We start from the raw sequence: 511,856 nt of genomic DNA, 5'->3' as shown, positions 1-511,856 counted from the left end.
TTTGGTGCTTACAATGCTAATTTTATACACTTAGAGCCTCTAATTTTAAATGGAATATTTTCTCTGTTCCCATTGAGTGTTGTAAAAAATGAAAGATAACCACTACAAGAAAAAGTATTAATCAGATCAGTTCAAGGTCAGAACTTAATTGAATGCTCTAAAAATCAAAACTGCGTGCCCCTAATGTGATAATATGTACTCATATACAGGGCTTTGTGGTTGAGCCATCAAATACTTTGCAAAATCTTGCAATAATATTGCCATAAAAATTGGAGAGTTGATTAGTGGGTTACTTGAAACTGTAATCTTAGCTTTTAGAGGATTTATTTAAATCTAATTTAAAAAGAGTTCTTTAATATTTGTTTTAACAGAAGTTTACTTAGAAATTTAAGATTAGAAAATAGTTTCAAATAGTGCTGCTGAAACTAAAAGGAGTTGGAAATGTGCCTTTTTTCCAAGGTGGTCGCATTTCCCTTAAGGCCAATTTGTCATTGATGAAACATCTGTCCAAAACCATTTGTGTGTTCTGAGAACCTACAATCAATCATACTCTCTGGATAGGCAACTATTGTGTTCTGTGTAAAGATGAATGATGACAGGTGGACAGAATATTTTTAGTTTTAAATGTAATGATGTCTACTTTTCTGAAATTGAAAAAAATATCAGGATTTTGTGCTTTTGCCTTATCTCTCAATTAAATTCTTATTGGAAACTCAGAAAAGGAATCAAAGGGTATTTAAAAGTCTTATGAGATTTTTTTATTTTCTGCTAATGGAAATTTCATATGAAACTGTTTGAATAGACTGCCAATGATGGAACTGGATGTTTACAAAAATAAATTGCTGATGCTTTTTCCATTTTGAAACACTTTTTCTTTCTTTTTGTGAGGCACCAAAACCATTGATTCCAGTCTATTATTTGAGGATTTACATGTTCAACTTTCTACCTCCCAGCTCTTCCCTTTCCTAGTCTAGCCACAGACACAGGTGAGGTATATTGTGCTGGGGCACTACAATGGTTATTATTAAATATTGTTGCATAAGTTGTAGGCAATTAAAAAGGATAAATTTTAATAGTGAATATAGGAAAGTAAGAATATATATATATATTCTTACATATGAGTCTGGAGACTGGGGTTATAGCTACACATTGAGGAATCATCAGGTCACGAAAGATTTTAAAATATATATATATATTCTTACTTTCCTATATTCACTATTAAAATTTATATACATATATGGTTGTTTGTTTGTTTGTTGTTGTTTTTTTTTTGGTAACTGACATGTTTGGCTACCCGAAAGAGTCAAAAGACTGAACTAAAATTTAAATACATTTGTTTAAGTGGTCAGATGCATGATACACATAAGAGCAATGGCCTTTAAAAAAAATCATTCAATAACTATTATGTGAAGTGACTGTTCTAATCCTAGAGATACAAGAGAGACAAAAATCCTGCTTTCACCAAACTTACATTCTTAAGAGAGGAGACAAACAATGATATCTATTCTAGGAATGAGGGCATAGATAGTGCTTATGGCCGACGCTCATTTTTCTAAGTGCCTCTCTTTCTATCACACACACACACACACACACACACACACACACACACACTTACTTAAACAACATGATTTAACAGCCCTATGAGGTAGATTCTATTATATTCCCATTGTACAGATATGGAAAATGAATCATAAAAAGGTAAGGAAGTTGTCCAGGGTCACAACAGTGTGTGGTAGAGAAAAATTTTGAATCTAAACAGTTCAAGTTCTCCTATGTCAGGTTTGATTAGTGATATAAAGAAAAAGTAAATCAGAATAGAGGACAAAAAGTGGCAGGGGTCCTATTTTATTCTTTTTGTTTTCTTTCTTTTTTTAAAGTTTGTTGGGGTGACAATTGTTAGTAAAATTACATAGGTTTCAGGTGTACAATTCTATAATACATCATCTATTAACTCAAAATAGATCAAAGACCTAAACATAAGACCTGAACAATAAACTGCATAGAAGAAAACATAGGTACTAAACTTATGGACCTTGGGTTCAAAGAGGATTTTATGAATTTGACTTCAGACAAGGGAAGTAAAAGCTAAAAGAAACGAATGGGACTATATCAAACTTAAAAGCTTCTGCACAGCAAAAGAAACCATTGACAAAATAAAGAGGCAATCAATTGAATGGGAGAAGATTTTTGCAAACAATGCCTCCAATAAGGGGCTAATATCCAAAATATTTAAGTAACTCATACAAATCAACAACAAAAAAAACAAACAATCCAATTAAAAAATAGGCAGAGGAACCAAATAGACATTTCTCCAAAGAGGACATACAAATGTCCAATAGACATATGAAAAACTGCTCATCACTAATCATCAGATAAATGCAAATAAAAACCACAATGAGATATTATCTCACACCAGTCAGAATAGCTATCATCAACATGACAAATAATAACAAGTGTTGGAGAGGCTGTGGAGAAAAAGGAACCCTCATGCACTGTTGGTGGAAAGATAGTCTGATGTTTAGAAGTTGAGACAATGAGCATGGTCCAGAAAAAGAAAAAATGGCCAATGAAGTAGAAAGAGACTTAAGTGTCTTGAGTCCCAAAAGTCGAGAAGAAAGTTTTTCAGCAGAGGTTGTCATCAACATTGTGAAATGCTTCCAGTGGATTAAATAAGATGATAATTTGGTTTATTGAGGAGGAAGTTGCTGATGACCTTGTCAAAAGAAGTTTTGGTACAGTGGTGACAATAGAAGCCCTTTTTAAATGGGTCCAAGAGAGAAAGGGAAAAGAAGAGATGGAGAGAGTAGGTATAGTGAACTCCTGAATTTTGCTCTAAAGACAATAGCTTATGGGAACATCTAAGATTAAGAAAACGGTTTTATCAACATCAGAGATATTATAACGTGTGCATATTCATGAGAAGGATTTAGTAGAGAGGAAAAATGTTTAATGCCAGAGAAATAGGACCGTTTGCTGGAGTGAAGTTCTTCAGTGAACAAGAAAACATCCAGGCCAATGCACAAGTAGAGCATTTGATTTCATAAGAAATCATATATATATGTATATATATGCCATTGTAACAGGAGAGAAGCATAAAATATAAATTAAAATGTGGAGGGTTGAGATTAAGATTTGGAGGTAGGATGATATAGAAGTACTCTCTTGATTGATTGCATTTCTACATGAAAGAAGGAGCAGAATCATTTACTGAGAATGAAGAAGGCAGATACTATAGATTAATTGTGTTCCCTCATCCAATTCATTTGTTAAAGCCCTAACCTCCAATGTGATAGAATTTTTCAGATGATAACTTTGGAAGAAAATAAGGTTTAGATGAGGTCATGAGGATGGTGCCTTCATAATGGGGTTAGTGCCCTTATAAGAAGAAACACCAGGAGAGTGGGTTATAAAAGAAAGTGAAGAAAGATCTTGAACTTGCTATATAACTCATATAGAGCAACTCTCTCTGAAAAGAACCCGAAGACTAGCAGAAAAGCTATTCCACAACTAAAGATTAAGAGACAAAACACATTGAAATAGGTAGGAGAGTAAAAACATGGTCTTGTCAGGACTCTAGCCAGTAACCCACGAGTGGGAGGGACATCACAAATGTACAGCTCCTCTCTGAGAAGCAAGTGTTTCGAGCCCTTTATCAGGCACCCTGGCCCTGGTCACCTGTACCAGGATGATGAGCCCCATAACATCTGTCTTAAAAACAGTGGGGCTTATGTCTAGGAGAACCAGAGGGCTATAGAAAACTGGGACTCCAGTCTGAAAGATCTCATGCACAGATTCACTCACTCCAAGTCCCACTGTAGAGGCAGCAGTTTGAAAAGTGCCTAGTCCATATGTGAAGGATGCTTATTAACTTATCTTGGGGCATGTGTCAGAGGAGCAGAGGTCTGTTGGGATAATCTCCAGAGTTGGAGGAGTTGGTGGGCACCATTTGAGGCACTGTAATCTACCTTTCTAACACCACTTGTCCTACACCAGTGTTCCCCTGCAGCCTGGCCCAGCGCTCCTCCAGAAACCGAGGGTATACACATTCCACACAAGATATATCTCTTGAATGCCTGGTGCTGGTGGCCAGGGTGGCTTGCATTTCTGATCCACACAGGACTTATACAAGGAGAGAGACAGTTTTTGACAGGCTACCACCCCCAGGGCACTACACAGATAACAGACTGAAACACACCCCCAGTATTCCAGTGACCACTCTTTTCAAAATGTTTTGCCTAACACATAGAAACAAACACAGAGGGTCAAGCAAAATGAGGAAACAAAGTAATATATTATAAACAAAAAAACAAACAAACAAAAGTAAAACCCCAAGGTGGAAAATCCCTAATGAAAAAGAAGTAAGTAATCTACCTGATAAAGAATTCAAAGTGATGGTTATTAAGATGCTCACCATTCTCAGGAGAAGAATGAATAAACACACAGAGGATTTCAACAAAGAGATAGAAAATATAAGAAAATTCCAAACAGAAGTCATAAAGCTGAAAAATACAATAATTGATCTGAAAAATACAATAGAGGGTTTCAACCCTCTAGATTAAACAGAAGAACAGATCAGCGAGCTGAAAGACAAAGCATTGGAACTCACATAAACAGGCAGTAAAAAAAAAAAAAAAAATAGAAGTGAAGATGGCTTAGGGGACGTATGGGAGAATATCAAGTGAAATAACATCATTATAGGGGTTTCAGAAGGAGAGAGAAAGAGGCAGAAAAAATTATTTGAAGAAATAGTGGCTGAAAACTTCCCTAACCAGGAAAAGGAAACATATTCAGGCAGCAAGAAAGTTCCAAATAAGATGAACCCAAAGAGGTCCATACCAAGACACAGTATAATTAAAACGTCAAAAGTTAATAATAAAAAGCAGCAAGAGGACAAAACAAAATGTTTACTTTTATTTTTTGTAATAATGTAGAGCTTTGGATTGTGTACAAATGTAAGTTGCTATCAACGTAGAATAAACAGTTATATAACATAGGATGTCATATATGAATCTCCTGGTAACCAGAAAGCAAAAATTATAGCAGATATATACACACAAAAAAGAGAAATGAATATAAACATAACACTAAAGAAATTCATTAAACCACAAGTGAAGAAAGAAGGAGAAGAAAGAAAGAAACTGAAAGGACCTACAAAAACATTATCTAGAAAACAAAAATATGGTAGAATATACATATGTATCAATAACAACTTTAAACATAAATGGACTAAATTTAATACCTATCCTTTTCAAACTCTTCCACAGTTGTGAAAGCTTCCACACTCATTTTACAAGACCAACATTACTCTGATACCAGAACAAGACAAGGATACGCACCCAAAAGAAAATTAGAGGCCAATATCCTTGATAAAAAATCCTTAACAAAATATTAGCAGACCAAATTCAACAATTAAAAGTATCATACACCACGGTCAAGTGGGATTGGTCCCAGAGATACAAGTATGGTTCAATATTTTCAAATCAATAAACGTGATACACCACATTAACAAAATGAAGGATAAAATATGATGTGATTATCTTACTAGATGCAGAAAAAACATTTGACAAAATCTAATACCCATTTATGATAAAAACTCTCAACAAAGTTTGTGTAGTAGGAACATGTCTCAACACAATAAAGGCCACATATGACAAACCCCCAGGTAACATCATACTCAATGGTGAAAAAGTGAAAGATTTTGGAGAGCTCTAAGATCAGGACCAAGACAAGCATGCTCACTCCTGCTTGTCTTATTCAACTTAGTGTCGGAAGACCTAGCTAGAGCAACGAGGAAGATAACAGAATAAATGGCATCCAAATCAGAAAGGAAGAAGTAAGTCTGTTGCTATTTGCAGATGACATGATACTATGTACAGAAATAATAAAGCCTCCACCAAAAAGTCCAAGAACTAATAAACGAATCCAGTAACGTTACAGGATACAAAACCAATATGCAAAATTCTGTTGTGTTTCTATACACTAGCAGCAAACTACATGAAAGAGAAATTAAGATAACAATCCCATTTACAATTGCATCAAGAATAATAAAATACCAGGAATAAATTTAACCAATAAAGTGAAAGACCTTTACAATGAAAACTAAAAGACATTGGTAAAAGCAATTGAAGAACACACATAAGTGGAAAGATATTTTATAGTCATGGATTGGAATAATATTTTTTAAATATCCATACTATTCAAAGCAATCTATAGATTCAATGCAATCCCTATCAAAATACCAATGGCATTTTTCACAGAACTAGAACAAAAATCTCTCTCTCTCTCTCTCTCCCTACCCTCCCCCCCCCCCCCGTGAGAACACAGTGAGAAGGTAGCCATCTGCAAGCCAGGAAGAAAGACTTTGCTTAAGAACCAAATTGGCCAGCACCTAGAGCTTAGACTTCCCAGACTCTAGAACTGTAATTTCTGTTATTTGAGTTACCCATCTGTGATATTTTGTGCAAGCTAATACAGGAGAGGAGGTGCTAGATATTTGAGAAGAAGTTATATAATAGTAATACAGGAGAATAGTAGAGTGAATTGACCAGGAAGTGTAATAGTAAGTTTGACAGGCAGCAATGAGGACTTAGGTAGGATTTTTATTCATAAATTCAAAGTTGGACTGTTCAGCATGGCTTTGAGTTTTATTCTACCTGTATTCAACTACTTAAGTGCAGAGAGAGTGGTGTTGGATAAATGGATCTGAGATATTGTAATATACACCAAAGGGAAAGAGGGAAAGGGAATTAGAGTGTTCCCAACCATATATTAAACATATTGCATAGAGATCACATCAACAGTTGTGATACAATTTATGGTAATTATGATGTGAAACATAGAATTCATTAAGTTCTACTAAGAGATATGGTGGGTTTGTAATTTGTCACTTTGGCTAGGCTGAACTATATTTCCCAGAATTCCCTCTTAATGCTTGGTGTGGGGCAGTAGCTGGGTCTGTGGTTTAACCACCTTCCACTTCTCCTACTGGCAGACGAATGTTTAGCTCCATGAGGAAGGATACCAGCTTTCTATGCAGAACATCCACGTCATCTAGGTCATAGCCGTCAAGGATTGACACGAGTTTTGTTCTTTCTTTGTGGGTTCCAGCTCCTTCTTGTGAATTCCAGCTTGTCTTTGCTCTTCCCTCACTACATCTATCTTTTCTTTCTAACTTCCTGCACTGCAGACTCCAAGTTCCAGCATTAGTTGAAGGATAGAAGCCTTACAGACACTGCTTAGCCAGTTCTTATTATTGCATAAGACCCAACCCTGGTAACAAATACCTTATATATAGTGGTTCTGCTTCTTGGATTGAATTCTGATATAGGAAATTATGAAAGAAGTAGGGAACATATATTGTAAGCTGGGAAGATTGACTATTGTATAGGTGTTAATTCTCTCCGAATTCATTTATGACTTTAATAGCCCTGATAAAAATCCAGCGGGATATATCTTAGACCTTAAAATGTCAGTAAACATAATCTAACAGTAAGTATGTGACAGAGCACAGAAAGCCACTCCACTGAATCCCTGAAGAGGCCTGGCATGAGAGTAAGAATAGAACACAGAAGTAGCCAGGTTCTGTACAATGCTTGGAAACATTATATAGTTAAATTGTGTGAACTATTTACAGCAAGAAATCATAAACTGGGAACCAAAATTTTCATTTCAGGTGGTAGGAATTAAGTGGAATAAAATTATAGTTTATTGCTTGCAGACATATGGCGCTTTATGTGTAAAACACTCATTTTCTAAGTGTCACACACATACCAGCTCATTTAATCATTACAATAGTCCTATGAGGTAGGTATTATTATTCCTAATTTACGCACAAGAGAATTGAATCACAGAGAGATTAAGGACCTTTCTGAGGGTCATACCAGAAAGTGACAAGGCCACACCACAGATTAATAGAGGTCAGAAATTTCATTCCACCCCAGGCTCTTGAATTTTCTCATTGTGATGTGAGCTCTACTATCTGAAAACATCCCCCGGGAAGATTGAGGTAGGTGACAGAATGGACCAATATTTGCAAGGTTCCCTGGAGAGGAAGGCAGCAGTAATTCATCTTGTAATGAACTGAATGCACCTGGATTATTCAAGATGGAGAAAATCAGCTCCACAGCAGAGCTAAGGAAGAACAACCTTTCATTATGTTTATGATTTGCTGGGTGGCTGGGCTGACAGAGTGGCCCAGAGATAATCTACTGAGTGAAGCATGTTATGGGGCAAGCATCAAGACAAAAGTTGTTTCACATTCTGACCTTATGAGTGGGGCATTTTAGTGCACACCAACATAAGGACACTCCTTCAGCTCATTGTCATGTCAAGGTGGATTGCCTCACCCGATAGCTCAGCAATCAGAACAGAGGGATGTCAAGTTGCTCCAGCCCCATAAACTTGTGGTCTCACAGCCAAAAGACAAGACAGCAACAATGGCTCGAGCATGTTCTGCCTCTGGAAAGTAGGAAATGGTTGATGTGTATTGGGGAGAGAGAAGGATTTGAAGGGTTACTATTTTTCATAAAAGGCCTTGTAAGGTTTTTAAGTCTTGTACTTAAAAACTATCTATGGTGATGGATGGTAACCAGACTTAGAGTTGTTAACATTATGTACTGTATACAAATATTGAATTATGATATTGTATACCTGAAATATGTATAATTTTACACACAAATTTAATCTATGAGTTTTAATGTACATATACAGAGGGTGCCAAAAGTGTATACACATTTTAAGAAAGGAAAAAAATACTATTAAAATTGTAATAATATATACTGATAACAAAAGATAAATACAAGTTGTTTATAGAATTTGTTGGCACCCCCAGTATGTCTCTGATAGAATAAAAATGCACTAAAAACTATAATGAGATTCAATTCTTCACAGTAATCCCACCCCTGAGAATCAACCATAATAAAATAATCCCAAATATGGAAAAGAGCTTTGCAGTCACAGGAGTTCATAGGACCATCATCAATAATTGTGAAAAAATGAAACAAATATCCAATCATGAGGAAAGATTGAAATAAACCATGGTACATTAACTCATTAAAATATTATGTACCACTAAAAGTAATTATGAAGATGATCTAAGAACATGGAAAATGGTGATGGAATAATGTTCACTGAGACCAGTAGGGTAGAAAACCATACGTGTGATGATATTTACTTTTTTAAGGACACATATTTGTGTCAAAGGTGTGGCAGACAAAAGACTGAAACTATTACAAAAAAAATAGTTGAAGGTAGTTGGCAGGAAAACTGATAATTTACCCTTTTTGTTCCTACTTGCCTGAATTTTCAAATGTCTGTTCATGAATATGTTTTTGAATGAAAAATAAGATGCATGGACTAACAATCGTGTAAATAACAATAATGTAAATTTAATCTTCAGAAAGAAAGAGGATCTGTCATAAACAAGCCAGAGCCTCTTAAACCCATCATCGCAGCACTTTGAAAATTTAATTCAGTGTTCCTATTATAGCTGCTACAGGAATAACTTTCAAAGTGAGGCTCGTAATAGAACCTAAAATAAATGTTCTAGATATGTGGCAGAGCTTGGTTTATTTTGAATCAGCTGACTGGAAAGCTTAGTGGTGATTAACCTGTATGGGCAAGTTGGAATTTAACATGAATTTTTGGTTATATTGTGTCCATCTTGCTTATTCCACTAAAAAATATAAAACTAATATTGTATTGGGAAAGTATAGGAGCGGGAAGTGAGGAGAAATTATGGACAAATGTGTTTTAGATTAGAGACTATTCTAGACTATGGCTCCAAGGTGAAATTAGTCATTGGCATGAATGCTCCTTTTCAAAACTGTTTACAGTGCAGTAAATGGTGTGTGTGCGTGCCAGGTTTTTTCAGGTTCTCTCCCGTTTCTGTATAATCATGTGAACTGACTTAGGAGATGGCAGTCAGGGCTTCTAATTTGTGGGCCACTAACATAATTTTTTTTTTCTTTTTAAATTTCTTTTGAACGACTGGCTGGTTGCTATTAGTGCATAGCTTCTCAGAAATGTTTAAAAGCAGAATAAATAGCATTTCTTGGTTATTGCTCTAAAACTTGGGTTTTAGTATATTTTAAAGAAAAATAAATCCTGCCATTGCAACAACATGGATGGATCTTGAGGGCATTATGCTACTCATAGATACAGAGAACAGGTTGGTGATTGCCAGAGGTAGGGATTGAGGGTAGGCGAAATGAGGGAAGGTGCTCAAAAGGTACAAAGGTACAAGCTTCCAGTTATAAAATACATGTCCTGGGGTTGTAATTTGCAGCATGGAGACTATCATTAACAATACTGTATTGTATATTTGAAAGTTGCTGAGAAAGTAGATCTCAAAAGTTCTTACTAAATGAAAAAAACTGTAACTAGGTGAGGTGATAGATGTTAACTAAACTTACGGTGGTGATCATTTCACAATATATATACATATATGAAGTCATTATGTTGCACACCTAAAACTAATACAATATTATGTGTCTACTACATCTCAATAAAAAAGATAAAAAATTTGAAAAAAACAAAACAAAGTTAGTAATGCTTTTGGATATGTAAATCTGAATTCCACTGATAAACTCATAGATACTACTATATATAATTTGACTATTTTTAAAAAGTACCACTTGCCCTTCTTTTCTAAATGCGGCATTAGTTATTATTTATTATAAAAGTTAGTAGCAAAGAAAATGCAATAAGATAGGTCCTTCTATATATTTTGGTCATTTGCAGATTTTAGAAGATAGAGACATGCAATAGATCACGTCTACATTTTTGCTCTACTCTTTTTTTTTTTTTTTTTTGCATTCCCAGTGAGATAATTATATTACAGGAATTTGTACATTCTGTGTGACACTATCTACTATTCTTACTTTCACACTCGACTGCTGCCTTCAGCATTGTGCAATGGTTGGCTAACATCATGGTTTGGCTGTGTCAGGAGTTTCTTGAGTTATACATTATTGTAATAGATTTAATTATTGAGCCCAGATATGTTTATATGACTTACTTGTTCTCAGTTTCTGGAGGTTAATCTATGTAGCAGTGCTCCTTTTTTTGTGTGCAGAAAGGAATCTAGGAATCCTGAGAGTTAGATAAAACTGGTGGATAAAAAAAAAAAATGGGGGAAAAAATAACCGAATGAAGTCTTTGGAGAGAAAACTGTTAACTGACTCAAAGGAAAACCTTCCTAGGTCTGAAAAATCTCAGACAAATTAGAAGAAGTATTTTGATGTAGAGTCTCTTCACATTCTTGCTGAGTATCACAAGGAAAAAAAAGCGCTCAATGAGAGATTTACTTAAATATATATAATTATGTATAGTTTTCTTAAATTGAAACGAGCTCTATCTCTGGCCAGCAAAAGAAGAGCAGCAGGGCCAAGTGGCCAGTACAGTAGCTGGTAGCATTTTTCTTGGAAAATCACTGTGATGGCAGGTAGACACAGATGGACTTACTTGGAAAGCCATTCCAGCCAACCTAATTTTCATAGAAAGGGCTCCATTTTGATCTCTGTCCCAATATAACCAATATATGAATACAAACAGATCAGTGGATATAATCTAAACAGTTTCATTTTCATCTCCTATTGCTCCTTTAAATTTTTAGTCGGGGAAAGTTTTTCTCTGTCCAGGAGATAAAAACTTCGCACATCCCAAAATGTTTACGCTCACTTTTGCAGTATGTCGTTTCTTTCAGAGATAAGACACAGTCTCTAGGCAAACATTTAAAAAATTATCTAGTATAAAATATTAATTAGCATTTTAATTTGTAATCCAGAGTAAGAAGCCCAGGCCTGTAGATGGCAGGTTGGGGCATTTGAGGGGAAGACAGACAAGCTTATCAGTAACTTTCCCCGAACTTGGACTCATCAAGCTGCAGTTGAGACCATGCCATGGTTGAAGAGGGAGAAGTAAAGAAAGGGAAACAGAAAAGGGAAGTTGTCTTCTGACTGTGTCTTCATAAGCTGGCTTCTCACTCTGGTCCTGGTGGCTGTTTGTAGCTGATGCTTTCTCCTGGGGGGACTTTGAAGACCCCCGAGTGATCCTTTTCAGCAGCAACTCTCAGAGCATGGGTAATGTCTGTTCTTCTGCCCACAGCCCTGGTTTGAGATAGCCTCCACCCTGATGCTCCATGCAAGTCCTTTTGTCTTCCAGATCAGCTCTCCTCCAAAAGCCCACATTTGGTCCATGGGAATCAATATTCCTTGACTTTTACTAGTGGAAGTATCGTTACTTAGCAAACATAGCCCTGTCCTCACTACATTGTCCTCAAACAGGCCACTTTAACTTTCTCAGTCTATGGCATCCCCGAGCTAACAGAGACCTGGCCTTCAACTGCTCCAGCTAAAGCCCTTACGTGCATGGAGATGAAGGGTGACAATTGCCTCTCCTTTCCCTTGGGGAGTGGAGAGGGGGCCCAAACTCAGCTTTTTCCACAAAATCATTCCCTACAGTATCCTCTTTCATTCTCTGCATGCTCTGACCCCTTTTTATATTTGTGATCTAACTGATGGGCCCAGTTTTTATACATTTTATTTGTGAATTCTGTATTTTGTCTGGTCCCTAGCTTAGGCACTCCGCACCTTTTGTATTTTGTTGCCGGGACCAAAACTTTTGTTAACATACTATTATACTGATATGAACTCCAATGGCAGTCATGTTACATTGATCTTAGCCTAAGGTTGCCAGATAAAATACAGGATGATCATTTAAATTCAAATTTCGGATAAACAATGAATACTTTTCTTTAGTATGTATACGTCCCATGCATTGTTGGAGGCACTTGTAACTACTCATAAACTGAAAAAAAAAGTATTCATTATGTATCTGAAATTCAAATTTAACTGAGGATCCTATATTTTATTTCCTAAATTCGACAATCTTCTCCTCACCAAAACTCTTTAAATACAAATGAAATTACTTTTATTAACATTTTATTATCTGCAGGACTCTATGTATGTATTTATGTATCTCATGTCCAGTTTGGATAATTGGGTATAACCTGTACTAGAGGCATAAAATAACTGTTAAGCAAATTTGTTTTTCATGGCAATCTGTATGGTTCTGCTTCTGGGTATGTAGGGCTTGCCATCCTCATGGCTACTAATTTGTTTCCTACTTACAAATGTATAATGAATCTTGAGAGTGGAATAAAGACAGATTTCCCTTAGCCATGTCGAGGCTTGGTTTTAGATTGTTGTTATACGAGATGTGATTACAAAATAGGGTGAATGCTTAAATTTAAAAATTTATTACAGTAAAAGACACATTGCCATTAATCCTGCAAAGTTCTCCCCTTCACTTTGAACACACTTATACCATCATTCTTGTCACTTTCTGAAACAGTTCTGGAAGTCTCTTTTGTGTTTTTATTTCATCCTCCATCATGACAACGCTCTGTGTCACATATAACTTCTGGTACGGCAATTTATGTCAAATAAAAACATGACAGTGCATCCTCACCCACTTTATTCACTGGACCTGGCATGGTGCAATTTCTGGCTCTTCCCCAAAGTCAAAATGACCATGAAAGGAAAACATTTTGAATCGATTCAGGGCATTGAGGCAGCCACGACAGCGTAACTAAACACACTCATAAAAGAAGACTTCCAGAACAGCTTCAGAAAGTGGCAAGAACGATGGGATAAGTGTGTTCGAAGTGAAGGGGAGTATTTTGAGGGGGATTCATGGCATTGTGTCTTTTATTGTAATACATTTGTTAATTTAAACATTTACCATATTTTTTTTATTACACCTCGTTTGATGAAAAGCATGTTGGTACAGGGAATACAATGTTTGTTTGGCTATTAAACACTTCTTAACTGCTTGCATTGATCTATTTACTCGTTAACTCATAAACACTTGGTATTTATAATGTGACTTGTAAGTAGTACAAAATGCATTACAAATGCCTTCTATTAAGGCTATCTGATTCCACTGTTGATATTGTTAGGTATCACGCCATGGTCATGTTTTTAATAATAAACAACTAGGTTGAGCAATCACATTACAAAAATCAGAGCAAGAAACCAAATCAAGGTTTCTACTCCAGATTTTCAGTTCACATCATGAGATTCATTTAATGACAATCTTTGTGAGAGTCACTTTGTAGTCCTATGTGTTGAGATCCTGGTTGGTGGTAGATGGAGAGACAGAAGATTTCCACAATAAGATGGCTAAGGTATATTTAGAGTGTAGAGTGCTTAGGAAGTTAACATGGTGGAAAAAGAGAATTTATGGGAATCAGCTTTTAAATATGTAACAAGTATTTCTGATTATATATGGTAAATTTATTAGTTTTCTTCTATAGCCTGAAAACTAATAGCATCACCACTGTAATCACTATTTTATTTCTAAACTTGAGAGGATAGGGTCCCAATGTAATTATCTTATATTCGTGAGAGACTCATAGGAGGGAATAGGGGAGAACTACCTTGGAAAAAGCTAATGTGGGGGGAAAAGAAAATGTATATCATTAAAAACAAACCGGTCATTTTATAACACCACAAACTCAACATGAACTCATGATGAAACGGCACTAGATAAAGTGTTTGTTAATGTAGTTTTGGTGAGCAATAATGGAAGTATACTGGTGTGAGCACCTCTGTGTTCACTTCTGGGTGTAACAGAAGATACGTAAGGATTCACGGTGTTTATGTGAAGAGGAGAAGACTTAAGTGGGACATTCTAGCTTTCTTCAAATATTCAGAATGCTCCTTTATGAGGAAGATGGATGGACTTAGTGCAGTTGCAGAGTATAACCACAGAGTCAATGAATAAAATGTGCCAGGAGACACATTTCAGCCTATCACTGACTAACGAGCAGAATGATCTACAAATGAAACTGGCTGCTCCATTTGGTAGCAAATGGCCTATTGAGAAGAGCTTACCTAAAGCTCAGATGATCACTTTTCAAAAATGTAGAGCAGATTGTTAAAGTTCTTTCCAGCTCTATGATGCTATGATATTCTCACAGAACGTGAGAAGAGTTAAAATGTACGGAGTACATGTTATCTTCAGGCACTGTCCTAAGGGCATGCATTCATTCATTCATTCATTCATTCAGAAAATATTAACTAACTACCAGGTACCAGGCATTGTTAAAGGCCCAAGGGTTGTATCAAATTCTTGCCTTCACAGAATATTCTAAATAGCATCAGTAAATAACTTATATAGCAAGTGAGAAAATGATACACAGCACAGTAAAGAGAAAATAGAGCCAGGAAATGGGATGGGGAATCCTAAAGGGATCTGTCGTTTTCAATAGGGCAGGTATTGTTGAGATTATATTTAAGTGAAGGTTTGAAGGGGGCAAACATATGAATATGTAGGGGGCGGAATAATCCAGGCAGAAGGAACAGCAAGTGCAAAGACCATAAAGCAACACTTCCCTCTTGTTCTGGATGAAAAGCAAGGAGAACTGTGTGGCTGGAGACAAGTGGCACAGGGGAGAGGAAGAGTAGTAAGAGTCAAGGTTAGAGATTTTATGAGGGACCAGCTTTTTAGGGCCTTCCAGGTCTTGGGTGAGAATCTGCTTTTTCCTCTGAGCAAGAAGGGCAGCACAGTGAAGGACTCGGGCAGAGAACTGACATGATATGGTTTACGGTGTGATTTGCGGAGACTAAATCGTAAGGAACAAGGGAGAGAGTTAGGAGGCTAATGCAGTGATCCAGAGAGAGATGACGGCAGCTGGCACCAAGTTGGTGGCAGCGGAGGTGGGGAGAAATGATGAGAGCCTGCATTTATTTTGAAGGCAGGGACAGCAGAATTTGCTGACAAGTTGGATGTAGGGGGGGAGAAGGAGGGATTTGGATGCCTTCAAGGACTTGGGCCTGAGCAGACAGAAGGACTGAATTGGCAGGAAATGAGACGGGGAACAGTGTGAGGTTTGGGGTGGAATGGGCTGGATATCAGCAGCTTTACAAGAACTACCCCTTTAATTATCTTAAACCCTTTGAGGTTGTAATCTGCATTCTATAGATGAGGAAACCAAGATAGAGAGAAGTTAAGAAACTGGGCTGAAGGCAAGATTTGAACAGAGGCACCTGACTCAACAACTATGTTGTGGTCTCATAATAAACCTGGTTAAAATACGGCCTTGACTGTTCCTCAGCAGAGATCAGATGACACGGGTTTCAATAACACAAACAAACACTGAGTGGTAGGAATTGGTAGGAGGAAACATAAGTTACAGAAAAGGGATAAAATTGAAACTCCAATTCTGAGCATAGACAATGATTCCTGTCTCTCATTGGGAGAAAAAAACACATAAACATTTGAATAAAGAGACATTTCTCTTTAGTTAATTGGTGAATTTTTTAAAAAAGAAAAACAACAAAAAACGCTTCTTTTTCTAATCTGGAGTTGACTCTGTCTCATTATTCTAAACTGAGCACAGAGGTACACTTCTCCCCCGCTCCCCGAATTAAATGGTTTCACTTTTATTTTTTATTATTTTGGCTATCAATTTTCATCATAATAAAGAACTTTTAACTTCTGTATTATATACTTAGCCATCTTTCATTTTTATGAATAGTAAAGATAATTTGAAAAGACCAGCAAAGTATTAAGAACATAATTAAGGTCATACTAAGAGATAAGTATGAATAATCTTTTAGTACAGTTCCTTTGAATAAATTTCCTTTGAGTATATGTAGTATTCATATGTATAGATGTTACATGTGGTGGATATTACACTATATATACAGTTTTGTACTATGCTTTTCTACTGCCATGATAATCAGGATCTTCCCCATGTTATTAAATTCTTTGTAAGCACTATAATTTTCACTCGTCATTCTTTTAAGCGTTCTCCTGTTGTTCAATTGACCAATAACTATGTAATGTCTTTTAAAAAAGACTTTTTGGCACATTACTGATATTTTCTAAATATAAGTGTTTGGGATTGGAATGGAAACTTATTATGGAGATTGTGCAGACTTTGAAGTGCCAGTGTTGCTGTAATGTTCTCTCAGATTGGTGAGAGCGAAAGCTTGCCAGCGGATAAAGGCACTTAACTAGATATCTACGCTTCCTGCTCTTTGACAATTTGGTATTGTTCATGCTCTTTTTCATGTCAATAAATTTTATCACCAACATCTCTTTTAAGACAAGTGGTATTCCCCATGCCAATATTTGTATTTCTGTTATAGTCTCTTTAGAACTTTTATAGGAAGCAATGAATACAAGCCTCTCCAAATAACAATGTGAACTTCAATTTCATTTAAATGATTTTTTTTTCCCCACTAAGTGGTACTTCAGTGTTTAATGTCTTTCAAGGATTAAAAACTAAGCTATTGCTGCAGTCTATGATGAGCCATTGGGATATAGCTGTACATTTCAAATTTGAGGTATTAAATTTGCTTTGTGCTCTGGAAATAGTCTCTGTGTTTTCATAGATCTAATGAATATATTCTAATATTGATCTCTGCTTCTACTTAAACAGATTCTTGATTTGAATGTAAAATAACTTTGATAACAATGACCAACCTATGATGATGTTATGTGCCTACTTTATTTTTAAATATATATGTATATATATATAAATTTTCATGAAGTATTTGTAGTAGCTCATGCTTAGGTCAACTCTATAATATCTAAAAAAAAAAATTAGCTTGTTTAACCTGATTGAATAAAGAGATAATTAGTTAATAGCATATTATATTTAAGAGAAACTCCTAAATAAGAAGCAGAAGGCCAATTTTAAAAGTTAAATGTGAAAAAAATATACCTAGCATTAAGATTATGCTAAATCAAATTTAATCTTTGATAATTTGTACACTTATTTTTTGAATTATAAAAGATTTAAATTATACACATGAACTACATTTGTATTGTATAAATTTTGAAGTTTACTAATCAAAACCCAAGAATATTAGAGTTGGAAGGGCCTATAAACTTAATCTAGTAAAAACTTATTAGAGGACTATAGTCAAATAAGTTTTTAAAAACGTAAAGCCAGAAATAATCTCCAGGTTGTTTAACTTCTCATCCATGGATTTATTCCACAATCAATCACTCTTCCTTATGAGTCAGAGGCTTATACAAATGACTTAACATTATTAGTTTAATAAGCTTCTTGTCCTAAGATACTAAAAGAGTAACATTACTAAGATGGTGACATAGATTGTTCCTGATTTCACTCCCCCTTGCAGGAAGAAATTAACAACTATTCAAGAACAACTCACCTCAGAGAGAATCCTAGAACACAATGGTGAGGCTGAAACACCCCCTTGTACCACAGAACCAAGACAGACTGCATGAGAACTGTGAGAGAAGAGCTAACCACACTGACCCTCCCGCAGGCCAATGCAGCAGAACACCAAAAGGTCTCTCCTGAGCCTATGGTTTCTCCAGTGGGTGGGTGGGTGAGTGGGTGGTGGGTGGGGTTAAAAAAAAAAAATCCCAGGGCAGACATCTAGCTTCCCTAGCATTGTAGGTTACTTCTTGGGAGCCTCCACTTCAGTCTCACTTTACAGGATTGCAGGGGAATTTTCAAGGCCTGATCACTGGGAATCTAATTGTGACAGACAAGTGAGGAGGGACTTGCAACAACTAGTGTTCAGCTCTTGGTAGATTGAGTTCCTACCTGCAGTGCCCAAGTAGTAGTCCAAACAAGTGTCTTCCCTCTTTGACAGAGACAAGATGGTGGTGCAGTCTGACCAGTGAACTTGGCAGGGAATATAGACACCTGATTCAAGTCCTCAAACAAGAGCCTTGCAAGCTCTGGAACTTGGTCAAGACCACAAACAAAGAGCCTTTCTGGCCTTGGAGCTGATTCTCCAGCTTTGCCTGGGTGGGGAAACTAATTTGTAACACTGCCCTTTGCTGAATACAGCCTTCAGCCCACCCAATCAGGGAACTTAACCAGAGCACATGGGAAGCTGCACGGCCCACCCAAAAGCCCTTTGTACTGTGGCACTTGAACAGAGAGTAGAGTCTGTCACTTTCCCTGTTTGCAGAGGAAAACCAGTGACCCTGTCTGGCCAGGGAATTCAGCACACAGTCTTTCCTGATTTGGTTCCCCAAACAAGGAGCTGTGTCACCTCTATTACCTGTATTGCTCCCCTGTCAGTGCAGGAAAACTAATTCATAGTGCCACCAATTGCTGAGAATTGACTCGACTCCCAGAAGCCTGAATAGAGAACCCAGGCAACTGCAGAGCTCACCCTACAACTTCGCTTTGGCAAGGAACCAAGACATTGGACCTAACCAACAGTTCTCTGCCGGTGGTATAAACCCTCCCCTCCCCTGACACACATACAACTCAGAGCTTGGACAGGAGCCTTGCCCAATATAGTCTCTAGTGGGAAGCCCCACCTGACCAAAGACTTATCAACCAACCAAGTTGGCCAGAAACCCAAACTGAATAAGCTGGTGAATTGTTTCAGCCAAAGTAAACCTGTAAAGTCTGGGAAAGGAGATTGTTTACTCAAATGCACAGATACCAATGTAAGGAATCAAGGATCATGAAAAATCAAATAAACATGATACCACCAAAGAAAACTAATAAAGCTGCAATAACTGTTTCTAAAGAAATGTAGATCTGTGAACTGCCAAAGATTTCTGAATAATTCTCTTGAAGTTTAGTGAACTACAAGAAGACACAATTAAAAATAGAAAAACAGAGCATAAATAAAAGAAAAAAAGGGTCAACGTAGAAATAGACACCATCAAAAAAAATCCTAGAGATGAAAAATACAATGACTAAACTGAATCACTCAATACAGACCTGCAAAAGCTGACTTGATTATGCAGAAGACAGAATGGGTGATCTAGAAGAAAGGACATTTGAAATTATTTAGTCAGAGGTATAAAAAGAAACAAAAAGAAACAAAAGAATGAAAAAGAGTGAAGAAAGCCCATGCGACTTATGAGACGCAACCAAAAGAAAGAATATCTGCATTATGGGAATTTGAGAAAAAGAAAACAGAAAGGGACAGAAAGTATATTGTAAAGCAATGATGGCTAAAAACTTCCCAAACTGAGGAGAGAAGTAAACATCTAGATACATGAGGCCCATGGGACCCCAAATAGGTTGAACCTGAATAGGGATACACCAAGAAATATTATAATTAAATTGTTAAAAGTCAAAGACAAAGAAGGAAAATGAAAGCAGAAAGAGAGAAGAGACAAGTTACATATGAGGGAACCCCCATAAAACTGTCAGTGGATTTCTCAACAGAAACATTTCAGACCAGGACAAAATGAGATGACATATTCAAAATATAGAAAGAAAAAAAAATGGACAACCAAGAATGCTATACTCAGAAGCACTGTCCTTTAGAAATGAAGAAGCAATAAAGACTTTCCCAAACGAACGAAAGTTGATGGAGTCATCACCATTACACCTGCCTTACAAAAAATGCTAACGGGAGTTCTTCAAGTGAAAGTAAAAGGACACTAATTAACAATCATAAACATAAGAAGGTAATGTGAAACTCACTGGTAATGGTAAATATATAGTAAAAGAGTTTGTAATGGTAATGACGGTGTGTAATTTACTTACAACTCTAGTTTATAAGTTAAAAAATAAATGTATTAAAAATAACCACAACTACAAAAATCTGTTATTGGATACCTGAAGTAAAAATTTGTAAACTGTAACATTAATAATTAAAATATGAGAATGAAAATTGTAAAGTTTAAGAATGCTATCAAAGTTAAGTTACTATCCATTTAAAATAGGGTGCTATCAGAAATAGAACATATAATCCTAAAATTTATATGGAACCATGAAAGAACCTGGTTAGCCCCAGCAATCTTGAGAAATAAGAACAAAGTGGGAAGTATAATGATATCTGACATCAAATTATACTACAAGGCTACAGTAATCAAAACAGAATGGTACTGGCATAAAAACAGACACATAGATCAATGGAACAGAATAGAGAGCCCAGAAATAAATCCATGCCTATATGGTCATTTAATCTATGACAATGGAAGCAAGAATTTATGATGGGGTTAAGACAGTCTATTCAATAAATGGTGCTGGGAAACCTGGGCAGACACATGCAAAAAAATGAAGCTGGACCACCTTCTTACACCATATACAAGACTAAATTCAAAATGGATTAAAGACTTAAATGTAAGATCTGAAACCATAAAACTCCTAGAAGAAAATATAGGAAGAAACTTTACAGACATTACCTGGAGTAAGATTTTTACTGATATATCCCTTTGGGCAAGGGAAGTAAGAGAAAAAATAAAGATGTGGGATTACATCAAACTAAAAAGTTTTTTTCACAGCAAAGGAAACCATCAATAAAACAAAAAGGGATTCTACTGAATGGGAGAACATATTTGCCAATTATGAATCCGATAAGGGGTTAATATCCAAAATTTATAAAAAACTCACCCAACTCAACTCCAAAATAACAAACAACCCAATTGAAAAATGGGCAGAGGGCATGAAGAGACATTTTTCTAAAGAGAACATACAGATGGCAAACAGACATATGAAAAAATGCTCAACCTCACTAATCATTAGAGAAATGCAAATAAAAACCACAGTGAGATACCACCTCACTCCAATCAAAATGGCTATCATTAATAAATCAACAAACAAGTGCTGGCGAGGATGTGGAGAAAAGGGAACGCTTGTGCACTATTGGTGGGACTGCAGATTGATGCAGCTACTATGGAAAACAGTATGGAAGTATCTCAAAAATCTGAAAATGGAACTACCTTATGACCCAGCAATTCCACTCCTAGATATCTATCTGAAGAAATCCAAAACTCTAACTCAAAAACATTTATGCATCCCAATGTTTACTGCAGCACTATACACAATAGCCAAGATATGGAAACAACCAAAATACCCACCAGTAGACGACTGGATTAAGAAACTGTAGTACATTTATACACTGAAGTATTATGCAGCCATAAAGACGAATGAAGTCTTACCATTTGCAACAATATGGGTGGACCTAGAGAACATTATGCTAAGTGAAATAAGTCAGACAGAGAAAGACAAATACCATATGCTCTCACTTATATGTGGAATCTAAAGAAAAGAATAATTGAATGAACTAATCAGAAACAGTCTCAGAGATATAGAGGAAAAACTGAGGGTTGCTAGATGGGAGGGAGGGTGAGGATAAGGGGGAAAGTGAGGGGATTAGAAAGCACAATCAATAACCACAAGATTGCCATGGGTATATGAAAGTCAATTTGGGGAATGTAGTCAATAATGTTGTAAAGATTTTGTAGCATATCTGATGGACACTTGTCCCATTAGGGAGAACACCTCAGGGATGATGTACATGTCTGATCACTGCACTGTACACCTGAAGCTGAAGCTGAACAATAATGAACGTCAACTACAATTTTATATATATATATATAAACACGAGAAGTTGAGTTCAGCATTAGGAATAGAGACAGTGGAAATGTAATGGCTGTGTGTGATGTCAGAGGGGTAGTAGATGGGGGAGGGGGTTATCACTCTGTGAGTGATATAAATGATAAATGTCTATTACATTGTTTTGTAGACCTGAAACTAATTAAAAAAATAGCAGAATAAACATTATTCTAAAATGTACATGGGACATTTTCTAGGGTAGACCATATGTTAGGCCACAAAACAAGTCTTAGCAAATTCAAGAAGACAGAAATCATACCAAGTATCTTCTCTGACCACAATTGTTTGAAAATAGAAATCAATATCAGGAGGAATACATGGAAATTAAACAACAGTCTCCTGAACAATTAATGGACCAAAGAAGAAATTAAAAGGAAAACAAGAGTATCTTGAAACAAAAATGGGAACAAAACATGCAAAAACGTATGGGATACAGCAAAAGCATTTGTAAGTGGAAAGTTCACAGCAATAAATGCCTATATTAAGAAACAAAAAAGATCTCAATTAAACAGCCTCACTCTAAATCTCAAGGAACTAGAAAAAGAAGAAACTGAGTCCAGTTTTAGCGGGAGAAAGGAAATAAAGATTAGAGCAGAAATAAAGGAAATGGAGAAAACAATAGAAAAGATTAACAAAAATAAACGTTGGTTCTTTGACAAGATGAGCAAAATTGATAAACCTTTAGCTAGACTAACAAAAGAAAAAAGAATCCAAATGAACAAAATTACGAATGAAAGAGAAGACATTACAATTGATATCACAGAAATACAAAGGATCACACAAATCTACTAGGAACAACTATATGTCAACAAACTGGAAAATCTAGAAGAAATTTTAAAATTCTTAGAAACATACAACATACAGTCTTGTTGTATAAAGACTGAATCAGGAGAAAACAGAAAATCTGAACAGAAAAATTATTTGTAAGGTGACTGAATCAGTAATCAAAAATCTCCCAATGATGAAAAGTCCAGAACCAAATGGCTTCATTGGTGAATTTTACCAATCATTTAAAAAAATTAGTGCCATTTCTTCTAAATAATTAAAGAGGAGGAAGCACTCTAAAACTCATTTTATAAGGCCAGCATTACCCTGAAACTAAAGCCATAAAAGGATACTACAAGAAACTAAAGCTATAGGGTTATATCCATGATGAATATAGATGCAAAAATTCTCAATAAAATACAAGCAAAACAAATTCAGCAGCATATTTAAAAGTTCATTCACTATGATCAAGTGGGATTTACCTGGGGATGCAAGGATGGTTCAACATATGCAAATCAATTTGTGTAATATATCATATTAATAGAATGAAAGAAAAAAACATATGATCTCAATAAATAAAGAAAAAGCATTTGACAAATTTCAACATCTGTTCATGATGAAATTTCTATACAAATTAGCTACAGAATGAACATAAGTCAACATAATAAAGACTATATATGACAAGCCCATAGTTAACATCATACACAATGGTGAAAAGTGAAAAGCTTTTCATCCAAGATCAGGAGCAAAACAAGAGTGCCCATTCTCATCACTGTTATTCAGCATAGTACTGAAAATCCTAACTAGAACAATCAGGCAAGAAAAAGAAAAGATATTAGTATTGGAAAGAAAGCAGTAATTTGCAGACATGATTTTATGTACAGAAAATCCTAAAGACTTCTTCCAAACACTGCTGGTATAATAAACAAATTCAGTAACATTGCAGTATACAAAATTAACAACAGCAACAAAAAATCAGTAGTGTTTCTATACTCTAACACAAACTGTCTGAAAAAAGAAAAAAAGAAAATGATCCCATTCACAATATCAGTAATAATAATAATAATAACAATAAAATACTTAGGAATAACTTAACCCAGGAGGTAAAAGAGCTATATACTGAAAACTATAAGACATTGACAAAAAATATTGAAGACGACACAAATAAATGAAAAGGTATCTTTGTTCATAGATTGGAAGAATTAATATCATTAAAATGTCCATATTACCCAAAGCCATCTACATATTCAATGCAATCCCTATCAAAATTCTAATGGCATTTTTTTATAGTAGATAAAACAATCCTGAAAAATATGAAACTACAAAATATCCCTAATAGGCAAAGCAATCTTGAGAAAGAACAAGCATGAGGTGTCACACTTCCTGATTTCAAGCTATATTGTAAAGTTATAGTAATAAAAACAGTCACATTGCCTAATGGAACAGAACTGAGAGCCAAGAAATAAACCGATTTATATATAGTCAATTAATATTTGACAGGGGAGCCTAGAGTACTCAGTGGAGAAAACAAAGTGTCTTCAATAACTGGTACTGGGAAAACTGGATATTCAAATGTAAAAGAATGAAAATAGACCTCTATCTTATACCACTCACTAAAAAATGAACTGGGAATGGATTAATGACTTAAATGTGAAACTAAAACCCATAGAACTCCTTGAAAAAAACATATGAGAAAAGCTCTTTGACATGGGTCTTTGCAATGATTTTTTGGATGTGACATCTAAAGCACAAGCAACAAAATGAAAAATAAATAAGTGGGGCTATATCAAACTAAAACGTTTCTGCACAACAAAATAAATAATCAACAAAATGCAAAGACAGCCTTCTGAATGGGAAAATATATTTGCAAACCATACACATAAGGGGATAATAAACAAAACATAAATTATTCATACAACTCAATAGAAAAAAACAACCCAATTAGAAAAATGAGCAAAGTCCTTGAATATAATACCTAGAATATTTTTCCAAAGAAAATATCTGAATGACCAATTGGTACATGAAAAAGTGCTCAACATCACTAATTATGAGGGAAATGAAAATCAAAATCACAATGAGATATCTACTACCTTGCACCTGTTAGAATGGCTACTATCAAAAAGAAGGGATAACAAATGGTGGAAAAAATGTAGAGAAAAGGAAATCCTTGTGTGCTGTTGGTGGGATAGTAAATTGATACAGCCCCTATGGAAAACTGTGTGGAGGTTTCCTTAAAAATTAAAAATAGAACAACCATGTGATCCAGCAATTCCATATCTGAATGTTTATCCAAAAGAAATGATAACACTATGTTGAAGAGACATCTACACCCCCATGTTCACAGCAGCATTATTTACAATAGCCAAGATGTGGGAACATTGTAAATGTTCATTAATACACGAATGGATAAAGAAGTTGTGATACACACACACACACACACACACACACACACACAGAAATATATGTACACAAACACACATATATGCATATACATACATAATGGAATATTATTCAGCCATAAAAAAGCAGGAAATCTTGCCATTTGTAACAACATGGGTGGACCTTGAGGGAATTATGCTAAATGAAATAAGTCGTACAGAGAAAGACAGATACTATATGATCTCAATTATAAATGAAATAATAAATAAATAAATGTCAGAAAAAGATCAAATTTGTGGTTTTTAATGCAGGGGTAGGGAGGGGGGATTTGGATGAAAGTGGTCAAAAGGTACTAACTTCCAATTATAAGATAAATTAGTACTAGCAATGTAATGTACAACATAATGACTATAGTTAACCCTGCTTTATGGTATGTTTGAAAGTTAAGAGAGTAAATTCTAGTATTTCTCATTACAAGAAAAAAATGTCTTTCTTTTTGCACCTATATGATGTGCTAGATGTTAACTAAACTTATTATGGTAATCTTTTTACAATATTAAGTCAAATCATTATGCTCTACACCTTGAACTGACACAGTGCTGTATGTTAAGTATGTCTCAATAAAACTGAGGGAAAGTGATCCTGAGAGAAATTTAGGGCTATAGTTTTGATATTATCGAACTACTGGCGTATTCCCCCAGTTTTAAGATACCATGTTTGATACAATTGGTCTATCTGATAACATTTATGTGGTGATGGGAAAAAAAAAAAAATCACCACATAAATGTTACAACATTACTGATTTCCAAAAATAGCAAATGTATGTCTTAGATTCAAAGATGCAATTACATGTATTTTGGGGGGTTAGTTGTTGGCTTTTATACATTTAGGTTCTGTTCAAACACAATTTAAACTCACCATTTGTTAACTTAATCTAATAGGATTGCTCTCCATTATGGTGTCATTTCTGTAAGTCAGTCAGTGATCCATTAACTGTAGTTTCATGTGGGGCCATCTCATTTACATTCCCTTCCTTAACAATGTCTAAACAGGTTCTTTTACTTGACGCTTTATAAGATCAGAAAAAAAAAATTATTTGAAACAAACTCCACTCTTTAAAATATTCAATTTACAGTGAACAGAGTCTTAAAGACAGAATTTAGAATTGCTTGCAGCATTTCTCTAAGCTTTGGATTGCAAATCCATGGCACAAGTTCTACTTCTTATGGATCTTCTACCTGTGTACAGCCATTGAGTTAAAATGTGGAGCTTATACAGCATGAAATTCACGAAACAGAACCCTAGCAACTGCTACCCCATGATCTGAACTGGCTCTTTATCTGAACTGTTTATCAACCCTTTCATGCTACTGGTGAAGCCCCTAGCTGGGCACGCTTAGAACCATGTATAAGTATCTGTCAGTGTCTTGGTCTGTTCTAAATCTTTTTTCTTAGTTCTGTTTCTGCCTCCAAACCATGTGGTTTGTTTCTGTATCCTACATCTGAGGCTCTTTGAAACTAGCAAATGTTTGCCTGCAATTGTTCAAAGCTCAGCTTGTAAAGGACTGACGCTTTCTGTCTGAACTCTGTGGATTCTATCAATTGTAATTCTACTGCTTCTTCTAGCTACTATTGCTCAGATCGATACAAAAGGGGAGTTGCGGGAAGTACAGTTCTCTTGTGTGACTCCTTCCAAATGCTCTCAAGTAATAAGCACTACTGAAATACTTTTTGAGTGCGTTTTGGCAGGAAATATAATATTGCCTCTACCAAAAGCTGCTGGGAGACATTCTCTCATGATGAAAATCCTTTCTAAATCCTATTTCCTTCTAGTTGTTGGCTGTCTTTCACTTAAAATGAATACAAGTAAAAATAAACATGCAAAAATAAAATGTTGCTCTGTGGCCCTGTATCTGCAAAAGGCTAGATTAGAGTTGTGCTTATAATAAAATGTGAAATACATTAGGGTCCCAAAATCTCTTTCTTTGCTTCAAGCTCTCTATAGCCCATTTAGAGAAGAGACTGGTCATAGGAAAGAATTGCTTCCAAATCTTTGAAAGGATGGAACAAGAGTAAGTTCATATAGTTGTATCAGATGGTTCCATGGTAGTTCTCAAACTGTGATCCCATGAAACACGTTTCTTGAGCAGAATAGATTCCAATAGAAAAGTAATAAAACAAGAAACAATTAACAGCAGCTTTTTCCAGATTCTAGGGGGAAAAAAATCCACAGACACTATTTTCCCAAGTTCAAGTTACTTCCTTTTTTTTTTTTTTTTTTTAAATCTTTGGTGTTTGCTACTGGTAGAGTACAGTACTGCAAATGAGAGACAATGAATGAAGAAATCACAAATGAACGTGAGTGGGATAAAATTGATCATACCTATTTTGGTCATTTGCTTTCCATGGGTTTGTGTATCCATGACTACTAGCCTTTTATGTATTTATGAAGAGAGAAAAGAAAGAGGTGGGAGGACAAAGAAAGAGAAAGGGAAAGAGATCTTTCTCATAAACATGATTCTAGTTTATATAGATGTGTTCAAAATAGGATATTTTTAATAGTTGAATTCCATCAAATAAAAAGTTATATCACTATGTAAGAATTTCATAACTTCCAGTTACTTTGACACCTGAACAAGCTTAAGAAAATCTACTCTCTCACTCACAGTTTTCTTTGCCTCATCAGATCTGTTACCACCATAGTTTTAAGTCCTACTTTAGTTCCACAAGGGTTTCTGGAGAAGCCCAATTAAAAAATTTGTAATAATTTACTTTTTCCCCATTAGGCAGAGTTGCCCCTCAGCATGTATCTGAAAAGACATTCTCTTTCAAATAGCTTGATAAACTGTTGAGATGATATTGTGTCATGTCACATTAGCTGGTATGTTTCCTCACTCAGAACTCCATTACATATTTTCTTTTATTCTAGCAGCTGAGTCATGTTGGGCTTACTATCTTCATGGTAGAGATATTATCACAGAAACGCAGTTGTTAACCATGAAAAGGAATAAATGTCTAGCTTATGCATTTTGAAATAGATTTTTGAGCTTTAAGACAAAGGTAATAATATTGAATTGCAGGAGCTGGGTTTTTATATTTTTCAGAAGCAGAAACTGAAGAATTCAGAGTGTAAAGTTCATACCTCTCAAAATGGTACGTTTTTTTGAATCTTGACAAGGATTCTTCAAGTTGGGCTTAGGGAGATAATAGTCAGGAAAAAAAGTACATCAGAGTGAATCTTGGGTGCAAGTAACTGAGATACGAGTGGGTTGTGCTACGTTCTCTCTCTGGTTAGTTCCAAGTGGACGCAGATGACGGAACCTCTTACACCTCTCCTTTAAGTGTGTCATTTAGAGAGAAGGTGGAGCCAAAAGAAGCTGGCAAAATTTGAGAATGCTCCTGTACCACATCAGCTTGGTTCCATAACAGTGGAATAGAGGTGGTGGTATGATGTGAGTAGGCAGATCAGACCTGGACAATAGGGACATTGTTCTGCAGACGTTTCCCTATTGCCCCAAAAAGGTTTGAGAAAAGTATAGAGATATTCCATGGCCCCAAGAGTGGAACAGAAGTAGATGAGGAGGGATAGTAGATTGGAAAGGCCCTCTCTGCATGGAGATGGGAACATAAACTTTGTGCAATGATGACTCTAACCAATCGGATAGTGGATCTCAGTGAAGGCCAGCATTCGAAGATAAAATGCTAGGGACTGGGGAGAGTGAAGATGTCAGCAGGTCACCAGATTCAGACCAATAACCAATCTACTGCAGTTGCCGCGACCACTGCCACTCATTAATCCCCACAAATTTAGGTAAGAACCCAGGAACCTGGGATAGGAGTAAAGGGAATGGGATCTCTTGGATGACTAGCTTAAATTTGAAATGACTAATTGTAATTACAATGAACTAAAATCAGGTAGGATGGGGGTTTGTGTTGATTTATAGAGCACTATGGAGGCATATTAATTTTGCATATCTGAATGTCAAGACCTGATAATTTATACTTGCTACATATAATTGATTTCCTCCTATTTCTGTTATAGGCTCTTAATTGGAAGTGATCCTATCATGAGGGTATAGTAGAATCAATTCTTAAACCAGGGTGCAAAGCAAAATTGTTTGTAATTAAAAATCACTTATGAAATCCCTTAGACCAAGTGCACAGTACAGCACACAGGTATATTTGTTTTGTATCTTAAGACCTTAGGTTGCAAGATGCTCTCAACATGAGAAGCTCATGGGCTTGGACATCAAATGAGGGCAGATTCACTCCTCTGCCTTTCTGAGGCATTGGCTCATTCAGTGGAAGTAAGTCAGCTTTCCCCACATTGTTTAATTCTCTCTCCCACACACATGTTCTCTCTCTCACCTAACTCTTATGTATTTGAGTAAATTGAATACAGGTAATTGAACTCTTGTGCTCACTCATGAAGTTTTGATTTAGAAGTTATGGCTCTGGGCAGATGGCCTCTGTAAACATCCTACCTGGCTTGACAATTTGTGGTTGGATCCAATATCATTTAACCTCAGCCTCTTCCTTCCCTCCCAACGCTGGGTCTGTTCTCCAACTCATAAGGTTAAAACAACATGGGCTTCTTTCTTCACCCAATACACTAAGGTTTTGACAGTATGTAAAACATTTTCAAAACTACACCCGACTTAATAAAACAGCTGCCTATTTAGCAAAAACAAACTTGAAAGAATCCCTGGCTTGTAATTTCTCATTGGCATTGAGTCATCGTCCTGAAAATGCAAACCATTGTTCATGATAGATATTTCGGTTTAGGGAGCTCTCTAAGAAAAAGGATAGATACAAGATTACAAAGACAAAACTAGGTATTAAAGTAAAACTAATTTTAATAAGACATCAAAACAAAATTTTAAATTTAAGTTGACATGCACCACAAAAATCACATATTGCTAGGGCTTGTCCCAGAATCTTAGAAGGGGTCCCAAACAAATGAAGTGACCAGAAACATGTATTTTATTTGCTTCATTGTCAGTCCCACTCTGGGTGCAATTTATTGGGCATTTGGTATATGATATTGAATTAGACACTTTATATTTGTAATCTCATACCTGTTATATCTTATTTCATATCATCATCCTATTTAGAGTTTAGGAAGATGCAGCTCAGAGAGGGTAAGAAATTTGCCTGAGGTCACAGAACTAATAACTGAGAGCAAAAATTCTAATACAGTCAAATCTGATTCATTCCAAATCCCTTATTTTTTTTTATAACACTTATTTAAATTTGATTAATGCATAATTTGAAATATTACTTTATGTTGTATCAGTTACATTTAGACATGAAGAGGCAGAATTATTTCCTTCCTTCTTCATCCATCCTTTGAACTCACATTACACGTAAATGAAATCTTGACTTTGGATATGTGCTTTAATAGCCAATACTTTGACAAACATTCAATTTGTACCTAAACTCTGGGAACAGTTATATGTCTTGTACTAGGTCCTGGATAAAAATCAGGCTAGGCAAAGCACTTATAAAACCCCAGTAGTGCTATAAAACTCAGTGACTACATTCTACTTAATGATTTGTTGAAAGCTGAATTCTCTTAGCATGTTTATTATATTCATCCTGGAATTATATGTTTTGGGGCAAAGAATCTGTGGAAATATTGACTTTGACTTGGGTCTGTTATTCAACTGACTCTTATAGAGACACAGAACACAATTTTTTCTGCACTTTGATTAGTGTCTGTTCAGGTTATTGATTTTTGTGTTTCTCTTCCAGCCTCAAGTTTGATGTTTATTCTGCTTGGCTGTATGACTGCAGAAATTTTCAGGTTCCAAGCACAGGGTAGCTTTTGTTTGGTGGATTAATAGCTTTTCAGGCTTCTGGGTGCGTTAAACTCAGAGGTGAAAAGAAAAAGGAAAATCATCTTCCATAACATACATATATGTACACGCACACAGACACATATACATATACATACATATATATGTATGTATAGAGTATTTATATATTGGTAGAGGTTATTTGCACTCAGATGTGGTTTTTCTTGCCATGGTGACTACCCTCAGATGCTCTGCAGTGGAGATATCATTCTGCTTCAAGAACATATCTTGGTTTATTTGCTGCTTTGGGTTCTTTGACTGTGTGATCCTTTTGTTGGTTTCATGGTTAGGTCTTTCAAACTGTTCCATACTTAGTTTACATCATCTTGACTTTAATGTGTCACAGATTAAATATCTAATTATATGCTTTCTTGCTTCCTGTGATCTCACACTTCTGGTCTCCTGTCAACACTAGTTTTTTAATTGAATTCCTTTGGCAGCTGTGCTCCTGAAACTTGTGTGTGTGTGTGTGTGGTGTGCGTGTGTGTGTGTGTGTGTGTGTGTGTGTGTTCGCAGGTGGGCGCACGCACACGTGTGTAATTTGCCCTGGAGTTTGGCCATGGATTTTTCAATATCTGGGTTTTAATCAAGATTTCAATTTTGTTTTCCTAGTAACTTCCAATGGTAAATTTACTTCTGTCTCTGGGCAGCACTTTGCAAAGAGAGACATAACAATAATTTTCTATTTCTCAGTAATGGAAATATTATCAATGTAATGTATGAGTAGTATAGATATTTTTGCCTCTTAGAAAGAATAAAATGGTGACTGCTCTTTAGATAAGTGGGGAAATCACACATTTACAGAAAAAGTATTTTTTTCTTTATTTAATGCTTAAGAATAAATTTTACTCAGAGTCAGGACATAAAGCAAGCACTGTTGAAAGAAAATTAAAGTTCTAGTACATTACATTCATATCTTGTTTTTAAATTTATTTTGTTATATTGTTCCAGAAAATGGTATTGTTGGGATTGATTGGAATCTAAGTAGTAATTAAAAACATTCCTTATAAAATGGTATATTTTTTAAACCTTTTCCAGAAAATTGCTTGCATTTTGCTAAGAGTGTTTAAACCTAGTCATTGCTGATATTATGTGATAAGACTTGTCATTTAGAAAATAAATTGTAAGATAATTCAAATTTAGTTCAGTTCAATCAATGATTCTTGGATTCTATGGTGTGGCAGAAAATGTTCTCACTTCTGAGAATATGAAAATGACTAATGCATGCCCCTGCCAATAGCTCACTACCTATTAATGATGAAATAGAACATTAACAGAAAAGGAGATAGACTATTTGTTAAAGAAAGGAGACATGATGGCATAATGATTTTGTGTCAGAGAAATTGCAGTAAAGATTATCTTCAGGAAATTAATATTTGATTATCTCTGTTCAATTAAATTGTGTGACAGAAACCAGAATAATGCATCTCTGGTCTCTACAAATGTATTATTTCAAAGGAAATAGTAGGGAGGGATTAAAATCTCATAACTTGATGTCAGGCACACCTCTGCGTGAATGTAGACTCCTTGGGGCTAAATCACTTTGTTTTTATATCTGTGAAAAGAAGATAATATTACATATCGGTAGATTTTATTATATTATAATGAGATTATCTACCACATAATGGTTTGATAAAAGAAGCCTTCAAAAATATTGTTTATTAATGTGATCATTTTTAGTAGTAACAAATGGCGTAGAGACCTAAGACTGCTAATCAGTGTAGCCACTATAGAATCATGATATAGGGCTGTTTACTCTTCTTTAAAAACCCATACAAAATGAAAAATGTAACTAATTGGATGGTCTTAGAAAAACTTTCAAAATATACACAAAGCAGAGTAATTCTGTAGAGGAGTGGTCCTCAAAGTGTGGTCCTTGGAACAACAGCCTCAGTACCACCTGAGAACTTGATCAAAATGCAGATTCTAGGGTCTCATCCCAGACATTAAATCAGAAATTCTGTGAGTGGGGCTCCACTGATCTGTGTTGTAATGGCCTTCAGATGCTTCTGATGCTTGCTAACCTTTGACAACCACTGTGGTAAAGAATACTGACATCAATCTCGTATGTCTCATTAGACAAGTCATTTGTGATCAATGTTTTACAAAAGACTTATTACTGAGTCTGTATTTAGGAGTATATCCCAATTTACACGGACACTTTAAAAGCCATTATTTGTAAGAAAGTTTTCCTTTTCATTTCATGTATTTAAAAAATTGCTTTAGTCACTGGGGAAGAGGAGGAAAGAGAGGAAAGAAAAGTTAGAATGAAGTTGAGCTGGTGAAATTTAGTACAGATTGGGACACATAAAGCAAAAGAATGTTCTGAAAACGTATTTGTCTTGGTAATAGCTTGAAGATAAGAATAGTTTTTGGTTTCTCCTGCTCGTGATGTTCTTGTTATTATTTGAGTTATGCAATGCATCATGGTGTCTTGGTCACCCACAGACTGACTATATGACAGTGGTCCCCTAAGATTTAAATGGAGCTGAGAAGCTCCTTTTGCCAAGTGGCACCATAGCCATTCAAATGTCATAGGCAGCACACTACTCCCATGTTTGTGGTAATGTTGATGTAAGCATATCTACTGTGCTGCCAATTATATAAAAATATAGCACATACAATTATGTAAAGTGTATATAACTTGATAATGACAATAAGTGAATATGTTGCTGGTTTATTTTTATTGTTATTTTAGAGTGTATTCTTTTTACTTACAAAAAGTTTGCTGTAAAACGGTATGTTGTTTTATGCTGGCAGCAGCCTCATAGATCTCATGTTTACAGTTTCTCTTTATTGTATCATTTCCTCTTGTGCTTGATATAACCTTGTGTTGTTTTATATAGTAACAGGCTTGTAGCCTAGAAGCAACAGGCCATACCATAAGTAGTCGAGGGGTGTAATAGGCTATACCATCTAGGCTTGTGTTAGTACTCTCTATGATGTTTGCACAATGATGAAATCACCTGATGATGTATTTCTCAGAACATATCCTTGTCATTAAATGGTGCATAATTTGTATATTTTCCATAAGATAATTTTTCTTTTTAACATCTTTTGGGAGGTAACTGTGTTCTGCTTTCTTTTTTTAATGTGGTAGGAAAGATAAGAAATGCCCATAAGCATATTAGAATGGAGGTTGCTTCAGGATTTGAACCTTGTTTAATACAATTTTGCAACCATGGTATCTACCAATGTGCCTGGTACATGCAAGTGTTTTATAAATATTAAAATGTATTTAAATTATTACAACAGTACAAAGCCAAAGTGGCAATGCCATGGATAAAATAAAGACAGAATAACCTAAGATTTCATAAAAATGACCAATTACTTCCAGCTGAAAGACTAGAAAATATTTCACAATAAATCTGGAATTTGAACTAATCCCTTGAAGAATGAGTAAAATCTAGACATACTTGGATGGAGGAGTTGGCGGGCACAGGGAATTCTAGGCAGAGTGAGTAACATCTTGCAATATACAGAGACGGGAAGTATGGGATATGTATGTGGAACATCACATGGCTGCATGTTACAGAACGATTATGGAAAATAGCACACAATTTTTCTTTCTTTCTTTCTCTCTCTTTTTTTTTTTCTTTTTTCTTTTTTAAAGCTAGGCCGCTGAAGAATAACAGCTTCGGGCCTAAACACTATTCTATGAGTAGGATACCGTAGAACCAGTTTACATTTTTTAACAGCAACTGAATGTTCACAGCTGTGCTTGAAGAAGATTAATCTGCCAAGTGCAAATAGATTGAAGAAGAAGCTAGAGAACTTGAGAAGAGGAAGGCAAACTGGTTTTGAGAGAATTAGGGAAGCTCAATGGACAACTCTGAGAGTTTGAGGTGTGAACACCAAAGAACGACAGAGAAGTGGCATTTAGACTTAAAATCTGGCTGATTAAGAGAATAGTGATTCAAAGAAGAGTGCCAGAGGACAGAAGCTAAGGAGGTTTAAAATTTTGGCTGCTTCTAAACTAAACAGCATTACAATCTGCTAGCTATACAATAAATAAGTCATGGGGAACATAATGTACAGTATGATGACTATAGTTAATAATACTGCATTGCATATTTGAAAGTTGCTAAGGCAGTAGATTTTAAAGGCCCTCATTACAAACAAAAGAATTCTTCCATGAGCAGGAACAAGAAGCACGGAGCAAATATCCACACAAAGTAGGAGAAAACCCCAGATATAAGCAAGACCAATGAAAATGATCTCCACACTGAAAGCAACTGGTAAAAATTGGAGAAGGAAATTACTACTTGAAATGCATAAACAGCAAACAAAACTCCAAGGAGCATTAAGAATCGAGAAAACATGACACCACCAAAAGATCATAATAATCTTCCTGTAATAGAACCGAAAAGACATAGAATTCTGTGATTTATCCAAGAAAGATTTCAAAATACCTCTTTTGAGAAACCCAATGAGCTATAAGACAACATAGACAATTCAACAAATTCAGGTAAATGAGAAGACAATGAGAAATTTAACAAAAAGATAGAAACCATAAAAACAACCAACCTGAAATTTTGGAGCTGAAGAATTCAATGAATGAAGTGCAAAATACAATGGAGAGCACCAAAAGCAGAATAATCCAAGTAGAAGATAGAATCAATGAGTTATAAAAGATTAACTTTGAAATAACTTAGAACAACAATAACAGAAGGAACATAAAAACAGTGAAGAAAGCCTATGTGATCTATGGGGTAATATAAAAAAACAAAATACCACAATCATTGGAGATCCAGAAGGAGAAGAGAAAAAAGGGGGGGATTTATTTAAAGATAATAACATCTGAGAACTTCCCGAAACTGAGAGACTCGGACACCCAAGTTCATGCAGCTAATAGTTTACCCATGACTTCAATTCAAAATGACCTTCTCTAAGATATATAAAACTGTCAAAAATCAAAGAAAAAGAAAGAATTCAAAAATCACCACGATATAAAATAACTGTAACCTACTAAGGAACCCCACTGGGCTATCAGATGATTTTTCTGCAGAAACCTTACAGACCATGAGAGAATGGAGCAATATATTCAAAGTGTTGAAAGTAAAGAATTGCCAGCCAAAATTACTCTATCTGGCAAAGTTATCCTTCCGAAATAAAGAATAAAACTTTCCCAGACAAATGAAAGCCAACAGAGTTTATCACCAGTAGACCATCCTCACAAGAAATGCTGTCTTGTAGTTGTCAGTGTATAAGTCCTTCATATCTGTTGTTAAATTTATTCCTGGGTATTTTATTCTTTTCATTGCAATTGCAAAAGGAACTATTTTTTTTGTTTGTTTCATTTTCTGAAATTTCATTGTTAGTATATAGGAGCACAATGGGTTTTTGAACATTGATTTTGTATCCTACAAATTTACTGTTATTTATTGTTTCTAATAGTTTTTTGGTGGAGTTTAGGATTTTCTATATAAAAATCATGTCATCTGAAAAACTATTAAAATAAATTGAAGAAGACATAAAGAAATGGAAAGATATACCATGTTCATAGATTGAAATAATCATATTACTCAAAGCAACATATAGATTTAATGCAATCCCCACCAAAATCTCAATGGCATTTAAAAAAAAAGAAATATAACAAAAACTCATCAGATTTGTACGGAATCACAAAAGACCCAAAATAGCCAAAGCAATCCTGAGAGAAAGGAACAAGACAGGAGGTAACACATTCCCTGACTTCAATTTACACTACAAAACAACAATAATCAAAACAGCATGCTGTTGGCAGAAAAGTACACACACACCAATGAAAGAGATTGAAAACCAATACATAAATCCACATGCATATGGGCAGAAAAAGGAGCCATGTTTTTGACAACAGACCCAAAAACATACAATGGAGAAAAGAAAGCCTCTTCAATAAATGGTGCTAGGAAATTTGGAAAGCCACGTGCAAAAGAAACTAGACTATCATCTGTCACCATATACCAATATTAACTCCAAATGGATCAAAGACCTAAATATAAGACCTGAAACAATAAATTTCATAGAAGAAAGCATTGGTACTAAACTTATGGACCTTGGGTCTAGAGAGGATTTTATGAATTTGATCTCATAGGCAAGGGAAGTAAAAGCAAAAACAAATGAATGGGACTATGTCAAACTAAAAAGCTTCTGCACAGCAAAAGAAACTGTCAACAAAACAAAGAGGCAATCAACTAAATGGGAGAAGATATTTGCAAAAAACACTTCTGATAAAGGGTGAATATCCAAAATATATAAAGAACTCATACAACTCAACAACAACAACAACAAAAACAACTATTTAAAAATGGTCAGAGGACCTGAACAGACACTTTTCCCAAGAAGACGTACAAACAGTGAACAGATATATTAAAAAAAAAAAAAACGCTCAACTTCACTAGCTCTTAGGAAAACGCAAATTAAAACCACAATGAGATACCACCTCACACCTGTTAGAATGGCTATTATCAACAAGACCAGTAATAACACGTGTTGGAGAGGTTGTAGAAAAAAAGGAGCCCACTTACACTGCTGGTTGGAAGGTAAATTGGTATAGCCACTATGGAAAACAGTATGGAGGCTGTACAAAAAATTAAGAATTGAATTACTATATGACACAGCAATCCCTCAAAAACCTGAAAACATTTATACATAAAGTTATATGTACCCCTATGTTCATTGCAGCATTATTCATGGTGGCCAAGACATGGAAATAACCAAAGTGTCCTTTGATAGATGATTGGATAAAGAAGATGTGGTATATAGATCCAATGGAATATTATTTGGCCATAAGAAAAATCCATTATTGCCTTTTGCAATAACATGGATGGATCTTGAGATTATCATACTAAGTGAAATAAGCCAGACAGAAAAAGTCAAGAACCATAAAACTTCACTCTTATGTGGCATATCCACATAAGATAACTGGTGATCGCCAGTTAACTGAAAGCAAAAAATGAACGACACAAAGAAAAACTTATAGGCATAGACAAGAGTTTAGTGGTTACCAGAGGGTAAGGTGGGAGGGAGGTGGCAGAAGAGGATAAAGGGGTCAAATACATGGATGGAAGGAGAACTGACTCTGGGTGGTGAACACACTATGCAATGTATTGGTGATGTATTACAGAATTGTACTCTTGAAACTTACATAATTTTATTAACCAATGATACCCCACCAGATTTTAATTAAAAAAAGAATGCAGAAAGAAGTTCTTCAAGCTGAAAAGAAAGATGCTAGTTAGTAACATGAAAACATATGAAGATATGGAAAACACTGGTAAAGATAAATATACAGTCAGATTTGAAAACTCTAATTTTGGGATATGTCATCAAAATGGAGGTGTGAGGTGAGCCTCTGGAAATCTCCCCTGGAATTTACAACAAATCGAACAACTATAACTCCACAAAGGACTCCCTGCACAGCAGACAGGCAAGACAAAGAGTCTCACTAATGAATTCACCTAATGGTGGGCAAATTGCGTGAGCAGGGGAGGAGGGAAGGGAGAAGTGTGGAGACGGAGCCATGTGGGTTCAGGACGCATCCTGGAACTACCGCAGCTGTGGGAGAGGGAAGAACTTGGACTGCTAGGGCTCCGTTTATGGCCCACAGGGCTAAAGGGACAGCATATAACATGGCTGAACACACCACTCACGGCAGAGACCTCGGAGAAAATAATGAGGGAAGAAGGCTGAAAACAGCGGTTTAAGCCCTCACTGTCACAGAGAAAAGAAGCCTTAGGCACTGAGCCTAGCTGTCCCCTTCCAACCCTCCCAGAGCTCGCCTGCCCCACCTGCCCAGTGGTAGAACCGGAACAGTAGCAGTGTCAGATCAAAAGAACAGAATATTTGCAGTTCTGAGAACTGTGGACCACAGACACAGATTCGCAGCCCGACTAGTTCCTGCAAAGGGGAGGGAGCTGTGGAAGCAGGACTGGCTGTGGTGGTGATCGCCAGCATTGCTCTGGGCCACCTCTCACAACTCACCCCACCCCGTCCCCACATATTTGGGCAGATCCCTGCAGGAATAAACAGAACTGTTGAAACACATGGGCTCTGAAATCTGGTGCAGGAAGAGCTTTGGAACTTCAGAAGCTCTCTACATCCCCACAGGGACGCAGTGCCCTATGACACAGGTGAACTGTTAACAGAGGAGAAGCCCGCCTTCCAGGGAATTCCCCCATTGTGTGAGAAGCTGGAATAGTGCAGAGAAAACATAACACTACAGTGTGAGAGAAAAAAAGGCTGCAGTCGGAGAGAAAATAAAACATTCTACAAACACGTACTGGAAAACAAAAGAAAGACCTTTTCCTATCAACCTGTTGCAGAACCTACTCCTGTAGATGTCTAGGAAGAGAAATAATAAATCATTAATTGCCATGAATAACCAAGGCAACAAGACAACTCAGAAAGAAAGTGAAAAGTCTCCAGAGAATGAACTTAAAGATATGGAAATATATGACTCAAATGACAGAGAATTCAAGACTGCAGTTCTGAAAAAACTAAACGAGATGCAAGAAAACACAGAAAGGCAGTTTAATGAACTCAGAAACATAATCAAAGAACAACACGAACATTTTACCAAAGAGATTGAAATTTTAAAAAAAGAACCAAATAGAATTTCTGGGGGTTAAGAACTCAATACAAGAAATTAAGAATGAAATAGTCAGCTTATGTAGTAGAGTTGACCAGATGGAGGAAAGAATCAGTGACATAGAAGATAGAAACCTGGAAATGACACGGATAGAAGAAGAAAGAGATTTGAGACTTAAGAGAAATGAAAGAACTCTACAAGAACTTTCTGACTCCATCAGAAAGAGCAATACAAGAATAATGGGCTTACCAGGAGGAGAAGAAACGGAGAAGGGAACAGAGAGTATATTCAAACAAATAGTCGATGAGAACTTCCCAAACTTGTGGAAAGAAATGGATCCTCGAATCCAAGAAGCAAATAGAATACCTAATTACCTCAACCCCAACAGGCCTTCTCCAAGGCACATTGTATTGAAGCTGTCAAAAATCAATGACAAAGAAAGAATCCTCAAGGCAGCCAGGGAAAAGAAGATGGTAACCTACAAAGGAAAGCCCATTAGATTATCATCAGATTTCTCAGCAGAAACTCTACAAGCCAGGAGGGAATGGAACCAAATATTCAAACTATTGAAAGAGAGAAATTATGAGCCAAGAATAATATACCCAGCAAAGCTATCCTTTAGATATGAAGGAGGAATAAAGACCTTTCCAGACATACAGAAGCTGAGGGAATTTTCCAATGCACAACCTGCACTACGAGAAATACTAAAGGAGGTTATTCGACCACAATCAACAGGGACAATTTGTGGCAACCAAAACATAAAAAGGGAGGGAGTAAAGGACTGAACTGGAATATGGGAATGGAGAAAGTAGGCATGCTGAAGAAAATGGAATACTCTAAATATCAAACTGTCTTTTACAAAACTTAATGGTAAACACTAAAAAAAAATCCAGAACTTAAATACATACCGTAATAAAAGAACAAAGGGAAACATCACAGAATACCACCACACAGAAATAATAGACAACAACAAAAAGGCAAAGAAACAATGGAGATACAGTCTTACCAGAAAACTAAAGATAGAATGATAGGAAATCCTCACATATCAATAATCAAGCTAAATGTAAATGGACTGAACTCACCCATAAAAAGTTACAGAGTAGCAGATTGGATCAAAATATTATCTTGAAGAGACGCTTCTCAGTTACAAGGACAAGCATAGACTCAAAGTGAAAGGGTGGAAATTGACACTCCAAGCAAATGGTGTCCAGAGAAAATCAGGTGTAGCTATACTGATATCAGATGAAACAGACTTAAGTGTGAAAAAGGTAACAAGAGACAAAGATGGACATTTCATAATGATAAAGGGGACTACACACAAGAAGACATAACAGTCATTAATATTTATGCCCCTAATCAGGGAGCACAAAAATATACCAAGCAACTACTAACAGAACTAAAGGGAGAAATTGAACAAAACACAATTATACTAGGGGACCTAAATACATCATTGACAGCTATGGATAGATCATCCAAACAGAAAATAAATAATGAAATAGCAGCCCTAAATGACACATTAGATAGATGAAATGGACATAATTGACATTTATAGAGCACTTCATCCTAAAACATCAGACTATACATTCTTTTCTAGTGTACATGGAACATTCTCAAGGATAGACCATATATTGGGACATAAAACTAACATCAGAAAATTTAAGAAGATTGAAATCATACCAAGCATATTCTCTGATCACAAGGCTTTGAAATTGGATATCAACTGCAAAAGGAAAGCAGGAAAAACCACAAATACATGGAGATTAAACAACATACTTTTAAAGAACGACCAGGTCAAAGAAGAAATTAAATGAGAGATCAAAAGATACATAGAAACAAATGACAATGAAAATACATCCTACCAAAATTTTTGGGATGCAGCGAAAGCAGTTTTAAGAGGGAAATTTATCTCATTACAGGCCTATCTCAAGAAACAAGAAAACTCCCAAATAAATAACCTCATGTTACACCTTAAAGAAATAGAAAAAGAAGAACAAATGAAACCCAAGGTCGGCAGAAGAAAGGAAATAATAAAAATCAGAGCAGAACTAAATGAAATAGAGAACAAAAGACGATAGAAAAAATTAATGTGACAAAGAGCTGGTTCTTTGAAAAGATTAACAAAATTGACAAACCCTTGGCTAGGTTCACTAAGACAAAAAGAGAGAAGACACTAATAAAGAAAATCAGAAATAAAAAAGGGGAAGCTATTACGGATGCCACAGAAATACAAAGGATCATCTAAGAATACTATGAAGGACTATATGCCACAAAATTCAACAACCTAGAAGAAATGGACAACTTCTTAGAAACATACAACCTTCCTACGCTGAACCATGAAGAACTGGAAAATCTAAACAGACCGATCACCAGTAAAGAAATTGAATCAGTCATCCAAAACCATCCCAAAAGCAAAAGTCCAGGACCAGATGGCTTCACTAGTGAATTCTAGCAAAACCTTCAAAGAAGATCTAATACCAATCCTGCTCAAACTCTTCCAAAAAATTGAAGAAGAGACAGTACTCCCTAACTCATTTTATGAGGCCAACATTACCCTGATACCAAAACCTGGTAAGGACAACACAAAAAAAGAAAACTACAGACCAATATCTCTGATGAATACAGATGCAAAAATCCTAAACAAAATTCTAGCAAATCGAATGCAACAATGCATTAAAAAGATTATTCATCACGACCAAGTGGGGTTCATCCCAGGGGCACAAGGATGGTTCAACATACACAAATCCATCAATGTGATACATCACATAAACAAAATAAAGGACAAAAATCATATGATTATATCAATTGATGCAGAAAAAGCATTTGACAAGATACAACATCCATTTATGATTAAAACACTTAATAAAATAGGTATAGAAGGAAAATACCTTAACATAATAAAGGCCATATATGACAAACCCTCAGCTAATCTCATAATTAACGGTGAAAAACTGAAGCCCTTTGCTCTACGTTCAGGAACACAACAGGGCTGTCCCCTATCACCTCTGCTTTTCAACATAGTGTTGGAAGGCCTAGGCAGAGCAATTAGGCAAGAGAAAGAAAAAAAGGCATCCAAATTGGGAATGAAGAAGTTAAATTGTCACTCTTTGCACATGACATGATGCTATATATAGAAAACCCTAAAGACTCCACCAAAAAGCTATTAAAAACAATCAACGAGTACAGTAAAGTTGCTGGCTACAAAATCAACATACAAAAGTCCGTTGCATTCCTATAGACTGACAATGAAATCTCAGGGGAAAAACAAACAAACAAACAAACAAAAAACAATTCCTTTTGCAATTGCAGCGAAAGAATAAAATACCTAGGAATACACTTAACCAAGGATGTGAAAGATCTATATGCTGAAAACTACAAGACATTTTAAAAAGAAATTGAAGAAGACACAAAGAAATGGAAAGACATTGCATGTTCATGTATTGGAAGAATCAACATAGTTAAAACAGCCATATTACCCAAATCAATATACAGATTTAATGCAATCCCCATCAAAATCCCAATGGCATTTTTTAAAGAAATAGAACCAAAGATCATCAGATTTATTTGGAACCACAAAAGACCCTGAATAGCCAAAGCAATCTTAAGAAAAAAGAACAATGCTGGAGGTATCACACTCCCTGACTTTAGCTTGTACTACAGAGCAACAATAATCAAAACAGCATGGTATTGGCAGAAAAACAGACATGTAGACCAAAAGAATACAATTGAGAACTCAGAAATAAAACCACATAAATATGGACAGATAATTTTTGACAAAGAAGCAAAAAACATACAATGGAGAAAAGACAGCCTCTTCAATAAAAGGTTCTGGGAGAATTGGAAAGTCACATGCAAAAGTATGAAACTGGACTGCTATCTGTCACCGTGTACCAAAATTAATTCAAAATGGATCAAAGACTTAAGCATAAGACCTGAAACAATAAACTGCATAGAAGAAAACATAGGTACTAAACTTATGGACCTTGGGTTCAAAGAGCATTTTATGAATTTGACTGCAAAGGCAAGGGAAGTAAAATCTAAAATAAATGAATGGGAGTATATCAAACTTAAAAGCTTCTGCACAGCAAAAGAAACCATCGACAAAATAAAGAGGTAACCAAGGGAATGGGAGAAGATTTTGGCAAACAGTGTCTCTGATAAGGGGCTAATATCCAAAATATACAAGGAACCCATGCAACTCAACAACAAAAAACCAAACAACCCAATTGAAAAATGGGCAGAGGACCTTAAGAGACATTTCTCCAAAGAGGACATACGAAAGGCAAATAGACATATGAAAAAATGCTCATCACTAATCATCAGAGAAAGGCAAATAAAAACCACAATGAGATATCACCTCACCCCAGTTAGAATGGCTATCATCAACAAGACAAATAGTAACAAGTGTTTGAGAGGCTGTGGAGAAAAAGGAACCCTCATACACTGTTGGTGGGAATGCAGACTGGTGCAGCTGCTATGGAAGGCAGTATGGAGGTTCCTCAAAAAATTACGAATAGAATTACTGTATGACCCAGCAATTCCTCTCCTGGGTATCTACCCCAAAAAATCTGAAAACATTTGTCCATAAAGACATGTGTGCTGCAATGTTCATTGCAGCTTTATTTACAGTGGCCAAGACATGGAAACAACCAAAATGTCCTTCAATAGATAAATGGATAAAGAAGTTGTGGTATATATACTCAATAGAATACTATTCTGCGGTAAGAAAAGATGAAATAGGACCATTTGTGACAACATGGATGGATCTTGAGATTATAATTCTAAGCGAAATAAGTCAGACAGGAAAAGCAGAGAACCGTATGATTTCACTGATATGTTGTATATAAACCAAAAACAACAAAAGAACAAGACAAACAAATGAGAAACAAAAACTCATAGACACAGACAATAGTTTAGTGGTTACCAGAGGGTAAGGGGGGAGGGGGTGGTAATGAGGGTAAAGGGGATCAAATATATGGTGATGGAAGGAGAACTGACTCTGGATGGTGAACACACAATGGGATTTATAGATGATGTAATACAGAATTGTACACCTGAAATCTATGTAACTTTACTAACAATTGTCACCCCAATAAACTTTAATTAAAAAAGAAAGAAAAGAAAACTCTAATTTTGCAGTAAGGTGGTGTGTTAACCACTTAACTATAGTATAAAGGTTAAAGGAAAAAGGTATTTAAAAGAGCTATAGTTACTGTAAGTTAATGAACACACAATATCAAGAGGTGAATTGTGACATCAAATACATAAAAGGAGAGATAAAAGGTTAGAACTTTTGTATGTGATAGAATTTAAGTAGCTGGACAGTTTTATCTATGAAGTATTTTATATAAGCTTTATGGTAACCACAAAGCAAAAATCTATAGATTAGTAAACAATAAGGAGAAAGGAGACAGAGCATATCACCACAGAAAATCATCATTCACAAAGGTAGGCAAAAAGAGAGGAAACAAAGGAATAATAGAATTACAAAACAGAAAAAAATAGATGGTGTTAGTACGTTTTTGTATATCAGTAATTACTCTAAATTTAAATGGACTGAATCCACCAACAAAAAGGCATAGAGTGCATCTATCCAGTGGGTGGATGAATAGAGAAAAAAAAAAAAGGTACAACTATATGCTGCCTACAAAAGTCCACCTCCAGTTTTCAGAACACACATAGGATCCAAATGAAGGGATGGAAAACGATATTCCATGAAAATGGAAACCTAAAGAGATTTGGGATAGCTATACTTCTATCAGACAAACTATTTGACTTTAGACTAAAAACAGTAATAAAAGACAACGAATTTCATTATATCATGATAAAGGGGTCAACTCATCACGTAGATATAACAATCATAAATATATGCACACCCAACATTGGAACACCTAAATATATTAAGCAAATACTAACGGATCTGAAGGGAGAAATAGACAACAATACAATAACAGTAGGTGACTTCAATACCCCATTTCAAGCAATGGATAGAACATCCAGACCACAAATCAATAAGGAAACATTGGACATGAACCATACTCTCGATCAAATTGATCTGACATTTATAGAACATGCTATCTAACAAAAGCAGAATAGACATTCTTCTCACATGCACACGGAACATTTTCCAGGAAGACCATACAATAGGCCACAAAATAAGTCTTAGCAAATTTAAGAAGACTGAAATTATACCAAGTGTCTTTCCCAACCACAATGGTACTAAACTAGATATCAACATGAAGGATGCTGGAAATGTTATGAATGTGGAATCTAATCAGTACATTCCTGAACAACCAATTGTTCAAAGAAGAAATCAAAGGGAATTTTTTTTTAAAAAAAATCTTAAAACAAATGAAAATGGAAATACAATACATCAAAACCTATGGTATTCTGCAAAAACAGTTTTTAGAGGGAAGTATGTATCTGTGTGTGTGTATGTGTGAGATTATATATATATATTTAATAAAAGTTATAATATATATGATATTATAATACATATAATACTATATATATATATATATATATATATATATATATATATATATATATATATATATAAAATAAAGCTTTCAAATAAGCTAAATTTGTACTGTAAGGGGGCAGAAAAAGCAGAACAAACTAAACTCAAAGTTAGCAAAAGGAAGAAAATAGCAAAGATCAGAGTAGAAGTAAATAAAATAGAGACCAGAAAAACAATAATGAAATCAATGAAGTTAAGAACTGTTTTTTTTTAAAGACTATCAAAAGTGACTAATCTTTAGCTAGACTAAGAAAAAAGAGAGAAGACTGATAAATAAAATTAAAAATGAAAGAGGATACATTACAACTGATAAATATAAGACATTACAACTGATAAATATAAGACTACTATCAATAAATTATATGCTGACAAATTGGATAACTGAGAAAAAATGAATAAATTTGTAGAAACATACAACCTACCAAGACTGAATCATGAAGAAATAGAAAATCTGAACAGATCAAGAGTGAGGATATTTGAATCAGTAATCAAAAGTCTTTCAACGAAGAGAAGTCCAGGAACAGATCATTTCACAGATGAATTCTATCAACATTTAAAGAATTAAATTGTTCTTTCGCAAATGCTTAAAAAAAACAAAACAAAAAAACTGAATAGGAGGGAACACTCCCAAATTCATTTTATGAGAAAACTCATTTTTTCTGTGATAATCCTTTCTGATATTAAAGATGTTAGTCTAAGTATAAGCACATTGTTACATACCTGTAATGATTTAATTTTGTCTTTCATTTCAACAATTACAATACTAGAATTTTAGAATTGCAAAAGCCTTTGGATATAATCTATTACTACTCATTCTGTACAGTATCATATATCGCTGGTAAACAAGTTAAATTTTATCTGTAAATGTCCCGGATTCAGCTACTACCAGAAAAGAACACAGATAGAAATGTTGCATTTGATTTAGAACTCTTAGCTCTTGAGAGAACATATGCCTAATCCTTATAAATAATCCATGTAAGTTATGTCAACACTCTTAGGAAGGCAGAGGGGATCCTGTTTAACGTAACAATCTAACTAAAAAAAGGCAGAGGACCTGAATAGACATTTTTCCAAAAAAAGACATACAGATGGCCAACAGACACATAAAAAGATGCTCAACATCACTAATCATCAGGAAAATGCAAATCAGAAAGACAATGAGATGGTCTCTCACAACTGTCCAAATGGCTATTATCAAAAAGACAACTAATAACAAATGTTGGTGAGGATGTGGAGAAAAGGAAACTCATGTGCACTGTTGGTGGGACTGTAAATGAGTACAGATGCTATGGAAAACAGTATGAAGGTTGCTGAAAAATTTTAAAATAGAACTACCATAACCTAGCAATTCCACTTCTGGTTATTTATCCAAAGAGAATGAAAACAACAACACAAAAGAACATATGCACTCCTATGTTCATCGCAGTGTTGTTTACAATAGCCAAGATATGGAAGCAACCTCGGTGTCCATGAATAGATGAATGGATAAAGAAGATATAGTACATACACACAATGGAATATTACTCAGCCATAAAAAAGAATGAAATCTTGCCATTTGTGACAATATGGTTGGACCTAGAAAGTACTACGTTAAGTCAGACAGAGAAAGACAAATCCTGTGTGATTTCACTTATATGTGAAATGTAAAAAACAAGTGAACATAGAAAACAGAAACTCATAGCTACAGAAAACAAATTGATGGTTGCCAGAATGAAGGGGAAAGGAGAGGGGTGGAAAAGTGGATTAAAAAAATACAAACTTCCAGTTATAAAATAACTCATGGGTATTTAACTGCATAGGGAACAGAGTGGATAACACCATAATGTTATTACAATGTTGCATAGTAAAAATAACTATGTACAATGACTAGACTTATTGTAGTATCACTTTATAAGGTACATGAGGTCTGACAATTAAGTTCACAAATTCATCCTAGAAAAAGTGCTGCATACCTCATTGCTGAATATCACTATGGTCACCTTTGAAATACTCCCGTTGGGAAGCTATGCATTGATGCCAGTGTCCTTCAAAGCAATTTTGGAACCCTTTTACTGGAATGACCACCAGAGCTGTCGTCATACTACACTTGATGTCCTCAATATCATCAAAATGTCTTCCTTTCAATATTTCCTTTATCTTCAGGTGAAGAAGGAAGTCATTGGGTCCTTGGAGGCCAGATCAGGTGAGTAGGGAGGGTGTTCCAGTACAGTTGTTTTTTTATTGGCTAAAAACTCCCTCACAGACAGTGCCTTGTGAGCTGGTGCATTGTCATGATGCAAGAGCTCCTTCAGGACCATTTTTGCACACACCTTTCTCATGTCAAGATTTTCAGTTAATATTTTCCTAACTGTTTCTCTATCGATGTTTACTTGGTCTGCTATGTTTCTCATAGTCAGCCAACAATTTTGATGCACAATATGACAAATTTTTGCAATGTTTTCGTCAGTTCTTCTTGTTACTGGCTGCCCTGACCTCTCTTCATCAGTGATGCATTCTCTCCCTCAGAAAAATGTTTAATCCGTTCGTATACTGCTGTTTTCTTCATGGTATTATCCCCATAAACTTAGACTAACATGCCCCTGATTTCATTTGCATGCTTGCCAAGTTTAACAAGAAATTTAATGCTTGTTCGTTGCTCCAATTCAAGCTCAGACATTCTTGCGATGGCACACAAAAACACACAACAATAATGACCACTCAGCAAGACACCACCACACGTCGACACGAATACAGCTGTGAGACACTGACATACCAAGGTTATGAAACCTTACCGAGCTGTTTGTACAGTGCTGCCAATGTAAGCGCATGGTGGCAGGTTTGTGAACTTGTCATACCTCGTATAAATGTTGAATCACTGTTTTACACCTGAAACTAATGTCACTAAACTGTCAACTATAATTAAAATATATACTAATATTTGAATATTCAAAATATATATACATATATATGTACATATATGAATACATAATTAGGGAGTGGTGGAGTTTGAAAATCATTTTTTAAATGCCGTTGTAGTTTGGTTCAGGCAATAACTATCAATAATTATGAATAGATGATAAATCTTTGGGGGAGGGGCTGGGTTGTCTGATGCGGAACTGGATATTTAAGTGTCTCCCCACAAGACAAGTGTGAAATACAAGGCACAAGATGAAATATAGAAATCACATAATAACAAAAACAGATCATCTCAAACAATATTAGGAATTAGGGACTATTGGATGTCATGTGTCACTAGATGTAATACCAAGAGAAGGCAGCAGCATCATGTTTGTATTTTTCAGGCTGGAGAGGCATAATCTAAATCTAATCACATGAAACTATCTGACAAATTCAAACAGTATCATTTATACAAAATGACTGTTTTGTATTATTAAAAAGTATCAGTGTTATGAAAGATAAACACTAAGGAATTTTTAAATAAAAGGAGACTTAAAGAGATTGGCACCTAACTGCAATATATGATTCTAAACTGGTGTGTAGTTTTGAAAGGAGGAAAACAATTACAAAGGACATTGCTGAGATCACTCACAAAATTGGAATGTACATTGTAGAGGACTGTATCAATATTACATTTTCTGAATTGGGTTAGGATGGTTACATGAAGAATATCCTTGTTCTTAGGAAATTCTCACTGAAGCATTAAGGGTTTAAGTAGCATGATATATACAGCATGTTCTTATGATTCAAAAAATATAAATAATTATAATGTGTGTGCTTGCATGTATGTGTGTAGATAGATACAAAGACAACGAGAAATAATAATGAAGTGGCAGGAATGTTAAAAATAGGTAAATCTGGGTAGAGGGGCTTCCTTATTCTCCCAAATTGTTTAATTTTGAAATTATTTCACAATAAATTATAAAAATATTAAACATTTTATTCAACAGTTTTACATTCTTTGCTTACTCCTTCAATTAGATTTTTAAACAACACTTCTTTATCTCCTTCATTTATGACTAAATGGTTTTTCACTTGTGAAATTCTTTATTTAAAGAATTTTAATTTTCTCCTGGGTCTCTTGACCATGACAAAAATCACATTGCCCATGTAGTCTCAGTAAAATGCATGTAACCCTGCTGAGATTTTAAATTTGATATAATCTGAATAAAGGAGCATCAACTGGAGATACAAACAAATTATCAATATAACACTTCATAGTGCAGGATTCCAGTCTCCAAAGAATACTCACCACAGCACAAAACAAGCTATGTAATTAGTGTTATTTAACAGAGTATATAAATACAGACAACAACCAGCCTGTCAGACAGCCTAATGAACATCACGGGAGTACAGGTAGAATAACGTATAGCATGATCTCAGAATTCTAATAGATTTAGTGATAAAAAGTCAAATGCAGTGAGAAAAATAAACGCTAACATCAGAGGTAAAATTCTTAATAACCTCCAGGTCTTACCTTAGGATATGTTCACGCTGCCCAGTTACTCATATTTCATATTAATACTTACAGAAAGCCTTAGAAGTTACAAAGCATATCTATCTATCTATCATCTATCTATGTATCTATCTATCTATATCACCATTTTAATTTTGAACTAGTATTTAAAATTAGATAGATCAGAAATTACCACCCACTTGATAGTTTAGCAAACCAGGACGTAAGTGATTAAGTGTTTTGGTCGGTGGCTATTAAATTAGAGGAACAGGCAGCTATTGAACTCAGTTCTTATTCTAAGTTTACTGCCTAGCACTCCCTCCTTAAGAAACTGGAGGTGCCTTAAGATCTTTTGTCTATATTTATGGACAGGAGTGAACAAAGGAGTGAACAGGAGTGAACAAAGACAATTTAGAATGTTCGCAACAATTCAAGTGGAAAGCAAAAAGGACTAATTCTGCTAGCAAACATACAATAACAGCACACCCAGTTATGCAGAGTACTTGGGATATTCTGATGGAATACAATTCTACTTCATCCAGATCATAGACTGTGAGAACCCTCTTTACATCTCGGTGATATCTAATACTATTCTAGTAATTGCAGCTATTTAAAGTTGAGGAATTGAGACATAGTTTACACGAACTTACTCAAAATACAGAAACAAGCCAGGCATCTTTACATGATCAGTATGTTAAAGAATGTTTCTGACTGAAGATTATGATTGAACCAATCATCTGCATTTGCTCTTTTGGGAGGTATATTTGGTGTGATGGATACTTGGACCACTCCACTGATTGAATTGTTGGATAAAGGATAGTGGATTTCCTGTGCATTTTGGAGCTTAAATACCTATCTTTTCTCCAACCTTCAAAATACAGTCTCCTGCCTCCCTCAAATATTAGTACATATTAATCTTGTGAAAGGACAATATACCCACTAAGCAGTTTCAGATTCCTTCATTTATAAGCTTACATACATTTTGAGAAGATAAACAACTCTAAACGAAGCAGATTTAGCTGCATAAGAGATTAACAACACTTACCTACTCATATTTCAGTTGAGCTGATGGTAAGGATTAACTCATGGACGCCAATTCCAAGTGGTGCCTGGTATTCTGCCAAATCCACTAAAATTTAAAGGTTGTGAGTATGAGTAGTAGAGCCAGATTTCTGGATTTGAGTCCCGATCCCATGCTTATTAGCTGGGTACCAAGGACAAGTTAATGAACTGCTCTGAAACTCAATTTCCTCATCTGTAAATTGGGGATAATGACAGAATCAATTTCATAGGGTCGTTTTGAAGATTGTATGGTCAATATATGTAAGGAAGCCAATATATAAAACAGTGCCCAAGATATTATAAACAAGTGAAAAAGTGTTATCTGCCTGGCAGTGCCAATGCAGAGATTCATGATCCATACTGCTATCTTACATCCCCAGGGAGTAAGCAAACACTGAAAACTGGATCAAGGACCTCTGGGAATGTGCAATTCTGACAACAAGCACATTCACGTGCTATTACTTGAATGCATGAAACCAGGGCCACCACAAGTGGAGACAGGGGCACACAAGAGAGCCATTAAGAGAGCAAAGCTGGGGGTGCATAACTGCAACCTGAGCCAAGGCATAAACACGCTGAAACAGAGATCATGGACGCTAGCCCCTGAGTGAACAGGGGTGAGAAGGTTTTCATTGAAGGCAACTGGCTGGCAAAGCAGTGCCTTTTTGCTGTCTAAGCATCACGTTTGCAGAACCGGTTTACTTCTTTCACTTGGTAGACTCTGAGAGCCTCCAAGACAATTATTATTCTTTTACTTAAAAAATATCATTACACTTGGCATGTTAACAGATGCGTAATGGAGTGAGCATATGATATGACTCAGTTTGCTTGGGAAAAGCCTAATTTGTACCTATTGTCTCAACACAATTATTAATAGCATTTCAATATCACTTTCAAAAGTATATCGACTTGGATAATCAATTTCATATTTCTCCTGTTAATATGGGAGCTGAATGAACAAATTCTCCCTATCTGTATTATCTGTCTTCTACATCTAATTTATGTTTCCTATCTTCCAGGATTTCCCCCTACAAATAATAAACAAAGTATTATATTCAAGCAGGAATAAACCTTTAATGTATTTTTATTTTAGTTTGTTTTTTCTTTGTATAGAACTGAGACAGAATAGTGAATGCTATTTAACAGAAGACAGCATATATTTAAATCTATTTAACATTCATGAACATTAAAAATATTAAAGAAAAAGCTGTTTCAGAAAAGTTGTATGGAGAGGCAATTTTACAGTCTATGTAAATTATAAAATTATCAAAATTGAGAAAAAATACTTAGTTTTCTTGATCACAGCTACACATATTTGAACTATCTGGGGGCAGTAATTTTGAATGATTTTATTAATGCAATAACACTTTGAAGAATGTACTATTAGCAGCAGCAAATTGATTTCACTGTAATAGGAGGTTTCTAAAATTCTTGTTTTTAAAAGGAATGCAATTAAATTCGCTCCAAGTTGGAAATAGCCATAATTTCATGGAAGCAACTCAGAAACACTATCTATAAAAATTATTTGTTGCTAGTATAGTAAAACATTGTTACAATCATGTTTCCTCATCTATTCATTTTTACCAGATATAATTTGGTAATTTTACCAGTTAAAAAATTCTTCAGGTATTTTATCCTCTATTACATAATTCATCTCAATTGAAGTCTAACCAACCAGAACATCATCTTTCTTTGTTGTAATGATGCAAACAGTTACTAGTTATTAAAGACATTATTTAGACTAATTTCATCTTATAGCTTACGCATGTTGGAACTTTGTGCCATTGGGAGGGAATTTAGAATCCATCCTAGGGCTTGTTTTCTCTTTAAATATATAACAACAAAACATCATCAAAATAACATATTGGTGGAGGTAAGGTATGGTCTCTCCTTCACCAATTCTCTTCCCATCCTTTAGCTTGGTTTATTCTATATACTGTGTTTCCTCGAAAATAAGACCTAACTGGAAAACAAGCCCTAGCATGGTTTTTCAGGATAACAGCCCCTGAACATAAGCCCTAATGCATCTTTTGGAACAAAAATTAATATAAAACACAGTCTTATTTTCGGGGAAACATGGTAGTACTTCTTATCACATTTGTGCTCATTTCAAACAAATTTACATGAATTTTTGTGGGATTAAGACCACAAATATTAGTCTGAATATGTTCCTTCACTTTCTATTTCTTTAGTCTTACCCCCACCCCTAAAATGTAAACAGCAGCTCTATTGTTTACCTAATTGGTAGGTAAGTCATGGGGTTGAATGTTATAAATCTGTCTTATATTTTAAATTCTTAGGGGAACATAAATGCACAATTATTAATGTTAAAACATCCATATATTTCAGCCATCAAGTACTTATTGTTTAATTGCTACATTTCAAATGGACAAGAATATTTTTACATGGCAAGTCTAATTTAAATTTTGAAATTATTACTAAGGATAAAATTTGGTATAAAAATTTTATTAATATTTAAGACATGTTTGCTACATCAAAAATAGTGTTGTGCTTTGTTAAAAAAAAAGAAAGAGGCCCAAGGTGGAGTCACTTGTGCGCAGGACAGCAAACCAAGATTTAACTGCAGTTTTAGCCCCTCCCAGGAATGTAACCTTAAACCAATCAGTCTGGAATTTCCTGATCAACACTAATGAGGTCATCTTTCTTATAAGACTCCTGTTGCCCTTTCCCCAGATGAAGGCAACCTTGACTGAAACAATCCTTTCATTCTTTTGCTAATGACGTTTTGTCCTGCCCAGTTTCTGCCTGTAAAAACCTTCAATTTTGTACAACTTTTTGGAGCCCCCTTCTAGTTGCTAGATGGGATAATGCCCAATTCCTGAAATGGTTAATAAAGCCAATAAGATCTTGAAATTTCCTCAGTTGAATTTTGCTTTTTCTTAACAGCTCTGCTGCTTTAAATTCCTATTTTAAAATCCTTTGCTTCATTGATGTCTGAAAAGTCTATAGTTTTAAACAATATATTTTCTTACATCGTATAATATATTTATTCCAGGATGTTTAAAAGATAGTATGTCATACCACTGACTTTATAAACTATTCTTGACCACATATTTAGGATGCACTAAAGTGATTGAACACACTTTACTGGAAACTGGTGAATAGGTTATGATTAAATTATAGATATAGAGTAGTGTGATTCAGAGAACCTGGTTTATCAGTGGCTGATTTTCTCTATGTTGCAAAGCCTTACTTCCTTAAATTTAAATCTTTTCTGAAGACAAAGAAACAGGCAATAAATGCTTTTAAAAGCCTGACTACTGAGACACAAAAGGAATAATTTCTCTACTATGTTTATTTTGATCATGCAAATTAGGTTAGAACTAGTAAGTTTAGTTGGGCTCAGGGGTGTTTCAATGGTTATAGCAATCATTTGATAACACACACTTTTTTTTTTGTTGTCACCATGATACTTCTTTGCCAGACTGAAAGTTATTTTCTAGCCAAGTAGTAGATTCTGCAAACAGCTGGGTGACCTGTTTGTTACTCACATAGGCGTAACCTGTGATCGCCTAAATTTTATTGACAGAAAAATCATGGAGCATAGCAGAAGTTATTATCTGAGACCCAGTCCATTGACTAATATTACGAGGAATTTTATGTAATTATGCATGTAAACATCTTTGTGGGGGTGTTTTCTGAGCTTTTATACAACCCTCAAAGGAGTCAAGATCCCAAAATTCTTGAGAAGAAATACATCACCACTTTATCCTTGATGTACTCTCCATTCAATTGCATGTGTAACTCCACTATCTGCCCAAGGGTTATTTGATTGATTGATTTATTCACCCTATGTAATTTGAGCATCTACAATGTGCCAGACCACACGGGAAAATAATGCTTAAGTATGTATGGACTGTGTACTTTAATAGCTTATAATCTCTTAAGAGAGACAGAACAGTAATTATCATAGAATGTGATAAAACCTATGCTAGAGGTATCTTCGAATTACTGAGGAATCATTCAAATAAGACCACAGTTGATGATATGGAGGAGTGAAGGCTTCACAGAGAACACGACGTTGGCCTATATCTTGATAGGTAAGAATGGAGACAGATGATTCCTAGCTTTGGGGACAGAAGAGGAAAAGAATAATGGTAAGTAAAATTTGAGGAAGAGAAAAGTGGCTGGAGTACTAGTGTGTATAAGGGGTTGGGTAGATCATTAGGCCAGAGGTAGGAAGGGACATGATGTAAAAGGATTTACATGGCAGGTTAAGTAGTTTCACATTTATTTAGTAAGATAGTGGTTTTCAATTTGGGGGCTCATACATCCTTTCGAGTGGGCTGGGAAGGAGTCTAAGTACTATTGTTAGTATTTCAAAAGCCTTAAAAGTAGATATTTTTCCAAAATAAAAATTGTTATTCTTGTGATGAGATTTTATTTAAAAGGCTCTGATTATTAATTAATGCATTTTAGAAATCAAAATATTTCAAAATATGTGGTTCATTAAGGAAAAATTTTAAAGAAATCTTTTGCAAAATCTGCAAGCTGGCTTTTGTGTCATTGGATGGAATGAATTCTAGATTTAAGAATTTCTGTCTACTTGGATGTGGAGATGAAAGGAGAGTGGATAAATGACATCAACCCCCATCTTTCTAATATATGCATAGATTGATAGACAGATGATAGATAGATAGACAGACAGATAGATAGATAGATAAACAGATATTCCATTCACTTAGATTGGAAATAAAAGAGACAGTCAATGCCCACTCCTGAGATTAAGGCCCGGTATGAATTTAGTAGGTTATTGGAAGACTATAAAATAAAAAGAGAAAATCCCTAGTGGATGCCAATATTTGAGAGATGAATGGACATGACAGCTAAATGCAATATGTGATCCTTGATAGATTCTAGATTGGAGGCAGGAGGCACAAAGGATGGCAATTGGGCAAATTTAAATATGGATTATATATGAGATAATAAAATTACACAATGTTACATTTTCCGAGTGTAATAATTGTTTTCAGGACACACATTCTGAAATACTTAATGGGAAATGTCAAGATATTTGCATTTAACTCTCAAATGATTAGAAAACCATAAATGTGTATGTTTGGGCAGGGGACTGGAATTAGGCAAACATGGCAAATTATTAACAATTACTAGATCTAGGCAGAAGGTGTTTGAGTGTTCATCATACTATTTCTCCAACTTGTCTGAAGGTTTAAAATTTTCAAAGTAAAGGAAAAAGAGGTCAATAAAAAATTAATTGGTGAAAGAGGCAAAATTTGGAGTGAAAAGCAAAATTGATGTGCACCGGATTCAAGTATTGGTAATAGAGTCGGCGGCCACTGATGCTCTTGGAAAGAAATTTCTCTGAAAGGAAAGAGAAACAGCATAAAGGAAAGGAACCAACTGCAGGAAACTAGTTGAAGACTGATGTGATACAGTAAAGGAAGAGGGGATTGGAAAGGAGACCAGCTATAAAATTTTAGCTACAAAGCCCAGAGGAAGATTCAACTAGTGCTTAAAAGTAGATGAATATTTTGAAGGATGGTACAAAAACTGGCTCTGAAAACTATGCTGCTTTTGATGGGTTTGTTGAAGGCAAAAATCCTTTGATAATTTTCCTTACTACTTTTTATTTTGATAATTTTGAGACTGTTTCAGAGTTTATTAGTTAATATTTGATACAACTCTTTCAGAAGAAGCCATTTCTCTCAGAGAAGATTTCAACTTTTTAGTGGTAATAGTAAAATTAATATAAAATAATAATTAGCAACTTTTGCATACTTACTATCTTTTAGGTACTGGGAAAAGAGCTTTGGCTACATAATTAGATTAAATTCTTGCAAAAATTCTATTTGCAGATATTAATTTTATTGATATTCCAATTTTACCATTTTATAAGACTAGGGAGATTTAATTACATGTCTAAGGTCATACAGCTTGGAGGCTGCAGAGCCAGGACTCAATCTGAAACTATCTCACTGGAAAGCCTGTGCTCTGTAACACAGAACATTTATTTTGTTTGAGAAATATTAAAATCCTAAAAAGTATTACCTCATTAATAGGATATTATAATTTCAATGGTTTATTTCAGAATTACTATGAACTTAAATCTCAATGTAATAAGTTAACAAGCTGCCCTCCCACTTTTTTTCCTAATTTAAAACATTTTGAAAATTAGATTTTCTATTTGTTCATCCATTCCTGCATTCATTCATTCATTCATTCATTCATTCATTCGGGTGCATTTATTTGGGAAATTGCTTTGCTTGTAAACTCACAACTGACACAGCACATCATTGCAAAATTGTGGGGAAAAAGAGAATGAGAGAAATTTAAGGGTCGTGTTAAGAGGCAAAGGATACATCTTGGAATGGGGTGGAACCTTTTGTTTCTCCTTCCCTTCCCTACTCCAAAATAAAGAGCCACCAATTTCAAAGTCCAGTTGGCCTCCTCCTCATCCCTACTCTTGTTTAGCAAGGCTACTTTTAAAGAAACACATTTTTTAAAAACAAGTCTTTGTAATGAAAGGATCATACCATCCAAAAAAGCAGTGCTTGAAAATTCTCTCTTCCTACTGAATATGAGTATGCCCAAGAATTCGTATGGAACAAGAGGCTAGATTAAAACCTTGTCAAGATTCTCCAAGTCAAATGAAAAACCCAGCAGATGATACCTAATGGCAACAGTTATGGCAAGAAACGATGCGTTGTTCCAGTAAGGTACAGGATCCCAGAGCTCTGCTCGTTTAGAGATACCTAACTCTGATCATGGAAAATCGTAATTGAAACCTGAATATAAGAACTTACTCACATGGGATCATAGATAATATTTTTTAAATGGAAAACAGATACCTTGATTAGTATTCTAATGGTATAATGCTTTCCATAAACCCAGGAGAAATACATCAAGAGGTTAAAGATGATTACCAGTGAAAAATCAGGGCCAAACATTGTCTTTTGGTTGAGTAAACTCACCTTGTTTTCACCAAGGCTTACATAAACACTTTACCTGCTGAATTAGGCCTTATTCCAGGCTTTCAGAAATGGTCAGTTATTGATAGACATTGAGTGAAATGATGATTCAGCCACAGCTGACAGATGGGCCAGAGTAAATAGGATGGAGAAGTAAGGAGGGTGGAAATGCTTTAGAAGTCCACCCCTAGAGACACCCAGAGGACTGTCACTTGTATTGATTTGTCAATGAATAACTGATCAAAAGGTAAATATTTTGGTTGAATTTGTATTTGCACAGCCCAAATAAAACTTACCATTTGAATACATTCACTATTTAAAAAACTAACTTACATTGTTCAACCACCTTGGAAAATAATCTTGCAGTTCCTCAAAAGCTTAAACCTAGAGTTACCAGATAACCAGCGATTGTACTCTTAGATATGAAATGAAAGAGAAATGAAAATATATGCCCATGCAGAAATTTATACACAGACATTTATAGCAGCATTATTCATAACAGCGCAAACATAGAAACAACCCAAATGTCCATCACACGATGGACAGATAAAATATGGTATACCATACAATGAAATAAAAAGAAATGGGTTATCAATACATTCTACAACATGGATGAAACTTGAACACATGCTAAATGAAAGGAGCATGTCACAAAAGACCAGTTATGTCACGATTCAATTTACATGAAGTGTACAGAACAGGCAAATCTATAGAGAAAGACTATGGTTGCCTCAAGCTAGGAGATTGCAGTTGGAGGGTGACACCCAAAGAGTATGGGTTTCTTTTGGGGGTAATGAAATGTTCTAAAATTAATTGTGGTGATGGTTGCACACCTCTGAATTACTGAAAAAATCATTGGATTGTACACCTTATATGGGTGAATTATGTAATCTGTAAATTATCTCTCAATAAAGCTGTTACAACAAACCTCCTAATTTAGCTAACAGAAGCCAAGAAGTACGAGTACATTTTTAAAAAAAACACAACAATTTCTCTTGTCTCCTACTTTCCTGCTACTGGGGACTCTTTGTGAGGATACAGGCTTCAGACACATTATTTTTGAGCCACGTTGATCTTACATTAATAGAGAGTGGAAAAATAAAAGTTCTAGATGCATAGTTGACATCATCTATGACTAGGAAACAGCAAGGAATCATACAGAAAATACAGGACTTGCAATCAGGAACCTGGAGGTGAGACTTGACCCTGCCATTAACTATCCGGTTGACCTTGAAAAGGGAAACTAATCTCTGTGAGCCTCAGTTTTACTGGTTTGTGCAATTTGATTGACTAACAACAGCAACGAGAACCTTACATAATTGCAGATCAAAAATGATAATAGGTGCATTCATTCAAAGCAATGCTCGTGGCTACCTTGGGGGCTCACAGATACCTGGGGATGCTTATGGAAGTCCATTCTCGATGCTTTGAGAGCAGATGGAGAAGTCACCTGCTCCAGATTAGGAAATTTAAAAAATAACCTCTCCGGAGAGGTAATGCCTCAGCTGATTCTCGAATGGGGAGGATTTAGGCAGGCAGGAAGGCATGCTGATGGGGTTAGTGTTTAAAGGAGAGGCTAGACAAAGGCTCAGAAGTGCACCTACCTAAGTGGGGTGTTCAAGAAATTTCACATAGCCAGCTATGATTAGAGCAGTGGTTCTCAAACTGTGATTCCCAGACCATCAACATCACATGGGAACTTGTTGGGGATGCAAATTCTTAGTTTACACCACAGACCTACTGAATTAGACTCTGGGATGGGGCTCAGCAATCTGTCTTCTGATACGCTGTCTACAGGACTGTGATTGGTCAAGCTTGAGAACCACTGGACTAGAGTCTTGGGACCAGAAGTAAGAAATGTGTCCCTGCTAGGTGAATATTTATACAGTTTACCAAAGCAGTGTAATAAGTAGATTTATGTAAATTATCACAGCTTACCAAAGCAGTGTTATAAGTAGATTTATAAACTACATAAATTCCCACTTTAGGCTATTTATTAGAAAATACAGAAAGGTTAAAAAATGTAATTTTATGTAGATATACATATTGTTAATATTTGGTAAATTATATAAATGTATCTTTTTTGGCAACCGTGGACCATAATGTACATTCTTTTTGTATTCTGTGTTTATTAACTTAATATTTTATGAGTATTTTCCCATGGATTTTGAATTCTGTCAATCAGTCCTAAAAACTCAATGGAAAATATTTTTAATGACTACAAAGTATTTCATCATGTGGATAGGCCATAATTTAATGAACCATTTATTACTGTTGGATATTCACATTGTTTTAATAACTTTTATAAATAATACAGTGATGGAAAACACTTTACATGTTTTGGTTTTTTTTCTGAATTTCTAGTTTGCTATAATAGAGTCTTAGAAGTAGGGTTATTATGTTGAGTACCTATTCTATTTATCTGTGTCTCTTTTTCTTCTCGTAATAGACCCATATTCTCTGGCTAGAGGACTGGCATTCCTAGACTGGGCCAATTATGTTGCCCATTCCTGTGACCACATAGATTCATTCAGGGCGTCAGGGACAGTCAGGGACAGTGATGTGACTCAGGATGTGCCAATCAGCTTAATGATGGTGTTTTGCAGGGAACCATGCCCCTCAACCTCCAGAGAGTAGGAAGAAACCAGTCAGCTGTAGGAAGTCATGAAATTAATTTATAGAGAGCAGAGATGAGGGAGAAAGCATGCAAATTTTCAATAGATTCTAGCTTCTGTACTTTTTTAAGACAAAATCACTTTAAGAAAAAAAACCAAGTTCAAGATGGATTTGTTAGTCCTGACTGATACATGGGACCTCGAAGGGTAGGAGTAAGTGTGAGAATAGCTTTCCTATTTGGAAGCATATTATGTTTCTGATTATTTGGATTTTCTTCTGTAATTTACAGTACAATTTTTAAATTTTCGTCATTTAGGAGCAATATATTCCTTATAAAGTATATTCTTACACAAGGTATTTTGGGTTGCTTTTGTTATAATAAGCGTTAGCCCTCTGTTAAATCTCTATTGCTGCTGTAAATGATTAGCACAAACTTAACTTAATGGCTTAGAACAACATAAATGTATTATCTTACTGTTCTGGAGATCAGAAGTCTGAAAGGTGTCTAAAGATGGCAGCAGGGCTGTGCTCCTTCTGGGGTTTCTAGGGAAGAATCTATTTCCTTGCCTGTCCAGCTCCCACCGGCCAGCAAAGGCCAGTTTGTCTTTCTCACAACACTTCTCCCTGCTTCTGATTCTTTTTCCTCCTGCTTCCCCATTTAAGGATTTTTACATTAACAATTGGGCCCACCTGTATAATCTCCTTACTGTAAAGTCAGCTGATTAGCAACCTTATTCCACCTGCAACCTTAATTCCCTCTTGTCATGTAACTTAACATATTCACAGATTCTGAGGGATTAGAATGTTGTCGTGCAGGGTGTCAGGTGGGGTCTCAGCTACTGCTCCCCACATAAGAACGCAGGACATGATGAGGCCAAAGAGGAACACCCACGGAGCCATAGATACGGGAGTAATGCCACTATATTCTCGCTGGCGGCACTATAGTCTCACTGGAGGCTGGATCCACACTGTCTGCAACCTGCCATCCTAACTGCAATCCACGCTTGCCAGCTCAGCCACCATCTTCTTGCTAGTCCCCCATTTTTTGCTAGCGTAGCCACAGCAGTTATACTAGTGGCCAGTGGCTCACTGGTTATAGCTGACGGCCAACTAGCCATAGCTGATGTTCATCCAATCACAGTTGATGGCCATTTACTACCTGAGCCAGCACCTTTCCGCGTGAGGCCGAGAGCCTGGAAACTGCACTCCTGGCTCTGTCCCCTCTCTCTATATATGCAGTTTTCCTGCTTTCACAGCAAAAGTCCCCAAACAATGTGTCTGTACATTTGCTTTTGACATTATCTCTTGAATGCATTGCAATCACGCTTTTATTCTCACATTCCACTGGAAACTCATTTCAGGGTTATCAATTACCTACACTGTCATTCCAAGGATTAATCTGTGGTTCTCAACAGGGGAGGTGTGGGGACAGAGTCCCAGAGAGCAGTTTCCAGGCTCTCGGCCTCACGTGGGGGGGTGCTGACTCGGGTAGTAGATGGCCGTGGGCTGTGGCTAGTTGGCCGTCATCTGTAGCCAGTTAAACAATTGGCCCCTGATAAGCTGCTGCGGCTGTGCTGGTTGGTGAGTCGAGGGGAGTCCGTCGGTTGGCAGAAAGGCAGACAGCAGGTCGCACGTCGTGTGAATCCAGCCTCCAGTGAGACTATAGTGGTTTGACTCCCCTACCTATGGCTCCGTGGGTGTTCCTTTTTGGCCTCACCATATCCTGCATTCTTGTATGGGGAGCGGGAGCTGAGACCCCACCTGATACCCCGCGTGACAGGACGCTTACTGATAGTCATGAAATCTCAATGTCTTGGCACAAGGAAAGTTTATTTCTTGCTTATGCTGTAGTCAAATGAAGGTTGGAATAGGGGATGACCAGTTTTCACACTGTCATGGGGTTGCCTGAGTCCTTCCCAAATACTGGTTCCAGCAGCCCTTACAGCCTCGGAGTCCTCTCCTGAATACCCTGCATACATCTGACAGAAAAGAGAAGAAAAGCATGCAAAATTTACTTTTTTTCAAAGGAGCTAGTGTTGTAAATGATGTACAACACACCTTCCACACCCCATTAGGCATAATTCAGTCTCTTTGTCTCCACTTCTCTGCTGGTCATCATGGAAACTGGATCTAGTTTGTATGGTCAGGAGGAAAGGAAAATGGAGTTTAGGAACATATGGCGTTGTATCTGCTGTATAACCTGTGATGTGCATTTGATGCAGTGGTTACTCCCTTGTGGGCCTTCACTCTTCCCTGACACCAACCCAGGTCATGCCTGGAAAGCTCAGCGAGTTCCAGTACCAATGTGATCTGCACCAAATTTAGGACATGTGTGATGATTGAATTCTGTACTTATTTTCTCTCCCCAAACTTTTCTTTTATCCCATTTTCAATTTGTCTTTATTAGTGCTCTGTTTTTCCTTACCAGTGAATTTTTTACTCCTCTCCTGACTGGGACAATATTTTGCCATTTTCTACGTGCTTTTTTGGAATCCATAGTCCATTGGGACCAATTCCCCCAAACTCCCACACTCATTAGTCCCTTCAAATAATTTTCTCTTTATTTTGATAAAAGAACTTAAATATGGACATTTCTCTGTGAACTTCTCTAGTAGACAATAAGCACTTCCATTAGTTCACATCAAAGGGCCAGAAGGGGGAGTAGGCATTCTCCTTAACAAAAATTATGCTTGATTTTTAAAGGCCAAGTGCTCAGTACTTTTGTTGTAAACTTTTGCTACATAGAATTTAATATCACATTACTATTCATAACACCAATAAATATATATATATAGCATTTGTTGATGTATTTGCCAAGCACTAGACTAAAGATTTATATGTGTTCATTTAATCCACAAAACAAAAAATTATTTTCCCCTAATTTCAAAGAAAAAGCTATCTTTCTTCCTTTAATAGGTCAAATTTCATTTTGCTCATAATTCAACCTCATAATTATTATCTGAAGGTCTTTTCTGATAATTTTTCTTTAGTATTTTCAATATGTGATTTTATCGAAAACCCTTTTCATAATGACAAGAGCTAACGCACATCATGTGCTAATTATGGCCCAAAATGTTAAGTGCCTGATGAGAACTGTCATATTTAATACTTCAAGATATTAGTACTCTTTACCCCATTTTTACAGAGCAGGAAATTGAGGCATAGAAATATTTAAGAACTTGCTTATGATTATGTGGTTTTACAAGTGGAAGAGCAAGAGCCCTGATGGAAACCCAGGTAGATTCCAGCCCTGGTGGATATATTCACAGTTTCCCAGTCAATGGTGCATTTCTCATTTGGCCCTTAACTCTCTTACATGCTGATTGCTCTGTCTAGGCCCTGTTCCTCCTCTTCATAGCTATGATTCCATCTAGATTATGTCCTACACTGTCTCTTTTCACCTATTTTATAAAAAGATAATTTATTCAAGGGGGGTGGGAGATGAGGGTAAGGGAGATCGAATATATGGTGATGGAAGGAGAACTGACTCTGGGTGATGAACACACAATGGGATTTATAGATGATGTAATACAGAATTGTACACCTGAAATCTATGTAATTTCACTAACAATTGTCACCCCAATAAATTTAATAAAAAAAAAACAAAACAAAACAAAAAAAAAAGAAATGAGGTGGGGATTTTTTTTCTATGTATTATTTAAAATATAGTTGTGTCCATATATTTTCTTTGTCACTTCTCAATTTGCAGAATTCCTCTAGTAAAACTAGAATTAGGGGTGACTTTCATGAGGTCATCAATTAGCTATATTTAAATTCTTGCAGTTGTATTCATTTAGTAAAATTTTGCTAAATAAGGTAAAATTCTAGCACTTAAGAATCAGCCTACTTCAGTTCTATAGATGTTTACATACAGTGGGAAGCAATGAGGATAACTCCTGAGAAAGATTTTAAATTTGAAGTTCAACAATAATAACGATAAGCATGATAAATAAAAAGGGAATTAAAAACCAATGTGTGTATGCCTGTATCTGGACAAGTTCACTAATCCATGAATTTATAGCGTGTGTTCTAGCATGCAATAAGCACAAAAATTATCTCATCTCCTTCTTGACTAATCAAATGCTTATAGTAAACTCTATAGTAATGAGATTATACACAAGACATTGTAAATCAAGTGGAATAAAATATGCTGTGAGGTAACTTGATCCAGAAAAATCTCCTGGCTTTTCTCTGAACCACATTCAATAAATTCTGATAATGCTAATTTAGCCAATTTATGTGCCCAGATGAAACTCAATAAAGATGTCTTTTCCAGCATAATTGTTGGAGAAAAAGTTCCCATGTTTATTAGTAGCTGAAGATAATTCAAAAGTTAGAGGGTATGTTGAAATTTCCATTAATAAAATATTCTAAAAATGTTTGCTAGGCTTTAGTTATAAGGAATGTAGATTATATTCTTATTTGAATACCAGTGTTGACCTCAATCCAATGACACTTGTCAACTATAAAAGTGAAGAGTGTAAAACTGCCTGGATTTTCATGGTAATTTAACTTTGCTGACCCTTTTCATCAGTTCATATTTTTAAGGATTTGAAGTTCAAAGAAAAGGCCACAGTTTAGCCCATTACAAAGTGGCATATGCTCAAATCCATGTGAATTGCTCCAAACGTTAACCTAGTTTTAGTGGGTTTCTTTGGTTTCCTGAAAAAAAACTGCAGCTACTTAACAAATGTTTTCTAAATTTGTATTTGATTTTTCTTCTAGTTCCCCTGAGGTATGATTACATATTCAAATGCTATTTAAAATATTTTCAACAGAAGCTGTAAGAATATGTGCAAAATCAGTGGTAGAATAAAGTCAATTGTCCAAATAACACAAATAAACATAATCTCATCTTTGATCCTACTACCTGTTAATAAATCATAAAAGTTTGCTCTTCTTTTTCTCAGAGTATGTTTTAATCAAATTAATGCGTTGGTCACCAGAGTGTGTTATTGTAACACTATCATCAGCAGCATATAAAATTCTATGATTTTTAGTCTAGTCTTCCGACCTCTAGATATTTTACGTTTGCATAAATTTATATTAGGTCACAGAATATTTGCATAAATTTTTAAAATGTAACTTTAAATCACCAGTGATTGAAAAAATATCGTGAGATCTTATGCTTTACTAATTGTTACATTTAAATCTGTGCTGCTGACCATAACAGCAGCAATGTAATGAAGATATTTTCTAGTATCAGTAATGCATGGAGGTTTTGAATTAGAAGGGAGGTGGCTCATTTGGGCACCATACTTCCCTTGGGTCTGATGCTGGTTAATTTAAAGCTTATAGCTAACGGGTTTTATCACCTCCTATGACATAGACTTGGCCAGAGGCCCAGACCAAGAGCATTTAATTGGATGAATGATTATTAATTCTGGAGATTATATAAATAAAAGGATTTAAAGAATGGGGTTGTTATGTTCCTCACAACTGGCATCTTCGGCAAATTTAATAGCTCCCATCCTCCCAGCACTGGCAGACCATCCCAAGCTAATGTTGGGGAGGATTTCAATATGAGAAAATGTTTAGGCGAATGTGATCAAGTTCTGTGCCTCAGACTCCAGGCAAGGTTGATGTAACATTATCTGGGAGCCACCAGATGTCGTACATACATTGTTCATTATTTGATTCTCCAAGTATATGCAGTAAGCACTAGAAAGAGAAAAAAAAAAAATTCTGCAGCTGTTAAAAGGTTCAAAGGATTCTGTCCAGAGCAGTGCTGAGTTCACTGATAAAATTTACTTCCTCTGCCTTTGTACATGTAGTTTATAAAGGAACTTCTACCTCATTCACGGGAAGAATTTTAAGTTCACATGAAACATAATCATTATTTTTATGATGATTTGATTTTCCTGAACATATTTAAAACTTTTTGTTTTCTTTCAAGCTGACGTGTCGCTTATTTTTAATTCAACGTACAACTCCTGATTGAGGGGTTTCTCTTTAATCATCACTTGCTAGCTGCTGGGGGTATAGAGCTAAATAAGATTTTCCCTGTCATCAAAAACCTTACAGTCCAGTCAGGGAGTTAGATAGAGAAGTAAACTAATAGAACATAGCTATGGTGTGGTCTCAGATTAGGTTTTCTGGAAGCAGGTCTGAGATGAAGTTTGGGGTACAAGGTGTTTCTGAGGGATGAACACCTGTGAAAGGGTGGGGAGGAAACTGGATTGGACAGAGGAAAAAGTCAAACTGATGCACGTCTGCCCCGCACACTGGGACATTGGGGAACAATTGCCCATCAGAGCTGTTCCACGTCCGGATAGGTCTTTAAATCTCTTACTTTGCTCAGTGGTCAGAAGACAGCTGCCTAAGGAAGGGCATGACCTTCAGTGAGGTGGTTCTCTGCAGCTAAGGCAGACTCTAAAGCTGTCAGCTGAAGGCTGTCTGATGGCCACACTCCCTGTAAGCTGGGAAGCAAGTTCCTTTTTGTAGGGGATTTAGATAGTGCATCTCTGTGTGGTCAGTATACAGAATGCTATGGGACCCCAGGAGAAAGTCAGCTCAGCCTTGGGGGGTAGGTCATAGATGGTTTAAAGTGAGGCCAAGATGAATCATAGCAATAATAGTAATAATAATAACTAAGATTTATTGAGTAACTAATGGATGTCTTGCATGGATTATCTCATTTAACATTCACCACACACCTAGGAAATAGATGTGTAATGATCATTTTCAGGTTATAAATGCAATTTTAGCAGATGAATGATTAAGTAACTTTCCCAGCGCTAAGGAATTGGATTCAATCCCAGGTTGTGTGACTTTAAGACCCATTGGTAATAAGCGTATATACTCAGGAGTGTGGGCTGGGCTGTTACTTTGGGGAAATAGTGCGTAAAGACATGAACTGCCTATCAAAGTTCCTAACCTTGAATATAAATTTAATAAGTATTTGTTGAAAGAGTTAGAAAGGGAGGGATGAGGGAATGAAAGAAGGAATGGACAAACAGACAAAGTCATATTTAAAGAACTATAATAAGATGCATATGGTCAAAGAACTGAGTCTCAAGCCCTGTCAAGAAGCTCCAAATTTTTCCTAAAAAGAACTGAATGAGTATTAGGCATGTTGTTCTCTGTGTTCTCCTGAGATTATTTTCTCCAAATCACCATTTTTTAAAGCTCTACATGTGACTGATAGTCCTTTCTCCAGTGCATATCAGAGTTACTTCATTCTGGTGGGATTTTACACTTTACTGAAGTCTTTACACTTTACCGGACTACCTGGGGCCTTGGGGACCATGTTCTCGCCTCAAGAGTCTCACCATCCTTAGAGTACTACAACAGATTGCCTACTGGATTTGACATCTAAGAACTTGGTGGTCAGGATATTTCCACTTCTATTTTTGTGTCTCTTTCCCAGATTTCTCCCCTGCTACACATTTTGTGTTCAGCCCATTTCATCTGCCATCCAGCAGTACTTGTGTTTCTTGCTCAGTTATCAAGCCCAATGGGAATGTGTTTCCACAAGACACAAGCCTGATTTCAGTAAAATTAAAATAGCTGCTTTCTGGTCAATCCTGTCCACCTTAGGCATATAATGTTCTTAAGGGTTATTAAAAAAAACTACATATGATGCTACTTATGATAACTGTGTAGGCCTATTATTATGACACTTTGTTTTTTAATCTTATATAAGGGTTTGAAGATCATGTTGATGAGATTTTTCTAATTCCTGGCTATATTATAGTTTATGTGCCCCTATATTAAAGCCCATGTGTTACGGTTTCTGGAGTTGAGAAGAGTACCACGTACAGATATCGCCTTATATTTAAGATACTATAACGAAAAATAATGATGAAATAAAAGAGGTGGGCAACGATATATTTGTTTATTACATGAGATTGGAAGAGGTGGCAGGTCAGAAAAATCAATTTTTTAAACTATTTATTTATTATTTATTCATTCATTTATTTTTATACTTTATTTATTCATTTAGACATTCAGTATTAGTTCACATAAATTTTAAGTGTATGAAGTTGAACAATTAAGTTTGCGAACTCATCCTAGAGAAAGTGCTACATACCTCATTGCTGAATATCACTACAGTCACCTTCAAAGTATTCCCCTTAATAAAAGGGGCTTCTGTGATAAGTTAATGCCATAGTTCCAATCAAGGCCCTGTAGATGTCTGATTTTCTACTGAATACTGGTAATCTGGACGGCACCAGTGTGACAGAGCAGGAGTTTTACCTGGAATGAAAGTTAGGAAGCAAGACTGGAAAAGTGAGTGCTGGAGGAAATGTGTGCTTAGCATCAAATCCAAGTTTAAATGAAGACTAGTAGACACGAAATGATGCAATCAAGTACAGATTTGAAACTAGTGCTGAACAGGGCAAGGGGAGGAGATGGGCTGAAAAGTCCAGGACGCAGGTATTTATAAAGGCAGGGTTTGGGAGCGTCTTCTATCTGGTCCAGGGAAGGGTTAGGTTCCCTACACAGAAGGTTGACAGGGACTCTGGAGGTTGGTGATGTTGACGTGGGGAGAAGGAAAAAGAAGGGAGGTACGTGATCTCAGAAAGTACATGCTACTTTATTTTCTGTTTCTATGTGATATGCTTACATATGTAACAGTGATTTTCAAAGTACTTTCGTTTTACTAGAGGACAGAATCCTACATGGAGCTTCAGTACAGAGAAGAAATAGAAGCAGAGCTGCAGTGGTTGAAATGGGTGACAGTTGGGACAATGCGTTCCTCTTCTCTTCAGGGGGCCCTAAGAAGAGCTGTTAGTTCCTACAGGGTTTAATGGTATTTGAGAGGAAGTATGGAATTAAAGAAAAATTTTTAGTTCAAAGTGAATTAAAATTTTAGAATATTTTTGTGTAGATAGTCTGTATGTGCTAGTAATAGGATATAGTTATTTTAAGTCTTTTAATTAAATTGGATTAAATTGAATTTTGGGTATTATTAGGTCATTTACAGCATAATATGTAGGTTGAGAGTAACTCTAAATCCAGACTGCCTGGGATTTTGTGCCAGTTTTACCACTTACCTTAGACAGATGCCTTATTCTTTCTGTGCGTCAGTTTCCTCAGTGGTAAAATTATATCTACCTCATAGGTACTATTATGAGGACTAAATGAATTAATATATATAAGCCACTTAAAATGGCCCTTGGCATATGGTGTGTATTATATTAATATTTCTGTTGTTTTTGTTATTATCAATAATATTTTCTGTACCTCGTATTTGCAAGCAGATTGCAAGCTTCCCGAAGTCAGAAGCACTATTTATGTTTCTTTCTATCTTGAATGACTAGAATAAAGTTTTGTATGTAATAGATGTTCAGGAAAGTAATTAATAAATTGACCAACTATTAATTGGGCACCTGCTATGATACCAAGGCACTCTTAGGGTTTGCAAATATAAAGGTGAATAAAATAGGGCTCTTGAGAAACCTGCAGTATAATGACCCTAAATTAAGTAAAATATAGCGTAATTAAATATAGTTAGGAGTCCGCCCCGACTCTGGGGGAAGGGCCCCCGGTGGAGTAGCCTGGTCGCCTGCCACCTCCGGAGCCAGCAGCCACCAGGCCAGGGGTTACTATGGAGCGATGGGTGACAATGGCTCTATGGAATACAACGTTCGTGAGACCTGGAAAGAAGTGACCAATGTTTACTTAGTAGTGATACTCATTAGCTTTGGCCTCTTCACATAAACCGAGAAGAATAAAAGGAAAATCAGGTGGATATTCAGTGTCCTACCTACAGAAGAAACTTTGTCAGAGCCCAACTTTCATGACACAATAAGCAAAATTCGTTTAAGGCAGCAACTGGAAATGTATTCCATTTCAAGGAAGTATGACCGTCAGTAGCCACAAAGCAAGGCTGACAGTGTGCATCTCTCAGAATGAAATCTCAGAAAATGAGCAACATATGTAATTGTTAAACAGCATGGTAGCAAGCTCCTAATTCCACGAAATCATGAACAGCATTTTTTAAAACTTCTGTCACCATAAAATCATTCTACTTGTGACTTTTTCCCAATTATTTTGTGTGTTTTGTTTTGCTTTCTAAAATTGCATCTGAGTCTTTTTTTACACAAATAAAAAGTGGCTCAAGAGAACTGAAAACAGAGTCTGCACGTACCTAGGAAGACAGACTATAACTAGAGATGGTGACTTTCCCTTGTGAAGATCTTTGATCAGTCAGAAATGAAAACCCATCTATAGGAGCAAGAATCTGGGCCTTATGCCTCTTTGATTTGAACATTTTGGCAAAATTTAGAAAATGAAAATCCAGTCATTCGGATAATTTGTTCTCAGAAGGCATTCTGTGATAAATGTAATATGGATAATGGACTAATTTGTGTTCTTATTGCAGTTGTTACCACCTTTTAATGGAATTAACGATTCGCCGTTTTCAGAACTTGCACAGCAGACGGTCTTTCCTGCATCATGAAGCATACCCACCTGCTTATTGTGGAAGCTTTCTGCCACTGGAATATTTTCCCCTTAACTGTGTTCCTAGGAGTTCGTTTGTTTATTTGTTTACATTCCACAGTTTTATTTCTACCACAAGAGTCTTCTTTAGGCCAGACAGTGGCCATGCTGCTGAATAAATGGGCACCTCTGTGCTGGTGTTAGCAACTTCCTTTTTAGTCATATGACTATCAATGGTTAATGCAATTAGCTGGTTTCTTATGCTTTTTTAGCATAATAAGCTTCCCTGAAGACTCATGTCTTGTACAATTGCATACCGTACATTGAAATATTTTAACATAACTTTTCATATGTATTTCAATAAAAGCTGGTTGGAAGTAGTGGCCGTGGTCATTGTCCATGTAACTGGCCAAGAATTAGTGTTTGAAGCAAAGCTAGTCTTAATTTTAAGAGTTAGAGTTAATATTTCAGCATTATTTTCTTTTCCCTTTGTAATTGTAAAGGAAAAGAATATAAATTCTGAATGAAAAGACTTAGACCAGATGTAATCATTCAGGGAAATTGAATTTACTTTTAAAATTTAATTTCATCGCTCAAAATTGTATGTAGTATACCAGGTGAATTGTTGACCAAATGCAATACTTCTTTCTTAACTCACAAATGGATGATTGTACCACCTAGCCAAAGCATGAAAAGCGATGTATAACTAAAAGGATTGGAAGCAGTTACAATTACAGGCTGGGGTAGCAGAGCGGCAAGGAGACAATCTTCCTGAACTTCGGTTTGCTCTCAGGAGAACCACTGTGTATTTCCATGAGCAGAGAATGTAATCAGAGGCAGGAGCAGTTTACTTGCTGCCACTGACATGGGGCACAGTCTGGACAAATTACAAAAACTGGCTATCTCAAATGGTTTGTAAAAATAGTGTACGGAAGGAAGGAAGGGAAGAAAGAAGAAAGGAAGGAAAGAAGGCAAGGAGGGAGGGAGGGAGGAAAGAAGGATCAAACTAAGGGAAGTCACAAAAGTAGTGTACATGAATAAATACAAACCACAATGATAAAAATACGTAATTAAATTTAATGTAAATTATTGTAATAAAGGAGCTATAATAGAGGTATGTAAAAAATATTTAAAAAACACTTTGGGAGTACAGATACATGGGTGAATTTTTTCTGTTGGTAACAGTACCGTGAATTTTGTTTGAGTTAAATCTTGAAGAGTGTATGCGTATTAGTTCGCTAGGTCTAAAAGTGTGAAAAAGACTTTTGCTGAAAAGAGTAAGTTTGAGGCAAAAAGCAGCATGACAGTGGCAAGGCCTTTAGATGCTGAAAGAGAGAGGAGTTGTTACCTGAGTAAGATGTAAAGGTAAGCAGGAACATGAACATAGATGGCACAAGTGTGCCATTGGGACTTATGCAGGACTCAGTCCTGTAGGAATTGCATGACTGCAGGTTTCACTGCATAAATATTTGTGGATACTGAAAATTTCTATTCCATATTGAGCAAGTCCATCAAGTTCCCTTTGGGGCTTTTGGATCTTTATATATAGATACTTTTCTTTTTTTTTAATGGAAAACTAAAAATGAATGACTTTGGTCTTTAGTGGCTCTGATGAAGTGACATTAAAGGTTTACAAGTAACTGAGAGAGTGTATGTTTTGAACTATTCACTCTTCCAGGTTTAATTTTGAAACCGTGTTTTTCTGTACAGAAATTAGATTTTTCTTTTTATATAATGAAATGTCAGGAACATAGTCATGGGAAGTTTTCACTTGGACAGAAACCACAAGTTCAAAGTCTACTGTAATTTTGTAGGCGGAAGAACAAGAGTTGTACTTGGCCATAACACATTTCGTCCTCTAGATTTAGGAGGATGAGAGCCATCAAAATTCCCGAGGTGGCCTGTGTGAGATTTTGTTGATTTAGCTGAATTTTGCTCTTTTCTTGTGTACTTTCCTTTATTTAGCCTCATCACTGGTTTATACAGTTACTGTTTCATTAGGTATTTTAAACCCTTAGGTTTCTTTACTATGCTTAGCCCATAGTGAAAATTCAATAAATAGCTGTTATGTAAGTGAGTAATACAGTTTGACTTTCCACACCAATTTACTAATATAAAATTCATGACAAATGATAAATTTGTCAATTACATATAGAAATGAAAAACTCCCCCCAAATCTCCATCCTTAAAATATTATGATAGTAGTAGAAAAGGAAACCTTCTATCCTAAGGACACCACCAAACGCCCTTCCCACCTTTCTCGCTGCTTTCGATGCTGATGACCTCCTGGCCTTCCTTGAACCCAGGCGCCTACATCCTGGGAATGGATCACTGTTTCAAAGTTGACCTCTAACAGGTAACACATTTTTTTGTTTCTTAGAGGAAAGGAAGACGGAAAGTAAAACAAAATGAAAACCTCTGCTTACTTTGTCAGGGCACCAACCTTTTCCAAGTATTAGAAACTTGGTTTTCAGTACATTGCCATGTGTTGAAAAGCACGTGGTTTTCAGAATTGGATCTGGGATCAAAATTAGGCTCTGATTCTTGTGTGTCCAAGCTTGTGACCAAGGTCGATTTACTTTCTCCACCATAAAATAAGGAATAATAACATCTACCTCCCAGGGTTGTTTCAAAGACTGAAAAGGAGACAAGTGTGGTCACATGTAGCACAGAGGGCATTGCCTGTTACACAGAGAAGGTATCCAGTACGCCCTGGGTGCCTGTCTCCCTGCCAAGTCACGCCTCCTGTCTTCTGCAGGCCACTCTCATTCTAGAGCTCTGAATCATAAAACTTACTTAGAGATAGTTATTGTAAATGAGAATTGACTGAATTCTTTCTGATTGTGTACATTGAGTCGTATGTAAGTATAAGAAGCACAGTTTCCTATAGTCCTGGGTTTGAGAAAACCTGCTCACTCCATTCATCTATCACAGGGATGGTCATGATGGTTATGAAGCCCCGTCAGTGTATTTCTTTCTTTAGCCAAAGAGACTGATAAAACATTGGGCACGTAGCATGTGATGTCAGTCAGGACAATTCTTCCCTAGCTTTTCACCATAAATGTTAGTAAAACTATCTCTTATCGCTGGACTTGATAAGTGGGCAGAATATGAGACTGAGGGTGGCATCAGCTCTCTAGTATACCACATGAAGAAGAATTGCCTGAAGGGAGAGAGAGAGAGAGAGAGAGAGAGAGAGAGAGAGAGAGAGACAGAGAGAGAGACAGACAGAGAGACAGAGAGACAGAGAGAGACAGAGAGAATCTTACGGTATTAGTTGAATCCCTGAATATAGACAGTCCAGAAGCCATCTTTATCCCTAGACTTCCTCCATTTATGCATAAACTACATATATAAAAAATATCAATTAGCCCTTTCAACACATCAATAATTTTCTAAAGATAATTTTATTTTGGAAAGGATATATACAAAATTATTTCATATTTTTCTATTTTTGTAGGTCCCTAGTATTAATAGATAAACTAATTATGTTTATAAAGTAGAATCAGCCTTGCTTGCATTAAGGGAAGTGTATTAATATTGACGCTTGGGGACTAATTCTCATACTCAAGTGAACCTCAGAAGCCACTTGGTTTAAAAATCCCAAGAAAAGTCAATAGCAGCACCAAAAACAAAACCATAGACATGCTGAGAATACTTGGAGGTGTTAATCGGGGCAAGTGCTTGACTAAGCTGCTGGATACAAGCCCCTGACAGCTTCTGTAGAATCTCAGAAGTATCTGCAGTGTGGTACTCTACGCCTCACCACTCTCAGGTGACAGGGGATTTTGTACAATTAAAGTGAAGATATTAAACAGAGTATTTTTTTAAAAAAATAATCAAGAAAAATGGCAGATTACAATGATATAACAAGACTAAACATTTATTTCCCCAAAGTCATAAAACCCAGGAACTCAGTCTTCTTAGAGACTATCACCCACAGCATGGTATTAATAATAAATCAGCCAGTGTTCATTTATTCCTCTATTCAATGGACTTTTATTTATTGAGTTCCCGTTAAGTGCTAGTTACTGTTCTAAACACTGGGGATGCAGCATTGTACAAAACAGAAAGGAGTCCCTGCCCTCATGGGGATTATATTCCAGGGGGCAGAAATTTTTAAATAAAAATCAGTAAAATATGTAATGTGTTGGATGGTGCTGATGCTCTGGAGGAAACGAAACTCCATGGCCTGGGTGGAGGGGGTGGAGCTGGAGTTGTACTTTGAAAAGGGTGAATGGAAAAGACCTCACACAGAAGAGGTAAGGGGGCAAGCCATTGAGATATCCGGGGAAAGAGTATTCAAGGAAATGGGATGAGCAAGTGTAAAAACAAGACAAAACAAAACAAAACAAAACAAAACAAAATATCAAGGAAGTCAACGTGGCTGGAGAGGAGAGAAGGTAGAAAAGCTAATGAGATGAGGTCTAAAAAGGAGTCAGGGCCAGATCTTGTAGAAATCTTGGAGACAATCTAAGGAATGGGTTTTCATTCCACACAGAAGGAAAGCCATTTAAGGATTTTGAGCAAAGGGGGGCTCATTATCTGAATTAAATTTTGGAAGGATCCCTCTGGCTGCTGTGTTAAAAGGACACATGGGGTGCTGGGAGGTGCAGAACCACTGAAGACAGTTAAGACAATAAGTCAGTAATACTGGTGCCAGATGATGGTGGCTCCATCTTGGTAGAGGTGGAGGTGGGAGACATGTTTAGATTCTGGATTTGTTTGGAGGGTAGACTCAACAGATTATCAGCTGAATACTTTTTAAGATCCTTAATGGTGATAATATTGTCAAGGTAATATACACACATGTACATATGTATACATATATATACTATTAAAAAAAAGATTAAAGGATATATAAGTCTGCAGTTTTCATCAGTATCAAATATGTAATAAAGAATGTTTTATCATATGCAAGAACTACATTAAGTAGAACTTGAAAGAGGAAACCATTCCAAGCTAAATAATCATCTGAGAGAGAATCTGAGGTGTTAACCCCCATCCCTCACTCTGACTTTAAGGGTTTGTGCACAGGACTTCTAGACTTCTCCCCTTCCCTTCCTCTGTCTTGCTGAAAATAAGACCTGGTCTTATATTAAGTTTTGCTCCAAAAGATGCATTAGGGCTTATGTTCAGGGGATGTCATCCTGAAAAAATCATCCTAGGGCTTATTTTCCAGTTAGGTCTTATTTTGGGGGTAACATGGTGTGTGTGTGTGTGTGTGTGTGTGTGTGTGTGTGTGTGTGTGTGTCTATATATATATATATATATATATATATATATTTATATATATATATAATTTTTGAAAATGTCATTTATTATTGTTCTAATTAAAAAATATTACATTTTTCATTATTAGAGTTAAATTTACCATTCATCTTTGCATTGTGCAATGCCAGTTTTAACTGCAAATATAACAGCATTTTATTCATATATAAAATCACTGAAATTACACAATTTGTATTATGTAACTTTTACATGTACATATTTAATTATTACTAGAACAGGGAAAACTTATTGAACTGTTTTTACTTCAATTCTTGATAATGTGCACCTTCTACTAACACTCCTGTGCCTTAGGCTTACTGATCAGTGAGGAAGAACTGAAAGGAGAAAGAATTATGCATTGTCTTACCTTTTCCTTTCCTTCAATGTCAACGTTTTGAGCATAATTGGTGGGCTAACACAGAGACGCAATGCAAATAAGAAGATATATGGTAGGATTTATGGATCATTCGTGTTTCTTAGGATACCATTGCCTCCTTTCTGCATTTGAGGCAAGTTCTGTTTGAATTGAAAGTGAAGTTTCTAGGGCTGTCATGGCCCCACTTATTCAGTAGTATCAACATGCTGAAATCCCACTCACAGTAGGTCCATGGGATCTCTGTGCTCACAGGACACTGAGACCACTATGCAAATGAAGTGTCAAGAAATGACACATGCATATTGCACACATCTCCTCTGCTCACAACATGCCCCAATGTCCCATTGGCTCTCACTTACAAAATAGACCTTCAATCGTTATTAAGAATTTCCAGACAGCAACATCAGAACATTAAATGAAGTATGGGGTGACCACAGAAGTTGCACCCCCGTGAACCCAGCCCTGCCTCTACCTGACATTTCATTAAGCCCCTCCCCACATTCCTTTTAAAATTTGAGATGAAAATTCCTGCATTCTCATGTATTAGAGCACTAAGCTCAAAGTGTTTACTGAACAGTTTTTCCCTACTTTTTAAATCTTTTCTCCCTCTTTCATTTCCACTTCCTTTAGTCTTGGATTTGCCCTGGAAACTCCCAAATCTTTTCAGCTTTTCCTTAAATTGCATAGTGCGCTCCCCATTCCCACATGCCAACCCAAACTTTCCCCAGCCAAAACTCAAGCACAGGAGCAAAGAGTAGCTTTCTCACCACACCATTCCTCAAATATACCTGCAATAGATTTCCCTATTAACATAATTACTTAAGAGGGATTTGGCTGTTATTTGTTAAGTTATTTTTCCTCACCTCATTATCTCATGACTTCTATACAAACATAATTTGTTTTCACTTTTAAACATTTTTGAAAAAGTGATACAATTTCAAATCAATGTGCACATTGAATGTAACTGTTTCTGGTATGTTCAAATTTGAGCTAGGAAATGTGTAACCTCAGATCTATTTGAAAACATTCTGTGGCCACTAATTAAAAGGGAACATTACACATGGCATCCACCCCCTGTTCCTGAGTTGGAGTTCACACATACTTTTATGACAATAGTCATCATTCAGAATTATAAGTATTTACATTATGTCTCTCTTCTATACTGGAACACTCTATAATTGGGAGGGAACAGACTGTAAAATATTTAGAGGTATACCCCCATCACTACCTGCAAAATTAACTTTAGGCCCTTAATAGAAAGTATTCAGCACTTGTATCCTCAAAGAATGAAGGACTGTTTCTTATTTCGGAGGTTATAATTTAGGTTGAGCTTTCAAAAATACATTTTAATATTTATAAGGCATTCTTTATAAACTGCTCTACTAATTTTGGTTGGTTTCTGTGGAAAACCATACCTAGAAATCTATATGGTTTAAGAATACACAGGCACCCTATCTTAAGAATTTTATTTTGTTTTAGTCCCTCGAATCTCTGAAGATAATTTTTTCCAACACTAACCTTAGGTAAGAGGTTGATGGCTTGTGTAGCAAAACTATGCTCACCATGCTAGCCTATTCTTTCTAGGCACGGCTCAGTGGAAATGTGTTCCCATTTGCAGGTATATTTTCTTCTGACTTTCAAGGTCACTGCCAGGAAACCAGGACAAAACAACTAAGTGGACACAGAAGAGGACTGTATAATTCTGTCACTACCCACTATTCATATTTATTTTATAGAACCCTTTGAATTGGGAGCAAACTTGAAAATCATTTCATTTGACTTCTTTCTTAATTCAGTGATCTAGTGTATATCACCTCTGATAAGTTTATAAAAATTCATCTCTGAGATCCAGGCTCTGAATCAAGATTCAAAAGTGTGTCCCTGGAGTATGAAGGAATGTGTTCCTGTTTCATACTTAGATGCCTGTTTAAGGTGGCCTTTCTCAGACATCACCATAAGCTACATGCCTTTTGATCTCATAAGACCTCAGCTTTCAGAATATATTACTTTTTAAACCATTCTTTTCTTTTAGGAATTTGGAGAACTTGCTTTCTTTGGAATTTATTTGACTATAAATGGCAAAAGCTACAACTCTGAATATAACTACTATTTTTTATTTATTTATAAATATGCACCTATACCTAAGGGGAAAATATGTGAGATGAAAACCCCCATTCGTTGATTATTTAACAAGTATTTGAGGACTTACTAACACTTTTTGTAGTCCCTGAAGATAAAGTGATGGTCTCAAAATCATGGCTTCTGCCTTCAGAAAGCTTATAGTTTTGAGGGTAGATAGGTAATTAAACAAGTAATCCTGACAGACTCTGAGGACTTTTCCTATGTGAGGAAAGATGTGGGAATATATGTTAGAAGCACCTACCTGGTTTAAAATATTCAGAGTTTTCTTGGACAAGAATGTTTAAGCTGATAATTTGGAGAAGTAGACATTGTCAAGATGAAGAGAGCCAGGGAACCACATATTTGATGGCCCAGTGACCAGAGGGATTATGATAAATTAAAGGAACTGAAAAAAAAAAAAATCAGTATGGCTGGTGTGTGATTAAAGAGGCATCAAATGAGATTGGAGAGGAGGGCATGAGCCAGATCGTTGATGGCCTTGTAAATTCAGTGAGAGCTGTAGCATTTAGTACTCAGGGAAATGGGAACTATTGAAGAGTTTTAAGCAAGGCAATTCCAGATGACAGGCTGCATGGGACAATGCATGGCGTCTGTCGTCTGCCGTGGGCTTGAGCCAGCACAAGGGAGCCAACTGTTAAATATTCAGGAATTTTGCCAACTAGTTGTTAAACTGTCAGTAGCTTAAAATAGGCCATGGTGGGAAAATTTACATATTGGAAACTGGCAAACACCACAAATAAGGGTTTTGTCATGGTTGTTGTTGGAAGGCTGGTTTACCAGCACACCACTGGATAGATGTAAGGAAGATGGGGGACGAGGAGAAACATGATGGCCTGGACCAGGATGGTAGCAACAGGAATGGAAACACGTGGTTACCTTTGAGAAATACTCGGGTATTATGTGTGTTTGTGGAAGTGGACACAGAGATAGAAAAATAGGCCTAGCTGGTCCCAGGCTCCTCTCCAACCCATCACTGAACTTTCAACTTGACACACTTCAAGTAGCTCCAGTTTGAAAGCAAAGGTCAAACTCTTTGGATATTCCATTCCACATTTAGTCATACCATTTGTTTTTTAAGAACATGAGTATTAAATATCTTACTATAAGTTCTTGTGAACAAATTAATAACTCTATACTTCAATTTTGATAATACTATCAGTAACATATAGCCAGAGCCTTTTTCTATTCAGAGACTCTTTTGACTTACCTGTCATGTATTGCTGATGTTTTCCAAGCTCTCTCAATGACAACAGGAATGCCAAATGGGGAAGGCAATTGGGATATTAAACTATCTTCTCATGTGATTCTGCAAAGATGACACTGAAGCAGATGCTATGATTCTGTAAAAGTTTTATTTGTAATTTTATGAGATTAGGACACACACTCACATCCATATGGTATGTTCACTTTGGTTTTCAGCAAGGATTATACATCAGATAGAGAGGTAGGAAGCAGAAGAGAATATATTATTTATTTTGGCCAATTCAGTTGCTAAGCAGACTCATTATTTGTGTCCTGGCACAAAGGTAGCACATTCTGACTGTGGATCCAAATATTTATTTTTTTCTTGTTTGTGTCAGATACAGGGGTTGTATGCTTCACCAATCCTTACCCTTTCTGTGATTGAAAGGCCATATCCTGTCATTTTTACACTCCAAAGATGATTTTGTTTAGATAGAGGAAAGTGTCAGGAATGACGCCTTCTGACAGCAGGGTGAAACTCTCACATTTAAAGAATTCTCACCAGAGGTGTTTGTAATCTCCCTCCAATTTTCCCTTCCTCCGAAAACCTGTTTGAAGATAAAGCAGAGTGTAACCTGTGCCCTGTCAACTTCCTGCAGTGTTAACTCAAAAACCTCCATCAGTCACAGAGTACATCATTTAACAAGTTCCTGGTGATTGGGAATGAGTTCCAGATCACTTTCCATAGGACTCTATTGCCCCAGGCCATCGTAGCTCTTCATTAAATTTTCGGAAGGTGGTATCTAGCTTCATGATTAAAGAATCTTGAAACAAGACCCTGTGTGATTCCGTGTCAATAAATTCATCTCACTTCCCTAAAACTAGGAAGAGGAGAAATGGCTTATGAGAATCTGATACTTTTAAAAAATAACATCCTGAGTTTGTTGCTATGGTCATTATTTTATTTTTAATGTAAGGATAAGTCCAATTCATTAAATCTTTTTTTTTCTTTCAGTTCAATTAAAAAATAAAACAAAACCTCCTCTCATCATGCATTATACCTGCATTTTGATGCTATTGTGGTGAACAAAACAAATAAATCCATTGCTCTAATGGAGCTTGCATTCTAGAAATACATGATTGACTAAATGAAAGAACGAGGTCAGGGGTTGAACCAATTTTCACTTACGATTCCTTTCAGCACTTTAAAAACTTTTTACTTTGAAATAATTTTAGTCTAAAGAACAGTAGGAAAGACAGTACAGAGGGTTGCCTTATCCCTTAGGGTTAACATCTTATATCTTGCCTGGTAAGATGATCAAAACTAAGAAATTAGCATCGGTACAATACTATTTACCAAAATATGGATTTTATTCATATTTCCTCAGTTTTGCTCTGATGTCTTTTTGCTGTTCCAGTGTCTAAGCCTGAATATCATATTGCAGCTATTTTTCATGTGTCTTTAATCTTCTGCCTGTGACAGTCCCTCAGTCTTTTCTTATCTTTCATGACCTTGACACTTCTGAAGAGATTTGGTTAAATATTTTGTCGTATGTCCCTCAAATTGGGTTTGTCTGATGTTTTCTCAGGATTAGGCTGTGGTTATGAATTTTGGGGAAGGATACATAGGCCTGTATACTCTTCAACTTAGAGGGTTCATAATATCAGTGTTTTATTGTAAGTGATAGTAACCTTGATTACTTGGTTAAGGTTGTACCTGCCAGGTTTTTCTACTGTAAAGTTACCATTTTTCCCTTTCCAAACTCTGTTCTTGGGAACTGAATACTAAGTCCAACACATACTGAACGAGAGGTGGATTTTGGTTCATTTTCTAGAGAGGAGTATCAAAGAATCTGTGGATGTACTTATATGTTAAAACTATCACAGTAACGGATAATTATGACGAGGAAGGGTACTTGGAGGCTATGCAGCTTTCCTATTTCTCTGTAATTTAGCATCCATTCATGGATCTTGCTTGCAGTAATTACTGTAGTGTTCTAATACTGATTTCTTCTTTCTCTCATTAATTCAATATTTATTAATTAGATTTTGTGCTGTCCCTCTTCCACAGTATGTTTGTTTATTTCATCATTTATTTGTATCAGTAAGAACTCACGAATATTTAGTTTCATTCTTTGGGTCATAACACAACCCCATTGTTATTTATTTTGTTGTTCATATTGTTCAAGCTTTAGCTAATTCATTTTTGGTTTGACTGCTCTGCTGTTTGCAACTGAGAGCTGGTGCTGTTATTTTTGTCTCTGTATGACACAGTAGTATTTTTCTCCATGAGAGGCAACTTTGGATGGAGGTCTATGTAATTTGTGAGCTTTAGACAGAAAACTGAAGGAAATTGTCCTCATTAACTTTGAGAATTATTCAAACATATATTTCAAACAATCAATGGCACTTCGGTGAGTAGAGGTAATAGCCGTGGAAGGGAAGAATAATGAAAACATATCTTGGGTTTGTTTATGTATTACTAAGAACTATCACACATTTCCTTAAGTCAGATACCATACCTTGATTATAGTTGTCAATCCTTGAAAGTTTTGTCTGAGTCTAGTAAAGTCAGTAGGCAAACCTAACTAATTATTACTTAGTGAGCTTTATCTTTATATTCTACAGTCTTCCTTTTGATACAGGGAAAAATAGAAATAAACATGTTTGTTGGCTGAATAAAGACATAACACCTGCACTGAAGAACTGTAATGGTTACTGGTGAGAAAAGATTAAAAAAAAATAATAAAACAATCAATTCAGAGCACACTATTATACATAGGTAAATTTACATTTTATGGAACAGATAGTAATGGATGCTCCTAATTAGAGACATTACTATTGCATTTCCTTGTTGTGATTAAGCTTTAGAGAATTTAATTGTAGGTTATATTAAAAATTGGAATAGTTATGAGATGTAGTCTGATTCATTTGTGTATTATAAGAAGGCAGAAAATATATTGAATATCAAAATCATTTATTTGTGTCACCTGGACCCTGATTTAAAATAGCTCCGAAAGATATTTCTAGCTTCAATATTATAGTGTATTTAAGAAATGCCTGAATTATTTCTCAGTTTAACAATTTTAATGGTAACATTAAATGAAGATGAAAGTTTCATTTATTTTGTTTTTTAGATTCAACATAAAAGTGAAATGAGATTGCATTTATCTTTCTGTATGAAAGATAAATTTAGCATAATTCCCTCTAGACCCATCCATGTTGACACAAATGATGAGATTTCATTCCTTTTTATGACTGAGTAATATTCCATTATATATGTGTACCACTTCAAAGGTGAAGAGATTAAGAAGTACAAATTGGCAGTTATAAAACAGTCACAAGAAAGTAAAGTGACTGCATAGGGAACATAATCAATAATATTGTAATAACTACCATCTTTCCCCAAAAATAAGACCTAACTGGAAAATAAGCCCTAGCATGATTTTTCAGGATGATATCCCCTGCACATAAGCTCTAATACGTCTTTTGGAGCAAAAATTAATATAAGAGCCAGTCTTATTTTCGGGGAAACATGGTATATATATAGTGTCAGGTAGGTACTAGACTTACTGGGGTGATCACTTTGTAAGTTATATAAGTTTTCTGTACACCTGAAACTAATATAATATTGTATGTCAACTATAATTGAAAAATTTTAAAAATATATCAAAGAGTTTTGAAGGAGTACTGTGAAGATTCTGTAGTGTATTTCCTTACTCTAACTTGGCCTTATCCATCACAACATGTAGAATAGACTATATTATTCCATACGGACCTTCTCCAGTATCCAGACTCAGAAATAACCCACTTCAATGTGCAAACACAAAGCCTCATGCAGATGTGTGTGCTTACAGAAGCTAGGGTCACTCACTCACTCACTCGTACTCACTCAATCACTCTGCATAACAAGCTTATATCCCTCATAACAGGTTCAGGAGTCAGCCACGTTATAAAGACACAGATACCATGTGTCTGTGGGATCATTAAGGAATACTCAAAATGGCAAATTTAAATTTGAGAATACCAAAAGTGTAGTGTTCCTTCAAGTATTTGGAAAAAGGATATTTTTCAATGTCAAATCTAATTTTGTCATCAGATCACCAGGCGTTTATGATCTTTAGATTTTGGTATCTTGAGATGCAATGGTTGGGGTTCTGTTTTTTTAAGAGCATTCGGTCTTTAATGAAAGTTTACAAGCCCCTTCTTAGTCTGAGAGTAAGATCTCTTCTGAGATGTAGGAACTCAGTTTGGGCAGAACTGACGTTTAAAAACAAAGACTAAGGCAGCTGTCTCTACATCCATGATTTGATGGAATCAAGCTTGTGGAGAAGAAAGAATAATGTATGGGAGTTTCCCTACCAGAGCCTTTGAGAACATACTTCCCCCATATCTAACAATATATATTAGAGTGTAATACAATATGGTATAATAAATCTCATTTTATCAACTATCATGGCTGGGACAGCAATGATTGTATTTTAGAACAGAGCATCATAAAGATAAACGTCAGAATTGAAGAAATTGTAGGTAAGATTAGAAAAAAAAATATATCATGAAGAAACTGTTTTCTAGAGCATGTTGGAAGAGAGGGATTAAAAATAAAAATCATATGCTTATTTTTTCTTTTCTTTTTTTTTTTTTGGTGAAAGGTGAGTGATTTTCTATTGCTTTATACATTCCCCAGTCAAATGTAATACTCCAGCATTGCTGTTGGTGGATTATTTTACCATATCCCCATCTCTTTACCTCCCTGACAACACTTACCTTTTTTATTTATGCAATTCCAACATCAAAAATATATATTCATATATACTCATATGTACATATACATTTAAGTTTACTCATTAGACTGTCATCATCATTGTTTTATTAGCAGCTGTTCTTATCTAGAATAATAATGGGTAGGAAAAAATGACTTTCTTTTTTGTAACTCCTACACTTATATACTTAGATGATAACTATTTTGGATAAGAGGGACTAGATCATGATTCTCATTTCTCAACTTTTAAAATCGCTTTTATCTCCATTACAAAATGAGAAATATTTTCTGGCCCTGGTGATCATAAAAAAAATCTCTTTAAAATGAAAAACCAAAACAAACATAAACAGAAAAATTCTACCACCAACAACAATGAGGGAATTACTATTAACAGGCTTTTTTTCTTTCTTATAAATTCTGGTTTGGGAAGTCTGGCATCTAAGGAGCCTGCTTATCTAATGAAGTAGCTCTACATAAATTGAGACTTAACATTACACAGAAATTTGGCTAAGTTTCATTACTGACATACATATTATTACTCTTAGATGAAATTTCAAGGAAGCAGACATTTGCCTGTTTTTGATCACGTAGCCTCAACTCTGCACAGTCACATTTAGATTAGAGAAGTTTAAATTACAAATCTTATTTAAAGTGTGAGTGCCACTGTGATAAGAAGCTCATAAATAAGAGCATGAAACACATTTTAAAAGAAAGATTACAAGCCTTACAAAATATATCCAGGAATAGCATCTCTTTACAGTCAGTTATATTCATATATGGGAAGGTTCTCTTGATGAGAATCGTTACTACTTTCAAAAAATCAGTATTATTTCTCTTGTGGCAGTAAAATAAATGTTAGCCCACAATTTAACATTGTGAGTCAAAGAAACCACTTATTATTCCACCCCCAAATCCTTATGTAACATTATTTAACTGGCATTATAGAAGTTTTAAAATAGGATATTTTAGAAAATTAAATGTCTGTGACAACAAAAAAATAAGAATAATGCGTGCACTAAGTTTTTATTTTTAAAGTCTGATGATGCATACTTTTTTGTCAAATTTGATATCAATGCATGGCTTTTATTCTAATGTCTTCCCTCTAAAAAAAATAGTAAAAAACAATTTGTCCCTTTCAAGAATAGCTAAAAGTTTGTAAAAAATTAAATTGTAATAAAGCCTTAAAAATAGGTTTAGTCTACAATTACCTCATGGTTAGCATAATGAATTGTGGTGTTGTATATTATAAAATAACCTATTAATATATGTGAAGCAGTCAATTAAAAAATAAAACAGATTAACAAAAATTCTTACATTAACTATACATCCTTAAGCATAGACCGTGTATCATTATAAAATTTAAGATTCTTATCTAAAACATTTCATGTGTTTCTTGACTTCATTTTACTATCTGCCACTACCATTCTATCCAGACACAATTATACATAACGTGTTTCCCCGAAAATAAGACCTAACCGGAAAATAAGCCCTAGCATGATTTTTCAGGATGATGTCCCCTGAACATAAGCCCGAATGCGTCTTTTGTAGCAAACCTTAATATACGACCCGGTCTTATTTTCGAGGAAACACCGTAGTATTACCCAACTTCCTAACTGCTCTCTATTTTTCCAGTTTTCTTGCCTTTCCATTATACCTTCTACACCTACTCCAGACTAATTTCAATCTTGTTCTCATGTCATTTTCTTACTCACAGATCTTTAATGATTCCTTATTTTCTACTGCAAAGTGTCCAAGTTACTATTAGCTCTTAAAGCTTTACATAATTAAGTGCAATATGACCTTTGAAATTGAATCTGGCATTGTTCTTTTTCACATTTTTCCTCAACTAGTACAGATTGTTCGCTGTCCCTTAAAGGAGACCTACTTATTGTTGCTTCTATAAAACTTCTCTTCATTATCCCTTTATTAGAATTTTTGTCCCTCTTCTCAATTTGTATTACCTTTAATTCCAGTTACCTTTCCAATTACCTTGATTTCCAGGTCCCATTCTACTCCCACCTCCTTTCTGATAATTTCAAACTGCACTAACCTTTCTTCTCAAGAATTTATCACATTATATGCTTTTTGGCATATCTTATGCTTTTTTTCAGTGTGCTATAGTTAAGTTCTTGGACTGTCATTTAATTATTTCTATTTTTAGAATCCTTGAGGGCAAACACTGCATATTTTACCCTTTTGGATATTGTGCATAGAACAATGCATTGATTTTAGAAGAGACAGTCCTAAGATTTGACTCTTGACTCCACCATCAGTAGCAGTGCCAAGGTCGTGATTTAACCTCTCTCAGCCTCAGTTTGCTCATCTCTGAGAATGGAAGAGACAAACTAAGTCACAGGATTATAGTGAGTATGTTGGTGGTTGAATAAAGCACTCAGTGCTCAACAAATGTTCATTCTCCCCTGGTACCCTACACAATAGAATTGCTCAGTAATTATTTATCAAATGCATTGAAGAAGCCTTCACTCATGGTTGGCTGACTCTTCATTTAATTAGTAATTGAAGGATTCAATTAAATCAAATTCCAAGCCCAGAAGATTTGAGAGCTGTATGGCTCTCTGTGGAAAATTCTTTGCAGATAGTTGCTCTCCGAAGCATTTCACCAGCATCAGCTATATTCTGGGCTCAGTTTCATATAAATAGGATGAGGTTACCAAAAACGAAATCCTGGAACAAGCCAGTCAGCAGGATGTTAATAAAGCTGCCTCAAACCCAGCTCTGTTGAGGTGGAAACGTGTGGAAGACAACGTGATTACCAGGTGATAACTCCTATATTTCCACATGAAGTGGGCTACACAGCAAACTCTAAGAAACATTGTATTAGCATCTAGGAAAAAAAGTTCAAACAGAGCACCATCGGTCAGATACTGAAAGTCAGAGCAATGGGGATGGGAAATTTTGTATTGAGCTGTTTGGGCCTGTCCAGCCCATGAAGCAATGAGGAGGAGCCCAAACCACAATAGATTAACAACAACAAAAACTGCATGAACATGATCATAATTACTACTATCGAAATTTATATAGAAAATGGGAGGACTTGCACTGATCTTTAAAATCACACTTAGATGAGAAAGTACTATAATAAATGTATCAGATTTGGGACTACATATGTGTAAAAGTGTGTAACTTAAAAAAAGCTGAAGTTATGAACCAGTAATAATTGCCATGTAAATAAATTTGTGCTCAATACTTAATCTGTCCAGCAAATGACTAAAGGATGTGAGAATTCAGTATGGATACACACACTGAATAATATTCAAAAATTTGTTTTGGCTGCAGAGATTTTATGTCAGAGAATGTAATCTACCACTTGAAAAAAAAAAAGAAACAAAGAAAAGGTATGAATTGCCAGGGTGCTTATGTCAAAGTGTTATCTCTTTTCTTTAGAAAGTACTGATTTGTTCCCAACATGTTTTCAAAATATTTGCATATGAGTAGTGACTATTCTGCAGATTGCTTGGGAAACACATCAAAAGGTGTTAGTCATTATTGTTGATAGATGTCATTATATTACTATTGGTAAATAATTTACCTAATGTATTTACAATTGCAATTCTTTTAAAGGATTAAGAAAGAAAGATGACCTTCTTGATTCCAAAGGTTTTTTGATGAAGTGAAATGCTTAGTGTTCAACATTCTGATAAAATTTTTGTCATTTTATTTTTTTTTTCCAACTCACTTTGCTGTCCTGGTACCTAACAACATTCAGCAGTGTGCACATGATCAGGCAGCTATTTCTACTCCACAACCTAAGCAAGGATAATTGGCATGGACATTTGTTTCCCCTTTTCCCCTAATAAGTTTAAATAATGATTTTCACACTGCACTTTAGATCCAGAAGCCCATGGTAAACCAATTAAATGGATTAGCCAATTCTCCGAATAAGAATCAGTTAAATCAGTTTTACATAGTGCTGAAAAAATAAAAAAAACGATTGACAACTGAGTGATTCTTCTTTTCAACTGGCTGTGTAGACCTTACTGGAGATGCAAAAATAGAGATGTGCACAGGAGTGCCGTGTTGGCTTCCATCATTTGTGATTGCAGTGGTGTGGCAGGAGCCTAGCTGTGGCTCAGTTGCACGGGCTCATAATACAAGAGGCAATGATGTTCAGACATTTTATATAGTTTTAATTTAGCCCTGCCTACTCTTATCCCTGGGCTGGTCTAGATAGACGTCCCATCAGTTCTCTCCAGAAAGAATTCTTGTAGGTGGGTGGGATTTATTTATTTATTTTTTCCTTTATTTGTAACAGCAACTCAGAGGACTTAAATCATAATGTCAATCCAATTTTTTAAAACTTTGTCATAGTGAATGGAAAGTGGACAAGAAGAAGGAAAGGTCAAACCTTCTGTTTAGTTATGCCTTTGCCTAAAGGAAGTTTGTTGCATAGGAAGTTTTATTTAAGTTGACAGGTAACTGGGGTCAGTCTAGACTGAGGTCTATTGCTGTCAGCATGCTATTTTAGTTGCTTATGGTTTCTTGTTTTACCTTAAGAAAAAATACTACTTTATAATGTGTCTGAGACATTTGATCACATGTAAGAGCTAATAAATTCCCAAATACAGAAATATTTTTAACTAAGGGAGTTTATAAACCAGGATAGCAATGAGAGAGCTGGCAAATCTCCACAGAGACCCAAGGTATTCAAGGGAAAGCAATGGATTCTTAAATTTCACATTTCTGAAAAATTTTTATCCTAAAAATAGATATATGTATAATTACACGTAGATACACATACACATATATGTGTATATTTATGCATACATATACCAACACACTTCATTAGAAAACATGGTCAGTTTCTACCTGTACCTTTAAAATATTCAAATACACTTTCTCTATTTTATTAAAGTAATGCCTTAGTTATTCAACCCTCTTGTTCCTGGATCTTTAAACCTTTCAGAAAATCTATGAATCAAGATTGCACAAGCCAAAGACACCAGTGAAGTGTAAAAGAAATTCTTAAGAGCTGAGTGAAAGGTGTAAGATGCAGTAAGAGCTTAGCCGACAGTCCAGAAGAAAGGATCCACATGTGGTCAAAGACAAATCTCACTGGTGTTAAGTCAAACATGTTTGGAAAAAGCATTTAAAAAGCAAAGGAAGCAGCTGCTTTGGGAGCGTGTTGGGCAGCAGAAGCAGTGAGTAGCAGATGATCTGATGGTGAGTATAGAAGTCACATGGGTTGTGGAAAGCTGAGAAAAATAACATTAGTGAACAGATCTGTAGTCAAATGCCTTACCTTCTTTGAATCTCAATTTCTTCATTAGTAAAATTGGGATAATAACAGTATCTATCTAATACAATTATTATTTATTTGAAAAGATATTCATGTAACAGATAAAAAGTGTGTCTGGATCCTATTTACCGAGTTCTACACTTAACTCTCTAACAAGAAGTTTTCAAAAATCAGTGTCTCTCCTGATATCTCATGCCTGTCTCCCTCTCTATGCTTTATGCTGATTATATTACTTATTGGTGCATTGTATTGTGTGTTATTACCTTCCTACCATATGTGGCGTGCCATTTTTCCAGTTCATAACCAGTGTTGTGATGGTCTACAGTGTTATGGATGAATTAATGGCCATGGAAGCTAAGATTTTTTTTTTTTTTTAGTAATGACATATTCCCAGTTGAGAACTATAATGAAGTTTAATATAACACAAGTATCAACTAATCAGACCAGATATTGATTCAATTTGAAAAGACATCGGTTATACATAGCTGGAACAGATATACCGCTGCGTACCAAGAGAGCATCAGTCCTGCCTATATGAGTCCAAGTTCAGCTAATCTGTTGTGCAGAAGTTCCAGGGAGAGGATTTCTGTGGATGGAGGAGCCTCTGATTTCCATCTGGTATTTTGGCCTTTAAAGCAGGAGTCAACCTAGTGATTCTGGCTTCCTGGTAGAGAGGAAGGAAGGGAGGGAGGGAGGGAGGGAGGGAGGGGAAGGAAGGAAGGAAGGAAAGAAAGAAGGAAGGAACGGAAGGAGGTAAGGAGGGAGGGAGAGAGAGAGGGGGAAAACAAGGACAAAACCAAAGAAAGACACAAAAAATTGAATTCTTCACCTAATACCTGTTTGTTGATTTAATCTTCTAATAATTAGCTAGCTTAAAATTGAAGACCCTTGTGAATGTTTAAAGATTTATGAAAGCAATACAAAACAAGTAATATAAAATAATTAAAATTAGGACAAATCCTCTTTCTTGATTTGGATAATGTATTATTTAACTTCCCAAAGGTTAAAGAAAAAGAAAGTATACGCATCCAAGGGGACAAAACAATGCTTTCATTTTTGAAATCCTATAAATATTATAAATATTAATGAAAAAGAATTAAGTTGGATGTAAATGTAAACAAATTTTTTTTTTTTTAAATCTTGACAAGGCTGTGTGAAAAATGACGAAAAGAATGATAAAAGACACCCAAGAAGATGTAGAAATACTTAGAAAACCATTGAATTTTAGGAGATTTGGTCATTTGGGTATACTTCTCATTAAACTATTTCTAAGGGAAGGGTCTTTAGGCAAACTAGATTGAAATAAATTAACCAAGATCTACTTGATCCAACAAAATTGTTATGGCACACCAAAGGAGAGTGATTTTCCAGGTTTGTCAGACCTGCTCCAAACCTGAATCACTGAATGTCTGAATTGTGAATGTGGCATGACGTAGGCGGACTTAACGATCCTCTAAGAACATGCATTGTCATATCTGGGACCAATTTCTTATAAATTTAGTTCTTGGGTCTTTTTAAAAGAAGCTATTCCCTACTGTTTCTATTGGGGGTCCTTTTTGAAGCAGTTCATTAATGGATCATAAAAGTCAGAGAAATGAAACTTAGAATATCTAGAGTTTTGCTGAAACCACAGAAACTCTGGCAATCTTAGGCAGGCTGCCTGATGTTGATGAATGAATGGGACAAATTATGTCCAGGAACTCTGCTGCTTGGATGGAAACATGTAGTGTTAGCTTAAAAATGGTGATGACTGAGCTTTATAAAGATTGAAAATTTCGGCAAGAAAGTCTGAATGGTATATTGGAATATCATCCAAATATATTACACACTAACTTTAATCTCCCCCAGGGCACAGATTCATGCAGTAAACTGTTTATTAACTAATGAGACACAGCATTACACATGGCTTCTAGGCATCATAAAGTTTGAACCGGCTTAGATACATACCCGGAGGAGTTTGTAGGTTACATACCCTAGAGAACCAGCTTTCTGTAGACACAGGATTCTCTAATACAGGTAAACCAACTACACTGAATCCATGGAAGACTTATTGGGCCAGAGCTGCCTGTTCTTCTATCTTTGACAGTAAGTCAATTGCAAAATAGCATTTGTAGTGTGAGTCCCAATATTTAGCTTCCTAATTGTAAGTCTCCTTGCTGTATCGTATGTTTGGGGAACATCTAGAGTAAGGGATAAAGTGGAGCTGCAATCCCAATCAGCTAAAAGTAAATGCTTCAGAAGTATTCTGTCAGAAAGCACAGTTAAGCGCAGGCCTTCCTCATTTTGCATGGCATTGTGTTAAATGACACTTGTGCATATCAAAAATAGTTTCATTGTTTTGTATGGTTCTGCTGTACAGAGCCAGAAAACCGTTCTGACGTGCATAACTTTCCATTAACATAACACAATGCAAAGTGAGGACTACCTATAGTTACTCCAGGACATAATAGGTCACAAGTAGGTGACAATATAATCTTTTATTCAAATTGGAATGGGTCTGAGAGTGAAAGTGGACTCTATTAATTATCACAGTGGGACAATAGGCATAACTCTGGATTGTTCCAGGTAAAAATATGGTCACTGCAATCTTAGGTTTATAAACCAGACCAAGAACAAACGGCTAAGAAGAGGTGATAACAAAACCAGTGACAGAGCCAAGGGCTCTGTCCAGACACAGGGTATGGTCTTGAGATGATGACTTAGCCAGTGTCAAACTGCCATTTCCTTGACTTATATCATATTGTGCCTCCAAAGACAGGGCGCGACCTGCCCTGTATTATATTGGCAGGTCAACGCTGTCAGTACTGGGAAGAGATTTGGGGTTAGTGCAGGTAAAGCCTGAGCTTGACCACTTTCCCCAATACTGGTAGTATGTAGTATTGTTAATTAATTACTATTATTATTATTTTACCAGTGACAGCTAGGTGTGAGGCAAAATTGATTTGCTTTTCTAGTAGCATATGGTTACAATAATTCAGTACGCTTGGTGTATAATAGACACTCAATAAATATGCAAAAAAATAAAACACAAGATGCTGTCATACAACTTCCTTGATATATGGTCATCTGAACTCTGCTAGAACTCAATGGAACATCATCTGTGACAGAAAACGCACAGCTTCATAAGGAGTCGATTTCGTTGTTAGCCAACTCTAGTTGTTAAATGTTCTTTCTCAGATTATGTTGATTTCGAGTCTGTCTTTTTATACTTCCTACCCTTTTCTGTCTTCTGAATTAATAAAGTTTCTTTCATTTCTTGGCACCCTTAGACAATTACTTTACTTCAGGGGGAAAAGAATCCCCATTGCTTCAACCAGTTATTATGTGATTTGTTTCTAGCTACTTAGGAGAAAAGTATATGAGAAATATCCTGGGAAGACGCATGAAATTATCTTGCTTTGTGTCAGAATTAACAGATAAGTCATACTATTTGTTTTCTATATGATACAGAGCATTAACATCTTGATTCATGAGCTGTACTTATTGCTCATGATAAATTTTAGTGCCTTGTTCTGTTAGCTATTATCTTTGCTTTTTCTCATTTATCACTTTTTAATCTACTTTGTGAACAGTCAGATCTATCACTAGAATTTCAAGAAACAATTAAATGAAACTGTTTTCTAAGAAAATATACTGTCTGTCACTGTATTAAAAGGTTTTGGTTTTAAAAGGTTTACTATGTCCCTGTACCATTCTCCTGCCCCTAATTTACCATTGCTTCGACATTGTTAAAAACTAAGCTTCAGTTGATATACAGATTCTTTTAATCACTCATTATTTACAACAGATTTTTTTTTTTTTTTGAGTACACCCTATACATGCATACTTGGTATAAACGTTGCTACGTTTCTGGGAGGGAAATAAAGTTGTTTACGTCTGGATAACTTACAACAATCAGTGTGTGTATGTAAACCACCAAATTCTCACATGGTGATTAAGGAGCTAATGAATAACTTAGTTTTGCTAGACAATAGTAGAGGGGATAGTACATTTATAAAGTGGCTCAAGGGTTAAAAAAACATTTTTGTTAACTTTATCTTATGTGGTCTTAACAAAAATGTGGAGGTTTTAAAAGAAAGGAAACTCTCAGGGTTACTTGCACTATGAAGATGCTTTCCAGAATACATTCCTAATTTTTGAAATGCAAAGTGATGTGACAAATGAAAGGAGAATACCAGCTCCGTGGCCTGGGTAGGCTTTGGAAGCTCTATTCAACACACACATAGGGAGGTCCCCACTTCTGCCTAAGGGCCATTCTTTGAACTTAGCCACTCTGTGATTTCTGGTCTTTATAGCTCATTCCCTTCTTCCAGGTTTGAATCAACAAATTTTCTATAAGCATTATTTAGGTATTCACAACAGGATTCTTAGCAGGTATTTCAGAAGCAGGGTGTAAAAAGAGTCATTGCTTATAGATTTAGGTTGTTTGAGGATTGGATCTTTGTTAAGTTGGGGATTTGAGAATCAAATCATAGGAAAATGTATTATTCCAGAGGCTGGATTTCTTGAGTATTTTTCCCCAAACACTTTAACTATAAACCTATCAATTTTTAAATTACTCTGGTTTTCAAGATACACATATTTAACTCTAAGACAGTCAAGAACTTGAATTTGCCCCTAGGTCAGCAGTTGTACTCTAATTGCTGACATTAGGTGAATACCAACCAGCTAAATCACAGTGGCTCCAGACCCATTTAAAGCGCCATGTCTGCACAGTATATGGCCTCATGTGCAAAATAGAAGATTGCTTATACAAACAGAAGAGCACACGTGCAAATTCCTTTTTGTGTTGAGAGCTGCTTATTTTGTACAGATAATTACCAGGCCGCATTCCCCCTAAACATATTCTGCTGCCTTAAATTGGGGTCTTAATGGTGAAAATTGATCCTTTGAAGACATGAAACCCTTTGAAGTTTTCTATCCTGACTGCAAAATTTTATGGGTTTTGTCTATAAATTGAGTTGTGCAGGATGACGAGGCTGATGGATTCTCTAGATTGAGGTCCAGTGGTGTCACATTACCCATTTTCTACCAGAATACCGTCTCTGGCACAAGGGTCCATGGGCCATGGATTGATGGTGACATTAACTCTCCAGGAAGTCAGGTCTCTGCTTTTTGGACATTCTCCCCATTTGGATAGTCTCTCATTGTTGGCAGCAAAGAAATTGGAAAACGTGGTTTCTGTCTCTCAGGATAAGCTATGATAGGCAGCCGTCCTAATTGTTGTATAGAGATGAAGGAGTATTTAACATTAAAAAGTGATCATATTTGTTACCTATCAAACACCTTTTTATATTTGAAAATGCTTTGAGCACTAGGAAGAAATGGCTCTATAATGCCTCAGGCGGATGCTGTTCTTACATGTCATTTTCGAGGGAGAAAATGGTCGACAAGACCAATATGAGGTCGCCAGATCTTTCCATGATGAGGGATTAAAGTTTATTTGAAACGTAGATGCAGAGACCATCTACATAGACACAGGCATCATTTGCAGAGTTACCTTTTAGAATCTTGGTTCAGCCTTCATTTGGAGGGCTTCTATGTGTATTTTCACGTATTTCCTTCTTTGCTTTGCTGGTGCTGTCCTATAAGATTAATCATAATCCTAAACATGATAGGACTAACCTGGCAGGGAAAATTTAAAAGAAAAAAAAAAAAAAAGAGCATGTGACTGTGTGACAAGGATGCCAGGTAGACATGAATACCTGTTCGTGGTTTGCAATGTAAATCAGGGTTGCTGCATTAGATACTCTGTAAGTTTCCCTCAAATATTTCCATGATGAGACTCATTGCCATATACCAAGCTGGCCCTTCAATCTGTGGTATGGCCCGGAAGCCCATATCTGTGCCATGTTGTGAAGGTGGGTCACACTGTTGTACACTATTATCATCATTAACTCTGAATGTTTTTATTTTCTTTTTTGTGCCTTTTCATGTTTTCCAAAAAAACCTAATAATGATCATATAATAATAATGTATAATTAGGTAAACAATAGTTGTTTTATTCCACCCCTCCCCACTGCCCCGTATAGAATTTCTAAGGGCAGCAGTGTTTTGTAGAGAAGTCTTAGGAATAGAGAAGAAATGAGTAGGCCTTCAATTAAACAAATCCTTTATTACTGCAAAAGCAGTCTAGCTCATATATCTCTTATCCTGACTTCTCCCTGTGTGCAATAAAAATAGCTGCAGTTTGATTCTGAAATCATTGTCCATTCCATTCCAAACATTACCAAACTGTAATACTACAACCTGAAACCCCTGTTCCCTGATGCAGAGCTTGAAATAAACATACCTCTACACCCACAGCAAACTTCATCCTTCAACCAGTGAAGGGGTATGCTTTTATGAAGCTGTTTCTATGACACTAGGAGTTGAGGAAGTCCTGAAGAAATATTAAAGATGTGGAAAAGAGATTGATGTGGTGCCTGAAATGGTATGAGACAAGTTCGACATGCAGGTTGCTGGTTTGGGCAGCTGGTTGTGGTGCCATTATCCAAAAGAGGGGAAAGGAAGAGGAACAGGGTGAGTGAAGGAAAAAATGGATTCTGAATATATGTGGTATGAATAAAATAGCAATGCCACTTGCAAATACATGTTGCAGGGTTGTGACTATTGCAGATGGACACTAAAACAGTTTACTTGAGAAGTTTTTCTGGTAAAAGTACTATGAACAAAACAAAACAAAAAGAATCCTTGATCATAGCCTCTTGCCACTTCCATTGGAATGAAGGTTCCTTTGCATTTTATACTCCAAATATCACTGAGCTGCAACACCCATCCCTTCACTGATGCATCCACTGGTTAGCATGCAGGGTGTAGGGAGATAGAGATGGATAAGGCACTTCTCTCCACCCAGGGGGACTCTCAGGGCACAAGGTGAGAAACAGATATTATAATGCAGTGTGGTTAGTATAGTAATTGACGTATGTCCTATATACTGCCAGCCCAGAAGAAGGAATAACTACTCTCTGGGCATTGAAGCTCTATTTTAGCTTCAAAATCAGAGTGATGCTTGATTTGGATTGTGAAGATTGAGTAGCCATGGAAATTATGAGTTCTTGAAAATCATGAGTACTTACAAATTATGAGTGGTGACATGTGGCAACGTCGTCCCATCATTTAAGGTTTTCTTAAGCCAATGCAAAGGTCAAATTTGGTTCAGTCAAGTGAGCCATTGGAAAATGTCATTTTGAATTACACATGTAGAGCCTTCTCCCAACATACCATGGGAAAACACCAAAAATTTCACAGCTGTGAGAAATGACACAACTCTTCACCATCAAAGCAGCTGGCAGAACCCACACAGGCAGCAGATTCTGTTTGTAAAGGATGAACTTCAGAACAAGAACTGATAGATGTTGGAGATATGAACTTTCAATAATTTTACCAATTCATCATAAGTCTCAGTTTAGTGTTTCTCAACCTTATTTTTATTATCACTCCCCTGCCAACGAGCATTTTTAGACTTTTTTCCTAATCGCCTCTCTGTCTCCCCATGAAATTTAAATACCACAGGTATATGTGATCTGTTTATACCCAACCACAAACGATTGTAACATCTAACATTTTTTTTCACCCTGTACGAGCCAGTTTTGCCCCACTGGGTGTCATATTGCCCCATTTATTGCTTATGTGTGAGTTAGATGAAGACGTTAACACAAAAGTTTGTCTCCTAGATTTTTTGGAGCCCAACATTATTTTAAAAGGGTCTATACTTTGGTTTGTTGTTTTTATGCCTCAAGCATATAAATCACAAGCATACATTGACTAATATCAAACCCTTTATGTGACCCCAAGCTCCCATTCAAAGCAGAAGTTTTGCTGAGATTCCCATGAAACCATTCTCAATTTCTGAAGTGTCTGTCGTTCACCAAGGAAGATATTGACTGCCTCTTATTTCTCAGATTTTCTGAAAACATCTCATTTTGTTTTTACAATATCATGGGTAATAATTAAAATTCTACAGAGAACAAAAAAATCTTCATATGGACCGTCCTCCTTTTTTCGCCGTCAAGTTCCTCTGGCTAACCTCAACTGCACAAAATCACAGAAACAACCAGTTAGAGCAATTTCAAAGAACATACACACACACTCAGCAAACTAAAAAAGAGACTTAATTTGACTTGGCAAACACAGGCTGTGGCAAAAATTGTTACATAAAGTATAATGCTTCAGAAAATAGCAAACCCACAACTATGTAACATGGAGGCTCCTTCTGGGGGGAAAAAAAAAAGTAGAGACTGGCTGGAGGAGGAAGCAGCCTCCACAGGAAGATAAAAGAGAAAACTTCCAGGCTTGGAAAAGTTAAAGTGGATATGAGATGTGTTGAGAACATCAAGTGAATGGAAAAATGTCCCCTCTTCCGTGGATATGTTTCAAATCTGAGGAGCAAAGGTGCTTTAGGTCCTTTCCTATGTAATCAGTAAACTGGTACAATTCAGGGGCCACAACCAAATGCAGATAGAGCCCATGAATTCCAAAAAATGACTGTCCTGTGGACTAAAGCATGGACATCAGAACAGCATGGAGGAAACCAGAGAAAGACTTCCCCAGATTCCACCATCATAATCTAGTTCACATGCACCAGAATTTTGCAGCATCAGGCAAAAGATTTTGCCAGTTCCATACACTAACCACTGAAATAACACATTATTAAAACCATTAATTAAAAACTATTTTAGATATTTTCCCCAGGAGCAATAGAAATTGGCATGAAAGGTTGGGGAGGGATGGATCTACGAGGTGTGATCAAAACATATGGTCAATGTTTAAATGCAAAAAAAATTACAGTAAAAGACACGTTGTCATTAATCCCCTTCAAAATACTTCCCCTCACTTCAAACACACTTATCCCATCATTCTTGCCACTTTCTGAAGCAGTTCTGGAAATCCTCTTTCATGAGTGTCTCTAGTTGCATTGTTATAGCTGCTTCAATGTCCTGAATAATTTCAACTTTGGGGAACAGCCAGAAGTCTCATGGTGCCAGACCTGGTGAATAAGGTGGATGAGGACACACTGTAATGTTTTTATTTGACAAAAATTGCCATATACCAGAAGCGATGTGTGACATGGAGCATTGTCATGATGGAGGATGAACTAAAGACACTCATAAAAAAGGACTTCCAGAACTGCTTCAGAAAGTGGCAAGAACAATGGGAAAAGTGTGTTTGAATTGAGGGGGAGTATTTTGATGGGGATTAATGGCAATGTGTCTTTTACTGCTATATATATAAATATATATATATAGCAGTAAAAGACAATATCTATATATATATAGATATTGAATATATATATATATATATTCAATATCTATATATATATTCAATATATATATTCAATATCTATCTATCTATCTATATTAATTTAAACAGTCACTATATTTTTTGATCACACCTCATATGTCATCTTGTCATCTATGGAGTGTTTAAATGAAAAAAAAATTCAGGTAGGAATGACCTGAGATGGGGTCCATAAGGAAAATGTGACTCAGTGCTCTTCCCTCCATCTTGGGTTCCCCTTTACCTGTGTTCTCTACCACCCACCTCCAGGTATCCCTTTTAGCCCTTAGTCACCTGCCTTCTTTGCTCCTGGGTGAGAGAAGAGCTACCATCTCAGATACACAGAGGTTGCTGATTAATAAACTTTCTGTTGGTCTAGGCCAGGGGTGTCCAAAGTTTTTTCAACGTTTTTTATCAAGGGCCATATGCGGTAAAATACACAAACAGCCGGGCCACTCAATCGAGGTGAAGTACGTATTGCCTCACCTGGTTTATTTAAGTAAACTAAATATATTTTTGGAATTTGCTGAGGGCCAATTAACAATGTATTGCGGACCGCAGTTGGCCCGCAGGCTGCAGTTTTGACACCCCCAGTCTAGGCCATAAAGTTCACTACCTGCTTCCCAAAAGGATGATAGAGGTACATGAATAAAATACTCCATAGGAGTGTAATGTTGGAAAATCTAGGATGAATGAATTTAAACAAGCTTACCAACATGCTAACAAGCACTTGATTCTTCAAGAGGGGCATATAGTATATGTGATTTCCTAACGTATATGGGAAGATAGTCTGAGAAATGCTAAAAGGCAATTCTATTTTACTTTCACACTGATGAACAGAAACTAATATTTGTCAGCGTAAATTTTATTTTCAGTTTGGGGGTAGGAACAACTCTTGGTGAGCAAAAGTAATTCTGTAGTTAGTTGAATTAATATTCAATTTATTTAATATGAAAAATTAAAACAAAACTTAGCTTTCTTTTAGCCTTTCAATTCAGTCTATCGATCTTGACCTTCTATCAGTATATCTACTATTCAAAATATGAAAATGAAATCATTTTACAGGCATCAAAATTGCAATTTAGCTCAGTTTGAACAAATTATGCATAAAATACCTTAAACAAGCAATCAAATTTAAAATTTAGTTAAATTAAAAAATACATCTGATGTACACTTGTGAATTGAATAATTTCATTTTCTTAAGTGATTCAAATGTATGACAGGATACAGCTATAACCTTCACTTAGAAAAACTTTTGAAACTCTTACAGCTAACATTTGCATGGTGCTTACTCTATGCCAGACACTATTCTAAGTTTTTTGCATGTATTAATTTATTTAATCCTCACTTCAATCCCACAAGGCAGCTAACTATTTTGATTTATATTTTACTGCTGAAGAAACAGGGTTCTTATTAATACATTTAACTTAGTATAATAAAATCAAATTCTCTTAGGTATCCAATACTCTAGACTAACTAAATTGTCTAATAACTTTCACTTAAAATTACAAAACTGATATGTGAGATTCTCTGAAACTTATAAATACCTTAAATAACAAACAGATTATTTGGAATTTAACATGATCTTTCAATACTAAGGATTGAGTTTGATTTTATTTCTAAGTCTTCCTAGAGTTTAAAAGACCCAGATAAAAGGGAGTCGCCATCTCAGACACACTGAGGCTATCGATCCATAAGCTCACGGCCACCATATATAGTTACTTCTCAGTCAGAAACCAGAACCTAGAACATGGGGCCAGAAAACAAAAAGCTTCCAGATGATTCTCCTAGAACCACAGTTGGAACGTTGTGACTTTGATTTTAGTACTGCCCATGGGGCATCAAGTCTATTGTGTTCAACTAAAATTGTAACTTACATCTGAAATTAGAACCTCCTTCTTCTGGTGTGTGTGTGTGTGTGTGTGTGTGTGTGTGTGTGTGTGTGTAAGAACTGTTTGATTGGATTTATGTGCTTTTTTTTTTTTTTTTTTTACTGTGTAATTGAATTCTGTACTCTTTTCATGTTTTCCATTTAGCAACAACTGTAGTCCTCCTAATGATAAATTATCGGCCATTTGCAAATAAGGAAGCTGAGGATCTGAGAATTAATTAACTTGCCTTAAGTCCAGTAATGGATGATGCAGCTGAGATACAAGCCGTCTTCTACATCCCAATCCATTACTTGTTCACTGCTTAATAATTGGTTCCTAGAATTGTTCAGGTTGAACTTTCTATATGACGTACAACAGCTCTGTATCTCATGTTGAAATTATACATTCTCTCAACTTCTTTCCTCCATCAGTCCCTTTGAAAATACTGTGTTTCCCTGAAAATAAGACCAGGTCTTATATTAATTTCTGCTCTAAGAGACGCATTAGGGCTTATGTTCAGGGGATGTCAGCTTGAAAAATCATGCTAGGGCTTATTTTCCAGTTAGGTCTTATTTTTGAGGAAACACAGTCTTCAGAGTTACAATTAGGTCATTCATTCTTTCATCAGCCAGTCACAGATTATTTACTGAGTTTCTGTCATATGCTGGGGGCACTGCTCTTGGCACTTGGAAGGTTATGAGTATAAAATATTAATTTATACTAAGAGAAGGGTTAGACTTATGTTTAAACAGACCCCTCACTCTATTTATCATTCCACACCCCCCAACCCGAGTAACAGAAATCCAACTTAAATTAAATTTAAAGCAAATGGATTGTTTTGTGTAACTGAAAACTTGATGAGTAGGGAGCCAAGCCTTCATGGCTGGATCCAGGGCCTGTGGGATGTCGTAAAGCCAACCTCTCTTGCTCCTACAAACTGTTTCCACACATTCTCTGTCTCCATGTCTCAATTTGCCACATTATGAATTTTGGTCTGATTTTTTTCCTGCCGCTGAATACTTCTTCCATGTGGCAAATGCAAATGACTGCAAATGTCTTCATTTCTATTTTCCTTTCACTTTGTGATTTAAGAGGAAACAAGAGCATCTCTTCTAAAAGCTCTTGGAGCAGAAATCTTGGAGAAAATATTGGTTAACTCACTTTGAACCACATGCCCATCTCTGAATGAATCATGGTGACCAGGGGTCCGGAGAGGCTTGGGCCACTCCCACCTAAGCCACCTGGAATGCTGAGGGGTGGTTATTTAAAGAAAGGATGGTAGGCAGACAAACCTCCTCAGCCACATGTGTATTTTCTCTCTCTCCCTTACTTATTTTTAGTAGTTATTGTGAGCCTACTATGTGCTCGTTATCGCAAACTGAATCAGAAGAAGACATACGTAACCTTGGTTCTATGAAGCTTAGTATATTAGCAAGGCAGACAGACATCAAATAACTGGTTAATTATTCAGCTTATTAATTTCAATTGGGATGTATGTTAAGAAGCAGACGTACTGGATGTTAACACAGCGTATAGTAAGAACATAGCCTGGCCTGGAGGGTCAGGGAAGGTTTGCTGAAGAAAAATGTGATGGAGATATTTATTGAGCTCCAAATGACAAATAATAATTAACTAGAAAAAGAAGAGAATGAAGAGTAGACCAGGGAGAGGGAAGAGTGGCTGTGAAGACTCTGAGGTGGGCAGAAACATGGTGATTAGATGAACTAAGAAGATGGGGTGACTGGGGTGAACTGGGCATGAGGGAGAGAAACAAGAGATGGAGCCAGGGGTGGGTGGGGGAGACAAGGGGCCAGATCACGCAGGGTTTTGACAAGTCATGGCAAGTCTCTGCAGCTTTTTTTTTTTTTTAAAGATATGCACTTTTTTTATTTTAATTTTTTATTGGGGAATGTTGGGGAACAGTGTGTTTTTCCAGGACCCGTTAGCTCCAAGTCAAGTCGTTGTCCTTCAATCTAGTTGTGGAGGGCGCAGCTCAGCACTAAGTCCAGTCACTGTTCTCAATCCATAGTTGCAGGGGACGCAGCCCACCATCCCATGGGGGAATTAAACCGGCAACCTTGTTGTTAAGAGCTCGCTCTCTAACCAACTGAGCCATCTGGCTGCTCCCCCAGAAGCTCAGCTGTAGCTCATTGTCTTCAATCTAGTTGTGGAGTGTGTAGCTCACTGGCCCATGTGGAAATCAAACCAGCAACCCTGTTTTGTTCAGAGCTCACGCTGTAACCAACTGAGCCATCCGGCTGCCCCTCTGTAGCTTTATAGACATGGTTCACTATATTTATTGAGGTTATGTAGTCCAAAAGAATGAAATTAATGGTAGGAATTTCTGGCCATTAGACATATCACCTGGGAAGATAACATGTCACGATATTTGAGGGCACCTGGGTCTTACAAAGTTTCACAGATCATTCCATATAGCTGTCAGCTGACTCTGCCCGGGGGTGTGGTTGGACCAGAAGCAGTCACTTTTAGGGATCCTGCCACCAGTCTTTCTCAGCCTAGAGAACATTCAATTCAGTTCATAAGGGTGAGTATATTTTAAAACTCTCCAGAAACATAAAGTATGTCCTGCTTTGGAGTTTGGAGAAATTGGAAAATGTCCAGAACTGTCTTCATGCCTACCTTTATCTTCAATCCATTGTGACACAAACTCCTATTTTTCCTTGGGTAGACGCTCAACCATCACTTCCTTTGGAAGCCTTCCCTGATATCCAGTCTGCCACATATTCTTTACTGTAGTTCTCTTTCATAGCTCTTATTACACATCTGCGTGATGCCATATGAAGTTGTAATAATAACTCATCCCACTAGACTGGAAGTTCCATATATGTAATGCCTATACCCCCCAGTGTGTGGCCACTGCTAACCATGTAGCAGGTAATCAGTGACTATTTATGAATAAAGGAGTAATTTATTCTCGATTGGTCTGACTTATATTTAATTATTTTTCAGATTTATAGTTAAATCTGGTGATAGTCTCAGATTGTATTTGGTCTCCAGTTGAAAACTTGCTCAAAATAAGCTCTCAATAGTATTTGTTGAAAGGAATTAAATGAAGAAAAATAAATCCAGGCTGTTTTTAGAATGCCTGAGCCATGTAACTTTTCACATATAATTTGATTAAGAGATCAAAAGCATAGAAGAACTATCCAAGTAATCTCTTTTTGAATTCCTCTCTTTATAGAGTCACATATTCATGACCTTTGTTACTGTCTCTGAATCTATCAGAAAGATGCCTGCTGCTGTGACTCTGAAGGGGGGTGAGACACAAGGAAGAGGGAACAGAATGTCTGGGCCAAATAATAACCTCATCTTCCCTGGCAAATACCATAAGAGTCTATAGCTTGGGTCTTGTCTGTCAAGGTCTTCTTAGACATTGTTATTTATTACCTTTTCATTGTTTAAATGCTTCTCAACGGAGGAGTATCAAACACACACAAGTATATAATTCTCATTTGCTGAAGATAATCTCTCCTGTTTAGTTTCTGTGCCAACCATAACTCTTACAATTTTACATTACCCTTTAACCTTCAGTTTCCTCTTAAATAAACAACATGTCCAGGCCTCCAGCACTAGCTGGTTAGAACTGCTCTGTGGCCACTAGGAAATGAGATTTCAGTGATACTAAAATATTCATGGCATTTGGACTTGTAACTGCTGTACTGTTCTAGAAGGAGAATCTTGAAGATGAGTTGACATAGTCCCTTCAGCAAACACCCCACCGGATGTTTTCTTAAGCATTCTGAACAAAGTTCAACTGCCCTTTGGGAGAGAACACACATTTCTTCCTAATTTATAATTTTTGGAATGATACCAAGCAAAAAATCTAAAGAGTTTATTAGAGGAAAAAATGTCCAAATATAACAATACTTGTCCATTATTCTGTAGAGCCATGTTAAGCATCTCAGCAATCAATTATTATCGTTTCTTGAGGAAGACAGGACATAGAAGCCTCATTTTACAGCCGTGTAGAAGGAACAGAAAGGCTTTACTCTTCTGAGATAAAAAGGCTTCCTGGAAGAAGGTTAGCTTCTTTGGGAGTGTGTTAAGAATTTCAGATCACGCTTAAGAAGCAAGATAATGCATTACTAATTTTAGCTCTGCATAAGAACAGAAGAATTGAAAGTGATCTATATAGACTTTAATTTTTCAAACACAGGTTGTCATGTGGAGTTTGCTTTAAAACATGAAGGACCTAGTAATTTAGAAAACCTGTAATAGTCATGTAACTCAATGTGGAAAATATTTATGCTGGATTTAATTACATTTGCACATTTATGTTAACATTTCTTCAGGCCACGGCAGCTGGTGGAGCACTGCAGACCAGAAACACAATTAAATAATAATTTCTGACCATAGCTCTTTCCAGCAATATCACTGAAACCTGAGTGGTCTGAAATATTTTCCTCCAGTTTAAGCAGTGTTTGTTTTTTTCCCATATATTTAGGCGCCACGAAGGGATTCATATATTTCAATTTTGTGTTATTCATCCTTGTACCCTCATTTGTTTAAATGTTTACTGATTAGGTTCTCTATTCCTGAACCAATACTATTAAAAAAATTGTACATGCTTCTCTTGCTGCTGTGCTACTATCTTCTCCAGCAAGAACCCTGATGACATACAGCCACTCTGCTTCAATGTCACCATGCTGAGCACAGAGAATACGGCAGACGATTGGGCCATTTAAAAAGAAAATCATAAACTATACCATACATTGAATAGATGTACTTCAATTAAAAATAAAATATGCATATAAAAGTGAATATGTCTGTCTGAATAATAATAATAATAATAATAATAATAAGCATTCATGAACCCACCAGTCACCTTAGGAAATAGAACCTTACTAACATGTTTAAATTCCTGTGTGCCCCATTTCATCTCCTCCTCCCCAATAAAGGTAATATCCACCAGCCTGAATTTTCCATTACTTATTCCCTTGCCTTTCTTATTATTCTCTCATATATATATATATGTATCACAAAAGAATATGTTATTTAGTTTTGCATGGTTTCAAAGCTTATATACATGAAATTACAATGTATTTGCTCTTCTCTGACTTGCTTATTTTGCCCCTCATATATATATATATATATATATATATATATATATATATATATATATATATATATGAAGGCTACTTTTTAAGAGCTGTTTTAGGTTCACAGCAAAATTTAGGAGAAGGTACAGAAATTTTCCATAGACTACCTGCCCCCACACACGCACAGCCTCTCCCATTATCAACATCTCCACCAGAGGGTACGTTTGTTACAACTGATGAGCCTACATTGACACATCATTATCACCTAGAATCATAGTTTATCTGAGGGTTCACTTTTGGTGTTGGACAGTCTATGTGTTTGGACAAATGTGTAATAACATATATCCGTGATTATAGTATGCAGAATATTTTCACTGCCCTAAAATCATCTGGGCTCCCTTATTCATCCTTCCTACCACCACAGACCCCTGACAACTATTGATCTTTTTATTGTCTCCATATTTTTGCCTTTTCCAGAATGTCATATAGTAGGAATCATACAGTATGTAGCTTTTTCAGATTGGTTTCTTTTGCTTAGTAATATCTATTTAAGTTTCCTCCATGTCTTTTCATGGCTTGATAGCTCATTTCTCTAGTGCTGAATAATATTTCATTGTTTTGATGTACCACAGTTTATCCATTCACCTACTGAAGTACATCTTGGTTGATTAATTCACATTCGTGTGAATAGCTGAGGCTCATTCATTTTCATGGCTGTATAATATTTTATTGTGTGGATTGCCACTTCAAACATCATTTCTCCTCTTGCTGGACTTTTGGGTTGTCAGTAGTGTTTTTAATAATATCAGCATGGGCTGCTGTAAACATTCATGTTCTGTGTAAAATGTACGAGTGCTTCTCTAGAGTCTTATGAGTGAAATAGCTGTTATAGAGTTCATACAATTTCATTTCAACATTATTAGGTGAGGCCCAATTGTCTTCCAAAGATGTTGACCCTATTAATATATCCACCAAGAGTGAATGAAAATTCCTTTTGCTTTATAATCGCATCAACCTTTGGTCTAGTATTTAAAATTTTTGCAGGTTGGGTTAGTGTGAACTGTTATTTCATTATTAGCAATGCTGAGTAATTTTTCACATTTTTATTGGTCACAGTGTTTCCAGTGAAATAACTGTCTATGCCTGTGCTCATTTTTCTTTTGAGTTGTCTTTTTCTCATAGACCTGTAGAAGTATTTTATAGTTGTCATGTTTAGAGTCTTATTTAAAAAATTCTTCCCCAACTACAGCCTATTAAATTATCTTACATATTTTTCTAAAAGTTTTAATGTCTTTCACATAAAGTCCTGATCTAATCCACTTGAAATTGTTTTGTATATCTTGTGAGGTAGAGATTCATTTCGATTTTTTCCCATATAGATATTTAGCTCTTGGTACTATTTATTGAATAGTAATCCTTCCTTTTCCCATTTATCTGCATTGCATCTCTGCCCGGTATCTATTTCCATGGATTTCCTGTCATTTCTGAGCCCTCTATTGGATTTCACTGGAATATTTATATAATTCTCTTTGACTATCACATAGTCTTGTTTACTACAGCTTTAAAAAGTTTTGATGTCTAATAAGCCATTGCTCTCTAATTTTTCAAAAATGTTTTCGCTCTTCTTGGCCCTTTGATCTTTCATATAAATTTAACACTCATCAAAAAAAATCCTATTGAAATTTAATTAAATTTTACACGAATTTATAGCTTAATTTAAATAGAATTCAAATTGATGTCTTTAAGCTATTGTGTCCTGTTCCATAGCCATGCTATATCTCCATTTTTATAGGCCTTCTTTAAAATCTTTTTAAAAAGTTTGATAAATTGCTCCAAAAGAATCTTCTACATCTTTTACTTGATTTATTTCTAGGTTCTTTATATTTTCACTTGCTATTACAAAATTTTTATCTAACATTTTTTCTCTCTGGTATAAAGAAATATAGTAAATTGTTGTGTATTAATTATAGATCAATCTTACTAAAATCTCCAATTAATTCTCATAATAATTTGTCCACTTAGAGTTTTGGGTTTTCTGTGTATACAATCACAGAATCTGAAAAAAAAAAAAAAAGAGAATATTATTTATTCCCTTTTAACTCATATACATTTATTTTTTATGTTCTTGTGTAGCCCAGGAGATACTTGTTCTCTGATAACAAGAAATACATGAATTTTGGGTTTTGTTTGGTAGTAATGTGAATCAAAATATCAAGGCTATGAAATGGTATTTGAGAGAAATATTTAAACCATTGATTAAAATTATTAAATTGCAGGGTTAGTCAGTGTTCTATTTATTTTTATGACAATTTTGGTACTTTTTAAATCTAGGAATTTGTTTATTTCAGCAAAATTTTCAATATTTTGCCTAAAAGTTGTTTATAATATAATCTTATCTTTTATGTCTTTGTTTCATCTCTAATTATGTCAGCTTTATTATTACAAAATGACTGATTTTGAGTATTTTTTAAACTTTCGGTACTATTTCTTGACACATATATTCAAATTTTTATATCTATACATAAAGATGTTAAAACATTTTTTGTGATGCTACATGGATTTGTACATTATGTATCTGCTTGCGTATCAGTACTGAGAGAGAAGGTGATGCATCAGTCATGTCAATTTCTTATGTACCTATATCAATACTTTATATTTTGAAAGTTTCGTTATAAGTGCATTAAAGTTTAGAATTTTTACGTCATTATTACTAATTAAAGATTTATTCTATAATGACCTTCTATAATTTACCACAAATTCTATAATTTACCATTAACATTGCTTTTTGCCTAAAATATCATTTTCTGTTATTAATGTATCTAAATGAGCCTTGTTTTAATTTATATTTACATAGCATATGTTTCCTCATTTTAAAATTTAAACTTTGTTTTTTGTAACTAATATAAAATGATATTTATTATTTAGTCTAACAATCTTTGATTTTCAAGAAATCATTTTGTTTACATATATTATAATTACTGATATATCTTCTACCATCTTATATTCTACTTTCTATTTGCCCACTTCTACCTCTATTCTATTTTTTTCTTGCATTTTTTAGATTGATATTTTCTTCTTCCACCATTTTATATTTTCTCTCATAGTTAGGGAGATAGAAACTTTTTCTAGAGTTTTAATGGTTACATTAAACATTTAAAAATACTAAAGTAACCTAATAAATTTTAAAACTAATAATTATCTTTATTCTTCTCCTAAATAATACAAGCATCTTAAAAGTGACTTAACTCTAATCACCCACCTCAGGTAGTGATATATGCTTCACTCAGCTCAATCTTCAAGTTTTAATCCCACAAATGATTCGTTATTGTTAAAATTTCATAAATTTCTATTAAATTATATATTTCCATACATTTACAATTTTCTTTGCTCACCATATCTCAGATATATTCATCATATTTCTTAGATCTTTGTCTTTAAAGACATCCTTTAGAAGTTACTTTCATGTGAATCTTTGTATAATAAAATCTCTCAGTTTTTGTTTACCTGAAGTTGTCTTTATTTTGAACTTCTTCTTAAAAGATGGTTTTATTTGATATAGTAACTGGCAAATATTCTAAATGCCAGTTACTTTTTCTCTGCACCTTGAATGTGTACTTGCATATTGTATGCCTTCTATAATTTTAAATCATATCCTCAGTTCAATAGATTATTCTAGTCTCAAACCAAGGCAGTGTTACAATTTGTTGATAAGCAGTTTTTCTCTGGCTATCATCACACCAACAAACTACATGGAAATTCAGCTTCTCTTTCAGAGTCTTTATAACATTTCTGGAAGTTCCCTGGGGATATCTCATGTAGGCCCACAAACAAGTCACCTCTGCTCTCACTTGGTGGGTGCCATTTCCTTTGCCAGGTTCTCTCCCTTTGCCTATAAACCCTCATGAGAGGATGTACCACTGCTCAGTGCTGATATTCATGCCATGCTAGGGTTTCCCGATTGCGAGACTCTTGCTGGTCCTCGTTTTATGCCAGTTGACACTCTGTGTTTTCCGTAGATCTTTGATGTGTTATCCATGAAAGGGAAAAATATCTCTCTCTCTCTCTCTCTCTCTCTCTCTCTCTCTCTCTCTTTCTCTCTCTCTCACAGGAATAGGGATTTAACATCTTTTTATTCTTGTTTTGTTTGTTGATTGTCTTTTGCTTTTCCTAGGTTTCAGACATACGTGGACATGCATGGAGCGGAAGGGGCAGAGGGCAGGGAGGTGTGGAGGGTGAGCCTCAGCTTCAGGGCATTTGTGGGAGAACTCAAAATATGGCAGATGCTGACTAAGTGACACCTTACTCTTTTCAGAGAGGCTTGCCCCTCAGATGATGAATGTTTTGTTACTGGCTTATCTCAAATGCCTGTCCTTTTCTTCTTTTAGATGAGCTCGTTCCCAGGTAGCTCTTTCTCCCTTCAGGTGAGTAGCCTCCTAGTGGATCTACCCTATAAGCCTTCCCTTCTTACTCATGCACACCTGAATCCCAGGCTGTGGATCTGGGTGTAAATTTAAGCTGGAGCCTCCTAAACAGCATAAACTGGGTGTTTTATATGTACATTTGTACCCTTATTGTAATATAACCCTGTATCTGATTCTTTGCTGCATCACTCGTAATTTTCTTTCCATTGAAATACAAAGACTTGTATTATTATTCTAAAAATCTCTCCACTGAGGCACATTCCATTTATTTAGCTGGCCAAAATCTCCATTACTCTACTTAATATAATTAAGCTCCTCTTTTCTTCCATTCGTTGGTGGTTTCTTCTCACATTTTAAAAACTATTCTTCCTATTTCCTTAATTTTCTGGGTTCTATCTGTATATTTTCTAGCTGATTGTGTTGTCAGGTTTTGAAAATTGAATTTCTTGAGGCCTGCTTCTTTTTGTTTCCTTTGTTTCCTCCACTGGAGATTTTGTGTGTGTGTGCTTATTTGCCTTTCTATTCTTTTTCCAATGTTGTGATGACTATGTTTGATGATTTACTCCTGGTCCCTTTCAAAAACTTAAAAAATAATTGAATATTTTGCATAAGAAATGTAGTCTGTATTATTTTGGATGTATTTTTATTTCAACCTTCACTTAACCTTGATGTGAAGCTTTAAAATGTTGTTTAATCTATTCTGCATTATCAAATGAAAATAAGGAGCATGGTCACTGTATTGAAGCCGGGTAAAATGATACTCAACTCGTGGCTCAAGAAATGTTGGCGACTACTCAGGTGAGACCATCACTGGCCCCAGAAAAAAGAAAATAAGTCTAATATATAAAAGAAATTTGGCTTGAACTTGCAGAAATACCAATATTTTGTTCTTTATTCTCATTTTAATATCAGAGTTCAATAGTAAAACTCCCTGTTTTAAATGATCACATTTTCTTACAGACTCAAAACACCATCAGAACAAATATGATTTTGGCATAACGAAGGTCTGTCTCTTGTAGGACGGATGTGTGTCATTTCAATAAAAAGAGCTTCTGTCTCCTATCTTGCTCTCAAGTGCAGTAAAAAGTCTGTCTCCCTTTTGTATCCAGGATTTTTGAGTGCAAGTTTCAGAAGGATGATGGGTTTGTTTTATGTTCCAGTGTGCAGATAAATAAGAAGGAGAGAACAACCTCTTACCTTCTACAGTTGTTGGAATTGAATTTGAAACACATCAACAAGCCTATCACAGATGGTGTTGGGCAAACCATATGTGGAACTGTAACATTCCTTGGTATGTTTTGATTTGAAATTCATTGGGTTAAAATAAAGTTGGGGAAGTAGATCTAGATGGGCAGCAGAAAGAGGAGTGTCAGGTCCAGCCGATGACATTTTCCAACCCTTCCTTGAGCAAGTCATGCATGTGTGTGGTTAGTGAGGAGCTTGTGGCTTTTGAAAGAAAACTGCATGTGGGGCCGACATCCAGCTGGTTGAGCAAATAATAGTTCACTCTACACCTCCTCAGCTTAATGGACTTTTTCAATGCTTTCTGCTCTTCGCTGTGCTCTGGAGTTATGAACCTGGACGTGAAGATTTGATTTTTGATGTGTGTGGTCATTTGAAATATTCCTGGATTGTCTCATCTGTTTTTGGCAGAGCTCACATAGAAAGCTAAGCTCAACATTCATAAGAGAAAGTAATGCAAATGCCAGCTTTAAATGTTCTTTGGAGATTATTTTTTTAAAAGACATTTATATGGAATTTTCTGTGTTGGTAAAGTACACATTTCAAAAGTAAATAGGGACATAGCTAAAATCATCACCATTTATTGGGATTTTAGCCTATTTTTATGTGAACTTTAGAACATGCCCGGGGCCAGTATCACATTCTCCTAATGATGTATTTGACTGTCATTATCTAATTTAAGGGATGCTTAAAAAATAAAAGCTAGAACAATATTCTTCAGGGCACAATGAGTAATTTCTTTATCAAAATGAATATACACTATTCTTTAGAGTCTAATATCACAGAAATGTCTATGCAGATAATCTTTATAATAAATACCTTAAATTCTCCCCCTGAAAAACATCATAGGAAAAGTAACATATATATATATATATGTTACTTTTCCTATGATGTTTTTATATATAAAAAACCGAGAGAGAGAGAGAGAGAGAGAGAGAGAGAGAGAGAGAGAGAGGTATATATATCTCCCTAAAATGATTGGGGTTAATGGCCTCAAATATCATTGTTGCCATGTCGCATTTGAGCCTCATTCAATGCTCATTAAAGTATATGCTTAGACATTTAGACTTGAGTCCTCAAACTACAAATGACCTAAACAATATAAAACAGTATTTTTTTTTGAAATGTGAGCTATACAATGATAATATCTAGGCATATTCATACATGTTAATCACTTACAAATAGTTCAGTTTTTAAATACATTTGGGAATTCTGGATTAAGCAAATTTAAACAGGATTCTTTATTGAAACACTGTAATATGCTAAGATGCCTCATGACTGTAGATAGCATTCGATCAATAAATATCCAGTCCTACTGTGTGCAGGCACAACACCATTACTGGTTCAAGGAAACATCCACAAACCAGATATGGTTTCTGTTCTCCCTGGGATTCCAAAGCAATGGGAAGCGAGTTAAACAAATACAGACATAAATATTTAGATAGCAGTATATTGTCCTGTGCTATGAAGAGAAAGAACAAAATGCCTTGAGAATGAACAAAAAGAGTTACCAGTTTAATTGGAAGATGGATTTAGGAACAGTCTCCGAGAAGAAATGAGATTTAAACTGAAGCAAAAAGAATGAGCCAGAAAAAGAAGAGCATTCCAGCCCAGTGAACAGAAATGAAAGCCTTGAGGCAGGACAAAGTTTGCTATGTAGGAAGAAAGACAAGGCTGATGTCCAAAATGAAGAAAGATAAGCCCAAATTGAAGCAGGAGAAATAATGGAGGGTAAGTTTATGCAGAATCTTATAGGCCACACAAAAAAATGATTTTTATTTTAAGTGCAAAGGGTTGTAATGAAGGAACTGGTGTGTACAATGCCATTTTCCTGAAGAAAAATCTAGGATTACATTTAGCAGTCCCAAATGAATTTGACCACAGAAACATTTGATGAGAAATTTCCTAGGAGCAGTATCTTTGGAAAACGCACTGCCCATCCTTTAGTAAATCCTACTCTAACCAAAGATTGTGTCTCAGTTAGGACTCCCCAGATTGTAAGTGACAGAAAACAGTCAAAGAGACTTTACCAGTTCAAATGCACTTATCAGTATCAGAAACATTCAGAAGCAGGGCCACCAACATAGATGGGTCTGGGGCTCAAACGTTATTAGGACCCAGGTTCTCTTTATCTATCAGCCCTTCCTGTCCTTGTTTTGGTTTTATTTGCCTCAAAAATATGACTCCCCCAGAAGCTCCAGGATTTTCCACTGTGGTGGCAAAGTGGCTGAATCATCTCCTTATATGCTCCCTGACTGTGTGCCCGTGGGAAGGAAAGAGAAGTCTCTTTTACAACATTCCCAGAAAAATGCCCTTGCCTCTTGCTACCTCTTATTGAGGTGTCCCAACCATTCAAATCAAAGTAACAGGCTATGTGGATCAGTTCAGGCCTAGGTAACCTGCAGCCTTGATTAATTGGATTCCCAAACATAAATCTAGAATGAATGCTACAAGAAGGAACAATGCTGGAGAGGCAGAGAGCAAAACTCTAGTATGGATTTTTAAAACAAAATTAGTGTTTTAAATTGTGTGGCTATATTTGGGGTAATCATGTTGTATGTATTTCCAGTTGAAGTATAAAAGGGAAGTGCAGTAACATTTCTAAAAAAGCACAAGAACACTGTGATTTCTGTTGTTTCTGGGTGGTTACAGAAAAATTACAGAACAATGAAATAGAATACTTCTACTACTACTACTACTAACAACTCACCCCCATCTATGACCTTGTTGTTGATGTTCCTTTCCATCTACATAAAAATTATTCTACAGAAACTAGTGAATCACTAAGTAAATGTCATGTGCTTCATGTGAATGACTGCAGTCCTTCCATTGCATGTTTCAAATACTATACCTTTCACTACATACACATACATATATTAAAATCATTTCATTTATCACCAGAATATTATGCATTGGATTTTGTATGATTCAGGAAATAATTGCAGAAGTTATATTAATAAAATAATTCTAATAAAATTTTTAAAGATACTCTTCATAGAACCGTGTCACAATTAGTTGCTTAGTAATCCTTTTTTGTTTGTTTTTACAAAGAATAAAGGTACAGGTATTTAGGAACACACATAAATTTGGACTTTTATAAGAGTACATCAACCCAAAATAAATGTCACAGAACTGATAGATATAAGTTATATACTAAGTGTTTCAATCAAGGATTGCTAAGCAAAGACGTATATTTGTACAATATTTATGCTTAAACCCACTTGCTTTCAAACTTTTGTATCTATGTACACAGTTCAAAAGGATTTTTTAAAAAATCTATTAAAAAAGACCATACTTGCCTTTCTCTTTACTTCTAAAGGCAAATCTAGTTCTGTTTTTTACTCGGATAAGACGAGAATTTGTAGGGACACAAATATCCAGAATGAAATCAGAAAACAGAAATCTAATCTCGGTGGTCCACCATTCTGGAAAGCCTTCAGGCCATTCTGGAGATTTGAGAGAAACAGGACCTGTTTTGGAGGTGGGAACAGTAAGATTCCATTTGCCAAGCTGGCTCCCACCTCCTCGTTTGACTTCCTAGTAGGATTCTCTACCAGGCACTTCCAGCACCTCCTTTAAGAAAATTCCCCAAAGTCTCATTTCATAAAAAAGCCCTCCCTAACAATCTTGCCCTGCTAAGGCCCAGACTATTTTTAGATGGCAATCATGAAATGAAGAACAAAGTATAAATGACCAGAAGTAGTAAGCACCACTTGTAAGACTGAAAATATGCTGCTAGTTGATACTGTAAAGGTCATAGGTTTTCCTTGACCTATAGTTTTCATGCAGGTGCTGCGGTTTATCTATTTTGATCACTTAGACCTTACTGTATTCTCATAAAAGGGCATACCCCCCCTTTTATACCTATAAAATTTATTTTGCATGCTCAGAAGTTTGATGCGTTGCCTCTTATAAATTCCAATGTTTATTACTATCTTAAAAGTACTCTAGAGAACATTTTGATTGAAGAATCTAACCATAAAATCATTTTTATAATCCTCGAGATTTATTTTTGTAAAGACATATATATATACACACACACATATATGTATGTATATGTGTGTGTGTGTATATATGTATGTGTTCTTTACAAAAATAAATTCTCGTCTTATCCGAGTAAAAAACAGAACTAGATTTGCCTTTAGAAGTAAAGAGAAAGGCAAGTATGGTCTTTTTTAATAGATTTTTAAAAAAATCCTTTTGAACTGTGTACATAGATACAAAAGTTTGAAAGCAAGTGGGTTTAAGCATAAATATTGTACAAATATACTTCTTTGCTTAGCAATCATTGATTGGAACACTTAGTATATAACTTATATCTATCAGTTCTGTGACATTTATTTTGGGTTGATGTACTCTTATAAAAGTCCAAATTTATGTGTGTTCCTAAATACCTGTACCTTTATTCTTTGTAAAAACAAACAAAAAAGGATTACTAAGCAACTAATTGTGACACGGTTCTATGAAGAGTATCTTTAAAAATTTTATTAGAATTATTTTATTAATGTAACTTCTGCAATTACTTCCTGAATCATACAAAATCCAATGCATAATATTCTGGTGATCAATGAAATGATTTTAATTTATCAGCATACATTAACTTAAGCCATACATATAAATGAATAATAGCCTATTTTCTGAATAATTACTGAAAATTAAGTATTCTTTGTTTCAAACGATAGGTTCTTCTACTTTATATATCAGTATTTATATATGTTTAGTTAATTAAATTATGCTAAGGTTATGCATTAACGTAAAAATATTTTTAACGGATGCCAGCATATTAAAGCTTTGGCGATACCATATAATATTAATTATCAGATATTATTAAAAACTATCATTAATAAATTTTTCAAGGAGGATTTTCCCATGATAGTAATAACCATGATTCCAGTTGTTTAGAAACATGGCATCTTTTTTTTTTTTTAGATTTACTGAAGTATAATTGATAAATAGAAATTGTACATATTTAAGGTATACAAGTTGATGTTTTGATATATGTATGTATTGTGAACTTATCACCACAACCAAGCTAACTACCATATCTATCAGTTCAACAGTTATCATTTTCATTCTTTCTCTTTTGTGTGTGCGTGTGATGAGAACACGTAAGATGTACTTTCTTAGCAAATTTCAAGTGTATAATACAGTATCGCTAACAATACAGTATAGTTACCATGTGGTATCTTATAAGAAGAGGACACCTGAAATGTGATACATTTTGCATTGAACACGTAGTTGAGAATTTTAATCTGTTATATTATTTTATTTTTGGTTTTCTTTTTTGTTTTAGATTCCACATATAAGTGAGATCATACAATATTTTTATTTCTCTGTCTGACTTTTTCACTTAGCTTAATGCCCTCGAGATCCATCCATGTTGTCTCAAGTGCACGTTATTTTTTAAAACAAACAAACAAACAAAGAAGGAGGGAATTATGAAAAAAGTTGACTGATATAAAGGTTAAATTCACATGATGTAGAACTCAAGAATTCTGATGTTCTTTCTCTTAATTTATATAATAATGTGGGTGACCTCTTAAAAACATAGGCTGTACATTAGAACATAATTTTTAGCTAATCTTCCTTGGCCTCATCAAATGGGCAAAACAGAAAAGGTGATTCCTTTCCCAGTTTAGCTCTCCTGAATTGTAAGATTCTACAAGGCAGGTTCCATTCAGTTCCCTTCACGATTTCTATGATCTCCTACCATCCCAGCCTGGGCCTTGTGTTCTTATCTCTATAGGCCAAGATGTAATGAATTCCTTCTACTCTCATTAAACTACCTTCTCCACACACATGACATGCAAATGGACTTATCTACCTATGCTCTATTTCCCAGAGTTTTCAAACTAACTGTGTTGGTGCCAAATCAAAGGAAACTCGGCAAAGATAGAACAGTGAATTTTTTTTTCATAATTGCTGCCCCACCCCTGCCCCAATCTCCAAATGCACAGAGTCATACTATGTATCACCAGAAGCACAAAAACCTGAGGGTAAATAACATTATTATCATCAAATGCTGACGTTTTCCTCTCCAACATCTACACTGTGTATTCCTTCCTCTCCACCTTCAAGTATGATTATCTCCCATCTTGATTACTGTAGTTCATTTTTCAAAAATTCAAATCCTTATGTCAACCCATTATTATTAATTATTGGTCTTTCTCTTCATTTTGTAAAACATGACATCTCCACTTTGGAATCTTGCACTGTTTCCAACTACACTTTTCAATGAATTCCAGTTTTCTAAAAGTAGGATAGATACAGCAGAGAGTGTGTATATGAGACATATATTTGTAAAATAAGTTTTCACATAGAATCGGTATGGATTCTTGCCACTGCAAGTACAGATAAAAATAATTAAAATTGTCTTAAATTAAAAAAAAATAACTTAATGCATGGCTGGATCTAGGGGCTCAAACAATATCAACTGAACTTCTCCTTACTCTATCCTTCTTTGGCTCACACACATGTCAGTTTGCCTTTCTTCTGTGTTGGCTCTCAGAAAGACGCTCTCTTCTGGCTGTTGCTACCAAATTCATGTGACAATTTATCTTTTCAGTATTCTAGCCAATGATTCTGATAAATGTCTTAAAATGGAGTCTCATTGGCTCTGATTGGGTCACATGCTTATTCCTGAGCCTGTCACCATGGGCAGGTGATTTCAGATCTCTAATTGGCTATGTCTTGGTTATATGCTACCCCTTGGCTCTAAGGGGGGAGCTATCTTTTATAGAACCACATGGACTAGAGTTGAGAAGGGGTGACTCCTAAAAGATGAAAGTACTAATTCAAAAACCATAGATGTTAACTATATATGAGAGGAGGAAAATATTCGTATATCAATAGGGAATATACATAAAATATAAACAAATGATGATGGAGCTCAGTATATCATGACATAGTCTTGGAAATATTTGACATTAGGCAGCAATTATAGAGTAATCCTTATTTTTTCTAGATACATAATACTTAGGCTTATATGGAGAACCATCAAGAGGTAGATAAAAGAATTCTCCATGAGGCCATCTCTACAAGTGTTCATTATTTCCCCCCTCAAGAATCAGTGATCCCTTTCCCTCTAGAAATGGGCAAAAAAGGACAGATTACTTCAAAGGCAAAGGCACATTTATAATAAGTCTCAGGATATCGTCCAAACTCCACTATTATACATTTCTTTTTTATCTTTTGCTGTCCTTACCTGTAAATATCTTTCAAAACTGTCATTAATGGAATATTTAATTTCTTAATATATGTACTAATAACAAGGAACTTAGGAAAGAAAAATGGATAACAGGTAATGATGAGAATCTGTAATGTAAATCCCTTTCAGGTGTTGCCCTAAGGGAAAAGGAATGAAGTTCACAGTCACGTGCAGCAGCGGCTTTTTCTGAAGTTGGATATGATCAGCGAAGCTATACTTAGGGTAGGCTGAAAAAGGCCGCCACTCCTATTGAAACATGGTGCTCTAGACCCAGAATAACTGCATCATGCGGACAAAGAATTGGATCCTGGGTGTTGACTGGCGACCGAGAAATATCTAACTTAATATAAAAAGAAGACTAGTCTACAAAGTCCAGACACCTACCTGGCTTCTGGTCCTGATTTATTAATTTGCTGTGTGATAATAGCCAAGGACTTCAACGATCTGGGCTTCAGTTTTCTCATCTATAAAGTGTGTGTGTGTGTGTGTGTGTGTGTGTGTGTGTGTGTGATTTCCGTTTTCTACATTCACTTCTAAGTGCTGAGATTCTATAATCCATTGGGGTGAGGAGACAAAAAGCACATGGATCAGATAAGCACTTCTGAGAACCCATGGGATTTGTATCAATGTCAGTTGCTGTGCAGAAGGAGCCCATGCCTGGTGCTACAATGGCATCACCATGGCAGCCAGGATCACCAAGAAATGACTCTGTGAAGGGAGCACCCCCTCCCAAGTACACATGTCCTGACATAAGAAGAGAGCTGGAGATACAGAAGGCTGGCAATTTTCATGGCCACCTATAAAACTCTTCCTAGAAACTAAGTTGTTCTCCCTGCCATGAACCCCTTCCATCAACATGATGGTAACAAGGAACAACCTGGCCTTAGCTATTGGGTCAACAGTGGGCTCATGAACCAAAGTGGACTATTGAAGCTTGTCCTCAGAGATTTGAATATGACATATAAAGAGATAAGGATTTTTCCCTCTTGAAAGGCTGACCTTTTAACCCTTGGGAGCGCTTAATGGTCCTGACTTTCACTGAATGATACAGATAAGGGGAACAAACTAGAGAGGAAGAAAGAAGGATCAGGGCTTATTCAGAAATGTGAATAGATGAGAGACAGAGGGAAGTTTGCTGGTTGTGAAATTCTCCTTTCAGTTCTTCCTGAGACCCAGTGGGCATTCCTCTCCTGGGGTTCTATGATACATCTCATTATTATTTTGAGTAATTAAGAATTTTTTTCCTTAAGTTAATTTGAATTAGTTCTAATTCTTACCAGTTTGTGGGAGCAGGAGCCACATATGTGTTTGATTTTAAGTCAAGCTTTTCTGTACCTACTGGGTTTTTTTGTTGATGAATTATTAGATACTAAGCATTAAACATAGACTATTTTCTTTAATGCACCTATATTCCATGAAGTAGGCAATATTATCCCCTTTGTACAGATGAATAAACCAAGGTTTAGAAAATATTTCTAACTCACTCAGAGTTAGACAACTAAGTAGCGAGACTATTTTCTAATAGACTTCCAGTAACTGGATTCCATCTCCCATCAGCTTAACCTCAGGCCCAAGCTTTTACCCACAATTCCGTAACCACTATTAGATAAAATATGAGGTGTTAGTGGGAAATAGGAGGTACAGAAAGTGTACAAAGTACTGATTTTCCTAATAATTTCCAATTTTCCAAAAAAAGAAATCAATATGGTTCTGAATCAAGAGTGGAGATATGAGGAGAGAATGATCAGTGTTTACAGGAGCCTGGTAACAAAACGTATCTTGTTATTCCAGATTCTGTAATTCTGAAAGTTGGAGACTTCATGGAGTTGTTAAGGAAAGGAAATTATGTAAGGATTAGTCATTTAGAAGTAAAGTCTGTGCATCATTTGGCTGGTATTTACCAGTGCCAGAGGTCAAAAGCTACCACTTCAAGCATTAGTGGATTCTCCCTCAATGAATTTCCCAGGCTGCAGGAACTTATAATTCTTTTCAAGTCTAGCAGTGTTGCCTACACAAGTATTTTTAATCACAAACAGTCAGTAGGCCACAAACACATTCCTGTACAATTCCTTCATCAGTGTCTTCTTAAGAATGAACTGAACTGTTAACTTACTTTTAAACAAAACGGAATAGTTGAAATGTCTGACTGCTTCCTATCAGTGTAAAAAATATGAATTTGTACAACAGCTGCAACTTGTTTCGGCCGGATTAAGTTTTACCCAAAGAAGGACAAAAAAAAAGTGGTCTGTAATAGGGGAAGACTAATGTTCTCAATGGAACAAAATGAATATACCCACAGCTTTTCAATGTTGGTTAACATAAAAATGGCTTTGAAGATTAAATGAAAAACATCCTTTCCATTATGATTCATCTTATTTCCAGATGATTAGTAGTGTCAGACCATAAAGATTATAATTTTTTTTAAAGAAAACGGGGGAGTAGGATTTGAAATACCCTACAAAAATTCAACAGCAGTAACTATAAAACGGTTGAACAAACTTTATAAAATGTCACGGCTGCTTCATAAAGAATGGTAAAAATAAGCCTTTGAGGTTTTTCCTCATTGAAAGCCCTTGCAATCTTTGCCCATGAATGAACTAATTGGTATCTTTTCAACTTACCAAAGTTATACAACAATAGTAAATAGATGTAAAATATTTTATAAGCACTCATAACCCACCACTGCAAATTAGCAACACTCCCAAGCATAAACCATGCTGTAGCTGTGAAAGGGAAGCTCCTGCAGCCACTAGTTAGACCGCTTAGAGCTAATGTCTGAGTGAGTCACAGATTCCATGATCAATCCTTGCTCTTTAAATTCAGAACTGTGCATTCTTAGTCCACCTAGAGATGATCAGGTTTTTAGTAGCCAACTTGTTTATCGCATCATTCAATAAGTCATTCAGAAAGCTTGGCACAGAGGATGGGAAAAATGAGTCAAGAGCCAGCTGACAGATGTGAATCTTACTTAGCTCTCCCACTTGTGCATGTGGCTTAACCAATGTGTGGCTCAGCTTCACAGTCAAATGGACATAATACAAATTCCAACCTCACAGGATTATTAGGAGAATTAAAAGTGTTAATAATATAAAAAATCTTTCAGACAGTGCCTGGCATGATAGTCAGCATTACGTAATTGCTGAAGATAAAAGTGAAATTCATTGATTTGTTCCTGCAGTATTTATTATGTACTTACCAATGGTCAGGCACCGTTGCTAAGTTTGCTAAGGTAGCTGTCCTCATGGAGCTTACATTCTGGTTGGAGACGGGAGACCATAAAAAAGTAAAATATTAAAAGGACAAGATTATTTCAGAAGCTGACAATTTTCCTAAAGAAAATAAACTCAAGGATGAAATGAGAAGGTTTGAGATGGAGAGGTGGGGAGCAGGTATTGGTCAGAGAAGTTCTCTTTATTGAGCCAGGGCCTGAGGATGAGAAGGAGCCAGCCGTGTGAGGCACAGAGAGGAGGGCTACAAGCGTGAGGGAGGATAACCTGTGTGAGCAGAGCTTTGTTAGAGAGGCAGGGTATAGTAAGAGGTTTGAGAGTTGGGCAAGGAGCCGATAATATAGGACCTGGTAGGTCATGCTAAGGAGTTTAGATTTTATTTTTTACCTTAAAGAGAATTTATTTCTATATGGCTCTTTTGGTTACAGGTGAATACATTTTACTTAAACAATAGGGAAAAAATAAATAAAATATTGTATATAATAAAACCATATTCAAGGGATAAGTGTGATCCAAGCAGAGCTGGATTCAGACCTTCCATAATAACTTCAGGAAAGTTTTTGTTTCTCCATCTCTTTCCTTTCTCTATTTTGGTTCCACCTCTGGCAAGTTTTCACCTTAACATGGTAAAGATGGCCACTATCATCTCCACACCAACACTTGTTTTCCAACAATTACAATGAGAATATTTCAAGATAACTCGTTGTTCTGATTGTCATTAACTCATTTTGGAACCAATCACTGACTCTGACCCTTTGTGCTTGTGTGACTTGCCCACCGCTTGACCAGAGGGTCAGGTCAGTTTCATAGGAGCAACATGAAGAGAATGGAAATGGAGGGCTTTCCAAAAGGAAAATTAAAGTACTTGTAACAGAATGAGAAGTGATGGATTCTGGGCAGGTAAACACAAAAAATTTCTATCAGATAGTGAAGGGTTTTAACCAAGTAATTGATACTCTTGGTTACATTTATTAGGTTTAATATTTTTGATCCATAATTTGTACATCCAAAAATATAGTTTTTCTATAATTTAAAATAGATTCTCTCTTAAGCTGCCATTCTTCAATGGCAGAAAATGTAATCTTATCAATGCGAAGTAACTGCAATCAAGTTAACAATTTTCTCCTGTACCTCATTCTTCTCTTTTCAGCTGAAATGATTTGCATGGCAGTGTTATTATATAACATCATGGCTTTATGAATTTGGCTTTGGGGGGGATCAAGCATATGGGCCCAGTTCCTCATGTGTCCACTCTGACATCCACTAAAATGTATTTCATTTGCATTCTTCTTTATGTTTTGGCATCTGTCTCCATTGGCACCTGTGGAGAAGGCAAGTTTCCATCTGATATGCAAGCTCTGGTTGACACACACTGCAGCCTCTTAGCCCCTCAGAGGAATCAACCTTCTCTGGGGGCACTTTTGCATCCTTCTAAGGACCAGAAAAACTCTGAATCTCTCCAATTCTATCAAAACTTGGGGTGGGGTGTACAACCAGCCCTTCCGCCTAGAAACTGTGGTACTGTGTCTGCTGCTCCGATATGAACCACCCCGGGTGTGAGAGTCACAGAGGCTTCCTGCCCCCTTAGGCTCACTCAGAGGCTGGACATATAACCGGCTCCCTGATCCCACCACACCGCCTTTGGAATGGGGACAATATGGAGAAGATGGCATTAGAGGCTCCTTCAGAGAACGACCCAAACAACCTCTGTCCCTATAGTTCTGCCTTCCCAGGCTCTTCTTCTCCTGCCTCAGCTCAGCTCTGAATTTTTCTTTCTTTTTTTTTTTAAAGCAACTTCAGGGTAGAAAAACTGCCTCTTTCCTTATATGCATTCTTCTCAACGCTATATGTTACACACAATAATTTGAATTTTAAGAACCAAAAGCAAGGTTTTAGGAACTCAAAAATCCTTTGTCACATCCTATGTTCTTTGCTTAGCATTTTAAAAAAAATCATTCTGTGGGGGAGGGGGAAAATGACTCTTTTTCCCTCTGTTTGGTGTGACTTCCTTTTCCCAGAGCCCAAGCCCAGGCCACCCCAGCTGATGTTGGAACACCCCTCTATTGATAAAACCACAGTGTGTTCCAGATCTATTGTCAATCTTTCTGGGAGAGCGATGGTATACGTGGACAGAGTTAGGTTTTCTGAACCCTATTTTCCAGGTGGCCAGGTGACTTGCTTGTATATTTCCCTAAGATAGAATTTCCAAAAGCTCTTTCAATGAGCGATTGTGAAATTCAGTTTTTGACTGTAAGCCGCAAAAATCTATTATGGCTATTTTAAGCAAAAAGGGCTTACATCGTTCACAACTGGGGCTCAGAAATGGAATGACATACAGCAGAAAATGAGGTAGCTTGTCACCACTGCAGTGGTAAAGAATAACCTATGAGCATGACTCACATCCTTGCATCATTTACTGACGTCCAGGGAGAGGGCATCTCATTAGCCTGGCCTAGGTTACATTCTACCCTCTGCGGGCACTAGGACATGGAGAAGTGTTATCTGATCCCCGTGACTTTGTAACAGGAAGCAGAAGCTACTTTCCACCAAGATACATACAATGGGAAAAGGAAAACTCCTTGAACAGAAATCAAGATGGTATTAGGAAGGGGAAGAACTCCTGGGCAGGTAAAATTACCAAGTCCATTACCATACTCCTATGATTTTATATTTTATATATAATATTGCCTAGGGCTAGAGATCACTAAAGTGCTATTGCGAATGTATTACTATAGCTTCTTTCAAAGGATTAGACACAGAAAAATCATCTCCATTCACCAAGAAAAAACTTTCTAGACAATTTACTTCATTCTTCCTTTTACACTAAGCTTTAGTTGTGGCATATTATATGCATAGTGGAGAGAGCACAACATTGATATTCAGATTCTCTGCTGACTTGGACAGATCGTTCTTTTTTATCAACAGATAGAAAACAAATGAAAGGTTAGAGGCAACATGAGAATCCTAGTGTGGGGAAGAGTCAGGAGATACAGAAAGAGTAGGGTAAGAGAAGAGGAATGTGAAAAAGTCTGGCATGTGTGAAAGAAAGGAAAATGATTCCATTTACAATGATGTTTTAAAACAGCTTTGAATGGAATACACCAAATGAATCATTAATATGAACTGTAGGGATCTCTCTCTCTCTCTGTCATCCTCCTTCCGTGCCTCCTTCCCTCCCTCTTCTCTCTTCCCCTCTCCAATTTTATTTTGACACGAATCCCCATTCCCTGGTATTCGCTGTTGGCAAAAGACTTGTGAGGTAACTTTTGCAATCTCAGCTATGCTCCTCACCCAAATGATCACCACAAAATGACAATTCAACAAAAAATAAAAGAATTACACAAATATTCATGGAATTTTTTTCTCTTTCCCTTAAAACTTCTGGAATCACCTTTAATTGGTTCATTGGAGTCAATTTGTAAGCACTTCTCATACAAAGCTGACGTGCAGCTTTGGCTTTTTGTCATGGTAATGTGGTAAATAATTGTAACGTGTTTTGAAAATGTATAGTTTTGTGTAAATCTAAACTCCAGTTCTATGCAAGGTTGCCCACAAATGTGTTTCCACTAAATCTGGACAGCCTACACTGAATGGTGAGAAACATGCAGAATTCCGATTCCTAGCTTTAATAATTTCTTTAACAGAAGAGCCCTTTAAATCTGAGCTGGATACAGACCAACAAATTTATTCACCCATCTCATTAACTGTCTGATAGGTATGTCATTGGATTGGCTGCATGTTTTTGTTTTTTGTAGGATTCAAGTTATATGGCTTTTTAATAAAAATAATCACCATTATTACCTTCAATAATTAGTGAATATTATCTTCCAGGAACTGTGCTCAGCCCTTTAAATGGAGCATTTCATTCAATCCTGATAACCACCTTATGAGATTACACATTACGTTATGTATTGAGATATATACTGTCATTGTTAGTATCATGCCCATTTTACAGGTCTCATGAACAGCTAATAGTATGGGCCCAGATTCCAAATCAATGTATGCTATTTAAGAGCCCATTAGGCATTATGTAATCCTGAAAGTGATGGGCCACAGTGCGCATTTGGACATGGGATGCTTTATGAAATTTAGCTTTGTAACCAGTACTTAAACTCATGAGACTAATGATAGCACTGTCATATATACTGAGTTCATTTGTTGGAAGAGGACTTTTGCTAAGCTCACCAAAGACACTCAGTATATCACTAGGTTTTACTTTCCTCACTGGACTTCTCCAATTTGAATGTGAGTTGAAGACAGCAAGGACTTGGCCTATTCTTATACTGTTTGCAGGGCATCTTAAGAGATTGAATGGCCCAAGGCAAGTGCTCAACGAATATTCATTGAATGTTGAAATTGCATATTGAATCTCAGCCATAAAAATAAGCATTACATCAGATATCCAGATGAAATGAAAATCAGGCATGGTCCCATGGATACTGTAACCTGGTTTCCCTGCTCTTTCTTTTTTGCATTCATTTGTGTGTGTGTGTGTGTGTGTGTGTGCATTTGTGTACTGATGGAGGTTTCATGAACTTCTACGTCTGCGGGAGAACACTCACAGTATTTTCTCCAGCTTTAGTAGCATGGAGTCTGAAAATGCGCTGCAGACAAATATTTAAAGCCTCTTCCTGGAGGACTAAAAATTGATCTTAAAGTCCCCATTATAATTCGTCTTTTATACACGTCTTTAAAATTTTATAACATGTCATACATGTTCTTTTACTTTGTTCTTTTCCTTCCTAATTACTCATGTAGTCAACAGGCTTAGGTTTGATGAGTGTCTATGTTGAGCCTAATGAATCCCATCTTTATCTCAAGTTTATTAAGTTCATGAGATCTTTGCTTGTGATCACTAACGTCAGCGCTTTGGGGAGGGGGGGCAATATTTCTGTTTGTAAAATAATGAAAGTAAAATGCAATAAAACATGTACTTTTAAAAAATTTCTGCGCTAAAATGCTAACATACTTATAAATTATACCGCAAGCACTACCACCAAAAAGGTAACTTATTAGATGAGGTACAAACATGTAAAATAAGAACATAAAAGGCAATTTTAGAGCTTTCAAACATAATGTCTAAAAGTGATCATTGTTTGAAAATATTAAAATGGTCAAGGGCTCTATTTACAAAAACTTTTGTTGTTTCTTATTTTCCTTAAAAATAAATCTAAACATTAGAGCATGTCATTCAGCCTCATCTGCAACAGCACCTTACTGTTTAAGCTAGAGGCCTCACTATTCTCACATTTCTGTTACCCACGTACCACTCACCATTCCCTAATATGCTTGATTTGCATGCCTGTTTCTATACTCATGACTTGCCGTCAGTCTGGCTTTACCATCTCATCTTTTCTTCTTTCGAAGTTACTCTAATTTTTCCAAGTCTTTTGGAAACACTAACTCCAACATGAATCTTTTTCCTTCCTCCTTAAGTATCCTCAGAACAAATTAATTTTTCTCCTATGTTTCCAGAATACTTTATTTTTTTTTGGAAACTGTATCTTTTGATTGGCGATAACTATACCAGTTTGGGATACAGTATAAATCAAATCTCCTTTTACTGTTTCAATTAAATAGTTTGAGTCATCATTTAACCTCTTCCAAATATTTCCTCTTGTTCCCAGGGTCCATATTCTAGAACAATTCTGAGACTAATAAAAGTTAAATAACTGTGGACACTTGTGTAGTGCTTACAATGTGTGTTTTGCACACAGAAACCCTATGTGTAGATGTTATTATACCTTTTTAATTTAGCAGGATACTGAAGTACAGAAAGGTTAAGTACCTTGCTCAAGGTCACACAGCTGGCCTCTATGGCCTAGTTGCATCACTCTGAGACTTACAGTGAGAGAAGCTGCAGGCAAAAGGTGAAGAAACTGGTTTTGTTCGTGACGGAAAACCAGGGTGATACAAGCAGGTTTTGGGTTCAGCAGACATAATGTGACACAGCATAAGAGAAACTCTCTTCTCACTTCTGCATGGCTCTCATTCTGGCTTCAGTGCAGTGAGGACTCCGGGGAGTCAGTGACTCAAATACCTTTGAGTGTTCCATTTGGGGAGCACTGCAGGCTGACAATCTTAGCACATCTACGGGCCATCTCATGAACTGCATAAGGAGCATTGACTCAGGAAAGGCTTCAGACTTGGAAGATATGGATGAGGAAAGCACTGGGCTGTTCAAAATTTTTGGGGAGATCTCTCTGGGGATGTTAAGAAGTAACTGAGTGAGACTTAGATAAACTGTAAATCCTCCATTATGAGTGACTGGGCAAAAGCCACTGATATCTGTCCTGTGACGAGTGATGAGACTCCAAAGTGTGTATGGTTTTGTGAAGTCTAGAACCTTTTTAGAAACACAGGTGATCGTATCTATTATCCACAATTAGCTTTCAAAATATGCATCATTCTGTCTATCTTAGGTGTTTAAGGAAGTGAAACTCAGAAAAATGACTTACTCAAGACCAAGATTCTTATAGCTAGCCGAGCTGGAATGCAAACACAGCTATTGCTGACTCTAAAGTTCTCATTCTCTCCACTGTGCATACTGTCTTCCTGTAATAGACAAAAGAAAGGAAGAAAGAAAGAAAAAAGATTGTGTCTTTTGTTTGACACATACATACAGGCAAAGCATTCCTTTCCCATACTTGGCATTTCTCATGACCTAGAAATTAGAATTCATTGATAATTTCATAAAATGAAGTCCCCAGCGAAGAGTTTTGTCCTCACCCAAGTTAGATAAACCTCAGTACGCTGCTGCAATCTGATGATTCTCAATGTGGTTTTCTTTAGAAAATGTGAGTTCAGTTATAGCTATCACTTTTAATGTGTGAATAAATGCATACGTATCCCGCAGTTGTTCGCTATCAGCTCATATGGCACACAGATGAGAGTAAGACCTTCTAGTTCCCACAGTACGCAGTCCAGCCTCATACAAGTATTTTCGTTAATGTTTACAACAAAATGTGTTTCCCAAGACATTATACTCTTCGTAAATCTGGACATTATCCTAGTTAAGAAATTCTCTGAACCTCTCCCTTTATTAAAAAAAAAAAGAAAGAAAAATGGAATTGTGTCTCAACAGTAGAAAGGAGAGAAGGTGTTATATCATCAATAGAAATATAACTGAATCAGGGGATTCTGGCTTGAGTTCCAATCAGTTCTGATGAAATTATAAATTCGATTGTTGTCATAGGAAATGTGATCATGCATTAGGTTTAATTCTGAATAATTTATGATACAACAATGGGGGGGGGCAAGAAAAGGGAACATTGCTTGTGGCCAAAGTTAACAGTTTCACTGAGAACCTGAGTTCAATTGCCTGCCGATTACACATGGCTTGGGGAAGCATATCTGATTCATTTGGACACCTCAGCTGAGGGTGTGAAAGCCCCCAGGGTGGGCTACTTTAATCTGTACCTGCTTCCGTTTCTCTCTGAGTCTGTCTGAATTAATTGGGTAAAGATGGTGAAGTGATGCCATTCTCCCTTCCTTATTCTTATTTTTGACTGACTAAAAATTAGCAAAGTTTCAGAAAATAAAGGCCCTTTGATGAAGTTAAGAATTTAAATCTCCATGTTACACAATTAGGCTTTTTATTGGAATGCACAAATATAACAGATTTATATTTATATAAATGTATAATTTTATAAAATATATGTATTAGCAGGAGGGGAGGAATAAAGAAAAAAACAACAACTATATCTGGGAGTCACTCCCTTATAGTTGTGCAAGTTTCCAAACTAACTTTCTGAAGGACAATCAAGAATATCTGGTCAAGAACATTTCCCTCTAGTATTTTAATGCCAATAAATTGTCTCAGAAATGAATCCATTCTTTTGTAACATCTTTAATTTGTTGATGCTCATGATTTTCTCCATATTAATTTTGAATCAAAGTGTGAAACGGAATACTAATTCCAAAAAGATGCTCTTTCAGTTTTATACTTGTTTAGAATCTAAATAGGTTGTTTTAAATATTTGAGGTTTTTCTTCCTCTTTTAACAATCATGAATAAACTACTGTTCTTGCCAATGCGGATGACTAAATGATAAAGCTTGGAAGCAAGTTAAATAATGGAATAACAATAAAAACTCAGGGGCATTGTACCAACGCTAGGCCACCGTATTTCATTGAAATGGTTGATGCTTCTTAAAAAATAATGTGTCACTGCTTTTGAGGCTGGTGTGTGGGAGGCCGACTGCTTAAAATTTAACAAACTGTTAGAATATCTTTAGAGATAAAATTTGTTGAAACAAATATTCAAGTCAGCACTGGAAGCTACAAAATGTTACAAAATGAATGCCTGTGCTGTTCTCTTAGCTGGGAATGCATTATCCCACTATTCTTCCACCACTCCAGGCCACCCCATTTCCAGATGGTCAAACACTTTATATTTTTAAATCCAGTTCAAATACCACCTTCTCCATAAATGCCCTCCATATTCTTCTCACTCCTTTAAAGTCAGATCTCCTCTTTAAATGCCCATGTCATTACCTGTATCTTTCTTGAGGCAGATTTACTCCTCTTCATTATGGTCATTTGAACCCCGGTCTTACTTCCCTTACTTGATTCTAAAAGCTCTTATGGTTTAGGTTTATTATCTGATTCATCGTTGAATTCTTCACAGGGCTTAGAGAGCACTCTACACAGGGCAGGGAGAATAAGACAGCTTCCATTTATAGAGTTTGTCTGCCAATCAGCCTGAGAGGTGCCATTTAATCCTTCAGAACCCAAACAAGGTAGGAACTATTATTATTTCTAGTTTGCAAGTATGAGACCTGAGACTTCAAGATAATAAATAGTCAATATTCAAACATGGAACTCAAAGCCATGAAGTGTGACTTCAGAACTTATAAAAAAAAAAAATAAATAAATAAATAAGCACTAAATGAGAAAAAATGAATTTACCAAGTAACGGACAAAATCAGTACAAAACAGAGGTTAAGATTATGTTTTCCAAACTTCTATTACAAGAGCATTCAAATAAATACTCAAATCCCCAACGTTTCATGCTTTAAATCGTTACAAAAACAGCACTCCACAGTTTCTTTCTAGCCATAGTTTTTAAGTCAGTTTTATTCTAATCTTGCAGAGCCAGGATTTAAATCCAGGAATACTGAAGTCCAAAGCCATGTGTTATCAACCCCTGCACAGGCTCTCTAATCCCTTTACACTTTATCCTCAGCTTCTGTTGTGGTCATTAGAACTCATTACCACTGTGTTCTCTGTTGCCCTTTTGACCAAGTCCTAGAACATCTCCCATTAAAGTCTGTCCTACATATTCTTAGGCTTCTAATTTCTCCCTTAGCTTCCTGTTTCCAAGGTCAAACAAGTCACCTTTTTCATTCTTTCCTGAAGGTCAAATTTTCAGGCCTTGCAACATTCTTGCGACTCCTCTCTGTGTCCTCTTCAAGTCATGCACACATGATATTAATATTAAATGGCTGCTTGGAATTATTCAATTGTTGATGTAATAATTGTTATGTGCATTTTTCTGAAAACAATAATTGCAAGATTGCACAGGCTGATTCAGTAACTCTGCTGTCATGTGCATGAATATAAAATAAACACAAGGGAGCAGATGAGAGTAAGGGAAAGTAACTGCCAGCTGGAACGTTGGAAAAGAATGATGTTCTGTAACCTCAGGAGCCATAGAGTACAATTGAACCACGTCTATTTTTGGCAATATAATAAGGACCATATAATATTGTGGCTTCCCTCCTCTGCCCCCCCATGCTTTTGGGGTATATGGAACTGATGTAGTGCATAATAGTAAGAGCCTAGTAATCTTTGTTGCATGGTACTTTGAACTTTGAGTTAGAGTGTAGCTAAGAAGTATTTTTGGCATTTTCTTTCTATCAAAATTCATAATGATACAGCAATCCTGGACTTACATCTTTTCTATGTTGCAATATTCTGTGCTTGCTCTACAGAAATGACTCAACGTGATTTTTCTTGTACGCAGGGCATACAGATTATGTGAAGTTATTATACAGAGCTTTAGTGTTACTCTTAGTTCTTTTTTGTTGATTTTGTTTGTTTGCTTGTTTTTTAATAAGCCTCTGTTAAAATACCTGGGAGTAAGAAGAATTTCGACATTTTCTTGCACACACCACCAGATACAATGCCATTTCCCCTCTGTACTCTTCAGGCCTTTTCCTTTAACTTGAATTTCTCCAACAGAAAAACTATATAAAAGCAAGCACTGAGTAATTGTAAAACACAAGTCTTAGTTATTGTCATAACTACTACTATTATTATAATAGTTATTTTCATAATTAGGCAAAGAAACAGTGCTCCTCAGCATTGTCTTATTACTGTTTGGAATGTGAGGATTTAACTTGCTTATTCTGGTGATGAGTTTCCATAAGAAGCCTCACCTAATGATGTTCTCAAGTCCATCCTGAATAGGTCCTTATTCTTGATCCGTGTATAATTGAACTATGTCCCTGTGTTGCCTTCTTTTGGTTTTGATTCTAATTTGCTCTCTTACCATTGTGTGTGCCTCAGCCCCAATGTTGCTCTACTTTGGGACTCCTCTTCTAGAACTTTAATGTGAATAGAAATCACCTGGAAATCGCATTACTAACCCCGTTCTTAGTAGTTCTGGGTTGAGGCCAGAGATTCTGCATTTCTAACAAGTTCTCAGGTGATCCTGTGGCTGCTGGTTCTGTGGACAACACTTTGAATAGTGGCCAAAATAAATAAATAAATAAATAAACAAATAAATAAATAAATAAATAAATAAATATATTAAGTTCTCAATTAAACCAATGTAAGAGGTATCCTTGATTCTTCTCTTTTCCTAAATGCAAAACTCATCAGTCATTAATGCAGTCACCATTTTCAGTTACGACCACCCAAGTTCATGCTACTACCTCCCTTCTGAACTTTTGTAATAGCTGCTAAACGCATCTCTCCACATAACATCCTTGCTTCCTTCTTCAATTCACTTTTTAATAGGAAAAAAAATGGATTCTGAAAAATGAATTTCTAATCATAGCATTGCAGTATATCAAATGCTTCAAAAGCTATCCATGGAGTTTTTAGATAAAATCCCAAGTTTTTAACATAAAAAGATCAGCAAGCTAATGCTTACATTAACATCTTCGTCTTCCATCACTCTCCTGGCTTTTGATGTTCCAGACACTTTGGCCTTCTTTCGTTTACTATATTTTCTAAGCTTCTTCCCATCCCAAGTCTTCTGCACATGCTGTTCCTTTGCCTGAAATGCTCTTCCTTTCCTACTTTACCTAATACTATTCATCCTTCATAACTCAGATTAATGTCACTGCATTGGAGAACTCTCATTTGACCTTTCCGATTAAGTCAGGTTATCCTGGTGCAAGTTCTTTTAGTGCCACTTATTTCTTATTGGGGCCCGTTTCATAGACATAATTGCAATATTAAATATGCAAATTATCCTGCTTCCTCTGATAACCAGTTGCATGAGGGAATGAATCTTGTCTTTTTCTTCCTTACTTTTATACACCTAGTCCCTAGCACTATATGCCTGGCATATAGTAGATATCAACAAATATTTAATAAAGATTTAAAAAAAAATAGAAAGAGGTTGGAACATTCTGGTCTATCTGTATCCCTCTGTGAAAAACAGAAGTAGATTGCCAATTTCCAATAACCAGTCTATAACAGAATACACCTCATTAAAATTATATCCAGTCTCTTAGATGTATTCATAAGGTGTTTCTGTATCTTTCAGTGCTCCCATGTCATTAACATGGTATCCATTTTCTTCTAAAGTTCATGAGATGACTAACAGTAACTTAAATTTCTTGCATGTGAAAAAGAACCCCAGCTGTTTATGTATTTGAGAAGTATTTAATATACCACCACACACTACCTCCTACGGCTTCAGGAATGGTTTATGATGACACATAGTCTTTGTAGATGGTGAATTATTGTGTGTTTAAGAATCCTTTGTCAAAGAGGAAGATGAATCCCTCAGAGTTACCTCCCAGAAAAGTTGTGTAATTACATTATTTGGGTATTCTAAGAAGCTGTGGCCTCATCTTTTCTCTGGTTGATGAATTTTATTTGCAAAAATATGTGTTGAACCTATTTCTGAAGTTCCACCGTCACCTTGGGACATAAAGGGAAAAACGTGGAGGCTTTTCTGATAATTGTCTTGAGCCATGTATGCCCTATATATTAAGGAGTGCAAATACACTGTCCTAGGAGATCTCTATATCTCTTCAATATACATTATTTTAGGAATATTTTTCAAGGTCTGGAAAGTCATCCTTAACTTTCTGAAATCAGTGGAGAAGCAAAAAAAAAAAAAATTAATAATTTTGGAAAACTCATCTACCCACCTTCTGCCTAGTAAACATGAAAATATTTGAAATTGGTAAACTGAACTAATACAGTTTCTGGCTTGGTTAACATACCTTCTGAAGACAGTGATCTCAGCCTTCCCCAGGCTGACACAATCTGTATCTCCAAAGTGGTGATTCAGCTTTATTTTAAGCCCTGGATGAAGTGGGGAACATTATTCTCCTCAGGTTCACAGTGGGCTCCAGGCCAGCGGCAGCTGTCAGCTCAGCGGGTTTCAGTTTTCTGCTCAATGCAGACTGACTTAGAGCCCTTGGCAGAGATGAAGGAGAGCCCTGTGTTTATGGGAAAATGCTTAAGTTGTCTAGTCTCTTTTTGTTGCTGTGTTTTACAGTCCAAGTTCCACTTAATAGACATCAAGAAAAAGCTGCTCCATCCTCAGTAGCTGTGGAAACATCCATTCTCATGGCACATTGCATCAACACAGCTCAACTGAATGTCACTTGAACTCCTGAACCAACCAACAGGGTGATGCCGTGTAAGTGACAGGATCTGACTATAAGAAAGGTTATTCTCAGCCACATTCTGGCTCCAACTCCCACCTTCTCACATGTGCATCTCTACACTCACCCCATTCCCAAAGGTTTAATAATATGGATATAATAAGCAGTCTTTCACTGACTTTTTCTTTCTTCTAACAAATCTTGTTCCAAACTCGTCTTCCATTTTCATTAATCATTTGAGTCAACACACCTAAAATGTTTATGCTTTAATATTCTAGCTGAATTTCCCAATTTATAAACAGGTTGGTGACTAAGGTAACCACTCTATGAGTCAGTCGAGAGGCCTCAGTTAGTGCCTGAAGATGATTGTTTTTGTAGTGTTTTAGATATTCCCCTCTGACTTTCCTGTCCTTCCTGAAGTCAAACCCCATGGTTATATCCCTAAAGGACCCTGTGACATGCTAACATACACCTTCATCTTTCTCACTTAGGTTTTGGGAGGCAGGAAGATAACGGGTTTGAAAATGATGCACAGGAAATAAACAACCTCTTGTCTTAATTCTCTCTGTTCTCCTTCACTCGGCACATGCATTTCTGTCCTCCTTCCATCTTCCCATTTCATGATAAAACCTTTTTCATTCCTCTCTTCATTCACGTGTTTAACAGCATTATGCTGAGGACTACCATACTGCAGAATCTGTATCAGGCACCAGGGATGCAATAACAAGACAGGACTTTCCCTGGCCCAGTTTACATTCCAGTGAGGAAAGCCAACAGTAAACAAGTAAACAAAGTCATCATCAGGAGAATAATAGATTGCTTTTATAGATACGAACAGTGACTGGTCCCTTTCTACTTAAAGTAGAAACACTCTACCTATAGTTACCGTATTTCCCCGAAAATAAGACCTAACCGGGAAATAAACCCTAGCACGATTTCTCTGGATGACATTCCCTGAACATAAGCTCTAACGTGTCTTTTGGAGCAAACCTTAATATAACACCGGGTCTTATTTTCGGGGAAATATGAGAGTGTTCAGGAGACTCTTCTCTGAAGAATTACATTTAACCTGAGATTTGAAGAATAAGACCAACTGGAACGTGCAAAGAATGTGGGGAAAAACATTTCAGGTAGAGGGAACATCAGGGAGCAAGAATGAGCTTGTAGTTCAGAGACAGATAGAAATCCAGTGTGGCTGTACGGGAACTCAGTGTCCCCAGTGGAGCTTGGTAAGTGAGGCTGGGGCAAGATCACATGAGAGCCCTACAGATCACAGCAAACTCTTCAAGAACAATGTTAGGTTCTTTGTGAGAGATAACCTTGCGAGAGCTCTGGTGATTGCCTGGTAAAATCAGGCGATAGTTCAAAGTAATCACCTGCTTGGTAGATTACATATAGGCATGTTCAGATTGGACCTGGGATGAATGTCAGGGGAGAAACATTCTCAGGACTGTTGTCCACAGAGAAGTATCCAGAAGAACCAGCTTTATCATTTTCAAGAGTACATTGTGTAATATATGTAGAGTGTTAGATATTCCAGCACTTGGAATGTGTCCCCTATATTATTTCTAGCCCATACCTCCACCCACTGGGCTGACCATTTATCCTTCCATTTAAGACCTGTTTACCAGGCATCCAGGGCAGGCTACATTTGCCTAGGAATTCATCCTAGGCAAATTTGGCTAAGTTCAGCCTACTTGAATATGGACTAAAACAATCTCAGAAAACTCCTTTTAGCTTTTCATTCCCATGATACTTTTCTTTGTGGATGGCTATTGGGTTTGTGCTTTGCACAAATATTCCACATCTGCTAGTATTTGACTTTTTTTTTTTCATTCTTAATATGCTCTCATCACCCTCCCTGGTTACATGTTAAAATGTGATCATTTGATTCCTAAATCTTCCCCTTCTACTTGGCTTTTGTCGGAGGATTACCATCAAGCTGTAAACTCCTAATACTTTGACAATAGTTTCAGAAATTTAAAATACAAATGCACGTTCTGCATTATTTTCCAACAAAGCATTTTTTTTCAATCCTACTTCAAATGAACAGTTTAATTGACTTCCTTAGGCTCTTTGAATAATAGGTTGAGCCAAAGGTGAAATAATGTCTTATTATTTGCATTACTGTATTTCAGAGCATGTGACTAACTCTAGAGAACTAGGAAAGTTACATATAAAGGACCCAGATGGTGAACTACCACATGGTCTATGTTTTAGAATGAGAAACAGCTCAAGCAAGTAAACTATTCCCAGACGTTTATTACATAGCCCAGGTCTGGAATAATTATTGTACTTCTGGCAAGAGACAAAGGTGGAAAATGGACATTTAAGTAAAGTTAACATTAAAGGAATTATTGCATTCTTTTCTGAGCACAATTACCTGTAACTAGAAAAGTAATGGTTCCACATGTCATGTTCTTTATTGATTTCTGTTAGATATTTGTACTTGTTTAACCCGAGTATAGGTGAAGAATGTTGCAAACCTAGACATTCTTGAGAACTTAACAAAACCAAGAGGTTATTGATAATAGGGCAGTATGGTTAAAGAACAGAGAAGCTAATATTTCCAAAAATATAAATAGCACTGTCATGCAGGCTCTCTGATCCTGCAACCCGCACAACAACACAGGATATGGTGAGGCCAAAAAGGGACACCAACGGAGCCATAGATGGGGGTTCATAGCACTATATTCTCGATGGTGGCTGGTGGAGACACAAAAGCAAACATCCTCCAGTACCCCAATGAGGGGTCTTCCTGCACCCCAGTCTCACTGGCGGCTGGGCGAGACACAGGAAGTAGGATCAACATGATCTGCAATCCACAACCCGCTTGCTAACCACACTTGTTAGTCGCAATCTGCCATTCACTTCTCTGCCAACCAACAACTAACCAACCAACCCCCTAGCCACGGCAGTTATATTAGTGGCTAATGGCTGACTGGTTACAGCTGATGGCCAACTAGTCACAGCTGATGGCCATCCAATCACAGCTGATGGCCATCTACTACCTGAGCCAGCACCTGTCTATGTGAGGCTGAGAGCCTGGAAACTGCTCTCTGGGACTCTGTCCCCACAAGCATGCTTTTGTTAAGGTACCTAAAAAACATGTCCCTCCTCTGTTATCTACATAATTTTCAAACAAATTGACATACATACTGCCCACTTAGTGCAAATTGTACATATATATTACTTTGTACATATACTTCTGAATGTGTATGGCAAGCCTCTTTGTGATGGCATTTCTTAACATCAAGTTGCTGTTTTTGAGTTGGCATATCAGTATCTCACCAATCTCGTTATTTCCTCATTAGTAAATACATAATTTCTCTTATTGAGGCCACCTAGATTATTTGAATATGTTTTTTATGACCCAGAATGAAGATTATACAGCATGAGAGTCTTCTGACTAACAAAGCTATTAGCTTTTTTTTTTTAATTCAGAAATTAATTAAAGGACCAGGGCTGGTTCCAGCAAATACCTTATTTCAGCTGAATACCATTCAAACAGTACACCCTGCTTTCTTTAGCATAAAAACACAGTTTCATAGAAGAGACAGCTACTCAGAACTCCAAAGACAAATCATAAATGAATAGTCCATACGTAAATCACAGCTCTCTTGGCTTTAATAATACAATGTGTAATAATGGGAAAGAATCAAATATTTATCCTATGTTTCCTGTATGAATTTTACCTTGAGGTATTCAAATACCTTGTGAAGGAAAGTTTTTTATTTATAGCATAACATAAGCTAATCAACTCAAGAAACGGATTTTAGAAAATCACCTAAAAATGTCCTTGAAAAAATAAAATGTGTAACTCAGGCCAAAGTGTCAAGATTTATATACCCAGTTAATAATTTAAAAACTATCTTGTATTCCAGAATTTCAAACACTATTCCACATCTTTTTTTTTTTTTTCAGGATGGAAATTCAGATGCAGAGAAGTAAAGGGACCTGGCCCATGTCACGTAGGAATCCAGTGGCTTATTCATAATAGAATCACAAGCTAAGTCTCTTGAATTCTGGTCTTTCGTCCTTTTAAGGTAACAAAATGTTTGTTATTTGGGTGTTTTTTCTATAATATTAAAAGAAGCATGACCCTGAGGATTCTAGTGGGTAACAAGGGCAATGTGTTATAAAATGTCTGTCGTTTTTATTTTAATTTTGCTGGGAGGAGCCAGAAAATGAAATGAAGTGAGTGAACACACTGAGGCCTCTCTCCCCAGACTCCTTTTAGAATGAGGTTTACAGAAGCCCATGTCTGCAGTATGTCCAGTGGTCAGAATCATGACTGCCCAGTCAGTTTAAGCAAAAACTCTGGTTCTTCATAATTAGTGGGTCTGCGGAAAAAGACAGTCTCTAATACATTCTTCCCAGGCTTTCCCATAACTCTCCATGGCTTACGACTCAGAGAGGAGGAAAAGTATGAAGAAAACAGAGACAGACCTTCTTTATGCATTGGCTCCTGGCCGGCCAAATCAACCGGCTGGATGCAGAGGCAATTTCCTTAGTGTTTGCGGCCTTACACTGACTTCTGCACAGAGAAGTTGGGCAATATTTATTGTTGAATGGAGCCCCACGGGATTATTCTTGGAAGGAAAAACCTCTGTGAACCTTTGCGTGTTGACTGAAAATCTCTTATACCCAGAGTTCCACAAACTAGATGTGATGCCTCCTTCCAACACAAAAATAACTGGGAAACAGAAAAATTCTTAAAGTTTGGAAAGCCAGACACGGTTTCTTCTTACTCAAGGTGATTTATATCTCTGGAGCACCAAGTTAGGGAAGTGTGGAAATAAATGGATAACTTTAAGATACTGTAAACTACTCTCTAGGATGTTGTGAACAACTGAGAGTTAAAAATATCTATTTACCCATTACTTATTTACAGAGGATTTTGTTTTAAACTCCCTTTATAGGCAGAGTCACAGGTCAGGTGCTAGAATAGATCCAAAGATGAATAAAGCCTAATTATTGACATTAAGGTACTCGCACTATTCACCCCCCCAAAAAAAACCAAACAATAAAAATAATAAACCATCTTGTATCAATATTAGTCTGAATTAAGTAGTCCATTTAAGCGTCATAAAAGTTATTCAAATGCCTCCTCTGGTCACTTTCTCCCTTAAGTTACCGTCCTATCTGAGCATATGGAGCAAGGGGTGCCCAGCACATAACCTTAAGTGAATGGACAGAAGGGTCAGATCTCAGGCTCCATGCGGTCTGTCACACTGGGCTCTAGAACAATGTCTCTCGTCCAGCTGGTGCTGCTCATTTTTGTTCTTTGCAGCTGAACTGTGCAGCTGGCAAGATCCATAAACTGGTCTTTCTCCGCATGGTCAGGGCTGAGCCGTCTCCCTGGCAAACGAGAGCCACATCGGCTTCTGATTGTGCACAGACCTTACAGGGTGAGGTCTTGCAAGCTGCTCAGTAACCCTGGCTACATAGTCATGCTGTCTGTATGCAAGCTCCCCGGCCAGTCTCACTTGCTTTGAAACCCAGGGTGATTTCGAAAAGTGAACCTTTGAGATCTTCCTCTGCCCGAACACCTTACGTTGCCAGATTGCTGTGGCCCCTTCCCAGCTTGGTGACTGGAGGATATTTCAGAGGCAGTTTCTTCCTAGAAACCTGAAGGTTTAGAGAGCGGCGACCTCTTCTGCCTTCAATGTTTCCCTCAGCTCTCTGGAATGTTCTCTCCTTTTCACCACAGAGAAGATATCAGAAGATACCTACGTATGTGACTAACGCTCACATTTTTCTCTTCTCTTCTTTTTCCCACACATTTCCTAGGCTCAAAAGGGTTGGGCATTTCCTCTATTTCCTCCGAATCATACCTTCTCTTTACAGTCACTTGACTCAGATGGAACACAATCTCTGCACCACAGTGAGTCCCTGAGGATACTTTTTATAACCCAAGGGGGGAGTAAAGGTTCTGTGGAACCTGCACATTCTACTGTCATAACAACGGTCTATTTTGAGCTCAGAGGCCAGGTACTACTTTCTTCTTTCTCTTCATAATATCCAAATATCTCCTGAGGCTAATGAGTGCTTTGGGTAAACAGGGTGAAGACCTTATACTCAGAAAGGCAAGAGGACAAGCATATTGATACTGTTTAATGTATCAACTTGTTTATGATTCTTACACTTATCCTTTAGACTTATCTTACCCCCACCACCCCAGAGCGCCAAAGGATTCATGACTTAATCCTTATATGAAGAACTTTACAGAAATGATGAGTAAAACCTAGGTTATTTTTCAGTGTCATCTGTATGACACGGTGAGATCAAAAACTTTTAACAAGTCCTTGCGATGAAGAAAAATGATGCCAGAAGCTTCTATAATGACAAAACCCACTCCTAGGTGCTGTCAGTAATGCACTTGATATAAGACATAAGAAATTAATTACCTCAAGACAGATATTGCAGGCTGGCAATGCCTTCCTTTGGTGCCCGTAAGCCTCTGGCCAACCCCAGCAGGAGTGAAGGTGAGGACATAGAATAGCTGCTTCTTCGGGGTTCATCAGCCAGGAGAAAATGGAAGAGACTGAGAATCTTTGTTCATGGAGCACACGTGAGATAGCCCGAATGGAATTTCCAGCATTGTTCTGGAAGAAGGTGAGATGGTCCAAGTTCCTCACGCATCAATGGCAGGTTGGAGAAGTTGAGGGGAAGACAACTGAGAACTTTACTGAGAGTTCTCATCTTTGTCTCATCTCCTTTCCCTCTGTTGAGACTTGGGGAAAATGATAGAAACAAGTTAGATCGCAATGGAAATTACTATAACCATATAATTACTATACTAGGTAAGGTATTGTGATTTCTCATTTTATATTGCTGATTTAGGCTCATTCTTTAAGAATTTAAGTGTTGAGATTTACTTCTTAATTAGTAACTATTAAATCATTTATAGGTAAATTTGTTCTGAAGCCCATCTGGTTTCAGGATAACAGAGACAGACCTTGATACTGCTTCTCAGATTTATTGTCCCAGAGATGCTAAAATAGAAGCCTTGTTGTCCCCTCTGCCTAGAAACCTCTTTTCTCCTATTCTTTTGCTTATTCTACTTCCCCACTTCTCAACCCCACCACCATACTTAAATCAAATCCCCATTATATTCTGTCATTGCATCCTCTTCTTTTCTCACTTAGCACATATTTTGATTTAGAATTCTATATTTATTTGTGTTGTTTATTATTTTTTAATGTTTGAAACAATAGTTCATTCTTCAGAGAGCCAATGAGGAGAAAGATAAAGAGATCCTCATCAAGGTGGCAGGTGGTGGCTGGGAACCTGAGAAGAACACAAAGGGAACCACTCACCTCTGGCCATTTCAGAGCACTTGCCTCTTGGGGTTTATACCAGATGGGCCCCAGGTTCCCCAGCACCTACCTCCTCTGACTTGCTGAAAGCCCATATTCATGATCATTACTCTCCCATCTAACTCCCAATTTATTCTTCATCAATTTCCTTTGCTCCCACCACATCATCCTCTGCCTAAACCTAACCCCAGAGAATTAGACTGGGGGGATAACTCCAGCTGGTTAGGAAGGGACAGATTATGGAGAGGTACTGGAAAGGATGCTATAAACCACTGAAGAGCTACAGTATAGAAAGTGTGCTTCTGGAATCCCATGTTGGACCACCAGATGTATACTTTTCTCCAAACACATGGTCATGGGGATCTAAAGTCATCATAGAAAAATGAGAGTCAGTTTGTTTATAAACATGCCTGGTATGTGTCAGATTGGGAATCAAACCCTGGCCAATCTGAATCTAGGATTCATGAGCTTCCAGTTACAGCCAGCTGCTTGGTGCTCACAGCTCAGCACCAAGAGTGACCTAAATGCAGTATTATCTCTAATACTGAGCTCAGGAACTGCACTGACCGAGCCCATATTTCAGTGATTTTCAGCATTTCGCCTTTTTTCATTTGTCCCAACATACCTGTGCAATAAGAGGTTTTCCTATCAGTGCCTCGCTTAGTACAATAGAGCAGAGGCTGGATGGGGGTTGAATGTTTGTGTGATTTGAAAATGGTTCATCCTTACTCCAAGCAAATTCTGATATGGATCGACTAGGGAGAAGTGTTCCCATACCATTTTTGAAAATCCTTTTAAGGTCCTTTGATTTCACAGGCAAGGTGACTTGCATTTTACTCCTTGCTTTATGAGCCTCCCATGATCCCAGTTTCTCCAGAACCATGCCTTTCGAAGTATCAGAGATTTATTCCTGAACATACCTCCCTGGTACATGCTGTAGCTGTTCTTCTTATGCTTCTGTGTGTCGCTTGTGGCTCATTCCTTTCCACCACCATCCCTGTGCACAGCCCAGCCTCTTATAGCTCCAAAACACCCCGGCATCAAGCTTTCCTCACTTAGTGAAATGTTTGCCAACTATTCACCATGAATCTTTGGTGCATCTGTGTAGATCTCCTCTTTATTTCTACTCAAATAAGCCCCCAGAGGACATCTTTGTGGTCTGTCTGTTTGCTGGGTCTCCATGATTTTAATCTCACCACCATTTGTCTGGGCCTTCCCACCACAGACATCCACATAATTATCCCTTGTTCTTTATTGTTAACTTGAACCTTCTTTTAATAGCTTCATCATGGATGAATGAGCTTTAAAAAAGAAATGTGTCTTCCTTACATACATTTTTATAGGAATTCTTGTTTTACAGTCCCTGAATGGGTTGATTAGGAAAACACAATATAGCACAGATGTTTGGGCCAAGTGTGCTTGCAAAATGGTATTCTCTATAGAATGCTTTTAGGCATGAGTATTCACAGCAAACAATGGACATGTTTTCTTTTTTGGAGGTTGTTTTTTTCTTTTTCCTCAATCTTGTCAAAACTTGGATTTATAAACAAAATCTGTGGAACATTTATCTTAAATTATCACCAGAAAAATGTATGATTCTGTATATTAAAGTTTATGAAACCATTTTCATAAATACATTAAACATTTTAAAGGTTGGTATCATCAAATATTCTATACTAGGTTAGGACCTATTGGTTCATATCCTTGCTCCAAGGAATTCCTATTGTTTTGTTGTTTTGTTTTGTTTTGTTTTTGTTTTTGTCTTCTCTGAGCCATTGAGAATGTCTCTGGTAAGAATGTGTTGGCATAGAATGGTGTGTTGTGGTGGTAGTAAGTGGGACCTTTGTCAAATACCTCTTCTATGGAATTCACTGAAAAAAAACCAGTTTTTATTTTCAGTTTGCTTATGAAGAATTTATATTTTTCCTGGTAACTGTAGCCATAGCAATTACCGGAAACAAAATTGGTAATTGAGTTCCTTCTCTCTACTCAAAGCAGATAATAGGCTAATAGTATACTCTGGGGAATTTAACCTTAATTTTTATGTTTTTTTTATATTTTAATCTTCCAGTGATTTTACTTATGAAGGGAAGGCCCACAGAAACTGATAATAACATTTTAAATTAGTAACAACCATCATTCATGTTTTCATGTGCATAGGCTTTGAATACCTGAAGCTTTGGATTATAATTTCCCTGATATCACATGAGATACATCTATACCGATGTCTATGTCTATGTCTATATCTATACATATACATATGCATCTACATATGATATAGATCTAGCTATAGACACAGATAGATAGCTTTAAATTTCTGTAAACTGATATGGACAAATACAGTCAGTTGATTGTGCTATTTCAGAGAAGTTCAGGATAAGGCCACATCTGAAAAGTGAGCCCTGTCTGCATTCTGGAGAAAATGCCAGTTTGAAATTCTCATACTTAAGACACCCCCACCCCTACCAATAAAATATAGGTTACATGATTCTAAAGTTTTCAGTTAGAAAGTTTTGCTTTCATGGCACAAGAAAACTGCAAGTTATTATAGCCCATGATGTGTATTTAGGGATAATGGAGGAAAACACATAATTTCAACTTATTTCTGGACTAAATTAATATGATTATATATTATTTCAAACCACAAGAGTAAAATTATTCTCTCGCAGAAGTTGATTCCTCTCCCAAATGAACTGGATTGTTAATTTGATCAATATTTTCTATTAAAACCACTACTAGACAGATATTTTAAGGAAAGAATAAAATCACATTTGTCACAAAGCCCTATCTTAAATTAATAGTAAGAAGTAGGTAGCTGGTAGGGACGTGCCCACATTTCTATTTGTCTGGTAGTTTGAAATTGTGCAGGAGTGGGGGTGGTGGTTATCAGTGGTTATCTGTCTACACAGTTGACCTGGAAGTGTATAGTCATTAGAACACTTTGGGTTCAGCTGTATAGACAGGTAACTATTAAGGACTAATTAAATATGGCTACCCTCTTGAAGGTAAGAAATAGAGGCATGTATGGGAGGCATTTGAATAAGTGACGATGCTGTCTAAGCAAGACTTAAGAACTAAGATTCTAAATTAATGGTGAAGTATGTGTTTTAGAGGGCACTTACAGGTTCCCTTCTACTAAGACATATCCAGCAGATTAGTCACCATAAAGTTATTCAAGATAAATTGAGGTGCTCTCATTCAACTAGGTAAATGAAAGAAAGAATCAGAATTGAAAAATGCACTTTTGCTTATATTATCTGGCTAGTTTTTTCCAGCTAACCCATCAAGTGAGTTGAAAGATGTTTCTCTTAGATGAAGGAAGACGGAAGTCTATAATATAGAATAGTGTAGCTCCTAACATGTAGAGAACTGATCTTCTGCTTAGTTCACTGGAACTGGAATCTTGAACATAGCTCTTTAAGAGAGAATTTACCAGAAATAGTAAACTGATAAGATACTCATCAATGGATTATGCCAGACCCATGAGGAGAGGCATGTCATGCAGAGGAGGCAAGGATCCTTCAGTCATTGAGGCGAGCCATTCTCCAGGAAGTGCCCCATGAACCAAAAGTGACTGACAGTACTTTTCAGAATCGTGACCTTTAGAATAAGTCCTTCTGTTCCTCTTTTTTCTCATCTCAAAAATCAAACAGATGCTTTGCTTAGTAAATTTGACTGCATGTAAATGTTTAGATAATTAAAAATGTGTTTGGCTAAAATAAAACAGTAAAAATAAGTTGAGTAAAGGTACTTATAGCAAATATCGATAGGTCTTTTCCATATTATGTTAAAGGGCTCATAAAAATAGTAAGAAAAGCCTCAAGAGTCTCAATAGACACATGTATAAAATGTATAAATAACTAATCTATATTGAGAGCATGAAAACATTTTGAATATCAGTAATAAAATAATATAAGTAAAAACGATCACATCATGCTATTTCTGGTGAAAAATGAAAGGAATGTTCTCACCCCATTAATTGAAGCATAGAAAAATTATTACAGCAGACCCCCTTTTATCTGGGGGGAATATATTCGACCCCCAGTGGATGCCCCCACAACCCCCAGTGGATGCCTGAAATCGTAGAGAGTACTGGACACTATATATACTATGTTTTTTCTTATACATACATCCCTATGATTAATTTATAAGTTATGGACAGTAAGAGATTAACAACTAATAATAAAACAGAACAATTGTAACAATATAATATAATAAAAGTTACATGAGTGTGGTCTCTCTCTCAAAAATACTATACTTCTTTTTGTGATGATGTGAGATGATACAATGCTCACGTGATGAGGTGGAGGTGAGGGACATAGGCATTTGGATGTAGTGTTACTTGAACACAAGCGTTGCGACACTGCAACAGTTGATCTGATCACCAAAATGGCTAAGTGACTAACAGGTGGGTAACGTATACAGTGTGGACACACTAGACAAAGGATTGATTCACATCCTGGGCAGTACAGAGTGAAACAGTGTGAGATTTCATCACACTACTCGGAATGGTGTGCAACTTAAAACTTATGAATTGTTTATTTCTGGACTTTTCCATTTAATATTTTCTGACCACAGTTGAAAACAGGTAACTGAAACTGTGGAAAGTAAAACTGTGGATAAGGGTATAATGTTTTTTTTTTTTGGATATGTCTCCTCAGGCAAGGGCAACAAAAGAAAAAATAAACAAATAGGACTATATCAAACTAAAGAGTTTTTGCACAGTGAAGGAAACCATCAACAAAATGAAAAGGCAACCTACTGAATGGGAGACAGGGGACCTGAATAGACATTTCTCCAAAGACGACATACACATGGTCAATAGATATACGAAAAGATGCTCAACGTCACTAATCATCAGAGAAATGTAAAATAAAATGACAAGAAGATGTCACCTTATACCTGTCAGAATGGCTATCATCAATAAATCAACAAACAACAAGTGTTGGTGAGGATGTGAAGAAAAGGGAGCCCTTCTGCACAGCAGCCACTATGGAAAACAATATGGAGTTTCCTCAAAAAAATTAAAAATAGAACTACCTTATGACCTAGCAATTCCACTTCTAGGTATTTATTCAAAGAAAACAAAAACATTAATTCAAAAAGATATATGCACCCCTCTGTCTACTGAAGCATTATTTATAACAGCCAGGATATGGAAAGCAACCTGCCATCTATAGGTGTCCATCAATAGATGGATAAATAAAATGTATATATATATTATATATATATATATATATATATATATATATAGAGAGAGAGAGAGAGAGAGACTATATATATGGATATAGAATATGCACGCACAAACACACACACACACACACAAACACATATATAATGGATTATTACTTAGCCATAAAAGAGAATGAAATCTTGCCATTTGTAACAATGTGGAGGGAGCTAGAGGGTATTATGCTAAGTGAAATCAGTCAGAAAAAGACAAGTACCATATGATTCACCTATATATGGAATCTTAAAAAACAAAGCATACAAAACGGAAACAGACTTATAGATACAGAGAACAAACTGATGGTTTTCAGAATGGAGGGGGGTGAAGGTATGCATGAAAATGGTGAAGGGGAATAAGAGGCACACACTTCCAGTTATAAAATAAGTAAGTCACAAGGATGTAATGTACAGAATTGGAAATTTTGTCAATAGTATCATAATAACTCTGTATGGTGACAGATGGTTACTAGACTTATTGTGGTGATTACATATAAATGTCATATTATTATGTTGTACAACTGAAACTAACATAACATTGTATGTCAACTATATTTCAACAAAAAATATATTTAAGAAAATCTAAGTCTCAGAAGCGATGTTATCAGTCCAAAGTCCGTGTGCTGGAAGGACAATTTGAAAGGCCAAAATTTAAACATCAGAGTTTGGAGTAAGGAAAGGTTTACCAATGGAGAAAGCACCAACCCAGACGATGGGATCCCTAATCCTCAAATCCTAAGAAAGCACAGAGTTCAGGCTTCTTCCATGTCAATAAAAGGGAACATGGGATGACCTGTTTTTGTAAAAATTCAAGCCCCAAGCAGAATTCCTGTAATGATTAGCTTGTCTAAAGCAGGAGCTATTAGACTGAAAGCCATGGGAAAAATGCAGACTTAAAAAAAATGGAGTCAGAGAGACAGAACGTTTCACTCTGTTACAGTGACAGTCTGTTATAGTGACAGTCTGTGGTTCTTGAGCATGACATGCTCCCTCCTTCCTCTGCCCCAAGCTCAATGTGATCTAAGCTCAACTAGGGTCAGTGCAGACAAGAAAACAAGATTCCTGCTCTCCCTTTCCCCACCTACCAGCTCTCAATAGAGGGCTACGGTACCTCATGAAAGTAGGTAGAACACATTGAGTGCCTCTCATCCCCCTCAGCTTTATGTTACAGAGGCTGTATTCTAGGTGATTGAGGTTGAAGGGAGTAAGCTTTCTTCACACAGTTTTCTCTTATAGGGAAGAGACTCTATTCTAGGAGTCTCTACTCCTTGGCCCCATACCAAGAATCAGGGACCCAATCTACCTCACCCCAGTTTACTTGTATGGTAGAGGTTTTACTCTGGGAGAATTAACTAGTTAAGAAGTTGAGAACTCTAGATGCTACTGTCCTGCTGAGTGACCTGCTCATAAAGCCAGACTGTAACTCCAGTTCTGGAGTAGGAGCTAAGAGATTTTGCCCAGGGGTGGGACAAGGGGAGTAGAGTTAGATCATAATAACAAAGAGCCCCAAAGCTCTCCCTGAGAAACTGACTTTACATAGAATAGAAAGTGGGGATGTTCAGCTTAATAGCACTCTTGAAAACCATGGAGATTCTGGTGGAAAAGATATAAAGCTGGTGACCCCATAAGAGAAACAAACTAAATCCTAAGCCAGCTAGTTCACCAAAGAGAACTAGAAAAAGAGACAATTAAGAGCAGCATTAAAAAAATCCTCAAAGTCTGTTCTAAAAACATACCCTTTCAAAGACATCTGAATTTGATTGGACCAGACTTTGGAGAAGTTTGTGACCCAGAATATTGTTGAAAACAATAGAGCAATCAGATAGCAAAGTGTGGAAGCTAACAGTTGGGTGTGATACCAAAAGAGAGAGCTTGCTTAACACAGATCAGGGAAGAAGGTAGTCAAAGAGAAACATTGCTAAAACTACTGTCATGTGCACAGGCCCAAAACTGCGCCCTCTGAAAAGCAACATCAAAGACTTCATGCTGTGATGGATAGAGACATCACCAAAATAGTCCAGCCAATCACTAAACAAATACACAATCAAACAACAATAATGAGCCTGGGAGAATGGGGGGTGGGGGGAGAGGGGACAGTATCCAGAGCCATTAAAATGTGTAATCTAAAATGTCCACTTTTCAAACACAAATGATGACAAATGTAAAGAAACAGGAAAGTGTGGCTCATACACAAGAAAATAAAAGGCAACAGAAACTACCCATATATCAGACTTAATAGACAAAAATTCCAAAGCAACTGTTCTAAACATGTTCAAAAACTAAAAAAGTAAAGAAAAATATCAGAATAATGTCTCATCAAATAGAGACCATCAATAAAGATAGAAATTATAAAAAGAACCAATAAAAATTTTGAAGTTGAAAAGTACAATAGCCAAAATAAAAAAAATGTATGTGAGGCGGCCAGTTAACTCAGTTGGTTAGAGCGTGGTGCTCTTACAACAAGGTTGCTGGTTCGATCCCCACATGGGCCACTGTGAGCTGCGCCCTCCACCACTAGATTGAAACAACTACTTGACTTGGAGCTGAATGATCCTGCAAAAGCACACTTAAAATAAATAAAAGTTTAAAAAGAAATTATGTGAGTGGCTCAATAGCAGATTTGAACTAGTAGAAGAAAGAATGAGTGAGCGTCAGGATAATTTGATAGAGATAATGCAATATGAAAAACAGAGAAAAATGATGAAAAAAATGAACACAGACTCAGAGAAATGTGGAACACCACTAAGCTCACCAACATGCATGTAGCAAGTATGCCAAGATGAGAGGAAAGAGAGAAAGGTTAGAAAAAATAATCTAAGAAAATGACCCAAATTTGATGAAAACTATTAATGTACACCTCCAAGAAAGTAAAAAAATTCCCGAAAAGATAAACAGAAAGATATTCACATCTAGACATATCATATAGGAAATAACAAAAGACAAAGATAAATTATAAAACCTTCAAAGGTAAGAGAAAAACAACTCATCACATACAAGATACCAATATTAACAATTGACTTCTCATTAGACTAATAGATGCCAGCAGCAGTAAAATGACGTATTAAAACTGCTGAAAGAAAGGAAAAAAAACTACAATAATTTTATGCCCAGCAAAACTATCTTTTAAAAGTGAGGGCAATATAAAGACATTCCAAAATAAAAAAACCTCGAAAATTATTGCTAGTAAACCTGCCTTGAAATAAATACTCAAGGAATTTCTTTATGCTAAAAGCAAGTGACTCCAGACAGTAAGTAGCAATCCATTTATGGTAACAAAAATAGAGCTCCAATAAGGTAATTATGTAGATAGCTCTTCAGGACAGTAAAAGTTACATATTTCCTCTGTTTCCTTCTTTTACCTCAGCTGAAAAGCAAAATATATATAATCATACATATAATCATGTTATTGGAGTACAATATGTAGAAATGTAATATAGTTGACAATAACATCACAAAGAAGGTGGATAGGAACAAAGCTATATTCGAGTAAGAAAATAACCCCACTTGGTAACTGGAATCCACAGAAAGAAATGAAGAGATCAAGAAATAGTAAATAAGAAAATTAACATAACAATATATACTAGTTCATCTTTTTTCTCTCAACCTCTTTAGAATACATAATATAACAAGGTAATAAATATAAGGATGTATTGTTGTGTTGCAACATATGTAGATGTAAGATATATGATAACAATTGCACAACAGGAGGAATAAAGAGTTATATAGAAGTAATCATTTTATATCTAATTTGAATAAGGTTAGTATAGATCTGAAGCCGATTTTGATATATTTAGGTACATATGGTTAGTCTTAAAGCAACCACTAAGAAGTAACCTAAAAATAGTGAAAATATTATTAAAGGAATTAAATATGAATAAATTTTTGTTATTTGGGTTAGGCAAAACCTTCTTAGATACGACACCAAAATTATAGGCAACAACAACAAAAAAATAGATACATTGGACTTCATCAAAATTAAAACCTTTTGTTTTTTAAAAAGTACCATCAAGTATATGAAGACAACCCATATAAAGCAAGAAAATATTGCATTAATAAGTGACTTGTATTTAGAATATATAAAGAACTCTTACAAATAAAAATAAAAAACAGTCAAAAATGGGCAAAGGAATTGAATAGACATTTCTCCAAAGAAAATATGCAAACAGCCACTAACCACATTTTAAAAAAATGCTCAAGATCATTAGCCATCAGGAAAATGCAGGATATAGCCAAAACCACAATGAGATGCCATCTTATATCCACCAGGATGGATATAGTTTTTAAAAAGTCAAATAATAATCGATGATGACATGGATGTGCCGAAATTAGCATACTCATCCATTTCTGGTGGGAACGTAAAATGATGGAAAATAGTCTGATAGTTCCTTGAAAGGTTAAACACAGAGTTACCATATTACCCAGCAATTTTACTCCTAGGGATATGCCTAAGAGAAATGAAAACTTATGTCCTCCCCAAAACTTCTACATAAATATCCATAATAGCCTCAAAGTAGTAACAGGTCGGTCCCTCATCTAGTGAACAAGAAACAGAATGAGACATCTGTCTCTCTATCTATCTATCTGTCTGTCTGTCTGTCTGTCTGTCTATCTATCTATCTATCTATCCATCCATCCTCTATGTGTGTTCATGTATGTGTCTATATGTATATGTATATATGTCTAATATGATATATGATTCCATTTACATGATATGTCCAGAACAGGCAAATCTAATTGAGACCAAAAATACATTAATGGTTGCCTGGGGTGAAATGTGGGGCAAATGGGGGAGTGACTGTTAATGCCTATAGGGTTTCCTTTTAGGGTGATAAAAATGTTGTAAAATTTATTGTGGTGATGGTTTCACAGCCCTGTGAGTATACTAAAACTACTGGATTGTACACTTTAAATGGGTGAATTGTATGGCATGTGAATTATGCATATATATCATAAAGCAGTTATATTTAAATAAATGGATAAATAAAATGTATAGCAAACTGTGCACAAATGTACAAACACATAATACAATATTCTCTAAAGAGATAAACTATTTCATGAAGTTCTACTAATGTTAAATACTCACAATTCCATGAGAAAATTCAAATTGAATGTAATTCAGTAGCAAAGTATAAAGAGACATGGTGATGTATGTCATTTATTTCTCACTAAAACTGGGGAAAAAATGAGAAAAAATTGGCAAGATTTAGATTTCCCCTAGTTTGTTCTCAAGAAGATAAAGCTTGATAGAATTTTTAATGGACAGGGTTAAGTAACAACTCCCTCATGAATAAACACGTTTTGTTAAAAAGGCTCTGCTCTCTTAAGCAGCTGCTATTTTGTCAGGCACTTTTCAATGTGTTTTACATACATTATCATTAGTTCCCACAAAACAAATTTTACAAATGAGAATATTAAAGCTTTTTAAAAAGGTAACTGCCAATTTTCACACAACTAGTATGTGGTAAAGACTAGAATTCAGGAATGGTCATTGCCCCATTCTATGTTGATTATAGTAATTTAAAACTTTGTGTGATCCACCAAACAAATTTTTTAAAATATCTTTTGCACATCATTTGACATGTAGGAGAGAATTGATAATTCATGGCCAAGTCATTAATTTATGGTTCCCCAAATTCCCACCCAAATTCCTAAATTCTGTATTAATATAAATTAATAAAAAATTCTTAAATATTAAGACTTAAAAAAGTAATACCTTTGATTATGTTAGCAAATTTTCCAAGTGAAAGTTATGCATTGTTTTTTAGTTCTTTCTGGATAGATATCATCATAGATTTTTATTTCTCATTTAATTCTTTAAAAAATGATTGCATGAGGCTGATCAATTCAGAAATATTGGTCACATTTATAAAAAAATCTTAAGAGATTGCTTTTTTCTCAGACTGGAACATGTAACATACCAAGTAGTTTCTCAACCCAGTATAGTATAGCAATATCCCCTACATAAATGATATCTTGATGTAAATAATATATAATATACCCAAACATTGCACTCACCCTTAGATATTAAATGAAGAAAAATTTCATGTTTATGAGGATTTTAAAAATTATTTGAATATTTGCTGTTATTTTACAGGAAATGTAAAATTGTACAATTGCAAAAATGGGTTTACATACAGAAAAATGATTGTTTTCCCCCCCCAATGGAGAAGTAAACCAGCAATAAAATTTTGACAAGAAGATTGGTGTGATTCCAGTTATGATTTAGGTCAAAAAGAACAATAAATGTATTGGTCATAATTTCCTGTTTGTGGGAGCCCCTTAGCATTCCTTCCTATGGAATCCCTGATGAGGTCATACCTTTGCAAACATCATTTCACCGGTATTTGCTATAGGATACCTTGGGTTTGATTTAGGTAGGTTGAATCAGACAGGACTATGCTGATTAGAGGGGAGAGAAAGGGTGTGCTCTAATTAGAGCCCTAACGTAAACACACTAGAACTTTAAGGATTGATTAATTTAATATGTTACAAATTTATCGACTTGGATCCATTTACTTCAATGGGACCCCAAACAATTCTCAGACAGACAAAATGCCCAACATGGCTCTAAGAACAGACATGTACATTACATGACAGCTGTTTATGTCTTGTACTATAAGGGGGAGATCTTTTTGCCTTGAGTTTGGCAAAGACATATTCCCTTTGGCCAGCAGAGCAGAGATATTGTGAAATAAGATGAGAGGTAGAAAGAGCCAAAGGTAGATCATCGGAAGCAATCACAGAACAATGATAAAACAGAGCAGGAAATGCTTATTTAGATAAATGAGGTATATTAAAGGCTAAACCATTATTCATGGGATCCCCATCCACAAAGGATTTTAAACTAAAATAGACTGAGATAAAAGAACACATGGCTTTAAAAAAAAAAAAAAAAAAAAAATGCATGGTGACACAAGTACAGTCCAAAACCTCTAATTTTTAAAAATAGTATGTAAGAAAGATGACATTAATTAAAATCCTGCCCCACATCAATACCAACACAAAAGCTATAGAAAAGCCTAACACTGAAGAAAGATATCCTTGAGTTTCAATTTCCTTATCTATAAAAATCACATTAAAAATACTTGATAGTTTGAACTTGTGACTTCTGAGATTCTTTCCAAATTAGTTTTTATGATTCTAGGTAAGATATACTTATTTTACATTCAAGGTATCACATTACCAGGAGTACATGAATTTGATTAAGTAATGAAGAGGCTTCGATACCCAATGGGATGAATCTCTAAGGAGGAACCATCATGCAATCTGACAGGCTTGTGATTGGTGTATATGTGTGTGGTGGGGGAAGCTGTCCCCACAACCCTTAAACCATACAGCCATTTTCCAAAGCAAATTCTAGTAATTAATTCTCAAGCTTAGCTACACATTAGAATCAGAGGACTTTAAAAACCCTTATGTCCAAGCCACATCACAGACCAATCAAATCAGGATCCCTGGGGATGGGACCTGCACATCAGTATTCTTTTACAGCTCTGGAGGGGATTCTATTGTGAGCCAATGAGTGACGAGCATCACTAACTCATGGCTTCATGTCGGAAAGGAGAAACCCGAGACCCTCATAAGCTAAGTGACTGAGTTTAGCTCAAGGAGTTGGTGATGAAGCCAGGACAAGAGTCCCGGTCTCCCAATGCTCCATCCTATTCTTTTCATCACACCCGTGTCTTTCTGTCTCTCCTTATTTCATATGCGCCTCTAAATCAGCCTGCTTGTGGTTTCAGCTTCAGTTATTCCATTCTGCAACCACACACGCCGCATAACAAACCAATCATGTTTCCCCAAAAATAATACCTACCCCGGAAATAAGCCCCAGTTAAGATCGTCAGCCAGATGGACGCATTTAGTACGTTATGATGATGTTCCAGAAGAAGATGACATGACTGTATTTGAATAAATGTAGATTGGTGTACATGAAAACATAAGACATCCCTTGAAAATATGCCCTACTGCATCTTTTGGAGCAAAAATTAATGTAAGACCCGGTCTTATTTTTGGGGAAACACCATATGAGCAGACTCTCCCAGCACAGTTTTTGCATATTACATTCCTTTTTAGAAATATTGCTTTCTTAGGCCTGCCAAGTTAGAGGTGACCCAAATTCTTTCATCTTAGTGTGAAAATTGAGCATCAGAGAAGTGACTTGCCTATGGTCACTTAATCCAGCAAAGAGAGAAAAATCCAGAACTGAAATTGCTTAACATGTTATCCAAGTTCTTTCTACTCTTGTAAGTCTCCAACTTCGATGATGGGAATGTCCCACAGGAGACACCAGCATCCTTCATCACGAAGCCAACACACATTTGTCCCAAGAGTAGACAAGCTGAACGAGGGTCAGGCAGGGGCGGCATTTGCAGCGCCCATCTTTTTGTGCTTGGAGGTCAGAGAAGAGGCCAGTATACCACTGCAGCTCACGCACATTATTGCCTATATACTGGTTCCACTGGTCAGGGGCAGCAACGCAGCCCACAGTTTCTTCTGCAGGAACCTCCATCACGGAACTTGGAAGCTTGGGAGCCATGAGAAACCACTGAAGGGGTTCATTCTCCCTTGTGGGTTCTGGTCCAACCTTACAGGCTCCAGTTTTGCCTTGCTTTCCCCTCATATCTGTTCTCTCTTCTTAACCACTTATTTTCTGAATTTCAGATTTCCACAGCAGACACAGAAACAACAAACAGCAGCTTCAGATAGACTATGTAACTAGCTCTGATAATTGCATACAGTCAAATCCCTACAATAAATCATATATCTATATCTCTTCAGGATTCTGCCTTTGTGACCGTGACTTTGACTTGAACACAGGGCTAGGGCTGTGTAAACAGAATCAACTGGCATCACTGTCTCGGCCATGACTCCCCTCTGTCTATAGGCAAACAACTGGAACTGCAAAACTTCCAATCTGACACCACCAGTTTTTCACTGACCTTTTAACAACAACCTGCTGGGTAGAGCTGTGACTGTCCCCTCTTCATTTTGCGATTGTCTCCGTCCGGTCTATTACGTCTTTATAGTGGCCTAGTTTGTACATTTACCTGGCCCTGTGGGTATTTGAATTTGCATCCTCTGGTCTCCTCGAATCCAACCAACATTACTCAGCTTTTCTAATAACCTTTTTGACCATTGCTCTGGTTTTCTCATGCCTCTGATTTCCATGACTTTCTCATCTCCTCAAGCATATTTAAGTTATTACTAATATTCTCATTTGTGCTGCTCTTTACTCTTTGATAAGATTTTACTTCTTGAGTTTAGAATGTTACAATGATTATACCTCTTTGCATCTATATGATTAACACGGAGTTAGGAAAGTAGTAAAGGCTCACTAAATAACTGTTGAACTTCATAGATTTTTATTGAAGTTCTGCTGTTTATATAATATGTTAGTTCAGTTGGAAGGGGGCTGGTAACTTGCCTCCATGCATATGCTTTAAACAGAGCAACAGCATTAACCTGCAGTGACTTCTGTGCATGTCCCTTCAGAACAACTTAACAACCTCAGGCCTGGCTGATAATTTTGTTAATTAGTTGTAGAAAGATAATTACCACTGATCCACTCATCCACTCCGCAGACTTTTACAGCCATAGTATTTTGAAAAGGAAAAAGAAATACTTTATACCCAATGACACAATATTAGAGAATAGTTTGATTTGAATAATTTATTTTAGTTTTCTATTTTCAGGGTGATATCAGTAATGTTTTCCAAAAAGCATATGATAATACAGTGTATGACTTTTGAAGTCTGAGGTGATGGATTTGTTATTAAAAGTTGCAACTGCAAATTATTGGCTCTTTATACTTTTAATTTATGTTCACAGATGCTTACATAATTGTTCTGTGTATTTTAAAAGAGAGAAATTATTTGTTATAAATCTGCTCTATTATAAAAAAGAAGTGTGAAAAATGCAAAAACTTGACACTTGCAAAAACAAAATAACCTCCCCTTTAGAGATACAAAATTTTTCATTTCAGTATAAATGTATTCATGATTAGATAGATTCATTCCATATGTGAAGTTTTGTAGTCTGCTCAATTTTTACTTAAAAGTATGAGAATTTTACATGAAAACATGATTTTTAATGCCCCAATATTTTATTCCATGATTATAACTGGTTTACTTAATCTCTTACTGTAGGACATTTGATTATAAGGAATGGTTCAAGAAAACTTCCTTACTCATCATTCTCATTGCCCATGCTTTTAATAATAATCTCAGAATAAAAATTTTAAGGCAAAGTTGCTTAAAATATATGTGCATTTAAAAATTGTTGATACACGTCTTCTGCTTTTTCTTAGAAAGAGTATGCCAATTATACTTGAATCAATAATTTGTCCTTTTTGCTTTGCCAAGTTGTTAAGCCCACATTATATACAATTGTTATTTTAATTTGCATTTCCTCAAATCTACAGTTCCAATAAATATTTCTATGAGATAACTTGTGGTTTGATATGGTCAAAGATGCATTTTTATTAAAGTTTCAATTTATTAGCTTTCTTTTGAATACAATAGACTGATAATGATAGCAAAGATTATTTTTAGAAGAGGGAAAAAAAGCATGATTTAGAAATGAGAGTACTAGAACACAAGGAAGTAGGAACAGTGCAGAACGATAATTCTTCCCCCATCCGAAACCCATGATGGACAGGGAGGAGTGCGAATTGCCTGAAGTGGGGATTAAGTTGCTCTGGATATCAAATGGAGAGTAAGACTGTGCTAACAGCTTTGACTGGAGCTCTGCAAATGTTAGCTGTTATAATTGACAAGGCACCATGCCAAACGTGATACATCAAGGCTGATAAAGGAAGTTAGAATAGAAACTGGAGAAGTGTCAGTCGATATTTCCACAACTTTGTTGAGCTCAAAATGAGATCCCTGAAGACAAAGACGATTAACATAACTCCATTATGACAAAAAAGGGGGGAAGGGCTGGAGAATTACTCAGAAATCATACATCAACCCATTCTAATCTTATTTGGGAGAGAAATTATACAAGCCTTGTGAGCGATCCAACAGAGCTACCCTTAGCACGCCCATGGTTTGATGGAGACCAGTCCTATGCTCTCATTCCTTGGCTCATCAGAATTCCTTGAGGATTTCATTCCTGCAAAGGTGTTAAGCTCTTTTCCAAAAAGAGGAAGTATGGAGCATGTGATCTTACTGCTTTGAATGGAACTCAGCTTGTTTGTGTGGGTTTGGAGCTGACCTGGCTACTGAGAGGAGACTTCATTTGTAATCATATACAAGCTGTGAAGAACTTGGGTCCTTCTGAAGTGGTTTGTACTCTTTTTAGAAATTCTTTTTGAGTCTCCAGAATTCTGATGAGAAAAATCTTCCTCCAGCCAAAAGAACTGCCCTTCTATAAAGAAGACCTGAGGACATGGCAATTTTGATGGGTGGGCTCGTGTGGCAAATGTGTGAGGTGTCTTGTAGGCAGCCTAAACCTATAGCTTCTCCAGTATCTCTGGGGACCTCTAGGAGGCAGGACAGCCTGAAGGCTTTAATTTTGCCCAAAGTTCAAAGAAGGGGGAAAAAACGAGAGGGGAGGATTTAAATTGCAGAAGAGAGATAACATATAACCAGTAACTCGTGTAGGAAGGCTTTTAAGGACAGCAGTCTCCTACCCACTTTTCACTCTCAGTTTGAGTCTTATGTCAAAGGTCCTGTGGGCCCACAAAACTGGGAGAAAATTTCTAAGCCAATTAGTTGCTTGGCATTTCTTTTCTGATATGCAAAGAAATAGTCAGAGAGCAATGCATCCTTTCCTGCTTTAGACTTAGCTGGGGAAAAAAAAAGAGCACAACATGTAATTAACTCTCAGGTACACATGTCAACAGAGTAAAGATATTATGTAAAATAATACAAATGCCCCTAATCTGCCTGAGATGGACCTAGACTTGACCAGTTTAACAGCTCTTTAGTAAGTGAGCAAACAAAACAAAATCTTCTTTAAAGACTTACCCAGGAATCTATCTGCATTGCTTCTATTGTAGATTTTCTGTCCTAGTTTAGATATCATTTCCTGTAACCCAGACCTTGTGGTTGTGAAATTGAATAACCACAGAACATTTACAAGTCCCTTGTATAATCCATCCTGCCTGGGAAACAGTTTCCTGCCAGTGGCTACATCTCTGAAGCATAGATCAGGGCATCCTTGGACTGGATGTGCTGCCCTGGGGCACAGGTGGCCACAAAGTGGCCAAGACTTTCCGTTACACCTGTATGTACAGATGGCACCCACAATTTATATTTATTTTCAGCAGCAAGGGACAATGTGACTCCGTTTTATTAAGCCACAGTGCTAGTTGAGGGAGATCACTGAGATCAAATGTATTTGCCTAGAACAAGCTTTGGCAAGCCTCAGGGAAGAACATGTCTTTTCTGTTCTAGTTCAATGTGTTTCCAAGACACATCCTTAGTTCACATTGGGGTCATCCAACCATAACTTCTTATGGTAGTTTCTTCTATTGAGCAAACCTTACCTCTTACCTGGATATGCCCAGCTCTGTATGAGTTCCTGCAGTAGGTTAAATATTTTATAACGGAAAAAAATAAAAATTAAAAATTATGGTCAGTGTTCTAAACAGATTGTTACATAAATCACTCTTTGTGAGTGGGTCATGTCAGTCTAGAGGTGACATGGTAGGTAAGTAAGGGGAAAGATATCTCAGGATTTCTTATGCTCCCCATTAAATCAAAACAGAAGATTTGAGGGTCAATTCCAAAACAGAAAAGCATTGTTCAACCAGTAGAAATGTTTCTACAATTAGGCAAAGCAAGCAACTGTGCGGGTTGAATTACCATAAATTTTCTTCACCACCTCAGCATGGAGAATTGGTTTTCCAATCTTTGTACTTTTGCAAGACATCTCTTTCAATCTTAAACTAAACATGTTATTATGACACCACAGAATTACTATAGGCAATTTGAGGGCAAGTACAAGTTATCATAGAAACGACAGCAGTGCTCTGCAAATAGTAAACTTTAATTGAAATGCTTTTTGCTATCTTACTTGCATGATTTTATCAGTATCAAGTGGCTCATCTTACTGTGGCACACATTTAAATATTTTCTATCTTAAAACACGAGTCATGCCACTTGACTTCCCAAGAATTTAATTACAGAATGTGTTCTAACTCTTCTTGATCTTTCTAACTGGTAACTTTGATGCAGGCACGTATCCTTTGCTTAAAACCCAATTCCACTTGGCCTTGTTTAAGTCCAGAGTAATTACACTTGGACCCAGGATCACTCATTTGCATAGTGAGCTTAAATAGTGAGTAGATGAACCTTTCTTTGAAAGGCTTCACCACTTGAACTATCATGGTGCTCCTTTTTGGTGTTTAATGGGGGGAAACATTAATTTCCATAAAACCCAGGAAGACAAACTATTAGTGATAGTACTTATGGTCTACATCTTCCTATTTCACATAGATATTCAGTGTTGGAAAAAGAAAATAGAAAATTTCACAAAAAAAAAAAGTACTTTTAGTGCTCAAGGGAAATACCGGGATTGAAATAGAGGAAGAGACCTGTTTCTAATTGAGAAAGTCCTGCCCTGCTCAACAGCCCTGCTGTCTATGAATCTGAGTCCTTTGAAAGTTTTGGTGAAATCCATTCCCTGGTTTCTCACCTCGTTATGAAGTCTTTGAATGTTTTCCACTCCTCTCTGGCTCTTTCAAGAATAATTAGTACCCTCATCAATTTTCCTACCCTTGCTCTTTGGACAAACAAGGGCCAGTTGAGGGAAATGCTTGTGTTCTGTACTGGGCAGAATTTAGGGGCAGTTTCTTATTCTATAGATTTCACAGCAGTGATGCTCCCAAGGGAGTTGTAAGTGAATGACTCTCAAGCAGTTTTTGACGACTAACAGTGTTGTGTTACTTCTTTGAATTAGCCTTTCATTTCAGTGATAAACAGGTGTGATACAGGAAGCCTGTGGTTTCAGCTCCATATAATTCAACAACCTGCTTCTGCTTTGCTACCAGCACTAAGAAACAATAATATCAGTCTTCTAGAAGAGTAACTAGACTTCTCCATACAGAGGGTGCCAAAACAATGTATACACAAAAAATGTATATACATTTTAAGAAAGGAAAAAAAACTGTATTAAAATTGTAATACTCAATATATACTGATGAATATAAGTTATGTGCACATTTTTCTTTTTGGCACCCCTGGTATTTAGGTTATTTCAGAAATGACTTAGCTAGAAAAATCTAACACATAGCACCAAGCAGGAACAATTTCCCAACTGTTTCTTTTTACAATTTTATAAATAGAGTAACTGATTTCTAGCTGTGTCTAAATTAATAATCTCTTTTTATATCAGAACTGCATAATAAATTATGATTGTTCATCAATAAGACAGATCCTGAGTCAGCAACCTGAGGATGAGCCATTTTCCTGAATGTCTCCCTTTTTTTTTTCTCCCCAAGTGCCTGGACTTGAGCAATATAATTCCAGATAGTTCTTACTGCAAATGGTGATCAGAAAGGAGAGTGGAGGATTTAGTAACAATAATTCATGTTTGGAGGGTTACCAAAGAGAAAGAGTTTGTGAGGGGACAAGACAACTCCACTGAGAGGTTTCCCCAAATTGCACTGATGTCTCTTCATGCATCAAACATGTACAAACATCTGCTGAATACTGAGTATTGCTGTTGGCTCTGGATGAAATATCATGGAAAAACCACACTGTTTCTGCCTTTTTGAGGATGAGAGACAGGGCAGTGACACATGAAATAAAGAGTAACACAAATAGCTAAAAGGGTCAGTAAATTTTAAGTAAAGTGAGTGGCACCCTGGAGCTGAGATTGTCAGAAAAGGTTTTTGACTTTCAGGAAAGTGAGAGGAAAGGCATTGAAGGCAGAGGGCACGGCAGCCAGAAGAATCAAGTAATGGACCAGAAGTGTAAAGCTGAGTCAGCTGCACGTGCTGAGAAGCAGGACATCATTGGAGTGGTGATGGAATCTCGGGGTAGGAATAATGGCATTTGTAGTGAGAGAGAAACTCTAGCTTCTTAATCAGAGAATTAGCACAGAGAAAGATTTTGTGTATTTTCTTACTGCAATTTGGTTTGGCTTCAATGTTCAGTGTCAGTTAAGGCTCACTTATAAAAAACTCATTTGAGGCAAAGAATCAAGCATTAATCATAACATGAATAATCCAGGAAATTAGTGCTCCCAATCAGCTAACTGTGGTTGGTTATTCTGAGATTGATATTAATTAAAATAGCTTTAAATTCACGAATTTGCTCGAGTTCCAAGTAACTTTAAATAATATCTCAGAGTGACTGTAGCCATCCATATTGCCAAATGATTCACCTTAAATAATTATGAGGCAACATTATTACCCGAGCTGTGATCAGTTCCAGACATCTAAGACAGGAAACCTATAAAACAGGTTATTGACATATTCCATTCCTTATCATGACACTTAAAACCCTGGAAAAATAAGGGCTCCTTAGTCACAGGTTTATGGAATTCATTGGGACCAAGGATGACCTTGTAATCCCTGCAGGCAGTCTTCAGAGAGATCTTGCCAACAACATAACTGTTTGAAAGCAGAGTTGTCATCATAAGATCTGGACATAAAGTCAGGATTTATGATCAGAACAATATTCATGATATGCATTACAGTGTGAATTAGGCTTTGATATAGTTTGACATTCACTAGAGGATATTTTAAAGGCAAAACTTGGCTTTCGTTGTAGTCAATGGTTTCTTCATTATCTAAAACAGAAAAAAGCATTTATCAATGCATCAATCAAAGTTTCAGATGTCTCAGAATGTAAAATTATTTAAGGGGGACTCCAGGGAGCCATTGCAAACTGTCTACCTAAAATGGCTTCCATGTTAGTTTTATTTTTAATGTGAATACTAAATTTATCTGATTATAGCAACTTTGTGTTACACTGACTCAAAATAGATTCATGACCCTGCTTTCAAGGTGAGTTTAAACCTGAGAGAGATTCGAAAGTATAAATAAAACATTGTAATCAATACCACCCTTTTGACAAGACTGTGGGAAATAAATGAGAAATTCCATCCCTCTAAAATGAAACATAAATTAACAAGATTTTAAAATGTAGATTGCATGCTGTATTTTGGCTGAATCCACAAGGTAGTTTTCAAAACACAGAAGTTAGACGGAGAACACTGCACACTTCAGAACCAGTAGGAACAACTCCATGTGGTACTACTTTTTATGCATTATTTTCATGTTAACTAATTCATTCTGCAAATATTTATTTAGTACTTAACATGCATCAAAGACCATGATAGATGCTAGGAGACAAAAAGAAATGGGAGGAAAAAACAATTTTGCCACTACCCATTCTCCCATTATCTCCAGGTATTCCTTCCAAGGTTTTAGACTGAGTCTTTTCTTTTCCCCACAGAATCTAAAAAGAGGTTCAGCTGAATGTGTGCATTGTTAATCTAGGTTGATTATTAATGACAAGTTGGAAATAATTAATATGCCTCCTGATCCTTTTAAGATTGGTGTTGTAAGGGGGCTGCTTTAGTTAATTCTTGATCTTTGAAAGACAGAGTCCTAAAATAGTTTCTAACTCAAGAAAAAGATTGTTCCAGATTTTAGGATATCATTTAAAAAAGTATAGAGATAATGAAAGAGAATGAAAGGGCTGAAAATGAGCCAATGTCTACCTCGATTCCAGGAGTCAGAAGGAAGACAGCGTACAAATAAGGACACACATGCGGCCAGGCCAACTTTAAAGCCACTTATCTTTTAAGAGTTTATAATATTCTATAGAGAAATGGTGTGTGTGTGTGTGTGTGTGTGTGTGTGTGTGTGTGTGTGAATTAGTCATAGACTCTTTGACAACCACATTTGGTGCAAACAGAAAAAACAATCCAAATGAAATGGACCAAAGAGAAGGGAAACCAGTGTTAAACCATAATTGCTCTGTGTGATTAGCAAGGCATGGATTTCACCTTTTATGGTGTGGGGACAGAGTCTCAGAGAGCAGTTTCCAGGCTCTCGGCCTCACGTGGAAAGGCGCTGGCTCGGGTAGTAGATGGCCATCAACTGTGATTGGATGGCCATCAGCTGTGGCTAATTGGCCGTCAGCTGTAACCAGTGAGCCATTGGCCACTGATATAACTGCCTCGGCTGCGTTGGTTGGTGAGTCGAGTCGAGAGTTGAGTTGGTTGGTTGGCAGGCAGAGAAGTGGTCAGCAGGTTGCAGGTTATGTGACTCCAGCCTCCAGTGAGCCTATAGTGGTATGACTCCCCTACCTATGGCTCCATGGGTGTTCCTTTTTGGTCTCACCATATCCTGCGTTCTTATCTAGGGAGCGGGACTAGAGATCCCGCAGGCCACCCCGCAGGACACATGGCAAAGCAAGCAGAGTCTCCCACACGATATATGGTAAATGTGAATAGGTTGTGAATATTACGGACAAAGTAGAGAAGACAAAAAAGAACCAAGAGAAAGATTTACAATGATCTCCACACTAGCTGCCTGTGCGAACAGTAGAGATATGAAGCTCTTTCTACAAATGAAGCAAGACAGGAGCCTGGCCTTGGAAGAAGTAGCAAGTGTTATGTGTTGTCTATATGATGATAGATTTGCAGGCTGTGATAATCGGGGGCAAAAACATCTGCAGGCTTAAAGTGCAGGTCTGGACAGGAGGAGTAGGAAGGTTGGCTTAGAAAGGTAGATCTGGGAATGAGCTGCAAATGACGCTGCTGTAGCTGAGAGAGTGTAGGGGTCTGCCCGGGGGAGGGAAGTCTGGGTGCCACGTAGTCCAGGAGCCAAGCTAAGCTGGAGCTGGTTCCAGACGCAGGGAGAGGAAAGCTGAGGTGGGAGGGCAGAAGGTACGTTCCTGGACTCTGGAGTTTCAAGATTCTGTATCTATACTATGGTTCTCCCTATGGCTGGGGGCTTTGCAATCCAGAAGCTTGAAACTAGCAAAAGTAAAAGGGGAGGCAGTATATCTAAAAGCAAAGAGGAGACAAGTACCTTCAAAAATGGGGACAAACAGAAAATGGCGATGTTGTCATAGACCAAGCACGGTGAGGATGGGAAAATGGAAACGTCCATCAGGTATGTTTAGGTCACTTTACTTTTGAATTGTAGGTAGTTTGCTACAACATGTGACTGTGCTGCTAATAGCTTATGTTTGATGCAGGTGTGATCCATGCTTGCTTCCATGGCAGTATGGATTGATATTATAGACCAGCATGTGAGCATCTAATTTCCGTATTCTGCACAGAGCACCTTGCTAATTTCCTGGGTAGCACAGAAGAGGACTTCACAGAGTCAGTGATCTCGCGGAGCAACTAAGACCAACGAAGAAACACTGAGCAGAGTCAGCAACATGCATAGTTAAAGAGTGAATTGTGAGTTACACATCAATGGCAGCTACAGAATTTCACAATTTGCAGGATCAGTGTAGGCTAGAAAAATACAGTCAGGGTGAAGGAAGAGGATTCTGAGCTGGGCTTTGAAGGCTGGGTAGGATTTGTCTTGACAGGGAAGGAGAAAGGTATTACTGGTATATGAGAAATGACATGAAGCTGGGACTAAAATGGCTTACTTGAGGTCTGGTAAAGTAACCAAGCTCTCAAGAATAAACGGTGTATGTTTAAAGTTGTGGGAACTAAAGTTATACAGATAAAGCAGAACTTGGAAAGCTGGGATGAAGAGTTTGAACTTTAAGCTATGTCTAAGAGACTGGCTTTTATATTTGGAAGGTGAGGCCCAATTGAGGCTTCTACTGTTCCTGATGTAGAGGACCGATGGCGTCCATAAGAGGTGAAGGCAAATGTGTGTCCCTTCCCATACCACAGCTAATGAAGAGCCAACTGTGCCCAAACTCCATGCATTCACATGGAAATGTTCCACTGTACCAGCAGCCAATAAGCTGGTCCCTGCACCGAACATCAACCTCACCTCACAAGGCTATTGGCTGCAGTTCTAACATTCAGTCAAATCCAAGCCTTATGCTTGAGACTTGGCATTGGATAGTTTAAGTATGTTAAAGGAAAGCTAGACTATTTAGCTCACAATGCTGCACATGGTAAATGGCAATCCATGGACCATGGGGCCTCTTACTTCTCTGCACCCAGCGTACCCTGATTTCTGCATCCCACCTTGGATTTTCATTCCACAGTTTAAATGGTAAAACATTCTTCATTTTTTAAAACTGCTTCTAGCTCTCTATCAAGGGCAGCAGTGGTTTGCAAATGTGATCCCTGACCAGCAGCGTATGCATTATCTGGGAGCCTGTTAGAAATGCACATTTGTTCTTTTGTCCCAGCCCAGACCTGCTTAATCAGAAACTCTGTAGGTGGGGCCCAACAGTCTGTTTTCAAGAGCCATCCAGGTGGTTCTCCTGCGTGCTAAAGTAGAGAGCTGCTCACCTACAGCAGGCAGTGACGACTCCTTAGAACACCATCTAAGGCTCTTTATGGTCTATTCCTAACTTCTCCACCGCATCCAGCCTCTGCTCCGGTCTGCAACCCAATCCTGACACTGAGCACATATGTATTACAGACACACGCACAGCTTGCAGCCCCCTGACCACGCCAAACTCTTTACTACAACCTTGCGTTTGTGTTATCATTCCTACGATCTTGTCTAGCTTACACTTCGCTCACTCTGGTAAACACCTATTTTTCAAGTCCACCCTCCACATCCCTTGGCAGTAGCCAGCAGTTACTCTCTCCTATAGTCCCGAAGCCGTTTGTTTATCCTGCTATAAATGAAGCACCACAATGAATTGAATGCTCTCTTTATATGTCTGTCTAGGTGAGGGACAGGAGTTGGTTGCACGCAGCTCTGAGTACTTACCCACCACAGAGAATCAGGACACCCGGATTCCACTCCCAGCTCTGCGCACCGGCCGGTACCGCCAGCACATGGCTCCGCCCACTGCCTCCCCTGCCCCCACTTCTGCGTCTGTAAAATAAGGGGGTGGATTAGATAATACTCAGAGTTCAACAATAGGGATCTACGTTTCTAGCAAGCAGTTAGGTGATTCTTACTCTGAAGTTGAGAACCACTGCTTATAGCCTCTCTATCTATAAAACATCAAAAAGCTTCCAGCTATGTACTTAGGAAGATTTCATATTCTTTGGTTCTTGCCACTTCAAATAATTCAAACTCCTAAATTCCTGCCATACAGGCAAACCACGTGTAAACCAGCCCAGGTTCCCTCCCTACCATCAGCTGAGCTTCACCTGCAGATACTTTCTCCTTTCAAAACTCTGTGGAGGCCCAGCAAGGAGCTTAACTGGACGCTCCTTAAAATTATCGGTAACTTGGAGAAGCAGCTGAAGTAAGGCCTGCGAAGGAAGTGAGAAATAAAATAAAAAATAAAAAAAATTAAAAAAAAGTGTTGGACACAGTTCTGTTTGTTTCACCAAACAAATGAAAGAAATTATTTAACAAATCAATAAGCATACATTCAAACAATCAAATTACTTCCCAGTTAAAAATAAAATGGCATAGCTTCTCTGGCCCTAATGTCTCGTGAGCTGTTTGCTACGGCTTTCGTCAAGTGGTAAACATCTAGGAATGTGTATACATAACTCTAAGTGTATTCTTGTTCTTATCAGCAATGGCTGATCCAGAGGCAAACGCAGGCCACCCACGGTACCGTGAAGCCACAGTTTGTTACCAGCAATGATTTGGTTAACCTTTGATTAAACATAGGAATTTAAAGCATGAAAAGGTCTGGAACCTGACACAACCCTTTGACACCAAGATGTCTGTCATTAATGATAACCCAGCGCTAGATGTTCAGCTTTGAAAATGAAATTAGACGACTTCAGTCTTCAACCCTAACCCTGCTGTACTGTAAACTGAACCCTGCTGTGTGTGCAGACTTCCTGATTTACTGCTTTGCCTTTTAACTATTTTCAGGCAAACGGGAGTTGGGGGCTGGGTAAGGAGTCCAGGATCAAGTGAGTACAAACAAGGCATCTCAACTACTATCAAGGGAAGGGACTTGCTGCTTAGATAAGTCACCAGGTCAAAAGAGCTTTATTCCCATCGTTGATTTAATCTTCCTTCTTTTTTTTTTCTTCTTCAAGTTAGGTGTAAGAATTTCCTTGCTGGGACATCATGCAAGAAATATCTGGTATCCTTTTTCACTTCCTTTTAAAAACAACAGCAATAATGTTAGAGATCCCTAAGGTCCCTCCTAAGTCTCAAAGGTTCTTTTCTCTTTTAACAATATATCAGTGGGTCTGAGGGCTCCACATCTTATTTCATACATCGTGTGGTGGTCAGAGCAGGTGACAATATATGTCTAAATGCTTGTTGAATGAACAAATGACTGAATATGCCTCCTAGTTCAATAGCTGTGGTTTGCACATAAAAGCACGTTTTAGACAACAATAAAATTACAAGCAGTTGACCCAGACTTCTTCCTCTTATCCGTTTACTTGTTATTCTTAGGTTCACTTTTTTTGCTTTTAAGTCCATGGCTTTTAAGTCCCTCTCAACTCCCACCCCATAGCTTTTTGGCTAATTGGACTTGGGACAGTCTCTCAGCCCTTAGCTAGGTTGACTCCTGGGATTTCAATGTCCAGAGATTCCTCCACGGGTCTCCACCTGGAGGAAGACCCTGAATAAGACTACAATTCCACTTCCCTATTCCCCGAGAGGAGAGAGATTTGAGCATCATATTCCATTGGGTGAGAAGGACTAGAGTAAACTGAGTTTTCTTTGGCTCCGTCTCAGATATAGAGGTGGTTTCACATAATGGAATCATTTTATTCTGTTTACCTACATGACTACATTGTATGACCACCATACTGTGTTGTTTTAAACTGTAATAACCTCCATGAAATTTCTGCCTGAAGTAAAGGGACATGACATCACCATAGTAGTTACTATGTCAGCCTTACTTTGGGAATCTGGAGAGCATTCCAGATTAAATCAGCCAACCACAATACTGGGAAATTTTCTTTTCTTTTACAAACATATGTAACATTTGCCACAAAATAAACACCATTTTATGTGCTTTATAAGTATTAATTCATTTAATTTTCAAAACAACCTATGAACACCGAGTCAGGATTTCTGAGGGTGGGAACCAGCAATCCATATATTAAAAATCCCTTGAGGATAGTCTCATGCTAGCTCAAGTTTGAACACCACTACAGTAGCATAATCTAGTGTATCCTGTCTAATACGTGGTGATGGGTTTTTTTAACTTGTTGGATAATTAAATATAGTCTCTGCATAGAAAATGGAAACAGGAAAACTGTAACTGCTGATGTTTAATCATGATCTTTTCTACCATTCCTACGATTGCCACCTTAGGTAGGGGGGTACTGAGTTTAGCTGCAGTAAAGGATACGTGAAGAGGAGTAACGGAAAAGATTGTGAATGAAGGTTTGGGCCATAGCAAGCATGCTGGATGCACACTTATTGCTCAATAAGTGATGATTATCTTCCTCTGCCCTTCAGCTCCTTGCTACTGCTTGATTGGACCAATGCAGAAACCCCTTAACTCGCTCTCTGTGTTTCGATTTTGTTCACTCTAGTCCCCCCTACATTATGTTTGCATTAACCTTTCAGAAGTTCAGATTTGATGACATCATTATTTTTTTAACAGCTTCATTGTGATGTAATTCACATCTGGGAACCTCTACCATTACTAGAGCTGATAAGAATAGCTCACTGTGTCTAAAGGATTTGCACGAAGAATGTGGTTCACGTTGAACTCCTGCTTTCCTTTTGGGATTCTGGAAATGTGGTACATGCTAGGCAGAGTGTCTAGGTGACCGGCCTCCAATAAAAACCAGAGTCTCTAATGAGCTTCGCTGCTAGACAATTTTACACATGTGTTATGTGAACATGTGGCTGGAGGAATTATAGATCCTGCGTGACTCCACTGGGAGGGGACGCGGAATCTGGCACCTGGTTTCCTCACCTCATTCACCTTTTGTCTTTGCTGATTTTACTTTGTCACCTTTCACTGCAGTAAATCATAGCCCTGAGTATAATAGTATGCCCGGTCCTCTGAGTTGTCCTAGTGAATTATGGAACTGACTGATGGCTCCATTGTTTTTGACAATGCCCTCAGGCATAAACTGTGCCACGGTTTCATCTAATTACTGTCCAGCCCCTTGGAGGGGTAGGGTATTGCCAGCCTTTCAGACTTGCTCCTCTTAGCTAACTTTCCCTGTTTCTTTCTGTTTAACTTTCAGCTGGTCGATCATTTTGCTTATTACTGCTAGTATCATAGAGTTACCAGTTTTCCCTCAACTACTCACCACCAACGTCACCAATGTTTGTGACAGCACCTTCAGGCATGAACTGCCCCATACTCTGTTCCAAGTGAAGTCTATTTCCTTAGAGAAACAGAGAACTTCAGAGCTCTCCGACCTTGTGGCCACTTAACCCACACCCCTTGGGCAGAACTTCTATTCCACTGCACTGGAGCTGGGGCAGGGGACATAGGCCTGCTTCTTTCCACAGAGACAATGGCTTGTCCAGTGGAGAGTACTGGGTGGGGTGGAAGCCCTTGATTCTTTCAGCTTGCCCCTCTTGGCATGGATCCTCTACCCTATGAGTGAACTGGGGTGGGAGCAATTGAGGTCTAGTCTTCTTGTTCTACTTCATCTGGGGTAGAGTTCCTGCCCTAGGAATGGAGGTCATGTGGGGGAAGCAAACCCCAGTCCTCTTAGCCATGCCTGCCTGGAAGAGCTTGTGCAGCACAGGATGGGGAATGAGAGATGGCAGCAGCCCTTAGTCCAGATTAGGAACGGAGGGAAGAGGGAGTCCTGTCGTCTTGGTCACAGCTGCCTGGAGTAGAGCTTCTGTTACACTGATCAAGGGAAAGGGGTGGGAGTAGATTGTAGCTAAGATGCCACAGAATCTCACTGTTCTTATTAAGAGTCAGTAGGTTTCCTTGAATAAATGCTCCCCATTTAAAATTTCGGGAGACAAGTGGTTGCTTGTCCTTTAAGATTTTGTTAATACTTTTCGTTAGTTAAATGGTTACTTCACTGTGGAAAGTGTTCCTTGAGCTCCTCCCAGCACCATTCTGGAAGTCCTACTTCTGATATCATTATTATATCCAATATTATCATTATATAATATCATTATTATACTGCAAATTGTCAAAGACTCTCTATTTTCTGTTAAAATAAAACCTATACTTTTTAGCTTCATTTTTCAATGCCCTGTATAATTTGGCTTCACATGGTATCACCATAACCGTGACAGAATAAGTCTGATGTTCCTGAAACATGTCGCTCTGTCAAATCTTTCATCTTCTTTCATTTCATAACACATATTCATATTTTCCGTTACTTAAATATAAATACTTCTTTCTGTATCCTTTACTAATGTTTCAGCTCACAGTTGTCTCTCCCTATAAAATGTGGTAGGATTTAAAGACGCACTTTCTCTTTTTCTAATTTTGGGCAAGTAGTAGTAGATGCTGTCATTCACTGAAGTTAGCGTAACACCTGACACCAAGTAGACACTCTAGAAATATTTCTTGTTCCATGAGCAAACGGCTGAATGAGAACAAGTTACAGCAGAAGGAGGGTCAAACGTAAGTGCTGTACCATTTATAGAGGACTTCCTCACACATGCATTCCATCTGCTTGTCCCAGCAACAATGTCAATCAATGTCAAAAGCCCCATGAGGAAATTGGGGCTTTTAAGTTCATACAGATCCTGAATAACCATCGCATATCTGAGTTTAAAGTCTGTGCTCTTTTAAGAACCACACTCTTTCTATACTGAAAGGGATCAGGAAAGAAAGTGACTTCCACCACTGAGGTCTGTTCATTTCTCAATTAGAAAGGGATACGGCTAACGTCAAAAAATAAGGACAAAGTAGATAAAGGAACCCCTTTCTGAAATTTTTGCTTGGAGATCTAAAATGTAAACTTAAAGTTTTGGAAATGAATGTTGGTTATAGAATAGATAGGAACAAAGTAGGTCTATTCTTCACAAAAATGCTCTGTGCTAACCTAACCCCACAGCCATTTTATTACAGAGACTATGTTGTTTTGAAAAATAACTCATTCCGCTGGAGATGAAAGATAAGTGGCTGCAGTATGTGGAGCAAAGAGGGGAACTTTTGTTGTATGTCTGAGCGAGGCTGGGTTGGGTGAGAGTGGCTGAAGGAAGGGATTTGGGGAGGAAGTAACTTCTGGGTGCCGGCACATGCTATTTGGAAATGATATTTCACTCCTTTGTTCTAGTTACTGAATCACCTTTATAGTCATTCACTGAGGGTTACTATACCCCAAAATGTTCTGTTAGTTAACACTCAGATTTTTTAAAAAATATATGACTTATAGATTCCATTTTTTTACATTAAATTTATTGAGGTGACAATGGTTAGTAAAATCACATAGGTTTCAAGGTACATTTCTATAATACATCATCTATACAGCACATTGTGTGTTTACCACCCAGAGTCAGTTCTCCTTCCATCACCATATATTTGACCCCCTTTACCCTCTTCTACCACCCTCCCCTCCCGCCCCACAACCCTCTGGTAACCACTAAACTGTTGTCTGTGTCTAATGAGCTTTTGTGTTTTTGTTTTTTTTTGTTGGTTAGGTTTTGTTCACAACCACATTTGGCACTGTGTTTGATTTCTCCATTTAGAAAGTTATCAAAAAAGGAATCTTTCTTACAGGTGCTGGTTAAGAGATTGAAAACTGTATCTCTATCTGGCTTGTTGGAGAGACAGACCCAATATTATTACAACTGTACCCTGAACCCTGAACCTTGAGCACCACTTTTCCCAACTGTAAAATGGGCATATTATTTATATCCATGTCCTGCCCTAAAGATTAAAAATATGCAAATATTTCTAGCAAAATTCTTGGCACGATATTTGCTCAGGAAGGTTCTACTCACCTGCCTTGCCTTTCCATCATTGCTGCACTCTACATATGGTCTCGGATCCCCTTACTGGTGTTACCAAAATGGATAAAAACATATAAATAAACAAGAATGCTGATGTTGTAATACTTTAAGAAGGTTTGAATTTCTCCGTCATTCACTTATTTTAATCATGCCTTTATAGTGGTGGTGGGGAGTGAGTGAGTAATGGAGCAAACATGCGAAAGGTTTATTTATAGGAGATCATAAAAATGATAGATGATTTACCCTGTGTGCTTTCCAGATGGAAAATATTTTTCATGTACATAATTTCACTTGATTTGCCCCAGCATGATGACATAGATGTACTTATCATTTTACAAATGAAGAGACTGAAGTTCAGAGAGGATCAATGATACACCAAAAGTGTTAGAATGAAAACATTCGTGTGGGTGACTGAGTTTTCTATGGAGAGAAAAGAAGTGTTATCTTATACTACTTTGTAGAAAGAAAGTATGCAATAGATAGGTAATTGTAGATTAGGAATGAGGTGTCATAGATATATTTATGCTTGGGGATGATGAACAAAATTTATTTGGGGACAGTACTTGCAATTATGTAACTTCTCACCTCTGGTATCAGATATCTTTTTGCAAAGAATTTTCATTCTCCTTTTCTTGTTGTTCCTATAGAATTTCTGATGAATACGCATCTGGTTTCATAGTGAAAACATATATACTTTCACCTTTTATGTATTCATTCATACAAAAAGCATTTATTGGGTAACGATAAGGAGTTTTGGACAGTATAAAAGAATTGTATTATCTTCACTTTTTGGACCATTTCCTCACTTTAATTCACTTCCAATGAATGGGTTGAAATGCCATATTTTCTCAATATATTTGTATTCTCTTTCTTTTAACTTTAAGTGTCTCTGAATATCCTTACTTCCTGATACATTATTTTCTAAATCCTCAGGCCTTTCATCACTTTCTCAATCTATTATTTGATAAGGACCAATTTTTATGCAGTTTGTTCCCAGTTACAAGAGGTGGATGACAGTAAATATTTGTAGTATTCACTTTCATAAATATGGAAAGATTTCATTAAGAAAATACTAAAGAACCAAAGTAGATGAAGTTCAAGATAAAAAAAAAATTGAAAGTAACAGGGAAACCTGAGTTTTAGGCAAATAAAATGAAATAATGTGAATATATTTGGTTTATGGTCTTCTAGGGTAATAATTGAATTCTTTGGAAAAACTATTTTCTTCATATTATTATTACTATTATCATTATTTAATGAACATAAAAATACATAAGTTTAGAATTCATGGCTATAGACAAGGAAATTTAGCATACGTGTAGAGTGGTACTGCTCCCTGGGAATATATATTAAATTATATTCTAGGTTAACTTTAGAAATAATTTAAATCTTGATTTATTTTGAGTCTGATTATTTTCTAAAAGATTGAACCCCTGTTTTTGAAATTGTTGTCTCTGATAACATTGCCCAGAACACTTGCTGAAGAAAAACACAATGGAATCAACACAGTAATTTGATATTTCCTCAAGGAATACCAAGCTTGTCCCTCATGGGACACAAAATCTACAATCAAATGTCAGGGTTGTGAAGGTCCTTTTTACACACTAGATCGATCTGATAATCCATACCATGTTTGGACATATTTTATGTATTACAATTTATAATCTTTTGCTTCTATGGCAACTGATGGCTTTGTAAACTTTTGAATCACTAGGGAAAAAAACACATTGGCAGAATGCTTAGGTTTCCATTTTTCCTTAAGATAGAAAAAACAAGATACTCGACAGCTAACTGTGATGATGTGATAACAGATTATTTAATTGTTCTTGACATGCTCCTATGTAGCGAAGAAGTAATCGTAATTTGTTAAAGGCGTGCTTTGATTTGAAAATGAACTTAAAATACAAAAACTTATTTTTCTTATTTCAATAAAATAATAGAGTTTTCAGCACAACAGCACACACGTGCAGCATATGTACTGTTTTGGTGCAACCGTGCAAATGAAACATTGCAATTTTGAGTATCTAAAGGTATTTTAGCTTTCAGTCATTGTGTTGTAATGGTACCAAATTGGAGTTTTAAAAATCTCAAGTTTTTTAAGTCTATTTCTACATGAGAAAATTTTCTTAAATATTTACTTTTTTTTTTTTTGTGTCAAATTTTTCAGTTCTATTAACTGACTAATGAATTCTATTATGATAGGTCGGGGGTTAAACTATATCCTATGAGGCAAATCTAGCCAGTTGACATACTTGTACATCTTGTGAGCTAATAATAATATTTACATTATTAAATAGTTAAAAAAAGAATATTTCATAACACATGAAAACTATCTGAAATTTAGATTTCAGTGTTCATAAATAAAGTTCTTTTGGAACATAGCCATGCCCATTTGCAGTGTACTAACAGAACTGAGCAGTTAGGAAAGAGACCATACGGCCAACAAAGCTGAAAATATTTATTAACTTGCCCATTACAGGTAAAGCTTGCTAGCGTCTGAGAATTATTTCTAAATCGCAGATGGCTACTAAAATGCACACAGAGACACATACACAATACATTTTGGGTGTGTGTTCTGCAAAAATGTTTTCATTTCAAACACTTTGATTCATGAAATATCATGAAATATCATTTTATATTTGAATATTCTTTTTAAGTTTTAAAACTATTAGGAAAACAATGTCTTTACCACCAATATCATTACAGTTAAAAAACAAATACACTAGACAACATATTGTGTAAAAATAAATCCCATGGATTAAATATACTTAAATCTCATCATAAATATGTTAGACTGATATGTGAAGCATCCATATTCTTGTTCCTTTTTCCCCACTATTGGACTGAAACATTGATGTAGTTATTATGGATACATAGTTGATGCTATTATTCAGAGTGGCATGTTAGATCATTACTGAAAAATGATGAAATCTAGAATGAGCTCAATTGTAATAATTTGTATTGTCTTGACTGGAAATTCAATTATATGTTACTTAACAGTTTGATGCCTAATTGACAGCTTATCTCTATGATATAAGGTGCATCTAACATTTCACACACTGATCTGTATTTTCCAGAGAAAAAGAGCATTTTTCCAGAGAAAAATAGCTTTCAAACTGATAGTGCAGGTCTTATCTGAGGATTTTTTAATAGTTCTACTGTTTGTCGTTAAATGCAATGGTTTGTACTGTGTCAGCATAGCCTAACAAGAACTACCTTTTCTAGCCTCCCCTTCCCTGTGTGATTCCAAATTAGAGCTGGCTGCAAGAGGAGTAAGTTTGCATTAGATTTGGTAGGCACGTGGAAAAGTATCATTATGCACTGAAGTTCAGTGTAGGTGTCAGCTCACACACTTTGTCCCTGACCTACCGGATCACCTTGTTTGCATGAGACAGCAACTGGTCCCTCAGCTCCTCCATCATTTCCATGTCCTCAGTGAGTCACCACGCAACCCCAGTATGATGAAGGTGGTAGCTTCTTCGGCAGCTCACCCATAATCATTTCAGTTGGAGGTGGTAAGGAGCAGGGGAAAATTCCAGGTTGACTTCATGGTTTTTTGTTGTCCTTGAGAATTTCAGTTTGTTCGTGCTGTCTCCCTGCTTCATGCTCAGCATTGCTTTCCAGATCTTGATTCTGCTGACCTACAGCAACTTCAAGCCCACTACCAGGCATACATGCAACAACCTTCCATAGTCATCTTCAGAGCTCACACCTCTGTATATGGTGTGATAAGGAAAATAAGTCCCTTATTTCAAATCATTCAAAGAGGTTCTGCCTATCCTGTGGAGCTACAACAGGTACACTGAAAGTGTTTCAAAGCTACTCATCATTCATACACAGTTTCATTAATGAGAAAATTGCAATCCAGACAAAATAGCAGCAATAGTAGTCATGGTAGTTATAAGAATAGTAGGTAGTAATAGTGAACATTTTCCTAGTGCTTACTCAGTAAAAATTTTCACCTGTAAAATCACCTATTCCTCATTACAACCCTATGAATTAGTGTTACTATCTTTTCCATTTAAAAGGTCAGGAAAACTAAAGCAGAGAGAATGTAAACTTCAGTTTTTTAAATGGTGAAGTTAGAATTTGAATCAAAGCAGTTTGACTCACTCCAAGCTCTTAATCATAGTTTATTTTTGATGGTAAAGTTTTGTTGAGATGTAATGAAAAAAGAAAAAAAAATCCCAGCTCTCTATTTCCCAGGCAATTGTTTGAACAATTCACAAATATTTACTAAGTACCTTCTACAGGGTCTGTTCTTGACAAGCAAGACAAATATGGTTCCCCCCCAGATGGAGTCAGCATATATTTTGCTATTCCTGCATTTGTGAAATGAGCATTGTGTTCCTGTTTGAGGCTACATCTATAGTTGTCTCTCTCACTCTCTATCTCTCTATGTACCTATACTTCATTGCGTTCAAAACATAAATATATTAGAAGAAAGCACAGGCATTTAGACCAAATGTGCATAATGGCAGGGAGTAAGACAAATATTGTAGTTTTCAAAATATTCAAACTGGCATTTATACTTTTAAAAGTGTAATCATGTTTCATGAAAATTATTGCACACAAAATTTGGGAAGGAAATTATATAGGTACATTTCCAAAATTCACAAACGAATAGACAGGTCAAATATGTACTTGACCCTGTGTTATCATGAATAAGCCACAGTAGGAGAAACTCTTTAGACACTTACACCTTTTGCAGAACACTGGTACTTCTCACTCTGAAGGGTCTTGATAACATGTGTAACTGACCATAAATTAGAGTCTATATTAACCCTGGCTCTAGTGTGGAATTTCTGTTATCCAAGAATCATCTCTTCAGAAAGCTCAAGCTTCTGTAACAAGTTCTAGCCTTTAAGTAGTCTACTAAAACGTGCCTTTCTTTGCTTGAGAAGAAGAACATGCCCTAGATGGCAGAGAAAATCTGTGGTAGCCTACCAATAATCAGGTTGCCAGGCAGAAAGTAGCTTTCTGTTGGCTGCAGCTGTCAGTCAATGTTATTCTGCATTCGTTAATTAGAAGCCTTCTGAGATGAAGGTAAGAGGGTTCAAATATATGGTGATGGAAGGAGAACTGACTCTGGATGGTGAACACACAATGGGATTTATAGATGATGTAATACAGAATTGTACACCTGAAATCTATGTAATTTTACTAACAATTGTCACCCCAATAAATTTAAAAAATAAATTAAAAAAAAAAAAAGAAGAAGCCTTCTGAGATGAGTAACAAGAGATGAATGAAGCAAGAGGAAGAAAAGAGAGGTTCAGAAAAGGTAAGAAAGCATTAGAGTGAGATCCCATAGAGAGGTGAATGCAATTAGAAGTGGCGATAGGAGGTGAGTGGACCACCTTGACTCAGGAAGAATCACAGATAGGAGGTAGGACTATGGGGGAGAAGACTGAGTACTTGTACTTACATGTAACTAACCCTTAAAGGCATGGAACATCATGTCTCGACTCTGTGATGTTGGATAAAGGTACCTCCTTCCCCCTGTTGTTTCCTTTTGTGTAGCATCCCATCCTTCCTTTGCTGCCTGACTCTCTTTTCCCTTTGCCAGGTGTGGTGACTTATCTATAGAATTTTCAAGAAGGATTGGTTCTCTACAACACCTCTTTTCTCCCTTTTCTCTCTGGGAATATCCTAGCTGTGGAGAGCATGTGTACAGGTTGACTGACAGCAATGGGATGGGTTTAGAGGATAGAGTTCTGCCCCTCTTTGGGGGGAGTTCTGAGGTTGTCCAACATTGTCTATGACTGGGGTGGGGAGTAAACTTGATTCTGAAGTTCACCATTACAGAGCCCATTGTTCCTTGATCAGGTGCCAACCATCATGTCAGGCTGTTCTAGAATTTGGATGAAAGTATACTCTGTTCTCTTACTGATGGGCCAAGGCATATGCGGGAGCAATGAAGAGGATGGGATTATGTGGTGTATCTAAGTACTGATCCCCTTGTTCCTCCTGGCAGGTACAGGCTGCCCCTGAAACATCCCCTGTCAGACGTCACACGTTCACATCTAAGGGATCCCATCAGTGCCACAGATTTCCAGTGGTATCATCATGTTAATGAAGGCATCTCCACTCTTCTTCTATCTACCCTTTATAATGCCTATGACAGGAAATAAGGCACAAAGAGACATTTAGACAGCTTACTTCTAGTCGTTAGACAAACATGCTCATTTTTTGGGGGTTCATTTTTTCCATATCTCTTACCATTTACGATGATGGGACTATAAGAACTGAGCTTGGATCTGAAACAACGTCTGCTTAGGCAAGCCTTAGGGGACAGTGTCAAAAAGGATACCATATGTCTTTCATAGTAGTCAGCCTAGTTCATGGCACAGAAGACCAAAGAAGGACGTGGGGCCAAGGCCTATCAACTAACAGAGTGTTTTTGCCCTGAGTATCAAGTGAGCACCCTTCTTGGGACCGGTGTTGGCGAAAGTCATGTGGTCAAGGACGGGGCTTTTCTGGTTTCTGGCTATGTGTCCTTCTTTGTCTCAGAGATGGTTCTGATAAGACTGGTGCCTTAGTCTCACAAATAAATTAGCAGAATTTAATTCATTTTAACAGACTGGTCAAAAGTGTGTTAACCTTTTGAATTCCGCTAAACTTTTTTTTTTTTTTTTTTTTTTGTGACTGGTGATGGTCTCAACTCACAAAATATCAGCATCTAGATTAACATATTGTAACTTCTCTCTTTGGGACGCTTTATTTTCAGGCCTCATACTTGCAGAAAGTCCTCCAGTCTTCCTCAATTTGTTTGTTCAGACTGCTACCTTGAAGAGGTTCTGCAAAATGTTGGATCATGCCAGTTAATCCTAGACATGGCACTTGTCCATTCATATGGTTCTGTAGCTCTCTAAGCCCTGAATGCTCCGTTCTTTTCTTTGCTGGATTTACACAGGTGCTCTGTTGACATCGGTGATGGTTACATTCTCCTCCCTTAGCTGGGAAGGGCTTCTCACTTCCTTGTCAGGGTCAGTATTGAAAACTAGATGCCCCATTGCATAGCATTGTGCATAGATTTCTGTGCAACAGCCAGGTCAGGGGCACTGCTGCTAAGTGACTGCATACACATTATCATGTGGGACTTGAGATTTGAGACCTTAGTTATCTGTATTTCACTCCTGTGGCTGGTGAAGGCATTAGTAGAAACAATAGGATAAGACAAAACATGGTTTATAGTACATTGATAAGCATCATAATATTGGTTGTGCTATATTGGTAGATGTCATATTCTACAGCATATGGTATTTTCTTCAATGCACTCTAGGGAGCATGAGTTTTAAGACTTTTGGATAATAGTTAAATGAGATAAGAGTTTTGATACTGGGAAATGCTACATATTATAACTACCTCATGGGAAATTACAACTATACTACCATATTAAAAGCAACTAATTCCGCAATAAATATATCTATCTAATTTTTTATCCAGTATTTCTGGAATTTATTTGAACATAGTCTTTTCTTTGTTCTCATCAGATCCTTTTTTTCATTAAGTATAAAATTATTGATATTGAATGGAAAGTGTAGAACCATGTTATTGGTTGTGCTTAAATCAAGAAAGAAAATGGACATCTGTTTGTATCCAAAAGTATAAGGAATTTCGGTGACAGGAACTGAAATAATATAATACAGATTCATGTATCCTGTTTAGTATGAGGATTAAGAAAAGGCAGTTATTGAATGTCCTTGTAGATCTCAAAGACTCACAGTCTACTTGAGTGGAAAGGATATGATTAAACACCTCACTGAGTGATGTTTTAAAACTGTGCTCTGAGGATCCCTTCAGGCCACCTTGATAAGCGTGGTGGACATTGCTGGGTGTCATCAATAATTGCTTCTCCTATCCTGACAGACACATGGAAGACTGCACTTCTTCCCAGTCCTCTCATTATTGCCAGGACAATGTGACCAGTACTGGCCAGTGAAATGCGAGCAGAGTGACACACTTCCCTTCCTGGACAAAGTCATTAAAGACTCTGTAATTATCCAATTTCTCCTTCCCTGGCTTCATAACCAAGAAGTCCGTGAGCTTCTGAAAGTAAAGCAATGAGATGGAAGAGCCTCCTTCAACTTGGATCCCTAAGTGACTATGTGGAGCTGAATACACCTTTCCACACTCCATCATATCCACTTACCTATCTTAGACATACAGCATGGGCAAGAAACTCTTGTTGACCAAAATGACTAAAAATTTGAGGTTGCTTCTTACTTCATCATCACTAAGCCTCTCGTGTGTGTGTGTGTGTGTGTGTGTGTGTGTGTATGCGTGTGTTGTGGAGAGATGGTAGGCCTCTCTCCTCTGTGTCCCCTCATTAAACACTCCTCTATTATAATCAAAGAAGATACATGTTGGTTTGTTTACCAGATTGGACTCCTAAAATAAATTCTCTTAAAGAATTCCACTGTTAAAAATATTACAAGTCATTGTTAAATATCATCCCTCTTTTGTATTTAAGAATACTGAAGAACGACTCAAGTGAACAATTCAGTAAAGTTACTTCTGACAGTCATGAAATCAGAAATGAAACTTAGATTCTTGTGGTTTTTCTTATTTTAAGTTTATTTTATTTTATTATACTATAAAGTTGGAAGTTAATAATAAAAATCTGAAAAATACTACAGAGTGGAAAAATAAAAAAAATAGTTTCCATAGGCCCACCACATAAAATAAACATTCTGATTTTCTCATTAGTTCTTCCTGATATTTTTAATTAATAATAATAGAAATAATCATCTGTACTTAATGAGTCCTCCCAGATGCCAGACACCCAAGCACTTACAAAGAAGGCTTTCGGAGTGGGACGGCCTGGTAAGCATCCACACTGCTACACTTATCAGTTGAAGGGCCTTGTTTAACTCATCTGTACATCAGATTCCTCATCTTTAAAATGAGGATTTTACTATAGTTTTGTGAAGACTAAATACATTTATAACATATGTAAAATATTAGCCTTTGGAAGACTACCTGCATTATTGTAAGCACTCAAAAAATGTTAACAACATTACTTTTCCCTAGTTAACACTCTCATCAAACCTATGCAATAGTTATTACCACGCATTTTTATTACAGATAATGTAAGAAGGCATTAGGGAAGTTGGTAATTTCCCACAGTCACGCAGCCAACAGGCAGACAAGATATATTCCAGAATCTGTTTTCTTAATTATTATAATATAAATAATGCCATTTTTTTGTGAATCATGAATTAATTAATGCACAAATGACACGCATTTCTGTTTCCGATTTTTTACTATTATAAATAATATCTTGAATACAGTGAATGTTACTTTGATTTAAATATTCTTTTAAAAATATTTTTGAATAATTTTATAATTGTTCCTTAGTATAGGTTACCAGAAATTATATTAATTAGTAAAATAGTGTTGTTTTAAAAAATTATTCACTCATACTCTTAAGATTCTACCTAAGATTGTTTTACCATGCCCACCAGTTATAAATAAGGATGTGCTATCAGGAAAAAAATAAAAATATTCGCTTTTCAGATTTAAAAGGAGAGGTGGTGGTGATTAATCATATAGGTTAAAAAAGGGGGATCTCATTTTAATTTGCAGCATTTCACTGTGCATTCTTCAACCAATAACATTTTATTTATTGGGATATTTTATATGATCTGGTGCTCACAGTGAAATTATTAAATGGCCCTGAGCCATTCTCTGATTGAACCAGAAATGTAAAGCTATGTTTCTGGATGGCTTTGTCCTCTGCCATCTTTTCTCCTCACTGCACACTCCAGGGGAGAGCGTTCTCACCTATCATCACTATCCTGCTGGTGTCCAAATGCCCATATCTCCCAGTCTCTCACCCAGATCCTTCTTCTGAGCATCACCCCAGAGATCCAACATGCTCTAAAAAGGCCATCTGTTGTTCTTTATACACCTTGAACTCAAACTGTCCAATGCCTCACTCATCTTCTTTATCTCCAGACGAGGTCTTTTGTTCTGCATATGGTGACTTGGTGATTGGAAAAAAAAAATCATTTATCAGGTTGCCCAAACCTTAAATGCGTTTTATGTCTTGACTTTTTCTGTTTCTCTCACACTCCCAGGCACATGGGTTCTGATCTCCTAAATATTCATCAAATTCATCTGTTCTCTGCACCCCCTACTGCAGCATGTATCATCCTTTGACCAGAATTGATAAACTCGGTCTCCCTGCCTCTATCTAGTTCCCACTCAATTCAGTGTTCACACAACCTCCAAAATGACAGATGTCCATCCTACCATACCACTTCCCATTTAAAAGTTCCTGAAGGGTTCTCTACTTTGCTTATATGATGAGACCTAACTTTCATGACCTGATAGGGGGCTGTCCACCTCCAGCATCACCGTCTGCTACTTCTGCACCCCTTCCCTCTTCCCCACATGCACTGTGATAGAGAAATAGTTCTGAAGTCTAACTGTGCTTTAGAATTATCTCGGGGCTTTTAACAAAGACCAGTGCCAGGACGCCGTGCCCAGAACCAACCATTTAATTAAAAATACTATCAGTAAAAATACTAATTTAATTAGTATTTTTTTCAAACCCATCAAGGGATTCTAGTGTGCTGCCAGAATGAGACCCAGTTCACAGCCAATTAACTATTTGAATTCCCCTATGTTTCTTTTCCTATCCTGCCTTTCTGTCTGGGCTGCCCTTGCTCATCATTTCAACCTCTATTCATCTTTAAGTACTCAGCTAGAAGTATTAATTTGGTGCAAAAGTAATTGTGGTTTAAAAGGTTAAAAAAGAAAGCAAAAACCACAATTACTTTTGCACCAACCTATGGTTGTGGCACTGACAGGGGAGAGAGACTTGGAGGGACTTTGGCACCCCTCTCATAATATCTGTCAGCTGCCCTGTGCATTTTCTCTCTTGTGAACAACTGACATTCTCTCAATCTTCTATAACGTGCTATGCACACACGTCTCCAAGCTAGCCACCTGTGATCACGTTGCTGCCCCTAAGACTCTCCTAGACTGTTATTCCAAAGCCACTGGTCCAAGTGTTACAGCCTCAGCCAAGTTTTTTTCTGTCCCTTGGGGAGACTGAAGTGCTCTCTCATGTAGGTGTACATGGCACCTTGCAGTTTGATAGCTATTTGATCATTCTTGTCATCACGCTGTATAGTAACTCCTCATGTGAATGATTTAGGGTCACTGGATGGGACAGAATTCAAAGGCGGCTGCCACAGAAGCGTCTTAATCATCTTTGTGTCCCGACAGTCCGACACAGCATCTGACTATGTACTGGAGCCTCAATAAATGTTTCTCCATTGAATGTCTTTGATAACCAACCCACTTTTGCCAGTAGACTACTAGGAACCCTGCCCATCCCGAAGGGACTTAATGTAGGTGAGGAATCGAGTCATAAGGAAATAACTCTGATCTCGTGAATCTTGCCTTATCTACCAAGTTCACCTGAGGGTTGTGCTGCATTTATATTATTAATCTTTATTTTCAAATCTTTGCAGCACATATCTGGAAAATATCCTTTCCATGTGTTAGAGTTTAAGTGAAATAGTTTCAAGCCTTAAAACATCGATGTCTGCTTCTGGGGTATGGACTATTACTCTATTCTTTCTGCAGTTCAGGAGTTTGGGAGTTCTAATAAGTTCAGGATGTGCATCTCTCCTGCTTCTTTACATCTAAATAAATCACATTAATGAAAAGCCATTACTTACCGTTTTTTAATAAGGCTTACAGTCTTTAAAGTGGGATAGTTAGAAAAGTCCAATTTATTTCTGCTTTTCTTAAGGGGAAATGTGATCCTTAATCTTAATTACCTTGTAGGAATGTGTTTCTTTATTCTATAATTTTAACATGACTAAAACTATCCGAGTTTGTTAGTTGACAATTCTTACACTTGACCCCATGCACTCGCCTAGGGTCCCATTAAGCAATAATCTTCCCCTTGGATTGAGGGTTAATAAAAATAATAGCACTAGTACAAGTATTACTACTATACTGATCGCTTACTTTGAACCAGACAATGAGTGAAGTATACATAATGCATTATCTTATTTAATACTATTAATACTACTGAAATTCAAAGAGCTGAAGTTATTTCTCAGTGTCACCTACCTACTAATCCATGGAGCTGGCATTGCCTGAATGACCTAAACGCAAAGCGGGGCTCCCTGAAAGGCCGCTAGATATACGACTAGTGCATAGAAACGTCACACTGTACTACTCTAACCTGTGTGTGTAAGCTACTGAGTATACCCAAGAAGGGGTTCTGGAGAGTTCTCAGGGCCTCTCCACTAACCATGAGTCACCCAATGTGAAAAGGTATTTGAGCTTTTTAAACCAAATTATTTTCTTATGTTTTTATTTTGATTATTTACAAAGAATGTAAGAGATAAAGAGGTATTGAAGACACAATATGAATTATTGTATCTGCTAAACATGACCTTCGTATTCTTGCATTCTGAGAAGGGTTATCTTTCAGCTAAGAAGCATGTATACAGGGCTTGTGATTAAATAAGGAATATTTGTTGAATGCTCGCCCCTTAAAGGCATACCTTTTCAAGGAAATCTGAAAGAAAATTTTAGATTCAGAGCTGTTTGCCCTATAATAAATTATACTTTTAAAATATATTAGTGAATTTATTAGTTTATTAGTTAAAATAGACTTAATGTGTATTGTCTTAACTTTACATAGATGCCTTTTCTGTCATGTCTTGTCATCCTCTATTTTCGGATGTTAGAAAAATCATTATTGACTAACTTTTCAAAAAAAATTAAGTTTCAGAGTGTTAGTGATTCTGCAAAATAAGGACTTTCTCTGTGATGGTGTCCTACAGGGTCTCAGCTCCTGCTCCCCGCACAAGAACACAGGATATGGTGAGGCCAAAAAGGAACACTCACGGAGCCATAGGTAGGGGAGTCATACCACTATATTCTCGTCGGCCACTGGGTTGGAGACACAGGAAGCAGGAGCCACACCATCCACAAACTGCCGTCCATTTCTCTGCCAACCGACCCCACTTGCTAACTGCAATCCGCGCTTGCTAGCGCAGCCATGGCAGTTGTATCAGTGGCTAATGGCTAACTGGTAACAGCTGATTCCCAACTAGTTACAGCTGATGGCCATCTACTATCCGAGCCAGCACCTTTCCATGTGAGGCCGAGAGCCTGGAAACTGCTCTCTGGGATGCTGTCCCCACAGGTTGTTATACCGGGGGTGCCAAAAAATGTATACACATTTTAGGAGATGTTAACACTTTGGTCAATGTTGCTCAGGCAGTAGTTTGCCATAATCAGAAGTGCCTGGATGCTGATGGTAACCACTTTGAGCACCTCTTGTTTTTGCAGAAGTCAATCGTGACTTGTGTTCATCTTTTGTTATCAGTATATATTAATACAGTTTTCTCCTTTCTTAAAATGTTGTGGGGACAGAGCCAGGAGTGCAGTTTCTAGGCTCTCGGCCTCATGTGGAAAGGTGCTGGCTCAGGTAGTAAATGGTCATCAACTGTGATTGGATGGCCATCAGCTATGGCTAATTGGCCGTCAGCTGTAACCAGTGAGCCATTGGGCACTAATATAACTGCCATAGCTATGCTAGCAGCAAATGGGGGCTAGCAAGAAGCTGGTGGCTGAGACTGCAAGTAGCGCAGTGAGGGTTGCGAACAGTGTGGCTCCTGCTTCCTGTGTTTCCAACCCAGCAGCCAGTGAGAATATAGTGGTGTGACTCCCCTACCTATGGCTCCGTGGGTGTTCCTTTTCGGCCTCACCATGTCCTGTGTTCTTATGTGGGGAGCGGGACCAGAGACCCCGCAGGCCACCCCGCATGACAAATGTGTATACATATGTTTGGCACCGTCAGTATATTTGATGATTTTTACTTGCTTTAGCAAATAAAATTTCATATATTGTAAATGATTAGTGAATTTTTGATGATGGGGGTGAGCGGGACACTGTATGGACTCATAGCTTTTATTTTAATTAAAAGTAGACTCATTCTCCCAAGGGAAACAATTTTCTAGCACTCTCTATACAAGGAGATGAAATTGCCTTTCATTTATCAAAACGTTTTCCCCTAAGACAGCTTGATTTCTGTAACCAGTGTAATAATTATTCTTTTGTTTAAATTTCACACTACCAAAGAAACTGAACTACATTTCCCAAGGATGACTAATTGTTTGATAAAGATGTTAGTGAAGGATTTTTCTCTCTCCCCCGCTTTATCTCCCTCCTGCCCTCTCTCTGTCCTTTTTTTTTTTTTTTTCTGGTCTAGTTTCTGAAATTCTTATTGAGTGAATATAGTCTCTGAATCATCTGTGAATGTCCGTGAGCTCAAAGTGCACCTAAAATCATGCTTGCTGTGTTCCATTCCAAACCTATAATTTGAAAGGAAATTCAAATTCAGGCCATACCAACAACAATAAGAGAAACAAAAAGAAGAAATAATTGAATTTTGGAAATACAGTATCAGTATATCCTTTATCTCTATTATTAAACCACTTCTAATCAGTCCGTGTCTCGTGGTACTCCCTCTCTCTAAAATTAAACGCACATGAAAGACACCTGGTTTTGAATTCTGAAATGAAATGCAAACCAGCTGGATTTTGTTGAAAATGTGGTCCTCGGCTCTTATGCTGAAATGGGAAGTTGATTTTTTTAAAGTGACATCTACAAATACACACTGAAAAGGCAGCTTTTGTTGGTCATATGTTAAGGCTTTTGGGGTCTTGGCCTGTCCCAAAAAAGTCATCTTATAGAGTATTTGGCCTCTTACATTGGAAGATAAAAAATAAAATATAGCTTCTGTTGAGACACAGTATAGAAAAGTACCAAAAAATTACCTGTTTTCCAAATTTTGAAATAGCATCATTGCTTTAGCATAGTCATAAAGTGGCAGGAAAATTAAGGGGATATTTTAATCTTAACATTTTTTTCAAATTAATGATTTAGTTAAATTGTTGTAAATTATAATATTAACTTATTTTGTAGAGCCTATTTTGTGCCAAGCCCTGGGTATATAATGGTAAACAACCAGATTTGGTTCTTATACTCATGCAACTTACTCTTGTGGAACTATTTTGTTCATTGCTTAAAAATAAAACAACAAATCAGGAATCAACTTGTTGAAGAGAAAATTAACATATACTAAATACTAACCCTGTACCAGGACTGAGTTAGGAATTTTTCCCTCTTATTTAAACTTCCCATTAACCCTGCAAGGCAGTTACGGTTATCTTTATTTGATAGAAAGGAAAACTGAGGCTCAGAGAGGTGATGTAACTTCCTTAAGGTCACACAGCTAGTAAATTAGTAAATAGGGAGTGAGCACTTGAAATCCAGGTCTGATTCCAGAGTTTGATAGCAATCTGAATTTAGTGCATCTCTGCTATATAGAATTTTGATTCAGTAGGACAAATTGCCCTTTTCTCTACCGCACTAAATGGTTTCACTTTATCAAAAGAAATAATACTCTGTAGATCACAAAATACCAGCTGAAAATATGGAAATCTGCACTCCCAATATTGTCATTGGCCATTAGAGCTTTGATTTTATTTTTCTTTGACTCTCCTCATTGGACTAAAGAAGTTAAGTGAGTAAATCCACCTAACAGATTTGAAAACTAAAAATTCATATAAATAGGAGGATTTTTTTTTCTTTTAAGTTTAGAAAAGAGGCCAATATTTAACAATTGCGTTTTGATTGTTTTGGTTATTTGATGGTGTTACGAGGCTGAGGTCTTTGCTTGGTAAGATGGGATTTTGTGAAAGCTGATTTCCACTTACGTCTATTATTTTTTTCAAGACAGATACCCCCCATGGATGCTCAAATCCTTCCAGGCCAACTAACAAAACTTAAAGTTTTTTGTTTTTTTTCATATACTTTCTGAATTCCCTTTATAGCCTATTTTCCAACTGTCTTCTAGTTTTTCTTTGGAATATCTACAATGATAGAAATATCACTATCTTTTGAAAGAGCTCATTCCATCTTTGCTTAGTTCTAATAATCAGTTCTTTTTTTTCTTCAAAATATGACAAAGCACATATTTAATTCCTATTCTGGGTGACAAGCATTCAAATCTAGCCCATTTAGGACATATGTAACCTGTCTTTTCTGGGGGAACTACTCAAATAGATAACTATTTAAAAATAACTGTCATAATCTCTATCTGTTACTTTTGTTAATTATCCCCAATTCCTTCTTCTGCTCCTGAAATAACAGAACTTTGAGTTTCTTCACTTGAAATAAAGATGGTACCTAGAAACAAGCCCATATTCCTAATGTAATTTTACAAGTAAATAGTACATCAATTCTAAACCCTCTCTCCTTTTGCTAATAGTTTTATACGTAAGGTGTACATTCATGTTAGTTTATTTTAGAAGTCACTTCTTAGTTTTTGCTAAAACTGGGTTTACATCCAACTAACCCTGCCCCCCCCCTTTTTTTTTTTTTAACATACTCTGAGTTTCAGTTCTCAGCATTACCTTCAATATTGCTTTTGGGATTTTTTTCAGTCTAATTTTCCTTCCTTTGATATTACATGTCTTTTTTCTCTACTTGCTTTTAAAATGTCTTATTTTTAGTGCTCTGTAGTTTAATTATGATATCCCTAGTTGGTTTGTTTTTTCCTGAATGTAAGAATTTATACCTTTCCTTGGTTCTGTAACTTTCTCAGCCATTTTCTTTTCAAATTTTTCCTCTCCAATATTCTCTGAATTTTCTGTTTCTGACTCTCCAATACAACATACTAGACTATTTTATTATGTACTCTGTGTCTCCTTACCACTATGTTATGCTTGTCTTATGTTGTATTCTGAGTATTTTATTCAAATCTGTATTTGTTCCATTGAGATTTTTTTTTTTTAGCTGAGTTTGAATTTAGATATTTTTAGGGATTTTCTAATAGGTTACATACAAGTATATTTTCAGTCTTTGGTCCAATAATTCTACTTTTGAAAGTTCACATAAGTGCATAAAGATCTGTGTATAAGGATGTTTATCTCAATATTACATATTAGCAACCTGAATTTCAATCTATAGGAAATTAGTTCAATAAATACTGCTTAATAATATAGATTGTTATGCAACTGTTAAGAATTAACTGTATGTATATATATATATATATATATATATATATATATATATATATAATACAAAACAATGCATCTATATATGTATACTTATATTCACATAGAAAATGTCTAAAAGGATAGTAAGAAACATTGAAAAGTGATTATATTTAAGGAGTGAGTAGGAGTCTGGAAGGATGGGAAAGAATCTTATAAATTTTATTCTATAGCCTTCAGTCCTGTTTGATATTTTTCTAAAACTGGCTTTTATAATGAGCATGGCTTCTATATTTAAAATATAATTTTAAAATATCATATTAAATTCATCTCATCACTTCATTTATCTTTTTTTTTTTTGAGGGCGGCATGCATCTGGCAGATGGTCAATAGGTTAGATAGCCTCCTCTACTTCATGTCACCTGCAAGTTGGTTAAACATGAATTCTATAACATCATCAGTCATTGGTAAAAGTTTGGAATGCTTTTCAGAAACCTCCTTCCAGGGAGGTCTTATCAACTAGTAACCCTGGCACAAATGAAAATTATCTGAATCCATATTTCTTTCTTCTCACTACTCTTTCTCTCTTTCTTTATTTCTTTTCTCTCTTTTATACATGTATATATATGTACATATGTGTATATATGTTATACACACACGTGAGGTCTGACAATTAAGTTTGTGAAGTTGTTGCAATAATGTTGCTAACTTCATTTGATATCAGAGGGATTATTCATTATGAATTTGTACCGCTGGACAAACAGTTAACCAAGTTTACTATTTAGAAGTGCTGAAAAAGCTGCATGAAAAAGTTAGATGATCTGAACTTTTCGTCAACAATTCATGGCTCTTGCATCACGACAATGCACCAGCTCACACGGCATTGTCTGTGCGGGAGTGTTTAGCCAGGAAACAAATAACTGTATTGGAACACTCTACCTACTCACCTGATCTGGCCCTCAATGACTTCTTTCTTTACCTGAAGATCAAGGAAATATTGAAACGGAGACATTTTGATGACATTCAGGACATCAAGGGTAATACAACAACCGCTCTGATGGCCATTCCAGAAAAATAATTCCAAAATTGCTTTGAAGGGTGGACTAGGTGCCAGCATTGGTGCAAGGTGAGTACCTCAAAGGTGACCATAGTGATATTCAGCAATGAGGTATATAGCACTTTTTCTAGGATGAGTTCATGAACTTAATTGTCTGACCTCGTGTGTGTGTGTGTGTGTGTGTGTGTGTGTGTGTACATGAAAGAGCTTTCTACCAAACATATTTCTTTTAGACAAATTTAAAATATGAAAATATCGACATATTTATTTGTTGTGTGTGAGAAAAGTCTACCATCATCTTTTCTGTACTATTAAAATCACTTGGGATTACTGAATTGTAAAATCCATATCTTGATCATTTTCCAAATCTCTTAAGAATCTCCTTTTATTATATCAAGCTACAAAAGCTTTCTTAACCAACATTTCCTTCTTGATACTCGTAAACTTCAAGATACAAGTCTAAGAGAGGAGACCATCTTGAATTAAGAAGACTTGTGACTACAGGCCACAATAAGGTCTTTTGAGTCTTTCTTTCTATGTGACCCTTGTTCAATGTATCATCAAGTTAAGAGTTCAAATTAAAGATGAAATCTAAACTGAATTTTGCAAAACCTGAAGAAAGAAATGAAATCGCTTGCTAGGAAATAGTTTTCTGTAGTGATTAAATTGGATTTTCCCTTGAGTGATGCTGCATCTGAACATATTCTTGTGAGTCGAGAAGATGAAAAGTACTTCTTTAGTTACTGTACATTTTCATCTCTGTAGTATCTTTTCCAAAGCTCTCCAAGCCTTATGGGATACTACTGAAGATCACTGGAAGACCATCCAGAAACTTCATACCCCTCAGCTTTTTTATTCAATTTCTGAAACAAAATGAGACTTTTTTTTTTTTTGCAGTAATTATTTTGATTCTGTCCATTCCTAGGTAGTATGTAAGATGTGAGTTTGAAATTACACATTTTGTATTATTATAACTTGTTACCTTTGGGAACACTTCTGCTCCTCCTCCACTTTTCATGAAGATTCCATTTCACTTATCTCAATTGGCTTCAACTGTTTCGGAAAGTCTGGTATAAGGATATTGTATTTTGGAGTCCCATGGATGGCTTTCAGAGAACTGTGAGCATATTATTTCAGGTTACTTGTCCCTAGGAAATCCAGAGAGCTTGACTCTTTTTAGAAGTGTGGTTTTATTTGCTTCATGACTTTTAATGTATATCAATTCCTTAAGACATGGGAACTCTTTGCAAATCAAAATAACTTTTTAGATGGGTTAAACCAACCTGAATACATAGGAATAATAAGGGGATTAAATAAAAATTGTTATTATTTTTCTTATAGTTGGTGCACCCAGGTTTCCTGATTAATATTGAATTAGGATTCAGAAATCAATGAAAAGTTGTGTGATTTCATAATCAAGTCTACCTGAAGTAACATTTATAGACAAAACTGGTCAGCCATTTGACTGATTTGAGTGCTGAAATTAAATCCACATACCTTCTGCAAATTAAAATTAATCAATTTTTGCCAGAAGGGACTAGATTAGTTTTTAGGTAAACTATCTTGTGACATAATTAAAATTATTGATTTGCTTGTATATCTGACCCAATGTATGCATAAAGTCAGCTTTTTTTTCCTTCTGAACTGCAAAGCTGTAAAACTTAATATAATTATGTCTATTATGATTAAACACTTTACAAGATTTATTGTATTTTATCCTTGCTGTAACTGTAAGTTAGAAGACTTAATATTGTTAACTCTATAAGCAGGTGAGAAAATGAGGTTTGAAATGGTTAGCTAATAGTCCCAAGGTCACCCAGCTAATGAATGAGAAACTTGTTATTAAAATGGAGATCTAGGGGTGGCCGTATGGCTCATTTGGTTAGAGCACGAGCTCTGAACAACAGGGTTGCTGGTTTGATTCCCACATGGGCCAGTGAGCTACGCCCTCCACAACTAGATTGAAGACATTGAGCTGCCGCTGAGCTTCCAGAGGGGTGGCTGGATGGGTCAATTGGTTAGAGCGCGAGCTCTCAACAAGGTTGCCGGTTCAATTCCCACATGGGATGGTGGGCTGTGCCCCCTGCAACTAGGGATTGAGAACGGCGACTGGACTTGGAGCTGAGCTGTACCGTCCACAACTAGATTAAAGGACAACGACTTGGAGCTGATGGGCCCTGGAGAAACACACTGTTCCCCAATATTCCCCAATAAAATTTAAAAAAAAAAGAAAAAAAAAGTCTAGATCAGTGCTAGAGTCCAAACTTAGAGCCATTATACCAGATAAATTTACTATTTTTACCTTTCATATATCAGGTGACTATGATATTTACAGTTCTGGAAATTCCATACTAAGGAACAATTAAGTTTTCAATTCAATCCTAATCTATCTGATATAGGATGCTTTTCTTTTTTTAAAAAAAGGCAAGTGTCTGCTTAATAGTGGCCCACAGTAGAAATCATAGGGTGTTACAGGTCAACAGTTACTGAGGAGAATTTCAGAGATGCTTGTACTAGGTCTGGTTTTAATTAGTAGTTCATTGTGAAGAACACTAAACACAGAAAGGCACTCAAGTCTAAATGAAAAAAGAAAAGGACATTTTATCCAGTGGAAACCTTTTAAAAATTGTCCTGAATAAATTGTTGCATACCTATCAATTTTCTCCTGGTTTTTATTACAGGATGTTGCCAAAGTTTGCCTATTTGGTGCATAGCCAAAGGTTTTGCAATTTCCCTCTGATCTGAAAACATTCTTGTCAGATTTTCTTTTGAGTCATCAACTTTTCCAGACATCACACAGTTGAGTCAATTAAAATAAAGTTAATTGGTACTTTTGTCCTTTGTCAAATTAAATCATTCCATATGGAGGAGTTTGCAGATTGTTGGGGACGTCTTTTGGGAAGGTGAGAGTTCAGAGGTGAAGGCCAAGAAACTGTTTTACTCCTTTGGAATAAAATAAGTGATCTCTTTCTAAAAATAAGAAATGTCATTTTAAAATAATCTAGATGCCAACCCTTGGAAAAATAATCTCTTGAGTTTCCTAGGGTTTTACTTAAGTGTGTTCACAGAGGAATGTCAGTAAAAGTGATCATCATAGAGAAATCATCCTGAAAGATTGTTCTCTTCTATAAATGTTTAATCACATTATTTTATTCATTACTTTACATTCTTTGCTTAACTCTTAAAATACACATTTGGAAGTTGAGCTATTTTGTGGTGAATTCGTGTAAATTTTTGTTAAAAGTATTCACACACGTTCAAATAACTTCTTGACCTTTCTTATAAGCCATCTCATGTGGTTCTCCGCATTTCTTTAGGAGTTTTAAGGACCAGTTCACTATGTTCTTTTTAAAAAAATAAAAATACTAGGTTTCACTGGTAATTATTATTTCGACAGCTTATTAATAATGAAAAACTATCATTTATATATTACTGAAACGTGAAATCAGTTTATATGTTTTCTTTTTCCCTTTAACCCTTATAATAGCCTTATGAGGTAGAAATTGGTCCCGTTATGAAACTGAGGTCCAGACAGGTTAGATAATTTGCTCAAGGTCACACAGCTTCAAGTGGCAGTGATTCAACCCTTTTCCTGCATGTGAAAAAGTTGCTTCCCAAAATTTGTCTATTTATCCTGAATATAGTTCTTGACTGTGTAGGCATAGAAATGATCAAAAGATTATATTTTTTGGTAGTGAGAACTGACTAGAAGTTTTGACAATATAGAGACAGCCAAATGATTGACCTGAAGGAAAATAAAAGAATACAGAATGGGAGTTTTTAAATACACAACTGTGCCTGTTCTGATGGCAGACGAGAAGTGTCCTGGCTGAAATAGGAAATGTAAAATAGGAAACGTGCAATAGGAAAAGTGCCAAAAAGATGGCGACAGTTGCTGAGAGAACACTGAGGAGCAGGTCCTGAGCAGGAAGCATCCATCACTTGCCAGAATTCTATTCCAATGAATTGTTTTGATTCTGATAATCATGTAGAAATTTTTGGCACCAATTTTCTTTCTTTTTTCTTCTTCTTCTTTTTTTTTTTAATAGAGAGAAGTGTACTCCATTGTTACTAGATTCTGCAACCAACAGAACTTTACTATATTTGGGAACATTTTATGCCCAGAATTATTTTGTCCATGGAATTCATCTTTTAAAATTGTTTTTATTCATTACCTTCCTAAAATTTCCCTCAAAAAGAATATCATATCCTCGAAAGAATGTAAACCTCTGACTGGTAGATATTTCTGGAATAATACTTAGGATAATGCTGGTGCCATTGTGATATCAGTGGTAAGAAATGGATGTAGCTTATCACAGATCCAGCTGTAGCTCTCATCACAAAGCAAAAACGATGAGATAATATTTAAGAATTAAATCAGATCACACTGTTCACTGTCCAAAACCCTCCACTGCTTCCCACAGCCCCTGGAACAAAACCTAAGTCCATATGATACATTATAGAGACTTCCAGGCCATCGGTGCTGCTACTTCTTTGACCTCTGGGATCACTCCTAGCACTTGACTCCCTCCATGCTGACCTTCTCTCTCTCTCTCCCTAGCACACCAAGCACATGCCTGCCTCTGGGGCTTTTTATTTGCTGTTCCCTCTTCTAGAACATTCTGTCCCCAGAGCTTTTGCCTAGTTTGCTTCTTCATATTAAAGTTCCCTTAAAGTCCTCTTCTCACTGTTGTCTGACCACTTCCCTAAAATGAGCCCTTCATCTCCTGCCCCTTTATTCTCACATCCTACCTTGCTTTATTTTCTTAATAGCAATATTATCTGAAACTAAGTTAAATTATTAAATAATAGTTAAATTTTTATGCGCTAAGTTTCAGTGATGTAGGAACTATGTCAGTCTTGTTCCCAGACTAGGACTGTGCATAACATTTACACATTGTATTCATTAATAAACAAAGAAACAAACAAATGTTGCAGGAAGTCGCTCTAACTCCCTTCCCACACTCCCAGTAGAGCTCTGTGTCTCCATGTTTTAGAGTTAAGGCCTAAGAGAAAGAGAAAGATTTGCCTCTTATCAACCTAATATTTGCCTTCTCAATCACTACTTCCTCTCCAGGGTTTTTGATGCGAGAATGTCCTTTGCCTTCATGAGAAACACCATCCCCAATAATCCATTATTTATTATCCATGACAATTCCCAAAACTGTTTTTCTATCTTGTTGCTGGGCTCTCCCAACCTCCTCCCCCACCCTACCCTGTATTGGGCTTTGTTATTGTTCTGCCTTGTTTACGATCAAATTTTCAAAACTACTTTTGGGTGGTTTTCCATTTGCTTCAACACCACTAAAATGTTCACATGATTCCCTCCTTCCCCCAGGCCACAGATCAAAGTTCCTTCAAGCGGCTTCCACACACCTACCCAGGGACGTACCCACCTTCAAGGCCTTCCTATAACACTAGTGCAATCATTGATTCTGTTGTTGGCACACATTTAATTAGTGCTTGTCCCCTGGCAATCTTGTCTTGTTAGACTACACCTTCCATTAATCCTGGCAATCTTGTTAGTGATATGTGCTGCTCAGGGATGCACATTAACCTCTAGTCAGAGATGACCCTTTCCCTTATCGTTGCTTATTCCCTTACTTTGGGGGCGCCCTTCACAAATTTTTGGAAGAGCTTTCCTTTGACTATCCTTGCTTGAGAATTTTAGTCTGCTCTTTGGGAACCCAGCCCTAATTACCATTCACTGCTTTATGGAGGGGAACGAAGAGCCTTCATGCAAATAGAACCTGGGGCACTTGCCTCAGGATCCCAACAACCTGGGGTGGAAATGACGAAGAAATTCTGTCTGATGTTCCATATGTTGCAATCAGCATTCAGGGTGTGGCAGAATCGTGGACAAGACCTTAGTATTGAAGAAACACAAAAATACTTGAGTTCACTTATTAATGTTCCATTCAGTTTCACAGCAGCTCAACTAGCGTGATATTGAGGGTTTGACACAGTGGCATCCTAATGAATTGTCCATTCCTTGTAATAAATGCTTACTTGGTTTTTAGCTATCCATGGTGCCACTACAGCATTTTCTACCCAGTGGGTGCTCCATAAATATTGACTGGTTAAAATTGGCAATTTCAAGTGTTATAACTTAGGGGGTTATTGGCTCCTTCTAATTTCATCTCTGAACTACAAATGTTGCTAAAATTGAATCTCTATCTTGAAACATTTCCATTTGGCTTCTGGTCCAAGTTCCAAGTGACACAGCTAGCCCTTAAGGTAGAAATTATCTTTTTTTTTTTTTTTTTTTTAATAGCTCCAAGTCTATTATTTAAGGCCAATAAATAGTGGTTAATTATGGAGAAATTATTAAATTTTAGGCATGTTTCAAGAGACTAAACCCAATAATATTATCAAGTGGAGGCAAAGAAGTATTTGTTTTGGTCGTAGTTATTAAATATCCCAGGGAAGCACACATATTATACTCTGGCTTTGTATAATGGTTTGCCTCTTGCTTCCTTAAATGGAGGAAGTAGTGCTGAGAATGGTATAAAAGGGTGTTGTTGTTGTTTTTTATTGTTTATGGTTCTAGTCCACTTTTTAAATAACAGATATTTGTAACATTCTAAATTCTAAATCAGATTACAGATACTTGAGTATAGCCTGTTTTTAAGAACTATGATAAAATACAGCTCTTCTTAATGAAACTGGTGTTATTGTTAAATACCTGTATATCTATCTATAAGCATCATCATCAAAGGGTGAGTGAGATGAACCTTAGATAATAAACTAAGTACAGTGAACGAGATAAATTTCCTCCTCTGAAAGAATAAGAATATATATAACTTAATCAAGAGAACATATTTCAATTCTTTTTAGCTCTATAACCAGTTATTTAGCGTGTGCTATATACTGAGCTTGGATCTAGGTTTAAAAAAATGAATAAAACCTAGTCCTTACCTAGGAGGTGCTTATAAGAGAGAGGAGTGGTTTCAGAGTGGGGTGTCTCCTCCAAGGGGTCTGCAGGACAAGCCTTTGATTACAGGAAGAAATATTAAAACTTCTCTGTTTGTAAGAGAAAATTTAAAATAATAAAGAATAAATCTGTAAGATATAAAATCCAAAGTTATTCAATGCAAATAAATTAAGACTTACTAGTCACCCATATGGGTCCTGGTGCCTTGACTCTCACATTTAGCTTGAGGAATTTTGAGGGAAGTGGTCAGAACATAAAAACAAACATCTATACCTTAGTGTAATGTTTAAAATCATAGGACACTCAACCAGACTTTACAAAATTTTGCTAAATAAAACAATTAATGTTTAAAAAACTTTTTGAGGTTTGTTACTTAATGATGAAAAACAGAAAGCCAAATACTTTTAGGGACATGCTTGCTCTTCCTGCCACAATAAAAGTAGCTAAAGTAATACACAGAAAATAATATAAAAATATAGTTAAATATTTCAATGTCTGCCTTTGTCAAAAAATCATTGAAAACTACACAAGAGTGATACAGAGGAATAGACATGAGTATTAGAAAGAAGCCACCCAACTTGGAAGTTTTGCAATGTAGTTGGAAAAAGGCACAAATGTTACTAATATGTCTCAGCTGATTGCATTTTCTCGATTCTATTTCAATAATGAAATACAAAAAGAACTCGTTATTTTATAAACCACCAAAGGGAAGATCTAGCAGAAATGATGCATTCTCAGCAGAAAGTTATTTTGTTAATAAAAACAATGTTTTGAGGAAATAACTGTGAAGTGTAACCACTGATGAAGCAGCTGCTTTTTACGGGAATATTTCAAAAAGATTCCAAGAAAATATTGAGCACAGAACATAATTTCCTGAATCCTTCATAGGTAAGCTATTCGGGCAAAAGGACGCATAAATCTAGAAATGCTTAGAGTATATAAACTCTTAAAGAATGTCCTGTATATAAAAGTAAGGCAGCTAAGATATAGTAGAATTTTACAAAGTACTTTGTATTGAGATAGGGAGTGGTCATGAAAATCTTTCATATAAATGTTTCATGATTGGAGAGACAAAATACTTTAAAGGAACATTTAAAAGAGTGTTATTGGACTTAAAGCTAATCTACTCACTTATTCTTCTGGATATAAGAGTATTCCAAATTTGTTTATGATAAATAATTACCACTAGCATCATAACTAATGGATAAATTTTTAAAAATTGCATACTTATTTTAAACAAAATTGATATTCAGAGAAATATTTGTTATGGAAAAATCATTTTGAAAAACAAAGTTAAGAGATTTTTACACATTAAATGATTTTGTTTCTGAAAATGTGTTTACTTTGAAATATTAATCTATGCATATGTAAAAATATCAGAAACTCATTTGTTAAAAATCTTACAATAGAGTTCTTGTGGATTTTGAATCCATTTATGAAAATCTTGTGGATTTTGAATCCGTTGATTAGTGTGCAAGAAAATCTGATCATATCAAGGAAGATGAAAAGTTACTAGCAAATTTGAACAAAAATATTTGCATAATTTATGAATGAGTTTGAAAACTAATTTATCTAATAAGTACACTCTCTGATGCCCTTGTACCATTTGGGCCTGCCCATCTTTTGAAGATTTCTCTTTCAAATTTCCCTGATTGTCTTACAAATATATGTTATAGTTTATTCATTTAAATAGAGATCCTATAAGCTGGTAGTTAGAGCTGGAGGTTGGATCAAGGATTTAGGTTTGGTTTGGGCAAGAATGCTTCATAAACCAAAGTAGTGTGATTCAATCGGGAGTCACATGACATTTAGTTCTTTATTTTTATTGATGTTAATGGTCATTGCTTAGATCCACTAGTTCATTAGGGCCTGCAAAATGGTGATACTGTAATTGTATCATTCTGTAAAGAGAATGTATCGGTTATCCCGAGATACATTTTGTGTAGGATAGGCAGGATAAATACCTGACTCTTTCTCTTCATTTACTAATTTTCAACAAGATGATTTTGCTCCAATATCGTATACAATTATCGTATAGTCTTGCTTCCAATATCGTATACATACAATAGCAATAAGATGAACTGAAAGTTTAATAGAACTGGGATACAGAGTGTAAGAGAGAAAGAACAAATGGTGATATTCTTTCAACAAATATCTATTTTCATGTACTGGGTGCTATAAGATTGAGTTTTATCCTAAATTTAAGAAATACAACAATTAACAGAGTTCCTTCTCTTAGGGAGCTCGTGATCTAGTGAGGAAGAGAGATAATCAAAAGCAAGTAACTATAATACCTCATATTAGGCACTGGTATAGATTTAAAAATATTATGAATTCACAGGCATGGGAACAAGGCTACTGTGGATCAAGAGAGATGACATGGAAGAAGCAATGTTTGAGTAAAGCCTTCAAGAATGATTTGGACACTTTCAGTAGTCCTGGACACAGGGTAGCAAATGGAAGGCATTCCAGACAGTGGGACTTGAATTCACAAAGATGTAAGACTTGGACAGGAGGAGAGTTCTGTGTTTGAGAAATCACATTTAGAAGAGTATGGCTAGGATAGATTTCTCATCCATCTCTCAGTCCCACAGCATCTCAGGGCCTAATGAAGACTATTGGGATAAGGACAATGAGTACCTGAGGCGTCAACAACCTGGAGCATGACTGGAGATGTGTTCCTCATGACCATCTCTGTAAGCCTTCGGGCTTCTACACTGTGATGGGGTAGGGGAGCCCTTCAAATAACTGAGGTGAATTCCATGTTGACTTGATGGGGTTTGAAGATAAAATTAAGTTGATTTAAAAATACAATGGATTATATTATATATGTCATTATATTATCATAATATAAAGTATTGTGATCGTCCTTGCTTATCTGGGCTTGTGACATTGAGATTTATACATACAGTGGATACTTACATTATCTCATTTGATCTGACAATAATACTAGAAAAGGAAAAAGAAAAATAAAGGTTATTATTATTAACCATGTTTATACCTGAGGAAACCATGTCAGGGACAGCAAGATAATTTTCCAGGATAAATATCAGTGCTAGGTCACTGGCCAAGATCTTCTGAATATATATACCAGGGATGCCAAAAAAATGTATACAAGTGGACACTTTGGTCAACGGTGCTCAAGCAGTAGTTCGCTGTAATCAGAAGTGTCTGGACGCTGATGGTAACCACTTTGAGCAGCTCTTGTTATTGCAGAAGTCAAATGTGACTTGTATTCATTTTTTGCTATTGGTATATATTATTATAATTTTAATAGTTTTTTTTCCTTTCTTAAAATATGTATACATTTTTTTGGCACTGTGTGTGTGTGTGTGTATATATATATATATATATATATATATATATATATATATATTCAGCTGAAGTGTTTATCTAGAGATATTTATCATCTGTTGAAGATTGTTTCTTGAGGCATTAACTATGTATATTACAATGCTTCACTGTACAGCCTCCATTTCTAAAATCTTATATCCTTTTCCTAACAAGCAGAGTATTATTATACTGTTGGTTAATCATTTATTGTAGGCAGGATCATCTTTTGTTGGCACCCAAGATTCCCTACTCCCTGTCGTACTTGCCCTACATAATTCCCTGGATTGTGAATGTGATGGATTTCACTCCTGTCGCCGACCTCTCTACCCAGATTTAAAGGGCTTGTGTGATTAGGTCAAGTCCATATGAACAATTTGTCCTGAGAGCAGCCAGGAGCTGAGTGTGGTCCTCAGCTCACACTGAGCAAGAAAATGGCACTTCGGTCCTACAACCTCAAGAACTTAATTCTGCCAACATGGGCTTGGAAAAGGATCCTGAGCTCCAAATGAGAATGCAGCCTGCAAAAGCCTGATTTCGGCCGAGTAAGATAATAAGCAGAGAGCTCAGTGCAATAACTCAAAAGGATATGACCGTTTGAAATGAATATGTTGATAAAATATTTTTTTGGCACAAACAAATAAGACTTTAATGTAGAAAACCAATAAAACACTGAAAGATTTTAAGCCAAATGCATGTGTCCCACTGACATAATAATGCTGGAAAACAGCCTGAGTTTGCATTTAATCAATTTTGAGAACATGAAAGACTGAGTTATGTGGTTTACAGGACTAGGAACATTGTGGCTCCATAGTGCTTGGAGGCAACGAGGTTGGAGAAGTAGAAAGGTAGCAGGGAAAGGGGGATGTAGCAGCGAGAGGCACGCCGAAATGGAGGAGTGGAGGAATAGTGTAGAAGTAAACCACTGGCTTGGGTCTGGACAAATACAACCACTACATATGGAGCACAATTAAGTTGGGGGCACTCTAAAGAAATGTGATGACTCCTTAATCTGAAATAGTCCAAGGTTGCAGTGGTGCACACATCCTTTCATGAGGAAGAGCAGTATGACTTGGCAACTCTAATTCATTTCACTTTACACCCCCACTCCCCCCACCCAGAGCTTCCCAGCCCCTATGGCCATCCTCCAAAATTGCCTCAGGGGTGATTATTTTGAACTCTTTTACTCCAAAACACAGTGGGCACACATCCTTCTCTCAATTATCCATAGCGTATTCGATTCTAGCCTGGCACTTTTTCTTTTTCTTTTTTTTAAATTAAAATTTATTAGGGTGACAATGGTCAACAAAACTACATAGGTTTCAAGTTTACAATTCTATAATATGTCATCTATATATCGCATTGTGTGTTCACCATCCAGAGACAATTCCCCTTCTATCACCATATATTTGACCCCCTTTATCCTCTTCTACCCCCCCCCACCCCATTTACCCTCTGGTAACCACTGGCCTGGCACATTTAACAAAACTTCGTAAAGGGAGGCACAATGTTAACTAAAATATAATTCCCAGCATTTAGGTGATTTCTTTGAGAGACCACCAGTTCCACCTGTCCTCACAGAGGCTCCTCTGTGACTGTTCTTATTCAGCTGGCTTTTATCTTACTGGAGGCATCTCTGTTTCTCAAGAATGTACCTCAACACAAGTAGACTTCTCTTGATTTGGGTTCTACCGGAAGTAGAGCATGCGAAAAGGATTTAAAGGCAAGCAGTGTATTTGGGAGGGTTTTCCAAGAAACACTGGTAAAGGGTTGGCGATAAGACGTGAGAGACAGAAAGACAACAAATAGTATGCTATCAAGCTTGCTACCAATGTGAGCGACTGGAGCTCATTTCCGCTGGGAAATCTGAAAGACAGTGTAGGATACACCCCAGAGTTACCTCAATGAAGGGGAAAAGAAGCTGAGGTATGTGTCTATATCTGTTATCTGTTAAAGACCATTTTCTGAGACACCAACGATCCAGCATTTTTAGCTCACCTCATGCAAGTGCTGGGCATGCTCTCCTGGCCAGAAACAGTCCAACAAACTCCTCTTGCTAAAGCATCACAGGTTTTCCCAGTCAACAGACTCTCCTATGTAGAGATAACTGCCAAGGGGTGCCAACAGCGTCTGCTATGAGACGTCTTGGCATCTTGCGGCTCAGAGACAGTCAAGCAACAAACTTTTACTGATTCCTGTCTATACATCAGGCACCCTTTTTAAGTGGCTCATTCCCACTTTTAACCTACAGTAGCCCCAAAGCAACAATATCAGAACCTAATAGTGCAAGAGAGACTACAGTGGAGGCTATTGTCTTTTTGTACAATAATGGAAATTCCTATGTCTCCCTTTCCTTGCTGCATGGCCCCAAGAAATGCTGTCATCCTGCCCTTTGGGTCTCCCCTCCTGGGCTGGGTTCAAGTCAGTAATGCTGTTCTCTGAGCACTAGACTCACTGTGTTAATCATATTAATATTTGGACATAGCTCAAATATTATCAAATAGTTTTGTTATGCTAGGGTCTAGTGCTTGTTTCTAGTTTTTCCTTATACTTTAAACAAAAAAATCTTTAATTTTAAAGAAATGTAACCCACATGTTTCTCATTAGTATATAAATAATCTGATGTTCTTTTTACATGAGCTCTTTGATGTTTAAAAAAAAAATGGGTCTCTATAATCTTTTTGTTAAAAGCAGGAAGGCATTTTTCTTAAAATGTAAACTCTCAGGGGGAAAAATGATTTGGTAGATCATTTTGAGTTCCTCCTGTTTTCATTCAAGTGTCCTGTACCCATCCATCCAACTGCCCACCTAACCAACCAGACTTTACTTACCACCTAAGCTAAGCTGTCATAGTACTATGCCGGGTCTTGGAAATACAAAGTAAAACAAGACACAGAATAAGAACTCAAGGAGTTTATAGTCTGGGACAGAAAAAGACAGAACAAATCACCTGACACTTAATTGAGATTCAAGAATGTTACAGGCATGATATTAGGTTCAGTAACACAAAACTAATTAAATGTGATTCCTGCCCCAAATGCTCATTATCTGGAGAGGGGACAAGTATGTTAACAGTTGACGAGAATGCAAGTCATACTGTGAGAATCCTGTAATGTAAGTAAAAGTGAAATGCTCCGAGGGCACAGAAGAAGGTTGATTAATGGAGTTTAGGAGAATTCGGATGGACTTCAAAGAGGTGGCAATTCTTTTCTGGTGAGGACATTCACAGACACAAATGTTGCACACAGAAGTAGGCACTAGATGTTGTAAAGTGACCCAGGTGTGACAGAGTGAAGCTGCTAAATGATACTGACCATTATTTTCACACATATGAAAATCACTGGAAAACGTGGGTTAGTCTTGTTCACAGTCATGATTTCCAACCTTAATTAAATGTTTAATAGCACTTGGTAAAGTTGGAACTCCTCTGGTCAATGTAGTTCTCCCTTTACCTTCCATGGCTACTCAGAATCTATTTTTAAACACTGTTTAATTAAACTGCCTACAGTCTCATAAAGTCTCCTTCCCTTCCATTTCCTCTATAAAAGAGGCCATTAGGTGGCTGTTCCTCCTATGGCATTTCATTCCCTCCCAGTCTCTTTTCTTAGAGGAATAGATGTTTCTCCTATTCAAACGAAGCCTCCTCCTCACTCCCTCCGCTCTAATCCCATGTCCTCAGCTGCCTCAAAATACTTGCTTCATCAATGACCTTTCTGTTCCTCCTTTCAACCTCAGATCTTCTAAAGGCTCATTTCCCTTAGTCTGCACACACATCCACACACCTCCTATCCTGAAAACCATCCTACCCTTGGCCCTATCCCGCTAGTCCCCTCCTGATCTCCTTCCATTCTCAGTCATATTCTTGAAAGTATAATCTTAAACCAAAGCTTCTCAACTTTAAGGTCCATAAGAGTCACTTGACGATCTTGTTAAAAATGAAGATTCTAATTCAATATTCTGCAGCAAGCACTGAGATTCTGCATTTCTAACCAGTTCCCAGACTATGACATTGTTCAAGAAGTCATTCTAAATAATAAAGGTCTCATTCTCTCCATGTCCTTACCTCCCATTTATTCAGAACTCTCTTATCTGGATTCTAACCTCTACACCTCTAAAGCTGCCTCATAAAAATCACCAAGTCATCCTTAAGTGCCACTTTGCAATCCTAATGCCTCCCGCCCTTTGTGGTGAGTTCCGGGGTCCCTAACTCTTGATGCAATCTACTATGACGCAATTCCCACTTTGATTTTTCATCTCCTTTTCGAATTCTCCTTGTTTACCTGCTCCTTAAAACGTTTATGTTTCATCAAGTTTTTCACAGAGATCTATGGCACTATATATTGTCTTGAAATAATCTCATCCAGTAATTTTAAGGTCTGCCTAGATATAGTAGACTCCAAAATCTTTCACTTCAGTCTTGCTGTAGCTCAGACTTGTATATCCAATTACTAAACTTGAATCACTAGCCTCTCAGACTCAACAAGTAAAACCTAACTCATTAGCCACTTCTTGAAACCTGTGTTCCCTATTTTGGACATTTGCACCACCTCTTAGCTAATTAACTGAGACAAAAGCAGGGAAATATCTTGATCTCATCCCCACCTCCCACCCAATCATTTAGAGCTTTAGATTCTGTTTCCTTAATAGTTCTCAAAATCCGACTTCTCCAGTCCATTGCTACTGTCACTGCTGCACAGATCAGGCTCTCATCCTAGTGGGCTTATTAATTGCATCCTCACTGCTCCTAACTTCTCCAGCCTTACCCTCTTCCAAGGCATCTACTAACTGCAGCAAGTATAGTCTTTCTAAGGTGTGCACCATCCTTTATTATCTCCCGTTGACAAGAAAATGAAGCCTAAGGTTTAAGAACATGACTTAAAGGCCTTCGTATCTCCAGCCTCATCTCCTGCTGCCCCTCCCTCAAATAAACTTTACGGTCCATTCATAGTGAACGACGTGGGGGTCCCCATAACTCCATTCCCTCTGACATTTTTATACCTTTGCAGTTCCTCCTCTGTCTCTCTGTAAACTACCAATAAACTTGAAAAAGAATGCTCAGATACCATCTTCTATGAAATGAATGGTGTAAATTGAGGGAGACCTATATGTTTCTTTGAATTTTAAAAATGTGTACATATAAAATTTACTATGCATTGAGTATTATTCCTCACTTTTTACACACATTATTATTATTATTATTATTATTATTTACAACTGTATACAACCTAACCTTTAGTGGATTTAATCACTCTTGTCTCAGTATTCTTGCTGCACCTTAAATATAATAACTCTATTAATTAAAACTTTTTTGAGCTGCTCATTAATGTCTACTTATTTGTTTTCTCCCTAACTGAATTTCTTTATACCTTAATCATCTGTATCCCTAGGACCTTCCTAATGTTTCATCTGGATGCCAGTAATTATTCAGTACATTTGTTAAATATAACTCACATTCTGTCATTAAATTAAAGCTATAAAATAATTTCTCAAAGGAAGAGCTTGTGTAACTACCATCCAGCATCTCATTAGGACTATTATGATTGTATCTTTCTTCCAATAGAAATATTCAAGTTAGTTTAGAACCTTAAGGATTGCCTTCTCTAACCTTTTATTTCACTGTGTTGGTGTTCAGACATTGTATTAAAGTGCACACAAATAAATATTCCTTGTTTATAATATTTTATTTTAAATCCATTTTTAACTTACTGTGGTGTAGTACTTTTTTTTTTTTTAGTGGATTTTGGTTCCTTACAGTATACCTAGGAAGCTGATGAATATTAAAAAACAATAATTTATATAGGAGAAGCTTAGGTAGTCCCAGGTCTATGGCAGAGCCAGCTAATAGTGGTACCCTCCTAGCTCCAACAACCATAGCATGAACATCAGCTCCCCCTGAGAGCCAGGATGGAGTGGATGAATGGGCAGGAGGTAGACTGGTCTTTTGAGTGGAGGGAGTAGGCGATCGCCTGGAAAGGATGATATCAGAAGTCATTCTCCTCTCCTCCAAAACAAAATAAAATATCCTTTCCCATTTTGATGAGTCAATATATCCAAAGATTGAGACTGTTTTTCCTGGGAGTTAGTAAACCTTAACCATTACCTGTCATTTGGGATGAGTCTATTGCTTTCTTTCTTAAAAGAATGCAAGAGATGTAATGACTTGTTTAATATCAATATTTCCTAGGAATCCTCTTACTTTGTTCACTATCTTAACCTCAATGGCTTATAAAAGTAAGCAATCAATGAAGTAATGATCAGAGAATACATGAGAAATTGTTGACCTTGAGTTAAAAAAAAGTACTTTTATTAAAAGAGCAAAATCAACTAAAAGACGGCTTCAACTGAACCTTAAATCCTAAAACTGGAAATGAGGTACCTAAGTGTATATATATGTATATATATGTACATATATGTATATATGTGTATATAGATGCAAAATCATTGTATTATATTAAAAATAACAATAAATGTGTAATAAAATGACTAAGTACTATTCAATAGCACATTTCACATATTGACATTATTTTAAAAATGAAAGAAGCATTAACCTCCCTCAATCTACTCAATATGTATGTTCCAGAAAAGTTGGTAAAGAAGTAGATTTCTGAGATGACTAAAGTTGTAAATTTGTACATCCTTTTTTTTTCTGGAGGAGACTGGGCTAATTTTAAAGTCTAAAAATAAATGCTTTAAGATAGTGGTCAAATCTATGAATACTGGAATATATATATATATGGGATTCCTCAATCTTTCAGAGCAATTCAATTCCATTCGACAAATAAAAAGGATCTACTAGGTACTTTGGAGTATTAAAAGATGAATAAGAAATACCCTCTCACAAAACAGTAGAGAATATAAGACAAAGCTCAAAGAAAATGTGTTAAGAGCATATGAATGGAAGGTGACAATTCATAGAGGACACCAGAACCATTGTCATGAAGCAGGTAGTATTTTGATGCCCTACAGAGAATTGTTAGAACCTTGGCCATTCTGAAGGAGATGAGCCTCCTTTTGAGGAGTGGTTCTGAAACCCTAGGATGCATACGAATCTTGTGTGTGGGAGGGAGGGGCGGTATCATTCTGTATCAGCTATTAAATTTAGCTATTACTAAAATAATGATGTTTGACAAAACACCCCCAAATATAGTAGCTTAAAATAACAGCCCCTATTGTTTCTCATGATTATGCATATTAGCTGGGCAGTACTATTGACCTAAGCCAGGCTCAGTTGATCTCAGCTGAGATCACTCAGGTATCTGGGGTCATCCGCTGGGTCAACTGGGGGTTAGCTGGACTGGGGTGGTCTAAGCTGGTAAACTCTGTCTTGCTTCCTATGGTCTCTAATCCTCCATTAGGCTACTTTGGGCTTTTTCTCCTGGCACTTCTCCTAGGGTGGAGCTGAATGGCTCTTGAAACCTAGGCTCAGAAGTGACACATAGGCACTTTTCTGCATTCTGTTGGCAAGAGCAAGTCTCAAGCCAGCCCCTCAGGGGCTGGGGAAATAGGCTCCAGCCCTTTAAGGGGTGAGTTGCAGTCACACTGCAAGGGTATACACAGAGAGAGGGAACGATGGGGTGGTTTTTGAAAGCAGTCTAGCACAGAAGCTTCTTTATTTTGATTGATATACTGAGTAGGTGCAATGGAACTACATGGCAATACAGAATGGGGTTAGCCTGACATGTTTATTTCAAACTGAGGCGGTAGTGAGGAAGCACTGAAGGGTTTTTGAGCAGGGAGAAACATCTTCAGAAGTCTGGCTTTAAGAATAAGCTAGTGTGGATGTGGGCGAATAGGAGCAGAGAGTAACAGGAGAAAGAGAATTTTTCCCAGTCATGCAGGTGGAAGTTAATGAAGGTTCAAATCAATGTGTTGGAAATGGGAGGAAATTTAAGGAGAAAGGTAAGAAACATCCTTGGAAGGACAGAACTAGAAAGACTGCTAATAGGATGGGAGACATGACAGGTGAGTAGCATCTTCTTTAAGCTCTTTACCTTTGATACCAAACTCAGGTGTACAACACACACCCTATTATTCCACATACAGAGTTCCTAGACTTTATTGTCAATTATCATATGATAACACAGCATCCAACAATTGGCAGGAGATAGCAATCATACAGCAGAGATGTGGGACTCAGACCCATTGCTTGATCAACAATTCTATGTAATGGAGCTAAGTTTTCTTATCACATCCCAGACTGAAAGTTTTTCAAAGATTGAGGCTTTAGTGCATTTAGGTTTTTTTTTTTTTGTTTTTTTTTTCAGTGATTCCATACTTCCATAGATCTTTAATTGTAAAACACGCATTTAAAATGATATAAGGTTGCAAAAATACATTTTCAATTTTATAAATCAAATAAAGCTGTGATCGATGTGAAGAAATTTGCATAGAAACCACATGAATTTTATTGAAATAAAAATTTAAAGACAAAATCCTAATACCTAATTACCTTATCTTGAAATAATTAAATGCAAAAGATATACATGTTAAATGGCCACAAACATGTAGGCATTACACAATGCACATAATGGAGTCATAAAACATTTTATACTGCTTTATTATAAATAATTGGAAACAATATTTCATTTTTCAAACCCAGATAACAAAACAGTAAATATCATGCTATTTTTTTTATTATTTCATTTTATTTTTCTAATAGGAGTTAGGAAATAATATTTTTATCAAAAGACTGGTAAAAAAAAATCTGTAGAAAACGAACAAAACACTCACTTTCATTCACTTAAATGAAAACAATCAAGGTTTTTAGAGGGAGAGGCTAAACAGTACAATCAAGGAGTCACCAAGAATAGAAACACTGTGTAATGCCTGCAGATATCACATGTAAGGCAAAATGAGGTTGTATATAGATGCAAAATATAAAGACTTGATGGTAAACTTTAAAAAATATTTTCTTAAAAATGTGAATAGCTCTAGTCTCTCACATGGAGGAAGGCAATGAAGGCGTAATAGATCAAGTCACCAGGTCTGAAATTGGTATTGTTGCCTTGAAAAAAACTTTTATTTTTCTAAGAGGATGACACACAATATGTATTTCAATTTTCTTCTGTCATAATAACTCATGTTTTGATAAAAAAAAAAAACGTTCACTATTGTAACCTTGAATATTCAGAATCAGAAAGCATTTCTTGATAAAATATTGTAGTAACTTCAAATTGCCACAAAAATGTACGTTCCTCAAATTCACCTAAAATAGATTATCCCACAGGCAAATTTTCATTAAGAGATTAACAGCATCTAGCAGTCAGAATTTTCTTATTCAGGTGACTATAATTAATTTTGTGTATGTGTGTTTCACTTATGTATAATACAGAGTTTTGCCAATTTTCCTAACTGACATAATTTTTAAAAATCAGAAACTGGTTAAGAAAACAGAGTCTGAGGGAGAAAAATATGAAAAAGTAATGTATTTCATGAAGTAGTATAGATTTCTTGGGAAAATGGGTTTATGTGCATCAATTAAAGACGATGTTGCATATTCCAGATTAAACAGCTATTAGGTTTACCGTGGATATAAACATGCTATGTACAATGATATTTATAATTCTTCTGTTAATTCTCATAGACTTCAAAGTGTATCTTTTATAGAAACTGGAACAGGGTAAATCTGAAAGGCATGTTTCAGTTAATTAGCAAAAATTAAATTAGCATGAAATAATAGGGTGAAGAATTGAAGATCATTTTTAAAATAATGAAGCTACAGTTACGTGTACACATGCAAAAAAAATACTGTAAAATAAACTTTTCCAGTTTATTTGGTTTTACTTCAACTTAATACACTCTAAAAAACTGCTTTCATGTGTAATATCAAAGGAAATATTAAATGCATGTATATTATTTTAAGAGCTTGATGATATATTTCACATTCTTTGAACTTTACTTAGGCTATAAATATATTTATATATCAGTCAGTCAGTTTTTAAAGTAAATGAAAACTGTAGCAGGGAGGGATAATTTTTCACCTTATATGTTCATACGTGATTATGTCCACTTTTTCTCAGAACTGTATCAAAATATCAAAGACTGATAGAGCATGTTTGTACCTCACACTGTTATCCTTTGTGCACTACAATTCATTATGGTTTAACAAAATGGAATTTACTTTTGAAGATGGGTTACCTGAAATCAACTAGGTAGGCATGATTTAGGAGTTAGGTTTCTGAAATCCATTAACATTTAACCAACTCAAAGGGCAATGCTGTTCTTCCTGAACTTTTATTAAAATTGTGCAACAGTATAAACTTATTATTAGTAGGTTTGCATAGAAATAACACCATTTCACTGGCGTGATACATCTCTTTGAAAGGATTATGGCAGGCCTGTTTCTATTCTTCGTGTATATTCTTTTTGTTGTTGTTCATTTTCTTCCTCTTCTTCTGTTTTACATAAAATAAACCATATTTATCATCTGGCTACCATAGTTCCAAAATAAGATCCAGTAGTAGTTTGAAGCGCAGCCAACTGAGCAGTTTCTTCCCTTTTTAAAGCCTGATAGTAAGTGGCGGCCTCTATAGTCAAGCCGCATGAGTATGGTAACCCCAAGCAGAGACTTTTGTGAACTCAAAAGGCTCCAAATCCACAGTCCAGAACCTTGGTGATTTCACGTAACTGCCACTTTTTGCTGGAAGGGAGAAAATATTGTTTTGCTTCAGAAGTTTTCAAGCAGTTTCTCATCTGGTAGCATCTCCAGATTTCTTTTTTGTTTTTACAATTGCTTCTGACACTGTACCTTCAAAATTCCAAAGGTCGAATCATCATAGTTGTGGAATGTAAGGAGTAACTGGGCCCTTTAAAGTAATGCCACTTTATCCCATTCAGTTTTCCGAGGTTTTGCCCCGCTGTATAGAACATTCCGTTTAGATTGGATGGACCACAAGCATCAAACCACCAGCCTGAAGAATTAGTTAATAATGAAAGAAAGAAGAAACAATTACAAATAAATTGAACATTTGGAAATCAATGGCATTAACTGAGAGAAAATTTATTCATACGTGTTATGTTCATTTGCAAATAGGAGACATTCAATCGTTATCTTCTTGGTAGTGGAATTCTTTTAAACAACATCTGATTTAGGCCTTACAAGAACAATTAGGGAGAGGAATGCTCTCATTGAAATCAAGTTTCAGTGTCACTCCATTCAGGACATGTTTCCCCCTGTAAGGAGAGGAAGCTTCTAGGCTTCAAGATATGATTTAAGTCAGGCCTGGATTTCTGTGTAGGACAAGTGAATGCAGAAACCCTTCGGAGGCATTCCACCTTAAGCCTACTATTGGGACTAGAACAATTAATTATTACTGAAGAAATTCAGAAGTGGAGACACCGACATCTAAACAGAGAGAAAGAGATGCTTTTCTATTTACTTCATAATTTTGCCAAGAACTGACCCTCAGCTGCTTCTGAAATTAATTGGATACTGGACAATGATTGTGATGCTCAAATTGAACTTGAATTACTATGCCCTCTCTTTAGGAGCAACATTAAAAGTGTTTATCAATAGTAGTCATTTAGTTCCTATGTAGCAGTGCTTTTCTTCTGTGATTATTCAAGTTCTTTCAAGTCTTAGTGAGAAGAAAAACGAACCACTTGATTAGTAACATGGGGATCCCATGCTTGCACAGCTCTCTATAAGGATAACTCAGTACTTTACTTTTTTTACACGAATTAAGATCTTAGATTTTTAGATAAAACATAGTTTTTTCTCTTCCTCTCCTAAGTAACACTACTGAAATCTTCAGGGAGAAATTTATACCAGAGACGTTCTGGCATATTTTTATTTGGATACAGTTGACCTCCCTTTGATTGCAGAGTTATACCTAAGGGACTAATAGCTAAAGAAAGAGAAAGCTGTACAGCTGATGTTTAACTGTAACACGAGCGTCATCCTGCAGAAACTTTAGAAAAAATTAAATGGAGAAAAGCTAGTTCTCATTTTTCAACTTCGGAAGATGAATACAGCTGGGTTGTGTTTATAAAGTCATACTAGAGACATAACAATCTGTATTAATTACTAATTCATACTGGGGAACAGGAAGGTTATGTCCATGAATTTGGGAAGAGGCTGTATTTGATGCTGTTTTACCAACTGTATGCAAACAACACAGATGTTAATGGAGTCAAAACACAAGGGACAACAAGGTTCTTGTTTGGCGAGGAGGGTGGAATTGTAAAAGTACACCTTTTTCTCTTAAAATTAATTCCCTTGAATTTTTTGTTAAGTACCACTAATAAAAATGTTATTTATATTACAAAAGACATTCTAATATTAGGGAATTTATTTACCCTGAAGACTCTCAAAGGAGAAAATGAAACCCAACTTGATTGCTTCAGTGCTTTCACTTTCTCCTCCTTTACTATATGGCTTTCTTCACATTCTTCCATCACGTTAATGAGCCTTTCACAGTTTTCCACACATCCACCATGGTCTCTGAAGCAAATTCAGTTACTCTATCGTTGAGAACTAATAAAAATCAAAGAATGACCCTTCAACTTACATCAGGGTACTTAGGGCAGAAGTGTGTGCTTTTATTTGGTTTATAGAACATCATGAGAGTTCCAGAAGATTGTGGAAAGGCAGAGAGGTCTGTTGCAACAGTAGCCTGGCAATAAAGGGCACGTGCTGAAGAATACATTGATTGGGAAACTCTGAGCTTAAGAAACAGTAGGGGCACATGAGAGAATCCCATAAATTGACCCTGTGTATCTTTTCTAATTAGTAAAGTGGGGTAATGTTTGTGGTAGGAGAATGGCATTTTGGAGACATTGAAAGCAGACCTGATGGCTGGGTCAGAGTTTTCAAGAAAAATACGTAGTGGGCTGAAGCTGAGAAGGTCTAAAGACCAAATCACAGAGTCTTCTGTTCATTGTCCTACGAGCAATGGAAAGGCATGGTATATACTGGCTGGCCAGTCCCATGTCCCGTACTTCGTGCTGCACCTAACAGTTTGCTGACAAATGACTGGCGTGTGAGTACAGGCTTCTTGAGAGATCGACTGACTTTGACTGTTTCTCCTCATAAAGGCTCTATGGTCTGAAGTAGTCTCGTTTACTAAAATGGTATATTTGATAAACACTCCAATATATAACATCCATACTTATTGCATTCATTTCTTTTCGTTATTTATTCATTCAACATGTAATGTGAAGCACTATTACAGAAGACAGGTGTGGTCCCTGCTCTCATGGAACTTACTTCTAACATGAGAAACAGACAAAAAGTAAGCAAAGAAATAAAATACAAGTCATGAACAAAAAGAAAAAAAAAGAATTAGGGAGCTATGACAGAGTTTTCAGTCATGGAAGAAGTTGATATTTCATGAGACCTGAAGGATGAGAGGGAGGCAACCTTGTGAAGACCGGGAAAGGCTCTTCTAAGCAGAGTCTTCCTCCAACACCAAGAGGAAGAAAGAGAGCTTGGAGGATTTAGGGATTAAGTACCTCAATGTAGCTGTTATAGTGAAAAAGGGGGAGACTTGCAGGAATGAAGGTGGAGAAGTAGGCAGTTGTGGTAGAAAGCTGAATAATGTTTATGGAAAAATGTATAGTTTATTCAGTCTACTTATCCATCATCAGGTGAACAAGTAAAACATTGTCTAGGAATGGAACCAACATTTAACAAGGGTAACTAGATCTGTCAGGTTGAATGTTTAATAAAATATGATTTAGAGCCCTCATTCTATAAGTATGATCTGCCAAAGCCATCCTGAGCATATGTGGCAGCATGATAAAGAAGGGCAATTCATCCATAATCAATTAAACAAATATTAACCAATGGGCCGATATAGGGGTCAGAGTTGAGTAAAAAAAACTCCTGACTTTAAGTATAGTTTGTGTAGGAAACAGATAACAAATTTTTAGAAATGAGAGGAAAGCCATTAAACAGAGGTGGAAAAAAATCTTAGAAGCAGAAAGTCCTGTTTGTGGGTTTGTAAGGTCCACTTGTTTACCAACTGAGCTGGGTCCTGAAGCACGGTATATCTTTGGACAGAAAGAGATTCTAAAGATAGTATATACTCTGGGAGAGCAGGAAAGAGTGTCTGCTAAAATCTTGGGTTGGCTACAGTGCCAGTGGGTAAGGAGCTGGAAACTGTAAAGCTAGGAAAATAAACAGTAGTGACAACATGAAGGTTTTTATTATAATTTTAGAAATTTTCTTGCAGGCAATGGGGAGTCTGAGAGCACCAGATCAGATATTAGAAGACCCAGACTTTGATGCAGATTTCATCAACTAATATCCAAGAGATTTTAGGCAATAATATAAATAATATTTGATAGTCTTGAATAGTTAATATGTGTTGGGAATTCTGGTAAAATATTTATATGCATTTTCTTATTTTATTTCCCAAACAGCCTTATGTGGTGTGGCAAATACCATAACAAAGACACCAATGCTCAGATAGCCAAGGTCACACAGCCACTTAGCTCTTCATTCATAAGGTGTGAATTATAAATGTCTGATCGACACATTTCAGAGCACAGTTGCAGGTATAAGATAATGCATTATTAGGGCCTGTGAAATCCCATTGCAGTGCTTCATGTAAATTATCTAGGAAGTGGGACAGAAGGTGGAACAGAAATGAAAGGGATTAAATCTTGTGGGGCATCAAAATGATTTAATAATGAAGAGCAGGTCATCAGGCCCAACATATTTCCTTATTTGCTACATAGGGTTCATTAGTGAAATAGGAAAATAATTTATACCCTAATGAATCTAGTTGTACAATGTTTGCATTGTAAAGATATGGCATTTAAGTATCTAACACAGGTTTTGTTTTCAATTATTTGTTTTGATTTCATGAGGAAATCAAACAGCTTAAGGTGTTCGATTATCTCTTTATGTTAAGACCAGTGGGCCATGCACACTATCCAGAGAGCAATTGATGATAACAAAGATGATGGATTAAGATGGCAGAAAATGAAATGAAAGGGCAATTGTTTCTACAACTTTCAGTTGTCGTGTCCTTTTTCTAAAATACCCCGAACTTCATGGTAGCAAAAATAGTTACTTCTGTGTAAAGCAAGTATTCTGTCTCCTCCGACATACGTACTATAAACGAGCAAGAAATTTATTGGTATCAAATATTTCAGTTTTCCCACTTTCTACCTCTCTTTGAGAAAATGAAGCATGACCAGGTCTTTTCAACAAATCTTGAAAGCTGTAGTTTTAAAGCATATTTATAGAAAACAGGCAAAAAAGAATAGCAGACTCCTGGTCACTCATATGTACTCCCTGGCATTTGTAGATAATCATGTGTACTCAATACTCAGTACACACGTAAATCTGCATGGAATAAAGGTGTTCTTTGTGAACATTGGAGAGGCGGATGCCTGGGTTTGCAGTTCCTTTCTGATAAGATACCAAACAGCTGAGTTATATATCCTCTGCAATCCTGGGGAAATGTTCACTTTATCCTTTGTTTTATATGTGCCCAGGAATAACAAATAAGCAATATGCTAAACAAGTGAATCTAGGAAAGGCACTTCAAGTTTAAAAGAACTCAGTGATGCAAGCAAAGGCTTCCATGTGCTGTTGGGACAACTGATAAAATGTCTCAGATGTTTAAAGATTGGCAACTGCTGAGATGTACTTTGCCAAGAATTTTTCTTCATAACCTGTAACCTTATGTATGTTTTAATAAGAAATCTGAGATGCATGTTTCTAATTCATTTACACTTAACTCATTAAAATTTAGTTTTGTAATCGCTATCCTGGGCTTCCCAGGCCTTTAAAAATCATTTAAGTCTTTTATCTTTGAAGCAGAAAATTCACATTTTATCACCAATAAATGAAACTTTGCCCAGAAAATAGGAATTTGATTCTAAACTTTGTACTCAGGAAGTTCACATTTATTTAAAAGTCAGGAAACCTAACTCTCAAATTCTTCTGGACCTAAACAAAATGTCTCTCAACACTTCTTTTCGAAGGTAAAAAGTACAGCAAAATAAAAAGATATATCTGTTTTTATAGATTTCTTTCATTCATTTTGAATGCATGCATTCTAATCAGCAATATGCAAAAGAACTCGCACAGAAAATAAGATTTTCCTCTTTTATTGCTAAGGATGAAGCTGAACCAAACCGATCGGTGCCATGGTTATCAATGGAACGGATCATCATGAAAAACCACTTGCTGAGTTCACATATACAAAGTTGGCCCTGTCTATAACCAGCCCCGAGGAGCAGCTGCGTGCGTTTCGTGTGCGGGAGCAGAGGACCTTCCTCAAGGTCTGCATTCCTTCTGTCATCTCCTACTACATCCCCTTCAGGCCGAGGACTTGGCTTTTTTCCCTTTCTCTTCTTTTGTTCCAAAGATGAAAAGTTGTTTACCCTGGTCAGTAATCTTGAATTCATTTAAATTTCTAGGTATTCTCTTACTGTCTCTTCCCTCTCTTGGAATTCATTTCACGTTTAACCATATTTAAGTGAGGAAATCCTCATTAAAGTGTGCTGCACACAGTAAAATAGAGCTAGACTCTTGTGTTTCAATGCGATTCCTTTCAACAGAGACACTAGAAAGAGCGGATGAGATGATGGCTTATCTGGAGGTTGAGTTCAAATCCTACCTCTGATATTAATTCCGTGACTTTTGGCCAATTATTTAACTTTTCTGTATCTTGATTCTTGCCAAAAGCATTATTGTGGTCCCTAGTTCAAAGGGCTTTTAGAAGCGTCATATAAGTTATTAAATATAAATCATTTAGGATGATGCAAAAATACCTATTAGACATTACAAGTGAAATATTTGCTACATTATTATTGGAGTAAAATACAAACAAAATTAAGTGTTTGATTATTTCTCATCCACTGTCAACTATTAACCTTTTGGTAACAGGTTCTATGACCTATCTGTTCTGGTTCAGCTTTTACAAACTTATCTTTTGAGAGACATTTCCTGATATTCTTTGCTATTTTTCTAGTAAGTGATAATTTCCACCAGAAAATAGGAATATAAATCCTAAATTTTGCACTTGAAATGTTCAAATTTATTTGAAAGTCAGGAACCTAATAGTCAATTTTTTTCCAATACTGGAGTTTAGTCTTCTGGGGTTTAGTTATTCTTAAAATTTAGTCCCAATCTTTAATATTCATCCCCTTGTTCCATGTGTGTGCATGCAAATACATACTGGGGGTGCCAAAAAATGTATACACATTTTAAGTAATGTTATCTATGCTCAAGTAATAATTCACTGTAGTCAGAAGTGTCTGGAGGCTGATGGTAACCACTTTGAGCACCTCTTGTAATTGCAGAAGTCAAATGTGACTTGTATTTATCTTTTGTTATTGTTATATATTGAATATTACAATTTTAATACAGTTTCTTAAACTGTGTATACGTTTGTTGGCACCCACTGTGTGTGTGTGTGTCTATATGTATGCATTTTAAATGTAACTTCACACAAAAGTCACATTCATACTCATGTTGACTTATTTTTATGTCTTCTCACCAGGATCATTTGTGATTTTGCAGTATCTGTTCAGATTCGTTGATAACATATTCATTCATTTAACCAATACTTATTGAGCACATACTATGTGCCTTGCACTATGCTAGGCACAGAGGATACAGTAGTAGAGAGCATGAAGTTCCTGCCTTCAAAAAACGTACATTTTTGTGGAATAGGCATACAGATTATGTACTAAATAAGAAATTGCTTTGAAATAAACTCATGCAATGTAGATTTCTGTGGTCAATCTTAAATTTTCCATATGGATCTTTTCTTTCAACATTTTTGCCTTAAAACCTAGGGAATGCCAGTTATCTGACAATGCTTAGCACATCCTTCCTGGCTTATTAAAAACTCTAAGATGATTATATTTTCTCAAAGATCTTGTCGCTTCAACCAGAAGCTACTGATTTCTTTCATTTTCTTTGTCTTTTTCAAGATTATGTAGCAGTCAAGACAAGCATTTATCAACTCTCTGCTGCTAGCATCTGGTAAATTCTAGGGTGTACTAAGAAATTTATGTGTATGGCTTTATCCCCTCTTTTAAGACTGAACCAAGAGATATCCTTTGTTAGCTTTAGCAAAGTCTTGTCTGTCAGCTGACATAGTTTATGCGTGGGAAAAGAGATTGAAGTTTCTACCACAACAGATTCTTTCTGCAGAAGGTTAGGTCACATTTTGACATAGCTTTTATATTGTATACTAAATATGGAAATTGTGTTGAAAGAAAAGTAAGGTAAGGGAAAGAATTTAAAACAATACCATGTTTTGTTTTTGTTGGCAACCTTTAGTAATTGTAGTTTCTAACAGACTTCTAGAAATTCTTATTTTGAAGAATGCTAATTTAGTACCAAAAACCATGTTTTCTTTGAATGCAAGTTTGCTATGCATATGACAATCTGGTTATAAAAGATTTTCATTTTCAAAATTTTGGAGTCAGAGGTTATTTTGCTTTTTTTTTTTATATACAATAAATCCATATAAAAAGGCATGGGTTGAATGAGATTACATTTTCATTTTCTTAACGTTAAATAGTAGATAAAACATTATATTTATAATGAAACAGATTCCTTTCTTTGGGCTCAGGAGGGCACAATAGGAGCTCTCCTGAGAGACTAAGAAAATATTTTTTACAATAATCTCTTAAATGTACCCCCTCCTACAACTGAAATATGCAGATCTGTCATAACATGCTATATACAGGGAGAAATCTAACAGGAGAAAACTTACAAATTTTCCTGACATTAATGGAATCACAGAGCACAGATATTTCTGGCTTATAGATCTGTGCTGACAAATCATCTCTATTTAATGATTAATTAAGGGGTCAGTTCCATAGAAAATATGTGTGGCAACTTTGACCTTGAAATATATGGTCTGATCCTGTAAGAAATGTGTAATGAAACATAAAAAAAAAATATTCAATATTTAAATTGGATGGAAAAATTGCTGGCTTTCTGGTAAGGTGAAAATAAGTACATAGACTTTGGGGGAAAAAAAGCATAAAATATTGTGGTATCTATTTCTATTGACGCAAATGTGCTTTCTCAGCCCACTACACCTCCTTTCCACTCAACAATGTACTGTGAATTACAACCCATACATTGAAAATAATATTACTTGTTTTTCCCGACTGCAACCACAATGAGTGCATGGAATAACAGAATCACAGAATCAGAAGAGAATGTAAGAGACAATTTTATCTAGAGCCACAACTACAGGAACAAGCATAAGCAAACTTAGATAAATAGCTGTATATTCTCTTTGTGAAATGTCTATAACTAGTAATGCACAATCCCTGGGCACTCCATCCAAAGTCGCTTCCCCCTTCCTCCCATAACTCTATCACATGTTATATTTTGTCCCTAAAACTTGTTATGGTTTAAATTGTGTTAGTTAATGTGTATTTTTCTGTGGATGGTCTCCCTCTGCAGAAGTGAGCTCTATGCTGTCTTGCGCATTTCTCTAATAGTAGTTGGCCCTTAGTAGTTACTCATTAAAATCTTAAATTGATAGAAAATTAAGAAGTTAGAATGTTAGAAAAGAAGAAAGATCAAAATGTTCTACCATATGTCTAGCTGAAATAGCTTTTGCTTTCAATTCAGCCCATCTCCTGTTTGTTCAGTCTTTGGCTAATAAGGGCAAACAATGATACCACGTTCTCCAACTAAACTCCCTCCATGGACTTGAAGAAAACTATTGAGGATAGTTAGTGGGCAATAAATCTTATTTTACCCTTAATTCCTTTTAGAAGAAATGATGGAAAAATATATAAATAAACAAAATAGAAAAGCTTTCATTGATGATGACATAGAACTATAAACTATTAGTTTAAAGAGTATGACATCTCACTGCATAAAAGAGACTATTTTAAATAAGCAACAAGTTCAAATACAAATTTAAAAAAAGAAAAAAGGGAAAAATCATTAGATGAAGAAAATGGTTCTAAGGGAGAAAAGGACAGAGGATGTATGGTGGTGAGGAGTAGTTAAGGAGGACATAAGTTCCAGGCAATGCTCAATTGACCTGGACTGTCAGTGACATTCACCCTTATGTTCTCCAGTTCTTAGGGATCTAAATTCTACATATTGGCTTTGTAGAGTGAATAACTTTGCAAGACCTGGATTCTTTCAGAAGGATATTTTATAGGGTAATGATGCTTACTACAAAAACACATTTACTTCAACTATTCTAAACCAAACAATAAATGGAAAATTTCTCTCCTCAACGTATGCGTTTATTGGTAAGAAGTTAGGTCCAAGAATGATTATGGATGAAAGAACATGACACAGTGCATTCATTAGGAGGAGAAATAAAATCATGAATCTGGGCAATGAAGTTTTCTCCTTGACAACTAGGAGATGCTTTCTTCTCTTTCCTTTGCTCTATTTTTTCATTATGACGGGAGTATGGACAGATTGGATGCTTTTTTAAGAAAACATTTAAAAGATTTTACTGTTGGTCTTACATATATTGTATTTATTTGTTAAGAAAAAAATCTGTAAAACTAGACATGGAGAAAATAAAATGTATTTCAGTATTAAAGTGGGCAGGGAAGTGGACAATTAAAGTTCTTTTGTCTTTGTATAAAGTTGCTGACAATTCCATTTACAGGATCAGGAGGGAAATGAAAAGAAAAATTTTCTTTCTGGGAAAAAGTTGAAAATCTAACCTGTGGGTAACCTTTTAAAAAAAAATTCTAAATTTGCAACAACTGTTTTGGGAGAGAGGTTATAAGATTACATATAGAGGACTTTTAATTATTTGATGAGATTGAATGTGATGCTAAATTGCACATTTCAAGCTTAAGGGGAAGGATTTGCTAGAGAAAGACTCATAACAGGTTGGTATTAATAATACTAGGACTGGTCTCATTTTAAAAAGATGTTAATATAAGTGGAGTGGATGGGGGTCAATGGAATGTGATTCGGTGGTGGTAGTAATGGAAGGACTGAGTGGAAAGATTTCTCCAGAAACTTCCCTTCATACTCTTCTACTCTCTGTTAATTGATGAGAAAAATGTCAACCTAATGATTCATTTCATTGGCTTCAAAACTTGAAAGTGATTTCAAGGGTTACAAGATAGTTACTCATTCATGCACCCTGTTTATTGTTGAGTTTCTATGTGCAACAATCTATTGTGCTGGAAGCGAAGGATAAAATGGTGAACATTAACTCACTTTTGTTTACCTAGGTACAAAGTGGAAAGTTGAGTTTCTCTTCCTCCTTGTCTTAATATGCTATCTCACAGAGTTGGTTGGAGTTCAGGGGAGGAAATACAACAAATAAAATAATATGTAATAATAATGGTAGCAATGTCATGTTTGGGGAAGGAAACAGATTTAAAGTTTTTGTTTTTTCCTTACTAGCATGAAAATATGTTATATTTGTAAAATAACAAAGAGAGAGATCAGAAAAGTTGAAGGTGGCGTGATAGCTGTTCCATTAAGACAAGGAAACCACACTAAAATTGTGAGGAGAAACACTGGAAAAAATGTTTCCTTTACAATTTTGTTTGGTTTTGTTTGGTGCCAACTCTTACTTTGCCAGAGCTCGTAACATTCTTGAGCTACATCATTTGCCATTGGGGTTTAGCTTAGTGCTTCTCAAACTTCAGTCATGTATCAACTCTGCAGTTTTTGCCATATCCATTTATAACTTTTATTAATATTTAACTAATATCTTCTTTACATCAATGATTTGTTAAATATCAAATATTATGAATACATTTAAAAACACAAAGTTTATATCATTCCTTTAAAGAGATCATCAGTAGCACTTGCTATAATAAAAGGTAGATATAAAACTCAATATAACTAAAAGAAAATCACTCTATTTAATTCTAGGTAGGTGCCTTTGCCTAACCAAGGCCTTCAGCCTATGAATGAAGGTTTCGCTCTTTCTTTACTAAGAAGGGTCATTTTTGAGTAAATGTATGTTACAGATTAGCTAGCACCACATTAGGAATTTCCCTTTTACAAAAGCAGAATGCTGGAGAAATATTGAAAAGGTGCAAAAAGGATTTACTTTCTCACTCAGTGATACAATATTACATAATGGTATCTTTTATAGCAGCTCAATGTCTCACAGAGATCAATAGCATAGAATGCAAAACCCTGGTATAGCTGGGCTGAACTGTATGACTTTAGATCTAACTACACCTCTTTCTTCTTATTCCATTTCAATAGAACTGTCAATGTACTCTACTACACAGTTCCAAAATATTTTGTATCATTTTTTCCCCTGTATCCTGAATTCTCAAATTTTTGTTCATTCCACCATGGGCATCATTATGAGTATTTAGAAAGGGAGAGCAACTGGGACTTTAAGAAGCTAAAGAGTTTGTTCAGGACCAAGCGTAGCACACCGCCTCATAGATGCTGGGAGAGGAAGCAAACATCTAAATATGCTAGCAATGTCTTGCAGAAGAACACGTGGTAAATGAGTAAACGAAACAAGTGGTCTCCAGGGACTCTCTCTGCAGTTTCTTAACCAGAAGATCATAGTCCTTTGTCATAGATAAGAAACCTCAAGCCCCAAACCAATGAAACACAACTTAGAGAACGGTCCCATGGGACTTACCTCCTGTTAGCATGAGGGCGCATTTGCACATACAGTTGTCATTATCAGCATCTTTAGTGCTGAAATCAGCACCATGTAAGATCAGGCTGCTCTGTTTCCCTGCTGTCCCAGTGTGACCCTTCAAATACAACCTGAAGTTAAAAAAAAAAAAAAAAAAGAAAGATAAGCCATTCAACAGAATAAGAAAACCCAGAGCACTGGTTACGTGTTTGCCTTTTTCATTATTTTCTCCCTTCTTTGAACTCAGCCCTTCCAACAAACTGCTACAAAACCTAAGCTCTCTGAAACCAAGAGGAAGGAAGGAAATGGGGAGGAGAGGGATGGAAAGAGGAAGGAAGGAAGTAAATGGAGGGAGGAAATGAGGGAGGGAGGACAGACTCCAAATTACACAAAGACTCCAACGGCTTGTGTGATTGCTGTTCATTTCACTGTACATTTTCAAACTCATATGGTTCTCGAATAATGCAGGATCGAAAAAAGGAAAATGGGTTTATTTTATTATTACATGCATTAATATCTAAACAAAAAATGCCTTAAAGGGTGTCATTATACATATCACTGTATTAATTTTGAATACTTGCATATGCTAAACATCATTAATAGCATTAAGAATAACAATTCTCATTGACTACAAGGACTTGCTCTGTCCCAAGCACTCTGCTAATTGCTTTGCAACTGTTGCTAATTTAATGTTTACATTAAATCTGTGATACAGGCATCAACATTCCCATTTTGCATAGCAAGGCTCGGAGAGGCTAAGTAAGCTGAAATTTGGCTGTGTTGATCAAATCCAAACTCTTAATCATTATGCATTCCTTGGACAAATGTTTATTGAGCACATACTACATTCCAGAAATTGTTCTAAGCCCTTAAGATATAGCAGCAAACAGACACAAAAACCATGCCCCGAGGGGCTTGCATTCTAGCAGTAACCCTACAATTAAGTTCAAATCCCAATTGTTTAGCCTCAACTATGGCATTCTTCAACTAACTTACCTTACTGTCTAGAAACATTTCTTATATAAAATCTACATTAACCCAAATCAGGGGCTCTCCAAGAGTTGTATATATAGCAAATCATTTGTGAAAAAGGCCTTTTCACTAGGGCTAGGAACTTGTGTTTTCAAGCAACATCTCAGATTACTCTTTGCAGACTGTCCCAGGAGAACAGTTTGAAGAATATTAGTCTAGATTTCAAAAACTATTGTGCAAATCACCGTAGTTACCTAATGTAGTACCCTGTCTCACGTCTGCTCAATTCCTGTTGATACTACACACTGCTTTCATATCCAGGTGGGCAGTTTGAACAAATGCAAACTTGCTCAGGTCCTTCAGTGGCTCCTCGAGACCCACAGTAACTGAGCATGGGCTGCCAGTGGTGCCAATTTAATACCCAAGGTCGTCTCTTATTGAGACTTTACCTCTCTCCCTAAGTCTACCTAACACTGCTCCTCTAACCTTATCAAAATCATCCAGCAATATTCTCTGCAAATCCACGTATGTGACCACTTCTGTGCCTGCGTCATATTTATGAATCCTACCCACCCACAGTATGGTTCATGAGTAATCAATGTCTCTGCATGAGTGAGACACTGTGAGGACCTAGGCCAGCTTTGGAAATTTTTTCCCGTTGTTATTACACAGAAAACATAAAGACCGATTAATATTTGAATATCCGTGTGTGTGTATCTATATATGTATATAGATAGGTATATATACACACATGTATATATACACACACATATATAAAACTGACTTATGTTTGTTCCTAAGTAGTATATGTCCCATTATTATTTTGTGACATTTGATATTATTTTTAGCAAATAATATAAGCACTATTGTACGTTTGTGCCAAAGCATTTAAAAAACGTTCTGCAGGGATTTTTTGAATGAGAGCAAAATATGCAATAATTAAACCCTAGCCAAATTTTCTTGGTTTCAATGATTATTAGAACTTGTAGTTTAGTTAATAATACGCTGACGGAAGCTTCAAATGCTGAATTATTACATACATTCTTATATTTTAGAACTTTGAGCGGCAGGTTAAAATTCACTGAGGATGCAAAATTATGGGATTTTTTTTAAGTGCAGACTCACATTTTAGACTGTAGGGAGCTTAAGTGGAGGTAGGTTTCACCAGAGCACAGTAGAGTGACGGGTCACGAATGTGAGTGCGGCCATGCTACTGGGGTGAATTCACCACCTTCCAGATCTCGTCTGAAGTTTTAATTTCATCCCTTTCTCAGTCTCTCAGAGACAGACACATACTGAAAACTAAGAGAGGCATTGGCCAGGTCTCCGTTTGTAGTCAAAATAAGAGCATGTGGGGGCCCAGTCTCCTGGTCTCCTCAGAGAGAATTTCATACAGAAAGCCAAATTATAGTTAGAAAGTTGCTACCCGGTGAACAAAGAATCAGTCAGAGGAAGATGAATGATTCCAAAGTTAAGTAGCTGTGACTGTTAGCCTGAAATCTCCTGCACCCCTGGGACTCGGTGCGTTTAGTCCTCAGGTACTAAATGAGCAATGTTAATTCCAACTCTGCTCCTTCGCTTCTTTATGGGTTTTGATGACTTTCCTTCTTCAAGGTAAGTCATTTCCCCTGCAGTAGCCTTTGGCTCACTAATAGGGACAGACTTTTCAAGACACAATGATTTTCTACAGTGTCTTTTGCAGGTAATCCACACAAGTGTTCAATTAATATTACGAAGTGACTGCTATGTGCTGGGGATAGTTTATATTGTTATCCTTTCATATAAGGTTTATAGTTTAAGCCTCATAATTTACAATGTTTCCTGTCTGTGACCAAGGCAATAGAAATGCATAATTATAAATTGGGGAAGTAGAGAAAAACAAAAAGCAGAAAACAAAAATTAACCCAAATCTAATCTCCTCTCTGAATGTAACTACTCTTGACATTAAGGTTCATATACATTTAGTCTTTTCCTTGTCTTTCCCCCTTCCAAATAGAAAATATTATTTATTTATGTAATATCAGAACATATTCTTACAAACATTTCAAACAATGTGTGTTAAGTGTTTGCCCACAGCTCCATCTCTCTAGAGGTAACCACTCATGCTAGTTCACTTCACATCAGTTTCTCCTCACGTATAAATACAAATGAAAATGAAATCATACCTGTGTTTTTTTAGAACATGCTTTTCATTTATAATTTTATGACCATTTTCCCATGCCATTATATATTCTTTTCCAGCATCATTTAAAAGCTATCGTATGACTATATCATCAATTGTCATAAGTTGAAGCGTGCTTTTATGTATCTCTAAATAAGTATGCAAGTATACATGTTAGGGTTAGAATAGTCTACAATGTTGTGTGTGTGTGTGTGTGTGTGTGTGTGTGTGTGTGTGTTTTTCCTGACCTTCACCTCTATGGACCTCATCAATGATATACGTTAGGGTCTGTGAATAAAAAGACGTATTTTTCTAGATCAATTTAATCAAGACTTGAAGGTCTGCTAGTCTTGGCCGTTCTTCTCCGTATTATTGTAGAATTCTTACAACTGATCTCATCTCCTTGAGTCTTACTCCTTCTCTTTCTGTCTAAAATCCATGCTCCATGTAGCTCCTGCAAAAACATGCATTTCAACATTCCTCTACTCTGGTTAAAATCCCTCAATGTTCTTCCAACAGATGAAGGATAAAGTTCTAATATTCTTATTGTTGTATACAAAGATTTTGAAGACCAATTCCTCCTCTACCTTCTTGCACATACGCCCACCTGCCCCCACAGAAACATACCTCCTATGTCCTGTTATTTCCTGCATGCGTACACCATGTTCCAGACTTAATACTCACTTGTTCCCTCAAAGCAACACACTCTCTCATTTCTCTGTACACCTGTCCATTGACACATGCTGTCCCCTCTTCTTGGAAGGCCCTTTCTAGCTTTGAATAGCTGCTGAAATCTTATTCATCCTTTAAGATTAATTTCAAGTAAACCTAAAAGAACGGTAGATAAATACCTTCATAATAACACTTATTATGTGTATTTTAGTTGTGGTTTTACTTGTCTTCTCCATAATTACCTGTGAGCTTCTTGAGGCATAAACTGTGTCTTACTCATCTTTGAATCAGCAGAATCTAGAGCAATGTCTGATACAGAGGATGGGCTCAATGTTTACTGAATAAATGAATGATAAGTGTGCTAAGTAATTAATGTAATTAATTGAAGATAGCAACTAAAGGCAAACTCAAATATTGATAACCCTTCATAATCAAAATACAACTGGCCCATATTTTCAGAGGGATAGCTTTTGCATCTCATTTAGCTAAGTAAAGATCCCACTTCCTTGCCATCCTACTCAAACACACACACACACACACTTCTACATCCTTCTTGATCTTCTTTCCCATTCATTTTTCTGTTCTCATTTTCTTGGATATTCTAGAATATGAAAACATGTTTGATGTATTATACAAATAGAATAAAGGAAGAAAGGATATGTCTTAATTTCTATTAGTTCTTGTGTTTTGTTGAATGATTTATTTGTATTGTGTGCAAAGCCAAGTGATATCAGAGAACAAATTCAAAATAAAAAGATGGTTAAGGTAAACATTTCCACTAAAATTAATTTTAAAAAGAAGAAAAAAGGTCCTGCCCAAATTAGGGATCTTTGAAACAAGAAGCAGAAGTGAAGAAGAGTCATAAAATAGTACAATGTAAACATTGGGACATATTGGTTGCTTTGATTTAAAAGTAGAAATGACCAATATTTTGAAGAAGAAATTTTCACTGTCCAAGACTGAGTAGAACTTCTAATTTACAGTGTACAATAGAATCCCCCTATTCTGCAGGTCTATATCTTGAGCATGGCACAGGGGAGTTGCTTATGCTCTTTTAAGGAACAAACACCCCGTCGGACAGTTATTCTCTTGCACAGGGAAATAGAGATGGTGCATCATAAAAAATATTTTTCTCAATATATTTTAAGTTTACAAATGAGGACACCCGTGCTTCTGTGGAATCCCACAAGGATTCTGGGAGCCACTGTGCTGTCAAGGAGAGGCCCTCTGCACAAGTAAGGGACTCATTCTTCCTGAGCAGCTATTTAGCTAGCACAGAATAGCACTTAGGACCCAAAGCCAACAATCATATCTAGGGATCTGATACAGGCAAAGTAGGGGCCGGCCTTTCATTAATGTCAGGTATTTTTTTGTAATTAGATAAAAAGCTTATTTAAATGGAGGCTCAAACAGAATACTTAGGTGGTTCCTTATAAGTGTGGTGCTGGCTAATTTCTAAAGTTCTTATGTTTATTTAACTATCCATAGCTTTCTCTATTTTACTAATAGTTATTCCAAATGAACCTTGCCTTCACAAAAGAAAAGTCAATATATACAAGAGCCAAAGTTAGCTTTGCATCGGACTGTAGTGAAAGGGAACTTGAAGTGTGAATCATTAGAGAGGTGGCAGGAGATAAAAACCAAATATTATTCCAGAAGAAAATATTTGACTTAGGTACAGAAATATGGAAGATGTCAAAAATAAAATAACAACAAAAACAAAACTCCAAAGAATATGATTAGATGTGACCAAAAAGGCAGCCACAAAGTAAAATCATGATTCGTTCTTTTAAATCCTTTTTTTTTTGGAATTAAAGGAAATAAATTTATGAGTACCATTTGATCAATGACTGTAAAAAATGTCAGCATTTTTATTTTTTTCAATTAGCATCTTAAGGGAAAATTAAACAGATAAATGCACATTGAAAGTGGTCATTATTATCTAGCCATCCTCGATGAAAATGTAGTTACTCCTTTTCTCTCATTTATAGAAATTCAATGAATATGGGGATGCATATATCTTTTTAAGTTACTGTTTTCATTTTCTTCAGATAAATACCCAGAAGTGAAATTGCTGAGCCACACGGTAGTTCTTTTTTTTAAATTGTTTGAGGAACCTCCATACTGTCGTCCATAGTGGCTGCACCAGTTTACAATCCCACCAATAGTGCACAGGGGTTCCCTTTTCTCCATATCCCCATGTTCACTGCAGCACTATTTGAAATAGCCAGGATATGGAAACAACCTAAGTGTCCATTGATGGATGAATGGACAAAGAAGATGTGGGACATATGTACAATTAAATATTATTCAGCCATAAAAAAGAATAACGTCTTGCCATTTATGACAATGTGAATGGGCCTCGAGGGTATTATGCTAAGTGAAATAAGTCAGACAGAGAAAGACAAATAATATATGATCTTTCTTACATGTGAAATCTTAAAACAAAACAAAGCAAAATCAAGCTCATAGATACAGAGAACAGATTGGTGGTTGCCAGAGGTGCAGGTGGGAGGTGGGCCAAATGGGTGAAGGGGGTCAAAGGTTAAAATAATTAAAATAAAAAATAAATTTTAATAAATGAAAAGATTACCTCATATTTAGTAATGAATGTGGAACAATAGTAAGTTCTACTGTGGAAGAACAGGCTTCAAAGTACACCTATGTATCATACAAGTAATTCTATAACTTTCATTTCTTTAAAATAGGCAGCCCAATCTCATGCATCCAGTTTCTCACTGATTTTGTCTACTTAAGAGATTGCCATACTTCTCATATTTTTACATCTTCACTGTATTCAGCGGGGCAAGAATCTCTTTCATTATCCAAGGCAGTGGGAGTTGTATGTATGACAAATTGAAGTTTGGCCTCAGCTCTTTAAAACAGTAGACAGACTCTCATATATCTGAACTTTAAGGTCTTACATACTGACAAGCTGAGCAGATTTTATTTTGGCTCTGCGCTCTCTCTCTCCCTGCCACCATATGGAACTAGTTTGTCTTTCTCACAATCACTTGAGGAAAACGCAAAATGACCCCCCTGGTTCTCTTTCAGAGCCTGGTAGCAATGACTCAATCTCACAGTTTCCCAACACAGCTGTCTCCTGGTTGCTGCTCCACGCTGTCTCTGTTTTAACCATCCACCCTCACCCTGCCTCCTGTGCTAGTGAAAGGGCTGGGCACCATCCACAAAGAGGGATAGCAGAGCATGTCTTTATGTCCTGAGTTTAAATGATACAGGTAGCATCTTCTGATGAAAATAAAGACAACATTTCTCTTGTCAATCTGTACATAAAGAAAACAGTGTTTGCCTTACTGTAGACTTCTAGCAAGATTAGCATGTTTGCCATTATGAAGACATCACTGGGAGGTGTACAAATAATTAGTATTGTAGGAAAAAGGGTATGGGAAAAATTTGGGAGATGCTAAACTGCTTAAAAAGTTTAGTGGAAGAGATTAGCTTTGGTACTGTGGAGGGCATGGACTTTGGGAGAGGAATGAGGAGGATATCTTCAACATAAAGATTGTCAAATTCACAATCCCACAATTAAGTTGTGGGGTTATCTACCATCAAAAAAGATAAGAAAGGGTATTCCATCAGTTATTTGAATGTGTTGGGAGCGTCAAGTGAAAAAGTAGACAATAAATTTATTAAATGCTAAACATTTAAGATAGATATGTATTCCTTTTTTTACCCTATTAGTATTTGAAGCTGTAATTCTTTATGTTTTCATAAGATGCGTTTTTTGTTCAGTATTCAGAATTCTACAGTGGAAATTACTAGGACTGGAAGCCTTGAGAAAAAGGAAAGAATATAAATGTATCTTAGCACTAGGGGAGACTTGAGGCCTATCTTAGACTTTGCTAATACAGTAAAATTATGTCTAAGTAATATTTTTTAATTTTTTTCAGAATAATATCTTCGAAGTGAACATTTTGTTCTCTTTAGTTCAGGACTGTCCAAGTGCATCCTGTATCTTATAAATGACAAAAGCTTTACTGAACTGATCCCTTCCTCTCTATCTTCACAAGTCCAAAATCAACCACCTTTCAAGACAAGTTCAACTATTTTACAGGAAGTCTTCTCTCTTATCTTCTAAAGTGTCATTGCACGAAAAAATCGTTTCTTCTGTTGCATATCTCCTTTTGTCTACTGTAGTGTTATTTATATATGTATATATATGACTTTTCTTCCTCACCAGACTTAACCTAATAAGAAGTATTCAGCTCTTAGCCACCTTTGTGAACTCCATATACTATATGCATAACAGACATTCGATAAATGTTTATTGAGTCGATTATGAGCTGAGTTCAAATTGTTTAGAATTTAACTTTTATTCATCTCAAGAGATGGTTCATATGTAGTTACATTTTAATTGTAATAATGCAATTACATTTTACAATTCAAGTCCCATGGGCATTTTTTTCTCCCGATTTGAAATGTGTCCAATATTAATGACCTAATGGTCTTCTCAAATCATGTTGCGGCACAGCTATAATGAGGATGAAATTAATTTGTGGCTGCCAAGGGATACCTGAAGGAATAGCTCATAGAATAACCCATTAAAATAAATATAAATAGAGAGTCCATATGAGAAGCGAGACCATCAAGCTTTACAAAGGGACCTATATCTATACATGTGTCCATTCTATTGTCTAATTCCCTCTGGTACCTGGGCATTCATTTAAAAAATCTGTTTCAAAAGCTTTATCTTCCTTATTAGAGGAGACAGAGTTTGTTTTCCAATGTGGAATCTTAGGACTGTGTTCCCTGTTGGAGGAGGCGCTGTTAAGTCTGTGTCATTATGTGCAACACTGTTTTTCATATGCTGGAGATAAATTCTATTACTTCATTGTCCATAAGTAAATAGGATTATTTGTTTATTTATTTGTTTGTTTGTTTGTTTGTTTGTAAGAGCCTGTCAATGAGCATGTGAGAAAACAATAGGAAAACATATGAAGCAAAGTCGGTGAATCTATGAAAAAGTGGGTGAGTAAACACCTATGACAGACTGTTATTTGACGACGATCTATATTCATAGATATGAATCTACAAGTACAAGAAAAAGTTCAAAAGAAGTTTCAAAAGAAAAGAGGGTGTGAGTAAGAAGATTAAAAGATTTAATAACGTACAATTTGATTAATCAATAATTCAGGATATAATAGAGATTTGTAGATAACCTAAAAAGACATAGGTGGATTGGTACAAAGTACGAATGAAGGAAATAACTGACAACAAAGTTATTACCTAAAGTTCTTCCTTTTTTCCTTCCTCTCTCCAGTCCCACAAAAAATTAATCAATAGAGCATTTGCTTTTGAAGAGTAACATTGTGTCATGCACACTTGTGTCTCGAGAGATAGCATGACAGAACAGAGTTTGGAGCTTAATTGTCTGGGTTTGCATCCTAGCTCTTATCCTTTCTGATCCTTAGTTGCTTCTTCTGTAAAATGGCTCTAAGACTAGTAATGTACTTCTAACATAATGAAGATTAAATGAGGTAACACACATAAAAGCCTTAAAAAGACTGTCACATGTAGATAAGTATTTGATGAGTATTAATGAAAAATAAGCAAGGAAATCAAATTTCCCTAACCAATAACCATAAAAAACACAGTAGCTCAGTAAACACGAGTTATATGGATGAGTAAGTCTAAATTAAACAAGTATCAATGTGAGACAGTGACAGACACGTATCAGCTACTGAGAGTGATGAAAATAATGATAGAGACGTAACTAATTAAGACATGCATGTAAGCAATAAACTGGAGAAATTAAATATGAAAAAGACCAATTTTCTCAAATCCATGATGCCCCATTTCCTTTGGCAGCCCCCCCACCCCCATTTTATATAGAGAAAGCAAATACCAAGTTCAAAGAACAAGAAACCAAAGAGTGCTGCGTGGCTGACTACGTGGTTTAAGGTCTACTTTATTTTGAACCCAGATGCCTGAATAACAACCCTTTAATTCAAATGTTTATTCTTTAATAAATTAAAATTCCAATCTTTTGAGAATCCTACGTTTTTCTTGCCATATAATGAGGTACTTTATTGGCTGAATCCAGCATGTGTCATTTTTCCTTTCTTTACCCATAATTGATACTGGGGAAAAAAAATCCTTGAAAAGGTCACCCATGTCAGACTACTGTTAAGTCTCATCTCTATTTCCTGAAAGTTTCCTTTACCATGTTCCATTTTCCTTATTTGGTATCATTTGTTCTCACATGGGATTGGATCACTGGGGAATCATGAGAATTTCTGTATATTAACCTAACCATTATGCTGTCTTATTTGCTTCTTAAGCCTCAGATGCCTTGAGGCAGATATGTTATATATTTTTAAACATGTTCAGTGGAAGGTGTGCAAGTGTGAAAAAATGCTCGCATAGCGAGGGTCACGGAAATCTGTTCTGCGATTAAGATAAACTTCCGGAGTAACAGAAAACCTCAGCCCAAATAATGAAAAACTTCAGAGAATCCAGTTCCATTTACCCTCTAATTCTGTTATGGCTGTTGTATATATTAGCTTTTGTTATACATGCATGAACTGTACACTAATTTTTTACCTATTTACATTTTGAAGGTATACATTTTAATGTTTCTCCCTTGACTTATAAATATTAATATCATGTGGAACTTTGATAAGAATGAGTTTATCAACCACCCAGGTCTTCTCAAACTCTTGACACAAGGAACATTGTTACCAGTGACTGCAGTTTCAAAACCCCAGTAAAATATCGTTCTCAGTGTTTCTCAATGGCATGAAGGTTTTATATGTTTAAAACTCATGACAAATTCTCCCTCCAACGAAATTAGAGAACTCACATACTGTTACCTCTGTGTGCCTTTGCATAGTGCTGAGAGAGTACACTCTTGTCTGTAAATTTAAAGCAGAAAAAAACTATTTTCATGAAATTAGTGACAATGAAACCATACTTCCCAAAGCTCAGAAATGCACATTGTAATGATTTTGTCTTTAGTCCTAAATAAAATAAAGTTCTTCCAATATCCCTCTCTTTTTCTAAGAATACATTAAAATTTTAGTTCCAAAATGAATTGCATGGCATTAAGACCCCTGTAAAAAATACAAACAGTCCCTTAAACATATTTCAATTCCCTTGGCATCATGCGTGGCTGACAGTCATCTCCGAGTAAGCAGCTCACTGACCAGACCCTCCTCTGGTGCCTAAAAGACCAGGCCAATGGCCATCTCAGAGACTTTATGGGTTTGCTTTTTTATGAAAAATTAAGTCAAGACCTTGTAAAACTTGTGATCAAAATTGGTGATTCTTTCTCTTTTTTTTTTTTTTTAGTATAAACAAGTTCAAGGGAGGTAAGTTTGTTCTCATTTTTATTTCTGTTTAAAGAGTAGCAAGAAACTTTCCAGCATCCCTTAGGGGAAGACAGAGAGAGAGGAAAGGGTGAGCAGAATGTTGAAAACCATTGAGAGGCATTGTCTGAGGTTTTTATGCAAAGAGGAAATACTTTCTCTTATTATAGTTGGACAATGTGTTGCTATAAGTTTGACAAATAAGGCTCTAGCATGCATAAGCAGATTCTTCTGCTGACCAAAATCATTATTCTGCTTATTTCTTTCCACAATTAGTATAAGATGGAGTCCAAACTCCTTATCATGGAGTATGACCCTCTGTTTTCTATGGAGACCTACATAACGAGATACATACTATTTTCCAACTAAGACAAGCTCTCTCCCTCTTCTGGGTCTTTGCTTACACGGTTCCTTTTGGCTGGAATATCAAGACTTTCCTCCTTTTGTCACCATCCTCCATACCTGCCTCACAGACACTTATTCACATTTCACAAATCCTAAGGATTTCCTCTAGGAGACCTTTCCTGGGCCCCTCAATCTCTTCTGCTGTGCCCCATCCATCCTCAACCCCAGTCAACTGACCACTTTTGTTTAGTGTCCTGCTGTAGCCTCATTTTAAGGGTTCTTACCCAGGGGCTGTGAGTGTGGAACTGACTCACAGATAAATGTAAGCAAAATTTTGTGTTTGTTCATTTATTCTGGGGAGAATAGATCCATACATCCACCAAATTTTGTAAAAGGTCCATGATTCCGTCATCAAAAACCAAGACCAAAAAAAAAACACAAAAAAACAAAACAAAACAAAAAACAAACAAACAAACAAACAAAAAAAACCACCAAGCAGACATGCTAAAATATGTTGCAGCTAACGCTTTGTTTCAGGGCAATTATCCCATATTTTCTTCCTTCTCCTTAATGATTAGCTCAACAAGACCAGCAAACACGGTCTCCTTTTAGGGCCATTTAAGTAGTATTTTTGAATCGGCATTGCCTGGGTGTACTTGGTACTAGGATTGAGATGTCTAGGTCCTATCCCAGGGTCAGGATCTCTGGATGCGGGATTCATAAATCTAACTTCAAACCAATAACCTACTTGACTATGTGAACACTCAAGTTTGGAAATGACTGAATAATACCAGAGAAATAGCAGCAACGTGATGAAAGTTTGGTGGCTGGCTGGCTGGCTGGATAATGAATGAATGCAGTTTCTGATTTCAAAAGAATTATAACAACTTTTAAGAAAGTAATTTTAGTGAAATTATGTAGATTAATTAAAGCAAAACTATATCCAGTTAAGAGAGAAATAAAATTATTATTGATATTGTACAACTACATATTTAGTAATTACTGTTTATTAACAAGCCAAGGAAATATCGGTTTAGTGTCTCTAATTATCAGCATATCTTCTAGGTCAGGGGATGTTAAGGAAGCATACAATATTCAGACGTTCTGCTAAGAACACTGTGTACTTTAAAACTCAGGTTATAAACAGGTATAAACTACTTATTTGACCTTTAATCATATCTATGATTTTAAAGCATTGTCCATTAAAATAATTATTTTATAACAATTACGTGCCCTTCCATTGTTTGTATAACTACTTCTGATTTTCAGATCTGGAAAATTTTCTCTGGAATTGATCATGAAGGTGTGTGAGGAAAAGGAAGTTGTTTTTCATTTGCAGCCGAAAAATGAGTAAGACTAAAATTATTCTTTATCCAACTGTTTATTTGAGCTTCTAACTGAGGCAGATAATAAAATAGTACTTTTAATTATTTTAGTAGAGAATGAGCAGACCAGCATAAATATTGGCATTTGTGATGTTAGTCCCAAAAGAGACATATCTAAGCACTGCAAATAACTTGGAATGGAGTAAATAATTAATGTCATGTTGATACTATCAGTACAAGGTTTGCCATTGATGCATTTAATGTTGATACTTATTAATACTTGGCATAATTATTTAAAATGATTTTATGATGTTTATGATTGAAATGAGGAAAAGCTCTTGTAAAAGAAATGAGTCATCTAGAGAGAAAAAAATATTGTATAAGTTATAGGAGAATTACTATTTTATATTATTACCTTCATAATTTTGAAATTTTTACTCAAGAATATAATGAACTATTAGGTTGGTGCAAAAGTAATTGCGTTTTTTGCAATTATTTTTAACCTTTTAAATCTCAATTACTTTTTCACCAACCTAATAAATCATGTACTTGTTGAAAAGCTCTCAGTTGTTCGCCCATGAGTTGTATAAAATCAAAGTTTACTGTCTCCTAGTGGCAGCTATCAAAATTGCAGGCCTAGATCTTGTAACACACAGACTAGTTATCAGTGATAGTAACATAGCATCTTTTTCCAAAATCAGTTGGCCTAGGGAATGAGGTATGTTGTGTGTCAATCTTGTTAACATTTTATTTCATTTGTTTGGTATCATGCAAAATAGAAATTGTTGCATATATTTTTCAGGTAAATAAAAGAAACTGAAGAGTCAGCAGTTGAACAGATCAGGGAAATGAGTCTCATTCAAGCAACAATCTAAGAAACTAAAGAACATGACACTTTATTGAAAATCTTACATGAATACTATAATGAGCTGCCATTCTATACCTCTGGGTACAGAAATTTTGACTTGTTGGTCTCTGAATTTCTGGCATCTACATCAAAATTTGTTGTGTTTGTTGAGGCATAAAAAATATCTTTGTTGATGTGTCTTTCACATATTTATTAGAAAGGGCTTCTGCAGACATATGCCAAACATTTTGCAGAGATCCCTGCCCTCCTAGTGGCAGTCTAATAACAGGGAATAGCCAATTACAGCCCAGTGTGGTAAGTAAGGGCCTCAGAAAAATATACGCAGAGAGCCGAGGGGGAGCATATAGAAAGCAAAGATTCTTACCCAATCTAAAAACCAGAGCTCTACAGACCAAGCTAAGACTTAAAAGATATAGAAAATCAAATCAGACAAAGAGGTTAAGCTCTTGAATCATTGAGTTGAGTTCTGTGGGGTTTTGTTTCAACTACAATGTGTTGCACAATGTTGTTGCTCGTATTTAACCAACAGAGGAATCAAAACATTGAGTGAAAAAAATTGTCTCGGATGTTGATGATAGACTATGTTAGATGGGCTGCCTTCAGAGTCTATCACTAGTTTCCAGTCCAAAATCTTCCAGATATTACCAGTTGTCTGGCTCTCCTTGGCTCTTAGTATCATGCCGTCGTTACCCCTTTATACTCTATGCCTAAGCAGCACCTAACTACTTGCAGTTTGCCTAACAAGATATGCTGGGCTCACTCAGAAGCCTTCACATACTCTATTCCCATGTCTATCTCCAACTCTGAACCATTTCTCCAGCTAATTCCTATTTGCCGTTTTTATGTCAACTTAGACCACCCTTGGAATCCCTCCCAACTTCCCTAAATTGGTTAGATCCCCCTATTCATGCCATACTTGTCTTGATTAATAAGCTTTGTTCATGGCATTGTAACTGCTTATCTGCCTGTGTACTATCCACCCATTCTCCTATCCCATTACACATGTGTATGCAGATGCACGAGCACACACATACATCACTATTCTGATATCTCTGTGGACATCTTATTTTAGGATAGCACATAAAAAATAACAACTATTTCACTCATTGGAGATATAGCCTTCATCTTTTCAGTGGTGAACTGCACTAAGAGGACCCAGAGCAGTGGATCACATGACATCTCCCTAGATTATTTCCTAGAGGCAATGTTAGCTGGCTCTAACAATCTTTGTCAACTTGGAAGTTTCTAGGCCAGCAGTTGTCTGAGTTCTACCCAGCATTATTCATTCTGGAGCAGGAATCCTCTGGGAATCCTTAGACCTAACAGCACTGGGGCATTTGTTTTTGTCAGCTTGGAAAAATACAAGACTCTAGAGACTGACATTAATCTGCATTAAAGTCAAGAGATTTTCCTGACCCTTAGAAGACCTGAAGAAGGTACAAAGTGACTCTGTACGACCATGTCTTTTCCTCTTGAATATATCATCTCAGTCCAGGAGTATAAAATACAAATGTTGTTGAATAAAACAATTCCTTCTCTGTTTTAGGAAGTAACCATAACAAAAATCATAGTCTCAATAATACTAATACACTTCCTAAATTGGAGAAATTACTTGAAAATACAAAAAGACTACTTAAAACTTTGTTTCATATCTAGACTAAAAATTCAACAGGGTAGAAACTGCCAGGAGATTCCTTATATATTTTTTTCTACCTTGATCAGGCCAGGAATGCTATAAAAAATAACTTTCCTCTTAGCATTTCAACACATCTGCTACTGGTTCCAGCCAGGACCATGCAGCCCAGAGGACCAGAGAAATGAAAAACATTTCACTGAAAATAGTGAAACAAGTTTTGCAATACATAAAAAATACATGGTTTAAATTTACATGGGAGGCTCTAGAGAATTCTTTTCAATCCACACTAATTTGTTTTGTCCTTGAAATACATACACAACATGAGAGTACTTTAATGATTTAAAAAAAAAAAGGATTCTGGAATTGGAAAGAATTCATTCTTACCTCCTCATTTTCCTTCTGAGGACATGAGACTTGGAAAAGCAACTTGTCCAAGTTCGTTCAAAAAAGTAACTATAGATACAAGCCTAGAGTTTGTGTCTCTTGGTTTCCAATACAATGCTTTACTCACTACACCAAACTTCTTCCCAATAAAGATCTTGGCCAAAAATAAACTTGTACAGAAAGATATTTAATGGCCAAATTATTTTCAATTTTTTTTTTTTTTTGGCAATTTTGCTTCAAGCAATCATCTTGCTTCAAAAAAATTCATCTTTACATGTGACTCTCTTCCAGAACAAGGCTTTCACAGAGCCACAGTCAGTGCTAACCTGAAAGTATTCCCAACAAGTAGTATAGAGATAAAATATGAAGAATATTCCAAAATTGTATATTGTAAACATTATAATAAGATCATAATTGTAATATAAAATTTTCATTGTAAATGTTTAAACATTATCATTCAAGTTTTACTAATACAAATTTTCTATTGTTTCAAAGGAGGGGCTATCTTTAAGTTTGTCATTGTACTATCTGTGACAAAGTATTTACTGATCAAGTTAATACTATAAAAATAAAAAGAAATCAACTTTAGAGAACAAACTGTAACCAAGATCTGAAAAAAATTAACATACAAAATTACTTTAATGATATACATTCACTAAAACTGTGCCCTTCTAATGAATCTAGAAATTTTTAAATGTGATTTCTTTTCTTTTTATATTTGAAAGTAGTACACCTAAATTTATTTCCAATTGATAAATCTTTACTTTTTAGTTATAATAGTAACATGATACAATGGTTTTTAAACTGTGCTCTACAAATATCTGAGGCATTACCAAGGGGAGGGGCAAAGAAATACTGTACTAGGCCCCACAACCACTTCAACCAAAATAGATCACCTTGATACATTATATTTTGTAAGAATTTTATTTAAATGACTACATATTTCATTGCAGAAACAAAAGCAAAAAAGCAAAACCTTAACAAGTGAATGAAACATGTAATGGGACCCAACCAATAATGGGACAAATTGACCGTTTGTGCCTTTGGATTTGATAAAATGGGAAGTACCCAATATTGGTTATATAGCATTCTTATTAAAATTATCTAATTTGAATCTTATCACAAAGAAATAATCAGATAAATCCAGACAGAAATATTTCTGAGGAAAACGGACATGATTTCTTCAAAAATTGTTAATGGTAGGTGTACAGTAGATTATTCTAGGTAAAAGGTGACTACAGAGACCACTGATGCAATGCGGGAAGGTGGACTAGGTCTTGAACCAAATAAATAAACATATCAGTAAAATTTATCTTGGGGTGGCTTTCAATATAGATACCTAATTAAAATTTCTCGGGTATGATAACTATAAAAATTGTATTACAAATATCTAAATATCTTTCACAGTTGCATGGAATTTGAGTTTGTTCAATACAAAGTATGTTTGCATACTCTTTCTAATTGGGTCCCTATAACAGAATGGTCCCGATGATAAGAAAGAGAATATTATTTCCACTTAAAGATAAACAATCTGAGGTATAAAAATAGTAGGTGATTTGCCCAAGTAGAGCTAGATTGTGCTACTGTTCCCTTAGTTAGCCTGAGAACTACATTTCCCAGAATCCCCTTCCTTTTATGGTTCCAAATTAGAGTTGGCCAAAAGAGGACTTTGTGTGAGATTTGGAAGGCGGAAATGAAGGAGTGGCCTGACTCTCAGAATCATCATCAGTTACAGGGCTGTTCAGGGGCTGAGGTGCCTGGCAGCTTCCAGCTTGTCTGCCTTTAGTTTGCCTCCCCGCTGCTGGCAGTGGCTCCCGATCTACTACCAGGTACTCAATTCACATCCCCAGGTGACAGAGCTACACTGAAGCCACAGCTCTCCTTAGACCTCCCCCTTTGTGGTCCTACTTTGGTGGCTGGATGTGTTTGATTTCTGGGATTTCCCTATAAGCTCTTGGTTCTTACCACGACGCTGGGTCTTAACTATATGTGCTAGTGACTCTCTGATTTTCTACATTTATCTTCCAAACATTCCCTCTGTAGCTCATCTCACATTTGTGTAAAATTAAATTTGTATAACAAATCCCTTATTTCCATAACACTCATCATGGCTCTGTCTCCCTGACTAAACATTGATACAATCAAGTTGGTTTAATGGATAGTGAAACCAGACGTCACTATTTAATAGTTTCCACATCTTCTGATTCCTATTCCAGAGCTCTTTCCAGTAGGTCATAGTATCTCTCCAATCCCACAAATAATCTGTTATTATTTTAAGCATTTGTTTGGGTAGTAGTGGTTATCTATTTGTTTTTTAACTCTAAGTATTGGGACCAGCAAGTTTTCATGAGAAGTAAAAGGTCACTGTAAGCCATAAACTGATGGAAACTCTTATTGAAGTATTTATTAGAGAGATCAAAATGTAGTCATTTATCAAAGAATTGAAGGGTCATAAAATAAGAAATGTATACATAAAGGTAATTCTATTCTAGAAAGTTCTGAGCTACAAGGAGCTTTACAAATACTTTGATTTGTAGGACAGAAAATTGAGAACCAGGGAAATGAGATAATGTGTTCATGAACATTCAGATTATTAAAGACAGAAATGGGATTAGAGGAAACGTTTTACCTCTTAGAATACACACTTTGAGTGTATTTAATTATAGAAATTAACTGTTGACTTCTCTTTATTATAGGATGACCATATAGTGGGCAGCTATGAGATCAAAGCTAAACCTTGACTTCTACACATAATAGGTCCTCTGACTTTGTACAAAGTACAAGGCCTCAGTTTTCTCATGTGAAAACAGTATCTGGTGCATAGCACGTATTTGTTAAATATTAGCTATTAACTTTTAGTTAATTATTTGACTAATTTAGGTGTATACCTTGAATTTTGATGAAAATGGTTTCTAACTTCTAGAAGCTTAGACACAGTGGGAAGACACATACACACACACACACACACAGTTATTTAAAAAAAACCACTCATTAATGACTTTAGGATGGAATGTGGATACTGAGCAGTTAGCCAGAGTGTTATGGGTGGATATGTGGTAGCACAGAGCATCCAAATTAGCCTGAGAGTGAGTGATGCATTTCTCTGGGAAATCAGTGTAGGGAGACTTATAGGGCAGTGCTCTTAGGATCAATCCGCATGGCAGAGTGAAGAAAGCAGTGCCAAGCAGCGGGAGAAGTGGGGCTTGTACACAGTCACAGTGAGACCTCAGCTAATCTCAAATGGAATTCTGGACCTTGGGAGGGCCTTCAAATTTGCCCCGCATTGGGGCAAGGGATCTTTATAAACTACTATATTGACCAGTCATTGGATGCAATCTGCCTGCAGGAAGGAGCAGTGACTTTGGGTGGTGTGACTTTCTCCAGCCACAGGCAATGCTCAGGCAGGGGACCTTGGCTATATGCTGATAGCCAGCAACATTCCCAGGAGGTAGACGAAGGAATGTTTCAGTTCTGAAGGGGAGTAATGGATTAGTGCATCACCTTGTCTACCATAATTATAGTATCTACCATAATAGGGATCAGGGAAGACTTCCTGGAATAAGGGAGACTTGTAAAGCTTTAGAAGATGTATCCAAAGCTGGGTTTATGTGTATAGGGTAAGGATATCGCATAAACAAAGGCATGGAAGGTATAGGGAAATTGCGAGTCATTTCTGGAACATAATTATAATGAGGAAGAATCTGGTTGGGTGAGGTTGTGGGGAGAGTATGATTGCCATAGCTGAATAAGTAGGTTATGGCCAGGTCATGAAAACTTTTCAGTGACAGACTTTAACCTGCAGATAGTAGAACATTGTGGAAATATATAGAGGAGGGCACAGACCAAGTCAAATTGTCTGTTAGAAAAACCAGCCCACAACAGTGAGGAAGATGTATTTGAGAGCATAAAGACTGGAGGCAGACAGGCTCTGTAATAGTCTGGGTGTTAGATGATGAGAAGCCCAATAATACTACCTCTCTAGAGGAAGTATTTAATCATTTCACATCGACTGCATGTTATTTCACATGATGTGTTCATCATGATACTCTTACATTATTATTTTTTCTTATTTATATTCTCCTGGGTTCTATAGATTTTATTTTCTACCTGAGAAAATCATATGGAATTTCCTTGGAGGAAATGAAAATATGTTTATTACATGTACATTTGTAAGCTTATCTATCCATTCACAATGCTTACTTTTAATCAGTGTGTGTCTAGAACATGAGAAAGACTTTTTTTTTTTTTTTAAATTAGGTTTATACATATAGCCACAGCTATTACAAGAGTTTTAAAAATACAATTTTTGGTAAGAAAGAATATTAAAAAATAAACCTCTCAAACAACTTCTAAATTTAACTTGAAAGAGAAAAAAGTATAAAACAAAAATCAAGCATGGGGCGGCTGGATAGCTCTGTTGGTTACAGAGGGAGCTCTCAACAACAAGGTTGCCAGTTCAATTCCCACATGGGATGGTGGGCTGCGCCCCCTGCAACTAAAGATTGAAATCGGCAACTGGACTTGGAGCTGAGCTGCGCCCTCCACAACTAGATTGAAGGACAACGACTTGGAGCTGATGGGCCCTAGAGAAACACACTGTTCCCCAATATTCCTCAATAAAAATTAAAAAAAAAAAAAAGATCAAGCATGAATTCTATAGTTTTGAGTTTAGTTGAAATTTAGTTGAATTTGAGCAGGTCAGTTGACTAAAGCCTCAGTTTCTTCATCTTTAAAATGTTTCTAATAACAACTTAAGAGTCATTGTCAGGATTAAATGATTAAAGTGTCAAAAACTATTTCATAAATTATAAAATACTAATTTAATACTATTTGAAAGTATTAATACAAATGTCAGCATTAATACTTTTAATAATGTATCACCATAGGGCATCCTAATTGGGAGAGAAGAGCAATGAGAGGAGGGGACGCACAGAAGGCAAAGCAGGACATCTGAGCTGTTAACTGGGGCCCATGTGGCATTACTGAACCTGGAGAATCGGCACTAGGCATGAGTGAGTGATGATACAGAGGGACAAGGAAGTCAGAGCGGCGCAGCTTCCCTTTCCAAGCTTCTGTTTGCTTTTCTTTGAAAGAGTGAATAACACCATTTCATACTGTGATTATTTTAACTAAACTTTCATCGAACAGGTGTTATGTTTTAATGAATACTATTTCCCATTTGATGCTAACGTAAATCTTAAAACTTAATTGCATGAGAATGTGATGATTACAGACTTACTTTCTGCTGGGTCTTGTCAGGAAAGAGGGCCAGAGCTACCAACTTTATTACACAGCATTCTCGCCTGGAGACCACACTGAACTAGGTAGGAGCCAAACGTCCCATATTTAAGTCTTTCTCCCTCATTGGGAAAATTACTGCATATGTCTGGACCTCAGCTTTCTTTTCATTAAAACCAGAGATTTAGAATTAAACTATTAAGTTCTTTCTGGATTCACAGTTCTGATTCTCAAGGTTCACAGTACTCTCAAGAAAGAAGAATGGGGACTGCAGAGTGTATGCCTCACTCTAGCTGGGAAGACATACTTTTCACACTTGATCTTAGCCAAAAGGCCGAGAAGCAATGAGATTTACTTTTTGATGACAGATCTGCATCTAATGGGTAAAGATCTGAATGACACATATGTTGAAGGAATAGGAAATGCACAATGAGAGCAGTGGGCCACTCTACGAGGAGGTAAGTGCTATTCCCAAGGAAGATGCCAGGATGACATTCATGTCCTGCGCTTGAAGCCTACTTTGGATGCCCACAATTCTCCTAAAGCTGCGCAAACACGCTTTGTCCCCTTAATGCCAACCTCACCTTGCAAACACATGTGTGCATGCGCACACACACACACACACACACACACACACACAGAAACACTTTGGAAAGGAACCAAAGAAAATTCTTCAGGAGCCTAGAAAAAGACTAGACTAATTACTCGCTAGTCCTATTGTCAGGCTGTCTGACATTAGCCAAGTTTCATATAGTTTCAAGTTTCAGGTCAAAACATTTACATAAGAGTACCCCTGATGTTTTACAGTGGTTTTTCTTGTTATAAACCTCTCAAAATATTGACCTACTTCGAAACATTTCTTCTTACACTCCATTGCATTTTATAAATGTCTCTTCTCTGGTTTCTTGAGTTGCCATTATGGACAACCTCGCTCCCCACCGCCCCCCATGGGATATGAACTCTTTAGAACTATTTCTCATCCTCTGTTGTGGTGACATCATCACTGTTGGTTAAGAAAATGACTATTATGTCTCCAAGGATCCAATCCCATATACAATCCATTAAAATAAAATGAGATGTGTTCCTGAAAAAGTTGTAGATCCGAAGTCCTCAAGAATGGTATGTCTCAAAAAGACAAATCAGCAGCCAAAACAGTTGAACTACAAGGAAATGGCCACACAGGTTGGAAGAAAAGCAGAAGGCGTTGTTTGCCATCATTGCATTTTGCTTGTCACAATATGCCAGCCCTTTGATGCACACAATTGCATTTCCATTACAGATGTAGAATTGCCACACTATTCAGAGTTTAAAATCATTGCAATTCTAATTTACTGATCACAAAACTGGGGCACACACAATTACTGAAGACCTGCTATGTGCCAGGTATTGCATTAATGAGGAGTGATATAAAAGTAACTAAAATATATTCCCTGTTTTCACGGAATGCCAAGCAGATATTTAGCGACCCAGTTAGTAACAAAACTGGACTGTGAGGTCTGGGAGACTAAAGATGTCATCTGCTAGTGCATGGAGTTCCTGGAACATAGAGGTAACACAGTGTTTGTGAAATGAATTTACCACACTGCATAACTTTTTTTAATGTTTTTTTTTTTTTTTTTTTTCCCTAGTGTATAAGCTGCTCATGGAAAAAAAATCAGAGATTAAGTATATAGATTGTCTATTTTTACATCTGTAATAATATGCTGTGTATATTGATGCCATTATTTGTATTTATTTTTGTCTTTTATATTATTTACCAAAAAATTCTAAATTATGCCTTGATTTATCTTTTATGTCAATCATTCAAAAATATAAAAATGTACTCCTCTTTTATCACCTTCAAGATAATGTGAAAAAATAAAAATTTAAGACAGGTTAGAAAAGAAAGTATAAGTAGGAAATTTTGTGATAGAAGGGAGTATTTATTTCAAGCCACTGAGTTTGAGTCAATTCTCTGTCATCAGTTTATATGTATGCATCCACTACAACTTCATCATAATAACAACGATAAAAATACAACAATAACAACAATAATATTGTGCTTGACTTAATTCCCTATCTTCTGGATTTTGAGCCAACATCAATACAATCAGTCTGTGAAAACTGAAATTTAAAGCTTTTAAGAAGTTTTTATAGGGTTTTTAATATCTCCTTGTAATAGGCCTAGAAAAACAAACTGATTTGCAATTTGAAAGATGACTTTTATCTGGTCTTTCTTTCAAACGTTTCCACTGAAACTATTAAGTGGGTAGGCCCAAGGTAGCTGAGTACTACACAGAAGGAAGACCTACCTGTAGTTTTGTTTTTCATTTCCTATGTGGAATCTGTCGTACTGTGAATAGGCTCGGTTTCCTTCCCAGTCCATTAGCTCGATTTTTAGTGTGTACTGCCTCTGACTGGTTATAGCAAAAATAAACTCATTCCCCAGCCAATATTCACCAGAGGGATTTCCAAAACCCTGAGAAAGAAGATAGAGTTGCAGTTGTTACTTCAGAAAGAAACACTTTTCATGTTCAATATTTAACTATGTTGCAAATAATAATAATACAACATTTTTTAAAAGTAAAGATATTTCTTGCACATTTTACACACTTTTTATTCCAATTATTTACCCAGTATTTTTCTGCTGTGTCTCCCCCCATCTAATTTGTATTGCATTAAAACCTGATATTCACATCTGGGTAGATGCGATGTATTTGGATAACATGAATCTGACTAATAGGATTAACCAGTAAACACTTCTCTATCACAGATAGCTTTTGAAAATGTTTATAAATTTCTAGGTGATAAAATATTTTGAACATAATTTAAACATTTTCCAATAAACATCAGGATAGTATCAGACAAATTATTTAACAATATTGTTATTTTTTGTGTTTTCATTATTATTCAGGAGTCAAATTATGCTCAGATAACAATTTAAAAAGGGTATTAGACTCTTGACTTTTCCAGCTTTAACATTCTCATTTTTAAAAAATTTCTTTTCAGTTACAATTGACATACATTATTAATTTCAGGTGTACAACATAGTAATTAGACATTTATATACCTTATGAAGTGATCACCCCTGTAAGTCTAGTATCCATCTGACACCATACATAGTTATTACAATATTATTGAATATATACCCTATGCTGTACTTTACATCCTCATGACTATTTTTATAACTGGCAATTTGTACTTCTTAATCCCTTTCACCTTTTTCACCCAGTCCCCCAACCCTCTCTCCCATCTGGTGACCTCCAATTTTCTCTGTATCTCTGAGCTTGTTTCTGTTTTGCTTGTTTATCTTATTTTTTTAGATTTCACATATAAGCAAAATCATATGGTATTTGTCTGTCTCTTTCTGACTAATTTTAGAAGATATTTGTCAATGGTATAGCTGATGGAGGTTAATATCAAAAAAATATAAGGCACTGTTATAAATTAACAAGAAAAAATCCAATTAAAAATGGGCAGAAGACCTGAATAGACATTTATAGACGTATGAAAAGATGCTCAACATCACTGATCATCAAGGAAATGCAAATAAAAACCACAATGAGATATTACCTCACACTGGTTAGAATGGCTATCATCAATAAATCAACAAACAAATGTTGGCAAGGATGTGGAGAAAAGGGGACCCTTGTGTACTGTTGGTGGGATTGTAAATTGGTGCAGCCACTATGGAAAACAATATGGAGATTTCTCAAAAAGTTAAAAGTAGAACTAATATATGACCCAGCAATTCTACTTCCGGGTACTTATCCAAAGAAATCCAAAACTCTAATTCAAAAAGATATATACACCCCTACGTTCATAACATTCTCACTTTTAAATATCAATTGGCAGCTCTGTAAATCCAGAACTATAATCCTTTAAATGCTTCACCAGCATGGATTTGAATTTTGAGGCAGACAGCTGCCCGTGAGAGCTAGTGAGTGAATCTAGTTGGCTGCTCTGCACCTGAATCTCAACATGGCCTTATTATTCTCTTTAGGGCAATCCAGTCATGGCTGTTAGGTGTTCAAAATAGTTTCTTTGTGGGACAAAAAAAAAAAAAAAAAAAAAAAAAGTTGACTCCAAAAGAAAGCCAACTTTTAATGTTGGAGATGTTAGTGATAGGAAAATAAAGAACCCTAAGAAACTGCTGGCATTCTACATTTTGTGTATTCACAACTGCCTCAGAAAAATATTCCTTGGTAATGCTTGAAGTTCAGTGTAATTCTCAATCTACACGTTTGTATTACTGACCAGACTACGAGCTCCTGGAGGACAGAGTTGTGCTGTATTGGTGAATCCCCAAAGACTAGCAAAATACTGGCATAAACTGGGTATTCCATATATTTTATTGAAGTTCAAAGAAAAAGGAAGGAAGGATGGGAGGAAGGTAGAAAGGACTATAGTAATTTGTGATGACATTCAGAGAAGTAACCTTAAAACATAATTCTTGTTGTAGGTACTTTGGTTGAGTTTCAGACAAGTATTTCTTAAAGTGTTCAACCAAATTATAATCACCAAATGAATGCATGTTTTGATATTTCACTGTAGCTCTAGTTGAAAAAAAAATGTGTAGCTCTACACAGAGTTAAAATATCTTCCAGCCAGTCCCATGAATCTTTACTTGAGCAAGCTCCCAATTTATCTGGTGCACATTAATATTTGGAAGACATACCTCCAGTAACAACAGGATATACTCTGATGTTTCAGAAAGAAACAGATTCTGGTGAACTGAGGTTTTCATTAATAAAGGTTTTGTCTATATTAAGAAGAATTGTGAGGGAAGTAGTAAATAATCACAGCAATCTTTATTTTCTCAACACAGATGATAGAATTTGGAAGACCTTTATTTCCTTTCAAATTTAATGTATGTTAACTAGGTAGAATTATAACTGCAGAAGTGTTAGTCACTGTTTTTTCCTTTAACTAACTTAACACATGAATCAGTGTTCTCCATTTCTTCCGTAAAATATGTTGATGCCCAAAATATACTCAAAGCATTAAATATATTTGTGTACTACTGTTCCTGCCAATTGAGTTACTTACCAAAGCCTCAGGTGTGTTTGGTCTGAAATCTGTTTATACCAGTCTGCTATTGTAATAAGATTTATAATGTTATATAAATAAGTTAAATATTAGTGAGGAAAGAATTTTGTGGGGTTTTTTTTTTTTTTTTTTTTTCATAAGATCTAATTTAAGTATTTAGGTTTGCTCAATAAAAGCAAATCATTAAAAATTGTTTTTGAATTATGTGTTGTTACAACTGTAAAAGACTGGGAAAAATAATAAAGCATTAGAGAATTTTTAACTTGCTTTGCACACATCTTAACTTTCTCTAGTTAAAAAAACAAAAAAAAACACCAAAAAAAAAAAAAAACGGAAGCTAGAAATTTGATGCATTTCATTATGGGAAAGTTTTATGAAAGAACCACTGACCAAGAATTTCAGGGTTTGGCCTGACAGTTAAAAAAAAAAAAATGAATGCATATTTTGATATTTAAAGTTAACAGAAAATGTATTAGTATATGTAGGCACACTTTAAAAGTTATTCTCCAATGTAACTTAGTTTTTAATTAACTGAACACTCTTTGTCCAGACTGTCCTAGGTATATGTCCCCTGAAGACCATCTATCTGTAGCTCAGAGCAAAGAGGTAGGACCCACTGGGGACAGAATGCCAGTGGCTCCTTTCTTCTCTGTTCCTAAGATGCTCAGATCACACTTTGTGAAAGTTCTACAGTGAGAGGAAATATTAGAGCCATTTAGGATATGCTAAGAATTTTACACATTCTTATGGCAGTTGGTGCTACATAGCAGGGAGAAGAGCAAAGCTTACCTCCTCCAATGATAAGCAAAACAGAAAGTTACAGAGAACTGAAGTCAAAGAATTAGCACATTCTCAGTTGCCGCAGCCATTGGGAAGAAAAAGAAGACCACTGGGATTTTCCTTGCGTTTCTTCTCAGCTCAGACATGTCAAAACTCTCCCTCTAGCCACTTGATAATTCCCTCTTCTGTGTAGTCAGAAGGGATTCGGCAATTATACTAAATGTGAATAAGGAGGCTGGGAATGATGAAGTGTTAAGTTTTAGGTCACATATTTCCATGTTGTTGAAAGCGTTGCATGGATAAAACTCTCCAGCTTCCCCAGGGAAAAGTGCAGAGCTTTCCAGCGCGTCTCAGAAAACGGACGAGCATGAGTGTCATTCCTCCAAGCCTCCATCCCCATTTTGGCATGCAGGCTTGTGCCTCTAAGTGAGATTAACATCCCTTCCTAAACAGTTTTCTTTTTCTGACTGAGAATAGAGGAAGAAGCAACTGAAAAGACAGCAACAAAATTTGCTCTGAGAAACCAAATTTCTATTTCATGCACTTTTCTGAAAAACTGTCTGCATATGCTCTATTATGGGAGCGAAATATTGGGCTACAATGAATCAAAATGGCTGTTAGAGAGATAGTGGAGGGAGGAAAGCTTCTAATAGCTACAAGTCAGTGATGCAGAAACAACTCTTTCATCATAAAGATGAAAAATAAATGAAAGAAGGGAAAATGGGTTCCCACATTTGTAAACTGTCTATTGGATAGTTTATCAGGCAGACCACGAATCCGATGCCTAGCAACAAATGCTTGGCTTTGATTAAATAACTTCTACTCCCTGTCTCTGTTCCAATTTGAAGCCTTTTTGCCACATATTTCCTGTGGACCCTCCAAGATTATTTCTGAGCCTCAGTTTCCTTCTGCAAAACATAGTTAAAAAAAAAAAAAAATGTTTCCTTATAGAGCGTTGTGAGAAAGAATGAGACAACGTACCTAATGCGTTTAGCGCAGTGTTGATACATGAGAAGCACTTAAAAAAATCTAGTTGTTGTCATTACAGTTAGAAGATATTTCACAACATACACTAATTTTCTGTTGACTCTCTCCCATGAGACTGTGAGCTATTTGAGGGTTAGCAGGTTCCTGTCTACTCTGTATGAGAACGGGAACAAAAATCATCCGGGGCCTTGTCTTTGCCTGAAAATTAATAAGGGGAGGCTGAAATAATTATGTAAAAGGCTTTCAGATGCTAGGAACTAATGTGTTTCTAACGACAAGTTGAGTGTTGGTTTATACAAATGAGGACTGTAATTTTAATCCAAGGAGTTAATTACTGAGTAAGAAATGAAAACCAATTGGTTGCAACTGGAGCTAAACTGTGACATAAACCAAAACGTAGACTACTTTCTATGCTTCGGCTTCCGAATGCTGAAGAGAAGCTGTCCCCTTCAACTTGCCCTTGGTCCTATTTTTTAAAATCCCTTTCTCTTTATGTCTGAGAAGTTTCAGGATCTATCTACAAAAGACGTAATTTTTGAGATCTTAAACCTGTGCTAAAAAATTGATAGTTCTGACAGTTGATTTCAACTGGGAGTGCATATCAAAAACAGCTGTGGAGATTTAAAAAAAAAATAGATGACTTAGAAGTTATGATCAGTTTGTCTGGAGTACGTTGAGAGATCTGTAGACTTACAAGGTTCCTCTGGGTTCCACTGGTGAGTCTGCTCTATACCTAATGTGAGGAATCATATAATCATGATGTGAAATAGCTATCCTGAGGGCACATTAGAAGGAATATGTTAACCAGATGAGATTATCTGAGTAGTACACAGAGAAGAGACAGGCATAAAATCTCATCTTCATATTCAGCTTCATATTAGGAGGCAAGTTTTGATTATGTATTATGGGACTGTCTTTGATAAAAATCATATTCATGCCTGAAATACAAAGATGGCCAATGCACATTAAAAAATAGGTTTGCACATTATTGCATACATAACGGCTTACCATAAGTCTATATTTTACTCCAAATAGTCTGTAATATCCACAAAAATAAAAATAAAAGCTTATACAAAATTCAGTGCTGATACTGAAAAGGCAGCAAGTCCTTATTGAATTAATAAACAATAGTAATAAAAATAGAAATTCTCCTTTTTCATAAATGAAACCTAAGGATGTTATACCATATTATTTTATGAAAACTACTATGATTAGTTACTTTAATCACAATCAGTTGAAAAATTTTAAACCTTATTTCAGATAGATTATTGATAAATTTTATTTTTCCTTCAGCTCTTTAATAAAAGGCAACAAAAGACACTGGAATTTTTCGTAAATGAATGCTGACTTAGAATTGGTCTTAAAACCACATTTTGCTAAAAAAATGAAAACAGAGGAAAAACCAATATTCGTTAGTTTTTGCCAAAACCTGAAGAAATGTCTAGTTGTGGTTTGTATTTTTCCAAGTTAATAAAATAATTGTCTCTGATATTTTATTTATTTTGCCTGATAATGCTCACAGGAAGTGTTGACTTTTTATAGCTGAACACAATTGAAACCAGACACAGTCCATGTATCCTATGGGTTTCATCTCTTCTCATACAAATTAAAGAAAGCAGATAAGAAGTCAAAGTTACTGAGCTGTGACTTCCAAAGGTGCTTTAATTCACAATCAGTCATGCATCTCCTCTAACTGCTGAGACACTCAAGCCCAAGAAAGATCAAAAGAATGATTTCTTTCCACATTTTAAATTTCTCATATGTATATATATATTTCTCTTTTCAATGTGAAGATGTTAGAATGCCATTGAAAATGTGCTCTTAATTTCTTTCCAGAAACAAAGAACTCCCAGAAGTTCTGGTGCTCAGACTGAAATATTTGTATCAATAGGAAGTTCTGTTTATGAGGGTAATTGTTTTCAATACAAAGCCAGGTTGTCTCCAGGGCATTAGTTACCACCTTCCATAAAGTTAGGATACTAGGGTACTCTTGGAACTTCTACTGTGTTTCCCAGAAAATAAGACCTACCAAGACAATCAGCTCTAATACATCTTTTGAAACAAAAATTAGTATAGGACCAGGTCTTATTTTACTATAAGACCAGGTATAATATAATATAGTATAGTATAGTATAATATAATATAATATAATATAATATAATATAATATAATAAATATAATACAATACAATACAATTCAATAGACTATAATACCAGCTCTTACATTAATTTTTGCTCCAAAAGATGCATTAGAGCTGATTGTCCAGCTAGGTCTTATTTTCGGGGAAACACAGTAGCTTGATCTGGTTGTATGTACAAACATACTTCTGATAGTGTTATTGCTGGAGCCTTCTAACTAGCATGCTCATGGCTTGAAGGAGTTAATATAGTTCCCTAAGTGCCTCATTAAAAAGGCCCACTCCAGACTTCCCTCTCCACAAACATCTTTACAAATCCATAAACCAGATTTTGCTGAATCTCCTTTAAGGAAGGTTAAGTAAAAAACAAAGCTCAGGTAGGCTTTTGTAGGCTTAAAGCCAATGTTAAGAAACAAATAAGTACCAAATGGTCTATGTTGAGACGTTTAAAAATAGTAATTATAATACATTATACATATTTGTGATTTCATGTGTTAATAATTTTAACTCATTTTTTCTGGAAACCTTATGAGGCAAGAGGCAGACCTTAGGTATCAATCAGTACAAAGGGCAAGAGAGAGGAAAGATAGAAAAAAAGGTGGGATGAAACTCAGTGCCCTAGAAAGAAGTGAAGCGTCTTAGGTTGTTGCATTCTAGCCGCAGTGGAGACTGCGGATGAAGTGGTGTATGCCAAGAAGTTCTTGTTTTCCCAAAGGGTGTGCCCCCTAGCGGCCGGTTCCTCTGATGCAGAGAGCAGAAGTGGGTGTGACTGATGAGAACTGGCGTAGGGAGTCTACTTCCATTCTTTGTGGAGTCATGTTATTTTGTCCTTAGGTGAAAGGAAAGCTCTGGAGGAAACGACTGAAACACTTTCCACCATGTGTTTTGGTGAAAGTTAACCAACTTGTAACATGTGATGAATTCTTTTAATTAAAACAAAAAGGTCGTCCGACTCATTTTTGCCAAAATGTTTCAGAAGTTTGGAGCCTACCTCATTTTTTGAATATGCAGAATTGACACTCAGCTGATAAATTGCTCTCGTTTGAATAAAACATGATAGTCTTTCTATTTTAAAAAGGGGGAGGGAAAACGTCATAAAAGCTACGATTAAAGAATAATTTTGTCCCATTCCAATAATAAAAAAATGCATAATAAAATATATATATATATGGCAAATACTTAAAAGACTTAAATCGATGCCATACTTCATATGTCAGTCTCTTTTATTTAATGTGCCTAGTTTGTGAAGGCAGCAGATGCTTACAACTAATAATTCACTATTTTGGAAAGTCACCATGATGGCAAATTCATATTCATTTTTCCATTATAATTAATATTAATAATAATGGATTACAGATTTGCCTAAATCTATATCTATAGTCTGATTCTCAGATGATTTCTTCAGATCCCATTTTAATGGTGAAAATAATCATGAGTTAAGGTGGTTCGCAAAATATTTTTGGCAGAGTTAAGTAAAAATTTTGGAGTCTTTGATGTTTTAATCTTGGGTAAAAATAATAACTACTGTTCATTGAAAATTCAGTGTGCCAAGTGCTTTACTTGTATCTAATCCTCATAACATCCCTGCAAGGCAGGTAAGGTATTATTATTAACGTTTTCTTTTAACAAGTGAGAAAGTTCAGATATGGGTTAAATGATTTGCCAAACATCACTTCATTTGTAAATGGCAGAGAGAAGATTCAAACTGTTAATTTAGGCACAATGCAAGGTCCTCTTTTAGAACGTAGGTTCTCTTTTTTCCCTTATATGTTCTTAGAGTCGTATGAGCAGAAAGAGACCTTAGAATCAACCCAACATGCCAGTTCTGCATAACAATCCTGAACCCTGGTGATTTACCTTCCACTGGGGTGTTTCTATTGAAGAGGGGTCGTCGCCACTTAACATGCATCCATTCATGCTGGTAAGAATCATTAGAGAGTTGTGTTCCTACTCAGTCAAATTGTGCTTCCCTGGAATATTCCTCCATTCATTATGGAGATTCCTTCTCTACAGCACTGTTAAAAGGGAGATTCTAATTCAGGAGGTCTGAGGTGGAGCTTGAAATTCTGCATTTCTAATAGTGGAACTCCCAGACAATGCTGCTGCTGCTGGTCCGTGGACCACACTGTGAGTAGCAGATTCCAATACCACATTCTTCCAGCCAGTCAATTCAAATAGCTATCACACAGGTTTATACGTAATTCTTTTTTCTCCAGGTTAGACACCCAACTATTCACCTGCTCTAGGTGTGGTTCCAGATTCCTCCCATCCTGTTCGTGTCCCCTAAATTCACTTATTGTAAAACCTCCAGAATTTGAAGTAGATTCTTCACGTAATCAGACCGTGGCAGAAACCAATGAGCTCTGCATTTTTTTTTTTTTTTTTTTTTTTGCAACCAAAAACTACTATTCATGTAGACGGTGTATATAAGTGTGTTTGTTTTTTTGTAGTCAACAATTAATAATAATGAGCTTATAGCCAAGTAAATCTCTCCATCTTTAAAATCCTAGATTCTTAAGCTAATCAGTCACTTTTATTCCATATTCTCATGGTTGATTTTGCATATTTTTGGTCCAGGTAAGACTTTACATTTATCTCTGTAGAATTTTGTTTTGTTGGCTTCAGCCTACCTTTCTATCTTGAGTTTATCATTTATTGAAGACATCAAGGTTCCAACTTTGTGTAACACCAAATTCTATTAACCTACTTTCATAGTGTTCCACTGAGTTATCTGATAAAAATGTTGTAGACACAGAATCACCAGCAGAGACCTCCCTTTATTAAATCCCTTTGTTTACTGTCATTCAACCAACTATAAACCTACTAATGGGTGAACTGTGACGTCAACCAACAACAGTTTTTACACATTGTTTACAAGAACATCAAGACAGAACTTAGGCTAGTAGAGCATTTCTCTTCACCTTTTTCTTTACCTTCTAAGAGGGAATTTGTCAAAAAATTGTCCAGAGAAGAATTATCCAGAAGACTTAGATGTTAAAAAAAAAAAAAAAAGAGAGAGAATTAGCCCATAAATGGAAACCCTCTTCCATTACTGTGCCTTGACATTCTGTCAACAGATTTTAATATTAATACTTAATATTGTAGGCATTGGCTATGTGATTATTGGATTATAAATTATTTCAATCATCTACTATATTATCTTGGAAAAGTTCATCTCCCAACTTGTTCATTTTCCTCTTAAAATGGAGACAGTATTAGCTATAATTAGCTATAGGTTTGATGTAAAATACTAGATAAGAATTTATGTATAGGGCTGGCACGTGTTAAGCATTGAGAAGGTTGGCGGGGAACATGGTGATGATGATAACGATATTCTGGAGACCCCAACGAACCCTGCCTCACAGTTCACACCCTGGTGTGCTCCTTTCACCTTGAATCTCAACTCGCCCTGTCATCAACTTTAACAATAACAACAACAACAACAACAAAATGCAGTGAAAACGAAGCCATGCTATTTCTGGGTCTAATAAACCTTAAAAAGGCCTGGAAATTTCTATTTTTGTGCCTGAGGCATGCCAACTCCCACATAAGAAGTCTGATGACCCTCGATCACTGTGTTAGGAGAAGCCACATGGAGGAGCACTCAGTAAACAGCCAGCAAGAACTTGCCAGCCTTGTGAGGCCATTGGTAGTAGGTGTCCTGCTCCACAACCCAGAGCCCTGCCCATCTCCCTGTCCTGGCTCAAGTCCCCAGCCTGGGTCTGAGTTCTAGCTTCCCCCATCCTCATTCAACCAGGAACAAATACAGGGAATCCCTAATAGTGCACCAAAGAATTTCAGTGATACATTTTTCTTTCTAACACACACATGGGAATAATTTACTGAAAATGATTTATGAGTGTTTTGTGTTTAATGAAAATAATTTCACTAATTTATCATTTTATTTTTAAAATAAATGAAAAACACCTAATAAGGGTTTGTCACACAGTGTGGTGAAGATAACCTCATGATAAAACATCAAAAATTACTAAGTACTTCCTTCTTACCATTTTATATTCTTTCCAACCTCTTTGGAAATCCACGCTTCCATCTTCACGATGTTGTATTACAGTCCAACCTCCCCCATTAAGATCCATATTGCAAAATACCTGACAAAAAAAGGGAAAATAAAGTCAAGTGAAAATTATATCTGTTGTAAAGAAGCATACATCAGATATGTTTTAAAATAGAAATCTATAGAACTGTCAGGCCTATAGATAAAAATAAAAATTACTATGCTAAAAATGTTAATTTAGACATTTTATTGGCTACTTTTCTTATATTTGAGTTGTTTTTTATTAAATTCCATCAAAGATGCATAAATTACTTATAAACACTTAAATGAGTTAAATATTATCTCAGTTCAGACTATAAGTTTTTTTAAAATTGTTGTTTTCAGTGATAATAGGCATTTGTTTTTGTTCAATTTTTAAATATATTACTAAAGTTCCAAAACTACAGACCATTTTATCACCAAAACATAAGACTTAGAATTTTTAAATCTTTAATTAACTGAAATGGCAATATAATAAAGGCTTTGGAAAAAATGTTTTTAAAAAATCATTTATATTTAGCTATTACACATTTCATTGCATATTAACTTCTATACACTTACATACTACAATAATTATTCTTGATGGTTCAGTGTTACGTTAGAGGCAAAGTTTGGCCTTTGGCATAAGGAGAACAGATTATTTGCATGAATTTTCATTATGAACAATAAGAGGAGAACATGACATACTGTATTCCTTCTGACTGCAACAAGCATTTCTTTCCCATGTGGAAAAGTTATCCAAATCTTTCAAAGACTTATACTTATTTCAATTATTCTAAATACAATAGTATTTATTTAGAAATTGATTCATTTCCCCCAGAGTCCATCCCCATATCTGTAATGGGATTATATTTGGAGAGCAATCACTGTAATTGATGTAGCTTGAATGTGGCAGTTTGATTATTTGAGGGCCCAGCTATGGGGAACACCACCATTCTCCTGGCAATTGACTACTAAACCATCTTGGAGGCTGGCTGAAAGTGTAGATACAATGCGACAACAGCAGGCAGGCTGTGTGGACATAGGGCTAAACTTTGATTAAAGAAAAAAACTTGAAGTATTTTCCCTGAGGCATTAAATTTGGAGCACAGATAGCTACTGGGTAGGAAAACAATGCCAAGGACGTCATTCAAAGGATAAATTACCCATGTACTTCCTCAGAGCAAAAGGATAAAAGATACATGCCTATTTCTGAGCATAAATAAGTAAGGGACTCTCCAGAGGGCTGGTTCTCCCGGTTTTGACGACACCCATCAGTATGTCTTTATAATCCCTAGGAATTTACTGACCTTCAAGATGTGAAATTCCCCTCCCTGTCTCAAGGTTCCCCCCTCAACTAATCCCTTAACCTTCAATACCTGCTCATTGTCCTCAACATAACCTCTAGCTAGTCTTTTGTCCTCCTTCGTTTAAATTCATTAATTCACTTATTTTTCACTCAGCAGCATTTGGGGGAGGGGGGCACTGATTTTGTATTACAACTGGCGATATTACAATGAATAAAGTATGGATCATATCCTGAAAATGCCTAGAAGTTTAAGTAGCGACTGCTCCTGTGGGATTAAGGAGATGTGGGTGTCCACAATTTTCAACTCCAGTGACCTGAGAATGACCTAAGGAAGAGCTAACATATGAGTAAAGAAAATGATCATGGTTTGGGACAGGTAGAGTTTGAGGACAGTCATCCAAAAGGGGAATTTTATAGATCTGTTAGAGATGATCTACTGGAGATAGACCCAGGATAAGAATATGGACAAGAGAATACGGAAATAAGAAAGGAATAGCCATTAACAATAACATGCTTGTTAAGTGCCAGATAATTTAAACACTTTACATGCATTTTCTAACTTCTCTCACAACAATCTTATGGTGTAGACATGATTACTATCCCCATTTTACAGATTGAAAAAAACTGAGGCTTAGAGTATTTCAATAATTTACCAATAGTTATTATTAATAGCAAGTACTGGATCCAAGATTTGAACACCACATTTACCTAATTCAAAATGGTTTTGGGAGTAATATGCTTGAAAGTAGTAGTCGATAGCTTGAAGACGTACTATTTAATGAAGTAAATAGTGGAAAGGGATGTATGTGTGCGGGGGACGGAGGAGGACCCAAGAATGGGCTTTGGTAAACAACTGATGGAGATAAAGTACGTTAATACCTTTAAGTAAGCAGGAATTTTCTTTTACTCGCTACTGTCCCCAGTGCCTAGAGCAGTACCTAGCCTATAGTGGGTACTAAATGAATATTTGTTAGTAAATAGAGATGCAAGAAAAGACGAAATATTATAGAAAAACTTAATTAATGGAATGCAATAAAACATGGAGGTGGATTTTGAGTTGGGGAAATGATCAACTTAATCAAATATTCCAGAGAAGTCAAGACAAATAAAGATTAAGAAAATACATACTTTAATTTAAAATGAAGGAGCCGTTAGTGACCTTGAGGAGACAGAGTACAGGATTCTTATGAAATAAAATCCAGATGGCACAGTTTAAAGAGGGCATAGGACAAGTGGCCAAGCTGGAACTTTACTGGTGAAATTTAAATTAAGAGTAAGTGAAAATGTCAAGGAAACATTTTGCTAAGGGAAACTGATGTCACCGTTTCTTTATTAAATTTTACCCTACCTTGACTGGTTAATCAGAATTTTTTTTCCAAATTTTTCTATCCTCATGGACATTGATTGCCTGAAATTTTGCTAAACTGTGTTTGTAAATCCATAAATGTCACTTATGTAATTGGGAAAAGAAATAACTACATTTATAAATATGGAGTATGAAGACAAAACTATTCTTTACATTTTTACTACTATTATCTATGTGATTAAAATTTGTGCAAAGTTTTAAAATCACTCACAAAGTTTAGGAAAAGACAACTTTCCTTTCAAGCACAGGTATCCAGTGACTTGAAACCGTTAAATGAGCTGAGAGTCCTTAGATAAAGAGTTAGAGACAGTCAGAGCTACACAGAAGGTAGAAGTTTCCCAAGCAGATTTCTGTGTTGGGAGCTGAGGGGCAGACAAGTTAAGAGGTTGGACATATATTCTACAATTCTTATTAGGACTCAATAACAGCAATGATTATAGGGGCTATTTGTGAAATATGGGCACAACAGAATTGAATGGCATGGACGTGGGAGCTAGATTTCCTACGTTTAGTCCCACCGCTTAGATCTTTCGCAAGGATTAAATGAGTCAATGCATACAGAGTTTTTTAGAATAGGTTTGGCACTTGATAGGCTTTGTCATTACTCTTATCTCTTAGATGTGTGTTACATATGAGATAATATGTATTTAAAATGCTGTGCATTATATAGTCTATGTATACATCTTATATATAATAAGATATAATACATACATATTATAGTTTACTATTACATATAACTGCATATAATTTATTATTTATTATAAATAATATGGAATGTACAAAGCTATAATATGTAGAAGTTCAATAAATTGTGCTTATGATTATAATTATCAGCTTGTTGTTAATAGTACTGGCATTACTAATCTTTGGATATGTTACTTTTTGTTATATATAACAAGAAGTAACATCTGCAAAGATGATAAATATTTAAGAACTGACTCTGGGTGGAGAGCACACAATGGGATATATAGATGATGTATTATAGAAACACATTTGAAACCTACATAATTTTAATAACCATTGTCACCCTATTCAATTTAATAATAATAAAAAAGAAGATGGATTTACTCTAGAAAAAAAAAGGCCATGTATTTCTAGTCAGAAGAAAAATAAAAAGCCTATGCATATTAATAGATGAAGGACAGTCAAGAAAATAGGTAGTTGGTTTCAAAAGATCTGAGAGATGAAAGGACTTGAACAGTTCCTTTGCCAGTGCTGTGTGGTCTGTGCTATTTGGCAGCACCCTTCCTGCAGACAAGGCCCCGCTGCAGTTGCTATGCCGCTTGCATTTATTGATCATATGACTTAGGCTTAACTCCGTCCAAGAAAAGGTTGAACTGGCTCTTATCCCAGGCAAGGTCGAAGCTTTCAAGCATTAAATACCTTTTAACATAATATGGAGATTTAAAACCAAACAAAAAAGGGAAATTTGATTCACATAGTTCTTATGTTTTTATGCTCCATACAAGTTGGAATGATTAGGCTTGAGGATATTAATTACTTTTCTATAACCTTGAATAAAAAGGACTCAACACATTTGTTATAGTCCTTTTCTAAGGATTAGGGGAATTATAAATTCAGAAACAAATTTTTAATATTTTACAATAAGCTGAGCTATGATTTAACGGTTTATGTTTTTGGATGAAACTAGGCTAGCTTTAAGGCATTTGGTTTTAGAAACTTAGGGAATGAAAGGAAAAATTTCCTACTACTGTGCACTGAAGGGAATTCAGAGAGGAAAATAACCACATGCTACTAATAACATAAAAGTACAAGATAAATATAGAAATAATATAATTCTCGTTTTCTATCTACTTGAAAAATTAAATAGCCCTAGAAAACCACCTTTGTCTTCCACGTTACGTTTGAAAAGATAACACTTTTCTAACATTTGCAGACATTCTTTCTTCACCAGAAACCATATTGGTCAAAACAGTAACTGCATAAATATACTGCATAAGTATACTTGCAACTCTCGCTCTGTCTAAAAGATAATTCTTGTTAATAGTTTTCATCAATTACCTAAATAGCCCAATTTTATTGATTGGCCTATATCCCATATCATACCCACACTCGTACATATTTTGTTTTCTTTTGTTTTTAAGTAGGCTTGCCTTGAGTTTCTGATCTTGCTAGAACTTCTGCAGCAAGCATTACAGTGAGCAAAGCTTTTGCTAAGTATATCCAAAAGTAGCACCAAAGTTTACATTGACAAACGTAATTTACTTGGAAGGGCGAAGGCCCTAAAATGCATTTTCCAAGCACTTTTTATAGGATTAAGAGAATATCAATGATTTATATCAAAATAGGAGAAGAAAATGAGATTATATAGTGAAAGGGAGCCAGGTGGCTTATAATCATAGCATGAATCAGTTTTACATAATTTTCTGATAATAAACTCTTTCCTGTGTCACTCACACAGCTTCATATTCAAAAATTATGGATGGTGCAACTTCAGTCATCACTAATATAAATAATTATCCTTCTTAGCCCCTTTTAAGATGCTATAGTCTGGAGTTGATTCCTTTGTGGCAAAGCCTGTGTTCAATATTTACTATGTGATTTGGGCAAGTTACTTTTCTAAAATAGGAATATTGGGAGCACCTATCTCACAGAGAATATGAAGAGTACACAAGCGAATATATATCTAAAGTGCTTAGAACAGGACTTGGCAAACTGTAAATGCTCGATACATTTGAACTATTGTATGAATCAGCTTCTAAATTACTTTGGGGGAATTCACACAATATTTATTCTTACTACTGCCAAGTTATGTGACTATAATAAGCAATTTAAAACAAAATATGCTACCTATGAAAAAGCACAGGTATTACCAGTCTAAAATCTCCGTCTCCATAATAAAACAGTATTACTACTTGTGAGAGGATCTATGATCATAAAAGGGAACCGATAAAACAAGGGAATGAACACCTACGTCAGGAAGAAGGCCAAAGTCTTTCTCCCTTCTGCTCAGTTATCTCCCCCTCTCACCATGCTCTGCTATTATTTCCAATAAAACGAAATCTAATGATAGCCTTGAGCAGATGCCGCCATTTCCACAGTGACTAAATTTGCCTGTTACAGGCCTGTACTAATATAACTGTGAATCTGCTCAGGCGACTAGTTTTTCTTAAGCCCAAATCTTAGAGGTTTTAAAATTTAGCAGATATTTCACATTTGCAGGTTTAATATTTCAGATTTTGTTTAACATGACCAAGCCTGGTACTCCATAATATGTAAAATTCAACTGTGCAGAGTGTAAGTTTAAATCATGCTATCCTGGTGAAACCAGCAAAGGAGCCAGGCCCCAAAGTCGTGAACTGGGTCCTCCAACCCACTCCTTTATGTAAACATGAAAAGCAAATTTATTCAAGTTCATGAATTATTATTTAAGTTTATGAGTCATTCAAGAGAATGACTTGAGATAGGATATTTTTCTTCTACCCTAATAGGAACAGTGGTTCTGAAAATAGGCTGTACATCATTTGTATCTCAAAACATTTTGAACTAGAATAGAGTTGTGGTTATACATGAATTAAAATTCATGGAATGACAGAACTATATTTGTGGTTCCCCCACCAAGGCTACTTGGTGGTACTGATGATGGAGTGAAAACAATTCTAAAAGTATGAATGTTAATTTGAAAACTTTAAAAGCCATTTTATTTTTATATTTATATGAATCATAGAATCATGAGAAGTCTAAAAGGAGGGTCACTTAATATTTTTAGTTAACTTTGTTTTTATACTCAAGGTATGTTACAGTGGAACTGACAATAATTTAGGGGTTCTTTCAGGTAAATTACAGAGAATAAGGATATTTATGTTAGTTCTACTTCTCTCCCTGAGGACAGTTTCTAACCACTTTAGATATATATGTGTATGCTGTGTGAGTGTGTGCGGTGTTTACATACCTGTGTGTGTATGAGTTGAATTTAAGCATAAGTATTAGGTTGGTGCAAAAGCAATTGCGGCTTTTACAATTATTTTTAACCTGTTAAACCACAGTCACTTTTGCAACAACCTAATACGATTTTAGGATATGAGCAAGCAGAGTAGGAGGGCTTCATATCACACGATCCAAAGGATTCAAAGACCTTCTCCTTAACACTAAGTTACTCTCTTCTCCTTACTCCTAGACTCGCCATTATAACCTCACAGCTTTTTCTGTTTGTTTGATTTTAAAGCCATGGAGCACTTGAATCAGTGAAATCTTGCACAAAAGCCCCAAAGTGAAAAGCAGGTGGAACCAAACTTCTCTGACCCAGGTAGCAATGCGCAAAACTGTGCCTGCCATCACTTCTCTTGCGTGCTTTCCCGACCCCTCCCTACTCTTATAGAATTGCTTGCAAGGCCTCTTTTTAGGGTAAAATGTCATCCCAGCAAAGGGGAAAAACAACAACAACAAAAATAAACAGGTAACCTAAACCACAAATCTTTATTGAAATCAGGAGAGGGAAGATACTGGTAGTGTCTAGACTCTCCCTCTTGACAACTGTTTGACACCTAACAAAGTGGTCTCCAATACACATTTCCCTCACCAATCAAAGGAATCTAACAACCAGGAAGATGAAAGAAGTTAGGCTCACTTATTATATACTACACAGAGTGTTAATATTATCATCAGCAGGCTGTTTATTCATTCATTCAGCACATATTTCCTGAGGACCTTCAATGTGCCAGAAACTATCCTGGGTTCCAGGAAATCAAAGATAAAAAGGTACATACAATGGAATACTACTTGGCCATAAAAAGGAGGAAATCTTGCCATTTGCAACAACATGGACCTTGAGGGTATTATGTGCAGTGAAATAAGTCAGACAGAGAAAGAAATATCTTATAATTTCACTTATTTGTAGAATCTAAAATAAAAAAAATAAAAAAAGAACAAATAAAATGCATAGATATAGAGAACAGATTCATGGCTATCACAGTGAAAGGGGGTTGAGGGTGAGCAAAATGGGTGAAGAGGGTCATTTGCTGATGGATGGTAACTAGATATTGTGGGGAGAACTTTATAACGTATATAAATATTGAATTATTATGTTATACACCTGAAACTAATATAATGTCATATACCAATTTTACCTCAATAAAAAAAATAAAAATTAAGAAAAAAAACTTAAAAAGGTACAATTCCTGATCTTGCAGAACTTTGGTAGTGAGAAAGCCAAGCAAATTTGCTTGAGAGAATCAGGGAAGGCTTTCCAAGAGCATGTGCACAGTATCCAGAGGAACTAGGGACATGGTACTGGTAATTTAGGGGGGCAAAAGGAGGAGAAAGTTGGGGATGAATCACTCCAAAGGCAGGCAGTCTTCTTGGGATCTTGGGCATCTAGCTAAAGCTGTAACATGATGAAGAGCACGGCTCTCCTCAGTCTCTCCATAAACCCTGCTTCAAACAGACCGTCTTCTGTATCACTACACTTCTATAGTATATTGTAATTATCTGTGTAATTGTCTGTCTTCATTCCTACACTGGGAACTGTTTTTCTGTATTATAACCCTTGTCAGTGACTGACAAATGAATGACATATACTTAATATGTAGGGAATGGAGGAATGGATGGGGGATTCAATGAATAAATAGGGAGAAAGAATATATAAAAGTGATGTGACAGCAGGAAGATAGTTTTTTCTTACTTTGAAGTTTACTTTGGATCCCATTCAATATACTGATGAATCCTATCCTCCAACCCACTCTTTTAACTAAATTTGAAAAGCAAATCCTTTCAAGACAGAATGTTTCTCTCATCCTAATAGGAATAGTAATTCTGGAAATATGCCCCTAGCTCCTTCTCTACAGTATTTGTACTGTAGATGGTGTGTGCCATCTGGATTCTTGGGACTTTGGACGATAGCTCCTAACTCTTCCCTATGCACTTGAAGTACATGTGACTTTGACATGTAATCTTCATAAGACAAGCATTTATAAGCAATGGGACACCCCAGGAATAAGCAGAGAATAAACAGAAAACTTTCTGTGGAAGAGAAATGGGAGATGAGGGAGATGGGGGAGGTCTGTACAATAGGTTTTCATCTTTTATGGACCTAAGAAACAGTATTTTTGAAAGAAAAGAGGTCATGCATATATACTTTCAGTTTAACAAGCACAAATCAATCAGGTTTTTCGGCAATTCAACTAGGATCTGCTTTACATCTCATAAACAAACACTTCTGGTTTTACCTTTTTGGGCTCTGGCATATTATTAATATAAATAGTGTAGATTCCACTTTTATTAAATCCAGCTTGATATACATCTGCACAATCTCTAAATGGTTTCTCTTCCTCCTTTTTTCCTCCCTTTAGTAAAACTGCAAAAAAAAAAAAAAAAGATTGAAATATGTGAATAAGCATATTAGTACCACTATTACCCAAATAGACTTCAAGTATAACTAAGCAAGTCTTCATTTCCGCCAACCAAATTTCAATATTAGTTACTGAAAAGTCTATCATAAAGATAATACTAGATTTTGAGGTGACTCATAAAATTACAAAGCTTAAGGAAAAATCTGTAGAACATTTTTTGACTGAATTGAATACTTTTTTATTTTCCTTAATTTCATAAATCTTGTTTTTCTCTGAAGGTTTTCCAGAACATCAACTCAAGGGATAAACGACGTGATCATGTGATACCTCCAATTGGTAACAATCGTGTCAATATTCCTGCAAGATTTCTAAAAAGTTCTCACCTACATTTCACAGGAAAGTTTTAAAAAATGTTAAAGCATTTTTGGAGGAGGAAGAGATGAAGATAAATTCAAACAGCATGGAGATTTAAAACACTAAAAGTAGGCAGTAGTGTTTTTTCATGGCTTTAAATTGAAAAGTCCAGAAATTTTTATATAAAAAACAAAACAAAACAAAAAACCCTCTGAAAGTAATTAGATTTAGAAAGTAGAAAAGAATCTCTGACCCAATTTAACTACCCAGAAAGATAAGGCAACTGAACTTTTTTTTTTAATTTAATGCCCTAAAGCTATACAATTAGGTAGATGATACACAAATACAAAATATAATAAAAAGTGAATAAGCATTGAAATTAAGTTATATAGGGAAAAAGCTCAGAAAAGGCTGAATGTCAAGTGGAAAATAAATTTAATTAGAGCTAGTCTTTTCTGAGAACTTAATTTTATTTCCTAAGCTTCATCCATTATTAAATTATTATTAATGAGATCAAAATACAAAAGTGACTCATATTTAGTAGTCTTTAGCTAATGATATGAGTGGCATATTTATAAAATATATATGACTTTGTATTTCCTAATAAATATATATTATTTTAGTAATTGGTTTTATTAATCTTTTTCTATAAGTAAAGATTAATAATATGTTATCATCTTGCCCTTAAAGTCTCATGTTATTTAAAAAATACCTGCTTTCAATCACTTTGAGTCACAATGGTCTTTTATAACAAGAACACCAAAGGTAAACTGCGAATCAGTGCTTTTAAATTAATTTTAAATTCTCTATCAATCTAAAATACTAACCTGCATGCATGATGTTACTAATTGATAGGCAATTAAAAATAAACAGTCTAACTTTGGTAGAGAGAAGTACTATCTCAAAATAAATATTTTAAATTTCCAAAAATACTTATGTTTCAAGAAAATGAAATATCCATGTCAGATATGTTGCCATAACAGAAATATAGAAGTATATCATTTAATAGTATCATGTTTTTCTCTATAGCTCATGTCTGCATTAGTGGTTTTGCCTACTTGTATTAATAATTACATTTAAACATCACTATTACACTACATATCAACACAGGATAAGTAATCAGAGGATTACGGGTTCATACGATAGTGAAGAAGTATTGCATAGAACGTATGCCATAACAATTTAAAAATGAATGTATAAATGTTTACTCAAAAGCCATCTTTAATTGCATTGGGAATGTCAGTGGATTACATAAAGGTTTTACTTTCAAACACATCAGTGCAGTTCACTTGTGCTTATTTTAAGCTAATGGACTGTTATTTTCTAAAGCAAAATCTTTCTAAGTTCTAAATGCTTGATCTGTTGAAAAGTTTGAAATAACCAAATTAGATGTAAAAAAAGGATGTAAAGAAATACCAACTAAAATTTATGATCTTTTTTTTCTTTTTCTTTTTTAATTAAAGTTTATTGGGGTGACAATTGTTAGTAAAGTTACATAGATTTCAGGTGTACAATTCTATATTACATCATCTATAAATCCCTTTGTGTGTTCACCTCCCAGAATCAGTTCTCCTTCCATCACCATATATTTGATCCCCTTTACCCTCATCTAGCACCCCCCCCCCCTTTACCCTCTGGTAACCACTAAACTATCGTCTATGTCTATGAGTTTTTGTTTCTCATTTGTTTGTCTTGTTCTTTTGTTGTTTTTGGTTCATATACCACATATCAGTGAAATCATATGGTTCTCTGCTTTTTCTGTCTGACTTATTTTGCTTAGCATTATATTCTCAAGATCCATCCTTGTTGTCACAAATGGTCCTATTTTATCTTTTCTCACCGCCAAATAGTATTCTATTGTGTATATATACCACAACTTCTTTATCCATTCATCTATCGAAGGACAGTTCGGTTGTTTCCATGTCTTGGTATGATCTTTTAAGAGGATGAACAACACAGGAAGATATGTTCAACAGGAATTCAATGGTAAACCCATTTTTCCTTTTTTGGGTGAAAGATACAGAAAGTCACTTATCTAAGCAGAAAATGCTTCTCCTGTTGCATATACCACTTCCTGCCTCCCGTTATTTAGTTATGTAAGGAGAATACATTCCCTTCCCACTTCTCTGCCATCTCCCTTCCCCTTTTCTTTTCCTCTCCAGGAAGATGTGGGTGAAGAGGCTGTTGTGTGGAAGGAAGAAAACTATTTCACATACATCTTAAATAATAGAGGAAAAAATGGGTATTATATTGTTTATCTGCAAACTAAATGTATAAAAATGATGTCCAAACCATGAATTTAAGTCTTTTAATTGGAAAAATGGTTTGACAAGTCTACCATAAAAGGTATAACTAATACTAGGTTATATGATGGGTTTGTTGTTATGGCAACATATCTAATATAGATATTTCATTTTCATGAAATAGTTTGGTATTTTTGAAAAATTGAAACACATTCTTCCCAGGAGCAGTAGTCTTTGTTTCTAAAAAAAAAAAAAGAGAGATCCGATTGCTTGTTTTTAATTAGTCATTAAATAGTAAACATTATGTTTGAAAGTTTGATCCAGGCTACATTTTAGAGTATTAGAGAATTTAAAATCAATGTAAAAGCTGCATTCACAGCTTACTTTTGACATTTGTATTATAGACTATGATTTGAAGAAGACTCTTTCTATAAGGGTAGGTTGACCTTCAGAGTGTTTTTTCCTTCTTTAATCTACAAAGTGGGACAGTTACACATATATTTGAGGAAAGTGTGTGAATTATGTAACAGAGCCAAATGACTTACAATAAGTACTCAAGAAATTGTAGTTATTATTATTGTTGCTGTGGTAATATAAAAATATTATTAATAGCAACATTATATTATTACTATTAGTGTTCTATAGAAGGACACTAGCAGGCTAAGAAAAGCCAGCCAGTCAATGGAATGTTGGAAGCTCTTGTCTTCTACTGTCAAATCCAAACAGTGTAGAGTGTAGGTGCTTAAATGGAGGCCACTTATACTTCACTTGTTACATGTAGGTTTATATTGAACTGGCCTCTCCTTGTGAAAGTTCACTAATTGGCTTATTTTATTCATTGACTACATCAGGTCATACCATCATTATTTAAGTCTAAAAAAAACCCAGGTAATCTAATCTTGCTGTATTGTGAGTTTTATCTGAACAGTTAAGATTTAAGGATTATTTCAGATGAAATGATATATGATGTATATACCAACATGTTAATTGTAGAGGTTTTAGTCTCATAACTTAAATTGGCAAGACTAATTATTTTATTTGTTAAGTACCAGAGAGTTCTAGGAAGTTCAGTGTTATGACTAGATATTGTAAAACTGGACACATAATAAACATTCTGAAACATAGAAAGACAATAACAAAGTTGAATTTACTGAAGACTACAAGTGTCAGAATTAAGGATAAAGTTTTGTAGCTCTTGAGATTCAATACGATAGAAGATGTAAAAAATAATATAAACAGAGCTGCTTTAAAATGGAGCCAGAGCTGCTATCCCAGAGGACCTGCCTTACTCCTCAAAACTTTGGACTGGGCCGAAACCAACACTACGTCCCAAACAACTGTTTATAAAGACGACAAGAAATCAGATAGTATGACTACCAGACTGATGGCTACCAGACCGAAAATTAAAAAAACAAAGCAAAACACTGTTTAGAATTAGAGTCACTATGTTAGCTTACATGCACCAACAGATATGCCTTCCTTCTATTATTGTAATTGTTTCCCTTCCCTTTTTCCTAAATACTCTTTGCCTTTGTCTCCAATCAAAGCACTGTTTGGGTTTCTGCCCGAATCAGTGCTTCCCAAATAGCTGTTCTTTTTTTATCTCAAATAAATACTCATTGCTTTCACTTTGGATTTTCATTTTCAGGTTAACAAAGATTATGCCTGGATGAATGTATGGTAAGTGACAAAAGGCAGATATGAAAAACCTGATGGAATAGGATAAAAGAAGTATCAACTGGACAGAATTGGGGAGAGTGATCTGGAGACCTGACAGAGGTGTTTATCTATCTGTCAAAGTAAATTGCTTGTGATTATGGATGACTTTGTTCTTGTGTTTTTGTTTCCTATAATATGCACATGTTAACTTTTAAAAACAAATATTATTTTAAAACCTAAAAAAAAAAAAAATGATAATAATAATAAACTGGTTTAAAACTGTGAATTTAAAAAAAAATCTTTACATTTAAAAGTTCCTTCTTTGACCACATACTCTTACCTTTTTCTCTCCCATTCTTTACTTCTTAATGAGTTTGTCTTTTCTCTAACTGGGATTGTAGATCCCCTCCATTACAACCAGCCCCTTCCTAGCTTCCATTTTCTTTCTTCCTAACTTCGATCTCAGAGCAAAGCTTTAAAGAATAGCTCTGGTGGAGTTCATGGTGCTCTCCATTCACTGTCCTCTCACCCACTAACCCTTGCATGGGTAAATCCTGACACAAGGAAGGGTGTTTATTCAATTTCTAAATTGAAAACACTGATGTGAGGCTATTTAATGCCATCAAAATGTGTGTTGTCTAAAATCAGCTTTGTTCTCCATGCTGCTCAGTCCAACCCTTGGTCACTTCTAAGAGACTTTCTATTACATTTCCTGAATAGTGTATTTCAAATCTTTCCATTTTTTTCAAGACTAAATCTCACTCCTATCTTTTCTCATTCTTTATATCTGGCCTTGTTTTATGGTTTATTATGAAGAGCAAAGCCATTTGATCCATAGATCCAACTTTTTACTACAGAAGTTGTCTTGCATTTTGACTATGTGTTTGCTTTTCTCTTGGTCTGCGGATTCATATTTCTACTTCTCTGTTGGGTAGTTCCTACTGCTACCCCAACTTTCATTTGTTTAATATTACCTAATCTTTTCTTCCAAACCCTATATTCCCTCTTTCTCTTACTGGTCTCACTATCCTCCCTCAGTTGTCATCAATTAAATTTTAATGAAAGCCTAAATGTAAGATAAATAGACTAAGGCTTTTTTCATTGGTCTCTCAATTAAAAGCATGTCCTCTGTTTCAGTTCACTCCATCCTATATTAGTTAATTCAACAAATATTGATTGAACATCTATTTGCGTGACTTATCCTAGGCAACAGAGATACACATGTACAAAAACCACAACCTGACCTTAATGTGATCATAGTCTGATGGGAGAAAGACCTACTATGTTAGTAGGTCTCCATGATAGCTCATAATAGCTATATCCATGATAGGAGAAAACTCAACTCAAGCTGGGTTAAGCAAAAATATAATTTATTGAAAAAGGTAATTAATCTAGGATAGAGGTTTAGGTAAAGCATGATCAGGTTTCAAACAACATCTTTTCTTGACTCAGTTGTTGCCACTCTACCTGGTCACAAGATGGTTAGCAACAGCTTCTAAAGCTATAATGTTACCTGTTGAAACATAGCACCAAAAAGAGATAACGTCCACAGTTGTTATCTTGGAGGTATGCATCAACTGCATTGGGAGTATGCAGAAAGAACACACTATATCTGCCAGATACACATGGGGAAGGCTGTCCAGGCAAGGTAACACCTGAATGAATAAAACATGTAAAAGAGCTTATCTGCACTAAATTTTAAGAGGCTGGTATGCCAGTTCAGACTTTACCTACACCAATATCAGCAAATAAATCTAGAAAGTGTTAGGAAAGAATCATTATTCATTCTTTTCATTTAGCCTTATCTGTACAACCAAATCTTCATGATCTAAAAGGAAAGACATACAGACAAGCAGGTGTATGTCTGTCTTTCACCAGCCAACATTCAGTCAATGAGAAACCTGAAACCCTCACTCTAGCAGCTATTGACTTTGTCAGGCCCTTCCTTTTATTTGCCCAACCAATTTCAATCCAGATGGTATATCTGCCACCAGGCTGATTTCAGGGAAGAACCATGAAAGTTGAGGCACAGGGTCACTTCAGTTCAGATGAACCCTAAAGAGAAAACTTCCTGGAATGCAGAATTGGTAACTCTGAGTCTCAGCAGACCTAGTAGAAAACACAGGTGGCAATTAGTCTTGCTACCAGAGACACTGAAAAAAGCCAAAGTCCTTGATCTTATTCATTTCCTAATAGTTGCTATAAAAGAACTGATTCTTCAAACTTTCTTTTTCTACCTTAGATGTAGCTCATGGTTCATATCTCTCCAGCATTTAGCAAACATCACAAGGTGTGTGGATCAAGTTATTGATTTAAAGGTAATCCTTGTGGTACATTTTGGGCCATCATCATCAGAGAGCTCACAAGCCTAGGAATTGACCCTATATCTGTAATTTTCAACACAACAGGTTACTGGTGTTAACTGAGCACATGGACGAAAATAAAAGGCATATCTGACAAGGTGAAAACAAGCAAACAATTGATTAGCTTCTATACTCTTGACACAGGTGTGTGGGCATTTCATGCAAAGGCCATTTGAAGACAACTCCTAGAACCCTAATTTATTTGAAACAACTTTTAGAAGTTGAAGAAGGTGATACTTTGCATTTCAAAGGTGCGGCAAAATTAAAAGATTTGCAGGCAATATTCAGCGTTTCAGTATTTTGTGGATGGGTGTGAGGGAAAGGGAGACTTACCAGTGATTTTATACATATATATTACATATACACAACCACATAAATACATAAAATCTTTATGCTTCTAAATTGAGAATGTCACAGTTGGCATTTTATCTCATATAAAACATAAGCATGTGAACCTAAATATCTCATCATTTGATATCTCAGCATGATAGTTTTTAACCTACAAAAAATGGCAACTGAACATGGTTTAATCTAACATATATTTGTGTATATATATATATATATATATATATATATATATACACACACACACACATATATGTGTGTATATATATATATGTATATATATATATATATATATATATATATATATCTATATATATATATATCACTATGTCACAGTATAACAAACACATAATATATTGTATTTGTAAATATTTCAAATCTGAAGTCATTGGTAAAGTAGCTGAAAGCTTCCCTTTTTAAAAATCTACTATTCTTTTCCCCCACAATCCTCCAACCCTTGTATGAGGGAACACTTTAACATTGTTTACTTGCAGCATTACTATTTTAATGACTTTTTTTGTAAAAAGGACTGTTTTACCCTTATTTAAGTTCTTTATGTGTTATTGCTTTGTAGATACTCTGTAAAATTTTAACTATCCATCATCTTCCTGGTGGAACTATAATAATCATGATCAGGAAACTAGCTCAGTGTGCTCTCTAACTTCAACAAAACTTACAAGTAATGGAACTCTAACTATAAGGCTGAGACTCTTAACTACTTCTTACTGGTTTCTGCAGTAAAGTCAAATTCAAACAGAACTCAAGTGAATCATGTGTCACAGAGTCGCAGCAATAGTTAGCTGACAAAGTCACAGCCAGGGTCTTGAGTGCATCAGGACAAACCTCAATTCTGAATGGGTACAGGCTCTTGGCATGGACACAGGAAGTATGCAAGGAGTGACAGGAGGCAGACATGACCAAAAAGAAAAATATTGAGATGAGGCTAGAAGAGAAACACAGGTAGCAGAATTGTCTGTGAGAGGGGAACTCTCAGCAGAAATATAAAACAGAACTTCAAAAGCTAACAGAGGATTAGGGAGTAAGAGGCCCCTGAGAAACCATATTGGATTGCATAATGTCCATACCTTATACGTTATGCTGACCAGGATTTACCGCATTAGTAGTAGATACTGTTTGACAAGCCTAATGACTTGGTGTCCCAGCCTCTGGACTATTTACTAGCAGCTACAAATTTAGAGGAAGGGCTAGTGAGGGAGGTGAGAGTAGGCATATGTGTGTGTGTTTGTGAGTGTGTTTGTGTTCAATGCTAGAATCTGGCATGAAAAACAGCAAAATTGATAATTAAAAGCTTTTTTGTATGTATGAGGAAAATACAGTAAAATTTTACAAGCAAGCAAAAAGAAGAAATGATAATCGTGGGGGCAGCATATAAGGGACATATTATATTATATAATTTTCTAAAAGCACCATGGTATTATTGTGATACATATTAATTCATGCTGATGATAGTAAAGTAAATTTTGAGAAAAGCTTTCATTTTATACAATCTTCTCTACTTAGAGGAAAAAGAGAGGAGAGGATTAAAAACAATTCACCATCACAATATTTTTTAACTTTCTTAAAATTTTGCTACTTAAGGAGATACATTTTAATTATCTAAAGAATATATTAACCATTACATATAATTTTAGATTATATATACATGTGTATATAAATATATATACATATAAATATATACATATATACATTTTTAATATTGAGATATATGCATAAGGTAAACTTAAATCTATGTGGACATGCAAAGCACTCTATGGCATTCATAGGTGGATTACTAATTTTAGGGTACATTTTTTAAGTACAGAATAATGAACCATCTACATACTTCTATTTTAGTTTGATTAGTATATTTAAATAAATTTTCTAATGCTCCTTTAATGTGAAACGACTCACATATATAACTGAATGTATATTCAAAGCACATTACACTTTAAGCAACTATGAATGAAAAAAAATTACTGAAAGTTGAAAATGGATTTACACATAACTTCAGTTTAATCAAGTGATTATTCATTTTTCATAAAATTTATTTCTCTTTTCCCTTTGGGCACCCTGATGGGCAGTTATGAGTGCTCCATGACCTTTGCCATTTGTTTGGAAGGTCATTTCATTAACAAAGATATTTCAGGTGTTTCATGTGTGGTAATTTTCCATGTAATGTTTTTGGCATGACTGGAATATATTGATTTTGAACAAAAGATTTCCTATGCATGTGGGAAAGCTTAAAGGGCATCTTTTGTGTCCTAGTATAAGTAGACAAATTAAATTCAGCAAAAGCCATTAAAAACAGAATGAAAGTCTTCAGGCAATGCTCTAAAGGGTAGAAAGTAGTTGCCAAATGGTTTTGAAAACTGACACACAGGCAAAACTTCACTTTGAAGTTTTAAATAAATAAAGGCTGACTGCCACCATAGGTGTGTCACTTTGTTTCTTACTCTTGTGGTGAAATATACTTGAAGAGCAGTACTTGGCTACCAGCTGGGATTCTACCTGGGGTTTTACTCTGAACTTAGGGCTTCCTCAGTCAAGAGTGATAGAAAAAAAAAAGAGAAGATATGATATTATTGATAAGGGTTATAAAATGTGTGGGTTGTACAGACCAACAAGCAAAATCAAAGGTGTGTGGTACTTGTATGTTAAGCGATCTGGCAGCAGTACTAGAACTAGAAGTCGGATGTCCTGAGTCCTGTTCCTTCAAGACCATCATGCACTGCCCTCTAGATGGCATGTATCATAGCTGCTCTAAGATGCTGGCGCCGTGACCATTTCAAACTAAATCCTTGTTCTAGGGACATGGGCTGGGTTGATTATGGTTGAGATTCAGTTTATTTGTGCATTTGTAAGTGTGTACACAAAGCAGAAACAACTGGAAAAACCTTCCATTAAAACCAAATCTCCACTTAAAATTAAAACCAAAGTTCAAATTCACTGTTCTCAATTCACACTGGTTGTGAAAGCAGAATGTTCACACCTAAAGGTAATTATGAGTACATGAAAGGACATAATAAAATTAGAAGAGATATGACTTAATTGGTATTACATTTAATAATTTAACTTCATCATAAATTCATTATTAAAAAAGGTAGGTTATTCTTGGTAGGTCGTATATGAATGTGCTTTGTTACTAAAGTTGGTCCCATTCAGAATGTGAACACCCAAGCCAGTAGTAAGAAGAGAGTCCAGTGTTATGATATTGGTGTTATTTAGTTGATAATAAATGATGAGCATCCACAGGAAACTAAAAAAAAACAAAATTAATTGATAGTTTTCAAGGTTCTTTGCAATTGCCTTTTAGAAAAATCTTATGCTAAAAATCAATATTTTGTTTATATGTAGTTAAACATAACTGTACAGTTGCAACATTTCTCAGGTTTTATTTCTTTTTTTTCTTTCTCTTCTTAAAGCATAAAACACTTCATGACGATTTCAGTCCATGGCTGATGTGATGCTTACGTACTGAATGATGTTAATAAAATGTGTTTTTCTTCTTTTTCTCTGAGTAATTACAGGTTTCATCCGGTTCAGTGTAGAGTACCATAGCTTACCTGTAACTGATGTCCAATGTCCCATTACATCCCTGAACTTAGAAAATATCTGTTGAATTTGACTTGAATGTGGATGAGCCCAGGAAATGACTTTGTTGAAATTCTATTCAAAATATTTTGTGCTTCTTGGCTTTAGTCAACCAGACCATGAAGGCATAAGAGAAGAAGGAATTGAGTTTACTCACAGTAATGTTGGAATATCAAGGCAACAATTTGTGTGTGTGTGTGTGTGTGTGTGTGTGTGTGTGTGTGTGTGTAGCCTTTCACCTTGGTAACTTCTAGGCCCAGCTGGAACCAAGAGATATCCCTTCTCAGATAGTCTAGTTTCTGAAGTTAAAACTCTAATTCCAAAAGACAATTAACCACAAAATTTCAAATCACCCCCAAAAGATGTGGTTTAGAGGCATATAGTCCTTCATAGTATTCTTGTATGATCCTATGTATTTCTGTAGTATCTGCCATAACTTCTCCTCTTTTATTTCTAATTTTGTTTATTTGAAGGACTATATGCCACCAAACTCAAAAACCTAGAAGAAATGGATAAGTTCTTAGAAAAGCATAACCTTCCTAGACTGGATCATGAAGAACTGGAAAATCTAAACAGAACAATAGTAAAGAAGTTGAATCAGTCATCCAAAACCTCCCCAAAAACTAAATTCCAGGACTCGATGGTTTCACTAGTGAATTCTACCAAACATTCAAAGATGATTTAATATCTGTCCTCCTTAAACTCTTCCAAAATATTGAAGAGGCAATACTTTCTAACTCATTTTATGAGGCCAACATTACCCTAATACCAAAACCTGGTAAGGATAACACACACAAAAAGAAAACTACAGACCAATATCTCTGATGAATACAAATGCAATAATCCTAAACAAAATACTAGCAATTTGAATACAACAATGCATTAAAAAGATTATACATCACGATCAAGTGGGGTTCATTCCAGGGGCACAAGGATGGTTCAACATATGCAATAAAATCAATGTGATTCACCGCATTAACAAAATAAAGAACAAAAATCATATGATCATATCAATAGATGCAGAAAAATCATTTGACAAGACACACAGCCATCTATGATTAAAACACTTAATAAAATGGGTGTAAAATAAAAGTACCTCATATACATAATCAAAGCTACACACAACAAATCCTCAGCTAATATCATACTTAATAGTAAAAAATTGAAAGCTTTTCCTCTAAGACCAGGAACAAGACAAGGATGCCTCCTCTCACCATTGTAATTCAACATAGTGTTGGAAGACCTAGCCAGAGCAATCAGGCAAGAGAGAGAAATATAAGGCATCCAAATCGGGGATGAAGAAGTTAAATTGTTACTTTTTGCTGATGACATGACTCTTTATATATAAAACCCTAAAGACTCTACCACAAAACTGTTAGAGACAATAAACGAATACCGTAAAGTTGCAGGATACAAAATCAATGTACAAAAATCCATTGCATTCCTATACACTAACAATAAAATTTCAGAAAAAGAAATTAAAAAACAATTTCTTTTGCAATTTCAACAAAAAGAAAAAAATACCTAGGAATAAACTTAACAAAGGATTTGAGGGACCGATACACTGAAAATCATGAGACATTATTAAAAGAAACTTGAAGACACAAAGAAATGGGAAGATATTCCATGTTCATGGTTTGGAAGAATCAATGTAGTTAAAATGGCCATGTTACCAAAAGCAATATACAGATTTAATACAATCCCCATCAAAATCCCAATGGCATTTTTAAAAGGAACTAGAACAACAACAACAAAATCATTAGATTTGTATGGAATCACAAAAGACCTCAAATAGCCATAGCAATCCTAAGAAAAAAGAACAAGGCCAGAGGTAACAAACTTCCTGACTTTATTTTATACTACAAAGCAACAATAATCAAGACAGCATGATACTGGCAGAAAAACAGATACACAGACCAATGGAATAGAATTGAGAACCCAGAAAAAAAACCCACATAAATATAGACAGATGATTTTTGACAAAGGAGCCAAAAACATACAATGGAAAAAAGAAAGACTCTTGAATAAATGGTACTGGGAACATTGGAAAGCCACATGCAAAAGAATGAAACTAGACTGCTATCTGTCACCATACACCAAAATTAACTCTAAATGGATCAAAGACCTAAACATAAGACCTGAAACAATAAACTGCATGGAAGAAAGGATAGGTACTAAATGAATGCACCTTGGATTCAGAGAAGAGGATCTTATAAATTTGATTTCAAAGGCAAGAGAATTAAAACCAAAATAAATGAATGGAACTATAAGTAACTAAAAAAGGAGGCAACGAACAGAATGGGAGAACATATTTGCAAACAACACCTCTGATAAGGGGATAATATCCAAAATGTATAAAGAACTCATATAACCCAACAATAACAAAACAATCCAAATACGAAATGGGCAGAGGACCTAAACAGAACTTCTCTCAAGAAGACATACTAATGGCCAGCAGATACATGAAAAAATTCTCAATTTCACTAGCTATTAGGGAAATGCAGATCAACACTGAAACAGTGAAATACCACCTCACATCTGTTAGAAAGTCTATTATCAATAAGACAGTAATAACAAGTGTTGAAGAGGTTGTGGAGAAAAAGGAACCCTCATATACTGCCGGTGGGTATGTAAATTGGTACATCCACTGTGGAAAATAACATGGAGATTCCTCAAAATATTAAGAATAGAATTACCATACAATCCAGCAATCCCTCCTCTGGGTATCTACCCAAAAAATCTGAATACATTTAACCATAAAGATATATGTACCCTATGTTAATTGCAGCATGATTCATGGTGGCCAAGACATTCAAACAACCAAAGCATCCTCTGATAGGTGACTGGATAAAGAAGATGTGGTATATATACACAATAGAATACTACTCTGCCATAAGAAAGATGAAATACTGCCATTTGCAACAATGTGGATTGATCTTCAGATTATCATTGTAAGCAAAATAAGTCAAACAGAAAAAGTCGAGTACCATATGACTTCACTCATGTGGGCTATAAAACTGAAAGCAATAAACAAACAAGAAAATAAACAAAAACTCATAGACACAGACAACAATTTAGTGGTTACCAGAGGTTAAGAGGGAAGTGGGAATGATAGTAGAGGGAAAAGGGGGTCAAATACATGGTGATGGAAGGAGAACTGACCCTGGGTGATGAACACACAATGCAATATATAGATGATGTATTATAGAAATGTACACTTGAAACCTATATGATTTTACTAACCAATGTCACCCCAATAAATTTAATAAAAATTTTAAAAGATGTGCTTTAGAAATAACTTATGGAAGAGATCAAGGACTGTATTATTTTTATATTATTATCATTAGCTTGGCTAACTGCTATTCATACAACTTTTTCACAGAAATTATAACTTTTTGAAAAGCAGATAACATGCTCCATCACAAAGGAGAAATATATCATTTCCAAAAATAAACAGTCACTTTCCCCTTAAGCCACTGGGTTTTATGAAAGGAAGTGCTAGAAAGTGTGGTTCATTTTAAGGAAATTGTGAATGTTTGACATAATTTTCTGTCAAGATAAAGCATTTCCCTCATTAAATGGGAACAAGTGCTCACTGTTGTGTTCAGCAGATGACTTCCCGTATTTTTTCTTTCTCTTTCTCCCTAATGTCAAATGGTGCATTACACGTAGTCAATGAAAAACCAAATATTTCACTCAGTCAATGAAAATGAGAGTTTCTATTTTTATCAATGTTTATATGAGTGACATTCAAAAGTTTTAATTTCCTCCCATCACTTGTGATGTTTTTAAAGTCATTCTTAACTCAAGGGACTTGCAGGAGTTCAAACTATCTTCTCTGTTGACTGAATGATTTACTTCACGAACTCAATAGACACTGCACAGGAGGTAAATTCCTTTCAGATGGTAGAATTATTCTGAGAACAGAGTCAAATGTCTCCTCAGCACTGGAAAGGAAGCAAATGCCTCATTTCCCCTTTTCAGAATGCCAGAGCACTGAAAATAATGATCAAATGTTCCATACCATTGCCATCAGCCTCTGGGAAAGACACTTTAAACCAAATAATTTAGAACACTTAAAAATTTGTCATTATGTCTTTCAGATGATGTGAAAGAAGTTTTCAAAACGAATTTCATCAGAAACTCCTTATGATTTGAAGTTTGAATTTCAGAATCAGGAACGAAGTATATATATACGGTCATGTCTCAGTATTTATTTTTAAGTTTCTTTGAATCCTCTCTACCCTGTGTGCCTCCCTACCTGAAACTGTTATCTCTCCTTCCACATTCAAGTCTCTTAAATGTGGGCAGACAACATTTTTTTTTTTTTTTTTTTGCTTTTACTTCCTCTTACTCATTCTAATCGTCACCTACACAATTGAGCCGTCTACGTCACCGGAACTCTCCCTACAGAAGATCATCTCCGAGTTTCAAAATTCACTTTTCAGTCTGTTTCTTTTTTTTACTTAACCTTTCTGCTGATTTGCCACTAAAATAAGACTTTTCATGACAATCTGTTCTCCCTGCGTAATACCGATCACTAATATTTCTTCCCCTAATTCTGTTTTCTTTTTGGTCTCCTTTTATCGGTCCCTTAAAGAACTCCCAATTTCCTGCCTTTGATTTTACATTCTTATTATTTTAAAAACGGTTCATAATCGTGCTATGTAAATTCTCTGAAAATTGTACATAAACTTGTGCCTGGGTATTTGCACTAAGTGGGAGAGAAAAGTAGGCAAGTTTCTGTCAGATTCTCAGATGGATCTATAAAGCCCCCAAATAGTTGAGTCATTGCTTTATACACACTTTCAATGATTTCATTTGCTGCATGGATTTACCACTTGTCTCCTGCGAGGACACACCAATCTATACAGTCATCCAGATTTCGCTCCTGAATTCCAGATTCCTATTCCTCTGCCTTACAGATTTCAGTTGTCCCACAGTCACCTCAGTCAATATGCCCCCAACTAAACTCATTATCTTTCCCCCATTAAACCTGTTTCTCTTCACATGTTGCTGATTTTAGGGAATGTCATCAACATCCTCTCAGTTACTCAACCCCCAAAATCGTAAGTTATATTTGACTCTATTTCTAGTAAGTCATTATTTCTTTGATTCCAATTCTTCTTTGTTCACAAATTTCCCCTCCACCTGCCTTTCCATTTGCCCATTTGCTCCTGACCTCATTATTTCTCTCCTAGGAGATCCTTTTGAGAATCTGATGAAAAACACCATTAACTCTACCTTTCCTCCCCATCATAGTACAGTGGATAATGTACAGACTCTAAAATCAGTTTCTCTGGGTTCAAATTTCAGCTTGTACTTTTGCTAGAATTAAATGAGTTAATATATACAAATGGCTCAGAAGATTGGCTTGTACAGTCTAAGTATCTGTTAATATTTTAATAATGGCAAAGATACCCATTTTGTCTCTCTGCTTCTAGCTTGTCAACTTTCCAATACATTCTTCCTACATTGGGACCAGAATATAACTGTTTACCTGTCTTTCTCTCCACCAAACTAGTTTCCTTGAAGCCAAAGACTGAATTGCATCTTTTCTTCCCAGAGTTCTGAACAGTACCTGGCATATTATAGCAATTCATAAAATACTTGTGAAATAAAAATGGATGAGTATCCTTATTCTCAGAAGGGAATCTAAACCAGAACAGTTGTACAACAATGTTTTGAATGAATGGATAAATTTATGAATCGTATCTTGGTGTAACAGGAGTATGCTCCAAGCTGATTGGGACAGCAAGGAAATCAGCTCACATAATTTTATGATGGAGTCTAAATACCATTTTCTTTTTAAATTTTTTCTTCCTTTTTTTATGCTTAGCTAGTAATTAAATTCATGATCACATAATGTGCTGTTTGCCTTCTGTATGTTCAACGTAAGTGATGATGGTTTAATCATCTCTGAACACAGATGACTGGTGAATATTTGATAATCATTATTCTTCCCAGAAGTCCAAACCTTGTTTCTGTGTTATTATCAACATAAACTATTTAATTCCTGCATTAACTGTGAATTGCCAAAATCATGAAGCAATCAGCTAAGCTTTGACACTATGGTAACATTGAGGGCAATATTTCCTTAGTGGGTAATGTTTCTAAGAATAAATGTGACCAAATATTTGCAGTCAAAGGTTAGACAAAAATAAATGTGTTACCCAAAGTCTCACAAAGCGGATGCAACTCAGTCTGAAATGACTATTAGCTTAAGATGCCACTATTGTCTGTTTGGAACAAGAGAGGAAGGTTTAGTAAATTATTTCAGAAAAGTATATCTTAATTGTGCTTAGGTTAAATGTATCTCATGATACAGATGTTTTAATAAGAAAAATCCTGTGAAACTAAACAAAAATACTCCCTATATGCAAAAATATATTTATGGTTTCTGGACTGAACACGTTTGATAAAAAGGATGTTTCTAGCCGACACGTCCTAGGAATACTTTTATCACATAACTTTAGTGGGTTATAAGCACTTCAGCAAGCATAAAAATAAAAAAAATACTACAGTCTTTTGAGCATTTACAGTGATTTCTTCGCTTAATGATGGAGATAACATTGTGAGGAATGTGTCCTGAGGAGATTCCATCATTGTGCAGACATCATAGCATGTACTTACACAAACCTAGATGGTATAGCCTACTACACACCTAGGCTAGATGGTATAACCTATTGCTCCTAGGCAAAACCCTGTACAGCATGCTACTGTACTGAACACTGTAAGCAACTGTAACACAATGGTAAATATTCATCTATCTAAACATATCTAAACAGAGAAAAATATAGTAAAAATATGGTATCAAGATTTAAAATGGCACACCTGCATAGGGCACGTACTACAAATGGAGCTTGCAGGATTGGACGTTGTTCTGGGTGAGTGAGGGAGTGAGTGAGTGGTGAGTGAACGTGAAGGCTAGGACGTTACTCTGTGCTAAGATAGACTGTATAAACTCTGTACACTTAGGCTACACTAAATTTATAAAAAAAATAGTGTTCCTTCTTCAATAACAAATTAACCTTAGCTTTTTTACTTTATAAGCTTTTACATTTTCCTTAATTTCTCAACACTTTTCTAACACTTAGATGAAAACACAAGCGCATTGTACAGCTATACAAAATCTTTTTTTCTTTATATTCTTATTTTGTAAGTTTTTTTATTTTTAATTTTTTTTTGTTTTGTTTTGTTTTGCTTTTTACTTTTTACACTTTTTTGTTAAGAACTAAGACAGGAGCACCCCTAGGCCTATACAGGGTGAGGATCTTCATTATCACTGCCTCCCACCTCTACACTTTGTCTCACGGGAAAAATCTTTAGGTTCAGTAACAGGCATGGAGCCATCATCTCCTGTGACAACAATGCCTTTTCCTGGAATATGGCCTGGAGGACCTGCCTGAGGCTCTTCTTGAGGAGGTATTACTCGTTTCAGAACTATGTCCATGGTAGTTTGCTTGGTTTCTTTTCTTTTTTTTTTTATCATAGATTTGCTTGTAAGCAGATAATGCACCATGAACATTCCTCTCTATGACTAAAAACCTTTCAGGGTTGGGGTCTATTTTTTAAAACTTTTTATGAAGCTTGTTGAGGTTGGCAAAAGCATCTGCTAAATTATTCACTGGGAATTTTCTTGAGGGTTCTTCTCTTTCTTCTTTTCTCTTGCCTTTTTCCAGCTATGCGTTTCCGTTCCTGTTCCTCAGAGGCCCCTTGGAGAGGCTTGATGTCACCCTCACCCACATAAGGTTACTGTGTTTGTCGTCTCAACCACAGCCTTGCGGATTTTTGCAGCCTCTGCCTCCGTGGCAAATCCTTTGAAATTATGGGTAAATCTTTTGAGTGTCTTCTTCCAGATGCCATTCATACAGTCCTTGGTGCCACCACCTCAGGCCCAAGTGAGGCTTTTGATGCTGTCACAGATGTCGTAATCCTCCCAGAATTGTATCAGCCATCTTCTCAGTTGCAGCAATAGCCTGAGCAAAGGATCTCCTCAGCTGATAGACTTTAAAAGCTGCTGTAACTCCTTAATCCATTCACCGCATCAAAAAGGTGGTGTTTGGAGGGAGAAAAACCACTTTGATATTGGGATGAAGATGACCGATAAAAGGAGAATGTCTGGAAGCATTATCAACAATAAGCACAATTTTGAAAAGTATGTTGTTCTCCAAATAGTACTTTTCCATTTTGCTGGCATTACAATCCAGGAGGGCATTTTGGAAGAGGATCTGGGTCATCCGTGACTTCTTATTGCTTCTGCAGTAAACTGGCAGTGTGTGCCTATTGATATGCTTGAAGATTCTGGGGTTCTCACTGTGCCCAATCACAAAGGGGGTCAATCTGTAGCCTGCGACATTACCCCCAAACAAGACTGTTAGCCTGTCCTTAAAAGCCTTAAGACCTGGCATTGACTCGGCCTCCTTATGGATCAAAGTCCTTTCAGACATCCATTTCCAGAATAAGGATGTTTCATCCTATTGAATATTTGCTCTGGCAAGTAATTTTCTACCACAATCAGCTTATCTGGAGTTTCCAAACATTCTTCAGCTGCCTCCACATCAGCACTCATAGACTCACCACTTACTTTCACATTATGTAATGAGTAACGGTTCTTGAATCGTTTAAACCATCCAGAGCTGGCAATAAATTCAACATCATGGTCAGGTCCAGTGTTTTCTTTCAACAGACTTTTTGCTTTGGCCATAATCATCATGGTGCTTAAAGAGATAGGCTTCTGTGCCTGGTCTTCAATCCAGGTCATTAGAAGATTCTCCATGTGTGATACAGGCCTTTCTTGAATTTTTGTGAGTCTCATTGGCTTCACTGGGGCAGATCCTTTGATAGCTTCCATCACTTTGTTCTTGTTCTTCAAGATCGTGCTATGGTGAAATGGTACATGCCTGGCTGGTGAGCAGTAACCATCTCTGATTTTCTACCTTTGTGTCCCTTATCCAATTTTAATTTCATTTCTGTCAGTCACTCAAGGTCGCCTCTTACTAGCAACATTAGTAGTGGATTTTGAATGCTTAGAGGCTATAATGAACAAAACAACATGAGATTAAATCAAGCACAAGAGAAAATGATGTAATCAAAAGACTCCGTAAACATGAGATGTGTGAGGTTGCTGCCGGCATAATAGGGATACTGTTTTACAACAGCAAACCTTTTTTTCTTAAAAAAGTCGAAAGGATACACTCTCAAATAATGATAAAACATATAGTATAGTAAATATATAAACCAGTAACATTGTCATTTATTATCATTATCAATTATTGTGTACTGTACATAATTGTATGTGCAGTACTTTATATGACTGGCGGCACAGTAGGTTTGTGTACACCAACATCACCACAAACAGGTAATATTGTTGCTCTATGACATTGCGATGGTTATGATGTCATTAGGCAATAGGAATTTTACAGATCTATTCTAATCTTATGGGACCACCTTCACATATGTGGTCCACTGTTGACTGAAATGTCGTAAGGCGGTGTATAACTGTACTTTAGACAGGTGTTATTTTTGGACAGGCAGTGTTTATACACACCTCTTTTAGTTACTACAAACTCATCAGTTATGCATCATGATCCCATTTTAGAGACAGAAAACTGAGGCTGTAAGAAGGTGTTTGAATGACACTAATCAGATCCTCTAGAGCACAGAGTGAGATATTTTCCATGAAAGAAATTTTACTTATACATTGCACTTAATAAACTTGTGTCTAATTAAATCTTGTTACTTGGAGGGGAAGGAAGGAACTAAAGTTTAATAAGTCAGCTATGTCATGTGCTCTTTGCTTTTATAAGCAGTATCTAATTTAGTCATTTCCCTATCACTGTAAAGTAGAGCAATTATCCTGACTTTATAAATGATGAAACACCTTCAAAAAGGTTAAATTAGTTGTCAGGACAGAGAAAACTTAAAAAAAAAAAAAAAAATCTCATCTTGTATTACATTCAAGCTGTCTCCATAAATAACTGAGTCAAGTTGGAACTAGAGGACCCTTAAGGTCAATTAAAATTTTGGGCTTTTTGGATTATAACACAGTTCATGATGTTTTTGGAAAAATGTTAGGAAGACTACTCTTTGAGTTTTTTAAACATACATTTTCGAAAATTGGCGCATTTATTCCTATAGGCATAGTTACATATATTTAAATTTAAAAGTAGAATATTTACATATAATCTTTGATAAATAATAAATCTATTTGATAAGTGAATTTTTGGTCATCAAAGTAGGGGATGGTTTTCCATATGTGCTTTAGAATTAAAATGAAATAAAAGTTAATTTTAGCAACTGATATTTAGCCAGTATTATGCTGTTAGTCATTTAAAAAATTTAAATTCACCATAACTAAAGGCAATGGTGCCAGTGAAAATGAAGATGTACAGAGAATTAAAATCTTGATGGAAACCTTAGTGAGAGGTACTTTCCATTTTTGTGTCTCTTTTGAGTCCTTAAGTGACCAAATATTTAGTTAGAATATTTAATTCTGGGGTTAAAGAAAAAAAAAAGATTAATGAAAAGCAAATAAGGTCTATGGTAATAAGGGCACAGAAGGTATTGGAAAATAAGGCAGTAGGCTTACATTAGCATCACAAGTCCTGTCATTAAATCAGGATTTGTTTTAGAATTGTATCATTACAAAGAAAATAAGTATCTAGAGGCCTGAGGTATTAGGCAATTTCTATCTCTAGTACTATTGTTATTTTTAATATGTTATGTAATAGAATATATACAGTTATTTTTCTCATACCCTCTAGGCAGCATGTATCAGAAGTGCCATTGTTATTGTTCAATAAACATTTCTTGAATTGAACAGATGTTTGGTTCCCTGATGCTGCATCCAAACTCCAAACCTAGCCAGGAATTTTAATTTTGAAGTCATCCCCCAGCTTCTAAAAGCTTAAAGATACATTTATTAGACAAATACTTAGAAAAGAAGTGAAATTATGATAAGTAGGCAGACATATGAGCTCTGTGAGAATCACCAGGGTTTGATATTTCTAACATCATGAAAAAAACAGAACTACTTAACTCCATGTGCTTTAAGTCTCAAGATGATAAGAAAAATATGTTTTCAATCTTTGCCCAAATGCATTCAGTTCAATATGAGAATAGATATGTCTCATATTCATACTTAATTTCTAAATACTCATGAGCGCTATTAAAATTCTCTGGCAAAATCCTACCATGCTTTTCTTCCAGTGGACTCTAACTCAAGGCTTTGGCAGGCTCTGACTGATTAGCAGGTTTTTTCCTTCCCAATCACATTTCTGAGCACACCCAAATGGAGCTCTGGGAACTCACTGTTTAAAAGATATTCTTTACAAAGAATATGAAAGGCTTGTTTAGACTATCTAAAGGAGATATAACTCAAGGTAATGGAGTGTAATAGAGAAATGGGAAATGTCTTTAAAACAAGATCACTTCATATAGATTTATCCTCTGTATTCATATCTATACATAGAACTATGGAAGTGAGCTAGTTTGTCATATAGCTCAGTCCCTTCTGAAATTAAAGGAGCCTCCACCTTATATAGATTGCATATATATATACTGAACTATTTCATGAATGGTCACATAAGTCACAGCTCGATGACAATCATAACTTGCAGACAGAAGTGGTGCTCTCTTTCACTCATCACCGTTTACCATGCCATCTTCACTCAGAGAAAGGCTGATTAGCAAGCAGAACTACAGAAGATGACCTTTAGCTCCAAACTTTGAAGAGCTCTCCTGAGGCTGAGGAGAGGTTCTGCTTGAAGTAGGAAAGTACACATGGAGTCACTCATTCAATAATCGTTGGGGAGATGGATGGACAGATGGATGGATGTCTTCCAAAGAGACACAGGCCTGTGGTTAAATAGCTCCAGATACTCTAATGATATTAAAAACTTATATTTCCACTGTCACAAGGACACCCCAGAATAAATACGCCTAGATGCCTTGGTTAGGTTTTCTCCACACAGAACTAAGCATAAGTGATAAAGACTTTATAAAGTCTTAATAAATACTTAATAACAAAAATGGTTTCTCCCTCAAAATATTTATTGGGAACTTCGATATCTCCTTTTCTCTGCAGACAAATCTTCCCTCTCCCCTCTTGAAACTCTGTCACTCTGAACAAATCTTTAACATGGGCTAATTTCTGTCCCATATAATTAAATGCCTAACATCACAAAAGCAAATATTTGTCTATGACAGTATTGTAGATTTTATCTAAGGCTAAAAAGACCAAGAAAGAAAGAAGGAAGTGGAAGGTTCTTTTAGAAATATATTGTGAATTCACAAATTCAAGCTTATGAATACATGCTCTGAAGTTAGAAATGTGAGAAAATTGTCAGTGCAAAATTCATGAGATGCTTCTAAAAATAAAGTTATTTTACTGCTTTTACACAGCAATCAATGCAACACAGAAAGCTATGCTGAATATTTACTTGCTCCATATTAAATACAATATTTACTATCCCAAAGTGGAAGAAAGTCTTACCACCTTCTTTAGTGCAGAGGTTGACGAGGTTGTGTACTGTGTCCATCAGCTCCAGCTGTTGCTTCTGAAGGACACTGTTGTTGGTGGTCGCTCTGTTCAGTTGTTTCTCTAGTTCCTGGATTATATATGTTTGACGAGTAACCAAGCCTTGAAGATTCTCTTTCTCTTCCTTTAAGGCATCCAACTCTTCCTTGTGCCTTCCCTCCATTTCCAAGATTTTATGTTCTAATAAACTACAAGAAAAGGAAGACAAGATTTAGTGTTTAAAATGCTATACAAAAAGATTGTGATTCAACCAGTGCCTGAATTTATTTAAAGTTAGAAACTTTAGTTAGATATTTCACCATGGAAATATTTTGTGAGAGACTCAGATTTTACACACACACACACACAGAGACATACATATATAACATGTGAAATGAATAATTAGTAGACCAGTTGTTGTCAGAGAAATGTTTGTTTCCTAAACATAATTTATATCCTGGGGAGTATCTTATATCCAGGGTAGCTGACTTGGATCCAGTTATAGTCTGGAGAAGTTATGGTATAACATTCATTAAGGAAATAGGTCCAATAAGAATAAGATTCGTTCAGAAAAAAGTTTGAACAAAACGTAGACACTACTTCTTATTTACTTTGCTTCATTCATTTGGGATTCTCAAAACTTTAACACTGATTAAATTTCACAAGAGTTCTACAGAGACAGGGACTAATATATCAATGCAGAAACCACAGGACCAGAAAGGGAGCTATGTAAAATCACAATTAATTAGATTTCTTGGGATTTTTTATATCTGCTCCAATATCATAACCACTAACATATTTATGTCTAAGCTAAGAGAGAGAAAGCTTCAGAATGAGGCCTCACCAATTCCTAAATCACTCCCTAAATTGTTCCAGAAAAGAAGGTTGCAGGCTGGTGGCAAGATGTCATAAAAGGACCTGGGATGTTTTCTTCAGGGTGATGCAGTCTTCAACTGAGAATGTTCCTTCTCTCAGAACTCTTCAGAGGATATCCCCCATATTGCACGCTAACAATGATAACGAGTGCAGAAGCACTCCTGGATCCTAGCAACTGACTGGAAATAAAAAGCATTTACATTTTATAGAGTGTATAATGTACTAGTATTCCTCAGAGGACAGCTGTACTCAGTTTTCTCAGTTCCATTTTCAAAAGGTTCAACCAGTCCTTAGTTTACAAGGTGTTATTCAAATGTAACATACCAGACTGGGCACTTCATTTACCTTGGAGAGAGGCAGTCACTGAATCAATTCTATAAGTTTTCATAAAGGAGACACTAGGGATTATTTTCAATTTAATACTTAAATCATAAAATAGAGAATGTTTGAAGAGCCAGATTTTCCAACTCCACATACTGGGAGACGAGCTAGAATATCTGATTGTCTTTGACACAGATTAACAAGTGTGGAAAGGATTGCTCATGGGCCTTCCAGATCTTTGCCAACGAACCTGTCCTCTAAGAGAATGTGACCGACCCAGAACGTGGCAAGAAAGGTGCCTGCTGAACCACGCAGAAACACTGGGATGTTTCTGTGTATGAGATCCTATCATTTACAATACCTTTGGTAGCATGCTCACAGTCACATATGAAAATTTCACTTTAAGATCTGTTAGGGGCAGCTCTGTGATTTCTGCAAGATAAGAAAAGCCATGTCTCTATTCTGAGTTTTATTCTGCGGGATACCAACAATGAAAGGAGTCCTGCCCTGACTGACCCTTAAGCAAACTCAATTTGGAAAGATCTTGGGTATAGTGATTTGGGGGAAGTAATTTAATATTTTTTAAATGTTTTTTGGAAATGAAAAATTTAGGCCAGGAAGTCAGAGCAAGATGAAAGACAATATCTCTAAGGAATAGATACGATTCATAACCTTTTAGAATTTTCTTCTGTGTCAATAACTTGCTGTTAGAGAACTTGACTGTTAAAAACCAAACAAAAGAAAATAAACAAAATATTTTCTGTTGGTTAAAGTGTTCATCCCACCCACTGCTTAAGTGATTAGTGTACTTCTGTAGATGTCAGGGGAGGTTTTCTTTGTGCCTATTAATTTTTGGCCTTCAGATATGAGAATTAACCACAGCTGATGTCTTAGCTCATTCTCAGTTTACTTTTCAATTATTTTTGTTTCTCCTAGGGTAATGATCAGATGCAAGATCCCTAGAACATAGTCAGTGAATTTATAAGACAATTGTCTTTTAAATCCACAAGAGTTATAGTATACTGCCAAGAAATCTTACAATTAACTACTAAAATGACAATAATGTAAAGATCAAAATCTGGATGCTATAGTCATATAATACTAGACAAAATTCTGAATTACCATTTTGTTCCTGAAAGAAGCTGAGTAATCAGTAGGTGACATTCTGGTTCAGAAAATATCATGCTATAGTTATAACTTGTATTTATTACTTGCTAAGTGCCAATAGTGTTCTCAGCACCATGTAAAGTATAAAATGACACTACTCCTACTCTAAGGATTTATTTTTAGAGAAAACCTCAAATAAAACACCACCAGCTATAAGTAACATCTGTTTCAGACATAACACTTTAAAACATTTTTTACATCAATGTTTTCCCACTTTCTACTTCTGATGCATTTCTTCTTCAAGAAGACATATATACTCTAAGATGGACACTACCTGAGATGGCAATAAAGGAGTTTTGTTTGCTTGTTTTGTTTTGTTTTTCAGGATAATTTGGAAAGAGCTTAAATGGAAAGTTGATCACAGAGAAGTCCTGGTGCCTAAGAAAACAATTCTGGACACTGGCTTGTGGAAGAAAAGGCCTGCATTTCCTATGTAGAAGGAATATATACTTGGTGTGTTGGAAAGTACATTCCTTGTGATAATTCACTATGCATCTCTTAATACACTATGACTACCAGGTATAAAAGACATCAATATAGCTTGTCATCTTAAAATAGATGTTCATGTAAAGAAGGGGCTGCTCATGGAAGCAAGAAACCTGCTCTGTATAATAGACGCCTCACAGGATTTGGAATAAAATATACAAATAAAAAATAATACACATGAAAACTGCGAGCATATCGGAAACCTGTCGCATTGTTTCCCAAATGGCAGGTTTTACCAGTTATCTCTTCTAGTCCTTTTCTCATCGCATTTCTTCACTTGGAATTCTTTTAATAACTTCTGTACTCCAATAATTCTTTACTTTTATTTATTAGGTATATTCTTTATATTATAAAAAGCTTTTTAGACTTCTTCAGGCAAGAATGATCTGTTCTTGACCCTTCCATTTTCATTGACTGCTCACCCTCCCCTCCCACCCCCCTCCAGTTTCATCTTTCTTCCTACTTGGCTTCCAAAAAACTATTCCTTTTCTTTGATACTTTTCATCTATTGGTTATTATCTACTTGGGAAGTCAGCCCTTCCTCCTCACTATTGCCAAACTGGTTTAAATCCAAAACTTTCTTGCCAGAAAAATTCATATGCTAGCTCACGTTATAATATATGATTATAGTTGTATACATTTTAAAACTCTTATCTCCTTTGATTCTTAAAGCAATATAGTGGTATAGACTGAGTACATAGTATAAACCTCAGTTTATAGGTAAGAATCTAAATATCTTGTCCAAAATTGTGCACATATTATGTCTAACTCACCAGACTAGAAATCTGCCCATAGCATCCCCGTGCTGTGGAAACTACGTATCATTAGAGTCTCATCACTTTGATTTAGTATAATGTAATCTCTACCTATTTCCACCCATTTATTTTTATCAGGAATCAGGCATTACTTTAACATCTCTTTAGTATTTGCTGCTCTACATCTGTTTAATCTGGGAGCTTGTCTTTCACAATATTTCAACCTATTCATCTTTTACATGTATAAAAAACAAATTTCTTTGCCAAGTCAGGTTTTCTATTTAATCTGAACTGGTATTTTCCTAAGCATCACTCTGCCTTAACCGCTCTGCCATCAAATTTCATTTTTTTATTCAATATATTGATCATATCCCATTTTGCCCTATTGGTTCTCTTACATTTTCCCTATTCAGGTCAAGTAGGAGAGGCCACTGGAGATAGGCATCAATATCTTTGTATATAAAGGTTGATCTGAAGACAAAATTACAGCTCTAGTGCCCTAAAATTAGATAGGCCAAGTAGTCCTATTTTCCCTGATGATGACCTTCATCAACAAGTTTAGTTTAGGTTTAAATGCATAATCCAAAATCTGGATTCTGATTCCGACCTCCAATGCACTGCTTTCTAGAGTGCATTCAGTATTTTTATTAGTTAAGAGTTCCATTATCAAGTTTTTGAGAAGCCTAAATTAAATAAACAGTTTTTACTAGGATGCATCTTTTAGAATTAATGTTCCATGGAACAACAATTTATGAAACTGCACTTAAATCTTAATATACAAAGACAAAGTTTCTCACAGGATTCTCAGTACTTCCTGTTTCCCATCTTTCTGGAAACACTTTGAGAAGAGACATACATAGCATTTTGGCACTTAACTTCTAGTTTGAGGTAGAGGTGCACTTTAATGAAGAGTAAAATAAACACAATAACTAGGCCTTGAACTTTAGTAAAAGGTTCTAGTTGAGCATATACAAAACCTTATTTGAAGTTTTTGGTTAACTTTTTTCCCCTCATTTCCACAGTCTGCCTTCTCCAACATATCTTATTGGAAATATTTGAAATCATTGAACACATCTTGAAACTTTCACAGCAAAAGTTCTCCCTTTCAAATTGTTTCCCACAATAGAGTTCTTAACATATCAGTCAATGAATTCACAGCAGTGACAGTTGCCTGAGCTCTGTGTGTGTAAAGACAGCCCTGAAACAGATGAAGATGTTCAAACGATGAAATCTTCTCTTTGTTTGTCCGAATCTACCTGCAGATGTTTCCATTTTTTAATTTTATTTTTCATATGTAAGGTGTCAACTTGTGTTGCAAATATGGTCTTTAAAGAGTGATGCATACATATTTCTTTTTCCCATTAAAACAAGGGTATAGTAAATTCAGGTTAAATTTATACTGTAAGTTTATACTTGTACAGAGTATATTTTCCCTCAAAATATGAAGTTAAATATGTTTGTAATTAAAATGAGGACAGACGTATAGATTACTACAAGTAAACATTGGCAAACAAATGCTTTAAAGTGTGGGATAAACGAGAATAAGCTAAATATGTTGTAGAAGCCAAAAAGCAAGAAGGAAAAAAAATGATTCATTTCATGACATAAAAATGTAGTTTCTATACAAATAGATTGAAAAATAAATGACAGATTTATTTTTGCAACGTACATGAAAAACTTTTAATATTCATTAAGGAGATTACATGAGTTAATAAAGCAAGCATAAACAATCTAATAGAAAAATAAAAAGCATACATGAATAGGGTAGTCACAGAAGAAGAAATGTCAATGGCCAATAAATGTGAAAAGATGTCTACCTGAAAGGTAGACAAGATTAATAAAATGGCCAGCAAGGTCTGGGGAAATTAGAAGCTCAGGCACACATTGGTTGGGGGCGGGGGGAGGGGGTAAGGGGATATAAAATCCTGAGATATTTTGTCAATATCCATGAAATTTTAAATCACATTAAAAATTTGAGCAATTTATAGTACATCTATAACAATGAATGAGGTACAGCTGTATAATTACATGTGTAATATATCCATGATAAATTATTATGAAGTAGAAATAAACCCAGCACTTTAAAAATAGTTACAATGTATTCCCCTACATCATATAAATATGTACTTGTGTATGTGTGCGATTGTATATGGGTGTGTGCCTGTGAAAACACATACATAAATATACACACTCCACATATACATGTATGCCTTAGTATATTAATAGAAAAAGTCTGAAAGAATAAGCACCGAACTGTTAATCTGTTGGTGATTCTCTACAGAGGGAGGTGTTGGTGGATGTTATAGAATTAGGGGGACTTTGACTTTCAAATGTTACACTTCTATATAATTTAATGTTTAGGTCAAATTTGTGTTACTTTTTTTTTATTAATCAGAGAGATGTAAACAATCATGAGTCTAGAATAGTCTGAGAGGATGTTGTCTAGAGATTTAAAAATTGGGCTGAATTAGTGACTTCAGAATGTGGTAACCTTCTGTGAACCTTAGACTGAGAACCCTGGGTGCCATGCGAAGGGTTTTGGGGGATGCAGAATAGCAGTTAAAACCCCATCTCTATTTTACTTATGTTAAGAACAATATAACATATAATGTAAACTATGTGATTTGTGTTTTCCATTAGTAATATTTTTCAGTCATGTGAGAGTGTGTGTGTGTGTGTGTACATAGAAAATGACATTTGTTGGGATAGAGCTACTGGGACATTTACCCGTTCATCATTCATTCAACATTCAAAGAGCATTTAATACTATATATACTATGTGTAGAGAACTGTTCCTAGGAGTATGAAGACAAAGGTAAATAAAACACAGTCTCTGTGTTCCAGAAGATCACAGCCTAATAGTAGACAGATAAACACACACGTGCGTGTGCACACACACACACACACACACACACACACTACAACAGATGTGATGGGATAGGTGAAATAATGGTTAGGGGGACAAGGTATAGTGTTATCACGTAAGTTATAATCACCAGGTCTATTTGGTAGTCAGAGAAGGGGTCTTGGGTGGAGTAATACCTGCACTGAGTTTTAAAGTGTGAGCAGGAGTTTGTGAGTTGAATCAAGAACTGAAGGCATTGCAGACAAGTCAAACATTAAACATATCTGAAATAAGATTAAGTCTTCGGTGCGATACTAACAACTAGCATAATTAAACACTTACTGTGTGTGCCTGGCACTGTTAGTGCTTTATACGCATTAACTCAATCTCACATCAAAGCCATGCGCTACTGTTTTCATCACCCCTGAGTTACAAATTAGGAAACTAAAGCACAGAGAGCTTAAGTAACTTGCTCAAAGTGACATAAATAATATGTGGCAGAGTTGGTTATAATAGGATCAAGGAAAAGTGAAACTCAGGTAATCTGGTCTTAGTGCTCATTCTCTTAGCTATAGACCATACTTTATAAAATTTAAGAAGACTTGTGGAAGTAAGGCCACCAAATTAGGATTATAATGACCATGGACTGTGTTTGATGCTAAAAGACTTGAGCTTTCTTCAGTCAGTTACAGAGAATCATTAGGGGGTTGGGCAGATGCTGTCCAGAGATTTAAAAGTTGGGCTGAATTAGTGTGCGGAGGTACCTCAACAAAAGGAGAAAGTAATCTGACTTGCTTTTTAGGAAGAAGACGGTGGCAGAGCTCTGGCTGATAGGTTTGAGAGACAGTAAGGCTTAAGGCACAGAGGACAGTGCAAAGGCTGAGACAAGAATTAATTGGAGTTTGACCTAAGACCCAGTCAGTGGAAACAGAAAGAACAGGATAGATTGGAAAAAATATTTAAGAGATGGAATTGACAGCATCAATAGTCATTAGTGTGTTGTAAGGAATCAGGAAAAATAATTAACATGGCCCTTGTATTTCCAGTTTGATTCAGAATTCTGTTCCACTCTAATATCCTGAGGTTAATAAAATTTAAATGAAAAAAAAAGTTGTACGCATTAAATTCATTTTTTTTAAAAGCATGAAAGAAAAATACTCTATTCAATCATTGTCTGTAGCTGTTCCATTTACAATATAGAATAGAAAAGTATAAATTCAAATGCTTTTCCTTGATCCCTTCTATATACAACTAACATAATTTAACCTAATTCAATGCTAGAAGTTAGCAAGATTTTACTGTAGTATTTTGTAAAGAATTTATCAAATGGAGGATAGCTTTAATTAAAAAGACTGATTTAACTTTTCATTTCTTTGGTCATATTAAGTATTAAAAATCAATACTTTATTATGCCACTATAGAACTTTGTTTGTAATGTATAATTAATATCTTGAAATTACACACATTTCAATCACTTAAAATTAATTAACGTAATAACTTTCCATAAACTCCAGCTAGAAGACAGATGAGGCTTGTCAAAGAAGTTCAGTGAATTCCCAAGGTAAAATAAATAGTTTATATTTCCTACTCCACTATTAGGAGGAATAAATAATGGTCTTTTTTGGAATAGGCCAAAAACAACTGGCCTACCCTTTTCCTCAAATTCATACTTGTTTATGTTAAGAAAATAACGTGACAACCCCATCAGTTAATCTCAAGGCTGCATCACACTGGAAAAATGTTTTTGTAATAATTAAAAGAGAGAATCATCATGCACTTGAACCCTAATTTAGCCATACACTAGCTGTTTGGTCATAGGAAAGTTACTTCACCTCTGTAAACTTCAGTTTCGTTATATATAAAATGGAAATAATAGGTACTTTTCAGAATTTGTTGAAGGATTAACCAGTATTGTATGTGAAACACCTGGCACACATGTTCACCTGATATTAGATACCTAGGCAGCAGATAGTTTTGCTAAAAGTACGTCAGAATAACCATCATGTGTAGTTTCACTTCACTCTGGATGGTCTTATTAATTTCCCTAACCTTAACTCTGCATATTCAACACAGGCATTAAGAAAACCCATGTGCTCCATCTTTGTATGCATGGAATGTTGATTTCCCTTCCTGCATACCACAGTGAGGCACAAAAATTTCTTCTAGAATAGTTTTTTTCATCTGGCTGTGCTCCCACATTGGAAAGAGTTGGGGTTAAGTCAGCAATGGGCAGGTGCCTTGAAACCTGGTCAGTTAACCAAATCTTTAGACCAAAAGATCATTTACATATTTCTTTCAGCTGAAGGAATTTGTATTATGACATCTTTCCCTGTTCACCTCTTTCCTACTGTTTTGAGCACAAGTGACAGGAAACATACTGGGGGAATCCGATAGAAGTTGATAATTACATGTCACATTTTGTGGTCTTATCAACCCACTATGTGCAAGGTAAATACTAGTGCTTCTCATTTCCTGGGTTCTTGGTTGTGTAATTTCAATTATATGGGCCAGTTACTGACCCCTCACTTCCAAGTGCTGTTTCCTTGAGGTAAGAAACAAAATCAAGTTTTGAGATGAGGATAGCATCAAACAAAAGAAAAAAAAAAATCCTAAAGAAAACAAACTGAAAGCTTCTGGAGTCACCCACCCCCCACCCTCCCCCCACCCCCTGCCACACACACTAGTTTGTTAGGAAAACAAATGGTAGAGCAAATGTTGTTAATCCTATGCCTGCTTTGTGCCTTTTGCCATTTAGGGGATAAAGATGTAAATCCAATGAGGCCTACAAATCCATTTTCGACCCTACAAGTGATGCATTTAATTTGTCAGGATGTAAATCAGCAGGGCCTCTCAGCATGATTGTGGAGTATTATCCTGTTCATAAAATATCACCGCTTGTTCTGCCAAAGAAGTGGTGGACCTTCTTAAGGGCCACCTCACGCAACGGAACTGGCAGCTGAAGCCCCGTCACACTCAAAGCTGGTAAGTCATACACCCAGACACAACCCCTGACATTCCTTGGGGAGGAAGCAAACTTAATTTAGATAATCCCCTTTGCAAAGTGTATTAGCTGATCCAAACCAGACCTAGTTGACTAAAGGCATGTTGTTCCTACATTTCAGAGATGCCACAATGTAGAAATAGCTTCCTTGTCATTTGGGGGATTACGATTCATTTAAGGAATCCGTAGGGGTGATCAATAAGCTATTTTAAAACATATAGAACAGCTTCATGTTTGCCTTTGACCTATACACCACAAAATCCATATGGTGGGTTTTGAACTTAATGGGTTGGGGGTCCCACATTTCTTTGTTGCTCTAGAAGGTGCTTGGCAGAGTTCCTCTAATTCCATTTTGCATATAAAAATAAACAATAACAATAAACAGAATAGGGAAAATATGCTGTGTATCACCCACCAATAGGTACTTTGGGTTTGCATAAAGAAAAATGCTTTTTTTTAAAAGTGGTTCATGGAAGAGTTTCCCTGGTTTAAGAATAGATGTTCCACCAACACTCCGTTACATACATTGGACCCTTCAACAAGGAGACACAGGTAACTACAGAGCTATGGCAATGCCAGGAGATACAGTACACTGATAGAAAAATAACCCCAGGAATCACATGTGAAGTAATGGCATAATTAGTGGTCAAAAAAGAAAGGGGTGCAGAGTAGGAGTAAAAGATACATTCTTGTCAGCATTGCACAGAAATGAATTTCAAATTAAAACAGAAATCTCTGGATTTATTGTGAAATACCTATGTTGCTGGAAAATGGAATTGTTATAATCCTGAAAAGATATTATTAGCAATAAATGGTAGGATTTATATATCTAAGAAAACCTGAATTTTCCTTAGAAATTAGAATTCAATGAGGGCAAAACTCATCAGCAGAGCACACGTATGTGTTTGGGATCAGGAGTCAGATTCCTCTGAGAAGCTGCGATGCATGGAGAAGCCTCTTCTACCTGACCTGCATGAAGCTCTTCTGAGAGCTCGAACCTTGACTTAGCTTTACTGATGGAACAGAGAGAACACATTTTAAGCAGTTTCCCTTAAAAAATGTACAGTCATGGTGAGACTTTCACAGCAGGAAATGATACCAGGTGCCATATCAAGAATCATGATGGAAAGACAAAAGGTCCAAAATGATCTAGAATTAGGGAAGAAAGGGATACATTTTTTTAAAAAAAAGAAGAAGGAGGAGGAGAAGAAGGAGAAGGAAAAGAAACAAAAGAAAGTATGAATATGAGAAGGAGGGAAGGAAAGAGATAGAGAGACAGATTCACAGAGAAATGGAGAAAGTTAAATACAATGACACTTAAGGACCGCATTGGTTATGGTAGTTAAGCGTGAGGCCGTTGAGGCCTCCCAGTATTTTTATGGCATCCTGACAGCTAAAGCATTAGATGTAGACCAAGAGATAAGACAGATATCAGAAGAAGAATTGAAGAATGTAAATTCATGCTGACAATTTTTTAAAAGATAAATCATATGTAGTAACATACTTAGTGAGAGATGAATTAAAACCACCTCAGGTAACATCTATAAAATGAAACACCATGCAGAATGATATTAGAGGACTATTTATTGATTAGAAAAGATTTCTATATCCCAAGAAAGCAGGCTACAAAACAGTGTGTATATCATGACACAACTTTTTGTGAAAACTATTTTTATATATAACATATAGCAACATAGGCAGCCCTCACAATGTGACGGGATTGTGGCTTTTAATTTTGTTTTGTGTACTTTCTCTTTTTTCTACAATAAATGTGTTATGTATATAATTTTTAAAAAGCCTTAAAATGGTAAAATTGTCATTGTTTTACTTATTCATTCCTATAGCATCTTGAAACATATCACTATAAATGGGGTTCACTTTTTAGTGACAAAGTTAAAGCATGGTGGGATCCTAAATCAAGGGATAGTCAAAGTAAAGTATACCTTTTATATGTATGTGTCTGGTTACTGCGAAACTGCAATAGGATAAATGGCACTTTCCAACAGGATTTTCAATTCCAGAACATTTCATCATGTAACCAGTTCAGGGTTAAGTCCTGTCAAGTTTATTTATAGTTATAGTTTACCCCATGACACAGTACTAAGATAAATAAATGTAAAACAAGTCATAGAGCATGAGTGACCCCTTTCAGACTCTAAACCAACAGCCAAGTTTATCTTCTTCATGGAAAAGTTTAATTATAATTGTTGTCATTAAGGTCTACTTTTAGCATGAAGTTGGGAAATCATCCTAGGTTGCAGATAGCATCCAGAGACCACATATTACAGTGGAAAGAGCAGGACTAGGAACAAAGAAACCTGAGTTATATTCCTAGTTGTGCCATTAGTAAACTGTGTGACCTTGGACAGATCACTCACTTCTAATCAGTGTATTCCTTCATCTGTAAAGTAAGAAAACTAGCAGGCCTCTTAGGTACTTTCTTGGTTTGGAATATGGTGCAAACTCTAGCTCCATCAACACAATGGCATTTAATGAGTTTCTAGCAAAACAATGGTCTTTAACTCAATATAATGCACACGAACTGAAATGTCTTCACGTCATCCAAATATCCAGAAGAAATGCAGTTAAATATACAATATACTTTCCTACAGAGGTCAGTGCTTTGATTGAAATGTCCATCCTGAATGCCAATGACTTCAAAATCATATAATCTATGTTTCATTTCAGCTCTCGAGATGTCTAAGATCCATTTCACTTACCTGAAATGATTCATAGTTTATAAAAACACATCTAAAAGCTAGCCAGGTATTAGATCCAAGGAAAATGGCTTTAAATGGGGGGGTGGGGTGGGGGGGGGGAAACAAACAAACTATTGAATCAACTTTACAAGCAAATAACTTTCTGGAAGCAAAATAAATTTTGCCTCTTTCTAGAGTAAGATCTAAAATTCAACAATCTTGTAGCTCTGTACAAGCTTAAGAACAGGCAGAGTGATAATTGAAATTAGAGTTTTAAAGGCTCTATTCTTTTCTCTATTGCTATAGATTCTGATTCTGCTGCAAATTGTCAATATTTTGTGTTACTGAATTTAGTCATAGAATCAATTAATTTTGTGGATATGGTGGGTTTTGAACAACTGAACATTAGATAAATTAGTGTTCAAAATTATGAAAAGCAAATATTTCAAAAGTGTAAACAGTATTAATCTTATTGTTCACATACTTGCTACATTCACCTTAAGCTCTCCTTTGTTTGTATATTCAAAATTATTTAGCTCTATATTTCTTTCTATTTTTTTTTTGCAAACCACTTCAATCTTTTTTTTTTTTTAAAGAGTTGGCAAAGAGGTGGAGGATATAAATAAGTCATGTGTAAATATTTTTGGAATACAACAATACTCACCTATTTTTCTCACGAATCTTTACGATTTCATTTGTCTGTTGATCAAGTTGCTTCTCCAGCTTGTATGTTGATAATGAATTCTCCAGCAGTTGTATTTCAAGTCGAGAAGTTTGATTTAGCACCTGAAGATAAAGGATACAAACATTTCAAACTTCCGTCACAAAGAGTAAAAACAATCATTTTGGGGTTTTTATTGAGCTGTGTTTTGTTTTAAATTAGTATTTCTTCCAGAATATTTAATTAAATGATCTAGATTCTATTAATTAATGCTTTACATGTTTCTTAAAATTATGTTTGAGATTGAGGTTTCAGTTCAATGAGAAAATTGAGTTGTTAAATCCATTTTTCATATTTATATTTTTGTGTCCTGTATCCCTAGGCTATTTCCCCATGCTAGTTGCTTTATATATTATCATCAATATTTACAAATGAATGTAGAATGAGTATTAGTACAAGGTCTTAGATATTATGTATAATTAAGAATAACTAATAGGTATGTAAAATATGCCTGTCTTGGTCTATCACCTTACATAAACCAATTAGAAATGTGAAACAACTTTTGACTTAGTTTAGGCAGATTCATGAGCACACATTTATTGAACACCTATACTGATGGGTCATGTCAGCCCTTCCAAATGTCATATCATTACATAGACGTGGGCACCTGTTGAAGGAGGAATTATCATCACTTTACAAATGAGGAAACAGGTTCAGCAAGTGACTAAAATTGACACAGGAAAGAAGGGAAGAACTGAGTTTCAAACCCAGATAGTGGGACTCTAATTCTGTTGCTCTATATAGAAAACTAAGAAGAGGGAGAGTCAACCTATCCTATCCTGGGTCTTAATCTGAAATGAAGTGACCAGGAATCTATATCACAATGAAGATAAATTGTAGTTGTACTTTCAATTGCGTTACACTAGGTCCTCTAGAAACTGTAAATGTTCCGCTCAACTTGAATCATGAAGACTCATGTTGCTAGTTAAGCTTTAATATAACATGAGTATGCGAGCTGTGAACCCAAACACACTCATCCTCTGAGCAAACATCACATACTCCAGTCCTAGAAGATGCCTTCAAACTGTGGCAGTGTCCTTTTCCCTCCCTGTCTCTGTCCTTCACCTGACCCCCTCCTTCCTTAAGGGAGGTAAAAAGGGCAAGGGAGAGGTATAATTAGTTTTAAAAGCTCCCCATGTCATTTGAAAACTTTTATAACTATCATGTCATTGTTAGTACTTATTAAAAGGGACCTGATGAAACTTCTGGAGGGTCAATATCAATCTAAAGTTTCTTCCTCTAAAAATGACACCACGGGAGCTTTCCTCCTTTTCTGTAGCAGGTCTAAACCTATATCATACACACATAGAAAACCTTTTCACATATACACTGACATGGCCAGGGCTGGGCTTGGGCTATAGAAAGTTGTGGGGGAAGGAGACAAGGGACTAGGGTGATGAAAGAGGAGATTGCCTCAATCGCAAGATTTAAGGAGGTGCCAAAATACTCAGTAGTCAAGATAAATAATATTTTAACACATTTTGAAAGATCAAAATTAAAGCAAGAAATACATGTTGAACAATATCATTTTAAAATAAATTCAGGATCTGCTCCTGCACCTGTGTAATGCAGTTTTCCATGACTTTATCTCACTCCCTTCACTATAGTCCCAGCCCTGCTGGGGGTGGGGGTGGGGGATGGAGGTTGGGTGGGTGGAAAATAGTGAGATGGAGCATTTGCGTTTAAAAAAAATTTAAGAGGGGATCCAAGATGGCAGAGTAGATTAACACTGTGCTTTCTTCCTCTTGTGACCACATTAAAATTACTACTAAATTATAGAATAATCAACCTGGAGAACCATCAAAAGTCTAGCTGATCAGAAGTTTTATACTAAGGATATAAAGAAGCAATGTTGAGACTTGCTTCTTCTCAACAAAGGGGTAGAGATGTGGGAGAGGCTAGCCCCACACCTGCATGTGATGGTAGAGAATTGGGAGGGATATCTTGGCCATGGAGGTCTCCCCACCCCAGATGAGCGAGGGACCCCAACCTCATACCAGGTTCCCCAGCCAAAAGCACCAGTGCCGGGAAGAGGACTCCCCACAACGTCTGGCTGTGAAAAACACTGGGGATTCTGAGTGAGACAGAAGGCTGCAGGGAAACCCAGACATCCTCTTAAAGGGCCTGTGCACAGTCACTCACTCACTCACACGCACTCACTCTGAGCACTGGCAGAGGGATGGTGATTCAGGCATCAGAAACATACAGGGAGAGACTGAATTATGTGGCTTTAGTGTAAGGACAAAAGGGACAATTGTCATTTTTCCTGTGTAGAATCCTTTTCCCATGCAGCTGGAAGGCAGGTACCATATTTCTTGTTGAGCCCCCCTCCCCTGCAAATCTGAACCTGCATTGGGCCAGTGCACACCGCTTGCTCCACCCTGGTGACTCCCACCCAACTCGTGCAATGGCAGAGGTAATTTCATGGCCAGCAGACCACTCCTCCCACATTTCCCTCTTTCTTGGACAACTCTCAAGGATCCATGGGCCCCAAGTAGGCAGCAGATGGCCTCTGTGTGCTCAGAGACTTTTGCTGAGTAGCTCCAGGCTCAGCACTGGCACCAAACCAGAATCTACTTTAACAAGTGGTGAACACCACTCGTCCCACTGTGGGGACTCCCTGAGACCTCGCCTCATGCAACTCACATACTGCATGAAGCTCTATCAGTGGCTGAGCCTTGCCAGAGCTGGCAGGTGGCAACAGGCCTCAGGGTGACCTAGGCTTTTTGAAGAGCTACCCCAGGCATGGTACTGATGACAGCCACCTTGGGTGGCCTTTCCCACATGTCTCCAGGTTCAGCACAGGCAGCAACCAACCATGGATTGCTTTGTAACTCCTACCAGGTAGTCCCCAGCCAACCTCACAAGCAGTGTCTGACCTAGGCCTGCACCACATCCCCTCTCAAGAGGCCCCCAAACCAATATACTTGGAGGTTGGCTTCAGACAAAGTGGCAAAGTACTACTCAATTAGTCCCACGAGTGGCATACCCATAGGGTTATCACAGCAAGCAACAGAGCCTGCTAGGGTGAATCCTGCTCCATGGAGCAAGTTCCCCTCCCCCCAGCAGTTCATAAGCTGTGGACATGGCCAAACCCCACAGCCAGTCAACCTGAGGGTCAATCCCACCCATAGATGTGCCATTAGTAATAAAGGCTCAACTATAACAGAAATGCACACACAATCAACACAAAGGACACTCCTGGTGTACCCGGCACAGGTGACAAGGGAGACTGTGCTACCAGGACCCACAGGGCACCTAGTATATAAGGCCACCCGGCCAAGACTGGAAGACATAGCAGTCCTACCTAATACATAGAAATGAATACAGAGAGGCAGCCAAGATGAGGAAACAAAGAAATATGTCCCCAAAAAAGAATAGGAGAAAACTCCAGGAAAAGAACTAAAGAAAATGAGGACAAGCCACCTACCAGATACAGAGTTCAAAACAATTATTATAAGGATGTTCAAGGAACTTAGTGGGAACTTCAACAAAGACATAGCAAGCAAAAAAAAAAAAAAGAAAAAGAAAACAGAAAAACAAAAGGACATAGAAACCACACACACACACACACACACACACACACACACACACACACACACACAAGTCAGAAGTGAAGAATGCAACAACCAAAATGAAAAATGCACTGGAAGGAATCACTGGAAGCCTATATGAATCAGAGGATTGTTCAGTGATTTGGAAGACAAGGTAGCAGAAACATTCAATTGGAACAGCAAAAAGGAAAAAAGGAATTTAAAAAAATTAAAGATCGTTTAAGAGATCTCTGAGACAACATCAAGCGTAACAACATTCACATCATAGGGATACCCAAAGGAGAATAGAGAAAGGAAAGAATTGAGAACCTATTTGAGAAATAAAGACTGAAAACTTTCCTAACTCGACAAAGGAAATAGACAGACAAGTACAGAAAGCACAGAGTCCCAAACGAGATGAACCCATAGAGGCCCACACAAAGACACATTATAATTAAAATGGCAAAAGTTAGAGACAAAGAGAGGAGGCTAAAAGCATCATGTGAAAGGCAACTAGTTAATTATAAGGGGCCTCCCATAAGATTGTCAGCTGATTTCTCAACAGAAACTTGCAGGCCAGAAGGGATTGGCAGGAAATATTCAAAGTGATGAAAATCAAGGACCTACAACCCAAATCACTTTACTCAGCAAAGCTATCATTTAAAATTAAAGGTGGGATAAATTGCTTCCCAGACAAGAAGAAGCTAAAGGAGTTCATCTCCACCAAACTAGTATTACAAGAAATTGTAATACTTCTTCTTTAATAAGAAGAAGAAGGGGGGGGGGGAGAAAAGAACATAAATATGAATAATAAAATGGCAATAACTATGTACTATCAATAATCACTGTAAATGTAAATGGATTAAATGTTCCAATCCAAAAACATAGGATAGCTGAACGGATAAGAAAACAAGACCTAAACATATGCTGCCTACAAGAGAACCACATTAGATCAAAAGACACACATAGATTGAAAGTAAAAGGATGAAATAAGATATTTCATGCAAATGGAAATGAAAAAACAAAACAGTCTGGGCAGCAAAAAAAGCTGGGGTAGCAGACAAAATAGACTTTAAAACACAGTCTATAATAGACAAAGAGGGACACAACATAATGATAAAAGGATCAATCGAATAAGAGGTTATAACTCTTGTAAACCTTTATGCGCCCAACATAGGAGCACCTAAATATATAAAACAAATATTAACCAACATAAAGGGAGAGATTGACAGTAATATAATCATAGCAGGGTACTTTAACAACCCATTGACAGCAATGGGTTCAGATCTTCCAGACAGAAAATCAACAAGGAAACAGTGGCCTTAACTGACACAGTAAGCCAGATGGATTTAATTGATATTTTTAAAGCATTTCACCTCAAAGCAGCAGAATATACATTCTTTTCAAGTGCACATGGAACATTTTCCAAGATAGACCACAAGTTAGGCCACAAAACAAATCTCAATAAACTTAAAAAGACTGAAATCGTATGAAGCATCTTCTCTGGCCACACTGATATGAAACTAGACATCAATTACAAGAAATAAACTGAAAACCACACAAACACATGGAGGCTAAATAACATGCTACTAATAATCAATAGGTCAAAAATGACATCAGAGAATAAATCAAAAGATACCTTGAGACAAAGAAAATGAAAACATTAAAAACCTAAAATCCCTGGGACACAACAACAGCAGTCCTAAGAGGGGAAATTCATAGCAATAGACCTGACCTACCTCAAGAGGCAAGAAAAAAATTTCAAATAAAAAAAATCTAATCTTCTACTTAAGGAACTAGAGAAAGAACAGCAAACAAACCCCAATGTGAGTAGAAGGGAGGGAATAATAAAGATCAGAAAGGAATGAACAAAATAGAGTCTAAAAAAAAAAAAAAATACAAAAGATCAATGAAACCAAGAGCTGGATCTTTGAAAAGATAAACAAAATTGATAAACCTTTAACCAGACTTATCGAGAAAAAAAGAAAAGAACCCAAAATAAATAAAATCAGAAGTGAAAAAGAAGTGACAACTGACACCACAGAAACATAAAGAATTATGAGAAAATATTATGAACAATTATATGTCAATGAATTTGACAATCTGGAAGAAATGGGTAAATTCCTAGAAACAACGGGTAAATGGGTAAATCTTCTAAAACTGAATCAAGAAGAAACAGAAAATCTGAAATGACCAATTACTACTAATGAAATCAAATCAATAATTAAAAAACTCCCAACAAGCAAAAGTCCTGGACCAGACGACTTCACAGGTGATTTTTACAAAACATCCAAAGAAGAATTAACACCTATCCTTTTCAAATTATTTCAAAAAATTCAAGAGGAGGGAAATCTCCCAAGCTCATTTTTTGAGGTACCGTTACCCTGATTTCAAAACCAGACAAAGACATTACAAAAAAAGAAAGTTATAGACTGATGAACATAAATGCAAAAATCCTCAACCAAATATTAGCAAATCAAATTCAGCCAAACATTAAAAAGATCGTACACCACGGTCAAATGGGTTTTATTCCTGGGATGCAAGGCGGGTTCAATACCCACATATCAATCAATGTGATACACCACATAAACAAAATGAAAGATTAAAATCATATGATCATATTAATAGATGCAGAAAAAGCTTTTGAAAAAGTCCAGCATCCATTTATGATAAAAACTCTCAGCAAAGTGGAAATAATGGAAACATACTCCAGCATAATAAAGGCCATATATGACAAACCCACAGCTCATATCATGCTCAATGGGAAAACACTAAAAGTGTTCTTCAAAGATCAGAAAAAAGAAAAGGATGCTCCGTTTCACCACTTTTATTCAACATAGTATTGGAAGTCCTAGTGACAGGTATCAGACAAGGAAAACAAATAAAAGGCATCCAAATTGGAAAGGAAGAAGTAAAACCATAATTATTTTCAGGTGTCATGATACTATATATAATGAACCCTAAAGATTCCACCAACGAACCATTAAAAGTGATAAATGAATTCAGCAAATTAGTGAGATACAAAATGAATATTCAGAAAGCAGTTGCATTTTTATACATCAATAATGAACTGTCAGAAAGAGAAGTTAAGAAAACTATCCCATTTAAAATTGCATAAAAAAAAAAACCCTAGTAATAAATTTAACCAAGGAGGTAAAAGGCCTGTACTCAGAAGACTGTAAGACACTGAAGAAAGAAATTGAAGAAGATACAAATAAATGGAAGCCTATACTGTGCTCATGGATAGGAAGAATTGACATTAAAATGTCCATACTACCCAAAGCAATGTATAAATTCAATGCAGTCTCTATCAAAATACCAATGGTATTTTTCACAGAACTAGAAAAAATAATCTTAAAATATATATGGAACCAGAAAAGACCCTGAATAGCTACAGCAATCTTGAGAAAGAAGGACAAAATTGGAGGCATCACGCTAGCGTATATCAAAGTATACTGAGGCTGTGGTAATCGAAACAGAATGGTACTGGCATAAAAACAGACACACAGATCAATGGACCAGAATATGGAGCTCAGAAATAAACCTACATGTATATGGTATTTAATCTGTGACAAAGGAAGCAAAAATATACAGTGGGGTAAAGACAGTCTCTTCATTCAATGGTGTTGGGATAACTGGACAAATACATGCAAAAAAATGAAACTGGACCACCTTCTTACACCACATATAAGAATAAACTCAAAATGGATTAAAAACATAAATGTAAGACCTAAAACCATAAAACGCCTAGAAGAAAACATAGGCAGTAAACTCCCTGACACTGCTCTTAGTGATATTTTTTCTGATCTATCTCCTTGGGCATGGGAAACAAAAGAAAAATTAAACAAATGCAACTACATGAAACTAAAAATTTTTGCACAGCAAAGAAAACCATCAGCAAAACAAAAAATGAAAAGATAGGAGTGACATCATAGGAATGGCGGCAGCGGGGCTCACTTTTTGAGTTCTCCTCCAGATCTTATCACAAACGGCACATGTATAACCCATCAAAGGACTCTCTGCTCATCAAGCAGAACAGCTAAGACACTCGTGCAAGGATTATTTGAAGGTGGGCAGATTGGGCGAGCAGGGGAAGAGGGAAGGGAGCGGAGTGGAGATGTAGCCCGCACCTGTGGCTGTGGGTAGGCGGCCAGCATTGGCAGCTGCAGAGACGCAGGGGATCCCAGGACAGAACAGAGAACACAAAAGCCAGGAAGTGGGCTCTTTCCCTGCATCCCACAGCTGATTTCTCCCACTGAGGGTGCAGCATATCCAGCATTTGAGGCAATAACCTCAGCTGAGACCTCCAGTTGGGCCCTAGGTCGGACAAAAGACACAAACTCCATACCTGAGCCCCTCCCCCCACTCTTCCAATCCTACCCCCACCTTTCAAGAGACTTAAACTGGCCCCTGAACTGAGGAGTAGTGTCAGATTACAGAGGAGCCTTAGTACTCAGGCTCTGGGAAGACTGGTGTGCAGCTCTGAACTAGGGAAGAGCCTGGGACAGTGTGATTTTTGCTGGGCTAGGAGAGAAGAGACCCCTCAACCCCCAGCCACCACCTTTTCTGGCCTATGGGAAGAGTGTGACACAGCTGGGCTGGGAGAGAGAAGACCCCTCCATCCCCAGCCCCCACCCTTTCTGGCCTGCCTAGGGCAGGGAAATTACAACTGCAGAGGCACTCCCAGGGATCAGCAGTAAACGGCAGATGCAGCTCTGGGCTTTTAGCAGCTCAGAAATCTCCCGCCCCCCCCCCCCCCCCCCCACACACACACACAAACACACACATGGAATAAGTGCCCTAAGACTCAGGAGAACTGGGCACAGGGCTGGTGGTGCTATTCTCAGTGTGCGTATGTGCAAGCAAGGGCAGAAGCTGCGCTGACTTTGCAGAAATTACCATCCAGACCCATCATCCCCACGCATCTAAATCTGCAGTCCCAATGTCACTCTGGGTACCAGGTGACCGGCTCTGCCTGCACAATACACAGACGACTCTTTGGTATAGCAGAGGACAACCTGGAGATTACTTGGTGGACTTAAGCCAAGACTGGCACTACTTTTTTTGTTTTGTTTTGTTTTTATATCTTTGATATCTTTGCCTGTGTTGAGTGTGGTTTGTCGGTTGTTTTCACATGTGAATGTGTTTCATTTTTTCTTTGTTGTTGTTGTTGTGCTTGGTGATTTGTTTTGTTCTGAAATTGCCCTACCAGGGCCCAGCTCAAGAGGCACAAGATTCAACACACCCAGAGGCCAACTCCAGACCAACCCAGAGTACTACTGTGTTTGACACACCCAGAGGGAATTCTCTACAGGCACAAGAGCCCATAGAGGCCAAACCACATTTAAGTGGTCAACCCTCACGCAGCAGAACATGCTGCTGTGGGCAGAGCCAAGTCTCACAACTACTCAGCCTAGGAGTTAACCCCACCTACTCACAAGCGAAAAGCAATTAAAGATCTTCTTTAACAGGACAATATACACAACACAAGAGTCACCTTTGGAGCACATGCATAGAAGAACGAAGTAGTGCAAGTCAAATATAAAGGACACATACTATATAAGATAACCCAGCAAGAACTAAGAACTTTAGGGGATCTACCTAATACATTGAAGCAAACACAGAGAGTCAGCCAGAATGGGGAAACAAAGAAAGATGTCCCAAATAAAAGAACAGAAGACACCTCCAGAAATTGAACCAAATGAAACAGAGGTAACCAACCTATCAGAGACAGAGTTCAGAACACTGATGATTTGAATGTTTAAGGAGCTTAGGGACAACATAAAGAAGGATAGAGAAATCATAATGAACAACCAGTTAGAACTAAAGAACACAATTACTGAAATAAAGAACTCATTTGGAGGAATTAAGAGCAGGTTAGATGAAGCAGAGGATTGAATCAGCGACTTAGAAAACAAGTTAGCAGAGATCACCCAAACAGAACAACAGAAAGAAAAAAGAATAAAAAACAATGAAGATGGTTTAAGAGACCTCTGGGATAACATCAAGTGCAACAACATGCACATGATAGGAATACCAGAAGGTGAAGAGAGGAAGCAAGGGATTGAGAACATATTTGAAGTAATAATGTCCGAAAACTTCCCTAACCTGCTGAAGGAAACCAACATACAAGCCCAGGAAGTGCAGAGAGTTCCAACCAGGATAAACCCAAACAGGTCCACACCAAGACACATTATAGTTCAAATGGCAAAGGTTAAAGACAAAGAGAGAATCCTAAAAGCAGCAAGAGAAAGACAAAGGGTTACTTACAAGGGAACTACCATAATACTATCAAATGACTTTTCTACAGAAATATTGAAGGCCAGGAGGGAGTGGCAGGAGATACTCAAAGTGATGGAAAACAAAGGCCTACAACCTAGATTGCTTTATCCAGCAAGGCTATCATTTAAAGTTGATGGAGAGATAAAGAGCTTCCCAGAAAAGAATAAGCTAAAGGAATTTATTACCACCAAGCCAGCATTGCAAGAAATACTAAAAGGACTTCTGTAAATAGAAGAAAGATGAAAACAATCTAACTACAAATTTAAAAATGGCAATAACTATGTACCTATCAATAATCACTTTAAATGTAAACGGATTAAATGCTCCAATCAAGAGACATAGGGTTGCTGAGTGGATAAGAAAGCAAGACCCTTGTATATGCTGTATACAAGAGACTCACCTCAGATCAAAAGATACACACAGGCTGAAAGTGAAGGGTTGGAGTAAGATATTTCATGCAAATGGAAATGAGAAAAAGCTGGAGTTGCAATACTTATTTCTGACAAAATAGACTTTAAAATGAAGAACATACTAAAAGACATAGACAGGCACTATATAATAAAGGGGTCGATCGACAAGAGGACATAACCCTAGTAAACATCTGTGCACCCAACATAGGAGCACCTAAATATATAAAACAGATATTGACTGACATAAAGACTGAGATCAACAGTAACACTATCATAGTAGGGGACTTCAACACACCTCTGACAACAAGGGACAGGTCTTCCAGACAGAAAATCAATACGGAAACAACAGCCTTAAATGATACATTGGACCACTTGGATTTAATCGATATTTTCAGAGCATTTCACCCCAAAGCTGCAGAATACACGTTCTTCTCAAGCACACATGGAACATTTTCCAAGATAGACCATATGTTAGGCCACAAAACAAGTCTTGATAAATTTAAGAAAATTGAAATCATACCAATTGTCTTCTCTGACCACAGTGCTATGAAATTAGAAATGAACTACAGGAAAAAAACTGGAAGACACACCAATTCATGGAGGCTGAATAACATGTTACTAAATAATGAATGGGTCAACCAGGAGATCAAGGAAGAAATCAAAAGATATCTCGAGACAAACAAAAATGAAAACACAATGACCCAAAATCTATGGGATGCTGCGAAAGCAGTCCTAGGAGGGAAATACATAGCATTGCAGGCCTACCTAAAGAAAGAAGAAAAATCACTAATCAACAGTTTATCTTCACACTTAAGGGATCTGGAAAAAGAACAGCAAAATAAGCCCAAAGGGAGTACAAGGAAGGAGATAATAAAGATCAGAGCGGAAATAAATGAAATAGAAACCAGAAAAACAATACAAAAGATCAATGAATCCAAGAGTTGGTTCTTAGAGAAGATAAACAAAATTGACAAACCTTTAGCCAGACTCATTAAAAAAGAGAGAGAGAGAGGACCCAAATTAATAAAATCAGAAATGAAAGAGGAGAAGTGACAACAGACACCACAGAAATACAAAAAAATTTAAGAAATTACTATGAGCAACTATATACCAACAAATTTGACAATCTGGAAGAAATGGACAATTTTCTAGAGGTGTACAACCTTCCAAGGCTAACTCAAGAAGAAACAGAAAACCTGAATAGACTGATTACCACCAGGGAAATTGAATCAGTAATCAACAATCTCCCAACAAACAAAAGCCCTGGACCAGATGGCTTTACAGATGAATTTTATAAAACATTCAAAAAAGAATTATCACCTATTCTCCTCAAGATCTTCTGAAAAATCCAGACAGAGGGAAGTCTCCCAAACACTTTTTATGAAGCCACTATCACCCTGATCCCAAAATCAGACAAAGATACCACAAAAAATAAAACTACAGGCCGATATCTCTAATAAACATAGATGCAAAAATCCTCAACAAAATATTAGCGAAGAGAATTCAGCAATACATTAAAAAGATCATACACCATGATCAAGTGGGATTCAGCCCTGGTATGCAAGGTGGTTCAACATCTGCAAATCAATTAATGTGATACATCACATTAACAAAATGAAAAATAAAAATCACATGATCATATCAATAGATGCAGAAAAAGCATTTGATAAAATCCAGGAGCCATTTATGACAAAAACCCTTAAGAAAGTGGGAACAGAGGAATCATATCTCAACATAATAAAGGCCATATGTGATAAACTCACAGTTAACATCATACTCAATGGGAAAAAGCTAAAATCATTCCCCTTAAGATCAGGAACAAGGCAAGGTTGCCCACTTTCTCCACTTCTATTCAACATAGTGCTGGAAGTTCTAGCCACAGCAATCAGACAAGAAAAAGAAATAAAAGGCATCCAAATCGATAAGGAGGAAGCAAAATTGTCGTTATATGCAGATGACATGATACTATATATATAGAACCCTAAAGACTTCACCAAGAAACTATTAGCGCTGATGAATTTAGTAAAGTATCAGGATACAAAATTAATATTCAGAAATCAGTTGCATTTGTATATACCAATAATAAAATATCAGAAGGAGAATTAAAAAAAAAAAAATCCCATTTACAATTGCTTCAAAGACTATAAAATACCCGGGGAAAAATTTAACCAAAGAAGTAAAAGATCTGTACTCAGAAAATTATAAGACACTGAAGAAAGAAATGAATGAAGATACAAATAGATGGAAACATATACCATGTTCATGGATAGGAAGAATTTATATAGTTAAAATGTCCATACTGCCTAAGGCAATATACGTATTCAACGCAATTCCTATCAAACTACCAATGACGTTTTTCACAGAAATAGAACATATAATCCTAAAATTTATATGGGATAACAAAAGACCCCGGATATCCTCAACAATCTTGAGAAATAAGAACAAAGTGGGAGGTATAACAATACCTGACATCAAATTATACTACAAGGCTACAGTAATCAAAACAGCATGGTAGTGACATAAAAACAGACAAATAAATCAATGGAACAGAATAGAGAGTCCAGAAATAAATCCATGCTTATATGGCCATTTAATCTACGACAATGGAAGCAAGAATGTACGGTGGGGTAAAGACAATCTATTCAATAAATGGTGCTGGGAAACCTGGACAGACACATGCAAAAAAATGAGGCTGGACCACCTCCTTACACGATATACAAAAATAAATTCAAAATGGCTTAAAGACTTAAATGTAAGATCTGAAACCATAAAATTCCTAGAATAAAATATAGGAAGAAACTTCACAGACATTACCTGGAGTAAAATTTTTACTGATATATCCCCTCGTGCGAGGGAAGTAAGAGAAAAAATAAACATGTGGGATTACATCAAACTAAAATTTTTTTTCACAGCAAAGGAAACCATCAATAAAACAAAAAGGGATCCTACTGAATGGGAAAAGATATTTGCAATGATATATCTGATAAGGGGTTAATGTCACAAATTTATAAAAAACTCACTCAATTCAACTCCAAAAAAAACCAAACAACCCAATTAAAAAATGGGCAAAGGACATGAAGAGACATTTTTCTAAAAAGGACATACAGATGGCAAACAGACATATGAAAAAATGCTCAACGTCACTAACCATCAGAGAAATGTAAATAAAAACCACGAGATACCACCTCACCCCAGTCAAAATGGCTATCATCAATAAATCAACAAGCAACAAGTGCTGGCACCCATGTGGAGAAAAGGGAATGCTTGTGCACTGTTGGTGGGATTGCAGATTGGTGCAGCCACTATGGAAAACAGTATGGAGGTATCTCAAAAATCTGAAAATGGAACTACCTCATGATCCAGCAGTTCCACTCCTAGGTATCTATCCAGAGAAATCCAAAACTCTAATTAAAAAGAATTTATGCACTCCTATGTTTATTGCAGCACTATGCACAATAGCCAAGACATGGAAACAACCAAAATGCCCATCGGTAGATGACTGGATTAAGAAACTGTGGTACATTTATACAATGGAGTATTATGCAGCCATAAAGAAGAACGCAATCTTACCATTTGTAACAACATGGATGGACCTAGAGAACATTATGTTAAGTGAAATAAGTCAGACAGAGAAAGACAAATACCATATGATCTCTTATATGTGGAATCTAAAGAAAATAATAAGTGAATGAACTAATCAGAAACAGTTTTGGAGACACAGAGGAAAAACTGAGGGTTGCTAGATGGGAGGGGGGGTGGGGATAAGGGGGAAGGTGAGGGGATTAGAAAACAGTCAGTAACCACAAGATGGCCATGGGGTTTTGAAAATTAATTTGGGGAATGTAATCAATAATGTTGTAAAGATTTTGTAGGGTATCCGATGGACACTTGTCCCATTTGGGAGACCACCTCAGGGATAATGTAGATGCCTGATCACTGCACTGTACACCTGAAGCTGAACGATAATGAATGCCAACTATAATTAAATGTATATATATATATATATATATATGTATGTGTGTATATATGTATATGTATATACTTACAAGAAGCGGAGTACAGCATTAGGAATAGAGACAGTGGAAATGTAATGGCTGTATGTGATGTCAGAGGGATAGTGGATGGGGGGAGGGGAGTTCACACAGTGTGAGGGATATAAATGATAAACGTCTAAGTATGACTTTGTCTTGTGCACCTAAAACTAATAAAAAAAGTAAAAAAAAAAAAAATGAAAAGATAGCATATTGAATGGGAGAAGATATTTTCCAATGATACATCTGATAAGAGGTTAATATCCAAAATTTATAGAGAACTCATACATCTCAACAACAACAAAGATCCAATTAAAAAGTGGGCAGAGGACCTAAATAGACATTTCTCCAAAGAGGACATGCACATGGCCAATAGACAGAAGAAAAGATGCTCAATGTCACTAATCAGAGAAATGCAAATTAAAAACCACAATGAGCTATTACTTCACACCTGTCAGAATGGCCATCATCAATAAATCAACAAACACTAATTGCTCACAGTGATGTGGAGCAAAGGGAACCCTCGTGCACTGCTGGTGGGATTACAAATTGGAGCAGCCGCTATGGCAAATGGTTTGGAGATTACTCAAAAAAATTAAAAATAGACTACCTTATGACCAAGTGATTCCACTTCTGGATATTTATCCAAAGAAATCCAAAGCACTAGTTCGAAATATATATGCATCCCTATGTTCACTGCAGCACTATTTACAACAGCTCAGATATAGAAGCAACCTACACGTCCCTTAGTAGACGACTGGACAAAGATGTGGTGCATATATACAATAGAATATTACTCTGCCATCCATAAAAAAGAATGAAATCTTACCATTTGCGACAACATGGATGGACCTAGAGGGTATTACGCTAAGTGAAATAAGTCAGACTGAGAAAGACAAATAACATGTGATCTCACTTATATGTGGAATCTAAAGAACAAAATAAATGAACAAATAAAACAGAAACAGACTCATAGACACAGAGAACAAGCTGATGGTTACCAAAAGGGAGGAGGGTTGGGGAGATGGGTGAAAAAGGTGATGGTATTAAGAAGTACAAATTGGTAGTTACAAAATAGTCACAGGGATGGAAAGCACAGCATAGAGAATATAGTCAATAATGTTGCAAGAACTATGTATAGTGCCAGGTGGGGACTAGACTAATCGGGGGGGATCACTGTATAAATTATATAAATGTCTAACCACTATGCTGTAGAAGTGAAACTAATATAAGATAATATTGAATGTGAACTGTAATTGAAAAGAAGTTAAATAAAAGAATTTTAAGGGCTAAAAGTTATTGATACAATTGTCATGAAAGCCAGTCTAACACTTACTAGTATGTATCAAAACTTATATTTGTGGAGTGTCTTAGAGTTTTTAAAAATACTTTCCTATTCCGAGTTGTTTGATTTGAGGACAAACAGGAGCAAGAGGACCTGGGATTTGAAAATAGAGTTGGGAGAAGTGCAGAGGAAAAAACAGTAGAGAATGTAAAGATTACGGACATACAAAATATAACTTTCAACTTTTAAATATATTTTTGTACAGAAAAGGTTTTTTTGTTTATTAATTAGAATGACAATTTATAAAAATTGGAGGATGAGACACCTGTATCTTTTGGTGACACTTAGAATAGTGCTTGGCACAGAGAAGATACTCAGTATTTATTGAATAAACAAAAGGTACATGTCTCACTGAATCAAATATATCATACGTCATTAAATAAAATATTTTCTTATTCATCATACACTCTGATCATATGTTCTTGATACCAAATTTTCTCAAATGCAAATCTTTTATTTTTATTTTACAAAGGACAGAAATTGTTCTTCATGCCTGAGAAGAACATGAAAGAACACTGAGAAAAGAATGGAATCATCCAAAGTTAAAAATGAAGTTGCCTATATCTAAGTCTGGAGACTAGTACTGCTTCTAATTTTTCTCTACTTTGTCTTACCTCTAGTCTATTTGCTACATAGCAAGCAGAGTGATCTTTGTAAAAATATAAATCAGATCATTCCATCTCCTATGTTAAATCTGCCAATGGCTTCCCTTTAAAATTAGAATAAATTCCAAAGTTCTTTGCCTGGCCTACAACTTTGTATATGACCTAGACCCGGCTTACTTCTCAAATCTCACTTCCTGCCACTCTCCTCCTTGTTCCTTATGGTCCAAACATAGGCTTTCTCTCTGCCCCCTCAAATGCCAAAGTAATTTCCATCTCAGCGTTTCCGTACTTGTAGTTTTCCCTGCCTGGAATGCCTACCCTTTCCCAGATCCATGGCTACTTTCTTCTCATCCATTCAAGTCTTGCTCACAGAAGCCATTCCTGGCCACTCTCTGGAAAGTAACTTCCCCATCATCCTCCATCAGGTCACCCTGTTTTGTTTTCTTTATGGGATGATCGCTGTTGGCAATCATCCTGTCAGTTCCCTCATTTGGTGTCTTTCTGCCCCATGTGGATACCAGCAGGAGTAATCTGTCTGGAGTACCTCAAACCTCCAGAGCCCAGTGTGGGGCCTGACACACTGGGGCACTCTGAGCTATTTGTTGGATGACATAACAGACAATGAACTGTGAGCTGTTTTTCAAGTTGGGTAATGGTCAGAGAGAGGGTAATGGGCTACATGAATATCAAGCTGGACTTCCATGATAACAGCCTAAATCAAAAGCAGCATCTGAATGTGAGAGAAGAAGCAGCAATGAATCTCAGAATTCCAGGCTAAGTGTGTGTTCATCTCAGGCCAATTCTGAGCACAAATGCCAATCCCTTCTCTTCTTTCCCCACCACTTTGACCCAATAACTGCTTTATTTCAACTCTCTCTATTGCTGCATTAAAATGGTCTTGAAGTTCAAAAGCAGGAGACTGAGAGAATTGTACAGGAAACGGTGATAAATTGACCACTGTCTTGCCATGTGTCTATGGAACTTGCTGCTTAGCAATAATATAAGTGTTCCATTAAAATGACAAAATTTCCTTCTTTAGCAGAAACACATTCCAAAAGGACATCTCCACAAGAGGGAAAAAGGAAGGAAAGGAAAGGAAAGGAAAGGAAAGGAAAGGAAAGGAAAGGAAAGGAAAGGAAAGGAAAGGAAAGGAAAGGAAAGGAAAGGAAAGGAAAGGAAAGGAAGGAAGAAAGGAAAGAAAGAAAGAAAGGAAAGAAAGGAAAGAAAGAAAGAAAGAAAGAAAGAAAGAAAGAAAGAAAGAAAGAAAGAAAGAAGAAGAAAGAAAGAAAGAAAGAAAGAAAGAAAGAAAGAAAGGACAGTGAAGAGTACGTGAAACAAGCGCCCCCCCAAAAAAAAAATTTCAAAGCTTAAATTTTCCAGAATACACCACAGAGTAAGGAAGACATAAGACTTGAAACTGAGGATTTATGAACTACCAAATTTGAGTTCTTTCTTTAAAAAATAAATAAAAATTAAAAAATTAAAATTTCTAATTTCTCAAAGAAAGTGAACCAGAGAATTTCAGCCAGCTTACCATTAATACTTTTAAAAGTACCTCTCATCTCCCTTAGAAGGAAAATCTCCCATAACAGAAAATTTATTTCACCCCATATTATTATAACTTTGAGATTAGCATTGTTTGTCGGTTTGTGTTTCTTTTTACGTTAATTTTGTCTTTCAAGTGAAAAATATAACACAAGGTCTGATGTCTTGGCACTTAGATTTTTACAGAGGAATAAAGGCTAATAGATGTACAAGGAATGAGAGTTAGAAGATCACCATTGTACAAAGTTGATGAAATCATTTATTTGGTCAGTAATGAGCAATGTGACAAAGTATCACACTACAGATTACTTGTTAATTTCCAAGGGGAAAGTAGGTGACTGAGATGAAGAGATATGGAGACTTCCACTCTAACCAAGTTAAAATAGCATCACTGAGAGTGTGGCGAGCTGGCATTTGTCCCTGCGGGTGAGATGTAACAGCAAGTGACCAGCAATTCTACAGAGCACTCCCAACACAATGTTCAACTCAATCTAATTGAGCTTAAGACTTAATTTCCAGCTGAAAGAAACCACAAGGGGTGGAGGAGTAAATTGAAAAACATCGTAAAAAGATATTCAGACAAATTCAGAATATGTGACAGTGTAAATAACAATTGACCCAGTTTCTTAAAAATCTCAAGAAAAATAAAAGGATGATTGCTCCAAAATACAAGGGACTATTAAATCTTGAAAAATAAAATTTTGGATAGAACTGAGGAAATTTGAATATGAAAATTATTAATAGATAATCTTAGTAGAAGAAACTTGCCCAACAGAGCTAAAACAGAGAAGATTCAGAATGGAACCCAGGTAATCTGTGTCCTAAATCTGAGCTCTTTTCCACAGGCTCAGGTAGGTATGTTGTGGGGACAGAGCCAGAAGTGCAGCTTGCAGGCTCTCGACCTCATGTGGAAAGGTGCTGGCTCAGGCAGTAAATGGCCATCAACTGTGATTGGATGGCCATCAGCTGTGGCTAGTTGGCCGTCAGCTGTAACCAGTGAGCCAGTAATATAACTTCTGTGCCTACGCTAGCAGAAAATGGGGGCTAGCAAGAAGATGGTAGCTGAGCTAGCAAGAGCAGATTGCAGTTAGCACATGAGGTTGGTTGGCAGAGAAGCGGCCGGCAGGTTGCGGATAGTGTGGCTCCTGCTTCCTGTGTCTCCACCCCAGCCACCAGCGAGAATATGCTATCTATGGCTCCGTCGGTGTTCCTATTTGGCCTCACCATATCCTGCATTCTTATGTGGGGAGCGGGAGCTGAGACCCCGCATGACACCCTGCATGACAGTGGCCAAATTTATCTTCTCAAGCTCCTCAGAGTACAAAGAAAATACATTCATCCAATGTTCTTAGTCGGTCAGAACATCTCTGCAGTAGACTGCTTCTGTTCAAAGTCCTACACTGACCTATCTGTGAGCAGTATGTTTATCGTCAACACACAGCTTTTGGGACATTGCCTTTAGGCTTGGCAGCACTGGGCTAAAATCTACCGAAATTAAGGGGCTAATATTAGTTAACCCAATCATTCAACAAGTATTTATCGAGAGCCTACTCTGTACCAAGTACAGGTTTAAAGCCGAAGAATAGAACAGTGAAAGAACCAGACAAAATCCATGCTCTCTAGGAGTCTGCATCCTACTGCAGAGGTTGGCAAGCTTTTCTGTAAAGGGCCAGATAGTAAATACCTTAGTTTTGAAGGGCCAGATGGTCTCTGTCATGCAGGGTCTCTGGTCCCGCTCCCCGCACCAGAACGCAGGACATGGTGAAGCCAAAAAGAAACACCAACGGAGCCATGGATAGGGGAGTCATACCACTATATTCTCAATGGCGGGTGGGTTGGAGACACAGGAAGCAGGAGCCGCAATCCGCCGACCGCTTCTCTGCCAACCAACCAACAACCAACACCCTAGACTAGCCCTGGAAGTTATATTAGTGGCTAATGGCTAACCGGTAACAGCTGATGGCCACCCAGCCACAGCTGATGGTCATCTAATAACTGAGCCAGCACCTTTCCATGGGAGGCCAAGAGCCTGGAAGCTACTCTGTGGGACTCTGTTCCCATAGTATCTGTTGCAACTGTTCAAGTCTGCAGTTGTATTGGGAAAGCAGCCATACATAACATATTAATAAATGAGTGTAGCTGTGCTTAATAAAACTATTTACCAAAAGAGATGGCCATTCGAATTTGACCTGTGGGTCATAGTTCACTGAGCCCTCTCTTAATGGGGTTATCAAACACTTATTCCACACCTTGTAAGAAAATTAATTACCAGGGTATTTTCCTTGGATGATCCATCAGCAAATCTGTTTTACTGCCATTTCAATTAGGCCAAGGTTAAATGTTTACTCAGCTATTCTCTCATCAAGTTAAAGAGATCCAGTGGCTCAATTCTGAAAGTTACCCTTTGAAACATATTTCCACCTAGAGATTCAAGCTCACTGATTCAACTGTTCCTGAACTACCTTCAATTTGTAGTTGTATAACTGAAATCCAAATAACAGGTGTGATAGTTTGTGACTTCTGAGAGCAAATGAGAAACATAGATTAAACATGCAGAAAACTTATTAGGGGAAATTCCTGTGAGGGAAAACTGGGAAGCCAGAGTTGGCTAAGAGTGCCTTCTGACTGGGAGGCAGATCTAACCACAGTGAAGAAAAGAGGGAAGGAAGGGAGACTGACTGGAAATATTAGCCTTCAGGGCAGTTGTGAGAAAGTTCGGTACAGCTGCTGGAGAGTCCTTAGCCAAAGTCATGTGTCAGTGGAATCCTGTAGATTCCAGGGGCAGGCCTGACTACTGCTGCCACAAAGTATCATTGGCTGCAAGTGGCGACTGGAAATTGTGGTCTCTGTATCAACACCGTGATGGGTTTCAGAGCACAGCACCTGGGGCCATTGTAATTACACTTCCCATAGTAGGAGATTGAAAAGATACATTTTTATGACAGGAAGGAAAGTCTCCATAGCTAACTACTTTGATGGAAAGCTAAGAAAAAGACAGTTTGGAAAAGGTTGCCATAGTAACACAATTGAACTCAATGAGGATAAAAACTACTTTGCTTACTGTTGCATTTTACATAGTACCTATTAAAACATCTTGCACCACGGAGTGTTCAAAATATATCTTAGTAAATTTGATTAAATTCCATTTCTAACATTATGGTTCCCATATAAATCATTCAAAATGGGAGGAAACAGGTTCAGTGTGTAAGGAACTTCCCCATGATTACACAACCAGCAAGGACAACATGGGGTCCTGGTATTACATGAGATGATGTGTAGTCACGTGATAAAATGGCAATAATTGGTGGTGCCATCAGCAGCAGCAGCATCTTCCATCATTCATAGAAAACATTCCGCTGCTACTGTTGCTCTATCTGATTTCCATATTACCCTCTGCTCAAACCCATTTAGTGTCCATAACCTTAGAGGGAGAAAGGAATCACAAGAGAGAGGCAGCGGCATAGATAGCTGTTAAAGCTTGTAGACTCTGATGCCCGACTGCCTGGGTTCACATCTTTGCTCTAACATTTACTAGTTCTTTCATCTGGGGCAAGTTGCTTCACCTCTCTGGGTTACAGTTTCCATGTCTTTAAACAAGAAATGATAACAGTACCCACCTCATAGAATTAAATATGTATTTTCAATAGCTAATATATGTAAAATTGCTTAGAACACTGCTGAATGCAGATTATTAGAGGTGAATTTTAATGTAGTTTAATAAGTGTGTTTCTAATCACAACCGTCCTGAGGATAAAGTCAGAAATCGAGTCTCACTACAGGAAGGGACGTGAATTATGTTTGAAACTAAACCCTTCATATTGCATACTTGGAAAGGGGAACTGGAAGGCAAGGAGCTATCGGTACTAATGGATAAACGAGTGAGAAACACACTGTAAGCTAGACTAAGGAGGAAGAATCAGGCATGGTGTTGGTTCCTGCTTCTCAACACCATGGCCGGTGGGGTTATTTAAATATGCTCATTATCTGTCTCTATTCTGATCATGATGCTTAGTGAGCACTCACGTGTTTTTGAGTGGCATTGCAGTAAAACCATGGCTCTAACAACTTGTGTCAAGTTCGAGCCTAGACGATCAGCAGAGGACTGGAAAACAATAAGTTACTTGTCTTTAAAATAAAGTCATGTGAAACCTAGGGCACTCAAATATATTGCAAAACCATTGGCATTAGTTCCTAAAATAACTGAGGACCTGAAGTCAGTTTAGGGAAAACAGCGCTTACCAAGCGTGAAAGAAAGTAAGATGAACATGGGAGCAAAAATCTGGGAGCACACTTGGATAGCACAAACGGACTGACGGGTTTATAAATGCTTATTAGAAAATAATTGTGAGATTAAGGAGGAATTCAGGATTTGTTTTGTGTACTTGGCCTGCATCAGGGCTTGAGTGTATGTGAATAATTAGGCCGAAGAAGAACGTGTCCTGTTGCAAAGGTTCAAGTTAGCACCATGCGGGGATACAGTCACATGAAAAAAGTTCGAAGCCTTCCTCTCCTTGCAAGTTCTGATGGCTTTGTGATTTTTGAGATGTTTTTGAGGTTCCAGCTATCTTAAAATTCTTGTTGGTGCAACTAATAAACTTCCATTGGCCTTTACTGATGATTTAGTTTTAGCTGCTCTATATAGGGAATAGGTTTTTTTCCTGTGAATTTTCTGTACAATTTTCCACAAAGTACTTATGTCTTAGCCTTAAGGATGTGAACAAGTTATCTCTTAAAATCTGACACAGGATGTATCTTAACAGTGGTTATTATGCTGACAATGAGAATTCCCCCCCACAACTCCAACTCCTGGGTGGAAAGAGAACAAAAGCAACTCAAGAAGTTTTCTTGGATGAAAATATAAAAACAGAACTAAGCCATGTATGTCTTTAAACTTACTATAACAGAAATGCATACAAATTTCAAATGTTCTATTAAGTAGGGTAATATTAATTGTGTATTTCAGTTTTTAATATGTAGAATTCTTTGTGGGAGATAGGGAGCATTCTGTTCTAAAAAAAAATAGAGAAAATACACTCATAATATTTATACCACAAGAAGCCAATGTTCATAGATCACCAAGCTTGCTTACTGTGATGATAAATGATCACGTAAAGCCTCATAATTTTAGTTATAATATGTAGTTTCGCTTCCCCATCCTCCATGGTTATCTGACGACAGTGCGCTATCATCAAAATATCAAAAAATATTTTCCAAAGCCTATTTGATTCATTGCTCCAATGTAATCCACATTTACATTCTCATTCAATTAGTTAATTATTAGTATTACTAATCAAAGGGGACAGAAAGGGAAAGAAATGAGTATGCCTCAATTTGAGCCCCAGATCTGCTTCACTAGCTCTATCAATGTGAGAAAATCGCTCAAACTTTCTGACCTCCTGCAACTCTAAATGGTTTTCCTAAAAATCATTTATACATGAGAAAGTGGTTTGTGTAACATAAAATGCTCTATCCACATACATTATTATTGTTATTTCTCTTTAAATAGCAACATGATCTGTAATGGCATTAATACAAATAAAATAAAATAGAAATAAGGGTGCATCTTGTTTTAAAATTTGTATGTTAGAGAAAGCCATTAGACTGAGGTGGCTCTACTGCCTTGGTAGCCTACGTAAGGAAACCAAAACCTAAGCCAGAGTTAACGTACTTAAATCCAAGAAAATAAAACTTAAGGAAAACCAGTCATAAGCAGCCAACAAGGCTTTCCCAAATAAGGCAAACATTTAAGCTATAGCCAATCAAATAATTGCTTTGCTTTCTTCCTGCATCTTTTCTATTCAATCCTTTCCCTTATCTCCTGCAGTGGAGTTCAAACCATGTTCAGTTAGTTCAAACCATGTTCAAACCTGATTCTAACTGATGTTTATGCAAACAAACTCTTGAAAATTTTAATGTGCCTCAGTTTATCTTTTGATAGTATTATTTCAGCTTTGATTCCACAAACCACCTGATTCCACAAACCAGATGGTAACTGAAATAATGATTTTCATAGTTCAAAGCATACTAAGAGATCATCTTCTAGTCATTGAAAATGATATTTTCACTAAAAAGTGATGGTAGGTTTCTGACAGTGATAAGTAAAGGGCATTTTGCTAATTTGTATATAAATATGATTGTACATAAATGTTGTCCATAAGGATATATATATATATATATATATATATATATATATATATATATATATATATGCACGTGTGTGTATGCAGAAAGAGTATTAATTGACTTCTCATAAAATCATGGGGACAAAAAACTATGCATTTCTGATTAGTTCCTTTGGGGTTTCCCTTCCTATCCACTGAATGTACAAAACCTCTGCAGGTGCCATTATGGCTAAAGTATACTACCAGAAACAAAACAGGACAGGTCAAAAATGTACATCAAAGGCACCAAATTGGTCCAAATGGTTATTTTGTTTGACACACATCATATCATAGCTGGTAGCTGCAGTGTTTATTTGAATTGAAACGGTGATTAAGTCCTTTGCCAGTCCTGTTTTTACAAACACATACAAAGCTAAATATACCAACCCTCATTTAATTAAAAAACAAAAAAAACAAAAGCAACAAAAAAAACAAACCACGCATAGCAGGTCAGGTAGTTGTTGTTATTACCAATAAACAGAAATGTATATATTTCCCCAATCCCAGTGCTGAAATATGCTCTGTGTTTATGGAGTAAGCTAAAGGAAAAATACGAAAACGTCCCCAGTTAAGAATGTCTCGACTCTGGCCTGGGGGCCTACCTGAGTCTCCACATCTGTCAGCTTTCTGGTCTGCTCTGCGGTCTGAGAGAGGAGGCTGGTTCCTATCTCGAGCATGGTGGCCGTGTGGTTCTGAACTGCATTCTGCTGTATCTGGGCCATCTCCGACTTCATATTTTCCACAATGTAATTCTCAATCTGCAAGAGATAAAGGACAAAGCATACTGCATTATAAGCAAAGCCTCTCAGTTGGAGCATGTAATACATATTTACAATGACAAAACGAGACCCAGCTGGCCAATCAGCCATCTGGCAGGGATCCTCTCTGCCTCTCGGGACTTAGGAAAATGGGCGCCGAGCACACAGGAATCCAGTTGCTAACAAACTGCTAATACACTGATACATGTATGCACTCATCACAGTCATAATGACAGTTTGTACTTGGATAGTGCTTTCTTGCTTTTGACATCATCTCTTTTAATCCTCACGGCAAAGATGTGTGAGTCAGGCAGAGATGGCCTCACTGTTCTTTTTATTTTAGAGCTGAGGAAACAGAATCAGAGAAGGTCAATGATGAGCCCAAGGTCACCCAACAAGAACGCAGCAGAGTAAGTGTGATAATTTAAGTCTAAATCTCGGTTCTCTGGTCTTTCCATTACACCATAGCAACCACTCATCTCAGAAAAATTCAGCCTCCTGCTTCCATTTCTGTAATGAAAACTAAAGACCATGCTGATTTAGGGGAATGGGACAGGGAGGAGGGGGGGAGGGCAGATGCCTAAAACACAGGCTTTTAAGGGAATATTAAAGTATAGGCAACAATGTAGGAAAAGAGCTGCAGAGCTTCAGAGCTAGCTAAAACTGTTCTCATTGCTCTTTCGTACACTCAAAAACAGACACTGGAAGAATTGCCCATAAAGCGGCATTTGCCCTTCTTGCCTTGGGTAGCATTTAGTCTTATTTAAAGTGCCATTTTAGAGAATACTATGGTTACAAAATAAATGGTATGCCACAGGGGCCAAGAAGAATTACTAAGTGACTTACTATGAGGGAGTGTGTTAGGCATCTGAAAAAATAAAGCCAAGCACATGCACTGCCTGAAAAATGCCGGAGAAGCCTACACTTCTCTGTCAGTGCCTGAATCTTCCCCCACTACTGCATGGTGACTACATTTGATTATCCAATTACACATATGGGGAAACTGCATCCCAGAGAAGTCAGGTCCAAGGCCACACACCACAGAAACAGCCAGACTTGGATTTGAGTGTTGAAGTCCTTAACTTTCATACCAACCCTCTTAACCACTTGATAGCTCTGCCAAGTCGTGCTTCACAAGCTGAGTTTCAAATCATTAACAGCTATGTAATTCCTACTATTTTAGTGAACCATAGTACATCCATTATTTTATAATCCATGGTAACATTATTGTCCTGTAACAAATATAGTCTAAAACTAAATTCCCCTTGGTGAAATTTTGGCCGTTGACCTTCTAACGCCATTTCTTGCTTATTTCTATATATCAAACATGAGTCTGACCCAAGCTAAAGAAAATGAACCAAACTCATACTGTTATTAATACATTCTGACTTTGTTCTTGGTCACTATAAGGTAAGTCTTCATCCTTTATTCCCAAATAAGATGTAGGGGAAATAGTTCAACCTATAAATATTTGTTATAAAACCAATACAAAGTAGATTCGAATAAATATCTGCAAATTATCTTAAAATGTAAGGTCTCCAAACCAAATGTTGGCTTTATTTATTTATTTATTTGTTTATTTATTTATTGAACGAACACATTTAAACAACAGAAGGGTAAAGGAGGGTGGGTCAGAGTATCAAACACCTGTTATTTTGGATTCTGCATCATATGTTCCCCCTTTTCCTAATAACATCCCTTAACTTTCTTTGGGGAGATTATCTTTTCCCCTTCAGAACAAATGGTTCAAGTGAAGTTGTCTGACCCTCGATTCAGAAGTGGGTACATGTTTGAGCCTGGAAACCAGGATGCTCTGCTCTTACTTAGAGAGAGTGAATAGTTCAAGAAGAGAAAGATATTGTAAGCAAGGCCACTAAGTCTCAGTTCTGGATTTTGTCAAAGTATTTCACAAAAGAACTTCATTTTCTGTGGTTAGTAGGCTGGTAGCATATATGCCTGACACTGCATCACAATACCAGAGCCAGCCCAAGAATGAGGCCAACTCATAAAGATAGATAGATGATAGATAGATGGAGGTTGAGCAAGGAAAGCCTCAGAGGCAAACATTAGCAGTACGTATGTTTTGCTTGTCCAGGGAATTAGGGGCTGTGTATGAATGTGCATATTCTCAAAAATGGCAGGTAAATCTCCATCATGGAGATGATAACTGTCGTTTATAGCTGACATCTGTCAATTGTCTACTATGTGGCAGGCACTGAGTTAAGTGTTGTTGTTTTTTTAATATAGTAGCACTTAAACCTCACAATTTTATGTGGTATGCCTTATAGCTGCTTTCTAGGTAAGACTACTGAAGCTTGAAAAATTCACAACTTGCTCATGAAGAAACAAGAACTTAAACTGCAGTGCCAACCCATGTTCTTAACAACCTCTAACCTACTTAGCTTACACTGCTTAACTACTTCATGCATTTCATTATGTAGCTCCTAAACCTTGTATGTTCATTAAAAAACTACATGGGGAACATTTTAAAAAGGCCGATGGAGGTGCAACACATGAGAACTCTGAATCAGAATTTTCAAGGGTGTCTCACTAGGAAACTACATATATTTTCAAAAGCCTCTCACTGGAATTCTGATTCAGGCAAAGACCAGTGCTTCTCAAGGTGTGGTCCATAGGATAACTGCCTGTATGAGAAATGTTTGTGAACAGTCTGCCATGAGATAAATGGCAGAATACAAACTAGTGTTGCTAAGCACACTGTTTAGTGAACTTATACAACATATCTACATATACATATGCATATACATATACATATACATATCATAGCAAGACTTTCTCAATGAAGATAGTGATGCTTTAACAATTTAATTTACACTCTGGTGAAAGCTTCTTATGTTGTTCACAAAATGACAATTTCCTTGAGTACCAGTAATTTAGTCCATCAAATTTATTCTGCTATGTCAGATTCCCTGCTTACCAAAAAATTTCAAATAACAACTTTATTTCCTATGTAAATTTCTATCCTGTGAAAGAATTCACTAATCAGTGAGCTCTGATACAATCCGTTTGATGTTTATACATCAATTTCTTGTGCAGTGGGTTAGTAGGAGTTAGTTCCCAGGGCTCGACTTGCTTTGGGTGTAATAATAATCATGTGTCTCAGTCTCCACAGAGGAAGACACTTCTGCATAGGGTGATTACGACAAAGTTCAGCTGCTGTGTGATTCTATCTATCTCTCTATCTATCTATCTATCTATCTATCTATCTATCTATCATCCATCCATCCATCCATCCATCCATCCATCCATCCATCCATCCATCCTGTACTATTGGGCTTTTTTTAACTGTAAAAGTCAACACCAGCAAAACAAAATAACTGCTTTATGCCGGCATTCGTCACAAAGAGCCTCCCAATTCTGCTGACCTTGCTGTAGAAATAAAATAGGTCTCCAACCTACACTAAAATTCTTATTTGGGCTGCCATGATGAGTAACATAAATACAACTCTAATTATTTTTTAATCAAATGGGGCTGTGTTCTTTAGGCGTAACTGCTTTTTAATGCAAAAGGTAATGGCACACTTAAGTAGCAAAAACCAGATGTACTTGATTTAAAGGCTGAGGAGGGAGGCAGAAGTCAAATATACAATGTGTGATTAATAAGCAGGACTACTTTCATCTTATCTCTACACATTCCTCTGTAGATGTATAACTATGAAATCCATCTTGCTGTGCCCTATCAGCCAAGTCCAGGAAAGTTTTGCAACAAATTTAAATGTCTTTACATATTCCCTACTGGTTTTAAAAATATGTTTACAGACAATGATGGCTATTTCAAAGTTCAATATTTTATAAACATCAAAGATGCAAATTAAGTTTAGAAGTTGCTGAGCTCAAGAGCTGATGGGTTATAAAGGAGGAGATTCCCAAAGTGAATAATACAATTATTTGACTGAACTGTCACTCTCAGTGTCTCACTCCAGGGTTTTATTAGTATTAGCCAAAATACTATAAAGAGGATATAGGACGTGATTTGAAATGAGATAATGAACAATAAATGATGATTTTTAAGCAAGGAAATAATGTTACATTTTTAACTGATTTAGTGTTTACAAAGAGCTTTCATACACATTGATTTGAATCTTACACCAACCTATAAGGGGAATACTGACTCCATTTTATGGTTTAAGAAATGGATGGTCAGAGACCTTAGATGACTTGACAGGACTCAAATCTATCTTCTGACGTTTCTTCCACTAGCCTCAGAGTTGTGGGAACTACTCTGTTGTTGGATTGGTTGGCTGGTGGATGGACTGATGAATTGACTGGTTCATTTCATATTTAGCTAGCTCACTGAGAATTCATGTACTTTTTCCTTTGAGAAAAACATGCATCATTAGAGAGTGATTATTTCACTCTGCTTCACTGTGTTGGAGGCTAAGATGATTTGAGGTGAGGTGAGAAGCTCTAGGGCCCAGTACGTGGAAAGTTTACTTTGCCAGCACTTTTAATACAATGGGTCATTAAAAAATCCTGTCATCAGTTCCTACCCTTTTTTCTTCGTATGTAATTTATAACATTTTCATTTACTTCTGCCTATTCTATTTCTATAAACTATTGTAAAATATAACAAATGGAATAACAACAGCAACAACAACAACACACTAACACTCTACTAAGGCTAGGTACATACCAGTTTTACAAATATGTAGCTCATGGACTCCTTCTAACAATCTATCCTCTTTCCCCAAAAACAAGACCTAGCCAGACCATCAGCTCTAATGCGTCCTTTGGAGCAAAAATGAATTGTAATACCTTATATTATATTAGATTAGACTCAGTCTTATAATAAAATAAGACCCGGTATTATATTATATTATATCATATCATATCATATCATATCATATCATATCATATCATATCATCATATCATATCATACCTGGTCTTATAGTAAAATAAAACTGGGTCTTATGTTAATTGTTGCTCCAAAAACTGCACTAGAGCTGATTGTCCTGCTATGTCTTATTTTCGGGGAAACACAGTAGGCACTGTGTTAATTTTCTTCATTTCACTGCTAAGGAAACTGGCTCACGGAAGTTCAGTAAATTGTCTGTGATCGCAGAGTAAGTCAGCGGAAGAGTTGGTATGTTGCATGGAAAGTATCTAGATGGCCTCACAGGTAAGTACTCCACTGTAAAGGGCAGTCACCCATCAAGTATACAATAATACTACCACCAATCTCACAGATAGGTTCTGGTAACACAGAGCATGCATGCAGGGAATATATTAAATGATGGCTACAGAACTGATGATGTAACACTTGTTCAAAGATATATAATTTCTCAGCTTTTTATTTATCATTTTCATGCTGATTGATGGCTATTATATCCTGGGAAATGCTATAGGTGATGAGAAAGCCAATATATTGTCAACTGTATTACAAATAGGATTAATATATTACAAATAGAAAAAATATATATTTTTAAGAAGTCAAGAATATCAGTCTTTTGTAGTTCACTTATAAATTACTTGCCCATGTCTTTTGACCAATGACTGATAAAGTAATGCTATCACTTTCTATTATGAGAGAGAATTTTGGGATAGCTCTCTTACTGAGCCCTCAAAACTTCTGCTGCTTCATGTTCATGAGAACCAAAATCTGTGTGAGATTATCACATGTCTTGCATGTGAAATGAATACTCTATCATTTCAGTTCAAGAGATCACTTCAAGGGATCTCTTAAATGACAGCATATCTTAAAGCACACACACACAAAAATAAAATAGAATTTCTCCATGTATTTCTTAAGAAAATAGCATTGTAAGCCCTATAAAAATTGACAAAGGCATTGTTCTCTTAAAATATGTTGTAGATTAAGTGGACGCTAGTTGAATGTTGGTGCATATGGTATTACTCAGTTATGGCAAAACAGCCATGAAATAAAGTAAAAGGATAAATATGGAAAAGCAATAAAAGGTAAAACAATGCAAAAAATGCCTTAAACATTGATGGTTTTATCTAATGTCATTGTTTCATAAATCAGTGGCAATATTGAAAAACTAGGTTTATGGTTTTATAAAAAAAGAAAAAGGCTAAGGCCAAATATGTTATTTTCAGGAATTTCTATTATTAGGTTCCCCCAACATGCTGCTTCTTTTACCAACTGGAGAAGTATAATTGTCTCTTTAGACAACAGATCTATTTAGCTGACAATTAAAATAGTTTCTGTACTGATACATGTGACATGCATCCCATTTCTCATGTTGGTGTCTGAAGGAACACTGACTATTTATAGAAGAAAGAAAACCATTAGAATGAGCGAGCTAGAGGAGACATAAAATATTATGAGCTCCAAGGATCTCGTTTTATAGACATAGTGACTGAGGTTCAGAGAGGTTATAGAAAGCAAGGTGAAAAAACTAATTGATGTCAGATGCCGGGTGATGGCCGCTCAGTGTGTGGGAACTCAGGATACCATCAGCCAGCTGAGCCCACAACATGATGGCGAGTGCATTGGGCCCACCCCACATTTCTTTCCCAATTCCTTGCTTCTTGGTACTTGCTTTACTTCTGATGGCTCCTCTTGCACAACACCAGTTCATCACCATCAGTTTTGGAGGGTGGGCCCTGGTTCCCTTGCTTGTCAGCACTGATGCCCACCAACTGCTCCTCAGTCACCGAGCCTCAACATCCCTGATTTTATTCTTCCCACACATCACCCCACAAAGTAGCCACAAACCAAGACCGGACTCTAAAATTTTAGTTCAGCTTATTAACCCTGTATCAGTTCAATCCACTCCTAGCAAATATGTAATAAATGCATCCTAAGCCTGGTGCTAGATATTCCATGTACAAAGAGTTGTCTTATAGAAAACAGACAACATATAAGTGGGTCATTTCAATAGACTTGGTGAATGAATACTTTAATGGAATTTATTTCTGACTACATTTCTTCCTGTTAATATTCTTATCTCTGTTTGATAGGGAGAAGCTCTCAGCTACTGACAGTAATAATGAGAGGGGACGTTTGTTACATCGCCTCCAATGGAGAAGTAGCAACACCACCTCTGAGGCAGATGGACAAGCTAAGCTACCAAGGGCACACCAGAAAAATCCCATATGAACAAATTCTTCTGCGGTCATTTTTCTTGGTTACAATTCCTTCAAGACCACGTATCTGTGGCTTCTGAAAGTTGCCATATAGTGTCCCAGATGTGGGCCAGGACCCAAGAAAGACAGACTCTCTTCAAAAGAAATGCCTCCTGTGCCAAAGCACATTTTATTACCTTGGCACCTCTCTTTTACACCCACCTTCTCTCACCCAGATAAAGTGAGTCATGGAAGTTTAAAAATACTTCTAAGTGTCTGCTTAATTTTTCCCTTTGCGTTTTTTAAAGGCAGATGGTATATAAAAAGCACACTTTGCCAGGAGTCAGGTTATCTGGATTCTAATCTAGGTAATACTGTTGATTTACTCCATGAACTTGGGCAAGCCACTTAAACAATTTAGGTTTCTGATCTTCATCTATGAAGTAAAAGGCTGGATTAGGCTATTTATAATGTCTCGCCCGAAGCTCTCAAATTACTTGACTGAAAACTTCCTTTATAAAATAAAGTACAAGAGTCTGCAAGATTTTCATTTTTATTTATGATAGAAAAGTAAAATATGGATGTATATATCTATGTCTATAAAATACATAACACATATCCTTAATGGCAGTTAGGAAACAATGATATACGAACCCAGTAGAAAAGCCCTGAATCGAGTCTCTAGAGCAGGCACATCTGTTTTAAGATAAAGAGCTAGAATTTCTGATTCCCTTAATCCCCAGGCACCATTCTGTCCAAAACATATTCCTTGTCTTTCATCAACACAACCTGGCTTTCTTCCTACGTGTCTTGTATCAATAAATGGCACCACCGCCACCTACCCATTCATCCAAGCCACAGGAGTCGTCTTGACTATTCCTTGCCTTCATTTTTTACGTTTAGTCAGACTGTGTTGCTTCTGTCTCTTGAATGGTGCCTAGACCCATCCCTCGCCCCACTTCCCTTGCTCCCTACCACATCTCTTTATCCTCACTGGCACTGACTTAGGTCAGACTCTCATCATTTTTCTTCTGGATTTGTTAATGGCCCTATAACTGGTCTCCTGACTCCAGACTTGCTTCCTCCAATCCATCATCCATGGCATAACCAGAGGGATCTATTTAAAACACAAATTTGGCCTTGTCATGCCACTGCTTAAACTCTTTCAGTGGCTTCCACTACCTGCAGACAAAGTCACAACTCCTTAATCAGTACAGAAGGATTTTTATGAGTTGGACGCAGCTTCCCTCTGCCTACATGTACCCTAGGCTGCAGTCACACCAAATTATGTGCAGTTTTCCAAACATGCATTATTTTCTTTCCCTTCCATGCCTTTGCACAGGGCTTTGCTCTGATTGATATGGTCCTTTTCTACCTCATTCTCTCTTTTCCTGGGCAAAGTCCAGCTTTTCAATACTCAGTTCAAGCTTTTCCTCCTCAACAAAACTTTTCATGACTGTCCTCTCTGTAATACCCTTCCTTTGTATTTCTAGAGCACCCTGTGCCTTTTTTTTTTTTCATGTTAGCATTTCCCACCACTCCAGTACACCATTAGCTCCTTGAAGGCAAGTGCTGCCTTGCTCAGCTTGGCATCACTTAATGCCTTGTACATGAGAGTCCTCAATAATATTTAGATAAAGAAATTAATGCATGAATGAATGAACTTGTGTATGGAAATACTAAAAGCCTCCAACTGTGAGCATAGCCTAGCTACCTTTGCTCCTAAAAGTACAAAATATCATATTGCCAATTATTAATGATACGTTTTGGTGAATGGGGCCAAGGTAAATGATGCAAAAGTAGATTGTTCTGAAGACAAATATCCTAACTTACTGGAGCACATAACCCCATCTTGTCTGACTATCTTCCCTACTTTTCTTTTGTCACTCATCTCTATTATGGCCAATTATTTGAATTAAGTAAAATCCAGTAAACACACTGAAAACTAACTATGTTTTAATCACTGTGCTATACAGTTACAGTAAAAGAACGACTAAAACTGAATTCTGATATCAAGACTGCTTATAATGCAAGTGTGTTACAAGTGCTGCAGAAATGGGACAAATGTCCTGCCTGCCTGCCTTCCTGACCTGGCAGGAGGAAGGAAAGAATGAATTCTCCAAATAAATGAAGGAAAAAAGTCTTCCAGTGGAAGTCCCAAATGAATTTAGCATGGAGGGCGTTTCTTGTGTCTGCCTAAATACCCAAAAATGTGGCCTGGAAAACCTGGAGGATGAGTGGATATACAAGGAAGCCAGAAGGGCCATGACAACATGCAAGGAGCTGTGCTTGCTTAGGCAAGATGACTTTCCCGACCACTTCCTGAAATGTGCTGTTCAGGAAATCAACAGAAAAATCACTCAGAAGCAAGGGCACACCATCGCAGCCGCATACAAGAGTACAGGCATGCTACTGAATCTTTAATGTGAGGTTTATCTAGAAGATTTAGGTAGATAATTTACTTGCACTTTATCGTATTTTCAAATACACTAAGCATAAAGTTCATCCCTTTAATAACACATAACTGCATATATGTGTATGTGTGCGTGTGTGCGTATTTACTTGTACATACGCGTATATGTTCTCACACACATATATTTACAAACTCCCAACCTACGTGTTTCAGGTTCTCCATTCTAACCTTGTGGTTTTGTTCATTTCATTGTAGTTTATTTCATACAAGGCCCATTTAAAATAACCAGTGCATCACTTTCCTTTGGATGAGTTACATTTTATGTCAAATTTAATCGCTATAGAAAATGCCTATTAAACAGCGTTCTGCCTAACAACCGAGAAACCTTTTTGCCAAATTATGAATTTATATTTTGATGACAGAAAAAAATGAAAGAACCACAAAGCAACTTTGTACACATTGTTTTTAAATAAAGAAGATACTGTTTCAAATAGGATATTAGAAACATATCTTCTTTTAATTTAATGCTTTTTAGTTTCTTGTTTTTCTAGAATGAAATTTAACCCCATGAATGCTGCATATAAATATATTCCGGTTCAGTTTAAAAAAGAAAGCTTTGACATCTGAACTAGAGACCACCCCAGCAGACAGTAGGCTCTGGGGGATTGAAGGGCTAAGAGACTCGCCACAGGATAATTCTCAGAAACATCTTCAGCAAACTACATTTTTTTCTCATATGAAAAATGCAAATGAGTAGCTTATGATGTTCATCTTATAAAGAAAGCCTTCTACATTAAATGAAACACTGCAGGACAAATCATGCAATTTAAATACTCAGCAAGTGACATAAGGTATTCAGTAACAGAAATTCAAAAGCCTTGATAATTAAGGGATTTATAGATTTTTCAGAAATATCATTACTAGATAGAAAATTGCCATCATTTTACTCTGGTATTTCATATGAAATTGCAAGGTATTAGCACTTAAAATCTGACCTAATTCCAATAAAAGTCCTCTGTTCAACGTTCTGACTTTTTAGGCTATTACTTTTCTATATATGTTGCTTTTTTTCTTCAAACAAAATTGCTCTATTTGTCTTCCTCTCTTCTGTAGTATCTCTTAAGTTTATGTGTTGTTGTTTTTTTAATTAACTTTCATTTGTTTGAACAGGGCAAAATTAATAGTAAGAGAGAGCGAGAGAGAGTGTTTTCTCTACAATACGGGATTACTCAATGGAATGTACAATAAGTTTGTACAGGCATAAAACTGTCAACGTCATTGTATAATAAACATTCCAAAGCATTATGTGTGAGGTCTGACTAATTTTTCCTGAATAATATTTGTTGAGTAGTACTTATTTAAATTACCCTTGGTCCAAGTACTGGAAAGATTATTAGGATGGAAATAGTCATTCAAAGCAAAAGAAAGGGACAATGACTGCTGACATCTTATAAATGAAATAAAATCCCTATTATTCCTCATTTTGATCAAAGTCCTACAGACACTGAGCATTGTTTCTTCCTTCACAAAGACCATTTTTGTGCCTTTGTGATGCTTGTTACATCTCAAGTGCTATTGGAATGGAGCCCAAATTAACATTACAATGAATTAGTCTTTTGGAATTAACCACACACCAGAAGACAGAATTAAACTAGTAAGCATGAGTAACTGCTATAATGCTTGCTCCCATTACCACATATATTGCCAGAGGAATTTTATAAAAGTCCATTTTAAAGACTCACTAGTCTATTAAGTTTTAGGAGCTGTAGATCACTTCACAGTGTTCCTTCTGATTTCATCCCTGTCCCCAAATACCAATGACCACTCAAAACCTCCTATTTTTCACTAACTGAAAGAAGGCTGGTCTAATTGATTGAAAAGTCTAAATCTTGGAATCTTAGAAGTATTTTTAATCATGAAATATTGATAATAGACACCATGATACTACCATGAAGATTTAGCAGATGTCATTTGTGACACATTTACTTTGAACTTGAAATAAAATGTTGCATAGATAATCAAAGCACCTCCATACACACACTATAATTATCCTGAAGTTGATGTAGACTTATGCTACATAGGTATATACCCAAAATAATAAACTGTATCATTTAGTATGTTTTCAAGATTTACACAACATTACTTTATTGTATTGCTCCTTCAACTCTTTTAAGTTTTTCATCAATATTATATTTTTGAGACTTAAAAACATTAGCAATATAGTTTTGTTACAAATTAAGGGATAGAGTTAGGTTTAGTAAACTTAACTGTTAATAAAATAGTTTTGTACCCCAAGGCCTGACTTAATCTGAAGAGAACAATACAAATGCTAGTTAGACCCATTACCCTGAGTTCTAGCTATGTCACAAGAAGGAACAAATTACTCTTCAGCTTCTCACAAAACTCATAGGAATCCTTCTCTAAGGGACAGAAGGGAAACTGTGTGATGAATCTTCCCCCATTTACGGACTGTATCTCCAGAATCCATATGAATAATTTTTATCTTTGGCAAATACTTAACTCCCAGAGAGAGCAATTAGGGGGTTGAGAAGGAAAGGGAAACAAGGAACAGTTAACAGAACTAAAAATGGATTCTATAGTCCTTCTCATAAATTACTACATTAAGATTTTTAAATAACCATGACAACAATTATAAAGACAGACCTCTCGACTTCCTAGGCATTCTTCCATTGAATAGATTGTGTAGTCTAGATTTTAAGGTACAAATTGACTAAAATGTACCAGCTTTACATGGCTTAAAAAAACAAAAAAACACTTTCTGCTCAACATAATTAGTATACAGACTGATATATTTAGCACATTGTCAATTATGGTAAGTGCATTCAGACACGTTTGTATGCATTGGAAAAAGAAAAAAAAAACTGAGTTGTGAACAGTGCCTATTTCTGGCTGATGGGAATACAAGTGATTTTTTTTCTGCAATGGTTGGAAATTTTCCACTTTCTTTAAGAAAAATGATAATTCAGTTTTATATTCAGGGGGAAAAAAAACATAAAGAATGAGAGAAAGACAGAAATGTGCTTAGAATGCATTCACTCAATGGGAAACTTATAAACGTCTGGCAGTTTTGTGGCAGCCTGGTCAGAGCAAACTTGGGAAACACCACTGTAATCCACAGATGTGCCCCACAGGTTCTGTTTGCTTGTTGTTGTTTTTTTCTCATCCACTGCTATCCTGTTCTGTAGAAAGCCTATGGCAATAGCATTGTTTGTTGAGCATTTCCTATGTATCAGCCAATGAGCTAAGGTTTTTATATACTTCCTTAAATCTTTCCTCACAGCAGCCCTCTGGAAGTGATAATGTTACCTTCTCATACCAAGGAGTAGGTAGAAGTTCTGAGAAATTGAGAAACCTGACCAGGATCACTGTGCCCAAATACTGCAGCTGGTATTCAAACTGAAGTCTGCATGATGCCCAGCTCGATTCTCTTTCCACTTCAGTCAGCATCAGCTGCTTGGTTAGTGCACAAACAGGCTGTTTCCTGCCCAAATCTGTCCAGCTGAAGTGTTCTGTTTGACTAGCATGTTATTTTTAAGTAGCGTCAAGCCTTTAGCCAGGATGTGAAGTCTCCAATTAGCCACTGCTCCGAACTCTCTTGGACGTGAGACTCCTGGCCCTTTTGGCTGGTAAGGTAAGCCACCCTGGCAAAAGACATTTGAGTTGCCACCTGTTTAGGTGGGGTTGAGGGTGGGTGGGTCGGGCAACAGGGAAATAAATGCACCTAACATTTGACTATTACCTTCCAGTGTTAAAAAAACAAATAAAACAAAAAACCCTCTTCATTCACTTGTTTCCCCCTAAAATGAAAATTCCCCTTCACCACTATCATGTTTAGGAATATTGAAAGAATAATTGGGTCAATATGTAATGGCCCCTTTGAGGCCTTCCTAAACTGAGCATAAAGTAATTATTTTATATGACAAAGTGACTTATTCTTTCCTCAACTCCATGATGATGTGCTATTTATGGCCTCATTAATTATCCTTGCTGAAAAGTATTAGTATTTTCTTTCATTTAGAGATACCATCTTCATATAGCATATGGGTTAGTTAGTATCATGCTTGGGATTCTGTTCATTACAACATCACACCTTCAAATAAATACAAATTTCAGGTAAATACTTATTTGAATGTTCATATACACACATTGAAAACTTTTTCTCATAGAGTGTACTCTAATATTATGATTTTAAAAAAACTTACCAACGAAATGTCATCAATAATATTGAAACAATCCTTTCTTTTGGAAACAAATGTTTTCTGAGTTACTAAATTAAAACGTGCTGAACTGTATCAAAACTGAAACTGCTGAGCCCAATAATTTCTGCTCAGAAAAATTTAACTGTTAAAAGTAAAGTTGTACTTACAGCTAAATATATGTACATAAATTTTGCAGATTCATATATCCATGTAGAATATTTCATTAGAGTACATATATATGATTAAGTAGTAGACTACAACTGTTTCCCCTTGGAAATGCTATGGATTATAAGTAGGTGTAAGTTTACAGAACAGTAGATTAGATATTGACAAAGACATACAGGCACGCACACAGATGTGGGTATGTAATTATGCTTGTTTATATAATATATACATTCATATACTTTTTTATATGAGATAAACACAGTTCAATAAACAGTTACCAAGTCACTTTCATATGTTTTCTATGTTAACAGGCATTGTGCCATGGAACTATAAAGATGCAAATGATAGTTCTTGCCTCGTCCCTGTCTAGTGAGAAAGACAAGTATATAAATAGACAACATCATTATAATGTGCTAACTGTTAGAATAAAAATAGCCTGTACAAGATTGTGAAATATATACCTCAAGTTTGTGAAATCCATGACAATTTTATTCCATATACTCATAGAGAAGAAAGAATTGGGTAGATCTTCTCAGTTAACTCAATGTGACTGAGCACAAACATAATTAGAGCACATGATTTATCAGCCTCTTTTCTGTCCTGAGGTGCAGTCCTACCCAGGACTCGTTGCTCTCAGAATTCAGTTTCATCATGACCTTTTTAATATTAAAATTATATCAACATTATTATTTCCAGGAAACCATGATGCTGAAACATTATATGTACTAGAATGTTATACTCTTGACTTCTTAAAACCAATGATTCTCATGCCATAACATGAGACATGTTATATTAAAAAGTTAAGTGAGTTTGCTGCAAAAGCATCATCATATCAGGAAATCACATTTATTTTCTCACAATTTTTTCATCTGTAAGAAATGGAGAGTCAGAGAAAACAGGTGATTTCCCCAAAGACACACAGTTAAATAGGGCTCACAGCAGAATCAGAATCCTCACCCACCTTGTCTAAATCCAGAGTCTATGACTGTACAAATACACACTATGTCTATCAACCCAGGGGTAAGGGTCTCTCATATCAAAAGTTAAGATTCCTTATGGTCTACTTGAGTTCTTCCAAAGTGGGAGAAAGGTCTTGTTGAACTCGAATTGGCAGGTGGAATCCTTAGGCAGGAGGAATCCTTAGAAATGATGGGCTATCTTTAGTGTAGCACTGTGGAGAGCTCCAAGAATGTATCCTCAGGAGACTTGAGTGATTTTTTTTCAATTAGCAGCCATGTGAACTTCACAGTCTTTTACTTCTCTGAGATACATACTTCTCATCAGTAAAACCATCCTGCTAACTGTACCTGTTCCAGTTATTTCATAAGTTTGTTGTAATGATCAAATGAAACGTAAGTGAAAACACTTGGTCAGCTATAACATGCTATGCAAACAATGGATACTTATACTTTGGTCTGGAGCCAAGCTGAGAGAAGCCGTTCAAAAATCTTGGGCCGGCCCGGTGGCTCAGGTGGTTAGAGCTCCATGCTCCTAACTCTGAAGGCTGCTGGTTTGATTCCCACATGGGCCAGTGGGCTCTCAACCACAAGGTTGCCAGTTCAATTCCTTGACTCCCACAAGGGATGGTGGGCAGCGTCCCCTGCAACTAACAATGGCAACTGGACCTGGAGCTGAGCTGTGCCCTCCACAACTAAGATTGAAAGGACAACAACTTCACTTGGAAAAAAGTCCTGGAAGTACACACTGTTCCCCAATAAAATCCTGTTCCCCTTCCCCAATTAAAAAAAAAATCTATTAGAAGTGTAAATTATCTGATGTAACTATAGATATGTATATATAACTATATATAGAGAGAGAGTGGGAAAGCAACTTATTCAGTCACACAGCTAATTAGTTGCCAGTCTAAACCTGTCAAAGTCTAATGCTTTCTCGTGTTTCATACACTGCTTCTTCTTATATGCTGCGTCTCATGTGGCTGTAAATTTGAATTTGGTAAAAGAAATAATACAATGGCTAATTTTAACTGTTAATTGACTTCTCATTTTATATATATATATATATATATATATATATATATATATATATAGTTATATATATTTATATATAGTTATATAGAGAGATATTATAGTTATATATGTTATATATGTAGTTATATATATGTAGTTTTGTAGTTATATAGGTATACAGCAGGTGTCAAATAATGCATACTCATTTTAAGAAAAGAAAAAACTATTAAAATTGTAATACTCAATATATACTGATAACAAAAGATGATTATAAGTCATGTTTGACTTCTGCAATTGCAAGAGGTGCTCAAAGTGGTTACCATCAGCGCCCAGACACTTCTGATTACGGCGAACTACTGCTTGAGCAACGTTGACCAAAGCAGCCACTTGTATACATTTTTTTGGCACCGATATATGTAATTATATTATATATAACTACATATAACTATATATATATAAATAACTATACAGATGTATATATATATATATATATATATGTATGTATGTATGTATGTGTGTATATATATATATATATATATATATATATATATATATATATATAAAATGAGAAGTCAATTAACAGTTAAAATTAGGCATTGTATTATTTCTTTCACCAAATTGAAATTTACAGCCACATGAGAAGTAACATATAAGAAGAAGCAGTGTATGAAACAGAAGAGGAAGCAGTGGGGACTCTGACAGCTTTAGACTGGCAACTAATCATCTGTGTGACTGAATAAGTTGCTTTCCCACTCTATTCCAACTTCTGCAACTAGAAAATGGCAATAATAATGTTCCCACATCATATGATCGCTTGAAGATTAAAAAAGAAACATCATGAACATAGCTACATTGAAAAATAAAATAACAAGCTTCTAATGGAAAGGAATAAGGTTTGAAGCTATAAGAGATTGTTGGGAGAGTAAAAAATACATTAATGCGGGATTTGTTCTTAGAGGCCTAGCTTTCTAACACTTACTAGCATTGTGACTATGAAGAAGTCACTTAACTATGTTGAGCCTTGGTTTCCTCATCTGTAAAATAAATGTAATAATACTTATGTCAAAGCACTTTTGTAAAGTTAAAATGAAAATATTTTGTAAACTAAACCATAGCCATACAAAGATAAAGGATTTATTACATCATAGTATCCATCCCTGATACTAATGCCTGCCTAATGCTAAAGAGTTTTGCAAATCTTCATTCTTAAAGAATTGTAAGTATCTTTCCTGTTTATACTAACTCAGAAATCTATGTACTATAGGATGGCCAAAATGTCTGGGAACAGGTAATAATATTTTATTGTATTTTAATGTAGTGTCAGAAGCCATTTATTATATATATTCACTAATTCTTCCAGACTTTAGGACCACAGGGTGTAAATCTCTTGTACAACATGTGCTAGTTGATTCAAACCTTCAGAGGGAAAGTTCTCCTTGAGCAATTTTAACACAGAACTATCTATAATTATGATTTTGATGATGACTTGACTCTGAATTGCTAGCCCTGCAATGGATAATGTGAAAGATTGCAGTGCATAAAGTTTCCAGATGTCCTTGATAAAAACACTATGGGTCGGGGGAGGGGAGTACATGATTGGAAGAAGACTGTAGAAGCGGGGGGGAGTCTTTTTTTTTTGACAGTTTAAATATTAGAGTTAATACAAGTCACTGAACCTATGATTTAAAAGGTGATAAATTAACATATAAAATTATTCATTATAAAATAATTAATCAGTTTACTTAAGATAACAGGAACCCGGAAATGAACAATATTGTAAGTGTTCAAGTTTTATATTATTTTCTGATAAAATGAATGATAAATTGAAGATGAAGCATTTCAAGCCATTGATAATAACTATCAATAAAAATTTAAGACAAATCAAATCTAACATTAAAACAATAAAAAGAGAATTTTCTTGTATGGCTCACGACTGGACATTTGGCAAACTTGGCAAAGGAAGTCCTCAAATGGTTCTTTCTTCCATGACAAGCAGTGCCTCTTTTAAGACAGATTGATGTTTAGAATTCCATAAAACTCAGGGGCTTAAGACTTCTTTATTTAGTCACACAACTAAAATAGCCCTTATGGATGCTTGCTATATAAAAGATTCCAAACAAGTAAGTCCATTGAGATTCCCAAGCTTCCTCTGATGCTCACCATTAGTGTATTTGCAACCTAACTACTGGGCAGGAAGCAATGAGCCCTGTCCTCGCCTGCGCATGTCTAATGGTGTAACGAAAAGGTCATGGCACTACGCACACTGGGATTTCATTTTTAAATACGATTCTCATCAGGAAGAGGCTCTCCAACAAAGTGGTATTAAAATACTCCCACTTCCAAAACATTGAGGGAGACACAATCACTAGAATAGAATAAGGTTTGTTCTCCCCAGGAGAAAACACAAATGTAACAAATTTAGGTCAGAGTGGTGGTTCTCTCTCTCTCTCTCTCTCTCTCTCTCTCTCTCTCTCTCTCTCTCTCTCACACACACACACACACACACACCAGCTTGTGTGTACACACAAATAAGAAAAGTCTCATGAAACATTTACTCCAATGACACAGTAAATAAAACCCAGGTCTCTGACCTTCTGAAACTTTGATATTTTATTTCCCTTGTATGAGAATATTTGACTCAACCCAATTTTTAGTTTCACAGCCTAATAGTCATTATGTTCAGTTTAAGAACACTGGATTGGAAGCTAAATTGGGTTCCCAGACCCAATTCCACTGTGGGGGTGGGGGGCTCCCCTATACCAACAAGCAATTCTTAGACACCAACAGTGTGTCCAGGAAGTCAGCTCAATTCTGATACTATCTACCTGGAGATAGCATTAGATTCCACAGCTTAAGGGTTCAGTCCTATAAGACTGCCCGCCCCCAAACACACACACTTCATATGCCGGTTGCAAGCCCAGCCTTTTTGTGCTTCTGACCAACTAGCTACAGATTGGAGGTTCCAACGACACCCCTCCAATGCACACTGTTACCTACACTCTGACCAAGTAGCTACAAATCAGTGTTGACATAGGAAATGTCCAAACCTGTCGAGAATTTTTATGAGTTTACTTGAGCCAAACTGACCGACAATTGCCAGGAAGCAAAATCTCAGTGGATTGAGAAAATGCTCTGGAGAATGGCAGTTTTGCAGCTTATTTTATACATTATAAATAAAAGGAGGAGAAGTAAGAAAGGTTACATGAAATCCACTGGTGGTAGATTAAGGGGGCAGGAGAAAGCAAAGCAGGGTAATCTCTGGGATCAGATAAAAAGGCAAAGTAGATACATACTTTGTTTACGTTGGTGGGTACAGGATAGTTACTAACATTTAGAGCATATAAAGGTGCTATGCAGACAACAAGATAATGAAGGGTTCTGTGGTCTTGTGCTCTGGTGCCTGCAGTTGTGCTTTGAGGGGTCTGGAACAGAAGATTACTCTGACATTTCAAAAGCATGTTATCTTAGATGAAAAAAGACAGAAACAGTCACACTTAAGGTAAAGATTGACCTTTGTCAAGGAAGCTACAGGCCTAGGACCTGACTACCTGCCAAGACCCACTTTTAGTTTGGACTTTTTATGTTCAGACCATCCTATGTGGTTACATTGGGTCTCTGAGTTTGTAAGGCCCGCCATGCTGGCCTCCCCTGAGCTTGTCAGGTTTAGTATGTGGCCCCTTTTTCATCCATAAGAGGTTCCCACAACCCTCTCTTTGGATTCAATTAATTAGTTAGAACTGCTCACAGAACTCAGAGATGCATCTTAATTACTAGATCACTGGTTTATTGTAAAAGAATATACGTCAGGAATAGCCTGATGGAAAAGATGTGGGAAAGGGTGCGTATCCCTGGCAGAACAGATGACATGTCACTTTAGATAAAAGACACCAGCTCTCAGAGTTCACCGCTGTCCCAAAATCTCCATGTATTCACCAACATTGAAGCTCTGTGAACCCCATCCTCTTGGGTTCTTATGGAGGCTTCATTACATAGTCACAATTGATTAAGTCATTAGCATTTGGGGACTGATTCAATCTCCAGACCCTCTCCCCTCCCTAGAGAGGGGAGGTGGTGGGGCTGAAACTTTTGGCTACTAGTCCACATCCTAGGTGATTTCAAGCCACTTCATTCACATAACAAAAGACTTATTTTTCTTTTTTAAATTAAATTTATTGCAGGCCCATGGAGAGATCCATGTGGTGGGGAATTGAAGCCTCTGGCCACCAGACAAGTGAATGAGCTTCGAATGAGTCCTCCAGCCCCACTCAGGTCTTCAGAGACTGTAGCCCCAGCCAATAGCTTGACTGTACCCTCACAAAGAATGGCGAGTCAGAACCACCCAGCTAAGTTGGCCCCTCATCCCTGATTCTCAGAAACTACATGAGATGACACGTGTTTGCTATTTGAAGCTAGTAAATTTTGGCATAATTTGCTGGGCAACAATAAAACATTAATACAAATATTTACAACTTAAACTTTGCAGTATGCTAACTCAATAAGATTTTGTCTTTATGTGCTACCTAGCACCTTTAATAGCAAAAATGCAGACCAAAGGTAACAGAATAATCAGGTTGGAGAAATTGAGAGAAGAAAGAAAACGAAATCATGAATGGTGTAGGAAATCTGATGCTTTATCATGAAGCTTTCAAGTCAAACTGCACAGTTTAACCTAGCAGCTAGTGATGCAATTTATATATCATCGAGACTCCTAATCCCAAACAGTTAATCTAACAATTTGACAACCAATCTGTTAATTAATCAGCAGCTTTTACTTGAACCCAATCATTGGCTATTTTAAAAATGACTGGCACATCCTACTTGAAGTTGAATTAGAAAAGAGAAGGGAATTGAAAAATCACATAAGTGAGTTCCGCTACTCTTTGTAGCTTAATGTGGGGCTAGTCTTTAAAATTTGAAAAGTAGGCCAAACTAGGCACCATCGTTCTTCTGGAATGTACGTCTCCTGGTGCTGAGGAGTCTCCTGCTATCTTCCAGCTCCCTCACCCTTTCTACCAGGGCATTCAATACTCAGGTGTGCCATTCCCCACAATGACTTCTCATTGCACTAATTCACTCAAAGACATAAATGAGGAATTTCCAATTTACAGCTCTTCTGGCTATTTTAATTTTCTAAAAGACACTTGTTTACTCAATTAAGTTCTGACTTTTCAGAATTCAGTGAGCATTATAAACCGAAATAAAGATTTCACAACTGAAAATAAATGTATTATACCAGTGCAGTATGGACCAAAACTGAAATTTCTCAGAAAAAAAAAAAGTTTAACTTGTTTGATGATGCTAGGATTATCATTCAATTATTTGTAAGTATAAATAGGGTTTCTCAACTGCACTATTGTGATTTAGGGCAGGCAAATGTTTCATTTTGTTTTGTGTGAGTATGTGGGAGGGCATCCTGTGGATTATTGGATGTTTAGCCGCATCACTGGCCTCCACCCACCAGATGTCAGTAGCACCCCCAGCTGTGACAACCAAAAATGTCTCCAGCCATTGCCAAATGTCCACTGGGACTCAAGATCATGTCCAGTTGAGAACCACTAATATAAATAATTGCTACATTGTTGAGCAAGTATGTGTATATATTTATTAAGAGGATATAAGTAAATAATTTCAGGAAATGTTGTGGGTTTTTTTAGGAGGTGACCACTCTCCTGGTATTCCAAAATTACAATCATATCATAGACTGTTTGTCTAATTCTTATCCAACATTCTAATAAAAGGCAGAGATTGAAACTGCTAATTTTATTTTAACTCTATTATTTAACTTAGCAGATAACTGAAATTTGGCCATATTTACAAAACAAACATTTACACAATGTGAAAGGGCTGCAAAAGATTATGGTGGCTGTCTCCTGAAATTCCCTCTCCTTAAAGACCATGGCCCAGAAAAAAGAAGGTCTCACAGAGATTCAGTAATGCAGTAAGGACTGGAATTCAAGTTTCTGACCCTCATCTGCTCTCAAATAAGGTGGAAACAACAAAAGATACTTTCCTCTTGGTTAGTGGCTCAGCAACACTATATAATATTTTCCTCTGGATTTGTTATACATGCTTTTCACTTAACTTGGGGTACCAAGGAAAAACTTGACTGTGGATGCTGCCAGGTATTTGCATGACCTAAGGGTAACGTTCAATTCCTCAGTCTCAGTTTCCTCATCTTTAACATGGGGATAACACCAAGTTACTGTGAAGGCTTTGTAAACTATCACTTGTGATTAAAATGTGAATTAGCTTATTGTCATGCTAAGATATTTATACAAAAGGTGAACATATACTAAAGTTTACCTCAGACAGAAAAAGGGGTAATCCTAATGCTATCAAAACTAAGTTTACAAAGAGTTTTGTTGTTTTTATGATAAGGTACTGTATTAAAAATGGCCCCTTGAACAAAGTGTAAATCCTTTTCCATTTCCTAACTGTTCTTTTCAATATCTCAGTTCCACACTCTCTTAAGAGGGGAATTAACTTCAACACTATTTTCAGTCAAGTACAAAATAGATTTCCTTCGTGAAAAGGAGAATACACTTGAAAAGATCTGAAGAAAATATGTAAATTTTGAAAGAACATGTCTTTTGCCAGTGTGTTTGTAAGTCACAACGTCATATTTAAAAATCAGAGGTTGAATTTTGAAATACGTTGGAAGATGAAAAATAGAAAATTGACCACTCTGGGAACTGGACAGCAGATGCAGTAATGGTGTGTCTGAGTATGATTATGCTTGCCATGTTGAAAGATGAAATAAGAGGTAGATTTAAGGTATAAAATGATGTCCATGATAGATCCTTCATAGAAGCATTTCCTCCCCAAAAGATACTATTTACCACTTGAACCTGAAAAAAAAAAAATGTTTGATATGTTCTACCCTAAAAAAAGTTTTTTGTTTGTTTGTTTTTTTGGGGTTTTTTTTTTTCCAAGAGACTCTCTTAAAAATCTTCTTTAGTTGATCATTAATTTCTGATGGGCTGAAAGATTTGCTAAATTTCTCCAAATGCTTCACTTTCCCCTAGGGAACAACCTAAGCTTTCAGGAAATATCTGATTTACTGTATCTTATAACGGACTAGAAGGATCTAATTAAGAATAAAGAATTAAATAGATGAATACAATGATCTTTTTTTAGGGTCTGTCATTATTCTCTTAAGAGATGACCTAGTTAAAGAGAAATGAAGTCAGCACCAGTGCTTTGCACCTAACTCTTGAAATGCCTTTTTCTCTAGTGAAAGTCAGCTGTCTGGTTCCCTTTCCAAAGAATTTCTGAACTTAGCACCACTTCAGTTGGCTGCTTTAAGAATGCTGACCTTAATTCCCATTTAAGAGAGTGAAGGGTTAGGATTAATGTTTCGTTTTTACATATGCTGCCTTAGAAAACCCTTCTTTCCATTTATTCATAAAAGAAGTTTACTAACCTGTATTTTTTTTTTTATTATTGAAAGGATTAAGACCAGATTATTTCCATCTTAAAGGTGTGATCAAAGATACTTGTGGTAAGCAAAGAGGAGACCAGGAGAGCCAAGTGCAATAGACTGTAATATAATGCTACAGACTAGTTTATGAGGTCTATTTATCAGGAAATTATTGTAAGATTACGAAGTATAATATTTAGATTTCATTATAATTTTCACAATGTCAGTTATCAAGAGGAAATATACTTTAAAAAAGATAAATGACACCAACATGTCCACATGCACTGTATGTCCTGGCCCAAGGTCACCACAGTAGTTGTGCAGGTTCTGTCCTGCCCAAGGGCACACAGCCATGAATGTAAGGACAGTGGGGGCTGAACCCAGTCCACGTTTCGCTCTCTAAGCCTTGGTGCTTGGAGCCAGACTGGGGCTTTTTCTAATTCTCGCAAAGCGTTATACGGGTTAGTAGTGATCACTTCTGGACTATTTGAGGTCTCAAATTGCCTTTCATCTAATGGTACAGATGCAGTCTCTTTTAACAACGCTCTATCAGAGAAAAGGGGGGCACATAGCTATAGGCCATGGCTTGCATTTCCCTACCTGATATGGTCCCACACTTAGTCCCCAAAAGAGACATGAGAAATCTAGTCTTTACTGTCAGAAATTTGGGTGGAATTTGGGGTGGTACCATATGGTATGTAGCCAGAGGAATAAAAAAATGCTTAAATCCTTCTTTTGTCCAGGCAAAACCCTGTCTCCTTGAGGAACCCCAGGAAAATACAACCCAAGAGACAGTGATGTAAAGAAAGCTAAGTTATACATTATTAATAGTTGGGCTTTTGTGTCAAATTCCAGCACAGAGCTCTTAGAGAAACTACTGGAGCACAAAACCTAGCAATGAAGCATAGGAAGGTGAGCCCATCCTCCACTGAAACTAAAACTCACGTGTTATAGTCCCTCTTACCTGAACAGGTGGAGCACAGCATCACCATTCGCCCTTCCTTCCACATCTAACATTCTGTGCACATGTCTCTACATACAACCAGGCTGTGCACAGTAAAGAAAATGAAATTCATACTTCTTATCCCAAGTTGTACACCATGTGGTTGTAATGATAGGATCTACGGCCGTGGTAAAATTTGGCAAAAGTTTAAGAAATAATTTCAATATACATTATGTGAATCCTATGAGTTTATTGCAGGAGAGAATGCTGTAATTTAGCGAGGAGAGACAATTTTTCATGAGAAAGGTAGAAGCTAAACTCAAAGCTGATAAATGTCTAGGGAAGAATGTAGAGGGAACTGTTATTAGAAAGAACAGCTCTTACAAAGGCATAGACACCATTAAAATAATTGATTTTAATGCAGGCGGGAGGAAGCAATGCATATTCTACTCCAGCCATAACGGAGGCTTTATAAAGGAAAGTAGTAAGAAACAAAGGGAAGCCCAGACAAATTGGGCTGGGTATTTAATGTTACACTGAAGGGAATTTGGAAAATCCCATTGGAAAAGGAGAAAAATCTGAGGATATAGGCCTTCAAGTCTGACTTTGGGTTCTCACTGAATTTCAAATTAAAAAAAAAAAAAATCTGTTATAACAACTGGAAGCTTCATTCCCAAGTTATCAACATGCAATTTGTGGGTCAGCACATCGGAGAAATATAGTATTTTTAAGATTTTTGAAGTTGAAGTTTAGGAAATTTCCAATTGTGAAGCAAATATTCTCTGATGTTACAAAAGATCAAGTACAATTTTCTTTTTTCTTTTTTTTCGTCTAATGCTTAATCTGCAGCCCTCCATTTCAAGGCACAGTTCATCACTGATTATACAAATACTTAGACGCAGGCTCATTTTTACTAGGTAATGAAGTGTAAGGATGAAGCTTAAATGATGCAATATACCCAATGACTAGCCTTACATAAATAAATAAAGGACCATTTGTTTCATTTCACTTCAGTACACACTTTTGCAAGGGAATATTCTATTTCTTTTGGCACACATGGAAAATTCTAAGTATACATCAACATCTTTTTAATGTTGAAATATAGCTTTTGTTTGTCCTTTATTCAAAAATAACTATATCATAAACATACTGGAAATTTTCTGGTGCCTTGTTCAAAAACGAGCAAGCTGAATTTCCTCCCCAGATGCCTCCTGACATTGGGATAACATAGCAAGCAATTTACAGACTCCAAGTCATAATCCCATGTGGATGAATCTGCTATGTGTGCCAGCCAGGCCAGACCTCACCTGCAGATACTGAAATTCAATCCATCTTCAAACCTTATCTAGGGACTTCCTACAGATAGCAACCCATTGGAGAAGTTTAAAGGTTGTTATTCCATGGAACTATTTTAAGATACTACAGCCGGTCCTCTGTATCTGCAGGTTTCTGCCTGCATGGATTGAATAACTGCAAATTGAAAACAATATTTTTGACTCACAGTTGGAAATTTAAGGATGCTGAGTGCCAATTGTATGCATTGTTCTATGCCATTTTACTTAAGGGACTTCAGCATCTGTAGATTTTGGTATTTGAAAGGAGTAGGGGTTGGTCCTGAAACAAATCTTCTCACAGACATCGAGGGATGATTATATTTTGTTCTTTGAAGAAGTGGAAGAAGTAGGAAGATTGGAAGGAAGAAACTAATAGTTTGGGGCACTGGTCATATAAGCAAGGACAAAGCTAGGATTTACCAATTTAATCCACTTACTCTTCAGAGCACACCTTGTGATGTAACTATTATTTCACCAATTTCCATGGTAGGAAACTGGAGCTCACATATATGAAAGCCAGAGTTACCTAATGTGGTAGATGTGAGATCAAACCTGAAAAACACTGACTCAAAGTTCAAAGATTTCAATGACACAGTCTTGCCAAGCGTATAAAAACACAGAGGTGGATTTCACAGAAGAACAAATAATCCAAGGATTAATACTGGTAAACCCAAACTAGTATTTTTGTTAGGTTTACTTAATCATTAGAGGGTACATCCATCCAACAATAAACTTTGATATTGTCATTAAAAAAAAAATCATATCAGTTGCCAAAATTGACTTCATTACATTGGTATATACTGCTACTTAAGATATCTCAATGGACAAACATCTTGGCGAAGTAGATAATTGAAAAATTATCCACTGGATCTCTAACTCTAACTAGTCAATCTTGATAATTTGCACCATAAAATATGACTTTTTCTTATGAAGCTTGAAGCTGAATTGAGATAGATTCACCAATCAATTAAATCAGCTTTTATAGGGCTTAAACACCCTTGAATTTTTTAGTTTAAAAAATGATGGAAGAAAATGCTCCTTTACTCCATTTTTTCCATTATTATTATCATTATTTTAGGAACCATATGTTTTAATGTGCAACTTCTCTGAAAATGTCTATTTATACGTCTCGAAAATAAATTATTATACGTATATACTCATTCAAGACTATCTGTAATCCTAGAACCTATTCATATTTTTGCTAAATTTTCAAGAGTTTTACAAGTCCTGTAACTTTATTTTTATTTTAATTACAAAAGCAATGTTACAAATATTGAGAGCAATGGGTATTTAGGGAGGAGGGATGAGAGTGATCTGTCCTGAGGGGAATAATATTTTACCACTGACATTGTTTAGAATTGCTACTGCCTGCCGATTATAAAATACAGACCAACCTTTAGTTGGTTTTGTTATTAATTTTAAATTATCTACTAAAAGACACCTGAAGTGGACAACTTCCAGTGACCTTGCCTTGGTATGCCATTGACTGAGGCACCTTCGAGATGAAAATCACCATGTTTAAATGTCGTTTCCTTATCTTTAAAGCGGAAAGTGTTGACTCCATAAGACTGCCATGAAAATTAAACAAATTACAATTAGGAAAGTGCTTAGAAGAATGCCTGGCATAGAGTAAGCATTACAGCACCATTCCTTTAAATAAAATAATAATAATAATAATGATAATGATAATAATAATAATATTTATGAAAAGCCCGAGGAATGAGCCTATCCATATTATAAATTAGGAAACTGTCTCAGAGTGGGTTAAAAAAAAAAAAATCTCAAATGTCAAAGTAATGAAATCAGGGTTTGAATTCAAGTTTAGCCACATTAAACCTGTACCTACTCTACCTCTTCCACATGGCACAGGTGTTTTATGCTACCCATGTTCCTACCACCAGATTGTTTCTTTAGTTTTATTAATTATTCCAAATATTTCCATATTAACTTCCAAAATTACTTATTTGCATACATATTTTTAACCTAAAGTTTCTCTTTTTCTTTTTTTTTCAGAACAAGTGAATTGGAGTATGATAAGGTAAAAACTGATATTTATAAAGGAAAAGTTAATTTTATTTAACATTTTAAGCTCCTAAAAGCATGCAAATTAGGTTGTTATTGTTATTTTAAGAATGAGAACATTTTGTATTGAAAAAGTATGCCTTTCCAAGAAACCACTAACCAGATGTTGGGGTCTTGAGATATCCCAAAGGGATACTGGTAAAAGAAAAATGATGAAAGAACTCCTTCCACACAAAATCCAAGAAACTACACACATATTTTATAACTGTGAATATTGCTGGCAAAAATTAACAAATATGCTTTATCATCAGATACCAGAGCCCTGGAACATCCTAGTTTTGAAAAGTGGTTTAAGAGAAAAGGAAAGCACAAATAGCTAAGAATAATTACTAGGAAAATGTTAATTCAATAATTAAATGGAATATAGAGTGGAAATGCCTAATATCTAAAGTTTATTATACATATGGTCCAGGAACTTAAAATCTGTGTGTGGTAATGAACTGTTCAGTCTTTGGTTCTATTTACAAAGGCAGCATTTTAAGCCTCCATGATATACTCATCAGCCAGTTATTTGCCATCAAATGTTTATTGTTTATTATGTGCAGAGCACTTTGCTATATACATACATACATAGATGTACGAAGTTCGGGCAATTAAGTTCGCGAACTCATCCTAGAAAAAGTGCTACACACCTCATTGCTGAATATCAGTACAGTCACCTTCGAAGTACTCCCCTTGGGAAGTTATGCACTGACTCCAGTGCCTAGTTCACCCTTCAAAGCAATTTTGGAACTCTTTTTCTGGAATGGCCATCAGAGCTGTCATCATATTACCCTTGATGTCCTGAATGTCATCAACATGTCTTCTTTTCAATATTTCCTTTATCTTCAGGTAAAGAAAGCAGTCATTGGGGGCCAGATAAGGTGAGTAGGGAGGGTGTTCCAATACACCCTCTTTGTTGACTGGCTAAAAACTCCCTCACAGACAGTGCCGTGTGAGCCAGTGCATTGTCGTGATGCAAGAGCCATGAATTGTTGGCGAAAATTTCAGGTCGTCTAAGTTTTTCACACAGCCTTTTCAGCACTTCCAAATAGTAAACTTGGTTAACTATTTGTCCAGTTGGTACAAATTCATAATGAACAATCCCTCTGATGTCAAAAAAGGTGAGCAACATCGTTGCAACAAGTTCGTGAACTTAATTGTCAGACCTTGTATGTATGTACGTATGTATGTATAGTATGTATGTATATACTTATGTATGTATGTATCTATAGAGAGAGACACACACACAAAACTGGATTCTATTTTTACTGTCCTGATTATTTTTAACTAAATTTACTTTTTGTTTTTTATTTCATTTCTTAAAGTGATTGTTTTTGTTTGTTTGTTTGTTTGGTTTGGTTTGGTTGGCTGTACCCTAGATGTCTAGAACTGATTTGGTGACTGGGTGTTGTTGTTTTTTTAAAAGATGATACAGTTCTAGCCAGTGTGAGTTCACCCCCTGAACTGTAGCTCCCTTTATTCAGGTTATTTTTTAACCAATTCATCTGGTGGTACGTCAGTCCTTTCTCATTTTATCAAAAAGGAAATGTATCTCAAAAATGGACATAATGTTCTGAAAGAGAAATCTTTTCTACCCTATATTATACCCATCATATCTATATATCTCCTCTACTAATGTGGGCAGGGCCACAGTGCAAAAAAAAACTGAGTTTCACTCAACTTGGTGATCACTGTGTGGGGCAGAGTGCCTACAGGACCCCGCCATTTCCTCACTTGTGTCTGTTTATGGGTGTTTTGTTTGTGTGTATGTTTAATACTTTGTCACTGGTGAACTAAAAGCAAGTTCCTTTCTGCTGGGGAATGTAATGAGTACTCTTCCAGAAGGATTACACTATTGCTTGGGATGGCCTGAAGTTTAGATAAGTGGAGACTGTAGAAAAGTTGGATTCTTCCTATTCCTTGTTTCCGTTGTGTTTTAATTTCATCTCCTAGTGGGCAACGTTTTGTTTTATGTCACTGGGCAGATGGCCATTGGCTCTCTTTCTGGTTTTATTGGAAGTTTCTTCAAATGGCTGTGGTAAATTTCAATGATTTTTTTTTATTTTTTATCATGCTCATTTCATTTAATTTGGTAGCTGGGGGATTCCAAGTCAAACAGAAATTTCAGGCAAAATGCTAAAAGGGAAAAACTTGAATCCAAAACAGCAGGACTTAAAAGCAACATTGTGTGTGCCGGGAACTTGCCCACAGATCAACGCTGTTGGAAAATGATAGGCAGCTGTGACATTACCTGTCAATGTTTGCTTCTCCAGAGGTTCCCAAGAACCACTTCATGCTTATTGAAGCCCTACTTCATAACTTGGAGCCTGAGTAATTGGATATCTTTGAAAGAGAAGACGAGGTGCCCTCATGAAGGCACCTTGCTGGGTCTTGGCAGAAGTGTGAGGGCAGCCTGAAGAGAAATTACATTCACAAAGTCCCTTGAATCCTCTCTTTGTGAAACCCTGTCCTCTTTGTTGCTTGCTTCTGGCAAACTGAGAGCATCCTGAGAATGGGTCAGGATCTTTCAAAGGAATCCCTGCCAGCAAGATTGAATCACATTTCCAAAAGCAAACTGGAACATTTTTTCATGTCTGACTGGGACGTTATGACAACTGGTACTAAGACAGTGGGTGTGACAGGAATGGGAGAAAGAAAGATATTTTTCCAAAAGGCAAAGTAGGTCCCACAGGGTATTTATCTTTAAAACTTGATAAAGTTACTTGGTTGATTAGACTAATGCTGCTTCTCTGCCTGTTCTACCACTATTTTCTGCCCTTTGCCTATTTTTCTTCTACATCTGGGTGGTTAAAAAAGCTTTTTTTTCCCTTTAAGACACAAAGGATAGATATTTAAGAGTCCTGGTAAGAGAGCCAGACTTGATTTATGTCAGCAATTGTTACTCTAAATTATTGACTCCATTACTTATTGCTGTCTCTATATTCTGAATTGGCCCAAATAGTAGGTCAGTTTATTATTTCAGACACACAAAAGGAACTTAATTTTTAAATTGTATAAAATGGAAAAAAATATATCAATAGGTCATAAATGTGAAAAAATGAAAAGGAATTTGGGCATATGTTTATAAAACCTTCACTTCCCTATTGCATTTTTATTTATTTTTTTCAAAAAAAGTAAATTATAAGAACATAGAATAGTTTTGATAGACCACGTATGATAATTAGGAAAGGACAGCCAAGTCAAGCTGAAGCATGTGTGAATCTCATACTTGTCACAAGACCTAATGTGGTTTTCTGTGAGCTGGGCACTATAGTGATACCTCGGTTATTACATACATACTCCATAGCACATGGCCATCGTAGATTTGTAACAGTGTTGTGCTGTTAAGTTGTCTCTTCCAAAAAGTATGCCCCTATTTGTAGTGTTTACCATTTTCTGTGCTGTAAATGATTCCATCATGGCAGAGTTCAAGCTAACAACTGATGTCACTAAAGAGTTGGGAAAAGATGTGCATAATTCACTCTTGTGAACCTGTAACAGCCAGCTTCAGCACATTATGTATAGACATACTTGGAGCTAGGAGGCAACTTACCCCAAACCCCTTAATTTTTAAAAGGAGGAAATGAGGCTTGGAGGTGGAGTGATTTATGTCAAGCCAAGCAAAGTGGCTAAGTTGGGAACAGATACCTTACATTAGTCCTAGTTCAGGGTCTTTTCTACGACATTAAAATATAATGAATGAATCTGTCTATGCATCTTTATATTTGAATCTGAACAATAATAAAAGAGACAATGAGCGGCCATATTTTTAAAAAATAGAGATAATAACAGAAGCTAATATATCAGTGAGTCAGTCACTGGTGGCCTTACTTCTTCCCATTGTAGGCCACTCCCCACATCTTCCGTCCATATCATTTGGAAATTTCTGGGTTCAAATCCATACAATACAAGAATTGATTGCTGCTCAGGAGAACTGAACTCCAGCCCCCTCCCTGCCTAAGCGGAGTGTACCATCAAGACTTCTGATATGGCTTATGTCATATCGGTGTTGGGCATCTCTATCTTAGTGACAACAGAGATGTGGCCCCCTAAGACCTGATCTAGGTCAGTGAATCTCAAAACGTAGTCTGCAGGTCTCTGAGAATTCCTAGTAACATTTTCAGGGTGTCTACAAGGTCAAAACTATAGGTTTAATAATATTAAGATGCTATTGACCTTTTTTTAAAAAATTTTGTTGAAATTCAACTTGGTACAAAAACAATGTGGATCAAACTGCTGGTGACTTACAGCAAATCAAGGCAATCTTACCCATCAATATCAGTCAGCATTCTTCACCAGCACAGACTTGTATTAAAAAAAAAAAAAAAAGCCAATTTCCCTTCAATGCATTCAGTGAAGCAGTAAAGATGATCAGTTTTATTAAATCTTAACTCTTAAATACATGTTTTTAATATTCTGTGTGAACACATGGAAATATGCATAAAGTACTTATGCTGCATACTTAAGTACAGTGGTTGTCCCAGGAAAATTATGTGGTTTTCAGGCTGAATCTGCCTCCCTGTTCATGGAGCACCAAATTCATTAGAGTGAATGACCTACAGACAAGCTGCAGTTCTTCAGACTAGAAAATTTAGCAGCCATTTTCTCAAACAAATGGAGTCTATCAGTTAAAGGACAGCAACTGACAATATGTGTTATGAAAGTTGGTATTCAAGCTTTCAAAAGAAAATGAGCATATTGAAAACCTGTGTTCACCAAGGTAAGAAAGTCAGACTTCTTTTTAATATTTAAAGACTCTTTGGATGCAATAGGCATTATTAACAAAGGTGATATTTTAATATTGTATAAGGAAATATATCACATTTGAATGATCTGTTTAATTCAGTGATCTAATATCTTCCAAATGACCAGTGCCTAATGTTATAAAATCACACACTGATGAAAGAGCTATTCAAAGTGAAAGAGAAAACAATGGATTTTCATATAACAGTATACAAATTTGACATAGACTCAGATTCCACATGTGAATGAACATTAAAGAAACTTCCACAAGTTTTGGGATGATATCAAAGAAGAATATTCATAATTATCTAAAGAGGTTATTAAAATACTCTTTTTTCCAACATAACTCTGTAAGTCTGTATTTTCTTTATATACTTCAATGAAAATAACACATTGCAGAAGGAGATATGAGAAGCCTGCTGTCTTCAATTAAAAAGATTTGCAAAAACATAAAACAATGCCATTCTTCTCGGTATAAGTTTTTGTTTTAGAAAATGTACTTGTTTTCACTGAAATATGTTATTTATGTTAGCAAGTAGGTTTATCATTGTTATTTTTAAATATAAAAATAAATAAATATTTTTAAAATGTCTCCATTTTAATTTCTACTGTATAAATATCAATAGATAGAACCCACACAGACAAAAAGGGACTCGATGTTTTTTAAAGACAGTGAAGGGGTTATAATATCACAAAGTTGCAGAACTGCTAGTCTAGAGCTACCATTCCAAAAAGATATAACTTTGGGATTAAAGTGGGAATATGGCGAATGTGTGACATTCACTGATGCTTTCCATTAATCCCTTCACTCCCTTTAAGTGCTTGCTGCTCCTAACTAACATCAAGAGGTGGACTCTGTTCCCCTTCTTCTTTAATCTGGGATGGGCTTTGGCCCTGGCTTCACTGATACAACACAGCAGAAGTGACATTCTGGGATTCAGGATTACAGTTTCCACCTGGGTATCTATCTTGGTGTCATGTGGGGTCTCTAGTCACGCTCCCCACATAAGAATGCAGGATATGGTGAAGGCAAAAAGGAACACCTACGCAGCCATAGATAGGGGAGTCATACCACTATAGTCTCGCTGGCGGCTGGATTGGAGACACAAAAAGCAGGATCCACATGATCTGCAACCTGCCGTCCACTTCTCTGCCAACCAACCTCACTTGCTAGCTGCAATCCACCCTGCTAACTGCAACCAGCGTTTGCCAGCTCAGCCACCATCTTCTTGCTAGGCCCCATTTGCTGCTAGCGTAGCCACGGCGGTTAAATTAGTGGTCAATGGCTCACTGGTTACAGCTGACAGCCAACTAGCCACAGCGGATGGCCATCCAATGACAGTTGATAGTCACTTACTACCTGAGCCAGCACCTTTCCACGTGAGGCCGAGAGCATGAAAACTGCACTCCTGGCTCTGTCCCTATACTTGGAATGGTCCTTCTTGGAACACTAAGAAATCAGCCACATGGCGAAGCCATAGGTAGTTTCTCTGGTCATTAGAGGTAGGTGAATCTCTAGCCAATAACCAATATCAACTTCCAGTTATTTGAGGAGGCTCTCTTGGATGTCTGGCCCATTTGATAACTCCAGCTCCATGTGCCATCTGATTACAATTGCATGTGAGAAACCCAGCAAGAACTTCTAAGCTGAGCCTGGTTGACCTCCACGAACAATAAGTTATAATAATAACTTATTTTAAGCCACCGCGTTTTGAGCTGGTTTGTTATACAACTGTAGATAACGAGAACAGGGAGGGAAACTATAAGACTATTACCTAGAAAGTGTAGCTATACAGGTGGCTATGATTTCAGGTGGTCATGTGCTTATCTACTTTAGATGAAGATCCTAACCAGCCCAGAGGAGACGCTCAGAGAGTATGTCGGCTTGAGAGGGACTCAGTGAATGTTAGGCTGGTTGTGGAGGTCCAGCAAAGAAGAAAGTGATTGAAGGCAGACATCCAAGAAAGGAGTGAGTGTGCAGCTGAGATTGCAAGATATGGGGAAAACTGGCATGCTAATCACAGCCAAAGCTGAAATCCAGCTTCAGGAACTGAACAAACACAGATGTGTCAGAGAACAGCTTCAGCTGAGCTTACGGATGGGTATCCAGGACTCACACGTGTCAGACCCGATTCCAGGTCTACCACAGCTGTAGCATTAGCAGCAGCGAGTCTTACTTCAGGGCCCACTGGTTGCTGAGTGTGAGGGTGCTATTATGCTGCCTGCCACCGTCAGAATTGTTCAGAATTACTTCAGAGGTGGGCATTTAGTACCTCACAACACCTTTAAAACCCACAGACATCCTGAATATTTTTCAGCCTGAAGAGATACCTAAGAGAGATAATCCAATATCAAAAGTTTGATAGAAAATGTTAGACCATGAAGAGAAACGCCAGAGGTTCATAAGTGAGGGGTTAGAGGGCTATAGACATCAGGAAAGGAGGGCCAGAATTCTCTTTAAGGGACATTTGCCCAGCAAGCATACTGATTAACAATAGGCTGCTCAGTTGGGAAGCTTTCTTTGCAGGAGCTGATGGAAATTTCTGTGTGTGTGTGTGTGTGTGTGTGTGTGTGTGTGTGTGTGTGATCCCACAAACCTCCCCATGGCATTTCATCTTTCTATAATCTAAATAAGATTTTCAGAAGTTTAGGCCATCAGTAATTGCTATTGTTCACCCAAGAATGAACAAAGGATCTTCCACTGCACATGTGGCAACATAATTAAGGGTATTGGTAATCCTTAGAAAAAGACACCCAAAGCAGTTTGTGTCAGGGGAGGTGACATGGCCTACCACAGCTTGTGCAGTCAGAAGTCCAGGACTTAAGGTTCAGCTTGTGAGTCATGGGTGATTCATTTAACCCAGTAGTTCTCAGAATCACTGCATGTTAGAATCACCTGGGGAGTGATTACACAATGCTGATGTCCTGGTCCTACCCAGACATTCTAAATTAATTTGTCTTGGGTGGGCTCCCAGGTGTCAGCATGTTTTATTATTGTTGTTTATTTTAAGTTACCCAGCTGATTCTAATATGCGTCTAGCGTTAATGACCTCTAGTTAACTTCTCTGAATCTCAGTGACCTCTGTTAAATAGGACAAGTTAAATAGGAAAAGTAATATCTAACTCCCAGGAATATAGGGAAGAGCTTCACAGATACTGCATACGACAGCTTTTCATAATCAGGGAGGATATTATATAAATACATTTTAGTTATCTGTGTTAACTGTAAAGAATAAAAAATAAGAAATGATGTAATTTTATTTTGCTTACATTATAATATTATAATAGTGAAATGTCTTGATCAGTATCTACATAGTTCCATTCTATAGATATATTTTTTTTCCCTTTAGCAGTGGCAAGTTTCAATGTTTTGTTGTATTTTGCTGTGAATTATGACAGGGAGATGGGTAACAAGAAATACTGCCTTGACATTTAAAGTCATTCATAAGCTGCTGTTTTGCACTAGGTGGAGTGTCCAGTAGGCAACGTTTCAGTAGTGTATTTGTTAGAAATCAGCTTGGCCCAATGGTTAAGAACACTGACTCTGAAGACAGCTTGCCTGGCATTGAATCTACTGAAACACATAACTTTAGGTGAGGTATTCATGGTGTTAATAATTATATCTTAGAATTTGGGAGAAAATCAATGCATGTAAAGTGTTGTTAATAGTACTTGGCATACAGTAAATTCTCAGCAAATGTTAGCTATTATTATACACTAGCAGAGTCTTACAAGTCATTAACTGGTTAATATGCATGTGCAAAATGCCTTTTTCTGGTGGACTACTTTTGGAATTAATATAGAGTAGAAACTGAGTAACCTAAGGGCTACATGATATTATTACATTGTTTTTAGATGGGAATTCATTCATTTTTAAATCACAGACACTAACTGTGGGGACAGAGCCAGGAGTGCAGTTTCCAGGCTCTCAACCTCACGTGAAAAGGTGCTGGCTCAGGTAGTAAATGGCCATCAATTGTGATTGGATGGCCATTAGCTGTGGCTAGTTGGCCGTCAGCTGTAATCAGTGAGCCATTGTCCACTAGTTTAACTGCTGTGGCTATGCTAGCAGAAAAACACGGGGGCTAGCAAGAAGATGGTGGCTGAGCTAACAAGCGCGGATTGCAGTTAGTAAGTTGTGTTGGTGGGGTTGGCAGAGAAGTGGAAGGCAGGTTGCAGATCATGTGGATCCTGCTTTTTGTGTCTCCAACCCAGCCGCCAGCGAGACTATATTGGTATGACTCCCTTATCTATGGCTCCGTGGGTGTTCCTTTTTGGCCTCACCATGTCCTGTGTTCTTATGTAGGGAGCGGTACCAGAGACCCCGCCTGAGACCCCACATTACACCAACCGTGTGCCAAGTACTATGCTAAATGCTAGGTTACAAAAATGAATGAGATTCCTTTAAAAATTCATAATTTAGTAGACTAGATAAATATGTGAACTATAAGGACTCATAATTGAAATGTGTACACAGCTGTTTGGAAACAGAAGAGGTAAGACGCCATGACTTGTTGGTAAAATCTCTATAAAGAGGGTGATTTTTGAGTTAAGCCTTGAACAAGATTGTAGAAGACAGAGTAAGGAGTACATTAGGGATCAAAGGTGCCGAATATCAGCAACATGGATGCAATGACCTAAAGATTGTCTCCACGTTCAGATTCCTTTGTTAATACTGAACTCTGCTTTATTGAGATGGCTTGGGAGTTGCTAATATTTTACTATAAATGACCAGATAGAGCATTTCAAAGGTCACTATAGACTGGCACATAGGAAACTGCAATATTCTGTTGTTTAATTTGAGAGGTACATTGTCTAGATGGCAGCTCACACATTGGTAATACATTCATTCACAGAATTAAGATCATCTCTGGGATTCAGGTAGCCCAAATGGACCTAATATTTAAATCCTATGTAGTCTATAATCATGGTGATCCAGTGTTAATATGACTTTCTAGAACAAAAATGTAGTGACATGAAAATGAAGAACTATTGAGCTTGGAAACCTGGATTCAAATCGTGACTTCGCTACTACCTCGTACTTTGAATTTGGGGCCTTTAAGTTTTCTCATGTATAAAATGGTAAAAACAGATCTTCTACCCATGGGTTTGTTCTGATCATGGGCAATATATGCTGTGTTTGAATGCCCAGCATCCATTCCTTGGTTTTCTATGGAAATCTCTAAGTCTACCATGCATAACATACTGGAGTTCAGTTATCCCACATCAGGTTAGCCTGGGAATTGAAAAGATGGATAATTCTGCAGAGGTCTGGGGGAGGTAAATTTGATATGTAAAGCAATTACATTTCATAATAATGTATGTAGCAGAACCCTGACAGGATAGCAAACTAAAGAGGATCCTCAGTCTCTGTTAGTTCCATTTCAAATCCTCTCCTGGGGACTCTTCTATTTCCAGATTTGAGAACTGGCTTAATTTTTCTGGACATCTTTTGTCTGTTTTAGCTAACAGTAAGGCCAAACAGAGGATAACATACAATAAAAACACGTACATACTGCCAAAATAAACCTCTGTGCAAAAGAGAGGGCTTTTTAGAAACATTTAAAATATAATTAGGCATACACACACACACACACACACACACACACGCAGTAAATGCAAACAGGGCTGTAAAAAATGGTTGTGGCTACTTGCTCCATCTAAAAATAGCTTTGACCCAGGCGATGTGGTAAGGGTGCTGTAATATCCTTTTGCACATTCTTACATGCCAGAAATATTGAAACATAGGCTTTTTCCTAAAAAAAAAAAAAAAATCATGTTGCAGGAAGAAACACTTTGAGAGTATAAAATCAGCATCTCATGGTTCCTACATACTTTCTGAAATGTGTGGTAACTCACAAATTTCACAGGCTTTAAACCTAAACTCAGTTAGTGCATTCCCTTTAAGGCTAAGAGGCCAAATACACCATAAGGTAAAGCACCCATAATAACGTTTACCACATCATTTACTCTTCAATGATTTCAAGAGTTCCTTATTTTAAATCTCATGCTCAGAAGAATGATTTCCATAATCAACCTACCCCTTTGAGATATATATATATATATATATATATATATATATATATATATATATATATATATATGTATGTATTGGAGAGACACCTGCATGTATATGCTTGAGTTTTATGAAACTGAGCACCTTGGATCCGAATGCTGACCCTACAGTAAACAAGAATATACACTTGTTTATGATCGGAAAGCAGGACCTAAGTCATTGTGCCCGAGGGTATGATTTTTCCATTCAGATTGCTTCTTTACATTGAACCAAGTACTCTGAAGCTTGTCCTGTGCTTAGTACAGAACTATTTACATTAGTGATACTAGTTCCTTAACCCCACAAAGCTCACAAAATGTCTTATCATATTGTCGCTGTCTAAAGGGAGTAACCAAAATCGTGATGCGGGATTTAATCATCAGAGAATCTATAGTTTGAAGATCCTGAGAAGATCCAGAATAAACCTCCAAAGAATTGCTTAGAAATGGTACAGAATTGTCAAAAAATAAAAGGAGGTCTTTCCTATTCAATTATTTAATAAACACATGCACAACACTTCCTGTTTGGCATGACTTCAAATGTTTTACAGATAATAACTCATGTAATTCTTAAAACAGGCACAATTATTATTCCCGTCTTGCAGATGGAGGAATTGAGGCACAGAGAGGTTCAGTAATTAGCCCAAGATCACTGATCTAAAAGAGACCTAGCTAGGTAATGAATCCAGGAATTCCTGCTCCAGAATGCATGCTCTGATGTCTCTGCTATTTATTCCCTCCACTATTAAAATAGATGGGCATAACCAAAAGCCCCTTTGACTCACGTCTAATATTTACTATCATTAAAATTTTTTTTAAAGGTTGCATTTCAAATTGGGATATCAATTACTGGGTACCATTGCAATAAAACTTTTTTTTAATTAAAAAAAACTACCAATCAAAAATTACTTTAACTCACAAATATAGTCCAAGGTCCAGCCCAGATTTCTGTCTGTGACTGCGGCCTCAGCAGACAGGTGTCTTCACACCTTAAGCTCCCATCATAACGTGGGCTTGGTCTCCTGAGCACAGGGGAACAGGTGTATGTGACAGTTTATTTATTGTCTCTGGCTCCAGTTCACCTGGAAGCCTGACTCCGTCTTTTTATTTTCCCATTTATTTTTATTAATTTCAAAATTTATGTGTGTTCATTATAACTGGTGCAATAATCTAAAGATATATTTTCTAAAAATAATCGTCTCTTCTGACACTCTTGGGGATAACAGCCTGACATTTGGTGTACATAATGTCACAACTTTCTATATTCATACACATAAAAATATGCATATGTATTTATTTTAAAACATACACATACTGGTTTAGAAAAGTAGGCTCACACTATACAAATTACTGTGCAATGTGGTTTCTAAGAAGAAAATATTCATTCACCTGAGTCAACCAATAAATATAATTTATTTATTTTAATAGCTACATTATATTTCAAAATGTGGATGGGTCATAGCTTATTCAGTTATTTTTGAAAGAACTTCAGCTTGTCTCTTGCCCCTTGTAAAATAACGCAATAAAAATCCTTGAAAATAGTGTATATAATTGTATGAGTATGAACTTTTATTTCAATAAGATACCGTATTTCCCTGAAAATAAGACAGGATCTTATATTAATTTTTGCTGCGAAAGGCGCATTAGGGCTTATTTTCAGGGGATGTTTTATTTTTTCCTATACAACAATCTACATTTACTCATTTATTCATGTACAAAAATCTACATTTATTCAAATGCATTCATGTCATCGTCCTCTGGAACATCGTCATAACTCTCCAAACCCTGAATTTCAGCTTGAATTTCTTGCAACTCCATTTCCTGTAGAACCATTGGCCCCAGTCTCTCATGTCCAGCAATAGAGCTCTCCTTAATGAGCACTTCTTGTCCATGTAGCCTGCTCGTAGTGCATTGGCAACACAGCTGTCAGTGATTTTATCCCAGGAATTCTTCACCCAAGTCACAACCTCTTACAGGCTAGGCTTTACAAAGTTTCCACACTGATTTCTCTCCATTCTATTTTCAATGTAGTCATTGATTTCCATGTGTAAATGGTCCTTGACTGGCTTGTTTATTGCAATATCAAGAGTCTGGAGATAGGCAGTCATTCCTGTGGGAATCATTATTTGATCTATTCTCTCCACAAAGAAGTTCTTCATGTCTTTAGCGTAGTGAGTTCTAGCTGAATCCCACACTAGCAGACGTCTTTGGCCACCTCGGAAAACAAGTGACAGCATTAAATCGACCCACTTTCTTATAACTGCTTCTGTGCACTAGGCTTTTTCGGTTTCAAGAACATAAATGCCTGAAACATGTTCAACCTTACCTTTCCTGCCCTTAGTGATGACTAGAGGTGGGGCTTTCTTTCCATCCAGACAAATTGCCAAAATACAGGTAACACGTACACTTTCGTAACCAGTGGAGGGAATGTAGATTGACGAGGCACCCCTCTGATCAATTGTTTCAGATCATTGGCCCATAAACACTGTAGTTTCATCCATAGCAATCATGTTGAAGAGTTGGTATTTAGAAAAGTTGATGCCATCAACAAAAGATTTGCAGCAAATGCAAGTGCACGTTTAATAACTTCAGTATCTTCCAGCTTGAACGGTATTGTTGATCTTAGAGATAGTTCGTATCCCTGAAGGAAGCCATCCAGCCAGTGTTGCGATGCTTTGAATTCTTCTGGGGATATTTCTAACTGAGGTGGCATTGCAAGGACAAATGCTTGAATATCAGCCCTGCGCACAGCCAAAGCCTTTGCTCTCCTGTCAGCAATCCATTCACAGATGATGTCTTCCAGCTCAGGAAATAATGGTTGCTGACCTGATCCACACTTGTGCTTCTTAGCATTTCCCTCGTCCACCTATTGACTGAGGTTATCATACTCTGGTTGCCATTTTCGGACCATTCCGAGATCCAACTTCATCTCTTTGCAGAAAGCCATAAGATTCTTGCCCCAAGAGTCCTCCACGATTCCTTTCTTGTACTCAATGGAATAGCTCTTTTTACACTCATCTTGTATGGGGCTCAAAATATTGTTCCTTTTAAATCTACCATTAAATCAAGTGTTAATTGAAGATTTACGAGACAGGAGTGACAACAAAAATGATGACAGTTAAGAATGTTGGTCCACACAAAAGTGACGAAAAATTGCAGGCACCAAAATTCAGAAAATGTTTTTTTTATTTCACACGAGTGCATTAAGTATGTCTGTTATAAGACACGATGTATTGAATTATGAAGATTCGTATTAGACACAACCATGTCCATTCGTTATCAAGTGCACACATTTTACATAGGCGTTCACCTCTCGTTTTAAGTATTAATGTCAATAATATTATTTATATTTAATTATATATTATTATTTTATAATTCAATACATCCGTCATGTGTTGCAACAGATGTACTAAATGTGTCTGTCTGGCTGATTATCTTAACTGGGGCTTATTTTTGGTGTAGGGCTTATATTACGAGCATCCTGAAAAATCATGCTTGGGCTTATTTTCCAGTTAGGTCTTATTTTCGGGGAAATACGGTAGATACCATAACAGAATGTAAAATTCCATTCTTAAGATTTCTTTTCAGAATGATGGAAGTAATTTGCACCCATCCAAATATATTAGGCTATCTGTTTCCCCACATCCTTGAAAAACAGTGGGTATTACTCCACCTTAAAATTTTGCCACTCTTGTGGAAGGCAAAAATATTTTACTGTCAGTTTAATTTTTATTTTGACTCAGAAATGAGGAACACCTTTTTATTTATCAACCATCAGGGTTACAATTTTACTGAGATATTGCTATTCTTTCGATTATTTTTAGCAGTTTTCAGGGAATTTTTGTATATGAAGATATTAACTCTTTGATATAAATCAATCTGTATTTTTTTATGTAGTTTATATCATCTTTTGCCATGTAAATATGTCTATGTTTGATGTGTGGCTTTTCCTTTTCTCCTAGAAATATCTCCTATTCTCCTAAATTATTTTCTAATATTTTAATAGCATTATTTTCTTTAAATTTTTCAATCTATTTGGAATGAATTTCAGATGTGGTGTGAGGTCATTTTATTCTCCTCCAGAAGGACAGCTGGTTTTGCCAAACTGTCTACTAAATAAATGACCATTTTCTCTTGAATTGAAATGCCACCTTTGCTATATATTAAGTTCCCATATATGCATGGATCTATTTCTGGCCTCTTTTCCATTCCATTGATCTCTGTGTCTATTCCTAAGCCAAACTGTATTGTTTTGATTATGGTGGCAGCTTCATTCTTATTGTTCATTGAGTAGGGCCTAATACTGGGTAATAGCAAATGTATGAACAAAATGTGTACAGGGTAGAAGAAAACGAGTTAGTGTTCAAATCAGCAACTATAAACTGATATTTTCACACCAATCACATGTTACTTTTTTATTTCTTCCATCAGCTCTTGCTGATATCTTAACTGTTTACCTATAAGTATTTACTATTAGTATCTTTTTTTAATCTTTTGAGTGTGAACATTCTGTAAAAAGCAAAACTATAGGGACTAAAAACAGATCAGTGGATGCCCATGGTTTGAGGTGCGAAGAAGGGATTTACAAGTGGTCACAAAAGTACTTCTTAGGGCCATGAAATGTTTACATCTTGTAATGGTGGTGGTTAAATGATCATATACATTCGTTGCAGCACATCAAACAGTACACTTCAAAAACATGAATTTAACTGTATACTAATCATTTCTCAATAAATTTGAATTAAAATGTGTAAGTGTGAAATATGTCATTTTTTTACATTTTCAGGATACATCCTAATCTACTGCCGGCAATAGACAGACCTGGAGTCCAATCTTGACTTTGTTTTAACCCCTTGTAACAAAACAAGAGCAGAATTTTAAGTGAAATTCTGTGGGGACTTCTACTACTAATGCATTTTGACTTTCTGTCTTTTGAAGAAATCTACTTATGAGCTATTTTAACTCAACAATTCATCCTGGGGAAATGATTCACTCTCTTACACAGGTTCATAAATTTTATTACAGTTTCCAAGCATTGTATGAACTGTGAAAGATACTGATATTTTCCTAAAGCTAGAGGTTACAGCTGGAGGTCTGGTCCTCAGTAGCATCTAAGCAGTAATTTTCCACTTAAGAAACTAAGTTTGTATGAAGTTAAGATTGGCAGAGCCACAGAGCTACCGTGTTCTCATTCCCACTTTCTCTACTTTTGTCAGTGCGTTTTAAGGAAAACGATTCCCCTGGCTGACTCTTACTAGAACAGATGAGTACAGGCAGGAAACTAGACCATCTCTCAGAAACCAGAGGCCCAAGGCAAGGGAAGATTGATGAGCGTTTCTGCAGAGAGCCAGCCCTAGTCTCAGTCCCAGACAGAAGGCCAGGAGGTTCAGCATGGTAATCTACTGAAACAGCCCTGATGTAGCTCCAGATCTAATGTTATCAGGGTTTATCCTACAGAAGTTAGTTTTCAGAGTCAGCACAATGAGGAGGGGAGTGGAGGAGGCTATGTTTAAGAGATATCATGACAATGTGCCTGCTTTTTCTCACTTGTGAAAATGAAGGCTATCTGGAAGTAAACTGGTAGGAGCCATTCTGAATTAACAGATTATCACTAATACCTTTTAGCCACTTATACTAGACTGCGGAATAAATTTATGTGATTTTTATTCCTAATGCCATTCTATATTCAGATGATTTTGCTAAGCTTTCCCTTCTATATTTGTATTTACATTATATTACAATTTATTATATATTTACTATGTATTTTTATTATTATTTAGTGTATTATTTTATTATATTTAAATATATTTAATATATGAATGTATTTATTATAATATTAATATATTATTTTATTGTCTATTTACATTATATGATTTTGTATTCATTGTTTGGACAGAGTAATTCAGCATATTAAAACAATATAAAATATGAATAACCCATTGCAAATAAGATGGCTCTTCCTAGAGCTTCCTTCTAGATTTTTTTCCCCTTAAAATGCCCAAGGGTGATAAATTTTGCCATAGTAGTCCTGGTATTTCTTTCAAGTGGGATATCTCTTTTATAGATTAGGGGCTATCAATATGATATTAATGATAATAAATAATAAAGTTATAAATGCCATAAGAGCACTTTACATGTTGGAACTGTTCAAAATAAAGTGGGATGCCTTCAGAAAGGAATTCCTAGAAATGTCTAAGCTAAATCTGGATGCTTTTTTTCTTTTGTTCATTCACCATATCTTTACAGAGCATCTGAAGACTCTTGCCCAGGACAGGCATGTGGATAAAAGATTTCTTGCTGGAGGATGGGACTAGACACAATGACCTTTAAGATTTCTTCCATTTCTATGATTTTTTATTCCATGTTTCTACGTTTTTATTAAGAATTTCCAGTAGAAGGCATGCAGCCATGTATAATTCACTGGTTTCATAATTTCATCTTTGACCACTGAATAATTTTTCATCATATCTTTGCCAATTAATGATGATGACAAACACCTTTACAAATTTGCATTGATTTATGGAAACCATAACAAAAATGTTAAATGTAAATACCTATTATAATATTTCCTTTTGACCTGACCTATAAAATCAGGATATTTTATAATACTACAACAAAAATGTCATATCAATACATAAAGTCATATTTATAACTTTATTATTTATTATTATTAATATCATATTGATAGTCCCTAATCTATAAAATAAGTTAGGAAATAAGTTCAAATATATAATTATTTATGTATGTATTTATTTCATATAGAATTAGCTTTGTATCAGTGTATACCATTAAAAGCACGTCGAATCAATAGTTTCCAGTAGCAAGAAAACTGTTAGATTTGCCAAGAAAAAGTAAGGATGTACTCCTTAATCATTGCGTGCCCAAAGCTAGAAACTGGGGATAAAATAATTTAACTCAATTATGTGATCAGAGAATGACCAAAATCACACTTGTAAATTCAGGACAGGCACGCAGTATGGTCACATATCCTATCTAATTAGCTGAGTTATTTTTCATTTATTTCTGCCTTTTGCCCCTTTGTAGTTATTGCCTTAATCACCAATAGACATTGAAGTCCAGATTTTCAACCACAAAATAATAATAAAAAGCAGCCACCATTGTCTTTAGAAATGGAAGATAATGAAGACGTAAGAAAATTAAATTCAAACATAACTAAACACAGTTCCTTTTAGTTAGATTTGTTTTTCAAACACCGACTAAACACAATCAGTGCTCACAGTTTTATTTCCTTCTGAATATTTTATGAGATGAACTAAAATGAGGCTGAAGACGTTGATTGGCTGGTCAACAACTCTCCATTTTATTCTCTAATGAGGACTGTCAGTAAGGGAGGTGGACAGATGCTGAAAATAGAAAGAATGAAGGAAGAAGCGGTGGACAAGGGACTACAGACCTGTCCTTGGAACTACTACAGTGTTGCTGTACTTTAAAAGGGTATTTAAAAGCTCGATTAGGTAATTTCCATCACTTGCATTCCACTTCTTCGAAAATGACGTGAGGAAGGTTACTTGCAGGAAGAACATGTGATGTGTGTATATATATATATATATATATATATATATATATACATATACATATACTTATACATACATATATATATATACACACACACAGTTTTTAATTTAGAAGTAGAGTACTACAAAAGCATCTTTCCTAAAAGAAATGCACATGTATTTATTTGTTTCTCACCTCCTTCTCCTCCTGGAAGGAAATGCCCATAAGAACAACAGGCCAGGGACATCTGAAAGGCCTATGGCAAGTAATATAAAAATGATGCCAGCTGGAAAATTTTAGGTTCAAAAAAATGAAGCCATATGCTTCTGACAACGTACAAACATTTCCTTTTTCCTATGGTGACATGAGGGCCCTCCCCCTTTAAAAAAAACAGTCTCTTTATTTCCCTGTTTATACGAATCACAAGTCTGTGATAACTCCCCAAAGTACCAGGTGTTTCATGAACATAACTTTGTCGTTAAAATGGTTCCCAAAGACCACTTCTTTTACAGCTTCCAGATCCTGCAAGCTGTGCTACAGTCATTCAGCACTGCTTTCTTCCGACCTAAAGTCATGTCTGGAAATACTGAGGAAGGTGATCAAAAGAACTAGTCAGGTCTCAGAACCAACCATTCACCTCAGGAGCCTTTTTTCATTTGCCTTTATTTTCCTTACGCCATTCCAGTCCCATAATCTTGCTTTGGGTGCTGTTAAGGTCATATAATCAGTGCTCAATGGCCATATGGAAACACAGTTAACAGAGTTATATGTTCACACTCAAAACATTTCATTCTATTCAACAAACCCAACCAAATGCCCTAAAAGACCAACTTGCTCATGCAAGGAAGGGCTTTGGCTCCCTATGATTCTCATACCAAAGTTGGAATGAAACTAAATCAAATTATTATCAGATTATCAGGGTTTGGCTGACTCTTTGCCCTTCATGAGGCAGATGAATTCTCCTGAACTGGCTTGCTCCCAAGTGCTCACAATACCTCTGAGGGTATTAGGGGAGGGATCGAAATGTCAAGTATCCCTAGAGGATTTGGATGTATTTTAAACATGCAGGTACCTGCATACTCACAGCCTTATTAATATGCCCAAAGGAATCGAAATAGTTTTCATAAATTTCGTTCCTATTTTATGTCAAGGTTTTGTAAACACATAGAACATAAAAACACCACCTAACATACTAATAATTTGTGACAACTTTAACAATCCATTTCATTTGCTCATGAGCTGCCTGAATTTGAGATAGTAATGGAAAATTTTTACTTTGTTCAAATAAAAAATTTTAGATGGTCTATTCGTCGTGTTTCAAAGTGTCACTTAGTTCATTTTACTAGTTGTTAAAACTGTGCAATCGGTACATGAAGATTCATTATGCTATGAGTTCTACTTTTGTGTGTGTTTGAAAATTCCATCAAGTAAATTATAAAAATATGATTTAAATTTTTTAAAAATTGCTGTTAAGCCCAATTATTTCAAAGGAAGCATCAGGATTTTACACAAAGGTTTTCTTGATTGCAAAGACAAATCATTCATAACCTTTAAATTTCTACCAAGTTTTAAATTTTCTACCAAGTGTGAAAATGCCCTGTGAGTCAAAGAGCCAAAGATTTTGTATTTTTCGTAGTACTCCACAAGCTTGAAAGGTCTGTTGATGGTTCATATAATCCATTTTCTAGCCTCAAAGCAGACTTAAATTAAAACTATTCTGAACAGAAAGGCACCTAGCTTTTAATTTTTTTAATCTCCAGAGAAAGCTAAATATAATTCATGTATTATTATAAAAACCCATGTTTCTTATACTCTTTTGCAAGACTGCTTCTACAAGGGTGGGATGGGAAAAGATGAAAGGAAAGAAGACTACCATCAGGAGGAAGAGTAATCATTATTCCACTAGGAAACAGCCTGAGAAGACACTGGGACATTTTCAGTATTCCATAATTCTAGCTATTCTGGGAAAATCGTGAGAAAGATTCTTTCAGAGTTATTTTAGTGGCTGTAGTACTTAACCAAATTAGGAAGTAACAAGATCAGATAAAATGTGAAAGAAATTAGAACATGTATTTAAAACACACAAATTAAAAGCCCATGCTTTTCAAAGCCTCCATTGATGTTCTAAAATATCCAGATCAATTTTAGTTTGAATTAAATTATTTTTTTGACAAATATATGAGTGATGTTACATTCTGTGGCTATAACAAGGGACCAACATTTGCACAAAACAGTAATTACTGGAGAGAAAGTGGGACAACTTCATGGGTGAAGCTCTCATTCCAGCTTCTATTCTAGAATATTCTCTGTGTTCTCTGACTTTTTCTCTGACCTATACCTTTTCCATCACCAACATCAGCCTTTCCCAAGGTTAGTGAGGGTAGGTCAACGACTATGATAGACTTTAGGGGAAAGAGTTAAAAAGAGGGAGAAAGCTGGCATAGTTTTGGTTTTCCCTGAAAACAGAATTCGATTCTGAGTGTTATAAAGTGTTAAGCAAATAAGATATCAAAGCAAGTGCTTGCAATTTTTATTATACTATGAAAAACCATTTCCTGCTTTAATATTAATCAGCATGAATAAATAGGTACTTCTCTTCCAAAACTGTTTGTGTATATCAGGCTCTTAATTTTATACCGTTAAGAAATGTACCATTTTAAATATAGATGTTTCATTGATTCATCAGGATGAAAGAGTAAAGGCCTTTCAAGATCCTTTGCAGGCAAAGAGGGTCTGGTGAGTCTGAGAGCCTGTCACAGGTCAGTGACTGATCCAGGCTCCAGCCTCACAGCCCCTCTCCCAGGATGCCCAGGGGTTCCAGTTCCAAACCCTTCCCACTCTGCCACCACAAGAACACAACCCTGATAATTCACATGGCAAAGTGACATGATTTGTCAGACCCACCAGCAAACACCACCATTGCTTTGAGATGCAATCTCACTGATAATTTAAGGAGTCAGGTGCCACACTTGTGAAGTAGAAAGGGCTTAGAAAATGTTGGGGTAGCTAAGATGCTGCCACACCCATTCTGGCCCTCATCAGAGAAGAGTCCTGCGTAAGACCTAGGAATCAGATAGGAGATCTTCTCTCTCTTTCTAGACTCCAACTTTGCCAGAAACAGAGTAGAACCACCTGCACAACATTAGAAGGAGGATGGGAGCTTTCTCTAAAACATGTCAACATTTATTAAACACATGCCAACTACTGTTCATTTACTACTTTAATAGTTTATCTACCAGGTCTGACAATTAAGTTCGTGAACTTGTTGCAACGATGTTGCTAACCTCTTTTTGATACAGAGGGATCATTCATTATGAATTTGTACCAACTGGGCAAACAGTTAACCATGTTTACTATTTGGAAATGCTGAAAAGGCTGCGTGAAAAAGTTAGACAACGTGAACTTTTTGCCAACAATTCATGTCTCTTGCATCACGACAATGCACCAGCTCACAGGGCACTGTCTGTAAGGGAGTTTTTAGCCAGTAAACAAATAACTGTATTGGAACACCCTCCATACTAACCTGATCTGGCCCCCAATAACTTCTTTCTTTACCTGAAGATAAAGGAAATATTGAAAGGAAGACATGTTGATGACATTCATGACATCAAGGGTAATACGATGACAGCTCTGATGGCCATTCCAGAAAAAGAGTCCAAAATTGCTTTGAAGGGTGGACTAGGCACTGGAGCCAGTGCATAGCTTCCCAAGGGGAGTACTTCAAAGGTGACTGTAGTGATATTCAGCAATAAGGTATCTAGCACTTTTTCTAGGGTGAGTTCGCGAACTTAATTGTCAGACCTTGTATACTTTATTCTAAGCCCTTTTCTGATGTAGGACATTGATTTTCTAACTCCCACTTGTGGGAAAGAAGGGAGTTAGTTCTTTTCAAATTATTTATGCAAATATATTTCATAATGTAATCCCCATTCCAAAAAGCATGCTGCATGAGTATTACTGAACACATCCTGATTTCTCAGCCAAATTGATGAATTCAATAGTACTTTTTTTGGAAATTGCTCCATGAGAGCAAGATATTTGTCTGATTTGTTCCCTGTTAAATTCCAAATGCCTAGAACAGGGTCTAGTACATAGTAGGTCCTCGATAAACAGTTGATGAATAAATTAATTAAAGTTTTTTATAGCAGTAGACATCAAGCATCACAGCCATCTGGAAAACAGTAATTGTCAACTGAAAAATACAGTAAGACAAAGGGTCAAATCAGAGCTTTCTTTTTTTTCTTTTTTACTCTTTTTTTTTTAAGTAGGGGGAGCAGCTCACAGTGGACCATTTGGGAATTGAACAGGCAACCTTGGTGTTATCTGCACCATACTCTCTAACCAACTGAACTAACCAACCACCCAAATCAGAGTTTTCTAAGCAGGAAATAGTATTAGTATGCTCTTGTCACTTGAAATTAAAACTATACTGATTTACACTAGATCCTGCTAAAAAATGGCTGATGTTTAAAAAAAAAAAAAAAAGATGAATACACAGGCCTTACCACCACCAACACACCAATGATTGATTTTTAACAAAAAATGCCAGTTTCTAACTTTTAATCCTGTTGTAATTGTTACTCTTTGAAATGCATTTCTGGTGGTCCTACAAATTCTTTTGTAACTTGCTGATTGACACAGTTTTTGAGTCCATAAACTGCTTTTGGGGAGCCATGACTTAGATAACATATAAAAAAATCTCTATTTTAAGCCCCTGCATTTCATGGGCAACTTTTCTACTATTCAGAAATTCATTCTGGGTAATCCATTAATATTACCTGATCATCTGTCACTAGAGTAAATATGGAATATGCATTTCTTTTCATTAATTATATTTTAATAAGCTTAATATTCAGATAAAACTTGTTTTCTTCCCTTTTTCATTTCCTTTTCCAAATGAAAAGTACGTTCACAAGCCACTAAAATGCAAGAGTTATCAAAGAACCACTGTAACAATCTTGGCTGTTTCTACAGGTTGGAAGTCATTTCATTTTGGTAGCCTTATGCACTGGTGAGTAGATTAGAGAGATGAGATAATGGACTAAAGATCTGAAATGACCTGTTTTTAAATCCTCAAAAGGATAATACATAACTGAGGGCAATGAGTGGGTTGATTGATAGTCATTAGTCAAAGGGTAAGATAGTTGGATTTCACATAAAACTTCCATTAAGTTCAACAGTCCTTTGATGCAAGATTATTCTATTTGCACTGAATAATATAGTGAAATTAATTGTAGAATTCAGATTTGTATGTACATTTACATTGTAACACATATACGTATAGAAAATAATGTCATGTATTTTGTATTCTTGTTCATTTTAGTATATGTGCTGCCGAAGCGAGCACTGTTCTCATTCATTTTATGCATTCTATTTCTCTGAAAAACAATTAGTGTGGAAAGATTTTTTAAAAAGCATTCTACAATTAATTATTAAAACTACAATATCTAGGGAATGTGACGTCTTTTTTTGCTTTAGTGTTTATATTGGATAAAACAACATTCTGTCAATGATATCCTAAATTTGCTTCTCCTTCATCCACCTCCAGGATTTTAAAATAATAGTGGAAAGATTAATCATACATAGAGTGATTATCTATCTATCTGTAATGCTATGGAGTGAATTGCTTCATTGGCGAAAAGATAGGACTACATAAACTATCAAAACCTTTTCATTTAAAAATGCAATGTTTCCTCACTATGTTGATTTTCAAAGAGCAAGTAGATATTTGGGAGGAGTAAACTCATTTCTTTTTTTTGTAACACAGTATGCCCATCGTAAGGATGTTTCATATTTGAGCATCTTCTGTATTAAAAATCTGTACTGACTCCTAACCGTAATATTATAATCAAACTCAGTTTATAGTCTCAGCAAAACAAACAAACAACAAACAAACAAATAACAGAGGCAAAAGCAAACAGAGTGGATTCTAGAAACCTTCAGATATAAGAAGACAGTCCAGATAATAATCTCAGACTTATTATCCTTTCCTGCATTTATTTGATAGATATTTAATAAGTAACTTATATGTAACAATTACTGGGATAGGATGTTAGGCTACACAGAGGAATGAAGAACACTTCTAACAGTTTAATGGGTACTAATTTATTGAATCCTCACAAAAACCATATGAAGTAAGGTCTTTTTTATTCCCATGTTACAGATGAGCAAACTAAGGAAGAAACATGTTAAGTAACATGCCAAAACCCGACGACGTAGTAAGAAATGCGGGCAGGAACCTGATCAGTGCCATGTGTCTCCTTAGTTCATGATCTTACTCTCTAAATCAAACCACTGCCACATCAGGAAATACAAGAAGTAGGAAGACAGTACTAAATTATGGCTAAAACCCTCTTAAATTATTGTAAATTTATATTTAAAGTGAGCCTAACCCTTGAGCCAAAAATTCCACAACTAAGAATTTATCTCAGAAATACACTTGAACAGAATTATAAAGTTGCACATTTAAACAATGAACATTTCAACTTTGTTTTAGATAGTGAAAAATTGGAAACAGTCCTACATCTGTTGGCTTGTGTTTGGCTGCAAGTAATGAAATATTTGACTAAGGTGGATTAAACAATAGTAGTTTATTAGCCCATAAAAATTCCTGAAAAGAAGTTTCTAGCATTAGTTCAGTAGCTCAGGAACGTCACCAAAGATTTAGACGGTTAATCTTCATAGTCTGTTTTCCTTGGCATAGATTTGGTCTTAGGCGTCATTCCTCGTAAACACAAGAAAGCACCTACCGCTCCAGGCATCACATCTTACACAATAACATCCAAAGTCAGAAAGAGGGCAGTTTCTCCAAGTATGTCTACTTTTTATGTAGGAGGAAAACCTATTCCAGAAACGTATTTGGTTTCATTGACCAGGTTTGGGGTCATGCTCTATGCCTTAGCTGCAAGGGAGACTGAGAAAGTGAAGGCTGGTATTTCCAGCCTCTATTATGGGAGGTAGGATTTGCCAACAGGAAGAAGAGGCTGTTGCTTTGACAACCAGTTAGGCCTGCCAGAAACCTCAATGTCTGAAAATAGAATACCCCCATAGAGTATAATCCCATACATGCTGCTTTTATAAAAGATAATTTGGGTAAGGAATAGATTACATGAGGTACAATAAATTTGACATACACAAAGGATATACATCAAAATGCTAACAATGGTTATCTTTTTGTGATAGGATAAGAGGGGCATTTTTACTTTCTTTGTATTTTTATATATTATCTAATATTTCAAAATTAATATAAATTACTTTCATAATAAAAAAGACTATTTTCAGTTTTGAAAAACAATATAATTCAAAGAGAAAAAAATTTCCTACCAAAATATTAATGTTCTTTGGCTCAACTTGGAAGCAGAGAGTTGAGCAGTCAAAAAATGAACAAGACACTTTTATTAAAATTTGTTTTGCATTACTGTCATGAAGAAATGAAAGAAAGACAAAAGAGAAATCAAGCAAAATGGTCACTGGAGGATTTTAAAACTGGAAAAATAAAAATGTTTTCTTAAGAGATGATGATACAACCAAAATCCTTAAAGAAAGGGCTGTTGCAACTTAATATATTGGAAGCATTACTCTATGGATTTCTCCTCTGGTGAGACTGCCTTTCACTCTTGCCAAAATCAGCTTTATGCTGGCCACAAAAATTAAAATAGTTTAAGGGAAGAAGGAAAATACTCTTATTTTGGGGAAAGTAATTCACAGTTTTAACAGCATGATGATATCAACCAATATATGAGTGTTTGTTTAAAACAAATGGCTAGCACTGTGATTGGTTCATTTAACATTTTAAATCATTTTAATTACATAAGTTACACATGAATACTTCTCATTGCAAACACCAGCAAAGAATAAAAGCACAAAATGAAATTTCTGTTTCATTGCCTCGAACAACCCTTGGCTCATTTCCCTCCAAAGAGATAACCACTGTTAAATTTAGGATTTATGTCTTCACATTTTTTCTATATATTTAGATTTTTTAAAACCTCAGTTAAATTATACTATACACATTGCTGTGCCATATGCTTTTTTAAACATAATAATATGTATTGTATACCTCTCTATGTCATTACATACAGATCTCTCAAAATTTTTAGCAGTTACCAAATCTATTTAAACACTTCTTTTGATGGACATTTAGGTTGTCCCTAATACTTTGCTTTTATAAAATAAAAATAAAAAATGCTGTAATGAACATTTTGTACTTCCAATTTTGTTCACTTGGGTGGGTACTTTAGTAGTGTAAATTCCTAGAAATGAAATTGCTAACTTTAAATGTATATACATTTTAAATTTTGATAGATAGTGACAGACTGCCCTCCAAAAAGGTTGTACTGATTTCACACTCCAGCCAGCAAAATTTGCAAATGCCTATTCTTTCCATCTTCAGCAGCACTGAATATCAACAGATGTAAGGGAAATCACTGTACTTGTTTTAATTCATATTTCTGTGAGTAACAGTGAGGTTGAACTTCTTTCATGTGTGTACTCAAACATTTATACCAACAGCAGTTCTGGATTTATATTGGGCTATTATTTCCTGAGGATACTATGAGTTGATCTCTTATTATTTTAGCCATATTCATCTTTATTTTTATAAAGATATGCTTTCTCAGGTATTTTAATTTTTTAATTATAAAAGATATATATATATATATATATATATATATATATATACATATATACATACAGAGGGTGACAAAAAATGTATATACATTTTAAGAACGGAAAAAACTGTATTAAAATTGTAATACTCAATATACTGTGTACCGATAATAAAAGATGAAACAAGTTATGTGTACACATTTTTTTGGCACCCCCAGTATATACACACATATATGCTAATTACAGTAAATTTTTAGATACAGAAAAATATAAAAAATACAGCAAACATCACCTATAATTCTACCATGTTTACATAATCAATATTAATATTTTCATATTCCATTATGTATAATTATATATGTATATATTATGTATATTAATATATAATATAGCTATATTATACATATACCTATATAGAAGACATTTATTTTAAAATTTGAGATCATACTGTATATATTAATTTCATATGTTTTGTCTCTTAACAGTATGTTGTAAACACTATATTGTTTTTAAGTTAATTGTGTTCAAATGGCTATTAATTGTGTTTAAATGGTTGTCAGATGGCTATATCATAAATTTGTTAGCTAGGTCTTTACGTTGTGCTGAACTTATAAATTATTTAATATTTTAAAGTTAAAATAAGATTTGCTAAGTATCTTTATAGGTAAAATTTATATTCCTCTCTATTTCCTTTATATAAATTACTATAAGTTAAACTATTGGCTCAAAGTGTATAGATATTTTTAAGTCTTGGGATTTAAACCTATATTTTTAAACTATGTGTATGTGTGCACATTTTTTAATAATTTATACTCCCACAAATTGTTGCAGTGTTCCTATTTCTATACCCTTGAAACAGTAGATATGACTCACAGTTTTTAATTTTTTATACACAAATAGATTAAAATGTTATCATACTGTTTGTCATTCCTATAATTACAATTTATAAAAAACATTTTATCATGTGTTTGAGTTTAATCATTTGTATTCATTCTTCATTGAATTTCCTAGACATACTCTCTGTTTTTCAATTCAGTTGTCTACATTTTCATATTGATTCACAATAACTCTTTATATAGTAAATACATTAATGTACGTCTCTAGTTTCTTTTATATTTTAACATTTACTTTAATAAACCTACCACACATGTGATATACAGATTTAAGTTAAGCAAAACTATGTGACAGTATAAATAGAAAACAAAGATTGAAAAAATGGCCTAGGTTTAAAAACCTTGGAATATACATGGGCAATGTTCATACTTCAAATATACATTCTACTGTGACATTTTCAAGTTATTAGAAATGACCTTCAATAGCTAAAATTACACGAAATTCCTTTTTGAGTGTCCCAGAATCAAACTACATCAGTATCAGTAGGTTCTTTAAGAAAGTTTTCGGTATATTAATGAAATATTCAAGTATATATTCTTTCAAGCCTAATGTTTCAGTTTGGGGGAAAGATAAAGTCAATTCAAATCCTGATGCTCTGAGAACTTCAGTGAGATACTTAACTTCTCTGTGTTTCCTTTCCCTCATTTATAATAACACAGATGAGTAATAATCCTAGCTCTCTTATAGGGCTTTTAAAATAAATTAATGTGATTTATGTAAAGAACTTAGCAATTGTTTTAAGTTGGAACAAAATTGTTACTCCATAGCTCATATGATGATTTTAGAATTATTTTTATTACTACAAAGAAATTCCCTCTACCATTAAATTCTGCAGCAAACAAAAAAGCAGTTTTACATAAAGTCTATCTCCTTTGGGAAACTCCTTTAAGTCAGTGTATGTCTGATAAAAGCCTGCAGTGTACTGGTCTTTAGAGAAAGAGTGAGCATCTTTGATGTGTTCTTGACTCAGATTGATGTGTTCCTTCCTCTTTGGTGCTCATTCTTAGCCCTTGGACAATTGAAACAGAAACGACATGGCCGGAGGGCATTCTTTTCACAATGGCGCTTCCACATATTTGACCCAGGCCATGCAGGCAGCTCCCAGTAGGCGGATTTTATTTAAATGAATGAGATTGTCCAATGTTTAATTCATGACACAAGAATTTAAAAGCACGCTGGTAGAGTAGATCAAAACATAACTCAACAGGGATCATATTTTTATAAACTGCAGGCTGCCCCTTATAAAGTTAGTATACAAAATACCAAACTGCATAATTCAAGAAGTATCCTCCTATTTAGAGCTGTGTGTAAATACCAAAGATTGATGAACTGCTTTTGAATTTCCATCACTACTTGTGACTTTCATTTCTGTTCATCACTGACAAGGCTTCATGCACAATTTAAAAGCCTGTTTTCAGAACAAAGAAGATGGAAACATTGTGCTCGAGCATCTCGAGAATCTGGCAGCCTACCTGGACCTCATTCAAGTGCTCTGCTCCCTTGCATGGAAAAAGGTGGTTAGCTCTAAGAGAGGAAAGAAAACACAACATGAAAGTCTTCTCAAAAAAAAAAAAAAAAAAAAATCTGACAAAGCTCAAATGAGTGAATAAGAAAACAGCCAACAGTCAGCCGCTTGGGGTTGATCACTTGGCTTGTTTTTCTTTCCTCTCCCTCCTACTGCCTGCCTTTTGGTTACTTCGCTGCTCCTTGGTACCTCTAGGAGAGAGGATGTGTGTGGAGGGTCAGACAGGGGAAGGGAGAAGATCATCAGTCAATTCTACATCTTGCTAGTCATTCTACAGAAAGGTTGGGTTGAAACAGAAGAAAACAATGAGGATTAGGGGTTATCTGTGACTTTCAAAGACCATTGTTCTTCCATTATTATGAAAACTCAGCAGTGGGCTGCAGGCTCACTCTGATTTATTCATAACGGAGAAAGTGAATTCACTAAGCATTTCCATATAGTCCAGAACTCACAGCTCTGAAAGTAAGAGTAATGTACAGAAATACCAATGTCTTAAAAAAAAAAAAAAGGAATTTGGGTCAGACACAATTAGAGAAAGTCGAAGTCCAGCTGTTTTCAGGATTCATCCAATATTAGTAACATTGTGGTTTTGCTATAACAATATAAAATGTGCTTTCAGAGGTGTTTTTCCATTTAATTCACTAAATTCTAAGTGTTTGCTATTTTATCCATATGTTTCGAGTTTGTGTACATTGAATACTTTCTAAAATGTCATTTTGCAAAAGTTATTTGATGTTCAAGAAGGCTTTTCTGTTATTGTTAGAAAGCAGAAATCATGATTTGTAGAGGGAAATTTTACAAGTTTGAAAAGATTGCTTTTGAGGTTTTACTTCATTTCATTTCCCTTGATGTCTTTTAGAGAGAAAAATGTATTTCTCTGTCTGATACTAGACACAGTCTTCCTGCTGAAAATAGAAAAACAGAGCAGGAGGTAGGGTTGGGAGGTGAGAGCTCTGGTGTCTTTATGAACTGCTACTGTTCAAAATCAACCCATCTAACTCCTTGAAAGTACAGCTTTAGCAATGAAAGATGTTTAAATAGTGATAATGGATTGCAAATAAAGGGCCTCTTATCTTTGGAATTTCGAAGTAGACACCAGGAAGCAGTGCAAATTTAGTTTAAGGCTTACCCCCAAAGCTGAACTTTCATCTTTTATATGTCAGTCTGTGATTAGATGCTTCAGGAATGCATAATGGAGCTTTAGAAGCCTAGCTAATCACATATAAAAAATAAAACTTAGAGCACTTTATATAAAAACCAGGAATTTGAGGTAAGATTATATCTATACTTGTTTTTAATTTGCACAAGAGCACATTATCAGGTGAATGAGGGAAAGATACCAGAATAGCACGTAAATGTGTCATGGACAGCAGAATAATAACTCTTTGTCATTCATTCCTTCATCCACTCACCACTCATTCATTTATTCACTCATTCAGTTATTATTCTACTATTGGTAGTTGCTCCTCAAATTTGAAAATATAAAGTAAATAAGCTCATTGGTATTGTAATGCATGCAATTCCTCGTTGTGATTAATCCAAAGGCAGCTGATAAATAGAAAATCAAATGACTTCAGACGTGGCAAGAAAGATTCTAACCTGGAGCAAATGAATTGTTCCTTTAAAATAGCCCCAAGTTTTCCTTTTGTCTGTTGCTAAACCAATAGCCCCAAAGTTCTCACTATCCATTAACAAAAGCACTGTCTCACGTAGTTCTCACCATCTTTTAGTTAGATTATGTTCCTGCAGCCTGTCTACCGTGTTTCTCTGAAAATAAGACCAGGTCTTATATTAAATTTTGCTCCAAAAGACGCATTAGGGCTTATGTTCAGGGGATGTCATCCTGAAAAATCATGCTAGGGCTTATTTTCTGGTTAGGGCTTATTTTCGGGGAAACACGGTATTCAGCCTGGATTCTTGGGATGCATCATCCCATCGGGTTTCCCAATGGTGCCGGAAACTCCCCTCCAGGCTCCTTGGTGCCCTGGCCCAGGCTCCAGCCCAGAAGCTCTGCCCTGGTCTGCGCAGGCGCTTCCAGTCCCCGTTTTCACTCAGCCTGTGCTGCATGGACAGCAGTCTGGGCACTCAGTTTGTCTTTCCCTTAAATGGTTTCCCTCCATCAAATGTTCCTGATTCTCTTAGTGCTCTACTTTCACTCTTTCATGGGCGAATTCTCTAAGCACATACCCAGGGCCAATGAGATTATAGTATTTCTTTCTGTCAATATGTTTGCATTTTAACCGGAATCATTTTTCGTATCAGAAATGCCTTCACTGGAAGAATTTTGTAATGCGCATTCCCCTTAGCACCCTACATATTTCCTTCTAAACTTGCAGAACCCCCACTTGTAATTGTATGTATTTACCTTCTGTTCTATCTAACTTGATTTGGGAACTCATAAAAAAGGGAAATGTATTGATTGTACATTTTTGAATCCTCTGCATTTTGCATAGTACCTGGCATGCGATATATAAACTAAATATATATACTAAATATATATGTGAATAAATTCATCCATCCATCCATTTATACAAGATTTACTGAGCCAGATGGTGAGCTAGGTAATGAGTAAGTTGTGGCAAACTCAGGGGAAAATACTTAGGGCCAAGTGGGTCTCTAGATGCACTTCAAATCACAGCCCACTGGCAGCTGCTTGCATCACTTGTGCAGGCCAGCCCTGGACAAAGGTTAGAGGGGTGAAGCACAGCAAGGACAGATCTCACAAATCACTGGCTCCTGACACTTGCAACAACTTTGAAAGCATTTAAAACTGTTACCTTCAACTTCAAGGCTCTAGTACTCACCCTGCTAAGAAGCCTTTTGACACTCTAACCCCATAACTTCCTCCCCCACCACTGATTCACAGCAATTGGCAGATCTCGGGATTGATGGTCTAGTAACTGGGGAGAGAGTCCCTAGGTCAGGGTCCTAAGGCTTTGGAATTCCCTCCCTCTCAAGCTTGGCTTTCTTGTACATAAGGTAATGTGCCAAAAGAGCCCATTTTACTCCTGCAGTCCACAAGGGACATATGAATATCAAAAACTTCACTGTTTTCTGAAACTCTCGTTCCCTCATTCTGCAACTGGGCCTGAATTGTTTGGATAACTGAAACAGTCCTGTTTTTAAAAGCTAGGTGCTTATTTGAAACTCAGAACTAGCTAGAAAAATAAGATTAATTAAAATCTTCTCATGCTGTGTTTATTATACACAACAGTAACTTTCAGATTATGCCTAAAGTACAATATCAAGTGACTTGTCACCGTGAACAAATAGAAAAGGTGGTAGTTTCCCCTTCTAGTGTAAATATACAGTCAGCATAAACCAAATTTAACCATTACATATTAATCAAAGTGATACCTTAGTTGTATTTTTTAATGAAGCTTTCATAATTTTTGGTTGTACTTCTCAAAAACTTTGCCCAGTTATCATTTATCTCTTATAAAGTATTATTAAGCTTTTCAGCTTCATAAAATGTTATATATTAATAGTTGCTTATGCTGATTAATTCTCATTTTAATTTTTTGTATGCCTCTACAACCATTCTCATTTTAGAGATATAATGAGAGAAGCAAAACTGTTTCAATGGATTTGAACAAAATTACAGAATATAAAATTATTCAAAATCCTGAAGTCTTGATTCAACTATTTGGCAAATATATAAAGATCAATTTTAATAATATATTTAAGAAATGTAAGAAAACTCACATAATTCTACTCATTATTTTTTGCCAAAGGAGAGAATGGCTAGCCAAGCCAGTGATGAAAAAGAACAAAGGCTAATCTATAGTTTCACTCTCTTAAAAACAATGGCTTATAGATGAAGTTTTATGTCCTATGTTGTCTCCAACTTATTTCAAGGGCTTTTGTACAATTTTCAAAAAACAACAAAATATAAAGAATATTAATATTGATAATTAATACCATTATTTGATAATAATTAATACCATTATTTGGTACACATTTATTCTTAATCCAGGAAATATCTCTGTCGTTCCTTACTGTGAACTAGGGTTGCCAGGTGGGAATTCCCGCCCATTCTCAGGAATTTTTTTCGCTTTCCTGTTCTAGAATCCCGAGATATAAACTATTTTCTGTTCTCCACAATGAATTGTTTCCACAAAGTGATGCCAATACTACTAACCACCGGGGTTCAAGGAGTCGATTTTCCCGATTTCCCGACCAACTTTTCTCAGGATTTGGGATTCGGGAAAGGAAAAGCAAAAAACATTCCCAAGAATAGGTGGGAATTCCTGCCCAGAAATCCTAGCCATAAATAGGAAAAATGTCTAAATACTACTACATTGTGAGTAGTATGTTTATTTCCCATTGTGGGTATTACTGGGCTCAAGGAGCTGATTTTCTCGATTTCCCAATAAACTTTTCTTGGGATTCGGGAATGGGAAAGCAGAAAAAAAATCCTGAGAATGGGTGGGAATTCCCGCCTAGAAACCCTACTGTGAACTATCATTCAATAAAATCCATATTATTTAATAAAATTGATAAAGAGACTTTCAAATATATGTATGACACATATTCAGTGCAAAATATATAAATCAAACTAAAATAAAGGGCTGTGTAGAAAATATGAATGCTGATATACAGATGCAAAAAAATATATATAGTTATTAGGATTGAAACAATCTTTTGGTTGAAAGCTAAAGCAAAATGGAAACAGAAACTGGATTCCTATTGTTTAAAAAAATATGTCCCAGTTTACACAGGTTGGGATGCTTTTAATGGCTATTAAAAAATAATCCAGCTCAAATTCACATAAGCAACTAGGAAGTGCATTGGCTCAGAAAACTAAAGTCCAAACCCAAGGCCAATTTCAAGACTAGTTGCTACAATACTTGGAGATATAATCAAGAGTCCATGATCTTTCTCATTCTTCTTTCTAACAACTATAGTATTGAGGGTCATCCTAAAGCTAGTTTCCCTGTGGTTGCCATCAGAGAGAGCTACATGCTTCCTTGTTTCTGTTAGATCAGGATTTCACCACCTCTGATTTTCTATTTTGCAATTTTTGTAGATTATATAAATAAATACATAAATGAGCACAAATTTAAGTTGGTGTGTAATGTGATATACATAGTATCTAAATATGTACATAATTAATAAGTATATTGAGAGATAATCTTGACCATGGCTTCTTTAAATTCTCATAATAATTAGGAAGCTGTGAATAATGACTTGGTTTTCTGCTCTATACTTCTAGGGATATAAACTTTAAAATTGCTTGCTTTTGATTCTATTCACCATGATTATATGGTAAAGTATATGTGGACATTTCCTACAGAAGGGGCTATGTCTATGTGGAAGGGTTTTCGCATAGAGTAAAACTTTAGAGTAAGACTGTTCATTCTGAATGATCTGGAATAAAAGAACCCAATAACTTCTAACTTTATCTAGGTTTGTGTTTAGAGTCAATTAAGATTTCTTTTAGTGACATTCTAGCCTAAGTGAAAACCACTGACAATTTTATAAAATGAACCTGAAAGCTTTCAAAGGCCTCTTTAAATATTTTAGTTGGTCTTATTAACATTTTGTGATGAGCCATAGATATTAATTAACCATATATATTAGTTTATGAATTTAGCTAAGTGGCTTCGCTTGTTTGAAAACAAGACTAAATTAGTGAACCACAGAGATGAATTCACAGATGAACTGCTTCTTTGAAAAGTCATTGTTTTGCTTGGATTTCTTGTATCTGCATTAAAGGCAATTTTCCAAGAGAACCATTGGACTCTTTGAACAATTTTCATTTCTGTGTCAAAATGTTTCTCAGATTGTTTTTTCTACCTCAAGATTTTTCAGGCTATGAACAACAAACAATATGTGAGTCAATGAGAACTAATTCTTACTGATTCAAAAGCAATTTCCTACCAGAAATATGTAAGTATATATTGGGAGATAGGAACCTTTAGGAGTGGAAAGTTTTCAACTCATAAATTGATAAAACTAAGATGAAGTATTGGTCATCACAGGATTTTAGTAAACTTTTGAACTTGAAAAATGTATCACACTTGTGTAAAATTTACAGAAAAATATTAGCATTTAGGGAAACATTCAGCTCAAGCATCAACACTCTCTTCAAAAGGAGAATATACTAGAAACATCATTTTGTAAACAGCAAAGTGAAAATCCAAATCCACACTGTCTTCGATATTCTGGCCAGTGAAATAAGATGTGAAATAGAAATAAGAAGTAGAACTCTTGAACAGGGAGAGACAAAATTGCTATTTGTAGACTGTTCAGAAATTTATTCATTCAATATCTTTATACTGATTGTTGCAAGCATTGTTCTAGGTCTAGGAAGGCATTGATAAACCAGACAGACAAGGTCTAAGATCCTTTCCATCTTTAAATTTCTCTGTTCTGTGATTCATTATTAGTTCACTTAGTGCTATACTGCTCTATGGAACACCAGTATGACTAAAGATAAGAGAGACCAAAAATAACAAGGGCATAAACAACACTGAAGATTATTTTTCTTACACATAAATGTCTAGACACACTGCTTATATCTGTGAAGGAAACACTGCTCAACAAAGTTCTAAGAACCTAGATTGTTTCCAGTTTTCAGCCTGATCATCTTTTCTTTGGGAATATCCTCTTTTCCCATGGTTCTGACTAGAACTCTAGTTATCACATATAAAATCCAGTGAGTAAGATGGAAGAAGGGAAGAAGAAACAGAAAGCACAAGTCTTCAGTCTTTTAAGGCAATTTGCCGAAGGTGCTATTATCCATTCATCAGAATTTAGCTAAGTGGCTTCGCTTGTTTGAAAACAAGACTAAAAGTGTAAGTTTTTTGTTTTGTATTTTCTTATGAGGAAGCCATAGTCCCAGCAATAACAACAACAAAATGAGGGAACGAGGGTTGTAATTCAGAGAAGGTAGGTAGGTATTGGGGTAGGAAACTAGCAGCCTCATCCAAACTGGGCAACCCTGAGATCATTTTAACATCAATCTCTGCAATCTACTGGAACGCTTCCCATCTCCAAATGCCTGTCTGAGCACTAAATTCCAAATGAAGCATAATAAAGTTATACATATGAACTTAAATCTTTAAAGTTTTTGGATATCCCATTTGTCTGCTAAAGGAAATCTATGAATAACCACTGGGTATGAAAGGAAGTTTGAAGACAGGAAAGGTTATGATCGTCACCTTCCACAGAGCTGTCACTCTTTAAATTTTGTTAAACTGGTTACACTATTAGTATTATAAACTGTGTTATTAGTATTATAAGCTGCTAAGCAGATAGTCATAGAATGGAGGCCTAAAATACACTCCTTGCTGTAACTTTAATCCCGAGTGGTTGCTAAACTAGATACTTGTCAAATCCAGTTTTCACTGCCCTGAGAAGGAATGTGGGTTGCATCATTCTAAACCAACATGATTTAAAGATATCTTGTATAAAGGCAGGGGTGCTAAAATTAGCTGCCTGCTTTTGATTCTGTTCACCATGATTATACGGTAAAGTGTACGTGGACATTTCCTACAGTAGGGGGTACGTCTAAGTGGGAGGGTTTTCTCATAGCGTAAAACTTTAGAGTGAGACTATTCATTTTGAATGATCTGGAATAAAAGAACCCAATAACTCTTAACATTATCTAGGCTTGTGTTTAGAGTCAACTAAGATTTCTTTTAGTGACATTCTAGCCTAAGTGAAAACCACTGATAATTTTATAAAATGAACCTGAAACCTTTCAAAGACCATACTCAAGTTTCCCATCATAGAGCTTTGTATGTCAGACAGAGTATGTGAGTTTATTAAGGTATTCCCCATTGCCAGGAAAGGTTTACTTTACCCATTAAGACCTCACTCAAATGGATATCAAGTATCTCTTGTGTTCTGTTACGTGATGTAATTTAAGTCTGAAAATGTCCATGCTTTGCTTTAACCAGAAAGTTAAAATCTTTCTCAATGGAAGCAATAGAGTATATCACTGATAAGGTGAAGGTGATCCAGTAAAGGGTCATGACTTAGCCCGTTTTGGACAAACAATGAAAAGAAACTCATCTGCTCCCATGTTATGTGGCATCAATAATGCAGTCTATTTTAACACATCAAATCCCTTCCATGCTTTGGTGCCAACCCTTCCATATACACAGACTAGGTGGCCACAGAGGGCTCCCCTTACAATGTAATCATGATAGAGCTATTGAACAATTATGTGCAACCATGTGCTAACCACTGAGCAAGACAAATTCATAAAATATAATCCCTATTTTTAAAGAGCTAACAGTTCAGGAGGAGAAGGAATTTGACTAGAAAATACAGGAATTCTGATTCAAGATCCTTATGACCAATGTCATGAGAGAAATAAAAAGACAAAGAAAAAAAAACATCACATTGGTCAGAAGGAATAAGAAAACTGGTAAGGTAAAAAGCAATTTCCATTTGGGGGGCGGTCAAACTGTTTCCTTTCAGAAGTCAAATTTGCCTTTCAATAAATTCTATCCATTGATCCTAGTTCCAGCCTCCAGAATCAGAACTACTATTAATAAAATTAATTTTCCTTTTATTCTAAATATTAAACTCAAGAAATGTAAAACTTTAAAAAATTTAAAAAAAAACCTTAAGGTGAAAGTGTAATTTTAAAAACGTCTTTAACAGTAGGTAGACACAAAAAGGAGGGCTTTGGAGAAGGGATGTGAGATGGGGAACTGAGGGCTATGCATATGTTTAAGATATAACAGTTAATTGCTTGGCACATGCATTAAGAGCAGAAGCAAAATGAAGAAAGGATGGACAGATCAATGCTTACTGTCCTGTGGGTACCATAGACACCGAGAAGGGAGTGAGGGACATTGCTTAATTTATAAGCATGTACGTAGCCATTATACATTTTTGCCAAGAGGAAGTCATGATAGAGCTGTGCTTTTGGGAGAATGATCTGACATCAGGGTATTAGACAGAATGGATAAAAAGGCCAGTTAGAGGCCATTGCCATTGTTATGACATGCTTCAACACCAGGAACACCTTGGTTATTTATGTAGAACTCTGAAACAAGTGAGAAAAGGGTAGTGTTAGCATTTGCCAAATCTCTTCTCTTGGGAAGAATGGCTTCCAAGCTTGGCATTTTAATTCATGTTTTCTTCAATCAAGAAACCTCTCTAGATCAATCCTTTCTATCCTACATTATTTTCACACCTGGGAAGAGAATTTTGCATCTATTCACCTTTAAATGTTATATTTTCTTCAAATAGATTGTGAACATTCTGGAAGCAGCTACGATAAAGGGTAGCTGCTGGCAGCAAAAGTGCATCGTATCTCATTAAACGAAGCTGCAAATTCATCCAGCAGTCAAATCTGGTCAGGAAAAATCTGAAGGGCATGTTATTCTCTCTCTTCAACAAAAAGAATAAGTTAGAAGACGGGGCAGACATGTTCTGTGACTGTGAGTTTGGTCAGTTTGTTCCAATCCCAAATTACTTAAACACAAGCTATTTAAATAACAGCAGCAATTTTAAATTATGTAATTCTCCAGTGGGAAAGGAGGGCCTCAGGGGACAAAGTTTTCCCTAGAATCTTTCAAAAATGATGAATACATCAAGTAAGGCAAATAGAATTGTTCTGTCTCTGCAAATTGGCATGTACATGTTTACTTTCTGTAATGTTATGACCTCAGATCATTTACTAGAAATGACAACTTCACAGCATCTTCAAGAGACAGACGGGACACAGCATACTTTCCCTTTTTATGTGAAGTAGATATTCTTCTTATACAAAGCAGTTATTTGTTTTTGATATAAGAAGGAAGGTTTAGACTTTTTTTTTAAGTCAGAGAACATAAGAAAATATGCTACAAAGATTATTGAATCAACTCTGATGGAAAAGAGTGATTGACTTTATCTACTCTAGACAACCCCCCTCCACATTTTATCACTTTCTATGACAATTACATCAACAAAATCTGACGAAAAATTTTAGTAAAAATGGGCACATGAGTTGTCTGTATTATCCTTTGTGATGATATCAAATGGCTTAGTAATTTCATGACATTCAACTGAATTTGGTATTGGCCTGTGATGAACCAACAGATTTGATACAACAATGAGCTAAAATGGGTTGGCAATTTCCATGATTCTCTATTTTATTTGAAGAAAATCATAAGAATGCAGTGTAATATTTGCTGATATATGCCCAAAACTACTTGAAAAAATAAGAAAGATAGTGAAATTAAAAAAAAACTAATGCTTTTGAAGGTATAAGTAAAGTAGCAGTTTGTATGTATATGAATGACAGGAAAGAAAAAGGTGAAACAACATCTGGCTCATGTAAAATAGGAATTTTGGATCCAATCTAGAAGTTTGCATTTTGCTCACATAATGAGAGCCAGCTGAGGCCAGGCAGGGATAAAATATTGAACTCTATCACCAGCCATAAAGTGCTCAAGCTCTTCCTTCAAAGTTTCTGAATTAAGAGGAGTTTGTTTCTATTCAGACAAAGTTGTAAAACTGCCTGAAGATAGCAGTGTTCTCATAATGAACAGAAAAGAATCCTGCCTCTGGAATTACGTGATGTGTTCAGTTCTTTGTACAAAAGGTACATGTATATCTTTTACTACTCTTCTGATATACAAAGTCAAATACGTATCCTAAGCCAAGAACTAATTCATTAATTTATCAAATATATATTATCTTGGTATATATATTTGATAAATTAATGAATTAGTTATATTCCGTCATAAAAAAAAAAGAAATAGTGCCATTTGTGATGACATGGATGGATCTTGAGACTATTATGCTAAGCGAAATAAGTCAGACAGCAAAAGTCGAGAACCGTATGATTTCACTGACATGTGGTATATAAAACTGAAAACAACAAAGGAATAAGTTAAACAAATGAAGACAAAAACTTGTAAACACAGAAAATAGTTTAGTGGTTACCAGAGGGGAAGGGGAGACGGGGTGGTAAATGTGGGTAAAAGGGATCAAATATATGGTAATGGAAGGAGAACTGACTTTGGGTGGTGAACACACAATGTGATTTATAGATGATGTATTACAGAATTGCACACCTGAAACCTATGTAACTTTGTTAACAATTGTCACGCCAATAAATTTAATTAAATAAATATATATATATATATATATATATATATATATATATATATATATTTCTCTGTCTAAATTCATTCATGACCTACTCCCCCACACTGTCATGTACACAGTGAAGAGATAAAGAGAGAATAAAAACATACAAATTAACCCAGTAAGATAAACTTTAACCCAGCCAAAGCTCCTGGTTATTTCAAAGCTTTTCTTCTTAGTGGACAAGATCAGATATCTAGGTTTAACTAATTTCACAGGATTTCACAGGATAACACTTCTTAGCTTCCATTATAAATACCGTGTTTCCCCAAAAATAAGACCTAACTGGAAAATAAGCCCTAGCATGATTTTTCAGGATGACATCCCCTGAACATCAGCCCTAATGCATCTTTTGGAACACAACTTAATATAAGACCTGGTCTTATTTTCAGGGAAACACGGTATGCCATCTATTGTTCTCCTATACTATGCCAATTACTTTACATTCATAACTTCAATTTAATTGCTACATTAACCTTCTGAGTTAATATGTACCCATTTTATAGATTTTAGATTAGAGATGTTTGATTAGATTTTAGATTAGATTAGACTGGTTTGTTTGACCCAAGACTCCAAAGGCCATCAACCAGGAAGCTTTCGCAGAATGGATACCATCATTGGTTTTGTGCATTGATAGCTGCTCATGGTTCCTAGTATTTATTTGATAAACAATTAATTATTTATCTCACTTGCCATATGAAATTATTTGTGTCTATAATTATTTACAGGTGAACAAAAAAGGACCTGCTGGTGTGATTCTAACATTAGGCATAATGCCTCTGATCAGCAGTAAAACACCTGGGCTTTGCTCAGTCCTCGTCCAAATGTAAAAAAATTGTTTAATCCCTGGCCATATTAATCATGAACTATAAAAGACAGAGAACCCTGAGTTCTTAAAAAAACACAAAAGGCTGCCATTGTTTCGTTCCAAATAGGAATCAGCAAGATTTACTACTATGATTGCTTGTATCCAAGCAAACATCGCAGGTTCACTGTTATTAGTGTCTCCTCCATTTACTTGACTTTTCCATTCATAAACTTGGTGGAGTACATTATTACAGCCATATATATATATATAGTCCCATATATATGGTGGAGAAGAATAGTCTCAGGTTTCACACCCTCTCAGACGTACAATCCTCTTCTTATCATACCTGAAGAAATTATTAATAGGAATTAGCCCAAAACTTCTATTATCAAAATGTGACTCAGATCATCATTCATATATAGTCCATGGAGAATGAATCACTAAATATTTGGTTTAGGAATATACTTTCATTACATGAGAACACACAAATAGTTCAAAAAGTTAAAAGTTTTTACTGTACTAATGCTTTTTAGCTCTGAAAATATGCCATCAATGTAACTACATATAGATATGTACCAAGTCTCCCTAGTACCGGTATTAAAAGAACTGATCTCATATGGAAATTATTTATTCATTAATATTCCTTTTAACATTTATCTTTGATGATTAATACATAAATTAGAACATATGTGAAAAAGTGATCCTTGAGAATGTTTAATTCTTTACATTCCACCAGAATATTTCTTCCATTTGGAATTTTCCTAAAGATAGTCATAAATTCTGACACTTTGATCTCATTAGTTCTTGTAGAAATAGCAAGACAAAAATTTATTTTATTTTGACAGGGACAATACAATATTACATATTACTGGATACAATTTTTAAAAGTTTTCTATTATGTAGCAAGGATCTTGGAAATTCATGGAAAGGTAAAGAGTATATCCTTTATTTATCTAGTAGCTGCTGGCGTTTCTCATTGTGAGTGAAAAATTGTCTTTTCGTCTCTTGTCAAATAACAATGAAAGCAGTATTAGTCACAGTTTTCATGGAAATCTGCCAATAAACGGAAGTTAAGTAACATTTCTCTTCAAGCCTAATAAATATGTCCCATGGCCTTTTGTGAGGATATAAAGTATGACTCAAGATACCAGCCAAAACAAAGTAAAATCGGAGGAAGGGACAGTAAAGTCTTACTTTTTCTACACCACTTACAAGTATCCTAAACCATGTTGAAAAATAAGAGAAATGAAACTTCAGTGTCTCAGTCAGTCCTCTCCTGAACTACAGAAAGAAAAGAAAACCTCCTTCCTCATCAGAAGTGTACAAAAGAGGAGTCTTGCTGGTAAGGTTAGCATCTGTCAATATCAGGCCTGGTACAAAAGCAAAGCTGCTCTTTGAATTGTTTGTTTAATGAGATCTCCCAGTGAATGGAGTATATCTGAAGCTTGGGGTTTCACAAGGAATCAAAATTGCATGTGGATTATTTTATATAGGAAGGTTAGTTTTAGTAACGCAAGTGACAGAGCGTAGCTTGTCATTGCATTATAATTTAAGTGTTTGTGCTGAAAACTATTAAGATGGTTTTCCTATACATTTTCCATAAGCATAATAACTCATATATGTTATCCCAGCCATCTGATTTTTCTCTGTGAAATTCTTATTTGTACTGGCCTCCATTCATTGTTTGTGTTCCATCTGTGGACCTCTGCTATAGAATTTTAATGAGTTCTATGTTAAATACCTATAGAATTCATTCTTTAGTCATTCTCTAGGAAGCCAGCCCATACATACTTCTTGAGTTTACTAATATCTTCTACTACAAATAAAAATAATGTATTCCAATTTTTAACGGTATTTCCAAGAAACATAAAACAATCACTTTGGTCTACTGAAAACTCCATATTCAGTTACGAATGCTCAGCTTCTGAAATTAATTACATCTGCTATAATTTATTATGCACTTGTATGGCAGGCATTCTGACGCTCCATTTAAACTTGTCAACAACCTGCAAGAGACGTAATACTTTCCCTTATACAGATGAGAAAACTGGGGGTCTCAGAATTTGAGCGTTTGCCCACAGACATGCAGTTATAATTCCAACCTAAATCTCTCATTCTATATAACTCAGGCTCTCTCATTTTATATATATATATATATACTACATTGCAGTTGCTCCACTACATTTATAAAATAACTTTAGTTTTATTTTTCTTTAAAGTCTTTTAATGAGCAGTTTTAGATTCACAGCAAAATTACAAGGAAGGAACAGAGATTTCCTGTATATCCCCCACCCCCAAATGTGTAGCCTCCCCCATTATCAACATCCCGCCCAGAGTGGGACATTTGTTACAGTTGATGAACCTACACTGACACATCATTATCACCCAAAGTCCATAGTTTACATTAGGGTTCACTCTCGGTATTGTACATTCTATGGGTTTGAACAAATGTATAAAGACATGTATCTACCATTACAGTATCACAGAGTTTTTTCATTGCCCTAAAAACCCACGTTGGCTTTTTAAAATAACTTTGTACAAAAGAATAAACATGTTCCTAAGACGCATTAAACTTACTATGGCTAAATTCAGAGTGCAGCGGATTCTGATCTTATTTTCTTGGCTAAGCCTTAAAAGTCTTGGTTCACTCCTCCAGAGAGTCTTCCAGTAGCTTCTTATAAAAGTTTTTAAGTAATCACCTGCATTTGTTCATTTGCTTTTAGTCTCAAACATCTAAATATCATACTTGGAACACAAAAAGGCCTGGACTTTATTACATAAATTTTACATCTCGAGTTTCCTTAGAATTCAGTCTAATTTAAACCTTTGTTTTTTTAAATGGATCTTGCCATATGTGTTATATATATATATATATATATATATATATATATATATATATATATATATATATAAATTTAATTGGGGAATATTAGGGAACAGTGTGTTTTTCCAGGGCCCATCAGTTCCGTCTAATTGTGGAGGGTTGTCGTGCATGGTGCCAGGCGGGGTCTCTGTTCCCGCTCCCCACAAGAGAACGCAGGATATGGTGAGGCCAAAAAGGAATACCCACGGAGCCATAAGTAGGGGAGTCATATCACTATATTCTCTCTGGCGGCATCCGCCTCTCTGCAATCCGCTCTTGATAGCTCAGCCACCATCTTCTTGCTAGCCCCCCATTTTTCTGCTAGCATAGCCACAACAGTTATATTAGTGGCCAATGGCTCACTGTTTACAGCTGACCAGCTAGTCACAACTGATGGTCATCTAATCACAGTTGATGGCCGTTTACTACCTGAGCTAGCACCTGTCTATGTGAGGCCGAGAGCCTGGAAACTACTTTTGGGGCCTCTGTCACCACAAGGGTGCAGCTCGGCTTCAAGTCCAGTCGCCATTCTCAATCCCTAGTTGCAGGGGGCGCAGCCCACCATCCCATGTGGAAATTGAACCGGCAACCTTGTTGTTGAGAGCTCGTGCTCCATCCAACTGAGCCATCCAGCTTCCCCCCTAAGCTTTTTAGTTAAACTAAAGAAACCACTACATTAACTCACCAAATCAGTATTTAGATATTACTTTGAAAATGTTTAAAAGCATAATTTTACTCAAATTCACGTAGATATACTTAAGAAACTGAATATGTGCAGGCAGGTATGAATGTCACTGTGAAAAATGCTACAGTAAGTACTTTTGCAGGGAAGTTAACAGTTGTACATATAGACGAGTTGAGCGATGTATTTCTTATATTTCTCCTATCTCACTAGTGGAAACACTATTTTTACCAAAGGCTTAATGATGATTCAAGTAGATGTTCTGGAGTCTGCTCGTGCTTCTGAGAGCGGACCGTGCACACCTAAACTTTGTGTTCACTAGCAAGTTGCTAACTTGAAATTGGAGTATTCACACCATGGAAATTGACCAAGAATACAAATCATGCCTGCCTCTGCCTGCCCCCTATCCAAGCCAGTTGGTAAACATTTATTAGCAACACCTGATGAAGTGAGACAGCATAGTATAGTGGATATGAAGTGTGACTTCTTTCCTCCAGGTGCCTGGAGCATTGCTGCTGATGGTTCTTAGCTGCCCCCCTCTGCCCTTCGCTGAAGGGTGTTGTCCTGCCCAACGCTATGCCCCTTTCCCTTTGGACAGCCTAGTTGTGGGGTCTAAAGACCTGGCCATTCCAGCTCAAGTTTCTTGTGGGGTCAGCTATCTGTGTCAATTGCATCAGTTTAACTTCTCCCTTCACCCAGTCCTACTTCTCTAATTTACAGGTGTTGCTCCTGAGAGCAGGCCCCATGAAGCTTCACCAAAATGTCAGTGTCTTTTTCCTAGGGAAACTGACCTAAGACATACATGTCACATTACCTGGCACATAGTAAGCACTTGAGTTGTTGTTAATAATATATTTGTGGGCCGGCCCGGTGGCTCAGGTGGTTAGAGCTCTATGCTCCTAACTCTGAAGGTTGACGGTTCGATTCCCACATGGGCCAGTGGGCTCTCAACCACAAGGTTGCCGGTTCAATTCCTCGAGTCCGCAAGGGATGGTGGGCAGCGCCCCCTGCAACTAAGATTGAACACGGCACCTTGAGCTGAGCTGCCGCTGAGCTTCCAGATGGCTCAGCTTGTTGGAGCGTGTCCTCTCAACCACAAGGTGGCCGGTTCAAAAGGACAACAACTTGAAGCTGAAAGGCACCCTCCACAACTAAGATTGAAAGGACAACAACTTGACTTGGAAAAAAGTCCTGGAAGTACACACTGTTCACCAAAGAAGTCCTGTTCCCCTTCCCCAATAAAATCTTTAAAAATAATAATAATAATATATTTGTGACCATTCTTTCATTGTATCCTAGTTTCTAATCTAGTTGTTAGAGGGAAATGATTTTAAGTATCATTGGGTAAAAACACCAAAATAATGGTTATCTGTAAACCTTAGTTAATGCCTCAAAATGCTGGACCTGAATGAAGTAGGTTTTTGGGCCAAGTAAACACCTGCGAATTGAATAGATTTTTTGGGGATTTTATATAGTAAAATAAAATTAAAAAACTTCAAAAGTCTGAAAAAAAGTGCTACAATTTGACTAAGGTAATAAAAGAATTTTAAGAATTTGTCAAATTTTGATTGCTGAACCTTAAAGCAATTGGAATTTCTAAGACACTGCACTCAGGACTCTTTAATTATAATATGAATGCAAATCTGATATCACCATAGCTCTGAGAAAGGTGACTAAGAGAATATTTCCTCAGTAATCTGACTAGTTGATAAAAACCTTCTTTCGTCAATTAAAAGAAACCCGAAATATGATGGCCACATTATTCCCTTCCTGAGACTACACAGGACCTAAGCATAATGCATTCCAACAGAGGACTAGACCCAGACCACAGCTAAAAAAACATTAGGCAGCCATTTACAGCCATCCTGTACAATAACATTCTGGGTACATTCTTGGTTATGCATGACTATCATGATGACTACTAAGGGATTAATGATTTTATTTGCAATCATAATATTTCTTAGAACCCTGTGAGGAACTTAAGAAAATTGAGTCATAATAATTCACATATTGAAGAAAAGTAAAAGTCATATATTAAAATAAGTAAAATATCTCTGAAACATTAGAAAGGCCATTTTAAAATTTTGCATGCATTGGAAAATCACATTAAGAGAATATTGTTTGGTATCTGATTTCTAGTGTGGAATCCAGGCTGTTAACAAGAGAATGGCTATATGCTATTACAGGAGAATGCTACCTTGATTTTTTCCTATTCCTACTTGCTGATTTATTAGTTTATTCAGACTATAGACAAGACATAGAAGGCACTGAGAATAATGAGAGAAATGAGACGGGTTATCTCTGTTATAGAACCCACAATTTTATGGAAGAGCCACACATGAAAAGAAATAAATTCATTCCCAATTAGAAGGAATTTAGTAGATATCTTCCCAGCACATTTTACTTGCTTTTGTAGATAACATCACACTGCCCCTCCACACCCTTTATCTCCATTATCCTTCCCATGTGGCTCTGTTGGGGTCTACCAGTCAGAGAAACTAAATCCCAGGACACATCTGTCTCAAGCTGAATCCATCAGCAGCTTATCCTGAGAAGTGTCCCGACCAAGGTTTCTTGCCTTTTGTACGTGGAAGGATGCAATGTGAATGGGAGGCTGCAAGCACTTACTTTCCGACCACAAAAAGAATAAAGCTAAGGCAACGAGATGAAATGGCTCCCAAGCTCTCTTCTGTAAAACACCAAGCGTTGGTCTCTATCATTGAGCCTGGAAGCAATCTAAGCATCCTTCCAGAACAAGCGTGGGTCCAGGTTCTCTAACACTCAACAAAAAGTGCTCACTATGCAGGTACTAGAAGTGGTTCCCGGTTTTGTGGGGCCTGAAGCTTATACCATGTGGGAGTCCTCTAGAAAAAGAACATACAAAGCTATAAAGGTTGTAACCAGATAAATATGTGATTATTGGAAAGAGAAAGTAAAATACAAGTTACGGAACCCTTGGAGGGTTACTTCCTTGCTAATTTACCAGACTTTTCTTATATAGGATTGCTTCCTTGTTGCAAACTGGCCTCCCTTCCCCCACAGAATTCTGAATAACAGCCAGCAACCCCTAGGACACAAACAGGGAAGTGCAAATGAGGGGCCCTGAAGCTCAGGCTTCACCAGCTTCAAGGTAAATCTGCCTCCAACGACTCACATGTCTCAAGTACAGTGAGACAATAAAGAGAGGAAAGGTATGCTGGGTACTGGGAAAGCTTTCCCGGAAGGGTGAGCGCTCTTACTCTTCGGGATAATGAATCAGCTTCTAAAGTAAAGGAAGTGGGTGAGGCCCAAGGTTGTTCTTTACACTAGACAAGGCTTATCTTAACTGTGAAGAAAAGGTGATTTCAAGGTGGCAAGTTAGAGAAGCTGTCTCCCTCTAATCCTAAAACATGCCTGTTAAAGATGTGGTTTTCCTCCACCTCTCTGTCTTCCTCCTTCTTTTCACTTTCTTGGCCTTTGAGGGAAGCTACTTCAAAGCCCCGCTTCCAGGATTTTTATTAATAGAAAGCATCACATGCTTTCTATTTTCGAGATATTTCACCAAATCCCAATATTTTGTCCTTGTCCTTAAACACAACTCTCAAAAAAGGAAAGGGAAAAAAAGGAGCAGAACAGTAACAAATGACAAGGCTTTTCTCTTTTACACCAAGATCCTAACACATTAAGAAGCTTAACAAGAATAACAAACGCTAACCTTTTTCACATAGAAACTACATCACCAAAAGTTCACCAAGGTGGGGCTGAATGAAGTGGGTGGAAAACTAGAGGAAATTGAATTTTTTTATTATTATTTTTTAAATATGGGGTGTCGTTTTTGTCTACTTACAAAAATTTCCTCTGGTTTTCCACCCACTCCATTCAGCCCTTTACCTTATGATCCAGCAATTCCATTCCTAGGTATCTATCTGGAGAAATACAAAACACTAATTTTAAAAAAATTATGCACCCTTATGTTTATTGCAGCACTATACACAATAGCCAAGACATGGAAACAACCAAAATGCCCATCGGTAGATGACTGGATTAAGAAACTGTGGTACATTTATACAATGGAGTATTATGCAGCCATAAAGAAGAAATAAATCTTACCATTTGCAACAACATGGATGGACCTAGAGAACATTATGTTAAGTGAAATAAGTCAGACAGAGAAAGACAAATACCATATGATATGATCTTACTTATATGTGGAATCTAAAGAAAAGAATAAATGAATGAACTAATCAGAAACAGTCTCAGAGACATAGAGGAAAAACTTAGGATTGCTAGATGGGAGGGGCCGTGGGGATAAGCAAGAAGGTGAGGGAATTAGAAAACACAGTCGGTAACCACAAGATTGCCATGGGGATACAAAAGTCAATTTGGGGAATGTAATCAACAATGTTGTAAAGATTTTGTAGGGTATCCGATTGTCTCATTAGGGAGACCACCTCAGGGATGATGTAGATGCCTGTCCACTGCACTGATACCTGAAGCTGAAGCTGAACAATAATGAATGTCAACTACAAGTTTATATATATATATATATATAAACAAGAAGCAGAGTACAGCATTAGGAATAGAGACAGTGGAAATGTAATGGCTGTTTGCAATGTCAGAGGGCTAGTGGATGGGGGAGGGGGTTGTCACTGTGTGAGGGATATAAATGATAAATGTCTAACTATTACATTGTTTTGTGCACCTGATACTAATAAAAAAATGTTGAAAAATAATTCAAATTTTCACAGAATTTACATAAGAATTCTAATATGGAAAAAGAATGGGGGTTGGAACTCTACTAACCATACACTCCTTTTTCTTGATTGAGATTAAAAACCCTGGATATGGTGAGTTTGGCGACTCTTGCTAACTGTAGGCAGGATCAGCTGCTTTACTCAATAATAGAGTCAAAATAGAAAAGAAAAGGTTGGTCCTTATTTCCAAGGGTACGTGTGTGAGTGTGTGTTCTGGAGGCATGGGGGTTTGGGGAGGCATCTGTGTAAGGACTCAACTTTGTTTCGAAATTTCTATAGCAGGAGGATTTAGAATCCTGTAAGGATTCCTGCATCATCCCATCAGTAGACTATAAGTACCTTCCCAGGTGTCCTGGCCAAACTGTGATCCCAACTCAAGCATCAGAAAGCCAGCTCTGAGCTATTTGTGATGCAGATGCTGATGTTTGCAGAACTGCCTCATCTATTCCGCCCTGCACCCCTGGCTATTTATTGAGGCACTTCTTCCTCCCTCTGCTTGTAGACACCATTCTGAAGATGCTCTTGTCTACTCAGGACATATGGTCACACTTGGGCCTGTCCTTCAGGGCCATGTCCAGCGTTCGATACCTTTCCTGATCCCCCCATCCATAACATTCCTCTGTTTGATTCTCTTTGGCCAGGCAATAGTTTCCAAATTTTATCATCATTAAAGGAAGATCTCTCTGCTATTGTATTTTTGAAACTGTATGAATGTTTACTTATTTTAGACTGTCTTCTGGTATGGTACCCAGGTGTGGCCTATGATAAGGGCAAATTCCTATGGGTTGGGGTCAGCATCTTCTCCCAGCAGGAGGGAAAGGGAAAATGAGTTAGTATTCCCAGGATCATTTGTGGGGAAGAATGCAGCTCCCACGATAGGACACTGAAACTGGGAAGGAACAAAGCAAGGCATTGCAGGGCTTGGAGGAGGCTAGGCTGCCTGACGGGATCTAGCCAGCAAGTAGATCAAAGCAGAGGGCTCCCTATATTAGAGACTGAAGAAGCCATATTTTGAAAGCCAACATGTCCAGGATGTGAATTATCAACCACGAAGCACCTGGACTTGATGTCTAAGGAACAGGAATGTTTTCTTGCAAGCTACAACGAAATATGGTATACAGGTTTCCTTCCCAAATGATGTTCATCTTTTATATGGCCATCTTTTAACTGCATCTCAGAATCCATGAATTCCTTTAGTGTATGTGGAATGTCTGCTATGTGTCTAGCCCAAGCTAAGACACCTTGAGAGATTACAAAGGATATAGAAGGTCCAGGGCCTGTCCTGTGGGAAACAGGGTTAACTCCCCTGAGTCTTTTCAATGCAACCACAGTATCTGCAAAGTGTAATGTCCTATAATAAAAGGCCAATCACAACAAAAACAAACAGATTGGTGCTATTACCATGTGTGTCAGAGAAAACGCTGGTTTTCCCAAAGTTCCATTTTCAGCCCCTCTTTGATCACCCCACACACTCTTTTTTAATGATGCCATCGTTTCTAGTTCAGGTATCTCTTGGTCCTCTCGTAGTAATATTGGCAGTCATTTCATTTTGCTTTTCCTAGTGCTGAGATTGAACAAGAACAATCACAGACACTTATCAGGTGTTTTGTTTTGTTTTGTGTTTTCCTGCAAGGGCGCACATTTTGACAGTAATTAGCAATAGCCATGACACCAGTAGTAACTACGTAAGACTACACCTGTTATTTTGACCTCTTACCTCATTCTCTAACCAAGTTGGCAAAATGTCCAGCCCACATAGAGGCATTTTTAAAGGCATTCCTCATATTATTGCCTTCCCTTAAACCTTCAGGTAAAGTGAAGGGAAAGCTCTTCATTCAATATTGCCTTTCGTGTACTTTGAAAATTTGAGTCCATTTCTAATATACTTTAACAAAATTCTGATAGAATCGAATTTTAAACCATAAGTATCACATCATGTTACATGGTCTAAGAGTTATTGAACAACAAAAACAAACAAAAGGCAAAAAAATGGTGGTTAATTAAATCTGTTTAAGGGAATGGATAACGAGGATACTTAAGGATAACTGGTTATGTATCACTCTAATTAATAGATGCTTATATGTTACAACTTCAAGCTGTGGAATGATATGGTATCCCTTGCAGGGCCATGAGAGAAACAGGGGAAGAATCATTTAAAGCATGAAGGAGCAGAGTGAGCCACACAGAAGGCATGTCTCAATTACTGTGGTGAGTGAAACCAGGACTTCACAGGGAGGCTCTCTAATCAGCATCTCATCACTTAACAGCTCAGTTAACAAATTTGGACAAAAAAGGCAACTGAAAACTTCATCTCTAATTATCAACCCCCCTTGAAGCTTAAGTCCCCAAAGGCTTTTCTAAGAGAATGGGTGTCACTAATCAGTAATGACACTGAGTAAGACACTCCCAAGAAGCTCTCTTAGAGATGTTTGTTAACCCAGCAGGAAGAATCTGCAGTGAAATGCGTCTTACTTCAGGGTTAATTATTTGTTTTTTTCTCTCCAAAGCCAATGGGAGCTTGAAGAAAGTGTGAAAGCCTGTTGCTGAATTCTAGGAGGACAAAAAAAAAAAAAAAAAAAAAAATCAACTCTGCAGGATTCCCAGCAACTAGTTGGTTTTTGGATTGCTTTTGTCTTGATGAGGGAGAAATTCCTGGAGCTTAGTCAAAGGATAGTCATTGTTTTATAGGTAAAGGTGTTTTCTATAGACTAATATTTTATTAGAAATACACACCTTTACAAATCTTTTGTTTTAGGACACTCTGACGATATGGTGGTTTGTTATAATTTACATAAAAGTAAAAGCAATAAAGAGGTAACTAAAACACACACACACACACCTGGGTCAATAACTGGGTTACATTTGATGACAGAAAAAAATCCATTGTCAAGTGGGGTATTTTTCATTTCAAGTAACAGGCTCGGTAGTCTCATGTACATACCGATTAACTAATGGTTAAAATCTTACTTCTGGAATGTACTGAATTTGTTTTTGTTTTTGTTTTTTCCCTGTTGTTTGGTTTTTTTGTTTGTTTTTTAGAATTAAAAACTTTAACTTCAGTATACAGAAAACAAACAAACAAACAAAAAAACACCTTGAAAGCATTTTGACTCTTAAGGTGATATTTAATGTTTATGAAATGTCACAAAAATCATGAACATAATAAGTTAAAATTAAGCTTAGTATTTTCTTAATGGAAAATTAATTTGGTACAACAGCCTCTATGGGATGGGTTCTAATACTATTTCAAATGCAGGAGAATGTTATGTGGCTCTCTCTGTAACATCCTCAGGCTAATTGTTAAGTACTCAACTGTTCACCTTGTAACATCATGCCCCACTTTGTTGTCATTTTTGGTTAATATATCTGAGTCTCCACAGATTTTGAGTTCTTTGAAGGCAGAGTTCATGCCTATTCATTCGTCCTTACTTAGAACATAAACAGTTATTTTTCCTATGTTGCTTCGGTCTTTATATGGCAATCTAAATGGCCTCCACAAAGATGTCTACATCCTAAACCTCAGGACCTATGAATATGTTATGTTACATACTAAAATGGACTTAGCAAATATGATTAAATTAAGGACCTTGGGATGGAGTGGTTATCCTGTATTATCCACATCCCCACCAATTGTTGAGGAAAATTGCTTTGCCTTTTTTTTTATCTCCATGTATCATATTAGGCCCTGAGAATATAATTCAAGACATTCAAACACTAGATTATCTGATAAATTGGTCTTTAAGGGTGATCTAGTGGTTTAAGTTACTTTAAACACATATACCCCTCCACAAATATATATAGTTATCTCATAATAAATGCACATCTTAGAAAAGCTTTCTTTCCCCCAATATTTTAGTCTAGAAGAGTAATTGTACTGGTGTGTATTTCAGCAAACTCTGGCAAATCAATTGAGCACAGATGTTGGCATGAGAAAAATTCTTGCTATCACTTAAATAACACAATGAATTATAGTAACAGAATAAAATTGAAAACTTTTTTACTGCATGATAGAGGTGAAGATGTTTAAGGGTCTTGTTTTTTGTTTTTTTTTTGTAAATACTTAAAACGAGGTTATGCAATTAAAATCATAACTGAACTACAAAATCATTTAAAAATAGAAATCAATGTCTCTTTCTTCCAGGGACATGATAGTAAAATGTAAATAAACCTTATTCTAAATAAAAATGATGTTATAATTGAAGTCAGGTGAGACAACCAGAATTATTTTCCTGCTAAATTTTCTGAAATATAGCTTTCTAAGGAAAGCAAGGGCTATCTGCATGAGTGTTTCACTCACATTTCAGACTTTAAAGTGTTTAATATGTATTGGACATATCATAATGCTGTTAATAGCAGCTATTTATTAAAGGGAAACATATATTTTATAACTTGTTTCATTTGAAGAAATAATTGAGGTCATCAGGACGATAGAAGAGAATTGCTATCTCATTGTCTATGGGCTTTATAGAATTCCTGCTTTAATTGTACTTTTTTACTTAAGCATTTATTTCTGTAAGCATTCCTTCCAACTTGCAATTTATAATTCTTGGCCTTACAAAAAAAGGTCTTATGAAAACAATAATGTCTTGATTTGTTTAAAGAAACCTCAGTTTAAAAAACATTTATATTTTACATTCATGTGGAATAGTTCTTTTTTCCCTCTCCATTTTTTTCTTAAAATATTTTTTATGCATTGAACTTCCTTAAATAGTGGTTGAGATTATTGTGCATTTGGTGGGTAAAATTAAGGTATTCTTTTTTTTTTTTGAGTCCCAAAATATAGAGTTGATACATATAGGGAGAAAAGTAGCCAGAAGTAAATTTCAGACCTTTCATTTGGTGCCACATAATTTTGTTTTTCCATTAAATACAAAGGCTACCAAGTGGCAAATAAATGTTGGGGAAGGAACATTCTATTGCAAGTATGTTGGAGTGGTGAGCTCTTCCCCAGAAAACCAGACCTGCTTTATGAAATAGTTCTGTGGCTTTCAAACTCATGTGCAGAGAAAGGGCATTTCCAGGCAAAGCATTTAATTAGGTTATTAAAAAGGAGATATTGAGCAAAGGATTAAAAACAAAACCCAAACCCCTGCCATGCAAGATGAAAAAGAAAATGGTGCAAATAAAGATACTGCCATATTTTCCTCATCTGGAAAATTTGTGGACTGAAAACTTTATCTTTCAATTTCTTTCAGCTATTAGACTCTCTGATTTTAAATGGATGAAACAGGATATTAACTTCCATCATGAACCTGGCCTGGCTTCCTGGACCAATTCTACAAAAATCTCTTGTTAATACTTTCTCTTATCTCAAACAGGAAGTTTAAAAGTTTCAATAGATACCTTTGTACAAAAGGGACATACAAACAAAAAAAGTATAAAGTACTCTCAACTAGAGAGTTGGAAATGTATGTCTCATCCAGATGTCAGAGCTATTCCACGTCCAACAATCTTCAAAGGCAGGATTTCAAAGAGTCCCTCATCCATTCATAAATTTATAAATTCTTTATTAAGCTCCTACAATATTCCAGATACTGTCAAAGGTGGTGAGAACACATAATGAACTGGCACAGTCCTCATCCTTCTATACAATAAATTTGAGCTAAAAATACAATATTAAGTGAGTGCAAATGAAAAGAGGCAATTCTGATTGAGCAAAGGGGTGAGTGTGGGAGAAGCGGTTATAGAAGCATTTGCTGTTGTCTACATAATAAGATTTCAATGTCTAAGAAGGGAGAAAAACAGCATTCCACAGGGAGGGAACAGCCTTAGCAAAGATAGGGAGAATATATAATGTACTTGGCAAGTTTTGAGAACAGTGAAAAGTGTGCCATGTCTAATAGGCCAGGTGGGGATGTGAGAGTGGCAAGCAATGGAGCAGGAAACATAGGCTGGACTAAATGTGTGATAGGAAGTCAAGACATTATATGGTCAATTTGAAATCCTGGAAGGTTTCAGAGCAGAGGATTTGAAACACGTCCTGGGATTGGGAGGAGAGAGAGTGCAGGGGATAAGTCCAGAGTGAGGGGTCAATGAGATCAGTTATTGGCCTACGCTTAAAGTCCAGGAGAAAGATCTTAAGAACCTGAATTCAGGAGAGGAGTCCAAGAAGTAGAGAGATTTCTCTGGAAGAAAGTCAGCCTCAGCAAACACACACTTCTAAAGAAATACAAAACTTCAAATAGCAACCTAACTAAGTTAAAGGTTGTGGTCTACCACTGGCCCTGATTAGACAGCTATGATTTGTAATTTGCACATTAAAGGAAAATAGGAAACTCTTCTGGCTTCTGCTTTTGTTAGACTGATGATGTTTGCTTGTAAATGTGTGCCCCGTAAGTTTAGAAAATAAACTATTTGAAAACGTTTTGTTTCCTGAAAGTGGTAAACATCCCTCTTGAGTCACACTGGAACTCTTAGTTGTTTAGCAAATCCACTTAGACGTGGCTAATGCCAAGTTAAACCACAGAGAAACTCATGCAAAAATCACTTTTCTTTACTGCAGTGTGAGCATAAGAGATACATTTGTTCGCCCTTTAGCTATTCTCTATCTAAAATGGCGAATGGCGGGTAGGTATTAAAATAACATTACAGTGGTTGGCGTTGGGGTTAGAAATGGGGAATGACTGCAGATTGGGCACAAGGGATCTTTTTGGAGTGACGGAAATGTTCTGAAATTGGATTGTGGTGCTAGTTCCCCAAGTCTGTAAATTTACTAAAAGTCACTGGCTTGCACACTTTAAATGGGTGAATTTTATGGTATGTAAATTATGCTTCATTAAAGCTGTCAAAAACATTGATGTACATGTATTGTACATCATCTGCTAACTGTGATAAATAACTTGGAGTCATTTATCCAATAATAGTTTATAGAGAAACATACTCGGGACAGGTATGTCCAGTACGTTCTTAATAGAGTTTAAGAATTTAAAACTGAAGTAAGAATTTAAGTTTAAATTATTAAATTCTATTAAAAATTTAATGTGTTTAAGTATTATCAGTGGGTAGTAAATGCTGATTCCACTTCAGTAAGTCTTGGTCTGGGTCCATACTTCTACATTTTAACAAACTTCCAGGTGATGCTATGACATGAGTCATACCCCAAATTAGAAGGTTAGAATGATTAGTTTCTTAACAGATCAACTAAAGTGACAACCACATTTATTTAAAAAAAAAAAAATCACATTTGAATGTCAAGGTTCTAGGCGTAGCGAATACAGCAGGAAACAAGAAGGTAATTTTCTTGCTCCCGTGGAGCTGGCTTTCTAGGAAGGGAGGCAGGTAACAATCAAGTAAATAAATAAAAGCTCAAGATAGTTTTTTATGTACATTATATAACCTTCAAAACAACATTATAATTTGACATTCTTTCAAAATATTCATATTCACTCGCTACCATGTGTCAGGCATCATGGCAGGCAATGGAGATATAACTGAGCAAACCCCAGTTTCTGATCTCATGGAATTTGCAATCTAGCTCTAGACTCACTTCACCCTCCAAACAACTCTATGAAGTATGTAATATAATTCTCTTTATTTTACAGAAGCAGATGTCCACACAGCTCATATCAGTGCTGGGTCTCAAACACAAGACTTTCCTCTCCACACTATGCTAGACTCTGAGGTCTGACAATTAAGTTCGCCGCCTTGTTGCAATGATGTTGCTAATGTTTTTTTGACGTCAGAGCGCTCATTCATTATGGATTGGTACCAACTGGACAAACAGTTAACCAAGTTTACTATTTGGAAGTGCTGAAAAGAATGCGTGAAAAAGTTAGATGACCTGAAATTTTTGCCAACAATTTATGGCTCTTGCATCACAACAATGCACCAGCTCACAGGGCACTGTCTGTGAGGGAGTTCTTAGCCAGTAAACAAATAACTGTATTGAAACACCCTCCCTACTCACCTGTTCTGGCCCCCAATGACTTCTTTCTTTACCTGAAGATAAAGGAAATATTAAAAGGAAGACATGTTGATGACATTCAGGACATCAACGGTGATATGATCACAGCTCTGATGGCCATTCCAGAAAAAAAGTTCCAAAATTGCTTTGAAGGGTGGACTAGGCGCTGGCGTCAGTGCATAGCTTCCCAAAGGGAGTACTTGGAAAGTGGCCATAGTAATATTCAGCAATGAGGTATGCAGTACTTGTCTATGATGAGTTCGTGAACTTAATTGTCAGACCTCATATACTTTCCTCAATTTCACTGTTACATTTTAAAAAATGAGAAGTTAAGAAAAGATGATATAGGAACATTTGTGACAGCATGGATGGATCTTGAGAGTGTAATGCTGAGCGAAATAAGTCAGACAGAAAAAGCAGAGAACCATGTGATTTCACTGATATGTGGTATATAAACCAAAAACAACAAAAGAACAAGAAAAACAAATGAGAAACAGAAACTTATAGACACAGACAATAGTTTAGTGATTACCAGAAGGTAAGGGGGTGGGTGGGAGATGAGGGGAAGGGGGATCAAATATATGGTGATGGAAGTAGAACTGACTCTGGGTGGTGAACACACAATGGGATTTATAGATGATGTAATACAGAATTGTACACCTGAAATGCATGTAATTTTACTAACAATTGTCACCCCATTAAATTTAAAAACTAAATTTAAAAAAAATGAGAAGTTTAGATTACATTTATCATCACAGAATATTATGTTCTTTTGGGCTTTGATGCCCTTAGCAAATTATACTGTTTAATTGTATTATATTAGCTTGGCTCTTTCTGGGTCTCATGTTATTAAAGCACTCTTGTGCTTTTATGGAAGATTGTTATTTAGGTCCATATTTCTTTCTCTTTGCTACAAATTTCAGCAAACTTCTGAGGATCTATTTATACATTCTCCTCTCCTAGGAATTTGCAGTTCATCTTCATTTATCATCTGCAGATGTACTTCTCATGCCACTTACTTCCTTTTTTCAGTTCTCTAATGATGCAGTTAAAACAACATAAACTCAACACTGATCCATGAGGACAGCTCCTTAGATTCTGTGCTCATTTTATGTCAGTCATCCATTGCTTCAACAGAATGTCTTAGCTTAAAGTACTCATACTGGAACAAGAACAAACCACTGTAGTTTACATAAGCATATAAATTCCTAGATACATGTGGGAGAAATACTTGAAAATCAACAACTTATTTGCATGAATATGAACAATGATGGAAATATAAAATTGGAAATTATGTCCTAGTATATTTGCACAATAACTGACATTTATTGAACATGAATATGCCAAACACTTAATTATATTAGTACCTCTAATTTTAAAAGTCATCTTTCAATAATATAGTTATATTTTCTGTCAGCACCACTATTTTGCAGGGTAGAAACTGAGAGTCAATATTACATATCACTATTATATATTGTTTAAATTAATACTTATATTTTTTGGTTGTCATTTTAATTGACCTGTTAATAAACTAACCATGTTGCCCTTCTAATTTTGGATACGACACTTGTCATTACTCTCCCAAAGAATATTTAATTTGGAGAATTTGAATAAAAGTATGTTTCCCCAATGAACAGTTGACTATAAGAACCAATACAATATGGTCTGGCTTGTTATAGAGAGAGTGGTCACCAGTCATCTTAAAATAAGTTTTGTGAAACCAATTCCGTTTTTTACAAAGCTGAAGGAGAATAGAGAATAAAAAAGATTCAAGTATGTAAATGGTCTACAGTATGGTTTCAAGACAATTACATTAAGTACACAAATCTGGTTTTAATGGCATGCTTAGAAGATGGGCAGAGCGCTAAATGTGTAAGTAATTATGAACTTGGCACAGTAGCTCTGTTTATTTTAAACTCTCTTTTGCTGCTTTGGATGAGAATGTTTACTTAACCATACTCTATTAAACATGCTAAAAATATCGCAGATTTTGTCTCTGTGAGGACTTTGAATTGACAAGCTACAGAAGTGATAAATCATCAGGCATAGTAGATGATGGCAGATGGGCTAGAGCAGACACAAGTGGACAGGCAGGTATCTTTTCACCTTGGACTAAAAAAATATTCAGTTGAATTAAGTGTTTCTGAAAATCAAAGGACTGGTAGTATTGGAGACTGAAGTCCATTTTCCAGACATCAGGCTCTGTGCAGGGAACTGCTGGAGAGAGATCCTCTCTACCATGTTTTGACCTGCGGGAATTGGATGATTAGCCTCTTCTGCATCTGGAAAATCCCATGCTAGTAATGACTTCATGGGATTCAGCCTCTCCAACCATACTTAGTGCAGTTAATCTAAGAGCTTGATAGGTGCGTAACACTTTAACCACCCTCAATGCTATCTAAACCTAGGAAAGAAGGGGACTCTTAGGTGTGTTTCACAATGCAGGAGAAATCACAGAAACTTCTTTCAATAATGATTCAGGTAAACACCCAGCTTTTAGCTTTATTATTATTATTTTTGCTCCCCACTCCTTCTCTTCTTCTTCAACCTTCTTCTTTATTTTCTTTCCTTTGTCATCATCTTCATCTTCTTTGTTGTTTCTATCTTTATTCAATTTTATTTGGGTGGAGCGGGTTCTTTCATTTTAAATAATTTCAATATGTCTGATAATGCTTGGTTAGCCACATACAAACATATTTCAAATACTTATTGAAAATAATTTGATCATTTCTATATAAAAATTTAAAATACCAAGTTCTCACAAAATAAGTTCACACAGAGTGGCAGTGATTTTATTCTAATTCAGGAAACTGAAGAATTTTTGCCATACACTGCAATTATTTATAAAGTAATGTTGAAAGGCAGTGAATTGTCAGGCAGGAAAAAAAAAAAAGCTTATGTTTATCTTTACAATTTACATAAATCTCAACCTCATAGAGATTTTAGGCCATGGCTATCACAGAAATGATCTGTTAGGTTGTTTTGAAATTTATTGACAGAACCCATTCCATTCACAAATTCATTTTATGTGGTGTGTGGTTTTGGAGGAACAAAAAAATATTAGTCTTATTTAGTTGAAAAGGGCATCCGAAAAGAGCCCTACCAAGGTTTATAGAAGGACAGGATTAATAAATAAAATAATTAACATGAGATAATGCTTATACACTACATATTTTTAAAAAAGTATCATGTGATATTTAATTAAAATGTACATTTTTAAATTAATTCAAAAATGAAATGAATTTTTTTGAGATCCAAATACAATATATCATTATTGTATAATGTTTACATGGATAGAATCTCTTGTGTACTAGGGAATACTGCTTACAATAGTGTTTATGATCCAAATAATAAACTTTTTATGTCAGTAACCACAGCACCACTTATTTATGAGAAAAAAGAAAGTCTAGGTGCCTATTAATCACTTGAACTTATAGAAAACCACTTAGAAAACTGCTAAGCTGTTATAATACTGGAATTAATGTCTTTAATTTTGGAACCAATAAATTGCAGTACAGGCCAATAGAACTAAGAAATAGACCTTCAGAGTCAGACAAACCTTGAGCAAGCTATTTAACCTCTTCTAACCCTGTCGTCTTCATGTGTTAAATGGGGATAATAACTTCATTTATACAATGTTTCAACAAGACTATAGTTAATAATATTATATGGTATATTTGAAAGTTGCTAAGAGAGATCTTACGTTATCACCACAAAAAAAAACAAAAAAAAAAACAACAACTTGTAATTATATGAGGTGATGGATGTGTTAATTAACCTTATATGTTGTTATCATTTTACATTATATCTATATATCAAATCATTATGGTGTACATCTTAAACTTACACAATGTTATATGTCAAAAAATATCACAATAAAGCTAGAAAAAAGTTCTCAAGAAGACTTAAATGAGATAACTTATGTCATGACCGAAAAATTTTTTAGTTTCCTTTATTTTAGGAAGTGGGAGTACTCTTCCTAAGGGTAAAAACTACGCGTCCCATCTATATTTGTAGCTGTCAGAGGGCTTGATTGAGCATCTTATACAAGTAGATATTCAATAAAATCTGCAGACAGAAAGAAGAAGAGAGGGAGTAACCTGGTTCCAATCTGAAACCCACTCCTGATCTAGTATGAGACACAGGATTTGTATAAGTTAACATTTATGTCTCAAATTTACATATAAAAATAAATACTACCCTAAAGGCACATACCAGCTGCTAAGTTATTAGAGTCAGGAAAGGAGTTTGTCTTGTTCCTCTAAAGGCATATGACTAAAAAGGATTCTATGGCTCTTCATAGTGTTCATGAAAATAAGTAAAGAATACAGGCAGGAAGGCTCACCAGTAGACCCTTAAAATAGTCTAGGTGTATAGGACATGGGCTTGGCTGAGACTGGAAATGCAGAAATATAGGAATTAAAAACACTGAGTAAGTATCAGCAGAATTTGGGACCAGCTTGGGATGCTGAGTGAATGGGAATGGACAGGGAAAGCCCAGAGTCTCTGCCTGGCAATGTGGATGAAGAATAAATAGTCTAAGGGGAGACCATCAATTCTGTCCCCCCCTCCCATGTTTAGATATAGATGGTGGCAAAACATCTAAGTAAAGATGTTCCATAAACAGAAAGAAATCTGTGAGTGAAGAGAATATAAAAGGTCAGGGCAGAAGAGGAAGGTCTGCAAATTGTCTGCATAGAGGTGGGTGTTAAATAAAATTGGCAGCTCAAACTTCCTGACTTGCTCAGAGGACATGAGTTGCAAACCACAGATTATAGAAAACACTTCCTATTTTAATTACATTCATTTGTTAAATATTTTTGGATTCTTTCTGGGGGTTAATATATTGCTTAATTTTACGTACTTATCTATTTGACCTAGAGGACAACTTGGGAAGTTTCTGATCCAATTCTTTCCTTTTATAGACAGGCAGTCAACCAGAAGTGTAAAGTGACACACTCAAGGTTATTGAGCAAATAAGTTTCCATATGCTCACTCACTCAATAGGTACAAATATGCAGATATAGATGAGTACAAATGTGGGATGATTTAAAATTCTATACTGACGTGCATTTCTATTTACAAATCGTCAATCCTTTTGTGACTGTAATTTGGTCATACTTGTGCTGAGTCAAAGTATACATACTTTAACTGATTGACCCAAAGCCATATATGATACCATTAATTGGGAAACTAAAGGTTTTCTACAAATATTAATGTGTCCTTTAAAAAACAATAGGCTGATGGTATCGAAACATACCTACTCACATTTAGATACACTTTCTCTTTTTAGTTGGAATAGAGTAACCTATAAGTAATGTAGGATGTTTTCTAAACCTCAGTTTGAGGACACATGAGATTCTTATTTTTCAAAGTTGATCCCAGCCATGTTATATGTTTACCTTGAAATGTATAATATGGACACTGGAAACTAGAGAAAAGAAGTACATTTTCCAAGTCACCTTCTATATACTTGCGTAAAACCAAAGGAAAAAAATAAATAAATCTAGCAGAAACGCAGCATAATGTAGGCTGTCAGCTTTTAGTTGTTTATTTGGAAAAATCACTCAATCACTATCTTGGTACTTATCCTAACTGCACAGTTTACTTAACTGATGGTAGCTACAATTTTTTAAAACAAATTCATTATATTACAAATTTTACATTTGATTGTTTTTTGTGTTTTTTTTTTTTTTTTTTTTTTTTTTTTTTGTAATAGACTATCAAATGGTTACACAGCCTATCATTGAATTTAAATGGCAGAAAACTTATTAGGCTTGAAGCAAGTGTAGTTTATCTCTTTGGAAAATTCTTTCACATAATGATATTTCCCTGAAACTTACACATGCATATTGTTTCATGTCCTACCCCTAGGGATCCTGCAAAGGAATCCTAATAGCTCCTATGGCCTGGTGATCCTTTCAATATTTAAGGAAAGCTACCAGGCTCCCTTTGAGTTTCTTTGTAACCTGCTCATTCCTCCTATGGATCATCCTAAGTGCCTTGCTCTACTGGTTTGTCTCCATACAATGTGCTCCAGTTCATTTCAGACTTTCTGGAATGTGGTATAGCACAGTAGACAGAAGTCAACTCAAGAGTTGAACTGATCTTTATTTGAATCTCTAACACTCTGATGTTACACAACGTGTTTAACTTCCCTAAATCTCAGTTTCCTTACCTGTCAAATGTGAAATAAGAATAACGGCCTCAGAGGCCTGTTGTAATAACCAAATGAGGTTATATATAGCCCAGTACTGTTCCAGCTCTCATCCAACCCACCCCCCTAATAGGAGTCAGATCTTTGCTGGTAAAAAGAGGAGTCCCATCACCACTTAGACCCGAATATCATGTATTACCTAGCAACTAAGGAGAACCGAACAGTTTACTTAAACATTTGCATGTTTCACATGTGCGTATAGGCACACACACATCCTCCATAGAGAGCTCTTGATTGCAATTTCACAAAAGGTATTCACACTGAATATCCTTGGCAATGTAAATGCAAAAGGCAAAAGAAAAAGGATACCTTCTGGCAGAAAGTAGTATAGACCAATGAAAACAGACTGGTGTTGGTCATGTAGCATTCTTAAATATTTTTAAGTTACCATCTAACCTACTTTCAGCAGTACTACTTGTGTACTTTTATTCTAATCTAGATTTATTTTAAAGGTTTTACAAAAGTCATTGTGCATCTCATTACCAGGTAACATATTTGTCAAGAAAAAAAAAAAAAAGTAAGAATAAGACAACCAAACTCCTTAAAATATTGTCAAACAGTGTGAGCAAGCTCTTCTGGAAGGCTTTCCTTCTGTAAGACAATATTTGTCCTTGAGTGAACTTTGTTACTTATGTGATTACCTTCACACCATATCTTCTAGCTTCTTTAGTTCCCCTATTCCCACATATACTTGTTTCAGCCTATTGCTTTGAAAGATGGCAATGATTACATGTCAACACACACACACACACACACACACACACACACACACACACACACACACAATTGTGCAGTAGAGAAGTACTGCTGAAACTGTGCCTAAATTTCACTATGTCCCACGAGTCTTAGTAACTGAGCCTGTTAAGCATCTGCCAGTAAGAAGGTGCCACATTTTTTCTGCACAGGACAAATGAGAAAACATTCTTTCAGCTACACTCATATTTCTGGTAACATCTGCACAATATCTTCATGTCAGAGATCAGAATCAAACATGCTTCCCCTAATGTGAAAAGCTCAGTCTTTCTTTCAGTATCCTCAAGACTCATTCTCTAGTTAGCACGTTTCAATCATCTACCAGCATAATAGATAATTTCTTTTTTGTGCTCCCACTTTCTACTTTATATTCTTCTATCAGTCTCCATAGAATTTAAAAGTTCTAATCTGATTGGTTAGCTGTCTCTATAGAATTGAAAGGCTCTAATCTGATTCTTTAGACCATAAGCTTTTTGAGGGTGGAGGAAACGTCCAAATCATCCCAAAGGACTGGAACTGTGCCTAGCTCAATGTATTTTTCCCCTCTCTAGTGAATCTCACTCGTTCAATTATTAAGGCAAAATTATGTAGTGGAACGACTGGGGTTGGCTTTAGGAGGTCTGGGTTTCAGTCCTAGTTTTAACTCTCAGTTATTACTTACTGTCTTCAGGAAAGTTAATTAACTTCTAGGGGAACCCAAAATAAGGATGTTCAGCTAAATCATTTTAGCCCTCTTCCTTGGACTGAAAATTCTGATTCTCAGCACTTAAGTATCTATGATATACTTTATAATGTAGTGGGAGTAATGAAAGGGTTTTAAAAGTATATTAATAAACCCTTCTAACTGAAAAACATAAAATGAGACTGGGTCCTCAGGATCATTGAACATGAAGTGACCATGCATATGAACACCAAATGCGCTCTGGTTAAAGTCTTTTCCCAAATTTGAAGTATAGATTCAGACTATTTGGGTATGATTTACTATATTTGATGACAGGGACAGCAGAAGTGCCTAAGAAGAGTCAATGTGCTTCCAGAATTGTCTAAATTACTCTCAGAACATCCCTGGGAGGAGGGACTCTGGCTCAACACGTCCGTGGGTTATGTGTGGGTGTCCCATGTCTGAATCACCGGCCCAGTGCCTAATGCCAAACATAAAACCCCTAAACCTCAAAGTAGTAAGTGCTGAACAAGATATTTAGCAACACTGGGAGTTCTGAAAGTACATCTGATTTTGGCTTAGGATACCTGGGGGAAAAGACAAGTTTTGAGGATTAAATTGAACCTTAAGCATCATTATCCTTCACATGGAAGCCAGACACAGTAAATGAGAAAAAAGCAAATCACTTTCCAAAGATGCATTCATATGTCACAGTAAGAGGCCAACCTTCTTCTGTTTCTGTCAGTTGATCTAAATATTTGTGGAACAATATTACTGAGTACCCAAAGGAGGAAAACATTCTAGCACTAGGTCTTACCCCTTGTTTTCAGTGAAATGAAGTAGTTCTGTAAACTTATAAAGAGATTTTGCATATAGAGGTACAATTTTATGACGCCTGTCATTAATAATGTCTAGAAGAATCCTAAAAATTTGGTTAAGACAAGCTGATATGGAATAGAAAAAGACATACAGACCGACAGATTATGCTTATAAGGGTGTCCTAAATATTTATGAGTTGTAGCAGGGACTCCCTTTATCTCAGGTTTCAGGCATCAATTTTATTATTTTCCAACAATTATGAAAGTGAAAAATCATTTAGCCCAAACAAGCACATAGGACAATGATTTGTAGATCAGGTAATGGCTCTTATTTTATCCTGGAAGATAAATTGTGCCTCTACTGCTTTTGTTTGAAGGGTAGAGCATTCCTGAGGCCAAATACAAACACAAACCCTGTTGAGAGAACCACAAAGGGGGAAATTCAGCACTTCAAAGAGAGATTTACATCAAATTAACATATCTTAAGATGTTATTCTTCTTCCCTGCATGGGTAGCTCTGTCTAGACACCTAGGACTAGTCATTAGAATCACAGCACTTCACCCTGAACAGGACTGACAATACATACTAATTGGCACCCTCTAACTCTGCTTTTTCTACAGCAGTGTTCTCCCTGTAGGTACTCCCTTAGTGAGTTGCGTCATCTCCCCTAGCATGTCGAATCCTGTTTCTCAGAGACAGAGCTTCAGGAAGCATTTTACTGCCTTCTCTATTAGATTATCCATTTTGACATATGCTGTTCTCATTACATCTCATCAGAGGATACTTTTTATTTTAATTGTATTTCCAAAATCATATGGGGTATTTGGACACAATGGGCAGAGAGAAAGAATGAAGGGGAGGAAAAGAAACTTATACTCTTACCCTTATTATTATTATTATTATTATTATTTATTTTATTGGGGAATATTGGGCAACAGCATGTTTCTCCAGGGCCCATCAGCTCCAAGTCATTGTCCTTCAATCTAGCTGTAGAGGGCGCAGCTCAGCTCCAAGTTCAGTCACCATTTTCAATCTTTAGTTGCAGAGGGCGCAGCCCACCATCCCATGTGGGAATTGAACCGGCAATCTTGTTGTTGGGAGCTCGAACTCTAACCAACTGAACCATCCGACCGCCTCTACCCTTATTTTTATCCCTTGGAAATGTTCCTGGGTCCCTAGGATTCCTTCAAAATTTATACATTTTAGTTTACATAAAGTTATGTATTATTATATTTTACTTTCACAATCATTTAGGAAAAATAATTGAGCATGAGTCATTAAAATCAAGGTAGTGTAAAAATAATTCACTTACAAATTTGAAGTCAGAAACTAGAATCCAAATGTCTTTGTAAAAATTAAATTGAAGAATTTAGCTACAATGATATGTGTCACTATTAATCTTTACTATAAACAATACAATATTTTAATTTGATCTTGAATGCACTACTTTCAGAAAACGGGTTGAAATGATACAAATATGTGATTAGCTAAAAATTTTGGTTGTCTTTGACAAAGTAATTGGATTTCTTAAATATATACTATGGACCTCCTACACTTGATTTTTTTTTCCAATTCTGTTTATGTTTATATTACAGGCAATCTGTCCACAGACCAGTGTCTGAGGACAAGCATCAATCTGAAATCAATAAACTTTCAATTCACTTTTATTGAGCATCTCGTCAAAATCCTAGTGGGTCATGGAAAGAGGAATCGAACATAATTCTGTGTTCAAAACCTCAGAATCTTTCAGAAAAATGGATATGATGTGACTACCTGATACGTAATCACACAACAGTCTGCATGTTCTAAGGCAGCACAGTCCAATAAAAATTAATGGCAAGCCACACGTGAGAAGCTACATATGTAATTTTAAAGCTCTAGCAGGCCACATTTTAAAAGTAAAAATAAAAAAGATGAAATTAATTTTAATAGTATATTTTATTTAACCTAATATATCAAAGATATTACCATTTCATAAATATGCAAAATTATTCATGGTGTATTGAATGTATTTTTGTACTAAGTCTTTGAATGAGATGTGGATTTTACATTTGCAGCACATCTCAATTTGGACTAGCTACATTCCAAGTGTACAATAGCTACCATATTGGACAATGCATGAAGGAGCGTACAACAAGTTCTGAGAGGATATGGAGGGAAAGAAGATGAATTCTCCCGTGGCCATCAGGAAAATTAAACAAAAGACTTGACATCTGAGTTTGGTCTATAAAGATGAATAGGATTTTATCAGGTAAAGTGAGAATAGATTGTGGCTAGATTGTAAAGTGCTATATTCTTTGGATTTTCTCTTTTAAGCTATGGCTAGATTTTTAAGGCAGAGAGTAATAATAGGATCAGAGTTTTGCTTTCAAAACATAGTATTGGGAGACTGGAAGATGCCTTGGAAAATAAGAAACATAGAACCAATTTCCAAACTACTGGAAAGACTATGGTATGTATTTAAATATCATCTGTATGCTTACGGCTCCCAAATTTAACACTTCTTCCCATTTCAACGGGTGCCCCACTTTCCTTCTAGTTCAGCTGCTTACATTGAAAACCTTGAAGTTATCTTTCATTCCTCTTTTTCTCTTCATCTCCTATTTCCATTCCCTCAGGAAATTCTGTTGACTCTATCCTGAAAATATATCCACAATCTGACCACTTCTCTTGACTTCCACTGCCTCCATCCTGGTCTGAGCCACCACCATCCAATGAATTGTTGAGATAGCCCCTACCTGGTCGCCTTTCTCTTACCCTCGCCCTCTAGAATGTATTTTCAGCATAGAGACCAGAATGGTACTTTGAAATTTAAACCAGATTATCTCCTGAAAACCTGCAAGTGTTCCCCATTTTACTCAGAGGCAAAGTTCTTATGTGGCAGATTAGACTGCTCCCAACTTATCATTTCCTCTTTGCAATAGTATTATGCATTCATGTTCTTTGCCATGTGAAGTTTTAGTATGTCTCACAAGAGTAGACAAAGTGTCCCTGTCCCACTGACTTTGGTCTTGGGCAAATGACTGTCTTTGGCCAATGAAATAGGCAGAAGAGATGGTGTTTCAGTTCTGAGTCAAGGCTTCGAGAGACACCCTGTGTTTTCACTTACCCGTTTTGCACTATGCCATCTTCTAAGAGAAAACTATGGCGCACATAGCTACTAGACCCAGAATTGGAAGACATATGAGACAGATTTGATTGATCACAACTTGCAACCCGGCCCCACACCCAGCCAATCCAAGCCAAGCTTAGCAGATTCACAAATGACCTGCTGACACCTGAGTGAGAAATAAATGCTATTGTTGAAGATACTGAGTTTCGGGGTTGTTTGTTATGCATCATTGTTACAGCCGTAACTGCCTAATTATCCTACAATGATCTGCATAAATCCCTCCATCTCTCTTCCCTCTTTCCTTACTATACTCTTTTTTCATTTACTTCACTTCCATTGCTAGATAGCCTCCTTGTTGTTCCTCAACTATATCAAGCATGATCCTCACTTAGGGTCTTTGCACAGGCTAATTCCATCTCCTGTAGTGTATAGCTCATTCCCTATTTCCTCCAAGTTAAATGTTACCTTTTCAATGAGACCTATCCTGGAAGCCCATTTAAAATTGCATGTCTACCTCCCACCCCAAACACAGATGGAGAAGGGGCATGAGGAAACTTTCTGGGGTTATGCAAATGTTCCTTACAAGGATATGTGTTATAGGAGTATATACATGTGACAAAATTCATCAATTTGTGCATTTAAGATGTGTGTACATCACTATATAAATTTATTATAAAAAGGAAAACTGTAAACAAGTATTGAAAATATTGAACTCTAGATAGTAGGTTTGCTTTTTATAATAGTAGTATCAGTTATCAATTTTGAAGGTATCTTTTTTATATTTGAGTCACTAAGCAAATGAGTAAATATGTCACAGATAATAACCAAGTTTCTTCTGTTAGATAAGACAGTGACATACAGGAAAAAGGAAGAGTAGACAGAAAGTACCCTCAGTGCAGTAAAGAATTGGGAATAGAAATTTGTAACATGCAATTCAAGAAACGAAGCAAATGCAAATCCAATGCCATTGACATAAACACTTCAAAAATGTCAAGATCAAGAAACACAATTAAAACTAGTAACACTTGACAACAAAAATCAATACATGATCCTGGATGGAATTGTGGACCAGGAAAAAAAAAAAAAAAGCTATAAATGACATTATTGGGACAACTGATGAGTTTGAATAGGGTTCTAGATTATAATACTGTATCAATATTAAATACCCTGATTTTGATAACTATAATACAATTATGTTTAAAATGTCCTTATTTAGAAGTTAAGGGGCACAATATCTTCAACTTTCAAAAGTTCAGGAAAAAAATCTGTGTATCCATATATGTTTTTAGACAAGAAAGAAAGAAAAGAAAGAGAGAGAGAGAGAGAGAGAGAGAGAAAGGAGAGAGATTTCATTGTTAGTATATAGGAATGCAATAGACTTTTTTTTTTATTATGCAATTATTATCTTTAATTTGGAAAACAATTTAAAATAATTATAATTTACATCGATATGCATTATATTGTATGCGCATACATTGTATTTGTATACATTGAATACATGACTGAATAGAGACAGAATTCATGAACAAGACTTACTGCCCTTTTCAACATCAAAGGTCCAATAGACTTTTGTATGTTGATTTTGTAGCCGGAAGCTTTACTGTATTCATTGATTGTTTCTAATAGCTTTTTGGTGGAGTCTTTAGGGTTTTCTATGTGGAGCATCATGTCATATGCAAAGAGTGACAATTTAACTTCTTCAGTCCCAGTTTGGATGCCTTTTATTTCTTTCTCTTGCCTGATTGCTCTGGTGAGGACTTCGGACACTATGTTGAAAAGCAGAGGTGATAGGGGACAGCCCTGTTGTATTCCTGAATGTAGAGCAAAGGGCTTCAGATTTTCACTGTTAACTATGAGATTAGCTGATGGTTTATCATATATGGCCTTTATTATGTTAAGGTATTTTCCTTCTATACCTATTTTACTAAGTGTTTTAATCATAAATGGATGTTGTATCTCATCAAATGCTTTTTCTGCATCAATTGATATAATCATATGATTTTTGTCCTTTATTTTGTTTATGTGATGTATCACATCTAACCCTAACCCTCATATACTGTTGGTGGGAATGCAGACTGGTGTAGCCGCCATGGAAGGCAGTGTGGAGGTTCCTCAAAAAATTACGAATAGAATTATCATACGACCCAGCAATCCGTCTCCTGGGTATCTACCCAAAAAATCTGAAAACATTTATCCATAAAGACATGTGTGCTCCAATGTGCATTGCAGCTTTATTTACAGTGGCCAAGACGTGAAAACAATCAAAATGTCCTTTGATAGATGAATGGATAAAGAATTTGTGGTATATATACACAATGGAATACTATTCGGCAGTAAGAAAAGATGAAATAGGACCATTTGTGACAACATGGATGGATCTTGAGATTATAATGCTAAGCGAAATAAGTCAGACAGAAAAAGCAGAGAACCATATGATTTCACTGATATGTGGTATATAAATCAAAAACAACAAAAGAACAAGACAAATGAGAAACAAAAACTCATAGACACAGACAGTAGTTTAGTGGTTACCAGAGGGTAAGAGGGGAGGGGGGTGGTAGATGAGGGTAAAGGGGATCAAATATATGGTGATGGAAGGAGAACTGACTATGGGTAGTGAACACACAATGGGATTTATAGATGATGTAATACAGAATTGTACACCTGAAATCTATGTAACTTTACTAACAATTGTCATCCCAATAAACTTTAATTAAAAAAAAAGAAAAAAGAAAGGAGATAGAAAGAAAGAAAGCAAATGGAGCAAAATGTAATTGGTGTATCTTGGTAAAAGGTATGTGGGAGTTCTTTGTACTATTCTTGCAAATCTTCTATAACTCTGAAATAATATCAATTTTTAAATGCCTCCCACTTCTCATAACCTGCTAAACTTAACCTACTCTACTTTTTTTCTCTTTCCATAGCACTTACTATCCTTTAACATACTGTATGTATATTATTTATTGTTTATCTCATCTACCTAGAACAACAAAAATACAAATCCAGGAGTGCAAAATCGTTTTTTGTTTGTTGTTGTTTTTTGGTTCACTGATATATTCTAAGCTCCTAGAAAGTGCTTGGCAAGAAGTAGGGGCTCACTAAATCTTTTTGCATGAAAAGAGAGGGAAATGATCAACGAGTGAACAAGGAAAGTGGTGAGGGTAATAGAGAAGAGGTTACTGAGTCAATGATAGCTAAGATCATAATAACACATGATTACTGAGCATATACTATGTACCCAGTGTAATTCTATGTGCTTCATACATATTACTTATTTAATCTGCCAAATTTTCTGAGACAGATACTATCATTATCTTCACTTTTCCAATGGGAAACCTGAAGCACAGAGAGTAAGTATAGCTTTCCCTGATCACCCAGCTAAGTAAGTGGTGGGGACAAAATGAGAAACCCAGATATCCTGGCTCCTACAGTCCACTTTTCTGCCTTTTGAGGCCAAGGGAGAGGCAGTGTGGAATAAACCATAAGGATCAGACCATCAGAATCAGACACATGTAGGGGGAGTCCTGTGTCTGTCACATGTTAGTAATACCACTTTGAGACAATAACTTACTCTGTCACCAAGTTTCCTAATTTCGAAGATGCCAATGATATTTATTACATAGGAAGGCAAGGCTTAAGCGAGATAAAGAAGATGAAGTACCTAAAAGTACCTGGAAAATCATGATCATTATTGGTTTTATACTTCTTCGACTGACTAATTTTTATTGTTCTTTTTTTTTTTTTTTTAGGTTGACCTACTAGCCAGTGATGTGTTGAATAATCACAGTCAATTCCCATTTCAGGAATCATCCACTGTTGGTCCTTAGCATTAATAGACACACTTTATCTCCCCATCATTTGACCCAGTGTTCTAGGTACATCATCCCTTCATGTGCAGGCAAATAAACTATCTGAGGATGGTCTACACTAGAACCAAAACATCCAGGTGCAGTACAAATTGAATTTGAAGAGGAATGTTCCTGGTCTGTCCTTGAAATGAGGATGATCTGGGGACTTCTAGAGGGAATAAAAACAAAAGAGTATTTCTTCCCTGATGAGTTGTGAATAGAGAAGAGTGGGAGGAGTAGACATATCTAAACGCTATATGAATATATAATCCTTTGTACTGCTAAGATTTCATGAAATAGTCTCACTTAATGTTAGCGGTGCTCAGTATGCCAATGACACTGTCAATGATAATTATTGTTCTACTTATTATGTCACCACAGACTCCCTCCTTGGTTACGCTTTTGGTCTATTATTTGCATGTATGACATAAAGTAGTTATCCATTTAGTGAACTATGTATTTCAATCTAGAGTGTAGCTAGAATTTTTTGCTGTCATTATGCGTCCTTTATTAATAAGGCAAAAGAAAATAACACTTTTGATATTCTTAAGGAAAAATGTATTGGAAGAATAAGACTCCCCAAATCAAGAGTTTAACTTGAGATTCTGGGGCCCCAAGAGGACAGAACAGGTAAGTAGCAGTGTTTGGATACTGGTGCCTGAACAACATTTACTCATAAGGAAATATACTTTACCTGTTACATAATATAAATGAGTCCTATTTCTCTACCCCTGTGTCAGATCATGTAACTAAATGGAATTTAGCATGGAATCAACATGTTTTCAACTCTTGAATGATTTCTTGCATTACGCGAAAAATATTTTTAATTTAGGCCATGTTGTAATATTTATTGATTTCTTAGTTTGTACAAAGCATTTTTCCTAATTCTTTATATGCATTAGCTCATATAAGTCAAGTAACATTAGGTGTATCTTTGCATGTTTACCCTAGATGATTAGCTATATGAAAAATTAGGTATGTATGAAATAATTTTCTTTGGGTTGGGATTCCCTTGTTTCAGTTTGTTATAATGTGGATACACTTACAAAGCTTAGAAGAGGCTAAAAATCTAATTTTAAAATTCGGGCTTTAAGAGTGATTCCAAAAATCAGTATTGCTAAAATACTTAAATTATGAAAATGCATTAGATTAATTAGCATTTTGATTAAAAGCACATGATTATAATGTGGCGAAAGTGTCCTATCTGAATCAAAGTTAAATTGACATAGAACTAAACATGACTTGAGTTCTTAGAGGAACCGTATGTGATATTAGATATTGTTAAAAAGGTTTCAATTTTTAAAAAGTGATTTTAAAGCCATTGAACTAGATATACTACCATGTTTCCCTGAAAACCAGACCTAGCCGGACAATCAGCTCTAATGCATCTTTTGGGGCAAAAATTAATATAAGACCTGGTCTTATTTTACTATGATATAAGACTTGGTCTATAATATAATATAATATAATATAATATAATATAATATAATATAATATAATATAATATAATATAATATAATATAATATAATATAATATAATAATACCAGGTCTTATTTTAATTTTTGTTCCAAAAGACGCATTAGAGCTGATTGTCTGGCTAGTCTTATTTTGGGGGAAACACAGTATCTGTGTTACTTCTTTTTAGTATCCACATTTCATGGTTTCTATAGCTAGTTACACATTCTAAGCATCTGCTAAAGCTCAAATTCAGCTCAAGCTTCCTGTAGAGGAGTTAAGGATTATTTGCTTTTATATGGTTCATTTATGTCTGTGGTATGTGATAAAGGTGGTGATTTCTTGACACAGCAATATAGATGGGTTTTCACCATTAAAAGCTCTATGGGGGGGAACCCTTATAAATCACTGTGTGGTCTTGTAAATCGTGCAGTGTTGTAGGATATTTTCCTCCCAGGTTTGGATCAGGATAACAAGCACACATGAATTTGCCAAGAGCATCCAAAAAGAAAGTAAAATCACTCAAAACAAACAAAACAAAGTTTAGTATTATTTTAAGAAAAAAATGGTGAAAAATTGCTTGACTGAAATGAAATATTTCCAAGGGTGTTGCCAAGAATATGAAAATGGGAAGAGATATATATGCATATGTACTCCTATTTTAAATCAAGAAATTATAGAAAGATATGAAAGCTTTAGCAATGCCAGTAACAGTAGAATAAATCATATTTATTGAGCACTAACTCTGCTTGACACTCTGCTAATTGCTTTCCCTTGATTTACTTTGTTTAATCCCCACAATCGCAGCACGCAGTTAGTATCATGTTGCCGATGAGAAAATTTATGACTGCCTTCTGCATATTTACTAGAATATTCTGTAAATGCACCACGATACTTTCATTTTAAGTAACATCTCATTTAGGGAAAAGTCATTTGACAAGATGTAATCTCCTTCCTCACTTTTTATGGTCATACCTCTAATAAGTGCCAGAGAAGGTAAATATCTTCATATGTACATTTCTTAAATAAAAAATACTTAACACTTCTAGGATTTGCATTAATTCTCTCCTACTCTCTATTTCCTAAATAATGATTACCAACAGTAGACATCGATTGAACACTGACTGTTCATGAAGTCCAGGTACAGGAAAGAGAATAAAAGTGAGAGAAACTGCTCTCTCACAACTTACACACACACACACACACACACACACACACACACACACACACAATTTTTTTTTTTAACTTTCTGATACTAGGTGTGATATCTTCCAAAGAATACCCTGTCCCTAAAGGAGTAAAGCTTTAATGGATATTGAGCTTTGTTTATAATGAAGGAAGAGCTTTTATCAATAGAAGATTCTGGCTCATTGTTAACGACCTTGTAAATACCTCAGTATCATAAAAACAGAGCTGTATTTATATGGTGACATTTATTCATTTCACATTTTCTCAGAATGATTGAAATGGGTGACTCCTTTAAACACGGAACTTGTTATTTTATAAATCATTTGAACAGTGATTTGTGAGAGGTTGTAACTAGGGCATTTTAACGGGAAAATAGACAAGAAAATCTCATTATAACAGGGATAATATTGTGGAAGTCATCCTACGCCTATGGTGATCCTTTGCTGAGCAACAAGGGGGATCTTTCTATTTAGATCACTCACCTGAGAGTATCAGGGAAAACATGTTTCTCCTGAATTCCTAAGTTCTTATACCTGATGTGTTTACCTTTTTCCCTTTATTGCCAGAAAATTTAGTCTAATTTTTAATAGACCATTAGCAATTTTAAAGAACTATATAGTGTGCATTTCACTGTGCTGATCCTATTTTCCTATCTTTATTTTCTGTTTCCCTAATTCCCAAATGTCTATTTTATATATATATATATATATATATATATATATATATATACACACACACACACACATCTCTGTGTATATATGTAAATACACAAATTATATTATATATAATATATATAATATAATTTGTGTTATATATATACAAATATATATAATTTGTATATGTATATATAATTTGTGTATTTACATATATACACAGAGATGTGTATACCCTAGCTATATCAAGTTCTTTATAGAATGTATAGGACAGGACATTAACATTTAGAAAAATAAAATCAACAAGCATTCTAACACTTACTATAACACAGTATATTTTGTATAATATATATTCTACTATTTTCCATGGGTAGAGATGTGTGCCAGATTTTCTTACCTCTAAGTAAAAACCGAAATTAAAGACAAGTAAGCAATGAAACTTGCTCTGTCCTTCACAATGAAGGTCTTGTAGATAGACCACGGATCATCAAGCCAAACAGACCCACAGTCCATCCTAGCTTGGGTTAATTGGGAGAACGTGCATAAACTGCCCAACCTTCAAGAGGTTTAGCTTCCTCTTCTCAAAATGAGGAGTATTTTTTTTTATTTGCCAGATGTTTGTAATAATGAACTGATATTAAATAAATATGACATATAGTATAGGCTCACTAAATGCTGGTTCTGTTCTTAGTCATCATCCTCACAGAAATCTCCACTCAGTAGACCTTCACTAAACACACAATAGACATTCTGAGATGTTTAGTAAATGAATCACGATGAAGAATTTATAGGGACCTATTTTCCCTTAGTGGAATTGGCTGCATAGGAAGAAATTTACTATAACTTCACATCCAAAAAGAACAACTGATTAATAATTTTTTTAAATGATGGTGCCCAGCGCTTGTAAAAATGTATGTGTGGTATTTACGCTTGCTGAGGAACGATCACTCTCACATAATGCTGATATGAGTATACATTAATTTGCCACGGATTGTCCGAAGAGGTCTTTGGACCTCTCTGCATTACCTTTGATCAGAAATTCCACTTCCAACCACTTTGGTGAAAAATAATTAATGATAGGTACCGAAATTTATTTACAAAGATGTTCACTGCAATACTATTTATCATATAAAAATTGGTTAGAAATGTATGTTCAAGAGTAGAAGATTGGGTAAAGTGGAATACTTTTAAATAACTGAATTTTAACTGGCCATTATGAGAGGGCAAAGCATATTTCTTGACATAAAAAATGTACATAGTATATTGTTGTGATAAAAAACAGAATTTGAAATATCATATATAGAATTACCCTATTTTTGGAGTTAATTCATACTTCCATAAAGGAAAAAAAATGTTGGCAGAGTACATAAAAAAGATGTGAAGAATGACTATACATGTCTCTTCAAATGGCAGGTGATTTGTGTTTCTTTTGGCCTATCCATATATTCTAAATTTTCTGTAATGAAGACCTGCTACTTATGGAATAAGAGTCATTAATTGAAAAACAAAGAACAACTGTGTCAAGTCCAACTCCTCATCATTTCCCTTCTGGTGTTTTCTTCACTGGTGGTGCATTCCAAGGCAAATGGTTTAGAAAAGAACTGAGCATAGCATGTTACTTTTACAATGTGGTCTACAATCCTGTCTTTCTTTCTTTCTTTCTTTTTTTTCTTTTTAATAGATGTACTTGAACGACCTTAAACAGCCTAAATATACAATGGTTGTGAAGGGGTGTTGTGGGGAGGGTGACTAGGCTTCTGAGATGTTACTAGTAGCATTTAGATTCTATTTCAAGACATGCTGCTAGGTGTCAAGACTGATATTCTATTTGTTTGTTACATTAGAAATCAATTCCCAGACAAGTCACTTATTGCAAGTTTTGAGCCCGTTTGCTGTCACTTTTGAGTATCTGGTAGTGTTATAGGCACCTTGATATAAACCTTCAATTGTGTATTATTTTTAGTTATTGGAGTAAACTGATATCCAGACACGTCTTCCTGCATGTATAGAAATACACTATAGAAGTACACTCTAAGTAGGAAACAGTACATTTTTTACTCTAAAGAAGTATTACATATTTTGTTAGCCAATCTAAACAACACACTAGTAGATTGAGATATAATATACAATTCTGAGTATCTAACTTATACTCTGAAAGGATTTGAATTTGAGATGGGGATGTCAGGATTGTCTGACAAATCTCACGTGCCTAATGTTGTTTCTGGCTCTTTAATTCCATATAATGTTCATTTTCCTGTCTTTTAGAAAAATAAATACATCTGCACTAGGGCTAAAGTGGCCTGTAAAATACACATCTGTATGTTCTTGTCGAGAAGGCAAAAAACATACAATAGGAGGACCATCTAAGAGGTGTAAATGGCTAGGGTGTACTTTCCCAAAACCTTGCCTGTGCTTGTAAAATGAAGTGGTTTGCAAATAGGTCCCACCCTCTTCCACTGACCTTTGGCTCCCATACATCTTCTTCTCTACCCACCTTCTCAAAATACTCCCTCAGAAGCCTTTTACTCAACCTAAAAATAGCTCCCAGATGTCTTGCTACCTCACTGTGTAGCCCCTCTCCCCTTCACTGAGATTGTATGATTAGTTAAGATAGCAGGAGGGGTTTAGCAACTGGACTTCTTTGGTTCAAAATAAGTTCATTGTCTGTGTCTATGAGTTTTTGTTGTGATGTAGAGATGATGTATTACAGAATTGTTCATCTGAAACCTATGTAACTTTACTAACAATTATCACCCCAATAAACTTTAATTTTTTAAAAAATGAGTTCATTGCATAGCAGGCCCTTTCTTTATCTTTTTATGAATACTTCAAAAATGTAGAAAATGGTTTTCTGTAACGTTACTTATTAATAATGTCTGGAAGTTGTAGCACACTCCTTTGGCGTCCAGTTTAAACTTACATGTCAGTATTTATCTAATTTTAGGGGGAGCTGTCTCATATATTAAACTAACAAGTGACTTATACTCTAACCATCAAGTCATTTGCTAAATATCTTAATTGAATTCTCCACTTACATTTCCAGCAAGTGTCTCCTGTTTTCCCACATCCTATGATTAATAACTGTCACTGAATTCCCTGGCAACTTGGTGGGTAAGCGGTTTAACCCTAACCTTCCATTCTAGGAATAAGGGTCAAGTAAATACAAAAGCCTTTGCATCGTGGACCTTGGTGAACTAACTTAAGCGTTGAATGGGGCACAGTGTTTCAAAGGAGAGTTTATTAATAAGAAAATGGACATTTATGGTAATTCCTGCCCTCTCCACATGAGTCATTGTGGGTAAAGTCTGCATATTTGCTGTGGTTGTTGTAAAACATCCCTCACCTGTGGCCAAACCTACAATAAAATAGCTCCAATAAGAGAGGTAGTGAGTGGGCCTGACTAAATTCTTGTTCATCTTCAAGCAATAATCTGGTTGGAGAACCTCCCTCCTCGTTAGTCTCTTTGGTCAACATTTTCAAGCATGGAAACCGACTTAGATCTAAAGTACATGACTTTGGGATTGGCATGAAACTGTAAAAAGCATGTTTTTATAAGAACAAGAAGCCGAAAGATGATCTTCATTGGTTTTCTGTCCGTCATGCGGAATGTACCCGAGACCTGGTGTATGCATCAGAACACCAGCTGATGGGGGGGGGGGGGGGCAGACAGTCCTGTTAACAAGATGGCTCAACGTGCCCTTCTTTCAAATGAATTAAGTTTTTAAAAAAAATCTTACAGGTTCAAAAATGTTCTTTGTGCTATTACAATTAGATCAACTAATCGTTATTTGGTCAACATTAAAACAGAAAGCTGGGTAGCAGCTGAAGTCACAAATAGTTTTCTGTGAACTTGGATGTCTTGAATAAAGCTGAGATGTTTGCATAATCTTTTCTGTAGCAACAACATTCCACATGCATATTTCTCTTTAAAAAGAAACTCCATGCTCAGTGGTATTTTGGGTTCAAGACCTGAATAAAAAGCATCTCAAGTCAAAAGTCCTGTTCTAAAAATTGAGATGTGGAGAAGGTCATAAGTTTTTTTACTTCTCTTTTAAATAATTTATGGATGACTAAAAATCCCATTGATTCAAAGTACAAGTTTTCTTAAATCTTTGAATTTGAACTCTTTAGCTATCTAGCCCAATTTCTTCCCCCAAACCTTCCCAAGTGTTTGAGCATTCTACAAACAAGATAAAGCACCCTACACAACACTGAGCAGAAGAGAAGGTGAAATACACAATAAACTTGCTTGCATAATTTTTCTCAAGACCTTGGGATAAGAATGTTAAATGTGGCCTACCACTTTCGTGGCATTTTCCCAAAACACAAGTCTCCAAGTGTATATGATATAACATTTATTTTTTTAAAAAATGGGAATATGAAACCTAGAGATCCAAACCTAAAAAATAAAATGCAAATCTATGAATTATACTTATTTTGAACATCTTATTTTTCCAGGAGTTTGATCAAGAGAGCATTTAATAAAGAATATTTTTTATGATGAAAATTACTTTGCTTTCTTCATTGAGCCAATGGGAGAGGTGCCCAAAATTGTAATGTTTCCTCAATAGAGTAGAGTTGTGTCATATGTTCTTTTACTTTGTGAATCCAACTATGTGATTAGTATAACTTTACCAGTATGATGAATAACAAAAAATTCTAGACAATATTTATCACACATATTCTTTATTATAGATTGTACATTCATGAGATTATTATACATTAATACATACATATCACAGCATAGAGTTGTGTACACAAGTGTGAAACTCCTGCATAAGATGCTCCCAATAATCTAATGTAGAGATGGCAAAAGAAAGTAATTATCACATGCTGATGTGTCCTACAATTTTTGGAAATAATGATAATCACCATAATAATGATTATGCTATAACAGTCATAGCCAACAAAGTTATGCTTAGGGGCAAGGCTGCCAACCAACTAACCAAGGTGCCATTTTTTAGGGGAATTAAACATCAGTGAAATAAACAGTAATATGATTATCAGGTTAATTCAGATTTGCAGTTGAGACTTTTTGTGGTTGTTGAGGTGAAAAGCTATCCTAATCGCTCCAAATTAGTGCCAGTAAGCAAAAATTAAAATAAATAAATCTTTGCTGACCCCAGCCTCTCTTTTCTGAGAGGTAAGTAGCAAAGTACAACTGCCAGCTCTACCACTAAACCTGAAACCAGCTAGCTGAGTGTTTATATCTCAGTCTCAGTCAACTGAAACTATTAATTTGTGGATAAGGCTCTTTACCAGAATCAAGTAATCTATTTCATTGTCTGAAGTTTGAACCACTCACTATGTCTCCCAAGAAGTTTAGTTATTTAGGAAATCACACACACACAACACACATGCACACAACACACACACACACACACACACACACACACACACACGAAAGAGGGAGAAAAAAGGAAAGGGAATTTCTTTAGGGCAATGACTCTGGATGGAAGTCAACTAGTAAGTAAATCTATTTCAGTTCCTTCTTTATCCAAAAAAAGCTATTCTTTGCTGAAAATTTTATTCATACTGAATGTGAAACCAAAAATAAAATGGAAGAACATCTGATTTCTGTCCAGTCCAATAATTACTTTCAAGTTTCTGTAACTAAAGGCCAAGTTGGGATTAGAACAGTTCTTGTCCATGTGTCGTTGAAATTCCAGTATGTACTGATAAACAGGATTTGACTGATGTTTCTGACATTAATTACAATGGTCTGCTTACTGGCCTTTTGGATATAATTGAGTATTTTATGACCATAATGTAACATGCAGGATATATACAAGAATAAACAATGGCTTTATTTATCTTTGAGATTCTAATAACTGCCATTTCTCTATTTGAATGTATTACAGAAAAACTACTAATGGAAAACATGACTTGTGAACTTGTCTTGTGACATTAATAAACTTAAGCTCATCATAAGTTCTTAGGATTGTCCTTGTCAAAAGGAAGTTTGAGTTCTTTGGCCCAATTATAGGTTGGCAATGCTTCCAATCAAAAAGTAGAAGTATCATAAAGTATAAAGTATTTCCTAAACTGAAAGAAAGAAAAAATAACTTTACAACCCGTTGAACAAGACTTTGGAACCATATCTAGTAGATAATCTCTCTATTCTAGTGAATGAAAATGACTAATTGTATCTAAGGAGTGAGAAAGTATTAAAGGAAAAATCCAAATGCATCAAAATGTTATACTATGCTTGGTGCAAAAATATAGCCTCATTGCAAATATAAAGAAAGAAGGCAATTTTTTTATAAAAGTTTATCTCGCTAAATAAATACAGAACATACTGAACATGGGTCTAAGAGGTCTAATATCATGTTAGTTGTCATGAATATATGATTATTTAATCTTCCCGATAACCCTATCAAATAAATTCTATTATCCTCACTTTCTATACGACAGATGATAAAATTAAGGACCAAAAGGGTTAAGTAACTAGCAGAAAACCAGATAGTTATCAGGTTTAAACCCAGGATAGTCCAACTTCCTGGGAAGATTATAGCTAGTGCTTGTAACTCCATCTAAGATAATCTGAGCTCTGTTCAGCAAGTACCTACATTCTAGAATCCTCAGTTTATTCTAAGAGCTCTAGATATGTGGACTTCCACATCCCAGTTTATCACTGTCTTTCTCTTTTCTAATCTCCCATGGAGTAATCTTTGGCTTCATTTTATATTCAAGGAGCAAACTTGCACATGTGCCCAGAAACTACATGGGATACAGTATGAAACACCTTAATTAAGTAAAACATTTTCAATCATTAAAACAAAATGAGAAGTTGATTAGAATTCAATCCATAGTTCCCATAGTATATGGGAACTGGGCATGAATAAGAAAACCCATTCTGCCCAATTACCAATGTTGATAACAATTTCAGTTTTCATAACTGAAAAATAACCACTTTCCCTTTACATTAAACAATACAAGTTTTAGTCTACTTGGTTGCATGGTGAAACCAGTTGCATAAAATAATTTCTTGCATGTATATAATCTTAGACCTTTCAAAACATGCTTGATTGCTTTTCCAGAATGTCACTGTAGTAGGGAAAAAAAAGAGCAGGCTCCAAAGGCACATCAAATAAACAATAATGGGGAATTGCATTAAAATGTAAATTTACTCTAAAACTCATTTTCAACATTCTGCCCCTCATTTTAGAAATTAATGAAAAGACAACAAAGGAATGTTTGATAACTACGTGTTAAAAACTTCTGTCATAAATTTCATGGACTCCAGGTGATTTTCAGCAGATTTGACTTACCCTATGAAAACATGCAGAAAGCGTCAATATCATTTCACTACTTTGTTTTGGACTATCATAGCTCAGTGTTATGCTTCCATTCAAGGAATATGGACACATTTCAATCTCTCACAGTGCAAATCTGGTGAAACACTATAGAAATCTTTCAAGTAAAATTGTTCAACCAATGCCAAAATATGATGAAGTATAAAGTGCTTATTTTTAATTTTATATCTATAAGAAAATCTATAGCAGCATGTAGAAATTCCCAATCCTTTTTTTTTTTTTTCGGTGGGGGTAAGGTTGAGGAGTGGAGATGAGGGTAGAAGTGGGATCAGGGGTGGGAAGGTCAAAGCAGGATATGTATATACAGACCATGTCTTTGGATACATACCAAAGCGCTACTGATTGCCTATTTGGATGATGTGAATAAAACGAAAGATGAAATAGAATTAATATAGCAAAAAAATAAATTAAACCAGTGAATTATAACTGAAACATTTGTGCATGCATGAGTGAGCACCTCTCTGTTGTTGGACAAATGAACAACTGAAGATCTTAATGTAACTCTGCCTCTGTTTTTACCTAGGGTCCGTGTAAATCCTTGCTAGGAAATGAAAGGCTTTCTAAAGAAATATTTCTGCAACACATACACAGCAAAGATAAGCAGAGAATCGTCAACTTGCTGCCTGATTAATGCATGTGCGGGTAGGGAGGAAAACTAACACTCAATTCAATTATAGGAGATTTTTATGACCAAGCAAGTCCATTCCAGTTTTCTCTCATCTAGATATAATTTTCAGTTAAATCCTAATAGACATAACTCTTTATAAGACGATCTTGCCTGGATGGAATCCAAGGCAGAAAATTCATATTAATGCTCTTTCATGAGACTAAACAATTTACTTTTGGCCTTTGTCAGATTTTTTGGAGTAATCCAAAAATCACGAAGATCCTTTGCTAAGTCTATATATTGCCTCTGGTTGTCTGAGGCTCCTAGGGTACTTGAACCTCAGAGGCATACTGCAGTATGCCTAGGACACACAAAGCCACGGGAAAAATACATATTTTTGAAAGTTAATTTTATTAAAAAATGTATAAAAGCATTATTTTATATTAAAATAAATTCATAATTTCTCGTATTTCTTACTATCAGATGAATATTTATAAATTTTGTGTTGGGCTAAATCATTTCAGGCTATACTTGCAAACTGTTGAGTTTTATTCTCTCTCTACTAATGAGCATTTCAAGGGGCAAGTTTTAGAAACTCAGACGATTAATCACACTAGGACAAATCTGGATTAGATTTTAGTGAAAGGCACTGTACTATTAAAAACCCTAAGCAGCAAGACAGACGTCAGTATTCACAATATACACTTAAAGCAACGCAGGGTTTCTTCATCTCTGCATTATTGCTATCGATCAGATTCAATGATATAGCATTTTCACTTCCCCAAGTCAGGATACATCTTAATCAAAGTGATAACAAGTTCTAGTATCATAGTTGACGTGGCAGTACTTTTATTTTTATATTTTTACCTAAAATAATGAAGCTGCTGACAATCACCAGTGTCTGGAAGTCAACACGATCAATGCATTAAAAAAAAAAAATAATTGCACAACCCCACTATATTATGGGCTAATGTGACCAAGCCTATCCTCTAGAATCCAGTGATATTTTACCTATAATCAAATGGGGTACCTGTTGTGGCTAAATATAATGTAAACAGTCAATAAATTTTGGATGGTAATTATATTTTGCTTTATTGATGGTTGTTCTATTTTCATAAATAAATGAATGAATAAATATATAAGTAGATGTGTACTGGTGATATATGGGGCTTTTTCTACACATTGAAACATACAAAATGTTTTTGATATCATCCTGCATTTAAAACAGTCAATAGCTGTATTATTTACATTCATTTTTTGAAGTGAAGAACACGGCAAACAAGTCCAGGAAGTGCCAGTTTAATAAATAAACCACTAGTTAAGAACAATTATGTGTCAAAGTTTAATCCATTAACTGTACAATCACCATATGACAACTCTACCTTGGATTATAAAACTTCAGGAGGATATATGGGGCAGGTTCTGTCTAGTTCCATTTTCGTGGAGATTAAGCAAGCTATCTGCACTTTATTGCTTAACTTGCGAAATAAGTGCATGCTTTTAGATGATATTGACAATGACAATGACCTTGGTAATGGTAATGTGTAGAGAGAGAGAGGAAACATACAAAGACTGAAGGCCAAAGATAAAATTGGTCCTATTAGAACTTCTCAGTACCATCTCCGCCCAGACTGGCCATAGATAGCATGGGCATGACACAAGCCTCCCATGGAAGAGACATCATGGACTAGATCATATGGTCTGGCCGTACAAAAAATACTGAGTCATCGTGTTATTATGGAAAGTATTTCTTACTATCAGATGAATATTTATAAATTTTGTGTTGGGATGGAGTCTTCAGAGCAGATAGCAAAGCAGACTTTGAAAATGAGGGGTTAAATGCATAACATCTTTACAGTTGACGTTACTGACACACGTCTCATCCCACAGGTGCTCATAAGGCTTTCACAGTTGTGGCTACACAGATAAAGGAATAAAATGGGATTCTTTGGTTTGGAGGGTCATTTAGTAGTAAAAGGATTATGAATCACAAATAGAACACACAAAAATAATTTGTTGAATTATATATTCAATATAAAACCCCAATAAAAAGTTAATACTTTTTTTTCAATTACTGTTGACATTCAATATTATTTTATATTAGTTTCAGGTGAACAGCATAGTGGTTAGACAGTTATATAATTTATGAAGTGCTCCACCCTGACTAGTGTAGTACCCACCTGGCACTACACATAGTTATTACAATATTATTGACTATATTCCCTATACTGTACTTTACATCCCTGTGACTATTCTGTAACTGACAATTTGTACTTCTTAACCCCTTTACCTTTTTTTCACCCAATCTCCAACCCTCCTCTCATCTGGCAACCATCCATTTGTTCTCTGTATCTATAACTCTGTTACTGTTTGTTCACTTATTTTATTCTTTAGATTCGACATATAAGTGAGATCCTATGGTATTTGTCTTTCTCTGACTTATTTCACTTAGCCTAATACCCACTACATCCACCCATGTTGTTGCAAATGATAAGATTTCATTATTTTTTACGACCAAGAAATATTCCATTGTATATAAGTAAAAAAGGTTAAAACTTTTAAAGGAGGTTTTATTTCTCACAACCTGTAAACTAATAGCAAGCATAAAAAAACCAACTAACCAATTAATTAATCCTCCTCAAAAAAAAAAGTCTAATAAAGAGGTAGGAAATCATAAATTACTGAAAAATAAAAATTTAAATTAAGCTATATTTTCCTCTCAGTCCCTTATATTCATAAAGGAGTTTCTATTTCTGCCCCTGGGGTAGGCAGGCTTCTAAAATGGCACTCAATCATCTCCGTATCCTAAAATTTACATACCTGTGTAATTTCTCCTAGATCATGGCTGGATTGAGTGACTTGTATCTAATTAATCAACTATGGTGACATTGATGAAATGTCACTTGTGTGACTTCCAGTTTCCTAATAGATTCTGTATTGCTTTTCAGCATACTTGCTTTAATGAAGTAAGTTGCATGTTGGGGAGGCCTATGTGGCAAGAACTGTGGCCCTCAGTTCAACCACCCACAGAAACTGAATCCAAGTGAGCATTGAGCTTTGAATCCATTCAAACACTCATATGAGACTGCAACCCTGGACAATATCTTGATTACAGCCTCCTGAGGAATTATGAAGCAGAGGAATCATCGAAGCTGTGCCCAGATTCTGAACCACAAAAATTGTCAGAAAATAAATGTGTGGTGTTATAAGCTACTAAATTCTGAACAATATATTATGCAGCATAAAAAAAACTAATACAGTCCCCAAATATCCTCCTGAGAGTTAGAATGTATTCCGGTTCATCTATGAACAAAAAGAACTCTATTAACAACATATTTTCAATAGTAACACAACTATCTACAAATAGATCAAAGGTGGCAACTTTGTCATTATGCCATTTATCCTTTATTTTTAATGGAAACCAATGTCTAGAGAGCAAATTTCCTAAATGCATTTTGAATAAGCCAATCTTTAAAGATTTTACACACACACACACACACACACACACACACACAGACTTCAACTCATACATATAGCTGCTGAGAATTTTAGGGAACTCAAACATAACCTTTTGAAAAATGAAAGTTCTCTAGGATAAATTAAAGGATTGCTTTAAAAGCTGCATAAGGATTTATGTCAGTAACATTTCTAGACATGCAGAATATATTCTAGAGATTAAGAGACTTTAAAAGCTCAAATGAAATAAAATGTAATAAATGCATTATAAAAATTAGACAATGTAAAAACTGAGGTAAAAGTAAAGTAAGTGTATTTTTTGAAATATATGGACAGGATAAGAAAATACTCTGGGTATTAGCATTTACTTGGGGCTCTATCTGGCGGTTATTAGATATGTGACAGCCAATTTAGTGTGGTGGGTAAGAACATGAATTCTAAAGCCAGTCAACCTGAGTCCTTTTCCTTCCTCTCCCACTTAACAAGTTTGAGACTGTGGGCAATTTCTTTATGCCTCATTTCTAAAATGAAGATAAAAATATCCACTCAGTTGAGAATTAGATGGATGTGAATCATTTGGAATAGTTTCTGGTATATTTTATAAGATAAAAAGAAAAAAGAAGAGAAAGTTAAATTAATTAAATTACAAAAATGATCTTATGCATATGACTTATCTCTATGCTTTATGGTTTTTCCAGGTACAAAACAAGAGCTTCAATAAGCAAGTTTTTAAAGTGCTTTACATTCTTAAAATTCTTGATGAATTTTGTCTTCTATCACTCAAAATACTTAAAATATGTAGGAAATAGATAATCATTCATTTATTCATTCATTCAATACTTACTTATCAAGTTCCTACTGTGTTCTAGGTAGTACACCAGATGTGGGCAATACCAAGATAAAAGCCTGTTCTTGAATTCTAGGATCTGATCTAGAGAAGCAATATAGTGTAATGGTTAAGAACCAAGCTCTGGAATCAGACTCTCTGGGACTTAGCATTTTAGGATTTTGAACACTTTATCTCTCAGTGCCCCAGCTTCCTCTGGTTTGAAATGCAATGATAACTGTTTCACTCGCACAAATTTGTTGTGAGCGTTAACTGAGATAATACAGGTAAACCTCCTAGAAATAATTTGGAAAATAACAGTAAGTATTCAGCAAATACTAGTATTGTCAGGAGGAAAGTCAGACAGGAAAACAAACACAGTGTGGTAAGTATGATCATTCTTGAGGGGTGGGGGTGTGGAGACAGTACACAGGAAGCTACAGCAGTAGATCAAATAGGGTGTAAAACAGTATGGAGGGCTCAAGAAAGTTTTTCAGAAGAGTCAATATTTGATCTCAAATTAAAGAATTAAGAGAAGTGGTTGAAGATGACACAGTATGGTTAAATATTTCAATGTGAAATATTTTTAAAGTATAACAGAATTTCAACAAATGATAAGCAGTAACTAAAGATTTACTCCACTACATGCTAACTGATGAGTCTAAGTTTACACTCTGTCTATTCACTATACATCTCCATTTCCAAATAAATGTAATACAGCATCCACTGAGGTTGCCAATGCCAGTCATATTCAAGGAAAAACAATTCAGATAACCATATTGTTCTCCTAGGGAGATTTGATCCTAAACATAAATGTGCCTCTGACTGGTACATTTCAAGCACAGTTTTGGACAAAGGTCCATTGTGGTACTCCTATCATCATCATTCACCCGACTCTCTCCACGTGGCAACTGTCTTCAAATAGTTGAGAAGCTGCAAAGCAGACACTGATTTAATTTATATATTACTAGGATGTGCATTACCAGGAACAAGTTTCAGGAAGGACCCCTATCTAGGTGGACTGTTTAATGCTTAGAGCTGTTAAACCCTCTGGCAGCCCTTCCACTACCCCTCCAGACAGTGTCATCGCTGGCCCTGAAAGCAGGCTAAAAAAACATCTACTCAGGGGTGTTATAACATGTATTGTGCGAGGTTGCACAAAATGAGAAATTTTTCATATGGAGGGAAAAGGTAGACACGATGAATTCTAAATTTCTTCTCAATCCTAAAGTGCAATTTTATTGCTTAAATATTCATTTCACTGAGTATAAAATATGAGGCAGGAATATCAGGATTTCCTTTACAATCCTGTTTATGCCTATTGTCTTGGTGAAATTATTAATGGAGAATGCTTTGAATGTCAAAACTGTCCATTATCACTAGAGAATATTAATTCCTTTTTAAAGTGGCATGCCTTCTGGAGTCTGTCATCCAACCCCATGGAGATCTACAAGCTGGATTCAATGGCTGGAAAGAATAATATCTTTGGTTTACCTGGTAAAGTGAAGTTGTACTCTACTAAAGGCTAGTGTCATCTACTTCTCCTCTCAGTTCAAATCCTCCACTTGCCATGTCTGATATGTCCTATATATCCTTTGTAGGTGTGCATCAGAAAACAATTTAAAAAAGAAAATTATTTATAATACCAAAGAAAACTGAAAAATTTAAGCATTTACCTGAGCACTGGTTGTCAAAAATTATAATTGAAGAAACATATCCAAACTCAATCCCTTACCCTCCAGCCCCACTGTTACCACCTTAATTTAGGACTGCATTTCCTCTTGCTGGATTTTAAGTAAAATGTTTAAACGATAATCCTTATCTATGCTTTAGTCAACATTATGGCTTGATTGAAGATTTAGAACACACACTCGTCAAATGTTCAGATGACTGAAAGTTATGATTAAAACATACTTTTTTTGTAAAGATGCTATAAATTCTTAAAGTTCTTAATGGGCTGAAACAATAAGCCCACCCAAAGAAAAATACAATTTAATATAAATAAATTGAAAACCCTACCATTAACTTAAAACAGTACAGCAACAACAAAAAAGACAGACAAGAAAGACAGGGGTAAGAGATTCCCAGTCAAGAGGGCAGAGTAAGTAAATGCTGTGCTCACCTCCTCTTAGGACCACATCTATTATAGGTAAACTACAGGACAACCATCATTGAGAATCACCTGAAGCCTAGCTGAACCAAAGCCCTATAACTATGGACATATAGAAGAAGCCACCTGGACACTGGTATGAGGAGCAGAGACACAGAATGGGCTGGTCCCACACCTGTGTGTGACCATTAAAAATTGGAAGGGATATCTCAGCTGTGGAGGTCACCCCCAGAGGAGCGAGGGGTCCCAGCCCCATACCAGGGTCTCCAGCCCCGGCTTCCAGTGTCAGAGAGAGAAGTCCTCATAATTTCTGGCTATAAAAACCAGCAGAAATTGTGGCTGACTGAGTGGGAGGGCAGCTGAAGTCCTAGATGCTCCAATTAAAGAGCCCCTTTATAGACTTACTCGCTGAAGGACTCACTCGTTTGAAGCTCCAGTGCTGGTACAGCAGCTTGAAAGGCACCAGGGACATATGGGGAGAAACTGAATTGACTGACTTCAAACTGAGGCTGGAGGGACGACTTTCTCCTGAATGGAGGAGCTGGTGAAAGCCATTATATTGTTTCTTTGTTGAGCCGGCAGACGCCTATCTGAGTTTCCGTCAACGTAGCTGTCACCTTTTGCTAGCTATCACCTGCCCCACCCTGGTGACTCCCTGAGACCCTACCCTACCCAAATTTCGAACACATCCAAGGTGCTTCCAATGGTTTTTCCTTGCAAACTACCTATCTTAGCTCATGCTGCAGACTTTCACAAAATCTCTTAAAGGTTCACAAAACCCAAATAAGCAGCATCTGTCTTCAGCATGTCCCATACCTTTGGCTAAGCAGCCCTAAGACTATTGGCCTCACGAGGAATCTTCAAGCACAGTGCAGGTGACTGCAGTCTATGGATTACTTTGTGGCTCATACCAGGTGGCCCTGGGCAGGGCACATGCTGCTGCTAAAATTGGCCTGCAGTGAGGCCCTTCCCAGGAGGCTCCAGGGCTGGCATGCCCAGTGGCCAGCTTTTGACCAAACAGGAGCATCAGCCGGCCACCTCCAAGGATGATACACCTAAAGGGCAGACTGGGCAAGCAACAGAGCCCTGCTAACGTGAACTCTACTCTGTAGGCTCAGCGTTTACACCACAGCTCCTCTACTGTAGTCACAGACAGTCCCCACAACCAATCCACCTGAGGGTCAATCCTTCCCATGGACATACAGAAAGCAACCAAGGCTCAACTGCAACAGGAGGGCACACACCCACACAAGGGACACACCTGGAGCACCTGACTCTGGTGACCAGGGAGGCTGCACTACTGGGTCCCACAGGACACCTACTATGTCAGTCCACTCTACTAAAATAGGGAGGCATAGCAGCCCTACATAGAAATAAACACAAGGAGGCAGCCAAACTGGGGAGACAAAGAAACAGACCCTAAGTAAAAGAACAGAATAAAGTTCCAGAAACACAACTAAAGAAAATGGACACAAGCAATCTACCAGATGCAGAGTTCAACACTGGTTATAAGGATGCTCAATGATTTCAGGGAAAATTTCAACAAAGAGATAGGAAACAAAACAATAGAGATAGAAAACATAAAAAAAAGAACCAGTCAGAAATGAAGAATAAAATAACTGAGATGAAGAATATATTAAGGGGAATCAATAGCAGATTAGATGAGCAGGAGACTGAATCAGCAATTAAAAAAATAAAGTAGCAGAAAACACCCAATCTGATCCGCAAAAAGAAAAAAAAGAGAATCCAAAAAATTGAGGAGAGTTTAAGGGGCCTCTGGAATAACATCAAGCATACCATCATCTGCATCATAGTGGTGGTACCAGAAGGAGAAGAGAGAGAGCAAAGAATTGAAAACCTATTTGAAGAAATAAAGATGGAAAACTTCCATAACCTGGTGAAGGAAAAAGATATACAAGCCCAGGAAGCCCATAGAGTTTCAAACAAGATGAACCCAAAGAGGCCCACACCAAGACACATAATTAAAATGTCAAAGATGAAAAAAGAATATTAAAGCAGCAAGAGAAAAGCAGTTAGTCATCTGTAAGGGAGCTCCCATAAGACTGTCGGATATTCTCAACGGAAACTTTGCAGGTCAAAGGGATTGAGAGGAAATATTCAAAGTGATAAAAAGCAAGAACCTACAACTAAGATTACTCTACCCAGAAAAGTTACCATTTGGAATCGAAGGACAGATAAAGAGCTCCCAGAGAAGAAAAAGCTAAAGTTGTTCCTCAACACCAGAGAAGAAAAAGCTAAAGTTGTTCCTCAACACCAACCAGTATTACAAGAAATGTTAAAGGGATTTCTTTAAGAAGAAGAAAAAACAAGATCAAATACATGAATAATAAAATGGTAATAACTACATGTCTATAAATAATTACTTTAAATGTAAATGGATTAGATGTTCCAATCAAAAGAGAGGGTGGCTGAATGGATTCAAAAACAAGACCTTATAAATACTGCCTACAAGAGACTCACTTCAAATTAAAAGGCACACACAGGTGGTGGAAAGTAAAGGGATGGGAAAAAGATATTTCATGAAAATGGAAAGAAACAAACAAAAAAAGCTGAGGTAGCAATACTTACAACAGACAAAACAGACTTTAAAGCAAAGGCTATATAGCAAGAGACAAAGAAAAACCCAGTAATCCCACTTCTGGGTATTTATCTGAAGAAACCCAACATGCTACTTTAAGGTGACCTGTGCATCCATATGTTTATTACAGCATTGTTTACAATGGCCCAGATGTGAAGACAGCATGGATGTCCATCGATGTAAGAATGGAAAAATAGGCAGTGGTACATATATACAATGAACTATTGCTTGGCCATGAAGGGAATGGGTTCTTGCCATCTGTGGTGGCATGTGCGGACCTGGAGGGTACTGTGTTGAATGGAGTATGTCAGACAAAGACAGAGGCAAGGTGATTTCACTTATATGTGGAATCTAAAAAACAAGTAAAACAGAAACAAACTCATAGATACAGAGAACATTTTGATGGTGGCCAGATGGAAGGAGGGTTAGAAGTGAATGAAAAATGGGAAGGAATTAAGAAGTACAAATTGGATGTTAACAAAATAGTCATGGGGAAAAAAATAGTCATGGGGATATAAGGTATAGCATAAGGAATGTAGTCAATAATATTGTAATAACTATGTATAGTGTCAGAAGCATACTAGATTTATCAATGTGATAGATGAGTGGGATTGTGGGTCAGGGTGAAAAAGATGAAGGGATTAAGAAGTACAAATTGGTGGTTACAAAATAGTCAAGAGGATATAGCACAAAGAATATAGCCAATAATATGGTAACAACTATGCATAGTGCCAGATGTGTACAGACTAGGCAGGGGGATCACTTAAATTATATAAATGTCTAACCACTAAGCTGTGCACCTGAAATTCATATAAAATAATACTGACTGTCAAAATAAGTTAAGTGTAAATACATACATCCATACATCCATACATACATACATACATCAGCTCAGGCATTTTTACAAAAAGAAGTTGGCTAGACTGGGCTCTTATCTGGAAGTTCTGGGGAAGATTCCACTTCCAAACTTATTCAGGTTGTTGGCTGAATTCAGTTCCTTGTCACTATAGGACTAAGGTCCTTATTTAATCAACATGTGGCTCCCTTATCTTCAAATAAAAAATGGCATATTAAAAAACAAAAAAAAAGGACAGGTGTAAAATTCACATAAAGGAACCTGGGGGCTTATTAGGGATAGTGTGATCTAATGGTGTGATGAAGCTACTAAGAGTGGGAAATGTCTAGGTTGAGATAAAAGAAGCAGAATATGCAGACCAGTGAACAAAACAGTCCTACAGTTTCTTTGTTTGGACCACATATGGGTATTGTGTTCAGCTCTATAATTTAAGATAAAATTGACCAGTCTATTAAGAACAGATGAAGAAGCATAGCATGCATAGCTACGTAAAAAAAAAAAAAAAAATTGAGGGAGGGAGGTAAAAATAACCATACAACACAGCAACACTATAATAACTGCAACATGGATAAAGTACTGCTAAGTGCTGGAGTCTACTGGAGACACTTTAAATAAGTTGTCTGCTTTGATTCCTGCATAACTCCTAGGAGGTAATAGTATTAGTATTAGTTCCCTTTTTTCAGATGAGGAATCTGATGCTCAGAAAAAGCAATTTGTCTAAAATTACTTTCATAATAAATATTTGAAGGCATTTGCATAGTAGAGGGAAAGACATTATTCAGAGGGAAATAAGTAGAAGCTACAACTGATACAAAAGAAAAATGCCTAGTATTCACAACTGCATCAGAGTGGAATTGTCCGTCTGCTTAGTAGCGAGTTTTCCTTTGCTGCATGTCATCAAGCTGAGTTGAACTGTCAGGGAGAAAATCCAGAGAAGAAAAAGCATTTCTGTGCTGGTTGTGAGGTGGGGTTAGGTAACATTCAGGTTTTCTTCTAACATTAAAGTCCATCTTCTGATTCTGGGTACTGTTGTTGCCTTGGTATCATATACTATTTAGGTCAAATCAAAACAAATCAATTTTTTAAAAAAAAGTCATTCAAACCAGTTGTTATGCTGAACTGGCAGGTCTCTTCTTCAAAATGGTTGCTCTAATTAATCTGGGTAGACATACGACTATTCTTTAATGTTATTTCTGTAATTGGTCCTATTTCATTTGGATTTGCTATTTTTTAAAAGCAATTTTATGAATATCACCTGTACATCCTACTGTAGCAAGAGTAACAAACAGCAAGGTCTTTATCCATAACATTACTGAATACAGTTACTTCAGAATCCCTAACTGTCCCCACTGGACACATGAAAAAGCTGGACGCTGCTCAACAGGGTGAGCCTCCAACAAGCTACTTCTAAATACGTATTAATGTCATAGCTGACAGAAAATTTCAGCCAATGTTTGGCAATGGCAAATAAGAGTCCTTTACCATTTCTTGAACTCTGAAATGTAAACTCCTCAAATATATGAAACCTGTTGTAAGTGGAGGGAAACCCGCCAGCTGAGATCAAATAACAAGGTATTCATTAGAACATTTTACCTATTGAGTTGGCACACGTGGGCTATGTGTACACAACCAGTTTCCTCTGCCTCCACCCAGTTTTGTCAGTTTGAAAGCCAAATTCAAGTGGTTAAAAAAATAACAATAACTATAGATTATGTGTATGAAGCAACTATAGAGAAACTGGAAGAGCCCCGAGCAAATATTTGTTACTTGGGGGACTAGAACCATAAAACTCTAGGGTTTCCCTAATATAAACAGAGAGACGTACAATATAGACAAATTGGGTTCATTCATTTAGTCCTTCCTTCCTCCCTACCCCCCCCCCTTGCTCTTTTTCTCCCTCCCTTCCTTCATCTCCCTTCCTTTCTTTCGGGCATTTTCTTTTCTCTTCTTTGTGTTTTTGGAAAATTTTTGTAGTCTCTGTAGCATATCAGTAGCTCAATAGTTCAAATCCTGACCAAATCCAATACTTTATTTTATATGCTCACTGTCCCATGTATCCACTTCCTCTTCTTTATTGTGTTAACTTAAAATTATTTCTGTGACCATTTGATTAATATATATTCCCTCACTAAGCTATACACCCTATGAGGGTAGGGATAAATGTCTCTTTTTGTTTACCTTTGTACCCAGTGTTTCAGTATAATGCTTGTCATGCATGGTACCAGTCAATAAATATTCAATGAATGAACAAATTACTGAACGCAACCTTGAAGAACCAATTTTGATTAATCGCAGGCTTTTAAACCATTTGCACAAGCTCCGGGATAGCTTTAATCATATACAAAGCCTATCTTTACAGGAAAGTTTGAGTCAAAACCGTCTCACACTGTTGGAGAAAACTACCATTAATTGTGTCATCTCTGAAAACTAAAAAGGGCAATAACACAGCCCACATATCAACACTAAATTGGTCAACGTCTAGAATGTTTTTCCATCCCGAATTTATGCAATTTTATCACTGCAATCGACCCATCATTTTTTTGTTTTGTTTTGTTTTGGAAAGTCAAGCCAGATTTCTGACTTTTCAAATTGTACTTTATAAGCTCCTAGCTAACACACAACAGGTCTGTTATAAGTTACCAAGCAATGAGATTTGACATCAGGCAATATGGATAACACCATACTACATCTTAAAAATACCTTTTCATGAGGCATACAAAAGGATAACTTGATGCAGATTTTGTTGGTTGGCTTGAGTGGTGCCTTTCACCACTTTCTGTAAACTAAATGAGCAGAGAATATTTCACAATTGATCTCTGTACAATTTGTGTAACGCTCATTATATCTGTTACAGAATAGAGGTCAAAATCATATCCTTTTCAAAAACTAGAACACTCTTCAGATCTGATGTAATATAATAAAAGTTTGAGGATATTTTGTTTTATAGTATATATTTCAATTAAATGATAGAGTTTTGATCTTATGTTCTATTACAACTTGTAGGACTTTTAATGATAGGCAAAGGAAATTAATATACTTTTCGGAAGAAAAATTATATTATGAGCTTTCTTACTCAAGTTATATAAATCTGAAGCCTCAAGGGTCTGGATGAAAGACATTTATAGAGATTGTAATGTTATGTTAAGTACCTGCTATTAGCAAATTTACCAATTTTTTTTTTATTTGCATTATTGTAGGAGGGTAGTAAAATACATTAGGTTGTACTTAATGCAGTCTCAGTGACCTGGCAAATCCATTTTTATATGTTCATTTAGGACTTTGTTTTTCATAAGTCTAATCTCTTCTGCATATAACTATCCCATCACCCATAAACATTAGGGAATGTTCCACGTTTTTAAGTCAGATGGAAAAAGCCGTATCTCTCTTATTTCAGGAAGCTTTTAAAGGATTCTTCAGCTCTGAACAGTTGATATCTATTCTTTTGCAGGTCTTTCCTTTTCAAATAACTCTCTGTAAGGAGCAAGTACTGCCCAGCTGAGCTGTTTCTCAGATTCTCATTGGCAGAATTATTCATTTGACACCAGAATTAGCTGATATGTCTTCATCACATCTAGAGAAATTCATTCATAATGTAATCACTCATGTCTATCAAATCCAAGGCAGTACACATTTTTACCAGGATTTTTTTGTGTGTGTTTGCTTACACAATTTATTAATTAATGTTCTTACTTTGTTCAGGTTTCCTTAGTTTCACCTAATGTTCTGTTTTTGGTCCAGGCTCCCATCCAGGATACCGCATGACATTTACTCATCATCTCTCCTTAAGCTTCTCTTGCTTTTTTTTTTTTATTGACTTTGACATTTTTGAGAGGTGTTTATCAGATATTTGATAGAATATCCATCAAATGAGATTTTTCTGATGTTTTTGTCATGATTAGACTGGGATTATAGGCTTTGAGGAAACCACGGAAGAAGGTCCCATTCTGCGCTATTCTCATAACACTGATGAGAAGACATACTATCAACATGACTTAACACTGTTGATACCGACTTTCATCACCTGGCTGAGCATAGTGTGTCTGGTTTCTACACTGTAAAGTTGCTCTCTTTTCCCCCCATTCAATATTGTACGCTTCAGAAAGAAGACACTAGGCCCAGCCCACACTAAAGGAGTGGGGAGTTGTCTTCCACATCCTTGAGGATGGAACATCTATATAAATTATTTTCAATTCTTCTGCAGAAGAGACTTGTTCACTGGGATTTGAACAAGGGGATCTTGAAGTAATCCTTATCTGATTACTAACAAGCCATGTAGCCCTAATAAATTCACTTAGCCTTGTTGGGCACCGTTTGTAAAGAATGTTATTTGTTAAACATATGCTAAGTGCCAGTCTTTGTTATGAGGCACTTAGTGAATCTTATCTCATATAATCACTATAACAACCTTATGAGAACAGAATTATTTCATTTCATAGATGCAGAAATTTGAAGCTCAGGGGGATAAAGTAGCCTGCCCAGTTCATACCTACAGTCCATTACATGATGAAAGTGAAACTATATACATGTACACACACACACACACACACACACACACACACACACACATTATGTATCATAAAATAACACCTTCCTATATATAAAAAAGGCAGGAAGCACGTCAAAGATTCTCGTTTGTCTTTTTTTTTTTTTTTTTTAATTTAAAGAAGAGAACACTTGGATAGTTGGAGACTTCTAATTTTGCCCTATTCATTTGCCATCGTAAAGAATATAAATAGCTCCTCCACCCTCACTCCTACTAGAACAAGTCATCGCCTGGTTTGGGATGTCTAATACTTTATGGGTTGCTGTTATTTAAGTGAATAAAACTCCATGATATAAAGTCATGAGCATGTAATAGGAGTGTGTGTTTTAAAGAAGATGTGACTTTCCCAATGAGCGTATTTTATTTCTAGGCATAAATATGCATTTGCTTAAATATCCACATGTTCCACGTTACAAGACCATTATTCTTGCCCAGCAAACATGGAATTGCTATGCTTTTACAGAACCAGATTTCTTCTCAAACATTTTATCTGAAACTTGCAGGACTACCAGTGCATGCATGTTTCTCATATTAGCCAGGAATCTCTCTGTGCTATACAAAGTCATGAAATGCCTCCCAAGGAATGATCTACTTGATAAACGCTAAAGTGCATCTCACATACCATTATTAGAAAATGCACATGCTTACAAATGTATAATTACCCAATTAAAAACACAAGGTTGAACTCTGGTCGTTTAAAAGAAATAAAAAATGTCACAGGAGACCTATAGGCCAGCAAATATCACTTACTATACCTTAATGCCTCTCTGAGCAGAGAGGGCTGTTGGTACTTAACCAGTTCTTCACTAAAATGGTTAATGCCTTTATTTTCACAATAGAAACATGGAGCATTAGTTTTTCAGTGGGATTCACTTAATTTGGAAGGATGAAACAGACTTAAAAAACTCAAATCATTCCTTTATATAAGCGTGCATATAACGCAAATAGAGTAGAGCAGTATATACCATGCCTGGTAGTATAAATGTGTATTTTTCAGTCGTTGGAAGCTTCGATGTAAGGTTTATTAGACTTAAAAACTAATCTGACTCAATTCTCTAACACATTCTGTACTATATTCTGTAAATGTGTGAGTACACAAAAGAATGGATGATAGAAAAAAGCTTTTTATTTCTATTTGAATTAAGAAATCTTAAAGCTCCTTAGGATTGTCCTTTCCTCCTCTCATTTCAAAAGATGGGAGTGGGGTCAAACTTACATAATATTGGGAATTATTCTTAAACTAATTTCAAGTTGACCGCACCATATGACAAATACAGTAACATTTCCAGTCATAATTTTACATTTTTTCACAGTACTTATTACCTGAGTAAAGCACTCTTGTAATGTCCCTGGCTCTAAAATATCACTGTTATCTTTGATGAAGACTTCTGTTTTATTTTTATCTACCTCAGTGCTATTATGATTTTCCCCTTAGAATTTCACCTGTTGTCTAATTCTCTAGCTGCTTTCCCCATCCTTTTTACCTTATTACTCTATTCTTTAGGTCAGGGGTGTCCAAACTGCGGCCCACGGGCCAACTACGGCCCGCGATCCATTTTTTATTGGCCCGCAGCCAATTCCAAAAATATATTTAGTTTACTTAAATAAACCCGCTGAGGCAATACGTACTTTACCTCAAGTGAGTGGCCCAGCTGTTTGTGTATTTTACCGCATACGGCCCTTGGTGAAAAATGTAAAAAGTTTGGACACCCCTGCTTTAGGTGAATGTTACAGCGGTGCAGGCCACTCACTACTAGCCCAGTGTCTTGTCATTCATCATCTCATAATGAATTGCGGGATCCAAAACCATTTTCTCACCATTTTATTACTGTTTATGTCTATGTCCTTTAAAAATCTGACAGTAAGTTTCTATCATCTTGTTAGTCACCTTCTCTGTCAAATCCATTGCCTCCGAGTGAGTTGCAGAACATGTATCTCATCTACTTATTAACGTATCTCTCCAAATCATCCATTTACTATCCATCCATTTATTTAATGATATATGGAGAATGAGGCAGGAGAGATGCAAGGAATTTGCTGCAGCATAGAATGCATAAACTTAGGGAAGCAGAATAAAATATCATATTGTAATAGAACTACTAGGATTTAGATATGGCTGGAACATGAACCACAAAGAAAATTGTGAGAGATGAGACTGGAGAGGTGAGCAAAGGGCCAGCTTAAGATACAGAGTTTGAACTTCATTCTGAGGGTCCTCAGGGCCATTGATGCATTTTAACTAGGAGAATGTCAAGATTAGGTTTTGACTTTTGAAAAAGCTCTGGTTGCCCAATGTAGTTTGTACTGTAATAATTATTAAGAACTTGCAAAGTAATTTCATATATATTGTGCCATGTAATAACTTCCTTAATCTCTCTCCCATATGCTTTCCTGCTCTCTTAGCCGCATCAGATTGTGGAGCATTTAATCTGGTTTTATAATCTTTCTGTAAGCCTGAAATAAAATTCTTTAAATGTATTTCTTCCTTTGAATTAAAAGAATAAAATCAGCTGAGGATTGTGGACTACACCAACCCAATTTGTGTCTGTAATTCACCATTTTCAGAGATTTCCACATCAACTTATCCATAAAAGTAGAGAAAAAGAAATAAAAATTGGTATGAAATGAATAAATGGCCACCACATGACAAGAGTGGATTTAGAACCGGTCTTAAAAGAATGTAGCTGCTTGGGTGGTAAAACGTAAAGTTACCAAAGGAAAAACCTTGGTCTGAAATATGTCTTTTAAGTTTCCTTTATCTACAGATTCTGTTACTATGTCCGAAGGCCCCTCCATATTTACCTTGCCCTGAGAACAATTATTTTGAAAACTGATGGGAATTTTAACATGGCCAAGATCCCATCATGTCCACTTCAACTTTGTTAATTTTTATTTGGCTAGGTCTGGATATACCTCTTTTTTCTTTAAAAGAATAGTTTACACTACTTTGATTATAAAAGATGCACATGCTCATATTATACAATAAATACAATGGGCATAAAAGAGAAAATGCAAAAAAAATATTCTTCAGTTCCACCATTAGAGTGAACCCTGTGAAGTTTTGGGTGTTACTTCCTGTCAATGGTTTTATGCATGTACTTACAAATACACACTCATCCCTCTACCACCCACTATCCCCACACAAAGTCAGGGCTGTAATATATGTAGAGCTTTTCTAGAATGAAGAGAATGAGAATATTTATGTACAAAGTTGTGAGGATCAGCTGAAATACCACCTTAAAAATTGTCTGTCCCAGACTTGGTACAGACTACATGCTCAAAACACTAGGTATTATTTTTTATTGCTATAATTATTCAGGTATATAAATGTGTTCACTCAATACCTTGTGGGAATTTCTCTTGTCAAAATATGATTTTTAACAGCTGCAGTCATGGTGTCACTGAAGACATGGCCTTTCATCAGACAGTCCTGGGTTGGAGTGTCTGCCGGTTCGGCCCTTTACTGATGGTGGGAGTTCGTGCATGGTTTCCTCATTCAAAGCCATGGATAATGTTGTTTACCTTTCAGAATTTTTTTTAGGGTTAGAGATCATTTATGCAAGGGATCATAGTAAATATCAAATAAATAATATCTATTGTTTTCAATGCTTCTGCTACGATAGCTATAATGAACATGTTCATGTATATTGCTTTTTCCTCCTTTTGAATTATTTCCTTGAGAATGAGTCCCAGAAGTCAGATTGCTGAGTTAAGGGGTATAAAAAATAGTTATGTGCTTTATATTTTCTGTTACGATGTTTTCCAATAAGTTTCAACCAATATATAATATAATAGGCAAAGCACCTCATATATTTAAACAATGTTCCTATACCTGCTTCATTGAAATCCAAATCCTATGCTCATCAGTTAAGAAGGGGAGAATCTGGGGTGGATTTTATTGCAGGAATTCCAAACTGTTGGGAATTGAACAGATGCTGCTAACTCATTTTACATTTGGGAGACCACCAGTCAGCCATGCTCAAGAATAGCTTTCAGCGACATCTGGATTTCAACTTACAGCCTAAACATGGCAGGTTAAGTAGTATATAGTTGTAAAATAGCTTCGTGCCTTGCCTTAATTTGCAAAAATCTAAATTCACTGAGATTTTTACAATTTTTAAATGATTGAAAAAATTGCAAACAATGTAAGTATTAAGACTCACATAAACTACAGTATATCACTTCGGTATTATGGACTTCTGGTTGAGATGGAGTTTAGGAATACTCAGAGGATTTTTACAAATACTATTTTGAAGGTAGAAAAATCCTTACTAATAACTAGTCTACTCCAAGGAGCACAAAGATATATGCAGTCTTCAAGTTACATTTATTGAATCTTAATATATGTGAAACTGAAATAGTTAACTTACAAGAGCAGAGAAAGATAGTAAATGTTTTGGCTTAAAAATGAGCCCTTATAACATTCTACCTGTTCATGAGGCTTATTGGAATGCTAGCTCCTGGCAGGCTGAGCTCATGTCTAATGCGTTGCTCTTTAATGATGACCATAGTGGTAGGTTACCACAGTAAGCCGTGCACCTATGCTTCAGTACATCGTGACTGTTCCAGTCACTGTTGTTTCATTAACATACTACCCCAAAATTTAGTGGCTTGCAACAACCATTCAATTGTGCTTATTAGGCTCAGAGACTTTATGAATCAGGATTTTAGACAATGTCAGTTCTCTACTCCATGATGTCTGGGACTTTATATCTGGAGATAATGAAGTAAGCAGGGTCTGGAGTGATCTGAAGGTTTATTCACTCTCATGTCTAAAGCCTGGGCTAGAATGACTCACAAATGGGGCTCACTAACCAGAGCACCTACACATGGCCTCTCCATGTGGCGTGAGTTCCTAACAACATAGTGGCCTCAAGGTAGATGGATTTCTAACGTGGCAGAGCAGGACTCCAAGCATGAGTATTGCCATGAATAAGGTGGAAACTGAATTGCCTTTTAAGATCCAAACAGATTCAAAGGGAAGGGAACTTTTCATGTCATGATGGTATGCAAGGCATAATACTATTTATGACATTTTACACACGCACGCACGCGCGCGCGGCGCACACACACATACTATTATAACCATCTTTGGAAAACACAATCAACAAATTACCATCTAGTCTTGTTTTCTATCTATTAGGTTGGTGCAAAAGTAATTGTGGGTTTTGCAATTATTTTTAAACTTTTAACTGAAATTACTTTTGCACCAACCTAATATTCAACTTATATTCTTTCCATCTGGTTAAATTTAAAAATTATATTTTCTTTGCACAGTCTTAGTACTCAAACATGGTGGGGATTTTTTTTTTATTCTAAATTTAAAAACTCTATGTAATTTTTCAAATTACACCTTCCTCAAATATTCTGATACACACCCACTGAGTAGAGAGGTAAAACTGGTATGTCTTCCTGATAGAATATCACCACCTTGCCATTAATTTCTCAATTTTCCAACAATCAGAGAAGCACCAAGCACATATTAATCTCATTTTCCATAGGGGATATTTTGTATTTGAACAGAAAAGAAAGTCTCAAAATATTTGATAAATTATTTGAAACATTAACATTTTAAAATATGCTTATAGAGTTTATTTGAATTTTTTAGTTGCCTATGATATATTTTCGGCCATGACTTTCAAAATTAGATCCAGTGAGAGATGTTTCAATATAGTAGAATAATATATATGTTTACTTTATGCTCAGGATAATTCATTTCCATAGTGACCTTTCCCCCTGAAAACTGCACAAATTTGATTTGTGAACACAAAGTATGTAAGCTTTAGTCCCATATGAAACATAATGGTCAGAAAATAAAGAATTTCTCTTTCACTATGACATCGGGACTTCTTAGCTGCTATTCTCAGTTAAGAGTTTGTTGAAGGCTGAGTGTGGGATTTCCACTTCTATGGTTAATTTTAATCATTTATTTGAACCAAAGTCTCTACTTCATTAGTTTATCTTGACTATCAGTAAGAGATAATGACAGCTTCACTTTCACAACTGCATATTGATTTTTCTGCTCTTTGTTCTAAGCATAAACCTAGGATCAGTGATTACTTTTATACACTGAAAAACTAAAATAAAATAAAGTAAAAATATATATGGCATATAGCCATTTTCCCATAGATACTACAAACAGGATCATACTATAACAGGATCCAAATTCATTAATGTCAAAATATTTAACAATCTACTGACTATATTTTATTGCTATCTGGTCTTTGACAGAAATACAAGCTAGCACTGCAACGTAGGGTTCATAAGCAAAAATGTATGTAAACTAGTTTAAAATATTATCTTCATTTGTATACTCGTATCAAGGTAACCTCAACTGAGGCAGTTAGTGTAAGCAAATAACTGATTTGGGAAAAACAGCAATTAATTATTTGCTTGCAACGTATTTTTAATTTTAAATAAAAATGTATACCCAGTCAGGAATGATGCTAGAAAGTAGCTGTCCTAAGAACAGTATCCTTCCTACAGCAATTTGTATACATGGACAGCAAATTATTCTGATTCCCAAAGGTTATTCATTCTGGATATATTCTCCAAAATCTTAGAGGAAGGCATCATTCATTTGAACCTCGTCCCCACTCTCCATCAATCAAAATGTGCTTTCATTTGTGAAAGAGGCATGAACAATGAAGGCTTTAGATTTAACCACTCAGAATGCCTGGGTTCAAATTCTATATCTGTCTCAGAGTAAATACGTAATCTTTCAAAAAAATCATTGGATTTCATTGGTCCTTAGTTTTTACCTATACAATGGATATAATACATACTCTTTATAAAAATGTAAGTACTTATCTGTTTGGATGATGATTCCATTTAAGGTAGACTTATTAATAACCTCTTTGTTACTAAACACCTTCCTTAAAATAGAATGTCTTTTTCATACTTGCTTTGGGTGACAGAACATCTGATATTTATTTCCATCTTTGCAGATAAATGCACTTATATCATGCACATGGCGATAGCAATTTCATTGTCAGGAAATGTGATTATATTATATAGATGAGATGAACCACACCATAATCATGTGTACACATAAAGTACAAACTAGATAACTAAACACGGAAGGTCACTTCTCAGATTCTGTTAATATGCATTTGCTATTTTGACAGGTAACACTTGAGAAAAAATGCAAAGTATCAGACACAATAGATGAAAGATGAACAATATGTAGGGGTTGAAGAAAGAAACCCTTAAAATTGAGAAAGGTATATTCCTTAACATTAGTTTTTTGTAAATTGGGAAAAGGTCTTTGTTATTCGGCATTAGCACTAGAATCCTTCAGACGGCTTCACTAACCAAAAAGGTGCCCCCAAACAGTGTGAACAGCATAGCATGTATATATCCTACCACTATCCATGGGCCACGCACAACACCGACAGGCCAGACACTGAGCTCAGCATTCAATGGAGAACTCAGGTCAAGCAAGTGGATGCACATTGGGTTGCTGTTGTTGTTTTCCTTAATGTGTTTTAATCTGTCCCACTATGCAAAGTTGGATAAAAGCATGACTGAATTCTATTTTATCCACACCCTGTTTTGTCCACCGTCCTCTTTGGGACTCCATGAAAAATGCAGAGAGGGAAGTTCGGGGAGCCTGGACTATTTCCACCTCATACGACTGATACTTAGCTATGAAGGCAGCAACCCTCAAAACCTAGGCTGAGTGATCAGGCCTTTGCAATCAGGAAATAAGAGAGGAAGAGCCATCACAACTGCCTGCAAATAGCAGTGTTTTGGCCTTGGACCAAAATACCAGAAATATTTTAATTAATAGGGACAATGATAAATAAAATAGGAAGTGAGATAAGAAGTCATTGCCTGAGAAAACAAGGCTTTTCTTCTCATTTTTACAACTCTCTGAATGACCCACCAAAGAAAATACATGCAAATAATATTTTAAGTTCCAGGATGTGCTTTTGCTTTTCCAAGAAGGATTGCCCATAGATAAATCCAAGAGGGAGGTCATTAAATTGAACGGAAGATATTTAGAATAGGCTGCTTAACCCCATGTAAAGCAATTGTAAGTCTTTCTTTGTGTTTTTAGAAGTTTTCAGATAAATAGTCAGATTCAATTAAGCTCTGTAACTTCAAGAGATGGCGCTTCTAAGAAGATAGGAGGGGGGAACTGCAGACGTGGGATTCTTCTATCTGTTACCAGACCTGTGGGAGGGCAGAGAGAATTGGGCTATTGTGCTTCAATCAGCAACATAACCTACGTGTCACAGTCAATTTAACCACGGAGCTTTAGAGTTGGGATGGGGACAAATAGCTGTCTGAAACAGAACTTGAGAAAGGGGCAACTCATTTAGTATGAAAGAGTTAAGGGTTTAGATGCAAAGACTACTACAGAAAAAAGTTTTTAAGTAGACTTGAGGTTTGAAGTTTGACAAGAGGAGACATAGTAAAAGTTGCTGTAGCTAATCCCATACTTGGTTAAGAGCATAGATCACGGAGCCAGACTGACAGGGCTTGGGTGCTGCTGGGCAAGTTACTTTCCCTCTCTGTGCCTCAGCTTCCTCATTTGTCATGTGGAAAAATTATACTACTATCTATCTCTTATTGGCTCCTGAGAGTATTTAATAAATGAATACATGTAAAGTTCTTCCAAAGGGCCTGAAAGTTGGTAAAAGTGCTCAACATTTAACTGTTACTACAACCCAGAACTGTTCCCCAAGGAATAACTAACATTTACTTAATATTTACTATGTGATAGAACTTAGGCAAAGTAATTTATGTGAATTACGCTTACTCATGACCATTACCCTATGGTGTAAGTACTATTACTACCTCAATTTTACTGTTAATGAAAGTGAAACACGAGCAGTTAAGGAACTTGGCCAAGGTCTCACAGCAAGGAAGTGGTACTGTTAAGATTCAAATCATGGCAGTCTGGCTCTAGGTACAAAACACTTTGTCACTGCTCGGTGCTATCATTAGACTTCATATAGGAAATGGTGGACACACACAATGCATTTGCTTTCACGTCAGTCTGCTTCAGTGGGTTTAGATTTCTCAACAACAGAAGCTGTAAGTGGATTCATTGCCGCCTGTCAGTACCTAGCAGACCACCTTGTGTGCAGTACATATTTGATAAGTGGCCCACTGGCTGCCTGTCCTCTGTTAATGGCAGGTGTTTAGCTCTATGACTTGTGCCTGTATCCCAAAATACCAGGACAGAACTCACTGCCATCTCTCATGGAGCAGCCCTCCTAATATTGCTATAGTCCCGTGGCCCCCACTGTGCCCCCCAGCCTCTAATAAAGGGACAGTTACTGGTTTCCCTATTCATTTGCCCTCCCTCTTGCCCATCCTCTTTCTAGCACTTCCACCCCATGGTCTGTGTAAGGAAGATCACATAGGACTTGACTGCAAACAATACCAGAGGAGAGAAGAGGAATGAAAAGGAGAGACAGGCCCCAAAATAGATTCCTTTGAGTCCTTTTGTCTTTCCAGCTCTGAGGACTGCTTCACTGTCTCTCCTTTCTAGTGTTCGAGTCTCACAAGTCTCCAAAGCGCAGAATGGGCAAACTGGCATTTGGAAAAAAAAAAAAAAAAAAAAAAATGGGGGCGGGGTGCTATTGGGAAGCCAGAAAAAAAAATTAGAACTTTCATTTCTAAAATAATAAGAAAATTAAGAACACGTTCATAGGAGGCCTGACTTTGGAGCCTTTACTCAATTGGTATCAAATAATCATGCATTATTCATTTCCAAAGAAACAAAAATAATTCCAGAGAGCTACTGGAACTGAAGGCATTGCCCTCACGTGATGGTGCTCTTTCAACATACTGGGCTATGTCGCGGCTTATGTGTGTTTGGGAAAGTAGATTCAAGGATTTTATCTAGTCTTAATTAACCTTCACAGTCTGGACTAGTATCTTAAAAACTAAATAAGCAGCACATATGAACGAGAAAATAGCAATTCTGAGATTCCTACTACTGGTAAGTGTTACATACTAGAAGTGAAAACAGAGATTAGTTCAGTAGATCTAACAAGAATCTTTGAAATTTTTGAAAACAAAATTTTCAGCCAGAAAATTTTGAAAATATCAAAATGCCTACTTAAAACTGAGATTTTTCTTCACTATCCATAACAATGAATTTTGTTCTAAGTAAATACTGTAGCTTGAGGTATCAATGTAATTCATGTTCCTGAATTTAAAATGGAGAAGTATACACTGTCACTCACTTGGGTAATTTAAGAAATAGAATAAGTTGTACAACTTGCCACCAACTATCCAAGAATTGTCTATTATCTTAACGTATTAGGATCATAATAAATATAGATGGGCCTCAACATATTGAAGAGATTAGAACAACCTGTCTTTTTGTAATTTACACATTAATATTCTTAAACTGCTTTGTATAAGGCAGACTTGAACATACTTACATTGGCTTGCCAATAAATATTCAAACCATCCAGTATTATGTTTCTTCCCACCTGCCAGTAGATTGGTTTGGGCAGCTTTACCTACCCTAATATTTGATTATTTGAACGTTTTATTGTAGCCACTCTGAAATTGTGTTCCTTTGAACATGTACGGTCCCTTGAGGATACTTCCGGGAGAGGGGCTGAGGGAGAAGGTCATGGCAGGGTCTCCTTCGGGTTCCCCTCTAGTCCCTCCATCGGCATCTAGATTACACATTAAGCTTTTGCCTAATAATTTACTTACAGAGTTCCATTGCTAAGAAATATTTTGAATTCATTAGTTCATTTGTTCAAATATATTAAGCCTGTTTTATTAAATTTTTATTAAATTTAAATTTGTTTTAGGTAATCAACATAATTCATGTTCCTAAATTTAAAAGAGAGAAATATAAACTATCACTCAACTGGATAATTTAAGAAATGGATAAGTTATACAATTTCCCACTAATTAACCAAGAATAGTCTATTATCTTAACATACTTGGATAGTAGTAAATACGGATGGGACCCCCCCAAAAAAACAAAAAAACAATTTTTAAACTGTTTCATTAAATTTTAAAATTAATTATTCAGTGTATTCAATAAAGTATTCATTTATTCAATAAATATTAAAACTATTGCTTATCGTAGCTCTGTTGTTCCTATTTAAAACTGAGTAAAATTGAAAAATAAAGAAAAGACTGGTGACTTTACTAATGAGGATACAATTCTTACCTCTTGTATCTGTGCTATTGAGATACGGTGGATGCAAAGTCTGCTGGGTGCAGCAAATCTTTAGCTGCAATAAATACCTAGTGGACTTTAGTCATCTGTACATGAATAGTGAAGACAAGAACAGTGTTAAAATGTTTCATAAAATCTTAGGACTATTTTTAAAGGTTTAGAAATGAAATATAATTTGGGATTTTAAAATATTTATTTATTCTCTTGAAATAGAAACCCTCCAATAATCTTTAGTGTCTAGTATTGTAATTCAACTCAGTTGGATTTCATAAACAAAATAGAGACTATTTATAAAGTGTACAACTTCCTAATGAGCTAAAGTACACATGTCACTAAACATTAAAATTATCATCAGCTATTCCACAGAAAGGTACAGTAAGTTTACCTATTTGATGCCAGTGAGTTTGGTGGTTTAAAAGTATATGTTATTAATGATTCAAAATATTCCTATTTCCCTTGCATTTTATTACTATTTCAATTACCGATTAACTTTAGATAAACTTCTGATGCTTGTGCTAATTTCTATGTTCTTGCAATAGTTCAACACAAACTTAGGAAATACATACCAATGTAGACCTAGAATAAAAATTGACCTATATAGTCATGAAGTATATATAAACAAGTAACATTTACTACATTTATTTTACCCTGCATTTTCCAATACTTACTGCCAAGAAAAAAAAAAAAAAGATCTACACATGCCCAAATATATTATTGATGAAATTATTAGCTACCAGTAGGGTTGAATCTGGCTTTATATAATTTACATCACTTTCTCTGTTAAATGTTACTTTTTCATTTGTTTGAAGGAAGAAATCAGATCATCTGAATAGGCAACTGAGACCAAACAAGCTTGAAAACCTCTCACTTCTAATATTTCTATGTAAGAATTAAGAGTATTTAGGTAGACAGCCTCCAAATATAAAGAAAAGATAATCCACGGACTGTTTCATTCTTTAAAAACCTCTTTGATAAGGGGGGGGGGCTATCTTTTGTACATTTTGTAAAGAGATTTAAACACTAAGAGGCCCTCTCTCCCTAGACCAAGGGGCCAGGACCAAAGGGGTTTGAAACTTCTCAACTTCACAGCAAACGATAATCGTGTATTGGAACAAAAGGCAAGGATGACTCAGAATGTAATTAGGGTTGTGCATCTAAGCAAATGACACAATATAACTGTGGTATTTCAAAAAAGAAAAGAAGAACCAGGCTCAGGAAAAGGCTGCTAATGTTTCCACACAGAGGCAAGGCCAAAAACAAAATCTCCTTCATTAGCACATTATAGCACAGGAGCTGATATTTTGTAGCCGGGCAACCCACTTGTTGCTTCGCCCCTCTCCTCATCTACACGAGTGGGAATACTGGTAATGTTTATATTTAACACAAATGACAGAGGGAGAACAAGATTTCTAAATAGGCCACATGTAAGAGGCTGAGCGAAAGTTTCATTTTTATGAAAACAGAATGCCTCCGATGTTTTGTCCACAATCTTGCTGATGCCACTACCAACAGGATGAAACAGACACATACAGCAGAGAACCTTCCTGCCCATCCTTGTTTATCCAGAGACTGCTCATCTGCCCTGTTACTCAGGTGCTTTTCCTTTTTACCATAGATCTGCTTTTGGAATATTTCTGTGTTCACATGATGATGGGCAGGGAAAAGAAAGGACATGAAATTTCCCTGCCTGTACTACTCTAAAATGTCACCTCACAGCATGTCTCGATACCAAGCCAAGAAATGGTTTAGCCAGGCTCTCTGCCAACTGGCGTGGACCTGAAAATCATTTGGCCTCCTGGAGGGCAATGTTTTTTCCCACACAACAAACTTCACAATTTATCTTGCAATGGTCCCAATATTAATACCATGTACCCTTTACGCTATAGAACAGGGGTCAACAAACTTTCCGTGAAGGGCTGAATATTAAATTTTAGGCTGTGTGGGTCATTTGGTCTCTGTTGCAACTCCTCAACTCTGCCTCTGTAGTAAGAAAGCAGCCATAGACAATAGACAATGTATATCAAATGGGTGTGGCTCTGTTTCAATAAACCTTTATGCATAGACAATATATTAAGAAGTGGGTGTGTTTATATTCCAATAAAAAATTATTTACAAATACAGGTGGCTGGCAGGATTTAGCCCATCAGCTATAGTTTGCTGGCCTTTGATATGGAAGATGAAAACTCAGAAGATAAATTAAAATTTCTTCTGGACTTTCAGTCAAGATGGCTGAGTAGGTAAACGTGGTACTCTCCTCCTCCCACAACCACATCAAAATTACAACTAAACTATAGGAAACCCATCATTGAGAACCACTTGAAGTCTAACTGAACAAAAGTCCTATAACTAAGGATATACTGAAGAAGCCACGTCAAGACTACATAATGTCTTGCCACTGCCACTTACTATTATTTTGTATGATACTTCTTCCCAATAAAGATATTTTACTTAAAAATACAAAAATAGTAAAATAAAATGTCTCCTATTACACAGTTAGCAGGGTACTGTATGGAATATAATTGTCTCATGCTCATACATATATTTAATTATAGTCCAAATTTGCCCATGGAGTTCATTTATTTCTCTATTCATTAAAACAAAAACAAAAACACACATACAAAAAACTATTTTCAACTATGATCCAGGCATTGTGCTAGAAAAGTAGATCTGATATCAAAAATAATAAAGTAGTAAATAAAACTGGTGAACAAGACAGGCACAGTCTCTAATACCTCATAGATTGTAGGGTCTGGGAGAAAATTTTTTGTAACTATGTATTGAGGTCCTACTGTCTGCCATGTACTCTTCCAGGAGTGAGGTATACTGCCAGGAACAAAGTACACAAGGAACTCTTGCAGCATTTACAATCTTTGTAGAGGGAGACAGAATAAATAATATGACAAACAATATATTGTCACACAGTGGTAAACGCCACGAACAGTATAATATAACAGAATGTCACTTAGCAGAGCAGGGGAAGGTAGTAGGTAACAGTGCTTAGAGAAGACTTTCTAAGAAGACTTCTGAGCAAAGACCTGAATAAAGAGAAGGAGCCATCATGTCAAGATCTGGGGGAATAATTGTCCAAGCTACATGAACAGCATGTAAACTCCCTGTGCTATGAATGAACTAGTCTGTCTTTAGAGTGTCTGGAATGAGGGAAAAGTGGTAAATGATGAATCCAGAGAGAAGTATGGGAGCAGATTATATAGGGCCTTGTGGTAAAAAAATTTGGATTTTATTCTTACATAATGAAAAACTGTAGGGGGATTTTAAGGAAAGAATGACACATTCTTCTTCATTTTAAGTGAAATTGAACTCATAATTACATATGAGATAAATACTACTAAAATACAGCTCAATGTGAACTGGCTCAGTCCTGGGGTAGGGAAGGGCTTCAATCACCCATAGAAAAGGACCTACTTGATATGGTCCTAAAATTGAACACGCATCAATGGAGACAGATTGGGAAGAGGCTTGCTCCTTCCTACAGAAAAATCCAAAGGCTGTTGTAGCTCCAATTGCCCAATGTCTGGGACCCAGAAAACTTTTTTATGCCTTCTTGGATCTTTTGATTCTAATATGTAACAAGTAAATAATAAAACCTAACTATTCATTGAGAACTTAATAAAGGGCTCCTACTGGGCTTGAAAATTGGGGGTTATTCTTTCAATGAAGTTAGTTGGGTACATTTCTACCACTGGATTTAAAAGACAATTATTCCTACTAACCTTTCTTGGCAACTACCATTTTTTTCCCATCTCTATGCATAAATCATATATGTAATTTTCTTCAAGTTTAGTGACACATTTCTAAAAATGCATCAGCTGTCTTCTCATTTAACACATTCAGGAAGTTCCCCCACATGTGCAAATAAAACATAGAGCATCCTTTCTGGCTCAGTATTGCAGTCAGTGGCCATCAAAACAATGCACAGTTGAGAAGTCAGTCTGAGTTACTTAGATTCATATGTGCACATATTATATGTAAATATATGCCATTATTGTACGCAATAAATGGTCACCTACGGTCTACAAGCACAAAACTCTTTTTCCTTCCAAAGGAAGATCTAGCTGAGCTTCAAGTAACCTAGCATCAAGGATTAAAGCAACTTTAGCACCTGAAAGTAGTTGCAAGGTCCCTTAACTTGCATTATTTTATACCCAGCACCACACGCTTGAGCTCTTGATGTTTTTATTTTATTTTATTTTTTTTATTTTTAGATTATAATAGTAATAGAGATACTGTTAAGTCAATTAATAAACATCTTTGGAGATAAAAAGACAAATAAAGAGACATTTACTACACTCAAGGAACTATTGTCTAAGTAGGAAAACAGGCCTTAAAACAAATACTGAAAACGACAACAACCACATAACATGGAAGTGCAGTGCTCGCATGATACCTGCAAGGTACTATAACATTGGAGAACTCAGCCTGGGAGAGGAAGTGGAGTGTGGGTGCCTTTCCTGGAGAAACTGGCAACAAAGCTGATTCTTGAAGAATAATTAAGAGGACAAAATTGAAAGACTGTATAAGTTTTTGAGACCCTAGATCAATGGGTGAATATAATTTGAACAATAACCACCTACTCTAAACCCAATTATCACTTTAATTAATATTGGGACAAAAATATTATAGGTTGTAGTCCTTGCCTAAATGACAACTTTCAATCTATATAGGGAGGTAGGTGTAGATCCAAACAAAAATGTTACTAGTACACAGAAAAGTATAGACTGCAATACACAGACAATGCATGAATTTGTTCATTCAACAAGTATTTATTGTCTATCTACTATGTATCATATACTGCTCTAGAACTGGGGATACAACAGTGGACAAACACACAAGATCACAGACCTCATGGAGGTCACATTCTAGTATGGGTTAATACAAGGTCTGACAATGAAGTTCCTGAACTTGCCACTGTGTGTTTACATTGGGAGCACTGCACAAACAGCTAGGAAAGGTTTCATAATCCTGGTATATCAGTGTCTCACAGCTGTGTTCGTGTCGACATGTGGTGGTATCTTGCTGAGTGGTGTTCATTATTGTCATTGTGTGTTATTGTGTGCTGTCATAAGAACGTCTGAGCTTGAATTAGAGCAATGAACAAACGTGAAATTTCTTGTTAACCTTGGCAAGAGTGAAAGTGAAATCAGGGACATGTTAGTCCAAGTTTATGAGGATAATGCCATGAAGAAAACGGCAGTGTACAAATGGATTAAACGTTTTTCTGAGGGGGGAGAATGTGTCACTGATGAAGAGAGGTCACGGTGGACAGTAACGAGCAGAACTGACTAAAACATTGCAAAAATTCTTCAAATTGTGCATCAAAATCATCGGCTGACTGTGAGAAGCATAGCAGACTAAGTAAACGTTGATAGAAAAACAGTTAGAAAAATCTTAACTGAAAATCTTGGCATGAGAAAGGTGTGCCCAAAAATGGTTCCGAAGTAGCTCACCGATGAACAAAAGCAACGAAGAGTCAAAGTTTGTCAAGACCTTTTGGAGAGGCAAGACAATATTTTGGGCCATGTTATCACTGGGTAAAACATGGGTGCACCAATACGACCCTGAAATAAAATGTCAAAGTGTACAATGAAAGTCAGCCAATTTTCCACAACCAAAAACGTTCCGTCAGTCCAAATCAAGAGTTGAAATGATATTATTAAACTTTTTTGATATCAGAGAATATCATTGGATATTCATTATGAATTTGTACCAATTGCACAAACAGTTAACCAAGTTTCCTATTTGAAAGTGCTGAAAAGGCTGCATGAAAAAGTTAGACCAAAACAACCTGAATTTTTTGCCAACAACTCATGGCTCTTGCATTACGATAATGCACCAGATCACTCAGCACTGTCTGTCAGGGAGTTTTTAGCCAGTAAACAAATAACTGTATTGGAACATCCTCCCTACTCACCTGATCTGGCCCCCAATGACTTCTTTCTTTATCTGAAGATAAAGGAAATATTGAAAGGAAGACATTTTGATGACATTCAGGACATGAAGGGTAATACGACGACAGCTCTGATGGCCATTCCAGAAAAAGAGTTCGAAAATTGCTTTGAAAGGTGGACTAGGTGCTGGCATCGGTGCATAGCTTCCCAAGGGGAGTACTTCGAAGGTGACCATAGTTATATTCAGCAATGAGGTATGTAGTACTTTTTCTAGGATGAATTTGTTAACTTAATTGTCAGACCTTGTATATGGTTTTAAAAGGATCATCACGATCATTAATATATTTCAAGCAATAGCATGCTAAATCCTAATTCTCTGAAGCAAAAGATATAGGTATAGGATGTTAAGTCAAAAAAATGCTGTCAAATAGAAAAATTCAATCAAACATTGCAGTGAAAGCTTTTTATTCATTAAAATTTTCTGGATAGCAATTCATAACTACATTTTCTACAAATAATCTCAATTCATCAATTTTAGTGAGTATGAAATATTTATAGTAAATAGACCCTTGTTCTGTTACAAGTCATTTTTTGAGTCAATTTATTTATACTTTCGACCAAAAAAAAAAAAAAAAAAGATATCCTTTGGAAAAGGCAAAACAGACTTTCTAAACATTCCCCCAAATTCTAGAACATGTCATTTTAAATCTGAATATTTTAAATATACATATTTGTGAACTTTTGAGATATGGGAGGGAGAAAATAATAGTTCAAAAAGAACAAAATGTGGAATAGATATTAAACATTAGACATTTCTCTGTCATAGAAAGGTTGAAAGGAATCAGAAGAAAGTGGCAAAAACACAAAGGCCATTTATACTTATTGAAATCTGGTCACTCTAAGGTATTGGATATGATTTCTAATAATTCTGAAAAGAGCTATATAATAGAAGAGAGTCAAACCTAGACGTACATACAGCCCAGGTGTTTCATCCAATAAAACTGTAATTTTTGAGCGTATTATTTTTATTGTTCTTCCTCGTCTGACAAGTGAGGATAATACTATCAACCTATAATCAACAAGTTATCATGGAGAATTGATTTCCTCGAATTAAATCCATGACACCAAGAGACCAGTGCCATGACAGTTCCAGCACTTATGGTGACCAAAACATCTTTTGCCCCCTTGCATACCTTGCATCTCATCTTGTTCAGTTAGAAGACCACAAAAGTTGAGGGATGAGATTTGAGAGTGTATTGTAAGGTGACTTTGTGACAGCCAGTGTCTTGTGAAGAAATATTTAAAAGAACCCAGTCTATCAAACTTCAAGGAAGGTAGTAGATTAACATACATTATCATCTGGCTGCCTCTAGCACTGATAATACATTCTGCCAAAACTTTCCTGATAGTGATTCCATGAGCTGCATAATAATCACTGTGCTTTGATTAATTATTTTGTTGAATAAAAGGTTGAGTTAATTGCACTTACACTGATAGCCTCAGTTTCTGCAGTGCATTGCTTCTTATGCTAACACAACTACTTGGACTCAAAATAGGAGTACAAATTCCAGTATTAAACATACCAAATGGTTACAGTAAAAAGATTTCCATTTCAATTATCAAAATAAATACATGAAATTTAGAACCTGAAGTGAAGAAAGCCTCTAATTAAGGGAAACTTAGGAGAGCCTTTAGCAAGTTCTTTGCTGAGTGCAATTATTTGGTGTCTGGATCCCCAGACCAACTGCATTAACAGTGACAAAAGATATGCAAATTTAAATAGACAATAGTCAAGCCAAATTGCTCTGACTCATACCAACAGGGACATTTTCAGCATATATTCAGCTTGATTCATGCTAGCAAGGGTCAATGTAACAGTTATGTTTGGCTATAATCTGAAGACTATACCATAATCACTGACCAAGAACAATGTAAACAAAAATCAAATTTATTTCCACAATAAACTAATATATATGAAACATGTGAATGATTTAAGCCCAGTAGAATCATGTATTTACCCTGTCACTGATGAATAAATGCGTAAAAAAATATATGTATTAACGTGTTTTAATTACCATTTTAACTATATATTTTAAGCAAACAAAATATTACATCCTTTGGTAGAACAGCTCATTCAAGACAATTTGGGACAAAATTTCCCTCCCCATCCTCCTCAAAGAATCCAGACTAATTTAAAATGACTGAAGTCTCATTAAAAACTATACTGACAGTATATTGAGAACAGTAATAAGCAAATCAACCAAATTCATTTGTTTACTATGGAAATAAGTTTTGCCAAAAAAAACCAACAAAAACCAGATATACTATTTATTATAAATGGCTGCTGAAATTTGTGTCTGAAATTTAAGTTACAGTTACCAAAAGACTGCAGAATTCCATTTGCTTTCTATTTTTGTGCCGATCTATCGCTTTTTTTCACCTGTAGTCCACAACAGAAAGATTAACTACAATTCCAGATTTGGAAACTCTGAAACTACTGAGTTTCAGTTAACTTGTCCAATAAAATAACAGTGATCTTAGTTCAGTCCCTAGTGGACAAGAGTAGAATAACTACTACTCGGCATGATTCAGCAGGCAGTGAGTGATCTTAAGATAGCATGACCACACAGGAACAAAAAAAGAGTCTGTCCTTTCCCTATCTATCTTTTATCTTCTTAAAAGGTTTGTTCTGTTAACTGCCTAACTTAAGGGAGACCGGACTGGTTGCATTCCTACCTGTATGCACCAAGTGGATTTTTCAGCAAAGACCCCCAGGGTTGATGGGAGTGAAGGAACAGGCTTTTCACAAATTGGGACATTTGCCCCACCTCTGGTGACATAGTTGAATACACTTGTTATCTGTTGCTTACCTGTTAGCCAGTTATACAGAGAGCAAAGAAAAAATGAACTGCGGAAACGTTTCATATTTTTATATTCATATTTTCAACAAAAACTTAAATGGTTTATAGGGAAATAACTGAATGAAATGTTCAATTTGGTTTCTAGAAAGTGGGATTAAATGCATACTCAACATTAACATTCACCTGGATACCTAGACGCCCACATGGCACTGACTGTACCTGCAGTGCCCTGAGAAGAGAGCACAGGAGAAATGGAGGAAGCATACCCGCCGTGCTCTGCCCCAATCTGCAGGTGCACATCTTTGGGAATGGCCACCGCCAGCTTGATTTCTCCTTTCCATAGTGGGCAAACCACCTCTTCCTGATGAGTTCACATTCAAATTTGTCTTCCTGATTTTTTTTTTCTCAAGGACAGATGAAATGTGGCAGAAATTAATTCTGTACTAGTCTGCTACTTGCTAAAATTTAGTTTCCTTTACAAACTTATACAGATTCTCCTACCAAATACCACACTTTACATTTACTCTTATTTTGTGCTAACTTTACTAGAGGTTGAAAAATAAGTATTTGGTGATGATTCCCCATCCTGGCTGCACAAAATTTCCTGGTGTAGAATCTATTTGATCCTAAATTAGTATTGTCATTATTTTCTTTCTTTTCTTTTTTTTTCCTACTTGCTCAAGATGTACTTGCTTTTTTTTTTTTAAGTTGGGTTTTGACAGTCAGAAGGCTCAAGCAAAAATGTACATAAGGGGAAACCAGAAATGTCATAAAATGTGCCATTGCTCGGCACACAAATAGGGTGCCACCATACTTTTGTGTAAGCTAGCACAAACCTAAAAACCTCGCCTCACTGGTGAACTCAGGGGGAGAGAGCCCTCTCGCATTTGCAAACACTGACCCCCTGGAGCAAAAGGTAAACACACAAAAGCTCCCCTAAGGATCTCTAGCTACAGTGCAAGAACAAAAAGCTCCGTGCAATTAGAAACCGAAAGCAATCACTTACTTTTTGCAGCCACTGAGTATAATTTTCCAGCACATGCTCCAGATGTTGAAGTTTCTGGGAAGAGAAATCCGGTTCCACGTGCGGAGCATCTCTCTGCAGAGCGTTTGTGTTGTACTGGTCTGTCGTACTCTCACGACAGTTCCCGTCGTGTTCTGGAAGAATGAAAGTGTAGGCACACTGCCCGTACTGAATCCGGTTATATCTTCTCCCACTGTTTTCTGGACTTCGGCGCTGGTTGCTGCACCCTACGTGAGTCAGAATGGCAGCGAGGAAAGCTAAGGAAAGGAAAACTGTCATTGTACTGCCAGCACTTTCTCTCCGTGCCTCTCGCAAAACTTGCTCCTTTCTTCTGACCTTTAAACTAGTTCTTTATTTCAGGTAAAACTGCTTGTTTCTTTGACTTTTTCTCGTTCAAAGAAAGCTTTTGAAGAAGAATCACAGAAAACTAGCCATTTGTTAGCTTTGTTCTAAAATGTATTTTTTTATTTCACTGTAATGATAGCTTCCTTAGTTAAAACTTGAGATATTTATTGCATAGTAGCTGAGATTTATTGTTTCCTCTCTGTGTAACTGTTCAGCGTGGAGCCTGCCTGAGTCAGCTGCGTGTACATATTCTAGACCCTTTCCTCTACCCTATCTGCTGCAGATCTGCTATTTTCTCCCAGACCTCAGTGAGTTTTATTAAGGTTGCACATCCAAGCCAAGCTGGAAGCAGGCAGCCTTTCACAAGATGACTTGACAGGAATGCATGAGGGTGCCCCTATGCTAAGGATTGCTGATGGCTTGGAGCAGCGGGATCGTCTTACAAATTGGCTAGATGCGCATGACCTGGATCATGTATGGCCCTCCCGACCCTTCCGCAGACAATTGTCTGGAGCCTTTAGCAGATTCATGGCCAATCAATAAATAGAGCAGTCCACCTTAATACACTCTTAGTGTGCATGCTGACCTACTAAAACCTAGCAAAGTAGCAGTACGTTTTGAAAGTTACTATTTAATTGTTGAACCCTAAGAAGAAAACTGGCATAGCGTCCAGTGAAATTGTTTTTAAGAGTGAATGACAAATCTATATAATTATTAATTTAAAAACAATTTACTTTTGACTCTGGGGGAAAAGATACTAAAAAGCATTTTTAGAGATGGTATTCTTTCATTGTACTCCCTTAGATGTTTAGGAGGTGGAGAAAATTGTCAGAGTGTGTCAAATTAGCAAAAATATTTCATAACTTGGCACTTAAAGGACTATAGCATGTGCATAATTAAGTAGAATAATCTGAGTACTTTCTGAAATATGGAATTTAAATGGAACCAGTCCCTGATTAGAATGCAGCCCTGTGTATTCTGTGTATATAAATTGAGCAACTTCCTTACAAAAACAGTGTGGTTACAATTTAAGACAGTGGCCTGAGAATTATTAATTCCTGTGGTATATCCTAATCATATATTTCACAAGGACCTCTTTGGTGTTGCTATGACTATCTTTACTGGTATGGAACTTCCACATAAATTCTCCTGTGGCTGCATAGAAAAACTATCTGAGAAAAAAAAAACATGTGTCAGGTGTGCCAGTGGCATAGAAAGGGCTATATGGAAGAAATCTCTGATTTCTAATAAGTAAGAAACAAAAATTATCAGAAGGTGATTTTCCAAATCTGGGGTGTAAACATTTGCACAAAGGGATCTGTAAAACGTTTAAAAAAAAACAAAAAAAAAAACAGGTGATAATTAGATAATTAAGTTTACAGCACTGAGATCTTTACTAAGTGTGTGCAGAAAACATGAATTATGAGCAGGGGCTTTCATCAAGAACTGGGAGGGATTTTAGGGAATGGAGCTTCTCAACTGCAGTCAGAGTGTGAAAACAGAAGCCACAGATGTTGACTCTCATGTCCAGGAATGGGGGGGTGGGAGGTGCAGGGCAGTGGGTGAAAGGCAATAGAGGTTAGAAACTGACATGTAGGGAGAAGTTAGAGGAGAGGGCAAAACAAATTCCTGAAAGAATATGATATACTTGGGGAAAATAAATTGTGCTGAGATTTATGAGTCCTTTCCACACCCCAAAACAAATTCCTGATCTGACATATATGGAAACAAGTAATATCAAACATAGCAATAAACTTTTTGACCCACATTTGCAGTCTCCTCCTGACATTGCATGTCTCCCTGTTGGCTAGGTCACTCGTGTGTAATAATAATGACATTTATTAAGATCTTACTATTGTCCAGGCCTGTGCCAAGTACTCCTTACACACAGTCTCTTTTAATTATCCCAACAAACCTAACACATGGATATTATGTTTAATCCCATTTTATCGTTGGGAAAACTGAGTCACAGAAGGGCTAACTGGTCACAACTCACATAGCTGGTGAGTGATGGTGCCAGTATGTAAACACTGGCCAACTGATTGCTAGTCTAAGCTTCCAACTGCCAAGCCAGCCAAGACTTCCAAAAGAGCTCCAGCTGTACTGATTCACAGTCCTAACACAGGTTAACTGATGGTACTTAGAAGAAATAGAACTGATTAAAAGCCTGTTTACGCTGCCAAAGTGATTTCATCCTTTCTCTGTACCCAAAAGCCAAACAAAAGAAAGTGACAGGTAACCCACACAATCCAGTTTTTAAGGGCCCACCGGGATGAAGTGGACTGGCATAGCACAGGTTGTCTAAGAACACTTTCCAATATTGCTTGCTTTGAAAATTATTCCTGGAAAGAAGAAATTCCAAACCCAACACCTGTGAGTGCTTCATTAAACACTAAATAGAGCCGAAAATCAACAGAAGACAAGGATGAGTAGTGAGGGAGGGCTCTGTTAAAATGCTCCTATGATTTTTAACAGCCAAGATTGTTAAAAATCTGTCCGTGTGTGTGTGTGTGTGTGTGTGTGTGTGTGTGTGTGCTTTTTCGTGTATACGTTTTGTCATGCAGGGACTCTAGTCCTGCTGTTGGCACAAGAACGCAGGATATGGTGAGGCCAAAAAGGAACACCAATGGAGCCATGGATGGGGGGTTCATACCACTATAGTCTCGCTGGCGGCTGGGTTGGAGACACAGGAAGCAGGAGCCACATGATCCGCAATCCACCGTCCACGCTTCTCTGCCAACCAACCAACCAATCCCCTAATGTAGCCACGGCAGTTATGTTAGTGGCTAATGGCTAACCAGTAACAGCGGATGGCCATCTGATCACAGCTGATGGCCATCTAATAACTGAGCCAGCACCTTTCCACGTGAGGCCAAGAGCCTGGAAACTCCTCTCTGGGACTCTGTCCCTACAACTCATGTGTTTTGGGACTCCAGCTGAGGAGACACTGGGCACGTTTGAGGATCCTAACGACGTGCTCAAGACCATATGCTTTCAGGGACCTGAACCGAACCAATAGCAATACTGTTGTTGTTGGTAGGGAGTATTCAGAAATGTTGCTGTTTTAGGAGACTTTAAAATTTAGGAAGTGGGATGAAGTAGAGGCCATATTGAAAAAAAAAAAAAAAAAAGATCCTCTACTACACTTCCAAATAACAATGTTCTGAAGAGAATTCTATTAATTGTATACTGAGGGAGCTTGATCTTGAAAGCTTTGTATCTTCGCATTTTGCCTGCATTATCAGAGCTCTGGAATAAGGAGGTATATACTTTAAGATTCTCATCGCATATTTACAATAGCCCTATAAACATTAAGTTCATCCAGAAATTCACAGTAGGACAGGGAACAGCATTTCTATGGGAACTTAATGGCTCTAAATCTTCCTAAGACCCAGTCTTTGTTAGTTCTTTTTCATTTCTTCCTCTTCTCCTCCTCCTCCTCCTCCTCCTCCTCCTCTTCCTCCTCCTCCTCCTCCTCCTTCTCTTTCCTCCTCTTCTTCTTTAGATTCAGATGTATAAAACAACATAATGACTAGACATTTACACCCCTTACAAAGTGACTACCCATCTGACACCGTACATAGCTATTACAATACCATTGACTATATTACCTATGTTGTACTTTTATGAAGCTTTATCCAGGCCCAATAACTGGCTCTCTCTGGTGCATTTCAATAACCTTCCCTTCATATCTCCGTAGTGGCATTTCTCACACTGCTTTCTAATTATATTTTGGTCTTCCCCTTTAGCTGTGAGTTCATCAAGTGATCTCTCTTTAATCATCAGTTCCCCAGCACTTACTATGCACTTTGGTTGAAGGAATGAAAGAATGAATGAGTGAATGAGCTTCTTACTGTGCTATCTGACTACGACATGACTGACCACATCTGCTGCAATATTGGGGTGAGTTTGCCTAGAATTGGGATGAAGCCAAACTTATTCTGAAGAATGAGTCTGACACAAGAACATGGTACAGTGATAATGCAAAACATTTTAAAACACTTAACAAATTAATTTCCTCATTTTTATAGCACCCCCATAATTATGCATTATTAATCCCATTTTGCAGATAAGAAAATTAAATGCACATAGAAGTTAATTGCCCAGTATCTATGATCTCTTATGTGGCACAGCAAGAATTTGACCCTCAATCCATTTAATTCTGGGGCTCATATTCATACCCCACTGAGCTATAATGCCTCCAACAATATCTCAGTATTAGGAAACAGGAAGAAAACATTTCTTAAACTTAGAGGACAGGCACAACATGACATGAATAAGATTGGTCTCCTCCTCCTACCATGGCCTTCAGGGATTCATGTATGACCTTCCAAAACAGAGCTAATATCAAGCTAGAATGCACCAGTATGGTTGTCCCATCTGCTAACCAACATCCAATCTGATTGTTTGGTTATATTTTGGGTCCATTCTGAATGGTTAGTCCTGTGCCATATCACCTGTTTTATATCTTGATTATGACACATGATCTAAAATAAAATTAGACAATATAAAATAAAATAGAATTTACTTCTCAAAAACACCATCAGGCACTCCCCTGGTATTTGTATGATACCCTATGCTGGCAAAAGGGGTAGGAAAGCATTCTCCTCCTTGAATACTGAACACAATGCCATTCATATTCTATGAATAGGTTCTTAGAATATGTCCTATATTCTAAGGACACCATATTCGATGACTCTGCTCTGGAACTTTTAGGGGTCATGCATATCAGCAGGGCTATGGTCATGGCAGCTATATATAAAAGGAGGGCACTTGGCTGTGATCGCTGGAGGCAGAGTCAAGACCCCTTCACTCAACCATGTAGGCAGCAAAGGTATCCACAACAGATGGAAATACCACAGAGGGCTAAAAGAAAAAAACGGGAAGATGGAGGCTATCACCTGGTGACTGACAACATTTCATCAGTACATGTGAAATATCCATCGAGAACTCCCAAATCAATTGGGGAGACTTTCAAAGAGCTGGAGATGCTGCAGCAAGTGGGGGTGAGGAAGACATTGCAGTGTGTGGAGACATCTAGGTAGTCGAGGAAAATAAATATTATATAAACATTTCCCCACCTTCTGATGAGAGAAATCCCTGGTAATTTGGTGGGCGTCTTGCTTGCTGAGTCAATTTTTAATTATAGCTGTGCAAATGGGAAAGAGATGAGACAGAATTAACTTGTTCTACCTAAGAAAGAAACAGAGGGACTCAAAAAAAGATCTGGAAATGGAGGGCTAGAGCTACAGATGTTTAGAGAAGAGACAAGAGACAGGAAACTGGTGGCTGTGGGGCTATCAGAAACTTGGGAAGATACATCAAGTATGGAGGTCAGGAATGAAATGGTGTTTCCTGTGAGATAAAATCCCCCCCCTTTTTTTAAATAAAATATATGCTTTGAGGCAAGTGACTTCTTTAGGGTGAATGAGAAGAATTGTTGGTCCTTGCTCCAAACATGGGAACAGCTAACATCTGGGTTACATAGACTGCTAATATGACTGCAATTAAAGTCATTGATTTCATGTTGGTCTTTCATACTAGATTAGAGCCTCTCTAGGACTGGGACTGTGTATGTCTTATTGATCACTCTATCTCTTTTCCTGGTACATAAGGAGTAACTGAGAAATAATATTTGTGATCCAGCTGACTGATTTATTCCCTTTCATTCTTGATGATGAGATCTGAAGATGTCAAAACATCACCACCCTCCCTGGGAGATTTTCATGTGCTGACACTGCCTGGACCCCCAAACATTCTAGAGAGTAGCATAAGAGACTAAGAGTTCATAGATTACAAAGCAAATCCTAGGAGTGGCAGTGGTATGGTATCTAACACGCGCAGCCACCCATGTTCATTGCCATGGTGAAGAACCATTCAAGAAACATCGCAGAAATACCTTCCAATGTGAGGTTACTTGTTAATTCTACAACATACATAACTTCTTTCAAGTACCCAAGTCAGAAAAGAAAACAAACAGCTGGAGACTGTACCAAGTAGAAATACAGATGCCAACATTCCCCTCATACCAGAATGCAGAAAGGTTTCCACTGGAAGCCCAGTGACAAGATTTTATTACGGGAAAAGGCATATAAACCACTTTGTATTTACTGTCTCCTCCTTTCTTCTCTTTTTACCTACAGAAGTCTTAATTCCTAGATGAGAGAAAAATGCAAAAGTCTCAGTCTCAACTTTTCCTACTTCAGGAAGAACACGCATTTGAAAGGAATGGCTGGAATCACGAGTTCATGAATCAAGTACCCCGTGGCACTTGGATGGTGGCTAATCGTTGCAGCTAAAGTTGATAACTGCCCTTGATTATGCAGTGACTCAAAGATAGAGGACTTTCTGTGATTTTGGGTGTGTGATTAAAGAGTTGTGACAACCTCTGTTCATCAGAGATGAGAAAAAAAAAGATCACTCATAAGTAGTGCAAACTTAGATGACAATATGGAAATAAGATCCCTGAATTTTTATAAACTCTATCATTCTTTCTTTCTTAGCCTTATTTTCATACTCTGTGTTAATCTAATACTACTTTCTCTCCTTGCCAGATTGGATGAACTGTTTCATAGTGGTTAAGGTTGGAGAGAGATTGCTTTATTTTTGTTTTCATTTCTTGTTTATACTATTAAACAAGATTAGGTTACACTGGACAAAACATTTAATTATTCTAAGTCAGTTTCCTCATCCATAAAATAAGGATGATGATACAGTGCCACTTTTATAAGGGGGAGGTAAAGATTAAAGAAGATAATGGATGTAAAGTACTGAGCAGAGCATCTAGATCATATCAAATGCTTTAAATGACAGTTCTTAGTTCTAAATGTGAGTTCTCTTTCTTGTACTCAAAATGGTTCTACTTTTAAAGTTGTTAATTAAATTTTTGTGACTGTTTAACTCTATTCCTTATCATTTTTCCTCTTAATTGTTCAAAAGCACTTCTGAATTTCTTTAAAAGCATAATATTTAGGAAGCACATTTTAATATGGAGGGGTGACCATGTTCTCATTGCTGCATCCCTGGCACCTAGAAGAGTGAGTGCTTGACACATAATAGGTGCTCAATAAATAATACACTGAATGAATGCTACAAATAGGAAACAATTTAGTAAGAATATACTACTCCACAGAGACATTTAGTAGGGCAGACAGACATATAAACCAATCACATTTGGTAGTGTGATGAGAATTTTATTCCCTGGAAACCATGGGAGTCATATGGAAGACATTTATGTTTTGTCACCATGACTTGTTATCTGACTCATTTCCAGCCAATTCAAGTAGATGACCCTAATTTTAAGCGCTTCTATTATGACTAGACTTGTGGCATATATCACCCCTTTCTGTTTCCTGGGATGGGGAGACACAGTACCAAGTGTTTGCCTCTGATAAAATGAAAAAAGAATTGGAGCAATCTGCTATTAACCTTATAAGAAATATACAACTTGACATGAATTGTGCATAAGCAAGGGAAACCTTATTTTGTCTAATTTTTTCCCAAATTAATTTTGTTTTTCCTCAGGCTTTAATCAGATTAGGAATTTGGCAATTAACTTAGAAAATAAATTTTACTGGTATATAAAACGTGAAAATATAATGGCTTTCACCAGGCTTTTAGTTCATAAACTGACAGGCAAAGACCAGTCCTTTTAATCTTAAATAAAGTATTTAATCTTAAATTAAGTCTGAAAAGTTTACACTCCCCCCGCCCCCACTGAATATGTATTTTGGTTCTTTCCTCTTTGTCTTGTAATTAGTAAAAATCTTTAAAGGGGAAAATAGTGATAAGTAAAGAAAGGCTAGGATAGAAGGCAACCATAATGACTAAAAAAATTGGAAAATATTGTCATAACCATTTCATTCTCTATAGTTAAATGTTCCTTTTACTTGTGATATATACAGATGGGTCATTTTTAGGTCCAGAGGCACCAAAAAACCTACATGTTTTGCAAATGTTTCCCAAATTTGTGTCATGTTCACCTTCACTGTATTTACCAAAACTATATACATGCTTCTTGTACTACCATATACCCAATAGTTTCCTTAACTCAAATTTTAAACTTTCTACATATCTCAGATTTACCTTAAACCAATGCATCTGGGAAACCAAGCACTTGGGCTTTTTCCTGAAGTACATTAAAATAAACACAGAATAGCAAGATACTGTGTTTCCCTGAAAATAAAACCGGGTCTTATATTAATTTTTGCTCCAAAAGACACATTAGGGCTTATGTTCAGGGGATGTCATCATAAAAATCATGCTAGGGGTTATTTTCCGGTTAGGTCTTATTTTCGGGGAAACACGGTAATATTTGTCCACATGGAACCCACCACATATTTCATGTCCCCAGTGCAATGTGTACCACACTTCGGGAAAATGACTTGGTGCTATCAACAGTACAGTCATCCATCTTACAAAATGAATGAAACAATACCTCCTGTCAGCATATCTGTGGAAAAGACTGTTGTAGCTGCAGTCCCTCAAGATCAGTTTGCATCTTGTCCAGAGTGTTTGGGGATTGTTTCCATTCTGTAGTCAAATCAGAAGTACAACAAAAGAAAAAGAGAGAAAAAAAAAAAAAAGCTTTTGAATCAGAGGCTTTCACTGCCAGAGAGCACTTGAAGGATTTCCCTACATCCCAACTGGGGAAGTCATGGTGGGGGATTGGCAGCAGCCAGCCCTATTTGTAATGTTGTCCACTGACAGAAATGCCCAACTGAAGGTCTGAAATTGAAACTAATGATTGACCAGGAATTTCAACAGCTCTTCTCTTGATTCTGGCAATGGAAAGGCTAGTGAAGTGATTTGGTGTCTGAAGAGTAAATCTTCACTCCTTTTCAGTCTTACATTTGGAAGAATGTTAGGGAAATAGTAAACAAATGTCTTCTCAAGAGTTGCATTCCCCTTGGAGAATTTACATTCCTTTCTGACATCACTCAAAGAACCATAAAAACATATCAGTTCAAAAAAGGGAAAGGAGAGTTAATATTTAAAGGAAAAGTTAGGAATCAATTACACTCAGTTTAATAATCATTAACATTTATTGAGTATCTATGATACGTTCAGGACTAGGCTATTCACTGTACCTGCATTATCTGTTCTGTTGCAATCACAATAACCCAATATCTAGGAAATTTTATTGCCACCATTTTATAGAGGAAAAAAGAATCAGCAAAGGAACCTGAAGAGAATTAGAAAGAAAGGAACAAAACAGGAAGGTGTCCTGGAAAACATGTGAAGTATATGTCTCAAGGAGAAGGGTGATCAATTATGACAAATGTAGCTTTTAGATCAAGTACCGTGTTTCCCCGAAAATAAGATTGGGTCTTATATTAATTTTTGCTCCAAAATACTCATTGGGGCTTATGTTCAGGGGATGTCATCCTGAAAAATCATGCTAGGGCTTATTTTCTAGTTAGGTCTTATTTTTCGGGGAAACACGGTAATATCAGGACTGGGCTTCCAGTCTCGATGGTGGAGTAGGTAAATATTGTGCTTGCCTCCTTCCACAACCACGTTAAAATTACATGTAAATTATAGAACAACTACCCTTGAGAGCCACCTGAAGACTAGGTGAAGAGAACTCCTACTGTGTTTCCCCAAAAATAAGACCTAGCCAGACAATCAGCTCTAATGTGTCTTTTGGAGCAAAAATTAATATAAGACCTGGTCTTATTTTATTATAATATAAGACCAGGTTAATATAATATAATATAATATAATATAATATAATATAATATAATGTAATGTAATATAATACCAGGTCTTATATTAATTTTTGCTCCAAAAGACACATTAGAGCTGATTGTCCTGCTAGGTCTTATTTTTGGGGAAACATGGTATAACTAAGGATATATATATATATATATATATATATATATATATATATATATATATACATAAAGTCATGTCAAGACTAGTAGGAAAGGCAGAGATGTGAAACGAGCTGGTCCCACACCCACATGTGGCTGTTAAGAATGGGAAGGATATCTTGGCTGCAGAGGTCCCTACTGAGGAGCGAGGGGTCCCAGTTCCACACTGGGATCCCCAGCTCAAAGCACCAGTACAGGAAGAGAAGTCCCCACAATAGCTGGCTGTGAAAATCAACAGGGACTTAGTCCGGATGAGACAGAGTGCTGCTGTAGACTGTGGCATCCTCTTTAAGGGCCCAAGCACAGACACACTCTCTCACAAACACTCACCCTAAGTCCAGAGAAGGGGCAGAAACTCCAAAAGCCCCAGGGACATATGAGCAAGAACTGAATTATCTGGCTTCAGGGCAAGGGCTAAAGGGGCAGCTCTCTCTGGAACTAAAGGGCTGGCAGGCACCATTATTCCCTTGTTGAGCCCTCTTCCCAGATGTAGGGGGGCACCAAGTCTGAGTCTCCATCAACCTGGCTAACACTGCTCTCACCCCACTTTGATGATTCTTTGAGACCCCACCACACCCAATTCACATGCCCAGCCTGAACCTCTTTCAGAGGCTAATCCATAAAAGTGGCAGGCCTGGGTCCATACTATGGACTTTCTTAAAACCTCTCAAAGGTCCACAAACTACAAACAAACAGCAGCTGGCCTCAGTGCTCCCTGTACCTCTTGCTAAGCAGCCCAAAGTCCGGCATTAGTCGTAGCTAGTCTCAGTTCACAACATAACCACTCACAAGTACCTCTAAGCCTAGCACAGGCAGCTACCAATCACAGATCACTGTGTAGCTCCTACAACGTGGCTCCAGGCTGGACACAAGCAGTGGTTGACCTGGGCCTACACCAGAGCCTCTTCCAAAAGGCACAGAACCAACACACCTGGTGGCTGGCTTCACCAAACTACACCAGAACACTACTCAAATAGCACCACAAATGACACACACAAAGGGTGAACTCAGCAGACATCAGACCCCCACTAAAGCAAATCCCATTCTGTGGGGTCTGCCACCACACAACAGCTTGTCCGCTGGCATTATGTCTGGTCCTCACAGTCAGCTTGAGGGTCAATCCCACCCACTGATGTCCCAACAGCAATCAAAGCTCAACTACAACAGGAGGGTACACACAACCCACACAAGGGACACCCCTGGAGCACCTGGCTTAGGTGAACAGAGAGTCTGTGACAGGGCCCCACAGGGCACCTATTGCATAAGGCCACTCTGCCAAGACTGAGAGATGTAGCAGATCTACCTAATACATAGAAACAAACATAGGGAGGCAGCCAAAATGGGGAGAGAAAAAAAAAAAAAAAAAAAAAAGTTCCAAATGAAAGAACAGAACAAAACTCCAGAAAAGTTTAGCACAAAATATTCAAGTGATGGAATGCAAGGACCTACAATCAAGATTACTCTACGCAACAAGGCTACTGTTTAGAATCAAAGGACAGATAAAGAGCTTCCCATATAAGAAAAAGCTGGAGTTCATCACCATCAAAACAGTATTACAAGAAATGTTAAAGGGACTTCTTTAAAGAAAAGTAAAAAAATAAAAATATGAATAAGAAAACATCTCAAAGAAAAGATTCTCACTGACAAAGGCAAACACATAATAAAAGCAGTGGATCAACCAACACTAAAGTTAGTACAAAGGATAAAAGGCAAAAGTAAGAAGATCATGTGTAATAACAATAGTAAATTAAGGGATAAACACAAACACACACACACACAAAAGAAGTAAAAAAATTAATGACAAAAATATAAATATGGAGGGGGTGAGTAAAAATGGTAACGCTTTTAGAATGTCTTTGAACTTAAGTGACTATCAACTTAAAATAGACTACTATAAACATATCTTGGTACCTATGAAGCACATGGTAACCACAAACCAAAAATCTACAAGAGATATACAAGAAACAAAAAGGAAAAAAAAATCCAAATATAACATGAAAATTATCAACATGTGAGAGAACAAAGGATTAAGAAAGGAACAGAGAAGAACTACAAAGGCAATCAGAAAGCGATTAATAAAATGGCAATGAACATATCAATAATTACTTTCAATGAAAATGGATTAAATGCTCCAATCTAAGTATGAATGGCTAAAGAAGATGTGGTACATATATACAATGGAATATTACTTGGCCATAAAAAAGAATGAAATCTTACCATTTGTGAAAACATGGATGGATCTAGAGGATATTATGCTAAGTGAACTAAGTCATACAGAGAATGACAATCATATATATATATATATGATTTCACTTATATGTGTAATCCAAAAAAAATTTTAAAATAAAGGAACAAACAAACTCATAGATACAGAAAACATTTTGATGTTTACCACATGGGAGGGAGATTGGGGCTCTGGCTGAAAAAGATGAAGGGATTAAGAAGTACAAATTAGCAATTACAAAATAGTCACAGGGATGTAAATTACAGCATAGGAAATATAGTCAACAATATTATAATAACTATGTATGGTGGGTGTCCTATATGGGTATTAGACTTATTGGGGTGATCATTTCATAAGGTATATAAATGTGTAATCACTAGGTTGTATACCTGAAACTAATATATTTACAATCAACTATAATTGAAAATAAAAAAATAAAAAAAAAGTAAAATGAGGACTGAGAATTGACGAATGGTTCAGACCATGTGGAGGTGGTAGATGCTTTGAAAAGAACACTCTCATAAAATAGTGTAAGGATATTGGCCTGCTAATGCTGATCAGAGTTGATTTACAAAAGACTAGAAGGTTACAAACTGGCATCAGCAAATAATGATGACCTTCTTAAGATTTGATGTAAATAGCAACATCAGTCTCAAAGAAGGAGGCATCCATAAAAGCATATGAAAATGTTTTGCACTGCATTTTCTGCTAACATTATGGGAAAATGAGGACACAAGATTTAAACCCCCAGTCCCAGTGTAAAATATGCTGACTTGGAAATATTGACCTTACAGGTATTGGCTTTGGCCTTACTTTTATACCTTGTTATGCCAGTAGAGTGACTGAAACACCATCTTTGAACTTGTCTATAAACTATCCTAAAATCTCTTACACAAATAAGCAAGCTTCACTCTAACAAGTATCATTGCCAGAAAAAAAGTCTAACTACAGACATACAATTGCAATATAACTTGACTTGATAAGGTTTTTGAAGTGAATTACTTTTCTTTTTTATGGGAAAAAACCTTATAGTTTCCTATTAAAGGGGGCAGTGACTTGCTGCAGATTAATGCTTTTAAAGGTATATATGTTCTTCAATTCATTTTATATCCCCTTAAGTATTGTGGGCTTCCCCCCACTCCCGCTTTTGACCACCTGTAGGAGAAGACGTCATGAGTGGTATGAAATGATTTGACAAAAACTTTAGAAATAAAAGGAAAATCCATTGTTTTCAGATTTTCTAGCAATAACATCTGGAGAATTATTTTTCTTCTGAGCTTATACATGGTTTTCCCTAAAATTATTCGCTTTATATGGGAAATAACCACATCTTCCCAATTTTTTCATTCAAATGTGTCATACAAAGCTATTGATGAGTAAGTCAAAGATTTTTTACCTGGAGAAGGATGATAAAAGGAAAACATAATTGGACTTGGCATTTTAGAAAATCTGGTTTTAAAAAGATATTTCTAAATACCTAGACAAATTTAGTATATGACCAAAGTAACATCTCAAATCAGTGGACAAACGATTGTTTTAAATAAATGGTGTTAAAACAACTGGGTGTCCATCTGGAAAAAGATAAAGTTGGCTTCATATTTCACATTGTGCACAAAGATAAACTCCATGTCAAGTTAAGTTTTACATTAAAAAGATAAATTACTAGATTAAAACATATAAGGTCTTTTGAACTTAAAATTTGAAATTCATTTAAATTTTTTTTTAAATTTTGACTACTAAAAAATATAAAAAGTCAGAATACCCAATTAAAAAGAAACATAACGAGCAAAACCAAAAAAACAAATGACAGAGAAAAATTTAATTGTAATTCATAGCATAAAAGAAAAATGCAAATTAAAACTGCACCAAGCAATCAGTCTAAACCAGGGGTGTCCAAACTTTTTCCAACCGTTTTTCAACAAGGGTCATATGTGGTAAAATAAACAGCCGGGCCACTCACTCGAGGTGAAGTACATATTGCCTCACCTGGTTTATTTAAGTAAACTAAATATATTTTTGGCATTTGCTGCGGGCCAATTAACAATGGATTTGGGACCGTAGTTGGCCCGTGGGCCGCAGTTTTGACACCCCTGGTCTAAACAACCATATTGGCAAAAATTCAGAAATTAAACAATACCAATTTGCTGGCAAGTTTATGGGGAAACTTACAGTCTTATACATTACAGATGAAAAGTAGTATAACTCCTATGAAGAGAAATTTGGTCATTTTTATTTAATTATAAATGTATTTATCCTTTGAGCCAGGATTTTACTTGGAGAATTATCCTTCAGAAGCATAAACATGAAATGATTTACGTTCAACTATTTACTAAAACCTTGTTTGCAATAGCAAAAAAAAAAAAGTGTCCTCGATCTCAAACTTGTAATATATATTGTGGAATACACAGCTGAGAGAGTACTATACAGCTATAAAAAACAAGGACTAAGCTAAGTATGGACAGAAAAGAGCTCCAGGTTATATTACTGAGGTGTTTTTTTTTGTTTGTTTTTTTTTAAGTAATAAAATAGGATACATGGTATGCTAGAGCTTGCTTATAAAAGGGGATGACTAGAGTAGACAGGGACAGGGGTTGGCAAGGGAGTTCCTAACGTTCTTACAGTTGGATTTTTGAATCCTATGACTGTAAAAACCATCCAAATCAAAAAGAAATTTAATAAAATAAAAAAAAACAAAGAAGAACTGGCGTCAAATCCTGATTCACGTATAGACTATGTAACCTTGAACGGTAACTGAACCATCCTGAGCTAGCTTTCTTAGTCTATGAAATTGAAAACAAAACAAAACTTGCCTATCTCATATTTTTTCTTTATAATAGTAAAAGTGCTTTGGAACCATGAGATGGCATAAAAGGAAGAGATATCTTTTATTTTTAGTTTTCTTAAAATGACTTGTTGGCAAACATACAAAGTAAGGAACAAATCGAATCAAGTAAGTATATGAACAGAGAAGCCTCTACTATTCAGTGTAAGTTCTTCATTCAGTCTTCTCATTCTTCATTCATTCTTCATTCACTCTTCTCAAATTCTGTTTTACTCCAGGCCTGATTATAATTAGAGAACAGAGTATGGGGACAAAAGAGCTGTATCATTGGAATGATAGCCCCTCCAAATTCTTCCCTCTGGGGTGTCCCTCAGCTGCCACCCTTCTCCTGGCGGCCAGGTGGTATGGGGTTACCTCTGGCTTCCTGTTGTGCTGTTACCCAGAGAATCCACTGCCACCCACTGTAGCACCATTCTTATTTCTGACTACAACTTTTGCCATCTCCGCTGGCCCCCCCTTCACCAAATCTGCTACTTCTGGGCTCCATCTCTGGGGAAGGCAGTTAGGTACAGAGGCCAAGAATGAGTCATGAAAACAGCTCCTTGGATTTGCCTCCCACACACTGCAGCTTCTCAAGCTTCCACTGGGCCCTCTTGTGTAGAGCAGGAACTGCTCCTAAAAAGCTAGTGGCAGGACCCAGGTACCCCTATGATTAAGTGTTGCCATAACCTGAATAGTGTGATTTTTATTTTATTTTTTCATGTCTCCTGTACTTGTTTCCATAAGGGAACTGCACTTGCCATAAGGAAGCAATTTCTGCCATCCCTCCCTCCCCTATCTTTGGTTAGCAGTGAGGGGGCTTGGCATCCCATCTCATCATCCTCCCCAACCCCACTCTCTCCTTATCCTTCCACTTGTGGGCAGTCAGATTTCCCAGAAGACGGACTCATGCCTCCCCTGTTCTTCTCCCCCAAGTTTTGCCACCCAATGGGGTTTTCTCTACAAACCCACCTCTCAATTCTGGCCAGTTCTTCACTTTAAAAGAATGATTCTGGAGCAGTTACAAACACTGAGGACCTTTCCTGAGGTCACTGCTGAGCAAAATTACAATTCCAGAACAGTAATTCCAAGCCTTGGTTGATGAGTGTCAGATTTCTCAAAAGACAACATCCCCAATTTACCAAAATTCCCTCTCAAAATATTTTTGAAAGTTAATTCATGGTAAGTATGATTGTTATATGACACTCTGAGACTGACTGTAAGTGAAGTGGCAATGCCCCTCAAAGCCCAGCACATATGCTATTATGCAACCCGCCCAATTATGGAGTCAATCAGAAGGGAGCAAAAATGTTCAAAAATTTTTTTAAAAAAATCAAACCAAGAAAGTAAAGTTTATAACTTCAAAATTATTTGAGTCAATCTCTAAAGGGAAAGATAATAAAAAGCATAAGATAAACACATTTCTAAACAGAATTTAAAGAAATATGTACGCTATTTTGGTGAGTCCTATATAAAAAAGAGGAAACACACACACACACACACACACACACGCACGCACATACATATATGTAACTTACTGGACTGCACAGGCTATGGAAAGATAAAGCATGCATTTCTAACACCAACGGAATGTGCTGTATAAGGGTACCATGTTCAGTAATTCTCGAGAATTCAGACATGCACCCCCATCTGCTGAATTAATTTTTGCTCATCTGGAGTTCAATTTGGTAGAAATGTTGCCTGTTTCTCATGCATACCCAAAGTCCCCACTAAGAACTGAGGCCATAGAATTACTGTGGTTTCATTACAAAGTCTCAATGGCTTCCACAGAACTTTTCTAGATTACACTGGAAATTGTTTGTTATAAACACTTCCTTATGCCTGTGTCTTCCACTCAGCTGAAAAGATCTCTTTTCTTTCTGATCTTTAGCCACTGCTGAAGTGTTACCTATCTGTGTGCTTCCTGGATGCCATGTCCTGTAACCTTGTGCTGTGACCTCAGCATGACAGCTGTTCTGATGATTTTGGCTGAGGCTGTTACATTTCCTCACCAAAGGCTCCTTCTGCTAACTGTATGCCCGCTGCTGCTGGCTGCTGGCCTCCTGACAGGTTGATCTGTCAGTGTTACTAGGTAAAAGGTCCTGAGGGAGGCTTGTTTTATATAGATGGGCTGCATAATGTTACTGACATCTCCTCTGCCAGAGAGCAAATACGTATTATTGCCCTAACCTCCACACTTCATGCTTACGACCCTTGAATGGGTCCACTTTCCACAAATAACCATGACACAGTGAGGACAATTAAATTCATGCCATTGCAGGCAAATTAGAAACACAAACTACAGGTTAGGGCCCCTTGTACAATTAGTCTAGGATTCAGATAGTTTTTAAATAAAAAAATAATATTCTGAAATAGTATTTAGAATATTACTTATTAGAGTAATTTTGGAGGCTCAAAAAACACATGATTAATTTTATTTTTTTAATGAATGTAAAGAGAAATTTTATTATCATCATTGCCTTCAGTAAATACTTAGTGCTTCCCTGTTTTCATGCTATGCTTCCAAAACTGACAAGATTTAAATTAACATCAAACCAAACACTTCAGTAAATTCAGTGGAAGCTATACAACGCGGAGATTTAAATTGAGTTATTTAAGAATTTAATACCCTTAAAGTTTATTTATTTTTTTATTAAATTTATTGGGGTGACATTGGTTAGTGGGTTTCAAGTGTACCATTCTATAATACATCATCTATGTATCACATTGTGTGTTTACCATGCAGTCAGTTCTCTTTCCATCACCATACATTTGACTCCCGTTTCCCTGTTCTATCTCCCCCCAACCCCTTACACTCTGATAACCACTAAACTGTTGTCTGTGTCTGTGAGTTTTTGTTTCTTTGTCGGATTCATTTGTTGCTTTCAGTTTCTTAAACAAGGAAATGTCTAAAGATCCTAAAATTTGGACGCTGAATGATTTAAATGAACTCTTTTATTTTGCAGGTAAGAACACTATAACTTAAAGACTTGCCCCAGGTTACAGTGGCTTTCAACTAGAGGCTGGTTGACACATTCCCATTATATTTTCATCGTACTTTCATAATTTGTATCCTGAAAGACAAGCTCCAAATTAGGATTTCGGTATCCAACCACCAACAGCAAATTTAACATCACTTTTAATCTTTACCTTTCAAGTCTACTCAGTAGAAACTTTTCTCACCTTTCTTCCCATTCTTACCTGATTTTCATAAAAAGCACCTTCCAATCCTATGGAAGGGTCATTTGACACATGTAAAGGAGTTGGAGATCTTCAGGATAAATTCTTCCATGGCAAACCAAATAAAACCTGACTATAAATAATCAAGGCCATAGCTTACTTGTTCATGACCTAAGAGGAATGAGACTAGTAAAAAGAAATTAGGCACAAGATTGGTATGGTGCTAGGCAAGGGAGAATGACAGCATGACCTGTTATTCTATTCATGGCCCTCTATATCTGGGGGGTGGGGATGAGCGGGGGGGTAGTCTGTGATGGAGAAGAGGGTGACTCTATTTTCAGCCACCAGTACTGATTGTAATTTCTCACCTGAATGATTTGATGCCTGTTAAAGGACATGAAGAATCCATGAACTCTGCCTGTGGTCCCAGAGACCTAGGTTCAAATCCCTGCTCTGACACTTAGCTGCTGTGTGCTATGGGGAAGGTTCTTAATTGCTTCAGACTTGTGTTTCTTCCTTGGTGACAGAGAAGTAACCATGTCTCCCTCCCAGGGATCGTGGTGAGGTTGAAATGAGATAGCACAAGCAGAACGCTTGGTATTCACAGAGGACCAATTAGTGCAGTTTCCATTTGTTTTTATAAAGTAAGACTGCATTAATAAATAGGAAGGAAAATGCAAACAATACAGAACAAATCAGATTGTTGGTTTTATTTCTTTGCAGACCAGTGATGTTTAAAAACCCTTTCCAAGAATACTATGAATTCCACCAAATTCCGAGTGGAATTCTTCCTAATGCCATTTGAAAGTTCACTGGATTTGAGAAACTCTATATGGAGATGCCATGTGTGATACAAGAGACTGGCAAAACATTTTTTGGCCTGGTTCACTTTTGACCCCCTGAGATTTAGTTTTTTTTCTCCTGTCCCTCTTCCCTTCTCTCTCTCTGTTTTTCTTCTTTTTGGCACTATCCATGATAACTCCCTGAGCAAGTATCCAGTTTTTCTTTTTACCACTGTGTGCCCTCCTGCAATGGGTTTAGTGAGAACTGAAGGGGATGAGGAGAGAACATAACCCACACACACTCCCACTCCTCCTGATCCCAAAGAGTGCCCTTCAATAACCTCTGTCATGACCCTCCTTTCCTTTCTGGTTCAGTTTGTTCATCTGTTCAGGGCAAGAGTGAAAGGTCACTGGGCAGAGCCACACTAATTGCACTAGGAAATCTCCCAGTAATGCAAGGACAATGAGGAAAACCAAGAAAAAAAATAGAATCACGAAGGAGAAACTGCTGCCAAAAATTGCTATTGAGTCCCTTTGGATTTATTTACAACATATTGCTCTGAATATAAATATGAAACTAAACAAATCTCTAAGCCAGCCTGTTTAGACCAATTTGACATTTCACTGGAAACTAAAGCTGTGCCTCTTTGATGCCAAAATATCTGGATGAAAAGTGAAAAAAATGTGTCAATAAACAAATATCTGTTAAGCCTGTTACTCAAGTCCAGTGCAGTGCTCAGGCACTGATGAGAGGATAACAGAAGTAAAGCAACAGGACCCTTCCCTTTAAGGAGCTTGCAATATGGCAGCAGACACTAATAACATCCTGGTTAAAATATCAGCCCACTACACATATACTGAGCACTCTCCTATTATTTTATTTATCTCCTATAATTAATTTATCTCCTATTATTTTTCTTTAAAGGCTTTATCAACTATGTAGCTATCTACTCTATCTTTCCATCTGTCTGTGTGTCAGTCTATCTATCTATCATCTATCTATCTATCTATCTATCTATCTATCTATCTATCTATCTAGAAAAAGATTACTTTCCTAGTCAATTTCTCCTTGTAGAATGGTAAGCTCCATGAGAAAGAGTGCCTGGTTTTATTTACTGCCAAAGTCCTGGTTAAAGAATTGAGTCTGACACATAGTTGACACTCAATATTTTTTGAATGAACTAAGGATATAGAGCAATGAGATCTTAGGAAGAAAAGTCAGGAAAATCTCCATGGAGAAAAGACATTTTCAGTTGAACCATGATGGACAGATAGAGTTTGGACAGATACGAGGAAGAGAGAATTCCAGCTGTGGACACAGGGAAACAGCATGACCTAAGATACCAGGATTGGAACAGCATAGCGTATTAAATGTGGGGGAAATATTCTCACCCTCTCTGAAAGAATGTTTAGGATACAGATGTCTGGTTGCCTGAATTTAGATAGATAAAATATTAGATTTACAGTATTTCTTTAGTTCACAGATATTAATATCATTCAATCATGGTTTCCAAGTATTTGTCTTATCTTTGTAGGCATTTGCAATACAGGATCTTCATTCCAGGAATGGATCCTTACTGTTTACCAGGATAACTGAAACTCATACTTTAGGGAGTTTGGCAAAGGAATAGCTACTGCTCATGCAGAGCTTATCCTCTGATTTCGTTCTTGTTTGGTCTCTGATCTCTTCGTTCTTCCTGCTTTATGGCCACTTGCAATAGTACTCAATATACACTCCTTTCCCCCCTTTTCACTAAAACCAATATAATGTTTGCTTGTATGTGACAACGTGACTGAACCAATAATGAGAACATTATTGCTTAGTAAAATAAGCTGGTCATGGAAGGACAAGTACTGCATGATTCCATTTATATGAAGTATCTAAAACAGCCTGACTCATAAAATCAAAAACTAGAGTGGTGGTTGCCAGGGGCTGCATGGAGCGGGGGAAATGGTGTGTTTCTAAATAGGGGGCATGAAGACTCAATTATGCAAGGTGGATAACTTCTAGAGATTTGCTGTACATCGTCCCTATAATTAACAACACTGTATTGTATACTTAAAAATTTGTTCTGAAGGTAAGTCTCATGGTAAGTGTTCTTCCAACAATAAAATAACATTAAAAATGAAAATAAAGGTCATTAAGTAAACAAACCTGAAGCTAGGAACCCCATCTTTTGCTTGTTCTACTAGCCACACAGCCCCATACACACATAAGGCCACACACACTCATTCCTCCATGATGACCCGAGATCCTAGGCACTGGTCTTGGCCCAGCAGAAGCTATCCGAGAGAGAGTTAATTGCGAAGATAACTGATCACTGCCAACAAAATTCATGAATGTATTGAAGAGTCCAACATTAGAATCCAAGAACCACAGTCATTTCTTATTTAAGCAAGAGATCTCAAAAATAAAAGTTGTATTATCTCCGCGTTTAAACATGTTGGTAGCTATTCATTCACTGTGTGTAATGTGTCCAGCTATGTATGGCCATCACTATTGTAGGCAGTACGGTCTAGGTTTAGTTGGAGCTATGTTAAAAATACATAATTGCAATGAGCAATATGAGTAACAGTGGGCGGCTGATAGAAATAAAGAAGTTCAGTTAATCCTGACCTTAGACCATTTAAGCACATTATGGAATGAACACATCTTCCCAGCTAGCTTGCAACTTAAATAGTTTGGTGTTAATTCTTCTCTCCAGGCAGTCATTTTTACGTAAATACATGTTTGGCAATATAAATGATCATACTGGTAAAAATATGGTTGTGTTCTCTAGGCCTTCATTTCTTTTTTGTAAACTCCTTTTTCTGCTCTCTCTTAATTCAGGTTTGTCTTTGTCCAGAATGCCTCTCGTGTTATACAATTTTCCTGGTGGCTCTAGGTCAGTTGCCTATAGACACTTTGCCAATTTCTAATTAGCCAAAAGGCAATTTCCTAAGTGACTAATTCACTGAAAGCAATTCCTTGAAAGGGATGGCTTTTTGCAAATTGCTTTTTGGTAAAATGGTCCATGTTCCTCCCTGGATGAGTGACCTTATTTATCTACTCACAGGGATTGAAATGCCACTGTATACTCATGTCTCCCACATCCATATCCCTTAACTATTCAGCTTGTATTTTCCTTTGATGTGTTACAATCTGTATGTCTAAAAGTGCCCTTCTCAGTTCCCTTAGTTCCAAATTGCTCCTCCAGTATTTCAGATTTTAGCAAAAAGCACCACTTGTTACCTACTTTCCCAAGTCAGGAACTGAAATCATTATAGATTCATTCATCCTCACCTTACCCCCCCTCCCCCCGATGTAATTAATTGCCTACTCCTGCTGATTTTAACCTCCTAATTAAATAGGAGAATGAAATAGTCAGATCTGGTTTTCCATAGATTCCTAAGTGCTTCTCAATCAATGGCTTTCTCTTCATCACTGTTGCCTACTGATGGAGGTTGGGTCTGCCCATCTCTCTCTAGGCCACTCCAGGGCTATTACAATGAGATCATAATTAATCTGCCTCCATCTAATTTTTCCCCTTTCACACTCCTTCTTTACTTTGCTACTAGAATAATTACACTCACATTTTAAAATTATTTACAAACTCCCTGTTGTCTATAGCAGTGATTCCCACAAGAGTGTTCTATGAAATACAAATCCTGTAAGATGGTCTGTGTTCAAAAAAGTTTAGGAAGTGCTGCAAATCCTGCAAGATGAAACACCAACACCGCAAGATAAAGTGTCTTCAAATACATTTAGAAAATGCTGCATACTATGTCCTCTTGCAAAATCACAAAGGCCATTAACATAATACAGATCCTGAAGAGACTTGAAATAAAGAAATACAGAACAGTATCTAACCCAGCACTCCCCACAGGCATTTGACTCACAATCTCTTCTTTTCCACGCACAGCTATTAACAAGCAGTGGAACACACTGTGGAAATGCTAGCATGTTGTGATGTGATCACACTAAGCAAGTGAAGTAAATGGCTTGACTCTGCCTTGTTTCATTTCCTCTCCACCCCACAGTTAACATTTTGGGAATCCTGTGTGACTTGCAGTTTTTCATGAGCAGCATGTTCTTTCCCAGGTCTTTGGCACGTTGCTTCTGTTACCTGGAACACCCTATTCTAAACCCGCTGCCCACTTCCACCTTCTGATTAACTCCTACTCATCTTTCAAAACAGGTAGCAAGTTTCATCTGTAGAAACTTTTACTGACCTTTCTGACCTACCTTTGGTTTCTCACATAATGTCTTCCTACTCATCATAGCACTCACCATTTTTTAACTAAAGCTAGCTTTATTTCCCCATTTGTGCAATCTCCTCATGGGCCAAATCAGTAGTATACAGTAAGACTCAAGAGATAGCTGTTGAACTGAACTACACCAGCCCACGATGAAGATAACAGACGATAATATAGTAAGTTTTTAAGACTGTATAGAACACTATAATCACGCAATATTTCAAAAATATATTTAAAACTCTTTTCATTTTAGAAAAGCAGTTTATAGTATGTAACTTATTTCTTTAATTAATGTCATTCCATTTATTAATATTGTTAGTGATTTGTAATGAACTTTTCCTTCTCTCTCGCATTTCCATGTTTCAATCATTTACATCAGATATTTGATTTTTTTTTCTTTACCAAGAATGAGGAAGAAAAAGAAACTGCTGAAAATATTCATTACTTTCTACTGTAGAAATTGGCAACACTGCCTTGGATCTTGAAATAGAACACTACCTAAAATCAATGGAAGGACACGGAATCCATGTCTTTGCTCGACCTTATTTAAACAACAGCTGTTCTTCATTTTATTTGCCTCAAACCTACCAAACCTGTTTGGCCCATGAAGCAGGTCTGAGCCAAGCCTCCCATGTTTAGCTGTACATAAAAGATGACAGCTTTTCTTCTGGGTAAAATTACCTCATGCCACATTTACCCCTAAACGTTAACTCCCTTGTGTTCCAGATCTGGGTTTTCAAGGGTGAGCAGAGACCATGGATCAAGTTTGACATCCTTATCAACTTATTTATAAATACACCTTGTGCCCATAGGAATAATGTATAATTGATATTTGAACTGAATATTCACTGATCCTAATTGACCTACTTCATATTATAGAAGACATGCCCTTCACTTATTCATTCTCTCATTTGATAAATATATGCTGAGCCCCTATGCTGTCACAAAAACCGTGGCGGGATGATGATGATGATGATCATGATGATAATAATAATAATAATATGATGTTATAAATAAAAACTGCATGCACTGAGTACATACAATGTGTACAGTGCCATGCTAAGTTGTATATGTGTATTATCTCATTTAATCTTTATTACAAGCTTGTGAGGTCAGTGTCCTGCTATCCCTTTGGATACATTAGGGCACTGAGACTCAGAGACGTTGGCACAGCACAGAGATCACAGTGCTAGCAAACAGCAGAGCCACATTTGAATCCAGACAGCCTGTCTCCTGAGAAGCCCCTGTGCTTAGTTACCAGGCAAAACAGCCCATCAGTGGTCACACAATACCACTCTACCATCCAACTTTCCACAGACATGTTCTTTGCCCGACCACTGTCACGCTGCATCTTAAAAAGCACTGAGCAAGAACCGTGGCATGGGGTTTTTAAAATGACAAAGGCTCAGGAAATCAAATTAAAATGTTTATTTTTTAATCTAACAACTTTGGAGCATATGGTGTTGGCAAGTGTTCGATGAATATTAACTGATTATAGTTAATGTTAAACTGTAGTTAATGTGGTTGTACTGTGTGACCTTTGAGGTACCTTTCAAACTGGAGATTCTGTGATTAAAGAGGTGGCTCAGTCTAGTTGTTTCTCGATTCCCTCTCCAGGCTGTCTTTTGAAAATCGCATGTAAGTCAGACTATTTTCAAAGGAATGGACTGGACTAAAGCAAGACACTTGCCTTTATTTATGCCAAATGGAAGAAGTCTCCTGCAGAGGAGGGGCCAGTTAGGCACCTATTTTGTCTCCCCTATATTCTGTGAGAAAATGGGACTCCAGATAAAAAACACAACTAATGTGTTATATGTCATCGTGGAAGGACAGTCAGGAAGAAATGCTAATTTATCCAAAAGTGTAACAAGTGACTTTGCTAAGCAAGTAGGCTGTTCTAAAATAGTGATAAATGTTTCCTATAGATCCAATATGCTAGAAGTTGTTTACAGGAATTTGATCAGTGCAATAAATTCTGGTGGATCCCAAATGCACAAAGAATATCATTCCTCAACGTTCATCATGTAAATTTCCTGCCTTACCCCACCTCCTGGCTCACTTGGTCATATAGTCTCCCGACAGGCCAAAAAAAGATTGTTTGAACAGTGTACTTCCTGACTAATTTATTAAGATGGTTTCTTGGGTTATACAATATTCCCAACCCAAAGGCCACTCACTGGCAAGAGAAAATAATCCCCTTTTTAATTAACAAGGAAAAAGTACTGCACTGAATTCCAAGCTATTTGGCCATTTTGACCTGGTCTCAGACCTTATTCACATTTCCATGTGCTCAGAGGTGAACCCCAAATCCCACTTTAGGTTTAAGTTTTGTTTAAAGTACTGTTCAAGGGAAAGCAGTCATTTTTCTAGCTGTCTTGGAATTTGAATGTCAGTAAGGTGATAACCAGGTGCCAAGGTGATAGGCTGCTATAAAATAACATGATCCAAAGACCCCTTATGCCCAGAAGCTTTGGGCTTTCTGGCAAGAACTGAAATGTTCTGCACCAATTCCTATGTCCTAAATGTATTTTTTCCCCATGAGAAGCAACATTTGCACAGGAATTTTGGAGCTGGGTCAACCAGTGAACTAAAATTACATTTATGTCCAGGGTCCCTAGGTTACTTAAGGAGGCATTTACAGCAAACCAAATAAAATACCTTACGTAAGCCGGTAAAACTTGTAGCAACAATATGATCATGCTATAATCATTGCCATTTATAAAAATAAAGTTTGTGTGAATAGAACAAGAGAGAACACCAACAATTTAGCTTGTAATGGAAACACTCCAACTTTAATCTGCTTTAAGGCAGCATATCCTAGTCATTAAAAGCACCATCCCTGAACAACATAGATCTTGTTTCAAATCCTGCCTCTCTCACTCAATGGGTGACCTTGAGTATGTAACAGCAGTCTTAGTTTCCACAAATGTACCTCATAGAATTATTACGTGATTTGAATGTGATAATGTGGTTAGAGTTCTTATTATACTGTTTGACAGAGAAAGTATTCAATAAATATTGGCTTCCAGGTTTTATGCATTGAACCAACAACTATGGAAGGTCTACAGTTATCAGAAACTAAACTACGGGGTAAAAAAGAACAAAAAAACAGGATGAGAACATGGTTACAATGCTGCTTTTAGGTTTTGTTTTGTGTTTTAAATTTTTGTCTTCTTGGGTGCTTTTCCTTTGGCCCTGTTTCTTCCAGTGGCTTGTAAGTTCCTCTAAAACTGTATGTCATAGCTGCAATTTCTTTTGAATGGTTTCTAGTATACCATGATTACTTGGTCGTTGGCTAAATTTCTCTGCCAGAGGCGTATTCTGAAAATTTACCATGTATCTACTCAACCACTAACACAGTAAAAGCTCAGTCACACTTTCTTATATGAGTCCTATCACTGCTGAGATCATATATCATGGACATCTGAAGAGATTGACAAAATTAGAAGACCTTTATGAAAACAGGACCTCTAGAAACTAACCTGTCTTCCCTCTGAGATGCCTTCACCCTAACAGAGATTTGACTTTTTCAGTACCATCAAGATATCAAGAGTCGGAATCTCATCAGGATTTAGCCACTGGCCTGTCCTATCTTACTAACTTTGCTGCTGTGACTCTAAGTAGGTGGCAAAAGTGTCATGGATTGCTCTAAAAACTATGTGTGTACACATACGTGTGTGCATGTGTGTGTTTTGAAAAGTACCTGTAGAAATAGTCCATCTGCAAATGACAGAAGGGAACCACACACACAAAAAAATTCCATGTAGAGAATTGTTATACCAGTAATTAAAATGCACAATGCACATATATTGCTAAAATTAGTCGTCTAGTATATTAAACTAATGACAATCACATTGTGTTCTGAACTTGATATTTTAGTACTCATTATATGGTTCCATTTCTTATGTTACCCAAATAAAAACTCTAAAGATTTTGTCTTTGGCTCATTAGTTTGATCTCAAAATAATTTTTAAACTAAATTTATCAAATTTTTATTTGTAAATCAATTTTCATTTTAAATTTGGATAAAATTTACCTTAATTTTAGTTTTCATGCCTTGAGTACAATCCAGCATTAGCCTCATGAAAATGATTTTAAGTTGCTAAAGTCAACATCAGGTTATGACCCAGGTTATTACTGGAGGATTAGATCTGCTTCTAACACAATTCATTTTTAATTATTTTTGAAAAAGGGTAGGAAAATGCTGCTTTCCTGGATTAGAGTGGTAGTTCTGTGTTGTCACTAACTAGTGATGGGAAACCGACCAAGTCACGATTTCTCTGGGTCTCAGTTTTCCCACTAGTTAATCAAGAATCCGACTGAATGAGTACCAAAGCCCATTCCAGTTTTTAAATTCTATGATTCTTTGTTTCAATTAATAATGTTTAGATTATCTGACAAATGGAAAACAAACTATGATTTTACTTAAAAATTAATATAAGCACATATATACCTCAAGAAACTTAACTGTGAATGAATATTTGAGTTGAGGAGTAGAAAGATTCATTAAAAATATTTCTTACTGTGAGCTAATCCAAATAACTACTTGAGAAATTATTATTATTATTATTATTTTTTTTTGCTTGAAGAAATAATTATGTAAGTAGAGACAGGATGACAATGAAGATTTTAAAACAGAAAGATATAGATTCAAATCCTGGTATCATCTTGGGTAAATTATGCAATCTCCTGGGCCTCAATTTCTTCAGCTATAAAATGGGGATAATATGTTTTTTCTAGGATTCTACAAAGATTAAACAAGACATTTAAGACATTCAGCATGGTGACTATTTCATGGTAAACACTCAAATATTGTCCACTTTTCCTTTTCCTCTCTAGAAGTCTTTGAACTAAGGGCAAGAAATTCTTGTTTCAGTAGAAGCAAGAGTGAAATCGATAGACTGTGACCTCTTGAGTTTAGGAAGGCAGTATTTCATAGTGGTTACCAGTGTGTACTTTAGGATCTTACAGACTTGCATTCAAATTCAAGCTCTGTCGCTTATCACCTTTAGGACCACAGGCAATTTATTTTAGTTCTTTGAGATGTGGTTTTTCATCTGTAAATTGATTTATTATAAGACTTAGATGAGAGAATGTAGCCGAGCATCTATATCACATCATTGGAACTCAATAAATGGTACCTATTTTTTTTTATGCTATGTTCTCCAAACATGGAAATCAATGAATATTTCTGAAGGAATGATTGAGTAAATGATTATTCCTTGGTTGATGAACAACACCCAGAATCTCTGTGCCTTCTGGGAGCAAGTCAGGCCCTGGAATCCCACAGCTTCCTATGGAAGGCATGTCATTTTCAAAGACATCTTTCTTGACATGAAAAGAATGCCCTATGAACCACTTGTGTTCTTTTTATGGAACCAGCGAGGGATTCCTCATTTTTTTTTATCCTCAGTTAGAAAACTGTTCCACGACATTTTTCATGGGTGTGATCTGGTTGTCTGTTGCCAAACATTTTTTCTTTTTTTTTTTTTTTGGTGTGTGTGTGGGTGGATGGAAGAGTGGATATGGCTAAAAACTTTGGGAAATCTGAAATAAAAATTAGATGAGCCCCACTGGGAATTCTTGAATTGGTTGCACAAATAGATACACTGTTTACTTAAATATATAAGTTAAGAAATATTGTCACTTTATTAGATTTAAATATCAACAACAAAATATCATTAAAGTATTTATACTCTATCTGGGTAGATAGCTCTAGAATCCAAAAATATCAAGAATTCTTTTAGTAGAACATTTAAAATAAAATTATATCATCATTTTAGACTGACATTTAAAAAGCAACAATAATGTATGGGCTCCCTCTGCTGGATCTTCAGACTGTGAATGCCAGAAAGAGTTTTAGTACCTTTCACTTACCTAATCAATTGGATTAGTCATAGTGATGAAATTAACACCAACAATGTCTGCTTGCAATGAGCCATTTCAAAAATCACAGTAAAACAGCTTGCCAAATAAAGAAGCTAGAATCGGTTGGGAATATTTATTTTCTGTTAGTGTTAAAAAGCAGGGATTTTATTTTAAGTAGAAGACAGACTTGTTTGTTTGTTTTGTTTTATGTTTTAAAAAGAAGGCATACACTTTCTTTGGAGAGGGGTCACATGTGGTCCATGGTGCCCGTTGCCGGGGTAACCGTGTCCTCTGTCTATACATGTCAAGGCCAGTTGCTTCATTTGGAGACAATCAGATTACCAGGTCAAAGGAAACTGAAAATGCAAATTATGATGCTCATGCTGCTTCAGAAAAACTATGATGTGATTATCCTGCAACCCAACTCAAAGAAATTTTCACTTTAATAATGTATTTATTTTAATATTACTACTGTTACTGTTTTCTTAAAATAATTATAATCTGGTAAATACAGAGGCACTTCATGACTTTGCGTTGGGGGATTTCTCTGTTTATTAAACTCAGAAGGAGATGTGAAGACAAAATGTTCTGTAATGAAAGTAGAACATTTCTCTTCCGAGACTCATAAAACATTTATTCAAAACTCTATAAAAATATTACCCCTTTTATCTTATGGAGCATATCTCTTAATAAGGAGCGTATCTCCTTTTTTTTTTTTTCCACTTTTTTGTTAATGGCTAATGATCATGAATTTAGATGTTGTGTTTAAAAATTATTTGCTGAAAAAAATGCTATAATAAGTATAAGGAATACTGAGTTCCACTTTAGGAATGGTAAGTTATTAGTTGTTTTCGTTTGTTTATATGAAGATGAAAAATAAAACTTGTTGCATAACACTGGAGTTGTATCTGTTCTTTAGTTTGGTGTAGATATTTATAGTAAGATGCATAAAATTTAAATATATAAGTAAGTGCTCACATATTCATGAAAAAGCACAATTTATTTTGTCGAGTTTCACAGACTTTACAGTCTTATTATTTACTTTTTATTATAAAATGTCCAAACCCATAAAATATTTTCTAAAATCCTTACTTCATAGTGATCCCCACATAAAACAGTCACAAATTCATCAATGTATCTAAAATTACCTCTCTCATAATATCTCTGGAAAGGTAACCAAAATGATGCCTTAAGTTGAAAAGTCTCAGTAAGTTAGTAGCTTCAGGAATGATACAGTTTCTTATTTTGCTCAAAAAGGTTAAGCACATATTTCTTCCAAGTTTTCATTTTCAATTTTCCCTCTTATGTTATACTATGTTACTAAAAATTTCAAAAGATCTTCACTCGAAAGGAGAGCATAGCTATTACTTCCTTTTATGCAGGGTTTCCCCTTGGACCGATTTCCCAAGGGAGCTAGAAAAACTAAGATAATGTATGTGGAGAAATATATGAGTACACAATGAACTATTGCTAAAGTGTCTTATAGATAGAGTGGCCTTATGTTCCAATGTACTAGGAACAACCTTGGTTAATGCCTGTTTTTCTAGCATAATTATAAACAGTGCCATTTCATTCTCAAAAATGTCTGCTTGCAATGATAAATTATATAAACCTTCCTATTTACAGTATAATCTCTTCTGACTGCATTAGTATTTGTTTTCTAGAACATCATTTCCAAATGTGCATTTACCTGAACTGTAATCCCTCCATATATCAGGAGTTCCATAGTTAACTAAGTTAGAGAAGTGTTGTATATTATATGCAGTAATCTTCTTGGAAAGTCTAAGATATATTCACATATTTAAGGCTGTTCAACTTTGCTTACTCCAAAAACTCCACAATTTTTGGACTACGGCCCCCCTTTTTGCATGATACTTAATATAATGTAATATAGAGCTATAACTATCCACAGTTACATAAGTGGCCAATTCCAATTAGCACAGGATCCATACCCCAGTCCTATACTTATGTCACTGCACCCCATCTAAAGAATGAAAATTGTGTGGAGACAGAGGTACCCATTAGAATGCAGCCCCCAAAACTCAGCTAATGAATCAAGGTGGCTCCAGTTTAAAATAAAAAGTGTTCATAAAGCTCACGTATAAACTGTTCAGTGAAATTAGATATAATTTCTCCACACATTCCCATTGAATTCAGTTGCTCTTTATTTATATTGTATATAGTGTATATTATGTTTGAAGTACTAGTAATGCACCATTGGAGGATGCATAAGACAAACTGTTGTGTCCAGAGCCTTACAGGGGGTATCAGACTTTCTCTCCACTCCTGAACTTACTTACTTGGTTCTATTTTTTTCCCCCACAACACTTACAGACTTCTACCACATTATATAATTTTCTAATTTATTATATTTCTCTTCATTTTCTGTCTTCCCAAGGAAAATGTTTTATCTGTTTTCTTCAGTATTTATCTCAAGCATCTAAAAAGTAGTTAGCACAAAGTCTAGGCTTAATCATTTTTTTGAATGAATAAATTAATGAATAAATGAACTGCTTAAGAAAAGTTTTAGTCATGGGGCCTAGCTCAGAGTAGGCTTGTTTTTTGAAGAATAAAGACATAAATGCATGAGACTACAGGTATGTAGCTAGAATTCAGAGTAGAACATAAGACTAGAAAGGTATATTAGGATTAGATCATGGAGAACCTTGAATGTCATGTTAATGGCCTAGTTATCAATTATTCTGCAATTACTATGGGTCATCCACAGTGTGAGGAATAATAACAACATCCTCCTATAACAAACCCAAAAGGTAAGTATTACTGCTCCCTGCTTTAGATGAAAAACAGAACTTCATGAAGGTTAAGTAACTTGTCTCAAATCACATGCATGTTAGCAGTAAAGCTAGGATTGAAATCTAATTTTTGTGACTCCAAGATTTATGGCCATCATGCTGCCTTTCATTAGGTAGTAGAGAGCCATAAGACATATGGGAAATACGGGAATATCTTTTCATTGTGTTTTTACCGATAATTACCACCACTATGAGTGACAGATTGTACAAGTAAGAGGTTGAATGTGAGATCCTAGTAGGAGTTGGAATTCTAGCTCTTGAACTCAGAATTCAGGATAGATTCATGGATTCCAGCTGTTTAAGACAGTGGTTACTAGCCTGAGATGACTGAGTGCTTGAAATGAGAGCAGTCCAATGATTTGTGCTCTAAGTGTAAATTACACACTGGATATTGAAGACAGGGTACAAAAAAAGAATGTAAAAATATTTAATTCTAGGAAAAGAGGGCACAGGGAACGCGAAATTAGTAAAGGAAGCCAAATATGTGGAAATGGAAAGAAAGCAGACTTTGGGTGGGGAGCATGCAATTGAGTACGCAGATGTCAAATTATAATTTTACGCCTGAAAATTATATAATGTTAACCAATGTTACTCCGATAAATTTAATAAAAAGATTTCATTAATAATTTTAATTGAGTATATGTTAAAATGATAATATTGTAAATATATTGAGTCAAAGTATATTAAAATTAATCTGTTTTACTTTTTATAAGGTGGCTACTAGGAAAATTAAAATTGCATATGTGGCTTACATGTATCTCTATTGGAGAGGGCTGTTTTAGTTTCTCAAAAAGCAGCTCTTTGAATTCTTAAGAGACCACGGAAGGAACAGCTTAGAGTAAGTAGGCCAAGGAAAGAATCTTCAGAGAAGCCTACATTTAGGAGCTGGGTAAAGATGCAGGAGAGAGCAAAGGAGACTGGGGAGTGATCCAAAAGGACAACGTCAAGACGTAAACTTGGCCATATGATGCAGAAGGGCCAGGGAGGGTGACAGCAGAGAAGAGGCTGCTAGATTTGCTGATTAGGAGGTTAGTTGCTTTTAGGACTTTTCACAGAGTTTGTGGTAGAAGTTGGTTCAAAAAAGGGGGTGGGGGTGGGGCTGAAGATACATCCATTTTTAAGGAAATGGATGTTGTGAACGGGTTTATACGTTTAGTGGAGAGGAAGAGATTAAAGATTCAACACAAAGAAGAGATCACTGATATAGCAAGGTCCTATCACCAGTTCTAGGAAAATAACCCACCCAGGGAAGGATTCAGGAAACTTTCCTTGTGAGGCTACAGGGAAGAAAAGGGAATTCAGAGATTTCCCCATGATTTTATTTCCTATATTCTGTGAGGTGGAAAAGACAAGGTTATAGTCTGAAAGAAGGTGGAGGCTGCATTTGAGGGCTTGAGAAGTGTGAGAAAGGCTTTGAAAAGACATAGTAGCATGTCATCACTATGGAATAATAAAAGATTGGGACGTGCACAGTCAAGAGCCAGTGGAGTTCAGATAGCATACATATTCAGGAGCATCTGCTGAGACAATGACGTTGCTTTCTCCAGCACAGCTAAGCTGTCTGAGGCTTACCCAAGATTAGAATTTGACCAAGTAAGTGTGATTGAAGGGCAAAGGGCCTATTCTGTTGCTTGTGAAGATTAATAAAATTGTAGTACACAATGCCCAGATTGGACAAACAGGCTTTCAAAGCTAGTAGGGAAGAGTCTGGAAGATGGAACAGAGGCAGCAGACGTTTTGTAGCACATACACTTGCTGGTCTACCAACGGACCTCACTGTCATGAAGCAGTAGCTGGGTCAGGTGTGTGTGTTTGGCTCTGTGAGGAACAGCCTCAGATTCTGCAGGTTCCCCGCGTCACCTGATCAGAGGCAGCAAGAACACACGCAAATTGCAATCCATCCTTATGAGGGTCCAGTTCATCCGTGTGGGGTTCCAGCTGCTGGTGATGTTCTCTTCCTACCTGCCTGCCCTGTGAACTTCTGACCAGCACCACACACAGACAAGACTGTATCCAGCTCTTACAAGTCAATTTCCTGTAATTAATCCATCTCTCTCTCTCTCTCTCTCTCTCTCTCTCTCTCTCTCTCTCTCTCTCTGTGTATATATATACATATATGTGTATATATACATACATATATGTGTATATGTATACATATATGTATGTATATATATATATCACATATCTATCTATATATACATATATACATATACATATATACATCACATATATATGTATACACATATTCCTACTGTTTCTACTTCTTTAATTGAATCCTGACTGATATAGATTTAAAGCGCTAGGAAAAGGATGGCAAACCCTGGAATTCAGAAAACAGAGATTTCATTTATTTTTTATCAGTTTATTCTAGGTGCCAACATCATACATCATACAAGATATAGATCTTGACAAGTTTTCATTAAAACAAGTGACATAAAATTGTCTGCATGAAGTTCAGAGGGGTTCAAAGCAGGGATGGTCATTCTGCCTGGTTTGGATTTTAAAGGAAGATTGAATTGAGATTGTGGTCTACTGTCTAGAAGGTACATTGGAGAACAAGAGCAGAACCAATCTCTCCTTTGGGTTCAAAGATATTGAACAAGTGAAAAGAGATGGATGCTTGGAAGAGATTTTCAGGAAGTGATGTAGGCTTCTCAGTTTTAAAACTGTGATTGATATTCACAAGAAGCGGAGTACAGCACTAGGAATAGAGACAGTGGAAATGTAATGGCTGTGTGCGATGTCAGAGGGGTAGTAGATTGGGGGAGGGAGTTATCACTTTTGAGGGTTATAAATGATAAATGTCTAACTATTACAGTGTTTTGTACACCTGAAACTAATAAAAAAAAATTTTAAAAATTTATCTCCAAAAAAAAGAAAACTGATTGCACTTCAAACATCACTAATTTATTATCCATCACTCCAAATCAGCTCATTCTCTCCTATTCCACGGCAATAATTTCCCAAGCTCCTCGAATACTGATGTCTGAAGTATCCACTACTCTTTTTTTCATTCAGCACCATTGCCTGTCCTGCCCTCTGCCATTGCCTCCCCAATTGGCCCTCAAATCCTGTTATTCCTACTTCAGCGCTGTCTCTCTTATGAACATCCTATCTTGCAACTCTACTGCCACTGCATAAATAAGACCATCCATGTCTCTCACGTGGGCATTTTCACAAGCCTTCGCAACTGAATATTTCTGCCCTCAGAGTTCCTACAACACAAATCAGATCCAGTCACTCTCCTGCATAAACATCACCGCATCTCTCTAGAAACATTTCAAACTCTTTATCATAGGCCCACTTCAGTCAGGGCTCTGACAACCACTTTGGATGCAGCCTCATGAGAGACACTGAAGGAAGATTCAACTATGCAATACCTGGATTCTTGACCCACTGAAACCATAAATAATAATAATAATTAATAATAATAATAATGATAAATAGAAACGCATGATTTTAAGCCAGTAAGTTTGTGGTAGTATTGTTACACAGCAATAGATAACTGATACAGCAAGTAACATCTATTGAAGGAGACTGAAGCCTGAGCTAAATATTAAGGAATAATACAGGTGGTATAAGGAAGTGAAAAGCATTCTAGGCAAATGGGACAGGATAACTAAAAGTACATATAATCAGGAAGCAGTGGCGTTTGATAACTGTATTGCATGCATTTCTCCACTACTGAGACCAGAAGTGCGAAGCATTGAGTGGTGGGAAATAAGTAAAGGTATCTGAGCAGAGGTTACACTGTGAAAGATCTGTTCGGCTTGTATGTCATATTAATGATTTGGATTTTATCCTATAGGCAATGGGAGACTACAGAAACATTTAAGAGGGCGGAAATGTGGATGGAATTTTGGTTTAGATAGACCACTCTGGAAATTATATGACTAGATAACTTTGACCAAACAAGCACCAAAGTTGCCCTC

At 36.2% G+C, this 511,856-nt stretch overlaps 1 protein-coding gene, 2 long non-coding RNA genes and 1 pseudogene across 6 annotated transcripts; 2 read left to right on the top strand and 2 right to left on the bottom strand.

Annotated features, from left to right (window-relative positions):
• The first annotated feature begins 70,104 nt into the window (after positions 1 to 70,104).
• On the top strand, positions 70,105 to 71,341 carry LOC109457587 (small integral membrane protein 19; annotated as a pseudogene).
• Positions 71,342 to 123,146: 51,805 nt separating this feature from the next.
• LOC141567955 (uncharacterized) lies at positions 123,147 to 142,693 on the bottom strand. Its single transcript, XR_012491000.1, has 3 exons — positions 142,373 to 142,693; positions 129,625 to 129,721; positions 123,147 to 123,194 (listed from the first exon to the last, which is right to left on the bottom strand). It is a non-coding gene; the product is annotated as an uncharacterized LOC141567955 (long non-coding RNA).
• Positions 142,694 to 210,804: 68,111 nt separating this feature from the next.
• Positions 210,805 to 476,517, bottom strand: ANGPT1 (angiopoietin 1). 2 transcript variants are annotated; one of them, XM_074316347.1, is made up of 9 exons: positions 475,763 to 476,517; positions 328,643 to 328,798; positions 304,072 to 304,193; positions 291,234 to 291,466; positions 268,060 to 268,187; positions 259,174 to 259,275; positions 248,526 to 248,692; positions 225,306 to 225,436; positions 210,805 to 213,674 (listed from the first exon to the last, which is right to left on the bottom strand). In XM_074316347.1, the coding sequence occupies exons 1-9, from the start codon at positions 476,057 to 476,059 to the stop codon at positions 213,514 to 213,516; spliced, it is 1,497 nt and encodes a 498-aa protein (XP_074172448.1). In that variant the 5' UTR covers positions 476,060 to 476,517; the 3' UTR covers positions 210,805 to 213,513. The 2 variants fall into 2 exon arrangements, with proteins under 2 accessions (XP_074172448.1, XP_019606214.1); XM_019750655.2 differs by having other exon boundaries at positions 291,237 to 291,466; positions 475,763 to 476,515.
• LOC109457622 (uncharacterized) lies at positions 475,879 to 483,025 on the top strand. Of its 3 annotated transcripts, XR_012490655.1 has the most exons (4): positions 476,016 to 476,140; positions 478,690 to 479,387; positions 479,875 to 480,028; positions 482,269 to 483,025. It is a non-coding gene; the product is annotated as an uncharacterized LOC109457622 (long non-coding RNA). The 3 variants fall into 3 exon arrangements; XR_002139050.2 differs by lacking the exons at positions 476,016 to 476,140; positions 478,690 to 479,387 and adding an exon at positions 475,879 to 476,011; XR_002139049.2 differs by lacking the exon at positions 478,690 to 479,387 and having other exon boundaries at positions 476,001 to 476,140.
• Positions 483,026 to 511,856: the final 28,831 nt, after the last annotated feature.

Source organism: Rhinolophus sinicus, linkage group LG12, assembly GCF_036562045.2.
Source record: "Rhinolophus sinicus isolate RSC01 linkage group LG12, ASM3656204v1, whole genome shotgun sequence".
Taxonomy (NCBI): domain Eukaryota; kingdom Metazoa; phylum Chordata; class Mammalia; order Chiroptera; family Rhinolophidae; genus Rhinolophus; species Rhinolophus sinicus.
Note: the sequence above shows the minus strand (reverse complement) of the source record. Positions and strands in the feature narration are given on the sequence as shown.

Coding starts and splice junctions, on each gene's coding strand:
- ANGPT1 (XM_074316347.1), bottom strand. CDS start 476,059: ATGACAGTTTTCCTTTCCTTAGCTTTCCTCGCTGCCATTCTGACTCAC. Junction 328,799..475,762: donor ATACTCAGTGGCTGCAAAAA/GTAAGTGATTGC, acceptor TATCTCTTGCAG/ATTGAGAATTACATTGTGGA. Junction 291,467..304,071: donor AAGATTCGTGAGAAAAATAG/GTGAGTATTGTT, acceptor CTTTTCTTGTAG/TTTATTAGAACATAAAATCT.